Source organism: Sceloporus occidentalis, unplaced genomic scaffold (assembly GCF_023333645.1).
Source record: "Sceloporus occidentalis isolate IW3139 unplaced genomic scaffold, rSceOcc1.0.p SCAF_17, whole genome shotgun sequence".
In the NCBI taxonomy this organism is placed as follows: Eukaryota; Metazoa; Chordata; class Lepidosauria; order Squamata; family Phrynosomatidae; genus Sceloporus; species Sceloporus occidentalis.
In genome coordinates this window covers 1926553-2503268 of record NW_028316997.1, presented here as the reverse complement: position 1 = coordinate 2503268, position 576716 = coordinate 1926553, and the positions used below count along the sequence as shown (strand labels likewise).

At 37.7% G+C, this 576716-nt stretch overlaps 1 protein-coding gene across 5 annotated transcripts; it reads right to left on the bottom strand.

The window, feature by feature from the left end:
- Positions 1–206068: 206068 nt before the first annotated feature.
- Positions 206069–457102, bottom strand: LOC149302740 (neuron navigator 3-like). Of its 5 annotated transcripts, XM_089482183.1 has the most exons (40): positions 382350–382592; positions 329943–330060; positions 329259–329311; positions 315777–315849; positions 310962–311145; positions 307481–307549; positions 299040–299179; positions 297958–297960; positions 296535–297501; positions 295362–295477; positions 288985–289093; positions 287719–288102; positions 286465–286584; positions 278701–278830; positions 277171–277441; positions 274989–275682; positions 271360–271851; positions 234547–234588; positions 233506–233666; positions 232805–232993; positions 231998–232050; positions 230871–230894; positions 227619–227696; positions 226591–226674; positions 226058–226169; positions 225194–225325; positions 223050–223230; positions 222454–222519; positions 220895–221048; positions 218171–218345; positions 217707–217804; positions 217516–217611; positions 215796–215964; positions 214396–214631; positions 213906–214057; positions 212519–212590; positions 212046–212242; positions 209563–209681; positions 208577–208780; positions 206069–206188 (listed from the first exon to the last, which is right to left on the bottom strand). In XM_089482183.1, exons 1-40 carry the CDS (start codon positions 382590–382592, stop codon positions 206069–206071), a joined length of 7080 nt encoding a protein of 2359 aa, XP_089338309.1. The 5 variants fall into 5 exon arrangements, with proteins under 5 accessions (XP_089338309.1, XP_089338313.1, XP_089338311.1 ...); XM_089482187.1 differs by lacking the exons at positions 297958–297960; positions 382350–382592 and adding an exon at positions 457031–457102 and having other exon boundaries at positions 278746–278830; XM_089482185.1 differs by lacking the exon at positions 222454–222519.
- Positions 457103–576716: the final 119614 nt, after the last annotated feature.

Sequence of the window (576716 nt, the reverse complement as noted above, 5' to 3'; positions counted from 1 at the left end):
AAATAACATTTTTTTTGCACATTTAATAGGATCAACATTTCACAACAATACAACAGTTGGATAAAGGTCACACTGTAGAATGTCAAAACATTGATAATGAAGGTTGCTGGTAAAATATTTGACCATTTTCATTAATATATATGCATGGTCCTATGTCTTTTTATTTATTTATATATATATATATATATATATATACACAATTTCATTATAATCATAATACTCTCAAAATACTGCTCATTATCATGGTGCATTCATTCACAGGTTTAGCATTCATGCAATGCAGCAATACCATAACTTTCTGAATACAGTAAACTTGTGCAGCAGTGATACAAAGTAACATTTAATTCTAACCATGTAGGTATTGTTTTTCTTTCTTTACCAACGGAACAACCTGTTAAGTACTCCTGCTGTCTACTGAAGTTGTGCTTATATTAATGCAAAATGATAGTAAGTGATAAAAAGAAAAATATATTTCTAAACATGGGTGAGCTACAGCATATATATATATATATATATCGTTATTACTGTGCATTTAATTACATTGCGGTAAAAAATTAAATTCTTTTATAATCAGGTGATCTGTGCCCTTTCACTCTGCCCCAGGCAGCAGAATAACACGGACCAGCATTGACTGCAACAGGTATGGTTACAATTTCCTCTTATTTACAGATGCAGGTCGCTCTGACTTTCACTTATGCCCAACAGGCTATGATATAAAATATTCAATGAGAATTCCCAGAATGATTACGTCACTTTGACAAAGCCTATTTTGTAGCCCGAGCTTTAGGATTATATCTGCAATTTTAGCTATATTTTTTTTTACTAACACCAGAACATACAATATTCCATACCGTATTGTATCTTTTTTTGTAGGTCTGTCTTCATAGGCAAAAACATTAAGCTCCTGCCATTATTAGACCTTAGTACTATATCTTGATTTACAGAGACATGCTCACCGGGGCAGCAGAATTGAGTCTTTCTATTGACACACACTGTACTAATGTGTCATCTGCAGGAAGATTATTTGCCAAATAACCTTTCATGTTGTGTCGAATGCCAGAAAAACTACAGCTACATCAATACATATAGGAGTCCCGCTGCATTTAGGCATCCACGATAAAGTAGGAAACACTTAAGGTTTTTTAAGGGAGTGTAAAGGGCAGTTTGCAGTTGCTGAACGTAAGCTGTCTGATCTATACTTCTTTCCACGGAGCTCAAGCTAAGGACCATTTTATCACAAGGCACCAGGAAGTCTCAAAGTAGTGGGAGCTATCTCACAGCTGAATGCACAAGCCATTAGGTGAAAACATATTTCAGTTCTTTATTTCATTTTTGTGCTTGTCATATATAGCATGGCTGGCAGGATCTCCTTGGTGTAACAGAGGTCTCTTCAGCTGTGTTATGCCTGGTGTATTCATGGATTTGAAAATAAGCAGAGAAGGAAATAATGCAATTACATGTTTGTAACCTAATGCCTACGGCCCTGCTTGGAGAAAATGCACTTAAATTTTCTTAAGTAATATTAGATTACTCTTTGAGTTGTGCTACATCTTAATTGTAAGTGTATTTTGATCTTTTAAGATCAGCTTATATAACAGGGGCGTCCAACATGCGGCCCGCGGGCCAAATGATGCCCGCGGGACCTCGAGGTGCGGCCCGCGTGAGATCGGCAGCCAGGATCACAAGAGCCCTGCTGCTTACTTGTGGGAGGGTCTATTCTCTGCTCCAGTCCTGCCTCCTCTGTGGGGAGAACGAGGGAGGCCGCGCCCCCTGCTGAAGTCTGTGAGCGGCATTGAGAGAGCTGTAGTGCAGGTAAGGGGGTGGGGGAGGGTGTTTGAATGAGTATGCCTGATTGAGGGAATGAATCTGTGAATGAATGTGTGTGATAGCATGGATGTGTAAGTGCTGGAACCTAGGCATGATGGGACTGTGATTGCTGTTAACAATCCCACTCCTATCATGCCAAGTCAGCCAGTATATGCTGAAACCTGGCTAGCTGCCCCCTTGTGTATTGATGCTGCCAGCAGTATGGGGTCTGCACTTACAGCCACCCTGTACCAGCATGTACTGGCTGACTTGGGATGATAGGAGTGTGATTGCTAACAGCTAACAGCAATCTGCTAACAGCAATCACAGTCCCATCATGCCTAGGTTCCAGCATTTACTGGTTGGCTGGGTATAAAAAGAGTGTGTTTGCTGTTAGCAATCACACTCCTATCATGCCAAGTCAGCCAGTACATGCTGAAACCTGGCTAGCTGTCCCCCTTGTGTATTGATGCTGCCAGCAGTATGGGGTCTGCACTTACAGCCACCCTGTACCAGCATGTACTGGCTGACTTGGGATGATAGGAGTGTGATTGCTAACAGCTAACAGCAATCTGCTAACAGCAATCACAGTCCTATCATGCCTAGGTTCCAGCATTTGCTGGTTGCCTGGGTATAAAAAGAGTGTGTTTGCTGTTAGCAATCACACTCCTATCATGCCAAGTCATATTGTTGATTTTTTTTGTCCAATTGTGGTGTGTTACTTTTAATAAAAGCGTGGTTACACACTAAAATTGGACAAAAAATACCAGTACAATGCCCAGCCAACCAGTACATGCTGGAATCTGGGTATGTCTGAGATTGCTGTTAACAATCATAATATATAATTTTTTGTACAATTTTGGTGTGTAACTTACTTTTATTAAAAGTGTGTGGGGGGTCACTTTCAGTTTCAGCTAAGTGAACCCTGAATTTTCGGTTTTGGTCCAGAATTTTCATTTTAGTGCGTCGCTAAAATAAATAGAACTATTTTATTTTTACTTATACAGAATCCTGCATTTGTAGGCCCAGAAATCCCAGAAATCAGTGAGAGGAAAAGTAAAGGTTTTGTGTCATTTAATTTATTTTAATCTGCATATTTTATTAAAGGCCATATTTTCTCACAGTGAAAAATGAGTGCGGCCCGCGCACGTATACAATTCTGATGAAGTGGCCCACTGCAGAAAAAACTTGGACGCCCCTGTTATAGAAGATACCGCACCATCCTGGTTTATTTTTACTTTTACAGAATACAGATTTTAGAAGCTTCTGTTGAATTTTGATGAGCCTGCCTTATCTAGCCCATTTGTGAGTGGATCTTACACCACATTAAATTTTCTATTCCTTGATATATTACACTATTGGTTTTGTTTTTGTTTTCTTCCCCCATGTATATGCGCTCCATCATTTCCTGTTCGTTTCTGTGTACACTTTGAGGAAGAGTGTAATTTGGTAGCTGCTTTCATTGTGGGGAAGTATCCATTTATATTTATTTTCATTGTATTACACGTGGAATTTTTGGTTTTTTCACTTTCGTAATATTAGATAAAGTCAGGCTTTGGAAATAGTTTTTTACTCATAAATACTTATGTTTAACAGGACAACAAAAGCAATTATATTAACCCTTAAAAAATATTAGCTAAAGCTCCAATGATGCATCCGAGTATGCACTCATACATGTTCCTCGGCAGGCTAACCAAATGTTCATGGTCTCAAGGATGGTTGGAAGAAGCAATCTCTCAGTAATTGTTCTTATGGATGTACAGTACGTATTTATATAATACAATATGTAGACTCAAAGAGGCCGACCCTTCAGTAGAAGCAAACTAGGCTGTGGCCTAGGGTCATTTAGCTAAGGTAGTTTCTTATCTTAGCAAACAAGTACATACAGAAGAGAGGTTTACAGAAAATTAAATGAGTATAGTGTGAACCACAACGCAAGCTGTTGCATAAGGCAACTTACAAAGAAGAAGGCCATGTCATGAGGCACTGTATAGTCCTGATGTTGGGAATAAAATGTAAGGGTGCAAAAATGAGGCGGGAGCTAATCTGACATACTTCTCTTATCATAATCCCACCACCCTTCCAAAAAAATAAAATAAGAACTGTTACATTTCAGTTGATCTCAAATCCATTTTTCTTTCAGTGTGTCTAGCTGACGTGTCATCAGTAATGTGTATTTTGTGTCTGTCCAATATACACATAGTATGTGCAGCTGTCACAGATTTTATACAGACTCACCAGATGTTGTTTAATTTAGCTTTGGTACCATATCCTTAAAAGTGAGCAGTCATTTCTTCTTTCACAAAAGCAAATGCGATTTAGGTATGTGTTTTACCCATCACTGCTTCCCAGCTGGCATAATCTACCTAGGGATTCTGGGCAATCATTCATGGTTTGAGGAGTGCCTTTGGCATCAGGGAAGAGATGAAAAGGGTGCAGGGGGCAATTGTGATTTGGGTTGCTATAATTATAAGATTTTGAGCCACTGCCAAAAGCTGTTTTACTTGCATTTCCATGTGTAGTATTTGGGATGTAAAGGTTTTTGGTAGGATTATCACCCTGCCTCTATCCTTTCTGTACACCCTTGATGAACTTCCTATGTGTCCTCTTTTGGCATAATATTTTTTGCTGGACTAGAGAGTGAACATGGAACTTGCATAATTTATATCAGCCCCCAACATAAGCCACCATAGTCTGGAGGTGGTGGTCCATGCAGCTGTAAGCACACACCTGTCGATTTATGCATCCTCCCCTGTGACCTGTGCATCATCTGCGAGTGCAGAGCGCCGGCATATCACTGCACCCAGGAGCAGATGGCACACAGATCATGAAGGAAGAAGCCTTAGTGGAGTGGTCTGTGTTGATGGCTGTGCAGAGCTCAACCTCCCTTGGACTGCACTTGCGTGAGATTTGGCGTAGGTGCCATAAGTGGAAGCTTGCTACAATAGGTATAAAGATGATTGTGTGATTTCAATGGTGCCAGCCCTCTCCTGTTCGACATACCATCTTCTACGGCGACACCTTTTCCAGTTCTGACCCTGGTTCTGCGAAACACTTTAGGTATTAATGATAAGAATAATAATGTGTAATAGCATCAATGTTTTTTTTAATGGTTTTGGATCTCACTGTGTTCATTGGTGATGTATATTAAGCCTTTAATGGTGATCCAATTAACATTTATCCCCTAAGTTGTCTTGATTCTGTAAAATGTTGGTGTCCAAAAGCCTAATTACCGTACAAAAGTGCTGATTATCTAATCATATACTATTTTTCTACAGAGCAGAAACAAAACATATTCTTTAAAGCAAAAAACATCAACACCATGATTTATATTTCATGTGCACCAAAGTTTTCCTGGTATGAAAGGTCATAAATTACTGTAAAACTCAGACAAGCAATTTCAAAGCAACAGACTTCCTACTGAGAAGATTTTCTTAGAAGGGAATAACACACAGAGAAAAAATGCTTCGTTTGTGAAAGTTTTCAGAAAATATCAAGCATATACAAGCGAGAAACCCGACTTTTTAATGTTTGTAAGCGATACAGGTAATGGCTTCCAAAACATAGCTATCAACCAAAAATGCTCATAACAATCTGGAGTCATTTTGTGATTGCAGATCGATTTTAACAAATATATAATACATTTGAATGATTGTCATGTCTTAAGTTCCATTAAAAACAATACTTATGTGCTCACATAGTACTAAAAATCAGATATACATTGTATAACTACGTGGAAGATATATATCTATACAGGTTATGGAGCAACAATGACAAACTAGGGTACATAGGCCTAAGAAAAGCTGAATATATCAGATATGGAACACCTCGATCACACTGTTCTACAGGGATTATGCTCAGGTTTATGTGGCTGCTAAAGTATGATGATCTGGTAAAGATTGGTAGGACCAGGCAGCAGACGGCAAAAAGGGAAGTTAAGCTATTCATCTGGGCTGCTGGCTAAATGTGAATTAAGTAGAAAGGCGAAAAGGTTGGGTAAGAGGCATGGGTTCAATGTCAAGGCCAGAGGTCAATGATGGGAGTCAAAACAACATTTGGTTCATCACCTGGATAAGGCATGATATGATATGTTTGATTTTGAAAATCATTATGATTATTTATTACTGATTTACGACCATGCTTTCATGATCACGTGGACCATATCTATGAAGAGTCGAAGTTCTGAGTCAGTTGCCATAAAAATCGATGGCATGTTCTAGCTGATTGTGCCAAAATTAGTGCTTTGCATCAGAATTGCACTTTAAAAAATAGACCTTATATATGCAGGCCCAGAATAATTTACCTGAAGTCATACGTATGGCTTTACAAAATGAGAATATATTAATTCAATTTTCAAGATGCAATTTAACCTCTACCTTTCTTCAGTACAACCTCATTTATTTTTTTCATATGGAAACCTGGCAGTACAGTAATGGTGATTTACTGTTCAATAAACCCATAAAACTGCAGTTTATAAAGTCGAGTGTAGAAAGAGAGTGCTATGCTGGCATTCATTTAATATTTTCCTTTAAGAGAAAAACTATCTAATTTAGGTGATAGTACCAATAACATTCTGTATTTGTCACATGCCCTGCTGGAACTTCAGCTATAAACCTGGTAAACTGAGTGATAAAGAAAGCTGAAATCTCAAATGTGTAATAATATATATATATATATATATGTCCTGATGAAAGTCAGCAATGACTGAAACGTTGACTTGACTTTGAATAAAGAGAAATTGTTAATTTACAGACCTGGAGTGCTGACCATCTTTTGAATGCTTTGTATGGAAACTGCTGGTTACTAGCACCAGGCTTTGAAAATTTGGAATGGTGTGCAATGGACTTTGTGAGTATATATATATATATATATAAATATATATATATATATATTTGGAATGGTGTGCAATGGACTTTGTGAGTATATATATATATATATATATATATATATATATATATATATATATATATTAGCCAGTTGTATCAAAACAATAACTCTAATAAGGCATGGAATTATGCTTTGTTTCAGATAGCTATCAACATATCAATTGCACTATTAAAACAATTATCTCAGGTTATTGCAGATAAGCTATATTGTAATTTGGTCTGATGGAGGGTAAAAGGGGGAATAAGGAAAGTCCAACAGTTAGTTACTATATAGCTATGTTTCCATCAAAGGAATGGCAAGTGAATGAGTTTATAGTAACCTTCTTTTTTTGGGTTTGCCACAGTAAAGGAGCTTCATCTTCTTGTGGTTGATTAGCTGAGGAAACACAGACATGGATACCTGGCAGGGTCTTAGTAGAGGATGGTTGGTCTGGATATAATATTATATCTCAGTGCTCTACTAGAGCAGTGACAGTCCCAAATGTCAGTATTCTTTACTTATTTCAATGATAACCCCTCCCTAAAAGAAACATATGTTAAAATGTTGAGCAAACATATGTTCAACTGTTGTGGAAACATATGCTAAAGTGTTGCGGAAACATATGTAAACTTGTTGGGAAACCATAACAGGGCTTAGCATGATAGAGGATAATAATAATTATACTACTTTTAAGGGCAAATTTGGTGCAAATCTTAAAATAGCAAAAATGTAATCTTGCTGACAGGCGCAATCCATCGCTTGCAGTGTCGCTTAGAGCAAAACATTGTGCCAGAATCAAAATAATCGTTATAAAATGTGAATGCAGGTAAGAAACAACTGACTTATCTAGTATTTTCATTTTTATACCCCTATAATATGTTTATTCATGTTTAGGAACAGCTATATTCACACCCCAACAATTCTTGAACTTCTTTGGTGTATTGCCCTTCCTCTCAAAGTCTGTACTATTATTTGCCTAACCATTGCTTTGACATGGTCTCTCCTTGCCACATGCAATCACAGCTTCTTGTACTTGAACTCGCATTTCTTAAAAAAGGTTTCCTTCACTATTGATTATGAAAGACCAACACTAGAAAGTTTCTCCATCAGACAGGATTGTATAATGCAAAATGCAATGGGCGAGAAAACCAAGGTAATCTCACTTATTTAACTATGCATTATAAGGGCCAACACTATACTCCTGCAAACTCTCCAGTCAACTGTCCCTTTTAACAAATAAACCCAAGTTGGAATTTTGAGTCACAGTGAGTCACCTCACTGATTGAACTATGCATTATGCATGTCCAGGTCAGCCCTTCATGGAAAGAACATTTCCAGAGGTAGCCCTATAAAGTTACTTAGTGAGTTCATGGAGTTGAAACCACCAACTCTTCAGCAAACGCTCTGGAAATCATGCTGAGTACTGGTTTATTGAATTAAACTCTTTGAAAAGTATAACACAATGCCCATCAGAAAATATGCTGACATTATGTTGGATGCTAGATTCATGTTTATACTTGTTCAGGCATGCTCTGGAACAATTAATTTCCACTTTGGATGAGAACATTAAATAATAAGAAATATGAGAAGAATGAAATATTATCCTATTCTATTTTCATAGATAAGGCTATCACAGAGCATAAATGATTAATACACATAAAATGATAATTGACTCCAAAGCATGTCAGTGCTGTGTGAAATATTTATTTATGATTCACTTAGATGTAATAGGCAGCGGCAGACACCCAGCTACTAATCCTATTAGGACAATTCTACCAGCACAACATGAGTGATATTAACTCATTGCAGGTTATCTAAATAACAGGTCAATAATGTAAAAACACAAAACAGCACAATATTGGGAAAAAAGGTTCAAAGAAATTCTGCTATAGTCACGAAGAAAATGCAGGATTAGAAAGCCGCTAATGTGGTCTTAAATAAAAGTCATGATGTGGTTACTGAAGGATGCATATGTATCATTCCTTTACATAGCCAGCAGGTACTGTTATTAGCAATGTAAATTTGTGCATCTTCAGTTAACATATTAATCATGTCTAAATCTCATTCTAGCCCCAGTATTCCTTACCTAAATGTACTCAAAGACCGAAAATGTTCTAATTTATCATACCACTCTTGATCAGAAAACATGTAGGGTAATTATAAGACCTGCTTCATTAAAGATGTGGGTCTCCATGATTTATGATGGAAATCCATCTGGATTGGAGTGTAAAGTATAAATCACATTTCTAGGAATGAGTATCTCCATTCTATATTGAAATATATAGAAAAGACTTACACCATAGGTGTATTAGACACATATATTAAGCTCTGTATAACATATATATATATATATTGTAGAACAGTATAGCTAGTTTCATTAATAATCATAGTATTATATGTAGTAATAATACTACTACTAATAATAATAATAATAAAAAGTTATGATAACAAGGAAAAAAAACTCAAGGGTCTGTATTTAATTTTCAAACATATCTATCATTAGCTTTTATCTTAGTGTTGTCAATTTCATTTTACAGACTGATTCCAATTACCTCTGATAAAATGTACCACTTTATTTCCAAATAAGCAAAACCACCTCTACTCAATTACTGTTGGTGACAGAATTTGTATTTAATTACCAAAGGTAAATACATGACTTTATTTACCGTATTGGCTCGGATATAGGCCGCACCCGCATATAGGCCGCACCCTAAAAGTTAGGTGCTTTTTTTAATGAAAAAGGTTTCTGCCCCCCCCCGAAATATACTGCCACTCTGTCCCGAAGATGTACCCCCCCGAGATATGCTGCCACTCTATCCCCCCCGAGATATGCTGCCACTCTGTCCCCCCCCCAGACTTACCGGTGCAGACTCCACGGGACATCTACACATAACACTTCAACCTCCGGTGCCGGCACTTCTGCCGTGGGAAGTACCGGCAAGGAATATTGTTCACGCAGACGTTCACCGGCAGCGGCGATGCGAGCAGAAACAACCTCCGCTGCCGGCACGTCTGCAAGATGGGCTTTAAAAATCTCCCTTGCCGGGACTCCCCCCGTGGGAATTCGCGGCAAGGGAGATTGTTAAAGCACATCGAGCAGACGTGCCGGCAGCGGAGGTCGTTCACGCTCATCGCCGCTGCCGGTGAACGTCTGCGCGATGCGCTTGGACAATCTCCCGTGCCGGCGCCCCCGTGGGAAGTGCTGGCAGGGGAGGCTGTCTGAGCACATCCGAGAGTAGGATGCTGGTCCCCTGCACCGCTGCGGGGGATCTGTATCCTAACCCCGCTGCCTGCCCGGCGCCCGGGACTGCATGTCCCGGCCGTCGGGCGCTAGACCCCGAATATAGGCCGCACCCCCACTTTAAAGACTTAAAGTGGGGGGGAAAAGTGCGGCCTATATTCGAGCCAATACGGTATATAATGTGATTATTTTGGACTTGATGTTGATGTATTTTCTCTTCATTATGCCCATATTTCTGAAACTAAAATGCCAAGCAAAAGTATTTAAAGAAGAACTAATGCCACAGAGCATCTCAGATTTAAACCAGTAATTTGAACTAGCTACCCCATAGTCTATTGCCATGCTTGCCGCGAGGTAGATAGAAAATGTGACCACGAGATCTGTAATCTCTTACTACACAAAAATTATATAATAAGATATTGATGTCCAATGCCACATCTCTTTTCTGCTTCTTTCTCTTATAGCAGTTGTTGGTATGGGTATATGATGTCATGATGATGCCAATATATGATGTCAGTGCAACTAAGTGCTGGAAATGTAATTAAATAGACCAGTGCAATTGAAGAACAAGTGCTTTCTTGCTAGCCAGAAAAGACCGGCTTGGAGTCCATCCAATTGAACCCTTGGACAAACAATATGATTCCTTTTATAATTTTGCCCGGTTCCTCGACTGGATTATTTGATATAATTGGCACTGACAGCATATGTGCTAAAAGAAAAAATGGTCTTAATGTTGGCTCATAAAGGCTCGATGTCCAAAGCATTTCTTGATTTCTGTACCTTTATCTAATATTTGGAAACCAGGATTACCTAGGATTACTTTTTCTGTACTGAAAATGTTTCTGCTGAAAAAGCAAACACATAGGGATTTTGATGGTGGAAATATTTGATTAGAAAAAGTAAACGTAAGTTGTTATATTGACTTTCATATTATTAACATTTAACATCCCATGTGATGGTAAGCAGAGAAAGAAATGTGAATATAAGTTTGATTTTTTTTTAAATAGGTTTAGAGGAAAATAGTCCAGCTGCCATGTGCAGTAGTAAAATCAAATAAGAAGTAGTGTTCAGAGGAGAAAGGAATCGCATAATTGTTGAATTATGGCAAATTTTGGTCCATTCATATCTCCTCATGGATAATTGATTTAAGCTTCCTGTCACATAACAAAAAAACACTCTCTTATAAATTGAAAGTACATGTTGACATAGCAACAGAAACAATTCTTTTTTCAAATGGTCTTTGTTGTTTTAATGTGATTAAATAATTTTGAGGAGAAAATAAAATGCAGATCTACTCAACGTTCTGCTTAATAAGATTGTTCAAGTAAAGTTTTGTTGATGTAGCAAGATGTAATTGACAAATAATGTTTTGGACCAAGAAAGTAGAAACTAAGTTATTTCAGTTGTTTTATAACTTATTTATATTTATTAAATGTAATTAATTTAAGTTATATTTTGTAATTAACACATGTCCTACTTTTTCTTTGCACATTGTAACATGTAGGGCTGTAGAACACTGTGATACACTTCTGCCTAGCAAGAATCTTGCAAAAGAGCAAGATTAATGGAAGGACAGATGGACAGAGGCACTTTGGTCCCACAGAGTGACTGCCCCTCATAAAAGGACAGTTTACCATCCTCGATAGACCCATAAAATAAGAAAATGTACCCTATTTGTACTTTAGTATGTACCCTTTTGGAATAAACAAACAAAAGCAACTAACTTGGGTAGAAGCTAAAGCTCTGCAGCTCTAACCACCCTCCTACTCTGTTAGCTTGTCAATTCAAGTAGCCAGAAAGCACTCCCAAGAAAATTGATAGGAGTGTTTTCCGTACATGCACACAGGGGTCTGAAATGGAGATCTGTTCGGCTGAATATATCCCCAGCAAAGAAAATAGTTGTGGTGGGGGATGCATTTGCTAAAACAACACAATGAACATTTTAAGGGTCCGCTAACTTATCATATGCATTATAGTACATATGATGGCTGGAGTGTCCCTTTAAAGTTGAATATTTGAGAGGTATGTGAAACTATCAATGTGAAACTGTTGGTCTCAGAGATATAATTTGATGGGCGATAAGAAGTATTCATCCCATCTAGTCGGCTCATTTTGCTGTATCAGAAAAGGGCACACAAGTTCCCATTAATACTGGCTGGGGTCTCTATCCATTATGATAATTAATTAAAGCTATATAATGATGGTAGGAGATATCTTACACCTCTGCCCACTCAGTATCTTTACAACTCTGCCTCCTCTCTTCAGTGTCCACCTCCTGTAGAAGTGGTTGAGTAGACCTTAACCATAAATGGGATAGACATAAAGCTGATTATGGTGAGCAGACTGGTGTCCAATGGTTCTTACCTGCCATCCTATTACGTGACCAAACGGAGGTCCTGTCTAACAGAGCCTAGTCCAGTGTCAAGGATCAAACTGAGGTGGAGTTTTTCATAGAAGTGGACCTGCCCTGTTTGGAAAATTGGGACAGCCTGCCCCACGTCCACCCAGGATAAATGGTGGTTAATAATTGTAAAAGTTTTGAAAGATCATTCTAGAATGTGTGGAATCTCAGGATGTGGAGAGTGTGGGTAGGAAGAGGTTAACTGTTTTCTGCAATTTGGTGATAAGAGTCTGATACACTGGGAGGTAGTAGTGTTCTGTTGAGGAACATGATATATGGTAGAGGGCATAGGTCAAATTACACAGCTGGTGAGAAACTGGACCATAAGTGTAGACTCTGGGTCAACTTCAGGGCACAGGATGTCTGCTTTAAATAACTGAAACCCCACCCATATCATACATATTAATGATATGTAGGTTAGGCTTTTGCCTTTTATGGTAAACCCAGAAATATTACAAGTGTGCCAGTCTTTAGTAGCAGTTTACTTATTTCTTTTGTTATCAATGTATATATAGTGTGTGAAAATGTAAAGCTGGCAGATTTGCCTGCTTTTGTGCAGATCTCCCTGCAGCTGCTTGTATCCGGAATAAACGTTTATGCATTCAAAGAAGTCTGGTGGTCAGCACAACGTTTGATTTCCACAACAGTTGTTTTTGCCAATCCAATAAAAGGTATCAAAAGAGACAACAATACTATGTGTTTGCATTTTTCCACAGGGCTTAGATGGCTGCAGGTTTCAAACGTTTTAGATGGATGGAGAATAAGGACATTTTAAAATAACCACACTTATTTAATTTTCATAAAATAGGCATGCATGACTACCGGAGGGAAATAAATAGATTTGCTCAGATTGTCGATATTTGATTAAACCTAATATTCCCGATGAACAATGTAATGCACACTTGTCAAGCACAGTAATCCTAGCAGACCATGTTGGAAAACAATCTTGCTATGAATCTATAACATGAAAAGATTAATTTGAAATTTTATAATGAAGAGAGGAGACAAAGGTATATCACTTTTTGATATTTTAATCGCTGTTACATGCATATTCATGCTACCTTACACATAGCTTTCGAGATGGCACCAAGTGAAACTATATATATTCTTCAAGGATTAAAACCTGTAGGTCCTTATTTAGGTATTTTTGCTCTAATTTTATTTATAGTCTAAATGATCAGAAATCAAAATCACCATGTTTGGAGAATATTTATTGTTAAAGAGGACTTCTCATTTTCTCAAACTCAAAAAAAAGTCCATGTTAAAAATACGTCAGCATATTAAAATTAATAATAAAGCTATATTGTGATGCCCCTATGCATGATCATACGAGCTAATGCTAGGATTTAGACAGACCTTCACTGCTCCATATTATTATTATTTTGTTATTTTTCTCGGATGCCTGATCACTGAGTCACTTCTTCTGCAATTTGGCCGCTCGCCTCTATGGCATGACTTTTAGTACTGTGAAGCTAGAATTCATCAAGCGTACAATCCAGCTCATTGTGTCATGCTGCCAGTATATGCTAATTGCAAGATTGCACACTTCATGTTCAATGCAGGTAATCATACTTTGATGATGGTCCTTGTTACGATAGGAAACTACCCCCAATAGTATATAATTCCATCTGTGGCTGATAACATAACATGCTCTAAGCCACATCATATTACACAGGATATAATTCTAACATTATCATCAACATAAAAATACAATGCAGATTTCTTGAAAAAGTGGCCCAGACTGGTTGTAGGGTACATAGTTAAATTCTTGGTGGACAGCCAGCTATGTTACACTAACAAGTTATGATGATGCTTGTCATCTTGTCCCATGTGCAGTTCCAATTACGTCACTATGGAATAAGAAAATGCCATTGTGTAATTTTCCTTCCCTGCCAACCATGTAACAAGGATCATACTACCTTCATTTCTTTAAACGTAAAAGCCAATATGAGCTCCAGAAGCTACAGATATGTGACTTCCAATAAAAGTTACTGCAAAGCAGTTATCTTGCCTTATATGTTCAAAACTTGCTAGTAACGATTTTAAGTCTTTGATATGCCTTCTGTTCCTTGATCTCAATTTTTTTTTTCACCAAGTAAATGATTAAAGCAAAGGATGCACTTAATGTTGAACTACAAAACCCTGAAATTACCTAGAGCAAACTTCCAAGTTAATCCAATCGTTCATGTTAATCCATGGACTAAAAATATTCCCAAGGTTTTAGGTCTTGTGAAAATGTTGCCAGGAAATTAAAATGAAATGAAGTAAAAAGAAAAAAGTATCGGTTTTAAAAGAAAACATCAATTTCATGAATAGCATTCTGTTTATGAAACCACTTGAGACAACTTTATATTTAGAATGCACAAGCAATTTACAGTATAATTTCCATAGAATGTTTAAAGTCTTCACACCCCTAAAATGTGTTCTGTATTGAAGTGCTCTTGTCTAATACTTGGATAATAGAACAAAAAATTTTTATTTAAACAAGTAAGTAAAAAAAAACAATACATATACACCAGGGGCGTCCAAAATGCGGCCTGCGGGCCAAATGCGGCCGGCAGGACCTCGAGGTGCGGCCCACGTGAGATCGGCAGCCAGGGCAACCGGGATCACAAGAGCCCTGCTGTGCGTACCTGTGGGAGGGTCTTTTGTACTGCACAAAGGAAGCGGAACCCAGCAGAGTCACGTGAATGTACGTGACATCACATAACTCTTCTCCAATCCTGCTTCTTCTGTGCAGTACAAGAGAACACAGAGGGAGTTCGTGCCCCCTGCTGAAGTCTGTGAGCGGCATCGAGAGAGCTGCAATGCAGGTAAGGGTGTGTGGGGGGGGTGTTTGAATGAGTATGCGTGATTGAGGGAATTAATGAATTGTGAATGAATGAGTATATGAATGAATGTGTGTGTGTGATAGCATGGATGTGTAAGTGGGGGGGGGGCATGGTACAGGGTGGCTGTAAGTGATGTGCAGACCCCATACTGCTGGCAGCATCAATACAAGGGGGGCAACTAGCCAGGTTTCAGCATGTACTGGCTGACTTGGCATGATAGGAGTGTGATTGCTAACAGCAATCACAGTCCCATCATGCCTAGGTTCCAGCATTTACCGGTTGCCTGGGTATGATAGGAGTGTGATTGCTGTTAGGTAATCCTTATTCATTTTGTAATAATATCAAAACATATTTATCTTTAAATGAAACTAATAATATAAAAAAAAAATCACATGAACTGCTACATAGAGCAGCTGCAGGAGAAAACAGTCACTATTGGGTGATATTAAATACAAATTACTTACAAAGATATGTTTGGCCTTAATGTAGTCCTGATGATAACTTTTTCAAATTCTGAAAAAAAACAAATATGAAGACAATTTATTAGATCATTAAAAAAGAATTATAGCAAATATCCCATGTGATTGGGAACAAGTAACCCTTAAACTATATGAATATAGCAAGATACAGAAGTATTAAGAGGGAAAATCTAAATAGTATAACTTAACCATTTATTAATACAATTAGAAAACGCTACAAGCACATCATGCTATAGAGGTTACAGTCATTTAAGCCATAAACAGAAGCCTTCATTAAACTGAAATGCCAAATTGCATACATATACCGAATCTGGTAATGCTTGCAGTGCCTATGACAAACTGTTGGGCAGTATAGTCAGTTCCTGTCTGTAAACTTTCAGAATATTAGTCAGCCTTCAGGGTGAGAACATTAAAATACTAGACTAAGTCCCCCTCCTGTTAACATTCGAAATGCTTTTCACCAACCAATGTGGCACGAAAGGGGAATTCTTGGAAGTTTTTGTTTTAAATTTTCCTACTTAGGGCATTATTAAAATGATGACTAAATTTTACTATGAGATCAAAGGCAACCAAAACTTACTTATTTTGTGCCTACTTTCACAGGCTGTTTGTTAATTATCCTAGTAACTTTGATTAGCTTCTCATACAATGGGTTTAAAAAAGGACATTCTATTCTATCCTTTGTCTGGAGAACATGCTAGTAGTAAATTAGATGGTTGACCGAAAATCTCTAACTGCACAAAATAATCAAGAAATTCATGAGCAATACATTTTATAAGAGATAAAAAGATACAATGATACATCCCATTATACTATACAGAGCAAATGGTCCTAAATTGAGAAAATGCTTAATCTCACCATCTTGTCTCAATGGCAGCCTTGTGAAGCATTATTTGCGCAACTACTTACTGATTACTTACAAAATTGTCTTCTTACCTAACATGTATCAAATGGAGGAGAAATACAAGTTCCATTATGATCCTGATCATACATGGGTATGAACCTGAGTTTCAAGGTATGTGATCCAGCCTCAGGGTCTCAGGATGAAGGGGCAAAATATCATTCATACTCAACATTGATCTAATTATATATAAGTGCTAATTAGTGATTTTATGGCAAGACAGGAGGCTTTATATTTGCATAACTTCTTTACTACAAAACCTCCAGCAGCAAAGAAACAGTTAAAAAAACAAAGGACCAATCAGAACAGAATAAAGTCCATAAATAACAGTTCAGAACCTCCAACTTCCATTCCATTTTAAATATTGTCCTTATATGACTCTTATTTGTGTTGGCATTTACTGCTATTTGGGTACCTGAAAAGTGTAACGTTTTGCCTTACAGGTTTTTCTAGTATCCATCCTACCTTTCCTGTCTTATCTACCCGTTTTTCATCGGTTTCCCTCTCCTTTTTTCTTTCCTTCCCAGTCCCAGCTGGGTCTCATCTTGCTCCAGCGCTCCTTCCTCGTGCGCTGCCGAAATGCGGCCTACCCAGAGCGTTAGGCCCCTTTCCCCGCGTGCCGGGGTCGGTTGGCCTCTGCTTTTATCTCCCCGGGGATTTCCCTCGTAGGTGCGGCGTTTCCTCCGCGGACCGGCTCCCCTCCCTCCTCTCCTACTCATATATACGGACTTATCTTTAATCCGTTCCCGCTTTTCGGCTTCACGTGGCCGTTCCGCGCTGGGTGAGGGTGACCGCCTCTACTGGCGAGGGTGACTCCTCCCCTCGTGTGCTGCGGCCGCCGCGTCTTTCAGCCGGGACCGCTTACCGTGACTGACAACCGATTTCACCAAAACCTTCTGCGGTCCAACTTCGTCTGAGGGACTTGGCGCGCATGCTGGGGTTGCTGTGGGCATCCATCCAAGCGGTGTTTCCGGGCCTGCTGCACTACCGAGCCATGCAACGTCTCAAGACATCCTACCTGCGACGGTCCACTTCTTACGATCAACCCATGACCGACGAGGTGCGCGTAGAGCTTCACTGTTTGCTTCGTCACATGGAAGCCTGGAATGGCCGTGCCATATTCGGACAAGCCCCGGATTTCTATCTGGAGTCGGATTCCAGCCTCCTTGGCTGGGGGGCAGCCTGGGGATACATAGCCACGGGTGGGCTCTGGACGAAAGAGGAATGGGGTTTCCACATAAATTGTTTGGATACGTTTCTCCCTTTAAACCGGTGTCGTCGCTTAGCAGGGGTGGACGGGTCCTTTGGTGCGCACTCGGTTAGGGGAGCAGCTGCTTCCGCTGCTTTTGATTTGGGCGGCTCCTTGTCTGACATCCTTTCTGCGGCGGATTGGTCTAGGGAGTCTACCTTTCGTACCTTTTATTACCGCCCTCGTGCACATCATCGTACATGCAGTTGTAAGGACGCTTTAAAATTGCAAATATGAAGCCTCCTGTCTTGCCATAAAATTGGGGATTACTCTAGCCTTGGTGTAGAGCTAATCTAAATTTTATTAAAGACAGAAGGTGAATATTTCTCTCCCTGTGTTTCCCTCCCTGGGTTTGTTGTTTTTCTTGCCTTGTGGGTTTCATAGTCATGTTGTTTATATTATGTTTTCTATGACCTTCTTGCTGTTTTGGTCGTACTTACCTGTTTGTTTTACGTATACTCTGTATACTGTGTACTCTCACATTGTTTTTGTTCCATTTCCAGCTTGATTCCGTTGGGGATGCTGTCCGGTTGGCGTTCAGGATCTACGCCTTCGGTGGTCCACATTTCTTTCTCTGAATTAGTTCCTGGAGATCTTACATGGTGCTACCTCTTTCAGCACATCAAAGAAGGGGAAGTTGGAGGTTCTGAACTGTTATTTATGGACTTTGTTCTGTGTTTTTTTAACTGTTTCTTTGCTTTGTAGTAAAGAAGTTATGCAAATATCCACCTCCTGTCTTTAATAAAATTTAGATTAGCTCTACACCAAGGCTAGAGTAATCCCCAATTTTGCTATGAGTATGCCATGGTTGACATCCCTGTTTGGATGCATATTACTTAATTAAGTCACTATATAAAATCTGCATTATGAGCCATTCAAGCGATAATGTTTAAAGAGTCTTGGGTCAGCTCATTTAAGAAGTTCCCAGGTCTGACATTTTGCTTTCAAAAAATAAAAAAAATATATAGTAGGATTATATTTCAGTTTCAGATTTCTCCATCTCCTTGAGCAAAATTGTTATTTTTATAATAGTGCTTGTCTTATAGGTCTTTTCTGTGCACAAGCCCAGCTAGATTCATTCACAAAAAATGCTATTTTATCTAATATTAAAAGCATGAGGGCATAATAAAAGTTTAGCCTGAAGTCCATGAAAAACAGAGGAGACAGAGGCCAAATCCATGCTGAAAAATATGAGCAATATATTTTTAAGTTTGAGTCGGTGAGAAGTTCTCAAAATCAAATAATAAAGTTAAAAACCCCAGTTATGTATTGTCATGACAATAAAAAATAGTGCATGTTATTTTTGCATTATAGTTGCATTGGTCTGGAACATCAGCAGAAGCTGTGGCACCCACATACCCTAGGTGCTTAATCTTTGAGGAAAAGTGGTTATCATATGAACGACCTGGACTGGCAGTATGAAGAGGCCTCCTGATGACGTGAGTGCAGCCGAAGGCTGGTAGCTAGCAATCCAGCATATCCAGCCACCGGCTGCACCCTGCAGCACCCATTCCTGGTGTGCCAGATAAACAGTCCAGGCCTGATTGCATGTAAAAACCTCTGCCTCTATGCTTATCAACTTTAGTATAGTGGGTCTAGCCTATACCAGTAGGTAATAAGAAGTAAGTCAACTGATTGGTACATGGTTTATTCTCCGGTAACAAAGCCACATGACCTCCATATTTGTAGTACAGAAAATAGACTAAGCCAATGGTTTAGGGAACCACATGTGTCACTAATATGCCACTGTTATCTTCCCATATAAAATATAAAGACACACAGAATTCAGGGTCACCATATTTATTGTACATGTGCTCCTCCATGAAAGCCTATATATATATATATATATATATATATATAATTTGTTTTTCCCTTACTAAAGGCACATTGGTCATTTTGTATGTTATTATGTATGCAAACATACAATAAAAGTATACAGAAAAATATAATGATCCATGTCAAGCTCATGTGAGATTGAACATCTTCATAAAAAAATAAATCTTTCTGAAGCAGCATGTGGGCTGGACTTTTATTTTCCCTATGTTTCCTAAAGCATATCTACAGTATATTAAAAAGAAGATGAAGAGGGAAAAATGATCATGCTATGACTAATGCAGATGGTTACTGTTACTTTGTTTACTTTCTTTATTAGATTTTCCTGAATCAAACGGATATAAGCTCTAACAAAGGCCACTCTTATCAATATTGAAGAGACATTCACAAAAGGATATTTGAACAAAATGAAATTCTGTATGTCAGTAGAAGACAGTCTGGAGTTAGAAAGTGCCAGATAATTAAATAGAAGACAAGATCTCAAATCCTGGACCTTTCTTGGAGATGAGATACGTCTCAAACCTCTCACGAAATTATTTTTATTATGTACTTAGATTTGTAATCTAACACTGGAGATGGTTAAAATCATATGAAACTATAAGTAAACTGTAAAGCTAAAAGCAACTTTATTGATTAAAATATATAAAAAGAAGCCTATATTTATGTTAGAATTGTTAATATGACTTTTTGGGGGGGTCTTGATAATGAACTTCAACCTGTGTCCCTTAGAATACACCCCCTTATTAACCTTGTAATTTTTACTCATTTGTAAAACACTGTCTCTTTTTCTATTCACTACCTACTTTTAAACTGGACTCCACCACAGTTGAGTAGCAGAAACAAACTGGATGCCCCACGGTTAACCTTACAAAATCTACTTTTGGAATATAGCTAAAATATCTCCTCCTATATCTCTCTCCTAAGGCTAGTGCAGTGCCCATAGAAAATGATTGCTGTAACTGGAGGCAAACAACAGTACACCAGTTCTAGTATTTATTTATAGTTCTACGATTAGAAATGTTCCCATTTAAAAGAGAGAATGAAATACCACTACTTCTATATTCTTTGTCTTCTTTAGATTATGTAGTGTGTAGCAGATATGAAGGGGGGTTGACTGCAAAAAATAAAATGCAAGAACCTGAACGCAACTATAATACTTCCCATTTGTCCTGTTGGGTCCTAATTTTCTGTCCTGCTGCCTCGTCCAGTGAGGAAGATCAGAGGGTTTCCCCTGAACATCCCACCGGTCTCTTAAATCTACTTTGGTACATGCTCTTGCAGCACAGACCTTAATTAATGCTCCCATGAGGGCAGCACTATGATGTCATATTGAAGCATTTGACATCAATACATCTCAAGGTGGCTGTACAGGTATGGTAGGTGAATGTTCTGGACCCATCTCCAACCATGGTCCCCAAACAAATTTGCTTTATATATATAGTGGGCACTTATCTTTAGTAGGACTAGCCTCTTAATATTTCTGGTGTCCAATGTAGGGCACATTGGACACCAGAAATATTAAGAGGCTAGTCCTACTAAAGATAAGTGCCCACTATATATATAAAGCAAATGGTTGCTACCAATACCGAAAGTCCAAGGGATATTAGATCGATGAATAAACCACATAATTTGGAATATAAATCAAATATAGAAAGTTGCAGATCATATTAGGTGTAGTTCTATTTAGAAATTAGGCCAAGCTGTCATGAAGCTAACATGGACTGTTAAAAGCAATACAAAATGGGAAAATCGATTTTGTGCTGAACAAGCTATAGTTGAACAAGGCTTGTTTGATGGTTGACAATAAGTTGGGGATGGTTTCATCATCTATACAAATTTTAATATTAACCTGTTTTGTAGTAGCATACAATTTTTTTCAGTTATGCCCATTTTGTTAAATCCCAGCATGTACACGAACCTGCAATTTCAGTAAAAAGGGAGAGACCAAGAAACCTGAAGAACTTTTCAGCTTTTATTGAACTATAACTAGTCATTATTCTCCAAAGATCGCATGAAGGATTATGGGTACTGCTGGATAGCGGCATAATGCTCCATCATCCATAATAGTTAACAAGAGGTAACCTAGTTTGTAATACTTACAGACTTGCATATGGCCAAGGACGGTCTTAATGCCAGGTGATTCAGTTGCCTGGGGTGTCTGAACAAGGGAGGGGGCACCAGTTGTTACCCCATAAAATGTCCCCAATGTGTAAATGTAGATGTGATAGCTGCCTGAGGTCCAACAGAAGTGTTTGCAATGCATGGGAGGGGGAGTACACGAGAGATATATGCTTACTCTAGCATTCTAAGGGTGTGTGGGGGGGCAACAAAGACACAATCTGCCTAGGTTGCCATTTTGTATAGGACCAGGCATGACTCATTGTCATAGTATTTTATTTAAATGTTCCATCTTTATTAATGGTCTGACTCGAACTTTCTGGAAGCAAGGATCATCTGTGGCTGGCAAGCCCAGTCCAGTGTTAGTAAGTTTTGGATAAGAGTATAATATTATAAAATTGGTGCTTTAAGAGTTCATCTGAAAGAAGTTTTTCCACATTAAATTTGGTTTTGTTTTTTTATCTGTTAGTGTGAACTTGTGCTCATCAATTCCAGACTTGTCATGGCTCATTATCTGGATATCATCATGGGCAGCTTTGCATTGGAAAAATATGTTAAGGCATCTGCCCATGTGCTTTTCTGTTCCGCATCACATAATGCGATGGAAACAAGACATTTATAATTTGTATTTTATAGCATTCCCTGTTTAAAAGAACCATTTAAAACAGACAATGAAATAGGTCTAGATTATTTGAAAAGAACAAATATAAATATAAAATGTTTAATTAAGAATTCATGTTAGGGTTAATGAATGGAGAAAAGGACTCAGAACTGGTTATGGTAAAATGGACAAGCTATTAAAATTTTTGGCGGGAAAACTAACCTGTCGTGTGACACAGAAGGAGTTATTGATTATTTTATTGGTGTTACAAGATGAAACTTTTTTCTCATTTAAATGCTCCTGTATACTGTTACTGTGTGATTATAAAACCTGAATAAGACACTATTCATAAGAGTTCTTGGCAGCTACAGTATGCAAGTAGCATGCATCAGCATCAATCATACAGGATGTAGACTGAGTGACTATGCTAGTTTAATGAAACAGAAAATGTAAATGACATAAAAACAACATGATCTTGCCTAGATATACAACTCTTGCATTCATAATGATGTCACATGCCATCTTGAGTTTTAGGTTACATTAACTTCATCATGATGGCATGGAACGTCATGAATAAGACACGTTTTATTAATAGTTTTGAATGATTTTCTTATACTTTGGAGTGATTGGGAACCTGGCTAGGGTTAGAGCTGGGTTAGTTTTATGGAGAAAACCAAAAAACTGAAAAAAATCTTTCTTACAGGACTTTTTTTTTCCTTTTATTAGCATTAGGCTAGTTTGTGCATGCATTTTACACTTATACTAGGTATGTGCGATTTATTATAAAAAAAAGTGAAATGTTTTGTAACTTTTTTTGTGTTACTTTATTGTTCACAGTAAAGGATGGCCTTGTATATAAATACATTTGCATGAGTGCGCTAAATAAGAAAAGAAGATTAATTACTGAACATACAAAGTGGTTATGAACAGTTCTTTATTTATACTGCTCGCCTTACTTGTACTTCACTACCCTATCCAGGTTTAGAAACATGGTGTTATATCTCTATACTACTACTACTACTTCTACCACTACTAATAATACTATTGGTATAAAGCACGATAAGATCATGTCAAAGCTCCTCTGTAATGTGCTAGATCTTCGTTTAAACAGAATACTTTTTTTATTTTTTAACATATTTACATGTTTATTTTTTCTTTTGAAGCAGTCCTGGGGCGTTTCCTTTCCTATTTAGGGATATGCTATTCTTCCAATTTAAAGGTCATGATCAACTTAAAGCCAACTCAAATACTATCTAGTGTATGGAACATCAACTCCAACAAAATGTATGCAGTGATTTCATTGTTATTTATAAACCATGCCTTGAGATGACATTTTGCCTTTAAGTGTCAGCTTTGAGAGCCTGGTGAGCCTGTGTGTATCTTGAGTAATGCTGTTGGGTAGACTTGCTGTAAATTACATGTCCCAAATTAAAAAATAATATTACACTGTAATATATTCTTGAGACAGACACTAAATATTCATATGTGCCTTTGCTTCACTCCCTTGACATTGCCTGGCTAAGTTTAATGCTATTATCGTGGGAGATGGGATGAAAATGATGAGACAGATTGTCTTTTGAAGATGACAAGTATTTCAAAAAAGATATCAAATGAACTATCTCGTTTCTTTTTTTCACACATTTTCATACTTTGATAGTAGTTGTTAAGTGAAGTAGTTTTTGACCTGGAACATAACATGTCAACAGAATTGCTGAACACAGGAGAATTAAGTACATCCAAACGATTAACTTAAATCATGTTGAAAATATGACAGATCAGTTTCTCTTAATAAGTGTCAAGTCACATTCTGAGGTCTTCAGTGCCTTATTTTAATAAAGCAATTAATTGACAAGGCACAAATACTATTCCTAAGCTGTGTTATAGCATAACACTTAACAAAGGAAATAAGTAAGTAATACTGGAGGCACTTGGGCTAAATGCCTGAGCATGGGAGAATATAGTAACAATATTATTTTCCTTTTTGTTTAACAGCAAATGCTAAGAACATAAGGGCATATATAACCAGTTCTTCTATATGGCCTATATTCCATTTACCTAGCTAACATTCAGAGCCTCTTTGTCCAAATGAAAATCCATTTTCACTCCAAAAAGACAATTCCGTTTTTATTTGGGGAAGTCATATACTTGCATGGATTTTGCTTTCTATAGCTTTGCACTTTTATTCATCATTTCTTTGCTTGAAAGTATCTATTCAATTTAAAAACATATTTTCTGAAGGTAGTAAATACCATATTTTTCCTTGGTTTTCTGTAAAGTCATCTTGCCTTCTGTATTTGCAATTTCGTTTCCTGATGTCTCAAGGGATTTCCTGGTGTTATATGGATGTTTCTTTTGATTAACATACCCTCAGAGAGTTGTATGTATTGGTCCTGGGCATACTTGTCTATGGTTTTCAAAACGTTCCTTATCGGTCTCCAGTCTGGTGTTAATAAACCCAGCTTCTTCAGCCTTACTTCACAACCCATTTCTTCTATTACCTTAATGAATGTTGTCCCTGGACTTCTTCAGACCCCATAATGTTTTGAGATATAATGACAGAAATTGTGCAGCATATTAAAAGAATAATTACATTGAGAGAAAGTCATATTCTCCCCTTTTGAGGTGATTTTTTTTGCACATGATAATATCTCTCCGGCCCTTGCATTTTCAATAACATGTTAAGCTGCAGTTTATTTGTAAATACAGGACTTGGTGTACATGTCGTTCCCAACATTGTCTTTGATCTCCTGATATTATACTAGGAGACTGAAACGTGCGCACTAGACTTTGATGTCAAATATATCTTGCTCGTTGAACAAGGTAACAGTGTGTGGTCCATTTTCACAGGCAACATTTCAGTGTTCTGACTGCTTTAGTATATTGCAGCAATAAACTGAAATAGAATCATCTTTCTCAATGCTGAAAGACAGAATGAAAGTAAATACAAGATCATGATGATTTCTATTTACTTTAGTATACGTGCATTTAAGGAAGAAAACGTTAGCTAACTAAACAGTACTGAATGTTTGAGAAATCTGAGAATATTGTATGCAGAGATGTATTTATATTTAGTGCTGCCCTAGTCTTGACCCAAGGGCAGCACACCGAGTTGCCCCCCCCCCGCAGCTGCCGTCATTACTACAGAACTCAGTGCCTGCAGTCTATAGAGATCTCCCCTGTAACTAGCCCACTGCGTAGCAGCACAATGTGGGGGCTGATCACTGGATCTGTTCCCCCTGTTTTGCAGCAGCGAGACTGCGCCCCCACTTTAAACTCCTGCCCTAGGCCAGGTTGGCCTAGGACACAATACATCATGATTGTATGTGCTCTGATGTCTAAGAGTTCCGTTCATTAAATATGTAATGTGAAAATATTATCTAATGAAAGTTAAGGAGCATATATTTCTCAGTCTGTATTTTAGGTGTATTTTAGCCTAGCTAATTAGGAAAGCAAATTCCAAGACAGACTTTATTCTGCTTACTGGCAGCATAGTGAATGCAATAGGTTGCAATTGGAGAGCACACGTGTATGAACAAACTTCTATTCAACTGCTTCATGTTCTTTTACAGTTCAATACAAATGGTCAACCCTTGTGTAGTTTGAACTACTTAGCTAAACCAAATTTAGCTCAAAATTTAAAGTTTAAAAATGGAAACACTTTAAGGTTTGCTTAACTCTTATGATGAAACATTGTACACAGAATACTAACTGGACAGTCAGCTATAAATATGCTGTTTAATATTATTCAAAAAATACAAATCAAAATCCCAGTAGTTAATAAAAAGAAATACATACAATAATTTTCCATAAAAATCACATCTTTCCTACCACTACTAAGATTTTCAAGAAAAAGTGATTGGGTTGAGTGATACTGTTTTTTTTAAGCATCTTTTAAACATCTTTCAACTTTTAAATGAAATACATATATGAATGAAATAAAGTAACTATGTTACTTAAAGTGTCATTTTTGCACACCTATTATTATTATTACTTATTTGCAGTCCCTTACGCAAAGCAACATTTTACCCATGCTGACTCCCCTTAGCCTTCTTACTGCGTTGATTTTAAAGAGAAAACGAAAATTTGAGATGAAACCATAATTGAGTCAATAACTAAAATGATTAATGAATTGGAAAAATGAATTCATCTCCAAAACTCTGATATTTATGGCTATCATGTTGCCCCTTGTGTCTGACCCCATGATGTAATTTTTTAGAAAGAGTGGCCAGAGCTGAGTAATGCACTGTATATTCACACCAATAAGGGAATTTTATAGTCTTTATCATGTGAATCAAATTTTTAACATTATAATAATACCTTACCAACTTACTGCACTCTTAAGCACAGGATGAATAAGTATACTTATTTCTAAATGCACTGAAAACAGGGTTTTAAGGATAGATGTAGTGTGAAGGCTGTTTCTCTTATTGTATTTGATCTCCTGATTATAAAAGAAGTGAGCGTCAAGCATCGTTACTGCACCATCATGTCAAATACACTGACAAAGATCAGTATGGTCCATTTCCAACGGTAACATTTCACACTTCTAACAGTGTTAAACTGGACTGCAGCAGTAAACCAAAATAAAATAACTATCCTGCCAAAAACAGAATAAAAGTAAACACATGGTCAGTGGTGATCTTTTTTTACTTTAACGTATGTGTTCTACGTGCTCTGACATCTGATGCCTCATGTGCAGGTTACAAGTAATACGAGAAATGAATGAAGGTGAATGAAAGCATTGGTATTTATCAGCCTGTTATTTATCGCGTATTTATCACATGTTTTAATAAGGTGTATAAATTTGTAGCACTCAGTTTTCTGGAAAATCAAGATATAAAAAGTAACACTTGAATAAATTACTCATCTACATAAATAGAATAAATATGACTAGACAGGAACCCTATACCGTTAAGATAAGCCTGATAATTTAAGAAAATATTCAATCCACTTTAACGCATAACTCTTGTTTTATTGAGATGTGTCTTGATATTGTATTCTTTCAACTCTCTCTAAAATCCAATTCTTTTTTCCTTTATTATGCCAGATCAGTTATCTCTGCTCAGCAACTGGGACATGATTTCCTGGGAAGGCCAGCATCTGCGCAGTGAATTGTAAGAGCTTTCAAGCATTTGTGACCTAAATTCATTAAGTAGAATGCATAGATTTGGATGATCACTTGATTCTAAGCTCGGCACTTGAGCCTTTAATTTTCCAATGTTAAATAAATGCACAGTATGCCACCTATGAAATTCTAAATCCCATTTCTGATATAATTGCAGAGATGGATACATAATATTCTTATGCAGTCCTACACCCCCTCCTCATACATGTTGCAGAAGCCTAATGCAGGCGGAATGCCTAGGGCAGTTTCTCAACAAATGGCAATGCATTATTTATATCCTTGTTCAATAAAATAGCTTTCATTTACTGCTTGATATTTCACAGAATAAACCCGATGCATAGTATTTTATATGTATTTTGACCAGATGAAAACAATCTTTCAAAAATGTAAAGAGGATCTAAAACCACAATTGGTTTTACAATACATTAACCTTTTGCAGTTATATTCAAAGTCATCATATGAGCAAAATATAGGTCACCCACTCTATTATTCTGCTGGAAAGCTATTTATTCGGACACATTTCAACTCATTTTGACAGCAGAATATTTACACCAACATATTTCAGCTTTGAAAATCCAGAAATCTGCATATTATCCAATGATTTTAAATGAAACTCTGCATTTCTATGCAATAATGAGTTACCAAAAGTACTTAGTTTTCAGGTCACTCTATTCACTGAATGATTTGCTATGTACCCATTTACAGTTAATATGAGAAATAATGATTATATTTAAAGTTTGTTCTTCGTAACGCACATGCATTTTGTATTTACTTAAAATAGCTTAAAAAGGTTACATTTTGACAAAACTAAGAAAATCTCTTTGCAAAACAATTTTTAATTAACATTCATATGAAAGTTGGGGAAAGAGTGATCTTTTAAACAGAATTTTAAAATGCAAATATCACATATTATCAAAAGGTCTGGCCTTTGATGTCAACAGTGTCAAGGATTTTCCAGTGATTCTGCAAAGCATGGCAGTTATAAAAGAATGGAGGGGGCTGTGCAAAAGTGACAATATGAAAATTACAATGGAAGGCTGGTAACATTCAGCCTGAGGGACATGTCCACCAAGTGGCCTAGATATAAAGCATAGAAAACACATTTAGTAGACAAAGCCCTCATGTAATGCATAGGAAGCCCATAAAAATACACCGAATGGGTTGATTCATTGTGTAAATGCCAGTTAAAGTTGTGTTACTCAAGGCAGCATGGTCAGTGGTGTATTTATGTGAGATTGCAAAAACAACAAAAAAAAATCAGGCTGTGGCCCAAAGTCTCAGAGTAGCCCAAAAGCGATTGTCCACCTTGCCAGCCCTCTTCCTGGAGAGTTGTGCAGTTGATAAGCATACAGTTGTGAAAAGTCATCTGCCTTAAAAATACCCACAATGATATTGGATAAAGTGGTTCAGAAAATACTTGACAGCAGACTTATTACAAACTTATCTGTTTAATGCCTTCTCTAATTTTCTGTAGTTGTAATTTAGGTATGATAAACACCAGACCTTTAAGACTACAAACAGGGCAGTCTATTCCATTATCTCCACTTTAGCAAAAGTTGCTCAATCAAAGATATAGTTATCTCCCTTTTTGACTCAAGCCGCATGATATTCTATCCTCAGACAAACTCCAAACATTATGAATTGTCATTATAGATGAATGTCTCTGCTAAACATATTCTTCAACTAACTTTTAAAGGGTACACTATTTCCACCCTCACAGCTGTGCATTTGCTACAGACTTAATTTAATCTCTCATTATCACTGTTTGAGAGGATGAGTAATGATACTGTATCACAAAACTGTATGTCTACCAATGTACACAAGGAAACATCTACGCAAATATTTTTAATTCGAGACAAACCCCCTGCAGTTGCTAAACATAATGCACCAATTAGGACACGTCAAATTAGGTTGCAAAAAAACCTTAGTGAAGACCCATCAAGATGTTATAGGAGGGTTTTTAATAGTTTTATCAATGTAGTGAATACGCCAAGATGTACACAAGTACAGTAAATTTATAAAATCATAAATCTTAATGTGCTTCCAAAGTATGAATAATAAATACATTGCAATAAAAAATAATACATCTAAATGAGAACAGATCATATGATAGAAAAACGTATTAATGTTATTAACTTTATTACTATTAATTATTGAAAGGTCTTAAAAATGCATTAAGATAGATACATTATAGTCCACAGCATGTATGTGTCAATTATTTACTCAACTTTAGCAATGAACGTTTTCCCAAAAAGAGGCTTTATAGTCATAACAGCTTCTCCTCCGGAGGTATACAGGAGAGGATTTCTGACTTTAGAGCTATGTAGCAAACTATGTGGCATGGTTCCTTGGTTGTTAGAGCTAGTAATAATAGCAAATATATGAAGTCACAATTATGAATGAATGTAAAGCCAGGTTGAGATGAACCACAGCTTTGTTATAAGGCTGAGTATTGGGCTTTAAACTATACATCAGCATGTATTTGCGGTATATACAAGTATAATACTTCTGCATTTTCTCTGCCTGTGATGGTGACAATAAATGAAGTACACTGTTAGGTGTGGAGAAACGTAAGAGTCGATAAGGGTCCTAGAATGTCAGGAGGCATGTGATAAGAACTAGAAATAAACAAAGTGTCTCCTCGTACAGGGGTGTATCTATCTTTGGCACCCCCGCCCCACCCACCTTAAAATGTGAAAACACTCACACTGTCACTTGCTCTTACTCAAGCTCTCTCACACTCTCACTCACTTTCACTCACTCATGCTCTTTCAGTGTCTCACTGGTCTTACTTTGCATGCAGGTTTAAAATGAAAATCAGTGTTAAAAAAAAACCTATGAAAATAATGCCTCATCAGTCCAGTTCATTAAGATTATATTTGTCCTAAATTTTGGGAGAAAATGTTCTCATTCTATCACCGCTAGCATACTTATGTCACTAGCTGAAGCCTTCCGCCTTTTCACCTTTTATATGTATACTGATCCTTACATGTAAACAAGTAACCGCTAATAATGATGGTTCTATTCTGCTCTTTTCTTTTGCAAATATTGGTCTCAATAGCAATAACTTACACACATTTAGGTATATAAATAGTTATAACATGTAAACTATACTAATAGTATATTTTTTCCCCAGTGTCGCCATCTTTTTGTCAACGGATTCTGTTTCTTTTAGAGTTGTGATAGTTAAAGGAGGTGATGATTGTAATATGTTTTAGTTATTTATCTACCATTAATAACACAATATTGGATAGGACAGCTCATTTTACATATTAATTAATGTTGTCACTGGCACTGGATGGCTTCATTGTGGATAGACAGGTCACAAAATGAACTTTGTCACAATGATCAATGGCAGAATTATTTAGTATGACATGGTGATATGGAGACTGTAGAACTATATACAATAATTATATTGTAGAATGCCTTAACAATCCAGGCCTGTGGGCCAAGAGTAGTTAAAGTATACTTCTAGATCTACATGCACTTCATAAGTAAACTAATACATGAACAACATTTATATCATCTCTCTAATAAACACAGGGCCGGGGTAGGGATCACAGGGTGGCTCTGGCACTTTAAGACCAGTGGCTAACTGATGATGTAAGTGTGGCCAATGGCTGGATACACACAGCCTCATGCTATGTGTTCATCCTCACCATGGCTGGCTAGTTCCCAAGGACCCCTCCAATGTAGCTCTATTGGTGCTTGTGCATGAGATCCTTAGTATGCGTCTGTCAGCTCAACACACATACAAAAGCACACAGCAAAAGTGTAAGAGCATAGCATATACTGCTGCACATATACACCATTTATTGGCCACTGACCTTAGACTTCCAATTTAATTCCCCAGTCTGCCATCAGCATGTAGGAGGGGCTGCCAGAAACAAAGTTAAACCTAAGATGCTATGAATGCTAGGAGTACTGCTTCTTCAGATTTTCAAACGGTATTCATCTTTGAAGAGAGGTTTTTGAATGATTCTAAGGATATTGTAATTGTGAGGTTAACCAGAGATCCATGCTGCATCTTCGATCACAAATATGTGTAGATGTGTCCTAAAGCCCTGCGGCTGAAAATAGCCGACAAATACACTCCATAAGAAACACATCAATCCCCCTCTATTTCCTTATATCACAACCTGTCCTTCCCACATACACAGACTTTGACCTCTTCCAGTAACCTGAACCAAAGTACCCCAATCATTTATTTCATACTAAAGAACAATCTGAAATCTAAACTACGACTGTGACCTTCAATTTATACGAGATAACAGAAAACATGATCAAAGATCAGAGTGCAGATGGAAGCAAAACTTGCTATTTTTACAGCTACACTGCAAAAACACTAACAAGCTGTCACACAAAAAGGCCAGAAATGTAAGGACTTTCATTTGGATTGCTTTACATTTATATTGCAGATACAGAATATATATATATATATATATATATATATATATATATATATATATATATATATGTGTGTGGGTAAAGGCTGTTTTCAATCTGTATTTATGGGAGGGTTATTTATACCCCCTTCAGGACCCTCTTCTTCGGGGTGTTTCATTTTGCTTCGTTCGTTCTTGTTTAACCCCTACCACAAATATATTTATACATCTCAAATATATTTATCTATGTCTTAAATAATATATAATAACAACCTAACATATGTTTACATTTGATTTCCTATATATTAAGGCATTTTAATTTTTCAATGATGCTTTGGCATAAGTATACTTTTATTCATTAAGTAGATATATGTAGCAGGATAATAATTTAGTACGTGTATCTTTAAATTACCTCCTTATGTATGTAACAAAATAATCAGGAACTTTTTAAATTCAGAGTTTACAAGAATTCTTTCTTGTCAACCTAATGAATGAAGCTATGTTAAACTATGTTGCCATGTGTCTCTAGAGTCACTAAAAAGCATAAATGTAGATCATTACAAGGAATGTATGGTATTAAGAAAACAATTTTCTTTGCATAAAATAAATTACAGACAATTGCCATTAGTGGCAAGAAAATTATTATCAACAGAAAATGTGTTTATGGATTGATTTTTTGATTCCCAGCAACCAATTTGTTTGTTTAGGACTAAATAGAGAAATAATATATTTGTGGAAATTTTGAATTTCAAACCCTTTATGTCTAGTTACAACCCGTTTCTTAAATAATTACCGTATTTGCTCGATTATAAGACGACCCTGATTATAAGACGACCCCCCAAAATCTGAATATTAATTTATGAAAAAAAGAAAAAGCCTGAATATAAGACGACCCTATAGGAAAAAAGTGTTACCAGTAAATGTTAATTCATGTAAACTATGTGAACTATTTTTTGTTAATAAAAGCTATGATTGAGAAAAATATTTTGTTTTTATTTCCTTTTTTTTTCAACCTGCCCCCCCAGTTATGCACATCTGCCCCCTGGCTTGCCACTCTGCCCCACAAATGCCTTATACCCCCTATATGCCACTGTGCCCCATGATATGTATTTTAACCCTCTATATGCCACTGTGCCGCATGATATGCCTTTTGACCCCCTATGTGCCACTCTGCCTCCAGAATTGCCTTATACCCCTATATGCCACTCTGGCATTTAGGGGGTTAAAAGGCATATTATGGGGCAGAGTGGCATTAAGGGGGTTAAAAGGCATTTCACAGAGCACTCTGCCTCCAGAAATGCCTTATGCCCCCCATTTAACACTCCCTCCCCCTCCCTCCTCCAAACTTACCGGAGCTCCTGAGTCCCCGGTGTGTAGTCCGGGCAGCGTGTAGAGCTCTACGCGATTCACGTAGACAACTTCCGCTGCAGCCGGGAGGAGGTGCGTTTAGCAGCGGGGGTTGTCTGCGTCCATCGCGCAGACCTTCCCCGGCTGTCAGAGATCACGGGGAACTCTGATCTCTGCTAACCGCACCTCCACCCGGCAGCAGCGGAAGTTGTCTACGCAAATCGCCTAGAGCTCTACACGCTGCCCGATGCTTAGTCCGGGCAGCGTGTAGAACTCTACACAAATCGAGTAGAGCTCTACACGCTGCCCAGACTAAGCACCGGGGACTCTGAAGTACCGGTAAGTGTGCGTGGGGGGGAGACAGGAGGATCCAGGTCCCCTGCATCGCTGCGGAGGATCTGGATCTTAGTCTCATAGTCAGACCTAGTTGAGGTCTGATTATAAGACGACCCTGATTATAAGACGAGGGGTATTTTTCAGAGCATTTGCTCTGGAAAAAAACCTCATCTTATAATCGAGCAAATACGGTAATATAGGATTATTTTCTTGTAAGTGCTCATAAGAATTCAGATAATGAGCATAAGATTCTCATGAAGCATATGTTATGGACTTTTTTCTAAAAGCCATATTCCAACAGGCAAGGTGACAACTAGCATTGTGGTAGCTGCCCAGCGGAATAGCTTTGTAATCTAATAGCTCAAAAAATACAACTGACTCTCAAAAACAATGGAAACTTGTGAATTACATAATTATATTGTGTAACACAGAAACACAAGCACACACTATATTTGCTACCAATACCACTGCTAATACAGCTAACCTCAGTAGAAGGGTCATAGAAACAATCCCAGTATAGCTCTTAATTATTAAGTTTAATAGTATTTTCAGAGCACATCACATCTAAATACATTTATTAATGCCATATTGAGTTATGTAGCTTAAGTAGCCAGTTACTTGTTGATGTGCTCTTAACCCCTTAATGACAATTGCCGGTTCTGGCACGGCACGGAAAAACAAGTCGATTATGACAAATGACGTACCAGAACCGGCACGTCTTTACACGGGTGCAGAAAGCGATCTACGTTCGCTTTCTGCACCCAAACGGCGTTGCTGTAATGCCTCGACCTCGAGGCATTCAGCAACGCCACGATCGGCACCAGGGGCCATGTCTGGCCCCTCCCCGGGGCGTCAACAACCGCCATACATTGTATGGCGGCGGACACCCGTTTTAAAAGCGTTTAGGAGGCGATCAACGATCACCTCCTAAACTTAAATGGTGTCGCTGGAATGCCTCGATCAGGAGGCATCCAGCGACACCAAACACTTACCTTTGGTCACAGCCGCAGTTGCCGGTGATCTTCGCCATCCGCAAGATGGCGGCGGCCCGGGAAAAAAAACAATAAAGGTGAGCAAGTCCTAAAATTAGCACATTAGCTTAAAACAATTCTCGCATGGAAAGAGTTAAAATACTGGCATATTAAATGCCCATGGGGTGTCTACTTTTAAAAAATGTATGATCTGATGGGGTAAATTGAATTCGCCGGGTTCAACAATGTCCCAATTAACACGGGGGGAAGGATGGCCACACATCTAATTTCCAATTAGAAAAATGCACACGTACCAAATGTGGCCTTTTAGTTCCCCACAAAAATGACAAACACATGCAGATGGGGTATCACTGTACTCAGGAGATGTTGCTGAACACATATTGGGGTGTTGTGCGACAGCGGCATATACCAGGAGCTGTAAATTCATACATAACATAGGTGTGTGGGGGAAAAATACACACAAAAGAATACTACTGCAAACTTTGAAAAAATTCTGGTGGTAAAATGTGTGCATGCAAAGAGTTAAAATACGAGCATTTAAAATACCCTGGTGTGTCTAGTTTTCAAAAATATATGGTTTTGTTGGGCACACTGAAATGGCCCGGCTCAAAGATGTACCAAATAGGGCATGGGCAGTGGATCCCCAAATGCCAAAGTTCAACATTGAAAAATGCGCATGTCCCAAATGTGGCCCTTTTGCCCCCAAACAGCCAGGCAAAATCATTCATGTGAGGTATCGCTGTACTCAGGAGATGTTGCCGAACACATATTGGGGTGTTTTGTGATAGTGACATATACGAGAACCTTTTAATTCATACCTGAAGTAAAATGTGTGTGACAAAACAAATGCAAAAAAATGACTACCACAAAGTTTGACAAAGACTGGTGGTAGATATGGTGCATGGAAAGAGTTAAAATATTAGCATTTGAAATACCCTGGGGTGTCTAGTTTTCAAAAATATATGGCTTTATTGGGCATACTGAAATGGCCCGGCTCAAAGATGTACCAAATAGGGCATGGGCAGTTGATCGCCAAACGCCAAAGTTCAACATTGAAAATGCGCATGCCCCAAATGTGGCCCTTTTGCCCCCAAACAGCCAGGCAAAATCATTCATGTGAGGTATCGCTGTACTCAGGAGATGTTGCTAAACACATATTGGGGTGTTTTATGATAGTGACATATACCAGAACCTGTTTATTCATACCTGAAGTAAAATGTGTGTGAAAAAACAAATGCAAAAAAAATTACTACCATAAAGTTTGACAAAGGCTGATGGTAGAATTAGTGCTTGGAAAGGGTTAAAATACTAGCATTTGGAATACCCTGGGCTGTATAGTTTTCAAAAATATATGACTTGATGGGGTAAATTGCATTGGCCGGCTTCAAAGATACCCGAAATGGCACATGGGGGGAATAATTACCAGATTTGGAAAAAATGGCTTTGAAATAGCAAAATGCTACCTGTACATATTGCCCCATAATGTGTAGAAAAAAGCAAAAAAACATAAAAACATTGGGTATTTCTAAACTCAGGACAAATAGTAGAATCTATTTAGCAGGTTTTTTCATTACCTTTTATAGATGAGTAAAAGATTTTTCAACTAAAAGTCATTTTTTTCTAAATTTTTCACCATATTTTATACTTTTTTTAATAGTAAATAATATGATACAATCAAAACAATGTCATCTAAAGAAAGCCCTTCTTGTCCTGAAAAAAACAATATATAATGTGTGTGGGTTCAGTAAACGGAAAAGAAGAAAATTACAGCTAAACACGAGCAGTGCAGAAATGTTAAAACGGCCATTGTCACGAAGGGTACAAAAAGTAAAATCAGCCTTTGTCACGAAGGGGTTAAAGAACAACATTCTTGTACAGACCTAATAGAAAATCACATTTGCACCATCTTTCTATGCTGTGTGTCTTAAGAGCAATTTGTTCATGTTGGTCAACCAGAAGGAAATCCGTAGGGGAAATCTATATTTTATCAGATAGGGATTTAATTTTAATTAGCTCCCCAGAAAATTGTTCACATCAAACAACAGGTCCATCATTTACATTTTTTCTACTTGTCATTAACAAAACCTAACATCATACATTTGACATGCACAAAGGCAGCTTTTTTTGTCCTTGGATGATTTGTTATTTTAGCCTTGGCACTTTAAGGCCTGAGGCCAATAAATGACATAAGTGGGGTCACACATTTAATTTTATGCATATGCAGCATGTAGCCAATCATATACAGTTGGAGGCTGCACACTGCCAGTCTGGCACTGGATTGGGCGCATGTGGAGTCCAGTAGGCAAGATGCCCTTGGTGGATTTGCACGGTGCAACAATATGTGCTTAATGTTGACCTATCGCTTCTAAGTCTATGATTGCATGATAAATGAGATATAGGAGAGTCATTTTGTATGCCCTTTCTATAACAGCATATGATCCAGGATTCCAGAACAGTAAATTAATTAATTGTAACGGGTTCAGCAAGAGATCACCCATATGTATCCTCCTGTTGTCTCCGAAATCACTTCCAGCGCCAGTCAGCATGCACACCTTGGAACCCTGCTATGTGTACCTGATAAGTAGAAACAACTACCAATGGGCCAGCTGCCCCTTTTGCCCTGATGTAAAGATGGTCCTGAACTTATTTACAGCAATCAGGAACTATTGCTTGAAAATTGGGACCTTGTTCCTATTTAAAGATTTAGAGTTCTGAATGATAAGAAGTTAAACACTGTAAAATATGCATAACTACTTCCTGTGATCATGAATGCATATTTCCCACTATACTATAATTTTAGAAAACTTCTACAGAGCACATAAAAATTTGCATGGATATGGACCATGGTAGTTGGAATGACTATACAATGAATCTACACTAAGAGTCATTGTTACGCTGACAGTCAGTGAAAGCCAAAACAAATTGGAGATGTAATTTGCAGCACAAAAGAACTTGAAACACTGACATATGCAGTTCTAGCTTTTTAAAATTTCTGCAAATAATAGCTAAAAGTGACACAACTGACAGTGTGGAAGGAATGAATGATTAATAGCTAGGCAGTTTAGGTAACATTTAGTCAAGCCAACAGCATTGTTTTTACGGCTACATCTGCATGCTGAATTGAGGCAGATTCCATTGTTGAGATATGATTAGAGATGATAACTCATTACAATATGAATATAATACCAAAATGAAGGGCCCATTATTTTCTAAGTTCCATTATCTGCTCTCAGTTTGTACAGGATTTCTGGGAGCAATCTTTGATACTGCATCTCATCGTATTTTGGTTCATTTTGGACAGCATTGGTTTTGCAAAATACATTGTTATATAGTCTACGATGAAAAATGTGCACTACAGAAAATACATATTTCAGTTGTAGATGCCATGACCAAATTTTACATTATTTATAGTGATAAAAGTGCTAAAAATTCAACATGCATTCTTAAAACAAACGTTTGCTAGCAATACCAACTTTTTGGTTTTTCCTAAACACTCATTTAAAATATTTGTAATACAAAATTAAATTTATGCCAAAATACACAGTTTTATTTTCTAAACAATTAAAAATTAAGAAGCAATTTAGTCGGGAGCAAAATGAAGGGAATGAAGAGCATATCAGTGGATTTTTACATTGGTCTAACTAAACAAACGAAAATATGTTTTGGATTTGTACAAATAAACTACTGCATGAGCAACAATGAATTTTCATATGATGCTACATGGTGAAGATCGGGGACAGAGCTATCAACATTTCTACTTTTTTACTCTTGATTTATGATATATTACAGATTTGTTTCTTTTCCTCTAGAGTAACATATAGATTTTATTGTTTGTTTTCAACTCAAAATGTAGACACCGTTTTTTGGCAGTGACTTTAACACCCATCATGTGTTCTTTTCTTTTTTATTACTTAGTACACAAAACAAGATTTTATAAACTGTATGGGTTGAAAGAGTGGACGGCTACTTATTTGTTTTGAAATAAGAAGATCTGTTGTGTGTATATATTTTTCTGTTTCCAAGACAATGAACAAATATTTTATGAACCTATATCTGTAGTATTTTTTTTTTCAAATTAATGATTGAATAAGTTAGAGATTTAAATTGATATTGAGTCTACTAGTTACTTACAAAAATGGTTGACACAAGAATTTGTAAATGAAGTTTTCTTTCACACCTTAGCCATGTTTCTGGCATTTTGATAATTTCATAAGATCAACCATGACACCTGTCTCTTTTTTTACTGATCTGTATTTGCACTACACTAATTATAGAGCAGCCTAGAGGGGCAGGGTCAAGAGAAAGTGTGTGTGTGTGTGTATATATATATATATATATATATATATATATATATATATATATATATATATATATATATATATATATATATATATATATATATATATATACGAGAGATATGTATGCATTTAAATCTGCAAAGTTATAGTATTGTCAGGATCCACTCTCTGCTGCCTGAACCATGGCTGAATTATACTTCAGGCTAATACTTCAGTTACCACTAGTGGCCACCCTCCTCCCTCTGGAGTGAGCTGAACCTGATTATCAGGTACAGCTGCGCCTCATGAACTGAGTGAAGCCTGCCTTTATAAGACCTGCCCTGCCTATCAGTCAGGGCCTTGGCATTGAAGTTGTAGGACTGCCTTTGCTCTGAGCCGCTACCCGTGCCGGAACCCGTGCCTGTGCCTGAACCCGTGCCTGTGCCTGAACCCGTGCCTGAGCCTGTTCCTGTACCCGTGCCTGAGCCGGTACTCGTGCATGATCCAGTACCCGAGCGTAAGTCCGTACCCGTGCATGAACCTGTACACGTGCCTGGCCTGGTGGTACTCCGTTCCCGTCCGCCCTGCCAGTGGGCCTCCGTTCCCGTCCGCCCTGCCAGTGGGCCTCCGTTCCCGTCCGCCCTGCCAGTGGGCCTCCGTTCCCGTCCGCCCTGCCAGTGGGCCTCCGTTCCCGTCCGCCCTGCCAGTGGGCCTCCGTTCCCGTCCGCCCTGCCAGTGGGCCTCACCGTTACCTGTGCCTGAACCTGCCTGTGGGCTTACCTGCCAGTGGGCCCGCACCCGAGCCTGTACCTGTGCCTGAACCTGCCTGTGGGCTTACCTGCCAGTGGGCCCGCACCCGAGCCTGTACCTGTGCCTGTGGGCTTACCTGCCAGTGGGCCCGCACCCGAGCCTGTACCTGTGCCTGTGGGCTTACCTGCCAGTGGGCCCGCACCCGAGCCTGTACCTGCACCCGAGCCTGTGCCTGTACCTGCACCCGAGCCGGTACCTGCCTCGGCTCCCGTCTCTCTGCCTCAGCTCCCGAGCCTGCACCTGCCTCAGCTCCCGTCTCTCTGCCTCAACTCCCGAGCCTGCACCTGCCTCAGCTCCCGTCTCTCTGCCTCAACTCCCGAGCCTGCACCTGCCTCAGCTCCCGTCTCTCTGCCTCAGCTCCCGAGCCTGTACCTGCCTCAGCTCCTGTCTCTCGTCCTATCCAGTCCTGCTACTCTGTCTGTACCTATATCAGTGTCACCATGCATAAAGGGGTACAGACAGAGTTCCCCGTATCCCCTGCACATGGACTCCTACACGACCTGCTCGCCCTGGTCCTGACAAGTATTCATATATCTCTGAGCTGTCAATAATAATGACTCATTAGATACAAAAGATGAGGTTACTCTATCCAATGCATCATCACTATTTGATTTGTTTTACATATCAGTGGGTCTTAAATTGTTTAAATTTGTACGGTTTTGTTAAGTGCATTTTAATACTAACATGAAGAACATTTAAAGACCTAAATATATAATATATCAAATAAAGTATAATCCGCTGGACATTGTGTCTATTTAATCATATCATACTAGATTATTGACAGCTCTAAAATACATTTATACTTTAACTCTCCAATAATGAACCCCATTGAATTAGATCCATTGTAGAGTTTACTGTTTCTGAAGAGTGACTTCTACACTAACTTCTACACTAAATTAGGGACAGGCAATATACATTTTGAAAACTCTATTGATAAAATAGGCATTTTTATCTTTTAAAATAAAGGTACCAATATTTGGAAGCATAGGAATTAAATACGGTATATAATAAGAAGAAAATGTGCATTACCAAAGTACTAACAAAGGGACACTGAACAGAACCAAACATGGATCCCATATTATTGAGAACTCTTTCAAATTTTGTGAACGACTGGATCTCTAAAGTAATAAACAAGCTAGAGAAGAGAACAGAGGAAAGCAAGAAGTAGCATACGTAGTTTGTACAGAAATAAAGTAAATGAAAACAGACAGGCCATCAAGAATATAAGATGTCTTTACTTAAATAAAGGCTGAGGATTAAAATAAAGATTCTGTAAACGATGAAGGCACAAACATTTAATACAATTAATGTCATGTTCAATGCTGAGCACAAGAACAAACAAATTAATGGCTAGAGCTTGTAATTGAAGTGGTATCAGTAATTCGATGGCATGAATAGGTCACAATATATCATCATTATGTCACTATAGTCTTATGCACCTTTATTCCTCAGTTCAGGCACTGCCTGTAGGGATATGGTTTACAACATTCTTTTTTTATTACAATTCAGTAGCATGGGAAAAAAATCCAGAAAAAATGTGTATTGATATTAAAGAAACTATATGAGGTATTTATGTCATCATAGATATGAGATAAAAATGTATTTAAAATGTATGTGAAATTGCTACTATATTAGGAGGTTAGTTATGTGTTGTACGTAGTTTTTAATGTTAAATGCATCGCATTGTAATGTGACACATGAAGAATAATATATAAGTATCAGCTATTTATAGTAGAGGAAAAGTAATAAGAAACTAAATAATATATGATGACTAGGGTATGCTTGTAAAGTTATTTATTTACAGCCAATATGAGGGGCAAAGGGATATGGAGTTTAAACAGGTTTCATGGTAAAAAATATTTTTAGCATTCAACTACAGTGCTGTATACAGTAAAGGGGGTTAGCCCTGAAAAAAAAATGGTTTTATTTCATTTTGTTTCAATAACTGTAGGCTGCTATTATTATCAGTCATGTGATATTCTGGGTAACTTTCCCTGCTCAAATATCGCACTTGGCTGATTCTTTACGGCAATGCTAATGATGTCTGTTCCTACAATGACTTTCATTAGTCAACGTGTCCAGCTGGGTGATTAAAACTGACCCATTATATTACTTACCACATGTGTTATCAAATGTTAAGGATGTTTGTTTTACAGAGTTGGCTCAAATAACAGAGCGAAGAACACATACAAACGGCATATATATATATATGTAGGTCTGGTTACATCTGGCGTAAAGCTAACACAGCATTCCATGATAAGAACATCATATGGTAGCGTGACGGTCTGGGGCTGCTTTGCTGCTTCATGACCTGGGTAACTTGCAATAAATTATGGAACCATGAATTCTGCTCTCTACCAGAAAATCCTGAAGGAGAATGTCTGGCCATCAGCTTGTGACCAGTTGGGTTATGCAGCATGACAATGATCTAAAGCATGCCAGCAAGTAAAACTCTGAATGGCTCAAAAAAGACAAAATTTATGTTTTGGAGTGGCCTAATCAAAGTCCTGACTTGAATCCGAATGAGCTGCTGTAGCATGACCTTAAAAAGGCAGTTCATGCCCGAAAACCCTTCAATGTGGCCGAATTAAAACAATATGCCAAAAAGAGCGAGCCAACATTCCTCCAACGCAATGTAAAAGACTTATCTCAAGTTATGGCAAACATTTGATTGCAGTTGCTGCCGCCAAGAGTGGCCCAAAAAATTATTAGGTTTAGGGAGCAATTACTTTTTCTCATGCGTGATATAGCTGTTGATTAAAAACATATGAAATAAACAATTTGGTTGGACCATCTAAGAAATTTAAATGTGACAAATAAGCAAAAAAAAAAATCGGGCAGGGAAAAATACTTTTTTCACAGCACTGTATATATGTGAAAAGGAGAAGGGATGCAATTGATCATATGGTTCTTTCAGAATAGATTGTTTTGTTTATAGTACAGGGGTATGAAAATGAAAAGAGAAAGATAAATATAATGTTACTCTTTTTACAATGCATTCATGTTATTGTCTGTCATAGGTCTTTTGTGTATCGTGTGTTTAAACAGCTGCAGAAATTGACCTAAAGCAACTACTTATGCCATACCACCTGTAACATAATCCTTTTATAATTCTAATAATGCATAGTCAGTTTCCGTTATAGGGAAAGGCAAACCAGGCATGAAAGTGATTCAGTGATAACAGCATTTGAATATATCTATGTGCATGCATTCTAAATGATAATGCATAAAACTATTCATTCGATACTAGAATTGATAAGAGGAAATACAAGCATTGGTCAGGGGCACAACCTACAGGAGGGTCATCTTTTTTTTATATGTTTTAAGTCTGTACTCTGCTGTCACACTTGCAAAGAATGAGCATACATTACTAGTAAAGGTGCCACCTGAGCTTATGTCATATCCATACCTGGGAACTTCTTAGCTCCGGCTAAGAGGATTCCCTTGCGGGACGCAGCCGAGACTGCCTATTGACATCAGCACTGACGTTAATGGGTGATCTCGATGTTAGCGGCGGTTCCAATGAAGCAGGGGGCATTACTGCTGATGTCAGTGGGCGTTCCCGATGACATCGCAAGACCCTGCAACCCAGAGGATTCGGGTGTTGATTGGAGAACTCCCAGGTATGGTCATATCTAGCCAGACCTGTCTCCCTTTTGTAGCATGAACTATAGCCATTTGTTGCTTGATGGCTATGGAAAAATAAACAGCTCTAGATAAAATCCAATATTTCAACTGATCATGAAAAAGTGGCTATTGATTTATGTAATCATCAGTATGGTATTACATCATCTTATAATTGTAATTGTACAATATGACAATAGTTACATATATTGTACTGAAGCTGGTGGCAGTAATTTCTAAATGGAGATTTGCATTTGGTAAACCATTGCAAACTGGCCAAATAATTGAAGTGGTTTCAGCATGTCAGTACAAATGACTAGAAAAGGCCCTTCTATTTTCTTTATTTTATATGCCCAACAGTCTTTGTAAAAATGTACCACATTACTTATTCTGTGCCTGTAGGTTATGTGTTGTTTGAAAACGAATTAGGGATATTGGGGATCTGCTGCCTGTATTTTCATAGTGAAGCCCACACATGTCCTGATAGCAATGTGTTGAACAGACCATAAGCTGTTGTATGCGCTGAGTTTATGTCAACAGAAAAAATGCTCTGCTACTGAATGAGAAAGAAAAATAGCCCTGGCTAAAACCAATTTGCTTTTTGTTCATTAGAAATAATAAGGCCAGCGGCAGTTGTAACATGGTTGTGTTTATTTCGATAGCAGTGGTTGTTCTTCGTCTGGACTTGGTGGCTATTGCAGCACAGCAGGTTATCCAAACACATACACTCAGATTTAATGAAAGCGCAGTAGTGAAAAGGTTGATAAAAGCACCACCCTATTTGAATATTGTAATTGGTATAAATGCACAACCTGGGACGCAGCGAAATTTGCTGCCTTAGGCTTTTTGTTCCCACTGTGTGATTATTAAATAGTTTGTTTTTTCCTCTGGGCATCTTTTCATGTACACACAATTGATTGATAATAACTAATTTTTATTTTAGTATTTAAACAGTATACACAGGGGCGAGAGAGGAGGACACATCCTTAGACAGAGCATGGCTTGTGTTCCTTTCTCCTCTGTGCCATTTTACTTTGTACTCTTGGGCTGGTGTGTATAGCATGAAGAGTCTAGAGGAGCTTGCTAATATCAGGAAAGTAGAGCCTGTTAGTTCAATATAAAGATAAAGGCCATACACAGTGATGTAGGCAGATCGAGTTTTGTCTATCGGGTTGATGTTCAGCTTCTACCCAAACTCATTCACTGTGTAGCATACATAGAAATGGAGCTATGTAATTGTATATATGATATTTTGGAGTATCATATTATGATCCAGTTCCTTAGCATATGTGATATGACATAGTTTTATGTTTTTGATTTAAAGTGATTTGCATAACTGTGAACTTCCCAAGGCAGGAAAACTGGAGTTCTCCATGTGCTAAGGGAGTGACTTCATGAGGGATGGGGGTAGCAGAGCATATAAAGACACCCCTATAAAGAAGAATGCATATCAAAGTATTCTGTAAGTGCAGTAAGATGTGTTCTTCCAATAAAAAAGCACAATTACATGAGGTAGAAACTGTAACCTTGTTGAAAATCAGTGCTTTCAGTGTATGCACATTCTCTGAGGTGTGTGTATCACCAACTGGCTGGGGTAGGGAAAGGGACATATGCATGTGGGAGGATTTTGCAGAATCTCTCCACGTATTTGCAAAAGGAACAACACTTTAAAGAGACCATGCCGCTATCAGGTGCATATGATGGATGGAGTGCGCCTTCGAGATTACCTGCCTGAAAAAAAGACGAAAGTAACCTAGAGATGTTGTGAAGCAGCACTCCACCTAGAGACTCCTGGTCAAACCTGGAGAGTTCCCATGTATAGTAATTTGGATGTTTTTATTATAGTTATGCTACCTTGAATAAATATTTTTGGCCCTGGTTTAAGAATTATGTCCGTTAGTACTGCATGTTCAAATATTTACAGGATTCTGTGCAGACATGGGCCACATCATCAATTTCAAATACAAAGCCTTTGTAATTTTGGATATTTCTTAGTGTGCATCAGCTTTTCTCTAAATTCTTGTGTTATGACTTTTGTTGAGAGTATTGCATTCTAATTACTTTGGGTTGGGGTATTTTTCTCAAAGTGTGTTGTGTATGACACTCCCTTTACTTTTGCATTTCAGGCATTTGTCTAATGCCTGTAATTGTGGCACTGCAGTAGACATCTTCCATGTAAATAAGCATGGTGGGTGTTATTACCCAAGAACACCTGAAACATCAGCATACTCCGTGTATTAAACAGAATAAAATAAGTACATTAAACTGAACTTAAATATCCAATTGTCTACACAGTTATTTTTTACGATGTTCTACAAGTGCATTAAAATATGAGCAGTTATTTCAGCTCAGCCATTTAAATAGCTGTAATAATAGTTTGAGAAAGGCTGTGCTAGAATTACAGGATCTTAGACTCATCCAGGCTTCTTCAATATATATAATTGATAAGTGGAGGCGTCTGCTTGACTGCTTCATTTTCATTTAAGCCTTGTGGACCAAATGAGCTGCAGTGTTCTTTTCTGACCTGTTAAAAGAAGAGCCCCAGAAAATGTCTTTGGATGACTTGATACAAAGACACTATCTAATCAATCCAGACACATGACGTTAGGGATTCAAATCCGTTCAAGCTAATGATGAACTGAAATGTTCAGACTCAATGCTCTTTGCTTATATTTTTGTGAAAGATCTAAATAGATAAATGAATTACTAAATGTTTTACAGGCAAAATATAGTCCAACAGTGAAATACTCTCTGCATAGTATAATACAATAGGTATAATCTTAAAGAGACTGTTATTATAAGAGTGAAAAAACTAAATTTAGCATAAAAAAAGCTTAACTGGCACTGTACAAGAGCATAATTGGTATAGTAATAGGTAAACTCTTGCGAGCAGGACCCTCTCAACTAATTGATTTGTCTTGGCCTGTCAATTCTAGTCTTGAATATATGTATTGTAAGAAGCTCTGCCTAAATTGTTGACGCTACATAAATAAAAGATAATAATAGTAATAATAATAAACTAGGACCAAAAACATATGTTGAAGTAGCAAACAGATACAGTACACAATGTTATTGAAGGTATGAACACCACGCCTCCTTCTGTATTAACAGTAAGAATAAGCATAAGGGAGAGGCTAGGCCCTAGGCCAGTTTGTTATCATCTGGGTTGAGAATGGAAATATCTGGATAAACCAAGTCTGGATTTCAAATATCTTAAAGGAAACAGCACAAAATTTTTACATTTTCTCCAAACCTATATAATAGGCTTAACCTCAACAACAAAATGCCAAAGACATAACCTTACATGTATAGTGGCACAAAAATAATCTATAAAAAATTGACATGTGATCAATATTTATTGAATTGCTTTTTCAAAGTATCACAAGTAAATGAATGGTAGTTTCTGGTTTTTCCTATAATGCCTCCACCCAAAGTGCTGTTGCAAAAGGCAAGCATAAAGAGTGAAAAACTTATTAATATGCATTTGGGGCATATGCTTTGTATTGTAAGAAAATAACAGGACCTCATTTTCTACAACTGTTTTTTTTTTACTTCAGTAATTAATGAATGGCAAACAAATGTCCCATAACGGGACCTAAAGTGTGACAGAAAATCAATGAGAACCTTGTAGTACAAAGTAAACTTAGGAAACCAGGGCTCCACTCAATATAAATGTAATTACAGTAGGTATCCCTCGCTGAATGTATTGTATAAAACAGCAAAACATAGATCTTAAGTACAGACCTGAAAATTTGTGTTTCCGTAACAACTCTTTGTGGTATTCCAGTAGTATGTGAGAACTTGTCACAATTGTCACAAAATAAGTCATGGTATAATACCTCAGAGTTAACATCAAGAATAATTTATTTAACAAAGCTTCCACATACAGTCACTTACTCTTTTGGACATACAGAAACCTGTTTTTTACACTTCTAATTTTGAACGTTCCTTGGGCCCAGGGTTTGTAAACCACTGCCTTAAAGGTATTATAACATAAACCTTTCTTTTTATATTTTAAGTCCAAGTTAATGCAGGCAAATAAATTAGGATTATCAGAAAATTTTTTATGTTATGTTATGAAAAATATTGCTTCAATGCAGTAGACAAAGTAGATTAAAAAATGGATTTTAACTACAAAATGTAATTTATAATCACGTTATAGTGAGCCCAACAAGTATTCTGAGAAAAAGAGGGACATCGGAAGAGGAAGGCACAGAGGAATGTGGGCCCCAATTTGGAAGGTTTATACAGTGAGTTGACACTTTCTATTTAACCTCTGTACACTATTGCCTAAAAATCTGTATATAAAATTATACAAAAAAATTTAACAGTGAAAAAAATTCATTTTTGGTCACACTTTTCAGGAGCATTTTATAAAAAAAATCTCTTTTGAACACTAAAACAGAAACATCTCAAGAGGTGTCACACTCCTTTAACACACTGCTGCAAGTGATATAAGAGAACATTCAGCATCTGTATGTGCTAATTTATTGTGTTACATTTTTAGGGTATTTTCGCATTTAATATTTCAAGCATTTAATGCATTAACAAGTAGGTAACATATCTAAATGCAGACCCCTAAATGCAATATCAGACACCTTGCAGATAAACTCTAAAGACACTATTTTTGTGAGGTCACTATCATTCTAAAATATTTACACTGGCCCTTTTTTTTAATCACTAAAGAGAGAGGGGAGGCTTAAACTTTTTCAGAAATGAGAAATAAATGTACTTATTTATACTACCCACCACATCTACTCATGTTCTGTCAAATTGTACATTAACATATATTATCTAAAAACTGATCATTCTGTAAATCATATATACATGTGTGTACAATTACAAACCTAAACAAAAAATGATTAACAATTTGCTTGAAAAGCAATTTAAAATAATACTTTCTAGTCAATTGAAAACCATCCTAGGCAGCCATTTATTTGAAATAGTAAAAATGAACTTCTCTGACTCCCTCTCCAATTTTCCATTCTGCCTTCTTTTTCTCCACTAAGTCAATAATAACTTTTTTGCGTTGAGGGATCCCTGGAGTAGCGATTGTATATTATCCTCTGATTAAACATGAATAGTGCTCATCATGAATAATTCAATATATTTTGCTGTTTATTCTAAATTCATAATTGGCTACAATGTCTGCAGTCAATAAGCAAAGCTTCAGTGGCGGCTGGTGGGTAATTCCAATGGGGGTTCACATGCTGCTGTTCCCTCTCCACGAACACACAGAATAATGGCGCTTCACGCCTTGCGTTGTTAGCCCCGCCTCCCCGCCCACGTCAGTCACTGGGGAGGGGGGGGAGACTCCTGGCTGGGCGGTGAGTGTGTTGGCTGGGAGCTCCTCCCCCGTTCACACAGCTTTAGCAAGCGCGGCAGCAATAGAGCAATGTGCGCTGCAGCAGTGCGATAGAAGAAAGAACTATGAACAGGCTGCCTGTTCATAGCTCTTTCTTGGCATAGGCAGGCCACATCAGGGGACAGGAGGCTTCATGCGCATGTGAGCCCCAAAACGCAAAAAGATAATTTTTTTTGCAAAATTCATCAAAAAAACATTTAAATCTAAATGAAATATAAATAATAAGTTATTATTTCTATTTAATTTAGATTAATATTTATTTTTTTTTGCTCCTGGGGGTTCACGTGCACATGTGCTCCTATGGAGGAGCCTCCACTGCAAAGCTTATTTCTTTATTCAGAGGAGACTCCATATTTCCAATTGGAAAAAGCCCTCTATGACCTAGGGCTGAATTGGCTGAAAGGTTCAATTTTTCAACATAAAACATTTTTACTAAATGCCTTACCTTGTCTTCTATGAGTGATTGAAAGACTTGTTCAGAAGGAACTTAAGATCTTCAGCTCACAACCATCTTCAATAACAGACTGTCCAAGTCACTAAAAGTACAAATATGTTAACAATATGTGATATCATGTTATTACAGATGTAAAATAAAAGCTTAAATATCTATTCCAACATTTTTTACAGCTGCACATCCATCACTTAGCAGCCGCTGGCCTTAAAGTACCAGGCAGCTTAGTCATCCATTGTCCGACCGTGCACAGTTCTGATTTGGGAGTTGTCTGAAACTGAACTAAGACATGCACTGTATTGCTCTCTCTCCCTCATGATCAAAGGGTTAACACAGTGTTTATGTTTTCATCTAACACTGAACTACAAAAAATACATTATACAAAACTCCTTAGTGAGCGATTTACACATCTCTGTTTCCCATGCTGCTCTCAATCGCTCTTTTAAAATACAATATTGTGCATTAGTTTACTGCAAAGTAGTATATTTTAGAATGCTCTCGCAGTTACTAGCATTCTCTGTGTTTTATTATTTTTGCAGTGGATAATAAGCTAATTGTTTTTTCCCATGTATGATCTAAAATACATAACAAAATGTAGTGTGTAAAGAATTGCACAAAGAGAGCATCTGTCGCCAGCAATATTATAACACATCACTGCACTCCCTGGGCTTGACTAGGTTTATGCCTTCGGCCCAATCTGTCATGCTATTGTAAAGAAATCTTTTGTTCACCAGAAAAATACATGAAAACAAAATGCTAAGCAGTTTAGAGAAGATGTAGAGGGGTATACAAATAATCTATTGGTTACAGCTTCCTTTTAAGATCGTTTTCCAGTGCGCTAATGAATAATGATGGCATAATTGGTCTTTATGTGATGTGTACATTTAAAAATACCGTATTTGCTCGATTATAAGACGATTATAAAATGTATTTTTTTTAATGTAAATTTATTTAGTCTGTTCTCACTCTGATCTTTCTGCTGATGACAGTGGTCACACAGTAATGACACAATGGTTTAACACCCCTACTGGAAACTCCAGTACTGGAAAAATATTATCTAGTTATAAATCCTGGCTGCAGTGTACAATCAGTACTTTATTACTCTATTTACTACATTACTTATGTTTTCCTTAAAAAAAATTACATGTGGTATGCACAAATATTGGATTTTTCATCCTATGTGTTTTAAGCCTGAAGTCATTCTGCATTAATAGGCTACTATTTTTTTTATTAATTATATTAATATATATTAATTTCTGCAATCATTAGCTCTTTTAACTTACTAGTTGTATTATACATCATATTAGAAGACATTTCATAAAGCCATTTTCTAATAAAATAGTACATTATGTTATAAGTGGGTATGACACTAGGGTTGTTATTAGTAATAAAGTTTTAAATTAAAGCAGTTTAATATATCTAGGGGAACCATTGAACACTATGGTCACTGGCTAATGCCATTAATATTACCGTTGCATTACTGATTATAAGAAAAAAAAGAAAAAGCCTGAATATAAGACGTTTTACCAGTAAATGTTAATTCATGTAAACTATTTTTTTTTAATAAAAGCTATGATTGAGAAAAATATTTTGGTTTTATTTCCTTCTATTTTCCAACCTGCCCCCCAGTTATGCACATCTGCCCCAGAAATGCCTTATACCCCTATATGCCACTGTGCCCCATGATATGCCTTTTAACCCTCTAAATGCCACTGTGCCCCATGATATGCCTTTTAACCCTATATGCCACTGTGCCCCATGATATGCCTTTTGACCCCCTATGTGCCACTCTGCCTCCAGAAATGCCTTATACCCCTATATGCCACTCTGGCATTTAGAGGTTTAAAAGGCATATTATGGGGAAGAGTGGCATATAGGGAGGTTTAAGGCATTCAGGAGGCAGAGTGGCGTACAGAGGGTTAAAAAGGCATTTCTCAGAGCACTCTGCCTCCAGAAATGCCTTATGCCCCCCATTTAACACTCCCCCCCTCCCTCCTCCTCCCTCCTCCTCCCTCCTCCAAACTTACCGGTGCTTCTGACTTCCCTGTCATGTAGCCGGGGCAGCGTGTAGATCCCACGCACTTACGCTGCAGCCGGAAGGAGGCGTGGCTAGCAGCGGGGGTTGTCTGCGTCCATCGCGCAGACCTTCCCCGACTGTCAGAGATCAGAGTTCTGACAGCTGGGGAAAGGTCTGCACGATGGACGCAGACAACCCCCGCTGCTAGCCACACCTCCTTCCTGCTGCAGCGGAAGTCGTCTACGCGAATCGCGTAGACAAATACACGCTGCCCCAGCTACACACCGGGGACTCAGAAGTAGTGGGGCGGGGGGAGACAGGAGGATCCAGGTCCCCTGCAGCTGCGGGGGATCTGGATCTTAGTCGTCTCATAGTCAGACCTATTTGAGGTCTGATTATAAGAGCATTTGCTCTGAAAAAAACCTCATCTTATAATCGAGCAAATACGGTAATGTCAGTTTCATTACAATTATTATCACTCATTAGCAGAGTGTCAGCAGGTTCTGCAGAACTCCACAATTTAACAGTGGCATACACAAACTGACGTACAGTAAACATTGCACAAAATTATACTACGCAAACTAACCTATTAAACACAAACAATCCAATTTAAAATGTCAGAGACATAAAATATGAAATTCTGTTTGCAACAAGAATCTGTGATGTATAATTATATAAAGAACATACATGCGTGTATATACCATTATACGGTCCCAAAAAAAATCTTTTAATTTTTGAATAGTAGTCCCACATAAAACCATCAGCAATATGTCTTTTACATAGTAGGAAAGAATCGGGTGCCGTGGGCCTAGCCATACTTTTGGGGGGCACTAAGGGAGACCTTCTCAAGGCCCTGTTATCATTAAAGATATTAAAGATGACACTGCCTGCCAGTAAAACTAAGGAGCACCCAAGATACCCTTGTTAGGGATTGTTGGTATTTCTAATTACTTATGGATCCAAAGAAGTGTGGTGTTGATAGGAAACTATGATGATTCCTTATTAATGAGTCAATTCCTGTGGTTGAAGGTCACTTTGTCACATGGAACTGTTGCTGTATTTCAACATTTCCCTGACAGCTGTTCAATAACAATGAAGTCGACTGCAGATTGCACTTCCTTATAAATGTTCTTAAAATGCTAAGATGTGAGAGTTGAGAAAATGTTTTGGAGATCTGTATTGCAGACATGGAAAATCCTGAAAATTGTTAACCTGTTACCTATATTTCATTCTTTTTATCTGATAAACTATTATTTTTTAGCAGCTCTGTTCAGTTTTCTATTATAAGCCTTTTCCGAAGTTCATCTTCTTCCTGTCTATGTAGTCAGTTGTCTTACAAAGAAAACCTTCAAAGGGAAACTCTTGACTAAAGGGATAAAAAGAGAAATGGAATGATAACATAGTTACACCTTTTCACCAGATAAGAATATACGGTGCCAAAGGAACACAGCCTGCAGAAGTTTGATAATATTTAGTTGAAATATATGTAGGTTATCTTGGTATTCCAACAAAATTGAGAAGAACAAGTCCATTTACAAGGTCAAGCAGAAGGAGATAAATATTTTTAAAAAGTGCCTCATGATTTGGTGGTACATATATGCTTCAAACTGATCTATGCTCCAATTGTATCATGTAGAACAGACTTTTCCTTCTGGGGAATGTCCCTCAACCTACTTTAAAAGTCATGGGTTCCCTTGTAAGTACATTAATATTATAATAGCATTGAGGCCTCTGGCCATTGCTTACTAATGATTGCTTTACAGCCCTGGTGTATAAAGTACATTCTCATTGACACATACAATTTCACGGCATAAAAACACACGATATGTTATCTAGTTTGGCCATTCTCTAAGTGGAATGGACATCAATGTTAGAATAAATGTAATCCTCTATGTGCACTTAATACCCTCATGGCAAAAACTGATTGGAATGGGTGTACCTTTTGCATTTAAAAGGGGAATACTGAACTTGACTAAGCTAGCTCTATGTTCATGTTTTTATTAACATACACAGATTGAGTCAATTGTCATCATTATTCTGTAGGGGAAACAGTATAAATTATATGTCTTAAGTGGTGTTGCCGCATAAAGAATGGGGATTGGGTTTCAGTGGTGGTCACGCCAACCAACACTCCACGTACTTTCCATCCAATTACACTAATACCACCAATTTTATATCTATGCGGTTTGCAAAAGCTTTCATTTTTATTAGCACGTGGAAGCGCCAGTCTAATGTAAATCTGCATTACTGCAGACTTGTTAAATGAGATGCCTACAAAGCATAGATTTCTGTATTTTGCATGAGATCTTATCTCCTTAGGAATAAATAATTTTCTTTTACAGTGTGTATAAATGTTGTTGTTTTTATGTTTGCTTGATTTTCTCCATTTGTTACAGTTTGTTACAATTTGTTACCAATTTCCATGCTAAATACTCTCAGTAGACAGCTCAACTTAAAGCAGATGCACAGTCAGGGAATAGTGAAATACATATTCACAAAAGAGCGGTAATGGAGATACTGACACTGAAAGCCTACTACGTTGAGGTCTTTTATTTCTGATTAATCAATAGAAAAAATATCAATTTGCAGGAAAAAAATGAACTACTTTTAATACATGTATGTTTGTTAATTAAGTAAATTTTTCAGCCTTGTGGGGGGGGGGGCAATAAAAAAAACCAATAAAACAACAATAAAAAAAACTTAATTTGTAACTGAGCATTGGGGAAAATCCAAGGGATGTACACATGAAAAAGTTTAAGATATTTTAGTCATAAAAAGTATTGGAGATACAAATAAATGCTACTATGATTTGTTATTTCAGTGTATGTTATGATAAGGGTCTAGCATTGTTTAAAGGGGATGCTACATCTACAGCCCCACATTACTTTTACTGATAGATATTATTATTATTATTATCCTTTATTTATATAGCGCCAACAGTTTACGCAGCGCTTAATACAATACATAAATTCAAGGGATATGACAAGACAAGAATTGACAGACTAAGACAAACCGATACATTTGGTGGAGAGAGCCCTGCTCGCAAGCTTACAATCTAGAGATGTCACCAGAAGCTAACTGGATGATAGCTCAGCATATGAAGTTAAAAGTAATTATATCCAATGGAGAATGTGGTCCAGTGGTTCAGTTCTGCCAACTAATATTTACTATGACCTTTTGTTTAACTTAAGGAAGGAATTAGAAGTTATTGTAAACACTAAGCCACTTAGGTAACATACACTTAGAAGATGTAGATTTGGAATGATTAAGGGGACGTTTCTAAAATAGGAATATATCAGGGTACAACAGTTTTAAGCAAGGTTATTCTTCCATAGAAATGTGGGCATCTGGTCAGACCTTCTCATTGTTTGGGTCAAACAATTCATTATTTGGGTTGAGCAATGTCAACATATAAATGGCCTTTATGTGAAAAACAGAAAACATTACTTACATTGAAACTTTTAATTTGATTAGCAGATATGAACCATTCAGCCCATCTAGTCTGCCCATTTTTCCTGATATAAAGACTCAGATCTTAATAAGTCCTTGGTCTTGTCTGAGATTCACTATACCTTTATACCTAACCCATGTATGGTTAAATTCTCTAATTGAATTCTCAACTCTATCATCAAACTAATCTTTACTAATTTTCAATGTTTTTAATCTTAAAAAAAAATCACTGGGGGACTATTTGTAACAATTTCACAAAAAGATTCCTAACTCATAAGTTAAAAAAAATCATCTGTTAGTGCCCAATAGAATCTTACTTCAAAGTCATCCTACCATAAACTAGCTCAAGGCAGTATTTTTACGATTATTAAAAGTACGGTTTTTGAATTGTGATAACTCTTGTTTGTATTTTCACCAAATGTTGCAAGCTTGTTAAATTTGTTGTTGCAGTTCATTAGTCAGAGATCTGCAATCAGGCTTGGCAAAGGTTTTTGGCATGTGCGGTGTGGAAAAAGTAACAGATGCATTTATTATACATCTCATTATAATCTGGAATATTAACTCCTTCTGTGTCCATTAAAAAGGAATGTAGAAAAATAATAATAATCAAAACTGCCTTTTCATTTAAAATATATATTCTTTGTATTCTCTTTATATGTTTTGCTTGAAATTATTTCATTCTTCCAATTTCCACGTATGTACTCTATATCATGTTCCATGACACACCTATTACTGGGCACAGTTCCATTTATTAGTTTGCAATAACCTGGAATAAAAATTCTAAATATTGGATGAAGCATTTTCCAAATATAAAACTTCCAAACATGTTGTTGTCTCTTATATTTGGCGTGCAATGTACTACTTAATTTCAGTTAGCTAGACGGACCTCAGAAAATGTCATGCTTAAATTAAGTTTTATTTATTTTCAATTTCAGATATTACAGATACAGTAAGTGATCTACCTATTTTTTTTTCATAACTTGTCAACTGTCCTTAGTCATATGAATGTAAATGTTCATGTATATAAAAAAAAAACCACTTGCACGAATTCACTCTTGATTTTTTTATTCAGTATCTTGTTGAATTTAAGCTGGAACTAGTGGTAAACTAGAAATGTAAAATAAATAAAATATTATGTTATCTAGTGCCAACAAAGGTCACTTCTCCATTTTAATACTATTAGATCTCTCTGCTGCTTTTGATACTGCTGATCACCACCGATCTTCTTGACTCACTTGCTTCGAGATACACCTCTCTCCTGGATCTCCTCATATCTGTCTAACTGTTCCTTCTCTGTCAGCTTCTCTGGCAAGACATCATCACCCCTTCCACTTTCGGTTGGCGTCCCCCAAGGTTCAGTCTTTGGCCCTCTGCTGTTCTCTCTTTATACTTCATCTCTTGGCAAACTAATCAACTCATTTGGCCTCCAGTATCATCTATATGCAGATGATACCCAAATCTACCTGTCTTCTCCTGATCTCTCTCCATCTCTAATGTCCCGTATTACCAACTGTTTGTCTGCTATTTCTTCATGGATGTCACAATGCTACCTGAAACTTAATCTTTCTAAAACTGAACTCATTATCTTCCCTCCTTCCATCTCCACTCCACTACCTGAAATCTCTCCTACTAACCAGGCTATCGGCCTTGGGGTCATCCTTGACTCTAGCTCTTCTTCATCCTTCACATTCAGTCCCTCGCCAGATCCTGTCGCTTGCACCTAAAAAACATCTCTCGCATCCCCCCATTCCTCACCCAAGAATCCACATTCACTTATCATTTCCCGTCTTGACCAGCGTTCCCTCTAAGCTGTGCGCTTGTGCGCGCACACATAGCTTTCAGAGGGAGTGCACACGAACAAAAATTGTGCGCACAACCAGTAGCGTACCGAAGGGGGGCAGTCAGCTACTGGTTGTGCGCACGGCACCCTCCAGAGACGGACAGTAATGTCCGCCGCTAGAGGAGCAAGCTCGGTTGGGGAGATCGAGAATCTCCCTCTAACCGTCTTTAAAAAAATCAAGGGAGCTGGAGGTCTGTTAATGCAGACCTCCGATCCTGCTCCCTTTCGATGCCCGCGGCAACTGATGCTGTGCGTCGGGATTTGATGTCATATCCCGGCGCACAGCACTGAAGCAACGCCCACCGCCTCCACTGCAAAGGAAGGCGAGGACACAGAAGAGGAAGAACGAAGAGGAGGAAAAGTGACAGGTAGGAAAACATTCTGTGAGAGTGAATTAGTAAGTGTGTGAGAGTGATGGGTGTTATGCTGTAGTTTAAACTGAATGTTTGTTAATGAGTGTGTGTGTGATAGCATGGATGTGTAAGTGTGTGGGGGGATAGCATGGCATAGGGAGGCTGTAATCATATTCCTATCATGCTCAGGTTCCAGCATGTACTGGCTGCCTGAGCATGATATGATTGCTGTTAGCAATTATATATTTTTTTATTCAATTTTAGTGTGTTAACCACACCTTTAATCAAAGTAACACACCAAAATTGGACAGAAAAATTCGATAACAATATTAATATCTATATTATTGCTAACAGCAATCCCACTCCTATCATGCCCAAGCAACCAGTACATGCTACAACCTGGGCATGATAGGAGTGTGATTGCTGTTAATCATATATATATATATATATATATATATATATATATATTGTTATTGATTTGTTTTGTCTAATTTTGGTGTGTTACTTTTAATAAAAGTGTTTTTGTTTTTTTTTGTTTTTCAAGGTGTGGGGGGTCATTTTCGGTTTCAGTGAAGTGAATGCTAACGTACAGGATCCACCCCAGGTGCCAAATACTATAGGTACGCCCCAGTTTTTCGCAATTTTTTTTTTATCCTTTATGCGGCCTGGAGACTCCATTCGCTCATAATTTACTTATGCAGTGAGAATTTCACCTTTAAAAAAACATTATAGTAAGTAATACTGTTGTGTAACTAATACTACATTATCACACTATAATGTAGTGTTATTAACCATGAGCGAGCTATACCAAAAATATAGAATAACAATTTAAATTTAACATTTGCAGAAGCATATTGTGCGCACAAATTTGGCTCTGGGAAAAAGAGAAATTTTCTAAGAAAAATTAGAGGGAACATTGGTCTTGACTACTGCAACACTCTTCTGGTTGCTATTCCACTGTCTCGACTCTCTCCTCTACAGTCTGTCCTAAATTCTCATTTTGGCATACCCCTTGAATATATGTATTGTATTAAACGCTGTATAAATTGTTGGCGCTATATAAAAAAAGATAATAATAATAATAAAGTGAGTAATGCTGGGTAGAGTAAAACTATAACATTGAGTATTTCAGAAAAAAACAGTATGTTGTAGGTTGACATAAGGCATCAGCTAAATTATTATTAACTGCTAAGAAAATGCTCACAGAAACACAATTTAATCTCCCACAAAGAATTTAAAAATTTTTTTACAAAATGTTACAAGAATCTTGATGGAACTATGTAGGGGTAATTGTTCTAGTAAGTAATACAAATGGAGATATTTAAAGCTATATTCCTTCTATGTAGTACAGAAATGGAAATAATTTCAACAAATCCTATGAAAACTACAACAGATTCTAGGGTAAAGGCTTTCACCCTGTCACAAGAGACAGCCCAAATGTTCTTGGAACCAATGACATAGAAACATAGACTTTGATGGCAGATGAGAACCAATGGTCCATCTACATAATTATTTATTCATCATTGAAAAATGTGTGTCACTTACTATATATACATTGATAATTATAACAGAGTTTTGTTTAATGACTGTATACAGGTATACAGTCATATATATATACAGGTCTAGGTACAGGAAGGATATAAACATGCTATCCTTTATCTATGGCTAAATTACTCTGTTAACTGGTGTCTTTGACAAAGGAGATATCCCAAGAAAGCCAATGTGCACAAAAATACAAATACAAAAATAGGAGGGGATGGTTGTTGAATTGTAGTGGATCAAATACTGTGACAAATTAAGCAAAATGAAAGGCTGTTTCAAGAAAGCTTATATATAAGAAGCGTTTTTACTTGGAAATAACTTTGTATTATGGAAATGGCACATTTTTACAATATCAACTCCAATTAAGATCTGGGCTTTTTTCCTGAAAATTGGACCAGCAAGTTTCACATTTAAGATATCTTCATTGTGCAATTGGGAATTGGGAACCAATGTGTGATAAACAACATTCATTAATATAATCCTTCCATATTATGGCCAATACATAACTAATGAATGCTGACCTCTCAGGTCCATGAATCTTAATGAAAACACATAGGTGGAACGATCTAAGAAAAAAAATATAATACGGTGCCAAATTAATTTTTATATGTCATTTTGAGTTGTATAAATATGTCATTATCTTTTTGGTGGTATAATTTATGGTGAATAAAGTGGAAGGGTTGAGAGTATTTGAACTAGCACTTTTCAAGGAGTAAATCAGTTCCATTGTAAATCAGCACTGTTAATTTATATTCTTTATCATTATCCTGTTCCACATGCTCCTTATCAGTGTTTAGCTAATCAGTGTTATTATTCAGGGCATACGGATAAACACCAAGAGATGTTCTCTAAGCAATAATAATTCTGAAGAGCCATTCTAGCCTCTCTGTATATACAGAACTTCTGTTTGAAGAGGGTGGAGAGCTTTCTTCTTCTCTCTCTCTCTTTGAACTTTGAGCTGCCTAAACTATCAATTCATAGTAAATATCTTATGCTTAAATGATTTGGAGAGCTTTATCTCCAGAGAGAGGAAACAGCTCTGTGCATATATTATCCTACAGAGTATAAAGCAACAGGGGTCTTGCTGTAAACATTTTATATAATTGGGAAAGCTCTCTGGAGGGTTATTAGATCTGTCACCTAATTCAATCAAAATGGCAACATTTTACGTCTTCCGGGACAACTACAAAAATGAACTGATCAAGTCCATATAACCCCGAACATTATCACTTACACCTAGACATAAAATATTTATCATGGTTTTCCATGATTTATCATGGTTAACTATTGTTTTTCAATGCAAATGAGGATAGAGCAGGGTACAGGAATAATTGATCAAGTACCATTACATAAATGAAGATACCTTTTTACCCAATATCTTAAGCATTCAGCCAAAAACTTAATCACATGCAGTGCTAAATGATAGAGAATTTATAGGTTTCATAAAACCGGGCAACAGAGGCTCCTGAATTTCTTTTGGATGAAAACTCCTTACCAGCTATATGGTTTCATTAGTAACTGGTACTTGTTGAGTGGCACCTGAAGCATCTACAATGGGTCATTTTACTAATTAAGAGTAGCATTATTGTTTAAGATCATGGTTTCTCCTGGGAAATTTCCTTAATGTATGTAAGGAAATTAAAGTTGATGCAACTTTGAAAAGTATAAGCTGCAATATATTCTGATCCTACATTAAAGACAAAGCACAATTTGTACATGATCTCACTAGGTAGTAGATAGTGAACAAATATTACTGACTGCTTAGGACTACTTGGTAAGTGCAGAAACATATATATTTTAAGTATCACTGACAAAAAAGTTTTGCAAAGTGTTTAACTAAAGAAAAAAATCTAAATTTAACGCAAAGCCAGGCAATGATCTTTAAAAACAATTGGCTTGGCAACAATGTGGTGTAAGCATTACATGGCAGATGGAATAGGACAAAAGCAATGTTGTATAGGCAGGGAAGATTGGTTGAAGATCCCACACCTTTCTTTAGTAGCACAGACCAAATCAGGTGTAGCCAGAGGCAAACAAAAGGTTTCATGCAGGGCAAAACTTGTTCCCCCTTACAAATGTAATTTCACTAACAGACTGGTCTGATCAAGTACTCAGTGGAATATTAAGCTTAAATAGCAAAGGCTGGCAGCTACAGGTTCTTAGAAGGAATACACTGAAGAAAATGATTTAAATACCTCTGCTTTTAATTTTGCTACAAAACACCATCTGTTCTTAAAGACTTAAGATTTATTTAATTATTTTGAAGTCGTTTGCATATTTAAGAACTTTTTTTGGACGTGGACACACTATTTTGTAATCAGTCAGTAAATGTTCATTTAACTAATTGATAGCTCTTTTGTAGCTTCAGTTAAACTTCTTTATCAACTTTATTTATCAATTGCAGATTACTTTAAAACACACTCATTTTCTAACGTTATCATCCCGGGGAAGGCCACTTGGAGATCTGCCACTTCTGGTTAAGCAGCTTTGTGAGAAACGTGCCGTTCATTCGGCCATGAAAACGAGGCTGAGCACTGCTCCCCATGCCAGTTGAAAGAGGAAAGTGACCTTAAGACCCAGAGATTCTGGGTCAAGCCTAGAGAGTTCCTGTATATGAGTATTATGCATTATTTTATTTATTTATATAATGCACAACGACATTATTAGTTCCCTGGTTATCAAACTGTTTTCCAGTGCTATATTCGACAATAAAGCAATATGGTACACTTACAAAAACACAGCATTTGTGAATTAATGTTATAATATATTATAATATAACATACGTAGCTTGGGCTATATCTGATAGCAGGTTATTTGTAAAGTCACATAACCTCATATTTTTTTTCCAAATTGCTTTATTGTGTAATACCATCTTATCTTTTAATTGATTATTGAGAGATGGCTGACGTTGAATGCATTCCGCCTACCTGTCATATACGTTATTGCAGATAAGGCTAGCCACCTTTAACCAATTCATAATAGAGATTCGGATCCATTTTTTCACAGACGGATTATGTTTTTCTACTTCTCAAATATCAAAACATCCACAGTTAATACGTGAACTCAAAATTTCGAGGCATCTAGCTAAAACATAAGTTCACCATCCCAAGCTGTTTCTTTGTAAAGGAATCAGACCTCGCCCCATAAAATGGGTATTTATGGTTACACTCTAAAATCCATTCACCCATAGTGAAACACCATAAAACCCTACTACATTCTGAAATGCAAATTATTAACATTGAAGGGAATACTACTTCTCATACTGTTTCAAGTCATAATTTATGCCTTTAATATTCCACGTGTTTAAAACACCTAGATTCAATTTAAATTGCACGTTTGTCTCCTCATAAACACGTTAAATAGTTGGCATGCTCTGCAGAGATCATATGTAAAAAAAAAAGCTATGAATGGTCTTAGAAGATGGTCATATTGTACTATTCTTCTTGTGAAATATTAGGTACTTTATAGTAATTAACCAACATACTGAGACCAGACAGTTCTAAAATTACACATCTATGAGGTTGTCAGTAATAAGACTCATTTAATAAACCATTTTTGTCTATGCACACTTCATTTTATGGTCTGTTTCCTATGCTTGCACATCTGAGTAATAACCACATGCATTCAGACAAACAAGCATGAAGGCAATTATAGCACCTCACCGATTGACCCCATCAGGGCTTGTAAGCAATCTGATTCGGAGGACAAGCCATTTTCTGGATTGAAAAGGGCACAATTGTAGTTTGATGTTTCTTCAGAAAAAAAAAAGTCATTCTGAATCGATATTTTTTTCTTCTGGCGGAAATAAAATATCACCTCTAATGAAACACTCGTACAGGTCCTATGAATTGCCCAGTCCACTGTAGTTTCTAAATAACTTTTTAAATATATGAAAAACTATATATCATGGACAGCTTACATCGCCAACTCATTTTTAACTACACATGTCCAGTTTACAGATATCTAAAGTTTAGCGCAATGTAAAATGGTGCATGGATTACAGGAAACATCTAAGATCATAAAATGGAGGAAATACAAGAAATAGATAGATTTGACCCAGAGTCTCCGGGTGAAGCACTGTTTCCTGGTTCTTTGGGTTACTTTTCCCTGTTACCATACCCATATGTCATGCCAAACCCCATGTCCACATGCACCTGATTCCCTCCCAGCTCCCCCCATGTGAATCTACTGCCCCACAAAAGAGAGATTTCCAGGCAGCCTACCCTGGGAAGTTCCCAGGTATGCACTGGTGTATGAGTGTGGAAACATTTGCCATCCCCGGGTAAAGCAAATATATTTCAAGGAAGGAGAAATGCTCACACAGATCAGGTCGGCTGCTCCCTGAGAGAGATGGATAAGTAAAAGGAATTGCAACATGATTGAGACAGGTATAAGGCTACACTATAAATAAGACAGACACTCACTTATTGTTTGTAAACTAGACAGGCTAAATTGGTTTTATCTGCCATCAAATGTAATATTTCCATAAATAGAAAAAATTAATCTATATTTACCAGCACATGTGCTATAATACTGTTATTTTAATATACTGTAAGGTCATCTGTCAATATAGGGTCTGTGACTTTGAAGATGTTAATTTGTTCAATAAAACAGGATAGATTGGGTGTCTTCAGATACAATTTCTTTATTAATGACTCCATGGATTAGTCCAATTATATTTTTTTACTGTCTGACAAATGAGTTGCAATAATTAGTAGCACAAATGAAGCATAACTGAAGCTCACTTAACTGATGAGCTGTTAATATGATGACATTGCCAAAATGATTTAAGTAACTCCTGAGAAGCATCCCAATTCTGCATTACTAATTGCACAAAAAAGGATAGCCAAGCATCTTTTATATATTTCAAAGTGGGTCTGTTACTTTTACTAAATCCTTCATTTTACAGTTTTGTACACTAAATAAACATTTACATAATAAAATAAGCAGGCTGTGGATACTTATTTATTCACCTTATCCCCTTTGTGACAATTGACATGCCAGACACATCACTGAAAAACATACAGTTAACGACAATTGACGTTCCTGGCATGTCATTGGGGTAAATGAACTTATAGAGCGATCAATGATCGAGGGATTTAACAACACCATAAAATATGCAGAGGCCATATTTAAAGGCAGCATGCCTTTCACAAGATGGCATCGCCCTTCTGCTTGCCAGATATAATCAAAGTAAAAAGGTTCCAAGAGATCTTTCCAGAGACCTCGGAGCTCCCCTGGAGGTAATGCAGGTACTGAGATCAGCAATGCATAGAAATTGAGCCCTGCTTATTGATCACTCTGTGATCAGTAAAATATAAAATATAAAAAAAAAGAAAAAAATGTAATAAAATTTAAGAATAATAAAGATGTCAGTGATGTTACCATGACATAATAAGGGGAATCATCCAGTTTCAAGAAAAGAAAAACTAATATTTATTTAAAGAAATGTAAAAATAAGTGTCCAAACACTTAATTCCCCTCCCACTAGAAATATATATATTTTGAAAACTCTTTCTTGCCATCAAAGTACAAAAAATAATAAAAAATAGAGTAGAATACAAGGGGACATTTTATGTCCTTATAAAATAGCATTACACTACCTGTCATATAACTTGCAAAAAAACATAACATTGGGTATTTCTAAACTCAGGACAAATATTAGAATCTATTTAGCAGGTGTTTTATTAGCTTTTGTAAATGAGTGAGTATTTTTCCAGTAAAACTCAGCAAAAGTGTTTTTTTTTTATATATTTCACCATATTTTTTATTATACATTAGATGATATAATCAAAATAATTGTATCTAAAAAGGCCATTCTTATCCTGGTAAAAACAATATATTACTTTTGTGGGTACAGTAAATGAGAAAGAAAATTACAGCAACATAAACACCACAGAAATGTTAAAAATAAAACATTTTCACAAAGGCTGCAAAATTCCAAAAGCAGTCCTATCACAAAGGGGTTAAGTAATCGTTTGCCTGGCTGATCATTGTTGATTGGTTCATACAGCCTTTGTAAGGGTGGGCTAACTAAAGGAAATTGATTTGATCAGATCACCTTATACAAGGTACAAATATTCCCATCAAATATTTCCAAAATTATCACACTGCCAACCAAAAGAATGATCTATCAATAGTTTTAGTTAATGAATCTAGTTATGCTAAAAGGTGTCCAGAGGTAGTTTCTCTTTAAAGGTGGAGTCATGTCTGTTTCTAGGAATTACTTTCCCTCACTGATACACTTATTTAAGTGAATTGAGCGGTGGTTAACCTAGAAACATTGCTTGTTGGCTTTGTGGCTACTGTCCTAAAGACACCTGTGGCACACAGTATCCTATTTTAGATTGAACTGATGAAGCTGGTCAGTGCTCTGTAGTACTGTTGCCTCTGCTATAGTGAGCTTACTGTTCTGTCCTATATTTTTCTTATTGCTTTGATTGACCGTTGTCCGATTAACAGTTTATGAACCTTGCTACTTGCCTACTGACTTTACCTAATTAACTGTTTGTGATTATTGCTCCCTGCCTTGGATCTCATCCATCCACTCAGCCTTTGTGTTTCCACTGTCTAACTCAAGTCTGTCCATCCTACTGATCTCAGTGATTAGTGATGCCTCCCTGTCTACCAGTTCCAGTATCATGAGAACCCTGACACATAGCTTCCCTGAGGTGCTTATTGGTATATAAAATCTTTGAATTCCTTAATTAGATTAAAATGCATTATTACCTCACTGTCCCATAAAAAACATTTTACTAATTTCTAGATAAAAAAAAGAAATAAAACAATTTAAGTTTGGGCAATTTAATGGATCACACAAGGCTGGTTTGGTATATTACCCAATATAGCTTTTATAAACTATTAAAATGAATTGATATCTTTTTAGAGAACCTTATAACAGTAATGTTTATGTAGGTATTTTTGTTTATATGTTGAGCCCCTGGAGCTTCTGATCAGAATACATACTCCAAATATACAGGCCAATCTACTTAATTATAAATTCCATGCATATAATCCAAATTCAATGGGATGGAATTGACTAATGTTGCAGTAAATCTGTTCAGTCCCAGTAATTAAAGTTGATGCCAAAAATAAATTGCTCCCTAGGAGTTCTAAACTTCATTTCCTGACAATAATTTTTTTTTATTGTGTGTAATCAAATTGTACAACCAAAAGTATCGCAATGAAATTTGTCAGCCCTTCACATGTGGATAATTTTATACTATGCAACCATGAGCAACAATGACATCAGTTAGTGATATAAGGTATTAAAACTAATACAATCATTTGGATTATAATGTACCATTTCATTGCCACATATGTTCTCATATCAAACAAAACATCCATTATTTCGCTGCTGTCCAATGTCCACAAATAACAACTGTAACTACTGGTTTGTTAAACAAAGCCATTCAAAAGTACTCTGTACTTTAACTATAAAACATATTTAAAATGTGCACTGCAATTATAGTCCGCAAGATATTTATTTTTTCATTTCAATTTTACCCTCAAAGATCCTGGTCAAAAATAACTTTTTTGTTTGTATATTGCATATGTTCTTGGATGGCCAAGAAGATGGCTGCTTTTATTTTCTTATCACCACAAAGGTTGGTGGGATTTATGTTGAGCTTCTTTATGGACATTCAACTATAACTACATAACTCAATATAACAGCAGACTTATAAAAAATAGTTAATGGTTTTTAACAGGGTAGCTCCATTTGTCAAAGACTATAAATAGAAATAATTGATATAGCGTTATAGAGGTATATAAGCGTACTCACGTAAATTGGTAGTGATTACTCGTATCAGAATATCCCTACCCACCACAGAGGTGCTTTAAAAACAACCCCACACATCTCACTGCCTGTATTACAAACCAAAGAAACATACAAATACGTGAATGATGTCACTCTGGTGTTTGCACACACACACACAAAAGGGGGTACTTTCCTTTGGCCAAATAATAAAAATATTAACAGATTCTTCCATCTGTTTGGTGTCTTTAATCATAAATGGTGTCCTCAAAAACACAAATGGAAAAGAAAACATAGTATAATGTTAAATATAGAATACGGTAGAAATGAAGACATGTTAAATGAACTTAAAGAGGAGCAATTCACTGCTCCTACGTGTTATCCTATGTGTTTCTTTGGTTTATAATTGGTAATAGGAAGTAAATTCCCATGAAACATATTCCTATTCAATGATGCGTAATGGACAGGATTAGGTCACCCAATACATTTTATTTAAAAAAAATCAGTGGTGCCTTTGATATTATGGCAGGTGAAAACCAAGAACCACTAGGAACTGCCTTACCGTATAGGCATCATAGACAGCTGCCTTGAGAGCTGAGATGCCAAAGCCAGGTTCTATCCTTATTACTAAGGATAATAATGCACATGCAGGAGGTGCAATGTACACAGTTTGCCCAAAGTGATAGAAACCCAAAGGTTGGCAATGGCAGCAGCAGGAGTTTCACATGTATATTGGTCTTATTGTAATTAATTACCACAACAAAATGCCAAAGAAATGTTACAATATTATGCCAGTTGTATATAAAACCTACCAAATGCTACCGGTTTTGTATTAGAAGTAAATCCACAATGTGTTGTTTATACTTACTAATGCAGCTTGGCAGGATGGAAGGATTCATTGTCAAGATGACATCATACTGTATATGTATAGCTCTGAAAGCCTTTGCTCACTAAAGTTATAACTGAGTGGCCCAACTACCCTTTACAGTCATGCTTTACTTTTTGATGATATCCCTGAAATGTGCTGGTTGGTTTATCAGAAGCAATCTCAATTCAAACAACTCTTTCAGCTGGAATTCAATCATGATTTGCATCTTGAGTCTTCTTCGCATTGCAATTTCCGCATTGAAAAACCTTAATCCACTTTTTGTGATTAAACGCAAACAATTTGAAGCATTCTAGGATTTGCTGTGCTCCGTTTCAAGGTATAAAAATTAGAATATAAAATCAATTACTGTGGTCAAAACCAATGAGTCCTAATACCGATACATGCATAATTCATTCTGTGCACAACAAGGAAACATCATTTCATTGTGAGTCCAATGACAAACAAATCCTCTTGTTTAGTTCTGTATAATCTTTTTTTTGGGGGGATTGTATATTAATTTCTCTACAGGGCCTTACATAAAACAGATCAACAGAAGAACGATTGTTACTGGAGCTCCAGTGTAGTATTTTTCCCATAACATTATAAGCTTCTTTGCGCAAGGCCCTTGTTACCTTAATTTCCCTAAATCCAAATTATTATGTAAGATGCTTGTTGTGTCTTATTATGCAGTGTACAGTTCTGTAGAATATGTGCAGCAATATAAATAATGACAATAATACATGATTTTCCCACAGGTGGGAGCAGAAAGAGGCACTTATACTGGTATCAAATTTGCTCCTATTAGCAATGCCCCAGCTGAACACATAAATCTGTGATAATGTGATTTTAAGGAAGAGGGTTTAAGAAATGAAGAAATTCCTTAATGAAATGAGGAGTCTGCATTGGGTGAAATAATCAACATCTGTGTCGCAAAGCAGAGGCTTGAAAGGGGAGGCATGAAGAAGGTGCCCTGGATGCCAGCAGGAGAGGCTGTGTGCCGAGACCTTATTCAAGATGCCATATTTAATAAAGCTTAATCCGGGCTGTCTGTGCCAATAACTATTGAACAACACAAAAAAGTTAGGCGCTTTTCTGATTGGTCACTCTTCCCCAGGACAGTAAAAAAACTGTGTTTTTTGTTTCCTGATATATAGCTGCACTCAGTATGAGTAGTTGTCTTCTTTATTGGTGGGAGAAGTTGATATCAAGTCCCTGCACAGGAGCTATATTCCCTTCTTCAATATGTCCCATAATACAACTGTGTTTCGCTCTGAATAGTAAGTGCTTTTGCCTGGGTGTTCATTCCTGAACAATCTAAGGACATAGCAGGATCCCAATGAAGAACCCTGTGTCAAGGTAGAATGAGGAAATGAAAGCCATGAAACATGTTTTATCTTTGGTTTGGTGCTCCATTTTCTTCCCCCGCATTATTATTTTTTTGTTACAATGTGTACGAGGCATGTTTTTACTTAAATACAAGGTTTTTAGAGTAGCTCATAGTATCAATTACCAAACCCAAAGCTTAGGCTTTCCAAACCCGATGGTCTGTGATGAATGCCTCCAAGATCAATGTTTTGTACTTATGCCGCCTACTTACAGTGCAGTCCTCTATCACACTGTCACTACCTCTGAACACGAAGAACTCATGCTATTTATCTGTGTCACTGGTTTATCTGCTCTCCTATGTGAAATGCTGAGATGCATCAAAACACACTTGAGGGGAAATTGTTACTCAAGTGCATATTGTTACAGTCTGATCAATACCGTTCTCAGTTCTTTAGAGAGAAATGCGCTGAAATAATAAGGAAAAACAAATCCTTCAGAGATTAAGTAAATGATGTGATATGCCTCTAAGAAGAGTAATCAGCTATTTATCACCATTTCAAGCAAAGAGGTAGCTTTTGCAAAGTATGCTAAACCCTATCTTTTTTTCTTGTTAAAACTTTTTGAAGTATTAATTCACTTTTAATATGATTGATAAAATACAGGATTTCATTATGTCAATAAACAAAAAAATAGAATAAAAAAGAAAGAAAAATGCATACTGCATGCATGTATAGCTTACTTGAAAAAAGCTGATGTAAATAATGTGTGAAATTTGTAGATTTCTATAATTAGTATAATCATGACATCACTATGTACACAAACCATCATTTTCATGATAACTCTCAGGTGCTAGTCCGCCTCCTCAACTGAATTTAACTTTTATAGCCAACTATATCATTAAACACATCATTTGTAGTACTGCTCAATGCCTAAACCTTAGAAATAATTATTTAATTGTGAACAATTTTGGTTCACTTATAGCTTTTCAGGGATTCCGTGAGGGACAGATTTGGATAAAGAGGGAGCCCTGCCACATTAAGGCCAACGGCAGCCTAATAATGCCAACATGGCCGAGTAAGACATTGTGAGACCTTACGATTTTATGCTCAAACAAATCCAGTTCGTGATGGCACACTACAGCACCATTTGTATGGAGTGATGTTGGGCAGCTGCCCACTGGGCAAGTCCGAGCCTGGATTGCTTTATTGTCACAATTATGAAACAAAAGCAGGCACTTGCCATATAAACTGAAAATGTGATTTAACCATCAGAAAATAAAAATAGCATTGCAGTTGTACAAAGCTTAATGCTTTGGATTTTTTCAAGTAGAACCATTAAGCATTGTATCTTAAACAGATCATCTCTAGTAGTATACTATACGATAATTAGAGATGGGTGGGAAGTGAGATTTTGTTCCACAGTGAGTTACTGAGAAGAATCCTCCATTTTGCCTTATTTCACTGTAATTTCACCTAGAATGCAGAAAGACTGCTTTGCTATAGATTTGCAATAATTTATATGCAACATTTACAGTGTGATTTTTATTTTACTTTACAAATAAGAAGTGAAGAAAAGTAGGTACTTCCAGGTTTTTTTCTACCTAGAAAAATCTATTAAAATTAAATATCCAATCAAGTTAATTATTTTCATTATTCGGCAATAATAAGCAGTTTCACATGCCAAAGTTGGATTCTGATTAATAGTTTAAACCTGTTCAGAAGATAAATTACTCTTGCAAAAGTATGTATACCAGTAAAAAGTTTACAAAATATAATACTAAATGATCTAATTTAGCTTGTAATAAAGTAGGATAATGATTGTAATTCATTACAAAGAGCTCAACAAGTTCCCAATGTACTAGAAATGAAAAAAGTAATTTGTGGAAAGATAAGATTGATATGTTTTCTACAGCTATCCTGCTAAACAGAAAAGCTTTTAGAAGGAGAAAATTAAGAATATTTAACAAGAAAGTGAAGGACAAGGAAAGTCAGTCAACTTTTAAAGTTATGGAAAAATTATATATCTCTCGGCACCCTAATAAGACACATCAAAAAGTGCAAGCTCATTGCAATGTCATATTTTGGTGTCGTTAGATGAAATTCAGGTACAAGCCTTGAATAAAACATGCATGTTGCTATAGATGGGAGAGTGAAGAACATAGGTCCACTTGTGGAATTTAAGAAATATGGTGGCCTGAAAGAATGGCTGTAAAGGTTAATAAAGGCATAAGGGGAGTGACGGAAACAAAAGGATGTATTGCTTTGATTTTGGTTTTGCCCTAATTTACAAAAAAGTGCCCATCCAAAGACAGATGATTAAATAGGAAAATGTTCAACATATAATGTTCAACATGTGTGGTAGATTAAAAGAAATGGGACTGTATGAACAGTAACTCTTGTTTGTTTGGTGAGTGCTTTTGGATTAAAGAGAATGGAATAAATAAAGGGTCTCACTCAAAGCACATTGACTTTGAAGTTCAAATGAATTTGGTATGCTTGCATAAAGTTAACAGCATTCAAATCTCTCAACACAGAAGCCGGATGTTTGATGCGATGCTGTGAAATCAGTGCTGATGGCTTACTAATTTAATTAAAATGTTACTATTTTTGTTGGTAAACTGGTGATAAATCAACTACTTTGTATTATGTCAGCCCAAACACATGATTAAAAATCATACTGCTAAGTGTTGCTTGTGTCCCTTTATGCATTGGATGTAGGGAAAAAAACAACACTTTTATGGAAAATAAAAATTGAAATTGATATGTTTGAAGTATACATGTATTTTAGTTATGAAGGTATTGAAGACTACACACTAAGTTCCCACTTCTCCCTGCCTCTAGCCAGTTACCTCTGCAAAGTAATCACCGATCGGGCACCTGAAATGTTGGAGGTATGGACCCTGTCTGGGGCAGTAGCATCCTGAGAGAGGGAGCACAGGCAGTATTTAAGGGGAAGGGGATGAGCGTGCGTGTGATTATCTTACTTGCTTATCTTACTTACTTTTTTCAGTATTGGTTTATATTCCCAATACGGTCCTGCCCACAGTCATTATAAGCACTATATAAAGTTATTATCATTAGGCAATATATTCAGTACTTAATTGTTTACTTTGTTTAGCGAGACAAGAAAAACATGCCCTCAAAAAATGTCCATTGCCTCACAACAATTCTTACAAAACCTGTTTTTTATTACAAGGATAGTTTCGATAACAAAATGAGACAGGCAAAAAAGCAGAAAAGGACATACAAAGAAAACCACAGACACACAAAACAAATACAAAACAGGTGACAAACACACTACAAACAGATTCTAAGTGTGGAACACACTGCGGTTAGGGGAAATACAAACAGAACAGGTTTCCCTAGTATCTTCAGATGACCTGCAGTTGGCAAAACTTTCTATTTATGAACGTCTATGGTTCATCTCAAAATAAAAAGAAAAATATCATAAAATAAACAGGAATGTTGGTTTTACCGAATAAGTTAAGCTGTTGCTGCAGGGTTTATGATAATAACTGGCAAATTGGCCAACAGTTATATTAGGGACTGCTTAACATGCTGTAAAACACATCAGGTGGAGTCCTTGTCTCTTGGACAAGTTGGGAAGGCCTGACTTAATGCTTATTATAGTGTAATTGTTTCTCTTTTACTCCAGCTGTTATTGTTTTTTCTGCCATTTTTTTTAACTTTTTCACGTGTGCATTGTAAAGATTGTTAATGACCATAAAGAGTAAGATAGATCCCACTTTGTTTTTTTTAGTATAAGGTATTATGTTAAATAAAAACCAGTATTGGCAGGAAATCCTACAGTTTATCTAAGTGTAGTAATGCTTTTAATGCATTTGAAATGCACTCCAAAAAAGTACAATGAGCTAAGAAACAAAGTTACAATACTGGAAGAAAGGCCACAAAAACTCAGTATAGTTTCAGAACTAATAAATGTAAACTTTATATATGGCTCTCAGAGTTTCCCCTCTTGTGCTGCCGGCAGGAAAAGGGACATGGCCAACATAAGGTATGGGCCAGGGAGTGAGCGCAACCTCTATGGGCAGCAGCCTGGAGAGGGCATGGCCAAACACAATTGTCACTCTTCCAATTCATGAAAAGTGTTATTGAGATATGTACAAAATGTTGGCCATATATGAAATACAGTAGCAGGTGGCTGGAGCCACTAATTTCTGGTAATTTAATAGGACAGATTAAAAATATTAGACAAGATGTTAAAAAAAATGATAATTTGTTTTATCTTGTAATTCGCATACCCTGCTTTGAGATGGAATGGTTGTACTAGAATGTTTTCCACTGTCTAAACAATGTACGTCTGACTCGTTTTTAGTCAGTAACATATTGTTACAGTTTTCCAGACGTCTGCCAAGGGTCAAGTCTCCCGAGTTGTCTAACTGCAGTGCTTTTGGCCAAAACATATGCCTAGAAATATTTATGACATTGGAGTAGGGTCAAATGTTTCTTTGAGGGAAATTATGTTGTATTTTTAAAGCTCAAAAAATAGTTATTAAAACTGGGTCTATTATATAAAAGCACAGAGAGACAATATGGACAAGGTTAAATAAAGAACATGTTCACACCCATGTATTATAAATGACTGTAAAGGCATTTTTTACAGTAAGTTTCATACATGCTCAATGAGCCGTAAAGTATAAAGACACCTGTGGGGTGGTCTAGTCATATGGTTTATTCACAGTGCATTCATTTGGACAGCATAGTAATGCTCAAACAATACCGAAATGTTGCATATTTCCTGCTATTGATAAGGTAAGACTTATACAGATGAAGCAATAATAGTAACTGATAGGGCGCACAGGTGAAAAAAGGACAGTAAAGAGTATTAAATATCACAAAAATAATTATTTCTACCAATGATGCCATAATTCAGTGTCAGTGTCCAAATAAGTCATAATAATAATAAAAATAATAATATTAGCATTGCAGAAACATTAATTTTGAAAGTATACACAATATAATTGGCCTATTCATTCTGTTTCCCATGCACTTGAAAGCTCAAAAGCCGCTGTTCTGTAAAGTCAGTAAAAAGGATTACAAGGAAAATATTCAACCAAAACAGTTTTTTTTCCAGTTTATCATTTTTTATGGTAATGTAGAAATTGTTTATATTTTCTTTTGAAATAGGTACACAACACTCCAAAAACAAATGTCATGCTCCGAATATATACCGTTATTCTAGGAGGTATACATTTCATTTCAAAGGTTTCTCAAACAACTGGGATACATATTTCTTAGTGAACAATCAGTGTATTCAATAAATTCACTTTGAGCTCTGTGTTTGAGGGTCTGAAAAAACAAGAAATATTTATGGTATTGGTGGTATACAACTGCCTTCGCTTAATGGTATTAGTTATTTATTGTAGCAGATGATGAGATTTCAGTGTTAAAAACCAGAAAGCAACGGTTGTAAAGCTGTCACATTGTAGGAAAGGTGTGACAAATGGCTAGCAGATACACCATTTTAAGGCCGCGGCCATCTTAGCGACTATACTGCCCACCCCAACCAAAGCAGACTAGGTCTAGTTGGAAATGGAAATATATGCAAGTTTTGGTGAATGAATCATCTCCTCCGGTAAAAAAGGGTCTGTGATGTATTGACCTCTTGTTTCAGATACATCTGCTCATTATTTTACTTAAAAGATCAGTGCCTTTGAATAAATTTTGGCTTTCTTTACATGACAGTTATCATCGTAAAACAATAGGGCACTCTCTTTATTGAGGGGCACATAATGTTTTATGCAGGGCAGCTATGATTTTACTGTTGTCTATTCCCAGTTAGGGGACCATATGCTCACCATATTTTATATTATGTTAAATGTAAGACGAATAGGGTATAACAATTATTATAAGATTTAGACACTGGGCTAAATATTCTACTTCTGCCCTCTTTGATATATATAGTTTGGTAAATGAATTTAGCAGTAGTACAAGGCAAATTAAATTTTAATTTAGTTGTGTGGCATATTCCATTAGAATTTAAAAACAAATAGGCAAGTTTTTGTTGAATTCAGTGAGCTTTCTTCTCCTGAATGCAGCTCCTAGTTGTTTGAATTTAGTACTTAGAAAACTTTGCAGTTGAGCTGCGTTTCTCCGCTCCATTGTGTATGAAGAAGGGCCAATATCAATGAGCTTCTCTCGCAAGAAGTCCTTCATAATGGATCTAGTTAAATCAGTAATGAGTGAGTACTTAACATCAGCTTAGCCCTTCTTGTATGTGTAGCTTGCCAGACTACATGAGTGTAAGTAGAAACCACAGGGCCCCAGTGCAAAATACTGTGCCCCCCAACTTCACCAAGCAACATGTTCCACTGTGCCACTCTTGCCCCTAAACAGCTTGTTAGTGCCACCTTTATGTACTAATAATGCCTAGTTTTTGTTTGAGAGGAACATGTCCCTTTAAAGAGAAAACGAAAATAATATCAATAAAAGTATTAGCTTTCTATACAAACACATTGTACTATTTCATTGAAATGATTTCCTTATGTTGTATTGTCCTTATCAGCGAATGTAAATTTAGCTTGTTTATCCATATAGGGAATGGCAGATACTGGAGCTGCTAGAGTCTGTTCATAAGTGATAAACTAAATGAACATATGGGGATTTAGCACAAAAAAGACTTGTTAGTAATCCCTATGGCAGAAAATTACAGAAGTAAGTAAGCTTGCATTTTTTTGGTGCAGGCACAAAATGTTTAAGAAATTGAAATTCATGCTGTCGGTATATTATCTGCATACAGAAACACTGTCTGAACAGTGTTAGTGCGTTACACTCCAGAAACAAATTAAAAGACTGCATTTGATAGTGTGTTGGGTTTGGCATCATCTCAAAAAGCAAATGGAACTTTTTTTCGAATGTATGTTTTCATTTAAACCTAACAAAAAAAGAATAGGACGTGAATAGGATATTTATAAATATATATTATGAAACTATGTTAGGAATCCAAGAAGTTTTATCTGCTAATACCTTCTAATGATAATAGGTCATGCAAAAATACTATTGTCCCAAGACACAAAAGTGTTTGATGTATTTAACGAGAATTTAAGTGTCAGCAGATGAACTTTTTAATTAACGTTGATCAGATTAATTCAGTAATCTCAAGGAAAGATTACGGTTTGTGAGGAATAAGTGCTCTGGTGACCAAAGTAAATATTTTATAATGAACTGTTTCAAAATAAGGGTTTCATTTTACTAATTATGAATATCCGTCCTGATAAGTTTTCCTGGAATTACATACCTCATTCTATTAACCTATGAATTCAGATTGTTATTACAGAGATGGGTTTTTAATAAACGTAACCCATCATTTACAAATCATTATATATATATATATATATGTGTGTTTTTTAATATTTAATTTGTTTGCCTATTTAACATTTTATAACTTATTTTGTTCTTAATTCACTCTTTATCAGAGCAGTGCAACACAACTAGAAATAACTTTGGGTCTTTGTAGGCCACATAGATATTTCTAGTAACTAGCAAATTCCCATAAAGAGGTCCTAACGACATATTTTATAAAATGTATTTTTTTTAATGTAAATTTATTTAGTCTGTTCTCACTCTGATCTCTGCTGATGACAGTGGTCACACAGTAATGACACAATGGTTTAACACCCCTACTGGAAACTCCAGTACTGGAAAAATATTATCTAGTTATAAATCCTGGCTGCAGTGTACAATCAGTACTTCATTACTCCATTTACTACATTACTTATGTTTTCCTTAAAAAAAATTACATGTGGTATGCACAAATATTGGATTTTTCATCCTATGTGTTTTAAGCCTGAAGTCATTCTGCATTAATAGGCTACTATTTTTTTATTAATTATATTAATATATATTAATTTCTGCAATCATTAGCTCTTTTAACTTACTAGTTGTATTATACATCATATTAGAAGACATTTCATAAAGCCATTTTCTAATAAAATAGTACATTATGTTATAAGTGGGTATGACACTAGGGTTGTTGTTAGTAATATAGTTTTAAATTAAAGCCGTTTAATATATCTAGGGGAACCATTGAACACTATGGTCACTGGCTAATGCCATTAATATTACCGTATTTGCTCGATTATAAGACGACCCTGATTATAAGACGACCCCCCAAAATCTGAATATTAATTTAGGAAAAAAAAGAAAAAGCCTGAATATAAGACGACCCTATAGGAAAAAAGTTTTACCAGTAAATGTTAATTCATGTAAACTATTACATTTTTTAATAAAAGCTATGATTGAGAAAAATATTTTTTTGTTTTTATTTCCTTGTATTTTCCCCAGGCTTGCCACTCCAATATGGCACTGTGGCCCATGATATGCCTTTTAACCCTCTATATGCCACTGTGCCCCATGATATGCATTTTAACCCCCTATGTGCCATTCTGCCTCCAGAAATGACTTATACCCCTATATGCCACTCTGGCATTTAGGGGGTTAAAAGGCATATTATGGGGCAGAGTGGCATATAGGGAGGTATAAGGCATTTCAGGAGGCAGAGTGGCGTTAAGGGGGTTAAAAGGCATTTCTTAGAGCACTCTGCCTCCAGAAATGCCCTATGCCCCCCACACACACACTTACCGGGGCTTCCAATTTCCTGCTGTATGCCGGGGCAGCAGTCTTCCTTCTGTCTCTCCCCCATTTAACACTCCCCCACCCCACACACACTTACCGGTGTTTCCAATTTCCTGCTGTATACCGGGGCAGCAGTCTTCCTTCTGTCTCCCCCCTATTTAACACTCCACCCCACCCCACACACTTACCCGTGCTTCCAATTTCCTGCTTTATACCGGGGCAGCGGGTTGACGTCCATGCGATCTGTAGACAGGAAATTGGAAGCACCGGTAAGTGTGTGTGTGTGTGGGGGGGGGGGCAGAAGGATCCAGGTCCCCTGCAGCGGTGCGGGGGATCTGGATCTTAGTCTCATAGTCAGACCTCTATTTGAGGTCTGCTTATAAGACGACCCCGATTAGAAGACGAGCAAATATGGTATAAACAGTTCAGTTCTGGTTTCTCTGCAATCTGACCTGATAGCACAAAGTTATACAATGATGTGTTTCTTCACATGATATAATAAAGTGTACAAGAGTATGATAATGAATTATAAAACATATATAAGCCTTATCTGTATGTTGAAAAGTTTATTAGAAACTGGAAGAGTGGCTATACTTAAATAGAGGCACATGTTACAGATAAGCGTATTCATTTTCATTATTAGGTTCAAACATTTAATCCCATAATGGTGCCAATGTGGGTAACATTTATATCTGGTAAACTTCATATTTGGAAATATTTGTATTATGATCTAACTAAATATGTAAGCATGTTAATTTATTCCTGAATTAAGGTGTCTGTTAATACCAACCATAAACTCATATTACAACAACTTAAAATGTGCAAAATGTTTTGAAGGATTATTTTTCGTTATTCAAGACCATCAGCCATCAACAGTGCCTTTCTCTCACACACTTCCTGTAACTGTACATCAGAAAGATCATTCTCCCTTGGGCATCTTTTTTGGTGTAACTTTACTTGGTAATAACCGAGTTCTCATTTTCGTTAAATTCTTAAGGATTGTAGCAGATACGAGGAATTACACAATGTACTGTTACAGGTCAAATGAGTATCATTGTGTGAATAGCATTACAAGGGAATTATTTGACCTTCAGACATAAGCTGCTACTTGAGTATTTACATTTCCACTAGAGCAAGTTGCAAGCGATGTTTAATGACTAACGTATGTGTTTGCCATTAAAATGATGGGCTCTTTTTTCTCTCTGCATTCCTTCTTTCTTTCTTACCTATATTTATCTACACTCTCTTTTTCTTCTCTTGCATACCTCCCCCTTTCTTTATTTCTTCTTTTCTCCTCTGCTTGTTGCTATTTTTACTCTCCCTCCTTGATACGCAACACTATTCAACAGCCCAATTCACTCACAGAAATCTGGCAGCCCCTCCCCCAAATACTATCTGGAAGCCATCTACACAAAACTATCTAGCAGGTTCTCTCCTTACATACAAAGCTATGCAACAGTCCCTCTCCCTTCCTGAAACAGCACTACCAAATACCATGTGACAGACTGTACCCTCTCCCACATACAACACCATCTGGCAACCCCTCTACTCTGCACACAACCTAATCCAGCAGCCCATTCCTCCTTGCACGCTACATGACTGGTCCAATCATAGTGCACTTCGATGCAAGCCACTGCCAGAATGACCATTAATTCCTGCGGTGACAATGCCTTTACATCTGTAGATATATATATATTATGCCAAAAAAAATTTAAATGCATAAAACATGTGAAAACACAACCAAGAAATAAAAGTAAAGAATATCCAGGTAAGCATTTTTAACTAAAGAGTACAACATGTCTTAAAAGGGAAATAACTTACAAAATGCAAAAATAAATTCATTCAAAGTGTACTACTGTTTTATAAAAATAAAAAATAGAAAAAGTTGAAATTACAAATAGGCCATTTAGCATAGGGTTTATAAATAATATTATCATTATAATACATGTAAGGACTGCATCAGTCTTACCTTTTCAATGGCACAGCAGTGTGCTCCTCAGTCAATGCATCCTCCCCCTTAGGAGAACGACAGCAATAGAGGACACGAGTATGCAAATTAACCTAACAAACAGTGCTTTATTTTTAATATATCCTTTTTCTGCATGGAACTGCTCTGTTGAAATTTTGTGGTTATTATTTTGTAGTCAAAAAGGATGAATTTTAATCCAGCTTTACAGCACAATTGCTTACATTCAGTTTTCTCCAAATTGCACAATTATTGCAGCATCACTCATTTCAAGAGCAACATGCGAATAGAATTGATTGATTTGAAGGCAATTGAGGCAAATAAATTGTGTAATATTTTCTTCACATTTTAGAAAATATATTCCTAAAATGTACAGGCAGTCAGCCAATAATTTATTAGTGGGTTTATGCACTGCATATAAGGCAGCCACCCTACTGACTTGTCCAAAGCTTAGGCTAGAAAAGAATCAGAGCTGTCTGAGATGTTAGAGTGAACAGGTCCCACTCAGTTATGTTCAAGGCCCACCACCCATTGAGGTAAAAATGTATGGATTTGAATACATGTATAACATCTGTAACACTTGGGTTTGTGAATGTGGTGAACGTAAGAATTCAAGCTGATATTCCAATTACTTAATTCCCAAGGATAAATACTGTTAAAATATCCAGCATTGCTGAAGCTAATGATAAATGCTTCCTAAACCCATCGAAATCAAGCAATACAACTCTGCAAAGGTCTACTGACATATTCTGCCACTTCTTACCAAAACAGTTTCTGTAGCATTGATTCACACCGAATCCACATGCTTTTTCCTATCATGTTGTTATGTGTGTGTGTAGGAGAAACTGGGTGACTCTCTTAACCAATGAATAAACAACATTCAATAAAAACATTTTTCAAGCTGGTTTTGAAATGAATGATTGTGCATGTTGCGGGTGCTAGTAAGCACAACTCCAACTACTGCAATACTATTCATTTTGAAAAAAAAGGCACTAAAGCACTGTTCCCTTTTTGTGAGTGGGATATTCTAAACAAAATGTCTATGGAGACAGGTATATCCATATTTATCAGTTTCAACCTCATTTTTTAATGTAATGTCAACTGAGCAGTACTTTACACACCAGTTGCCTCAGTCATATAAAACTTTCAGCGTGGCAACTGTCAGTCACACTGGGCAGGCAGGAAAAAAGCCAAGAGCTAATCATAGTGCACTTGATTGGGCCTTATCCAACTCAGGGTTTCAGTTCCCATCCACTGCACTGACATCAGTCTCTGCCAGTCAGCTGAGTGAAAGGATTGATAAGCATTTTTCCCAGTCAATCAGAGCCAGAACTTTCTATCAGAGGGATAAAAATTAAGAGTCTAGTAGGAAACCTGCAACACATGTGACTTGGTAGTTCATGGTCGTGCCTCAGGTATGTTTACTAGCCTCCGGGTCTGCAAAATGACTGTGGCAAGAGTTAACATAGTCATGCCAATCTCTAGGGCAGGTTATGTGTGTTCATTCTGCAATGTTCTACTGCCCAAGCTCAGAATGTAAGTGTAAGTGTATAACTCCATTCCAACACACCACACAAACCCAACTCCTCTCAAACCCACTTCAACCTCCCCCACAACACCCAACTCTTCACCAACCTGTCACTTCATGGACAACCGCCCATATATAATTTTAATGACGGGACTATATGCTAGTAAATGCATATTCCAGTATTACCTTGATGATGAATACGCAGAATATCCGTTCAGCAGAAGAGTCAGAAGTTCATTATTTACATGAACATTCATGTGATAGGCCTAAGGTTGTCCTGAGAAGTCCAAGCATCAAAAAGGCTTTACAGTTTTATGGCATAAAGAACAGTTCAATGGATGGAATGGTTCTTGTCTCTCATCAATTTCCATGTTTCTACATTTCCTCTTGCAATGCAGTGAAACCTGTCACAGCAATTTGATCATAGGATCATTGCAATTAGCTTTTTTGTATTATTTTGTGGACAAAATATCAAATAAGAGAAATGAATGGATGTTTATGAATATACCTGACTAGTTAAAAGGTATAATTGCATTTACTAATTTAAGTAATTATAGTTGTAGGAAACTCTATTCATCACGCAATAAGGTTGTTTTCCCCACAACTACTGCATCTTTACTGACATAGAAATACCGCACTTGCTGGTAATTTGAAGCATACAATAAAAGAAAGTACAATAATGATACCTAATGACCCATAGATGCAGAGCATTGTGTAATTTCATTATTATTCCTTGTATATATGTCTGCCTTTTATAAACTGACATTGAAAATGTTAAGATGAAAACCAATGCAAATTTTGGAAGCAGTTTAAATGTGCACAAGTAAATAGAATGTGTTGCCTGCTCTCTATAAAAATATGTATAACTACACAGAAATGGGGTCTTTAGAGATATATTGATGGCACCTAAATATTATACATTTGTGTCTTATGATGTGTATATATATATATATATATATATATATATATATATATATATATATGTATGTGTGTGTGTGTGTATAGATATATTTTTCCCCAAGGAAAATGTGACAGTAACAAATGCCTTTTGTTTTTCAACACAATTTTAGCAAATGACTATTGGAAAAAGGGTTTCGGAACTGGCATAGCAAAGAGTATGCATTCCTTGAATATATTTATAGGAATCTGCCAAGTTAGATTATGATTATAGTAGTGGGTACAATCCTTAAACAACGACGAATGAAAATAATTGCACAACTGGCATGGCTTATTATATGGTGTGTTGACATAATAGGGCTCTATGAATAGCTCAATCTGGTAAAGGAAGCGTGAATACTGAAAAAATAAAGGAAAAAAGAAAATGATGCTATCACTCGAGACATCATTCCAGCCTGGGTACAATATTATTCCATAACTATACAGAAATGGGCTTTCAATATATTTTAATATAAGGTTATGTGAACGGGATTTGTGATTAGTACAAACTGCAGTTGATGGATTAAACTCAGGATTCACGGTCAATTCTGGAATGTATTCAAGTACCACTAATCTGTAAGTGTGGTCTGTATCACACATAGCATCAAGATAGACAAAAATCTGTCGTGCTCAATTATACCAAGAAAATGGAGAGCACTGATCATGAGGGTTTGCATTTAATCACTTTTGTACGAGGCTGATGCAATGTTTTATAAATCTCCGCTAGCAACTAAAGAGACCACAAACTGTATGAGAAAAATGTAATATGTAATATATAACTAATAAAGATTTTAAAATGTAAAAAAAATAATCCAATTGTTACTTTATTTTTTATTAAGGTTTTCTGCCTGGAGAATTTCAGAATGTTTTCAGATGTTCTAGTTGTTACTATTTTTATATGGAAAAACCTGCCTGAAAAGTATCTCTTTCTTGAGCAACCAAACCATGATATACATAGCTCTACGGAGTCTGTGAAGAAGAAATATGAACAGGTTAGGGCCTCATGAGTATCCCGAAAGCCTGAGGCAAAGACTTGTATTGATTGATTGGTTGGTTGATTGAAGTGGCAATCTTTCAGTCTCTTCGTGTGTTAGAAAAGGTTGAGCTATATAAGGCATATTAAAGGTAAGTTCTATATATGTCTTTTTACAAGGTTTGACAGTCCCTTTTTGGGATAAAACCTGTATATTTAATGGGCACTCAAAAACTGGATATAAACTTAGAATGTAGTTCGCCTGCTGTCGGTGTTGCAACTCTACGGCTTTTTTTTTTTGTTATCCTATAATCCAATAAAAGCTAGTGCAATTCATTTTGGACTTTATGGTCTTGAGAGATGGCTTTGAGAAAATGATAAAGTGAGAAGCAGGCTAAGAGTGTCAAGGTTCACCATGTCAAAGATTAGCTCATCATATCTCTGAAAGCAACTCTGTGGGTAGACATTTTGAGGTGAGATTATGGTCTTTATATATCTTATTTCCCCTTCATAGTCCTGTTAAGGCAGCAAGGTCAAGTTTTTTCTTTTTTTGCCACAAATACACAGTTAAACAATTGCTTTTACATCTGTCTAATTTACCACACATGCTTAAAATTTTAAAATATTTGACATTCTCCTGAACCGTATCAAACATAGACCAAATATATATAACATTTCAACAAATTAACTATTTTAAATGCCTACCCAAGGAGTTCTCTAAGCATGATATTTTGGCATGGAATGAAGCATGCAAGGACTTTCAGTATGTGGAGGGTAGGCTGGCCGGTTTGCATGTCGCCCATCTTTGTTGAGCTCAGTCACAGTACTAACCAACTCCCCCACTTCTGTTTGCATGAAGATTTACCTGTCCAACCATGTTTTTTCCTAACCCTATTTTGCAGCGTGTCCTCCATCGTTTTATATAATGCCTAGTTTACATGCTCAAGGTTTGTGAGTCTCACCCGTCAAACATTGTGATAAGGTGGAGAGTTCAATATGCACAAAATCCAAGGCCACGTGGTGAAAGAGCAATAGTAGAAGTGGTCACTGTTTGTATGTGAACATTAAAACACATCACAACTTTAGGTGCTAAGCCTTCGTCTGTTTATGGTGTAAGAGCAGTCCTGGGCAGAAGAAACACTCGCAATTTACACGTTTAAGCATCTGAATGCCAGAGAGCCAGCTAAGGATTTAGTTTATTTTATTTTCACTGGATAACAACAACACAGTTGCAGCAGAAGTGACACTGTTTGTGTTTGCTAAGAAGCAGGTTATATTTTTATGGAATACAAGAAGGAACTTCTTCAGGGGTTGGATCATGTCAGAATAAGAGTTTATTCAGTACTGGGGATTGCAAACAAGCTCATTCACAATTTAGTAGGGCAACATGGTGATAGAAATTATGGACCAGGCTTCAGCAACCCTTTTTTAATTCTTTGAGGTTCTGTGGCCCCATTTTTAAATACTACTTGATTATGTATATTGGGATTCATTTATAGACTGCTGGCAGCATAAACGATAAACAGATTGTATTTCAGCCTTTTCAATGCTCGAGGAGTGCATAGGTGTTTATTCGGGCACTGAAAGGGTTAATGTGCTGCAGTGTGTGCATTAGGCCTTAGCATTGTCTGTGATGAAATATTTCCTAGGGATGACCGATCAAGAAAGCCAACCAATTTCAAAACATTAAATGAGGAGGAGAGTATGTTCCTGGGCATACACCTGCTGGTTTCTGCAAAGCTGTATTTTAAAGCTAACAGCACTGAAACATGAAAAGGTCTTTGTTGTAATAAGTGGGTATTTAAAAACGCCTTTGTGGGTTTATCCATACATTAAATGGGGATTCACTAAAGTGTTTCTAATTACTGAAGAACTAGCAGGTAGTTTTGGCTATTCTTTGTACCCTTTTCTATTATTATTGTATGCAAGTCTCCCAAAGTTTGGAGTTATAATGAGGGTCCTAAAAAATAAAGCCCATTCCCCCTAATCCAACAGATATAGCATCTACTGATGTAACAGTATTCATCTTTCATACGTATTACTGGGAAGCAGTTCATTCCTGTTTCTGAATATTTTCTTATTGGTTAATTCTAAAATAAGGTTCATCCGGCAAAAAAAAGCCTGTCTTGTTTTTGTTTGTGTTGTGGATTCGGCAAAATCTGGAATAATAATGATTTATCTGGGAAGTGATATAAGATGGCGAACAGTGTCATACACGGTGGTATTCGCATAAAAAGACTGCTACGTTAATTTAGTGAAGCAACTGATTTTTAATTTTTTTTTATGAAGGCGTAGATGTTGACGGCAAATACACCACCAAAGATGGTGAAGTCAATTCTCTTGTGTATATTTAAGAGTAGCCTCTCTTAGATACAGAAGCAGACTTAAAACAAGTACGTGCCTTGGAGACACATAGCTCTTTGTATTGTGTGTTTGTAAGACATAAAAACAAGATGTGTGGAACATGCAGTGGTGACAAAAAAAAACTATTAGCACTGAATGTGGGTACCATCTTACACCAGAAAATGTCACATTTGACACAGAGCACTGATATAGCATAACACAAAATACCAAGTGTAGCCATAGAATAAAATGCCAGACATTGGAAATCTTTGCAAACCCTCCTTAAACAATAATGGACCCCTTGCGTATCCCGTTGTTTTTTCTTTATACTGTAATTGTGTTGGCATTCAAGTTGGCAGTTGTGCAACTTTCAAATATAATAACAATAATAATGAACTTTGATAATAACCTATTCTTGAGATAATGACGGTGCAAGTCAAACACTTTTGCCAATCCCTTGATGATGATAATATATTTTGTTTTCTTCCACTATTAACGAAGATCGGAAACTCACCAGACAAAGTAAGGAGACGATGTTCTGAATTTGGATAACACTAAATAGATTTCCTTGTACACACCATCATTTAAAGGGCGGGGGATGTTAACATTCAATCCTATGTGTAATAAATCCTAAGTATGTGATAAATGCTGTTTTATATATATGTATATGCTTATTGCTCATTGCAAAACACCAGCTGAATAATGGGGACCACAGTTATCAGCACCCTGGTTCAACTCCCTATATACATTTCAGGATAAGAAGGTTTGCGGAAATTATAGTAAATTAGTACATGGTTTTGTGTAGCACTGGAATAATTTTCCCTTGCATTATGCCATGCCCTGTGGTTCTACGCGGACTTATCTTTTCTTCACTCAAGCGTCCTGAACAGTATCCTTAAGCTGGCAACAGACTTAGATGTGTACTCTTCATAATTGCAAATAAGCACAAGTGTTTAATTTTTTTTTTGTATTTGTTTTCAAGCCTACAAAAGGATGACCTTCCAGATGTAAACTACTCCTCAGAATAAGTGTTTTTTCTTAAAAATACAAACGATAAAATAATCTAAATGAAAAAAATAAAAAAATATATATATATATATATGTATATAAAAAAGCAAAGAAAGAACAAAATAAACATGCAGATAAATGCTACATTGTGTTCAACCCTTAACTCTGTTCACTTCTGCCCTCATTACTGCGTGACCAATTGCTGCTAATTCTAATGTACAATATACACATGTCATTAGCACACATAAAGCTATTGAATGATTGTCCTTTTGTCCTTGTAGTGAGAAGGTTAAAGCTAACACAAGATTTATACAGATTACGGCAGACTCACAAAAAATAGCCTGAAAGCCATATGCAACTAGATTAAGTAAGAAAGCAAGCACTCAATGGGAAAAAAAACCATACTGTGGTGTAGTTATCGTACAAGGAATACAAAAAAACCCCAAACAAAATAAGGTAAAACAAATTAGTGCCTACAAGGGTCCTCTCTTCTGTATAATTTAAACTCTCAAGGAGGGACATGGAATCTTACAAAAAATACACACAAAACAATAAAATCAGACTAAAATAACAAAGTCACTGATGTGTTTACTTGAAAGCTTGATCTTGATCTTCCTAGCTAAACAGAAATCATTCAGCTGGGTCTGATGAAGAAGGAAGCTTGTGACCAGTGATGATTGAATTACACATTCCTGAAATTGGCATATCCCCCCCCCCAGAGTACATTTAATTTACATATCCCATATTGTGCCAGGAGCTACATACATTTGAACATAATTTTTATCAAGAAGTACTCTGTTCTAGGGATTATTCGCAACAAAAGTGTACAGACTGGTGGCTTTTTTCAATTTCAAATATAAATATTGTAAAAGCTGTTGGAAATCCAGTACACTAGAAGAATACCAGTAAAAAAGTCTCCTTTTTTTTTTACCCCATGATCTTGAGATATCAGTCATTCCCCTTCTCTAAACATCTTCAGATATTCTGACAAGTATGTCAATAAAGCATTTCAACTTGACCTGACTGTGGGACCACATCTTCCTTAGATACACCAAAACAAAAAGGCTTCTCTCCTGTTTCTCTGTTTGATGCCCTGTCTTGTTATCTTTTTTTCTTTTCCTCTACAATTTAATATACATATTCTTGGCAATCCTGGCAAAAGTTCTTAAACTTTGTTTAGAAACTGGGAAATTACAGAATTTGCAGGTCCCAAGGAGAGATGTTTTATTTGCCCAGCTGTTCTTGGAATTATGGCTTAACCCATTATCCCATGACGGGATCTATTGGCTACACAGTTTCCTATATGATTAATTTTTAACCAATGTGCAGATGGGTGTGATGTAACCTTTTGGTGTCCCAGTATAATGCTGTGCCCCCCCCAACCCCCTCCCTCCCTGACTCTCCCATCCACCCCTTTCAAATCCCATTCATCATACCCCACCTTCTCCTCTTGCCCTCATCATTCTTTTAAGAGGCAGAAAGTTTAATTCTATAATCACAAAATCAACAGGACAGGAACAGAGGCAATCAAATCCAGGATTGTGGAACTACAGGATGGTTTTGGGGATGTGAGCTTCTCAGCATTTTAAGATGTTAAGTGCACAGAACTGAAGAGGCAGCAGATGTCAGATGGTTGACACTTGCAATCAACAGCAATTAAGCAATCACCGGGCTTTTTATCCAAGCATGTCAAGTTAAAAGAGGAACTCGGGGCAGGAGTGAAGGAAACCAAGTTGCCTTCTTACAGAATGTCACTGCTTTGGTGAATCTGGTACCCTAAGTGATACCTTAGAGGATGGTTATAGCAATATTGTAATGATACAAATTACCCAGAATGTAGCAATATTCTAGGGGGTTTCCTTCCATACTGTAACCTACCAGCTGGACCCTGCAGCATGTGCTTTATGCATCTATACTCACAACACTGGAACTGACAGCAGCTATAGAGTGTACCAGCTCAGTGCATGCCCCCCATGGCTTACCTGGCAGGTATTTGGGGTCCTTCAGTCCTGCTGCCTCGGTGACTAGAAGGGATCACTCTCTTTCCTCCTCATAGACTGAGGCTGCTACACAGAAGGTATGTGCAATGTAAGCAGAGATGGGAGGGTCTGCATCTGTCAGCTGATCTTTATTACAGGCAGGCACACACACGTCTGTGCATCCTCTCTGCACAGCACGGAAGAGCTTTTTTTCGATTTTTGAAGTTTGTGCTGTAAGTGATAGAGGAGAACGAGCTAAGATATCACTAGGCTGCTAGGAGTGAAGCCTCACCACACTGCAGCTTCTCCGGCATCCCTCCGGTGGGCAGGGAGGACACAGGGCTTTGCTAGCAGCTTATTGGCTCTTTGCTTAGGATGCTGCCCTGAATATCCAATCTAGCAGCACAAATACATCCTGCATCGCCCATCCCATCTATTACTATCCCCGAGATGGGCAGGGAGGTGGGGTGCAAGGGAGGAAGGAGATCCCGGCGAATGACAATCAAGGACATCGTGTGAGTCCTTTAGGACCTGCAAAGTGACCCCTGCTTAGTCTGCAAGCGGCGCATGTAGTGTGTTTATGGGGGACCCGGGGGGAGGCAGGAGCACAGCTGGCTGTGACCTGAATATGCCCCAGGAAACCCCAGCCTCCCGGGACTGCGTGTGATTTATCATCCGTAACAAAGCGTTTGCTCTGGGATGGAAGACTGGGCAGCTAGGTGTAGGGGGTGGGGAAGCCCTGACAGAAGGCAGAAATCACGAGTGGCCCATACAGTACAAACATCGCCCGAGCACTGTATGCTCATCATCCACTCTAAATCCTCTTATTTGTACTGATTTGTCAGGATTTCTGTCAGCCTGGAGTGATCGGCTCTTTAACCCCTTGGTGGCACTATTCCTCACTACAAGGTTATTAGGATAAGCTTACATATGGGGTTAAGATCACTTTAGTGCCGACGCTTGGGACCGATTGACGCGTCCCATCCAGGGTAAACAATGAGGGGAATCCCAGATGTGAAGCATCCTCAGGTGCCCCCTGTGTTTGGGATAGGGCAGGATCGCCCTGGCAGCGGAGTGCAGCTGTGCTTCAAGCTGATGCTCACTCGTGCCTGATCTCCTTGCAGGCAGCTTTCTATATCCCCCGGTGCTGCAGCTGACACACGAGTTGATGTAGGAGTGGAGGAGGGGGAAAGGAACAAAAGCTTTTAACACTCTCTCTACCATTATAGAGGGTGAGGAGAGGAGGCATATAGGAAACCTCTCCCCCCAACAGACCCAGCCAGGACAGGAGTTAATGTCTGAAGACTGGTTGACAACCCAACCTTCTTAATGATTTGCAGGAGTAGGCACCAATATCGCTCATGGTGGACATTTACTGGTGTCTGTGGTGGACAATTTAATGATGTTCTATGGACCTTCACCAATCTTGCCACGGAAGCTTTGCCTATCCCTAAAGATGTGTCTGAACTTCCTGTATTCACAGAAGGAAATACTTCAAAGGAGAACTGAGCTCTGGGGACTCTGTTTCAATCAATGCACCATTTTGCTCTTCCCAGTGAAAATAACATTAGAAAATGGTCTGCTTTACATAACAGAGATTCTCAACTTCGGTCAACCAAGTAACAGCGCTGATTGCCTCAGGTGCAGCGTCTTTGTGAAGACATAATCAGGATGAGAAGTCACAGAATTGAGATTGTCACAGAATTGTAAATAATGTGTGGTACTGATCATTGATCACAGCATTAAATCGGTGCCAGTCACATCCCTTTTCAACGTATCTGACTGTGAGTCCTGACCAGGGGTCGACACACAGGCATGATTCGAGGTGGACACAGTCAAGGACACCATCAATTTATTACTTTAAAACAATCTATTCGCCTTACTAAGGACCAATACAGAAATAGTATAGGGTAGACTGACAAGATACATACATATACACTGCCCTTACACACACCTGCCCATATACAAACACATATTCACGCATAAATTTATACACAAACATCCGGGTATACATTTGACCTTATATACCAATTTCAAAACACATGTTCTCTCCCGCTTTCTCTTTTTCTCTCTCTTCCTTTTCTACCTTTTCTCTCTTCCCACTCTCATGTATTTTCTCTGTAACATTTGCTTTAATCTATGGTGGTCCTGTGGTGGGAGCACAAGGTCTGTTCCTACAGACCTTTACTTCAGTGCTCTCTTGCAGTGCATGTGGCTTTAGTGCTGAACCAGAATATGATATCAATAGCTGGCACACAGCACGAGGGAACACTGAAACAGATGTCTGTAGGAACAGACCTCATGCTTTCTTCATTTTGGGCTAGTTAGAAGGTGATTAATGGTATCCCCAACCTTACCTGCTCTTCCAGCAATGGACAGTTCAGTTCACCTCTGAAGGTCACCAGCATAGTGACTGACACATGGTGGTGATGGACTGCAGTGCCCATGTATTGACACCATGCTGACCCCTGGTCCTGACTCACATAAGTTTTATATATCAGTGTGATAGCACAACTTCAATGGTGTTTACAAGGCTACACCAAATCTCTAGTATGTTATTTTAATATAAATCATGTGTGGATAACAGATAGTTAGATCTAAAGTTGTATACGACTTTTACATATAATGCATTTTGTATTTGCATATTTGCAAGATTTTTCACCAAAAAAGTGATTTGTATTTGATTTGCAGTGGGATGAAGAATGTTATCCAGTGCTTCATAATGCATACATAATATAGTGATTAAATCACACTAAAATGTTTTTTGGGGGATTTGTTTTACCAATTCACTTTAATTTTAGTGCCTGTTTATGAACTTACAAATGTAAAACCAATATATCTGCCAGACTATCAGTGTAACTCAATAAAAATGTCAGTGAGATCCCTAGCAAAAATGTTATCACTATAACCAGATATTTCATATCTGCCATGTCTGCAACTGAGAAACAAAAAAAACCTTAGCTGGATTCATAATGTATAATGGGATCAGACTGAGACAAATTGGGCCCTGGCACTTTAAGGCTTTTAAGACTCCTTAAGAGGCCACACGCTGTCGATTGAAGAAGCTGTTTGTATTCGGCAGGAGGCCTCATGGTACATTATTTCATTGGCCACTCAAGCAGCTTTGCTAGTAGGGGGTTTATTTGGCACCAGTCCACGAGGCATTTCCCTGCTGTGCCCAATGGAAGTCTGATAAGTATGAGTCAGCCCCAAAGTAAATATATAATATCAAAAAGAAAACTTAAAGGGTAACTCAGAATGTTTTTTGTTTTGTTTCATTGTGGTATATTTATTCAGTCAACAAGGTATCTGTATACTTTGAAGGCGTTAGGTGTATTCCATGGGTGTTCTTACGTCTATGTTTCCTCCTTTTGCTGTTTATCCCAGCCAGACTTTGAACCAAATGTGATGGTACTCTCCTCCGAGGACATCAGACACCTCATGTGGGAAGCTGTGTATTGCTGAAAACGTATAGCTAAGAGCTGGCAAAGGGGAAAATAGGCTTTGTACTTTTGGTGAATGTGTGTTGGACGGGATAGTGTTTACAGGTGGTGTTTCTGCCAGATAGCTAGTATTGGGACATAAGGTGGGCTTGCTCCCGTGGTTGAATGATGCATCTAGAAGGAGACTTGCAAGGAGGATGAAACTACTGCGGCATACTGTAGCCCAATGCTATTTCTACACCAGTAACAGGGACAAACGGGTTAAAACATATTTGAAATAACAAAAAGCAATACAAAAAATAATACTCCTTTGGAAACTTTCGATTACCATTTACCAATCACCATTAGGGTAGGGTGACTGTTGTGGTTGTGGCCTGTTTTATGCAAAAATATGCTAACATTTAATAATGAACAAAGACTTTGGCAAACACATCTAACAATACAACAATACATTTATTTGATTCCAGAATACAGTTAAATTATGTAAATATGAATAGCAAGAGACGTTATGATATATAATGATATACTTTATTAATATCGAAGATTTCAAGATATCGAAAAGGGTATCATAACAAAATTACAGATTACAATTATATTCTATATAACATTGTATTAACATGTGTACTTAACTTCAGAGAGGATCAGCATACCAAATGTATACCTTTGATTATCATTGTCCAAAAGAGCCCTTGATTCCAGGTTGATATAGAAAACTTTAAGGGAACCTTTAGTAGTTGTTTTCAAATTCTTAGTTACAATACTAGTCCTTGTTTCTTGGCACTTAACTAGCCCAAGAAGCCCAACAGCTTCCTATTTAATACTTTTCCTCCCTTCTGCCATGCTGCTCCATTCTCCTTCCAGTTTGTCCTGCTCCTCCCCCTTCTTCCAGGAGTTCCTGATATCCCATGGTTTCTGGTATAACCCATATGCCTTTTCATGTAGGCAGCCATTATCTTGGTGGTAGAGGTAATGCACTACTTAAACTATAGAAATAATTGGTATAGTAATGTATGCCACAGTTAGGGGAGCTACAGGGAGATACAGATATTGCATCTGTGACAAGAATCACTAAAAATGGACGACGCAAGCCATGTCAACTATAGTGACCAAATTATACGTATAACACGAGACAGCTATGGAAAATATACCATGCAGGGCTGCGTTAAAATTATTGCTGCCCTCCCGCATGCATTTTTATGAGAACCCCTATTTAACTAAGCCATCTGAGTGCCTTGAGGGAGAAGGATTAAACTGTCCAACAAGTAATCTAAATACAAAACCAAAAAAGTGAAGTCATGTGCTAACCAACAACCTACACACAGTGCAATTACCTTATAAAAAGGTATAGTGATCCTCTTAAGGGGTATCACCCAAGCAGTTATGACATATGAAAACAACAAAAAAAAACATAATAGTGTACTCTATCTGGTAACCAGGGAGGCTTGTTACATACAGTGTATAGAAGGTTCACTCACATTTTCTTGAGTAGATCCTGCTCAGTATATTCAGCACGAAGAAGTCCCAAAAGGCAACCGTATACTGTAAAGGCAATACTCCAGAATCCAGCAGAAGGATACAAGGAGAAGATATTGGCAGTTAACCCCTTAATGACAAAGCCCGTACATGTACGGGCTCAAAATGCATTGTTTTCAATGGGTTTAGGGGTTAAACATATACAGTATTTATTATTTATTATACCACAAAAGCATAAAAGTATCTTACATGAAAGTAAGTAGCAGCAAGTATAAGTAGTCCTCAATCACCACCAATAGTCAATGTTCAAAATTGCTATTTGGTACACTCCAAAGTAGTAATTTCAAGCAGTTTATGCCCTCATGTGTTCCTTAACAATACAACAATTTCCAGAGGGATCTGAAAAACCACACACTGATAAATCTGACTGTGTTGATCTGAGGAGATCCCAAAAACCTGCACTGTAGGTGGTAAATGAGGTCTGTCATTGAGAAATGTGGGAACAGGGAACTGTTATATTCCATTAACACTCAGCAGGTGCATTATAACAGAACAGGAATACTCATTTTCTATGGCCACTTATTTAAAGAATATTTTTGGGTAAAATTCATAATGTGCCATGTAGATACTGTCTATGAACTGTGACCACAGCTCAGCGATTCCAAAATTTGCAGTAGACCAGTATGTGGCTTAAGACGACTGCAAACAGAGTAAAATAAAAGTCTGACATAGGAAAGGTCTCCTCCAGCTAACTAATTATCTCCATTTTATTTTCCAAGTTACAATTCTCTTGATCCTTGGTCAGTGTATGATTGTCAGCTATGACTCTTAGTATCAGCTATAGAGAAAACATTGGGAATGCATGGATATATTCAGTAGAATCCCCCACTATTCAGTGTCCTCCCTGCCTCCAGTCCCTTCACTTGCAGGACTTAAGTGTGCGACCAAACAAGTCTCCTGCGTGCCACTATGCATATGTGCTATGCCCACCATCAGGCAGCTCCAGCAGGGATGTGCAAGAATTCTAGAGGGTTTAATGAGGCTCCTGGTGCACTTGCACAGAAAATGCTCTTTCCTGCCACTGATTGGCTGGCAAAATTTTATGTTTTTTGCATAACGATTAAAGAATGCATATTGAAGTTCTTATAAAGTACTATAATATCCATTATTTGTTGACAGGACAGTAAAATGTTCCTTTAACCCCTTAAAGACCAATGACCTGCCAGATACGTCACACAAAAACGGTCAGTTAATGACAAGTTAGTTAAACAAGCTTAGAAAGTGATCTACAATCACTTTCTTAGCTTAAACAGTATTGCTGTAATGCCTCGATGTAAAGGCATTCAACTGCACTGAGATTGGCATCAGGGGCCATGTCTGGCCTCTCCCCGGGATGCCAACGTCCGACATATACTGTATGGCGGCGGACACCCATTTTAAAAGAGTTTAGGAGGCGATCATCGCTATGTAAAGAGGGGAGTCCAGACCACAGAAAACTCTGGGTGATATTGTATTCATGGACAACATAGCTTTTTGTTGTCAATACATCTAGTGTATTATGTTGCATGTTCATTAAGTCAGCAGTTCACACAAATTTGGAATGGACTTTGTGAAAAAGTAGAGATCTATATTTGCAAAAATGTATGTTTAGTAAAGTACAGTGGCAAGACAAAGTTAAGCGAACCCTTTGGAATTAACTGGTTTTCTGCATTAATTGTTCATAAAATGTGATCTGATCTACACATCTAAGTCACATGTATAGACACAATGTGCTCAAGCTAACAACACATAAATAATATTAATCTTTCATTTCTTTATTGAACACACCCATTAAACATTCACAGTGCTGGTGGAAAAAGTAAGTGAACCCTTTGGATTTAATAACTGGTCAACCCTCCTTTGGTCGCAATAACCTCAAACAAGAGCTTACTGGTAGCTGCGGATCAGACCTGCGCAAAATTCAGGAGATATTTTGGACCATTCTTCCAACTGCTTAAAGCTTAAGAACTGCTTAACACTTGGCCATATTCCCAGGGTCTGGTGTGAACGGCTCTCTTGAGGTTATTCCACAGCACCTCTAATGGGACTAATGCGCCTTGGCTCTCACAAATCAACAATTCTTGATTGTAGGTCTACTTAAGAATAGCAAGCTCAAAATGTTTTAGTGTTTTTTTTATGTCAAAGTAGCTCTAAAACATGCCTCCAATACTATTTATTGATTGGACTCCAGGTTTGCTAACCCTATACTCCAATTAGTTTTTGTTGAAGTGATTAGCCTATGGGTTCAAATTCTTTTAACAACCCACACTGTGAATGTTTGAATTATGTATTCAACAAGGAGAGGAACAATATTATGATTTGTGTGTTATTAATTAAAACAGATTGTGTTTGTTCTTTATTGTAACTTAGATGAAGAACATATCATATTTTAACCCCTTCAATCCCCTATAGACGTACCGGGACGTCCAAAAAACGCCCACTGAGAAACCCCTATGTACGTCCCGGTACGTCCAGCCCTTCGTGCAGCGTCAGGAACACATCCCTGCCGCTGCACGGGAGACCAGGCTGTCGTTTGATCTCCCGTAACAGCTTCCGGCATGAAAGCTGGTAAGCTGTTACGGTTGAAAGTGCCCGATTGCGCGATCGCGCAGTTGCAAACGCGCGATCGGGCATTCCCTTCCGGGTTGCGTCACTGCTGACGTAACCCGGAAGGTCATCGGGATATCCTGCCCTCCGATGAGGCACAGAGACGCTGCGATCTCTATGCAGGTCTGTGAAGACCTGCATAGAGATCACAGTGTGATAGGTGCAGGGGGATCACGGGGAGGGGAGAGAGAAACCATGTCTCTCACTCCCCCTGCCGTCCTGAAAGAGAAAAGCTGGAAAAAATTTTTTTTATTCATTTAAAAAATAATATTAAATAAATCATTAAAATAATAATATAAATAATACAAAACAAAATTATAATGTGAGCTGTGATGTCATTGTGAAATCACTGGCATGTTCAGGAGGTCCCTAGGAAGACCTCTAACCATTTCTGTGTAAAAATAATATATATAAAAAAAAAATTAAAAAAAAATAAAATATATATAAAAAAAGATAATAAAAAAATGATTAAAAAACCTTACTTCCCATTGCCCTAGCATAACATCTAGCCAGTATAACCCTCCTGCCCCCGTTTACAACCCCCAAACCCATTAAGCCATAGGCATAACAATTATACAAAATTGTACACCTTATAGTATGCTCCCTGGTGCTGGGAAAGTCTGGAAAATCTATATAAATTAGGTATTTCTGAAATCAGGACACCTAAATTAATAAACTTGGATGGGATTTTCCATCACTTTACCTAATTTTGTGAGGATTCAGAGGGAAAATGTAAAAAAAAATTAGTTTATTTTTCTAATCTTCGCTAGTTTGTACTACATTTCTCAGCTAATCATCCAACTATGGTATCAAACGAAAGCTCTATCTCTCCTAGAAAAAACAATATATAGTTTATATGGGTACACTATTCACAGGAAAAGAGAATCATGGCTAAACCGACATACCCCAAAAATGGCAAAATTGCTCTGGGCTTTGAGGTACCAAAAACCCCTGGGTTAAGACAAATTTATACATAAATACTGGTAATTCAAAAAGGGTTCCCTTACTTTTGATTGCCACTGTATTTAATTACTATTTGCTCTCTAATGATCTAATGCTCATTAAAAGCTGCTTACTCTGCATTTCTGTATAGATCACAATGACCATAATCTAGAACAAGGGACTCATTAGTAATGCAGACCATCTGTTCTTTTGATAAGGTGACTAGGATAGGATAGTGTAGGGAAAACATTCAGCATTTATGGGTATGGTGATGTTTATTGGCAAGCAGGATGAATACATTTGTGCTAGGGTACGTTGAAACACAACAGGGGGCATTGATGGAACTAGGAACATGGAGATACGGTCCATACACATATGGTCAATAGCATTAGTGAACTTGCTTTGCTAACTGGTTACAGCCCATTATGGTGGAGCTCATATAGGAAGTATATCTAGGAATGATCTAGTGATAAAAGAAATCCTTTGTTTTTCAAAATGTATGGTGTATTTTAGGAAAGATATATTAAACAGAAGTAAGTAAAATGCAAACTATATTTTAAGGTGACATATGCTGATTGGATTAGTCATCTTCTTTGTAGAACCATGGTTTATAGAATGGCACAAAAATGTGCTCACAAAATATGAAATAATACATCTGCACAAAGAGATATGACAGTTTAGAAATTTAATTTAGAACAAAATGTATTATGGCGGCAGTAATTACATTTTGAAAATGCTACTTCCAATCTGTACTGTTTTCCACTTTGTTTTTCTTATGTCTTGTTTGAAGACCAATTCAGAGTCAGCCTTAGGTGCCAAGACAAGCACTGCCAAATGCCAACCATCTCAATGAGAATAGAACAGAGTGCCATCATTGAGATTTAGGTGACGGATGTGTTTGCTAATGCTTGGGTGTAGTCCCACCAAAAAGTCATAGTAAAGACCACAGTCTTTACACTGGTACATTAAGCTGTTTCATGGTGTGCCAACTGTTTCTATTTACCTAGATGGGTGTCACAAGGAAATATTAGCTTTTTTTGCAAAATGGACAGCATTAAATTGTGGTGCTAGGAAAAAGTATTTCCCCCTTCCTGCTTTATTTTATATTTGCTTCTTTGTCACATTTAAATGTTTCAGATCATCCAATTAATTTGTTGGCCCATTCTTCTTGGCAGAAGTGTTTCATTCAGCCACATTGGAGGGTTTTTTGAGCATGGACTGCCTTTTTTTTAAGGTCATGCCATAGCAAATCGGAATTCCAATTGGATTCAAGCCAGGACACTCCAAAACCTTCATTTGTTTGTTTTTTTTTAGCCATTCAGAGATGGCTTTTGTGCTTTGGATCATCGTCCTGCTGCATAACTCAACATGCGCTTGAGCTTTAGGTCCCAAACTGATGACCGGACATTCTCCTTTGAGATTTTTTTAGTAGAGAGCAAAATTCATGGTTCCATCAATTATGGCCGGTCATGGAGCATCAAAGCAGCCCCAGACCATCACACTACCACCACCGTGTTTGACTACCGGTATGATGTTTTTATCATGGAATCTTTGGATAGCTTTACCCTGGATGTAACAGGACCCATGTCTTCCAAAAGTTCCACTTTTAACACACCAGTCCAATAAATATTATCCCAAAAGTCTTTTTTGGACAAATGTAAGACAAGCCTTTGTGTTCTTTTTGGTCAACTATGGTTTTTGCCTTGCAACTCTCCCATGAATGCCATTGTTGCGCAGTCTCTTTCTTATTGTGTCAACGTAAGCAATGACCTTAACTGAGCCAAGTGAGACATGGAGATCTTTACATGTTTGGGTTGTTGATGAGCTCTTGGAGTAATTTTGGTAGGCCAGCCACTCCTGGGAAGGTTTTAGCCTGCTTCACTTTGCAAGACAGGCTCTACTAAATTGATGTGTAGATTCAACAGGCCTGGCAGTAATCATGCCTGGGTGTGTCTAGTGAAATTGAACCCAATAATACATAACATTTGGTTTATTGGTTGATTTATTAACTAAGGCAATTATTTTTTTCACGTAGGGCCTGGTAGGGTTGGATAGCTTTTTTCTTTTATATGTGCAATCATCATTTAAAAACTGCATTCTGTATTTACTCAGGTTATCTTTGTTAAAATTAGTGGCAAGTACACAAAAATACAAGAAATTGAGAAGGGCAAATACTTTTTTCACTCCAATGTACTTCTATAGTGTACTGTCCCAGCAGATAAACTCTTTCATTAACCCAGCTTTTTACTTTAATTGATTTTGTGTACGCGTCTCTTGGGGATTTTTCCATATCTCTAGTCCCTGTTAGAGATTGTCGTTTGGACCAGTTTTCCATGCTGCATGTCCTCTGTGCTCTCTTTTTTTAAAACCAATCATAAGTCTGTCTTATTGTTCCTCAATGAGAGGGTAACCAGATTACTCCTTTTCCTGGGAGTACTTTTAAAAATGCGTCATGAGTGGAAGCAGTGAATTTCATGCCTTTATATAATTTCCCTTAAAGTGTTAAAAGAAGAAATGTGGTCATACTTCCCAATAATCTTCTGTTTGAAGCCATCAGCGCTATGTGGTCTATAATTTAGCTTTTTCTAATTCATCTTTCATTTAACATTGGATTTTTTACACTTGATTTTCGAGTTATTTAGATATATAGATGTATTTTTAGATCTCCTCTTTTTTTGCGCCAGTATCTAAATAACACTGCTTACTCAGTCTCTAGGGGAGGAAGGACTGTTCTCCGAGTGTCATTTGCAGATACTTATCTCGCACTCTGATTAGAGAATCACACACAAGCTGCACACATGAAGCTGTATGTGGTTCTACAGCAAAACACAGAGAAAATGCCTGATTCAGCACCATGGAGAGCAGCGAAGCAGATTTAGATAAAAGCAGGTCTGTTTGAGACGCAAACTGCTTTAAGATATCTCTGCTGTTGTTTGTTTGCTGTCCGACTTGGGCTATTAATACATCTAAAAATCATTTTTTTCTGACACTTAAATTAATAAAGAATAAAGAAAATGTTCATCCTTTAAGAAAACATTTAGAAAAAATATGCAGAGCGTAATGCATAATTTTTTATATACCAGTCGCATTATAATAATGCTCTTTTTCTTTTAACACTTTCTATATTTTAAAAATACTATAAACAAATATTTCATTGTGTTACTTGTGCTAAAAAATATAGGAAAGATCTGTTTTTACTTGCGAGAGCTCTGTGTACTCTACAGACGTAAGAAACTTGTTTGTACAGCTGCATGTCAATTTACTCTAGCAGGTTAAATCAGATGTATGTCTCGCGCCATTTAAACTTTTCCAGTTACTACTCGCTTGTTTATTGAGCTAGCCTCATTGACTCTTGGGTGCATTATACACCTGGACTATCCTTCTGGATTGTTGAATCATTTTCATAAAATGACCTCTGCCCACCTGGGCTATTTGCTTCTGACCTCATTAATTAATTTATGCTGCATGAATCAGTTTTTTGACTTTACACCGCAAGAAGCTTTTACATAAACTCACAGGCATATCATTTGGATACCTGGCTGTTGTAGGTGTTGATTGCTATGTTTTATTTACAAGACAGAATGTCTTTATGTCTATAAATTACCGTATTTGCTCGATTATAAGATGAGGTTTTTTTCAGAGCAAATGCTCTGAAAAATACCTCTCGTCTTATAATCGGGGTCGTCTTATAATCAGACCTCAAATAGGTCTGACTATGAGACGACTAAGATCCAGATCCCCCGCAGCTGCAGGGGACCTGGATCCTCCTGTTCCTCGCCCGCCCCACTTACCGGTACTTCTGAGTCCCCGGTGTGTAGCTGGGGCAGCGTGTAGATGTCTACGCGATTCGCGTAGGCAACTTCTGCTGCAGCAGGAAGGAGGTGTGGCTAGCAGCGGGGGTTGTCTGCGTCCATCTCGCAGACCTTCCCCGGCTGTCAGAGATCAGAGTTCCCCGCACCGGTGCCACGCCGGTGCCGGTGCCGGGAACTCTGATCTCTGACAGTCGGGGAAGGTCTGCGCGATGGACGCAGACAAGCCCCGCTGCTAGCCACGCCTCCTTCCGGCTGCAGCGTAAGTGCGTGGGATCTACACGCTGCCCCGGCTACATGACAGGGAAGTCAGAAGTCAGAAGCACCGGTAAGTTTGGGGGGGGGGCGGGGGAGTGTTAAATGGGGGGCATAAGGCATTTCTGGAGGCAGAGTGCTCTGTGAAATGCCTTTTAACCCCCTTAATGCCACTCTGCCTCCAGAAATGCCTTTTTAACCCTCTATACGCCACTCTGCCTCCTGAAAGCCTTAAACCTCCCTATATGCCACTCTTCCCCATAATATACCAGAGTGGCATATAGGGGTATAAGGCATTTCTGGAGGCAGAGTGGCACATAGGTGGTCAAAAGGCATATCATGGGGCACAGTGGCATATAGGGTTAAAAGGCATATCATGGGGCACAGTGGCATTTAGAGGGTTAAAAGGCATATCATGGGGCACAGTGGCATATAGGGGGTATAAGGCATTTTTGGGGCAGATGTGTATAACTGGGGGGCAGGTTGGAAAATAGAAGGAAATAAAACCAAAATATTTTTCTCAATCATAGCTTTTATTAAAAAAAAAAACGTTTAGATGAATTAACATTTACTGGTAAAACTTTTTTCCTATAGGGTCGTCTTATATTCAGGCTTTTTCTTTTTTTCCTACATTAATATTCAGATTTGGGGAGTCGTCTTATAATCAGGTTCGTCTTATAATCGAGCAAATACGGTATATAATAATTATATAATAATCACATATATGTATGGAGATGGGGTCTCCTGAACTGTGCACAATACTCTACATGACGTCTGACCAGACACCAATGCCTCTAGCCACACAACCTGGAGCTCATCACTTTGTTACATTGACTGCCTACTATTAAGGCCTCTAAAACTGCCCCAAGTAAATTTTTAGATTTATTATTGCTTATCGTTTATCACAGATATACAGCAGTAGAACCATATACCCTAATTTGACAGATGGTAGGTGACTCCATTTTGGATAACCTCTAATTATTTAATATATTTCTTGCGGTCGGTAGGGTTCATTAGGTAAAATGTGATGAAAACAAATAGCTCTTTCAATAATTGTTACTGACAGTATTCATATTGTTATAAGTATATTTAGTAAGTTAACTCTGTTTTAAAAAAAAATTGTTATCTTATATATATGTTTAGAATTGGCTGTTTTTATTTGCTTGGTATTAGCGAAACTGAACGCTATCTAGAACGCCATACAGAACTGATGTCACATTGAATTGTAAAGAAACAATAAAATGGAAAGCAGACACAGCTGTATAGAAAATAATATGGCAAAACACACTGGTAATAAACATACTTAATTTAACGCAAAACAAAACTCACATCGGAAGCCAGAAGGCAATGATTTAATTAATGTTGTCTTGTGCCTTACACATGAAAGCAGACGAGTAGTGCTGTGGATGCATGATGTATGCAGCGAAGATTAAGCACATGTTTTATGGCACCTTTGTCTACTGTTGGAACAGTAAATTATATTCCTTCTGTAGTAATAACTAGATTACAGAACAGATGTGCTTGCATTTTCTTAAAGCAGATTTCTTAATTACCTCGGTACTGCTATATAAAAAAGCACACGCTAGATCAGATTTGCATGACCTATTTTCTGAAACAAGGACACTATAGAAAAACACACACACAGGCTGTAGAATCATATTTCAAGGAGCTCCTAAAAATGTGCTTCCCAAGGTCACTAGTATGGTTTATTACTGCTGCCATGGCTGCAAACACTGAAGCACAATAACTCGTATGCATACAGAGTGTATATTGTCATGTACCTATGAATTGTACAATTACAGTTTGTCAATGATTCTCTGTTCTCACGTCACTGCATTGGTTGGACCTTTTCAAAAAATGTGAAGATGATCAGTTTACCGGTTGAAGTAAGGAGACCTTCCCTCACTTCTACAAATTGGATTGATTGAGAAGAATGCTACTACAGCCCAATGCTAGATCACATTATTATCATAACACAGCACTGCCAGAAAGGATGGCTGGTATGTTTTTACCACCTATGTAGGTTTTTACCACCACAAAGGGTGGTGCCATTAAAGGGACAGAGCCACTAAATATTGCACGGTTCTACAAGATTGAGCTTCAGTCTCCTTGGTACAGGTACTATGTGCCTGGAGCTCAGTTCTCGTAAAGCACTGTGGCTATCCTAAAGCAAAGTATTAGCCGAAACAGTGGTCTCAACCATACTTCATTCATTAGTTTTACAGTTTAGTGAAAGATAGTTTAATTGCTGAGTACATGCCTAATTCATATGTGTAAAAGATATGTTCTTATCTCAGTCTGTGTACCATACCTAACAGGGCTTTATCTTGTTAGGTATTATTATTGCTTGCATTTCATTGGTTTTTGACCCACTCACTCTTACACTCTTACTCTCTCAATCACTCTTAACTCACGCGCCTCACACTCTCACTCACACTGTTGCTGTCTTACACTGTCACTCTCCCACTTATACTTACTCTGTACTGACTGCTTCTGTGTCACTGTCTCCTTTCCCACAGCTTTCCGTCTTCTCTTGCCTCTTGTTCTTCTGTCTTCTTTCTTCTGTCATCTTTCTTCCTCCACTTCTTTCCGATATCAGCTCTGTTGACCAGGCCTTCTGAAGGCACACCTTCAGGAGCCTTTCTACCATTTCTCCAGGTAGGGAGACTCAGCTGGCACAGACTTCACCCCTCATGCTACGCTTCATGCCCAATGGACTCATGCTGTTCAGAGTACCTCTAATGGCTGGGCTGCTAAAAATTGTAACAGCCCAGGCATACGGCTTGGTGTTTGGGGCCATGTTTTCTCAAGGGTAAAGGCAGCACTAAGACTCAGTGGAGGATGTGAAGGCATGGTGCTACCCTCACGTGGTGCAAAGTAAAACACTGTCCCTGACCAATTAAAATAGCAAACATGTATTGGCCATTGAAGTGTAGTTGTTTATTAAACACATTTTTTCAATTGCAGGAAGTAAAAACTTTTTTTTATTAAATTACATCTACATTTGTGATTGTCATACATAGGTTTTTTTTACTTTCACAAATTCTAAGCCTAGGCTTTCATAATTAAACATGATGAATCCCTGTGCACATGTTGTACTGTAATAACTCAATTTTTTGTATATGACTGCCAATTCAAGATTCTTTCAGTCAGAGAAAATGTAAATATTAGCACAACCTGAAACTAATAACTGGCATTCTAAAAATAAATAGCATTTTATTTATCCATATCTGCATAATTATCCACCTAATTGATCATTTTAACAGGCAGGTGTTTCCCCGAAGGATCTAAAAATCATAAATATAATTCCTGGAGATGATTAGGTCTAAACATATTATCTTTAAAAGAACATAGAAATAGCTATGTGTTTATTTATCCAACATTAATGCTGATGGAACCAATTAACTCATTGTGACAAGTTTATGGATGTGACAGTTCAGTTTTTCACTGTGGAATGTTGGTAATACCCATGCTGCAGAAGAGGAAAATCCCTGTTATACCTTACAGTAAATGAAGCTTTTTATTTTGTTCAGGAGATCATTGATCACATAAAGAAAATATGTTACTGATGACAAGCTCATGTGTAGATCCCATTGTTTCAAGCTATTGTCCATAGAACTCTAAACATCAGGACACTTATAATAATCAAAATCTCTAGGGGTGGAATGGGTTATGTTCTGACTATATATAGCTTGTAGGAAACAAATACATTTTGAGCATGGTTGAGTCTTGTATCACGCTGATCCAAACTCTTTAAAGAGGCAATGCAGGATGACATTCCAAAAATGGCCTGATAGGGCCTTCCTTTAAACAGGCAAAAGTGATAACCAAGACTGTATATCAAATCCTGTCACATGTTGTACTGTAATAACTCAATTTTTAGTATATGACTGCCAATTCAAGATTCTTTCAGTCAGAGAAAATGTAAATATTAGCACAACCTGAAACTAATAACTGACATTCTAAAAATAAATAGCATTTTATTTATCCATATCTGCATAATTATCCACCTAATTGATCATTTTAACAGGCAGGTGTTTCCCCGAAGGATCTAAAAATCATAAATATAATTCCTGGAGATGATTAGGTCTAAACATATTATCTTTAAAAGAACATAGAAATAGCTATGTGTTTATTTATCCAACAGTAATGCTGATGGAACCAATTAACTCATTGTGACATTGAGTTTATGGATGTGACAGTTCATTTTTTCACTGTGGAATGTTGGTAATACCCATGCTGCAGAAGAGGAAAATCCCTGTTATACCTTACAGTAAATGAAGCTTTTTATTTTATTCAGGAGATCATTGATCACATAAAGAAAATATGTTACTGATGACAAGCTCATGTGTAGATCCCATTGTTTCAAGCTATTGTCCATAGAACTCTAAACATCAGAACACTTATAATAATCAAAATCTCTAGTGGTGGAATGGGTTATGTTCTGACTATATATAGCTTGTAGGAAACAAATACATTTTGAGCATGGTTGGTTGAGTCTTGTATCACGCTGATCCAAACTCTTTAAAGAGGCAATGCAGGACGACATTCCAAAAATGGCCTGATAGGGCCTTCCTTTAAACAGGCAAAAGTGATAACCAAGACTGTATATCAAATCCTGTCAAAATGTCTTTACATCAGGAAAAATGGGCAGACTAGACGGACCAAATGGTTCTTATCTGCCATCAAATTCTATGTATCTGAGAAAAGCCCCAAAACTGGTAGACCTGCTTGTTTTACCTGCAAACCACTTTTTTGAGCCAATGAGGGGGGATGCACCAGTCTCACAAAGAAGTAATACTTCTATGCCTGCTGGTTGTCTTGTCTTTGGATGTACTTTCTCTTTGTTCTCTTTCTCTTCAATATATATATAAGTAAACCTGGGAATGCTGATTAGTTATGCTGATATCTGAAAGTGCTTAGAATACAAGGTAATACATTTTATGATCTGCAAAAATATAGCTAAACGCTTAACTTCACATAAAATAATACTAATCTAACAATATGAAAGACCAAACAACAAATTTAGTATGGTTTTAAATTTTCAATTAGCATAGTTTATACAGTAGGAAGATTTGCATACATAAATCCCTAAATTTTGCTGCTTGCCTGACACAGTTGATAGCACACACTGCTACATTTTTATGTTTCTAATTTTAATCTAAACAGAGTGGCATTATTTTCTTGAGATTAAAGATGTGTTAAATATGTGATGCTTAGAAGCTGTTGTTAGGTTTGCATCCTCTTCAAATAAACAATTTTTATTTGAACATTTCCAATAGACTTTTTTTCCTCACAAATGTCATGGTCTCTGTAGGAGTCATTGCCTTTCTAATGTTTTTCTAGCATTATTCTCGAGTGAAAAGTCAACAAAGCTTTAAATTGTATCTATACAGATATGTTCTATAGTTGTATGTTGTATGTCAGTCTGTAATTGAACACGTTCTGCTTATATTTTCATTTCAGCTGTGAGGACTTATGTTTCATATTGGAGCGTGCACAAAATCAGACTTTAAACTGCTTTGTTTGTTTTTCCAGGTTGGCTACCTTACAGTAACATTACACCATTACAAACAAAAGGTGTCCACATAAATTTAAATATCATTACCTCTCAGATTCAATAGAATAGATGATTTACAGTATATCAGCCTCTAGTGGGCCTGATATAAATGTCTTTTCAAAATAATTGTTTTATAAGTGTGTGGGTAGAATATTGCAGGATGTATTGCTATGTTTGTTCCATTAAGCTTATAAGGTTAATAAATGGTGGATGAACCAGCTACAATAGTCATTTACAGCATTAACAAGAAATGAGAGAAATGGTAAGTGAGTGAGGCAGGAGGCAGTCAGGGAGGGAGAGAATGAGAGATATGATAAGGGAGTTAGAGAGGGAGTGAGTATGTATGCATTCATGTATGTAAAAGTGGATATGCATGTGTTAGCATGAGTGTGTAAATGTGTGTATATTAGCATGAGTGTGTGTGTGTAGGTGTGTGCATTAGGATGACTGTGTATGTGTTAGCATGAGTGTATATGTCTAAGCGTGTTTAAACATGAGTGTATATGTGTAAGTGCATGTGTTAGTATAAGTCTGTGTGTAAGTGTGTGTAAATGTGTTATCATGAGTTTGTATGTGTAAATGAGTGTTATGTGTAAGCATGCATGTTAGCGTGAGTGTATGTTTTAGTATGCGTGTATTTGTTTAAATGGGTGCCTGTAAACACGAGTGCGTAAATTTAGTTGGGTTTTAATTTACCTAGGTTTGTAAAACGAGTGGGTCTGTATGTGTTCAATGTGTGTCAGTGTGTATGTTACATAGGTCAGCTGGCCCCTTGAGGCTAAAAGGTGCCAACTGAAGGAGATCATATGATCCCTCACAACTACGGGACATTGGCAAACTAGTGACAAAGATGGCACAAGCAGGATCTTTGGGGGCAAAGAAACTACAGGTAGGCTGTTTGGGGGTACTGACAAACTGGTGGAAAAGATGGCACAGGCAGGCAGTTTGGGGGCACTGATAAGCTGCTTGTGGACAAAGATGGGATAGACAAGGTATTTGGAGGCATTGGCAAGCTGTTTGGGGACAAAGTTGGCACTTACAAGCTGTTTGGGGCAAATGTAGCACTAACAAGCTGTTTGGGGACAAAGAAGCCACTGTGGGACATGTGTCTTGTTGAAGTTGGGGGGCCCATAGAAATTCATGGTCATGGTGAGCGTGGATTAAAACCAAGTGCACTATGGATGAACTTTCATAACACAGTTCTGCCAGATAATGTTGTAAGGAGCAGCTGCTGCATCATGTTTTGTGCAAGGACGCAGTAGCTGCCAGAAGTTGGTGAGTGTGGGAGTGGGGAGAAGCATGCATGAAAGGTTGAAACAAATGCATCAGGTGTCTCCATTCCATAATTTCCATAGTTTTCACAATACTCAGTACTCCCAGCATAAAAAGTTTGTAACTTATCTTACCCTGGTGTTTTTAGCCACACACTTAGACACAGGTCAATAATTACTGCACTAAAAAATGTGCCAATAGATTTATAAATCAAAATATTACAAATGCACTATAGCTAAGCTGATAGCATGTTTAGTTTGACATGACTTTGTTTTAGCAATGTACCTTATAAGAAGGAACATTGTTCATAATTGCTTAGATCTCTAGCTGCCCAATAACCACCTTTTGAATGATTAGATCCAAAAATTTAAAGATGTTGACCCATACTTTTTAAGTAAACCACAGCTTAAGTTATCCTGACTAAAATGCTCAGTAAAAGATTTGAAGACATCAAAACTAAAAAATGACACTTCCACTCGAACTTCAGTAATTCCCTCAAACACACAAGTCATTGTTCCAGAAGTGTTTACTAATGCTTTGCCATTCCCACATATTACTATAAGGATTTACTACTGGAACATTATATACTATCCTGGGGATAGCAGAAAATTAATAAAAACTTCTATTTGATTTATTTTTCTATTAGCTGGGTTTATTGTTACTTTAATGATTGCCTGCTTTATCTTTTTTCAGTTACATTGTATTAACCTAAAATTGCAAGAAACACTAGCAGTGCTCATACGTTCAAGAGGTTGAATTCTATTAATTTAACGGCTATAAAATAAAATCTACTGTATTTGAAAAATTTTACTATTGCACAGAGACAGTTATTTGATGCTCGTTATAAGCCATAATGATTAACCCCATGGTCTACTATAAAGGGCATCAAAATAAAGTACCAAATATAATCATTAAATAGCTAGATTTCTTTTTACAACCTAAAATATTTTCTAACAAAGGCTTCTGTGTTACCATACCACTGTAACCCAGTATGCAGAGATTGCAACGTTAGGCACAGGTAATGTACACAGTCCAAATAGAATGTTGTCAGACAAGCCGGGTCAGGAATGGAGAAAGCAGCGTGGTCAGGAACATGCAAAAATCAGCAACAATATGTTTGTAGAGTAACTACTACAAGAGTAGAAGCTCAGCCACAACAATACCCGAGCACTGACTGAAAGTTGGTGCTGTTTTTAAATTGACGCGTTCTAAAGCCCCACCCCAAGCCAATGACGTAGCACTACGAGCGCGTACTGCCCACCCCTTGGAGAGAAGACGTAGGGAATTATCCCATTGACGAACTTAAATCCCACTCTACAAAAATAAGGGTCAAATGAAACAAAATGTACCAAAAAACTGTATTTTTAAAGTTGAAACCAAATTAAAGATAAAAATAAAATGCTTAATGAGTCTCTGATTAATGTTTATAATATACATCCAGCTATTTGGAATACAGGAGATGTGTGCTTCAAGCAGCCAATCAGTGCTGCAAAACATTGGACAATGAAGAAGATATTAACCTGTAGCCATGAAGCTGCATATTCTCCAAAATGTAAGTTAATAATGACTTGTGCAAATGGACCAGAAACAATTCGAACTAATTTTTCATTTCTTTTTTGGACCATTGAATTTTATTTCATTCTCTTTTGGTTCAAATGAAAGTTGGAGGGATTTTTCTATTTCTAACCATGCCTCCAAGAGTGTTTCTGCACCTCTCTTTCTCTGCGAATCAGTCTGCATGTGTCTGGCTTCTTAAATGATTTCTGCAAAATGCTTGAGCCATGGCACACCCCACGGGGACAGCCTCTTCCCACATTCCTCCAAAAGGGGGAGAGGGTTTGTGCAGAGGCTCTGCCCTTTTGCAGAAGTGCTCTTGGAGGCATGGTTAGAAATGGAAAAATCCCTCCAAATTTTCATTCTGGCTGAATGATCCAACAAGCCAGAATTCAGCTATTCCTCACACTCTCTCACACACTCTCTCTTTCACACTCCTACACTCTTCATATTGTCTCTCATTGTCTCCCTACCTTTCTTCACCAATACGTCAGTAAAATTCTGGGCTCTTGGAGTAGTTTCACAAAAAGGCGCCCTTTTGAGGAAGCTTTCTGGGAGGCCTGGTTAGCGGAGACAGAAGAACAAGAAGAGACAAGAGAAGTGGCACTGCAAAAAAGGAGATGGAGACACGAAAGCGGTAGGCAGAGAAGGTAGGGAGACAATGAGAGACAATATGAAGAGTGTAAGAGTATGAAAGAGAGAGTGTGTGAGAGAGTGTGAGTAATAGCTGAATGCTGGCTTGTTGGATCATTCAGCCAGTGAAAAGACATTTAGATTGTATATTTGGTTCCATTTGTTTTGCATGGGCCGCCATTGCACACTATGTGACTGTAACTAAAGCTTTTTTACTTTTGATGCTTTGAAATGTGCAAGTTAATATTATGTTTTGTGAGGAATAAAGCTGCAGTCTGATTGCTCTATTAAGGATACTGAATCAACTAGAGGTAGCCACTTGTCTACTAGAAAATGAAACAATAAAGCTAAAAAGTTCAAAACATCATTTTTACAATATGAGTGATTATATAACTATTACTGGAAAAAAGGGATACATTGTATAAATGTGTTAATTGTGGAATCCTAGCAATATTGTTACAGGGATTTCGCCCCAATGACAAATATACCTGCCACTCTCAAAGTAGATAGTAAAGTTGGCCCTTTTGTCATAACCTGTACGTTTCAAAGAAGAAATGTTCCCAAATTTCAATACGAATTTTGAATATTTTGCATTAGTAATTCTGCTTTTAAGCTAATTATTGGCATAGCCTAATACCCTAAATTTTTATTATCCTTGTCACGCCCTCATCTCTGATTGGAGTATCGGGGTGAGGAGGTCACTGAAAGCATTACCATTTTGGCATGTCTGAGAGATGCAAAGATAGAAGATAGCAGATTAAAGAGAGAAGAGAGAGGGTAGAAGATCTGGAAGTGGTTGGCAGGAGGGGAAGTGGTTGGCAGAGAAGGTAGGGAAACATTTAGAGAGCGTGAGAGAAAAAGTGAACGAGAAAGAAGTGTGAGAGTGAGAGTGTTAGAAAAGTCAGAGCTTTTTGCTTTGGTTTTGTCTGGAGGATCTGGCCTCGTTTTCGGGGCTTCATCAGAATAGCTGAATTTACCAAAATTTGGTACATTTACAATTTGTACAAATCCTAATGCACAAGTCTATTAACTACTCCACCAAGACACTTTATTTTACAAGGGCCAACTTTGACAAGCTTGGATGGCATCTATTGAACACATAAACTGGGATGGATTGTTCTCTGGACAGAAGACAAATGAAACACCTTTAAGCACGCATTACAAATCTACACATATCAATGCATACCTTTGGGAAACAAATGCGAAAGATGCAAATTAAAACAAATGTGGCTTACCAATGACGTAAGACAGGAAATAAAAAAATACACACAAAAAAATTCAATCATTCTAAAAGCAAGAGATCAACAACATCTTTTTTATACAAAGACGTCAACAAAGCCTGCAAAAAAGGCGATTAAAATGACTAAATTGGAAAATGAGCAACTGATTTTTAAGTATGTAAATGGTAAAAAGCTAAAAACAGAAAATCTAAAATAAAAAATTTGGTTAGTGAGGATAGAGAGAAAGCATATATTTTAAATAATTTTTTTCTTATGTTTACACCAAAGAATAACCGATGACTGTACCTTTGCCACAAACTGACACAGGAAAAAGTACTTAAGCAATTAAACACTGTTAAGGTTGACAAAGCTCCAGAGCCAAATGGTATACACCAAGGCTACTTAAGGAGCTAAACTTAATTCTTGCCAGACCACTATTTTTGTTCTTTAGGGATTCTTTCATTTCAGGTATAGTGCCAATTAATCGGCATAAGGTAGATGTGGTGCCTATATTTAAAAGGGGATCAAAATCTCAGCCGGGCAACTACAGGCCAGTGAGCTTGACATCTATGGTAAAGGTAAACATTCAAGAACACATCTTGAATCAGAATATAATTAGTAGAAGTCAACGTGGTTTTGTGAAGGTCAGGTCTTGTCAAACCAACACAATAGCATTCTACGAAGAAGTCAGTAAAAATATAGATCTATTTAAACTTTGGTAAGGCACTTGATATGGTTCCACAGAAAAGGTTACTGTACACACTGTCAGAAATAGGCTCAGGGGCTAATGTATGTACTTGGAAATTGCCTAAAAGAAAGAATGCAAAAAGTGGTTGTAAATGAAAAATTCTCAAAAATGCACCAAGGTATTAAGTGGAGGGGTCTGTCCTGGGTCCTCTTCTTTTTAATTTGTTTATTAATGATCTTCCATTTTGCATTGAGAGACATGTCAGTGTTTGCCGATGAAATAAAATTAGGTCTAACCTTGATGTTGCTTCTCTTCAGAGTAGGGGACTGGACAGGCAAGTGGCAAAGAAGTTCAATATAAACAAATATAAAATAATTCATTTTGGGAAAAAATATAAAACTGCAATATAAACTTTAAGGAATAATTATAGACTTAAGTATAATTATAGCAATAGTGCACAATGCCAGTCAGTAGCTGCAAAGGGCAATAAAATATTCACTTTTCTAAAATGGGGTATGGATTTACAGGAGGAGGATATCATCTTGTCAATGGTAAGACCTCACCTTGAATATGTGGTGCAGTTCTGGGCACTGGTTCTTAAAAAGCACATTATGGAACTAGAAAATGTTCAAAAGAAGAATGTTTAAAAGATCTTAGTTATGAAGAGAGACTAAAAAAGTTGCATCTATATATGCTAGAAATTCTGTATTACAGGGGATATTATAGCATTCCCTTACGAAAAAATTACTGCAGTTTTTTCTGAAGTAATACTGCAGTTTTTTGGACATGAAAAAACTGCAATACTGCACTTTTACTGCAGTATTACTGCACTTTTACTGCACTTTTACTGCATTTGTACTTCACTGTACTGCAGTTATTTTTGTACGGAAGTACAAATGCAATAAAGCTGCAGTGCATTGAAGTACAACTGTAGGTTTACAATATAAAAAAAGTGCAGTAAATGTGCAGTAATACTGCAGTAAAAGTGCAGTAATTTTTTAGTAAGGGTTGTATAAATACAGTATGTGCAGGCCCAATATAAGGAGCTCTCAGTGAGCTGTTCATTAACAACAAAGAAAGGGATTCTTTATAGTTAGGTCAATAGAGGTATGAAATTCACTGGCAAGAGAGAGGTGGTGCTATCAAATACAAAAAGGGCGTTGTTATTTCTGTAGAAAAAGGAGAATATACAGGGCAACATATGATTGAATAAACATTAATATTTTAGAGATTCTTGATCCAAGGAGAAGTCTGATTGCATTTTGAAGTGGCGAAACCCAAAGAATGGCATAATAGTTTTTTCTTTTGCTTTCTTTTGGATCAAAAGCAGGATAGTTAGGTGAACTTGATGGACTAAGGTCTTTTATCTAACTAAATTACTATGATACTACATTTCTATGTGTGTATAAATAGCTTGATAAAGGAGATATCTTTGGTACATATTGGTATGTGTGAGGTTACTGGCAGAGGCTATGTTGGTGACATAAGTGACATCTACCTTTGGTGTCTTTTTGCATCCAGGGTGTTCCTGAAATATGTCATATGAGATGCACAGGCTTTTCTCATATTAGTAATATGCTTATATATGCACCAGTAATTACAAATACATCCACATGCATCAAAATGTGTCCTTGTTGACACCAAAGTCTCTAAACCCAACACCTTTTCAGTCAGTGCTTTTCTGGCCATGTGCTTTTACATGTCATTCTAATCTCTGTTTGATTCCTGTTTTAGATATTGGCTTGACTTTCTGGACCAACTGTACGACTATTCTTCTGCCTATAGTGATTCAGTTCCGCACTTGGATCATTTTGGTATTGGACTTAACTTCCTGAACTCTGCATCCTAGGTTCCACCACTGGTTATTCTGACAGTATGATCCTTTTCTCACACATGGATACACATATTTATCTGTATTATTATCTATATAGATAAATGTACACACACAAATTGGCAATTAGGTTCCTTGAAGTTCAGAAACTTCAGGACTTTGTTTAAAGCATGGACATTTGCATCATACTCTTTATAGTGTTTGTTCCTGATAGGAATCAAGGTGATAAATCAAAACACAAACTGGGGGTTTTCTCAGGCCAACTATTACATATATTGCAGGTATATGGCAGCAACAAACCATTCAGTCTGCTTTTCTCTTCAAATTTCTTTTTTTTCTGTATCCTTGTGAAGTAGTAATTGAAACGGAAATTTTGTAGAATCAAATAACATCATGCTGCTCTGTAAGAATTATGTATCTGTATGGCTGTGTCAGCGCCAAAAAGACAAATGCTCTGTTTGAGACATGAAACTACAAATCTGCATCCCAGTACACGGATATATATCCAGTCTGCATGTCATAATAATGGCATGTATCTAAATAAAAGTTGTGCGTCGATTGCTTATGTCACTTCTTAAGGCAAGGTAGCATAGCTTGTAGCGTAGCTTGCTTGTGATTGTGCTTAGATATGTTTAAGGCAGTCTGCTCTATACATTTGATGAGCCCATGTATTATCTGAGTGATGTTATAGGGTCTTGTTATTGGATCTTGCTGTAACTTTGAACTGAAATACTGTATCCCCAAGATATCTTTTGTGGGTAGACTGAACCTAGGTGTTCACATAACAAATATGCAATGCAGGACCCACACTCCCTTAGGGGCCAGGTGAGGGAGATAATAAGACCCATGACAGGGGCTTATGGGGATGTGACAGGGGCTGATGGGGACATGGCAGAGGGTTGGGGGTTCATGATGGGCTGTTGGGGACAATACAGGAGCTGATGGGGACAATGCAGAGGTGTTGGTTATATGGTAGGAGGGGACAAGGTATGGAAGTTGTAATATGTGACTTGGTGAATGGAAAGAAAATATGGAGGTTGGTGTAGGTCAGGTGTACGCATCTATGGAGCAGCAGATCTGGTTAGTGAATGGTTTGCCTGTTGTGCCAGATGTCCAGTCCGGGGCTATATACCATATTGGTTCGATTATAGGCCGCACCCGATTATACGCCACACCCATAAAGTTTGGTGCTAGTTTAAAGAAAAATATATTTTTAAAGAAAAAATACACATTAGTGGAATGGTAAAACAGTATTTTACCTAATGAACAGGAATACATGTATTTTAACATTTTTGCATATTTATTATGCAACATAGTCAGCATGTGTTATATACAAACAGAAAATTGGAAAACCAATAGCCATTTTAAGCTCCCTTAATTCATAATGCACCTTACTTATAGATATGCCACTCTGACCCCAGATATGCCACTCTGACCCCAGATATGCCACTCTGCCCCCATGAAATGCCACTCTGCTCCCAGATATGTTACTCTGCTCCCAGATATTCCACTTTGCCCCCTGATATGCTTTATGCCCCCTTATATGCCATGCTGCTCCCCTAATATGCCACTCTGCTCCCCAGATATACCACTCTGCCCCCCCAGACTCCTTGGTGTCTAGCAGGGGCAGCTGGTAGATGTCGGTGCAATGCGCGTAGAAAACCTCTGCTTCTCCTCGCCACTTTTTCCAGACAGTAACCCTGGTGACTGGTACTAATGTGTGAATTGTTCTGTTTAAGACCTACACCCAGGCACCCCTTTAACAAAGGTGCACAGCTGGGTAGCGTAACCCTACATTATTTGTGCGGTAGCTTGCACACACAGTGTGTACGTAGAGAGTGTGAGTGAGTGAGTGAGTGTGTGGGATGATTTAGCATCTGTTATTAGAGTGAGTGTGTTAGAGCATGTTGTTAGAGAGTGTTCACATAAGATGTTAGTGTGAGCAGGTGTGTGCAAGCATATGGTGTAAGTATATGATGTTAGAGTGAGTTTGTGAGTTAATGTATGATGTTAGAGTGAGTATGTATGTTAGTATGTTTTATTCTGTGTGTGTGTGTGCTACTTGCAGGGAGATAAACACAGAAATATACTGACCAGCCCCATTAAGGTACCATAATACCATGTTTTGGGTCAGGAGTTCTCTTAGCCCAGCAAAGGCAACGATACATCCAGTATTCAATAAAGCAACAATTAGAAGCATATAATAGGATTCGTCTGCCTAATTATTTCTTAAAGTCATGTCAGAAACAGGAAGTGTGGGAAAAATAACAGCTATTTAATGAAGAAAGAAAATATATAACCATGCCTTCCTTTAAAAATGTATGTCATTAAATTAGAAACCTGTACACAAGGTTTTTTCTTTGCTGAAGAACATTTTAGCATTAACATTGTACACGATTTAGAAATCTTGAATTTACAGTTTCATGTTCGCAAGTGTCTTTGTAACATAATGTAACTTGACAAATGAACAGCTATAGATAAAATGCGAGAAGCAATATTTTCTTTGCACTTCTTCAATTTTAGTGTAGCATCTCTTGAATTATGTTTATATCCTTATCATTGAATTCTTTGTTTGAAAATTGAGAGGTCTGCTTATCACATTACTGCAATAAACCTTAAGGTAAGCAAGAAAATCATTGCAGTAAACTGGTTTTTGACCAGGGACCAGAAAGATTACCGAAACAATTTGTATTCTGCTGCTGTAATATCATGTTTTTCCCTCTATCCAGAAAGCACATGAAAGAAGTGTCATCTAAGAAGCCTTCAGCACTACAGACAACTGGCATAGTACTACACACCAGGATAGGTCTAGCAAAGTGGCATCAAAGCATGTATGAAATATCATAATACAGCCATAACCTTAAAAACGAGCTTTAAATCTATAGTTGATTGCATGCTTAGAATTTACAACTTTACTCTTGAAAAATAGCAATAACTTTTTAGGATACCATCTGCAGGTGATAAATAAAACAAAAAAGGGCATATTAACAACACTATTTAGATTTTCATACCTGCAACAGCAGACCAAAAAGAAGAGGATTTTCAGCTCTGGCTATATGGAGTCATTCACTTGGAACAGTTTGAATGCTTAATAAGAAAAGTTAAAACTTAGAAGGAAATTTGTATTACATATTCTTTCAATACGTGATGCAAACAATATGGTTAGATGACTACATTTTTGTTGCTTGGACATTATCTCTAATGTCAAGAGAGGCAGTTGCCCAGGCACCACAAGGTGAGGAAAGTGCTTGAGCTAGAAGAGGGAAGTTGTGCCCCCTTCTGATTCCCAAAGCAGATTTGATGTCAGCGTGGTTTGGCACGCCAACCCTACTCATGCACCCAAAATCTTAGATACAACTCGGCATACATTGACACATATGCACAAAAATGTAAAACAAGAAGTATCGGTGCAAACTTTATAATAAAAGCACCACAGATGGCAGCTAAGCCTTTTGCCAGCCTGAAGAAAAGACATAGTCATAGGTGTCAGAATGAATTGAACTGGTTAAAGTCAGGAAAAGGTAAGCTAAGTCAGTAGGAAGTTGATCCACATATCATTTCACAAGGAAATGTTAGTATTTTAGCTACTCATGTGCAAGGAAAGGACAATGCTAATTAAGTCATGACCACATGTAATTAGCTTCGAGCTCCATATTGAGTTATTGGAATATATTATATCCAAATCATGTAATATATTAAGGAATTAATGCTTTTAAAATATTATATTAGCAAATGATATAAGATAATATAAGGTAATATAAGATAAAAAAATGAATGTATGATGAAATAAAAAATGGTAGACTAAAACCAAATAAGTAGGCAATAAAATTTGAATAAATCTGGAACTCATTAATAAACCAATAGTAGGAATATATGATTTCACAGACAGAATGGTTTTTCCCAAGTAAGGTTTATTGTCTACTACCCTAAGCTTCATTATATATTCCTGGATTCCTATGGGTCAATGTTTAACCATATGGTGCCTGAGTCCATTTGGAAAAAAACTGGGTCAATGTAGAATGGCTCAGATAGGACTAAATTGAACCATCTAGAAAGCCCAAAGTACAAGTCATGAAATGGATGAGAGGAAAATGTAATACAGGGCCTTTTTGCAGAACTCCCAGTTACATACAGGCCACACCGAACAACATGCTCCTGAACTTGTTTGCCCAAATACAATAATTAAAGGTACAATATTGTATACTACAAAACATACATTTTAAATTATAGTGACCAGGTTGTACCTGTGGTTTGGTGCACTAGGTATACTAAGCACTAGATAATGATATAGCATTGATTATGCTGATGAACACAAACAAACCAATAGTTTATACTCTGAGAAAAGTTGCCTTCCTCTTAGCTTCAATATATAGTACTGCTGGCAGTACTAATCAAATACTGACCACAAATGGCCAGTTGTAAATTATTTGATAGGTCTAGATAGACTCTTTGCTACACAATATGGTTCGGTGACTATAACAACTTCCTCAATAGTCTACAGTGATATCCGCAACAACTTAAAACGATTAATTTAGATACCGTATTTTGTGTCATAGAAGTTATGGCATAAGTAAAATGTTATATTTAATGCTATGAGATTAAGAAGGTATTAATAACACCTACTTATCGTGACTACTAATTGTGGTAAGGAACACATAATCACGGATCTTTATGTTGTACGTATGTTTGGATAGCAACAGGCAGTTATATGCAAGTAAGTATTTCGATTTTTGGACTGGAATACAGAAAAACAAGTAGTGGAAAGTATTATTGCTTCTCAGAATCTGAGATATCATAACACCTTCAAGACAACTTGACTATTATGTTTGACTCCTTTTATTTTGTACCCTACACCTTGGCTTCATCTCTAATCACATCCACTAAGACAAAAGTTTCCCTCTTTGGCTTTTGAAATGTTGGATATATTTGGGTGTAGTAAGGCGTGAAAGGACTAAAAAATAAAATTGTCTAAGTTCTATGTTAGTAATTAGAGGCTGTTTTGTATGTTGGCATCTGCTTGCAGAAGACATTAGGTATGGCTAAATTCTTATATAGTGTACTGTTTTTTGAAATAATTCTGGGACAACATACTTTATTTGGAGAACAGACCACAGAAATCAGCAAAAATTTGAACTTGAACACAAAGTTGTTATCTTTTTTATAAATATGACTGAACATGATTCAGTGAGTGATAAGTAGGTAAAAATTGGAACATGATTCAGTGAGTGATAAGTAGGCAAAAATTGGAAAATAAGAGAAATGCATTCTGTTCCTTAGAGCTCACACTCTAATCAGCTGTTCCACGGCTTTCAGTAGCAGTTCACAAGGAGGTGAGAGCGATTCATAGTCCATGCAGAACATATTTCAAATAGAAAAGAAAATCAACAACAGAATACATAAAACAGATCTAAACCTCAGAAACAACATCAACCATTATATAAGGTAAATGTTTTGCTACTTGTAACACATTGTTAATTATTCTAATTTGTGTAAACATTCATTTCAAACTAGTCTGCTTCAGTTTAAGCACTCATTTGCAAGAGATTATGAGAGTATTGTATCTTGTAAATGAACAATATAATTATCAAGGGTTCATGCTAATTTTCTTTGTGCTACTATTTATGATGTTTATGAGTTTATAGTAATTAATTATCAATGTGTAAAACATTAGTATATTGGATTTTTTTTCGGAGCATGCCACAAAACCACATTTAAGTACCTTAAATAATTCTACCTTTCCAGTTCTACGTTTATTACTTAGATCACCAAGAATAATGGACATGCCTGCTATAAACGTGATCCATTTTTAAAACAGATTCACAAATATTACTAAAACGTTAATGTGCAAATTAGGATGTATATGCAGTCTATGTTAGAAATCTTAATGAAGAGCTCACTACAAGTCAGCTAAATCTCTGCATTTACTACTAAAGGTCATTAGTGGGTGATATTAGGGATACGGAAGTATATACCAGCAAACTTACAAATGTACGGGATTCATGAATTATATGACGTGTGTGTGGTTTGCATTCTGCAAATGCTTACTTGATATCTTTTCTTTTTTTACTAGTTTTTCATAGCTTTTACTGAAATCCTTTGTTTATAGTAACATATATTTCAGAGCCGGGAGGTGTAAGCACTTGATGGGTTTAGCAAAGAAACAACCAGGAGAATAACAAAATATCACAAAATGACAGAAAGAAAATGCTACACCACACAATCGGATGGCATAACAAGGCATTTGCACTCCTTAAAAGGGAATCATTACAGAAAACAGCTAAAATCCTTTTTGCAAATATTTTTAATGGCCTAGTCTCAAAAATGATTTATAGATTAAACCATACAACCTACAAAATGTTCCATGCCATTTTCCTTGCCAATTTCTTTGTAACTATTGGTTCACAAAATATCTTTAAAATGAACTATATGCATTTTTTTAATTGTAAGCATTGGTCTAATTTATAAAATTGTACTCATATAAATAAAACTTTACATGGATTACAAACTATCATGTTGAAATGCTAAATACATAGTATAGGTCATGACACGTCGCACCATTTGATGTGTCTCCAATGGTGTATTTCAGGGGGTGAGGGGGGGAAACGGTCTGGATGCCTCTCGTTAGGGGGGGCAAAAGGGCCGGCATTAAGGATGCAGAGGATGCAACAACCCAAATGGCCTTTGGGGGTGTGAGACCTATGATCTATGCCTGCAATTTAGGGTACATGTCATTTTCAGTTGATCTATACCTGCAAGACTGGATTTGTGTGTAATTCAGTTGCTCTTTACCTGCAATGCTATGTCTCCATGTGTTTTTTTATTTACTTTATAGAGGATCTGCTTCGTGTGCCAAATACTCTAGGTACATCCGTGTGTGTTTGAAGTTTCCATGAAATCAGCATATTCCAAGAAGTTAAATGATTTTGAAAAATTATACTGTAAAACCTTAAATACATGAAAATGATCATTCAAATGTCTTATCTATAGCAAGTTTGTTTAAACATTCATTAAAAGTCATCATGTTAATTTAACTGGGAACATTTATTAGACGCCTAAAATGGATCCCTTAATTTAGTATTTAAGACTTTTAACTGATGGCTGAACATCATATTTAAAAAAACAACTAATGAAAGTTTCATATTATTTAATGTGTGCACAGAAAAAAATAGTTTTAATTAGACTTGGGCGCCGGCCAACTCTTCGTGTTCATCTTCGTTGGGAAAAAAATATTCACCCGTTCCTGTGTTCGGTTTGGGCGAATATTCGTGTACATTCTTCGTGTTTTGTAGAAGGGGTTAATACAGGGTTAACGCGGTACGCACTATGCACCAGCTTTGGCGCCAGGATTTTATAGGTCCATATGAGCAACTCTATTGGTCACCAGCAGGGGCCTCCTCTGCCATCAACCAATGAAGTGCAAGTGCCTGTTGGCGACCAATAGAGTCGCTCGTACAGACTTTTAAAATCCTGATGCCGCAACTTGGCCGGGGGGAGACCACTGGAGACCATGGTCTCCCCAGGCCATGTTCCGCCGTCAGGAGTTAATGGGCCGTGCGGACGACTTATTGGTGCGGGCGACTCAATTGGTTGATGCCAGAGGAAGCCCCTGCAGGCAACCAATAGAGTCGCTTGCATGGCCCTTTAACTCCTGACAGGGGAACTTGGCCTGTCTCCCCGCTCCAAGAGTTAAAGGTCTTTAACTCCTGACATCTAACCTATGGATTTCTGCTCCCTTTATCTACACATCACAGGGGTTAATGGGAGGTTGGTTGATGCCAGAAGAGGCCGCTGCAGGCGACCAATAGAGTCGCCCGCACAGCCCTGGAACTCCTGACAGAGAACTTTTGGATTTCGGCTCCCGCGATGCTGCGTAGATAAGGTAGGCTAGATGGGGAAGGGACCAGGGAGATTAGTAAACGAAGACGAACACGAAGATTCTTCGTGTTGTGTGTCTCCATCTTCATATACGTTTTGCCGCCGCCATGTTCGAATGTTCGGTATTCGGGCTGAACAACGAAAACCCACCGTTCGTGTTCGTTTTCATGTTCGCCCGAATACGAATGCACAAATCTAGTTTTAATATAAAAGGTTGAGTTTATTCCTTATAGATAAGTTTGCAACATTAGATATTTTTGCAAAAAAAAATTATGCTTGACTTTGCTTTGATATATTTTGCTGCACAGAAGCAAGGATTTGAATAACATATTTAAACTCATTTTTATTCACTTCTTATTCACATCATTTTCCATGTATCTCACATACACGAAAGATACATTTTTGTATCATGTCAAGGAAAATTCACTTAGTCAATTTAATCAACTTTTAACCCCTTAATGACAAAGCCCGTACATGTACGGACTCAAAATGCATTGTTTTCAATGGGTTTAGGGACCGCCCATTGTCCTTAAGGGGTTAATATAAAAAAAATTGCCTGGTTTTCATCCTGCAATAGGTTTTTGCCAGTAGACAGGGAATCATGACTTTAGTTTTTTTATACAATATAGTAACAATGCTACTTAATAGCACCCTGGTGTTCATTGTAAAAACAGGGTTGCAATTGGAAGCGTATTAGAAACGCATGTAATATTAAAATTGTTTTATTTTTTGCTGTTTAAAGCTCCACTAAACATTACCTCTTTTCGAAGAATTCAATCATTTTACAGATGGATCAAAAATGTTGAGAATTTTGAAACCAAGGTTTCTAGCTAAATCCTCTGGGCAACAAACACTGCCCGTCTAACAGTGATCTGATAGACAAAAGTATTTAGCTGCTCCTACATTTCAGTTTTCATCTATATCAGAATTTTATATGATAATGAGTGTCTCTCATCAGTGTGTGTCCCACCTGTGACAGAAAATGTGGTATCTCACAGCAAATATAGTGCATCACTCAACTTTAATAGTATATTTCATATAACTATATATATATATATATATATATATATATATATATATATATAAAGTCCAGAATTAACAATTGCACACCAATTACCACTTTTTTAGCCCGGTGCCAAGTAGCTGCAACAGCAAATCATAAAACATCCAAAAATAGTTACCGGCACTCCATTATATAATCATTCGAGAAACTGCAGTTTTCTAATCAACGTTTCAGTCTGTTTATTAGACTTTCATCGGGACAACTAATATAACTATTTTTGGATGTTATATATATATATATATATATATATATATATATATATATATATATATATATATATATATATATGTATAAGTCCAATACTACCTATTGGCTTTATTCTAGAATAAATTAGGCCTTTCAGCCTTTTTAATTTGACTGATTTGGTTATTTTTACTATGTTTCTTGGTTATTCTGCAATCTGGCAGCTGCCCGTGACTGTTAAAAAAAACTGTTATGGAGGAACTTTGGTAAATTGCCCATGGTTGAGAAAATAGACCTGTAAAAGAAATAGCAAAGTAGTATCATTAATTTTATATAGGTGACAAGCTGTCATAAGAGGAACATTTCATTCATCTTTGTTTTACAGGCACATTTTTGACTCACTCTCTCCTAGTTATGAGCAAGTTTTGACAGCATAATCTTGAAAAATATACTTGATACAGAATTGAGTAAACTCCTGTCCCAAGGTAACATCAAGTGATTTAAAAAAATGTATGTATTTTCATAATCCAAAAATAAGTATGTAAAACTGAAAGCTCTGTTTCCGTTGTTATAATATTATAAAAGTAGTAATAATAATAATGGAAAATAAAAAACATAAAAAGTTGCCCAGGTGGTTGCAGCAACAGCTAATAAATATTCTAATGCTTACACTGGTCGGAAAATATTTTAAACTGTATGCACATAAAAAGGTATATATTTCTTGTGGTCTTTTAAGTCTTTAACAGTGTTCTGTATCAGACCATTATGTTTTGCTCATTTATTAAGTGATCTGCTGCCATCCAGAATTTAAATTCTGCCCATCCACACTGTTATCTCTACACTGTGACAATAAGCCTATGGGTAGAGATCACTGGACCAGGAAATAATTAAACACTAGCCCCCACTACCACCACAATCATGTTGATATTGCCTTCATCATATTCCACAACATCTTAATTTGATGCTTAGATTGACCACACTTTGCCACACTGATAACCTACTGATCATCATTTAATTACACATATCACTCTCAACAAGAGAAGAGGTTTCTGCAAACAACTTTACAGAACTAACTGCACATACTGTATCGGGAAGCAAACTGCACATAATCTATAGGCTACCCGGAAATCTTTAATATTCCAGACCAGAATATTTGAAGATTTTGACCAAACCAAAGCTGCCACACAGTTGTCTCATTAACGGTGTCCAGCGAAGGCTTTAAATTGCTTGAGAGTCAATACTGGGTTAAATGCAAAGCAATCCCACTGATTCAGCTCCTTGGTAATATTATATTCAAGGATTATGAAGGATGCAAGTATGTTGGTATGCAGTACGCAATACACATGACTCAGACAGCTGTATGAAATATGCATTAATCAAAGGTGTTTAGTATGATGTACACATGGATCCTTGCACATAAATGTGTGTACATGGCTGTGCTTCAGTGCAACTTTTGTGGATCCGGATGCATTTATGTGGCATACACATGGATCCAACAATATTGGTGTGTATTCATAGTGAATATGCATGGATCTGGCTATATTCATCTATAATTTGCATGTATCCCGATGTATTGGTGGGAAATAATTTGGACCTGACTTTAATTATTTAAAATATATGTGAAATATACATGAACTTGGGCATGGATCCCTCTGTATAGATGTGAAATGTGAGTGGATCAGGCAGTATAAATGGTGAATATGTATTGATCCATCCGTATTGATGCCAAATATCACGATCAACTCGGCTGAAGCCAACACCAGCTCATCCTGCTATTGCATTTTCTTCAGCCAAAATTACTTTCTACTTTCCTACTGATGGTTTCCATAGACAATGAAAACTTAGCTGACTATATTTTCTATATCTATTAATATATCTCAATCAGAGCTCGAAAATGCATACATTTTACATGAGATGTCAAGATTAATCTGGCTACTATTGTACAGCGTTAATATAAAATGATTAAATAATTTAATTAAGCTACTAAAAATATTGTTATTGAAGAGAAATTTCACAAACTTGGTCTATCCTAAAGGAAAGAAATTATGGTTATTTTTTCTAGTATTTTTTTTAAACCTTTTTTCCTCGTCCAATGAATGTATTTATATAATGTTGTTGGTGTCATTTATTTTGATGCCCTGCACATATTATTGTATAAAAATATAACCAATTAGAATTATTATGAACAGCATCCTGGAATAATTTTGCCAAATGTGCATATTTTATTATACTCCCTTGCAGTTTGTTTTATTTTTAGTCTTTTATAAATTGTCTTAAAAAGTCTTACTTGTCAGTTTTAGTGGGTTGCCAGTTGTACTTTACCTTTTTCTATTTAAATACATATTTACACAGCATGTTTTGTTAACGCTTAGAAATTAAAAGGCCCATCTAGTTTACCAGTTTTTCCTGCTTTATAAAAGTCTCATCAGTCTCATCGCTGGTAAATTGGATTCCGAAGCCTGTTTGGGTTCTTGGAGTAAGAAAGGTCTCCAAGGTAGCGCCAACCTAAGTCAAATAAGTAAGGAGAAAACTCTGCACTCACTTTGCTTCAGATAATAAAGTAGAATTGTGCTTACAGGAACAAGGAGGATACTGGTTGATAAAAAAAGCTTAACCTGTTTCGCGCCTTTCGTTACGCTTACTCATAAACTGAAGATCAAGTGCAAAATGAGCTACTTAAATCATGTTCTCAATGAATCACATTATACAATCAAAAAAAGCTACACACCAACATTTGAATATGTAGACATAGTGACCATTGAAAAAACATTTAAAGAAATTAAAAAATATATTTTATCGGTATCTTGATGTGTTTAATAATAAATATCCTATTGAACAAAATAAAAATCATTTGTGAAATATATAGTGTAAATATAATTTAAATATGGCTTGACATCTTACTTTTACATAAATTTACATTTCGAAAATCTAAGTCAAAAGATACATTTGTAGTACTATGAAGAGTCGAAACAGAGACAAAATGTAAATGAGCCAACTCTGGAGACCTTAGATTGTGCAAAGCATTATTTATGAATATATTTACTTAATAACACCTAGTGTATATGTTACAAGTCCTAAAAGTTCAGCATGGAATGAAATGTTATTTGTTAATCAGAGAATTTTTTTTATTTCTTTTTTTTTTAAGTTAAGGTCAAATTCTGTATGGTAAAAATCCAATATGCTTCTCTGCAGCATAGATTGTGAGCCCCCCCCTCCCATTGCCTAGATCAATGAAATCTATAATTGAAAAAGAAAAATATGTTACACCGTCAAATTGTTTATGTACTGTACTTGCATCTTTTTCGATATCATTGATGTGTTCTCGTATTCTACATTTTATTTGTCTACTGGTCCGATCCCTATTTAATAATTTCTTACATTTCTAACAATGAATAATATAAATATATCACATTTTTTGTGTGGTATAGTTGGCATGTTCTTTAAGGAAAAGGTTTTTTTCTACATATATGGAACTTTTTTACTTTTTGGTAGATAGAAGAATATGTCTATCTTTAGAGTTTGCCCTTAACTATGCTTGATTGATCATTTGTTTTCTATAACCCCTAGCTGCCAATTTATCCATTAAATTTCTAGCTTGTGTCTGAAAAGAGTCAGTGTCTGTACAATTTCTCTTAAGGCATTAAAATTATCCAGAAGGAATATTATTAATTACTTGGGTGGCAGCTTGAGGCATGAAGTGTGGAGTGGGCTGCAAAATGTTTTCCATAGTTTTCCAAGTAAAGGTTCAAATAATTTTTGTTATTATGTTTGACAAACTGTTGATCATGGGTTTCCTGCCAAATCAAAATGAGGTCATCTATGTATCGACCATAATAGATTATCTGATTACAATACGGATTAAGATCACCAAAAATATTCCACACCGCCCACACTGTCATAAAAATTAACATATGATGATTGGAAAATGGGGGGTATAAGGCATTTCTGGAGGCAGAGTGGCATATAGGTGGTTAAAGGCATTTCTAGAGGCAGAGTGGCATAAAGGGGGTTAAAAGGAATATCATGGGGCACTCTGCCTCCAGAAAAGCCTTATGCCCCCCATATAACCCCCCCCCAATTTACCACTGCTTCTGACTCCCTGGTGTGGGCAGTGGGTGGAGGCCGCGTTCATGAAATTAAAGGGGCTGGCGGGCCTGCACCGCACAATTGCCGTGCTTCAGCACTTCACTCCACGTCTTAAAAGGGGTGGGACGAAGAGCTGAGGCACGGCCATTGGGCGGCGCAGTGCGTGCACTACAGCCTCTTTAATTTCATTAGGCGCTTGCGGCTGGAAGAGGCTTTCAATCCCGCTCGCAGCCACTCAGCGACTGTTTTGAATGTTGGTCCCCCGGTCCGGCCGACCAACATTCAAAACAGCCGCTGAGCGGCCCTGGCCTCACCCTTCTTCTGCCCCTGCAAAGCGGGACAGAGGAAGGGATAGGCGGGATGGCGAGACAGAGACCCAAAATCGGGACATTTGGAGGGCATGTGTTTATGTGCCAAATATTGGGATGAAAGTAAAATTTTATGATTGATAAGAAGCCGTCCATTTCAAAGTGACTGTGAATCTGATATGGTAGTATCTCTGTGTTAAATTTGTTAGAAATGTCTTGTGGATTGTTGACCATAACTCTATTTAATAAAAAGTTGAGTGGTCGGTCGTGTAAAGGATTAACTTGACCACAGTCGTATGCCCTCGTGTGCTAACACTGTGCGAGTTGTTTTGGAATGGCATCCGAGGGCATGCAAGTTCAATGTAAATATTAAAAACATTATTGACAAAAAAGAAGTTCAGTGACGGGTCCCCCTGTTCACCAACACCCATGTGTGGTACAGTGCGGGAGAAATAAAAAATGGGATGGGGTGTATGCTCCTTTATACCCCCTCTTCCCATCACCTGAGTTAATGTTAAAATGATGTTAAAAGAAACCAGCGGAATAGGGGGGATTAAACAAAATGCCCATTGGAGGGTATCTTTGCCTCCTGCCAATTAGGATGCCACAGGCAACTTGCAGATTAGTACATTTGCTAGTTGCCTGCTTTTTAAAACGGCACTCACTTTTTTGCAAGTATAGGGGATACAAGTTCAATGTGTCTTTGCTTGTAAATCACAAAATAACCCTACATACGTTAACATGAAAACAATCAATAAATAATTTAAAAATATACATATATATTTTTTAAAATACAATGGAGGTCCCCAGGATCCCTATTAACCAATGGGGTTTATGATTGCCCCCCATGTGGATAGTAATGAATAAACTCTATTAAAGGGATGTATATGGTCAAATGGCTATCCCTCTTGACCATCTCCTTAATGGTTAAATAACCTTAAAACAAATTCTAAAGAAGGCACAGATCATAAACTTTGCCTCACCTTCCATCTTGTTCCCAGTGGGATTTACGAGGGATTAGGGAATCCAGCGATTATTAGCGAAGCCCTGGCTCCTCAAATTTTGCACACAAAAAAAATTGAATTAAGAGTTTAGTCAGTGTGTTGCATAACAAACCAAGGATTACATGTGGCATCAAACCCATTATATCTACAACCCTTTTAATATACATCTGAACCTATTAATGTTTAAATATTATATTAATTCTAAGAAATGTGATTGTAATTGCCACAGCAGGGAAATGACTAAAATGATTTGCCTTTAAATACTTTTTGCAATTAATTATTGAATTAATTTGCTTGTAATGCTTAATTTCTGGTCTAGACAGTGTATTATTCTATTAATATTCGTAATACATACGACAAAGGTTTGAGAATTCCACTGTGCTTTTTATCCTCTAATTTACATATATTTATTGGAAAGTATTGAAAAGAAGGCATCTACCAGCGTATCCAGTGTACACAAGGCTTCGTGTGACACCTGAAATATGGATATCTATTCAAATTTAGGCAAGGGAAACTTTGGGTAAAGTCTTGCTGTTATTATTTCATTTGTTTCTTCTCATCTACTTATGCAGTGCTTCAAAACCTACATGGTTTGAAATTCTCTGACTCTCGACCAAGCCTCGATCAAGCAGGTATTTTATGTGATGCTCCTGGTTCTTTTTCATAACATTGTTAGCGATGAGTAAAGAAAGTGAATAGGGGAAACAATCACATTAGATGTCAGAAGCTTTGGTCAGTTGGGAGAATTGCTTTCAATATAACCACAGCAAAATTAATTTGGAAACCCAATTTCTAACCTTCTTATCGAATGGTCCACAAATCTATATATCTAAAGGTAATTTTGGAGATATTCCCACTCTGTAATTTGTCTTAGTACTTTGCACATGACAGCCACAGCTGAAAAAAAGAAAACTATTTTATCTTTAACACAGTAATACCACACATGCATAGGATTTTAGGGTTTAAAAAGTCCCTTACATACCAAACTATTTTTATTAATATACCTTTGGGCTGGATGGATGAAAGGGTTTTTTATTTTTTAGAATGGTACAAAGCGTTAGGAATGTTTTAACACCTTTTTGTTTAGCTTTTTGTAACCTTTTCAGCCTTTTTTTTATTTTGCACCGTTCTTTTATCATGAAGCAGTATGCAGATGATTGACAACAAAGGATCATGTATACAAGGGGCATATTGCTGGAGGATGATGGGAATTATGAAGTAGACAAGGAGACTAATAACGAAGATATGATTTAACACGCTTGTATATTTTTTGGACAATAGAGTGGACTTTTTGTATACATCTTGTATGTTGTACTTTACTTCTGCTATGTGTTTTCTTTAAGCTAACATAACTATACTTTTGACGGCATCAAATTTAATCACTCTGTATTGCCTAGAAAATAGAAAAAACAGAGGAAAGTAGTTCTCATAGGTAAACAAACGTGTTTGCTTTCCACTATAGTGTGGCATAATGCAATGATGAATATGACAATGGTAGGGCTAGGCCATGGTATGTTGCAGGTGCTACTTCCCTGGGTCAGTCCTAGGGTAATCCCAACTATAATACACCATTGTTCCACCATCTTCCAAAAATCTTGCCACCTAAAATTTAGTGATATGGCAACAGCAGATTCCATAGCACTATTACTATAGGGGCACAGTAAAAATTACCAATAGCATTAAGATATTCACCATAAATAAACTGTCAATAAGACTAACACATATTAAGACATTCTGGTACAGAAGGGGAACAGGGTCCTGGTCTTGTGATCCCCTCAACCTGTATCACTTCTCCTCACTCGTATCTCCAGGTTTTTGCCCATTATTTTCTGGAATTCCTTACTTATTACTCTATGAAAACCTCTCTGTTCAGCATATGATCCATCCTCCTAATATCCACAACCTGGATTTTGAATGTAACCATCTGTTCTCCCAACCTGCAAGATCTCCAAGCCACAGACCTTTGCTTGTGACCCTTACTACAATCAAATCTTCCTCACCTAAGCAGTCCCTCACCTTCTGTCTCATTCCCACCCATCCTCTTAATGGGCTGTATGGTTGTGCAGAGAATTACCTTCTTGCCCTTCTGTACCAGTATGTCTTAATGTGTGTTCATATTATTGTTATATTTATATTTTTAATTTGAATATTACTGTCTTACTGTTGTATTGTGGTGTTTTATGTTGTTTTCTCCCTTATTGGAATCTGCTGGCACTCTATAAACAAATAATAATAAACAGGGCTATTTAGCTGCCACCCACTAATAAACCAGTGCCCTAGGCCAAGTGAAAACCTAGTCTTTCTCTCTAAAATGCAAGTAAGCATTTTGTGCTATCGCTGTTATTCCATCATTTAGTCTTTAGTTAGGAGTGCATTCAAACTTATTTAGTTACCTGGCAACAAATTACACAGCCATTTGTGTTTTTTTTGCAGTTACTTGTCTCTAGTCTGTGTTCAGATGTTATAGATTTACAAAGCTCTGTTTTAACACATGCGGTGCCTTAGAGTGAACAAATCGTTTTCAGGATGCAAATTTAAATAGCACAGCTGTGTTTAGTACCTTTGTGTTGTGTACAGACGTATACATCACAATCTCTTTGTTATTCTTTCACACTGTCTATTCTATGGTGGAATTGGGGGTTTTGCAACTCTTGTTCAGGACGGAGCTGATTCAGTTTAACCATAAGAAACAGAGGCTTGTTTAAGCATATTAACCTCTTATTATATATTGCATTTTATTTCAGACTTAATATGAAGAAAATTCTAACTAACTTCCCTTTACTGGGATGCTCGCTGCATCATTGAAATATTTTGTACCTTTTTTTTCATTAAATGGTTACTGTAAGCTAATTCAAAATGGGCAAAATCTCTCATATCATTAGAACATAATACGGTCATATCCAAGAGGGAAATGGAGAAAAACCCCTCCATAGGTTTATGAGTTATTACTGAGAGACTAAGTAATAATACTAGGATTTTGATCTCAGTTTGAGATATCTAAACCCTGTTCAGATCCAAAACTCCAAAATGTCATACATTTTGCATGATGGCCTTCATTTTTTATTTGCCACACTGTCTGTTTTTTTGCTGGCAGTGTACATCATGGGCCAGTGGGGGATATCATCTGATATCATCTGGCGCTATTAATTATCTTAGGACAAAATCCACAATATTAATAAAAAAAAATATATTTAACTCTAATAGGACAGGTTCTGATATATTGCCCTCATGTAAATATTTTTGGTATAACAATGTTTCAAACTGATTTTATGTGTATAGTGGTTATTATTATTATTATTATTAGTATCCTTTAACAACAATCTAAAAAGATAAGAACTCAAATGTATCTGCACTTAGGCAACTTCTACAGATCATAAGGGAGATATTTAATAGAAGAAAATAATGTCAACCTCAATAAGAATATACTACAGATTATAGGTAAAACACCTTATGCCATAATGCCATATTTTCAGGTTGTAAACTGCGGTCTCATAAACTGTCATATGTTATAATGAAATATACTATTTTGCCCAAAAATTTGAGAAAATTATTCTAGATGTTGAAGAAGATAACATTCACCTCCATTTTGAATGATAAAAATAACATTATATTTACCACCTCTTGTCGCTGATGTCCAACTGGTTCCTGTTGATAAGGAATTATAAATCCAGGTTTAGTGGAAAAATAATTTTCTTAAAATTAGGCAACTGCCATAAAATTCCAATTAGCCAAGAGAAAATAGTAAATACAAAGAGTACTAAGTGACGAAAATAATTCTGATAAAAAATAATTGCAATATATAAAAAATTATTATGCGGAAAAGTAGTAAAAAATCGTAAAAAGACAATCCCTCTTTTTGGCTTTCATAAAATTATAAAGAAACTGCGCAATCCACTCCCATTAATTAAAGCCCTCCAATCAGACTCAAGAGTGTTGCTAATTATAGCTAGGGACTTATTATACACCAATCAGAGGCACTCTTGCCTCAGGAACAATTTTAAAGACATTAACATATTTGACCATTTCATAGAGTTACTATCCTTGAAGAAATAGGGATACCTAGAATTTCTTCTATAACCTAAATATATTTATAACTGGGTACAAACATACCTGACAAACATATATAAGATACTAATATAGCCCATGGTACATACAAGTCAAAGATCATAGTATATTTTAATGATACGGTGCAACAAACTATTCTTCTGTATATAAGTTATGTAAAATAAAATATCTAGGTATACTATACCATATTAGTGTTACTAATCGTGATTATAATGTGCTTTCAAAATACAATATCTGCTCAACTATTAACTACTTTTAGATGTTTGGTGTGTAGCAAGTATGTAACATTTCACATTTGCAGAGATAAGCAATTTGTCCTTCTCAAATTCCTCCATGACTAGGGAAGCTAAGCCATAAATGTAATTAGGAGATACTAGATAAGGCATTTAGTTACACAAGACTTATTTGTTTATGTGACATAAAGAAAACAAGATGGCTCTGACTCCATTTTGTTTTTGTTTGAGTCTAAAATGCAAACATGTAATATACATATTTTCTGGCCTACAATATCTGACAGGTAAGACAGATAGGTGGCCACATCTCTGACCAGCACTCATACCTGCGAACCAGGTCAACAACCAAATACTCCGGGTCACATGAGCGGGGCCCCATTCCCCACCTATTTTCACTTTAAATCGGGGTGTTTCCCGAGATGTCAGTGGGAACCCCCACCAACGTCAGAAGGAATGCCCACCAAAGCCAGCGGGACCGCCAGAGAAGACAGTGGGACTGCCTAATGACATCAGTGGGCGATCCTTGCCATGTCCCGCAAGGGTAGCCTCCGGACAGCCGGAGCCCAGAAGTTCCCTGGTATGCCTGCACCCAACCCCCCCACCTCCAACACAGGTGTTCCAATTGAGACACCTAAAATGTTGAGGGAGGGGGTACTGATGACTTAGCAGTATGTGGAGAATATCCACATAATTAGATCCAGATATTGTTTGCAAGGATACAGCAGTCTAAACTAATATAAAGGCAAAACCTCAATTGAACTATGCTGTGAATTATTTTTTTATTATAAAAAAACTGTAGTTTAATGAACAAGGAACAATATATTATGGAATGCTATCTGCAGCATAACAGGTTTTCACAGTAGCATTCTTTGTGTTGCAGTGACAGTATTTCTGATCTTTGCACAAAGAAAACTTTACTTTACTCGTGCAATCTTTCATTCAGTATGTTTTTTTCATTTGAAAATGGCATTTTTCCCGATCAGAAGAGTCATATTTCCCCTCATTACTTAAATAGCTTCAACAGATGACCGTACATGAAAAATCTCTGTAAGAAAGAAAAATAATAATGATTTCTTTTCAAATTACTATATATAATAGCATTCATTTTCTAAGTCTTGGCATTGTCTTTGTATACTTTGATGACATTAAGAGGAGCACGTGTTTTAGAATGAAATGTTTTTTAAAAAAAACCATTAATAAATGTGTGTTTATAAAAATGATACATATAATTTTGATATAAATAACATTTTAAATATAAGTGTTAAATTTTTAACAGTATAAAGCAATAAAAAAAGGGAGTACTTTGAGTATATTTTTGTTATCATACATTTTAATAATATGGTAGTTTTTGAATTTGGATTCTAGGAATTGGGTTTGTACTGAAATTTTTTTTAAACCAACAGTCTGACTGGCGACCAGAGACATACAGTAGAACATTGTGGAGGCTGTAGTTACCAAAGAGACAGTGCCAGTGTTATCCAGAAAAAAGCTTTAATGTCACATCATAAAAACATCATGACATGAGAACACAGTCTCACGCATTTTCACCTGAAAACCTGATCGCTTCACTGTTTTGTGGGATATGTGGACCATCAGAGCAAATGGTACAGGGCCCCTCAGAACGCTAGGGCCCTGGAGCAATTGCTCCGTGTGCTCTGCCAATTATCTGGTCCGGAATAATACTATAAAAAATCATAAGTAATTTTGAATGCGTTAGGCATCTGGATATTTTTTTAGAAAGGCATAACATACAGGGCTATACTTAGAATAACATTAATATTTTAGAGCTTCTTGATCCAAGGAGAAATCTGATTGCCTTTTTGAGTCAAGATGATATTTTTCCCCCTGAATTTAAAGTAGCTTAATTAGGGGGTTTTTTTTGCCTTCTTTTGTATCAAGAGTAGGAAGGTTAGGTAGACGGGTTGAACTTGATGGTCTTTTTTCAACCTTTTTTACTATGTAACTATGTAAATAAACAATGGTTTGAGAAGGTAAGTGAGCAGGTTGGGGGCAGATACAAGGCAGCAGGAAAGTTCAGGGGCCACAGACAGGACTGAGCGACAGAGTTATTGTTTTTGACAACAAATTTAGTTTCCTAATAAAAAAGCTCTCTGTTTCCGAATGAGCCAAAAATCTTTTTTCTGAAATGATTTTGAGCCTTGTATATATCATATATGCCTTGGTGTGTAATCTCATTAGTTCTATACTGTGTCCTCAAATGGCAGAAATAAAATATAGTCATTCTAGTCCTCCATTCCACCTGGAGGGTAGAAGACTAAGGGATAATGTAATAAAATTCTACTCTAGAGAAAGGGTAGTAGATACCAGGAATAAGCTTCAACACATTCAAATAATTCAAGAAAGCTTGGGATGTCACAGGCTACATAGTCCCCTACTGCCATCATATCTAAAGTTTTTGTATTTTAAGCTACTACACAGGTATGTTAAGTGCATTGATCTCTAAAGTGCAACATTTGGTGGCAAACCATGTTTAATTACCTTTTTTTTTTCTTTAGAGTACAACTATTTCCTTATTTAAGACCAATAAAGACCAGTAATTAAAAAATAATTACTGTATATATTTAGAAAAACAGGAAAATAAACATTATGTTTATGAAATTCAAGGATTAAATCCTACAACAAGTAAAAAGCAAATTAATCAATTAATTGGAAGAGCTGTCAACTAAACCACTATTTCAAGATCAGTAAATACATGTTTTAGATAAACAATAAAACATTTATTCCATAGGGACATCAAAAAACCAAGCACACACTCTGTATTGACAGTTTCCTATGTTACTTTTAACATACCTTTCTTTTCCCTATCACAATCCTTAACCATACAAAACTCACCATCTTGTGTGATGTCACGGCTACATGCTCCTTGCCATGAAAGCAACATAGGAGACCTGTCAGTGTTAGATTTAGCAAACAGAGAGTCAAAGTTCTTCAGCAAATATTTAACCTGTGTTAAAAAAAAAAAAACCTGAAACCCCCCCAAATCTTCAATAGTTATATATCCATTGATTATCCATATCTGGCTATTTGGAAATACCATGGAACTTGATTCTATAATTACTCTGAGACTGAAGACTGCATTTATTAGGAGGCGTTTCCAAAGGTGGAGATCCCTGAAACCGGCAGGACTCACTCTTCAGTTATAGCAGCACCAGCTCAAGGTTTAGGAAGAGACCTGATTTTACACTGGAGGACCACAATCAACAGCATCTCTTCACCAGTGGATACACACGTCCAGCAGCATGCTATAGGACTAAATTTCTCCAGAAATTGGACCATTTTGATAAATTGAGTAAGGAAGGTGATAAGGCAGTAGCAGTAGTAGTAGTAGAGCACTCAGTAGACACTGACAGATACACATATCCAGTCCCACAATGTATTTAAATAATTGATCTCTCAGAGTAAGGAAGGAGATTGAGCCGCAACAGAGGCAGGGCAGGGTGCAGAGCAGGCACGGGTAGACATGATGCAGGACTGAATTTTTCCAATATTCAAAAAAATGAATAGAACGGATCCCCTGGCATAAAGAAGCACAGGGATGATTAGCAGCAATATCAGTTGGGCACTGGGCTTGGGCAGGCATTATTAGGTAGATACATCCAGCTACTTGATAAAGGACTACATTCCCCAATATTTATCAAAAATGATTCCCCCAAAAAAGAGGGAGACAGAGGAGCAGCCGCAGCAGTAGGGCACTGACTCTGGGCAGGCACTGGCGGACAGACACATCCAACCACTTTGTGCAATACTGAATTTTTCCAATATTTAAAATTGAAGAACTGATCCCATAGAGTAAGGAATGAGATAGAAGAGCAGCAGCAGTAGTAGGGCATTGGGATTGGACAGGCACTGGCAGACAGACACATCCAGGCACTTGGAGCAGGACTGAATTTCTACAATATTTGAATGATTAAAAGGACTGATTACCCAGAGTAATAAAGGAGACAGAGATACAGCAGCAGGGCATTGGGCCTGGACAGGCACTAGCAGATGGATACATGCTATACTGGTGCTATACTAAATGTTCTCAATAATAGAAAAAAATCAAAAGAATTGATGCTCTAGATAAATTAAGGATATAGCACAGCATTAGAACCTCACTCACTTTGAATATTGAGTGCTGGGTGACCTTATTTAGGCATACTGGTACGGAGAGAGTTGTGTTCTCTGGGGGTTAAGTATGTTGCCTGTTTAGAAAAATAGCAGTGGACATGAAAGCTGCTCCTGGGCCACTAAGGAAAGGCCTGGCCAGATAACAGCTTTCTGCTCCCAAAACATAGAGGGTCAGTATTAAGAGGTACTACTATTACTATACTATTATTTTGTATTATTTTTAAATTATTATTTAAAAAAAAATATGAGGAGCCATAATACCCTGTTCGTTTTCTGAAGAGCTACACTATCCGGTTATTCTGGATATATTATCCTGTTCTTTTGTGAGTGCACCACTACACCTTTTAATTTTTTTTATATTTGTATAATTTCTTCTTTCCATATATGAGCCCTTCCTGCCATTGGTTTGCTTCTTTGTGGATTATTGAAAGTATTGAAGGACTACTGGGGACTCAGTTAAGAAGCATATATATATATATTGTAGGGGGGGGGCTTTATTTAGTTTAATTTTTTATTATGTAGGAAGACTTTTTGGTTATCAACTCTACACAGAAATTTCACACAATCTAATTCTGTCACAACTGCCTGTGCAATTGACGGTCCGGTTAGCCAGGACTGTCATAGCTTTAAACGGGTGCAGAAAGCGATCTATCTTTATAGAGAGATATTTTAATTCGGATTTCTCACAAATCCGGTATCAAAATCGTGAGTGGTGGCAGACTACCTGGGTTATACAGGTAGGATTTGGGGGTTAATTTGGTATAACTGATGCCTTTTTAAGGGGTGAAGTAAATCCAGAGGCCTGGTGCTATTAACCCCTTCTTGCCCATGCCCTTCACACCGTCATGGCTTGGCAAGTAGTCCTGACCGTGACACATGGGGTTTCTACTTTAAAAAAATGAATGATTTGATGGGGTAAATTGAATTGGCTGGGTTCAACAATGTCCCAATTAACACATGGGTAAGGATGACCAAGTGTCTAATTTCCCCAAACAACCCAACAAGCTGTAAATTCATACATAAAGTACAATGTGTGTGAGAAAAATACCCACAAATTAATACTACTGCAAACTTTGACAAAGGCTGGTGGTAAAACGTGTGCATGCAAAGAGTTAAAATACCGGCATTTGAAATACCCTGGGGTGTCTAGTTTTTAAAAAAATATATGGTTTTATCAGGCACATTGAATTGGCCCGGCACAAAGATGCACTACATAGGGCATGGGCAGTGGATTACCAAATGTCAAAGTTCAACATTGAAAAATGCGCATGCCCCAAATGTGGCCCTTTTGCCCTCAACCAGCCAGGCCAACCCATGCATGGGTGGTATCACTGTACTCGGGAGATGTTGCTGAACACATATTGGGGTGTTGTGTGACAGCGGCATATACCAGGACCTGTTAATTCATACCTGAAGTAAAATGTGTTTGAAAACAAAATGCAAAAAAAATGAGTACCACAAAGTTTGACAAAGACTGATAATAGAATTGGTGGAAAGAGTTAAAATACTAGCATTTGAAATACCCTGGGGTGTCTAGTCTTCAAAAATATATGGTTTGATGGAGTAAATTGCATTGGCCAGCTTCAAAGATACCCAAAATGGCACATGGAGATTATCAGATTTGGAAAAAATGGTTTTGAAATAACAAAAAGGCTACTGGTACTTATTGCCCCATAACGTGCAGAAAAAAGCAAAAACACCCCATAAAAACAGCGAGTATTTCTAAACTCAGGACAATTCTATGTAGTAGGTTTTTTCATTAGCTTTTATAGATGAGTAAAATATTTTTCAAGTAAAAGTCAGAAAAGGTGTTTTTTTCCATACTTTTTTAAATAGTAAATAATATATGATACAATGAAAATAATAACATCTAAAGAAAGCTCTTCTTGTCCTGAAAAAAAACCCCAATATATAACTTGTGTGGGTTCAGTAAATGGGAAAGAAGAAAATTACAGCTAAACACGAGCACCGCAGAAACGTTAAAACAGCCATTGCCACGAAGGGCTTAAACTCAGGAACAGTATTTCAAGAACTAAAACACAGTAAAATGCCTGATTTTGTCACCAATATTTATAAATGTATAATTGTTTTGTCTTGTCCACAAACTAGATTTTTTTTCCTAAGTACATTTTTAATATGAAAAACCCACAAATAAATGATGTCTGCAGCAGTCCCTGTATATCAATAATGAACTGTTAAACATTACCCTTTTACAATCCACCCCACCCCAGTAAATTGTGTGCATTACACCATTGAACTGACACTTGCAGTATGAAAGATGAGCATCAATCTTAGCATCAATACTTTAACTGTTCCTGACTGTCTCACACGCCAAATCTCATCAGTCTGTAACTGCTACTGACAAGTTAACATGGCTTCAGCACACTTAAATATATATTTGATGCTTGACATTTCCCCTTATAAATGCTGATTTACCCACAGGTTGTTGAACCCATCAATCACAGCCATACCCATCAATGAGACCCCCCTCGATTCTTGACTACTTCTACATATCAGTCATTTACCGTATTTGCTCGATTATAAGACAAGGTATTTTTCAGAGCAAATGCAGCGCTGCAGGGAATATGCGCAGAGGGTGTATGCGCGATGGAGGCAGACATCCCCTGCAGCTAACGGCACCTGTTTCCGGCTGCAGAGGAAGTTGCCTACGCAAATCGCCCGTCTACCCGCTGCCCCGACTACATGCCAGGGAGTGAGAAGCACTGGTAAGTTTTGGGGGAGGGTGTTAAATGGGGGACATAAGGCATTTCCACATCCTCGTTATCAGAGAATTATACAAACACACAAATAATGATTGTAAGAATCTGAATGAACAAGTCTAATTGTCATAGATTTTTCCTAGTTAATATTACACTTTTACAGTTACAATTGTTCCATACAACAAAAGTTTTTCTCTGGTCTGAAATAGCTATCTTACTGAGCTAGTATTTTTAGCCCTTTATGGCACAAGTAGGCTCACTATATTGTAATTACATACTGATCTAACATTTTAACATTTTACATTGTAATATTTTGGGGGTTAGGGTCATATTATTAGAACTACATTATACATCCTAGTTAAGCTTGACTTTTGTTAAAAAAATACAAAACTATTGTTCATAAAATAAGGTAGCTCCACAGTATAATGAGAATCTCTTCTGAGAGTCCTCTAAGAAATGAACGGGATGAGCTTGGATTAGGCAAGTTTACTGTCCTAGTATTAACTGTGTAATATTTGTTATCGGCTGGGATTTAAATGCATACATAAAGTATCAATGAAAGACAAAGAAGGGGAAGGTTCTCTATGAAAAACTGTTTCTACCTAGGAAATGCTTAATTGTACATCTTAAAATTGAACATCTTAAATAGTGAGCAGCATAATGTAAAAAAGGAACATAATTGGGTCTATTCACTGATTGAGTAGTTGAGTAGTCAGTCAAGATAATGGTAAACCTGCCTGACCAGAGTCAACTCAAGTCACACGGCCAGATCTGGAGATAAAAAAGTCAAAGATTTGTACTCTGGCTCCTGATTAAGCCGACCACACATTTTACCAGTATGCTGGCCAGCTTTGTCAAGGCCACATTTTACCAGTATGCTGGCCAGCTTTGTCATGGGAACGCTGGATGATTCTATGCCCCACCCACCTTCTGCCAGGAAGTCAGTTTAAATTTTGTTTCCCAAGTTTATAAATGGTAGGTTCACCTGTAGATGTAAGGAATGCCATACTATGGCTACAAATCATATCAGGAACAGAGGACTTATGAAGTTGTTTGTTTAATACTTGTATAGTTATTTAAGTACAGTCTTTGTTAGTTATTCTCTATGGTAAACACATTTTGTACATGCATTGATGAGAAAAAAAATCTTTTTTTTTAAACTTTTTTGGCTAAATACTATTTGGCTAAATACATTTTTTCTGCCTTGGCCTTTCCTGTTACAAACAATTTTATCACAGCTTGGCACCTGTCCTCCTTTCAAATTGGTAGCTCGTCAGTAGACGGATGAATAAACTCTGGGCAACTGTATGATGGGATGGCATGGGTGCCAGGTGATTAATTAATTTTAACCTTACTATACCCCTACTAATAATTATTTTAGGGTATATTGCTATTAAAAGTTATGTCTTATTTTTCCCATTTCACTCCATTTCTAACAATCATTATAGCGTCCCCTATTAACAAACTGAGGGGGAGGGGCGATGATTGCTCCACTTCTTCCCCCACCCTGCGACTGTGGGAGGTCATTAAATAAACCTTAGGGGTGTATATACCTTTTATACCCCTTCCCCATTGGCATGTTTAACCCTGGCACTAGAGTCTTTGATATAGTGGACTGACTGCCCTCCATCAGCCAGTTTATGAACATGTGTGTAAGCCAATCAGTGTGATTTTTTGGAAAAAGGGGAGGGCCAAGGCATCCATCTTAGAGATTGATAACATGAAGAAGGAAGAGCCAGGAGTGATGATCTGTTCAGATACCTTAGAGAATCTAATATGTACCCCAGAGATTAGAAAAGCACACTGGGGCAAGAGAAGCCCAGCTGAGTAAAGCATGAATTAGAAGAAGTTGTGGTAAAGGTTCCAGCACAAGGTGTAAGCCATTGGAAAAGACCTGCTTTCTTCAAAGGACAGACCCTTACCAGTTACCAGTCTTTGACATATGGTTTTGGTGTCATCCTAACCTGTTATACCTAAGTGCACCAGTTTCTCTGGGGAATCTGGGTCTGGGATTTTGCAAATGGACACAGGCTACACTTTTGGGAGGGAGTATTGTGATAGTGGGCATTATTGTTTAAATAGTGCTATTGCATTTTGTATACAACCTTAGGTTAAGAACTGTGTTCTTATATAGTTTGTAGTTACTGATGTTATAATATCACATATAATATACTCTGCTATAATATATTTAGCGGATGCCATTCCTCTTGTGAAAAAGGTTCCTACTGTGTCTGCCTTGTTTTGCTTTTTTTGTAAAGTTTATTTTCTTAGCAGGTAATGTCTCGGAAAGCCTCAGATATCCCAGCTAAGTGGAGGCACTGCATCATTAGAATCCCAATCTTTCAACAATCTGCAAAGGCTCAGGACTACCTGCTAGCACTAATATGGAGATAACCAAGGACAAAGGAGGGAGTTAAAATAGCAATGTTTAATTTCCTTTTTTTGGAAATGTACCTTATCGGTTTTGTGTTTTTTATTTTTGCTGTATAAGGTATTAAGAAGCAAAGATATACCATGAAATCTGTTATTATTATTTTAAAAAACGCGAACTGCAAGTTTCATTTGGTTACACAAAGAAAAGGTTACTATACACCATTTTGATTCACCATCTTTTCTCCTTGAGACTTTATCTGAAAAAGAAATATTCATTTTAATATTTAGTGCCACATAAAATTCTTCACCCAAACAGAGGAGATATGATTAATGATTATTTTTCTAATAAGATAAACATATTCCAGCCTAAATTCCCTATAGTGTTAATCTTGTTATGCCAACAGATTTGGCTTCTATCCCATATAACAGTGGTTGATGATTTGACAATCGAACCCAGTATCCAAAGTGATATTTAAATGGCACACAGATGATTATATTTACATACATAAATTCAGTACAGATTTTTTGCAGGATCATGGTAGGTTGACAATTCTGTCCCATCTAGGGACATCCTGATAGGGTTTTTGCATTGTTCCAAACTAACGAGATTTATATGTTTTCCCCAGAATTCACCGGACCTTAATGAACATGGAACATCAATGATCATGCAAGGACTTTGTGGCCAAGTGTAAAATAATGAAATAAATACAAAAATCCAAAGACAGATAACTTCCAGTGGATGTAGTGCAGACATACAAAAAAAAAAGCTATCTATAGTCTATATTTGATATAGTTTTTTTAAAATTTGTAAACACTATTACGTGAGTTAGTTAATAAATTAAAATTATAATAGGAATTTAAATCACTCTCACCCAACATTCTATATGAATGGCATTAATCCCATAATGTTTTGTTGTTTATTAAGGCAGATGAGCTGATACAGCAGGATAAGAATGATCAACACAGACTACAGTCCAGTACAGTGGTATTTCATTTGAAAAGCTGCATTTGCTGCATATCGCTGGTTAAACCTAATGTTTGACCTTACAGGTCTTCCATTCTTTACAATCTCTGTTTTGCTGAACCTTTCTTAATCTACATATGCTTTTCTGAATTATGTATTTCTTAAGTATGCACTTATGCTGATATTTATTGTGTAAATATTTGTTGTATTTTTTAAATTCAATTTACTAATTGTAATGTATTTTCCTGCAGGCCCTTATGATGACCATACACCTATCAATATTAACCAAAGGCTTGTTGGGGGGTAAGAACATCTGTGAACGTTAAAGCACTGTGACAGAGGCGTGGGGAGAGGCAGCATAACCAGTCTCCAGTAAATAACACTGGGGAGCCAGATTTCTGCAGCATATGCCTTGGAGAGTATGAACAGGGGCAGCGTATAATATCTTTGTCCTGCCGCAACACGTTTCACGGCCAATGCATCCTGACATGGCTGCAGGAAAACTCCACCTGCCCGCTCTGCCGACACCAGCTGCTTCCGGCAAACAGGTCAAGGATTGTGCTCCAGAGTACATCATTTAGGCCCTGATAGACACAAGACGTGAAAAACATGATCTATGTAAACCCTTGACCACCTTGTCAAATATGTCTTGTTAGGTGTTGATTACGTTTAATAAACATCTAATTTTTCTGTCAGTAATTGCTTCTAATCTATTTGTTTTGTTAATTTACCTACAGGATGTAGTGTTATGCTTGAACCATGTTGCTATGCAACACCACAAGCCAAACAGTCACATAATCTTGAAAGAACTGCCCACAACAATAATGACATAAGAATTCAACAACTTCTGTAATGTGATGATACACAAGCTATGGCATGGGAACCGACCTGGCAGACCTCCAGTGAAAATGGAGCTTCAAGGTTCAGCAGTAAATAGTTACTCAGCTAATAACCAGCATTACAAACCCAGGAAATCTCCAAATCTACAATAGTTTCATATCCTGATTACTAGGCCAATATTTGTTTTACTCAGAGGTGTTGCTAGGTTCCAAAACATCTGGGGCTAAAGCCCACTAATTATCAGGACATTTGTGCTATCTGTAGTGTTGTTGGGTTAAAAACACATTTTCACTAAAAGATTATTATTAAAAGATAAACCTGAAAACATAGTTCAGATTGTTTTCTTAAACACCCCAATTGTGAAGCAATAGTGAGTTTTATTTTGTAATGTTATGTCCTCTCAGGCCCCTAAAACATCTCCATCTATTGTCTTACCTGTAACAGCAGTCCCTTTTCCTTACACATTTTCTCTCCGTTCCATACGTTCTCCCTTCTTATTTTTATAATCTACCTTTAAACTTTTCATTATACACTCCTATGAGCTTTCTGTTCAAGTATGTTACTTCAAGCCATTGTCACTACCTAAAATTCACAAATGTGTCGTTGCATAGTAGTAATGCATTTACTATATTATAAAAATGAGTGTTCAGGGAATTCCCCATTCCCTTTCTATCTTCCATGTGATCTCAAGCTGATTTGATGGAAACCATAGACCTCCTGCCAATATATGAACTACTAATTTAAATAAGAGATCAGCTCCAAAATAAGTGAATTGTGCTAACACGCTCTTCATACAACAGCAGCATACGTAAGCATCTGTTGTGGTTGTGGCCTGATTCTAACTTTAAATTATTTAATTAAGGTAACAGCATCCTGCCTACTTCGGCACATAATTGCGTACTGAAAGGTATGGCCCAATCATTTCACAGAGATTCTATTGCTCAACTAACTTTACATGTTTTATTTAACAAGTTATTTTTACATTATGAATAAATGAACAAACAACAGGCACAAATTTCCATCCTGCTACAGGAACGTAATGTGATGCTTTTCTATTTTGAAGGAATTTTTGTATAGGCTTTGAGCTGTGATATAAAGGGGTCAGAGCCTAAAGTAGGTGGAGTAATGCAGAGTTACATGACTCCACCTACTTTGGGCTCCACCACCTTCTTTTTCGGGGTGTCTGGAGTAGATTTGTGCATTTGTATTCAGACTAATTGCAAATTGACTGAACATGTTATGTTTGTCGATGCGTGTGAAGCCCCAAAAAGAGGCTAGACCCCCCATGAATAAAACAAAAACAAAACAAATATTTCTGAATTTTTATCTTAAATATGTTGGTCCACATTCGCTCACACTCTTCTTCACTCTTTCTCACGCTCTCTAAATGCTTCCCTACCTTTCTGCCGACCATTTCCACTTCTGCTGGCTACTTCCACTTCCGGATCTTCTTCTTCTAACTTATTTCTTCTCTTCAATCTGTCATCTTCTATCTTCATCTGCATCACCATGGATATGATATAGGTGGAGCTTCTTCCAAAATGGCAGCACTTGCAGTGATGTCCTCTCCCTCATTCTCCAGCCCGTGAGATGATCTCACCGAAAGTGCCTTTATATTGTCCTAATGTGAACCGAATGTTGGGGAGAGGACGTCGCCTGATGGGCCTCCATATTGCCCTCATATTTATGTTAGGGTGTTAGGGTGAAATGACGACACTTTCGGTGAAATCCTCTCTTCCAGTTGGAGGATCAGTGGATGTGGAAGTGTAAGAAGTGGTCTGCCGAGAAGGTAGGGGAAGATTTAGAGAGTGTGAGAGAAAGTGAATAAGAATGAAAGTGAGTGAGACTGAACGTGGGCTTCGGGCGGACAAGGAACAAAATTTGTTGTGTGAAAATGAGAGGTCAAAAACAAACTGATATAATTTATCCAAATTGTTTTGGCCCATTTGCCTATTGTGCATAAGCAGTTTTTTACACCAGGACAACACGAATTTGACAGGACAGGACCCAAAAAACAGGACTCTGCAAATTCGGGACTGTCTGCCAGAACAGAGTTCCATTGAATAAGACAGTTGCCCAATTATGCTACCAACCTCTAATTTGTGAACAAGTACATTTTTTTATTATCTTTCTATTACTGTGTTTCCCCAAAAATAAGACACTGTCTTATATTTATTTTTCCTCAAGAAGACACACTATGGCTTATTTTCAGGGGATGTCTTATTTTTATTACATATGGTACAAAAATCTACATTTATTCAAATATAGTTAAGTCATCTTCTTCTGGAACATCGTCATAACTCTCCAAACCTGGCAGGCACAGCTTTACTTCTTCACCCTGAGGACACACAATACCTAAAGCAGGTTGCTGTTGCTACTCTTTGACCGTCCTTACTCTAGAATTTTTGTCCCATAGCATGCTGCTGAATGTGTGTATCCATTGGTGCAGAGTTGTTGTTGCTGTTGGCGATGGTCCTGTGGTGCAAAACTGAGTGTGGAACTCTTCCTTAACCTTAAGGTGAAAGTGAGTCCAGAAGGTGTCAGGGGACTCTTCCATTGGGAACACCTCCTGGCCTAGGCTATAAGTCCTAGAGGACAGCAGCCGCTCTGCTGCATAACAGGGGGCGGATCTTGCCAGTGGGCAGTAAGGATTCCCTTTGTGCCACTGCTCAATATACAGGACAATATACAGAACAATATACAGCATGAAGGTCTTTGCCTAGCCGACACAACCTCGAAAGCAAACTTAGTTGAATGCAACACACAGGAATATGATGTCATATCCCAGCACCCAACATAGAGAATGGCAGAGAGGTAAGTGGAGGGGGTGGCTGGCCTGTCCAGTAAGAGAAAAAATGCTAAACATAACAAAGTCGGCAAAGACTTAAATACATTTTTGGTTTGTTTGTGTAGTATATAGTTTGTATAGTTAATTTATGTGTTTCATGTACCACATTAAACCAAATTTACTTCTATGGCAGTACATGATTATATCTCTGGTCTCTATGAATTGAGTGTTAAATAAGTGACACAGAACAAAAGTCATATATTTCCTCCAACACTGATACAGCCAATTATCCTCAAGGTCGATAACAAGCAGCTCTGCCCTCAGAGTTAGCAAGGCCTATAGCAACCAGGGGTTTGTTGAGAACCTTTGTCATTAGGAAGGGACAAATGGGAATCCTACTCATGCTTATTGTGTCTGCATCATTAATATAAGCAGAATACTAGGAAATTACACAATATTTGCAGGAATTGTTAAATAAATAAATAAATAAATAGCAATATTCATAATGAAGAAAGATACTAGGTGAAAATAAGTTAAAAAATATTTTAGTCTTTCAAAGATAAAGCTTTTGCCCATGTGTAAAGCTAGCAGGGTTCAGTTAACAGTAAGCTGTGTGTGGGTCATAGTGCTTTAGGCAATTCCTTTAGTTAAAGTCCCAATGGACACAACTCCAGGAATCCAAAAGCTTTCTGTGGAAAGAAATTTCATTTATTTTTTGCTTTTATTTTTTTTTTTACATATTTCCTTTTTTAAATAGTTTTTGCATACACAGTTTCAATTTCTGGTAGTATGTCAAGGGATGTCCTAAAGCAATGTCAGGAATCTGCCTGACTCCTACAATGGGCTCTTGTTAATAACTGGAGAATGTTTTCCCTTCTTGTTCTATAGTCTAAGCTTTATGTGTAGCTATAACAAAGTTCAGTTAATGGCCTGGTTTTATAGTTGTAGATGCTGATTGTTTACTTTTTGTGTTTGAGTTATGGATGATGATACTACTTGTTCAACCCCTAACTGTAGCCTGGTTTAGCACCTGTACTGAGCTTCTGACCATAACAAAGACTAAGCCATGCTGGCCCCAACCTTTGCTTGTGACCTCAACTTTGCGTGGTTCAATCAATAGCAGGTAGCTTTTTATTTTGCATTTATATATGTTTTGACATGCTAACAGTGTCTAATGGTTTCTTATGAAAACCAAACCTTGCAAGGTGGTAAAGATAATCTGAAATAGGTAATTAGTATTCAGACAGGCATATACCAGTAAGGAAGAAACCAACTGGAATACTTAGACAATATTAAATAAAAAACGAATATGTAAGAGTCATCTCCAACCTGTGTGATGCTGAGTGTTTGCCAATTTACCTTGCAACTGATGCGAATGTTCCACCATGGTATGCATCAATCTCTGTCCAAATTATGTGATTCTATTAGTATATAAAGAAACGTGAAAAAGACCTAAAGTCACGTGTTGTGTGTTGAAGTGAATAAATAATAAAGGTGAAAAAACAAGTGTGTTATTTCCCAAATAAGACTGCAGCTACCCACATAAAAACACTCTTCCTCAAAGTGTAGAAATACAGGCAAACAAAAAGAAATATGGGGCGCAGAACCATATACGGGAAAAGACAACTAAAGTAAAATATAATGATATCTTTAATAATAAATATGAGTCTAAATTGAACTAGAAAGTGCAGTATATAAGCTAAGTGCAATATATAGGCAAAGGATCAATATAGCCAGCAAAAAGCACTTACATCAAGTCCATGCACCCAAAGTGCATAAAGTGTGTATGTAAAAGAACCACCGATTGTGGCATAAAAGACAAAGTTCAGGTAAGTCCTTCCGAATTCTTCCAAACGCGTTTCGCCGACTTGGCTTCTTCAGTAGCAGTTTATTCAGTCAGGTAAGTGACCACTTACCTGACCACTTACCTGACTGAATAAACTTCTACTGAAGAAGCCAAGTCGGCGAAACGCGTTTGGAAGAATTCGGAAGGACTTACCTGAACTTTGTCTTTTATGCCACAATCGGTGGTTCTTTTACATACACACTTTATGCACTTTGGGTGCATGGACTTGATGTAAGTGCTTTTTGCTGGCTATATTGATCCTTTGCCTATATATTGCACTTAGCTTATATACTGCACTTTCTAGTTCAATTTAGACTCATATTTATTATTAAAGATATCATTATATTCTATTAGTATCCCTGTCATGTTATGGTCTGCACAGCTGTATCATTTACAAATTATAGGTAGAAAGTTTGAGTTGTCTGTGGTTGTGAATTCGAAGAGGTTCCAAAACTAGAACACCATGTTTAGTAGCACATCAAATGAAAACACAGTGCTTCCTGACCTGACGGTATTAGCTGTTCTATTTATCTAGCAAAAGTTCCTTACTAGTAAAACTTCCTTACATTACACCTATACCTATATTTTCTCTGTATACATCAATATGTAGTCACCCTGTTTCTACATAAAATATCATCAATAATGGAGTGGGATTGACAATGAAATGTACTCTTATGGTGTCACCTAGTGATAAGAGGTAGTATAACTGCAAAGAATAGTGTTTCTAAGCCTCTTTCATAATTTTAAAGTGGGGCAGAGGGGCAGCTGCCCTAGGATATGTTTACTTTAAAGACCCACTACAGCTTTCCATTGGACTCCCTTAAAAGCTACAAATCTAGAGGTGCAGATCTGCGCCAGCACAGACCTCTGCACACTACCTGTAGTAAAGCACCAGTAGATGCCACCAAGCAATGCACAGACCTCCACCTCTATAGCACTACATTGCCAGGTATATATATATATATATATATATATATATATATATATATATAGATATATATATGCTCTGGAGCAGCTACAACTAGGCTGAAGGGGTCACAAGGGATGGCTCATCCAAGGCTTCTATATTACTAAAGACAGCCTTGCTAAATTTCGTTAGAAACATACAGTACAAACATCGGATTTGACAGCAGACTTCTGATTTGCGTTTCTATTGCATCTTTTTAAATTGCTAAGATCTCATTCTTGTTTTTTCCTGAAGCTTCATTTCTAATCAACGCTACAAATCGGGGGTCTTAATTTTATTGAAAGGCGAATTCTAATAAATAAAAAGGTTTTTGAAGATGTCACTTGTGACTGTACAAATTTAATAGGGACTGGATGCTGCAAGGACAAGTTTTCAGTTGTTGTGATTTTATAACAAGGATCAAATTTAATTTTGCTGATTTATCATTCCAAAGCAGAACAAACTGAGCAGCCTGTCAGTAGATGTACAGAATGTGTCTCAACAAGCAGCACATAATTTGACCTACATGTCAGGCTGGGAATGGTATATACACTGTAAAAGCAATGCAATCAGAACAGCATTGTAGTTGTACTTGGTGTTCTGTGTGAGTAAGTCATGAACTTTTCCTTTTGTACTTGTGTCTATAAAAAAGTAAAGACTTAATGGTCATAAGTCTCTTTCTGAGTTGATACTACTATAGCCCTTTGGAGACTGCTTATCTTTTTTTATAGAGGCAACAAATTTGATAGGTTATATTATTGCAATACTTCAGAAACGTCTCATCTCATGGCCCAGGAGAACAGTGTGGGAATATTTGTGAAATGGTAACTTAAGGGGAATAACCAACATTTTAGTCCATAACTGCTGATATTCATTTAGATATAAATGACAGCAATACATGAGTGTTTAATTAGAGAAAGCAAATTAGAGTATGCAGAATTGATTACTTGCTTCATAGCCTCAGCATGTTGTATGGAACAATGACCATAATATCTGAGGCATTGATTCATAATACCAAAATATAACTTACAACAACAAAACCATAAAATACAATGCAAAGATTACAGATATCACATAGGTGAAACAAAACCAATGCTCTGCCCAAATCTTTGATGTCTTTTCTATTTAGGTTGTTTTGGAAGGAAATAGCAGGAACTCTGGAGTCACAACACCCTGTTGAGATGACATTTTAAGTTTGTATTGAAATCCATTTTGATTAAAAAAAATATTACTTTGTACCACCTTTAGTTAATGCTGATGTTGTGTCTGTAAGAGTTTTCTATTTTGAACAGTTAAACATTAGATAACAATGTAAAGTAAGGCAGTAACATGAATATTGTTATCTCTACTGGATGAAAAGGGTCTAAAGCACAGAACAAAATATATAAAAGCAAGATAGTATTGTGATGATGGCATACATTGAATATTAATGTATGTAAGAAGTAAACTAATAAAGAAAAGAAATCATACATTAAAAATTTAACTACATATAAATATGTCCTAAAATCCACAGAAATCATTCAGACTCCTTGGAAACAGAATACATGATCTTCATCCAATTAAGTACTTTGTACAAGACAAGTTGTTAGAGGTGGTATAGTGTCACAGAAAAACACATTTTGAACTTGGTAATTGGTCTACATGTGATAACAAAATGTCTTTGACTGGTTGAGTAACACCATTTATTACTTGACTGAAGTTAACTTACATAGATAAACCGACAAAGACTACGTGATTATATAAGTCAAATATTAGATGTGAAACTTTTAGGCACATGCAGGGGATGCATGGGCACCTAAACAAACCATATGTACTTAAATATAGTTCCTTGTAGCATCCACTCCAAGGCTTAGTGTGACCCTAGTATTTCAACCTTGTGTAAAACCAGAGGTATATCACTATTTAACATGCAATTAGAAAATGAACATTATACTTTGTTAAACAACATCATCTGTAATCTATCATGTATATGCCTGGTGCATCTTTGTTTCTACATATTGGCAGTCAGTCTGTTGAGTATATTAATTAGCACATGAATTCACAATATATACAAATCAATGGAACTATGTATGTGTGTAAATGCAATATTTTTATGAAATAATTGACAATGACATTATATGTAATGTCATTATATGTAAAAAATAAGAAAATAGAATCTATATTTTTAGTTTTAACAAGTACTACATATAAGTGAACAAACGTTCCTTATATGTACAAAAAGTATACTAGTTACACTATAACAGTTTAAGAAGAAGCTATTGTTGTTAATATTCAAATGAACAAAACATACTCTAACAAGAATCCAGCCGTTTGATCTGCTGTTCATCCTGTATCCCCCTGGTTCATATCTGATTGCCATTATCATAAATCCATGTTAAAGAAAGTGCAATCATCAGACAATCAATTCATAGAACATTCAAAAGGTCATGGTAGTCTAACTAACCTCACTTGCCAGTGTATGTTTAATGCATACTAAAAAGTAAAATGGAATGATCAGCACTAATCAAACAACAGAGCTCTAAAACTTCTCCTAATGGTATTTGACTTAAAGGAAAAGAACAATGACGAAGCCATCAGACTGTTGATCATTTCAAATTATTCTGTAATCATGACTTGTTGTAGAGATCTGTTCTATTTATATGTGTTTGAACAAGTTTCCCAAAGATGAATCTGCTGATCAATGTGAAAAGAACACAATGGCATCAAAGGTGTGTTTTCCTAGTGGATGATTTCAGTCTTATGCAGCATTCTCATAAGAATTTTTATTTAATTACAAATACATATAGCTATATCTAATAAATTCACAAGTATGGACTGCATATAGCAGGGGTGGATTTTACTACATTTCATTCATATTTAAAATGAAGACACATTTAACAAATATAGGAAATTGCCAGCTGTTTATTCCAAACCTTTAGAAACAGCAATACACACAAGAAACAATTAGGTGATTAATACCATAGGTTAAGCAAAGTATACAACCTACCTACCATGGCAAGGCACCCCAAATGAGGCGAACAGGGTATAAGATTGAAATAAAATAAACTAGAATTAGTTTACACTTTTCCTGTATAATAACACACAAAAACATGTAGGCATAACTATTTTAACCCCTTAATGACAAAGCCCGTACATGTATTGTTTTCAATGGGTTTAGGGACCACCCATTGTCCTTAAGGGGTTAAAAACTTGGGCCATCCTTGGTATAAAAAATAAGAGCGCTTTAGCAGTAACTAGATGTTAGTGTCAAAGAAATTACCTGAATAAAAGCTCCCAGCAAATAGAGATGGCGTATATATACTAGCTTCAGTCATGGCTTTATTTATGTTTCACAATCATTTGGTTTCGGGGAATATATTACTGCAGTACCTTTGAGTTATGTGGTATAGGAGGATAATTACAGTAATTACTTCCCTGCCCTTTACTCCCTGATGTTCACTAATCACTAATGACATTCACTAATCAGGCAAATAATTAATAGATACTTTAAAGGTACATTTTGGAACAGGTAGTTGAGATGACTGGTCATTTTATCATGTATACACCTTACTATCAAGTGTAGTAAAATGTACAATGTGAGATTTTAGAATCATGTCCATATACATCCATTAATTTGAGATTTTAGTGGAAAAATATCCAGGGACAGCATGCTATGTATATCTTCCTAAACACGTGAGCCCCTTCCAGTATCCTTTACAGCTTGTAACTTATAGTATTCTTCAATTCACTTGTTGTAACCACATGGGACAGTGGTGGTGATTTATGAAAAAACAAAAGATAGTCTGATACTATTATACTATTGTTATTCACCATTTCTTTAACTTATCTTGTATTATATGATGCTCATATGGCATTGTTATATGTAACTATCAAGTTATTCAAAGGATTTAAATACAAAAATTCCAGTACAGTAATATCCACATTTTGTTTTTATGACCACAGGACACAAAATCAAAATTCTGTAGTCCAGGAGAATATAAATAATTGGACAAAATTATATATAATAAGAGTTATTTCGGGTCCTTAGTCATGATTCTAATACTGTATACAAACACATATGTTCATATTTATCAGAGTAGGGGTGAGTGCCTGTATTAAATCGGAAATATATGTCCCATTGCCTTTTTGTTTTTAGTTTGTGCTCGTCAAGACATTATTACATATGGCAGGTCCCTTTCTGCTGCTCTTTTGTGATAATTGACTATTTTTTTCTTGTTTTTGTTTCAGTTCACCTACTACATAATGTATTTGATTCCACTCACAAAGCTTCCTCACACTTACTCAAAGCTTCTGTTCTATTACATTCACTTATATGTGGTGTTTTTTTTATCATCGAGTTGTCCGGTAATCTTGATTTCTAACATAAACTTTTTTAAATAAAATTTCTTTTTATAAGGTATTTTTGTTTGAATAATTTTTTGGGATCTCTGCATATTAATGAAAGTTCATTAAAATTGACTTTGACTTTTCAGCAGATAACAATGGCTATACTCGACCTTCTAGTGTGCAAAAGTCTACTCTAATGTCAATGAACAATTGTTCAGATGACTAGTTTCTTTGTGTTCTTACTGAACAGATTCCGATCTCAATCAGCCGACTTGTGAATCAGGTGAACTTCAATTTTGTGAGTGATTAGATGTTGTTACATTGATGAATGGTTTGTTTTGATGTTCCTGAGGGCATTCCTACCTCTTCATTTCTTTGCTCATTCTTGATATAGACTGGGTTTAAATAATTAATCCTTTTTCTGCTTTAAAGTATACAATCAATTATGTTACCATTCACTTTGGCATACTGTGGATGAATCTTGTACTGTTATACTGTACTTCAAATTTAAAATAATACTGTTCATTAAATGCATACTTCAGTGTCACAGAGAGCCCCCTAAAGAACCACGCAAATGAAAGCACTTTGTAAGTACTTCCATGCATTGTTGAAGGTGGACTTACCTTAGGGAGAAGCTGCTGCTGCAGAACTGAAGCTTCCCACCCCTTACATGACCCAAGGACAATGGATCACTGTGTTTCAGCAACTTTGAAGACAAGTTCTGTGCAAGGTGAGTGCATGTGTTAGTGTATGGTGTTGAACTGGATGTGTCTTAGTGTATGGTGATAGTGTAGGTGCCAGTAACATTAGGCTCACCCCTGGGAGGAGGAAACTTATGTACACATACTCTAAACCACTTCCATTTATATATAATATATGCTCACCTTGCCAAACAGCAGTTACCAGATAGATGCTGATTGAGTTTAACACTAACGTCTTCTTATAACACTTTCTCCTTCTCCAACCAGTTTACCCTGCTTACATTTTGGATTTTATTCTGTATTCGTTTTATAACTTGTAGGTTATTATTAATTCCCATTCTAGCATTAGAATTAATAGAATTTTAATAATATTAGAATAGCTTTTATTGATTTGTAGAACACATACAACAATACATGTCTAATAGTATATTTTTTAAAGGCTATTTAATTTGATTTATTAGCTAAATCTCCCATTTCTTGATATAAAATTATAATTTAAAACACCTTATCAATGAAAGCATTGCCACTAGAATCCTTGATCCCACATCAGGTTTTATTATTATTAGTTTTAGTATTTTAATAAAAAGCCTACTTTTCCTCAGTCATTGTATTTCCTCTGTGTGGTCTATAAAATGTTTTAATAGGTTAATTATGTAAATTCCAATCATCTGTCAGAATTTAGAAACAATGATTTGCACATCAAAAGTCACCACTTGTCGACAGAGAATAGATGTTCATACATCTGAACTTGTTAATTACATTATTGCCAATACCGTAGAAAACATAGTCGATTGTCATATTTAAAATGATAATTTTTGTTTTTAGGATCATTTTTGTTTTTTGTTTCTCTGTATTCAGTCCTCCCACACAGCTGAAGTAACCTCTTGCTCTACTGTGCTTTGATACAAAGTGAAAAGTTTTATTATATTTTAAGATTCGAAGGGAGATTTGTAAAAGTATATTGCTGTGTAATATATTCCTATACATATGATAAAGATAGTTGAAATTATGTATCTTACTTAGGGTGGCCACATCAGACATTTTTCCAGGACACATATATGTCACATGTCCCAGTAGTACCCACTGGTGCCATGAAGCATATAGGATCTATAACACAGTAATTGTTTTTTTTTCTGTGAATTTATACAATACACACATACATACACTAGGCTATGAGTTCATATCTATATTTTGCAGGGTAGCACTTTACATCTTCTGTAAAGATTAGTTGCCCTAATCCTGCAATGCGATAACTATTAATTTAGGTTTTACATAAATGAAGTTGTTTATTACTAAGAATTATAGTCATCCTCTTCTAAAGCCTTCCATTTTTAGCTCTAAAATACTGTCCACTTAATCTGTGGATATTCTATGAAGGTTAAATATAAAGGCTCATGTGCTGCCTACATTTCTACCACATGAGCATTAAGTTCACAATATGTTTTTCTTCTGTATTTCAGTTGACATTATACCAGGACTGATGACAACTCAATACCAGTTTGGGGAGATCTAATTTCAGGATTTATCCCCTTGCAGTTTGTGCCATTTGTTTTCTGGGTGCAGATGTCTTGGGCGTCATTGTCTTTCAATCTAATCATACAACTCAGCAATATGGTGCTGCTAGCTCTAATTATTGTTTGCCAAAAAAGCTGTGGACATCCATTGATGAGCCAGACTTTCTTAAATTCTGGGCACTTATTAAAAAGCCTTCCATACACTCTTACTGGAGCACCAACCTCATCTGTAGTATCCCCATGTATGCCCAGTCTATGACTAGGCAAAGGTATGACATGATCCTTCATTTCATGCATTTTAGTGTGAACAGCCTGTGTCCCCTAGGGAGCACCCTCAGTTTGACAGACTGTATAAAATCTGCCCCCTGATTACCTACCGCATTGCCAGGTTTGCAGAGGCTTATTCACCGGAAAGTATAAAGGAAAGTTGGGATTCAATAAGTTTAATCTTTCTAAGAGCTCCAAGTATAGGGTGAAGGCGTGTAAGCTCCACAAGAGCTAGACTGGGTATACCTAGGGCTTCTGGATATATGTGGGAAAGGATAGCCACCTTGACCGTCCAGATTGCCCAGAACATCTTGGAACCAAAGCCAAGATTGTATGGAACCCAATATTCCCCCTTCTCAACAACACTTGTTCAAGCCACTATATTGTTTTCAATATAGTATTGATATAGCGATACTATAAGTCCAAACGGCACAAACCTAGCTTAAAATACGGGAGACTTCAGCTCTGCACCAAGATCAGCTCTTGGTATTCACGTTTAAGGGCACAAAGGAAGTGTGCATGCTGACCACCATCCACTATGAGAGGACTGTGAAGGTTTCTGTCTGTGGCAGAGTTGGGGTAACAAGAAAGCCAGTGTGCATCAGGGCCTATAAAAGGAATATGGGTGGTGGTTGATCTGTCAGATAAGCTGCCACAGCCCTACCTCATTATGAGGAAGACAAAGGCTTGGTGCAAGAAGGTGGCAATTTATCTGATGCAACTACAATGCTTTTTGTTGCACAATAAAAGCAAACCCTGTAATGAATGAATGATTTTTTACAGTTTCAGCCCCAGGCCATTTGGGGGATCTTATACCAGGATTCCCCTGGTCCAGGGCAATGATGGGGTAAAGCAGAATTGGGGCTACCCATTTTATTTTTAAAATCTCATGGTTTGATGAGATAAATTGAATTGGCCAGCTTCAAATATGTCCCAAATAAGACATGGGTGCAGGATGACCAGACAAAATTGAACAATTGAAATCTGCACCTCCCAAATGTGGCCACAAGCCTATGCATGGGTGGTATCACTGTACCCAAGAAGTGTTTCTGAACACATATTACGTATTGAGTATTTCTAAGCTCAGGACAAACACTAGATCTATCTATTCAGCAGGTTTTTCATTAGCTTTTGACAGAAAAAGTACTGTATTTTTCATCAAATGTTATTATTATTATTACATTAAATGAGATGATCAAAATAATGGTAACTAAAGACCCTTTTGTCCTGAACCATAACAAAACAAAAAATTATAGATATATAAGGGGGTAGTAGAAGCATTATTAAACATTCATCAAGTGGTTGTGGCAGCACCATGAGATCTCTGAGGGAAAAAAACAAGCTTTCTGGCCTGTCTGGTGTCTGTAGATGAGTGTTTAATAATGCTTCTACTACCCCCTTAATTTTGAGTGGAAGGGTTTTTCATCACCTTTACCCACCATAACTTATGGTAATGACACCAATCGTGATGCATTTTTGCATACATACATGTCTATGTATGTATGCGTGTCTGCCTGGGTATGTTAGTGTTTTTCTATGTTTATGTGTCTAACTATGTTAGTATGTGTGTATGGGTATGTTATTGCATGTCTGGGTGTAAGTGTGTGTCTGGGAATTTTAGTATGTGTGTGTCTGTGTAAGCGGCCCACGCACACCTACATTATTGATGAAGTGGTCCACTGCAAAAAAAACTTGGACACCTCTGTTACAAAGAATCATCTCACTGTGCTATTTATGCAAGGAATGTCCTCCAAAATATCACATGACTGACAACAATGACAGCCTCCATTTCTGCAGATGATTGGAACAAAAAAAGTTTTGTCTTTGCTAACGCACACTACTCTATACACCACTATAGTTTACAACAAGAAAATATTTTTTTCCATGGAACTTCCCCTTTAAATCTACCTCCCGCAGTGTTAACATATGAATTGTTAGCTTTTTTATATTAAATATATTTCAAATCAAACTATTTCTCTGTTATTGTTAGTATTAATGTTAATATATTTATACTTTTCATTTGTATTATTTAGTGAAATGTTGATTTTGATCTAGTATTACTTTTGGTGCATGTAACATTGGTACTTTGAATAAAGGGGTGGTAAGTATTGAGATTAATACATATTAAAATAATTATGTTAACATAAGATACTGTACTTGGCCTTTATTAGATTTTACACTCCGAGAACAAACTCGACTTGTGCTATAGTCTTAATCTAGTAAATTAGTTTAGAGCTATGAAAGTGTAAAGTGTAAATCAGATGAACCATATAGTTCAAATAAATTATTATGCTGAATTTAGAAATTCAGTAATACAATAATAAGCTCTGCTCATTTGCATCTCCTACTTATGACCTTTTCACTCTTAACTAAGACTTTTTTCCTTGTTGCTCTTAATTGTCGTAGCACATTCAAGCTTAAAATCTTGTTGATTATGAAAACCTAATCAACACCGCCTGTTGGCACCCACTGTGTTAATTTTCTACAACATGCAATTGGTAATAAATGGTACCTTACTTAAAACTGATTACACATGTAGGATAAGTACATCTATGTAGCTCAATGTCTGAGATTAGTCTGTACTTTTGTATTAATAATATTGTTTTGTTATGAAATTGCTAATTTTGCTATGGAGTCTGAAATTTCTGTATAAATCATCACCTATGTATCTGATTTTGCATGTAACTTAAAAAGATGTACTCCATCATTAGAGTATAGTGTATGTGCCAATTGTGTATTATTAACTAGGAAGGTTATGTTGCATGCAATTTACAACATACAACTTCTGCCATCACCCAGGAGCACACACTGTGGAAGTTCTTCACACTGAAACACCCAACAAGGGGATGAGCCCCAAGAGAACAAGAGCTAGGTATATAGAATTCCTGGGCAGGAGACACTGGACGCCAGGGGTTAAAACAGGACAGATGGCCATACGCAGCCAGGTTTGGTACACAAAACAGGTAGTCATACAAGCCAAAGTTGGTTCACGGAGCAGGTAGTCAGACAAGCCAGTTTTGGTGCACATATAGGACAATCAGATACCGAATCCATGGGTATGAGAGCAGGAAAGCCAAGGAAATTCAAACAGCAAATGCAATGGCATGACCACACTAGGGTTCTTCTGTTCAGCAATTGCAGATTTTTGAATTTAGCAACTGGTCTGCCTTGCCTCTTGCTGTGTGTCACAGGTGTGCATCCTGTAGCATCAGGTAAGCACTCTCTGTCTGAGACTCGCGCCGGTTGGCAGCAACTGGTCCCGGTGAAGTGACACATACATTTCCCTCAGTATTAACCATTTGTATTCTATTTTTGTGTAAAATACAATAAAATGACACAAACATTATCAGGGGCGGGCTGGGCCGGGGGGCAATTGCCCCCAGGCCGCCCTGAATCCGGGCCGGCGGGCTGGCCAGGTGGCCGGCAGACGAACATTCATGGAAGCCGCAAAGTTAAAAACTAAGCGGCTGCCACCGGGACTGGCCGCCATGCCGGTAGCGTACATGGCGGGGGCGGTCCGCCTGGAGTGCCGCTCACTGAGGGGCACTTGCTGTCAAATCCCGGCGCACAACACTGAAGCCACGCCCACCTGCACCGGAAGGACGGCACACAGAGGAAGAACAAGAGGAAGAACGAAGAGGAGGAGGAAAAGTGACAGTGCCAAAGGTAGGAAAATATTAGTAAGTGTGTGAGAGTGATGGGTGTTATGCTGTAGTTTATGATGAATGTTTCTGAATGAGGGTTTTAGATTGCATGGAAGTGTGGGGGGATAGCATGGCATAGGGAGGCTGTCTAGGCATGATAGGAGTATGATTGCTGTTATCAATTTTTTTTTTATCCAACTGTGGTGTGTTAACAACACTTTTATTAAAAGTAAATTACATACCAAAATTGGACAGAAAAATTCAATAACAGTATTAATAGATATATATGATTGGAAGCAGCAATCACACGCCTATCATGCTAAGTCAGCCAGTACATGCTAGAACCTGGGCATGATAGGATTGTGATTGCTATTAATTATATATATGTATATATATATTAATATTGTTATTGATTTTTTTTTTGTCTAATTTTGGTGTGTCACTTTTAATAAAGTATTTTAAACGTTTTGTTTTTTTCCGGTTTTGGCCAAATGAATGCTGAATTTTCAGTTTCGGTCCAGAATTTTCATTTCGGTGCATCCCTACTATGTACTAAGCCAGTCACTGAAGTGTTAGGCCTACACCACATCAATGTTTGTATATAGTGATAGGGGTTGTACTGCAGTATTGTCAGTGTCTGGCTCAAAGTATAGGCACACATTGACGGTGGTACAGCGTAATCCCTAAGTATATACTGATAGCAGTTATGCTGTACCACCATCAATGTGTGCCTCAGTATATAATGATAACAATTTTGCTGTACCCCTGTCAATGTTTGCCTAACCATAGAAACTATGCAGTTTTAAAGTGTGTGTGGGGGTGACACATACAGGATCTGCCACAGGTGCCAAATACTCTAGGTACGCCCTTGCGTCGTGCGGCAGTCAGGCTCAATGGCCATTCCTCAGCTCTTCGTCCCACGTCTTAAAAGGGGTGGGATAAAGAGCTGAGGGAACCGCTATTGAGCGGCGCGTGCTTTAATTTCATTAGGCGCCGGTGGAGTGACTGCCGCACGACGGCCACTTTCAATGTCGCTTGCAGCCGCTTTGGTGGCGCAATGGGCCACTTGACTAGGCTTGCCCCCCAGGCCTTAGGCTGCCAGCCCTCCCCTGAACATTATATATATAACTGCCTTTATAGAACTGGCACTTAGGCTTTCTCACTAGTTTTCTGACTTCCACAGATACAGTTTTGCACCTATGGTAAAATAGAATTAAGATAAAATACAACCTTAAAACAATAGCTGTCGCTGGACACAAATTCCCAGTGAAAGCGGTAGATCTCATTACTTTAACTTTGACCCCAATTTGTGAAATCTAAAGTGCTAATGAGGCATTGTTATTATAAATATAATGCTGACACTGAAAGCTAGACACTGTCTTGGCCAGTTCACCCTCTTGAGCAGCATAAATACCATGCCTACATATTGTGGAAACTGTACAAACACAATGTACTGTATTTGCTCGATTATAAGACCACCCTGATTATAAGATGACCCCCCAAATCTGAATATTAATTTAGAAAAAAAAGAAAAAGCCTGAATATAAGATGACCCTATAGGAAAAAAGTTTTACCAGTAAATGTTAATTCATCTAAACTTTTTTTTTTAATAAAAGCTATGATTGAGAAAAATATTTTGGTTTTATTTCCTTCTATTTTCCAACCTGCCCCCCAGTTATGCACACCTGCCCCAGAAATGCCTTATACCCCCTATATGCCACTGTGCCCATGATATGCCTGTTAACCCTCTAAATGCCACTGTGCCCCATGATATGCCTTTTGACCACCTATGTGCCACTCTGCCTCCAGAAATGCCTTATACCCCTATATGCCACTCTGGCATTTAGAGGGTTAAAAGGCATATTATGGGGAAGAGTGGCATATAGGGAGGTTTAAGGCATTCAGGAGGCAGAGTGGCGTATAGAGAGTTAAAAAGGCATTTCTGGAGGCAGAGTGGCATTAAGGGGGTTCATAGAGCACTCTGCCTCCAGAAATGCCTTATGCCCCCCATTTAACACTCCCCTGCCCCCCCCCAAACTTACCGGTGCTTCTGACTTCCCTGTCATGTAGCCGGGGCAGCGTTTAGATCCCACGCACTTACACTGCATCCGGAAGGAGGTGTGGCTAGCAGCGGGGGTTGTCTGCGTCCATCGTGCAGACCTTCCCCGACTGACAGCCGGGGAAGGTCTGCGCGACGGATGCAGACAACCCCCGCTGCTAGCCACACCTATTTCCTGCTGCAGCGGAAGTTGTCTACGCGAATCGCGTAGACATCTACCACGCTGCCCCAGCTACACACCGGGGACTCAGAAGCACCGGTAAGTGGGGCGGGGGGGGGGGGACAGGAGGATCCAGGTCCCCTGCAGCTACGGGGGATCTAGATCTTAGTCATCTCATAGTCAGACCTATTTGAGGTCTGATTATAAGACGACCCCGATTATAAGACGAGGGGTATTTTTCAGAGCATTTGCTCTGAAAAAACCCTCGTATTATAATCGAGCAAATACGGTATTTAAATTTCATGTACAAAAATAGCAGTCTTTTCATTGCTCATAGCATCATAGAGCACTCTGGAAATAGTTTGCTTGGAATATATTCTACATATTAGAATATATTCTACATATAACTGGGTGCCTGCATTTTTTAGTGATAAGACTTAGAAAATTTAGACTTTTTCCTATACTGAAAGCAGTAAGTATTTGTAGGTATACTTAGTGCAGATGCTCAATAGGACTATTCAAAGGTAACTTAAATTCAAGTCAATTTCCAGTAATTTCCAGCAGCCCATCAAATGTATTAATAATTAATATTATTTTCAAACAAGCCATTTGGGGGGCACTGATAAGCTGTTTGGACCCAAAGATGGTGCAAGAGCTGCCTCAGCGCACAGACAAGCCTTTTGGGGACAAAGAAACATTGCAGGACACTAACAACACCTCGACCAATGAGGACTAGGGTGACCACATTTTATTTCTTCCATTCAAGGACACAGTATAAACCGGATGAGATTACACTCACAGGAGTATATTATATGTATAGCTCAATTCACATATGCACACACTGTCACATACACAAAAAAATACATTTTATATTATAGAAATCGTAAGGAATAAAATATATACATACAGTCATTACATTTCATATACAAAACAAGCAGTATTTTCATAGTTGATAGACAATAACTCCCTCCATTGCCAGACATGAGGAGTCTCGGACAAATAACCATCCTCATTACCAGACATAAGCAGTCTTAGAAAATGAACCCCTTCATTGCCAGACATGAGCAGTTTCAGACAATTAACCACCTCTATTATCAGACATTACACACACACAGTGACACAAGCAGACAAACACAGTCACATACACACACACATATTACACACATATGACACACCTGGTGCTGGCTGCAGCCCCCACGACAGCTGGGTCCCTTACTACTGTAATGGTTGTTCTCCCCTGATGGCTAATCTCCTTAGGTAACTTCAATACCACACCAATTTGCATGCAATAAAATACAATGAAGTCCAGGGAAAATTGAGCCCATCATACATTAACATATAAAAATCTAATCCCTGGAACTAGACTGTCTACTTTAGCCTTGGTAAGATTGTATGACTTCCTCAGAGAAACTGATTAGGCTTAGGTTGTTATAGTTTCTAAGCATGGGAAACAGTTAGGCTTGGATTCAATTGAAGGGACTGATAGATATTTTGTTTGTTTTCATCTAAGGAGAATCAGAATAGTGATACAACCTGTCTGTTCTTGAGCAATTTATTTAAACACCATTTTAACAATCTTCTGTGCCAGATTGGAATTCATGACAGTTATGTACTAAGAATATAAAGCCAAGGATCAACAGTTCAACTCCACTCTGAAGGGCTATAGGTAGGTTCCCATGGTCACGCAGTGTAGAGACACCTTGTATTTCAAGCCAGACCCTAGTGTGGTCTTCATCAACGTGGGTACATCCTTTCTACCTCCTTTGTCCTTTTCCAATGGATGCTGGAAATCCTATCCATTTTTGTAAACATCTTGTTGAAGACATACAGACCTTTTCCATGTTGTTTTAACACTAAACTTTTAATAAGGTGTTACATTTTGATCGTTAGGTTCTTAACAACAACATTTTCCTTTGCAGAGATCATGAAAGGAGTTTCAGTCTGCCAGACGCTGGCAGCTTCATCACCGCTTCAGTCTAAATACTGTGAAGCATTCCACTTTAATATTGCTGAGATTTATGTACATGTAATTCAGGGAACACTATCTACCAGTGGCGTCGGCAGGGGGGGGCCAGAGGGGGCCATGGCCCCCCCTAAATCATGCTGTGCCCCCCGGTGTGCCCCCCCAATTGAAACGCCGTCTTTTTTTTTTTTTTTTTAATAGATCCGGAGGAGAGAGAGAGAGGCGCCGAGCGGTCGCTGAGGAATAAGTTCTCAGCGACCGTTCGGCGCCTCTCACTCTTTTCCGCGACCATGAGGCCTCTGCCTTGGTCACAGTGCCGGCATTTCAAGCCGAGCGCCGGTATATGATGTCATATCCGGCGCTCAGCAATGAAGCCGCGCACACTGCGGCAGAACCAGGAAGACAGAGACCTCGCGATCCCGCCGCTGGACTTCTACAAGCCCAAGGTAAGTGAACTTCAAAGGGGGGGGAGGAGGGTAGAAAGTTAGGAGGGGGTTAGAGAGTGAAAAGAGGTAGATAGGAAGTGAGAAGAGGTAGATAGGGATACATTGGGAGGGAGAGAGGGGGTAGATAGGATAGATTGGGAGGGAGAGGGGGTAGTTAGGATAGATTGGGAGGGAGAGGGGGTAGTTAGGATAGATTGGGAGGGAGAGGGGGTAGTTAGGATAGATTGGGAGGGAGAGGGGGTAGTTAGGATAGATTGGGAGGGAGAGGGAGATATTAACATATATTGGCAGCAGGGGCTAATATTAATATTAATTGGCAGCAGGGTCTAGTATTTATATTCATATTGGCAGCAGGGGCTAATATTAATATATATTGGCTGCAGGGGCTAAGTTTATATATATATTGGCTGCAGGGACTAATAATATATATTGGCAGTAGGGGCTAATATTAATATATACTGGTAGCAGGGTCAAATATTAATATATATCGGCAGCAGGGTATAATTTTTATGTATATCGGCAGCAGGGTATAATATAAGTATATATCCGCAGCAGGGGCTAATATCAATATATATCCGCAGCAGGGGTTAATATTAATATATATCAGAAGCAGGGTGTAATATTTCTATATATTGTCATCAGCAGGGGCTAATATTAAAGAATGAGAAATAACTGCCTAACGTGTGTGTGTATATGTGTGTATATATATATATATATATATATATATATATATATATATATATATATATAGTGTATATGTACCGTTTTATAATTGGCCCCCATACTTTGGTTCCTGGCCCCCCATGTGCCCCCCCTAAATATGAAAGCTGGAGACGCCACTGCTATCTACTAAAACATATAGTTGGATCTTGTGCAAGTTAAATCTAACATTTTTAACAATTTTTTTATTCCAAATTTGCTTTGCTAGTCATGTTGGTACATGTAACACAACAACATCTGATTATCACTGACAAATATTTATACACTGTAAAATGCAAATGTTTCAGATTATTTTAGTAAGAAATAAGTCAATAATGGGTGTTATATAGCATACTAAGAAAATGTGCAAACTGATAACCTAGAAGAAAACAATAAATATAGACATGGAGCTACAAGTTTTAATACAGGTACAGATGGGGATTTGATTAATGCAGTTTATCCTGATCACACAAAGAATAATTTTGGCAAGCACAAAAAAAGACTGCAAAAAAAAGTCATTGCAGAACAGTGAAGTTAATCTCTGTGACGTCCCTGCTGTTCCCTTGATTCTTGTTGATATAAATATTATTGAAAGAAATCTTATCTTGAGATTGAAACATGCATATTAATGTCACACTTACCTTAAAAAAATACCCCAAGCATGGAATACATAATGGTCTATCAAGATAAGTCATGATAAGATCTTAGGTTAAAATGACTAATGGCATAGGGTGAAAGGGACACTTTAGAGAATTATATAGGACAAGAGACAAACATGATGGAACTTGGAACTATGGCGTTGAAACTATAAATCCAATGTGGGTCACTTATAAAGAGCTATTTTGTTGCAAAGGGGTAAAAGTGGCCATAGCACCATAGGAACTGCTTATTATACCTTTTATACCCCCATTTTGAACTAGAAATGGTCCTTAAAAATATGTTACCCCAATGGGAAGATCATCATTGTACAGTATGATAGTAAAATAACATAAACCACTGACTGAGGTATTTTGGAAAAATTGATATTGTTATACACTGTTTTCATAACAAGGACCAGTTTGATATATGAATTTACCTGCAGTGAAGCAAACATTTTCAGGGGTTACAGCTACGATTGCAGCTCCGAAGTTTCAGGAAATAGGTGCATGTTATACGCCGATAAATACGGTACCATCCTGTGGGGATACCAACATTTTCGATTGTTACAAGTGGGCTAAACATCGGTAAAATTTATTTTAGCGGACCGCACTCTGCACCTTGCAGTTTATAAATGTTAGAGCAGAAATCTTGTTTCTGTGTCTGACCTAAACTATTAATGTCTGTTGATTGCTATCGCCCCAATATGTAAATCTGGGAATTCACAAAGTATACATAAATCTATAAACATCCTTACAAAGTTCCTATTTAATTGTAAATAAAACAAAATATAAGAGCAGTAACTTCTAACACATCTCATCCCTCACAGAAACTAGTTTTAAAGAAATAACTGACAATTCCTGGAATTTTCTAACAGTGGGTCTCAGATTTTACTGTTAAAACCAATGTAGGCTCAGGTGCTGTAGCTGCTTAATTTTGTAAAGCTTGGTTTTTTTTATCAGTGCATCATTTATGTGAAAATAGCTGATGAATTTTAACTTTATTTTACATATCCCGTAACCCATTTCTATAGTGTAGTGGGGCTGCTCAACAGCTCCTGAGCTGATCAGCAGCAATGTTCTCACACAGTGGAAGCCTTGCATGTTTCACTTTACATATAAGCCATTTGGTAAAGAACAAAGTCATGCATTTACTACTAAAATGCTGCCAATCCACCAGAGAGACTAAAGATATTTGCAATAAAAATGAGATCCCTGCCTAATAAAGATGTTTGCTACTATGGCAACAAGCATAAAAAGTAAAACCGGCAGCCTGTTGCCAGCTGATCTTTTGTGAGAACAGGTGACCAGCAGGCAGGAAAAATGTCTGATCCCTGCTACCATGCAGTGATCAGTAATTGTGATGTTACTGACCTAATTACAAAACCTTCTACCCTGTAGTAAAAAAAATAAATATATATTTTTTAGGTAAAAAAAATAGCTGAAAACCTTTGCAGACTCTTTTTAGGGAAACATCATATGGAGGGTGGTTGAAGATTTAGCCTTAAAAAGTATGAGTAACGGAGGTGTACAAACTTTGTCATACTTGTGGAAATGTGTATTTCATACCTATATTTTGTTCCTTTAATATAATTATGGAATGTAAGTTCTTCTTATGTCTGGTTACCCTACAACATGTTGTGTTCTGTCCAGGGCAATCTTTAAACATAATGGGCCCTGGGATAAGCTCCCACCGTTTGCCCTCAGATCAACTGCATTTTAGTAGATGTTATTGCTCTGATGTTTCACACCCACATGTAAAATATTTGTTTGTTAAGAAAACTAGAATGTTATTTTCTTGATTTTAAATGAACTTGGGGAAAAAAATTGAAGCTAAAACATAATAGGTTGTAATAATAGGTTTTTGGCAAGCTGACATATCCAGAACATGCTTTAATATAACTGTGCATGTGGGAGTTTTCTATAAGAACAAGCACTTTTTGTTTACCACGTTTTGGAGCTTTTATTTCGTCCTTAATGGAATTTTTTTATATTGCCGATGCGTGACTCGATTCCATGTAAAAAGCTGCACCACACAGTTGATGAAACATTTAAGTTGTAAATATTAAAAAGTTCCAGGCGTCAGTATTTTATTCACAGCAATTTCTTGGCTCTAAATCAGGGAATTATTATTTTTTTCCCCAACCTTTTGCCTAAAACATCTCTGAGAATAAAAGCTTGCCTAATCTTAATGAGTTGCACTGGGCTATATTTGGCTAGTGTTTTACGTTAAGCAAGATTACATTACGCTGAAGACGTACAGTTGTTACTATGCAATCTTAGTGAAAATACACATTCACAAAAACATATCAATTAAACTCATCACATCATCTGATCAAATAGCACAAAAAAAATGGTGCTTGTCAGTTCCAAACTGGTCATCAGGTACATTAAAAAAAATGTGTGGTGTTCCTGACAGCTCTGTCCACCTGTATTTCAAGGTAATCCTTTTGCTTGCAGCCATTGCATGTGGTGACCACGGAACCCTCTAAATTGCTCCCCTGAAAGAAGAAGGACCCTGGGTAGCCTGACCTGGGAAATTCCCACGTATGGGTTGGATAAAAGGACTCAAAATGGAATGCAGGTTTATTTATTGGCTTTGTATATGTATTTCATCGACTGATACATGACTTATAGGCATACCTGGGAACTTCTGAGCTCCGGTTACCCGGAGCCTTCCCTTGCAGGACGCAGCCAGGACTGCACATTGATGTCAGCGGTCCCGTGACGTCGGTGGGAGGTCCCATGGGCGCGGTCCCGCTGATGTCGGGGGCGGTCCCGTTGACATTGGGTGCGGTCCCGCTGACGCCAGCGGGCACCTCCGCCATTTAAAGAAAAATGGGCAGGGAGCAGGGCGTGTCAAGACCCCGCTCTTGCGACCCAGAGGATTTGGGTCTTGAACCGGAGGAGCAGCAATCCCTGGGTCAAACCCGGAGAGTTCCCAGGTATGCTTATAGGGTAATAATATGAAGAAAACCTACAGTAAAAATTCTATACAGAAATAAAATTAAGATTATCAAGAGTTTTATTTGTAAACCTGCTTCCATTATCATGAATATTATATAATTGCACATTACATAATAAGTAGGTCATAGATGCAAAATATATTATAAAACTTGTCGGGAGATCTTCAAAAAAACAGCAATTGTAATGTAACGAGTTTGTGATCCACATTTACTAAGTCTTCTGATGTTATCTGTCTCCCTAGTACAGTGCTAAACACATTATTTTTACAAAACTCACCTAGTTGTAATAAAAATGACATATAGTATTAATTCCTATTTACTCAATAAAGTTGGATAAAAATGTAGGAATGAGAAGAAGCCTTAAAATCAATGCTATTCATGTTTAATATGGGTACTAATAAGGTATTATTCTGTGGCATAAAGCAGCACTTTCCAAAGACGTTATTAATACATCTCATTAGCATCCAGCACCCCACATATTTATACTCTACTCAATTGTTACCAATAAAATAGCAACCAAAGCACCTTGAATGCCTTCTAGAGAAGGTACAATTTTTCGGTCATGTTTGCCATGACCCTGAAGTTTTCTTGTGCCTGAAACACCTAGCAAAAGGTTGAGCAAAAGATAAGCGGACAGGGATTTGGATAATCCCAGCAGCAAAGAGGCTCAGCAAACCACTACAAGACAATACCTGTATAGGTAATGCCGCAGGTAAATCCCAGGAGTGTTGCCACTGAAAGCCACAGGTTTGGCACACTAAATGGGTAGTCAGAAAGATCCAAGGTTGGTACACACAGTGGGTATTCAAGATAGACCAGGTTTGGAACACAGATCAGGTCAACAAGGTACAACATTTTAAGGCAGAGAGAGTATTCAGACAAACTATGAATCAAATCAGACTTCAGGAACCAAAAAATAAATCACAATAAGCAGGACCTCACTCACAAGGGCACATCCTTCCTTGACTTTCCGACAGGACCGTGCAGCAGGTCCCAGCAATGTGAATTTGTGAACCAATGTTTACCGTGTCCTACTCTAAAAGGTCGCGTCTACTGATTTCTCCTCTAAACAACTGTGTATTTCTACAAGTTGTTTTGTGAACATTGATCTTTCAAACGGTATCACAAAATCTTTTGAAAACACAAAAAGTGTTCATTGATAAGGAGTTTTATTTACCTAGGAAAATCCCAAGGCAGGTTATCCAGAGTTCTCCCTCTGGGTGAGTGGTTTCATGAGAGAGCAGGACTAGTGTGCATAAGAGCAAGGCCCAAACAAGATTGAGTGGGAGGATAAGTGGGTGAAGGGTGAGTGTAGCTAAGCACTGTCCTCCTGCTCAGAGAAAGAGAATTGACCTGGAGAAGCAGTGCTTCACCCAGAGACCCCAGGTCAAACAGTAGAGTTCCCAATTATAGTAATATTTATGTTAAAACTATTTGAGTATCTTTAAATAATAGCCATCTTCCCACCCTACATTTCCCTCCGATCTCTTAGGCTCACAAGCGTGTGCACACGTTCCTATAAACCTGCACACTTACACACAGACCCACAATTCTAGATTTTTGCCTATGTGGAATACCAATACAAGGATCACAGTTTTACTTTAAAAATGCCTCTGCATAAATGTGAGGAAATCGTTAATAGTGCCCATAAAATGACTGTGATTTTCCTTTCCAGTATGAGCTCCTACAGTTTCTTTCTATAGCAATCTGGCAGTATTTCAAACACTTAGGGTAAATTAAAAGCATCCCACAATACGCAGTTCCAGTTTACATACTGATTGCCTTAGGGGGCAAAGAAACTCTGATGTCTGCATTTGCAGCTGCTTCTTGTCAAGGCTATCACCTTGCCACCGTCTGAAATCTTTTGTACAATTGTAATAATAAACTCATTATCCACACAGCAGGTAAAAGAAAGAAAAAGCAGAGAACAAAATAATCGTTAAGAATGGGAGCAACAAGGTATCCTTATCTTGTACCAAATGTCCCACTGGACACTGTTTATGTGTAATTTTCATTAATCAACGAACATTAAAAGAAAATTAGACATGGAACTAAAAGCTCTCACATATGCAAATGTAGGTTGCACTAGCCATAAAAGTATATGTATTTTTATATTGTAACAGAAGGTAAAGTAATCAATATTGCATGTGCATTTTAAAAGCCGGCTAGAAGCAGGCTAGGCATTTGTGAACATTTTAAAGTGTTAGCTCATTGATGAACATTTGGCATCCAGCAGAGAGCATTAATGGTATATTTAGGGTTGAACAATTTCTGTCAGCAAAGTTCATAGAAAGCCAGTGAGATTCATGAATACAATGTTTCATTGCAGCCTTTCCGTTAACTCTTTTTTTCCCCATGTTTTTCGATCCCCTTAATAATTTTCCACATAATTTTCTCCTGCTCCCTCTGACACATCTGTAAGAGTCCCCCAGTAGCAGCGTGAGGTACCAACTAGATCCCAGTGTTGCCACTGAAAGCCAGGTCAGGTGCCCAGTGCATGTAATTAGCCAATGGCAGGTGTGGCACACTAAATGGGTAGTCAGAAAGATCCAAGGTTAGTACACACAGTGGGTATTCAAGATAGATGCTCCCGCAATGTGGGCAATCCCGCCCACTCCCGCCCCATTTGTGGCCAATCAAGCCCACCTCCTCACCTGAACTGCAGATTTCCCACGCAGTCCCGCAAGGCTGCCCTCGAGTTGCTCCCTCACAGCGTCTCTTCTCTTGCTCCGCCCAGGAACAAGGTGGAGCCTAAGGTTTACAAATAGCTTCAATTATTTGGAGGAATAAATGTTTTGTGCTTGTCTCAAAATCTAATCTCAAAGTTAATCTCAACATGAAGTCAAAACTTGTAACAGTTTGTGATATTTGAATATGATCTATACAGTACCAAGCTTGCAATTGTAACCACATCCATCTATTTTTATAATAGAAAAAACTCTGCCCCATAATGCACATTAGAAAAGTGCAAATGGATCGGTCTCAGAAACCAATTTAGCTGTACTTAAATGTAAATGTAAACTTCCTTAATGAATTTTTTCCCAACACTCTCTTTAAATGTTTTATTTTATGTTTCTCCTATACTAACTCAAGATATTAGGCACAATACAAAGCAATAGCAGCATATTGTTAGCATGCTTGTTGATGTAGTTTTAATGACACCCTGCAAAAGATTGTGTATTAGGGTGGCTTATTGAACAAAACATGTCAGAACAAGGTAGAATACTGTTCTCTATTGTGGTAATGAAAAGACACCATTTTCATATATTAAAAATACAAAAAATAAATTGGTTGATATATAGAAAACCATTTATTTATTCTGCAGGATCTTGCAGATATAAAGACATGCACATCTCTTTGTTCTAATCCTAATTATTGGAAAAGAAAACAGTGGTGGCTATTGATCTGCCTTTTCACGTGTGAGAGCTGCATATGCTATTTCCCAACTTATTCATGTTTTCCTTTTTCTGAACTGTATCAAGCAGAGTATGCTTTTTTTCAGAGATGTTCTCTTTGTTCAACCACTTATCTATTGCTGATTTCTTTGCCATCACTGAAAGATGTTTCTGTGCATATTACTTTCAGATTTCTTTTATACACAGAGACAGTTATCACCCTGTTATCACTCTTTTGACATCAGATAGGTCTAGTGGTTGGCCAAAACTACATTTTAAAAATGTGCAGGGCCGGATTGGGAATAAAAATCAGCCCTGGCATCATAATTGTGCACATGGCACATGTGTGGGGTCCAAGACAAATTTTTTATTGTTCATAATAGGAACAAACACGGTGCTCCTCTTCCCTGTCCTCTTCTCAAAGAAGCGGGAGACCCTCCTCACAGCCATCACAACAGCAACTGCCACAACGAGGGGGGAGACCTCCCTCCACCTCGCAAACCGCTTCAGCAGCAGCCGGTACAGAAAAGAGGGAGGCCGCCCTCCACTTTGCAACCGCCACAGTAGCAGCCTCCACGGAGAAGGGGGAGACTCCCCTGCACCTCTCAGCTGCCACAGCAGCGGTCACTACAGAGAAGGGGAGACCCTCCTCTCTTCCGCAGCCGCTACAACTGCAACAGCCACACAGGAGAGGGACACCCCCTCCCTGCGGGAGTCAGGTCCTGGAACGTCAGCAGAAGATTCTGTGTTCTAGTAGTCAACTTTGGAACCTACGACAATCAATTGTTTAATTCCATCATGGCTTCTCTCTGACATTAACATAAAAGCCATCAAATATGGTTGGGAACTGTAATTTTGAAGTCTGTTTAAGATGTCTTTAAGTTTTGAAAAGTTTATGCCTGCGCTGAGTTTGTAGGCTGACACCCTCCTAGACCCAAAACTGTTTCCAATTCCATACTTGCCCCAGCTTTTAGGCATCGTCCGAGGTCAGCAAGTGCTATTACAGGCAACTAGGATAAGGTCAATAATAGAGACAAGGAAAGGGCCATTTGTTGAGGGATAAGCAAGGACAGTACCATTATTAAGAAGAAGCAAAAATACACATAATTATTTATCTCAGCATTGCAACAAAAAAGAGAGGACAAGCTAAAAATGTCACCTTGAAAACAGCACAGCTAGCTCAGGAATTGTCAATACTGAGATATCTGTTTTATCAAAAGAAATGTCCTTCTGTCCAAGCACTAAACTGGACCATATACAATTGTACCCTGACCTGGGAAAATTCCTCAAAAAATATGACTTAAAGAGTATTTTCACTGCAAGAATAATACCACGACAACAATGGATTTTACAACAAGAAGAAAAGAAAAATATTTCACTCCAAAATCAGCGCAGAAGCCTAAATTTCATAGGTATATAGAAAGCCTTTACCTAAGAACAACTTCTTTAACAACAACACATCAGAGAAAGACCATCTAGAATCTATTACATTTAGAAAGATATGCAATTTATGATATGACCACAAAATCACAATCAAACTAGCAGACAGAGCAGGAAATTGACACTTATTACGAAAAAACAAGCCAAAATCCCACCGAGGAATATATCACACAACTCCAGAGCCTTATTAAAACCTTTCCAAAGATTATCCATCCAGAAACACAAATCATAATACCATCAAATCCTACTGTGGGGACCGTCTACATCCTCCAAAAATCCACAAACCAGTGAACCCAGGCAGACCAATAATAACAGGTATGGATACACTGACAGAATTGATTTCTGGCATGATAGAAAACACATTAAAACCCCTTGTCCATAAAACAACTAGCTTTATAAAAGACACCACTGACTTTCTCAACAAACTAAGTTAGATTATTGATGGTCTTTTCAGACCCTCCTGAAAACTCTGAGTTCCCCCTGCAGGTTGAATACAAGTACTCAAGCCAACCATTGTAGGTCAACAGAGCCTAGCTTACTAATCACAATGTGAATTTTTTTTAAACATGAAAAAGAGTGTGTGTGTGTGTGTGTGTGTGTGTGTATTTCTGTGTATAAGTGTAGAGCTACCCCCTGACCATTGTTACACCCACATTATTAACTCATATAATTCATGTCCCCCAACTACCATATTCATACTTCCTACCATAATTTCTCCCCACCATAATTTCTATTCCCTATCATTATCATCCCATATTGCACAAGAAACATTCCCCTCAATCTCTATACCTACCCAGCATTATTTCCCCTTCATCTTCATACCTTCCTCCAGCATGCCACAATTCATATTCTTGTATGTCTATACTAATCCCATCACCTCCCTGTACCCAACCTCTGAGCATAGCAGTCTTCCTGTAGGTCTGCGGTATGATATTGCTTTGCATGTCTGACTTGCAGACATGCAATGGATAGGAGGTTTGTGCTGGTTGTTGTATATCTGAGGCACAGATCTCCCATCCACTGCCTGTTTGCCAGTCTAATGATAGAGTTTGTTCATTATAATAGGCATTTCCATAGATTTCTACCAAGAATAGATGATTTGTGCATCTGAAATTTTTTTATTTTACAAAATGCTTAAAAAGGCAGATTCGCTTGATTTTGTTTTAATCTGGATGTTTCATTTTACCCACCAACCCTAGGCTCACCCCTGACACTCATGTGAACTTTGAGCCATATGGCGGAGATAAGGGGAGAAGAGACAGTAAAGAGAGAGAGAGAGGTGAAGAAAGAAAGAAGGTTAAGAGATTAAAGATGTAGTGAAAAAAGAAAAGGAGTAAACATGAAGAGGGATAGAAAAGAAAGAAATGTAAAAGAAGAATAAATGAAAGAGTGGAAGTGACAGAAAAAAAGAAGAATGAAAGAGATAAGAATAAAGTGAATATATGGTAAATGGGCAGAGAAAACAAAAAGAGAGATGAGCGACAGAAGAAAGAGGAAGACACAGGACAAAAACAGAGGAGGAGGGTCAAAGAAAGCAAATAGAAGATGGGTGTGAGGTTTGGTGACAGGATGTGATGGACATTAGGTGTAATGGTTTGGTGTTATTGGCATGAGGGGTGATGGTAGGATTGAGAAACCCTAATGAAAGAAAACAGATGAAGAAGAGGCAAGAGAAGAAGTGGAGCTGTTGAAAAGGAGACAGGGATGTAAAGTGTTTGACAGATAAAGTAAGGAGACATTAAGAGAAAGACAGAAGAGAGTGACTCAGTAAGAGTGAGTGAGCATGAGAGAGTGAGAGTGTGAGAGCATAAGTAAGCGTGAGTGAGAGAGAGAGTCTAGTTGTGAGGGAGAGTAAAAAAGCAACACAATGCAAACAAAAATGATGGTGCTGGGAGATGCCTATACCAATATCAGGCTCAGCATATAGTGATGGGAGTTATGGCATACCACCATCAATATTTGGCTTAGTATATAGCGGTGGGAGTTATGCTATAACACTGTCTGTGTCTGGCTTGCCATAAAATGATAGAAATCATCCTGTACCTTCCTTACTATTTAGATCACTACATAGTGAAAGAAGTCATGCTGTATCTTGTTAGTGTTTTGATTGCTGTATAATCATAGGAGTTATACTGTACCACCCTCAGTGTCTGGATCACTATATACAATAAATTATAGAAGTCATGCTGTACCACCATCTGTGGCAGGCTCTCTTTATAATTACAGGAGTTGTGGTGTACCACTGTCAGGGAGTACTTGTACAGAGAATCCTGAAGCTCCATCTTGTAGGGTCATGCAACGTTGAGTGTCTCTGCTCCTTTTGTGGCTCAACCCTTGTGGACCCACAACTGGCTGGTATTTTATTGGAGGAAAAGATGGCAACCCTAGCCACAACACCTGAGAGGATTGAAAGCAGGACCCCTGCTCTGCAGCTCAGCCAGAGGTGCTGGGTGGGAACCTCAAAAGATCTCTCCTCACAGCCCTCTCTCTGTGGGGACAGGCAGGCAGCTTCTTGCACTTCCCGCATGTATTTTAAAGTCAGAGCGTTTGGGGTAAAATGACCTCATGACGCTCAGACTCCAAGGCATGCGGCTCTGCAAGAGCCACACTGAGAGGTGACCTGACTGAGAGGAGACCTGTGGATACAATATGAACTAATCCTGTGTCTGTGTGAAATCTGGGTGCTCGGGCAAGTCCTGTGGATGTAATCTGGGTGCTGGGGCAAGACCTATGTGTGCAATTTGGGTGCTGGACAAGTCCTGTGTGTGCAATTTGGGCACCTGAATACCTAAAGCTGGCTGATTGCAACATGCACATTCATTTCTGGTCACATGCTGGACCTACATCATTCACTTGTTATGCGATCGGCATAATATTGTGCTCCTCCCCTGCTCTGCTTGTGTAGTATGAGGATGTCTCATATGGTGTCAGCTCGGGTCAAAAGGAGAGTAGACAGTATTCACAGTCTCCTCCTAATCTGAAGTTGGGGCACGTGCAAGGGAGTATGGGGGGTCAATAAAATGTTTGCCCAGACTTCAGTCAATATTAAAGACAGCCCTGCCTTTCTACAGCTCTCCGGCATTGACAATTTTATTTTTTGCTGCATTTGTTTTCAGAGAACAAATTTTGTTTTTAGATCATTCAGTTCAGATTAATTTTTTATGCCTTTTTTGATTTGGAAAATACATTTGGGAGGCATTTCCAAAGGAGGAGGTCATTGCCACCTTCTGGACTGACTTTTCATTTACAGCAGCAGCATCTCAATGTTTAGGGAGAGAACCTAAAAATGACTGCATTGCGGCTAGCAACATCAGCACTACACCAATGGATACAAACATTCAGCAGCATGTTATGGGGCTGAATTCCTCTTTTTGATGAAGCGATCCCTCAGGGTAAGGAATGTGATAAAACAGCTGCATCAGTGGTAGAAGTAGGAGACACTGGCTGACACATCCAGACCCACAGTACAGAACACTGTAATTCCTCCAAATTAGAAAAATATTTGAATTGTTCCCTCAGAGTAAGGAAGTAGATTGAGCCAGAAAAGTATAGCAGGCACTGGCAGACAGAGACATCCAGCCAAAAGACTGAATCTTTATCCATATTTTAGAAAAAAAGAACTAGAAAAAAAAGAACAAGAATTGATCCCCACAGCACTAGGGGCAAGCTCTGCCACATAGACACATCCAGATTATATAGGATTGTACAGGACTAAATTTCCCCAATATCAAAATAAAAAGTAGAATTGATCCCTCAGATTGAGAACAGATATTCAGGGACAGAGCAGGGTACAGAGCAGGCACTGGCAGACAGACACATCCAGCCATATGGTTCAAAACTGATTTTTTCCCAATATTAGAAATAAGGAAGAATTGACCACACAGAGTAAGGAAGGATATAGAGGAGCAGCAGTAGTAGGGCATGTGGCCTGGGCAGACACTGCCAGATAGGCACATGGATACCCTATGTGTAGATCATGACTCCTCCTCTAAATGCAGGTCATTGTTATCAACTTTGTCGATGACCATATCCTTTTCCACGTGTGCACAAGGTGGAATAAGACCCACTTTTTCTGTAAGGGCTGACCTTTCCTCTTTTCTTCTGGCACAAACATAGATCTGTTGCTATCATCTGACAAAGCATGTCCTTTTTTATTCTAGAGAATTAGAAAGATTTCAGTGATGGCAATGTTTGCAGTAGTGAAAGCACCAGTGGTGGTTGTGGTGGTGCTGCTAGTTGTTTTATTCTGTTCTTTGCCATAAAAAAACTTGCAAGCAATCCCACCAAGGCACCAGAACATTGCGCCTTGGTGCCTTAGACCTTGATAGTGACTAAAATTGTGCCTCACATTGGCAGGTGGGTTGCGAATATTACAGCTTCACTAGTACAACTGCTGCCGCTGCAATGAGGTTGGTTGTATTTCTGACCCCAGGCAAGAAGGCATCAGCCTACTTAGGACTAGTACTGCATTCCAGGGGTCATCTGATGACTATTTCATACACGCCTTCCCTTGCCTCTTCCCAACCAACGAATGACGGAATGATTCCGTCTTAGAGATATTTCCGAATCAATTGTAGTCGCTGGAAACATTACAAAATAACCTAATAGCATGTTGCCATATTGGAGCAGTTTCTCTAACTGCCTTTGCAGCTCTTGAGGTAATTTGGTGGACTGGCGTATTTTACAGAGCGCAGGAAGTATAGCAAAATCCATGTTATTTAAGTATTACAAAACAGAGCTTATATTTTACAATTGCTTCGGGGAAGCTTCTATAATCCAAAATTGATCTGTAAGCCACACATTATAATTATATTTTGGCAGCACAACTCATGTTTTCTCATTGATTGAAATAAAAGTAGAAGGTAGAACGTAATACATGTGAAATTCAACGGTCAGAACAAAAGTCCACTTAAAGTGACAAATACATATAATTTTTTTTTACGGTAATAACAATGCACAATGTTATTGTATTAGTCTTTTTTTAAACCCACAGCAACAAACATAAATGTTAAGCCTTTCTGCTATTTATGTTTTCAGTTTATAAATATGTTGTATGTAAAAAAAATAAAATAATATGGGTTATATGACAAGTATATCTTACACTAACCTGATCTCTGCATACACTTAACACATTTCAGAAAAACACAACAAATGGAAGGTATGAAAGAGACACATCCATCAGTTATTTCATTGTAATTTTATTGCTGACACATTATGCACTATAAGATATCAACCACACCAGCATTTCTTTACCACTTACACATCATTAAGCATGCTCAAACCTCAATTATGAGTCCCATCATAAAAAAAATGCCCAGTAACTCACCAATCACACTGTTCAAATAAAAGTTTAAAATGTAAAATATATTGAAAGGAAACGTGGTCTTTCTTAATGTTTATTGATGCAGTGTTTGCTATATACAAATGTGAAATTTGCTGTGCAATGCTCTTCTCTGGTGCCTACTGTCAAGTACCTAAAGTGTCAACTCTGTCTCTTTCGTTCTCTCTCGCTCTCTCTCTCTCTCTCGCTCTGTCTCCCTCTATTCTACACTCCTTAGATTTGTTGCAGATTAACAGTGAAGGTAAAGGTTGTTGCAAGTTTCCCATTCCAATTAGCATTTCATGTGGCACTGGGGGCTCCAACACTGTTTTGTATTTTCCCATTAAAATAGTTGGTGGTAAAGTGGTTTGGCCATTCTCATGGTTCACGTGCTGCTGTGATTAGGTGATACAGTTGCTTACTGCTGTGTTTATGTGCATTTTGGCTAACAACACAGCTTTGCGAGGAGCATTGCATTGTACAAAACACGCTTCTAAATCTAATCAAGTCCATTAAATTGAGGCCCTTATTTTTCAAGTTGATTTAATTGTTCTTGTGATATATATTATATAAAATATGTAACATTTTAACTGGTATAACTGTGTCTTTCTGTTTCAACAAAAGGGGTCAACCATTCATACCATCCTCCATCCAACCATTCATACCAAAAGAAGTCTGAAAGCAATTCACAAGTTACAATATCACCAATGATATATTAAAAATAATACACCTCTTGCCATTATAAGTTTATTTCATGTTCAACTGTATTAATTATTTCATCTATAAAGAAATCCAATAAGAATTAGAGAGGTTGATAGAAATAGTATATTGATTTGATGTTATTATGGAAGCATTTAATAAAGTTGTATATAAGAAAGAGAACTGTAGCATTAATTATGAAAAATAATAAAATGAATGAGTACTTAATACTAGATGTATTATTAACTCTGGTGTGCAATAAAATCTTATTAACTAATCAGTTTTAGAAAAAGGCAAAGTTGTAAAATTGGTCCATAAATTATTTTCTCTAAACCTTTGGATACTTAATTCTCTGTATAGAAAATACCCAGAAATGGATAATATAGATCATACTAAAGTTACAATTAGAAAGATTTGTTTCGCATTTCCAAATGTCACTGTGAATAAAATTCCTACTATCCTGATATTTCCAGCTGTCTCAAAAATGTTTTTTTTTCTTTTCTTTTTTTCTTTTTGCAGGGGGAACAATAGAAACATAATTTCACGCCAGGTAACCATTCAGCCCATCTAGTTTGCCTGTTTTCCTCTGCTCCTCAATTGGGGACAGGACATCACCGAAAGTACCCTCATGTTTCCCTAACTTGAATATGGTGACGCTTATGGTGAGGGGTCTGGCCTTGTTTTCTATGCTTTAGGCAAATCACGGAATTTACCAAAATTTGTTAAAATGTGCAATTCGGATGAATATGAATGCACAAGTCTATTGTGAACTATATAATACATTATTCGCTAAAGACATTCCCCATACCTACCCCACCTATTTATAGGTGTAGGGGGATACAAGGGTTATACTGAATACATATAAAGTAGTAAAAACATTGTGGGACAGAAACCAGTAACTGCTGTTATTTAAAAAAAAAAACTTTTGCAGAGAGGTAGATCAATCAAGAGATCAAGTAACCATGATGTATAGAAGTACAATATAAGGTGGGATTGTAAAGTGATGAAGTCCCATTGAGTTATAATATAGTGAGTGCAACTAATACAAGTACAACTCCACAATGTCCTCTAAAGGAAAAAAGTAAGCATTACTTCCCATGTAAAACATCTTCAGCTTCTGCTTGCTAATTAGGTAATATGTAGAACACATAGAACAAAAAAAACAGAAGAAAAAAGGAACTCTTACAGTGTAGTATATTAAAACTCAATAGGTTGATTTATGTAGTCAAATAGGAGAAACTTTTATACTTCTTGGAGTAATAACTGCTCTGGTTAAAGGATGTTAGATAGCCTTATAATCCAGGAGGGGTCCAAGTTGTCTCCATATAATGGGATTTTATTTTTTGTACCCATCGTTTTTAACATTTTAACATTTCTGCAGTGCTCGTGTTTAGCTGTAATTTTCTTCTTTCTCATTTACTGTACTCACAAACTTATATATTTTTTCAGGACAAGAAGGGCTTTCTTTGGATACCATTATCTTGATCTTATTTACTATTAAATAAATTATAAAATATGGTGAAAAATTGAAAAAAAGGCATTTTTCTTATTTTTATTTGAAAAAACATATCATCTACAAAAGCTAATGAAAAAACCTGCTAAATAGAGTCTACTCTTTGTCCAGGGTTTATAGATACTTAATGTTTTTATGGGTTTGTTATGCTTTTTTACAAGTTATAGGGCAATAAGTACAAGTAGCATATTGCATATTACCATATCTTTTCAAAACGGACCAGTCTGCCCCCATGTCTTATTTGGGACATCTTTAATGTTGCTTAGTTCAATTTACCCCCATCAATATATACCATATACTTTTAAAAACTATACACCCCAGGGTATTTCAAATGTGAGTATTTTAACTCTTCCAATTCATTAATTCTACCATTAGCTTTTGTCAATCTTTGTGCTAGTAATTTTTTTGCATTTTTTCCACACAAATTGCATTTCAGGTATGAATTTACAGCTTCTGGTATATGTCTCTGTCAAACAACACCCCAATTTGTATTCAGAAACATCTCCTCAATACAGTGTTACCACCCATTCCTGGGTTTGTCGGTTCTTTGGGAGGTAAAAGGTCACATTTGGGACACGCACAATTCAGTTTTTGAAAATTCTGCCTCCATATCCTATTCGGGATATCTTTGAACCCCACCAATTCAATTTACCCCATCCAACCATATATTTTTTAAAACACCCTAGGGTATTTAACTCTTTTCATGCCAGGATATGTGGGAAGCTACAGCTCCAATTTTAGGACTTGCTCATAAAATGATTTATTTATTTTACATTTTTGGACATATTTTCTTTGAACTGGATAATTCCTCTTATGATATCATGGTCACATCACTGGGGCCCTTTTTAACTATTTGTACATTTTCAATTTGTTTATATTTTTATAATTTTATTTCACTGATCACAGAGTGATTAGTGAACTTGGCTCCATTGACCTGCATGGTTGGCTGCAGTACCTGTAGAGGGTCTGAAGAGACACTATGGGAACTTATTTATTTTGAAAGGGCGTCGCAATCTTGTCAGGTGGCAGTTTGAAACACTTCTAGGAGGGTGTTTTATATTATATGTTTGTAATTATTTTGTGAATGTTTCATGTGTGTTCCACTTGTCCTTTAGCATATAATGATTCTGTGCACTAATTTAAGATATCTTGAGTTTTAGCTCAAAGTTTTCATAACCAAAAAACATATAATTTCATAAATCAAAAAAAGGTAAATCAATAGATAGATAGATAGATAGATGTTCTTGACGTATGAAAATAATTAAATTCTACCAACCATATTCTGAATATTTTCATAATGAGTAAGTTACTGCAATCACTGCAATTTCCCACGTACATTTCAGTAACAGCATACCCATCAATCTATCAATTGTGTTTTTTTAGATAGTCTAATTATGTACTATGCTAGGGGCATTTTAATGTTCTTATATACACTTCCATGAACACAGCAGAGGAATATATGACTTTTCATCCTACTGGGAAAATACAGCCTTTTTCTATTCATAGCACTAACAATGAGCTCTGTGTAAATATTACAGCTAAAGTGCTTTCATTAAGATAGTTGAAAAGATATTGAATTTTAAATCTCAAATATAATGATTGCATTTTAAAGTTATAAACAGTATCTCACAAAAGTGAGTACACCCTCACATTTTTGTAAATGTTTTATTATATCTTTTCATGTGACAACACTGAAGAAATGACACTCTGCTACAATGTAAAGTAGTGACTGTACAGGCTGTATAACAGTATAAATTTGCTATTCCCTTAAAAATAACTCAACACACAGCCATTAATGTCTAAACCTTGGCAACAAAAGTGAGTACACCCCTAAGTGGAAATGTCCAAATTGGGCCCAAAGTGTCAATATTTTGTGTGGCCATCATTATTTTCCAGCACTGCCTTAACCCTCTTGGGCATGGAGCTCACCAGAGCTTCACGGGCTGCCTGCCACTGGAGTCCTCTTCCACACCTCCATGACGACACACCTTCCTTTTGAGGATGCCCCATGCCTGGAGACATGCTTGGCAAGGTCATCACCTTTACCCTCAGCTTCTTTAGTAAGGCAGTGGTCATTTTGGAGGTGTGTTTGGGGTCGTTATCATGTTCAAATACTGCCCTGTGGCCCAGTCTCCGAAGGGAGGGCATTATGCTCTGCTTCAGTATGTCACAGTACATGTTGGCATTCATGGTTCCCTCAATGAACTGTAGCTCCCCAGTGCCAGCAGCACTCATGCAGGCCCAGACCATGACACTCCCGCCACCATGCTTCACTGTAGGGAAGACACACTTTTCTTTGTACTCCTCACCTGGTTGCCGCCACACACCCTTGACACCATCTGAACCAAATAAGTTTATCTTGGTCTCATCGGACCAGAGGATATGGTTCCAGTAATCCATGTCCTTGTTTGTCTTCAGCAAACTGTGGGCTTTCTTGTGCATCATCTTTAGAAGAGGCTTCCTTCTGAGACGACCAATTTAATGCAGTGTGCGGCGTATGGTCTGAGCACTGACAGGCTGACCCCCCACCCCTTCAACCTCTGCAGCAATGCTGGCAGCACTCAGACATCTATTTCCTAAAGGCAACCTCTGGATATGAGGCTGAGCATGTGCACTCAGCTTCTTTGGTTGACCATGGCGAGGCATGTTTTAAGTGGAATCTGTCCTGTGAAACTGCTGTATGGTCTTGCCCACTGTGCTGCAGCTCAGTTTAAGGGTCTTGGCAATCTTCTTATAGCCTAGGCCATCTTTATGTAGAGCAGCAACTCTTTTTTCAGATCCTCAGAGAGTTCTTTGCCATGAGGTGCCATGTTGAACTTCCAGTGACCAGTATGAGAGAGTGTGAGAGTGATAACACCAAATTTAACACACCTGTTCCCCATTCACGCCTGAGACCTTGTAACACTAAGGAGTCACATAACACTGGGGAGGAGAAATGGCTTATTGGGCCCAATTTAGACATTTCCACTTAGGGGTGTACTCACTTTTGTTGCCAAGGTTTAGACATGTATGGCTGTTTGTTGAGTTATTTTCAGGGGACAGCAAATTTACACTGTTATACAGGCTGTACGCTCACTACTTTACATTGTAGCAGAGTGTCATTTCTTAATAAATAAAATAATAATATAATAAAATATTTACAGAAATGTGAGGGGTGTACTCAATTTTGTGAGATACTGTATATTGGGATTGTCAGGAACCAATTTTTCGCTGCCTGAACCATGGCTTTTTTAATACCTGTGGTGTTTACATCTGCAACCACTAGTGGCCACCCTCCACCCTCTGGAGCACTCAGAACTCAGGTGTGCCTTGTTACCTGGGTTGAGCCCTAGTCTACATCCAGCTGGGCCTTATTACCTGGATTACCCTGCCTTTATGAACCTGCCCTGCCCTTCAGTCAGGGCCTTTGTATTGAAGTCTATGGACCTTCCTGCTGTGGCTCTGCACCTGTACTGTTCCTGGTTCCCTGCTTTTTGTCCTGATCAAGTGGACTCCCTGCTTTGTGTCCTTCCAAGTGGACTCCCTGCTTTGTGTCCTTCCAAGTGGACTCCCTGCTTTGTGTCCTTCCAAGTGGACTCCCTGCTTTGTGTCCTTCCAAGTGGACTCCCTGCTTTGTGTCCTTCCAAGTGGACTCCCTGCTTTGTGTCCTTCCAAGTGGACTCCCTGCTTTGTGTCCTTCCAAGTGGACTCCCTGCTTTGTGTCCTTCCAAGTGGACTCCCTGCTTTGTGTCCTTCCAAGTGGACTCCCTGCTTTGTGTCTTTCCAAGTGGACTCCCTGCCTTTCGTACCCTTCCAAGCGGGCTGTGTGCCTTTCGTACCCTTCCAAGCGGGCTGTGTGCCTTTCGTGCCCTTCCAAGCGGGCTCTCTGTCTGTCGTGCCCTTCCAAGTGGGCTCCCTGCCAAAAGACTTATTACCTGTATTTTATTTTGCCATACGTCCGGTTACTTGCTTAGACTATATTACCCTTATTTGCTGGTCCTGTTATATACATGAAATACACTGCATTACCTGGATTTCTGTTTGTGGTGTCTTTGTTTGCATAATCATGCACCTTGGGTTACATACTGAACCCCAAGTATCCCCTGCGCATGGGCTCCTACCTGACCTGATCACCCGAGTCCTGACAGGGATAGACTGTAGATCAGTTCAAGTGTTGATCCCCAAAAAATACATTCCCTTCAGGGCACACACATGTTAATGAAAGATCAACATGTCTTCTCCAGTGAGTAAACTAAGGTGAAACATTTAATTCTAAAAGAATAGTCAATGGTTCAATGATTGGTGGTGTTCTTACGTTTTTTATCATGTATTTATGATAACTTAAAATAGATGAATGCCTTTCAGTCTTAATTACCATGTTAACATGTTACTGTGTAACATATGCACTTATGATATAAAATGGTTTATTCCTGACAGGAAAATAGTATCATTCAACCAAATTCAATCTGTTGTAGAAAATACCATAGTCAGTGCTGAATTTACACCTTTAGGCACAATCACATCTGTAGCCAGTTGCGTTGGCAGGGGGGGCAGAGGGGGCCATGGGCCCCCTTCATCATGCTTTGCCCCACCGTGTGCCCCAAATTGAAATGCCATTTTTTTGTGTTTTTTGCAGCCTCGAGGAAGCACTGATTGATGCGGAGAAGAGAGAGGGGCACAGAACGGTTGCTCAGGAATAAGTTTTCAGCAACTGCTCGGTGCCCCCTCACTCTCCTCCGCGAAGCCTCTGTCTATGACAGAGCAGTGAGACAGAGGCCTCGCACTCCCACTGCAGCACTTCTGCTAGATAAGTGAACTACAAAGGGGGGGGGCTAGATAGTGAGAAGGGGGAGAGGGGTAGATAGTGAGATAGTAGATAGTGAGAAGGGGGAGAGTGGATAGATAGGGTAGATAGTGAGAGGAGGGTAGTAAGAATGTTGAAATAAAGAGTTTGAATGAGTGTGAGAATGAATTAATGTGTGGATGCATTGTGTAAATGAGTGAGAATAAATGAATGAATGTGTGGATGAATTGTGTGAATGAGTGAGAAAATTAATTAATGTGTGGATGAATTTTGTGAATTAATCTACAGTGGGTAAACACTGAGTTCAGCAAAGCTAGCTCTTGCTGGCAGAAAGGAGACCAGGCTGTCTCCTTGCAGATTTTGCCTTGTACGTCAGCATTCCTGACGTGGTTAGATTTATACAAAACAAAGCAATGCATGCCCAGTAAATGCCATTTACAAAACACCTATGTAAGGCATAAATACTGGGGATTCTGTTACACTATTTGGCCATATATTGCTTAGCCTGCTACTACGAAAAAGTACCCAAAGTTTGGCGAGTCCTATTTAATTTTTCATGGCTATATTACTTACCAAGAGGCTGAATTAATAGGAATGCACTGTATTTTAACTCAAATGAAACTCTCAAGCAATTTAAGGCCTTCTCTGGACACCGTTAAAGAGGCATCTGTGTGGCAGAAGGGGCTGTTCAACCCTAAAGTTTGGTCAAAACCTGCAGCACAATAAATATACAAAAATAGAGAAGCGCACAACCAAAAAAAGCATTAAAGGCACAACAAAAGCTCCTCTAAGTGCTCTTCTTCTGAAAACCACCAGCCAAAGTATGAGTGATTTTGCAGTTCCAACATATCTATAATTTGAGGAAATCGATTTCCTCCAAATAAAGTGCTTTTTTAGGAGGGAATGTCAGACATGGAGGAGGAGGTCTGGAGTAGCATTTTATGATAGGCATGAATAAACTCCAAGTTTTTCCACTTCAGTAACAAATTGAACTACCAGAATTAGTGTACCTAGCAATCATTCTTTCTCTAATTTTCTTTCATCAACAAAAGTATAAAATATAGATACTTGTGGTCTATTGTTCCTGCTTCTGATCTTTAGAACAGAAAGAAATGTAATTACTTAGTATGTTAACCTGGCCATCTAGCAATAGTCCTCGAAGGCAAACAAATAAACGTAATACAATTAAATCAATATATTAGATATTATTATATGTTGTGGTATGTTATTTATAATAAGTCTCTCTCAGAACATGAACATATATATATATATATGTGTGTGTGTAGTTGTACATACATGTAGATTTTATATAAAGTCCTTGTAGGGGTGGGCACATTTAAAATGGGTTTAAATGCCATAAATATCTGGGTCACTCTGCTATATCACCAGATAACACAAGTGGTGTTTGGGTATGTCCCTACTCCCTGTCTAATTTCCCTTTCTCCTCCAAGTCATTCAATGTTATCTAGGACTGGTCAAACCCTTTGCCGTGGCTATCCCCACCCATTGCATAACTAACCATTTGTCTCATGTGGAAAGGCCTTCCCTTGTGTGCGCCTAGCCCCATCTTGCAAAGCCACAGAAGAGGGAGAACTTAATGTAGCCTACTCCTGGAAATCCACAGTTATACCCTACAGGAGAAAAACAAGTGAATGAGGAGATGCTTAAGGTGCAGTTGCATTCTTTTCATAGTTGTTTTTGGCAATACAGTCATACTATGTCCACCACAGCCTTGTGCTCAAAGGTAGAAACTACATATTAAAATACAAGTAAATTACAAGCACAAAACCAAAACTGATTTTGGTAATAAACAAATTTTAAATTAATGTTTATTGCTACCTATTTTATTGAAAACATTAGAGTAACACAATATACTTGGGCCCCTTTGTCTGTGTATGCCTCCTGTTGTAGGTCCAAATGTCTAATAACATGTCATTGTGCATGGTAATATTACTGCTCACTTTAGACATATTGTGAAGGAAATACAGGGCTGAGCCTAGGTCTAGAGATGTGAGTGTGTATTCTTGGCATCCCTGCCATAAATTAAACATCTGTACATTCTGCAACATGCAAACAGACACCCATATATAATCGCATATTCACATGCGCTAACATCAAACATTAACACACACATACTTTTTACTGCCATACACACAAACTCACTCTACAGCTGACATCAGTGCATGGGATGTCATTAGTGTCAGCTTCAAGGAATCTCCAATTTGTGTCTCCAAAAAGCTGCTTGAATCTCCTAAGACCTACAGGGACCCATGTTAAACCCCAAATGGGAATATGTTTAGACAATATAGACACCTTACATCTTTACCTGAAAGAACATGTTTCCAGTGGTATGCACAACCTCCCTCTCACATGGCCATATGCACCCCCTTCCTTACCTTATATACATATCATCTAAGCATTCCAAGAATCCCAATTGATATGGTACAGTTACAATTTTTATGAGGCTAATTCTACTGTATGCATTTTGTGTAGTGGTAATTGCCATAGCTGAACAGAAATCACAACACTTCTGTGATTACCAGCATGTGCATGATATGTAAGTACTAATTTTGTGCATATTGATTAGGACAGATGCTTTAAAATGTCTTTCATTTTTTTGTAAAGAAAAGATAATGCCCAACTGTCCACAGATGCACACAAATGTTTTAGTGTAAAAACATATATTTTCATTTTCAGAGCCAGAGTTCCATAGGGAGAACGGTAATTAACAAATCAACTAAAATTATATGATGTGCCTTGTTTTGCCTCATGTTTAATTACCAGTCTATTTTGCCTGTGTATTTGTGTAATATTAAAATGTCCATTACTCATTACTTAAACGTTTTTTTTTTTTCGTTTTTGTTAAAAAATCTGCTGAGTTTAAATAAAAGAAAAACACATTAAAATTTAATATGATAAATATTTCAGCTAATCAAACATAAAGCCACCTTTCGCAAAAGTACTTTTATTTGGAGTAGGCAATTAAAAGTTTAATATAACCTTAAACATTACATTACTATTGTTGAACTCTGAATGGACTCTTTAATTAATTACTTTTTCCAATAGGGTTCAAAAGTAATTGAAATACAAATTATGTATGTATAATATCTGAATACACTGGTCCAACTAAATTAATGTAGTCACTTTACAGAAATGTGAGTATAATGTATTGTTTTATATAACACAATCATATTCCAGAGCGCTGTGTAATGGACAAACAGGATATAACAAGTACTACATGGCATAATAACAGTAACTTATACAAACAAAAACTTAGGAAGGCTCTAATAGATGGTAATTGCTACAATCACTGGTACAATCTCTGTGTATTGGAGTGAGGAAAACTGTAAACATATTTTGTAGTACCCAAAAGTATATAACTAACACTGGAATATAATTGTATATTTTACAGAGGAGATAAAGGAATGTGCTACATAATGCCAGAAAATTGTCCCAGAAAATGATTGGTTATATTTCCAGAATTTTTGAGCATGTAATAATAGAAAAAGCTTAAAGTCTTAGAAACCAGGAGTATGCAATAAAATGCTTTATTCTGGACTTTTTATTAAGCTCCAATAATCACCAATAGGGCCATTTTGGTAATGAGGGGGTGGCCTTGGCACTTTAGGGCCAGCAGCCTCCTAATGACGTAAATGCGTCCGACAGCTGGATATGCTTGGCCGCACTTTACGTTTTTATGCTGACGTACTGTGGCCAGGCGTATACAACACACTGCAGCACCACTGCAGAAGGGGTGAGTATGGGGGTGGCAAGCAACCCACCTGGCATTTGCCCACTATGCCAGAAGCCATCCCAGGCCTGGGCACCAGTATCTTCCTCGGGCCTGGTCCCAAACATTTGTATGAACACTATGCTTACCCCTGTAGCATACATAGGAAGTTACATAAAGAACTGGCATGTGGGTAAATAACCTTTGTAGAGCATCCTTAATAAACTTTGTAGAGCATCTTTTAAACTTTGCTTGTAGGAATGTAACTGAGGCTTTAATCAGCTGAATACAAATTAAGGCACTTCCAGGAAGCACGTCTCCATGACCATGAATTGTGTTGTACATCAAAATCAAAGTGTGTTCTTTCCTGAGGCTCCTTGTGTATACTCTTCACCAGCCACCTAGGTGACATGGTCACGTGTTCTACCCCAGGACAGTAGAAGACGCAAAAACACTGAGTCTGAACGCCGGTTCTAACAACATTATTTTTATTCATGGTTGCATCATAATTTGCCTAAGGCACTAGAAACCCCACATTCGACACATTTCACTGAATCATGAAGTGTTTGCCTTAATTGAAGTTACTGTTAGTAATACATTAAAATAGGTGTGCAAAAACTTTCATCCATATTCTAAAGTTTCATTTCCATATTCAGTTTTTGCCCAGCTATGCGCCATTCAGATTTCATCCAAATTGCCTGGCAGACAGAAAAATACTGAGCAATCATATCTTTTTTGACATTATTAATGTTGAATTCACTATTTTGTGCCTAAGAGATACTGGTATAATTGGAATTTTAAATAAAGTTATATTGATCTTTTTTTAATGAGCACTATGTGACATATTAATGTTGAAGTGAAAACCGTGTATTTAATTTTGTACAGACAAGAAGCCTTGATTTGCTACTATAATTTTTAAAGTTAGTGTTAAGTTGGGCTCATTATTTTAAATGCTTTCATGCTATAAAGTAGACTTTCTATAGACAACGGATAAGACTGTCAAATTGTGAATCATGTTAGCACTTTATTAATAAATTGAACAAATAATAATAATACTGATAGCATCTGGTGGGGTTGACATGTTATGTCCCATTTGCGTTACTGACCAAGTGTCTTTTTACACCTTTTGTGTGTTTTGAATATTTATATAACTTGCAAATGAGGGATCTATATGCAAGACATGCAATGAACGTCAATTTATTGGCCCAGACAATGGCCCAGAAAAACACAAGAAAATACCTTTGTGTTCTAGTAAGCATTTAGGAAAAGGGATTGACAAAGGTTTAAAACTGGTATGGGGCAGCAATTCTCTTTAGGTAGATTAGGCCTGGAATCTCTGCTGTTGTCGAGCATTCATCTCCCACATTCCTAATAGTGCACCGTAATGTAAATACGTGTAGAGTTGTTTACGGATCGAGTGTGTGAGGGCATCTACGTACCTTTGCCATGCTTTGGAGAAAATGTAGGTGATGCGTACTGTGATGCCAGGATAGGATCTAGCTACCTTGACTTTATGTTGTTAGTCACTGTGATTTATAGCACAAGGATAGCATATAAAACCAATGCTCATTAGAATTAGCACCACCAGATTAAGCAAAGAAAACTTTATTTTGTTATGTTAATCATCCAATGGCATATTTAGAAATCAACATGTATAGGCTTTTTCCTTTAATATACTCGATACAGTGGACATACACACCACGACATTCAGACGGCCCTTAATAGTCCTATATCGCCAGTACGTTAGTTTGAACAAGAAGTCCTGGCTGTGTTTTATGATGCTAATGTATTTAGCAAAGTTTGCTCCTTTCATTTCTGACAAACAAGCCTTACGACTGCCTCGTTGAGAAAAATCACCATAATTTAAGTATTTCTTATTTATCCTAATGCACCTTAAATAATTTGGTATACACTGTATTAGCAAAGTATAGTTACTGGCTGCTCTGTGCTATTCTTTTACCATGCTGCCTTTCAATTTCATCACAATGTCACGTGAAACTATATCCTTCTGACACGTGCCACTTTCCACTACACTCTTCTCAATACCTTCAATCAATATGAAGATCCTGTGATAGCTTCAGAAGTCTCACCAGTTTATCTTCTGATCAGATAATGTAAAAAATAGCTCTAATACAAAGATAGCAGTTATGTCATTTATATCTGTCATATATAAAAGAACAATGATTCTTATTGATCCGTTGTATGCAAGTCTCCTGCTTTCTTCTACAAATGACATTCACTTTTATCTCTTTGTTAGCATGACAATCAAAAGGGCAATGAAAAGTACTTGAATATTGATTAAACAAACTGGTCATTAAAATTGCTACTGACATTTCTACACACTCAAGTTCATTCTTTGCCTCCACAATAATGTAAGCATGCAGAGCTTTTAAGAATGCTATGCTTAGTATTCTGCACGCACTTCTTCCACTAGAGAACATTTTGTACAATATGATTGCGGCACATCTAATTTATAAAAGGGTTTTCTAAAGGACTTACATTCCCTGTGTTTAGTCATTTTATCCAGATAAATGGCCGTGTGGTTTGTTTTTATGTTAAAATATATGAATGTTCCTAGGTACTATAAACTGATCTATTATTGCCGTTAAGCTAATTATATTAAAAAAAAAAAGATAGTCACAAGTTCTAATACATTGGATTATGAGGAGTATAAATATGTATAATGTTATACAAGCGCAGAACAATTTACCTTTTTGTAATCACCTGTTGTTCTTACTAGTCAAGTCAAGCAGAGGAAGGAAGTGGAAAGGAGCTGTTCAATATAACATTAAGAAGACCAGTAATTTTTCTTCTCCTAACTAGTGATTCATTATTTTTCTGGCTGAATTGGGAAATGTAATTACATGTGAGTTAAAACATACCCAGTGAAAGAAACAATGATTGATATATCCTGTTCTGTATAATTTACCATTCTCTCTGGGTTCCACCTATGAAACGGGTCCATACTTACATGCCATTGCTTCCTTTGCTTATGAACTGCATTCACGATTACGTCGACAGATACAAACAAAACAGTGTGAGATATTGGTTTATCTGAATACAGACAACCAGCTTTTTGTTCTGTAAATCGGCAACATTTAAGAAGACATTTACAGATGAACTGATATCTGCCTTGTACATTTCTAGTAGACTCGCCCAAACCTGAAGGATTTGAAAGCACCTGAATACAATACTTTATGAAGTGCCTGACCCCCATGTAACTTGTTTGTGCCAACGCTCCGTGTTGTATTGGCTTAAAGAGGGACTGTCTCAATTAAATTTATTTTGTAGCTGTTTCAAGCCGAGATCAGAGGTAGCATGTGGTATATTCAGCATTATCTGGACAGCCCTAAGGCAGAAAAATCGTCCAATAATATTTGTCATTTATCTATAAACTATTGTGGCAACTTTGAACTAAACTAAATGAATAAGTGCATCTTTTAATGTAATAGTTCACTTATAACAACATTAGTGTTAATAGCCCAAAGCATTCCCAATTGTTTTAGTATGACGCTAACGCAAGAGAAAATTTGCACCGCTGATTGCTTAAAAAGTGTTAATGAAGGTGCGAGTGGTTTTGCGTAAACAGTGGATAGTTTAATTTAAAACAGATCATTTTGCAAAGCAGGTTTACATGTTCTCATGTTTTTATATTTATTTATCTGATTCCTGCATTATGCTTATCTTAACATACACAACACTATGGATCTGTGGTGACAATCGCATGTTATAAAAATATCTGGGGATCACACGTCTCCATGGTGCAGCCTATTCACAGTGGCTGAATCTTCAGCATTTCAGCTCTGTCTTTGCCTTCGAATAAATGTCGTATGAGCCCTTGACTCAGTGCCCTGCAAAGTTAATGTTATACGCAACAATGGTACTACTAAAGACATTGTTTATTGATGTAAGACCATAAAAGTAATTATAGTGGAGAAGTACTTACACAATAACAATATGTATAATGCAATTACAAGCCAACCTGGTATAGATAAATCATAATTTCAGCTCAAGCCTTCTTTCTACATATTAATCTCAAGGCTGGATTCACTTCCCAGATACCCTCAGGTCCTAGTCCCACAAGCACACCCCTGTGTCCTAAAGTATAAGGACATTAGGATAAACCATGCGTGACATGCTATGGCACAGTCTATTAGTAAAATTGAAAGAGACACAAGAGAAAACTCATGGGCTGTTGTAGAAAATTATTAAAGATTCAGCTACACTTTTCCATAAAAAGCCGACCCATGTCTAATGGGACTTTTTATAAAGTTAAGCCTTGGTTTCACCAAATATTTAGACCGAACATATGTAAGCCATTGATCAGCGAGCATATTAATGCATAACCTGAGGTGACATTGTGATATATGGAAAGTTAGTCGTCAAGCAAAAACAATAACTCATACAATATGGCTTGCAATCTGTTAAATCTTGTTTAAAAAAACAAACAGATGACTTCCAGTAAAGAATCCATGTTAGTGAATGCCGAGGAGTTTGCTCCTTTGTATTTGTCTAATCATTAGCTTTATTGGAGTCTGATAGCAATCATTGTCTAACTTCTGTAAAATGTACCAATGTACTTACAGAACATTCTCAACCCCTTCTCCGTACAGGATTAAATTACTGTCATCTGAAGTATTCTTCTTGTTTTTCTTGATGCTCCTCCGATATAATATGCACCCTAGGATATGTATCTTTGTCTGACCCAGTTTTCTCTCTAAAGGAATATTGGCAGATACTGTTGTTTGGTGCTGAAAAAATGCTTTCTTGAAACTAATAAAGTGGTCTACATCACATACTAAAACTACCATAGCTGCATTTTCTTGTGATGTGTCATTAAGTGACACATTGTATAGAAGATGGCAGAAATACGTAGAGATATTAGATGTTAAATGTTTTATTTAGAAATGTTGGATTTAGATTAGATTTAGATCAGTATTTATAATGCAATTGCACTTGTATGCAAATGTCCCTACAAATCGGTTAAGATTTTGAAATTGATGAGTTTTTGTAAGGCTATGTAACAGTTGAACATTGGGTGTTTAAGGTTAGCAAGTAGGGTTTATGTGAACCAAGAGATATTTAAGGACATCAGCGATCTCCCTTTTAATCAGCCCATTCAGCAGGAAATGGGACGATCAGGCTCCCTATTATGTGCCATACACCTAGACCTGCCACTAGGTCAGAATACATGACTGTCTATGTCTATGTCATTTATTAGTATTTCTCATTCACCTGCGTAATTGTTTTTATTTATCAACCATAGTCTATTAGAGAAAGAATTTACAAAGAGACAAGACATCCAATAAGATGAGTGCCTGGGGTTTATTTACAGAGGGCTAAAAGGGACCTATGTTCTATGACCAAGAGCAAAGTTAATTGATGATATGTGGCACCATAAAACTAAGGGTGCGATGAAGGTTTGACCATATGCACTCATTCCTGCACATTCATGATGTGATATTGGAACCATGTGCTCAATATATCTGAGATGCCATTTTAAAGTTGCCCAAGTTAGCAACCGTCCCATTTAGCAGATGATAAAAGTGGTCTTTATTCGCCATACCATATACAGCCCTGTATATAGTCCCTACTCCTAGAAGTTCAGAAATGAGCTCTTGGATGGACTACACAACTTAAATAAATAGTTTTTACATTAAAATCCATCCATGAAACAATTTCTCACGATCCAGGCTTTTACATCGGTACAAAAAGAACATAATATAATGACAGGATATTTTTTTTAAAGGAATCCAAACAAGCAGGTGTAAGAAAATGTTAAAAATGAGTCAGAGACAAAACAATAATAATAAATGTGACATGACAACTAAGTTAAGAAGCAGAGAGGCAGATGAAACACCTGTCTTGCACTCAACAGATAGAAACACTTTTTATTTTGTGTATAAGAAACAAATTAAGCAAACTAATATAGACACAGAAAAGAAGATCGGAAGTGTTTAAGGAACATATGGTCTAATATGATTTGGCAGCATACACTTATACAAACATTGTTCACACCATTGCACAAAATTAGATATACACAATTATTCCCCATAAAATCCTTTGTTTTGATAAATTCATTTCTGAGTTGAATGCATTCACAGGATTTCAAGCCCTGCTTTTTGCAACAGTCAAAAAACTAATCTCATGGCCTAATGTATGGAAATGAGGGAAGCTTACGAGAGGTAGATTGTCTCAGTTACACAACCATTAGTACCATCTACCCTAATAGATTTGAAAATGTTTGAAAGAACATGTTGACATTTCTGCATTTTTTTTGGTCTTTATTGGATTTTCACTGTCATGTCGCCAGAACCTCTAAAATTACTTTAAGACTAAAAGCTTTTAAATCAAATAACTCTGGGATGTGAAAATTTTGTATTGTATGTTTGTCTCAACTACAGCACTTCACTATTCATTACGAAGGCCCAACATGTTTCTCTAGTGAGAAGGGCTGAGCCTACCCCGTTTAAGGCATTATTTAATTGTGGAGGAGACCTTTTAGAAATCTTGTTGATTTAACTATACATTATGCAGGGCATGCATTAGACACTCACTGGGGTTGGACCTTTATAACAAATAGTAATGTGAAGTGAGCTGAAAAACAACATCCTTGAAAATTATTCTGTTAACCATCATTTTAGTGAATAAACTATGTTAAAATGTGAGGATCCCATCCAAGTACATTTTGTGAACTCTAATTAAAACATTGCATTGATATCAGTTGGCTGTTTCTGTGTTTGATGTTGGACAGATTACAGAAATTAAGAACAATACAATATATTAGCTTCAGTTTGTTAAAATAAATAGCTTATGAGGGTTCATCTTATTTATCATGTATGAATACCTGAGAGTGTCCCAGAGAAGGCTATCTTTTCTGGGGAAATAGCTTTGTTAGGGGACAGGGCTAGTGATCCATGGAGCAGTGCTAGCTGTATATAGGCATAGACAAGCCTAAGAAGTCTTATGGGTGGGCAGTAGGAGGGGAACTAGGTGGGGAGTGAGCATGGTAAAAACAACACTCCCCTCCTTGGAGATGGAGGAAAGTGCCCAGGTCAAACCTGGAGAGTTCCCTGGTATGCACATATGTCTGTGATAGCAGGGTTGTCTTCTGGTAGATTCTTCTATTCCCTATAAGGGGAATATAAATTGCTATGATTTATTGAATCAAAAACACATATACAAGGATTGTATAGTAGAGAAAATGCATGGCCAGCACAGAACTCTTAACTAGCGATTTCTCCTCTGTTGTCTATGCACTGCCTAATGCTGTGCTCTGGGATAATATCATAACCTGGCACTCTGTTAAATCATGTCTAATAGACTATTAAATCTCAAGATGTTAAGAGTTGGGCATTGACCTCAGCAGGCTGTTGGCTAGAACATTTTCATTGTAGTATTCGGGATTTTAACCAGACTACTCAATTAATGTTAATCTCTGGTATTTAATATTTTCACGTCCTATGTAACTCCAGGTCATGAAATCTAGCTCCAGAGCATCTGAAAATGTTAACATTATTAAGGGTATGAAAAACTAGATTTTGAAGTATGATAGCTGGCAGGAATGGTTTTAAAATTGTAATAAAAAGGGTGAACCATTTGTCAACCAAGGCCTGTGCTTGGATATGTAAAAAGTACAGATAATTAACAATTCACAAAGCAAAATATCGACTCTCTTTTTAGACATGTTAATAGTTTATTCTTAACATTTCACAAAATGCAAAATGAGTGAACAGAAGAAAAATCTATATTTAGTGGGACCACCCTTTGCCTTCAAAACAGCATTGATTCTCCTAGGTATACTTGAACAAAGTAAGCGATTTTGTAGTCATATAGTTAGATTATACCAACCAGGTACTAATGATCAATTTAACATGTAGGTTGAAACACAATCACTAACTGAAACAGAAACCCCCGTGTAGGAAGAATAAAACTGGGTGAGGTACAGCCAAACATAGTTTAATGTCCAAATTCATACACTGATGGCAAGACTAAATACAGCTACAAGATACAAGGCAATTGCTGTACATTGCATCAGCAAGGTTTCTCCCAGGCAGACATGGCTTTTCAGATGTTCTGTTCAAACTCTTTTGAAGAAGCACAAAGAAACTGGCAATGTTGAGAACCGTAGATGCAGTGGTCAGAAAAGGAAATGAGTGTTTGCCGGCAACAGTGAGGCCTGGTGGAGGTTCCTTGCAAGTTTAGGGCTGCAATCATCCCAAACATACAACCAAAGTAACTAAGAACTATATTTGCCAAAATCACCAGGGAATCCTATTAATGCAGAATGAACTTGTGGGGTCTGTTGATCCAGTCTTCTGCTCAGACTTTGTAGAAGCAAAGCAGCAGCTTTCATGCAGGATGTGAGGGGGGAGAGCAGCCAGCAACACAAGTAGAAGTGAATAGAGAGGAAGAGGTGTTCACAGACAGAGAGTATGTATCTGTATCTGTATGTGTGTGTGTTTGTATGTGAAAATATATGGTGTTGGAGAGTATGTATATGTATAGAGTATAGAGATGGCATCAGCATGAGTGTGTTAGTCTATGATCCATGGTGAATGTGTGTCGACATACAGTGTTTGAGTGTGTGTATACTAGCATATGATGTTAGCGTGCCAGAGAGTACCTATGTTTATTGGTGTTGCAGAGCATGAAGAAGCAAAAAAAGAGACGTGTGTGTATGCATGTTTAACAGAGCTGTCATGGAGCTGCTCCCCATAGGATTCCCATGATTGCTCTAGAGAGTAATCCTTCTGGTGGTGCCACCAGTGAAATCACAGGGGTTCCCTTTTGCTAATAGAAATCTCTGAGGGGAGAGAGAAATATAGGGGAAAGATTTAAACAAAAAGTGTTAAGAGAAAAAAGAGAGAGAAAGAAAAAAGGAGAGAAACTGAGAAAGAAGGGTGTGATCTTGCAGCAATTGCAGATGGTGGCATGTTAGAGTAGCTCCACTATAAAGCTGACCAAAAAGCTGCGACGGCACTACTGTAAAGGTCAAATTTACTTCTAAAAAAGGATTTAAAAGATAGCTGTACATGAGAACCATTGCAGCTTCAAGATGTCATCCATGCAGGCAGAAAGATGGAGTAAACAGGCGCCTTCATCCTGGGAAAAAAGAAAAAGGGAGAGAGAATGGATGGGAATTAAAGGGAGAGAGAGAGAGAGGGGGAGATTGGGAAAAGATGGGAATTAAAGGGAGAGAGAGAGAGAGATTTGTAAGAAAGAGATAGAGAAATAAAGAGATAAGACAAAAATTTATCATATTTTAATGACGAGCATAGAACCACAAAGATTGTTCCTGGTTTTTGTTTATTTTACCTCAACTCCATAAATTAGCTTTTCAAACAGACCATACTTGGCAGTAAATTCTAGCAATAAAGGTATATTTTTAACATGCCAACTTCACTACTACAATATGAATGGTCGATCCCAGTGAGCTCCACCTGATTGGTTAGCCCAATGCGTGGTTAAATTAGTGAGATATCCGTAAAAGCAAGTCACTGGTTGAACTATAAAATATGCAGGGTCAGCTCAGCCTTATAGCAAAAGAAACTTGCCAGAGCTTTCCATTCAAGCCAGTGGAAGCATATCTTACTGATATAAATGTTCTCTGTTTGCTTGTACACAAATTATATATATATATATATATATATATATATATATATAACCTGCCAACTGAATAATAGAACAAATCAAATGAAATCCCTTTGCAGATCAAGTCTTTGAAGTGACCACAAACTCACTTTCCTTAGACAAATGTATTTCTGGCTAATGATGCTAGCAGTGGAAAATGGATCTGTCAGAGAAGATAAATTAACTGGGATGTGGACCATGTGACCTTCTTTCTAAGACCAAATTGCATTTGCTTTCTTCTTAATTCAACTACAATCCAAAATAAACATTGATAAATTACTTTAAATGATCACATTGTTGCTTCATATCAATTCCTTGTACTACAAATGATAGTTCTTTCAATTTAAACTCTACAAACAGAATAATATAAAGTGTTGCATGGAACAAGTTGAATACATTTGACAACGTTCATTAAAAAAAAAGATTATATTAATGTAGTGGAACTTACAAGCTGGAAGGGAACCCCAGGGGGAAATTTGAAGGTAGGATACACGAGGATGTTTAGAGGAAAGATTTATTTTGTTTGGTGGATGGTACCTGGGGAATACATCTACTCTACTCTACAGGCTGTTCTCTTACTGTTGACCTACACCTATAATGTGTGTGCATCAAATACGCAGACCCATATCAAGCATTATGCATAGGGGCTGATGTAATCCATATGTACTAATTTGAAAATTGTTTTGTTCTTTAACCAGTAACCAATTCAATCCTGATTAGCATCCTGTATTTAAAACTTCTACACACTCTTAACACTTTTTCTTTGTTTAAATTAGAGGAATTACTGTTTTACATTTATGTATACTCCAGGTATGTCTGTAGCATAGTCATATCAAAGCCGTTTTATAAAGGGTTATGTAGTAACGGTAGTTATGGTGCAAAGTAGAAAAAGTGGGCACTCAGCATAAACATCCATTGGTTGCTCATTTTATGTGAACCACTGTTTTAACCATATGCTGTACACTTATTTCAGGATCCATGTTGCATTCTGCATATCATATTTTTATGTTTTTATGTCTTTTAATTATGTTTCTTATTAAGCACTGGACCTCTAGAAATATGATTGCACCCCACCCAAATGTGTGCTCAATAAAACATTATATATATAGAATTACAATGAGTAATTTCATTGAAAAGTGTTGTTAGTAGTTATATTTATGCAGAAAATTGTCCCCTCGAGAGTTCTTTATACTCTAAATTCACTGGGGACTTTCAAACCAAGCCTTAAAATGGCACGTTTCAAGAATTCCCCAAAAGAGCATTATGAATAGATATAAGCTCCTCCAAAGGTTATATGACAGAGGTTATAGGCTGCTCTTAAAAGAAAACACCCTCTTGTCAGTAATGGATTATGGCGCACAAGTAGCTCTTTAGTATTATTGAAGAGTTCCAAAGTGGCAGCAGAGCTTCATCAAAAACACATAGATTGTGCAATGAACATTGATTTTCCAATGGACCTTACATCACGAATGGGCTGTTATATGTATTTTGGGTGTATAGTCTGTTTATAGTCATGTTTTTTTAAGTACTACGAAACGCTCTATGTAATTTGCAATGAGCTTTGTAAAATGTAGTGCCCAATCAAACCAAGAAAAGGTTTTTACATTTGTGAGAGTCTAGTTTGAATTTGAAACTATCAGTATTGTATAAATCTTGTTTTAGTACAGGTAAAATTTTACTTCATCATGAAAATGTATGAATGAAAATCTCTAAAACGTACATAAGAGGCAGTACACAATATAAAATATTGATACATAGATTGATACATAGAGCTTTTGTTTCAATGGGGTAATAATTTACAATTTAAATGTTATAGTTATTTGCATGCACAATTCCTTTATTGACTAAGCGTATGGTTCTACAGTGCCGTGGAAGTTAAATATCAGTTTCCGAAGCCAGATGTGACATATGTTTATTGGAGGATCCGGTTAAGATCCCAAGATAACACTGGGTTCTGGTATTTCTCCAGGTACACTGTTTCAATATCAAATATATATCAATAATATCAGATATTCCAACCACTTCTCTTGATGTTCCTTTACTTGAGAAAAACTTGCAGAAATATTTGATCCCAAAGCTGGTTAGAGAACCATTTAATATGTTCACATTTCTCAAATCTGCACAAACATAACATGTACATTATCAAATATGTTTCCAATGACTTTTACACAATAAATTCTTGCAGCGTACAATGTTTTGGTATACAAATTGGAGGTCTCTTACACAGCATGAAACCGTTTAATTGATAGCGGCATGTGAAATATTTTGGGCTTGAAGGAGCGTAATGTGTGTGTGAGAACCATCACTTTATTTCAAAGTCTTCAAGGTCAAAGGGTCTCATGCATAATTGGTTCTATCAAATGCAAGATTCTGGAACACATTTCTACAGGGATGATCCATAATGAAACTTAATTGAAATAGATTTGTCTTCATGAAAACCCCCATATAAAAATGCTGATTGGTTTCTTTACAGATTTGTTTTAAATTTATTTGTGTTATTAGCTATATTTCCTATCAAGTTGGGAAAATTCTAAGCAGCCATAAGGATATTGAAATTGGAGACAATACATAAGAAAATGATAAATGACTACCGCTGATTTTCCTTAATGATTAAGTAAGAGATTTGAATGACTATTAACCTATTAACTCAGTGGAGTTTATTCACTAAAAAAAGAGGCGGCAGGAGAATTTTCAGGAGCGTTTAACTTTTCTCTTCACTACTCATTATAAAGGGTCAACACCCGCAGGTTTCTCTACTGTTGGGGAGTTTCGGTAGCCCTGTTGGGGTGTTTTGTGGTTGCTTGAAGGGCGTCTCCCTAGCGCTTAGAGGGCATTTCGTTTACACTTCCAGGGCATCTTTGTGCATTTCGCTGCACCTTGTCTAGTCTCTCACCTCCCTTGGCATTCCTCTCACTCAGCTTTCCACCTCCTCCTTCTCAAGACTGGGTAAGCGCTCTAAATTCTTTTCATCTGCTGTCCTCGCCACACAGGTAGGGTTGGGGGGGCTCATTTGGAAGTAGAGCTGCAGCTCTACTCATTTCATGGGCAGCAAAGGGGGGCACATTTAGGGGAAGGTATCCAGAGCTGCTTTGCTTGTTTTATCTGCAAAAAGGGGAGGGCTCCTTTAAATAAATCTACACAGGGCTGTTCAGCAGCTCTACTTGTTTCATGTGCAGGGAGGGTGTCAGGCCCGTAACTTACCAAAACGCCAGACTAAGAGCTCTCTGCAAGCTGCATCCAAATCCAGGGACCACTCAGTTATGGAATAGGCCACATCTCTGGCCTCTAGTGAAACGCACCTCACGGAGAGCAAGCACAACCAAGATGCTGATGGAGGGGGGGCGTGTCCTGCTACCTGATGGCATATCTTCCTTGAAGGAGGCAAGGCCAAAGGCGGGGGATAGTTAAGATGGAGAGCTGCACTCTAAGAGTACATAATGCGAGGTGGAGGCGCTCTAGGACTGGGAAGGGAGGAGTCAAAACCTAGCAGAGCTATATAACCCCCCAGCACTGCTCAAAAAGTGCTTGCTCATTGACCAAGCTGTGCCTTGTTCCCTGTTTCCCCATATTTGCTTTGCTTTATACCTGTTTCTCTGAGGATTCCCTGGCTATTTTGACCTTGGCTTGTTTTATGGACTTTGTGATAATCTGCCGTTGACCTTGGCTTGTCTCGACTATTGTATGATTCTACACTGCTTCTTCAAGCCATCAGGATCTGGTAAAATAACATCTTGTTTGGAGTACTTTTGGCATTCCTTGTGTTTGTTTCCTTCACTGACTATCACTCATCTCTGGTGTCTCTCTGCGCTGTGCTCCGCTTGCACTAAGCCCTGACAGAGGGAAGGGGGCCCGTTTAGGCAGAGCTGCTCAGTGTCGTTTCATGTGCAGGGAGGGAAGGTGGGGCTTATTTAGAGAAATGTATCCAGAACTGCTCAGCAGCTCTACTTGTGGAGGGAGGAGGATAGGGGGGTTAAGGGTGCTTAAAATAAAACCCCCAAAAATGTTTCTCTCTAAATTTGGTTCTACCTTTTGCTACCTTCTGCCATACTAATCTCAACCTTTCCTCCCAACACTATCAAATTATACATAGCGGGCATACAACATAAGGTTTCACTGCAACAAGCAGATAGGCCTTCCCTTCTTAGCCTACATTCTGAACACAGAACAGTAGTTGAGATAAGCCTTCACAGACCTTGCAAATGATAACAAGGTTGTAGCCTTTATTAATAAATCCAACTCTATTCCTACATTCAGCATTTGTTTAGTTCTTTGGCCCCCATCCTACACGGGGGGGCGTATTCGGGGTCTAGGCACATTTGAGACCCACTGGACTTTCGTTCATGTTTTATCCCTACCACAGATGTAAAGGCTGTTTTTACCCTGTATTTGTGAGGAGTCTCCGAGAGTATTTATACCCCTTGAGGACCCTCTTCTTCAGAGCGTCTCATTAGCGCTTTACCTACCCCCCTCAGTTTACTCTTTCGGCTCTCCTCAGTCTCTATTCTCTGTATTCTCTCTTTCTTGTCCCTGCTCCTTCTCCTTTACCAGAGGTAGGCCCCTATCCTACCTACAAAGGGGGGAGGGCATCTTCAGGGCCTAGGCACATTTCAGACCCACTGGACGTTCACTCATGTTTTACCCCTACGACAAACTATATTTGTTCTTGAAGACCATGTTTTGGTGTTGCGTTGTTTTGGGATCTGAACTAGTTTGCTGACATAAGGTATTTTCCTCTGTCAGCATACATCTTGGTGTTCAACTTTGGATAAATCTATTGTGTAAAAAAAATAGTCTTACAGACTGGTGAAACAAAGCACTGAATGTCTGCCCTAACTCCCTCCTCACACACATACACTTCTGCGTAGTTGGTTTTTTTTTTGTCCCTTCTCTATTCCCTTGTGGTTCCTATTAATCCTCTTTTGCCACATGTGTGGTTTTTTTAGCAGTCTCCTTGTGCTTGTTCCAAATAATGGAACCTTGTGTTCCACTAAAAGCTCTATTAGCCCTAACCTTATTTCCAAACTATGACAATATAGTTATAACTTGTACCCTTTAGATCGTACAAAAGCAATCGATCAATAATGACATTTCAGCTTTGTTTATATTTGTTACAGGGCATATGGCATTCTATAGCTCATTGGGTCAGACTTCAAATTAAAATCAATTTCAGCAGAATGTGTCTCTTTATTGCTTGGTATCATGGACCATAGGACCTTACAGTATGAACACTGACTGGTCCCATGAAGAATCTCTAGACTTCTCAACTAAGGCCCAAATTAGTGAACTGTTGGTCGGATCAATTTTTCTAACACTACATCGAAGTACAGCTGATAAAGAGACCATATAGTGCACTAGAATTCGAATTCAACTAGAAACAGTAAACATTCAGTGTTTGAGAGGAAGACGCATCACATTTTAATATTTTCTTTCCCATTGTATATGACGCACACTCACCTGTAAACAATTGAGTTTTGTTTCAGGCACATGATGAAAATGTCTATTATACATTGATTTTGGCATGTATGCAAAGAAAGCACTATTACTTTTCAATAAATAATTCCACTTTAATGGCAAAGTAATAATTTAGACAATTACACTGCGCACACCTGCAAAAAATAGAGGCAAGCGGGTATACAAGCTAGAACAATCAACTCATAGAAAATACATCATCCAATGAAATTCGATTACACCAAGAAAAGAAAAAAACATTATAAGGGCTTTACAAAGACTACAAAACCTTTCAAATGAATTATTTCACTGCTTCTGTCTATTTACATGATATGTTACATCAAAAATGTACAAAATATAAAATGTGTACAGACAAATGTTTCACAAATATTTTTTCCTTGTTGTAAACTACATGTACTCACTGAGATGTATTGCAGGAAGTTCTGTGTATGGTAATGTCTGGTGTGTACATCATAAACGGTAGGGGAAAAGTCTGCAGGATCCCAGACCACATATAACTAATGGACACGTGGAATCTGGAGCCACTGATTAAAAGTATACCTTTTTGCTTGGTCAAGCAGCTGTAAACCCAAATGTTCTCAACGGTATGTGCATAAAGTGATCGAAAGTTATGCATCTGGGCAATAGCACCGTGTAGGAAATACCAGTCTTATATAAAGTCCTTATTTTGACCGTATAGAGTTATTTTCATATAAGAATTACAGTAGATGACCGAATGGTGGCCACGAAGAGTTAGTAGCACCAGGTTGCAGATGTTTCAGGTAGTATTTGCTTTGTGTTTTCTACACAATGCCATAGCCCTTAAATATATATATATATATATATATATATATATATATATATATATATATATATATATAAATATATATATTTCAGCTGTAAATCTAATTCTGTGAATCATCAGTTTTCATGCAATTTGCTCAAAGTGTGAAATCTCCATATTATTTATTGGCTCTGCATACAGATTTTAAAACATGCTGGTTTGTAGCTTTGTGACTCCTGCATAGTCATAACAAACTGAAGTTACACACACATACACCAGGATAAACAATCTGAAGGTTTGCATTCTGTATCCGTTTACAACATACAGAGTATTTTGAGAAGTGAAACAAACACCAACAGGATTAAAATACAAATTTGTTTTTTTTTTTGATCGTATTGAACTGGTGCAAGGCATTTTTAGTCTCATCATTGCTAATTATTTACAACACCCACCCAGTAGACTGTGCAAAACCAACCCATTTAATAATAAAAACTCTACACTGCTTCATTTGTATTTGACACCGCAGAACCCCATTTACAAGAGGAGAAATTTAAACATGCCTAAAATCGCAAGGAGGAGGGGAGGAAAGAAAAATAAAATATTTGTGCTCATGCTTTGTCAAGTGCTCCCAGCTCTGCTGGTAATTCATTTAAAATATTTATACTTTGAGAATGCTTCAGAAAAAAAGGGAATTCTATTTAAAACCACCTGTTTCCATTGTGAAGTGATTGTAAAAATGTGCTATTTTACCTGTATTTCTAAGATTAACAAAACAAATACACTAACAAGAAGAAAATAATTCCACATCGCGTAGTAATTGCTGTTTCTTGATAAAACCACCGCAAAATCTGTGCTAAGCATCACATTTCATGGTAAATGTCAAATAAATGCAGCATATGACATCAATGGTTTTGACTGTAATACTATGAGATATACTTTTTAAGGCAGTGAGAGAGCACCATAGAAATGTTATTCTTTCTTAACTCACTAGGCTCAGACGTGTGAAATTTAAAAGAAAGCCTTGAATCGTTAATACTTCATATAAAATGGTTTAGGTGGGTGGGCAGGTGGTTGATCAATCGTGTTATGACCGAGTGAGTTCCTCATTGTGAGCATGGCAGTTCTGAATTTAAATTGGCACTTTTTCCAGTATATCACAGTAGATTTTCTGGTAGCTGCACAATACATTGTGTGCTTTTTATTTTTCTGAGGATCATTCATTTTGATCTAGTATGGAGGCTGTACACAACAATCACGCTAATGTTGCCATGTGACCTGCACTACGCAGTACATCAGAGGTTTGAAGTGAATTAAAAACACTCAACTATTGATACAGTATATAATAAAACAAAATAACACATTATACACACATCTGTGCTGTAAACGTTTTATAAACCAAAAACAAAGTAATTCCAGTTTGGCAAACAAATGTGCAATCTGCTCGCTTGCCCTCTGTCTTGGGCCCTTTCCAGTTGACTAATGGAGACTCTCTCTAGTCGGCTGATGTTAAAATGATTTGAAATTAAATTCATTCAAGGTCTACACTTTGATTTTCCACCTTTTCAGAAACAACTCATCTGCCTACCAGCACCTTCTCTTCACACTGAAGCCCACGTGTGCTGCATTTGGAGAGGCAGTGATCTAAAAATGACTTTTGCCTTCTGTGATTGCTTCTTTAGAGAGTTGATTCCAGAGAAGGATCCAATATGTCATCATGGTGGCTTGTGCTATCACTGTCACAGCTTTGTGCACTTGAGAAATTGGCTGCTTCTTGGAGCCGCATTAACATGCTCATCTGAAACAAAATAGTACAAGATATTTAGAAGCCATCAATTCTTTCAATCGGTCGAACAGATTTTTGCATGATGTAAAACCAAAATCAGTCTGCTGACTGCACATATACTAAAACCTTGATTATGAAGTTATTCTTAATTTTCTAGAAAGCACAATATTAAATGTCATGGAGATAGGCAATCAATTCAGGTTTATGTTTGAAAATGCATCATTTATAGAGCAATATACCAATTTATTAAATAAAAAGGCGTAGGAAGGATTATTCTTGAAAGAAAGGAGCAATCCATCTTAGTTAAGGAAGTTGTTCATCTATGAAAACAAGAACATCTCCTTGTTCCTTTTATTGATAATGGTGCTTTTAGAACTTTAATTAATAATGATTTATTCGATTTTCATGTTACCTAAGCATTACAACAAACAATCGGGTGAATCACTCATGAGTAAAATTCTCCAGTGTGCCAAAAATAAAAAGGAGACCCAACAAGGTTGCTGTTTAATTATGATGGTTTTCATGAAGTCATTTTTCTTAGCTTAAAATAAATGGTTGTTGAGGGCATTGTATGTAGATCAAATTAATCAATGGGAAAAATCCATGCATATAAGATTGCATTGTTTTCTATGCAAAAAATAAACTATTTCATAATAAAACATTTTATGCATGTTTAAATGTTCATAGTTTATAACAATATTTTTTCCCATCTCGTTCTCAGCTACTCTTCCATTTAACTGGTGAAAGGATGGCATCTTTCAGTGCCATCTTTGCTATACAAATTCTAAGAACAATGAATGCAGGCCGTGCATAACAAGAAATTCTACTCTGTGAAAATGACTTGAATAAGCTTTAAAAAGTATTTAATCATATTAAAGTGCATTTCTAAAAAAAAAACAAAAAAAAAAACAGAACTGAACTATACTACATTTGAATTTTATTTTGAATGTTATATTTGGCTTGGAGAATCTGAACAACTAAAAAAGGTTGCATAATCCAGTTCATTCCAAATGTATAAAAATGTTGATGTCCTATATTATACCCAGTGACAGAATCTTAGCTGACCTACATACAAATCTGTAAAAAGTGTCAGAAAGCAGTTTAACATAAAAGATGGCACATGGAGAAAAACACCTTGAACTTGGTAAAAAGTCAATCTAAATGCTGATGACATACAGCACTATCTATCCTAGATTCAAGTCTAGAACATCCATGTAGCTGTTGATAATGCATTATCCCTTCAAAGAAGCTGCATGTGTATTTTCACCATTCAAATGCTAAAGCTGTTCACAATACTTCTGATAACAGTATCAGAGCCAAGCATCTGAGATATAAGTATAATTGTAATTAAATCAAGTAATCCACATTTTTTGGTAAAGTGTGTAATGAAAGAAGCATTCCAGTGTGTTTCACTGTTCTCGTGTCAAATGGATCAAATACGTATGAAAACAAACAAACAGCACTTTTTGGAATAAGTATATTTATTAGAGGCAAAAAAGTCCAATTTTACACCACCGCCATCTGGTGTTCAATAGCAGTGACAACAGAAGTACCTTAACTGAAAGTTTTTTTTGGCATAGATTGCTTGAGGCTTATCAGGTTTGACATTAAATGCCAACAATCAATTTTATTTTATGTCAAGATTTGCAAGTTACTTATACAAAAAGAAACACAGTTTTGTGCTGGAAAATCTGACATATTTGTAGAACATGGGTCAAGGTTGCAACAAGGTGTTATAAGGATTATGTTGAGCCCTCGTGTTAAAATGTAATGCACACTTGAGATTGGTAGTGTCATTGATGTTCTCTCCCCAGAGAAATCCAAGGACTTCCTTCACTCTTGTCATGGTATGTTAAAAGCTCTGTTCTGGGAGATTATCAATTCACCTCTATTAAATTAAAGTCAATATATGGTTACAAACTAATATTGGTAAACACGGTCTGTCAACTGCTTTACAAATTTGAAAAAGAAACGTTATATAATGTACAGAGTCCAGTTCAGATATTTAACATGCTACTTTAAAAGCAATTGTCAATGAGTCCGTTTATCTGATAGATGATCTGACATCCGGGCATGCAGAGGTTGGTCTAAAAAGCCACCTCTTTTTGCACAACCTCATAAAATCAGCACATATTTTACAAGGTTTGGTACATATCTTCCAACAATGTAAAGTTTAAAAGGAGCACATCACAACAATCTCACTGATTTTCAATGAGTGTATAAAATGGTGACAAGTTAATTTACACTTACTAATCCTGCATCACACAGAGAAATGATAAGTGTCACTATGTTTAGTTAAGCTCACAAATGGATATTTTATTTGAGAAATAAAAAATGAAGAATCACTCAAAAAAGTTCATTGTTTAACTTAAAAAAGTACTTTATTTTGGTAATACTCACCAATGGATCGCCTTCTTTTTCACTCTCAGAAACACTTTTGGAAGAAGTTCCCTCTTTGGCAGTGGCATACCCATCATATCCTACATCTTCTGGCCTAAGCTGTAGCAAGGCTGGACAGTCATGCTGCAATGTAGTGCTGTTCCATGGGAATGTGTCTAATACCCACTTGGATGGATCTTCCCAGGGGGCTCTTTTTCCAAACATCTGCAGATATATATGATGTACCATTCAGAATCTTATTTTACAGGTCTGGAAAGGGATTATTTCTGGAAGTAAACCTAAAACTCTATATGTTAACTCATTAAAAAGGATAAGAGAACAGACACATTTGTGACAATCTACTCTCTAAAGCAGACTTCATCAATGAATGTTATTTAGAACACATGTATTGGACTTATAGCAATCAAATACTTGAATTTTAAAACCCCTCATAATAAACATATGTTGTAATCATTTAGTTGTAATTTGTTATTGATTTGTTATATCTTGTTAAAACTTTTTAAAAGTTCCCGTGAAAATACACATAAAATATCAGTATATTCTTTTGAAGAAACCCATAAGTGACCTAGTCCTCACAGAACCCCAGTCATATGCATTTTCAAACTTTTCATTGTCCTCTTAATTTAAATAAACTAAAAATATTGAGTATAAAATACAGTGCTGTGTACAGTAATATGGGTGAGCCCCAACAAAAATAGTTTTATTTAATTTTGTTTTAATAAACCTCCTTTGTCTGCAGATCTGTAGGTAGCTATGGAAGTCAATCATGAAATAATTTGGGCGACTTCCCCTGCTCCAGCACCACACTGAACTGATTCTTTATGGTAATGCTGATGAAGTGAGTCCTCCATTAGTCAGAATGTGTTCTTGGGGGATTAAGACTGAACTATTGTATTGTTTACCACAGGCAGTGTGATAAGGAATACGGTAATGTGTCTTGTAGATTGGGCATAATGTATGTAAAAGTCACTGATTTTAATTCATACCTGAAGTCCTTCTCTTACAGCCTCTAGCAAATATGGAATTACTGAATAGTTCCAGAGATCTGTATACCATACTCTAGCCCCATCCACATCCATTGGGCAAGAAAGAAAAAGGCGAGGTCCTAGGAGTAAAACAATAGAATGGTTATACTCACATGCTATTTTCAAGTTGAATAAGGAACTAAAAGCTTAACCAGAACTAAAAACATTATTAACCCAGTTACACAAACTAGGCAGAACTCAGTGGATGCTAATACCCCCTACGGTTTCACGTAATTGTGTTGACTCCTACGGCTCAGTAAATTTGGAAACATCGTTTACCATTGACTTAGATAGGTAGGACTTTTATTAGACTGGAATCAAGTCTTACAGTTAATCAGTGGAAAGCGTAAAAGCTCCATTAATTAATAATTAAAATCGCCAGAGAAAACGTGAAACCCAATTACACTTAATACCGCTGAAAGAAGCAACAGTTGTCAGGACTTTGAGGCGGAAATCATATTGTTTAAAATGAGCAGCAGGGGGTTTATAAGACAGGCATGAGCTAATTTGGGATAATATAGTAACTACATGTAATGGCTAGTCAAACAGATACTATCACTTTGGGAAATAGGATTCCTAAATGCAGCCAGTAAAAAAATAAAACTGGTTCACAGCTTGCTAAAGTGAATTAAACTGCTAATGGTAAAATAGTTAAGCATTTGTTTTCTGGCACAGAATGTCTCACAATAAAATGTGTATGAAAAAGGTACGTCTATTTTAAATTACGTAATATTTACAAATGTAGGCATTACATTAAATATATAAAAAAATCACAAAGCGACATTTTATGTGCAACTGCAGGTATTTATAGACAAGTTTGTCTAATATATAGACAAACTTGTAATAGACAGAGCAGTAGGAGAATGCTTTATTACGATTAAATAACATTATCAAGATCACCTAATTCTTGTTTTTTTTTGGTAGCAAAATATACAAGTAATACGTTGCTGCATATATCCAATCACAATATAATCCATGAATCATTTCCACTGTTGAATGCATTAGCAGAGGGCAGAAACGGTAAAAATACCATCCAGTGATAACAAAAACTGCACTAGAGCTGAAGCTGTTAACTACAGGCCAGTGATTCGAAATCCAGAAATAAGAAACAAAGAAAGAATTGATAAAAATCCATAGTTCAGGAACTTGAAGCATGGATTTTCTTAAGGCGAGAGCACATTACTCAAACCTTGAAATTGATTTTCTTTGACTGGCCGATTAAGGTAATAGATCAGTGCAGAACAGTAAATGTGGTTTATCTAGATTTTAGCAAGATCTTTAGAGCTGTCACACAGAAAAAGAATGAAGAAGTTTTGGAACTGGACTGAAAGACATAGAAAAACAAAGTGAAAAATTAACATGACATTTTTCTCTTTTTAACACGTATTTCCTTAAGATAACGCCAGGAATGTGATAATTCATTCTAAATGTGTCCCCTCATAGTTGTTAAACCTTACTAAAACCATCCCATTGAAGCTCTGGGTTGCTTCTCCAAGTTGCCAAGCTTGAGCTCAATTTGTTCCCTAGTAGTAGTCTCCTTCCATAACACATGGGACATTTTGGGCCATCAAGTAATTTCATGTATACGGTGTCATTTAAAACTATAAAGACATGCTGCATTACATAATTAAATAGCATCTACAAGGTTCTGATTATTTCAATTAAAATTACCTGTTGAGAACGAAGTTGATATTCAACAGAAAAATGATAAAGATATCACAACATTAATATTTAAAAGTTTCTTCTTTTTTTACCAACATTTACTTTTGGTGGTGTAGGGAGTATAGAAATAGCTATAAAAGTATATTCCAATGGTCCCTACCTTGAGTGCATGGTGGGGTTATTTCCAAAACTAACTTTGGGCAAATGACCACACTTGAAGACCATTGCAATTCAAGGTGAATTAATAATATTAAAGTACTGTCATTCTGAATTCTGAATATATGCTTAATGCACAACAAATGCTTTTTACCTTAGAGTAAGACGCAGTTGGAAAATACAGTAACTTGCTTTGATTATAGGCTATATACTTTTTGATAGTGACATTTGAAAACTGGATAAGAAAATATGTTTTACATAATCTATAATGTGTCTTGGTCTCCCATGGACCTGTACATTGTTTTTGGAGTTGTTGCTTTGAAAAATCTATTCCTTGTTTTAATTTGACATTTTCATTTGGGAAAATTTTGACTACTAGTGTTTTTTAAACATTTTTAATATTTTTTTTCTAAATAGATACAGATCACTGACATTAATGATACCAAACTTCTTGATTTAGTTTTTGGTTAATGTGCTATACTGATGTGAAGGATGCAAACTGTCTAAGAGTGGGAAAATGTATTTCCTTCTTTTTTTTATGGTTTTCTATTTATACTATACAAAAGCTATTGACAAAGACATCCTTTATACTAGTCTGGTAAACATATTATACAAATACTACTTACCAATGGTCACATCAGAGGAACTGTGTGTTTCCAAAAAGCTATTGAGATGATGCCATGCCTTTGGAATCCACTCGATGATTTTGACAAGTTCATTGTTTCTCATATTTTTTTCTATCTCTGTTTCAATCAGTTTCCTTCTCAAGTACCTTCCAAGAAATCCTTTAACTGGATCAGTATGGTTAGCACATAGAACCCATCTAAAATGTAAAAATACAATACACAGACATTGTTCTTGCGCTCCAAACAATTCTCCGGCAGATACATTGTGGAAATGTATATATATATGACAGATAATACTAAGAGAAATAGCACTTAATATTTATGGAATCCATTGCAACTGAAGAAACTGTAGTTTAATGAACAAAACAGCTACACAAGGAGACATGTTCTGAGAAAACTATTTGAAATCCATGATTCGCATAACATAATGAAATCTATACACAGATACTTAATAGTTTCAAGCACTTGATTACCTGAAATTGTGGTGTAACTCTAAATTCGGCGAGGAAGAAATGCTTTGATTCATTGTCCCAATAATATATGGGCTAGGAAAAAAATAAAGATGTTTAGTTTAGAAAAAGAAATTGAAGTAATGAAATAATTGGATTTTGTAAAGAGAGTACTAACTTTTTTAACGCATCTTCTGTCAACTTTATAGTTTTATCGTTTATTGAGTGAAACTCAAGTAATGTCATGTTGGTTGTTAAGTCTGTCAGTCATATTGGTAATGCAATGTGGGAGTTAAGTCTCTCATGGAATCCGGCCAGCCAAGTTTTATTATAAATCCTATTAAGTTTAATAGAGTTCTCGGTCAACCTGCCTCCTCAGCAGTTAGTTTGTTCCTACTGATAAATGTGGGTTGGAGCATTCTGTAACCACAGGTGTTCCTCTTTACCATTGTATTCTGTGTTATTATAAGGGACTAGATATGGTAATTGTTTACTGTACATTTCAAGATTTTTTATTTCCATAAAGGTTTTGCTTCATCTGTGACAACAACCAATTTCACACTTCATTCCATGTGATCTTATCTCCTAGGGTGCTGGCTAAACAACTTTATGTTCTCAGGGCTTTAAATTTCACATGTATTCAATTCCATTAGCAATCAAATGACAATTTTTTTGAAGATACATCACTTTCTGCTTTAGATTACTAGTAAAACATGAACATCTACAGAATAACCTCTTCTCAAATGCACTGCAGCCATGATTGAAATGGTGTCCTTAATTACAAAGCATTTACATTGAACCTTCTGTTTTCTAACCATACATGTGCACAGTACAAAAAAAATGATTTTTCTGTCTTTCGAGCTCATTGTGAAGTAAACACTGATTATATGCACATTAAAAGAAACTAAAAAAACAACATTTGGTAAACTGTGACTTTACCACTAAGAACAAAAAATGCTGGGTAAAGGACAAAGCTTCTAGCAGCTGTTGTGCATTTTGTGTTTCTTGAGACAATGTAATTGCATTTAGTTTGGAATCTAATTTGTTTTCTTTAACTTGCTTGATCTGAGTGAGGATAGCTCTCCCATACATGAGCTGTTGCATGCGCAGTGTAAAAAATATAACAGAAGGTATGACTTCTTAAAAATTAAGAATATATTATATTGAGCCAGAAAATCTTGTAATTAATATAATTGCAAACATTAAACACATTAGTTATTTAACCTATTCACTATTTCAAGTATACTATGTATGTAGACTTTGACAAGGTGCATTGTTGTTCTCATATATATGAAATGTACATCTTAAACATGGAATGGCTCACCAAATAATAAGGGAAAACACAGTACGATATACAATTAACTGTTATGTGTTCAACATGTCCAAAAATAACTTCCAACTACTAACATACCATTTACTGTACTTGCAGTTCAGAAATCCATTGAAGATGTCACTCAGGGATCCAATATGATGAAGATTATCCAGGATTACCACCAGTGGGAGGTCTTTGTCATTATCAGCACTGCACTGGTCTGCAAGACTGGCAAGGTACTGCCGCAATTCCTAAGATCAAACTCATGTCAAAAAAGATGTAGAACCCACAGGAACAGTTACTAACTGTATTTCACTACTCGTTATAATTTAAACTATGTTTTCCTACTTCACCTCTCTAAATAATAGCTAAATAAATTAAACTCTGGATCCTAGATAAATGTCAAATTTAATAAAAAAAACGAGGTACCCAGGAGTATATGTTCTACAAACTCTTCGTTTCACGATAGACAGTGACCTTTTTAAAACCACATAAAACTTTTACTATTTTCCAAAGTTCTTTCATGACCAGTATTTTCCTTTCAACTGCTCGACAACAACAAACAGCTCAATTTTTTTTTCTTGCTTACTTTGCTTGATTTGTGGTCCACATTAAAGGTTGCAATTGCTTCCTCAATTTTCTTCCTGCCACTTTTATTTATCACATATTCAGCTAGTCTGTTAGCCAGATATGTTTTTCCTGTGCCGCTGGGTCCAGATAATATAATCCTGTGGTGTTCCATCAGTAAATTAAAGTAACGCTGACTAATTGGTTTCGGAATGAGGGTATCAAACACAAAACTGTCTAAACTGTTTTCTTCTACACCTAAAACAACACAAAGATAAAACATAGATTTGTGAAATTCATATTGAATGTCAGGTTTGTAAAATGTTATCCTGTCCTGGTTCTATTAAAAAAAGAGTTTTAGGCATTAAACATGTGGTACTTCTAAGAAGCATATAAATAATTGCACTGTTTATGACACAGTATGTTATCATTTCATACAATGTAAATATTGTAACATATTAATGACGTTTAACATTGATTTTACCAACTACAAGGTACAAAGTGTTATGTTAGCTAAAGATCAATTAAACAGACCTAGTAACACGGGTATATTAAGCAAACACATAAACAGGTACCTTCAAACACATCTAAACTGCAAAAAAACAGGGCATAAGTAGTGACCATTACAATGTGCAATGTAAGCACATTTAGACAACATTTTAATGATAGACTTTTTTTATTCATGGCCTCTAATTATAGAGCCAAGTTATTAAAAAGAGATTATACTTTTCCTTGGCCACTGTTTATAACAAAAAGACAGAAATGTGTTTTTTTGTGCTGTATTGGTACCAGAGATGAAAATCTTTGGTGGTAACATTGGGATCTGCTCACTAAAGAGGGAGTTTGCAGTTCCATCACACTTCATGCTTCATTATGAAGTTCTAATGTCAGTGGACTTCCACTCGAAGAAGAGCTGGGATGGCTATGTACAAAACATCATCTCGCTGACTGAGCAATGCAGAATGCAGAGTCAACTCAGCCCTTCTTACAGAATAAATAACCAGGGACGATCCTTTAGAATGGTTGGAGGAACTCAGGGGAGTTGAAACCACAACTCTCTTGCAAACTCTCCCACCATTCTTCAGATAAATAAAACAAAGTCTTAAATACATGAGACATTACAAGAAAAGATAGTTGCTGTCAGGAGCTGGATGGATTAGCAAACATTAGCATAAAGAAAGAGTCAATTCACAAGATAGTGAAAGACAGAATTTGAATACAGTCTGTGACAGAGAAGAGATTTTTTTCGGTTCTAAGGTAAGTAATTCTAAAGACAGAATAAACCACATACAGTATATGGAATATCAATAGATAACTAAACAAAAGGGATGAATAAACGATCATTTGAAGCTACACACACCAATTTATAGTATTCACAAGCAGCTAAGACTTATGAGGGGAAAATGTTTGTGGTGCATTTACCTTTAAGGTTCACAGTGATTATGTTATTGTCTCCTACTAAGTAACCGCAGGGTAACATTTCAGGCACTTCTGTATTATTTCCTCTAACCAAATCACCTATACAGTAACTGGTGATTGAATCAGAGGTTAAGCCTAAATTAGCAGCAGGATCCACACGGTAAATGTACTCCTTCAGAAGACACAAGAAAAAGATCAATCATTTTCAAGGAGCTTAATTCTTCAAGGAACACACATTTTTTTTACAATACTTACAATTTTAACTACTTGTTATGTAACAAAACTGTCATAATTTAGCTAATAACTTCTCACGGAAAAAAGTACGGTATACCTTATTTGATCTTTAACCATCTACCGGAATTAGGGCACCTTTTTTTCTACCCCTCGTGTTTTGACGTTTGGTACATGATGACCTAGTACTTAACAGTACCATGGTATCAAGGTACACACTATTATTGTAACTATTTACTACATGCAATTTGTCTCATCAAAGACTGAGATTTGCTTTGTTTGTCTGTACCAAAATTCCTCAAAGCATTTCCTAAAAGGACTACAAAACAAGACAGTTTAATATAATTTATATTGGAGCACCACTTGGCAGGCCCTGGGCTATAGGTAGTCATGAAAACCACAACCATTTTAGTTTCAAATAACATGACATTTCTATTTTGCATTTAAGAGTTTAAAGTATGAACAGCAATGGTTCTTCAGAAGCCTCTTTTAAAACAAAATCAACCTGATAAATATTATGAAACCCACCTATATCTAGTTTGGTGTTTCAGGACTTCGTGAACCAGACAAAAATTTACAGGGCCAGTTTATAAATGCCTTTTTTTAAGATAAATAAACAAGCATAAATTGAGACTAGTCGTGTTGTCCTTATACATTGTTCTCTGGTCTAAGTCTGGCTTTTCAGACATGCCGTTAAAACATGGAAAGATTATTGTGACATTGGAAAAGTATTAAATATAAAGCAAGCACCTGCATTAAATGACAGAACAATTGTGGTTTGATTAAATGTAATAAAAGATACTTTATATAAAATGTGACTGTGCTGGTAATTAACAGATAAGCTATTCAACAGCAGTTAGAACATGACCCTCTTAAATATAAGCCAGTGGGAAAAGGTTAAACCTCAGCTTTACATTTCATTCAAAATATTTAATCATTTTAGTAACAGTAAACAGAAAATGATTCCAAATAATTTCTAAAGGTCCTTTAGAACATTTCACAGCTAATTCTGCATGAAACCAAACAATGAGCCTTTATTTTTTTTCGTGGAAAGACAAATGCACCCCGGGCACTGCTTCTACACAACTATACAGCTAAGTAACCACAGAAGTCTGTCAAAAAAAAGAATTGTGGCTGTGATTCTAGGTTGAGAGCGTCTTACACCTGCGCAAGCAGCGCCATTATAGTTATTTCTCTTTTATGTCTTCACAGTTTGATATTAATCCACTAAGATAATAAACACCCATTTATTAATTTCTGTTGGGTACAGAGGTTTTAAAAAGCAGGGAAGTACTGAGCTAAGTAGCTCTAATTTGTAGTATTATGCCAAGAAACTCAGCAGATAGCACCAGCAGACCTGCATTCGTTTTCACAGAAACTGTCAAAAGAATACGCTCTGAAACTTTTTATGAAATAAGTTTTAATAACAAACTGTGCATTTGTGATCATGCATCATTTGCGTTGCTCTTTATACAATAGAAACAATGTTTACCTTAAAGAGACGTTTGATAACTGCATCTAGAACATCCCATTTGGTCTTCCCACTCACTCCTATTGATCCTATTAAATATAAGTTGCTTTTTGCATCCTATAAATAGGAGAAACAAAATGATGAATTTAATATATAACTTACAGAAAATAAAACAAAATGGGGGAAGACATAGTAAATTTTAAATAAAATACCTTTGAACGCCCATATCCTTTATTAATGGAGATGACAATTTTAACACTGCGTCCTTCCTTAAGGAATGTGCCGTCCCGAATATCCTCCAATATTATATCTATAAAAACATTATTTAATGCACAGTTAAAATAAACAATTTCAATTAGTGTTCAAGTGTTCTTAAAGGCTGTTATTATATGATTATAAAAGTGTTCCTCTTACTTATTAATACGCCTATTCCATAGAATTAAAGCATAAAGGAATGCTTCAACCCTAACAAATATCTGGCTTTTTTTTTAAGGCTAAAAAAACCCACACCAGCCAATTGCTACTGAAAAAGGCAAAATAAACCAAACTGAGTAAGAAGTAAAAGAGAAAAGATTGGCAAGTCAAAATGTGTTATGAAGAACGTCCCCCAAAATATCAGCACAGAATTCTTGGGAAATTCGACTCTCAAAGCCTTTACAACAATTAGGATACATACCCGTTGAAACCGTTTCTGCAATGTTCAAGTTATTTAGAGAAAGCCCTAGCGACTGTCTTGAAGAAGAAGAGGAAGTACTGCTTGAAGATTCAGAGGAAGGCCTTGCCATTTTTCCTGGAGTGCTGGTTTCTGCCTTTAACCTATCATTCTCGGCTTTCAGTATTTCGATCTCATTCTGTAACCAAACGGACGATATCGTGATTGTGCGACATTAATCTTTACTTCCTTATAGTTTAACATATACTACTACATGAATTATCAACCCCATTTTCCCTTTCCTTTTCTTACTGAAGGAAGGAGTTCACAACTGAACTCCCTGATATCCTTTTTCAAGGAAAGACTAACTCCCATTGAGCTTCTCCAGCAAGAAGTGTTGGCCCTGCTTAATGTATAGAACAATTTCGTATAAAATCCAAACTAATTTAGCTATACTTCATTCAGGGCCGGCTCAGTCTTTTTTGCATGAGGAGCTTAATAGGGTTGGCCCTTCATAACGCATAATGATATCAGGGAATTCAACTCCCAAATTGGTAGTCATTTCACATTTCCTATCACAGCAGCATATTGGTGCTTCCGGAATCAAAGTTGTATTCTAAAATTAAACTTCTTGATAAGTGCGCTAATTAAAAATGGTCTATTATGGTATTTTTGTCATTTTACACAGCAAATAAAGTTTACTTGTTTTGTATTTGCAACCAAGTAACAAAAATGCATAGCGTTTTCAAAGACACACACACTAAAATTAATCTGTAGGCAAGTAACACCAAACAGATGTTTAAAATAAACTATAGATATCATCCAAAATGCCTGAAGGAGAAACATATCACATTTAACAGCACACTGTAGACATCTCAATCAACATGCACGCTGCTGAGGATTAAACCGAGAGGTGTTAATGAAACCGCGGTGACAGATGCCATGTCAATCACTTTCAAAAATGGAAAGATACTATTTGAAGAATAATTTACTTTCATTCATTTCCTAGGTCATCTCTGATTACATATATGATCTATAAATCTGAGCATGGGCGTAGGAACCCCTAAAAATCTGGGGGGGAAAGCATTTTCCCCCACCAGATCCCCACTTTCTCACACTATCTACCCCCTCTCCCCCCTCTCACACTTTCTTACTATCTACCCCCCTCCCTACCCTCCCTTCTCACACTATCTACCCTCTCCCTACCCCCCCTTCTCACTAGCTTCCCTCTCCCTACCCTCCCTTCTCACTAGCTACCCTCTCCCTATCGCCCCCTTCTCACTAGCTACCCTCTCCCTACCGCCCCCTTCTCATTAGCTACCCTCTCCCTACCCCCCCTTCTCACTGTCTACCCCAGGGGTGTCCAAGTTTTTTCTGCAGTGGGCCACTTCATCAGAATTGTATATGTGCGTAGGCCGCACTCATTTTTCACTGTGAGAAAATATGGCCTTTAATAAAATATGCAGATTAAAATAAAGTAAATGACACAAAACGTTTACTTTTCCTCTCACTGATTTCTGGGCCTAGAAAGTTTTGTGACTACAAATTCAGGACTCAGGATAATTAAAAATGAAATAGTTCTATTTATTCTAGGGATGCACCAAAATGAAAATTGTGGACCAAAACATTCACGGTTCACCGAAAATGACCCCCCACCTTTAAAAATAATAATAAAAACTCACATTTTTAATAAAAGTAGGTAACACACCACAATTGGACAAAAAAAATTAGCAATATGACTTGGCATGATAGGAGTGTGATTGCTAAGAGCAATCCCACTCCTATCATACCCAGGCAGCCAGTACATGCTGGTACACGGTGGCTGTAAGTGATATGCAGACCCCATACTGCTGGCAGCATCAATACACAAGGGGGGCAGCTAGCTATGTTTCAGCATGTACTGGCTGACTTGGCATGATAGGAGTGTGATTGCTAACATCAGTCACAGTCCAATCATGCCTAGGTTCCAGCACTTACACATCCATTCTATCACACACACACTCATTCATTCATATACTCATTCATTCACAGATTCATTCCCTCAATCACGCATACTCATTCAAACACCCTCCCCACCCACTTACCTGCACTGCAGCTCCTCGATGCCGCTCACAGGCTTCAGCAGAGGGCGCGGCCTCCCTCTGCGTTCTCTGGTACTGCACAGAGGAAGCAGGATGTGATGTAATGTCACGTGAACTCTGCTGGGTTCCGGTTCCTCTGTGCAGTACAGAAGACCCTCCCACAGGTAAGTAGCAGGGCTCGAGGTGCAGACCGCGTAAGATCGGTTGCCCTGGCTGCCGATCTTAAGCGGACCGCACCTCGAGGTCTCGCGGGCCGCATTTGCGGCGTTTCTATTGGGGGGGTTCCTACGGCCCTGGGGGGATTTCTTAATTATCGGTCCCCCCCCGCATGAGTTACTGGGAGGGATCTGTCCCCCCCGGTTCCTACGCCCATGAATCTGAGTACATCTGGGGGGAAAAACTATTTTTCAGTGTATTTCTAATTGATACATTCAGCAAATTTAGCATTTATCGATGCCGATGCAGCTGCTAAAATGTAATCTGGAAAAGTGCTGTAAGTATATATTTTAGTACATTTCCAGGCACGCATATATAAATACTGACACACACATTACTACTTGCCAGGCAAGTTGCACTGGGTTTATTATTTCCTGGCTCGGAATTAGATTTCAAAGCAACAGTTAGAAGACGGATCTTTTTGTGCGCCTCAATTTGTAGTACCACTGACCTGCATTCGGTTCATTGCTTCCCTGATTTGGTCAAGGTGATGTGCTGAGCTAAGAGCCTCCAGGCGTATGTCTGTTAGCTTCAGCTCCTTCTCTCTCAGCTCGCCCTTTAACTGCAAGATAATTTCGGCTTCAGCCTCCGTGCATTCACATATCCTTCAGGAAAAAATAAACAAGTTATTTTGAGAGTTCACAAGTAATTTCAAGCAAGCAAATTCACATTCATCAACAGTTAGGTAGATGTCTACACTTCTGTTTTGTGAACAGTTTCACCCATACCTGAATGCATCTGATATTTTGCAGCCATTTGTGTCACAAGCATTGTGGTATTTACATCATGTGTCCAGGGAGCTAAACATGAACTATCGTGTGCATCATGACATCAGAAAGTGAAAATTTGCAATTTCCATCCGCACTTACACTTGTCAATGCTCCCAAGTAAGCAAAGGAAAATCCAAGGGGGATCATTTTTCCAATAATAGTGTTATTATTGACAGCAGGATTTGGGCAAAAAGATGTGCTGGCCTCCTAAGTGTTTGTTAACTAAAAATCCCATGATGCTCCTCTGTATCATAGTATGTGCAGTCTAACAGTTGAAAGGACACATATTGGCTGCCATGAATAAATCATTTAGTAAGGGTACAATGTGAACACTACCTAACTTCTATCTGCTTAACATCCCTCCATAAACAGAATAGAAAAATTAGCACAACAAATATATAAATTAGATATATAAATAATATTTCATCTATGGTTCAACAGTAAACTGTATTTCCACAATTGACCAAGATTGTATTTCAGAACCTACAAACTTGTTTCAAACCCCCTACGCAATATCACCTAAATTAGCCAAAATCAAATTGCTGACACTTTAGCTTTCTATGTTTCTTTACAATAACAAGCAGTGTATGTATTATGTCAGTATACATATTGGGTTGTGGATATGTAAAAATAGTCAAATTAGCTCTGTACAAACAAAAATGTTACTCTACGCACATGGCTTTACTGATGGGAAATTGGTGTTATCCAAAGAAAGTGCTATATCAACTATGTTAGTGTTGTAAAAACTTAAGTTTAATACTATTTTGCCCTGGAAAGCAAAGGTTGTATTGTATAAAAGTGCAAAATAAGATGACATTCATTACCCTACATGTCAATATCAAAACGTACTAAGCATTATAATATTATTGTACGTGCCTATTTCGTAGGATTGATATCAGTAAAGGATAATGTCATGTTTTAGTTTACAAGAGAGAATGTGATAGCTTTTGTTTGGAATCAATTGTTTCCATTGAACTTATTACTAACTAAACATTGTCTTCTTAAAGGTCAAGATTGCATTCAGTGCTTAATATTAAAATAGGATAAACAAATGCTGTGAACAGACATTAATAGTGACACACGAGAAACGCTAGGATAGGCCTAAACACACAATGGCATGGCATTCGATCATTTTATAAGTAGTGGTGTTTATAGATGTCACTTTATCTCTTTAGCCAATTAATGCATGCAAAGACCTCTGTCCGGCACACAGGTTCAATCACATGCACCACACGTTTACCGAGATCTATGCTTGTAAATCACATGGCCATTTTGCCTTTTCTTTGGTAGCCAGGTTACAGGTGACCTGAATTCACAAGAATTAAATAATATTGTTGGAAAAAATAACAATCAGTATAGAGTATGTTAAGTTGTTTGCTTAACTATTTATCATAAGATCCCAGCTGCTTTATAAAAAAATATTAGCTTTGGGATCTGGTAACTTCAATATCATTCTTTTTTGATGAAACACAATTTGTCTTGTCTGTTCAGATCTAAAATGTAAAATTGGGCACAATGTTTAACTAAGTCTTCCAAGTTCATCTTGTTCAATTATCAAAAGTGGATTTGTATGCAAGATCTGCTTTCAAGAATAATAACAATAATGAAACATATGCAAATACACAATATACTTTCAAAGTATAAGGTCCAGCCAAATTTTAAGCCACCCAAATTGTGTAGAAATAAAACATAGAAAACGTTAAAACTGCAAAAATGTATAGTGCACATATGCATGGCTAGGTAAAAATATACCCAACTCATCTGAATAATGGAATTTTATGGAACTTATCAGGGTTTTTCTTCTTGCTGTAATGTTAGCACAACGCAGTAACTTACTCTGAGCTGGACTGCGATCCTTTCATTGAGGACGATCCTGCATCATGTGAATTATGCTGTAATTTCGGTGATGATGGCACAGATGAATCAGTAAGTTCTTCAATGTCTGAATGTGAAGATGGTTTGTTTGACTTTTTCTTGCCAAAAGCTTGTTTGAAAGAACTTCGCAACTGGGAATGACACACCCACACAAAATGCATTCGTTTTTACGCAAAGAAAAATGTAATGTGAAATATAAGACAGTTACAAATTTCAAAGCTGTACTGCAATCTGATTACAAAAATTCTTTACAATACGAAAGGAAGATTTATGCAATTTCATTGACCAAATATTTTTTTTTTCCAAACTAACCAATAACTGTTATTCACACAGTTCGTATTTAGTGGTTTAGTTTGCCGCTTTATTCAAACCTTTTAAAAGTGATGTGTCTTCAATTAACATGTAGATACCAGTTCAGCTGGATGATAATGTAATGGCTATAGACACGGTAGGCTGAATGTGTTAGTAGGGATGAGAAGACATTCTACATTCAAAATGGCAATAAATGAATTATGTGGTTTATTTGTTTGCTAAAAGACTTTACTATCGCTTTTATGTACTGGGAATGGCAAAGCATATGGCTTATGAAACCACTACACCGTAGCGCTAAACTAAATATACAATCTCTACGTGAGCAGGTAGACAGAAGCATATTATCAGGGTTGCAAATGAACCAGCTTTCTGTTGCATCTTATCTCTAATTAATTTTAGTCAATTATAGTAGATTTATCTGCTTGCACACGTCTACCAGCTTTGGTTAGGGATATTGCTAATCTGTTGCAGTATGATTTGCATTTTACTCAATTCCAGTATGCCGATTGACCCCTTAAATTCACAGAGCTGAAACAATATCAACTCCTTTATTGTGGGCTGTATGTAGCCATTCCTTCAGCAAAATTAAATGCCCATGAAAAACCAATTGGTTCTACATTATTGCTTGTGAATAAGAAAGAGGCTACCTGCACATCCAATGTTATACAGCCTTCCACATTAAGAAATTGGACAAACCGTGTTAAGCCAAACAACAGTTTTCAATCTTTCAGATATTTTTAAAGTACATTTTACACTTGGATGTAAAACGTTAAACAGAATTCAAGAGCAGATGTATGTAATCCACCCATTTTTTCTGATGTAAAACTCAGGTCTTAATCGCTCCTTGATCTTGTCTTAGTTTCAAGATAGCTTTATGCCAATCTCATGCATGTCCCTAACGATATTAACAAGACTTGTGCACATGGACCAAAAACTATTCAAAGATTCAACCAAACACATTTTTCAGTTCGGACGAAATTCTGAGGGCTTTTCTGATTCGGAGCATCCTCACTCACACTCAGTATCTGTCTCCCTTCTACTTTTCCGTGTCTCTGTCTTCTTTTCCGCAGCTCCGCTTCTTGTCTTGTTCTTTGCTTCTCCTGTCTTCTTCCTTGGTCTGCTTCTCCCCGCTGTGATATCCTGACCTCTGGGAGCATTTCCACAAAAGGTTGCGTGCCGTGGCTCTGCCCTTTTGAGGAAATACTCCAAGTAGCCAAAATAATGCAGATGGATCTGCATAGAAAGAGAAGTGTTTCTGCACCTCTCGGCAAATCTGTCTGCATTATTCTGGAGGTGAGGTTGTCACCGTGGTTTATCCGAAGGCTCCGCCCTGTTACGGAAGAGCTCTGGGAGGCCAGGTTAATGAAGCAAAAAGCAGGGAGAAGCGGACCAAGAAAGAAGACAGAAGAACAAGAAGAGTCAAGACAAGCTGTGCTAAAGAAAAGAAAACAGGGTCACGGAAGCACCTGGCTCCTGGTAGGGAGACATTGAGTGAAAGTGAGCAAGAGTGAGAGAAACCAACTAAATCCAAGCAAAAATTTGGAGCTATCTGCTTTGTTTTCATTTGTTTATTTTGTTGGGCTCCCTCATTGTTTTCAGACAAATTAACAAAATTGGCTAATTTCATTAAAATAAAAATTCATATCAATCCAAATGCACAAGTCTGGTATTAGCCTCTGCTACTTCTAATAGAAGGCTGTGTCATGTCTAGCACCCTCTCGTTAAAGTAAAAACTACTCTCTCAGCAAAGTATTTAGCAAGACTGTTGATAATTAGTATCCTTCATTTTCAAGTATGCATTACCCAATTTTTCTTCTTCTTTTTCTTGGAGTCGATATCATTGGCACTGCCAATACTAGAATGACTTGTAGCACTATTGACACTAGAAACACTTTCTGAGGAGTGCTGTCTTCTTATTCGCATATCTAAGGAGGAAAAAGAGTGATCTGTGAAGTAATCAGCAACTTGCAGTTTTTTGTGATATTTCATTTACATGTTGTTTACATTTTAGATTATTTAATATAACTAAAGTACAAACTATTGCACAGATCACTATACCCTAAACTGTGATGATTCCACAGTATAGTTGGAAACCGACACATCAATTTCATTTTCCCCATCTAGGACATACTTTAATTTAAAGTTCCAGATAGGACTGCGTGTGATAAAGCTTCTAAAATAACCATGCTAGTATGAACATTGTATACACTTTTACTATATTCTTGTAAATAACAGCTTTGTATTCGAGCCTAGCATAAATAGGTTTAGGGCTGCAGGTCTGAAGGAGGCACCGATGAACAGCTCAATGGGCCAGTTGGGGAAATCAGAGAAATGCCTTTTAACAATTCCATTCATCCTATGGAGGTATGAGCCTCACTGGCACACCCATCATAGCATGCTGTATCCACACTGCATGTCCTTAAGGTGCAAAGAAATGGGATATGGCATCATAATCGGGCACTCAGCAGATGGTGGTAGGAAGGTAAAGGCCGGCTGGGATGCTGGTTTGGAACAGGGCAGCCCCAAACTTACATAAATCACTAGTATAATGGTAAATGGGAATATCCATTTAGCGTAAGTGACACTGGCTACATCACAGCAGAAAAAAAACATATACAAGATGGACCTGAAATACAAAGCAGAAGAGGAAAACGCACCTTTGTCAGAGTGGTTGGAGCCATTGAGTGCTCCTTGGATGGCAGCTTGGGCTGCAGAATTCTGGGCCTTTAACATTTCAATTGTTTCTCTCAGCTCAATTAGTTCTGATTCCTGAAAGGAAAACAAACAATGTTCTCATATTACAACTGTCTTATAGTTTCTTTCTACTTTTTGTAGTTTCTCTGTTATATCTATTCATACACACATCAAGATATCTCCATACTAGGTATGTTTATCCCTATCGAGCATGTATTGCTTCCAGAAGATGGAAATTAAGAGGTCACAAATAGGATATCTATCTGTCTATAAGAAACATTTGTTCCATTTTACAGACTATTCACTTTTGGGTGATACACTAACACGCAAATAAAGAAAAATGAAAATAATGTACAGACATAAAAGAACAATAGCTGTATCACAAACAATGAGAAGTAATGCAGTTTTATTTAGTTGAGACTGAATCCAAGCTAGATTTTCCATTTTCATTACTTCCTCGGCTATAGGTGTTTTTTGCAGGCTTTCAAACACTCACCTTTTGTTCAGCTGTCATTGTAAGGCTTTGCAGTCTTCCAGTCATATTTCCTAAGCTCTTTTCAAAAGCTGCCACCAAATGAGACTGTAAACGAGGAGAACAGAAAGCATTCAGAATATCGTCAGTGCCTCACATTTATGACATAAACCCATCACTCAACATCTGTTGAGATAAGTAACTAGCTGAATTTCATTTTCGTTATCAGAGATTGTAATCTTAAATTATATTTAATAGCAAACTGTTGATAGATTACCATTTGTGACTGTTTCTATGATAAAGTTCTGCATGGAACAGTTAAGGAGATTATTTTTCTTCACTAAGCAATTTCCTGTATTTTCTACACATAAATGTATGTTATTTGAAAAGTCTGTAAATATTTGGTGAACTAGTCTGCTATTCTTTTTTTTTATTTTTGGTGCATCCTACAACCAGCTTCATTTCCATTTTTCATTTTTATCCATTAGAACAAAAGAAACATATTTTAGGGGTCTCATGGCTTAGCATAAATTCACGTGGCATTGCAGTATATCAAAGAATATAGATATCTGCTTATAAGGCTTAGGCTCCCTGCATTGATACCCCATGAGCATCTAATACATACTAAGGAGCACACATATCTCTAGCTGGGTTGCATGGACAGACATTGATGTCCATCTAGTTTAATCCATGCCAGGAATCCTGACAAAGACAGATGTGATCATGTAAGGGAGTATACTATGCAAAAATTTCTGTTAAAAAGAAAGCAAAACTTTTCCCTTTTTTGATGGTACCATTTGTGATTTTTATTATTGGTAAACATTGCTTTGACAATGCTGTAAAGCACATAATAACCCATAATATTGGGACTTCAGGGGCATAGTTCCTTTAAAACTGCACATATAAAGAAAATGTATTTATTTGTACAACCACAGTAGAATGCATGGTGTGAAATAGAGGTTATTACATATGTTATGCACCTTGGAAGACGTGCACTTTTAATTTACCATCCATATAAAGTATCACTTGGTGCTCATGTTATTTGTACTTACATTAGCTGAAAGCTGGGATGTTAGAGTAGCAACTTTTTCTTGTGAAGCAACTAACTCTCTTCTCAGTTTCTGTATTTGCTAAAATATAACATTTTAATAAAAACCGATTATTTCACACAACTGATGACACATAGCAATTTAGTAGAAACAGCCATGCATACTTTTATGTAACAAAATAGTATTACATTTATAACTGTAAAATAAAGTTTTAAAAAAACAACGATGCTTTAATCTAAGTCCCGGTCAGGGGCGCCGAGCGGTTGCTTGTGAAGTTCTCAGCAACCGCTCGGCGCCCCTTACTCTCCGTGACTCCGTTGCGGTGCCGGCATCTCATGTTGAGCGCCGGACTATTCCGGCGCTCAACATGAAATGCCGGCACCGCGGCAGAGCGAGAAGAGGGATGCCTCCCGCTCTCACCGCAGGACTCCGGCAACAAGGTAAGGGGGGGGTGTAGTTTGAAGGGGCAGAGGGTGGGGGGTGTAGTTTGAAGGGGCAGAGGGAGGGGGGTGTAGTTACATTTATAACTGTACAGTAAAGCATATAGTTTCTTTTAGAAACGTTATGCTTTGTGTCAAGGTCCCTGGCATCCTGGCCTGTCTCACATGGTAAAGGCATGGTTGGGGCACCAGAAGATTTATTGCCAAAGTGTAAATGTAGCCATATGTAACAAAGCATAATTTCCAACTGCTCATAATGAGCAGAAATTGGGAGCAAGAGAGAAAACACCTTGCCTCAATGATTTCCTAAAAAAAATCTATAGCTCTTTCCATCATAATTTACAATGATCTATTACTGATATGGCTACTACTGTAAAGCTGTCCTAATCAATTCCTATGATCTACAGGCCTTCAGCAGCATTCTGCCGTGACTTTTTCAAGGGGACATTGATAAACATTAGACAGAGCTACTCTGCATTACATGTGCCAACTGGCTGCTCCACTGGACCTGCTCAACCTACAATGATGTCATTTCACCCAAATGACATCATTGTAGGTTGAGCAGGTCCAGTGGAGCAGCCAGTTGGCATAAACATATAAGATTATATTCAAACAAAGACTTCATCTTTTGATTTATTCTGTTTACCAATGGCGAACACAGGAACACAAGTGTTTTACGATGATACTCTTTGCTTTTAAAATGTTCCTGGCTTGGTTTTAGGAGTTTAGCAGCCACATTAATTATGACTTGTTACCAATTTTTAGCATTTTAGATGCAATCACACAAATAAAGCTAAAGTAGCACACATACTACAACAGAATCCTTAGAAGATCCCCTTACGAAAAAATTACTGCAGTTTTTTGGACATGAAAAAACTGCAATACTGCACATTTACTGCAGTTTTACTGCATTTGTACTTCACTGTACTGCAGTTTTACTGCACATTTACTGCACTTTTTTTTTTATATTGCAAACCTACAGTTGTACTTCAATGTACTGCAGCTTTATTGCATTTGTACTTCCGTACAAAAATAACTGCAGTAAAACTGCAGTACAGTGAAGTACAAATGCAGTAAAACTGCAGTAAAAGTGCAGTATTGCAGTTTTTTCCTGTCCAAAAAACTGCAGTATTACTTCAGAAAAACTGCAGTAATTTTTTCGTAAGGGACTGTGACACACCGGTTTCATACACCAGTTGCTACACAAGCAGGGCCGGCCTTAGGGGTGTGCGCCATGTTTGCAGGGGAGCCTGACCGGGACTTAGATTAAAGCATCGTTTTTTTTGGGGGGGGGGGGGGGTTAAACTTTATTTAACATCATTGATGTTAAATAAAGTTTTAAAAAAACAACGATGCTTTAATCTAAGTCCCGGTCAGGGGCGCCGAGCGGTTGCTTGTGAAGTTCTCAGCAACCGCTCGGCGCCCCTTACTCTCCGTGACTCCGTTGCAGTGCCGGCATCTCATGTTGAGCGCCGGACTATTCCGGCGCTCAACATGAAATGCCGGCACCGCGGCAGAGCGAGAAGACGGATGCCTCCCGCTCTCACCGCAGGACTCCGGCAACAAGGTAAGGGGGGGGGTGTAGTTTGAAGGGGCAGAGGGTGGGGGGTGTAGTTTGAAGGGGCAGAGGGAGGGGGGTGTAGTTTGAAGGGGCAGAGGGGGGGTGTAGTTTGAAGGGGCAGGGGGGGTGTAGTTTGAAGGGACAGAGGGGGGGTGTAGTTTGAAGGGGCAGATGGGGGGTAGTTTGAATGGGCAGGGGGGGTAGTTTGAAGGGGTAGAGGGGAGGGGCAGTTTGAGGGGGGGTAGTTTGAAGGGGCAGAGAGGGGGGGTAGTTTGAAGGGGCAGAGAGGGGGGTAGTGAGGGGGGGCGCCAGAGGAGTAGTCCGCACAGGGCGCCACAACGCCTAAGGCCGGCTCTGTACACAAGCAGTAGCATTTGACAAGGATGGTTAAACTAGTTTTGAAGATATGAAATGTCCCTCATAAAATGACTGGATGATAGACATGTGGCCATTACATGACATATTATAAAGGTAATAGCCACCAGCGAAGAAGAAATAATGTATGGACTTTCTGAATGTTAAAACAGATATGAGCAATTTTCATTTTCTGGCTGTGATACAGGCTACAGCGGAAAGGAAAAAAGGTGAGCGCCTCCTTTTGACATTTCTCTCTCAACTATCTAGAATTTGCAGACTCCAAAGATCGTGAACTTAAAATAAGGGAGATTAAGTCAAGTTTTTTTTCCTGCCAGGTGATAAGAGATATTGACAGGAGTGTAGGTGCAATGCCAGATATCAGACAGTGGTTATCATGCTTTATAGTATGTCAATTACAGCTGGATTCAGTAACATACATAAAGAAAGGAATATTTGTCCAGGTATATCAAACACAAATTTGTTACTAGTCTTTAAAATATAAATGACAAAAAGAATGTATACAAACTAATTAAGAGGCCCATAATAAAAGAAAATATTTCCATTTCATAGAATACATGAAAAACTAGGGATTGATTTGTAAAATAAATATTTTTTTATATATTTTTTCATCGTCATTTACTTACATCCCTGATTTGTTTTGAAGTTGTCTGGTGTTATATATTATACACTGTGGAATATCTTTTATGTATTATTTTATGTATTATTATCTGTAGCGCCACTTGTATTAGCTGACCCAGCTAACAAAAACTCATTAGCATTCAATGTAGAAATGCCAGCCTACTATATCTAACTAGAATCTTCTGCAACACCAGAATATTTTATATACACAGTTCTATTTACGTAAAACAATCAAATATTACAAGCTGAAGTACTTACCTCGGAATGTGCCTTCTCTTCAGCCTAAAATGTAACACACAAAACAAGTTCAAATTATTCTTAGCGCCAACTTTTTTATCTGATGTTCAACTTCTTGTGAGGCTTGGCTATTTTGCTTTTATTCTGCATTTTCATTACAGAGAGAGGCAATTATTCGTTTATCATCATCTTTGGATTCTAGGCGTCTTCTGCTAAATAACCAAGTAGCAATTCAACTGGATCTTTTTTTTAATTATCTTTCTCTGCCAGTCTTGTTATCAGCCTTCTCCAAAATAAGACAATAAACAGTATAATCTTATAACTTTTACATATCTATTTAACCATCTATATGTCATGTCTATATAAAATTGATGTATATTAGTTACTGAACCTATGTTAGCTCACCCTGATCTGGTGGGGTTATGTATACAAAAAGACGCATCATAAAGACATGGGTGTGATATCATTTGAGATTAGATCTAAAATGGGGGCACATTGTGAATAAATGTACACTGAGTAACTACAAAATAAGTTTATTTTGGGCAGGGGGGAGTAAATTAACTATGTTCTACAAAAGACTACTACAGAGCACCATTTAGTAAATAAACCCTTACATGTCAATCATCTGAATGAAGATGGCTGGCTTACACAGCACACATTCATTAAGGTCTCTGAAGAAAATAACATTCCCGTTCCTCTACTGACATCTACTGATCACTGTATCAGTATAACATCTTTTGTATGTTGCAATGTTCTGGGCAAGATCCATGCATTTAGTTAAATGTATAAATGAGACATGTTTGTGTATGCGCTAATGTATTCACATAATTAAATAAAATGGTTATATTATATATTAGAATATTGATCTTGTCTTGAAATGGTTTTCTTAGAAAATATTTTCCTTTATATACAAAAGGATAACTGGTTAACTTTGTTCATCAAAAAAAATGAGGAAACATCTGATACATTGCACTTTAACAGCTGAACATAGCTATTTAAACAAGACACCAGAAACAACACATTATCTCACACATTTTCCCCAGAAACAAATGGGCATTGAACACATATATGTCTGTCTGTCCATCTATCTATCTGCACACATACTTATTGGAAACAGGAAATAATCTATTTATCATTAAAAGACTTACTGTAGAATAAAGTGATGATGTGCTGGAAACCAGTGATAATGAAGATCCATGTACTACAAAGAAAGCATTTATACACAGTAGTGTTACAATACAAGCTTGATGTACACTGCATTACTTATTCTTTATTTCAGTGATCAAATATTTATCCATATATTCCAGGTTTTCAGACAAAAGCAAAATGAAATAGCCTCTGGTATAGGGTGACCTGATTTAATCTATAACCTTCCATGTGTAATGTATTTCAAACCAGCTCTCCCCAGTTAAATAAAAAACCTGGTCACCCTAGCCACCCTAATCCAGAGGTCTTGTCAGAAGGCATTTTAATCTTTGCTTCAGCCTCATGTATAAGGCTGACATTACCCATAAATTTAACATATAGATATAGAATGCACAACACAACAGATGGCATGGCAAATACAATTAGCCAACATTATAGAGTATGTCAACACCAGTAACTATCACGATAAGTATTTATTTTCTAATGTACATTTGTTGGAATTTATATTTCCCCAACATTTTAAATGACCAAAGAGAGACACTTTTTGTCAGGGATGTAGGAAATGCAGAGCCTTACCAATATTTCAAAAGTTCTGACATGATTTATCTTTGTCTCATTCTTTAACATCACAAGAACCTGGCATTTTAACAGGGGTGTGTAGACTTGTTATATCCACTGTATATGTATCATTAGGATATTTTAGTGCAAATATGCACCGCAGGTTATAGCCATATGAATGCGCTCCACACACTACCTTGGATGAAACCATTATAATCCTATATTTCAATGTAACTGTTGTTTGATATTACCTTCCTCCATGCTGTCCCGGAAGGAACCTGAGTGGCTGATTGCTCTTGGCCTGTCCTCAAGTGAAGTGGCACTTCCACACAGCTGGGAGTCTTCATATAACTCAAAGGAAGTGTCTTGGGCTGGAATGCTGTTCGATCTCATCATGCTCGGGCCAGGAATGTTGAACTGTGATAGGTTGGTTGGACTTACTGCAAAAGAGGTTTCAGAGAAAACACAATATGGCATTCTAATTAAGCAGTGCAAATATGTATAAAATCACAAGTACTTCAAATGTCTGCCTCCTGGTACTTAACATTAAAATGTATCTGCAATAAATATTAATGTTTCATTTTGCTTATCACTTCCTCAATAAAAATCCTCCCTGCAAAAGAAATATTTGTGAAAAGTCAATGAAAAGTCTAGTAATAGACCCCCCCCCCAACATAAATTATAGGCTGGAGTGGCACTCTTAATAGTGTGATAGGCCATTAATACGTATTAACGGAAGTTAGTTCAATACTATAACAACTATGAGAATAAGTTACTGCTTATGTAGTACTATATTGTTTTATTATATGTGCAGCTGCATAGTTCTGGATATGAATAGCAGACCAAATACATTTGCTTTTTTCTGTATACTGGATATCTGATTACGCATGACGTTATGTCTTTTTTATTTATTTATTTATTTTACAAAGACGTTTTCGTTCCCTTTTCTTACCCAAATTGGAATAATGATATTTTCCATTTGCAGAAGATGATATGCCTGACGGTGAGACCAGTGGAGACTGGCTACCTGTGTCTTGTAAACCTCCAGTTGAATGAGATCGCAACCACTCCTTGCCTTCTTCCTGACTTGTCTGCCGAGATGATGGAGTGTACCTATGACAAAAAATTACAATTATTTTTACAGCAAATATACAAGGGTGTGGACCTAATATTTTTCAGGAATGAAGGGACTGTATTTGAATCCAAAATAAAATACCCATGCATCAAAAACAGATGCAATCAATTGATATTTTAAAATCAATTATGATATTTTCAACACATATACTCAAGGAGACGCCACATTAAAAGGCAGTAAAAAAATGCATCCCTTGCCAAGGATTTAAAGGACTTCCAACTCCCAGTGATGAAGATAAAAGAAAAAGGACTACATGCTACAGTAAACAATCACAGTGCAGAGATATCAACGTTTTAGACTAACACAACAACATTTCGGACAGCCGTGACATATTGTGATAGTTAATTGGTCTTCAGTAAAAAATACAGAATATTTTCATGTTCAAGACAGAGCCGTAAAGTAGCAGACAACAATGTACTATATTAAAGCTGTAAACAAGAGACTAGGAATATACATAATATGACAACCATAGAAATTAATTAACACCAACGCAGCCATTAGGGAGTCAAGATTTGTTAGTATCAGACTGGAAAATAAAGATACGTAAGTAAGACATGAAACATAAAAGTACTAATATTTACACATTTTGTATGTTATTCTATAGTAATCTTTTGATTATAGCATCAGGTTTAGATAGTTACTTTAATGCTAAAGACAATGCTACAAATCTAAATGGACGAAGAAAGAATTATCAGTTGCAAGTTCCATACAATGGTCTGTAATGTGTGATTTGATGATAGTATTAACAAAAAGTCTGCCCAGCAGCCAAACAGACGGAGAAGGGAAATAGAGAAGAACAGAAGACAAAGCACATCCCAAGCTGTGCTAAGGCGGTAGTCATGCTCAACAATCATATACCTTAGTCCCTTTTTAGGTAGTGTATTTCGGTCAAGATGCAAACTGTTAAAGTAAAGGTAACTCCTGAGAACAAGATAAACAAACCATTGTGAGTTTTTGGTAATGACAACAGAATTAAAACCAAAATGCATTGTGAAAATTAAAAAGAATGAACAACTTTGGAAATGCTCTAAGGTGAGCTCGTTATGTTGACCTGTTCATTTACAGAGTTCTTGTTTCTCCGTTGTAATTCTACTGCTTGAGTTTCAATTAAGGTATTATCAGCCACATATATTAATAGAAAACATATTACCATGGCCAATGTTCCCTTCATTTTCCCAGTCACCTTTCTGACACCAGGAACATGTATTTCAGTTCTTGTTTTCATGTCTTAACAATGACTACATTTAGTATCCTTAGGCAGACATTAGCAGGTGATCTCTTCTCCTATTATCTGGCCTTTGGCCTCATCATAGCAAATCTTTTATCTTTAGAATTACAACCACAACCCTACCACAACCTTAACAACAGGAATCTACCTTCTTCTATTTTTATTACATATCAGAAACCTTTTCATATATTCAATCATTTTACCCATTTCCAGGGATTTTTTTTATTCAGAAAACATAAACAGAATTTATTTTCAGTTTTCTATTTTTTTAACACACGTTGTACTTAAGGTATAAATTTACCGCTCCTGGTATATGTCCGTGTCAAACAACACCCCAACATGTGTTCAGTAACATCTCCTGAGCGCAGTGATACCCCACATGCATGGGTTTGTTGGGTTATTTGCAAATTTTTACGTTACCATATTTTTATTTTTTTACTTATCTCATTGATTAGTGAGCTGGGCTCCATTGACCTTGCATGGTCGAGAGTTCTCAGGAGGGTCTATTTTCTATTGTTGATGCCATCTTGTGAATGGGGGCAACATCGTTTGCATGATGGCACTTGTCGTTGCTCTTCGGAGCAATCACAAGGCTATCGGGGTAGGGGGGTTGTGTTGCTACATGCCTCGATATCGAGGCATGTCAGCAACACCATTTATGCTTAGGAAGTGATTTCGATTGCTTCCTAAACTGTTTCAGCCTGCCGCAATCTTTGATGATCGGTGCGGCGGTGGCCATTTTTTTTGCGGGGAGGGCTTTCCTCCCCGGATCCACGGTCAGCCTCACTTGTGAGGCTTCCGTGGATGCTGCAAAGCTGGAGATCGCGGTGAAAACGGCAATGCAGCTGTTTAACAGCAGCCCTTACATGTATGGGCTTTGTCATTATCACGTTGCACTGCAAGCCAGTACATGCACGGGCTTTGTCGTTAAGGGGTTAAACAAGAGTAACTCAGCACCTGAGTACAACACAATAATAAAATAATAATGGAACACGATGAGAACAGTAGTGTATAAATACCGGGCACTAGCCTAGGCTTGTCCCAGGGCACTGCCTACCGTTACTGCTTTATATGAAGTGCCATGTAAGCAACATTTAAAATACCTCATCCACATAGAGGAGATGTGATTATTATTTTTTAAATAAAATGAATGAAACAGAGAGGGAAGGTTTAATTTTATTCCTTAGAATCCCAAACTGAAGGATTCTCTGAGATGTGTGTTTATGGCCAAATGAGACTCTTTAAAAAAAAAAATATACAATATGTAGTAAGTAGGTTTACTTGTAAAGGAACATCATTTTATTATTAGTGGGGCATATATTATCAAATGATAGTTCAGTGATATGTAAAAAATTGGATGGATGGTTTTGTTGCACAAATAAGTATAATGCAGACTTTAGATCACATTCGGCTAACAATCCTGATCCACCTAAAGACACCCTGCTAGGTTCCTAACATTGTTAAAGCCAGCTAGAGATTTACATGTGCCCATCAACATCCATTAGACATTACTGCACATGATACATAAGTGAGAAAGTATGGACTTTATGACTTATCTTAGCTTAAGAAGAGGGCAGTAGATACCTTGTGAACACCATTACATAGGTTTGCAATGGGTATTGAACTCTAAATGTATTTTTGGGATATTCTATATGATCGCCATTTATCCTATAATGTTTTATTTTATGCTCAGCAGTTTGTTTGTTCATTTATTTCTTTACTTATTTATCCATTTATCAACCATTTATCAAGCCAGAGGTGCTGATGCAGAAGGTAGAGTTCTGACTGTGATGTCACCTATTATGACATCAGGTGTTGCAGGACATAACACATTCCAGCTCAGGCTTCACTCCATGGTATTTCTTGAGCAAAGCTGCATTTGCTGCATAGCGCTAGATATACCTGACTGCAAAATCAAAAACACTGCTAACTTCTGATTTAGAAAATGAGTTCCATGTATCGGAACATCATTCGTTACTTGAATTCACTCTCAGGTAAGTAATAGGGACAACTGAAAAACCAAGCACCCTCTCTGTATTGCTAGTTCCCTATGAAAAGTTAATCTACTTTTCCCTTATTGCCATCCTCAATACCCTCAACTTCTATATTATTTTTCTGGCTCCTTTTTTTCTCGTGCTTGATCTTTTTTTCTAATTTTCCTCATAATTTGCACATGAATTCTGTTTTTCCTAAGTACTTTTGCTTAATATTTATTGAAGAATCATCTGTTGTAATTTCAGTTTTATTCAATGTGTTAATTGTAATTTATTTTCCTGCAGGCCCTAATGACGAGGATATACCATCTAATATTACCCCAAGACACGTTGTCATCCCCCCATTGCGTTCAAGTTCAAGAGGTAGAAGGAGAGTAAGAACATCTGTGGACGTGGAAGCGCCAGGACAGAGGCGCCGGGAGAGGCAACGTAGTCGGTCTCCATTAAATACATCGGAGGAGCCAGGATCCTGCTGCATATGCCTTGGAGAGTATGAACAGGGGCAGCGTATAATATCTTTGTCCTGCCGCCACACATTTCACAGCCAATGCATCCTGACATGGCTGCAGGAAAACTCCACCTGCCCGCTCTGCCGACACCAGCTGCTTCCGGCAAACAGGTCAAGGATTGTGCTCCAGAGTACATCATTTAGGGCCTGATAGACACATCTGAGACACATGAGCCATGCAATCCACGTGATCATCTGACAATCTTGTCAAATGTATTTTATGTTTATGTTGTTATGTGTTGATTGCTTTTAATAAACATCTAATTATCCTATAATAAATGACTTGTAACTTATTCATTCTTTAAACTTTGCAACAGAATAAAGTGTTACACTTGCTTCATGCTGCTAAGCAACCACACAGTCAATGAATATTGTGAACCCTACACAGAACACTAATGTCATGTATTCATGTCTTTATTAACATAAAGTCTGCCCAGCAGCCAAACAGATGGAGAAGGGAAATAAAGAAGAACAGCATTCATCCTCCTTCCCAACATTCAAGAAAAATCTCAAAACTGACTTCTTCAGAGAAGCCGCGCCATCTTAGCTGCTAGAACTTCCTAGTCATTGATACAACCACCACACTACCTCTCACCCTTTCTCTGTGCCTTATGTGTGTCCTCAACCCATTCCATCAAGATTGTAAGCTTGCGAGCAGGGCTCTCTCCACCAGGGCCGGACTGGGACTGAAAAGAAGCCCTGGAAAAATTTGGAGACCAGCCCCATATAGTTTATGTCACGGTCAAGCTCTTATACCCACACGCACCCCTTATACATACCCGCGTCACACTATTCGCCATTCTTTTTATCTCATTATTTGTATTAAAATGCCAGAAAGCAAAAGTGTTAAAAGGCCCTAATAAATTAAATACATTACACATAATGGGATGAAAACATTTGCTACTGCGAACATTTTTAGATGAAAAAGTTCCATTTTATTCAGTGGAACAAAACACTGATCACATTATTCTTCACAATATTCTGGTAAGAAACTTTTATTTCTTTATTAATTCATGTAGACTATTTTTTTCCATATTTAATAAAAGCTATGATTGAGACATGTTTGGTTTTTATTTCCTTTCATTTGACAACCTACCGCCGAGTTATGCACCTCTGCCCCCAGGCTTGCCACTCTGCCCCCCTGATATGCCTTCTAACCCCCTATATGCCACTCTGCCTCCAGAAATGCCTTATACCCCCTATATGCCACTCTGTCCCATGATATGCCTTCTAACCCCCTATATGCCACTCTGCCTCCCTGATATGCCTCAACCCTCCTATATGCCCCTCTGCCCCGTGATATGCCTTTTAACCCCCTTTTGCCACTCTACCTCCAGATATGCCTTTTGACCCCCTATATTTCACTCTGCATCCAGAAATGCCTTATACCCCTATATGCCACTCTGTCCCATGATATGCCTTCTAAGCCCCTATACGCCACTCTGCCATATAGGGGGTTAAAAGGCATATCATGGGACAGAGTGGCATATAGGGGGGTATAAGGCATTTCTGGAGGCAGAGTGGCATGAAGGGGGTTAAAAGGCATATCATGGCGCACTCTGCCTCCAGAAAAGCCTTATGCCCCCTATATGCCACTCTGCCTCCCCGATATGCTTTATACCCTCCTATATGCTCCTCTGCCCCATGATATGCCTTTTAACCCCATTTATGCCACTCTGCCTCCAGATATGCCTTTTGACCCCCTATATGTCACTCTGCATCCAGAAATGCCTTATACCCCTATATGCAACTCTGACATATAGGGGGTTAAAAGGCATATCATGGGACAGAGTGGCATATAGGGGGGTATAAGGCATTTCTGGAGGCAGAGTGGCATATAGGAGGACACACTTGCATACACACACATGCCGATTTTTTTTGTTTTTAACAAATACAAAAAAATATTATACAGTACAAAAAATACATTGGTTTACTCACCTTCTACTTCTCTTGACTTCCGTCCTCTGGTAGCTGCACACTGTTCTCCTCTATGCTGACAGGATGTCACTGACCTGACATCCGGTGCTGCAGCAGTCTGAGTGCTAGGGGGCGGAGCTTTCACCCCTCACGCTGCTCCCATCACTATGCAGCCATCAGACTGCTGGGAATGTAATCTAAACGGCCGATGCGTGCTGATGCCGCCGGCCGGAGCTACTTTAACACTTTTTTTTTTTATTTATATGGTAAGCTGGATCGGCTTGCCATATAAAGTAAAAAAAAAAAGTATTAAAGCAGAGCCGGCCGGCGTCTGATGGCCGCATAGTGATGGGAGCAGCGTGAGGGGTGAAAGGTCAGTGCGAGGGGGCGGAGCTTTCACCCCTCACGCTGCTCCCATCACTAGACGGCCATCGCACACGGCTGCTGGGTGCTGATGCTGGCCGGCCGCATCAGCACCCAGCGGCCGCTTTGATTAGATTTCGGGCAGCCTGGGGGGCAATTGCCCCCCTGCCCAGCCCGCCCCTGGCTCCGAGGGAGGCCTTCAATGCCATTTGCAGCCGCTCAGCGGCTATCTTCAGGGTTAGTCTGCCGGCCGCCCAGCCCACGGACCTGCCGGCCCACCGGGAAATTTCCCGGTATCCCGGTGGGCCAGTCCGGCCCTGCTCTCCACCTAATGTGTCGGTTTGTCTTAGTCTGCCAATTCTCGTCTTGTCATACCCCTTGAATATATGTATTGTATTAACCCCTTAACGACAATTGCCGGTCCTGGCACGACACGGAAAAGCATGTGCTTTACGACAATTGACGTGCCAGGACCGGCACGTCTTTAAACGGGTGCAGAAAGCGATCTGTTTTCGCTTTCTGCACCCAAAAAACGTTGCTGAATGCCTCGACCTCGAGGCATTCAGCAACGCCGCGATCGGAACGAAGGGGCCATCTCTGGCCCCTCCACGGGGCGTCAACATCCGCCATACTTTGTATGGCGGCGGACGCCCGTTTTAAAAGCGTTTAGGAGGCGATCGACGATCGCCTCCTAAACTTAAATGGTGTCGCTGGAATGCCTCGACCAGGAGGCATCCAGCGACACCAAACACTTACCTTTCGATGGGCTGTGACCGCTCCGGAGAGCGGTCACAGCCGCAGCTGCCGATGATCTTCGCCATCAAGCAAGATGGCCGCTGCCCTGTAACAGGAACCAACAAATTTTAAAAGTTCGCTAGATGGTCCAGACCATCTAGAGAACTTTGGCTCCACTTGCAGGTTGAATACAGGTACTGCATTCACCATGCAAGTCAATGGAACCCAGCTTTCTAATCACAGTGTGATTAGTAAAAATAAATTAAAAAATAAAATAAAATTAATAATAATTAGAAAAAAAATAGTAAAAAACTAGTAAAATGTAAAAATCATTTCCCACTGATGTCACTATCAGGGGAACCTCCAAGTTGAAAAAAAATGTTACATTTTTTTTTTTAAAAATACAAAAAAAATATATATATATATAAAAAAATATATTTTTGTGAGCAAGTCCTAAAATTAGCATATTAGCTTAAAACAATTCTCGCATGGAAAGAGTTAAAATACTGGCATATTAAATGCCCGTGGGGTGTCTACTTTTAAAAAAGGTATGATTTGATGGGGTAAATTGAATTGGCCAGGTTCAACAACGTCCCAATTAACACCGGGGGAAGGATGGCCACACACCTAATTTCCAATTAGAAAAATGCACACGTACCAAATGTGGCCTTTTAGTTCCCACAAAAATGACACACCCATGCATGTGGGATATCACTGCACTCAGGAGATGTTGCTGAACACATTATGGGGTGTCGTGTGACAGCGGCATATACCAGGAGCTGTAAATTCATACATAAAGTAGGTGTGTGTGGGAAAAATACACACAAAAAAATACTACTGCAAACTTTGAAAACATGCTGGTGGTAAAATGTGTGCATGCAAAGAGTTAAAATACCAGCATTTAAAATACCCTGTGGTGTCTAGTTTTGAAAAAGATATGGTTTTGTTGGGCACACTGAAATGGCCCGGCTCAAAGATGTACCAAATAGGGCATGGGCAGTGGTTCAACATTGAAAAATGCGCATGCCCCAAATGTGGCCCTTTTGCCCCCAAACGGCCAGGCAAAATCATTCATGTGAGGTATCGCTGTACTCAGGAGATGTTGCTGAACACATATTGGGGTGTTTTGTGATAGTGACATATACGAGAACTTTTTTATTCATACCTGAAGTAAAATGTGTGTGGAAAACCAAATGCAAAAAAATGACTACCACAAAGTTTGACAAAGACTGGTGGTAGATATGGTGCATGGAAAGAGTTAAAATACTAGCATTTGAAATACCCTGGGGTGTCTAGTTTAAAAAATATATGGGTTTATTGGGCACACTGAAATGGCCCGACTCAAAGATGTACCAAATAGGGCATAGGCAGTGGATCCCCAAATGCCAAAGTTCAACATTGAAAAATGCGCATGCCCCAAATGTGGCCCTTTTGCCCCCAAACGGCCAGGCAAAATCATTCATGTGAGGTATCGCTGTACTCAGGAGATGTTGCTGAACACATATTGGGGTGTTTTGTGATAGTGACATAAACGAGAACCTTTTAATTCATACCTGAAGTAAAATGTGTGTGACAAAACAAATGCAAAAAAATGACTACCACAAAGTTTGACAAAAACTGGTGGTAGATATGGTGCATGGAAATAGTTAAAATACTAGCATTTGGAATACCCTGGGCTGTCTAGTTTTCAAAAATATATGATTTGATGGGGTAAATTGCATTGGCCGGGTTCAAAGATACCCGAAATGGCACATGGGGGGAAGAATTACCAGATTTGGAAAAAATGGCTTTGAAATAGCAAAACGCTACCTGTACTTATTGCCCCATAATGGGTAGAAAAAAGCAAAAAAACATAAAAACATTGGGTATTTCTAAACTCAGGACAAATAGTAGAATCCATTTAGCAGGTTTTTTCATTACCTTTTATAGATGAGTAAAAGATTTTTCAACTAAAAGTTAGAAACAGTCACCATATTTTATACTTTTTTTAGTAGTAAATAATATGATACAATCAAAACAATGTCATCTAAAGAAAGCCCTTCTTGTCCTGAAAAAAAACAATATCTAATGTGTGTGGGTTCAGTAAACGGGAAAGAAGAAAATTACAGCTAAACACAAGCAGCGCAGAAATGTTAAAAAGGCCATTGTCACGAAGGGTACAAAAAGTAAAATCAGCCTTTGTCACGAAGGGGTTAAGCGCTGCGTAAATTGTTGGCGCTATATAAATAAAAGATAATAATAATAATATACCTTAGTCCCTTTTTAGGTAGTGTATTTCGGACAAGATGCAAACTGTTAAAGTAAAGGTAACTCCTGAGAACAAGATAAACAAACCATTGTGAGTTTTTGGTAATGACAAAAGAATTAAAACCAAAATGCATTGTGAAAATTAAAAAGAATGAACAACTTTGGAAATGCTCTAAGGTGAGCTCGTTATGTTGACCTGTTAATTTACAGAGTTCTTATTTCTCTATTGTAATTCTACTGCTTGAGTTTCAATCAGCCACGTATATTAATAGAAAACATATTACCATGACCAATATTCCCTTCATTTTCCCAGTCACCTTTCTGACACCAGGAACATCTATTTTGGTTCTTGTTTTCATGTCTTAACAATGACTACATTCAGTGGCGTCGGCAGGGGGGGGCCAGAGGGGGCCATGGCCCCCCTACATCATGCTGTGCCCCCCGGTGTGCCCCCCCAATTGAAACGCCGTCTTTTTTTTTTTTTAATAGACCCGGAGGAGAGAGTGAGAGGCGCCGAGCGGTTGCTGAGGAATAAGTTCTCAGCAACCGTTCGGCGCCTCTCACTCTTCTCCGCGACCGCGAGGCCTCTGCCTTGTTCGCAGTGCCGGCATTTCAAGCCGAGCGCCGGTATATGTCGTCATATCCGGCGCCCAGCAGTGAAGCCGGCAGAACCAGGGATACAGAGACCTCACGATCTCACCGCTGGACAAGCCCAAGGTAAGTGAACTTCAAAGCGGGGGGTTAGAAAGTTAGGAGGGGGTTAGAGAGTCAGAAGAGGTAGATAGGAAGTGAGAAGGGGTAGATAGGGATAGATTGGGAGGGAGAGGGGGTAGATAGGATAGATTGGGAGGGAGAGGGGGTAGATAGGATAGATTGGGAGGGAGAGGGGGTAGATAGGATAGATTGGGAGGGAGAGGGGGTAGATAGGATAGATTGGGAGGGAGATGGGGTAGATGGGATAGATTGGGAGGGAGATGGGGGTAGATGGGATAGATTGGGAGGGAGAGGGGGTAGATGGGATAGATTGGGAGGGAGAGGGGGTAGATGGGATAGATTGGGAGGGAGAGGAGGGTAGATGGGATAGATTGGGAGGGAGAGGGGGTAGATGGGATAGATTGGGAGGGAGAGGGGGTAGATGGGATAGATAGGGAGGGAGATGGGGTAGATGGGATAGATAGGGAGGGAGATGGGGGTAGATGGGATAGATGTGGAGGGAGAGGGAGTAGATAGGGAGGCAGATGTGGTAGATAGGGAGGGAGAGGGGGTAGATAGGATAGATTGGGAGGGAGAGGGGGTAGATAGGATAGATTAGGAGGGAGAGGTCTTTATGGGACAAAAATGGCGTACGTTCAGCTGTTTGGGGACAAAGTTGACACAATGTGTAATTTGGGTGCTGGTCAGGTTCTATGTGGGCAATATGGACGCCAGGGTTGGCTTTGGGGTGTGTGACCAGTGATCTATGCCTGTAATTTAGGGGGTTTTATCTATACCTTTAATGCAGAGTTTATATGTAATTTCCAATTGATTTATATCTGCAAAGCTGGGTTTTGTGTCATTCTGTTCATCTGTATCGGCTATATTTCCATACATTATTAATGTTTACCTGCAAATATAGGATTTGCATGTCTTATTCAGTTGATCAATACCTGGAGTGCTGCTTCCATGTGTTGATTATTTGATCTAAACCTTCAGTGCTGAGTGTACATGTGATTTCCAGTTGATATATACCTGCAATGCTGGGTTTGTGTGTTCTGTTGGTTTATACCTGCAATGCTATGTTTCCATACATTATTTATGTATACCTGCAAATACAAGATTTTTTTAAATCTCATTCAGTTGCATGTGCTGTTTCTATGTGTTGTTTATTTGATCTATACCTGAACTACAGGGTGTAAGTAAAAAAGCGCTATGGTTTAGTGAATGAGAGGACAAAGGGGAGAGGACCTCTCAATGTAACGGTGCAGGACTGACTCTCGCGGTCTTCCCCTGATCTGCAGTCAGTGTGGGAAATATTTTTTTTTTTAGTATGGTAGCAGAAGGAGTGATTGCATGCAAGGAAGCGTTGAGCAGGGCCCAAGGAAATGCTTGGGTAGGGTCCAATTTTTTCACTATAAAATATATTGGCAGCAGGGTCTAATATTTATATATATATTTGCAGCAGGGGCAAATATTTATATATGTTTTGGCAGCAGGGGCTAATATTTATTTATATACTGGCAACTGGGTCTAATATTAATATATATTGGCTGCAGGGGCTAATATTAATATATATAGGAAGCAGGGACTAATACTATATATATATCGGCAGCAGGGTTCAATATTAATATATATCAGCAGCAGGGGCTAATATTAATATATATCGACAGCAGGGGCTAATATATATTGGCAACAGGATCTAATATTAACATATATTGGCAGCAGGGGCTAATATTAATATTTATTGGCAGCAGGGTCTAGTATTTATATTCATATTGGCAGCAGGGTCTAGTATTTCTATATATATATATATATATATATATATATATATATATATCGGCAGCAGGGGCTAATATCAATATATATCCGCAGCAGGGGTTAATATTAATATATATCGCAAGCAGGGTGTAATATTTCTATATATCGGCAGCAGGGTGTAATATTTATATATATTGTCAGCAGGGGCTAATATTAAAGAATGAGAAATAACTGCCAGTTTAGCTGTTATTTTGAAATCATATTTCAATCACGGTCTTTACTTCAAAGAGATAAGTGCATATTATGTAGTTAAAAATGCACGTCTAACGTGTGTGTATATATATATATATATACATAGTGTATATGTACCGTTTTTTTATTTGCCCCCCTACTTTGGTCCCTGGCCCCCCATGTGCCCCCCCTAAATATGAAAGCTGGAGACGCCACTGACTACATTTAGTATCCTTAGGCAGACATTAGCAGGTGATCTCTTCTCCTATTATCAGGCCTTTGGCCTCATCATAGCAAATCTTTTATCGTTATGATTACAACAAAATGTTATGCTGAATCTACCACACGGTGGTCTGGATGATTTTGTACATACCCACTCTTCCCTCATATAGATCACCCAAACCTTCTTGTGCGCCTTATGTTAGTTCACCAATAGTGATCAGCATTTCCTTTATAATCATTCTCTTAATTGTAACCAATACACCTTCATGGATCCACAGTAACCTTAAAGACCTTAAGCAAATATTAGATTGATAAAAGTTACAATCACTATGGGATGTTGAAATATAACACTACATTATTTCAGGAGACTGATCTGTGTCCGTATACCAAATATAAAAGAATAGCTGGTGAATTAGCTTATCTACCATTATTGCGTGAATAGTTGTGTCACAGTGTATATTATATCTACATGTATGTATCTCGTTCGTTCAATCTGCTGCTGGAACTAAAGTAACAGTTAAGTATACGGCTCTACTAGTGACTGGCCCACTAGGCATCTGCCCATTGTGCGGAATGGCCATTCTGGGCCTTGCGCTATATTTTCTTAAAAAGTTAAATAGCTAAGAACTTTACAACTTTACAAATAGACAACACTGCATCTTCATTTAAATCGAGATCATGATTTTACATCCAAATGAAAGGTCTAAAATTGTCTTCTATATATTGTATGCATTGCAAGATAAAGGATACTATATAGCCATACGATGGTATATATGACACCCAAATAATGATACACACTTTATTATTTCTATCAAATATTGGTAAAATAAAAAGAAGATGAGGGTATATACCCGAAAGTTCACCGGAGGACAGGATATCCCCTGCAGTGTATCTAGACCCTGCTGGGATATCCAATCACTCCGATGTGCACCTGTAACAACTACAGTAATCTGTTACAGTTTGAAATGCCTGACTGCGCGACTGGGCATTCCATGCCCAATTACCCCTGATACGATAGTCTGTGTTGTCTGCTTTACAGAAGTATATACTTTTATGGGTATTTTTGGTTTATTTGTTTAAAATTAGAGTTGCAGTCCCATCATACCTAATGCAAAAATTCTACGGCTTCGTAAAATATAATGTAGACCTTATAGTATGTTTTCTATAAGTGCTGGGAAAGTATGGAAATTCTATATAAATGAGGTATTTCTAAAATCAAGACACCTGAATTGATAAATTTGGATGGAATTTTCTACCACTTTACCTAATTTTGTGAGGATTCAGAGAGGAAAATTTCTATAATAAAAAAATTTTTTTTACTAAATTTGTCATCCAATGTAAAGCTAGAGATTTACATGTGCCCATCAACATCCATTAGACATTACTGCACATGATACATAAGTGAGAAAGTATGGACTTTATGACTTAGCTTAAGAAGAGGGCAGTAGATACCTTGTGAACACCATTACATAGGTTTGCAATGGGTATTGAACTCTAAATGTATTTTTGGGATATTCTATATGATCGCCATTTATCCTATAATGTTTTATTTTATGCTCAGCAGTTTGTTTGTTCATTTATTTCTTTACTTATTTATCCATTTATCAACCATTTATCAAGCCAGAGGTGCTGATGCAGAAGGTAGAGTTCTGACTGTGATGTCACCTATTATGACATCAGGTGTTGCAGGACATAACACATTCCAGCTCAGGCTTCACTCCATGGTATTTCTTGAGCAAAGCTGCATTTGCTGCATAGCGCTAGATATACCTGACTGCAAAATCAAAAACACTGCTAACTTCTGATTTAGAAAATGAGTTCCATGTATCGGAACATCATTCGTTACTTGAATTCACTCTCAGGTAAGTAATAGGGACAACTGAAAAACCAAGCACCCTCTCTGTATTGCTAGTTCCCTATGAAAAGTTAATCTACTTTTCCCTTATTGCCATCCTCAATACCCTCAACTTCTATATTATTTTTCTGGCTCCTTTTTTTCTCGTGCTTGATCTTTTTTTCTAATTTTCCTCATAATTTGCACATGAATTCTGTTTTTCCTAAGTACTTTTGCTTAATATTTATTGAAGAATCATCTGTTGTAATTTCAGTTTTATTCAATGTGTTAATTGTAATTTATTTTCCTGCAGGCCCTAATGACGAGGATATACCATCTAATATTACCCCAAGACACGTTGTCATCCCCCCATTGCGTTCAAGTTCAAGAGGTAGAAGGAGAGTAAGAACATCTGTGGACGTGGAAGCGCCAGGACAGAGGCGCCGGGAGAGGCAACGTAGTCGGTCTCCATTAAATACATCGGAGGAGCCAGGATCCTGCTGCATATGCCTTGGAGAGTATGAACAGGGGCAGCGTATAATATCTTTGTCCTGCCGCCACACATTTCACAGCCAATGCATCCTGACATGGCTGCAGGAAAACTCCACCTGCCCGCTCTGCCGACACCAGCTGCTTCCGGCAAACAGGTCAAGGATTGTGCTCCAGAGTACATCATTTAGGGCCTGATAGACACATCTGAGACACATGAGCCATGCAATCCACGTGATCATCTGACAATCTTGTCAAATGTATTTTATGTTTATGTTGTTATGTGTTGATTGCTTTTAATAAACATCTAATTATCCTATAATAAATGACTTGTAACTTATTCATTCTTTAAACTTTGCAACAGAATAAAGTGTTACACTTGCTTCATGCTGCTAAGCAACCACACAGTCAACGAATATTGTGAACCCTACACAGAACACTAATGTCATGTATTCATGTCTTTATTAACATAAAGTCTGCCCAGCAGCCAAACAGATGGAGAAGGGAAATAAAGAAGAACAGCATTCATCCTCCTTCCCAACATTCAAGAAAAATCTCAAAACTGACTTCTTCAGAGAAGCCGCGCCATCTTAGCTGCTAGAACTTCGTAGTCATTGATACAACCACCACACTACCTCTCACCCTTTCTCTGTGCCTTATGTGTGTCCTCAACCCATTCCATCAAGATTGTAAGCTTGCGAGCAGGGCTCTCTCCACCAGGGCCGGACTGGGACTGAAAAGAAGCCCTGGAAAAATTTGGAGACCAGCCCCATATAGTTTATGTCACGGTCAAGCTCTTATACCCACACGCACCCCTTATACATACCCGCGTCACACTATTCGCCATTCTTTTTATCTCATTATTTGTATTAAAATGCCAGAAAGCAAAAGTGTTAAAAGGCCCTAATAAATTAAATACATTACACATAATGGGATGAAAACATTTGCTACTGCGAACATTTTTAGATGAAAAAGTTCCATTTTATTCAGTGGAACAAAACACTGATCACATTATTCTTCACAATATTCTGGTAAGAAACTTTTATTTCTTTATTAATTCATGTAGACTATTTTTTTCCATATTTAATAAAAGCTATGATTGAGACATGTTTGGTTTTTATTTCCTTTCATTTGACAACCTACCGCCGAGTTATGCACCTCTGCCCCCAGGCTTGCCACTCTGCCCCCCTGATATGCCTTCTAACCCCCTATATGCCACTCTGCCTCCAGAAATGCCTTATACCCCCTATATGCCACTCTGTCCCATGATATGCCTTCTAACCCCCTATATGCCACTCTGCCTCCCTGATATGCCTCAACCCTCCTATATGCCCCTCTGCCCCGTGATATGCCTTTTAACCCCCTTTTGCCACTCTACCTCCAGATATGCCTTTTGACCCCCTATATTTCACTCTGCATCCAGAAATGCCTTATACCCCTATATGCCACTCTGTCCCATGATATGCCTTCTAAGCCCCTATACGCCACTCTGCCATATAGGGGGTTAAAAGGCATATCATGGGACAGAGTGGCATATAGGGGGGTATAAGGCATTTCTGGAGGCAGAGTGGCATGAAGGGGGTTAAAAGGCATATCATGGCGCACTCTGCCTCCAGAAAAGCCTTATGCCCCCTATATGCCACTCTGCCTCCCCGATATGCTTTATACCCTCCTATATGCTCCTCTGCCCCATGATATGCCTTTTAACCCCATTTATGCCACTCTGCCTCCAGATATGCCTTTTGACCCCCTATATGTCACTCTGCATCCAGAAATGCCTTATACCCCTATATGCAACTCTGACATATAGGGGGTTAAAAGGCATATCATGGGACAGAGTGGCATATAGGGGGGTATAAGGCATTTCTGGAGGCAGAGTGGCATATAGGAGGACACACTTGCATACACACACATGCCGATTTTTTTTGTTTTTAACAAATACAAAAAAATATTATACAGTACAAAAAATACATTGGTTTACTCACCTTCTACTTCTCTTGACTTCCGTCCTCTGGTAGCTGCACACTGTTCTCCTCTATGCTGACAGGATGTCACTGACCTGACATCCGGTGCTGCAGCAGTCTGAGTGCTAGGGGGCGGAGCTTTCACCCCTCACGCTGCTCCCATCACTATGCAGCCATCAGACTGCTGGGAATGTAATCTAAACGGCCGATGCGTGCTGATGCCGCCGGCCGGAGCTACTTTAACACTTTTTTTTTTATTTATATGGTAAGCTGGATCGGCTTGCCATATAAAGTAAAAAAAAAAAGTATTAAAGCAGAGCCGGCCGGCGTCTGATGGCCGCATAGTGATGGGAGCAGCGTGAGGGGTGAAAGGTCAGTGCGAGGGGGCGGAGCTTTCACCCCTCACGCTGCTCCCATCACTAGACGGCCATCGCACACGGCTGCTGGGTGCTGATGCTGGCCGGCCGCATCAGCACCCAGCGGCCGCTTTGATTAGATTTCGGGCAGCCTGGGGGGCAATTGCCCCCCTGCCCAGCCCGCCCCTGGCTCCGAGGGAGGCCTTCAATGCCATTTGCAGCCGCTCAGCGGCTATCTTCAGGGTTAGTCTGCCGGCCGCCCAGCCCACGGACCTGCCGGCCCACCGGGAAATTTCCCGGTATCCCGGTGGGCCAGTCCGGCCCTGCTCTCCACCTAATGTGTCGGTTTGTCTTAGTCTGCCAATTCTCGTCTTGTCATACCCCTTGAATATATGTATTGTATTAACCCCTTAACGACAATTGCCGGTCCTGGCACGACACGGAAAAGCATGTGCTTTACGACAATTGACGTGCCAGGACCGGCACGTCTTTAAACGGGTGCAGAAAGCGATCTGTTTTCGCTTTCTGCACCCAAAAAACATTGCTGAATGCCTCGACCTCGAGGCATTCAGCAACGCCGCGATCGGAACGAAGGGGCCATCTCTGGCCCCTCCACGGGGCGTCAACATCCGCCATACTTTGTATGGCGGCGGACGCCCGTTTTAAAAGCGTTTAGGAGGCGATCGACGATCGCCTCCTAAACTTAAATGGTGTCGCTGGAATGCCTCGACCAGGAGGCATCCAGCGACACCAAACACTTACCTTTCGATGGGCTGTGACCGCTCCGGAGAGCGGTCACAGCCGCAGCTGCCGATGATCTTCGCCATCAAGCAAGATGGCCGCTGCCCTGTAACAGGAACCAACAAATTTTAAAAGTTCGCTAGATGGTCCAGACCATCTAGAGAACTTTGGCTCCACTTGCAGGTTGAATACAGGTACTGCATTCACCATGCAAGTCAATGGAACCCAGCTTTCTAATCACAGTGTGATTAGTAAAAATAAATTAAAAAATAAAATAAAATTAATAATAATTAGAAAAAAAATAGTAAAAAACTAGTAAAATGTAAAAATCATTTCCCACTGATGTCACTATCAGGGGAACCTCCAAGTTGAAAAAAAATGTTACTTTTTTTTTTTTAAAAATACAAAAAAAATATATATATATATAAAAAAATATATTTTTGTGAGCAAGTCCTAAAATTAGCATATTAGCTTAAAACAATTCTCGCATGGAAAGAGTTAAAATACTGGCATATTAAATGCCCGTGGGGTGTCTACTTTTAAAAAAGGTATGATTTGATGGGGTAAATTGAATTGGCCAGGTTCAACAACGTCCCAATTAACACCGGGGGAAGGATGGCCACACACCTAATTTCCAATTAGAAAAATGCACACGTACCAAATGTGGCCTTTTAGTTCCCACAAAAATGACAAACCCATGCATGTGGGGTATCACTGCACTCAGGAGATGTTGCTGAACACATTATGGGGTGTCGTGTGACAGCGGCATATACCAGGAGCTGTAAATTCATACATAAAGTAGGTGTGTGTGGGAAAAATACACACAAAAAAATACTACTGCAAACTTTGAAAACATGCTGGTGGTAAAATGTGTGCATGCAAAGAGTTAAAATACCAGCATTTAAAATACCCTGTGGTGTCTAGTTTTGAAAAAGATATGGTTTTGTTGGGCACACTGAAATGGCCCGGCTCAAAGATGTACCAAATAGGGCATGGGCAGTGGTTCAACATTGAAAAATGCGCATGCCCCAAATGTGGCCCTTTTGCCCCCAAACGGCCAGGCAAAATCATTCATGTGAGGTATCGCTGTACTCAGGAGATGTTGCTGAACACATATTGGGGTGTTTTGTGATAGTGACATATACGAGAACTTTTTTATTCATACCTGAAGTAAAATGTGTGTGGAAAACCAAATGCAAAAAAATGACTACCACAAAGTTTGACAAAGACTGGTGGTAGATATGGTGCATGGAAAGAGTTAAAATACTAGCATTTGAAATACCCTGGGGTGTCTAGTTTAAAAAATATATGGGTTTATTGGGCACACTGAAATGGCCCGACTCAAAGATGTACCAAATAGGGCATAGGCAGTGGATCCCCAAATGCCAAAGTTCAACATTGAAAAATGCGCATGCCCCAAATGTGGCCCTTTTGCCCCCAAACGGCCAGGCAAAATCATTCATGTGAGGTATCGCTGTACTCAGGAGATGTTGCTGAACACATATTGGGGTGTTTTGTGATAGTGACATAAACGAGAACCTTTTAATTCATACCTGAAGTAAAATGTGTGTGACAAAACAAATGCAAAAAAATGACTACCACAAAGTTTGACAAAAACTGGTGGTAGATATGGTGCATGGAAATAGTTAAAATACTAGCATTTGGAATACCCTGGGCTGTCTAGTTTTCAAAAATATATGATTTGATGGGGTAAATTGCATTGGCCGGGTTCAAAGATACCCGAAATGGCACATGGGGGGAAGAATTACCAGATTTGGAAAAAATGGCTTTGAAATAGCAAAACGCTACCTGTACTTATTGCCCCATAATGGGTAGAAAAAAGCAAAAAAACATAAAAACATTGGGTATTTCTAAACTCAGGACAAATAGTAGAATCCATTTAGCAGGTTTTTTCATTACCTTTTATAGATGAGTAAAAGATTTTTCAACTAAAAGTTAGAAACAGTCACCATATTTTATACTTTTTTTAGTAGTAAATAATATGATACAATCAAAACAATGTCATCTAAAGAAAGCCCTTCTTGTCCTGAAAAAAAACAATATCTAATGTGTGTGGGTTCAGTAAACGGGAAAGAAGAAAATTACAGCTAAACACAAGCAGCGCAGAAATGTTAAAAAGGCCATTGTCACGAAGGGTACAAAAAGTAAAATCAGCCTTTGTCACGAAGGGGTTAAGCGCTGCGTAAATTGTTGGCGCTATATAAATAAAAGATAATAATAATAATATACCTTAGTCCCTTTTTAGGTAGTGTATTTCGGACAAGATGCAAACTGTTAAAGTAAAGGTAACTCCTGAGAACAAGATAAACAAACCATTGTGAGTTTTTGGTAATGACAAAAGAATTAAAACCAAAATGCATTGTGAAAATTAAAAAGAATGAACAACTTTGGAAATGCTCTAAGGTGAGCTCGTTATGTTGACCTGTTAATTTACAGAGTTCTTATTTCTCTATTGTAATTCTACTGCTTGAGTTTCAATCAGCCACGTATATTAATAGAAAACATATTACCATGACCAATATTCCCTTCATTTTCCCAGTCACCTTTCTGACACCAGGAACATCTATTTTGGTTCTTGTTTTCATGTCTTAACAATGACTACATTCAGTGGCGTCGGCAGGGGGGGGCCAGAGGGGGCCATGGCCCCCCTACATCATGCTGTGCCCCCCGGTGTGCCCCCCCAATTGAAACGCCGTCTTTTTTTTTTTTTAATAGACCCGGAGGAGAGAGTGAGAGGCGCCGAGCGGTTGCTGAGGAATAAGTTCTCAGCAACCGTTCGGCGCCTCTCACTCTTCTCCGCGACCGCGAGGCCTCTGCCTTGTTCGCAGTGCCGGCATTTCAAGCCGAGCGCCGGTATATGTCGTCATATCCGGCGCCCAGCAGTGAAGCCGGCAGAACCAGGGATACAGAGACCTCACGATCTCACCGCTGGACAAGCCCAAGGTAAGTGAACTTCAAAGCGGGGGGTTAGAAAGTTAGGAGGGGGTTAGAGAGTCAGAAGAGGTAGATAGGAAGTGAGAAGGGGTAGATAGGGATAGATTGGGAGGGAGAGGGGGTAGATAGGATAGATTGGGAGGGAGAGGGGGTAGATAGGATAGATTGGGAGGGAGAGGGGGTAGATAGGATAGATTGGGAGGGAGAGGGGGTAGATAGGATAGATTGGGAGGGAGATGGGGTAGATGGGATAGATTGGGAGGGAGATGGGGGTAGATGGGATAGATTGGGAGGGAGAGGGGGTAGATGGGATAGATTGGGAGGGAGAGGGGGTAGATGGGATAGATTGGGAGGGAGAGGAGGGTAGATGGGATAGATTGGGAGGGAGAGGGGGTAGATGGGATAGATTGGGAGGGAGAGGGGGTAGATGGGATAGATAGGGAGGCAGATGGGGGTAGATGGGATAGATAGGGAGGGAGATGGGGGTAGATGGGATAGATGTGGAGGGAGAGGGAGTAGATAGGGAGGCAGATGTGGTAGATAGGGAGGGAGAGGGGGTAGATAGGATAGATTGGGAGGGAGAGGGGGTAGATAGGATAGATTAGGAGGGAGAGGTCTTTATGGGACAAAAATGGCGTACGTTCAGCTGTTTGGGGACAAAGTTGACACAATGTGTAATTTGGGTGCTGGTCAGGTTCTATGTGGGCAATATGGATGCCAGGGTTGGCTTTGGGGTGTGTGACCAGTGATCTATGCCTGTAATTTAGGGGGTTTTATCTATACCTTTAATGCAGAGTTTATATGTAATTTCCAATTGATTTATATCTGCAAAGCTGGGTTTTGTGTCATTCTGTTCATCTGTATCGGCTATATTTCCATACATTATTAATGTTTACCTGCAAATATAGGATTTGCATGTCTTATTCAGTTGATCAATACCTGGAGTGCTGTTTCCATGTGTTGATTATTTGATCTAAACCTTCAGTGCTGAGTGTACATGTGATTTCCAGTTGATATATACCTGCAATGCTGGGTTTGTGTGTTCTGTTGGTTTATACCTGCAATGCTATGTTTCCATACATTATTTATGTATACCTGCAAATACAAGGTTTTTTTTAATCTCATTCAGTTGCATGTGCTGTTTCCATGTGTTGTTTATTTGATCTATACCTGAACTACAGGGTGTAAGTAAAAAAGCGCTATGGTTTAGTGAATGAGGGGACAAAGGGACTCTGGGGATGATTACAGGGGAGAGGACCTCTCAATGTAACGGTGCAGGACTGACTCTCGTGGTCTTCCCCTGATCTGCAGTCAGTGTGGGAAATATTTTTTTTTTTAGTATGGTAGCAGAAGGAGTGATTGCATGCAAGGAAGCGTTGAGCGGGGCCCAAGGAAATGCTTGGGTAGGGTCCAATTTTTTCACTATAAAATATATTGGCAGCAGGGTCTTATATTTATATATATATTTGCAGCAGGGGCAAATATTTATATATGTTTTGGCAGCAGGGGCTAATATTTATTTATATACTGGCAACAGGGTCTAATATTAATATATATTGGCTGCAGGGGCTAATATTAATATATATAGGAAGCAGGGACTAATACTATATATATATCGGCAGCAGGGTTCAATATTAATATATATCAGCAGCAGGGGCTAATATTAATATATATATCGACAGCAGGGGCTAATATATATTGGCAGCAGGAGCTAATATTAACATATATTGGCAGCAGGGGCTAATATTAATATTTATTGGCAGCAGGGTCTAGTATTTATATTCATATTGGCAGCAGGGTCTAGTATTTATATATATATATATATATATATATCGGCCTCAGGGGCTAATATTAATATTTATTGGCAGCAGGGTCTAGTATTTATATTCATATTGGCAGCAGGGTCTAGTATTTATATATATATCGGCAGCAGGAACTAATAATATATATTGGCTGCAGGGGCTAATTTTATATATATATTGGCTGCAGGGACTAATAATATATATTGTCAGTAGGGGCTAATATTAATATATACTGGTAGCAGGGTCAAATATTAATATATATCGGCAGCAGGGTATAATTTTTATGTATATCGGCAGCAGGGTATAATATAAGTATATATCCGCAGCAGGGGCTAATATCAATATATATCCGCAGCAGGGGTTAATATTAATATATATCAGAAGCAGGGTGTAATATTTCTATATATCGGCAGCAGGGTGTAATATTTATATATATTGTCAGCAGGGGCTAATATTAAAGAATGAGAAATAACTGCCAGTTTAGCTGTTATTTTGAAATCATATTTCAATCACGGTCTTTACTTCAAAGAGATAAGTGCATATTATGTAGTTAAAAATGCACGTCTAACGTGTGTGTGTATATATATATATATATATATATATATACATAGTGTATATGTACCGTTTTTTTATTTGCCCCCCTACTTTGGTCCCTGGCCCCCCATGTGCCCCCCCTAAATATGAAAGCTGGAGACGCCACTGACTACATTTAGTATCCTTAGGCAGACATTAGCAGGTGATCTCTTCTCCTATTATCAGGCCTTTGGCCTCATCATAGCAAATCTTTTATCGTTATGATTACAACAAAATGTTATGCTGAATCTACCACACGGTGGTCTGGATGATTTTGTACATACCCACTCTTCCCTCATATAGATCACCCAAACCTTCTTGTGCGCCTTATGTTAGTTCACCAATAGTGATCAGCATTTCCTTTATAATCATTCTCTTAATTGTAACCAATACACCTTCATGGATCAACAGTAACCTTAAAGACCTTAAGCAAATATTTGATTGATAAAAGTTACAATCACTATGGGATGTTGAAATATAACACTACATTATTTCAGGAGACTGATCTGTGTCCGTATACCAAATATAAAAGAATAGCTGGTGAATTAGCTTATCTATCATTATTGCGTGAATAGTTGTGTCACAGTGTATATTATATCTACATGTATGCCTTTTCAAATACTACAAATTGAGCCTTTTTGAGAAGTATACTGCAAACTAACATGTTTATGTAAAAATGCGTAAGCAGCCCTACACCCTGAAGAAGGAGAAACACTTCAGTCAGGATCTCATAACTTATATGAGCTCAAATGACTTGGAGTCAAAAATATGCATAATATACTTGATGACCAAGACCTGGGGCGACTAGGGATGACTATGCGGCCCTGGCACTTTAAAGCCAGCAGCCGCCAAGTGAGGTACCTGTGGCTGTGAGTATCCAGCCAGCAGCAGCAGCAGTTATGTCATTTGGCGGCAACCGGCCTTTAAGTTCCAGGGCCGCCTCGTTCGTTCAATCTGCTGCTGGAACTAAAGTAACAGTTAAGTATACGGCTCTACTAGTGACTGGCCCACTAGGCATCTGCCCATTGTGCGGAATGGCCATTCTGGGCCTTGCGCTATATTTTCTTAAAAAGTTAAATAGCTAAGAACTTTACAACTTTACAAATAGACAACACTGCATCTTCATTTAAATCGAGATCATGATTTTACATCCAAATGAAAGGTCTAAAATTGTCTTCTATATATTGTATGCATTGCAAGATAAAGGATACTATATAGCCATACGATGGTATATATGACACCCAAATAATGATACACACTTTATTATTTCTATCAAATATTGGTAAAATAAAAAGAAGATGAGGGTATATACCCGAAAGTTCACCGGAGGACAGGATATCCCCTGCAGTGTATCTAGACCCTGCTGGGATATCCAATCACTCCGATGTGCACCTGTAACAACTACAGTAATCTGTTACAGTTTGAAATGCCTGACTGCGCGACTGGGCATTCCATGCCCAATTACCCCTGATACGATAGTCTGTGTTGTCTGCTTTACAGAAGTATATACTTTTATGGGTATTTTTGGTTTATTTGTTTAAAATTAGAGTTGCAGTCCCATCATACCTAATGCAAAAATTCTACGGCTTCGTAAAATATAATGTAGACCTTATAGTATGTTTTCTATAAGTGCTGGGAAAGTATGGAAATTCTATATAAATGAGGTATTTCTAAAATCAAGACACCTGAATTGATAAATTTGGATGGAATTTTCTACCACTTTACCTAATTTTGTGAGGATTCAGAGAGGAAAATTTCTATAATAAAAAAAAATAAATCACATTTTTTCTAGTTTTTACTAAATTTGTCATCCAATGTAAAGCTAGAGATTTACATGTGCCCATCAACATCCATTAGACATTACTGCACATGATACATAAGTGAGAAAGTATGGACTTTATGACTTATCTTAGCTTAAGAAGAGGGCAGTAGATACCTTGTGAACACCATTACATAGGTTTGCAATGGGTATTGAACTCTAAATGTATTTTCGGGATATTCTATATGATCGCCATTTATCCTATAATGTTTCATTTTATGCTCAGCAGTTTGTTTGTTCATTTATTTCTTTACTTATTTATCCATTTATCAACCATTTATCAAGCCAGAGGTGCTGATGCAGAAGGTAGAGTTCTGACTGTGATGTCACCTATTATGACATCAGGTGTTGCAGGACATAACACATTCCAGCTCAGGCTTCACTCCATGGTATTTCTTGAGCAAAGCTGCATTTGCTGCATAGCGCTAGATATACCTGACTGCAAAATCAAAAACACTGCTAACTTCTGATTTAGAAAATGAGTTCCATGTATCGGAACATCATTCGTTACTTGAATTCACTCTCAGGTAAGTAATAGGGACAACTGAAAAACCAAGTACCCTCTCTGTATTGCTAGTTCCCTATGAAAAGTTAATCTACTTTTCCCTTATTGCCATCCTCAATACCCTCAACTTCTATATTATTTTTCTGGCTCCTTTTTTTCTCGTGCTTGATCTTTTTTTCTAATTTTCCTCATAATTTGCACATGAATTCTGTTTTTCCTAAGTACTTTTGCTTAATATTTATTGAAGAATCATCTGTTGTAATTTCAGTTTTATTCAATGTGTTAATTGTAATTTATTTTCCTGCAGGCCCTAATGACGAGGATATACCATCTAATATTACCCCAAGACACGTTGTCATCCCCCCATTGCGTTCAAGTTCAAGAGGTAGAAGGAGAGTAAGAACATCTGTGGACGTGGAAGCGCCAGGACAGAGGCGCCGGGAGAGGCAACGTAGTCGGTCTCCATTAAATACATCGGAGGAGCCAGGATCCTGCTGCATATGCCTTGGAGAGTATGAACAGGGGCAGCGTATAATATCTTTGTCCTGCCGCCACACATTTCACAGCCAATGCATCCTGACATGGCTGCAGGAAAACTCCACCTGCCCGCTCTGCCGACACCAGCTGCTTCCGGCAAACAGGTCAAGGATTGTGCTCCAGAGTACATCATTTAGGGCCTGATAGACACATCTGAGACACATGAGCCATGCAATCCACGTGATCATCTGACAATCTTGTCAAATGTATTTTATGTTTATGTTGTTATGTGTTGATTGCTTTTAATAAACATCTAATTATCCTATAATAAATGACTTGTAACTTATTCATTCTTTAAACTTTGCAACAGAATAAAGTGTTACACTTGCTTCATGCTGCTAAGCAACCACACAGTCAACGAATATTGTGAACCCTACACAGAACACTAATGTCATGTATTCATGTCTTTATTAACATAAAGTCTGCCCAGCAGCCAAACAGATGGAGAAGGGAAATAAAGAAGAACAGCATTCATCCTCCTTCCCAACATTCAAGAAAAATCTCAAAACTGACTTCTTCAGAGAAGCCGCGCCATCTTAGCTGCTAGAACTTCCTAGTCATTGATACAACCACCACACTACCTCTCACCCTTTCTCTGTGCCTTATGTGTGTCCTCAACCCATTCCATCAAGATTGTAAGCTTGCGAGCAGGGCTCTCTCCACCAGGGCCGGACTGGGACTGAAAAGAAGCCCTGGAAAAATTTGGAGACCAGCCCCATATAGTTTATGTCACGGTCAAGCTCTTATACCCACACGCACCCCTTATACATACCCGCGTCACACTATTCGCCATTCTTTTTATCTCATTATTTGTATTAAAATGCCAGAAAGCAAAAGTGTTAAAAGGCCCTAATAAATTAAATACATTACACATAATGGGATGAAAACATTTGCTACTGCGAACATTTTTAGATGAAAAAGTTCCATTTTATTCAGTGGAACAAAACACTGATCACATTATTCTTCACAATATTCTGGTAAGAAACTTTTATTTCTTTATTAATTCATGTAGACTATTTTTTTCCATATTTAATAAAAGCTATGATTGAGACATGTTTGGTTTTTATTTCCTTTCATTTGACAACCTACCGCCGAGTTATGCACCTCTGCCCCAGGCTTGCCACTCTGCCCCCCTGATATGCCTTCTAACCCCCTATATGCCACTCTGCCTCCAGAAATGCCTTATACCCCCTATATGCCACTCTGTCCCATGATATGCCTTCTAACCCCCTATATGCCACTCTGCCTCCCTGATATGCCTCAACCCTCCTATATGCCCCTCTGCCCCGTGATATGCCTTTTAACCCCCTTTTGCCACTCTACCTCCAGATATGCCTTTTGACCCCCTATATTTCACTCTGCATCCAGAAATGCCTTATACCCCTATATGCCACTCTGTCCCATGATATGCCTTCTAAGCCCCAATACGCCACTCTGCCATATAGGGGGTTAAAAGGCATATCATGGGACAGAGTGGCATATAGGGGGTATAAGGCATTTCTGGAGGCAGAATGGCATGAAGGGGGTTAAAAGGCATATCATGGCGCACTCTGCCTCCAGAAAAGCCTTATGCCCCCTATATGCCACTCTGCCTCCCCGATATGCTTTATACCCTCCTATATGCTCCTCTGCCCCATGATATGCCTTTTAACCCCCTTTATGCCACTCTGCCTCCAGATATGCCTTTTGACCCCCTATATGTCACTCTGCATCCAGAAATGCCTTATACCCCTATATGCAACTCTGACATATAGGGGGTTAAAAGGCATATCATGGGACAGAGTGGCATATAGGGGGGTATAAGGCATTTCTGGAGGCAGAGTGGCATATAGGAGGACACACTTGCATACACACACATGCCAATTTTTTTTGTTTTTAACAAATACAAAAAAATATTATACAGTACAAAAAATACATTGGTTTACTCACCTTCTACTTCTCTTGACTTCCATCCTCTGGTAGCTGCACACTGTTCTCCTCTATGCTGACAGGATGTCACTGACCTGACATCCGGTGCTGCAGCAGTCTGAGTGCTAGGGGGCGGAGCTTTCACCCCTCACGCTGCTCCCATCACTATGCAGCCATCAGACTGTTGGGAATGTAATCTAAACGGCCGATGCGTGCTGATGCCGCCGGCCGGAGCTACTTTAACACTTTTTTTTTTATTTATATGGTAAGCTGGACCGGCACGTCTTTAAACGGGTGCAGAAAGCGATCTGTTTTCGCTTTCTGCACCCAAAAAACGTTGCTGAATGCCTCGACCTCGAGGCATTCAGCAACGCCGCGATCGGAACGAAGGGGCCATCTCTGGCCCCTCCACGGGGCGTCAACATCCGCCATACTTTGTATGGCGGCGGACGCCCGTTTTAAAAGTTAAAAGTTGAAACTTTAATGGTGTCGCTGGAATGCCTCGACCAGGAGGCATCCAGCGACACCAAACACTTACCTTTCGATGGGCTGTGACCGCTCCGGAGAGCGGTCACAGCCGCAGCTGCCGATGATCTTCGCCATCAAGCAAGATGGCCGCTGCCCTGTAACAGGAACCAACAAATTTTAAAAGTTCGCTAGATGGTCCAGACCATCTAGAGAACTTTGGCTCCACTTGCAGGTTGAATACAGGTACTGCATTCACCATGCAAGTCAATGGAACCCAGCTTTCTAATCACAGTGTGATTAGTAAAAATAAATTAAAAAATAAAATAAAATTAATAATAATTAGAAAAAAAATAGTAAAAAACTAGTAAAATGTAAAAATCATTTCCCACTGATGTCGCTATCAGGGGAACCTCCAAGTTGAAAAAAAATGTTACATTTTTTTTTTTAAAAATACAAAAAAAATATATATATATATAAAAAAATATATTTTTGTGAGCAAGTCCTAAAATTAGCATATTAGCTTAAAACAATTCTCGCATGGAAAGAGTTAAAATACTGGCATATTAAATGCCCGTGGGGTGTCTACTTTTAAAAAAGGTATGATTTGATGGGGTAAATTGAATTGGCCAGGTTCAACAACGTCCCAATTAACACCGGGGGAAGGATGGCCACACACCTAATTTCCAATTAGAAAAATGCACACGTACCAAATGTGGCCTTTCAGTTCCCACAAAAATGACACACGCATGCATGTGGGATATCACTGAACACATTATGGGGTGTCGTGTGACAGCGGCATATACCAGGAGCTGTAAATTCATACATAAAGTAGGTGTGTGTGGGAAAAATACACACAAAAAAATACTACTGCAAACTTTGAAAACATGCTGGTGGTAAAATGTGTGCATGCAAAGAGTTAAAATACCAGCATTTAAAATACCCTGTGGTGTCTAGTTTTGAAAAAGATATGGTTTTGTTGGGCACACTGAAATGGCCCGGCTCAAAGATGTACCAAATAGGGCATGGGCAGTGGATCCCCAAATGCCAAAGTTCAACATTGAAAAATGCGCATGCCCCAAATGTGGCCCTTTTGCCCCCAAACGGCCAGGCAAAATCATTCATGTGAGGTATCGCTGTACTCAGGAGATGTTGCTGAACACATATTGGGGTGTTTTGTGATAGTGACATATACGAGAACTTTTTTATTCATACCTGAAGTAAAATGTGTGTGGAAAACCAAATGCAAAAAAATGACTACCACAAAGTTTGACAAAGACTGGTGGTAGATATGGTGCATGGAAAGAGTTAAAATACTAGCATTTGAAATACCCTGGGGTGTCTAGTTTAAAAAATATATGGGTTTATTGGGCACACTGAAATGGCCCGACTCAAAGATGTACCAAATAGGGCATAGGCAGTGGATCCCCAAATGCCAAAGTTCAACATTGAAAAATGCGCATGCCCCAAATGTGGCCCTTTTGCCCCCAAACGGCCAGGCAAAATCATTCATGTGAGGTATCGCTGTACTCAGGAGATGTTGCTGAACACATATTGGGGTGTTTTGTGATAGTGACATAAACGAGAACCTTTTAATTCATACCTGAAGTAAAATGTGTGTGACAAAACAAATGCAAAAAAATGACTACCACAAAGTTTGACAAAAACTGGTGGTAGATATGGTGCATGGAAATAGTTAAAATACTAGCATTTGGAATACCCTGGGCTGTCTAGTTTTCAAAAATATATGATTTGATGGGGTAAATTGCATTGGCCGGGTTCAAAGATACCCGAAATGGCACATGGGGGGAAGAATTACCAGATTTGGAAAAAATGGCTTTGAAATAGCAAAACGCTACCTGTACTTATTGCCCCATAATGGGTAGAAAAAAGCAAAAAAACATAAAAACATTGGGTATTTCTAAACTCAGGACAAATAGTAGAATCCATTTAGCAGGTTTTTTCATTACCTTTTATAGATGAGTAAAAGATTTTTCAACTAAAAGTTAGAAACAGTCATTTTTTTCTAAATTTTTCACCATATTTTATACTTTTTTTAGTAGTAAATAATATGATACAATCAAAACAATGTCATCTAAAGAAAGCCCTTCTTGTCCTGAAAAAAAACAATATCTAATGTGTGTGGGTTCAGTAAACGGGAAAGAAGAAAATTACAGCTAAACACAAGCAGCGCAGAAATGTTAAAAAGGCCATTGTCACGAAGGGTACAAAAAGTAAAATCAGCCTTTGTCACGAAGGGGTTAAGCGCTGCGTAAATTGTTGGCGCTATATAAATAAAAGATAATAATAATAATATACCTTAGTCCCTTTTTAGGTAGTGTATTTCGGACAAGATGCAAACTGTTAAAGTAAAGGTAACTCCTGAGAACAAGATAAACAAACCATTGTGAGTTTTTGGTAATGACAACAGAATTAAAACCAAAATGCATTGTGAAAATTAAAAAGAATGAACAACTTTGGAAATGCTCTAAGGTGAGCTCGTTATGTTGACCTGTTAATTTACAGAGTTCTTGTTTCTCTATTGTAATTCTACTGCTTGAGTTTCAATCAGCCACGTATATTAATAGAAAACATATTACCATGACCAATATTCCCTTCATTTTCCCAGTCACCTTTCTGACACCAGGAACATCTATTTTGGTTCTTGTTTTCATGTCTTAACAATGACTACATTCAGTGGCGTCGGCAGGGGGGGGCCAGAGGGGGCCATGGCCCCCCTACATCATGCTGTGCCCCCCGGTGTGCCCCCCCAATTGAAACGCCGTCTTTTTTTTTTTTTTAATAGACCCGGAGGAGAGAGTGAGAGGCGCCGAGCGGTTGCTGAGGAATAAGTTCTCAGCAACCGTTCGGCGCCTCTCACTCTTCTCCGCGACCGCGAGGCCTCTGCCTTGTTCGCAGTGCCGGCATTTCAAGCCGAGCGCCGGTATATGTCGTCATATCCGGCGCCCAGCAGTGAAGCCGGCAGAACCAGGGATACAGAGACCTCACGATCTCACCGCTGGACAAGCCCAAGGTAAGTGAACTTCAAAGCGGGGGGTTAGAAAGTTAGGAGGGGGTTAGAGAGTCAGAAGAGGTAGATAGGAAGTGAGAAGGGGTAGATAGGGATAGATTGGGAGGGAGAGGGGGTAGATAGGATAGATTGGGAGGGAGAGGGGGTAGATAGGATAGATTGGGAGGGAGAGGGGGTAGATAGGATAGATTGGGAGGGAGAGGGGGTAGATAGGATAGATTGGGAGGGAGATGGGGTAGATGGGATAGATTGGGAGGGAGATGGGGGTAGATGGGATAGATTGGGAGGGAGAGGGGGTAGATGGGATAGATTGGGAGGGAGAGGGGGTAGATGGGATAGATTGGGAGGGAGAGGAGGGTAGATGGGATAGATTGGGAGGGAGAGGGGGTAGATGGGATAGATTGGGAGGGAGAGGGGGTAGATGGGATAGATAGGGAGGGAGATGGGGGTAGATGGGATAGATAGGGAGGGAGATGGGGGTAGATGGGATAGATGTGGAGGGAGAGGGAGTAGATAGGGAGGCAGATGTGGTAGATAGGGAGGGAGAGGGGGTAGATAGGATAGATTGGGAGGGAGAGGGGGTAGATAGGATAGATTAGGAGGGAGAGGTCTTTATGGGACAAAAATGGCGTACGTTCAGCTGTTTGGGGACAAAGTTGACACAATGTGTAATTTGGGTGCTGGTCAGGTTCTATGTGGGCAATATGGACGCCAGGGTTGGCTTTGGGGTGTGTGACCAGTGATCTATGCCTGTAATTTAGGGGGTTTTATCTATACCTTTAATGCAGAGTTTATATGTAATTTCCAATTGATTTATATCTGCAAAGCTGGGTTTTGTGTCATTCTGTTCATCTGTATCGGCTATATTTCCATACATTATTAATGTTTACCTGCAAATATAGGATTTGCATGTCTTATTCAGTTGATCAATACCTGGAGTGCTGCTTCCATGTGTTGATTATTTGATCTAAACCTTCAGTGCTGAGTGTACATGTGATTTCCAGTTGATATATACCTGCAATGCTGGGTTTGTGTGTTCTGTTGGTTTATACCTGCAATGCTATGTTTCCATACATTATTTATGTATACCTGCAAATACAAGATTTTTTTAAATCTCATTCAGTTGCATGTGCTGTTTCTATGTGTTGTTTATTTGATCTATACCTGAACTACAGGGTGTAAGTAAAAAAGCGCTATGGTTTAGTGAATGAGAGGACAAAGGGGAGAGGACCTCTCAATGTAACGGTGCAGGACTGACTCTCGCGGTCTTCCCCTGATCTGCAGTCAGTGTGGGAAATATTTTTTTTTTTAGTATGGTAGCAGAAGGAGTGATTGCATGCAAGGAAGCGTTGAGCAGGGCCCAAGGAAATGCTTGGGTAGGGTCCAATTTTTTCACTATAAAATATATTGGCAGCAGGGTCTAATATTTATATATATATTTGCAGCAGGGGCAAATATTTATATATGTTTTGGCAGCAGGGGCTAATATTTATTTATATACTGGCAACTGGGTCTAATATTAATATATATTGGCTGCAGGGGCTAATATTAATATATATAGGAAGCAGGGACTAATACTATATATATATCGGCAGCAGGGTTCAATATTAATATATATCAGCAGCAGGGGCTAATATTAATATATATCGACAGCAGGGGCTAATATATATTGGCAGCAGGATCTAATATTAACATATATTGGCAGCAGGGGCTAATATTAATATTTATTGGCAGCAGGGTCTAGTATTTATATTCATATTGGCAGCAGGGACTAGTATTTCTATATATATATATATATATATATATATATCGGCAGCAGGGGCTAATATCAATATATATCCGCAGCAGGGGTTAATATTAATATATATCGCAAGCAGGGTGTAATATTTCTATATATCGGCAGCAGGGTGTAATATTTATATATATTGTCAGCAGGGGCTAATATTAAAGAATGAGAAATAACTGCCAGTTTAGCTGTTATTTTGAAATCATATTTCAATCACGGTCTTTACTTCAAAGAGATAAGTGCATATTATGTAGTTAAAAATGCACGTCTAACGTGTGTGTATATATATATATATATACATAGTGTATATGTACCGTTTTTTTATTTGCCCCCCTACTTTGGTCCCTGGCCCCCCATGTGCCCCCCCTAAATATGAAAGCTGGAGACGCCACTGACTACATTTAGTATCCTTAGGCAGACATTAGCAGGTGATCTCTTCTCCTATTATCAGGCCTTTGGCCTCATCATAGCAAATCTTTTATCGTTATGATTACAACAAAATGTTATGCTGAATCTACCACACGGTGGTCTGGATGATTTTGTACATACCCACTCTTCCCTCATATAGATCACCCAAACCTTCTTGTGCGCCTTATGTTAGTTCACCAATAGTGATCAGCATTTCCTTTATAATCATTCTCTTAATTGTAACCAATACACCTTCATGGATCAACAGTAACCTTAAAGACCTTAAGCAAATATTTGATTGATAAAAGTTACAATCACTATGGGATGTTGAAATATAACACTACATTATTTCAGGAGACTGATCTGTGTCCGTATACCAAATATAAAAGAATAGCTGGTGAATTAGCTTATCTATCATTATTGCGTGAATAGTTGTGTCACAGTGTATATTATATCTACATGTATGCCTTTTCAAATACTACAAATTGAGCCTTTTTGAGAAGTATACTGCAAACTAACATGTTTATGTAAAAGTGCGTAAACAGCCCTACACCCTGAAGAAGGAGAAACACTTCAGTCAGGATCTCATAACTTATATGAGCTCAAATGACTTGGAGTCAAAAATATGCATAATATACTTGATGACCAAGACCTGGGGCGACTAGGGATGACTATGCGGCCCTGGCACTTTAAAGCCAGCAGCCGCCAAGTGAGGTACCTGTGGCTGTGAGTATCCAGCCAGCAGCAGCAGCAGTTATGTCATTTGGCGGCAACCGGCCTTTAAGTTCCAGGGCCGCCTCGTTCGTTCAATCTGCTGCTGGAACTAAAGTAACAGTTAAGTATACGGCTCTACTAGTGACTGGCCCACTAGGCATCTGCCCATTGTGCGGAATGGCCATTCTGGGCCTTGCGCTATATTTTCTTAAAAAGTTAAATAGTTAAGAACTTTACAACTTTACAAATAGACAACACTGCATCTTCATTTAAATCGAGATCATGATTTTACATCCAAATGAAAGGTCTAAAATTGTCTTCTATATATTGTATGCATTGCAAGATAAAGGATACTATATAGCCATACGATGGTATATATGACACCCAAATAATGATACACACTTTATTATTTCTATCAAATATTGGTAAAATAAAAAGAAGATGAGGGTATATACCCGAAAGTTCACCGGAGGACAGGATATCCCCTGCAGTGTATCTAGACCCTGCTGGGATATCCAATCACTCCGATGTGCACCTGTAACAACTACAGTAATCTGTTACAGTTTGAAATGCCTGACTGCGCGACTGGGCATTCCATGCCCAATTACCCCTGATACGATAGTCTGTGTTGTCTGCTTTACAGAAGTATATACTTTTATGGGTATTTTTGGTTTATTTGTTTAAAATTAGAGTTGCAGTCCCATCATACCTAATGCAAAAATTCTACGGCTTCGTAAAATATAATGTAGACCTTATAGTATGTTTTCTATAAGTGCTGGGAAAGTATGGAAATTCTATATAAATGAGGTATTTCTAAAATCAAGACACCTGAATTGATAAATTTGGATGGAATTTTCTACCACTTTACCTAATTTTGTGAGGATTCAGAGAGGAAAATTTCTATAATAAAAAAAAATAAATCACATTTTTTCTAGTTTTTACTAAATTTGTCATCCAATGTAAAGCTAGAGATTTACATGTGCCCATCAACATCCATTAGACATTACTGCACATGATACATAAGTGAGAAAGTATGGACTTTATGACTTATCTTAGCTTAAGAAGAGGGCAGTAGATACCTTGTGAACACCATTACATAGGTTTGCAATGGGTATTGAACTCTAAATGTATTTTTGGGATATTCTATATGATCGCCATTTATCCTATAATGTTTTATTTTATGCTCAGCAGTTTGTTTGTTCATTTATTTCTTTACTTATTTATCCATTTATCAACCATTTATCAAGCCAGAGGTGCTGATGCAGAAGGTAGAGTTCTGACTGTGATGTCACCTATTATGACATCAGGTGTTGCAGGACATAACACATTCCAGCTCAGGCTTCACTCCATGGTATTTCTTGAGCAAAGCTGCATTTGCTGCATAGCGCTAGATATACCTGACTGCAAAATCAAAAACACTGCTAACTTCTGATTTAGAAAATGAGTTCCATGTATCGGAACATCATTCGTTACTTGAATTCACTCTCAGGTAAGTAATAGGGACAACTGAAAAACCAAGCACCCTCTCTGTATTGCTAGTTCCCTATGAAAAGTTAATCTACTTTTCCCTTATTGCCATCCTCAATACCCTCAACTTCTATATTATTTTTCTGGCTCCTTTTTTTCTCGTGCTTGATCTTTTTTTCTAATTTTCCTCATAATTTGCACATGAATTCTGTTTTTCCTAAGTACTTTTGCTTAATATTTATTGAAGAATCATCTGTTGTAATTTCAGTTTTATTCAATGTGTTAATTGTAATTTATTTTCCTGCAGGCCCTAATGACGAGGATATACCATCTAATATTACCCCAAGACACGTTGTCATCCCCCCATTGCGTTCAAGTTCAAGAGGTAGAAGGAGAGTAAGAACATCTGTGGACGTGGAAGCGCCAGGACAGCGGCGCCGGGAGAGGCAACGTAGTCGGTCTCCATTAAATACATCGGAGGAGCCAGGATCCTGCTGCATATGCCTTGGAGAGTATGAACAGGGGCAGCGTATAATATCTTTGTCCTGCCGCCACACATTTCACAGCCAATGCATCCTGACATGGCTGCAGGAAAACTCCACCTGCCCGCTCTGCCGACACCAGCTGCTTCCGGCAAACAGGTCAAGGATTGTGCTCCAGAGTACATCATTTAGGGCCTGATAGACACATCTGAGACACATGAGCCATGCAATCCACGTGATCATCTGACAATCTTGTCAAATGTATTTTATGTTTATGTTGTTATGTGTTGATTGCTTTTAATAAACATCTAATTATCCTATAATAAATGACTTGTAACTTATTCATTCTTTAAACTTTGCAACAGAATAAAGTGTTACACTTGCTTCATGCTGCTAAGCAACCACACAGTCAACGAATATTGTGAGCCCTACGCAGAACACTAATGTCACGAGAACTCATCACCTTGGGTGATGCCATGGCTACAGAAGCTATTTCATGAAAAGCAACTTGGCAGAACTCTCAACATTAGAGTTAGTTAGTCTCCATTAGTTTACAGAGCGTCAAGGTTCTGCAGCAGTTAATTTGTGTTACAAACCCTGGAAACCTTCAAATCTTTTAAATCAGTTTTATTCCTGATTACCAGGTAAATATTTGTTTCAATTTCTGTTCATGAAACATAAAATAAAAACAATATTAGAACATGGTAGATGAAACCCAAAATCATGGGTAGGCGGGCATTGGTAATAGGAGTCAGGCAAATCCCTTTAGATATTTGCGTGGCCAGCTTAATATTACTGCTACATCAATTGGCAAAAATATCACAGCAAATCCCCCTCTCCACGTGAAGCCCATGTTTCAGGAACCAGCCAGCGTCTGCACGCTCCAGGACCTTATCTGCGATGGAAGTATGGGAAAGTATGCTCCAGCATTACATTTTTACAATGTATGCAAAACTGCGGAGTGCTGTTATGTCTATGCCCGTTTTTCTGTGAATACTAAAATTTCACACATTGATGTAAATTACTACTGCTGCTCAAGCTATACCAGTTCAATGTTAAAACATTTTTTCTGTTCTTTTATTTTGTCATATTTAGTCAATTAATTTTAATTTAGCTGTGTTGACATAATGGAACTCAATTATTTGATCTTAATGAATAAATAATTCCATTGGTTGCTAACTTTCTACCGCAACCACTTTTTATACATAATCTCAAATTTGTCAGGCACTGCTTATAAAAAAAATGTTTAAGTATTATTGTTGTCTCAACAAGTGAATACCTGGGAAAAGGTCCGGAAAGGCCAAATATGTTTTATGTTTTACTGATTTTCTATGTTTTTTTCTTTAAAGTTTATTTAAACAGAGTAAAGCAACCCAAATATGCGCTGCTTTTAGAAAAAAAAAATTAAAAAAAAAAGAAAATATTTTGAGCACCAACAGACAGCGATACATCACATTGTACCATTATAGCATCTCATAACGTACAAGAAACCTGTTACGTTCTATTCAGCTGCACCTTATACACCAAACAGGGAAAGAAAGATTCTACAACACTATGGCAACAAACAAATTAAGAACTGGATACAGACATGATTTTTTTTTAAATTATGAAAGATGCTCAGATAAAGTCTATGCTCCTGGAATTCAAACTATGGTTGAAAATAAACAATTTTAATGGCATATATAGCTCTATACACGGCCAGACTGACCACCAAATTACGTGCATGTGGCCTCCAGTGGGATACCCGTGACGGCACGTTACGTTTTATACTTGCACAGCACGCGGCTCTGGTTATCCAGCCCATGGTTGCATACTACAGCCGCAGTATCAGAAAGTATGCAGCCCTAGCAGCTACCAGCCCAATGTAAAAAAGAAAAAGTTCACAGGCGTACAGTATGGCTCGAGAAATTGATGATATTTAAATCAATCTGCTTACCTTTCTGAAAGTGTAGACCTTACACTGCCCGTCCTCATAAGCATGCTTTGAAGTTCCTGGGTACTGGTTGTCAGGCCAGAAAGTGAACTATGGTGACTTAGTGGCAAGTCAATAGATTCTGAGCTGGTGTGGAGGCTTGTCATTGACTGGTAGCTGGGGGTGTCCTTGCTTCCAGCAGAAGAGCTGCTTAGATTAGCTGTCCATACTTGCCCACCTGAAGCAAAGGAATGAACGGATGCAGGACTGGAGGCCAAAGATTGCCCTAAACTTATAACGTCAGGTGTTAACTCGGTGGGTTTGTTGAAGAGAGGGCTGCTGCTGCCACTTTGTCCTCCAGCACTCCCCATGCTTCCTGTACCTGATGAAGGAGAATCCAAACTGCCTTGTCTGGCTAAAGAGGGGTTACTGGAACTAGACACCACAGCCGTGGACTTAACACCATCAGTACTAGCAGCAGAAGAGGCTTTGTTTCCAGCTTTTGCACCAAACAACCTTTAAGAAAATAAATCAAACATAAATAAACTATATGCACGTATGTTAATTACCCATTTGATGCCATTGTATTCTTCTAGAATTGCTGGGTCCTACCAAATAGTTTTTTAATCTATATATCTATGAATCCACTTCTTTGGACGCAGATATGTCAGGATTTCAAAACAGATTAGCAGTAACATTGCTATTTTGTTTCCAGTTTGTAGTGCAATGTTATGTTGCAACTATATATTTTGTTAATGTTTTGTAAACTAAAATAATATTGATCATAGTAATATGAAAATAATATGAAAAATACACTAAGGGTGACAACAGAATACAAACTTCTTTTTTTGACCACAAGATGGAAACAGTCACACATTCTTAAATAGAGACATATTATTATTTGATCCATGAGAATCACTGCCCTCAATACAATCTATTCTGAAAGATAAAGGTGACACAAAGTAATTAAACTAAGGGAGCATCTAGCAGGAATTAGATCAATGTGTTTATAGACCATTCTGATCTTAAAGTTTTATCAATATTCTTTTATTTACAAAGTTTAAAATACTGCCACTGCCTGTACTGATGGGAAGCAGGAGTGATCCTATAGGGACGATAATTTTTAAACCAAATGGATACAGGAGATGTAAAAAGTTAGGCAAAAAGAGTGATGCTCACTGTCCAAAAAATGATTACTGTCTAGAAACAGATTGTGCCAGCCACTCTGAATACAGGCATCTTTCCCAGATGCTTCTTTAAACGTTGTGTAAAAGCTTATTGGTACCAATCAGTGCTGTTGTACTGTCATCAGCACATCAGTGGCGACTCTAGAAACAATATATAGGGGGGGCACACAAGATACCACAGTCAAACTGGGGGGGCATTAATAATTTCCACCATTAAATCATACCACTGAAAAAACACACACAGAGATATATATATATATATATATATATATATATATTGCCAAAAGTAATGTGCTATGGAATGATACTTTTGTTATTGGACAATACAATACTTGATCATTCAACATGGGAAGCCTGAATCCACAATTTAGTACGACTAATCCTTGAAATCCTTTAAACAACACAATACCTTAACTTTTCCACTAAATGATTTCAGGGCCTAATATTAGTCCCTGCTGCCAATATATATATATATAAATATATATATAAATATTAGACCCTGCTGCCGATAGCAGGTATAGATCAACACATTAACACACAAACCCAGCTTTGCATGTATAGATCAATTGAAATTCACTTGTGATCTCAGCACTGAAGGTATATATCAAACAGAATCAGACATACAAATCCTGTATTTGCAGGTATACAATAATACTATATGAAATGTAGCATTGCAGGTATAGATCAAATCAATACATGGAAACAGCATTGCAGGTATTAATCAACTGAACAAGACATACAAACCCTGTATTTGCAGGTATACAAAAATAATGTATGGAAACATAGCATAGCAGATATGGATCTACAGAAGAACACACAAACCAAGCTTTGCAGGTATAGATCAATTGGAATTCACATAAAAACACGGCATTAAAGGTATATTTAAAACCCCCTAAATTACAGGGATAGCTCACAGGTTGCACACCCCAACCACGCTGCCCACATAGAACCTGGCCAGCACCCAGATAACACACATAAAATTTGCCATCTTTGTCCCATTTACACCCTGCCTGTGCCATCCTGTTCCCCAAGGCTCAAACATCCTGCTAGTGCCATCTTTGCCCTTCCACAATTATACATCTATGATACACACAATCACATTAACTCATGCTCTCCCTCATTCAGACAGTTCATCCACATATTAACTCATGCTCTCCCTCATTCAGACAATTCATCCATTTTAAGAAACTACCCCCCTTGGAGCTTCAAATGAGGGGCTACATGTATTTCTAGGACAAAAGTTGAGTGCACAAATAATGATGGAATATGTTGCTTTGGCTTGAAAATATGTTTTTTCTAACCATAACGACATGTTCATTTGTGTCTTGCGCACTCCAGGTTTGTACTAGAAACACATGCAGCCCCTCATTTGATGCGCCAAGGGATGTCGTTTTTGCAAATGTGTACTTTTTGTGCCATAATTTAACTTCCTACGTGAGCAGTAATGCCACGTCAAGGCTTCAACCCTAATTACTGATCATTCACACGCCTTTCATATCTCCATTCACTCACAGAAGCATACGCCATTCTTTCCATACATTTCCTCACAGTAGCACAAACCATTCTTTCCCCTTACAATCCCAAAGAAATGATGGTAAAGGGAGAAGAAAAAAATCACTTTTACAGCAAAAATAAGTTTTGCAGTAAAAATGCAAGGCGCTCCAGGGATGAGATGGTTACTCACGTACCACACAGGCTAAATGGCTGATTTTAATAATATTTGCAGTTCATCAGGATTTCAAAAATTGCCTCCCTCTACCATTGGCTAAATTTAAAAAGGGAATGTGACTTTTTATAGCTATATGATCGCTGTGGTAACATTGGCTACCACAGTGATCATTTAGCTAGAATACTTAAACTTTTTTTTTGTTTTTTTTTTAAAGTTAAACTACTTTATGTTTAAATAATTTAATTTGGGGGTCTCTAAGCAATTTTGATCTTTTTTTATCTGCCTTTAGAGACCCCCAAATCATTTTTTTTACATTTTTATTTTTTTTAACGTAATATTTTTTATTCTTTTTTTACAATCTATATACCAAGGTGAGGCGATTACCTTTCCAATGGTATATGTTGGGGGTATGTAGCTGCTTAGATGCCTGAGATACAGGCATCTAAGCAGCATGCCCCCATACCTCTTTAACTGACAATTGTCAGTTGTTAATAAAGTTGCGCGGTGACGTCATCGCGTCATTGCGCGAGACGTCACCGGGCAGATCGGGTGGCCCCGGTGATGCCCTTCAGTGTGAGGGGCAGATCGCCGGGGTAGGTGGTGATGGAAGTCCACAGACCTCCATCAAGGTAAGATAGTGCTCCCCCTTGCCCCCCTGTAGCGACGCCACTGCAGCACATTATGTGTAAAGTAACAGTGCAGAGTGCCCTTTTTATAGTAATAACATCAGATTTATCTTAAAACAGCGGCAACTTTTTAATATAAATTAAAAAGATTACTTTTTACAAATATCTTACCTCCGAAATGTGGGAGAGGCGATATCAGGATATTTGGATCCCGGCTGTCTAAGTCCTTGGGTATTACAGGCACTGGCTGATGTCGGACTTGATTTGGGAGAGCTTGATAAGGAAACACTTTCTGAATCTGACACTGCTACTTTCTCCTTCTCCTTGTCTGTCTGATTAATGGTGACAGGGCTGGAACGACCAGAGCCAATCTTGGACGGTTCTCTTAGTTTGGTGCCAGAAGGACCTGCTGATTTGCTACTGACATTGGAATCAATACTACTTGTGCTGGACCTATGTCCACCTCTGCCTGGAATACCGCTAGTGCTTGACTTTGAAGGACGAGGTAAACTACGGTACTGTAGGGCAGCCTTTGTATTTGCCAGCAAGACCCCATCATCTTGATTCTGAGAGCCATCAAAACTTGTTTTTCTCCCAGCTCCTTTTCCACCAATAGCTGCTGATTTAGGCATTTTTCCCAGGGTTGCTGATCCACTTGTTATAGTTACTCCACTTCCAGTTATGTTAGAAGAACCAGCCTTCTTGAAACCAAAAGACCCAGTAGCAGTGGGCCTTGCTATTCCAGAAGGAGGTTTTTTCCCTTCATCACCACTGCTTTTACCAGCATCAGAAGGAGAGCGCTGGAGAGATCCACCTTTAAGGGGTGTTTTTACTTTCTCAGAAGCTTTCACATCATCTGTTTTACCTGTCAGCAAATACAATATCAGCATTAGAATTTCTCATAATAAAGAAAACAACATGTAAGCAATGCATGTAACTAAAAGTCCCCAACAGAACATATTTCCAGCACATAGAGTATCCTATTCATTATAACTTGATAAATAGCTGGCATTGTGATTTTAATTAATCTACATTTATCTACGTTCTGACGGAATAAATCTTTACATTGAGGCCTATAGATGGAACCAAATGAACAAGCCTGTTTAATTTTTAGAATGGAACCAAGATCATCCAATGTAATACACCCCTCACAGCTTTTTTTCTCTGTTTTTTCCTTAAACCTGTATTTGAACATTTGGTATGGAAGGTTTCACATTTTCTAGTTACTACAGTAGACTAGGGCAGTCGTACAAATAATGACACTAAATAATGGTTAAGCAAAGTTTGTTTCCTCCCCAAACGATTGTGGCATACAGATTCATGCAGCCTTTCATGGCATTGTGGTGCCAAAACTTTGTAAAAAAAACTAAGGAAAAACTATGATGATTAGGGACATCTTTTTTAAATATGTTACATATCTTGGTGTGAATTTTCCAGTTAATGTTTTGTATTACACAGAAGGGCTGGGATGAATACATATTTGAATTGACTGACTGATCATACAAATAGTGTCCAATAATTCCCACAATGGGTTGTATTTCATAGGTTTAGAGGGCTAGAAAGGTTCCAAGTCTATCAGCAGAAAATTGATGGCTTATATGGCACATGATTCAAACTGACAATGTTCCAAATGAAACAAGGTGAATGATTTGCAGGAAAGAAAATTATGAGGACAGACCTATGGATCTCAATATGAATAACTGTTAAATCAAGAGGCCATAGTCTAGAAGGCATTATTTAGGGATTGGAAATTAGACAATGGGACTTCTCTCTCTCATTTAACACCGTTCCTGGGTACTTCTACTGAAAGAAGTAAGCATCCTTCATACGTCATGCATGTGTGCTAATCAATGGAATAAGAGCTCCTACTGAAATCAATAACAGTAACAGCAATCACGTGATGTTTTTCTAGCATAGATTGGCCACAGCTACTCTCACCGATTTCAATGGGAGTGCTAATGAGCATATGAAGGTAGTATCTCTTCTGCTTACGTTCAGATACAGAAGTCTCATTTTTATTTCCAATAATGAAAGTATGCCTGCACCGATTTGTATGCAGTAACTTGAATCCATGCAAAATGGACTCCAACATGCGTTAAAAAATACAATTTTGTAGTCTATCCTTCAAGACTAGCAGGTTGCAATACTAACTTCATGAACGTAAGGTTCAGCATGACCCACAGTAAAACATGTAAGTAGAACTTAAATTAAGTAACTCTTGTCATGAGACTTTGAGAATAATTATGTTTTTTTCATCTTAACACGCAGACATGTGCCCTGCACAATGACTAAGCAATAAGAGAAAAAGAGAGGAACACAAACAGCGTAGTCTGTACACAAATTAGGCTAACACCTGGTGTTTTAAGCGAGCTGCTTCCAGATTTATGTCTTGATGACGAGGTCCCAATTTGAGCTGTCATGCCTCTCCTCCATGATCCAGTCTGAGAGATGGACATAGATTTTTGACCACCTTTTTCTGACTCTTCAGACAGCCCAGACTGATGGCCTTTCCATTTGCCACCCATGTCTGATGTAAGTTCATATTCTTCCTCTTGTTTCTTCAACTCATCAGTGCACCATGACTCAGGATCTGCCAATGAGCGCTTTTCAGAGTCTGTCTTCAACTACAATCAAAATATTTTATTTAATCAACAATATGACATGAAAAAGCAACGCAGGTGCTTCAAAATCCAGTTTTTGTAAACACTGAATTTCTCAGTAATCACACTATCATACTAATGATAATTTAAAATAATTAATTATAGTTATCTACAGTTGAGCAGAGCCTCAAAATCAGACTGATGTTTTGGGAAACATTATACACCTCCTAGTTGTAACAACAGGGCTTGTAGCCTTGTATATACTGCCTACTAGTAACTCCTTGAAATGTATGAAGTTCAATACCTAGTTAGAGAAAAAATGATTCATGTTTTATAGTTGCTCTATCTGGAAACAAATAGAAGGTTTTTGAGGCCCTAACAATACTATAAACATGAATAACATAGTAGTAATAAACATGTTCCAGGTAGGTCATGGACATACTGTACATGGGAATCACTGATTAAGCTCTACCGATTTAGTTATTCACAAGTACATCCATTAATATTCATTTTCCATTACTTCCAATGCATCTAAGATTGTTTCATTCTCTGCAGGAGCCTTGGCAGATGTAATGATATGCCTAACATCTTAACTTCCTTCTGTGTCTGCCTATATTTGCTGAAATAGAACTGCCAATTCATATGAAAATCATGCAATACCTCCCAACATTTCAAATGTCCAAAAAGGGACACTTTTGCTTTGAGGATGCGGTTGGAGATGTGGTTAGGAGCAGTTTTTTCATAAGCTTTCATTTTTTATGCCTAATGACAACTTTTCATGTAACTGAGAAATGCATTTAGAAGGGGACCCTCGTATTAATTTAGAAAATGTATAACCTTTATAAACATATTTTCTTTTGTTTTAGATGGCAGTCTAGGCCACTGGGGGCACCTATACCAGGTTCTCTCCAGAATTACTTGTATGTGAATGTCCAAGTGGGTGCCATAGTAATACATTGTCTGATGAGCTAAAAACCATAGGGAAAGTTTTATTTATTATTATTATTATTAATATTATTATTGGAGAATGCTGTTAGTTTCTGACAGCCATAAAATATGATAGGAAAAGGAAACTATTTAAGAACAAAGACATCTTGAAGACGAAAAACAAATGTCACATTACTGAGTTGAAACATGACCTGGTCATTATAGCAATTAAATGAATCAAAAAATTAAAGGGAAAAAAAACAACTATAGGTTGCTTTGATAAACACATTGAATATGTTTTTGCATTCTGTGCAAATGTTTGCATGTGCCATCCAAAGTCAAACAAATATGCTTACCTGTGCTTGACTACTCTTTCTCGGAGACACCATATTGGAACTGACAGAAGATGTTGTATTCAAATCATCTGTACTGAGATTATCAAGGGTGTCACTAAGGCCACTGCTAGCAGAGCTACTGTCATCCCAACTGGAAACAAAACGACATGTATATTACACCAATGTATATAATTTTCAGAGGATAACAAAAGTAAATTAGACATAACTTTATCATCCTTAAATATATAATGGACACATCTGACTTGCTTTATTGCACTTCAATGCATATAATAATTGTGTGACCCCTTTACATTTCTACGTGGTCCGTTTTGAAAATGCATGGGGGAATTCTGCAGAATCTACTTTCCTGCCACTGATTGGCTGCTTCAGCTGTCAGTAACAGGAATGCTCCCATAGATTTCATTGGAAGTACTGTACTACTATTGGCAGCTTACACAGCCAATCAGTGGCAAGAGACTTTGGATCATGAGAGAAGAAAGAACATATTTTATAGAATGGCTGCAAATTCTCAAACTGTTTAATTTATTTATTTTTTCATTTTTGAAGAGAGCTCAGAGTACTTTAACATGCATTCTTCTGTTGTATAAAATTTTGCATCAGTTTCCATCAGTGAAAACGACACTGAAATAATTTAATTAGCCCAAGTAACACACTTACTGTACTGCTGTGCCTGCCAACATTTTGAACGGTTGACACTTTTGGTTTAGGGAGTGTGGTCAGATACAATACTAGGGGCAAAGGCTTTACTGAGATTGAACTCTCTTAATAACTATTTATGTAACTAAGGACATAGCATTTAGAAGAACACTAGAAGAAACCATATTTTCATATTTTCACTGTTTACATTCCCATTATTGTGAATTTAAGGGCTGTAAAACACTGAAATGTATTCTGGGGTTTCGAAAAAGAAAGGACAATCAGAAAGACCTAAACAGAGGCTGCATATCCAGTTCTGGCATCAAATGCTACTTCTTCAGGATTCCTCTGTAAGAGGAGAGCAGTAATATGAAATGTAATACAACGAGATGGCTTGTAGCACAACATAAAAATAGCAAAGGTTATTTTGATATTATGTGTAAAAAATATGTTGAATACAGGTGTAAGAATTAGCGTGGGGCTGTCCGTAATCTGACAGCTCCACTGAAGCTTCAGGCTGCAAAAGATGCACCCAGTGCTCAAAGCATCACATTCAGAATTACTTAGAGCCGTTGAACGCACAGCGTATTCATAGCCCACAGTAACCACACACAGAATATCCCTGGGATTCATATTCTTCGGATGCTAATTATGAAATGACCTTGGACTTAAAAACAAGAATTCAGAAGCATCAGAGCCAGCTTTGAGGTTATAGTGTGATGATTCTGTAGATATTCTTTACACTTCAGTTATTGTTTTTAACAACCACCATTTACTGTAGAAAAAAGGCAGGGATAAAAAATGTTTTCTATGGTTAGAACTAAAAGGAATCAGATTATTCCCATGATTAAATTTATTTATTAAATCCTTTGAATAAGAAGAGCAGCACATACTGTTTCCAAACCTGCAGTAGAATTAGTGTGACAATAGAATGAACCCTTAGAAAAATGGGGATCAATGTTCAAATGCAGAAGTGACAGCTAAGAACCAACATTTTATGAATGGAAAATAATACATATGGGGATACATGCATGGAAATATGTATGTTAATTAAAGCCAGTGGTGATGGGTTAAGAGCATACTTGTGTTCAGCATTTTAACACAGACCCTCAAGCCTGGCTGATCACCTTTGTCAATGCTGTGCCGGTTTCACATACCTTGCATAGAGGCATCAAAGGGGTTCCGCTTTAAGTTGTTTTATATATATATCGATATATCCAGAAGTATATACCCAGTTCAAAAATATAACTTAATTGGAATTGATTTAAACATGCATATGCACTGTTTTTCAAAAAGGTCATGTCTGATCAACATATTGAATGTTAAAACATTTTTATAAATTGTTTTTAGCTGGATAAAATGTCTGATCTGCATTAGTGGCATATGCATGGTGAGTATATGCAATGTATCCAAGTACATTGGATCTGCTGAATCAGCCCTCCTTAGACTCAGGCTTATCCTCAAGGCCATACTAGGTAGGTAGAAACAGGTCATTTCTCAACACCATGATTCATAATGTGAACCCCAGGGTTTCTAGGTGTGGTTCAGCAGGATACTTTGAGTACATATAGACAGTCACACTTTGGTCTAATTTTCTAATTCAGTAAGCTAGAACTTAACGTACATCAAAGTGACCAAATCCGCCTGTGGATTTTTGTCCATCCAGATATTATTGGGTGGAAGGTTTCAGTATGCTAAGTCCTATATGCAATAAGCAAACCATTAATGAAATGCTTCATGATATGGGTAAACCACCTGGATACATTTCATTTAATTAGAAATTGCCTTTAAATGACTGTTTCAAAGCCACAAGCTTTCAATTATTTCAGCGTACTGCTGGAGATACGACTTGCCGAGAAAACAAAACCAGGTCTAAGAGTTTTATGACAATACCGTAAGGGCTAGTCATTTGCAGCATGTGATGTTACAAGTATATAAAATAAAATGTTTCACTATGTTTATAAATACTAAATCTGCTTCCAATTTCTTTTTTACTACAGCATGGATGTACTGCGCACATGAGAACAACAAGGTATATGAACAAATGTACTGTAGCTAAGAAAAATGCATAATGGAAATCTGAGAAATCCTGCCAAACAAGCGGGATGGCTGGCAAGGAATAAGCAAGGACAACCACACACGCATTTCCAGCGCCAAACGCCTTTTAAAAGATCAAAGTTAGGACAAACATATATAACCTTATTTCATAGCAAAACCGCTTCTTATCTGGCAAGTGTCCAAAAACACAAGCCTTGTTTTTTTAATATCAGCAGAATAATGCATTTTATTCACACAATTGAATTTCCAACCACATTTCATAGGACACTTGTGTTGAAGGTGTGTGCAGACGTAGAGAGGGGCAGGTTCAGGTGTGGAAATGGGCAGGGCTGTCCTGTGAAAATCAGGACACTTGGGAGGTATGCATTTCCTGTTACTTACTGCTGCTATCCACTCATATCCAGCAAACATTCTGAGATTCTAGAAATGAAATTGGGGAGGGCTGGACTATCGGGATGCATACAGAGACAGCCTAGGAAGAAACTTTATCGGGGTTTGCACTTTGGTTAAATTGGTTAGCTGAAACATCTGCTCACCTGCAGACTCCTACTTTGGTGGAAAAACCACAGAGACGGGGAAAATAGGGGATGAAATTAGGGATTAAAATTGTCCCCGAGTATAAATTTAGTATGGCTAGTATCTCATAGTACAGGATAACCAAGTACAAGATATGCACAATGAGCATATAAGATTTCAGTAAATATTTAATATTTGAAAACAATGAAACATGTTTACTCATTTGCAGCATGTTTAATTGTTTTATGCACTGTGATCATATTCAGAGCCTTCCAACATAATAAAATGGAACAATGAATTTATTAGCACTGCCAGACATTGTCTCCATGTGTGCCTGTAAATAATATCAGGACAATTATCACACACATCCTGAGTTTTACCCCCTTTAAAGTAGACTAAATACAAGTGAATTTAATTACATAGAAAATTGTGGAGTAATTGAAAAAGAGCAGCATTCACTTACTGACAATGTACTGTCCTGCCACACGACCAGTAACCGGCATTCATTAGCTTTATTTGCTTTCCAATGTGTACAAATGTAATTATACATTGTTACGTATAAAGACCTCACAATCGGGGCAGGCTGGCCCAAAGGACCACTGCCATCCAGGCCAGTCAAGACTCCTTCAAACGCTGCCCCCTTGTGGTGGCGGGAGCTCCGTGTGGTCCCTTTACGTGACCCTGTGGTAATAGTGCTTCGGCAAGCAGCTATAGGCATGTGAACTGTGGTGATGTGTGATTGATAGAGTGGGGTGGGATGCAGTGTGTGTTAGTATATATGTGTTTATGAGTGAGCGTACATGTTGTAACAATATGTTGTACCACGCAAGTGATTTAACCAAATTAGGGAACAGCTGCGCTCAGGAACATACATCAGTGTATTTCAGTCAGAACATCACAGCAGAAGCAGTCTTGGAAATGGAATCAATAAGGAAAATGGAAGGGTTTTCCCGCTTCTGGTTAGAAATGTTATGTGATACCCAGTCCAGCGCCACAATATGTCAACGTTACCAAGTCACTAATGAATCAACCTGGGATGAGTACAAATTGTTGCGTCTCCCTTTAATGTCTTCCTCAATTATTCCTTAGAAAAGATGTGTCACATGCTGGGGCTACTCGTACGCAGCCACTAAACACACATAATTACAATACAAACTTTGTGATGCCCATTTTGCTCAGTGTCAAAGAAAAACGTGGAGTAAAGGTCACCTTCAGCGTGCATTGTATCCAGTAAAGCACTTTGGGAAATGAGGCAGGAGATGAAACACATCGCCATTGAAAGAAAGATGTGCAATTTTCAGTGTCATTCATTTAATGCCAGTTTAGTGACAGTTTAGTTGTAAAAAAATATTTTCATTTTTATATATTCCTTTTATTTCTAATCTCAATCTTCTGAAGTTAATCTGACATTTCTTCTAAAAAAAAAACCAACAATCAAAGGTTTTCACATCTCATTTTTTTTTAATTCTATCAAATTTTGCAACACTCTCATACAGAGGAAGCAATTTCCTGCATCATCTACGCATTTCTCGGTCTCAGCAAAAAGCAAACGTTATTCATCCTTCATGCGTCTTTTGCTCTGCGATTTAGTTGTGTCCCAGGCTGTCAACATAAATGGCAAACACATTGAAAATATATCCTTTTAGACCAACGTATAAGGGCAAGTTATTCTTGTTTCAAAATATCTTATTCTTAACCTTTCAATTATATCAACATATATTAAAAGAAGGTCATTGGTGACACAATATAGCCTACAGTTTACAGATACAATTTTCAAGGGAGAATAAAAATTGGAGACTCATGTAGTTAAAGTTCTCACACAGTTACTGTGTTCATTTAAATGCCAATATCCAGGTCCAAATGAGTTAGTTTTCCATACAATCAGCATTAAAACATTATGTTTGCCTTAAACATGAAGGTCACAAAATATTTACTAGTATTTAAAAATTGCCAGGACAATAGCAGCCTGGATTATTTATTTTTAGAGGTATGATATCCCAGTCCATCTCCTTCCAGCCATGGGCTCCAGACCAGACTTTGCTATTCCTTTAAAAAAGTGAACTAAATGTAGCTACAAAGGAAGAATGCATATCACCTATGCCGTTATTACATTTTTAGAAAAGATACTGCAATCTATGAACACATTATCTCTATTGGAAGATCATGCCACTTTCTATATATATAAAACATTGAAATTAGGAAGCATATTTTTATTTGAATGCTTTAAAATGATACACAGGATGCAATTGTATGGCAATAGTAACCAAAAACATAACTATGCTTAACTGTCCATGTGATTTCTAGGGAATTCTGTATGGGAAACCATTGCTGAAGTTTGTACTAATACTGTGATAAGATTGCATTAAGATGAGATAGGGAAACTTCTGGTATTAATTGTAAAATCTGGAAGAGTTTGAAACAAACATACTTTATTTGAGTTTGACTACAAAACAACAATATTGTTGCAGATTAGACAATTTGTTTTGTTTTACTGCAGCTACATCTATCTAGATGGCAGCTATGACACAAAAGGTTAGCTCTATCCTAACATACCACCACTAACACACACACACATGTATATAGGCCAGTTATTTATGACATATACTCACAAAAAAGCAAACCACTAAAAAACTTGGACACTGCTTCAAACATGAAGACTCACTTATGGGAAGGTTTCCAGATATAAGAGATGCTTAGATTGGATTGTTGGGAAATCCTTTATTGTGGTCTGGCGTCTATCCTATTTTAGCTTAGGTTAAAAACACAGAGAACAGAAGGAATCATTTTAATCTTACTCTGTGGGATCTACATGGGCGTAATGAAAATATGAAAACTGAAGCTAATATTTGGCTAAATGGTAACACTGATAGGGTTACCGCTATATTCAGTCTCCTAGCTATCAATTAGTTTTGATGCAACGGGCTCTGTGATCATACTTAGCCCCAAAATACATAAGAGTGCTATAATGTCTCTTGGAAACCTGATTCCACGGGCCAGTCTGTTTCCCACCACTATAAACTTACAGAACATGGAGAGACTGGAAAACCGCTAGCTCAAAACTATCTGTAGATTTCAAACCAATTACACAAATACAACGTTCATAGTTCCACTAAACATTTTTTGATTACAGGTTTCTCTGCAGGAAAGTGACACATTTCCAGCAACGGCTCAGTAAACCATATATTTAATATCTATATTGAAAAACGTATATTCAGGATTACAGGTTTTATGTGTAATTACTGCCTAATTTCAAATTATGTTATAGGAAATCTTCAATGAAAAAGTATTTCTTTGCAGTTCTGCAATCAAAGTAAATGAAGACAGAATAGTTTTTACATGGGATTTCCAATAGTCTCTTTCAGCAGAAGGTTCTCAATGGATATATTTCACTGTACAAACTAGAAGGCCTGCCAGCCCTCATAAAAAGCAAATAAACTTAGAAAAGCCACCTCTTCCGAGAACCATACAACCTTTCCTCATAACACTCTAAGCCAGCATCCTATCTAAGCCATCTAAACGACCAACAACCTCGACAGCTCATCCTGACTCGACCAACTCATTCTCATCCAAGAAGTCCTCTCCTGCTGCTTCACTTCCCCCACAACCGACTAGATTGTAAGCTCGCAAGAGTAGGGCCCTCTTTTCCTTTTGTACCAGTTTGTTATTGTTTGTCATTTTAAAATCATCCCATCGACTGTAAAGCTCTATGGAATCTGCTGGCGCTGTACAAAAAATGTAATGTAATGAGAAAACAAATACAAATAACAGATGGCTGACAGCCAGACATCTTGTAGCCACAGGAAAAATCTACAGGTATCACAATCTGTCTTACCTACATGACAGGTATTTCAATTCCTTATGTTACAAATAAGAAACAAAGACGGCAAAGCATGACAAAAATTCCTGCAAGAAGGGGAAAGGGAGACGAGACAACAGAGACGAGACACTAAAAAATTCATTTTTAGTGAATAAATCCCACCGAGTCATTTATATTCCCACCAGCTTGAATAAATCATTACAGTTTATTACATAGGATGCTGATACTTTCTATTAGTCGATAAATACCAATTCCATGGAGAGCCAGAACTAACTTTTTGGAAGAATATTTGTGCCTGGACCAGTCAAACCCAGCAACTGATATTCTGACATTTTTAGTTGTATACATTCTGTTTAATGCATGCTGACAGCAAATTAATTTATCTTACAATAATTGAACAAATGTGTGCAGTATGCACCGATATCTGGAAAAGAGTAACAAGATTTCATTTTTATTGAATCCAGAACTGGTTTTATTAGACAGACAACTGTATGTTACGTATTAACTGATATGTTTCTATCTTTAATTGAGCAACTATAAACTTTTTTGTGGCTCCAAAACAAATCGCAAGATAGAGCTGCAGGATTCCAGTTTCCACGGTACTGCCAATCGCAACTGTGCCAAGTTTTATTTGCATAATGAAAAAGTGAGTACTGATGAGTGTTACAAATTAATAAGCCATTTTTTTTCTTTCTTTTCTTAAACTAATCATAACCAAATGATACTATGAGTCTCACCTGTCTGCATCCACTGTGACATCATGCACGCCTCTATGGATGACATCCCGAGAATTGACAAGGTCGGGGATTCGGTTAAGACTTCTGGTGTACAGGTTTAGACCGCCATCTGTCATATACCTTCATGCAAATGGAAAAAGTAGTGTCATTAATAATGATTATAGGGCAATTAATAAGATATCCAGCCGTATAGAACATTTGAAGACCAATGGTGAAGACTAACTTTAATTTGGCTCTGAGCATTCTTCTCAGTCACAGATTGCCAGCCCTTTCTATCTGTTCTTTACACTGAACCTTCTCTGATTATTTGTAGTACACTGTGAAGTGGTTACAAGGCATCTGGATTAGGGTCAAAACTTCCATTAAGCAAGAAGGCCAGCTGCCCCAGGCTCTGTAATGCCCCTCTGCCCTTTTGTGCTTTCAGAAGCAAATGTGATATCAGGGCCCTAGTTCTGATCTAATCTGCATATTGTAAACACAGTTCAGACTGTGGTGCTCAAAGCTATCAAATGTATCTGCTCTGTCATTTAGTACTAAGTTTACAGCATTGGAACGGTACAGTAAGAGATGAAGGTATACAAATATTGTAATAGGAGGTGGCATTTAATACACGTGAAAGATCATTTGCTAATTTCATCATAGGTTAGGTATGGTTTATTGTCAATGTGTCCCAAGAGGAATATATGTATATGTATATATATATATATATATATATATATATATAGTCACTAGATGTTGGTACTAAGTAAGAAATCATTATATGTCATGGACCCTAATTCCCCAGGAGGAGTATTCACTGGTAGCCCTACACTTTGGAAATGCAATGTGTTTCTGTATACCAATGCTGTCAGTTCCACTACTCTAAATAAGTAATAACTCTCAGTGGAACGAAACCCAATTGCTGAAATCCAAACAAACTGTGTTTATCACATTAAAACAGCTTGGAAATCCTTTTAATTAAGTAATATAGTATAAGCACATGAAAAGATTAAAAGAAAATGGGCATGGGTCTACAGCAATGCAAATTAAAGAGGGGGAGCTTTTCCAATCAGATAAACTGCTTTTACTGCACAGAGAAAGCTTGTCTCAGGCATATTTTTATAACATAGAATATAAGGCTTGAGCTATCGATAGAATACATTAATTTTTTTTACTTTTGGAAACAAAAAACTGTGAGAGTGACCGTAGAAATCCCTGTCCATACAAAAAAGCTATTTTGATCATATTTTTCATAAAACTAATGAAGAAGCTCACCCGCTGTTGATATCATCAGTCCTAAGACTCTTCCCAAGAATGTCTCCATCACTCATGTATCCTCCCACATCCACCTCTGATGATATATCAAGATCATGGTTTCCTTTTTCACCCATTTCAACTTGTGCTATGTTTCCAAGACGAGACACGGCAGCACGGCGTAGAGGAGTGGTGTACATGAAACGTGAGGGATCTGTGTGTATGAAGCGTCCTGTACCACTTCGAGGATAAGCACCAACCAAAGACGGAGCATCGCCTGCTTGTAGTCTAGGACTGTTTTGGCCAAGTCTCCATGTCATTGTAGAAGAGCGGCTTGTTAGGCTTGGTAAGCTTCTCCCACTTACTTCAGTTGTCACAGTGCTATCAAATGTTGTTTCCAGAGTGCTGTCAGTACACAGAAATAAAAATCTGGTTATAAAACAAGCAATAAAGTACATACAATAAACTAACATACAAACTATATACACGTAAACTAAACTTAAATTAAGTTTTTATATGTTCCTTTAAACATTATATGCAGATATGTCTGTTTAAATAGTTTTTGTATAATGGACATGCGACCATTTGAGATAGAAAGACAGGCTCCAAGAAATTATGCAAACAGCTGACTGTGCATTCTGCAACAAATTATTTTTGCAGCAGTAAAGTGAAAGAGTCAACTCAATAATTATAAATTTGCGTACACATGAATCCAAGCTAAACTGAAATGTTTAGCCATTTTTGTCAGTGGTGTACTCTGGCCAAGGGTAGAAGGTCTGACAGACCCTCTACTGCAAAATCAGGGGAGCTCATTAGAACGCTTCTGTTCAATGAGCTAGATACAAGGGAAACCTCTCATCTCCCCAACCAGTCCACATCTACGCTGGATGACTGTGATGAGACGCCACAGTCTTTGCCGCATGGAATGCATCCTTCAGAGAGAAGAGCAGGCATGTAAGTCATTCGTGAAATTAAAGGAAACTAAAGGAAAATGAGCTTGGCCAGCATATATTCGCCACTGAAAACAGGTTCTAAACAAATGTGATGCACTCTGGCCAGTCTTATCCAACACACCCAAACAATGTTTTAAAGGGACACCAGACAAAGTCCAGAGAAAGGCATGAGAGAGCATGCATTCCTAGTAAATATCTGCCCAACTTGCGGAATTTTAAGTATTCTCTTAAATAATGAGGACTGAAATCCTGAGACAAGCCTCAGTGCCTACAACAATATAATGCATATAATATATATATATAAATACATAACAGAAAAATGCAAAAAGTAAACCTGTGACTTATTTGAGTCCCACGTAAACTTGACATCGTTTCTTCCAGGTTTTGTCTCAGATCAGCAATATTCTTCACAGTTCTCATTCTCCGTGTCTCTGGGTCTTCTCCTAGGTGACAATACTTAGTTACAACCCCAGAATGGACATTGATTAAATATTTTTGCTTTATGAATTTGTCTTGCAAAATATAAACGGGTTTATTCACTGGAGCGAGAGTCGGCAGAAGAGTTTGCAGGACAGTTGCAGTTTCAACTTCCTCAAATCCCTCTGCAACATAAAGGATTACTTCTGGCTAATTTCTTTGTAAGAAGAGAGGAACTGGATGTGTACAATACAAAGTTTAACCAATGAGGTAAACCTTAAGAACTAACACTGATTTAAAGATGCTTTATACACGGCTATCCAAGCACTTTATAATGTAATGTGAAGTCAGCGAGATGCAACTGCAACTCTCCTGACTACTCTCTTGTTGGTGAATAAACACCCAACATCATCATCATACCACATCTTTTTGATAATGTTTAATAAATACTAGATGATTTGGTTCTTGACATTATATCTGAAATATTCACAGCTCATCGCTGTTTAACAGACTGCGCCAATATTTCATGTTATTAAAATAATCACCTAAATACAATATACACATTCTGTAATTTGGTAAATTAATTTTTCACACGTTACCACGTACGAGATCTACTAAAATACAACATGATAGATATCCAAAATAAAAGTGTCACAAAATAATTAAAATGGCGTTCTTAATCAACTGTGAAAATCTTCAATATAGTAGCCAGTTTTAAATATTCTGTGTAAAATGCTATGTAGCCCAAGGGAACAAAGTACTTGCGAAAAAAAACTTAAAATGTTACAAATGCAACTTTGTCACATGTACTAAAGCAGGAATGTCATCTTTAATGTATCATCAGGAATGCTATGTAATAAAAGGATAGAAGTCATATATTGGAAGAGAAAGAGATCTCACATCAAGTGCTTGATTATGAGATGTGGATATTTGGTCGGCTTCAATACAATATTTAAAGTAAATATTTAAGACCACTGAAAAATAAAGTGGTGGATTTTAATATATTGAAATTAGTTTTTGTTATATCATATTAACTAATATTACGTTCTGATAATCTTCATATATAAGAAGGCAATTATTACTGATGAGGCGTCAGTGAGAGTACTAATATGAGAAAATAAAATGATATAAAATACAGAGTAAATGAAATCGAAGATTTCTGTCTGTATTATTAATTTCTGTCTGTAAAGGGACAACATACTCTGGGTGCATATACATGTGGGACCATAAAAAACATGGAATGGGAAGCGCTGCTCACTAGAACTAATGATCCGAATGTTGGAAGGGATCTAGAAAAGATTTTATAACAATAAGTATGAAATAAACAATATATTAGGGTCCAATTAAAGGGCAAGCAAGAAGTTGTTGAGAGTTAAATGAAGTTCCATAATTTAAGAGAGATATAGAAAAAAGTATATGTGTAGTAGAGAACAGTTAAGAACAATGTGAGGTCGGTAAGAGTATGACACTGAGGTTTATTCATGAAAGTGAGAGTTGGCAAGAGAGCTTACAGGAGAGTTGTGGTTCTAACTTGTTTAACTCACCAAGCATTAGAAAGGGTCATCACTGGCTAATTTATCTTAAACCATAGCTGAGCTTGTCCTGTATAATGCATAGTTCAATCAGCAAGAAATTGTCAAGAACGCTCACTATAACTGGACCACAAGCTCACTGGGTTTGGCCGGGGTGTTATTGGAGAGGCTTTGTTAGTGTCAGGATTACAAATTTCATTCTTACAGCTAATATAGGGTCAAGCAGATAACATACAAAATATGTCAGGGTAGAAAAGGGAAATTGGATATAAATGTGTGACACAATAAAAAAATATTTTATGCCTTCCTATAAATATTTCATGCGCTCAAGAGGGCACCATCGAAGACTATCACATGGTAGACAGTTAATTAAAATAGGGGTACAAGAATAGCAAACTGAAGTTGCTGAACATAATGGTAATGGAAAAGGAATATTTTCTATAGTTATATTAGAACTATGGAGAATTTCAAGACAAAATATATGTGTACTATATGTGTAAGTACCGGTAATTTGTCCTTTTCAAACGAGACAAAGTAACAACTTTACCTTTGACAAGGATTCTGGAAAGTATGACTTATAGCAAAAGGCATATCTTCTGTACTCCTCCCACCAGGCATTTAACTCACCAAGTATCCCACAGTAAAGTGCATGTTCTAGGTCCACCAACATTGTCATGATAACTTCTTCATCCAAGTAAGCTGTGCCTTCACGTAGGCAATTCTCATCTTCCTCCTCTGGCCAAATTTTACTGATATCACATAATTTATTACCAAAAGTGTTGTCAGCCAACGGTGAACTCTCTTCAGTAGAAATGGTTAATCCATCTTGATTTTCAGTAACATGGTATGATGCCCTTGTGAAGGATGACATAGTACATAAGGGTGCCATGTTTTCTGTTTCCCACACTCTCACTGGAGATAGGCAGTGTACAGACTGGGAAAAAATCCTTGACAGGCATCTGGTTTCAACTTTTTCTTCTTTTTCAATGCTGAATTTTGATCCGGATGACTCTTCACACCAATTTTCTTGGTAGGAAAACAGCACCCTATTTTCAGCACCTCCCCTGAGAAATGACAAATTTGTCGTGGACTTTTGTTTCCTAAGAAAAGTGCCTCTTCTGACATCCTTGCTTTTTATAAGTGGCAGCTCAGTAGGACGCTGCATCTTTTTTGGAATAACAGGCAGGTGTATTTCAAAGCTTGCAAAAAAAATTACTTCAATGCATTTTTTCCTCCGCTCGAAGATTTAGACATAGATTTCGTATTAGAGAACACTTGAGAATTCATTATGTTGTCTTGACTGAAGAGTTAAAGGTGTTTTTAGGAATCCTCCCTTCATACATTTACAATACACTCCATCGATTCACAGGTCCAGCTGAAAAGTAGCCTCCAGCTGTCGTTCTCCAGCAAGATACCAGATGTATCCAAGCAAATTACCTTCATTTCTGCAAGGATCCAAATTCCAAGCCCCTGCTCATTAACCCTTTTTTCCTCTCCCCTCCGACCAGACGAGTCGTCTTAATCCTGAGCTCCCGCACACTTTATATTATCTGACACAGTGCTGCAACTACTGTGCTCACGTCATGGCTCAATACAAGCCAAAATGAAGCATTGAGGAAAGCTCTGCACAAGTCGCTTGCTTCGGTTTTAGTATTCAACCTGCATTCCCAGATCTATGACTCTTCCCTTGCACTGCAGTACATGCTGCTGGCTGCCATGGCAGCAAACAGCCTTCTGGTTATACCACGACTGCATCAGCTATACAGTTCAAAGTGCCACAGGTTTATAGACACATGCTTAAGAGTAAATGGCCATTATTACTTAGGAGTTTAGCAAATGCACACCAAAATATTGGAATGTTCTCTGATATTCCTTATGACAAAATCATGTATGATTTTATCATTTTTGCCAGCAGATCCTGAACAATTATTCGCGTTGGTTCATTTCAACCAAAATGTCGCCTTTAAATCAAACTTTCTTAAATTGTGTACTTTTAGTCCTGGTCAAGATAAAGGGATAGCTTCTCACATGCGTTTTTGCAGCTTTGGAGGAACAATATTTTCTTTACTACTGTACACTAAAGCTGATAGAATTCAGGCTTTACTAAAAATAAAGTGAGTACTTTAGATGTCTCAAAATTTGAAAGGATGGAAAGGGAATATTAGGACTTAACTAACTAAAGTGGATCTCTGACCTAAAAGCAACTATGCATTATATAAAAAGATCCTAAAACTGCATCCATTGTTATCACTAAAACATAAAAATGTTAAAATATATATTTTTAAGTATAATTTACTTAAAGGGAACTCATTACGCAGCTGACCCAACAGGCATATATGGAAATGAACCTTTATAGAAACATAGGGAGGACAAGAAGTCAGAGTCTAAAACTAGAAGGTCTAGGTGATATAAGGGAGTTTTACTTCACTGAGAAGGTGGTTGATAAGTTTAACAGACTCCTATCGGAAGTGGTAAAGGTTAATACAGTAATAAAATTTAAAATGCATGGGACAGAACTAAAGCCAGGGCCGGCCTTAGGGGTGTGCGACCTGTGCGGCAGCACAGGGCGCCTGCCCGGGACTTAAATTAAAACATCTGGGTTTTTTTTGTTTGTTTTTTAACTCTATTTAACATAATTTATTTGAAATAAAGTTAAAACAAAAAAACCCCGACGTTTTAAGTCCCGGGCTGGGGCGCCGAGCGGTCGCTCATGAAGTTTTCAGCAACCGCTCGGCGCCCCTCACTCTCCGTGACTCCGTCACTGTGCCGGCGTTTCATGCTGAGCGCCGGAATTATTCTGGAACTCAGCTGTGAAGCGCACACCGTGGCAGAGCGGGAAGACGGACGCCTCCCGCTCCCACCGCAAGACTCCGGCAACAAGGTAAGTAAGGATAGGGAGAGGGGGTAGATAGTGAGAAGGGGCGGGGGGTAATAGTGAGAAGGGGCAGAGGGGGGAAAGGCAGTGAGAAGGGGCAGAGCTGGTAGATAGTGAGAAGGGGCAGAGGGGGGAGATTTTTTTTCCTTTCTTTTTGGGGGGATGGGGGCGCCAGAGGAGTAGTCCGCACAAGGCGCCAGAACACTTAAGGCGGGCTCTGATTAAAGCTATCGTGAATACATTTTAAGCTCTATTAATTTTATTGCTTGGGGCATGATACCTTTATAAAGCACCTTCATAACTTAAGTTTATAAAGAATGTAAAAGAGGGTAAACTCTGATAACTATGTCCAGAGATGGTCCTTTAAAGATAAAATATTTCATAGAAACACTGCTCCCAAAGAAGCATATTTCTATAGGAGAAGAAAAAAAAGGAGAGGAGCTTATACAAACTCCAAGCAGATCAATGATGATCTTCACAGCTACTGAAGCGTTGCAGAACTCATAGCTCAACAAAATCCTGCAAATTGCTCCATTACTCACCGCATTGCCAATGTTTATATCGTGGAAGGGAATAGTTTGTTGAGGACCAGACTTAATTAAAGCCTGTAGCACCTATTTTCTGCAAGTGTTGCTTTAGATGAGGAATGTAGTGTAGACATATGGAACTTGTACAGAATACAATTCTAGTGTTATGGGGGTTTTTTTACATGAAAATCTAAATAATTTAAATATTGTATTTTACAACTCTCCAGCTTTGTTTTTTTTTATATTCAAACAACATAGTAAATATTGGAGCATCACATCAATGCCAGGCTTGATGCCACTGGGCAATAATTCTCAGATGCAATGCAGTGGTACCATCTGCTCCTCTTTTTATTGCCAGTTGAAGAAGCTACAAAATCCTGAATCCGTTTCAGAGTCTGATTGTTGTTTCTTATGCATGAAAACCTACAAGTGTTTCATGTCACAGAAAGGTCAGATGAAAATTAAAAATAACTGTCTGCTTAGCTTGGCCAACTTTAATGAATAGTCGGAGTAAAGAAAGCCATATCTGACCAACATTGCACCTGTATAGCCACATCACTGTTTGTAGAGTCCTATATTTAGGGTTGGTAACTGGCAATGGTAACAATTAGATTTGTGCCTCAAATTGTAAGCTTGCAAAAGCAGGACCCTCTTCTTCCTCTTCTCTAACAACGAGTATTAAAATATGTTAAACTTATCGTAAATTTAGTTTGTTTTGATGTTAATGCTCATTTCATCCTGCATCGGTTGTGATTGCATTACTGAATATTTGCACTATAAGTAAATGTAACATTTCACAAGACTATTAAACCATCTATACCTTGTGTACCCTGATTGCTGGCAGGAGTCAGACATTCCACATCTCACAAGCTGACTGGATTCAGAGGCGATTCTTGACCTACAATCTTATCACCTATTTATTTGTATTTAATCCATACTTGCATACATTAGTCAGATAATGATTCTCTAAAAATGAAATAGGATCCATGTCACATCAAAAGTGTTTGTGCCAGTATGCAGAACAGCAACCAAGGTAGTTAGGTACAAAACTGATTCTGCTGCCATGTCTGAAAAGGGGTCTTGGTCTGATTGGCTCATTATATTGTTTGCTATAATATTGTGAGTGCCTAACCCCCTATATGTATATCTGCCATTCAACACCTGCAGCAAATAGAGCCTATTACATTAATCCTATATTTTCTTTTTCATTTCGAACACAGTAGAAGAGGTACAGGGATAACAGGTACAGTTCCACCTTAAGTTTTAGTAATGATCTTTATTTATTGAAGGACAAGACCAAATGTAAGCAAACCAGACCACTACGGAAAAAGTGCTATATCTGTGTTTGCTGGCAACTCACCAGATATCTCCTCCAGGCACTGTTTGGCGGTCTTACTGTACGATGATTCACTTTTGGTGGGGCTAGTACAAGAGTCAGCAGGTGGTAAAGCACTGCTGTCATTTTCTGAGTGCGCCCTGCAATGGAGAAGATTATTTTATATTTATGAGCAATATATTAGCAGGGAACAATGCTACTGTCAGTTTCATACAATCTTAGGATAACATAAAATAAAATGTCTATGAATTAAAGCGTTACATTAATAATCGTGTTTTGATTGTGGTTGTGGAAAAAAAAGGCAAGAAAATGAATTTGTAGGGATGTTGTCATAAATAATGCAGAAGGGAAGTACTGTTATTAGAAGAGATACAAGACTCTGGAGATTACACTGTTATCTCACAAAAGCACCAAACCACTTGAACATGATTGCTCTCTTTAATGTCTGTTATAATGTTCATAATCAGCTCATGCAGATAAATGTTTACCATAAAAGAGCAAAGCTCAGTAGTGGAAGCCTTTAAGATGTTGGCATTTCAAATCCTGCATATTAATACGAAATGTAATTTTTGGAACAAGGAATTACTTGCATGTCTGACAATCCCTGCAACCTTTTAATGATGATGGACTGGACAGCTTAATCAGCTGCCAGAGGATTAGCAAGAGTTCTCCCACATGTATTGTGACTGCCAGCGTAAACCGTGCAGTCATTTCACCCAGATACAGTAAGCTTGGTGATGTGCGCAAACACATAGAAACTATTAGATGGAGTTAAAAAGACTACATATGGCACCTCCGGCTCTAAATTATTAATGGTTATAAAAATAATGTAATAAATTATGATTTACAAAGTATATGCTGGTGCTGGTCAGCATCATTCGTTAATTAACCTGCACCAGTTGCCATTTTTTACTGTGTGCACAAAAGCATGGTCAAGGACAAACAAGATGCTTCCTAAAGACAAGCATAGTGACATTTTCACATCCTATGGTATACTGATAATTGTTTCATACTATTTCTGTCAGTAACAAAACAGATTCGGTCACTCATACCGTAATACCGATTGAAATAAATACAAGGGTACGGTGGAAGGGATTTAGAGACAACATCAACTAAGTTTTTCTGATAATGGGATGATTTACATCAACACAAGCGAAGACTTACAGTCTACAAGTATAACAAGACCGGTTTGTTTACCTGTAGATGAAAGGTGCCACGGTAGCAGTATTGGGGTGTGTGTACTGCTGTTGAGGGAGCTGAACAGCTCCATTCCCTGTGAACTGGACACTAGCACCAGCTGTGCCTGTTGAGGCAGGATGGATTGTGGACGAAGTGGGTACCTTTGCTTCTGATGGCGTACTTGCTTTCTCACATGACATATTTTTTTGCGGTGACTGGGTCTGGCTCCCTTTTGTAGTCCTATTTTTTTCTGGCTCTTTTGCAACTGCAGGACCTGGAGGGGTGGTCTGCTTTGCTGCAGGCACTTTTGATCCAGGTTTTGGTATCCCACTAGATAAAGGTATCAAACTTTCCTTTTTAACCGCGACAGATTTATTTCCTTTGGGAATCAAGCTTGCAATTTTTGAACTCTTTTTTGATCCTTCAGAGGTCTGTTCTTTTTCTTCTTTAGCAGATTTTTCACTGTTTGATTTGCTTTTGTCTTTGCTTTTGTCTTCTTTTTCTTTCGGTTGGGGCAAACACTTTTTATTGCTGATACTTTTGCTTCCGGCTTTGGGGGGAGTCAATTTGGGTGACACTTTAGGGCTGCTAAATGTTGAACCATCTTCATTTTCCCCACATTCTAATAAGGCCTCGTCCTCTTTAATGACCTCATTGGATGAAGACTGGGATCTCAAAGCGACCCTAGTGTTGACCAGTTTAAATTTTTCAAGCATTGATTTTTGCCCCGATGATGATGTTTTAACTCCTTCTGATAGAGGTGGCTTTAATCTGTCTGAAGATGGTGTGGGTGAGGTTGCGGGGCTGGGCTGCTTTACAGATAACATGGTATTAGTGGCACTGTGCTTAACATTCATGGATTTGCTGCGCCAAGGCTTACTTGCACTTGGAGAGGGTATGGCAGAGACCACTTGCTGACCAGAGCTTGTGGGGTATTGCACATTTCCATTCATGCCTGCTGGCTGCTGGGGGCCTTTAGGTGATTCTATAAAAAAGATAGAAAACATATTATGTTTGGCACAAGGATGTCACCAGAATAACACTTATGTATACAATTTTACCTATTACTACCTGGATGAGAGCTCAAACCAGTTAGTTTTAAGAAGAGAGAGGTATCTAAAATCCAGAGATGTACATGTAAATAATATTTTACAGTTTGACTCTGTCTGCACATGATCCTTGCAGTAAAAAACTTTAACCATTAGGTGGAAAAATCCACAATGAGCCCCTCACTAAAGAATGTGCTCTCCATTCTTAAAAATGAAACCCTGTCTGTACTTCATGCACATTTTCTTAGCTCTTACACAGTATCTACTGGCATTTGTTTTACACTACACAAATACTGGGATTATTAGTTTGATATCATTTCCTATATCTGGGATAGAGTCTGTAGGTTTTATTTTGAGATCTTTAGTGGTCATGGTGGGGACTGGGCACATACCTACTATATTAGCAGCTGCAAAGAGGGGACACACTTCATATTAACATCTATGTATTTAGAATGCAATGACATCAAAGTCATTTTTGGCCATATAGTGTATATGCCTATATTCCGTTTTTAGGATGTCCCAAAGTTGCTAAAGGGGGTTCAGCTTAATATTAGCTGCATTTTCTTTTCCAGTAAGCCTGTCATCATGTGAAAAAAGGTGCAGATGACTCAAAGTGGCAAGACCACAGTGCGAACCAGATCTTTTCATCTTCTGGGGCTGCACTCTTCATGTAAGGATATACAGCTCCTTCCTTCCACTGTTAAAGCCTGAAGGAGGGCCAGATCTTGTAGGACCCCAAAAACAAATCTTTGGTTTCACTCCAGGATTTTCACTGCAAATCCATATAAAAGCTTAATATCTGACTATGTTCCACACAATTTCAGCCTCCCATCCAAAATCTTTTTTCTGTTTTATTGTAATGGGGAGCAGTAGACTCTAGGCCTAGAGCATCCGAACGTCTTTTCACATGTAAATACATACATATATAACATACACTATATATACAAATTATATAGTTTAATGAGATTCTTCGAGTCACATTGTGTAAGCTTAAGACATTCATGTAAGACAAGCAGAGAGTGAAGCAAAAATGTATAAAGCAAGCACTGTCCCCATCTTGTGGACACTGAATACTAACAAGTGCAAAGTAAAAATGTATTGAAATTACTAACTTTGCCTCCCAATGGCAAATCTAAACATCATATCTGTCTTATTGAATAAATCATGACATAGTGTAATTTATCATGTGTTGTTGAGGTTGAATCCACCTAATTTTTAGACCTAGTAAGGAACATGTAATTGTTATTATGTTCTGGTATGTAAAAACCATAGAATTCAAAGAGGGTGTACTTACTTTTTCAAACAATTGGATAGATAGATAGATAGATAGATAGATAGATAGATAGATAGATAGATAGATCACACATACATACACGCATATACCAGTGCATAAGCTCATATCCTTTGTCAACATGCCTGTTATTTCTCATATTTAAGGTACGCAATTTCTTGTTTTACGTTGGTGTCATCATACCTTTTTCATTTCCATTTGCATAATGAGGTGGTTTATTTTTGTCGATGCTATTAAAGCTCTGACTTCTTCGATTTAAATTAGCTGTTCCCTGACCCTTGGTACTGCTGCCCGCAGCTGGCACCCTGGAAGGTCCTGGAAGTCTAGAGCCGCAAACACAACATAATGTTATATTCCAAAACAAGAGATTGTCGGGGCACGCATAGTATTGGAAAAATGTAGTATATTTAACAGTACAGAAATATTACCGATCAGTCCATTTTCTGATCACTTGAACATAAAATGAATATGGTTAATACAACAGTGGATTAAGGATCGTAGCCACAGAATGAATTCATATTATATAGAGGAGATAATAAGACAAATTGATTGTATGCACAAATTCTGTTGTTTATATTAAACTTATTGATGTGAGGTTACAAGCACAAAGAGACTGCAAACCAAATTGAATTAAAATACAAGAGCTCAATAATCTACCAAATCTACCAAAAATGTGAGTAACTTTCTCTCACCAAGTTAAACACCATTCTGCTTTAATAATGCTACAAGCTGGTACTTTAGACCCTACTGGCGTAGAAATGATTTACTACTGCTAATAATAATTAGCTTAAGAAATATACACATACGAGAGAACTTCCCAGGGAGGGCAACCTGGAACCCCCTTATTCTGTGGATACCACTTCATTCAAGGGAACATGGTTAGCCACATCTATATTATAGAAAGTGAGCAGAACCTGGGTGGGGAGTTGTGCCACCCAATGCTGCTTCTATGCCCCAGAGATTGCCTCTTCCAGAGACTTTGGATCAAACTCATCAAGTTTCCAGTTATGAATATAAACATTTACCCATAGGGAGCACTCTATCATAACAAAATACAGTTTAGAAGACATCAACCTATTCTAGCGGCATCTTTGCTGATCGTCAAGTTGACAAACCTGACAAAACATCAGTGTCTTTCCCTGGAAACCAGTTAAGAATAGTCAGTGTTACACCTAAGCGTGCATAAGGCATCAGTAATCAATGAGGTACCTAAGTCAACTCCAAGTGATGGTTCATTATCTGTGACCTGATCAGTTATGGGGGTGTTAGCTCAAAATTTTCTCTTCTCACATTTTATTGTCGTCAGATTCATGCCACATATGTCAGATGCTAAAGAAACTGTGTGGTATAGAGAAGGTGCCCTAGATTGCCAACCTCTAACTGTTGACTTGCTTTTATCTGATGTTTAGAGTAGTACTTAACCATTTTAATGATCACATTAACTGCAGCAGGAAAATATCCCTTTACTTAATTCACATACTGCTTTAATAGGATTGCATGTCAGTCCGCATGCTGTATATGTATTTATACACCATCATGGTGAAAGTTCTGGGCATTTGGCCATCAGAAGTCAACTAATAGTAAAAGAGTTAGTTTAATGCTGTTCTATTTGACCTCAGTTGTATTCCACTGTAAACGGTGCTAAGTCCTACATAATTCTACACAATACATTATGGGAATTACAGATCTCCAAGGTCTGGAACAGAAGGGGTCAATTTGAAATCATGGTCTTAACAGTCATTAGTCTAGCCTTTAAAAAAACACTAATATATTCAGCCTTACATGTATAATACTTTAAATATGTGGTGCTGTAAGCCAAATATATACAATTACTTAATTTTGTGAGAATCAGAAGATATTTAACCTTTTGGCACACAATGAGTTAAGTCGCATGCCTGAGGTTGAGAGTAGAAAACCAGTTCTCACTTCTCGCCACTGTATATGAGGTAATTTGTGCCATGGATAAAGTTTGAGTAAGCAAGTCAACCGTACCCACACGATAACTATATCTCTGCTTCCACCCCTCACATCCCGTTTTTCTGAGATCGAGAGCCAGACAAAAAACGAAATTTCTCCAGCCACAAAAGTTCTGTGGGCACAAGAGCCTTGACCTATACCCACACTTAGTAACAAGCTGCAAATTAAAAGACAGGCTGCAGAATCAATGACACCATTTTTTTTTTCGATTGCACTGTGGGAAAGTTCTGTAATGGAAAATCTAAGTAAAATATTAAACCATGAAAGGCTTCTGGAAGAGAGACGCTAAAATGTAACTAAACCAGCTACCTGAAAATAATTTTGCTCGTTTTATGGACCGTTTGTCCTACGGTTTATTCACAAATTACCCAGAAACTAGATAAACAAAGAAATGCATACCATAAAATCACTCAATTACAAGATTGGAATGAAAACGTATCAGATAAAGCATACTTAGGAAGTCCTGAACTTCTTCCTATTACAGAAGAGCTATCAGTTTTGGTTAGCTCATTTTTTAATTAAATTCATTTTAATGAAAGAACTATTGTAGCTCAGCTTCACCCTCTTTCAACATCTTAGATGTTATGAAGAGGATTGCGTATGCTACTGAATTATTGAATTTAAACTACATTTGAAACATTCAATGCCTCTTCTGTTAACATGGCATTTGGCTTGGTGCAAGAGGAAGCTTGGTGTGTCGCAACTATGTAAATTATGCTCGAAACAAAAGTACCAGGAAAGAATGAACAGCATTCATTATGGCAATATATTCATAACAATGCGAGATTCCTACATAACTAGCATACCTAGGAACTTTCCAAGGTAGGCTGCTCGGAGCTCTCCCTCTTCAGGGGAGGGGTTTCATGAGGGGGCAGGGCTAGCTGTGAGTGGAAGGTGTGGCTAGCTTTAATTGCGGGAGGCAGGCTAGGTCTTAATGGGGCGGGCCTAGCCCCATAGAGTAGGGGGGAAGCAATTAGGGAATGGACATGGCCAAACACCACTTTCCTGTCCAGAGATAGAGGAAAGTTACTGGGAGGCACCCAGGGAGGCAGTGCTTCACTCAAATTCTACAGGTCAAACCTGGAGAGTTCCCAGCTATATTAACGAGGGCGTTTGTGGATTATAGATAGAAACTGATATTGATTACAATTTAGGTCTTTCCAAAGTTGTCACTAACCATCTGAGACAGTTCAGAAATCTAACATCAGAAATGTCCTGACTTAGGACAGGAATCTTGTACAAACTACGTTAAAGAAAGTGTTCTGATAATTGTGTGCCATTATACTAAAGATTACCTGTAATCTTGAATATACCCTAAAACCATAGTTTCTGTAGCCTAAGGTAGAGGGGCCAAGGGCATGACCCATAATACAAAGAAAATTGAATGACCCAATGTATCAGAACCAAGTATTATAATGGATGGGTAGAGGGTTCACGCCAAAAACCACAGTTTACAATATGGAATCAAGCAATGTAGTTTTAAAGGGGCAAAGTTTGTTAATGTTTATAGTAAAACACAGTCATGGTTGTTTCTAAATTTGGTGGTCACAGCATAGCACAGCCTGTATCACATTATGTTTGATTTTTAGAATACCAGCAAGCTCAGTCGCTATTACATTAGAGAAGAGTGAAAACAACCAATAACATTAACATTCACTATATACAAATTTGACAATAAGATGAACACACAGCGAAACACATTGGCGCAGACAGAGAAGAGGGTCTATCTCCTGTAAACTCACAGCCTTGCATGGCCTGCCAATTCCAGAAGTGATGACAGGTTGCATGTCTGTTTACAGATGAACAGATGTTGTAGACAATGCTGTTTGCATTACACCATACAGGGACTGTTTTTAAGGCTCATGATGTATATCCTGTAAGTTGTAAAACACATGAACTGTGACCCAAACGGTTACTTTTGATGTAGCCAGCACACTGCCAGTAAAAGGGACAGTCTAATATCCCAGGCAGCCCCTCTAAAGAAGAATGCATATTAAAGTACGATGTGGGTACTTTAATATGCATTCTTCAAAAATGAAAAAGAAAAAAAAACATTTACAGACACAGATATTGCAGCCATGCTGCAGTAGCTGCCTTCTTCCTCCTTGGCCCGACATTTGTTGCCACTGAATGGCATGTACATCACATATCACATGCAAGGATATGTGTTCGACTGAACCCATCTCCTGCATTGCATTTAGCTGTGTGTGAGGAAAACGGTAAATGTATATGGGGAGATTTTACAAAATCCCCCCCAGACATTTGCAAACCGACACCACAAAAATCTAAAGGGGCTACAGAGGTTTTAACTTCTGTAACAGTTATTAATGATGAATAATATCACAGCTGATAATTTAAAATGATATGAATCTGTCGATGTAGGAATACATATACCGTGTGTGTATATATATATATATATATATATATATATATGTTAACTAATCAGGAAAAAGAAATACTCAGAATTTGTAATGCACAAACATATACAATAAGGAAAGCAAATATTAAGTATGTATATATTAAATATGTGTATTAAATATATATGGAAGTTGCTGTATTGGGTTACCTGTGTTGTGCAGACCGTTGCTCTCTGTGTTTGCACCACTGCTGACTTTGGGTATTTAATCATTCACCACAGGTATATACTGGAAAAGGCTTCGGTCAATTGCGCAAATGTATGGGTCGCCCTTCACAGTTAATATTAAACTGGAATGGTTCAACATTCCAATTTTAAAAGTTGGAGAATCAGATCTCAGAGATTCCTTTAAGGGAAAGTGTATTATGACAGGCTATTATTTTAATAGTTATTATTATTACATTACAAGCTACTAGAGAAATAATGAAAATTTGTTTATTGCAGAGTTTCTGAGAATATAACATTTGTACAACCCGGGGCACATGGTGTTGTTTCAGGAATAATGTTATAAATTAATATTGTTAACGAGGGAAATAGTTGCTTTTGGGAGGCCTTGCTGAAAAATGCTGCTTTAAGTGATACTTTGTTGGCAGATGGATGGCAAATATTGACGAAAAAAGACCTAGTAACTTTAAACATAATTAATAATTAGACCTTTTTTCCTGTTTCACATATTTCTTGCTTTCATATACATTGAAAACACAAAGCATTGAAAGAGAGTTTTGGCTACAGTCATTGTAAGACCAATAGTTAATGAAGAACTACCACCTTCCTTTTTCCATAACCTTTTTTGCAGTTGGTACAATTGCTTTGGATATATTCAAAAATCATAACACTTTTAATATATACTAAAAATCCATTTTAAAACACAGTATTTTTTGCTTTAATATAACTGTCTATATTTAAAATATATACTCACAAATGTTCCCCAGCTTAGTTAATGTGTTTGCCCATTGAAGGTTGCCATGTAGATGTCATCTAGGAGCCCCAGTAATGGAAGCTTATTTATTAGTAGTTGTATTTCTTTGTGGAAGGAGAGGTATTAAATATTGGTTTCTGCCCATAGCCCTTTGCACATACCCTTGGCTATACCCCAATCCCACAGCTGGCCTTCCCTCAGCTCTGGCTCTTAAATATGGCATTATTGCTGAGAAGTTCCCAGGTATAAATGTTGGTGAATCAGTGGCCTGTAGGGTTGCCACCTTTCTTGCGTAAAAATACCGGCCATGCTAATTTGCATAATTATTTTTTTATGCATGACATCACAGAAACATAATGTGCACCTACCTCCCCCCCAAATATTTCCTGTCACAGAAACATATTGTGCACCTACCTCCCCCCCAAATATTTCCTGTCACAGAAACATAATGTGCACCTACCCCCCCAATATTTCCTGTCACAGAAACATAATGTTCACCTACCTCCCCCCACAAAAAATATTTCCTGTCACAGAAACATAACGTGCACCTCCCTTCCCCCCCAATATTTCCTGTCACAGAATCATGTGCACCTACCTTCCCTCACCCCCAATATTTCCTGTCACAGAAACATAATGTGCACCTACCTTCCCTCCCCCCCAATATTTCCTGTCACAGAAACATAATGTGCACCTACCTTCCCCCCGAAAAAAATATTTCTTGTCACTGAAACATAATGTGCACCTACCTTCCCTCGCCCCCAATATTTCTTGTCGCAGAAACATAATGTGCACCTACCCCCCCAAAAAAATATTTCCTGTCACAGAAACATAATGTGCACCTACCTTCCCCCCGAAAAAAATATTTCTTGTCACTGAAACATAATGTGCACCTACCTTCCCTCCCCCCCAATAGTTCCTGTCACAGGATAATAATGTGCACCTACCTTCCCTCCCCCCCAATATTTCTTGTCACTGAAACATAATGTGCACCTACCTTCCCTCCCCCCAATATTTCCTGTCACAGAATCATAATGTGCACCTACCTTCCCTCCCCCCCAATATTTCTTGTCGCAGAAACATAATGTGCACCTGCCTTCCCTCCCCCCCAATATTTCCTGTCACAGGATAATAATGTACACCTACCCCCCCCCCCAATATTTCTTGTCGCAGAAACATAATGTGCACCTGCCTTAGTTTACTTTTATCAGTGCGGATGCTGCCAGACTCCAGATCGCTGGGGGAAGTGACGTCATGAAATTAAACATCACTTCCCCCCAGCGCTCAGCCTCCACCAATCACGCCGTCGCGGCACGTAGCGCTGCGCTAAAGACAGAGCGGCAGAAGGGGGAGCGCTCTAATGGGTGCTCCCCCTCCAGCCAATCACCCTGCCGTTCTGCCCTGCAAAAAAGGTTGCTCTAAATACCGGCTGTACCAGTGAAATACCGACCAGGTGGCAACCCTAGTGTTCTGTAATCCACCGCTCTGCTTTCTTCTCTTGGCACAGGTTTTGGTTTTGACAGAGATGCAACACAACAGGGGGACCCACAACACTTATAGATTATTTGTAGCATGATATAAGTGCACATAGGTGCGCACAAACTCACGCTTTCAATAACATATTCTACAAGTTATTCTGCAAGTTAAATCCAAAGCAGGATACATATGTGGGAAGGGCCCCTAAACACAGAATGCCGATGGGCCCAACGTCTTGTGTAATACCACTAGCTTGTGGATGTTTACAATAGGAAGTGTACTGCACTACTAACAAACTATACAGTATGAAAGTATGCAATATATATATATCACAAAATCATTCCATATTGTTTAACATACTGATCTTATACTTAACAGAGCTTTTTGTAATGTGTACAGGTTCTGCATAAGAACTGAATATAATTATTAATGTTCTTCTTCTAAATGGTCCTGCTTATTTCTGTACATTTATGAGATTTTTAAAGGCTAATGGTAGAAATGCAGAATTCCCTCTATGGTCCTTTATCTGTTATTACTTGAGCAAGATTGTTTTAATACAAGTAAAAAAAAAAAAATATTAAAAAATAGCATCATAACCCCTATGAGGGGGCATGTAAAAGTTACCAGTAGACTGCATGTTTTAATGCCCTCTTTAAGTGCTCTGCAATAAATTGTTCACCCCTATGACACTTTAGTAATTTAGAAAAAAAACTTCTGGGAAAATGAGGTAATGTATTTCAAACACACAATGCTTAGCATATGTGTGCAATCAGAATACCTGGAAAGTAAGAAAATACCAATCATATATTTAAATATTTGGGGCCCTGCGGATGGTATGTCTGTTAATACCATTATGTACATACACCTACTTTCTCTTGGCATTTTAAATAAAACCTGTTATTTTTTATCATTATTAAAATATTAACCTAATTCAAATTATTAAATGCTTTTCCTATTATGTTATGGAAGTGATGAATAATAAGCTATATAAAGTGAATGATGTTTGTGAACATGGAGTGAAGGTATTATAAGACCGCAAGGGTGTAAATAAACTGCATGTTAAATGTATGATAGTAAACTGACAGAATTAATGAACTGGAAACAGTAATACAGAACGCAAAATAGATGCAAAACATACCAAAAGCAAGCCCTAGGTAAAAACAGAACCGTTCTCTGTTGGGATTCTAAGCCAACCGGTAGACAACGTCCAGTGATGAGTTGATAAATACATTGATAATGAAAATAATTCTCACCCCTTTTAACCTAAATATCACAGCAAGATATAATGCTCACTGTGTACTGTACTATATATCACAATGTAGTCTAATCTATTTTGGTTGTTTAGGGAATGGACTGCAGTGAAACCCCGTGCGACTGAATGCCAGCTGCCTGCTATAAATCATTCTGTTATTTTAGGGTTTCTGACCCCTGCCATTTTCGTACATGATGAAAATACTGCTTCATATGGGACTTCTTTACTCTTGCATCAGGACACGTGGCATGTGTGTTTGAACTGGCGGCAGAAATCATTGTTGCACATCTATAAATTGCTCAATTGCAACATCTAAAAAAAATATTTACCTAAAATGAGGATTAATTTAACTGATACTAAAACATTTTACATATCCGATTTTTAAAAATATCACTATTTCCTATTTTTTAAGGTTTTTGTTTTTTTAAGCGTCTGTCTGGCAGCTAAATGGTATCCTGTAAATGTTGCGTTTCTGAAAGGATTATGGATTGCTTAATGTCTGGCTATGTCTACGAAATAGGACAGCAGTGTACATGGCTTAAAGTTGTGTATCACTAGCACACAATAAATTTGAGTTGTCAACTGACCTAGTAGCCTTTTTTTGACTGGTTGCAATTCCACTGTGATTAGACTGAGTTGCATATCTGGCTGTCAGACTGTGTGAGAAGAAACAGAGAAATTAAATGGAAAAATGTATGATAAGCATGCACGACAGAAAAACACAGTTAAACCACATCACTAATCAATGCCGTGTAATACACAGATGTAATGACAATGCAAAACTACACATTTGGAATGTAACTGAAAGCAATGCACATATGTGACATGATAAAACAGTCATACAACATATCAGCTATAATAATTGATATTTACCTAAAAATACAAGACTAAATGAAACAGGATATCCCCCCAGCTTTAGAAAATTGACAAAAGGGATCTAAAAAAGCAACTTTACATTAATCAGCTGAGAATTCTCATATATATCTAAAGACTTCTAGGTTACCTTCAATTAAATCATTTTAATTGCATGTAAAAAAAACGAGATATATATATATATATACATACATACACATAGATACATTACACACATACTGAGGAGAGATCAAACAAGAAACATCCATTAGTTTCCTTATCAGCAAAGAAGATATCCTATCAACCATACTAAATTGTGAGAATGTTAATGCACGTTCTCTCAGCACCTTCCAGGATTGCTGTTCAGTATCAAGATGCATAGTTTCCAGAACATGTACAGGAATGATGAATACCTCTGAACAAGTAAAGGGTCTTTATAGCACCCAGTCTCACCCTGCCCGGAAGAAATATTTCAAACTGTGTACCACTACTAATGAAATTACTGCCATAAAAAAAAATATATATATATATTTAGCATTTTGAGAAAGCTAATACATATTTCTTACATTGTCCTTAATGAGTAGTAAACCCATTATTGCGCAACAGAAATAAGGAACACTCAATTTCCTACTTTTCACCGTTGACGTTTTTGTATACATTAACAAAACAAAAAGAAATGTAAAAGGCTTTTTGGAAAAACTCTATGACAATGATATCAAAACATTTAGGTAATCCTTTATGGCACTGAAGAAATGTTATATTTAACACATCATTTTTATATTTAATCTGCATTATATATTGTCTATTGCTTCATTCCATCAATTAAAAAATATACATTGAGTAAACCAGGCATATTCGCATTCCATAAATATTGTTACCTAACATTTAATTTAGAAAAACTGCCAACGACATTATGAATTGCATTCAAACTATTTTTGGGTCAATATTTTTAATGCAGGCTTTGACTTTTTTTATGCAGGCTCATGTGATATTAAAATGATGAAATTAGTAATATCACACAAATCAGGCTACTTAACACAGCAAGAATGGAATAGATTCACGTACAAACCTAAACACATGTTTAGGTGACCTGGTACCTTTTTGACAACCCAATTATGTCTATGGAATTTTTAAACTGTAATGTTTAATGTTTTTTTCTGTAATTGCAGTTCTCCCCCCTCTATCCATTTTACTCGGCAGTACCAAGAAACGTACAGAAGGTGTCATTAAATTGTAATTGCTTTTTTTTCACAGAGTGAATTGCCACAACAATGTTTTTGTTATAATAAGTCACAAATGTTAAATAAGATGATCTCTCCCATCTGAATCCTTAACTCTTTTCATATGTGCATCTGATTGCTCACAGGGCTGGCAAATGTCTCAAAAGAATATGCACGGAAGGGCCTTCACAATTTTTATCACTTGGATAATGTGGTGTAGCTAATGATTTAAATTACCGTATTTGCTCGATTATAAGACGACCCTGATTATAAGACGACCCCCCAAAATCTGAATATTAACTTAGGAAAAAAGAAAAAGCCTGAATATAAGACGACCCTAAAGGAAAAAAGTTTTACCAGTAAATGTTAATTCATGTAAACTATTTTTTTTAATAAAAGCTATGATTGAGAAAAATATTTTTTTTGTTTTTATTTCTTGTATTTTCCAGCCTGTCCCCCAGTTACGCACATCTGCCCCCAGGCTTGCCACACCAATATGGCACTGTGGCCCATGATATGCCTTTTAACCCTCTATATGCCACTGTGCCCCATGGTATGCCTTTTGACCCCCTATATGCCACTCTGCCTCCAGAAATGCCTTATACCCCTATATCCCATTCTGGCATTTAGGGGGTTAAAATGCATATTATGGGGCAGAGTGGCATATAGGGAGGTATAAGGCATTTCAGGAGGCAGAGTGGCATTAAGGGAGTTAAAAGGCATTGTATAGAGCACTCTGCCTCCAGAAATGCCTTATACCCCTATATGCCACTCTGGCATTTAGGGGGTTAAAAGGCATATTATGGGGCAGAGTGGCATATAGGGAGGTATAAGGCATTTCAGGAGGCAGAGTGCTCTATTAAATGCCCCCTTAACGCCACTCCAGAAATGCCCTATGCCCCCATTTAACTAACACACACACACACTCTCTCCCCCCCCTCCCCTCCCCTCTCCTCTCTCCTCTCTCCCCTCTCTCCCCTCTCAGCCCTCTCTTACCGGTGCTTCCAGCCGGGGCAGCGGGTTGACGTCGCCTTCTGCTGCAGCCGGAAGGAGGTGGAGTTGGCAGCGGGGGTTTGTATGCGTCCGTCGCGTATACTTTCCCCGGCTGTCAGAGATCAGAGATCTCTGACAGTCGGGGAAGGTCTACGCGACGGACGCAGACAACCCCCGCTGCTAGCCACACCTCCTTCCGGCTGCAGCGGACGTTGTCTACGCGGATCGCGTAGACGTCAACCCGCTGCCCCGGCAATACAGCAGGAAGCACCGGTAAGTGTGTATGATGGGGGGGGGGGTGAGACAGGAGGATCCAGGTCCCCTGCAGCGGTGCGGGGGATCTGGATCTTAGTCTCCTAATCAGACTCTATTTGAGGTCTGATTAGAAGACGACCCCGATTAGAAGACGAGGGGTATTTTTCAGAGCATTTGCTCTGGAAAAAACCTCGTCTTATAATCGAGCAAATACGGTACATTAAAAGGGATAAAAGAAATGTCAACTATAAACCTTTAAACATGGCATTAGAAACACACATTTCACATTTGTTTATTAGGGGATTAAAATTCAGTACGCTCTCAAATATGTGTACTTTTAGGGAAGAAGTGTTTATTTCTTCAACTGCTTATTGTAGAACACTTTGTAGCAGATGTTTAGAGGCCTATAACTTACTGTTACAGAGCACGAGGGGGATGTCCTAATCGTATTTTCCCATATATTAAACAAGAATCACCCAAGAGGAAAAAAAGAAAAATTAGTAAAATAGCAAATTTTGTTTCACCAACACAAAGTCAGCTATATTTGGAACTCGTAGGAATAATCCAAGACTAGGTGCTACACACTGCTGCTTAAGATCATCAACAAATGGCACAAAGTCCTTTTTCATTAGATTCTATTTCGGCGATGGAGGTTTTCATTACGTCACATTACATTTAATTATATTTTTTGTTAACCAGTATTACTGTATTCATCACTGACATTTCTAGAAGTGAGACAGAGCCGTACCTGGACTGCATATCTTGTTGCGTTTTTGGCTGACTGCCCTCTGCAGGTGTGGAGGAGTGACTGACGTGCTGCTGAAGCTCCACCAATGACTGATAATACTGCTGCTGCTGATGCTGTTGCTGTTTGAAGCGTGATAGACTGAAAAACAGCCCCAAAATGGCTTTCAGATTTCCATTCTTTATTTCTGTAAGACAACGGGAAACGTGTATCGCTACATGGTCAAGAATTATACCTGCAATAAAAGAACCATAAGGTTGCCACCTTTTCCTAAATAGATCACCAGCCAATATATAGCTTAAATAGGATTCTCAATGGCCCCAAGCTGGATTCTTAGTAGTGTTTACATAAATACGGGCAAGGTAGCAACCCAGCATGATCACAAGTTTTCGCATATTTACAACATTTATTTCTTTTATTTCTCATTACATAAGAAAACTAATTGGCAAATTCCAAAGTATGTTTGCTGTTTGTGAAAAGGCATCAGAATTCATAGCACGGTACATGGGACAATCAAAACGAACATATATGATATTTTTAATATATAATATACTAGAACAATATAATATACAGAATATAAAGATTAATACAATATACAGGGCGTGAACACACACTTTAAGAACAAACATAAGGCAAATATTCATTAGCAGGTTGCTGATAAAAAGATACCAACTATACAAACTTTCTGGAAAATAACCACAGCTGAGAAGTAACAGATTGCTTTAAACTTGCTGTTAATGACCTTTCCCACATCCGAAGATCACAATGAGTTTTACTTCTGAGAAGGGCCAACATGGCCCATTACACCACACTTAACATGGAAAGATTAAGTATCTGATGATAAAATATGATATCGCAAATGAAAGGCTCATATCCCAGACTATTAAGCGTAGATAGTACTCTTAATCTAGCAACAACTGACTCGGGCTATGGGGAAATCACACCTTCATGGGGCTAACTATGTTGAGTTGACACTTTACTGACACTCTGGGTTGACGAAGCCACCTTGATAAATCCAAGGTAAAACATGCAATTGCTTTTTTGTTAATTTTTATTCAATTCTCTTCATACGTGGATAAAAGTTAATTCTGATTTACAGAAACTGAAAGCAGAGTAAGTAATGCAATATACATTAAATTAACTCTATATTTAGATGTGTATAATAATACATATGATGGTGGTGCTTTTTCAATATTGTGTACTGACCTCTAGGGAACTTTTCTTGTCCACATGTGACCTACACTATGTGATGGGTGAAGATATTCAGAGGTTTCTATTCTTATCCAAACATCACTTTGGAAACAAAACATTATTAATCCTGAACAGATCTTTACTTCTGTTAGGCAGTTGGGGACATTTAATCATTGTGAAAGCTCTCTTAACATACATCTTTTAAGGCTCTTAAGGTGAACACAACAATAAAACTATTTTTGTTTAAAGAAGAAGAGAAATTATTTTATGAATGTCAAAATAGGTGACTTTTTTAGCTAGGGCTACACTGAACAATTTAGGTTTCTGAAGCGCTAATAACATATTTTACAGTAGGTCTACATAAGGATTGGGGAACAGCAAAGCTCCAATAGAAATGACAAAGAACCAGGAACATCCCAAACACAGAAAAGAAAGAATATAAAAGAGCTTGACCCTAAATTTATTCGGAAGCAGTTCTTCATTAGAAGTTGAAGGTTTTGTTCTCATTCATTTTGAACTAAAAAAAAAATTATAAAAAAGAGAAGAATGCTTCACATCATGCTGAAGAGAAGACAGAGCCAGAACCAGGAGAGATACCATCAAACAAATTAAGGGAAGAAACAGATGTTAATATTATTTTACTAAAAAGCAAGCTTATGATATTAATGCACTGAAAGGATGTCCTGTTTTTTCTTTTCTCTTTAGTCTTTAAAGCCTGATTTGGCTCAGCAACCAACCACAATGAATAAAATGTATGTTCTTAATGGCATTGGTTCAAATAAAGAAAAATATAGTTAAGGCTAATAGTTTTATTTTTTCTCTAAGCAGTTTTTATGTAACACTACAATGCTGGTTAAAAAAGACTATAAATGTGGATATGAGAAAACCGATTTCATCATTTTGTAAATTCAGTTTGGAGCAATGGACTGAAGACCCAGAATTCCATGAAACTCTGTAAGACTGACAAACCCTAAGAGAAACATAAGTGCAGATTTGCTTGACCAACTCTAGGGACACATTCAAAGATCAACACCATAGCAGTGAACTAGCAATCTTACTTTAGTAATAAAGGTAATGGTGATATTTACTTTTATATTAACTATTTAACTCAGGGAAGATCAATTTGATATCCTTATATTGTCTCCCTTTTTCCTTCAGGCCCTTACCCAGGATGCCCAAAACATTTACCAACAATATAACAAAAGGCCAGGAAAAAATAAAAGTGGAACTCATGCAATTTGTTTTAATACTATATATATATATATATATATATATATATATATATATATTTTATTTTTTTTCAAATTATGTTTTTAGGCAGCTGTATATTAGCACATTCCTTTTCTCTTTTTATCTCAATCTACTAGACACACACCCTGACTCTTTGCCATAAAGCCTTGTAGTAAGGAATAGAAATTCTCAGTCTTAATCACACCAGCAGACACTGACTAGTAGAAGTCTACAGGAGATCGGACTTTATTAGCATTGCCATAAATCAGTTTAGTGGTCTTTGAGAAGAGAAATTCACCTGGAATATCACATGACCACCAATTGTAGTCTCCAAGTCTAAATGAAACTCATTACAACAAAATAACATAAAAGTAGATTTTTGTCAATGCTAACATACATTATTCTATAGAGCACTGTATTTTTCCATTGGACTTCCCCTTTGATGTTGAGGAATAATCCTGTATATCCAGAGAAAACCAAGTGGTATACATACTGTATAAGGTGATTTTTTTACTATGTATATATTTCTTATTTTGTGATTGAAATACTTTAAAGTACTATTCTCCTTCATTCATGAAAACTGATTTGTACTGGTTGAGTCAAGGATGATATATATTGTATACATTATAAATGAAAATATTTTAGCTGTCGTCATGCAAGGATCATAGTATTGCGGTCATTGTATGCATGTAGGATTTATTAAAAAATGATTTGCATTATTTATATCTAAGACCCCAACTGAGTTAAATTACTTGCAGGTCAAATCCAAGACTTCTCCAAATAATGGAGTTCTGTGTCCAGACCTCCAAAGTTACGAGGCACTAATCTCTCTCCGGACCAATAAGAAAAATATTTCACAGTTCAAAACAAGGTAAGCAGCTTTCAAGATAAACATAACAATGAACACAATGTACAGAAGTAATTAGTTATATAGTCTATGGATAAACGGCTGAATAGGATATCTGGCATGCTTTTAATAATACTGTAGCAGATATTTGTAATGATAAATAAACCTAAAAGAAATAAACCAAAGTTTAAAGCTTGGATCAAATGTCAGTATTGCCTAAAACACTGATAACTAATGCTGCTACCACTTTTGTTTAGAAAAAAGATCACATGAAGTTAATTAGGTTCTACAATAAATAGTGTATGTGTTACATCTCCTGGGAACATATTTCATTTCAAATAGGATCTATGGTTTCTAAAGAAACACTTGGTGGACACGCTTGTACTCAAGAGTACATCTTCTCCTATCAAGAAACCAGATGTCTTAGGTCAGCAAAAAGGTGCTTGCTCAGAATCCATGGTTTGAAATCATATTAACTGGAAAAAAATAACACCCTTGGCAGGTACAACACTAATAAGCATATATTCCTTCCATGCCTGCTTTTCAACGGCTCATCCATTTAAGATAGCGTTTGTCCTAGATGCAGTTGCTCTTAAACACCAGAAAGAGCCACCACCTTCAAAGATGCTCTCATACGGCTGAGTGTCTGCAGAGGACATTGTGCTTACCCAAGGATGTGTTACATTACAAATTCATGCTCTGTTATTATATTGCTGCATTATTTTAGTAACCTCAGTAAGACTAAGGGATCTCAATATGTATAGCATGAAAGAGGGAAGAGAGAGATAGGGAAATAGAAATGTTTAAATACATATAAGGATTAAACAAAGTACAAAAAAGGGAAGTTAATTTAAAGGAGGAGAAATGTTACAAGGCAGCACAATATAAAACTAGAGGGTGTGAGGCTTAGATGTAATGTAAGGAAGTTTTACTTCACTATGGGGTTTGTAGAGAAGTGGAACAGCCTGCTGGTAGACGTGGTAGAGGCTAATAATTTGAGGGAATTTAAATATGGGATAGGCACATGTCTATATGCTAGGGCACATGGCATTTGAAAAGAATTCAAGATAATACCAAAAATTGAATAAGGTTTAAGTCCTACATCCGGAAAAATGGCGAGACTTGATGGGCCAAATGGCTCTTATCCGCTGTCAAGTAACATGTTTTGTTTCTCTGCTAGCAGCTTCCTCCCGTTCCAACTCCTCAGCCCAAGACCTTGCTAATTACAAGCCAAAAATGGTTGATACATACCAAACTGTCATACAAATCAAAAAAGTCCATGATTAAAAATACACAAAAGGCTACCTTTGCAAAGTCCACTATTATTATAAATCTTAGCATCAGCCAAAGCTAGGCTACTAAATGGTACTTAGTCTTCTGATAATACACTGCTTTCATACACAACTCCTATTCCTGATTGCTCCCTGGATGCGTTTAGGAGCATAAGATTACCTTATTGGCAAATAGTTCAAAAGATGATCTGCTTTTTCTATTACCTTTCTTGACAACATAAACAGAGAATCATGCAGGAGCAAGGCATATTATCTTACCTTCTGCAGAGAGACCTTGCACATTGATTCCTCTTGCTGCTAGGAAGTTTAGACAGACGTCAACATTTTCAGTCTGCAATGTGAGAAGAGAAACAAAGAGAAGAGAAAACTTAGTGGTGTCTATGAGCAAATTATAACTGTATTATTAAAAAAGGATGAATACCTTGTATTCAAATCAGACTAGAGCCTTCACCAACACGATTACTTCTAATTAGGAAATTCCTATAAAGCTTTCATTGTCAGCTTTTAAATTCATAAAACAATTCATAATGGCCAAATCCAGAATGGCATGCCGGCCGATCTGCAATCCACCTACTTAACCGAAAACTGGGTTTAACACAGTAAAAAAAAAGCTATGAAAGCATCCATAGAGGACTTAACACTATGCGTGTGTATCCAACTGAGAGCATGACTCCGTCAGTGAATGATTGCTGTGAACATTCCGGTTTGAAAGTTGTGCCAATGCTAAATTTATGTTAATTATAATGCAGGATTGTTTGCCGTTTTAGCAGCATGTTATGTAGTTGGTACCAGCGTGATATTTAAATGAAACAGAGTGACCATGAAGAGTTTAACGTCCTTTCTTCAAGTAAACAAACATGCAGTTTATCCACTTTTATACTGTACATGTAAGCGGGCTAAAAGCTTTGATTCAAAGAAAGTCTTTCTTAAATATTGCGTTATGGCCTTTGTACTTTACCACGTATGGCAGGGAACAAAATATTGTATTGTCGTAAGTAACAATTTATTATTTTTAAAAGATTGTTGTTAAAACACCCAGCCCAGTGGGCAAATCCAGCCAAGTGCTAGAAACCAAAAAACTTAGGGCAGGATACATTAATTCTGTACCATTTAGGGTTCTATAGCACACTACCCCTAGAAGAAGATGATACAAAATCCAGAAAGGGAATTAGAAAGGATCAGTTCTGACTGTAAATCGTGCCTAAAGTGCTTGGTGTTCCCTAGTGGCTATATGTGGAATTGCAGGTAAAACAAAGAGGCTTCAGATAGTTGCCCAAAATCAAAGTCATAAAAGCCAGGGGGCAATTACACCTTTAACTCTCCTCCCGTGTATTATGCACCCTTCTGGTTCTAAAATAGTCAAATAATTATGTCAAGCACAACAAGGTTAATTAGTGCACTAAAGTGTGTCCCACTTAACTGAAGTATTATTTTATGTCATTTAACCGGGCAACCAACATCACTAAGGAATCTATTATTGATGCCAAGTAAAGCCATAAAATGGTAAGGAAAAGGCTGGTCATCTCGGAGTTGATGCCTGTTTTCTTTTTGAATGAGCAGGGGTCAGTCTGTTACTGAATCGCTTATAATGATGTCACTTGTTATAATCGATCGCTACATTGGTAATTTCAATAGAGGTTATGTAAGAGACTGATTTTGGTGCGAAAAGAACATGTATGAAAAGTGCTGTTGTTTTTTTATTTTTTCCTGTGTCTGTATGGTGGTGTGTGTTTTGTTGTAAGATTGGGTTTTTACATAACATTGGCATTAGATTTTGGGTCCCCAAGTACAAGGGGACCCACCTGTAATGCAAGTGGTACAATTAAAATGTATCCATTAACTGAGACACAATACAATACAATAATCACAAGTTTGATTAAAAAAGCAACACAAGATCGTGATATAACTTCATGAGAAATATGAATTAATCCACAATCTCTACAGGCGCCCTATTGACACATGAGCGCACAAAGCAGCTGGTTCATGTTTACGTATGCTTTCCCATGAAAACAAAAGCAAAATTATGACTTTTTATCCAGTAAATACAGAACAAAAATATCGCGTAAAGTATCATGTGTTGAACATGCTCAGCGCTTGATTTTAATATTGTAACAAAGAAATAATTACCCAGAGATTTGTTCCCCCAGCAGGGTTTTGAGATTTATGTTTAGATGATGTTAGCGGACATAAGGGACACAGTGGGGAGTAGCAGCTGCATTTGTTGGATTAAATCCAGTAAAGGCTTTCTTGAGTCCTCTTTCTCCAAGGAGAAGCTGTGTTGTCATAATCAACAGTGTGTCTTTATGTTACAGTATACACATTTAAAGAAAAGGGTCATAAACTGGCATTTACAACTAGACAAGGTATGGAAATCTTTCTGCTTGTTCAAGCCAACATCAGCTCCTGGAGCAGATTAATGTGATCTCCAAACTTCAGATATAGTTGAGCTGAAATAAAAGAAAACATTCACTTGTGCAAATCATCTACACTCACGATACTGCAGCGCATAGATGCTTGTTGGGAACAGTTAACAAAGAAAGGCTTTGAGCTACTGCTTAAAGTGTTAACCCGGTATAATGTCATGACACATGGGCTACCTGATATCCTTGACTAGCAGTCTGTGGGGTATTCTTGGACACCACAGATCAACAAACGCTAGCTACAGTAAAAAAGTGTTTATTCAAAACTTTGTATCATACAATTACAGATTATGATGTTTATCAGCAACAATTGTACTTAATGCAGCATAGCTAATGTTCAGTTTCAGCCTATTGTATCTTCAGCACTTCAATTAAGAAAGGACCTTAATGTGTTATAGGGATTTAATATTTTGAGGGAAGCCTTGTCAAATGTAAGGGGTCTCAGCAGCGGACCACCATCCCCAGAAAGAAAACTTGCAACACACCGCCTAATTATGTGTTTATTTTAATGTGCCAGAACATGTAAATATACATGAAAAAAACAAAAAATATATCTATTATGATTGTGCCTTGTCAAAAATGATCAACCCTATCTAAGCACTAACACATCTTATCATCCTTTAAAGTTTTACTGTTTGTCCCCTCGGCCTCAGTGGAAATCAGCTGTATGAGGAGTAAATAAAACTAAGAAACTAAAACTGACACCAACGAACTGCATAATGTTAATGTTATCCAAAGGGCATGGGATAGAATTTACACAGAAGGCATTAGTTTTTTTGATGTTTTTTTAGCGAATTTATGTATTCTGGAAGTTCAATAATATGTTTCCCTCTGCTCTATTGAAGAATAATAGTATTACATTAAGTTTTATGCAAACTTTACTTTATATTCATATAACTATGCTTGACAAGAAATAAGAGGATTGTGAGATGCACCTGCAAATGATAACGAAAGGTGTGCTAATAACAAAGGGAGTAAAATGATTTCTGATCATAGTAACGGCACTGGAAGACTAGGCCAAGCATTCAACAACCAGGAACGGGCTATCTGGTGAACATTAAAGGCAGCAAATTTGAATTCACTAACTTTACTAGGCCTTATAAAAGGACCAACCCTGAAATGAAGAGCTGGGATGGTTCTGTATAATGCATGAGTCAAACAGTGAGGTGAAGCAATAAAACGTCACTTATTTTAATATGTGTTATACAGAGCTAACAAACACTCTAAGCAGCTAAAGCTCATTAAGGTTGATGCTTTATAACATGTAGTGAAGCCCGTGAGTTGAAATGGTTAACTCCTGAATCCCCTTGTATTAGCTACTGTGAGTTATCCAGTATGTAACAGCAGCTTGTGGTCCTATTCCAACCTCTTCTTAGCTGTAAAAAGCCAAAGACCACGTGGTATGCAGTAAACGAAAAGGTATATATAATGACTTGCTGTTTCCTACGATATATATATCGATATAGCAATATTGGTCAAAGACACGATACACTCTTTAGTGAAAGTTGAAGCCTTTTACTGGGACACCAGAGGAAAAGGTGAAGAGTCACATAAGGTTTTAGGACCTCGGGGACCTCTTCTTCAACTGGGGTCCTGAATGCCCATGTGACTCTACATTTGTTTCATTGTTTGTTGAGTGTGTATATATATATATATATATATATATATCATTCAACATAAAGGTTTTATGTAAAACAAATATAGTGTGTTAAAAAAAAAGTCACAAGTACCCTGGAGTCACTCAAATGGACATTTTCTTCTTTTTAGTGGTAACCTTAAACTAGTGTCAATGTGCTGTGTGATCTAATAAGACTTATTTGACCATGAAGCAAAAATCTTCAGGATCAGGAGATCCCATTCAATCCTCATTGGTTACCTTCTATAATCTCCTTCACATAAAATTAAATTAAGAGTGTGCTGACCAACAAGACACTTTGTCAACACTGTGGAATATTGTGGTGCTCTTTAAATCAGTAAATAATAATCCTCAAAGGACAGCATCTGCTTTATTACTACAAAACAAATTATTTCAAGGTCCAACCCCACAAGAGTTTCTCAAGCAAGAAAGGCTTAGCACTGAAAAATATACAATCAAATTTGAAAGAAATCACAACTATTTAACAATGCAGCGTGAACCTTCTTCTAGAAGAAAAGTCACCCAGGGCTGGCCCTTCATAATGTATAGTTTTGCTGTGAGATGAAATGTTTTATTTTACTTTGTGCAAATGGGCCTATGATTGCCGCCATTAAGAGCACTCTATACACAAATGATAGAAATAGCTATAACATTCAGTTTACTTTCAGATCCCAAGTATACCACTGCACATAGGAGAGATCTTTTTTGGCAACATGGCAGCTTGTGCCAGCTCTCCTTCATAGTTTTTTTTGGAGGGATGTCCTCCCCCACCCTTGCTCCCTACAGAAAATATAACTATTCAGCATTCCCTTACAGCCTTTACCATTAAAAATACAATTAATAAATTAAGATGCCTTAATCACCCATATATTTTTTATTTCACATGTGTTAACAATTTCAAAAAAACATATCCACCCATGCGGCTACAGATATGAGTAAAGTACTCATGGCTAACCAGAACTCCAGGTGCCCATTACTCACGCAACCCAAACGGCACAAGGCTAACGTAGCAGAAGGTAAACATTCAAAAAGTACGCTTCACATGAAAAGATCAAAAGCTTTTCAGGCCCATGAGATTATAATGAGTAAATTAGCCATTAAGAGCACTTTGTGTAATAATGGAAAATAAAACATTCCTTTAAAACAGAAAAGTGGCATATACAGCTAAGAAAACAAGGATTACACATTGTATTAAGTAAATGTTATATTATTTTAGAGAAATGCTTTAAAACTAGCTGTTAGATATAGTTTATTTTCAGATCTATTTCCAGAGCCTGGAGCTACATATAATTCATAAGCCATGTCAGTCCTCATCACAAAAAGAATCATTTCCCCAAAGGGCTGTTTATATTAAAAACATCTTCAGAAAGACACCAATGTGAAATAATTTAGACATAATGGGGAGATGTTTAAATAATGGTGTTATTTCTTAGTTAAACTTTGATCTCCCTAGTTTCATTAGTTCCCTCTGAGCCACATGGGAAGCTGGTGATGCAGCTTGAAGCACATTGTGTGAATTCTATGTCTGGTGGTCTACTGGAACAGGGTGGGATCAGGGGCAGTTTCTAGGAGATCAACATGATTTGGAGATACTCTGCCCAGGATGTATTAAACTGCATGAATACAGGTGTCCCCGTTAATATTGTTTAATTTTCCTGTATGGTGTGATCAGTTTTCAGGGATATTAGAACCTTGTGAAAAAAAGAGTAAAAGTTACAAGTTCATAAAAAGTAAAAGATAATGGTACTATTTACACCTAAAGGTGCAGTTCTACCTAGGCAATCCATTAATTGCACTCTATAAAATGTTAAGCAGCTAAGTCTGTCATTTTACTCCTTAAACCACATAAAATAACCCAGGCTTTTAAGAAGCATTAGGGATCAACCTATCACTGATTGATTTTAGATCTCGGGAACAAAAAGTATTCCCAATAAACAACTATGAGCAAGGCATTTTAAGTGATAAAGGTTTCAGCATTTAACATTACCGGGAGCGGTTTCTACGGTTTCTATTATTTCTTTGCATTGAGTCGCAAAAGGGTTGAATTCAGTTCAGAGCAGGTGGAACAATACCTTTAAAGACTAAATGCCATTTACCGTATTTGTGACAAAAGAGGTTTAAAGGGGTTCTTGAAGAAAAGTGATCTTATCATCACAGCAGTAAATGTAATGGTCCAGTTAGCAGAAACACCCATGGGTGATTATAGTGATAAGACTACTTTTAAAACACTGCACCAGAATCACTATACATAATCCTCAATGAACCTGGTTACCACAAATAGTAGGAGCTTGTTTTCCCTACAGTTGACTATGATGCTGATCCTCCACTGAGACAGAAAGAGCCCCCTTTAAAGTCTTTCTATAAAAACTTACAGAAGAAATGAAGGAGGCAGAGCAGGTCAATTACATAGAAAATGAGTATTTCAGGGAAAGACTAAGGCTCTAATTGAATAAACAAAAAAGCTTTCTTCTCACAGAGGGATCCAATCGGAACTGGAAGTAACAAGATACATATTTCTTAAGTAACGTGGGTTAGATTTTATTCCTGCATACTTTCTCCAAGTAATCTTCCATTTTCACATGAACTTATATTTATTTGAATTCAGGCTGGTCCTTAAATTAAATCAACGTTCCTTAACCAACCTGTGTTTTTCTATCCATTTGGAATAGGGATGAATTATTCTGTCTGTACATAATGGACTATTCTTTCAACTGGCCGTATTCTACTCACTCACTTATGTCCAAACAAGTGCAGTCATTTTTCCTTCTATAGAACAGTAACATTTTATGAATGAAAAATCCCAATTTGGTGTATATGGGGGCATTAAGTAAAATGTTTACATTGTTGCTGTTTACCTGGTTTCGATGCATGCAAATCCAAAACAGTAATAGCAGGGGTAAAAAACCACAGTCCTTGAGGGCCACAATTTTTATATAGCCCAGCACCATGTGCCCCTTTACATTATTTTTTTTTATTATACAGCAATGTTTGCGACTGGCATTTACAGTGTTAAGGACTGCGCAAATGTTGACCCGAAGACATAACTTCTTTCTTTGGATTTTAAATGTGGCATTCCAAACATTTCCAGTATTTATAATATGGCATGCTGGTTTTCAGGAAGCCTATAAAATGCAGGCAATTTTAAGGCAGCATCAGAGGCACTTGCAATCAGCCCTAAAGGATTCCAAAGGATATTTGAACTTAATGTCTTATAAAACAGGTGTTGTGCTTTAGTTTTTATACATAAATACACACAAACACATAAACAGATATACCAACATACCAAATGTGCATATTTACTTTATATACACATATAGATTTAAGCAGAATATAAATGACTTTCCACATAATGATTCGTAGCTCCTTGAAAGTTTGTACGTACCCCACTTTATATCATTCCCCACAAAACTATTAAAAATTAGTATGTGTTTAAGGTAATGATAAGTACACTATATGGACAAAAGTATTGGGACACCTGACGATTACACCAACAAGGATTTTGCATTCTAAATACATAGAAATTAATATGTAGTCCTCCCTTTGCAGCTATAACAGCTTCCACTCTTCTGGGAAGGCTTTCCACAAGATTTTGGAGTGTTTTTCTGTGGGAAATTGTGCTCATTCATCCAGTAGAGCATTTGTGAGGTCAGGCACTAATGTTAGACGAGAAGGCCTGGCTTGCAATCTCAGTTCCAGTTCATCCAAAAGGTGTTCGATGGGGTTGAGATCAGGGTTCTGTGAGGCCAGTCAAGTTCTTCCACACCAAACTCATCCAACCATGTCTTTATGGACCTTACTTTTTTCGCTGGGGCACAGTCATCTTGGAATATAAAAGCCCCCCCCCAGACTGTTCCCACAATGTTGGAAGGATAGCACTATTCAAAATGTCTTAGTATGCTGAAGGGGACATACCAAGACATTTCATGAAATCATAATTTTCAGGTCAAATTAAATCCATCACAACAGCATGGAATGTCAAATTTTAACCATAGTAGCCTTCAGTTAACTTATAATAGTACTTTTAATTAAAAATGTTATTATTGTAAAGCTATTTATAAACTATATCTCTTTACTTATAGGAAGACCTATCCCCTATTGCAGAAAAGGGCCCAGGGTATGGGAGATTTCTGTGCTCTAACGAAAGATCCTAATTGTGAATCATTTGCAGTTTGTAAATTCTGTAATTTCTGTAATTTAAGAGCTCTATTCCATTCATGTATTGATATATGAGGCAGTCAAAGACGATGTTACATGTTGTTCATTTATTACTAATAATATTGTTTGTTATATAGTGGTAAAGATCAATGCAGAGCTTTACATAGTACATAGGGTATAACTAATTACATGTGTTTAGTTGAATGTTAACATGCTAAGTGGGCACTTTGGGTTTAGTTGAATTATCTTTAGACAATGGACTGTTATGACTCAGTAATGACTCAACACTCACACGCCATTCATCACCTTCTGTCCTTTCAGAGATACACTGAGTTGTCAAATCCTTGTATGGGATTTTACAATCTTGTTCCACCAGGATATCCTCAGCAAGAAATGCACCTTTTTATCCAGACACTCAGGGAACATGTTTTGTTTTTTACATAAAAGGCATTTCTATAAACTTTTTTTTTACATAAAAATATTTGAACAGTTTTAAAAATCATGGATGGGAATGATTTTGTCCCATCCAATTGTTTTTCTTCTTCTGGGTTAAATGTTTAATTAATACAATTTTCAATCTCAATAGAAATCCATGGCACGCCTGCTTTGAACGTTCAATGCCCCGGTGCATTCAAACAGCAGCATAATATTTACCAATGATTCAGTGAGCTTATTGTGTCCTGTATAAATAATAGAAAAAATATTTTATTCACATCAAAAAACAATGTGTTTTTTTTAGATGAATAAAATATTTTATTTTATTATTGATACAAGACCAGCGATTGCCTCAAATCATCGTTGGATACAGCATTAAGGACTTGATATGCCTTAAATACACTATGCACTTTAAAGAGGCCATCATCTGGCAACACGTGGTACCATTTTGATGTAGAAAACACTAAGTTTTAGAAGTTTTTAATTTTTTAGTAAATTCACACCAAATGATTTTGTTGGATTTAAAGACCCAATGAGAGATATGTCAATTCAAGTGACTTTTCGTACACATGGGTGGATACAGTTTAATATTATAATTATATAATTATATACCCTCCTTATTTTTTTTTAGTAAACAGATAATACGAGTGGTACTATAATAGGAAACAATAACAGATCTAATTTACAAAGAATGTGTCAAAAAAAGAATGTTCAAGGAGCAGATGAACGACAGTGAAACAAAAAAAAGCAGGTGGCAGTGCCGAGAAATCGTTTTTTTTTTCTTTTGGCTGAAAGACAGTGTTTGGATCAGCAAGCATTGGTTGTCTTACTTTTCCCTGGAAAACAGACATAATTGTCCCCTTTTACAAAGAAGTTTGTTCCCCTAGGCATTGGGTTACAGAATTAATGCCAATATGCATATAAGTGGCAAAAAGATACCAGTGCTCCTCTAAGTCACCTGATTCTCCAATCCGTTGTTGCCGTAGGGACAGGTAAACAAGCAAATGCTATTTTGGATTATTTTGCGTATTCTCATAACCCACAGGCAAATGATAAGTCCTTGCTGTTCATGAACATGGCATCTTATGGTACCATCTCAGAACATATAAATCACTATCTAACCAAACGGTGAAATGTCTGTGATGGGCTTTGGATACCTGTACAGCACAGTGATGGTAAACATGCATATCAGCCTAGTGAAATCCATCGATTTCCCATAGGAGCAAAATAATTATAGTTTAATATGTAAAGTACAAGGGTGTGTGCTCAATTACTGAACACAGGCTGATTTTTTTAGATTTGTTTAATAACCATATTATGAGTTGTGTTCAACAATATATCTATGGGGGTTGCCTGAGGTCCAGCCTGGGTGGTATTGCTTAAGTGCTGGTTTATAATTTAATTACCCAATTTATGTCATCAGCTTCAGATTGGGATAGAAAAAAAAATAATATAAGATATGTTTGTTTCTGTTTGCCATTACAATTTATTTAGGAAAATATATGTATAATACATATAATATTTGTTATATATCTAAAATACATAAATAATAATTTGGTTTAATGATTCAAACAACCTATTTGATGTCTTCTCCTAAACTAGAGTAATACATTATCCCAATAATATAATTGTATAATGCCAGGTATAAATCCTTAGCCTAAGCTTTTAGTTCTGTAGAAGTAGAAAATAAAAGTACTTTTAGTAAGCTAAAGCAAAGTTTCTCCAGTGACATTTCCTCTATTATTTCATTTCAATTAGCATGTAACTGTGCCGTATAAGAACACGTGGATACTCACTAGGGAGAAAAGGCTTCAGCATTTCACCAGTTATATCTGTCCACCCATAGTACTGTTCCAGTGCACATATAAGTATAGAATTAGATATGTAATGGCATGTTTCAGCTACTTCTCCGTGAATCTCATTTTATTTCAGTCTTTTAAATAGATTGAGTTAGTATGTATGCCCATTGCTTACAGAGTAACTGGAGAAGTCTGGCCCGCAGGCTGCCGTGAAATAAATTCTGCATGCCTTTTGAGCTATTCTTAAAAGTCCTGAGAATCACGCTATTTATAATTAAAAAAAACAGTTGGTAAGTATCCATGGTTGGACACTTGTCCTGAAAGATGCTCTGAAATGCATTCTTCATCTTCTTTAAATAGCTGTAGTAGCAATAAACACTATAAAATACAATTTGCCAGTACTGGTTGCCATTTATATTCTCTATGGAAAAATACTTCTCATTGTTTGCTTCTGATTTATTTTAAATTAAAGAGCAAATGTTGGGTAAGGAAATGTAAACCCCGGCTTTCCAAATGTATTCCCATGCTCTCCTGAGGGTATAACAGGAGTCTCAGGCCTTCTGAAATTGAAATGTTAAAAGGAACAAAATATTTATTCCTTCAGAAAGCACGGTGTTCACTAGCTAAAGGTACAAGCTGTCAAACATGCCTCTTTAACCCTGGAGTCCCCATAAAGTAGATGAGCATAACCGCAGTATTAAGGTTTTTACACCACATCTCAAGGAGAATATGGACAAATATTCAGGGTCTGCCTGAGCGTACTGGTGCTTTTGTCATTGGTATACAGCAGGGGTCTGGCCCCTAGCTGGCTATCTTGAATCCTGCACCCTATGTTTTCCCTAAGCATATGGTGACAGATTCACAATGCAAAACCTTGGGCACCAGGAAATGGTTTATAGTCACCATGGCGACCTGGTGCCAGGGTTTGTCAAGCCCTGGTATATAAAAGGTCGCTTGAAATCCCTAGCTGAATAAGGGTGCATTAATTTAGATTACATTTACCTTCTGGCAAGTGATAGTTGCTTGGGCTGTCAGAAAAATGTGGTTGCAGGGTTAACATTTGGGGCCTAGGTCCATCCTATTCATGTAGATGAGGCAAATACACAGTGATTAGTGATGTGTCATTGACCATACCCTTTACAAATCAGTCAGCAATAAAAAAAACCAAGAAAGTTCTATTTGTTTCAACACGGTCAGAAGGGAATTTTTGCGCATCTGACAAATTAACAATACTGGATACTGGTGTGAGAAAAGGAGAAGGTTACTATACAACTTGTGATTTCGTGCAGAGCTTGTGACCAGCTACCCTATCATACAATGTCCACATTTATTAAATTCTCATACGAAGACATTTGTGGCATTCTTACATATTTTACACTTTAACAATGATTGTTTTCTGAATGTCAGTCTCTAGAAATTCTAAAGTAAAAAACAAGTCTTGAGAAAATCATAGGCAAATATTCAGCTAGTGATGAATTGTGTATCTGGCCTGTCAAATGTTTTCGCAGACAATTTTTAATTCAATGCACTGAAGAAATACATTTAAAGGGTCACGCCAGCCATCATATGCACTTTAAAAGTCCCTTTAAATTTAGCATTAACCCTTTTGCAAATGCATGTGGAATTCTGTAGAACCCCTCCAAATGCATTGGCGTCTTCCCTGCCCCCCAACTATTTTGCATGCGGGTGATTGGCGAATGCTACAGGCAGAGGTCTGTTCCTACTTGTTTCAATGGACTGCTTGAGCAGCCAATCAAGGCCAAGGATGGTTAAATGGCTTCAATGGCCCATCACAAAGTTTATGATTGGTTTGCTAATGGTTGTAATAGTTGTCTTTATGACAAACTATTAGCAGCAAGCAGGGAGAAGTGCTGAACTAAGTCACCTATATTCACTGTTATATATTCAATGATAACATTTCCATAGGTCATAAAATCAGAGTAGAATTTGATGTCAATTCCTGATGATGTGTCCCTGAGAAACCACCTATTCTCAGGGTCAAACACCAAGAGTTCCCAGGTATGCAAATCAGTTATAGCTAGCAACACAAGAAAATTTACTAGAAAGTATCTGGAGTAGCAGCTGAAATGGTGCTTGGTTATTAAGGGACCCCCTATACGCTTCCAGATTTTACCTGAAGATTTCATAGGAGACGGGTACAACAGGCTTTGTGTAGGAAGTTCTCAACAAAGTAAGCGCTAAGTTAAAACACAGAGATCATAACAACAACATTTTATACACACATTTATTTTTTATCTTTTTTCCTCAAACATAAATCAAAAGTACCCATTCTCAAATTGCATTACACAACTTTGTAACCCACATTTTATTAAACACACATTTAAACAAAGATAACCTGCAATGGGTTTTCTAGTAAAAGTCGACCTGTTATCCATGCAGTGATACCATATGTATCCCTCATGGGATGACATATACCAGTATATAGATATTTATGTGTGTGTTTATGTGTGTGTCGGTAGTCAAAAAAGCCCATTGCAGGTTACCTTTGTTCATTTTTGTTTAATAATAGGGCTGTGTAAGAATGTGTATAGGTAAGCCTTCCTTAACTTTGCCTTGTCTTCAACATGTGCTGCATTGCTTTTATGTTTATAGCAATAGACATCTACGCTTCATAATACAAGGACAGTGCTTTGACGATAAATGGACTGTAACTTTCTAGCATAGTTCATTAGTCTATCAACCATTCAGTTTATTGATTAAAATATCCTCATGCAAAATATGCTTCTGTTTAAACATAAAGGATAATTATCTTATAAACAATAAATGGTACAGTTCCATTAATCCTTTACCCAAATCCATTTTCTTGTGAGTGCTTTCTCTTTCATCCACAGTATGGCTCATTATGAATTCCTATAGGTTTATAAATATATTCACCTCCCGTGCCCCCCTCCCTTCCTCCCTTTATGACAGTGTTGTAAAACACTTTAAAAAAAAAAAAAGTCAGGACTCTGTATAATACATAAGAATACGGAGTGGAACTGACAGAAGCCATTGAAAAGATGCCCCTGGCTAGGGGGGACCAAGTCGAATAAAGAAAATAAATATTTATAACGTGCTGTGGGTATTTTAATAAAGCAGTGCAGTCATTCAGCAGCAGTAGAGAGACATCCAAAAGCATAGATCATAATACACTGATAATCTCAATTAATTCCCAGTTAAAATTAATTTAACAATGGTCTGCTGCCGACGCTCCACATAATGCTAGTAGTATATTACTCAAATAAAAATGATGCTATTACCGGGTAACGTTCCAAACAATCCATTCATTTCTTACCATTTGTGATTGGCTCTTTGGACAGCCATTGATATCTTCAACTTTCTCATTTGCTAGAGAAAAATAAGAAAATAAAGCAATTAGAACAGAAAAAAAAGTTACATGGCAGTATTTAAATTAAATAAAGCACACATTGTTCTAATCTTACCTAAAACATCCCACTAATCCTATTTTCATTGCCACCAGAAGCCCCTACATGAAAGCGTACAGTCTTAAGAGAAGAGTGTGAATAAGTCTGCTATTAATCCTCCCGTTACTCTCCAAGTAACTGCTGACATGAAGTCCTAAGCAATTGTCTCTGCTCGGCCAGGGATAATGTTTCAAGACATACCAGAAACGTATCAGCCTCTCCAGCGAGTAGAATGCACACATGGGAGACATATGGTTTGATCAAGATTTCATTTATGACATTTCGGTCTATGATGGATGCACTTTTAAGGTACGGTAAAAGAACGGCTGGACAGTTACTTCCCGAGCATTTGAAATACTAACAAATTTTCTAATTCTCAGAACAATCAGAACCTTGATAACATCTGGAGTTTGTAAGCGAAGGCATACCGAAACACATTGAACTTCACTTTTTTTTTTTTTGGAAAGTGTAAAATTCCCTTCCGACTCCACCTACTTCAGCCTGTCCCAGCCCCGGTCCTCAGTCTACGTTTCGTGATTGCCATTGAGTCTTACCGATGATCTGGATGATTTCGGCAAGCAGCACCCCGTCTGCGACGTCCTGTTGCAAATCCTTGATCAGCCGTTTATGGCCGGACTTTGCTAGGTAGTGATTTGCCCAGTCGGTGTAAATCTACAGAACACGGGGAGAGGGAGGGATGGAGGAGAGAAGATAATAAAAAAAAAAAAAAAAAGATTTAAACATTGGCTTCAGAGTCAGAAATATTCAAGATCGCATTCCAGCTGGAAAAGTCAGAGCTCAAAAGGAAACTGTTATGCTGCTGTTATTTAAACAATTTCTTTCCTATTCTCAGATTTAATGACTCACTTTATTTTTAAATGAGGGTCGGTTTAGTTCCCTGACCACACAAGTAAGAAAGTATCACTGCATGCTTATCAAGGAAACTGCTGTCACAAATCAGTCACTTCCTTTCTCTTTTAGTGAGTGAGACCAATTGATTCAACAGTTACAGGGTTAACCCTTTACCAACCCTGCACTTTCTTTGCTTTCTTGTTCTTTCTGTAGACCAAAAGGGTTAAAGTCAAAAGAATATTTTAGTAGATTTTGTGAAAGTTTAATTACCTTTTAAGGTTTGCTATCTTTGCCACAAAGTTTTAGGAGTTATTGCTTTCATTTGTTTAATGGGGATTCGTTTGTTTTGAAAATTGATACAGTCTAAACAAACAGATGAGTCATTTTTTCTTTAATGTGCTCAGTGAGTAAGCAAACAGTACAATGTCAGGTGATTTGTAGTGTTCCTTTTTGTTATGATAAGCATTGTATTACAAAGCAAAAGCAGGCAGAGTTAAGTTTGTAAGATAATTAGATGTCATGTAAGGAAGTTTACTTTGCAGAGAGGGAGGTAGATAAATGGAACAGCCTCCCATCAGAAGTGGTAGGGGCTAATCCAGTGAGGGAATTTTAACATGCATGGGACAGGGATATGGCTACCCTGAATGCTAAACAAGACCTAGGACTGATTAAGGTCTGAATTTAACTTAGGGACAATTGGACAGACAAGACGGGTCAAAATGGTTCTTATCTACCGTCAAATTCAATAAGTCTATGTTTCTAATATTTGAATATTTAAAATGGTCTGCTAGGGAGCATACACAGAGATTCATTTTTTAAGTATATACTAGACACAGTCTTGTTTCAAATATGAAAGACAGAGTATGAAGCATGATAGCAACTATAGCTAGTTTGTTTTAGTCTATGGAGATACCGGTTCGTATATCACAAATAGTTGGGGAGAGTATTCTCCCCTGCAGGCTTCCCACTCAGCATATAGAAGGTCTATAGAGGACAAAGGTAGGCTGAAAGAGGTGGGTAAGCCACACAAGATGCATGACAAGGGCAGGATTTTGCTACAGAAGGGCAAAGAGTGGGCAGAGCTAGGAATCATTTCCCACACCCATAGATCAAAGCATGTCCCAAAAGCCTGGTAATCAGCTGTGATTTCCAGAGACTCCAAGGCAAACCTGGAAGTTTCCCAGAAATAAAGATCTGTTCTGTTTTCCTTTGTGAAAGATTTAGCTACTGAGAAAGGGAATTCCCCAATCTGGGCAAGAAACTGATCGAATACAAGTCAAAATACTCTATTCACTAACTCCAAGTTCCACTAAGTTAAGATTAACTTTTATTTCAGGTCAACTCAGTACCTGCAGGTACCGAATTACTTTAGCTGACGCTTCCTGCTCTCCATAAACGTAACATTTGACTTTAATTGCTTAATCCATGTATGCCTGAAAAGGCCCATGTCTATGAATATTTATGGTACATAAACGTCATACAAATATATAAGCACATCATTAATTAAAATATTGAATAAATGTAGAATGAGCAGTTGATGTACTTCTCCAAAGTAAAATATCTGGCATATTAAGCAAAAAGAAAATTGCTGCAAATGTATAGTCTAAATAGTGTTATTTTCACATCATATATATCTAGATTCAGCCCACATTTAACAGGGCTAGGAAATGGTAATGTATAGAATATTAAGTTTTGTTTCTCATATAGTGTGTGGGCTCCAGCTGTGGAATAGAAAACAATAACACTTGGTTGGTCTTCCTCACTGTGCTTTGGCAATGCCGAGGCAGCTTTCAGCACACTGTTACTTATTTACTTTTTAAATGTTCATATTATTTCTGATTTTGCTGGATAACAAAATCATAAGTCAGCATTTATGGGCCATCTGGTATACTGATAAATACTGAGCTGCCTCCAATGTTATACTTACGTATTAATTATACACTGTAAGTCATTATTAACGTGTTAATGTTAATTAACACGTTATTAATGTTTTAGAAAAAAAAAAAGTAACAAGAAAACATAAAAATAAACTGTCCACACTCTCATCGAAGTAAAGAGAAATCATTTATTCAGCCAACGTTTGGCCATGAATGGTCTTCGTCAGAGCTAACAAGTGGCAGGCAACAAGACAGGTGACATAACAATGATGACAGCGCTGACCGTTCATGTCTTTTTCAAGTATTTAATCAGAGTGGCCTGTATTTGGATACAGCAGTAGAACCATTTTGGCCATTTTGGATTGCTTATAGATCTAACACTCAATAATGTTTATCCCTACACAACATAGATCACCAGTAATCAAATCTAATATCCCTGTGTTAATTCTAAGTCGATGATAATTACATTAATTTTGAGATTTAATATTAAACACATTCATATACTTCAGAAGGACAGGTGCATCATTCACTCACAGGCAGGCACCACAGATGATGGTGATTATGAAACCACCACCACCCAATGATTCAAATTTCCAGCTTAACTCAGCATGCTTTTCCATCATTAAACTCTTTAGGAACATATAGATGTCAGAGGGTGCTTTATAATGCATTTTAGCACCCTGACTACACAAAACCCATAGATCTCAACGCGACCCAGTAATAATAAAACATAAAACTTTACTTTATACAAAAAAGCAATGGTGCAAATAAATATTGCATATAAAAGGCAGTTAGAGCTTTTCAAATGGTGTGTGAATAAGCATTTACAAACGTTACGAAATGGGCATTCATTTGTTTCAATGTTATTTAGAAGAAAACATACATTTATGCTGAAGTTAAACAAAGTATCAATGGAAATATGTCTGCCATAGTAAAATATCACAGAAATGTGCAAATAATTCCACAGTGCTGGATAAACAAAAGGATCTTGAAAGAAATGTATCTATGTGTATATATATATATATATATATATATATATATATATATATATATATATATGCCTTGTGGTCTGTTTCTGGCTGTAGCAGAACCAAAACAAAGTTCCCTGTGTCTATAGAGCATTGCTGCTGTGTTTTGGAATTCTTAATACGATTCAAAAGAAAACAAAAGGTGAAGCATAAGTGAGCAACCACATCAAACACATTGTGTTTCTTGGGGGATTTTTTTGTTCAGTCTGGAAATACTGACTCATCATTTATGAATCCCTGTGTGTTATTGGTGTACATGTCAAGTGATTGGATTTAAAAAAAAAAAAAAAAAAAAGGCTCACAAATGTGTCAGGGTCAGAGATTAATCATATAATTTGTTGGAATGAATGGGAAATATAGATAGAACAATACTATGATTAAACAGTCTACTAATATACTAATAAGCTTAAAAGTTATAAAAACAATTGAGTCACCTAAATATGCCACTCATGCTAGGTGATAAAGAACTGGTTTGGGATAAAAGAAGAAAAAATAAAGAATGGGTGATCTGATTCTAGCTCCTTGTCATATGAGGTAACAATTTCTATATCATTTTCACTTTTAATTTTATATATATATATACTGAACTCAAATCGACAGTCTAAGGCAAAGCGATACATGAGATAAAGAGGGCTCTGCTCAAACACACTTACAATTAAGAGGATATATATATATATATATATACACACACACATATATATATATATATATATATATATATATACATACACACATATAGATATAGATAGATAGATATATATATATATTCACATAAACCTATATATTTCAAGTTGTCTGGCATGTTGGGAGTTATGTATGAAAGGTGATATGCATTTGCAAAGAAGGGTGTCGAAAGTAGGATAGTCAAATTTTCAGGTGTTTTAAGTGATTTCATAAATTATTGTATGTTTTGCAGACAGAGTTGCTAAAGGGAAGGTGAATGATACAGTATGAAGACTTCTACACATTCAGACAGCTGATTGGACAGAGCACTCCATTGCCTATCTCTTGGATAAAGATCAACTTTTAAAGGACTAAGCTGACTAATGAGGCACTTTTCAGAAAAGGCATGATGATGGCCCTTTTTATTTAAGCAGTATTTCACTTTGGAGCAATTTTCTTAGAAAACATCTGAAAAATATTTCCTGATTTGTGCTCCCTCCCCGCAAACCTCAGAGTAATCCCGCGTCTCCTTGGAGAATCAAGCTAGAGAGCAACAAATGCCTTGAAGTGTTTTGTATCGTGACAGCTGCCACCCTCTAATCCATAATAATAATAATGCTGAATAAAGGAAACACCCTGTCAGGGTGAATTAGTGGGTGTATGTGTAAAACAAAACAACATATCAACTTACACAATGTACTTCTAAGGAGAGCTAGCTAAATGCCAGCATTGTATCTGCTCTCTATTCACTATGATTCTTCTATTTTTTTTATAATTGGATCATTTTGTTTTGATGAATGATAGGACAAAATAAAGCATTTGCAAAAAAAAAAACACAATTCCAAATATAATTCACTTGAAATATTAATACAAATAAACCTCATGAGTCAACTTTGAGACTTAAAGTAAGGAGAACTGAGAGTGAGTGAACAAGAATTGACTGTTGGCTCATAAAATGCTTTATTCATTTCAAAACAATATATACTTTTGGGGGGTCTACTCATCTATGTTACATAACATTATAAGTGTCTATGACTGTGGAAAATTGTGGGGAATATATATATATATATGCGAACGTAGGCCTCAATCATTAAATTGCCACATAAGGAACTCCACTGTATGTTTGGCACAGAGAATTTGTCAAGAGAACGCTTATTGTCAAACTGGCAGATACTTTGTAGGGAATTTAAAAACCAGATCCTTATAACAACTCTGCTGGAGGTGCCTGAGAAAGTTTACACAATAAATTCAAAATGCATAATCCAAGCAGAATTAAATAACCAAGCACGTTTATAAATTAGACCTAGCATTCAGCTATTTTAACTAATTCATATAGTGCTTTTTGGGATTTAGGCGCTAATCAGCTTTTTAGTAATGAATGAAACCAGAGAAGGTCCTAAAACCACACCTAAGTACAGTGCATTATAATAATGGACTTGTTTATTTTGCTGGCTCATTCAATAATACCGTATTTGCTCGATTATAAGACGAGGTTTTTTTCAGAGCAAATGCTCTGAAAAATACCCCTCGTCTTCTAATCGGGGTCGTCTTCTAATCAGACCTCAAATAGAGGTCTGATTATGAGACTAAGATCCAGATCCCCTGCACCGCTGCAGGGGACCTGGATCCTCCTGTCCCCCCCCCCCCCACACACACTTACCGGTGCTTCCTGCTGTATTGCCGGGGCAGCGGGTTGACGTCTACGCGATCCGCGTAGACAACGTCCGCTGCAGCCGGAAGGAGGTGTGGCTAGCAGCGGGGGTTGTCTGCGTCCATCGCGGATACCTTCCCCGACTGTCAGAGATCAGAGTTCCCCCCACCGGTGCGGGGAACTCTGATCTCTGACAGCCGGGGAAGGTATCCGCGACGGACGCAGACAAACCCCCGCTGCCAACTCCACCTCCTTCTGGCTGCAGCGGAAGGAGACGTCAACCCGCTGCCCCGGCAATACAGCAGGAAATTAGAAAGCACCGGTAAGTGTGTGTGTGTGTGCGCGCGTGTGTGTGTTAAATGGGGACATAGGGCATTTCTGGAATGCCTTATACCCCTATATGCCACTCTGGCACTTAGGGGGTTAAAAGGCATATTATGGGGCAGAGTGGCATATAGGGAGGTATAAGGCATTTCAGGAGGCAGAGTGGCGTTAAGGGGGCATTTAATAGAGCACTCTGCCTCCTGAAATGCCTTATACCTCCCTATATGCCACTCTGCCCCATAATATGCCTTTTAACCCCCTAAATGCCAGAGTGGCATATAGGGGTATAAGGCATTTCTGGAGGCAGAGTGGCACATAGGGGGTCAAAAGGCATACCATGGGGCACAGTGGCATATAGGGGGTTACAAGGCATATCATGGGCCACAGTGCCATATTGGTGTGGCAAGCCTGGGGGCAGATGTGCGTAACTGGGGGACAGGTTGGAAAATACAAGGAAATAAAAACAAAAAAAATATTTTTCTCAATCATAGCTTTTATTTAAAAAAATAGTTTACATGAATTAGCATTTACTGGTAAAACTTTTTTCCTTTAGGGTCGTCTTATATTCAGGCTTTTTCTTTTTTTCCTAAGTTAATATTCAGATTTTGGGGGGTCGTCTTATAATCAGGGTCGTCTTATAATCGAGCAAATACGGTATAATGGATAGGCCCTTCAACACTCAGAGACCTAGCCCATTTCCTAATATATAATATAAAACATGTTCTGTAAATTGCTATAATGTCACTAAAATGAAAAAAAAAATAGCTAAATTATTAGGTGCTATTAATAAAGGATAAGGATCCCGTGAGATAAAGCGAGGAGCAGGGGAAAACTATCGATTGGATAGAGAAAAATGGAGTATGGGGATCCCCATTGGCATTTCATCCACTTACAAATGAGGGCCAGAGCCCCCCACCTAGGCTGTATTTGACATTAAGCAAGTGCAAAGGAGGTGAAACAGAATAATGAGATTAAATATCAAGCAAACAGGTGTTTTGTGAACACCTAACTGGAATCATTTGACATACAGTAGTTTAAACAGCTACTCCCATAAAACCTATTAATATGCCGTTTGAACTCATTTTCTGTGTAGTCATGCTCAAATTTCCTTCAATTCATCACAATGTGCTCTGTTATTACTCATTTCAACTGGAATGAACTGGGACTTACTCATTCCTTAACCCTTGAACATCTGAAGGTTATAGAACACATAGCTGCCTCCATGAGTCAGAATTGGTTTAAAATAACATCCTCCTGAAAAATCAAGAGAATATTTTGTATTCATCTCATCTTGTTATTAATCTAGTTAGATACATGTAAGTAATGTTTGTGTCAGGTATGACTTAGAAGAGTAAAAGACAGTGTCAAGTTTCACCCTGGATATTAATCTGCAGTGAACCGTATCCAAATGTAGTTATATGGTTTTTATCCAATTCGTTTACACATCCTTCACTAGATGGAGTCTGACATAAACATATCTCTGGGTGAAAGGACAGCCACGTGCCAACTGAATGAATGGAGAGTGAATGAATGTCTGCTTCTTTCCTTCTAAGGAAAACTCTAGAAGTATGATTTACATTCCTAGCAAATCACAGCACTTTAAAAATGTCCAAAGTAAATTAATAACCCAAAGATCTTCTAGGAATATTATATGTACTCACAGCAAATCACCATAGTTTGAAAATGCATAAAGGACCGGAATAACACACTGTCTAGTTTCTCTTACAAATGTAGAAACTCATCCATAAGTAATTCATTTTACTTTAGTCACTTTATCCTTTTCCCCAACAGAGTTTCAGATCATATTAACCCCTTAAGAACAGCGGCTATTTTTATGTTTTTACTATGTCTCAGTTCAACTGTAATGTCCCTCTCTCATTTTGCGCATACAGACAAATTATATATTGTTTTTTTCAGCACGAGTAGAACTTTCTTTTGAAATAATATTCAGAAATGTAACATTATTTTGTGTGATTAAAATGGAAAAAATAATTTCTTAAAGCTTTAGACGTACATAAATTAAGCACAGCTAGAGCCAATGGGATAAAATACCCTAAATTCATTCCTCAAAGTGCCCTGATTTGGTAACCATTCTATATGCCTAAACTGTTCATCTATTTTCACTGTTACAGGGAAATTATAACAAGGTGTGTATCACTTTTTTTCAAATTTAGCATGGTGGGACACTAACTTTAATAGATATCAAAACTACCCCTTAAAACCATATGTTAATGAAAAGAACACCTGGTGTATGTGGCCAGTCAATGAGTTACTGTGGCAGGATACCCAACCGGGGTCTTTATAGGCCCTGCGAATCCCTATTGCATCACAGGGATTCCCCAATTATGTTGCCAGAAGGAAATCATTTTCAGTCTGACAGCTCAGGGGCAGAAATTTTGTCCCCAGCTGTCAAACAGGGGGTTTAGGCTTTTGACAGTCGATCTCCTGTTCACCAGCAGGGATTTAGTCCTTGGTCGTATACAACTAGTTGTGATGTATCCCTTATGGCCTTGGTCGTGAAGAGGTTTATAGTTATAAGACCCGAAAAGGTGATGCACATAATACACCCTGCTTTATGTGTGATTAATCTATTTTTTGGTGTCGCATTAGTATAGTTTTACAGCCAATGGTAGTGTTGTTGCAACTCATTAAAACCCATAATAACTCAATGAAAGCCCTTGTATGAAATAGCCAGTCCATACAACATAGTAGAACAGCCACACTATTGTTAATTGCCTACTGAAATTCTCTTAGACACGAGTGTACTGAGACAGGTAAAGCTGGCACACCACACCCAGTGCTATGGGAAATCAAACAGATAGGGGTGCTTGCTGGTTCCAGTTAGTCGAAAGGAACTGTGATGTATCTGATGCACATACAAACATAGATCTCCAGCTTTTTACTTGAAACCCTGAGATTCCCTACCATCTACATCTTTAATATTAAAACAACTTTACTTGTGTGGTAGATCTCTTATGTGATGTTAATGTAGCTATACCATACTTTTGATGACCCAATGTCATCTCCTATATCACATATGCTATGAACTTTTTATTACAATTTCACAGCAGTTTTTATTTTTACATATATCCATTTTACATTTCTAAAGCGCTGCAATAGCATGTTTACCACATTGCAAATGGATGTTTATAAGTTTGCTAACACAAAGTAACAGAAGTCTACATGGTCACACGTCAGGCAAACTCAAATGTTCCTTGCAACTGAAAGCTGTATTGAAAACTACAAAGCAAGCAAACCACGGTGTTCCGTGACTAGCACTCACAACCCATATGGTAAATGTACTTAATACTAAACGTTTTTAATCCTCCAAATATGTTCTTAATCCACTAAATATGTTACACATCAAAACATAAAGTTACTCATGATGCAGCCTTTTTTTTATACTACAGAGTATTTCTAATTATAATAACTACTGTCAAATTGATTTGATATTTGTGAAAAATGTCACTCTGGAAATCTTATCTGGCTAAGTATGCATTCCTAATTGACACATAACGTATGATTAGGGCAAGGTAACCTGGCTGTTGTGGATACCCATGCCGTTCCCAGCAAACTACAACTGTTGCTCAGTCCAAGTCACCATGAGAAAACAGTGAAATCTTGTGTTTTTTTCATGGCCATTAATCAGACACAGGTGGGAGTTCAGGGTCCTTCTGAAAACTGGGCCTGGGGCAACTGTTACAAAAACAATATATGAAAAACACACAGAGATAAATTGAGATTGGGCACTGAAATCCACCATGATTAATTATGAAAAGTCATTAATCATGAAAGTCATTGAGGTAGTCATTGTAAAATGCACAGAGTTTTTGTTTTTAACCTTTCATATTACAAGCTAAAGGCAACTTTAGAACTGGATTTTAAAAGCCTTTGCTATCTGTCGTTGAAGGATATGGAAATGTTAAGGTGTTAAGCTGTTTAGAGAATGAGGAAAAACATCTGCCGGCAGTGAAATACTCCAACTGAAAGGTGAGTAGAAAACAGAAACATTTAGTAGCATGCAGCTATACAGATTCTATCATATTAGCCCAGAAGTCATCCCTTGATACCTTTGTAGCATTCAACCATTCAAGTATTTGACATGGTTTCCTTAAATATTTAATTTCTTTTAACTGTAAAATATTATTAAAATTGGGCTGCGGGAATGGGCAGGAATAATTTTCTGCTTGTCCCATTTCTCTACAAACTTTAGGCTGAAATATTCTTTGAACAAGTTGCTTATAAATTAGCACAACAGAGATGCAATAAGATCAGCTTTCAAACACAGACTAGCTTAAATAGGTTTTAACCTAAAACGTGACCCTGCCCCAGTTCTAAAAATACAAATTTCATCCAACTCCAAGGTTCTTCTGACTTTCCTGTGATCTTTATTGATCTCAAATTGTTAAGAATTTGAAAACAATGTAATCCTTATTACTTGGCAAGATTGGTATTGTTGGAATTCTCAAATATTATTTTAGTAAAAGTAGATTATACTCATTTGCAGACAATGGAAAGAAAACCAATTTTATCTGTGAAACTAGGTGAAACAGGATAGGTAAGAAAATTAAGAATTGATTGAAACACGTGGAACATTACAATTGCATAAAATGTATTAATTTCGAACAAGATAATTGTGAGGCTTCATCCTTTGGGATCCAGCCTACATATACATTTGCCTTGTCCCTAAGCAGTATTAAAGATTACATGTGAAATGTTATACATACTGAAATAAATGCCTGATGTAGTCACCTTAATGTCACTCTAGATTAGGGTGACCAAATGGCTCCTACTGGGGACGGTACATTTTAAGTGTGTTAATCTTATTGTCAAACTGTATATCATCTATTTTAACCATTGTTTTCACTTTCCTCCTATCCTTAAAAAAAAAAAAGAAAGAAAAATTCAAATGTACAAACGTGAGGAATACTTTCTTTTCTACTCACATATTTATTGGCTCTGAAGTATTGCTATATGCTTAAAAAATTTAAGGATTGACTTACTAAACAATAAACTATAGACAAGTCGACATGAGATGAAAAATATCACACTTCTTTAACTTCGTAACAAAAAGGACTCACAATAGTAAGTTTTTACTGCAAGAAGGACAGAGTTGGCCCTGCACTCCATTCAGGCATCTGTCTGGTAGCCCAATGGCCAGTACTGGCCTGTAAAAGACACTTGTCTCCTCATTTAAGGGAATGCTGGTTTAACGTGTTCCCGGAGGCTTTCCATTAAACAAGAAATGAAAAATAGTTATTCTGAGCCTTTCAGTAACATAGATGAAAGTGACAAAGAAATTCTCTCTCCTAGATTGTAACTAGTAATTTGTGATCTAGAAAGATCCTGATTAGTATGTATGCATCGTATATCATGTACTTTGTGCACTTTATGTGGAATTCTTGTTGTGGGGGCCCAGCAAAATGGATAGGAAAACCCAGCACACCGATCAAAGGCATTCTGGATACCAATAAACAATCCAAACACATATTTTTCCTATCCATTTCGCTGCTTTTGTTTTTTGAAGATTAAATGATTGGAGACATAAATCATGTGTGGAAGAAATCAATTTATTGGGCTACAGCTCATCCAGAAAATCTGTGTGCAACTTCATTTTATCTCAGATTATCGGTTTTCTTGTCATAAATAAATTATCCAAAATATTCTGTGATTTAGTTCTAAATGCAATGGAAATGTTGTTTCTTGTTCCTCCAAATATAAGACTGTTTTATTCATCTGAATTGAGTTTAGTTCTTTCTTCCCAGTTGTTTGTAAATTCCAAAATAGAAAAAGTATATGATGAAAGCAAGCTATACATTACCAAAGATAAATGCTGCGTACATCATCACAATAACACATGGAATTGATATTATGCAGAATTTTCCTATGATTTTGATGAAAGTTGAATAACACACCTGAACTCCATACGGATTTCTTAACTTTTGGTATTTTTTGTGAAAAGTGTTTAAGTTAGCCGAAAAATAACCTACGCACTGTTTTTCTAATAAATACGCAGATTCTGAAGTCTCTTAACTGCAATCATCTGTGTTAATCATCTCAATCCAACTTTATTTTCATTCAACAAAAGGAGCAGCTAAAATCAGAAGGAGCACTTACCTGATGCATCATTTTAAGTAATCATTGCATCATCATGCAGTTACATTTTGCAAATTACATTGTGTATCTTTTTTACATTATTTTACAGCTTTTCAGCTCCCTATCATTATACTTATCCTGTAACTAGCTACAGGTGATGTGAGTTGCCATTAAGCAAATTAAGTTTAATTGCTTCATTGCGTTTCTTTTTAAAACCAAATGTGTGATCACAACTAATATGTTCCTAAGTTTATGCGTAAGTATTATTTTTATGGGGCCCCGATAAATCTTCTTACCCACAAAAGCATATATTTTCAAAGAAGGCTTTATGTTTAAGCTCTCTCCTGAAACATGCTTCACCACTTAACTTTCTTTAGTTATTAAAGCAGAGTTTTTCACCAGGGAGCCCAAACGTGCATAGTTTTCTACAGCATCCTCTGTTGAACACAGGAGAATCCATCAATGGCTTAGCATTTGAAAGATTCACCCTTAATTCACCTGTGATTCAAAGCATATATCCGGAAACCATATACTTTTTGGGTCCTTAAGGAGCTGCGATGAAAAGCGGTGCTGTAATCTATCTGAATGTTTCCATTATATCTCCTCATTTTTGCTCTGCTATACATACTAATGTGTTTAAGCATCTACTCACGTTTTTACGTGATTTTAATAATATATGCCCAGTGTTCCTTGTAAGGTTACCAGTGCTATTAGAACTAGTTGCAATAATGTTCAGATGTAGCCCTCATAACAGAATGCCTGATTAAATGGTCCGTATGATTTACCGGGAAAGCAAACCCCATCAAAATTATTCTTGACCTGGCATAACCCTTTGACAAGCTGGTGGTTTCCTTTGAAAACCGAATGAACCTGCCAGCAGTGGGGTAATTAGAGTGATCATAGAGAATACAGCAGTTGTGAGACCCAAAATACAGAGCCTTGAGTCTCTGGTTGTGTAGAGTTCTGGACTTTGGCTACATCTCCTGCTCCATGGCAATCCACATTTCTGGAGAGACTTGGAAAGCAGGCACACAATAGAGCCTTTTGAAATCAAGTATAGAGAGAGATCTGTGAAAAAAAAATTCATAGCAATCTCTGCGTACCTGCTAGATGACCAGAAATATCAACCTTGAGCAACCTTTCCCATGTTGGACGCAGAGTCTGTTTAGGCCATAGGGTACTCTTGCATGTATTACTACATTGCATCCAAAATTCTACTTAAATCAGCAGAAAATTCTATGCCAAGAAAGGTTGTGTGCAGACCGGTCAAAAGAACAAGAAAGAGAGTCTTGGTGTTAAGCATGTACATATTTTAGGCACAGATGTGGATAATATCGCCTGCATCAGCAAATTGACTTAATTCCCAATTAAGCAAGGATTATTATGCTCATTACTGGCGGGCATACAAAAGTGATATATGGTTTAGTGTAATCCTGGATAAATATTATTTCTGTTCCACATTATTTAACCTTTCCAGTGCTACCGACTAGAAATTGCAAATCCAAAATTTAGACCCCCCCAGCATGGAAAGATCTTGGTTACCAGTATAGAAAATAGCTTAGTTTATCTCACATTCAAGTTAATATGTATTAATGTTCAGTACAAGCATTAGTGACAATAAAAAATGTATTTCCTAGATTATTTAGTTAAATTACATTTATTTTATAGAACAGCAGCAGAAATACTGTAGCAGAAGGATAAGAGGGCCCTGTTCTTACAATGTATTGCTAGGCTGTTATGTATAATACTGTTATATTCTTAATAATGCTCAAGTCAGACAATTGTTGTTGCTGTTAATTTTGGTGAAATAAGCACCTTCTGCCGGTAAAGACATTAAAGTTCTACCAACTCTCCCAAAATTAACTCTTCTGTAACTAAATGCAGCATTTTAAACATCATTCTTAGCACTGTTAAATTTTGCTGGGGAGACTTAGGCTAGGTTTCCACTTGTTTTTTTTTAGCTAAAAACGCCCATAAAAACGCCAATAGCGCCACCTGGCGTTTTTTTAGTGAAAAAACGCAGCAGCCAGATGTTAGCTGTTCTTCAATAGGAAATCGCAGAATGCCATATCCACTTGGCGTTTTTTTGTTTGGCGTTTTTTCAGTCCTCTTTGGCGTTTTTCTGCTTTTTTGGGCTCTGTGGCAGTTTTTCAAAATCGCAGCATGTTGACACTCTGGCGTTTTTTGCAAGGAAATCTTGGCATTTTTCTCCAAGAGAAGTCTATGGGAGAGAAAAAACGCCATGAAAAAGCCATGTGGGTTTATTGCCTTGGCGTTTTTTATGGCGTTTTTTTCCACAGTTACAATGCAGAGGATGGACCCAGTATCTGTGTGTCCTACGAGAAATAGGCTGGAAACAAACAGTTTCACACAAAACAAAGTTCATATTGAATTCTACACCATTTGGAACAAACATGCCATTACAAACAAACATACGCGACGCATCAACTGGATCCTGCGTGCCAAAAGCAACAGCAAACAATTTGCACCATCATTTGGGGCCAATCTTCCTAGAGGAGCAGACATTCGGAATAAAGCACGCCTTACAAACCACAGAAAAGCGACAAAAGGGTCCGCCGGGGCGTTTAAGTAGAACTCTACCAAGTAAATGACATCAGAGGGCAGATACTTGCCATTTATCCTAATCCCTTTTAGCTGGGTGAAACTTCTAACTTGTAAAGGCTGGAAAAACTGCCTAAGGTCAAAAAAAGCAATTTCCACAGAAAGGCTAAAACGCCAGAAAAAACTCCAGAAAAAAACGCCAAAACGCAGGAAAATGCAGTGGCAGTTTTCTTGGCGTTTTTCATCAAGAAAAAAAACGCAGGACAAAAACCCAAGTGGAAACCTAGCCTTAATTGTCATGTGACACAAAGGCAGACACTAATAGGTTGTTAAAGAAACTGAAAAGGTTTTTTGAAAGTTCCTGTGTGGTTTAGGAAAAGACTAAAATGTCCAACTGCTTAGATCATTTAATGCTTTGTCTAACGGGAACAAAACTGTTAATCCATACATAACAGTCATAAATATTCACACCTACAATTCCTCCTATAAATGTCTGTATATGCACTGCAGTAAACCATCACCATGTGATGTTAACTGTAATACATTAAGCTCACTTGTTAAAGCTCTATATAAAATAACATATGCATTAAATTATGCCACCATATCAACCTGTGGAGAAGTTTTTCAAAGGATTTTGTAAATCTGAATTTCTTCCAGCAGAGGGCTGCCTAGATCGCTGTTCACACAAACACTAATCATTACAGCTTTACCAGACCTATGTTGGATTTCTTTTAATACACCAATAAACTTGGCAATGGAAATAATGCTTACAATGGAAAGGAACATTTTAAAATCATACACTGAAATCGTGGAGAAAAAAAATTTCCAATTAAAATAAATAATAGCACATCAATCCATACTGTATTCACTGTATGAACTTCTTTTTGTTCTTCCATAGTCTTAACTAACACACTTAAATCGCACAGACATCTAATTTGTCTCCCAGATGTGTCCAGTTTTTGGGTTACTGTATCCCAACAGTAAATCTTATTGTAGCATTACGAAGCTACATATACCTAGCCGTTTATTTTAAATGCAGCCCTTATAGATAAAAAAAAAAAATGGACAAAAACTTGTGAATAAAGAATATATAAGAATTTGCTCCTCATGAGCAAAAGAATTGCTCAGGAATGTAATTTAATCTAAGGTTAGTGGTGAAATCTAAATACGACATCCCCTTTACCAATTAGGGAGTTGGGTAGAGGTGTTTGCAGGAGAGATGCAGATTTATCTTGCTGGCTTCACTTTACATTTTGGAAGGCCATTATGAAGGGCCAACCCCTAGATAAGCTTTGATGGCCCTATATAAACCATCTTTAAATCTCTGAGAGGTCTTGAAAGTCACTGATTGAACTATGCATTATTGACTGGGGTGCAATTTACAAATGCTTTGTGAGCTCTCCTGCAAACCTCAACACCACAAAAATACACTGTTTTACTGTCAACTAAGGAAATCAAATCAATTAGAGATCTACAGCACTTAGGCTGGGACCGAGGCTGGGACCGAGGCTGTTTTGACACTTTTGTGGTGCTTGTGTTCAGCTGTAATTTTCTCCTCACCCATTTAGTGTACCCACATAAGTTATATATTGTTTTTTTCAGGACAAGATGGGCTTTCTTCAGATACCATTATTTTGATCGTATCATCTTATTTACTATAAAAAAAATAAAAAAAAACATGGTGAAAAATTGAAAAAAAAACACATTTTATGACTTTTATTTGAAAAATCTTTTACTCACCTAAAAAAGCAAGTAAAAAAACTAGCTAAATAGATTCTACTACTTGTCCTGAGTTTAGAAATACCCAATGTTTTTATGTTTTTTTGCTGTTTTTTGTAAGTTATAGGGCAATAAGTACAAGCAGCGTTTTATGATTTCCAAATCTTTTTTAACAAATCTGGTCAGTCTGCCTCCATCTCCTCTTTGGAACATCTTTGAAGCCGGTTAACTCAATTTAACCCATTCAAACCATATATTTTTCAAAACTAGACACCCCAGGGTATTCCAAATGCTGTTATTTTAACCCTTTCCATGCACCAATTATACAACTACACTTTGTCAAACTTTGTAATAGTAATTTTTTTTATTTTTTTTTCCACACAAATTGTACTTTAGTTATAGATATACAGGTGCTGGTATATGTCACTGTCAAACAACACCCCAATATGTGTTCAGCAACATCTCCTGAGTACAGCGATACCCCACATGCATGGGTTTGTCAGATTGTTTGGCTGGTAAAAGGCTACTTTTGGGGCATGCGTAATTCAGGTGGTCATTTGGTCATTGTGCCTCCCTCTCCTCTTTGGAATATCTTTGAAGCCGGTTAACTCAATTTAACCCATTCAAACCATATATTTTTGAAAACTAGACACCCCAGGGTATTCCAAATGCTGTTATTTTAACCCTTTCCATGCACCAATTATAGAACTACACTTTGTCAAACTTTGTAATAGTATTTTTTTTTTTTTTTTTTCACACAAATTGTACTTTAGTTATAGATATACAGGTCCTGGTATATGCCACTGTCAAACAACACGCCAATGTGTGTTCAGGAACATCTCTTGAGTGCAGTGATACCCGACATGCATGGGTTTGTCGGGTTGTTTCAGATTTAAAATGCCACATTTGGGAAGTGCGCTTATTTTCTCCATTTTGGTCAGTCTGTACCTATGCCCTATATTTGAGCTAGGCCACTCCAATTTACCCCATCAGCCATTTTTTTTATATATTAGACACCCCTTGGGTATTTGAAGTGCTTTTATTTTAACTCTTTGTTGAGATTTTTGAGAATTTTTAGCACTTGCTCAAAATAATAAACTTTATTTTTTAATTTTATTTTATTTTTTTAATACTTTTTTTATATTTTTTTTTACACATTTTGCTGGTACTGGATGGTTCATCTAGTGACATCACTGCATAATTATTTTTAAATGTTAGCACATTTTTTTTAATTTTTTTTCCATTTTTTATTTATTTTTATTTTTTTTTAATATTTTACTAATCACATAGTGATTAGAAAGCTGGGCTCCATTGACTTGCATGGTTGAATGCAGTACCTGTATTCAACCAGCAAGTGGGGCCAGTTCTCTAGAGGGTCTGGAGACCCTCTAGCGAACTTTTTCGTCTTTATTGTTTTATTTCCCGGGCCGCCGCCATCTTGCTTGATGGCGAAGATCACCGGCAGCGGCGGCTGTGACCGCTCTCCGGAGCGGTCACAGCCCACCCAGAGGTAAGTGTTTGGTGTCGCTGGATGCCTCCTGATCGAGGCATTCCAGCGACACCATTTAAGTTTAGGAGGCGATCGTTGATCGCCTCCTAAACGCTTTTAAAACGGGCGTCCGCCGCCATACAATGTATGGCGGCTGTTGACGCCCCGGGGAGGGGCCAGACATGGCCCCCGATGCCGATCTCGGCCTTGCTGAATGCCTCGACATCGAGGCATTGCAGCAAGGCCATTTAAGCGAAGAAAGTGATCCTTGATCACTTTCTAAGCTTATTTAATTTTTTGACGGTTCAGGACCGTCAAAGGTCATTTAGTGACCTTCTTGTTATGACGGTCCTGAACCGGCAAAGGTCGCGAAGGGGTTAAAAAGTAGGCAGGGAAGGAAGGATTTTTGCTTTATGCTTCTCAGGTGTAAGCTTCATAAAATATATTTATTACATATGGTCTAGCCTTAAAGCTATTTTTAATAAAAGATTACTGCAAGCTACCATATGAGCTTTGGTAGCCAGTATGTGACAACAGACGTTTCAGATGCACTATAGGACCTCAGGCTGTGCCCAAAAGGGTTCAGATTTCAAAGACCAGAAGGGAGTTTATTAATGAACAAACCAGGATTATGGCACTGATCCCAGCCTTCTATAGAATGGGATCAAACTACAGTAAAATGCCACAGCATGGGTTTTATAACAAGGTTATAAAATTTGATCTGAATAGTGGTAATGGCAATCCCTACCATTTACAATGCATTTTGCAGGCTTATGGAAAGGTTCACATTTTCCATTAGATGATTGCACAGATGTACCTGCCATTAATGCAACACCACAGACAGGTTCCTTATTATTATCAACACTTGGGACATTGTGAAAATGGAACTTAGATGGTTTGTTACTTAATCTCTCTCAGTTGCCTCTGAGGATTTTTTTTTTTACCCAGACAAAGCTTGAACTGCTTCCATTGTTTGAGAAGGCTGCTGTTCAGCTTAAGTGAAGGAAATAAAATGTTTGAAAAAGTACTTATCTGAGCTCTAGGGGGGTTTTAAGTGCAAAAGAAACACACTCAAAGAGGAAGTGTAAACATTAGAAAATAAGTTAGGAGGAATCTTATCCAAAAATAATGTAACTAATTTGGGTTTGCACAAAGATAATGAGGATATTATGAAAAATGTTTTTTTTAATGGAGAGCCATTTCAATGGCTTTTACATTATATCAAAATGTAGATAACTTTTGTGTGCATAGAGAGTTTTATCCCTCCTTCATGCACTTTTTTTACCTGTAACCTGTTGTTTTTAACCTCTTTTTTTATGCCATAAAAAATGCGAAGCTTGACTCTTAAAGCCTTAGGACCTAGTAGAAAGGTCTTCTACTACTGATACCAACCAATCTAAACTTCCTCAGTTCTACAACTCCACTATGTAACCAAAAGAGTGAAGCCATGTGCTCATCAGACATCTTGTTCCAACATCATGGGAGTAATTATAGCAAAGTCCCATCCTTGCTGCCATAACAGCCTTCACACTTCTTGGAAGGCTTTCCTCTAGATGCTGGAGTATTGTTGAAAGGATTTGCTTCCATCTTGAGGTTGGGCACTGATTAGGTCTTGCTCACAGTGGGCATTCCAATGTATCCCAAAGGTGATTGACATGGTTGAATTCACAGCTCTGTGGAGGTTAGGCAAGTTCTTTAGCAGTAATTCAGAAATCTTTCTCTATGGAAATGTTTTGTACATGAGTATTATTAAGCTGAAACAGGTGGCTGCCTTTACCAAACCATCGCCACAGTTGGTAGCACAGAATCATCTCTAATGCAATTATATGCTATTTCAATAAGATGTCTTTTCGCTGGCACTAAGTGACCTAGCCCAAAACTATGAAAAACAACCCAGACTATTATTCCTCCTCCATCAAACTAGACAACTGGCACTATGCAGCAAGGCAGATAGTGTATTCCTAGGATCTGCCAAACCCAGATTTGTCTATCTGACTTGCAGAAGGTGAAATGTGATTCACATACCTGGAGCTCACCCTCTACTGAGACAGCGGCTTTGTGAGCGGGCATGGGTAGCCATGTGTGTGGGTGGATGGGCACAGTCATGCAAGGGGCGCGGTTAGCCATGCAGCAGTCGGGGCTAGCTGCCAATAATGGTTTAGCTAGCCCCGAATAGCATTGCGTTGCATCGGAATTGGAAAGGAGAATGGGTGGGAGTGGGTATGGCTAAACACTGCTCCCCTGCCCTGCAGGGAGAGCAGCAACATCTGGAGGAGCAGTAACTCACCTGGAGAATTCCCAGGTGTTTGATCACTCCAAAGATCTCTGCTCTAGAGTCAACAGAAGCAAGCATTATACAGCTCCAGCTGACAATTCACATTGAGCATGGTGATGTTAGGATTGTGTCGAGCTGTGTGGCCATAGACACCCAACTGAAAACAAAGTTCTCCCAGTGATCATGAAAAAATACGACTAGTCCTATATTTCCAATTATGTACCTACAGGGTAACAGCTTTAAAACAACATATATCAAGGTATAACCCTGCTACTAAGTACTGTTACTTAGCATTTCAGCCAAGTTCTCCCACTAACAACACTATTTTTTTCCAATCATTAAAAATATCTCTGTGTGCTCTTTTTTTTTAATTTCCTGGGGGAATTCCTGTTGTTAGTAAGAGAGGATTACAGTGCACTAGATTCCAGCAGCAGGGATTGTAATAAACCATGTGTTGTTCTAATGTATAAGGCTAATCTTTATTAAAAAATACACTTATTTTTAGATGATTTATAAGATTAACATTGTCCTGGTTTTTTTTTTTTTCAGCAGAAGAAAATTATTTCGCTGCAGGAGACTAGATAGTCTAGGGTCTACAATTATGGTAATCCATGAAGACATGCTGTTTTAATTCAATTTATTCATTAAGGCCTAATGTGCATCTTACATATGAATATTGATACGTACCCTTGATTTTATTATACACCTTTTTATCTAGCATCAGAAATCTATTCCAATTAAGTTATAACATCAATGAAATCTACTCAAATATTTTGACTAGGTTCCCCATCTGTAAATCAAAAACATTTTATTTCAACTTATGTGGAGTATAAATATGAAAACATATTTCTAAATGTTGATAAGTCTTTCTTTTATGATCAGAGCTCCAGAATAAAATAAATGAATGGAATGCTGGAATAAATACGTCACTATGTGCCCAGGAGGAAAACAGCTATAACAGATTCTGTCTACCAGATGTGTCTCCAATGCAGACTCAAGGATATATTCCTTGCGTGACATATCTGTCGAGCCATACGGAATGGATTCCCATAGCAGAGGAGGTTAAATCAATTCATTTATAAAGGATTATTGAAATACTAATATTAATAAAAAGTGCTAGAATATTACTTGCAGTATAAAAAAATTAGGCTTGATCAAATAATAAATAATAAGTTGTAAATTAAAGATGAAGAGAAAAGTATGGGGACACAAAGTGAGTAGAAAGTGTTTTATATCTGTCACAGGTCCAAAATAAGACTCAATATGTTCAATCATATATAAAGTGAATGGGGCATGCTGGCAACAGCTTAAATACTTAAAAATAGGTGCAACACTAGATATTGGATAATGTTATATCATAAACAGAAAAAAATAAACTCCATGTACATGTTCACATATAAATAATAATTATACACAACTAAATCAGTTAGAAATTAGTCAGGTACCTACATCTGGTATGTTGAATGATATTTCAAAGATAGCAAGGGGAAGCAGATATCTAGTGAACTGGAGGACAGACAATAGGGAAGAAGAGGGTTCCTATACAGGGGAGACACCGGGGCAGACGAGGAAGGGGTTAGAGGAATTGAGGAACTAGAAGGGGCAAAAGGAAATTAATAAAGAATAAGAACAGACAAGCTATAGCTCTGCCCAGTCATCTGGCACACCAGGTAAATGTCCAGTGGGCTGGTGGCTGATAGGGTCTCTTACTTTAATTTAAGGTGCCAGGGGATCCCCAGTCTGGTCCTGGTTAAGTAGAACAAGTATTAATGGAAAGAGAAAGGGCTAACATCAAGTGAGGAAAGTGTATAGGGTGCAGAACAGATATAGATTAAGGAGACAAAAAAGGAAGAAATGGATAGAGTACACATTTACGGAAACAGGTAAAAGGTTATGGGGGATAGAGACAGGAAACATAAGGGAGAAGAGAGAGAGATCTGGGATAGGGCTAAAGATGACTCAGAAACCAATGCAAACTTCACTTTTTTGCTGGGTAGGAAATGCTAAGTGGGTTAAATGTCTCTTATATCTCAAACACTTTGTTAAGGAAACATGTCTATTTTATTTCTAGCAAATGTTGAGGAATAAAACGCACACTGTTATAGACCTTAAGATTTTATAGAATGAAACTGTTTATTGTCATACAACGACAGCTTAATTCAGTTTGTTCAGTTGTGGTTAGTAACCTTTTTTTAAAAATATAATGGAAACAATCTTTTACTGTTTCAAGTCTTAATTAAAACAAATATTTTTTTCAAATAATAATGAAAGGGCAGAAGAAATGTTGGCTTTAGAACAATGGAATGAAAATCATTTGGTGAATATAATTCAAGAGGTTTTTGTCCCACTGTAATCTGAATCTTGTCTGTACAGGGTATTTGTATTCAACCGTTCATCCATTTAAGGCTTTACAGTTTTAAAATGTAATGCCTTTAAGGGATAAGAAGAAAACAGTGTCTAAAAAATGTGATGTGATGTTTCTGTTTCAGTGACATTCCAACTGAGCATCATGAGAACGAGTATCAAACATTAATCAAGGATTAATACCCTTTTGATATATTGTGATATGAACATGTCGTGACTTGTAACGCCAGAACAAATTATTTTCATTGGCTGGCAAGCCTAACCAATCTCGTAAAGAACTGTGTTGTCTTCCAGCTAGAAGTTTGACTTTCTAAGTAATTAATTCCCTTTATTCAGGAAATATTACTCTTTGACCGATTTTGTATTTTGATTGGTATTCCATCTACAAATATATATTTCATCAGACTGATTTTGATTTATCGGATCTTATTTTTTGACCATTAAATCTATAATGATTTGCATGTGCATGTCTGGCACACCTTCATAGTCATCCAAAAAATATTGCTCTGCAGCTTTGGATATCATAATTATAAGAAACTAGATCAATATAAAAATAAATGGCACTTTCCACAATGTTTACCATGCCAGGAAATTCATATGAGAAAGTTCTCAACTTTCCTAAATAAGACCATATGGAAGTAGTTGACCTTTACAGATATTCTCATTTGTCATAGGAGAAGCAAAGCAAATTATTCAATCAACCTATTGGGACTCTGCAAAACACAATACATCCGCTGTCTCTGTAATGTGAAAAGGTCATGTACTTCAGACAAGCCAAGACTTGTGAGTTCTTATCTTATAGGATTTTTGTGATCGACAGAAAGTGTAAAGTCACGGCGCTGGGATATAGCCTGAAGACTTGTTAATATCAAGCGTCAGTTACCTTAACACTAACAATGCAAAGCGCCAGTATTCTTACAACATGTAAAGTAAATATACCATACTTGAATATTTAATAGACTTGTGCATTCCGACTCATATGAACTTTATTTTTTAACAAAGTTAACCCATTTCTTGCGTTCATATGAATCTCCAATAAAAAGGTGGGTCCCAGAGGAAACAAACAAAAACGAACGAAAAAAATCGCAGAAATTTCTGTAACATTTATTCATTTGTTTGCCACATTTTGCCGCCATTACAAGGCTTTTTGGTGCCATTACAACCAGTTTTAGTGCTCTTTGATGTGGTTAAGTGGAAAGGGGTTGTGTGTAAGAGGTTACTAATAAATGACCGTAGCCCAGTTAGAAGTAGCCCAAAAATCGGGAGGGGGTGTTCTCATTTATGTTTATGGCTGTGATTAATGGGTGGATTTAAGACATTGTAGATATTTTTTTCATTTGTTTTAAGGCTGTTTTCTCAATTTATTAAAATAACTTTAGTTTGTGGAGAACATAAAATAGGTGCAGTTTGGTGCAGTGCTGCTGTTGCTGGTGTTGGATCTTTTCCTAAACCTTTAGATGGTGCTGTAGGTGAAAGGTGAGTCCAGAATATGTCAGGCACTTTCCTCAAATGTAATTTCCAAATAAAAAAAGCCCTTCTGATTTTGTCTAAATGATTGAAAAAGGAAATTTGTTGCTGTAAACACAGCAAAAACTTTTTGCTTGCTGTGCACAAGTCTAAAATTTAAACAGACATACGATATGTCTCTGAAAGTTAGTTGCTTCTTACATTGTGTGTTTACTTTCAGGTAGAGCCAGGTGGACCGAGCGGCCGGCAAACTAACATTTAAAACAGCCGCTGAGCGGCTGCGAGCGGGATTGGAAGCCTCCTCGGGCGCCAGGGGTGGGCAGGGGGACAATTGCCCCCCAGGCCGCCCAAAATCTAATCTAAACGGCTGCTGGTTGATGGTTGATATGGTAAATAAAAGGAAATAAAAACAAAAACCAAAAATGTCTCAATCATAGTTTTTATTAAATATGAAAAAATAGTTTACATGAATTAATAAAGAAATAAATGTTTCTTACAAGAATATCGTGAAGAATAATGTGATCACTAATTTGTTCCACTGAATAAAATGGAACTTTCTCATCTGAAAATGTTTTGATTCCATTATGTGTAATGTATTTAATTTATTAGGGCCTTTATACACTTTTGTTTTCTGGCATTTTAATACAAATAATGTGATAAAAAGAATGTTTTATAGTTATTTGTTCGGCAAATAGTGTGACTCGGATATGTATAAGAGGTGTGTGTGGGTATAAGAGCTTGACCGCGAGATAAACTATATGGGGCTGGTCTCCAAATGTTTCCAGGGCTGCTTTTCAGTCCCAGACTGACCCTGGCTCACACACAGTTACACATCCATTCTCACATACACAATTACACACACAATTATACATCCATTCTCACATATACAATTACACACACAATTATACATCCATTCTCACATATACAATTACACACACAATTATACATCCATTCTCACATATACAATTACACACACAATTACACATCCATGCTCACACACACAATTAAATATATACACATATATACAAACATATTTACACATATACATACATCCCGCCTGCCACTGCTTACCTCTCAGCGGTCCTGCAGCTTCGTCTCCGGCGGCTCGCACAGTGCCTCTGTTTCAGCGTAGGGTCACGTGGCGTCACATTACTCCGAAGCACTCCTTTCTCCCCGTGTCGGTTCAAAATAGTTTAGAAAGCTCAGCCATAGGCAAACATGGGTTTTTCATGGGCGCTGCCATAGGTACAGGCATGTGTAGTTTAATTGTGCTGGTTGGGTAGATCAGACACCTTTTAACTGCCCTAACCGTGCACTGAGGAGCCTGATTGGGTTATCTGCTCCTGGTTTTGTACCCTCCTCTAAGCACAGCCCTAGGCCAAATTGTGACACCAGCGGACTTATAGAGAGTTCACACCGGTTCCCATCTTTTAACATTTACTTTTATTATAGCAATCAAGTACATCTTAGCCAGACTATATAAAGAAAAATAATTTCTCACACAAAACACAGTTAATGCCCAAAAGAATAATAATGAAAAAAAACTCTAAAAAAGAGGGCTTCTTAAATGCATAGAAATATTTTACTTTAGGATTTTTACACTGAAAAAAAATACCTTTTATCTAGTATTTAGCTTTACTGGGTGAAGTTTGTCTTATCTTGATATCATACCCACAACGTTTTAGGTGTTCAAATCTGTCGTAGGGGGTCATGATTCAGACTGCCCACAAAAGCAGCCATCTCCATGGGACAGCACGCAAAAATCAGGACTGTCTCATAAACACCTGGGACTCAGGGAGTATGGGTATCTCACAGATCAATACTTGGGTTCTTCTCTGTCTTGATCTGCTGCTGTGTCTTCACATGCTGTGCCTTTTTTAACTGTTGCAAACGTCAGTTGAATAACGTCTTTTTGGCTGGGGAAACCGTTATCAGTATGAAATTTAAAAGAAACCCCAGAATATATGGGTGCTTTTTAGGTAAAGGAATAAAACACAACCCTTTGCTTACAAGGTCCAAGCATCCAGTGAGTAGACTTCTTCAAAACCGCATATAAATGTATAAAGAGAACAAACCCAAGTTACATTTACAAACAGGAGATTTTAAAAGGATATCGGTGTTCAGCTCAAGTCACAATTATTCTTTTATTCAATTAGTCTGTTTGAGGAAAATAAATTCTTATACAGTTTCCATCCCATAGAATCATAAGAGAGACCAACTTAGATTTTTAAACAATATTTTATTCGCTAAATTGGCACATACACTGCGAGTCTCCTATTTAATGTCCTTGGCCTTCTTCTTGGCCGTCTTCTTGGCCTTCTTCTTAGGGGGCATGCAGTTAACAGCGTCTGTCTGGAGATATCTTTTAGCGGGAAGGACTTCAGCCACTTTTCCCGTTTTCATTATTTGCCAGGCCTGGAAGGTTGTCACAGGATCCAGAGCTGCTAGAAACGCAGGATCTTCCAGGATCTGTTCTTCTTGGCCCTCTGTGATCTCCGGTGTTCCGATGGAAATAGGGGCATCAGTAATGTAAAAGTCTCCACAGGTCATGCATTGTTCAAATGAACCGGTGGTAACACGTAACTCCTCTGTCTGCTCCACACCATTAATAGTTATGGGCAGTTGTTGATCATCGTTCTCTCTTGATTTTTTGCTGTGTGTCTTCAAGTGAGCGTTTAAAATCCATAGCTTTTTGAAGCGCCGCCAGCAGATGTGACATTGGTGGGGGAAGAACTCCCCGTGGTCACAGGGATCCAGTGGCTGGAAAACCAGCATATTGGATATTAACGTAAGAAAACAAAATATACACAAGTTTCTTCAGATTTCTACTGAGAATGAGAATAAAGCTCCACACTTTCAGGCAACCAAGTGTCGAGTGACTTCTCCAGTGCAACGTGGGCTTATGACATCAGAGCTATTGTGATGACGCTGGAAGTTTGTTGCCTTGGGATGTACTGATAAAGATGTGCTATACAAATTGTGATAAATGCATACTGATAAAGATATAAATATTGTATAGTAAAAGGTACCATGTTTTTATTTAATATATTTCAGTAGGTATATTTATGGATGCACAATATCAATGTTATGACATTCATTTAACTCAAACTCATTTAACACAATTACACTTAACCCCCTATATGCTACTCTGCCTCTATAAATTCCTTTTAACCCCCTATATGGCACTGTGCCTCCAGAAATGCCTTATACCCTCCTATATGCCACTCTGTCCCATAATATGCCTTTTAACCCCCTAAATGCCAGAGTGGCAAGCCTGGGGCAGATGCGCATAACTGGGCGGGCAGGTTGGCAAATAAAAGGGAATAAAAACCAAGACCAAAAATGTCTCAATCATAGCTTTTATTAAATATGAAAAAATTGTTTACATGAATTAATAAAGAAATAAAAGTTTCTTACAAAAATATCGTGAAGAATAATGTGATCAGTGTTTTGTTCCACTGAATAAAATTAAACCTTTTCATCTAAAAATGTTTGCAGTAGCAAATGTTTTGATTCCATTATGTGTAATGTATTTAATTTATTAGGGCCTTTTAACAGTTTTGCTTTCTGGCATTTTAATACAAATAATGTGATAAAAATAATGTTTTATAGTTATTTGTACAGCAAATAGTGTGACTCGGGTATGTATAAGGGGTGCGTGTGGGTATAAGAGCTCGACCGCGAGATAAACTATATGGGGCTGGTCTCCAAATGTTTCCAGGGCTGCTTTTCAGTCCCAGACCGGCCCTGGGTAGAGCCTCCTCATTGAAAGCATACTTGCTACTTCTTCTGTTTTGCAGCCATGTTATGAATATGGCTGTCGGTAAAATCATATCATAAGTTTCAAATTTTATCACAATTGCAGGTGTGTACGATTCATTGGGGTTTTTTTATTTGCCCAATAAAAGGGGCTTTCCCATCTAACACATACAGAAGCATTGAAACTGAATTCAGGTTAATGACAGATAAGAACCATTTGTCCCACCTAGTCTTTTCTGCTTTAAGGACTCAGCATTCAGGACAAGTGTAGAAAGTGTGAAAATGTGGGGCAGTTTTTTCCTTTTTCAAAAAGACTGATTACATAAAAAAATGTATACAAAAGATTATGATTTTTTTCTGCTCCATGAGAAGGACCTTTCCTATCAGTGCTCTCATTTTATCACACAACTATAGGTATATATTTATAGATTCCATGTCACAATATTTTGTATGGCGTTTCAGTGGCAGCCAGGAGTGTATTTATCTTCCAGTGATCGCTCCTTGGCCACTGTCCTTACTGCAGAGCATCAGGATATGGACTATTAAGATGCATAGATCCTGGGAATGGTGTCTGGGATGAAGGCTGTGATGGTTCAACACAGTTCTCCATAGTGTAAATTAGATGCGATACCCCCCTTGTAGCTGACCCATTGAACAGCAGCTTACCAAGCAGCCTGATTGCCCAGAAGGCTGACATGTCCCTGGTTTGGTGGCGCTGCCACTGGTGCCAGCTTCTACCGGGACCTGGAATCCACAGAGTCAGTGGGATCTATTTGAATTGTGTTCTATCTACAATTTACAACAACAATGTACACAGCACTTCTTACAGTACATATATTCAAAGGCTATGACAAATCTAGTATTAACAGAATAAGACAAACCAATACATTAGGTAAAAACACAGACACAAAAGTAGTACAATATGTACTGTTGCCATGTAACATAATATAGTAGCCAGCATCAGGCAGTTACTATTTTCTGGGAGTGTGTTAATATAAATTCATCAGGCATTAAAAGATTAAAAGAAACACAGATGTATTTGTTCTGAAACTGGGAGTTGCTCTGTAGTTTGCTGTAAGACTTGGTGGTGACCCAAACCAAGCAAATAACACAGTGGAACCGGTTTAGTATGTTCTACAGCTTTAATAACTATTCGGTCACAAGGTTAACTGATAGCATTAGTCAATATACGTGGGAAACACTGAACCCACAAATATAAGCAATAAAACTGCAGGTAAAAAAGGCTATAGTAAAGTATAATACCTCAACTCTTTTATGTGCAGACAGTATATTTTAATTTCCATCTAGGTTAACTAGAGCCTTGTATAGCCTCCCAGTAAAGGCTTTACAAGACTATCCCTGCGCCATCTCCAGCTAGCCCCACCACTTTACAAAGCCATGCACCCAAAGGAAGAGCTCATACCATCGGACATTTACAGGTATGCCTATGCAGAATGGTCTAATTAATCATTTGATTCTCAAATCATCTAATACTCACAATATGTATAAATTAAACAGGAATAACATCAGCCCTGGTTGTCTAGATGGAAGCAGTAACAAGATATTTGTCTCTGGTAGTTTTGGGTGCTCTCAGTGACTGAAGACGGGCTTCACAAAAGCACTGGAGTGAACATTGGCCTACAGTTTATATACACAGAACTGCATAAACTCATGTGGTTTATCTCATCAGAGAGACCTATCACCCTATCCCTCCCTTTATATGGAGCTAAGTGGTTTTATTAGGCTCAAGATATAATCCCCAATAGATATCAAAGATTCTCAAAGGTTTGCCAATAGCTTTGAATATAAAGAGGACTAAACAAACAGTTTTTTCAATGACTAAAACAGTCAACTATAACAAAAATAAAGTTAGAATTGTGTAACTAGATCAATTTTTCAGTCAACGACTAAGAGTACTAAATGTACATAAAGCACAATCTTATACTTTCTAGGATGGTAGATAGAGGTTTAACGAACAGTACATAATACTTAATTAGCAGTATGTTACCAGTTGTCATAGATACACAAATTAAACATTTCAGTCACTGTCAGGCAGCAAGCTTCCCAGAAAAGGGGTTACATGAATGAATCAAAAGCCAAAACAAACAATTTAGTATAAATCTATGGATAGATAAAGAACCTAAGCTGATAGAAGTGCAGGCTCTGGAACTGCATACTGACCAAACATGCATCTCCCAACAACAACTGTCATCCAACCCCATAACAGAAGGAAGAAGCCAGTGCATTAGGTCACAGACAATAATGAAATCAGTATGTAAAATATATACAGCTGATTATTTGTTAATTATTTTTCAAAGGAACAGCTTTCAGCAAATCTTTATTATGAAGGCCAATAATCTACTTTTAATTAGGCATTATCCTGGACAAGCGCAAACCTTCTAGTAAGAAAAAACAATAATACGATGTTTTGTATCCATGTACATTGGTAAGACTTTGTATACTGATGGGCAGGGGTATATTTACTTTTGAGGCCACCCTAGCACAGTGAACCCCGTCGCCTCCACCTCTGTGGTATCTCTGGTACAATACAAGGCGCCGTGCGTCTTTAACAAACAGAGCATTGCAATCTTATCCTAGTGTGCCATATAGTTTAATGAAGACTATGGAGGTTGTGCTGAGCAGGCACAGCCTCCATAACATAAATAGGTTGAATTGGGGAGATCCCTTGTAACCGGCCCACTGTTTGGCAGTGTGGGTTTGATTGCTCCATCCCCCTGAACCTGCCTAGGCCGGGATAGGTCACTGCTGATGGGGTTTACTTAATCTACTTAATACTGAGGAACAATTCCCTGGCTCAAAATGGCTTACAGAGATGCCAATCCGAGAACTTCCAGAGGTATAAACAAACATGCATTGCAGTCCATTGATTGTTGTTTGAACTGTCTGTATTCAGCATAAAACATGGTGCCAGAATGACTACTGTGATCATAAAATATTTACACCCAATTTCTATTCCCTTTACAGTTACTAATCTGAGAAACATCAGTACTCACAGCTAGTAATCTGAGAAAATAGAAAAGCCAGACAAAGTTCAATGAGCTATGTCTGTAAGCAGAAATAAGTATGTAGCTTGTTGATGGCTCAAATATGTATTTTCACCCCATAAGGTATTTTTTTCCTTTTTCTAATAGAATGACATTTTTCTATAAATACAAAAAAAAAAATTAAACAGCAAATACTCCAATATGGTCTTTTCAGAAAGCTTGAAGACTCCTTAACCGATTTTTCACTCTAACCATTAACAAAAGATTTCACAGTTCACCGAACAGATTCAAGGTAGTCGAAAGGTAGACCTGTCCTGACAGTATATGAAAATACAATTTAAAGGTGGATTAATAAGAAAATTGATACCTACAAAGAATCCTTGGTCTTTATAAGGTAAAAAATCATTTTTATTTTATTGGTGGCCATTATCTAGCTTTTCAGTCCTTATAACTCCACCTTCAATATGTAGTCATCAACAAATCCCTGTATGATTCTATAGCAAGAATCATATCATATACATATCACTACCAAACATGGTTTCTATATTATGACTTAGTGTACATATTTATAATTAAGATGTTACACTTCTAGCTAGTTTAACGAATATAAACATAATTAAGTAATTTAAGCAATTTAGAACAGGGCAGGACTTTGGATGACTAAGGGGCCCTGGCCATTTAAGGCCAGTGGTCCAGCAAATGACAATTGTGTGGCCGCACACTGCATGACACCATAAGTATGGGGCACCAGCAGCCTAACCCAGTGCACCAGATGGCCAGTCCAAGGCTGATTTTAGAACAAATTATTTCACAAGCTATCCGTACCCTTACACTATACAAAAAGAGAACAGAAATAAAGAAATTGGGTCTAAAAGAGGTACTCTTAAGAAAAATACTTAAAAGAAACTCCATGCTATTAGTATCACTTATAAAAAAAGGATTTCATATAATGATGAGATTTTGGTTTCACAACAATACCAGTTTTCACAGAATATAATCTTTTTGGTACAATATATTTATTTTCAGACGTAATTAACCAATATTATCTCATTCTTCACCTTTGCCAACATCCTAAGCACGCTAACGGAGATGTTTTACAGAGGAACCATCTGACTAATGATGGCCTATGAGGCACAATGTTAAAATAAGGCAGTATAAAGTCTGCTGTAATGCAATCAGCAGTGTGTGGTTTGCGAGAATCCCCTACCAAGCTCATGTTCATTAAGTGGAAAAGCTCCTACAGAGTGATATTACCAGGAAGATGTGCGAAGCATATAACCAGCCCATCAAACACATATTAATAAAAACAAAAACAGCTGACTCATATTTAATATATTTAATATAAAATTGGATCCATCACAGTTTTCTATATTCATATGCACAAAACATAAAGATACAATTAAATAAAATGAAAATGTTTTTCTTGAACATTTCAACTTGCTTCAGCATACCAAGAGAAACCAAGAAAGGAAGCAAGGAGTTACTTTTTTGGGTGTTTATCGTACTTCCGTTTATTGTATTATACCCTCGTAGTTCCTGTTATAATCCATATTTTAAAATTAATTCAAAATTGCCTCTTTTATTTTCTATCCACTTGTACATCTAAGCCAATCTAAACAATCATAGTTTATTCTAACAGGCCTAAATCCTTTACAGCCTTTGGCTCAAAAATGAAAGAATGAATATTTTCAAACCAGTTACAAGAATTTTTACTTAGTTTATCACTAAAAGTATCTAAGGCTGAAATGTCTGAAGCACAAAAAGTCTGTTTGAAATATGCCTTATCTATGTCTTCTAACTGTAAATAATTGCAATGCCCACACAATTTTCCTTCAACCAAAAAGCCTCCAAGAATCAAGTTAGCAGCTGCAGTGTTTTATTGTCTGACCTTTCATTTGTCAGGGAAACATCGAGAGTATATGGGCTGCTGCCTTGATCATTTCTACCTCATTTCAAATAGGACTGAAACTCAGTTTAATGAGTTTTTAACATCTGGAGAACCCTCTAAAGAATTACGGAAAGCCAAGGTCACTTCATTAAAATGTTAAGGAATCCCATGGATCTACCTCACGTTTTCTGGAGGGTTGGAAACAATCTTGTATTAGGGCAACATGAAAGTGTGGCTATGTCTATTCATTTGTTTATGGTGACTTGAGTCATAAAACTATTAACCCTCAGTGTCAGTGTGGTACTCAAAAGGTTAAGTGAGTCACAAAGTATAATACACTTGTTCTAATGGGAAATAACAATGCCGCTGAGTTGCTTGATTTAATTGTTTTGATTGGAGATTTAATATTTTTTAACATAGAGAGCTTTGATCAATGAGTACCATATTTGTGACAAAGATGTAATTGACCATGCACTGAGGTCCAGAGACTTCTTGTTCATGGCTCTAGGCAGCGATTCCTATTTTGGATCATTCTTCCTTCTTCAAGCCTATTTTACCTGTCCCTAATATCTAGCATTAGTGTTCCATCCACTGGAAGGTCTCTAATGATGCTCATCTAGTCAAACATTTGAAATCATGTGTTTGATCCTCATGGTATTTGTAGGAAATAGGCTTATAGCCTACCATAACATCAAAGGTCAAAATTGTTTTTTGTTTTTTTCCTCTGACCATACCTTTCACTTTCTGGATGTTATAGAATCACAAAAAATATCAGCTTGATACAAGCTGGAAGTCAAAGTTTTAGCTGCCCATCATCTTTAATATATGGTATACATTACATTTTACTGTAATACATGGTATGCATTACATTTACTGAAAAAAAAAACAGCTGCATTCCAAAAAGCCAAATAATATAAATACGAATAAGAAAGAAAAGAAAACAAGTAGAGGCAATATTTTCAGGAAAAAACCAAACACACACAAGACTACATCTGGAATACACAGAACCCATTGTACGTGTAACTCTAAACAGGTACACTTAAGTTCCTTTAATGTATAACCAAATGAGCATTTGGGCAAATCTGCTTATTGAGTACATTCTGCTTTGCAGCTCAACAGCTTTTGAGTGCTTAAAAACTGTTTCATTATGCTCCATTACTCTTTGCACTACATAATATACAATATTTTTAATGACAATTTGCCAACAGTTTAACGCACAGCTGGCTGTACTCTTTCCCCCAGCGTTTCCCAGTCTGCATTTCAAATCACAATGTCTATTCAGGAAGAGGCTCCGAATGATTTAAGATAACATCGGTGGTGAATAACTTGGACTATCCTGAACTTTGCACCTTTCTAGTCAGCACAGGACTTTATAGGGGAGGGGGGATTCAAATTGCTTTGTGCCTGCTGAGTTTGTGAAACACTCTCTTTAGTATATGAAAACATTTACGTTTTTGTCACGGAGCTGGCTAGTCCGACCGACTGCCTCCGCTGTCTTGTGCTCCCTTAGCCTGGGACAACACACTTTCCCCGGTTCCCCAGTCACTAGCCGAGACTCAGTGTAGGGTAAAACCAAACGAAGACTGATTTATTTTAGACACACAGAGCTGGATATATCCAGCAAAACACACATTAACATAAAACAAGATATTGGGACACAAACCGCCCCCTTAATCTGCCTCTCAGAGACAACAGGGGCAGTAACGGGATTAACGATACAATAGGTGGGGGGAGACTGATTTATACAACATTAAACATCAAAGAATGGTGGTCACTCCCTGGTGGCAGATCCTGGCTGTCTGCTGGAGATAATCCCCTCAGCCAGTGATGAGAGGATACTGCTGGGGGTAGCCACAGAAGCCTTTACAAACCCAGGGCCCATAGTCAATAGGGAGGAGGCTGGCAATCAGGCTTCTCCAGTGGTCCCAGTGATGGAGGCTTCCGTCACAGTTTTTTATATACCGTATTTGCTCGATTATAAGACGACCCTGATTATAAGACGACCCCCCAAAATCAAAATATTAATTTAGGAAAAAAAACAAAAAAAGCCTGAATATAAGACTACCCTATAGGAAAAAAGTTTTACTAGTAAATATTAATTCATGTAAACTATTTTTCATATTTAATAAAAGCTATGATTGAGAAAAATATATTTTTTATTTCCTTTTATTTGCCAACCTGCCCCCCCCCAGTTATGCACATCTGCCCCCAGGCTTGCCACTCTGCCCCAGATACTCCTTATACTCCCCTATTTGCCACTCTACCCCATGATGTGCCTTTTAACCCTCTATATGCCACTCTGCCTCCAGAAATGTCTTATACCTTCCTATATGCCACTGTGCCCCATGATATGCCTTTTAACCCCCTATATGCCCCTCTGCCCCATGATATGCCTTATACCCCTATATGCCACTCTGGCATATAGGGGGTTAAAAGGCATATCATGGGGCTGAGTGGCATATAGGGAGTTAAAATGCATTTCTGGAGGTATATATATATAACTGCGAACAGCAATCACACTCCTATCAAGCCAAGGCAGCCAGTACATGCTGGAACCTGGGGATGATAGTAGTGTGATTACAGCCTCCCTATGTCATGCTACCACCACCACCACCCACCTTACACATCCATCCTATCACACACACACTCATTCACAAACATTTAAATACTCATTCATTCCATTAATCACACATATTTCACACATTAATCACAAAAACCCTCCCCCACCCCCTTACCTGAACTGCAGATCTCCCACTCGCAGACTTCTGCAGGGGCCCGGCTTTGCGAGCAACTTCTCTGGCCCCACCCCCAGAGGAAGGAGGGGGGAGGTAGAGTTATGTGAGGACTGTGCTAGCTTCCTGTTCTCCTGCTGCTAGTGGCAGAGACGCTGCTCGCGACCAAAGCACTGTAAGCAGCATGGCCCCAGCAGAACGAGGTCTGATTAGAAGACGACCTCGATTAGAAGGGGCATTTTTCAGAGCATTTGCTCTTATAATCGAGCAAATACGGTAATTTTCATGTAATAAATAATTTTTATTATCATGTATAATCCCATATCATATATCCATACATATTAACATATTGCTATATATTACCTTATCTTGTAAAATAGTGAGCCAGTGTGCAAGTGACACATAGATAAGACATACCCCTCTGATGGGACTGTGATTGCTGTTAGCAATCACACTCCTATCATCCCAAGTCAGCCAGTACATGCTGGCTGTAAGTGCAGACCCCATACTGCTGGCAGCATCAATACACAAGGGGGGCAGCTAGCCAGGTTTCAGCATATAGTGGCTGACTTGGCATGATACCCAGACAACCCATTTATACCCAGACAACCCATTTATACCCAGACAACCAGTAAATGCTGGAACCTAGGCATGATGGGACTGTGATTGCTGTTAGCAGATTGCTGTTAGATGTTAGCAATCACACTCCTATCATGCCAAGTCAGCCAGTACATGCTGGTACAGGGTGGCTGTAAGTGCAGACCCCATACTGCTGGCAGCATCAATACACAAGGGGGCAGCTAGCCAGGTTTCAGCATGTACTGGCTGACTTGGCACTTACACATCCATGCTATCACACACACACAAATTCATTCATTCACAGATTCATTCCCTCACAGGCGTACTCATTCAAACAACCTCTCCCACTCCCTTACCTTCACTACAACTCTCGTTGCCGCTCACAGCCTTCAGCAGGGGGCGTGGCCTCCCTCGTTCTCCTCACAGAGGAAGCAGAACTGGAGCAGAGAATAGACCCTTCCACAAGTAAGCAGCAGGGCTTGTGATCTTGGCTGCCGATCTCACGCGGGCCGCATGTTGGACGCCCCTGCCATAGCATATAATATCAATACCACGGATTCTCAATATGTGGAGTGCCGGCATATAATATAATATTCTGATGCTTATCAGAGAGTACAACAATTTAGAAGTAAGCTATAGGGGAGGTAGGCCTAGGGCAGACCCCAGCCTAAATACACCACTGGCCCTCTGACAAATTTAAGAGTGATATCATACCTCCACATAGCCACATACTATATTTTAGCAGGAAGCCAGGGAATAAAATATGGAATCCCAACACCCCATGAACCCATACACTGAACCCACTTTGACCTCTGTGATGAAGTCCAAATGATTTTTGGCTGGATAAACGAACATAGCACTCCTTTAGGATCTTAATACAATAACGTCATAGCAACAGTATAGACAAAAAAATGTATCTGCATTAAAAAGCATAGAATAACCCAATAATTATAAAACTTTTAATGTGTTAAAGAAAATATATAGACCTGCCAAACCAGTATTCCACATAAAAAGAACGAACTCCATTAAACATTCCTGTACAGAACCAAATGTTATGGGTATGAAATATTTAATTGTCAGTTATTACAGTAATTTACTGAGTTAGATAATCAGATTCTAGGCTATTATTGCGTGCTAAAATTGGCTACATGCATCAGAGGCAGACAAAAGGATGTACAATTCTTTGCATAAAAGAAACCAGAATTGTGCTACATTTTTTTATCTTCGTTTAAATCACACAGGATACAGAAAAAAAACATTTAATAATGAGGTGCACAATTGTCATTCTGTCTGTTATGCGTGATTTTTTTTATCAATGTAGCGCAACAGGTATTGATATAAGGAATACGTATGCCACTTCAAATGCTGTCTTAGTCTCATAAACATGTATGGGAACTTCCCAGAAATGTTGTACATGATATCCCCTACCTCTATGTATATATGAAGTTGAGAGTTGGTGGCGCCAAGCCATAAAGCAGTTGGATGGCAAGGGGCTGAACCAGATGGGGACCGAGCAGTTGTTAAAGTTTGACGGCTTATCTCCAATACAGACACACTAGCGAAGAATGCTAATTAAAGTACTTTGTAAATACCTGCATACACATTCTTTACCTGTACAGGAAAATAAGATTTATAACCTTTATAGGAAGCTGCAGGTCTCAAGCCCCCTCTGTGCAACGCTATTCACGTCAATCACTCCCAGGGAAGCACTCGCACTGAAACCAATGGGAGCGATTTCTGTGCACGCTTTGGTGGGGTTTCACTTTGGAAATTTCACGCAACTTAATGCATCTCCTGCCACCCACAGAGCTGGGAGACAGCGAAAAGGTGCAAATGCATAGGGGCAATTTTGGAGAAACCCTCCATGCTTTACAATAAAGTACATATGGTGGCTGGGGTGTCTATTTAATTACCTATAATAAGACCTCTCTGCCATGACAGTTTGCTGGTGTTCTCATAAACCTACAGTTAGATCAGTTGGCTTTATGTATAAAAAAAAAGTAAGTTTGAAAAGTGCATGTCATCACACCAAGCGATGAACTTAAACATTTTACTTTTTATCACGAGGGGTGACACAGTTTAGGTAAATTTCCTACACAAATAGAAATTTAGGTTGTAAATTATTCAAAAACCGTAAAAAGACTTGTAAAAATAATATATTTGCAATTTTATACCAATCAGAACTTAGCAGATGCAAACAACATTCATCCATTCGGGGATACAATGCAGTTTGTAAAAAAAACAAAAAACTTTAATCTTAATGTTCTTTTAAAAAAAATAACAGCTTTTCCCAAAACGAATTATTAACTCAATTTTGCTTTCTTGGTTTTCCGATGAGAAACCACAACAGCTTAGCCGTGAGATAATAGTTATTTCTCAATCTGTCTGTACTTCAGTGAATATGATCCAATGCCTCTGGAAAATCTCTGTTGGAAGACTTCCTGTAGACACTTAGACATTGGCTGTATGATATTTGTAAAAATTACCCATGCTGAGAGGGTCACATAACAAAGGCTTTGATTTCTCAACATATTAAAAAAAATATGGGACAAGGACAGCAGATAGATAGATAGATAGATTCATGGGATTTCTTTATTCTGTATTCTAACAGTATCATTTAAAAAAAAACACACAAAAACATATTTTTCACTCCATTTCCTCATTTTTATAGTGTTTAAATATATACTATCACTGCATCTCTTATAGAGGAATGTTTTAACTCTTCTTTTCCACCACATTTTATGAAACCTGGAATGTCTCATGTACAGGGCCTGATGGCCCGGTGGCCGCCTGTGATCCATTGGTCTTTCCTAACGTACTGGTATATACATGTAGGCTGCACACATGTAATATTTATTGACACAGTGTCATTATACTCCGTAGTGCTATACAATGGGTACTAACCAGCAATTAAAATCTGTCCGTCATAATACGTATCAGTATCAGTGCGCAATACTCCATTCAGATTCCTTCCAGACCACACATTATTTCTTAGACTCATTACTACGGTGACTCAAGTATACTGCCAGGAAATTCTACTGTTACGGTCCTAGTCAGCAAAGGTCATATCGCTTGACTAAGCCAGTCTTTGGATTAGTAAAGCTGCCTATGAGAAATAGGGCTGCTTCCTGTACAGTGGATGCCTGCAGAAGTCAGCAACACTTATTAGGAAGTCATCTCACTTTTCACCTCTATCTGTTTATGCATATTAATAGATTATGTGGAAATTAAAGGTTGCTGCAAAACAGGAAATCTCTTGTGCCAATACTCCGTCAAAAGGAAAACATAACACAACAAGCGTACAGGTGTTAATTTTTGGCACTTTGCCTTCCATGTCTGTTTGCAAAGTTACAGTACTAACAACACGTTAAGTTCTAACCTTATATAAGGGGCTCAGAAAGCCCACACCGCTAAATAAAAAAAAAAAAATTGCAAGCAAAACATAGAATGTACAATACATAAGGGGAAGTGCTTGGGTGATTTGTATTTTCCACTAACTCGGTATATAAACGGAAAAAAGTTAAAAAAATACTTGCTGGTAGGAAGCTTGAAATATGGTTAATATGAAAGAAAAAACAAAAATATTTGTTCCACACTGAACAAACACTGGTCAAACAATGATATTCACACTTGTAAAAAAATAAATTAAACTAAAATAAATATTTTACAACATGAGACAAGTTCCAGCAGGCAAAAAGACCATTTATAGTTGATTAAAAGGGTGTTGTAACTGTCTTTTTCCATAACACATATGAAACATCTATCAATCTATAGACCAAATAATTACATTAACTATGAAAAGTAATAATAAAGTCACATGCCAGTTTTAGCACATTGATGAACCCATTCGAATGAGAAGGACCTAAGGCTGCAGGACACTAACATGTGTTCAACTAGTGCCTACAGGCTTCAAGTCAACTACCCTTCTTTAATACAAGAATGGTTGGGCGTTCTTGCCACATGAAGAAAAGGTGGTTTGGTTATTTTGAGTACACAGGTAAGTATGCATCAGCATGTGAAAGTAGCAGATAGAGTCTGATGGATAACACAATAAGAGCAACATAGAAGAAAGTAGCCAAGAGAAAACAACCAGCTGGAAGAAATCAGGGGTAGGTGGCAACAAACTTGGTGTTATACACTTCAGTAAATGCTCCATAGAGACTAAAGACTTACACAAGCTTTATTGTCTGAAGGATAATATTGTAATTATTACAGTGTTTGTAAAGTTTAATACTGGAGCCAAATAGTACACGTTACATTGTTATTATGTTCCTCTTTTAACCCATAACCCTATGGTTTTGGGTTCTTATTTTGGTCTACTTTGGGTGTTACCAATTTCTTACTTTGCCTGCTATTCTTCCAGACCAAACTCATTCAACCATGTCTTTATGGACCTTGCTTTGTGCACTGGGGCAAAGCCATGCTGGAATAGAAAAGGGTCTTCCCCAAACTGTTCCCACAAAGTTTGAAGCAAAGCATTGCCAAAAATGTCTTGGTATGCAAAGCATTAAAATTCCCCTTCACTGGAAGTAAGGGCCCAATCCCTGAAAAACAGCCCCATACCATTATCCCTCCTCCACTAAACTTTTCGGTTGGCACAATGCAGTCAGGCAGGTAACGTTCTCCTGGCATCTGCCAAAGCCCATCAGACTGCCAAACAGAGAAGCGTGATTCACCATCCAACAGAACACGTTTCCACTGATACACAGTCCAGTGGTGGCATGCTTTATTAGATACCAATATTTACTTCGTTACAATTCCCATGCCCACGTCATGTAAAATGTGTGATAATGTATAACATCTGGACTTCCTTATATCACCGTTATGTAGGCTTTGCAAACTATGCTCTCATCCAAAGTGTACTCTGCGCCTATTAAAACAAAAATGTTATTCTGGCAATGAGAACCTTTACATGTCTCATCATATGCATCATTTAATAGTAATTTCACAGGTGAACAGTTAAAATAGTATTCTACCTGTTATCACTTTTATGACATGTCCTCCACATGGTCCATTTGGCTTCTTTTCCAGGAGATCTTTTGTTCTGGTTATAAAGTTTTTATAATCATTATTTTGCCTCCCACATGCTAGCACATTATACCCAATGAAAGTAGCCAAGTAGAAATCAATGGTTTGCCGAAACACTTTGTCTTCATCCTGTTTTTAGAACATTTATTTCATGTCACTCTTTAGGAAGGACAATCTTTCCTTGCAACTTAAACCCCTCTTTCCTCCCCTGATGTATCCATTGTATATCTGACACTATGAACTGAGAATGTTTACTGGGGATGAGCATATCACAGTGTTATACAGCCCTAAAATCATAATGTGCATATAAGCACCACAAAATGTGTTTATAAATTAAATGATATAAATAAAATAGATATAAAGCTATCTATTAGACACAATATCGTCTATTTACTAAAGAGGAATTTGGCAGGAGAGTTGCAGTTTACTCTCTCTGTCTTCACTTTACATTATGAAGGCCAACCCCAGTGACCTCCTTCTCCAACAATGGTTTCAGGGGTCCTGTGTAAAGCATATTTAGCTCTTGAACTAGAAATGCATGTTGAAACAAAAAAAGTCTATTGCCAAATCCCATTTTGGTAAACCCTTGAAAGGTCTATGTAAAGTGGCACCTCAGTCATTCTCCAAAAACTAAATGTATGGGGTTATATCTATGTGCCTTTGGCAACCATGGGTTTATAGGTTACACTAGCAATGTAATAATATGCAAAGCCCTAGTGTATGTATTTGTTCTTGTCACGGTATGATATTTTTCACATGTATTTGTAGTCATTGCAAAGTTATCTTTTCATACATAAGAAATGTGTTATTTGCCCCTTACGTGTACAAATGCAGGTGTAACATTTGCTACAGCACTGATCACTATTCATAATGTCACTTTAGAATTTCTGTGTAGTTTAAGATGTAAATCCCACGGTCAAACATACCATATAAAGCCATGCATTCTTTTTAAAACAACCTCTTCGACCAACAAGCACCAACATGATGAGGAACGTTTCTGAAATAAGAGCTAACTTAGGAGCACAATGCAAGCTTGTTGTGAAACCGTACGTTTTACTGAGTTTGTTCAGTGGATTTGAGCTACGCTAACAATTGCTGGATCAAAACAATGGTTGTACTTCCTGAACTCGTAAACTTAATTTCACTGTGACAAATACTGTCAAAACTTCTAATCTAATAAGAAAAAACACCTGGTTACGCAATGCATTTCTCATTCCAGTGGAGAAGAATTTAGGTGTAGGGCTGAAACAACTAATCGATCATTATCGATTAATCTGAAAAACTCCTCTCTTTATATAATCCGACCTCAAACAGAGATCGGATTATAACACTAGAATCCAGATTCCCCGCAACGCTGCAGGGGACCTGGATTCCCCTCACTGTCGGCCGGTCTCTCACTTCCGTCTCTCTCCCCCCTCCCATACACTGCTCTGCCTCTCTCCCGACTCCCTGGTGCTTTGTGAACCTCCGTTGCTGACAGGAGGCAGAGTGGAGTATGGGAGGGGGAAGGAGGCAGAGTGGAGTATGGGAGGGGGGAGGAGGCAGAGTAGAATATGGGAGGGGGAGGAGGCAGAGTGGAGTATGGGAGGGGGGAGGAGACAGAGTGGCGTATGGGAGGGGGGAGGAGGCAGAGTGGCATATGGGAGGGGGGAGGAGGCAAAGTGGTATATGGGAGGGGGAGGAGCCAAAGTGATGTATGGGAGGGGGAGGAGGCAGAGTGGCGTATGGGAGGGGGGGGAGGAGGCAGAGTGGAGTATGGGAGGGGGGAGGAGGCAGAGTGGAGTATGGGAGGGGGAGGAGGCAGAGTGGAGTATGGGAGGGGGGAGGAGGCAGAGTGGAGTATGGGAGGGGGGAGGAGCCAGAGTGGTGTATGGGAAGGGGAGGAGCCAAAGTGGAGTGGGGGAGGGAGAGGAGCCAGAGTGGTGTATGGGAGGGGAGGAGCCAGAGTGGTGTATGGGTGAGTTATAGTGGTGTATGGGGGGGTATTATGAATTTCAGGGCATATAGGGGGTATAAGGCATATCGATATTAGGCATATCAGGGGGGCATAAAACACATCTGGGGGTAAAAGGTATATCAGGGGGCTCAGTTGCATATCACTGGCATATACGGAGTATAACGCATATCAGGGGCACAGTGGAATCTGGCATATAAGAGGTATAAGGCATATATGGGGGCAGAGTGGCAAGCTGGGGGTCAGATGTGCATAACTGGGGGCAGTTTGGTAAATAAAAGAAAATATAAACAAGGCTTTTTTCTCATAGTTTTTATTAAATATGAAAAACAGTTAACATATGAATTAATATTTACTAATAACTTTGTATTAAAACCTAGTTTGAGAAACACTGTGTTTGGGTTCTTGTAGCTTTTATTATTATGTCAGTAAAATAAGAAGGTGAATAGAGAGAGGCCATTGCAATAAAGAGATGAAAGTCTAAATTGTACGTTTTTTATTACATTATTTTAAATTTAAAAAAAATTGCTTTTTTTTATCCGATTAATCGATTAATCGAAAAAATAATCGGCCAACTAATCGATTATTAAAATAATCGTTAGTTGCAGCCCTACTTAGGTGGATTATTTACTGTTGTTATTAAAATTATCATATGATTTTGTAACTATGGAACCGGTAGTCTGAGTTAGAAGTAATGGCGATTACAAGTCCCCTGCATATTTCTCTACTACAATATACATTTTATATATATATATTTATATATATATACATATACACACACACACACACATATATATGAATATATATAATGTATAATGTTTATAGAAATTATATATGTGTTTATATACTGTGTGCCTTAGTGAAACTGACCGCTATATCCAGCTGTCCTTTACCTTCAAGCCCCTAGTAGAGAAAATCCTCCTCATGTTTTTCAATAACCTGAAAACCTCTGAAAAAGGTTTTAAAGTTCCTGGCATCATATCTAATGCAAGTTAGTTTTACTAATGGGCTTCACAAACCCATGTGACATCAATTTTAAATTTCACAAATTAGATTCTTTTTTATAGGAACAAATATTATGGATTAAGCAGTAGTATCCTGCTTTACCGGATTAATATGTATAATGTATATGGTTTAAGTAATATTTATTGCTGTTGCTTTTGTTTCTATTCATTTTATGTTCAACATGAATGCTATTGTGAGAATGCTGAAAGTTAGAAGGCAAAGGGCTCTGATGTCACTGTTTATTGTGTTTATTTTTAAATGCATAAAAACATATAAAAGTACCTTGTTAGTTTAAGTCATGTAAAAAAGGAACTTCTTTCTATCACAATGATGTTTAAAACATCAAATAACGTAAATAAAAAACGTCCTAGGTTTGTGTGCATATTATACTTTGTGTTTGTCTTTTTTAACTCCTCATCTTCTGCATCTGTTAGGAATCAGTCTTTAGACTGTTTTTAAACAATTCATCATTTGCTTGTGATCTACATACACTTTAATACAGAAGAAAACTTTCAAGATATCTTTTAATACACATATTTGTTAATGCTTTTGGGGGAAAGGGAATTATTAAAATAAAGAGGTATTCTGGAAGCATGTAAGCTAGCTATATCAAGATTACTATTCTATCTTGTATGAGAACCAGCATATAATGATGCATATCGTGGTATCATTGCTAGCTAAATGAGAAAATTGCCCACAAAATTGCTGAGATTAAATGAAATCTTACCTTGCTGTGCTATGCTTTGCAAGGTTACAGTATATTAAAAGGCTTTCCAAAAGACCAGATTACGTTTTAGTAATTCCAATCATTTATTATATTTTAAAGCAGATTTTATGTGGGCAAATGTCCTGTGTTATATTTCAGCTGTAATGGGAAAAAGGTTGAAACAGATAAATATATCCATTATTGGGGATTATTTCAAAAACGTATGTTTTATAACCATTTTTTGTACGAAAGTGACATGTGACATAAAAATGAGACCAAATAACTTTGTGTGAGATTTAGAGATGTCACTTGCCTATTGTTTATACACTATTTCTTCACACATCACATCCAGAAAATCAAGTGAAAGAATGTCGTACTTCTCTAATCTACAATAGCTACTCTTGTTTTGAACTATGTCAGCGTGTACCAAGGATGGTTTTATCAATAACACTATTTGAAAACATTATTGTACAAACTATGAATTAATTCCTGTTCTAAGAAAACATCTCTCATGCAACATTGTAAACCTGTAATCACAAAGTTCACTGCTGGAAAATGGGAAAAAACAACCCTGCCTGCATATCAATACATGATATGTGCTTCATAATGACCTTTTTATGCCAGGCTTATTCCATAATGTCATTATTTTACAATAACATAAATAAATCACACAATGCCAACAACTGATAATATGAGCAAATGATGGAAAAATATTTAAGTGGTTCGTAAAGAGAACAATCACAGTGTCTGAACAACAATTGATATTTATAGTGTATTCTCTAGCACAGTTATCGAATATGTCCATATCGTAGAGAAGCATATCATAGAGTTGAAAGGACAGACCCTAATAAATGTGGGATGTAATATAACAGAGCCTATATTTGTGTGTGTGTTGCACAAAAAGTCCTCATCTGGCCCACAGACCTCAAGATGGACAAACCTTTGAAGAATCTGTTTAGGTTGTGTTTGATTTTTTAAGTAGCTGATTTAGGAGAGCACATCTCCAGCACTGGAGGCCCGCAAACATCATTTTTGGATATCCCAGCTACAGCACAGGGATCTGAAAAGTCTATCAAATTAAGCCTACAGTCCGAAATTAAAGATATCTTTACTAACAATGAATTCCTTAGCATCTGCATACCAACAGTTTGGCTTCAACGTATATGTCCGAGGTCTCCTAATAAGCATAATTCCTGTCTAAACAAATCTAGGCAAGACACTTTTTCAAAACTATTAGAAAAATGTGTAGCCCTAGAAAGTGCTCAAACAGCAAACAACATGAAAAGAAATGCAGACACTCATTTACTGGTTATGATTGAATTTAGGGCTTATGTTTTACAGAGTTTTCTTCAGATGAAAATATCAAATGGAACCTGACAAGAGTGTGCACTACCCTCCTTGATTTCTAACGTGTTTGCGGCCCTTGAGTACTGGAGTAGCGTACCCCTGCACTGAGTGGCTATGAGCATTGAGTCATAGTCCCTTTTGGTAAAGGTAGCTTCCGGGGGGAAAAAAATAGCTTGACAGAGAGCCCTTGGAGGTACAGGAGCCCAGGAAGGCTGAAACAATCCCAACACTTCCAGCTGGAAGGATGGATGAAGTATGTAGGAAGCAGCTGAAGCAAGTCTGGAGACAGCAGCTGCTGTTCCTTGGTGCATTCAGACATCACAGGACACATGAAAGAAGGCACAGAGGTTTCACAGACATGTAAGAAACTTGATATGGGATTCAAAAAACAATGATGTGAAATTTATAAAACAAGTTTAGAAAGTAGAGAACCCTACAACAAGTGAATGCAAATCCATCAATCATTGAAACAACAAGATAATAGTCAGCATTTTCATCATAATGCCACTTTATAACAAAATTATTTTTCAACCTTATTCTAAATGACAGCTGCACAAAAGCACCGGTCTAGTTAGCATTAAGTAAAGCAAATCTGTGAGCAAATAATCTCTGTGTATATCATATCAACAGAATTATTCATGTCCCCCCTTAAAGAACACCCATAAATCTTAAAATATCTACCTCAAAACGAAAATCTCTTCTGTCTCTTATGAGTCACAAACCTCTTACTACTGTTACAAAGCCCACATCAAAGGACCACTTGCTTAACCAGTATAATTTCCTTATACTTCTTCAGTCATGTATTTGTCGTTTAAATTACTAGATTCATTTTCTTTCAATGGCTTGATTGTATGCACAGCGCTTCTTTGTTTTTGCAGAAGGGTTGGTATGAATTTAAAGTCACGGGTGTTTCTTAATAACCCCAAACAAGTTACTGTCTACTCCCTAGGCCCATTTAAACATCTTGAAATCGTCTATTCTCAGATACAAATTAAGTTTTGGTTGGCATTGGGAACTACTTTCCATCAATTAACAAAAGGTTTCAAGACTAACCAACACCCTCTGTGAATGATTCTTAAGTGTTATCCTTGAACCCAGGTAACTGACCTCAGAGAAGGGAGCTATAGAATTACCTTTCCTATTTTTGTGACAGGCAGGACATGAGTCCGGAGCATCACTATGCACTTTTGATTTACTAGAGGCTGTGTAAGAACTTAAACCCCTCAGCCTCAGCCATGGTCAAAGCAAGATAACTGTGTCCCCAGTATATCAAATGACTAATTGAACAAAAATTACAAAAAACTACCGTTCTTCACTGAACTTTCAACATTAGTTTTCTATTGATAAAATTTTTCTAAAGGATGGTAAAGCATTGCTATCAATAATCTATTTGTATATAAACATACACATTTACCTCTACACACACATACACACATATGGGAACTGTATTCAGTGTCAAACCTATCCAAAATGTTTTGTAATTCTCCTAGGATGCTCTCGGCTCTGCTTCTCCAGTCGACTAAAGCCAGCTGGATTCATGTGTGAGAAACTAAGATTACAAGCAGTGCAATGGGAATCATTGGTGACAGAAAAGAGGGTGTGACATTAAACTTAATGTGACTTGGGTAATGTCTGCCAAAAAGGAGTACTCACCATGCTTTTGGGTGGAGTTCACATTTGGAACTATCCTTTGCCTTTTTACAGTAGAGGAAAATACTACAAAATTACACATTGTTTCTTATCTAATCACAGTTAAGGTATAGGATATAAGTCAAACCAGTGTTTTCCATTATTTATAATTCAGAAATGTAAACAAAATATGTAAAGGCTATCCTGCAAAGTAGATGAAGTTCAATTTGCTATTTGTATTTTTTATATCTTCACGCTAACAACAAGTGTTGATACATGTCAAAGTCTTATACAAATTAAATGAAGTCAAATGGAAAATATTTTCCTTTGAGCAATACAGTTTTGTAAGCAGCAATGTACAACTGAAGTAAAGTGTTTATAGGTATTTTACCTGCAGACCTGGAGGCTGTAATTGTTCTCTATGTGCCTGCTCAAAAACCCCACGCTGAACCGATTCTTTATGCAATGCTAATGAAGTCCTTTTTATCCAATGAAATCCCTTCCTCCATAAACTTTCAATATAATAATAATATAATATAATAATAGAGTATCAGTCTGGGCAATTTGTTTTTTCTTTATCACACACGTGTGATACAAATCGTATTTCTACTGGGACTTCCCCTTTAATTAGTAAGTTAACCATGGACATAGGTGGCCATGATTTTTGTATATCAATATGGCAACGATGAGAACGTTATAGTTGACAACATGAATGTGTACTTGTACTTTCTAGGCAGTAGTTTAATATGGTTCTCCTATGAATTATCTTTAGGTCAGAAGCATTCATCCACACATTCTCATACCTGGGAACACTCCAAGTTAGACCAGGAGTCTCTAGGTCACTTCTCTCTCTCTAGTCAGGAAGAGCAATGTTTAGCCTACCTGACCACTTTCCTTCCTACCCAATACTGTCTCAGGTTAGCAGGCTATCCATGCCCCCATGACCGGTAAGGCCTCCTAGAAGAAGTAGAGCTCAGAGTATCCAGACCTGGCAACTCCTCATGTTTGCATATTTTTCCCATGGCAAATATTAGGCAAATTATACTGTATATTTACTGTCAGAGTCAATTGTGCTTCTTCACTTTAAGTAATTTAAAAGTGACGTAAACCCTGCAATGGCAAAAACAGAAGTCCACGTCTTTTCATGATATTGAGAATTTAAATTCAAATTAACCTTTACTGAATGCTGCTATTTAAGTGCTGTAATTTGTTATCTGTATTGACATTCACTTGTCCCCAGTTCTCTGCATTTTCTTTTCATACTGGGAATTAAAAGTTGGAGCAAAATCAAAACAGATCTAGCTGCAAATGCCTTTCGACTTCATAACTCAAGCTGACTGCAGAGGCTTTCGCAGAGGGTAATAGGATAAGACGTTTTACCTCACAATTGTAGTTCTTTTGTCTGGAATGATGAAAGGTCTGAATTGTCTGATTTCCAGGTATAGGCAAGTTAGATAAAATGCAGAAAATTGCCATATAAATCACATGTACAGCAGAGTGCTTTTAACCCATATAATACCAAAAGGGTGGCAAATGTGCAAACTCTGGAAATCAAGAGGGTAAAACATGTAATTTCTTTCTAATGTGACATGTGTCCAGTACAGATAATTAATTAGGAATTTAATGACAGGAGACACTGTGATAATGTTTTGATAAAGCATTAATCTTAAGGAATTTTACAACTGTCTGGATTTTCTGTAGAAGGAAGGAGACTAGACTGAGACAATATTCCCAGGGCACGTAAAGTGAAGCTGAATGACACCAGTTAAAATTGGTTACATATATTGTATAGATTCATGACAAGTATTAAAAATGTCCTAAATGTGGCTAACATTTTAACTCTGGGCTGTACTGTAGGGGGTGACTAAATTTAGTTACATTTCAAAGAGCTTTTTGTATATTTCAGCTATATGAAACTTTTGAGGGGAACATTTTCTAACATCAGGTTTGAGACTTTATTATCACTTTAAGTAACACATCCATTCTGAAAAAAGGACAAAAATCAAGTTGCGCTTTATGGGTCAGTTGATTTTTATAGACCATCAAGGGTTGAAGAAAGCATCAGTGCAGAGTGTTACACAAAACCTGTCCAAGGAGCAAGGGAAGGTGTTGGGCTGTTACACATCTACCAATGTCCCAGACTTTACAGGACAGCCACGATTGCCAGGCACTGTCCAACTTTTGCAGTTGTGGAGATCATGGGTCATTTTGGGAGATCCTCCTGATCACCCCTGACAAGCCCAGGGAACGTAAAATCAATAAAGCTCCTGTATGGCTATTGACTGGCCAAGGAAGCGTAGATTCAATGAGGTCCTACATGTCTATTTGTTAGATGACAAAAAAGGAACAGAGCAGTTTTCCATTAAATCTGTAATTTATGTTACAGTATCACAAACACTCAGATTTGATCTATATTTTTAAGGATGACCTTTTCCCCTTCTCCTTTAATAAAGATCCTAGATGTTTGTGGTTCTCAAAGTTGCAGTTTGAGAGGCCTTCTGGAATGGATATAGGCAGAGTGGGTTAATGAAATAAATTATAGAGATGTAAAAATAAAAACACATGCAGTAGAATAAAATAAGCCAAACCAAAATGTTCCCCAGATCAATGGCACATAATAGTTTATAGGCCTAAAACTTTCTAGAAGGTCATCAAAACCACATTCAAAACCCTTTTTAAAATGTGGAAACCCACACGTCCTTTAAGTGAAGATTTTGTTTTCTATCTAATTATAGAGTTATTAAGAATACCATTTCAGATGATGTTTTACTTTTATATTATCCTTTAAAACAACACAAATTCCGCAACAACAATGTGGGAAAGCAAAGTGTTGCCAGGAAAATACCATACAAACTATGAACTGGATTCGCTAACAAAACTTGGAATCGACTGAAGTTCTCACTTTTTTAAACCATTCCCTTTCCAGGAACATTCAAATATTAGAAATTATGTATGAACAGCAAATCTGGTGCTGGTAAAAGTGGAGAAGTTCGCCATCACTCTGTTGGTCACTAGGTGACTGCATCACTTCATTGCCCGCCATCTTTGCCCACAATGGTTAAATATACAGTATATGCCATACACAATGCTCATAACTGAATTATTAAGGTTTTTTTTTACTGAAATAATCAATACATGCACATGACCTCTTGTGTTAAGGATAATGGCTGAACTAAATATACCTACAAATGGCTACCCTGCAGAGGTATGAGCTAATTATCAGGGAAACATTATGCAATATTATTTTGCAGCATTTATTTTATAGTCATAATTACTACTTTTCTGTCATATGTACAGATTTCTGTGCATGGTGATCACCTATATGGTATCTAAAGTTTTTCATGTAATACACATTTTCCCAAACTGTCAAATGTCACAAAATAACCATTTTTGCAACCATCATTGTGTTGTAGTATGTAAAATGCATTGAACAGCAATTAGCATCACTCAATTGTGTCAATTATGGGACAAATCACCAAATCTGAGTACAACCATTTCATGTGCTTGATATGGCTTAATAAATCCAATGTGAAAAAAGGCATAGAGTGGAGCTGTCACTGACACACTAAATACATTTGCCAAACCTGTAGACTACAGTCTGTGATTCTGTTGCTATACATAGATGTACCTTGTTTATACGTTATAGACTATTTATTAACTCATTGTCAAAGTCCTGATAACTAATTATTTCTCTATCCCAAACTCCCTCTTCTCACTCTCCCAATTCTACTAGAATGAATGAGTTTCCACCAAAAGGGTAGATAGAGTGACACAATCCAAAGCAATACAGAAACACAGATCCAGTTAAAACGGCTGCTCTCAATGATTTATATGTAATGTTGATTTTTGATTCTTATGTTATTATTTATTGTTTTATACAGCGCAATCAAATTCCATAGCGCTGTACAATGGAAAGGGACAGGGCAAAACAAGTAGTATGTAACATAACAATTTCCCTTACAGAGACAACAGGTGAGGAGGGCATGTTATTGTAACCTGTGAATACCCTAACCTACATTTATTTACTCACTACGGATTAGAATATATGATCTGTGGGCTATAATTGGGCAGTACACCAATAAAACAATCATCCAAAGGGAATTCTTGATAACAAAGTTACATTGTCCAATTAGCTAAAATTATTAAAAAGATAGCCAAAGTGAAACTTTGGAGAGCATTTATGCCCTAACAATTATTATTTACAGGGATGGTCCTAGGGTTCCATAGGCCTGGGCCTTGGCATTTTAGGTCCGGAAGACAACCTATTGTGTACAACCATGTGTACATGACCCCATGCTAGATCCACACAGTTGACAAGCTGCAGTCTTACATCCCCCGGCTAGGCTATTGCAGCATGTGATAAAGGTAAGTGTAAGGCACAAAGGATACCTATCCACTGTACATTTGCCTGGTGTGCCTGATGGCCAGCTCGGGCATGGCCATAAACAAGATGATTTATTGAAACCCCATATCTAACACAAGAAAAATATCTCACTATAATATAACCTGGTTAGGAATCTGCTTCTTGCTTGTATTATAGGAATCAAGGGACCCCTTAGAGCTGTGGGGGCTCTAAGCAGCTGCTTAATCTACTTATATGATAGCATCAGCCCTGAAAATGAACTTGCAAAGCACTAATATATTCAGTAGTACTGGATAACTGAAATAAATTGCCAAATCATAAACATGGTGAAAAAGTCCTACAAGGTCCTACTCTTGAGATAGTTACTAGCGAAAGAGAAATTCAGCAGGGGAGGTGGAACAGCATCTTTAACACTCCCTATGCCAAACTTACAAAAATTCCATTAATTGTGCACCCATTCTAAGAAACACGATTTTCATGGTATACATAGGAGTAGAAACAAACCAATTCAATATAAAGATAATTTTTTTCCTCGTTGAACAAGTGTTCCTCCCTCTACAGGTGATGCACACAGGCAGAGAACTATAGATTTTACTAACCTTTCTGTCGTCAGGATCCTTGACATTTCCTTGGAAAGTTTTCTTCTCTTCAAAATCAAAAGATGATTTTAATGTGAGTTGACAAGGATTCATTGACTTATCTGCCCTTGTATGCTCCAGAGTCCTTGACGGATACTGTTGTGACACAGTCCTGCCAACTTGTGGTATAGGTAGGGCTGTATGAATTGGCTTTGATCCTACAGCTGGCTGTCTTAACTTGGAAGAAACTCCAAGAGCAGACATAGTATTTGTATTTCCAAAGTAAAAAAAAAAAAAAACCTTCCAGATACAACAAAAAAAAACTCTCCTGAATGAAGAACAAAGTGAGAGTCCTAATCCGGTAGGTTCCAGTTTACAGCATAATGTGTATATTAGGTAAAAGATTCAGCCTAATGGGTTTTTTTTCTTAAGGATTGGGTTTACACACATTCTCGTAGCGCTGCTGGGATTTTCTTCATCTTAAAGAATTCTCACACACAGACTCGGCTCTGCTAGGCAGTTGCACAGTAATATTAAACACTCCTTTGGGGCGTGAGTCCTGTTTGAAGGTAACTATCACAGATCTTTCTGTCTAGGATTATGATTCATTCCCCACCTCCTCCAAAGCATTTCAAGAATGGGCTTTCTCAGAATTAGAAAAAGGGGGGAAAAGAAAACGACTGCACAGAACGCTGTCTCACTGCAACTGTCAAAATAGCAGTGGTCGCAGGTTCTTCCTGACTGCATCGACAGCCAGCCTACATTTTTTGTTAAGAGAAAAGTTTCTCTTTATTTTTGTTACTTAAAAAAAAGGAGGCAGGACGTTCAAAGTGGCCAAAACAAGCAGCTGTGAAACACGCTTTTATTCAGGAAACAAACTCAGCAAAACTGTTTGTCTGAATCCTGTTGTTTTTTCCTACTTGTACAAACATATTTTTTTACATTATTCCTGGTAAACAAAAGCAGCAGGTCTTTGTTTATTCCTTGTGACACATGCAACCTGTTAACTGTGTGATCCCTGAATCATTTACAAGTCTCTATTAGAGCTTAAAGGCAGGTACCCATTGCAATATTAGGACTCATCATGCTGAACTGAACCGTTACCAGTTTTTTTTTCCTCGAAAACTGGTAACTTTATCTCAGGGGGAAGTAGTACAGAAATTAATATACAAACTAGTAAAGTGTTGTAACAAGACATTATGAATAAAGATACCCTACATAAAAGTATCACAATTGTGACGCACACATATAGAATGGTTACCATATTAGCAAAAAGCAGTTTTGGTTCAGCTGCACCAAAACTGAAGTGATCTAGCTTTTGTAAATGATGTCCTAGCTTTTAATTGTGCTAGAAATGTCTGTCATACCAGCAATATGCATGTTGGATTTGATGGATTATAGAGAATTATCAGTCTCTAGCAATGGAGGCGCTAGTTTGCTTGCCCCCGCTCCTGGTTTTTTAAGCATGTGATGATTAAATCCGGCTCTTATGAGCTATTTTACCCAGTGATTATACTTGTTTAAGTGGACTCCCTGATTATTTAAATCCATTTAGGTTTGGGGGACTTGAGAGTGTATCCTCAATAGGATTTTAACACAGGACAATAAAAGTGTTTGCCGTCTTCGAATTAATTTTGATATTCAGCATTAGGATTCATACAACGAAGAAGCAATCTTCAGAACTAGATGCTCTTCATTCTTTATATACCCCTTCCTTCCATTCTTAGATTGTATTTGCAACATTGCCCTCTGACACTACAAAATCTAAAATAATGTTGTGTATATATATATATATATATATATATATATATATATATATATATATATATCCCTGTATTCCTAGGCATCCAGATAAGGAATGGGTATGGACTGTTTTTGCTTTATGTGACTTATCAGTATTAGAAAGGTTTTGCTTCTTTAACAGAAAATTGCTGAAAAACTTTAATAAGCAAATATCCACGTGTGAATGTTATAATTGTGGCAATTCTCACGGGAAGTATGATTTTTTTTAAACAACTTCTTACTTTCCACCTATTTGTTTCACTGGCTCCTGATGAAGCTCTCTGGTATAAAAATAAATTGTGTACTGCTTTTATTTCCAAAGCTTCTCTGTCTTTATCTTAAGTCTCCTAATTGCGTTAGACAAAGGACTCTGGATTCTATGCGCTTCCTACTCCCACCATCAGACTGCTCTGTACTCCCAGAGGTGAACAAAGTTATGACAACTCAAACAGATAATAACTTCCTTTGATAAATGTTGTAGGAAGGGATTTCTGATAAGAGATAGATAAGGTTTGTGAAATGTAATCAGTGTATCTGAAAGCTGTGTTACTTATTCTAACATCAGTCACATCAAAATGTTGCAGAAAGACAAGCCAAACTGATTGTACTATTTTACTGTAGTGATGTTACTTTCTAGAAAATAATCCTTTGACAACCCATCTCCAAGATAACAGCAATAAAAAGCTGTACTTCTTAAAGTGGCCTTTACTTGTGTATAATAAATCAGTGAGTTTCTAGGCATGTTGGTTTGGGATGGATCTGTCACCCATGCACAACATAACAATAATGTGAAAAATGCTTATGTGTTGTGATATTTTTAAGCAGATCAACCATTTTAGATACATTCAGTAGGCTTTAAGCAACTAAACTGATTACTAAACCCAAAGGCCTGTCTGCATATTATTTATTTTTTTACTTTAGAGCATCTAGGAAAAGTTGAGTTTCAATCAGAAAAGAAGAGACATTGTAAATCATTTTAGCTGTCTGACTGAGTGCTGAACTACATATAAATGAATATGATTTAATATCGTATTTCCAAATATATATCCAGCCTCATATGGATTGTGGTTATATTTCTCCATGCTAACAGAGGGTAGCACTTGTTAAGTGTTAAAAGGACAACCCGCACTGAGGGGAAGATGTTAACAGGCTTCTATAAACTAGCTGGCAAGGTCTCAGTGGCAAGTGAGAATCTGAGAATGGAAACCATTGCTATATGAACTCTGGCACACATGTCTGTTTGGGTCGGTAAAAGGGAATTTTAATGTCTCAGCTACACTGGCATTTACTACTGGACTGAAATATAAAACAAACTCCTCCATGAGGTTTCCATTGGCTTAAGGAAAGATTAACATCTGGTGTAAGCATGAGTAGCAGGTTTTTGGCCAGTGCTGGCAACGTCAGGATCACAGAGGAGAAAATCTGACATTGAGGGAAACTTTGATGTCTAAGAGTTCTGTACTGTTCACGCACTCAATAAAAGGAGAAAAACACACAAATAGGTATTATCAACAGGCAAGTGAAATATATGAAAGGTGGGTATATGTATTACAGGTGGCTATATATGTCTAAAATGGCTAGACATAAAACATCAAATTTAATAAAATGTATGAAAAATTTTAAACACTTTATAGTGTTTCTTAAAAATTGATTGTGTGAACTACATAAAATCCAGAGTGTCACGGACTGGGTCCAAACAGATGACTGAAAGGACCCAGCGCGCCCGATGATTGTATGCAGGAGTCACAGTGCAGTAGTTGAGTTTGGACAGGGCTTGGTTGCAGGGTGACCACACTCACCCAGGTGTTGAGCACCTAGGGTTGTGCAGCCAAACACCAGCGCCCTGATATGGCAGCGGATGAAGTCCAGAATGAAGTGAAGATATATCCTGCAGGCACCCTGGAGCAGGCATGAAGCATATCATTAGAATCACGTGCAGGATGCTGCAGGCTGGGAGTATGGAAGCTAAGCAAAGGGTAGTAGCAGAAACATAACAAGCAAGGGACAGGGAGACCAGGCACGAAACATAACCAGACAAGAATAAACATTACTAGACAAGATATACATGATACAGGGCATTACAGTGAACCAGACAAGGAATAAACATTACTAGACAAAATATACATGATACAGGGCACAACAAAGGACAGGGAACAAGGCAAGGAACACAGGGGAAGGAGTGAGGAGCCAGAATCCTCGGACGCTACTCCTTTAAGCAAGGATAGGCCATATTAACTAGGACAAAGGGAGAGGAGAGAGGAACCAGAATCCTCAGATAATACAAGGAAGAAGAGAAAGGTACATAAGAGACAAACAAACATGAATACAGAAACTAGCCTAAGACTGTTTGATAACAATTGGAGATTCCGTCACATGATATGGCCATAGTATGCTTAGCCCACCACTACGCCAAAGTACTCCAATGACGGTGGGTCCTAACGCTAATCCCTGCTGACAGTGGTACGAAACAAACCAAACATGTACACCAAACACATAGCACTGAGACATACCTTAGACTGAAGACTGAGACAAACAGAACACACAGGTGGGGCACACCTTATAAAGGAAACAGAGCTGAAGCAGAAGCAAGGAATGGAAGATCAGAACAAAGCAAAAGGAAATCCAGGAATGGATCGAAGCGAAACAGGGAAACTGAAACAAGACAGATATGCAGCTCCGCAGCCTGGGCAGAACGTGACACAGAGTACCTGGGCTGCCATTAGGGGGAGTATAACCAGTACACCTGTATGGGGCCAGCGTCTTTCCTGTACCAGCCGCACCTCAAGTTCACATTTCATTTTATTGACATGCTTTACGCCTTGTGTCAGTGATGAGAACTGGCATCAACACAATTGTTCCCTGTGTCTATGCAGGCACTGCACGCTTCCTGCAGCTCAAGGGGCCAGCATAGATATTATTATTATCTTTTATTTATATAGCGCCAACAATGTACACAGCGTTTAATACAATACATATATTCAAGGGGTATGACAAGACAAGAATTGACAGACTACAACAAACCGATATATTAGGTGAAGAAAGCCCTGCTCGCAAGCTTACAATCTTGAGGGAATGGTGTGACAAACACAGAGGTTTGCACAGAGCTGAAAAGGTAAATACATATGTAAAGGAGTAGGAATGATTAAAGATAGGGGAAAGGGTGATTAGACTGGGGCAAAGGAAAATGAGGGAGCAGGGACATTGGGCAGAAGGTCATAGGGCTAGGGATAAAGAGATTGGGCACAGGAATATGGGGGTTGGTAGATAGAGACTGTTTCGCAGGGAGATGGGAAAAGCTACAGGGACATGTGAATGGCATAGAGACGTTGGGCACAGCAAGACTGGGACAGTCTTTGGAGTAGAGGGACATTGAGGGAGTAGATTAAGGGAGATAAATGTGGGAGGCATATATAAAGAAAAAAAACAAAAAAATGGGAGGGTGATCGAAGAGCGATAGAGACGGTACTGGGCCCAAAAGTTCAGTGGTGGCCCTGCACAATGCTGTAAACCAATGTCAAACAAGATGCAGATGAGGATTGTCTGCACAGGTAAACATTTTTTATATATAAAGTACGTATTTGTCAGAAGGGAAGGAGTTCAATAGCTATGTTTCATAGTATTCTGTTCACTTACAATGGGGAAATCCAGCTATGGAGTATGGATCCAGCTTGGCACACAAAGAGAGGCTAGTAATATATTTGTATGCATGTATGTTATTAAAAATTACAACTGTTTAAGGGTAAGCTATGGTTACCTGGTTTGGAGTTTGTATTCATTTCTTTTAACCCAGGGAACAAAAGTAGTGGTGTTATATTTGCATCTTACAGAGATGGCATTTTAACATTTCACTATCCCATCCTGAAGCCAATGATACAGTACAGCCATATGGATAGCTTACGGCATTCCTGGTATATTTAAAAGCTTCACATTTTCCCCTTATATTTTCCATATTATTGCCATCCTCTTGGCAATTCACCTGAACTGCTTTATCATCTACAAAGAAAAGGAAATACGATTTAAGCATCTGCTGCAGTCAAAAGCAGACCCAGTTCACATATTTCCTTCCTGACGGAGAACACAGTGGTTCAAGTTATTGTACATATGTGCCTCATAGATAAAAAATACCTATAGGGCCAGGTACTCATTAGAATTAGAGTTAACATATTTTGAGTGTCAATTACAATACAACAAGCTTGATACTTTGAAGGTTATGTATTACAGGTGCCATGTTTAGAAATGGTTGCAGAAAACACAATTTGCACACTTCAATCTTCAAAAGGAGACTTCCATCATTTTTATCAGTGTCAAATTAAAATTTGTTTTACAATCATTTTTATTTTAAAGTTGGTTTTCTTTTTAAAAACAGTTCTAGTCTTTGCATAATGTAATGTATTTACACAGCTGTATATTATCCATGTGTATGTGTTCTAGCTCTTTAATCGTAGCCCTGTCTAATGAAAGTCTAAGGAAGATGGGAACTTTATCAGCATTGCCATAACGAATAAGTTCAGTGTAGTGATATCATATGACTGACAACAATGGTAGCCTCCAGATCTGCAGTTAAAGGCAGTTTATTGAAACAAAATGAGATAAACCATTTTCTTGTCAATGCTTACCTACATTTTTATACACATCACTGTATTTCATGTTTATGTATTTTATGTTTTATATGTTTAAACGTCTCCTCTAAACAGGTTTCTAGAAAACAAAATGGGATTTTATCAGCTAGACGAGTACAGTGGGAAACAGATACAAAGGTGTCAAAACTGCCCCTGTGGCAAGAACCTTAAACCTTATACCGGGCGGAGAAGGTGTTCCCTATAGAGTACATTAAAGGAATATTGAATTTATCCTTTCGCATGTCACATGGGAGGTCATTCAGGACACTGAACTTTTTACATGTCACCTCTCTTTTCACAACCAACTAAAACTGTATTTTTTCTTGTCAGCCAGTGTTTAGCCCTGCTCGCACTGTTCTGTTATAAAGTCATTTTGATTTTCTTTCATGATCTCTAGGAGACTGAAGCATTATAACCACAAGCAAATGGCCACAGTAACATAAAAGATTTCTGCAAACTTCCCAGCAGTGTTCACAATTTTCTAATAACACAAATAGTACGCTGGCCTTTTTTTTAGGTCACGGACGGTGTATCAATTCCACAATTTCTTTATTACTATTCTCTGGTTTATGGCATGATTATTGGTACATTATGAAAGCATGCCGTATCTCATTACTTTCTTGCAATCAAGAATCCTATGATTAAAGCTGTATTTTATACTGCCTAAGCCCTTAATTGCATATGCCTGAAAATAGACCCTGAAATCAGTATAATATAGTACCTAATAATGAGCACCGTGTCTGAGATAGCCATTGAGTCAATCAAGATTCTATTTACAAACTATCATTAAGGACACAAACTAAACAAGGTAGATAATAAATCATAATCTCACAAGTACAGTGCCTATAATTTAATATCCCAGATTACACCATCGATATTGGATTGTCATTAAAAGAGTGCTGTAGCAGAAAAAAATATGTTTTAAAAGGCACTGTGCCTGAATATAGCACAAGACAAAGAACCAGGTTATGGGGTCTTCATAGAAGAAAACAATAGGAAGACTAAATGAGCAGAATGGTTATCTGCTTTCCAAATTTATGCTTATATTAAGCCATATCCATGTTTTACCTCAAGTAGCATAGCAAAGCGTGTATATAACGAGTGGAAGGAGCACACATAACATACTTAAACCAGTATAAGAAATGGATTGTAGTGAAAATTCACTAAAATCCATATCTTATACTGGTTTAAATAATAATTGTATCTTTAGATCCTTTTACTCTTTCTATGGTTTTAGTTTAAAAAGCATATTGGGGTGTTTCCTACTTGATTAAGTGAGCTGCATTAAATTATCTACACCTTGGGTTGTACCAGGGGTGTTGCTAGGGGGGCTACTGGGCCGATCTCAACTTCCTAGCCCCGAATGGAGATTTGCGGCTAAAGCATACTTTACCCCAAGTCTCTATTCAGGGCTATGGGCTATGAGGTAAAGAGCAACAGAATGAATGGTAAAGAGAAAGAGGAGTAAATAGAGATAAAGAGAAAGGGTAGAGAAAAAGAGGATAAGAGATAAAGAAAAAAAGGGGGGTGATAAATAGTACAGAGATACAAAAGAAATGGAAAAGATAAACAGAAAAGGAAGGGATAGGAAGGAGGGAAAATGAGAAAGAGGAGGAGAGATAATGAGAAGGAGGATTAAAGAGAAGAGTGGGATAAAGCAAAAGGGGAGAGATAAAGAGAAAATGGAGAGAGATATGAAGTAAATAGCGAGCTAATGGGAAAGAAGAGGAGAACTAAAAAGCAAAGGGAGAGTTGAGATATAGAGAAAGTAAAGACATAACTAGAAAGGGGAAAATCAAGAGGAGACCTGAGACTCTGAGAGGACTGTGGATGCAATCTGGGCAAATCCTGCCATTTCCTTTTTATTACATTGGTTGAACAATGCACAGGTTTAAGAATAAATGGCATGTTTAACGTTTACACTTATTTTTTTGTCAGTTGTATAAAACTGGTTCATTTCTACCAGTCACACATGCCTAGCTAATCACTAGGAGGATAGAACTCTTGGCCAGAATAAGTGGTACAATACATGAAGTCGAAAGGTACCCAATTATTTTTAAGAAATTGCATACAGCATAAAAACAGCCTATACAACCAATAATATTGCAATATTGTTTGTGTGCATATTTTTTACATTATTAATAAAATGCTTTCTGTTATGGCATGCTGAAGCATTTAGTTAGACAGAAATGTAAATATATCATAAATGCCTTAGGATTTCATAAAGGAAACAAAGTACATGCTTTTATAATAAAGTTATAAGTACAACATGTAAACCAAACTTGGCTCATGTTAACTTAGATACACTTGTACCATTTTACAGTTATGTTTCTATACTCAGTTTTATGTTTTTTTAAGAAAAAATGTGTTATTTTACTTTTTTACTTCATGATAAGGAGACTCAAGTATGAGAAGCCCTCTGGCAGAAGTAGCATTCATGGAAAGTTATATTTAATTCCATACGTCAAATAGTATTATTGACCACGCCGAAACCACTAGAAACGGATAACATGTACAGGCCTCATAAACATCAAGCTAGACTTGTATGAGAACATTTTTGTTATCTTAGCTTAATTGAAAACACTCTTGCACTCCTAATCGTTACAGTTAGTCTATCAAACATTAACACAAGAAATACTTCTTTGACTAAGTAATTTCCATTTTACACCAATAGATCATTTGAAATAAAGTCTAAAATTATCACCTAACTTATTCCCTTAAGCTAATAACTGGGGTTTTTTGGGTTTTTTTCTCAAAAAAGAGTCATTTAAAAATCTGGTTTTAATGAAAGTATCATTACATTTTAATGCAGAAGTAAAAGAAGCCAATGCAAATATTTTTTAAATCATTCTTTTATTACCTTGGAACACAAGCATTCCAAGAAAATATTAATTGATGTCACTATTTTATGTTTAACTTATCCACAATTAACAATAGTATTGTATAGTATACAAGATATAGTTTCCTGACAAATGTAATTGACACACTGATTTATATTTTATCTTCTACATTTATGTTAAATATGTGGAACTTGAAAAAAGGGAAAGGCAAGTATTTATCAGGTATGTATTATTAACTACAGCAATGCACTGCACGTTGTTAATTGCCATACCTAGAGGAGGAACTTCTCAGGTCCACTATCTTGGAGGGCTCCCACATGAAGGGCAGGGTTAGGGTAAGAGAGGGGGTAGGACTGTGCAATGAGTAGGCAAGACTAGGCACACAGTGGTCTAGAAACCATCAGCCCAGAAGGACCATCCAAGAGGTTCATCATTCTGCTGAAACGCATATGGCCTCGGGGGTAGAAAAATATTAAACAAATAATACTACAAAGTTAACTTTTTAAAAAACCTTTGTTGCCTGCCAACCCACAATTATTAAAAATGATATCAATATGTAAGGGAGTATTTGGCCCTCCATAACATAAAAAACACCAATGTATTAGAAATATTACTGTACTCAAGGGATGTTTCTGAACATAAATTGCTTTTTTGTTTGTTAGCAGTGACGCCTAATATATGGAAGAAATTTCAAGCCAAACTGCCAAAAAGCCCCTTTTCTTAATGTACCATAGTGCTAATAGTTATTGTGTTATATATATATGGTAACGGTATGTAGGAAAGCCCTGCTTGTCCTAAAAAGTTCTCTTTTTAGTGTATGAAAACCTTTGGTCATGTAGTAGTTTAAAAAATAATTGAGTTGCTTACAAACAAAAGGACCTGTCTTACACACGCAACTATATACAGTAGACAATGATGACAGTCGACCAAATTTTTGATGGTTTCTATGACCTCTCCCACCTTCTTTACTTTCTTCTAGTGTATACATATTAAAGGAACAGTGCAGGCCCCAAATATTTTATTATTATTTTGAAAACATGTTGGAATCCATTTTGTATGGACTCATGCAAGGACAATGCATCGTACAGCATGCCAACTGGTGGAGACATTCTTTAGTTATTGGAGTTAAAAAGTATAAAAGTAGGACGCATATTTCCTGCGCATACTCATTGGTTGACTAAAGGTACTACCACTCATATGCAAGTATCGTACATACAAAAGTTTCCTGCTTTCCATACAGGCAGCTGGAGGAGAAGTCTCACTTGCTAATGCTAATTAGCTAAAGAATGATTGCATTAAGAAATGCATGTTTCTCATCAGGTGAATATGTCTAGCCTATATAGTATATTATTTTTGTTCAAAGTAGATCTTACTCCTAAAACTGCGGCAAATATTTGCTTCACAGAACTTCAACAACATTGTTACTGTAATTTTGTACAACCCAAAAACTAAAGTAGATTATCACCAACATTAATGCAAATTAAGTTATTTTAAGGATAAAGAAACAATCCACAATGGTATGTTTCACATAAGATCAGAATATAGCAGTATAAAAAACCACAAAGTACACGCAATGAGAATAACCATGTAGAAGACACAATTCACCACCATTTTGGTGTAAAAACTTTTTTCAGGAGTAAGGTTTTATGATGAAAAGTTTTTAACATGTAAATAAAGGCATTGGTAATGTAACAGTTCTGCTACTAAATTTTTTTTACCAAGTTTGTGCTAAATGACCAGAGCAGTTTTTGTGTTTTTGCTATGTCTTTATTAAACAGTGATTGTCCACTAACTCATTTAGTGTACCCCACAAAATAACAATTATGTATATAAACCATCATTTAGTATTAAAAATATCTAAAAATGTGGGGAAAATTAGGGGAAAAAGGCAATATTTTCACAGTTTCACATATAAAAACTATAAATAATCAGTATAAATGGAAAAACCCTCCAAAAATGTACTGTATTTAGGTATTTGTCCTGTTTATGGAAGCACCTCATATGTCTTTCATTTTCATGAAAGGTATTTTCATTTAGTTTGGCACTTACAGGGTTAAATATGAATGACGTGCATCGCTGTTTCTAAACAAGATTTTTTTCAAATGTGGTATGCTGGTAGTTGTGCCTAAATAGCAATAGAAGTATAGATTTTTAGAAAGTTGACATCCCAATGTATTTTACTAGGGGCATTTTAACACTTTTTATTTAACCATTTCATTATTTTTTTTCTCATTTTTAACAAACACATTAGGTCTTTTAGGTTCTGCGGTTTCAAAATTGGAACATGCGCATTACAGTTTTCACAGAATTTTGACAGATCCGTTTGCTGGGTATAAAACAGTATATTCCCTGAAAGCACAAAACCCAAGGACCTCAAAGCCACTCCCTTACGTTTCAGCTTTGCTAAAATAGGCGTTAGCTGATAGCGTAAGGCGTAACACTAGGATCCTGTTGGTGGATAGTTATCAATACGGTTAGATGTTAGGTTACAGTACTGTATAGTAGAGCCCTGCGCGGGACTACTTTTTTAATCCCGCTCCCGCGGTTTTTAATCCCGCTCCCGCAATGTGGGTGTGCCGCTCCCGCCCGCTCCATTTGTGGCCAATCCCGCCCGCTCCCGCCACATTTGTGGCCAATCATGCCCGCCTCCTTACCTGATTTCCCGCGCAGTCCCGCGCGGCTGCCCTCGAGTTGTTCCCTCACGGCGTCTCTTCTCTTGCTCCGCCCAGGAACAAGGCGGAGTCACAGGAAGTGACGTCACATCATGTGACTCCGTTTTGTTCCTGGGCGGAGCAAGCTAGGAGACTCTGTAAGGGAGCAGCAAGAAGGCAGCCTTGCGGGACTGCGCGGGATTACCTGGACCCGCAGGTACAGTGCCTGACCGCCCGCTCCCGCCCGCAGCCCCAGCAAGACCGCCCGCGCCCGCAAGTTTTTTGGCGGGTCCCGCGGGACCCGCCTCCCAGTGCAGTCCTCTACTATATAGTGTTAGTGCTATGGATGATTATCAGATTAGGTCCCTGGCTATTGAAGTGAGATGGATCAATGATTAGTGACCAGAAAGGTCATTAGTTTTTTGTATTATTACCTTAGATTACCTCTCTCTTTCTTTCTAGGGCATGGTGATTCAGGGGCTGCCATAATGATCAGATCCCTCCTTATGGCCTTTCAGTCTTTTCTTGGTCTGTACATCTCATGATACACAGCCAGACTTATAAGAGCTAGGAACCAACAGCAGCTTAAAGGCCTCAAGGTATTTTACTATTTAAGTAAAGTAATGTTCCCCACTGCTCACAAAATTGTGACATATGATGGTATAGTTACACGTGATCAAGAGACAGTGCCCAGAAATCAGGACTGTCCCATGAAAACCATGACTGTTGGAATGAATGACATTTTGTGATCTTATATTACAGACCTTTGTACATTTCCAGATATAGGTCCATAATAGTCTATTATAGTCCCTTGTTTTCATATGAATTTCCACTCTTCGCCCTGATTGGCAATATCTTCCTTATGCATTATTAACGACCTGCTTGAGAAAACTCAGATACTGTATGAAAAAAATTAAAATTCAAATACTGTATAAAAGACAAAATAGATTTTAAAATAAGCTTTTTTTCTTTACACGTATAGTTGAGCAGTCACCAAGTAAATGAAGATTTCTAAATTTGTTTTATACAAGCGAGCAAAAGGCCAAATAATTCCCACATTGTGCTTTTTTGTCTCATATTTCATTGTAGTACAGAAGCCATTTATTATGCTTTTCATAAATGTCTATGGGAAATTGAATATTCATTTATTTCTACTGAATCCAAGAGATCCTTACATTGTGTAAATATTGTACGGACAGTTACTCGTGAAAACAGATTCTTAATACAGTATAGTTCTAGTTTCTAATGTGATAAAAACTTTTCTTACAATAAAACTTGATATGTCATTCATGATTTTTGTACAAAAGTAATGCAAAATAAGATGATCTTTCTTACTATAGGTTACTAGAAGGTTGCTAAGAGTCTGCATTTTTTGTGCTCGCCGGTAAAAATAAAAAAAAAAGTGTACAATCCTATTTAGGAATAGTATTTCACAAAGTCTGATGCCCAATTTTGTTGCCAATATGTATCAATGATTTATTGTTTTAGGTTGACTACAAGATTTGCTGGTAGCGTAAATGTTCAACTGTCGTAACATCTACTCAGGAATATATTTCAAAGACAAGAAACAAAACAATTCTTAGGTTCTAGAATATACGTATGAGTATACGTATGTTTTACATGGCTCCTATTGTCAAGTATATGTTATTAGGTAGGCATATTATTGTTGACATCAGGAGGAGTTCTGGAACATAAAAGGTCAGTGGTGACTGCACACTGTTGTATTTCTGCATACCGACGGTTATACCTGGTTGTTGAATCACAAAATTCTGCTGATTTGTGATACATATGGACCACCTGTATCGGAATATCAACCGCTACTTGGATTCTACATGCTTGGGTAAGTAATACTCCACAGGAACATCCAAATATCAAACATATTCTCTTTATTGCCAGTAGACTATGTAGCTTTAATCTACATATGACTTGAGTCTTTACAATCCTCAACTTCTGGGTTATTTTACAGGGTTCCTTTTGGGTCTTCTTTTCTTCACAATTTGTGTTTTGTTGGCACTTCAAACACATGCTTTCCTAACTGCTTTGCTTGATATTCATTGTTTAAAATACCTCTTATATTTAATTTTTCAATTTTATTCAATCTATTAATTGTAATGTATTTTCCTGCAGGCCCTGATGATGAGCTTGAGCCTGTTAACCCAAGGCGAATTGTGATTCCACATTCTACCACAGCGGCATGGGGTGAGGCAGCAAAGCCGGTCACCAATAAATAACACCTTAAGCCGTAGTAATACAACAGTGGAATCCTGCAACATATGCCTTGCAGACTAGGAACAGGGGCAACATATTATCTGCTTGCCCTGTCACCATCTGTTTCATAGTCAGTATATCCTTATGTGCCTCTAGGATAACATCACCTGCCCACTCTGCCGGCACCAACTGCTTCAGGATAAAAGGCATAGGACGATGCTCCAAAGATCATCATTCGGGGCCAGAGAAACACAAGACATCTGAAAACATGAGATGTCATCTATGTGGACTCCGCAACATCTATTAAAATATATCTTAAGCGTTGTTAACTTTTATTTAAACCACTTATTATGAAATCACTAATGGCTTCAAACTTCAAGTGAATGTAAGCCTGAGAGAATGGCTGAATGCTTTGGAAGGATTAATAGGAAATTCACACTGCTTCAATCATGTGGAGATTACTAGAAAGCAATCTCCCTGGACACCTATGGAAGGGGAGGGTATGACAGTCAACCCAGTAGCTGATTTTAACAGAATTTTACTGTCAAGTGTACTGCTCCATGTTTCTCACCCTCCCTTTTCCCTTTTTTGTTTCTTTACAGTCACAGCTTGGCGGTATCATGACCACTACTCTTCAGTGTGGAGGTTGTCAACAGCCCTCATGGGCTTGGAGAGACGTGAACTGCGGGTGGTTTAAGGCGCTGCAGTCCAGAGGGCTCTTGGCGTATCTGGTAAATAATTCACCTGCTGGTTTTAAGATAGCAGGTGGTACAGTTGCTGGTTCATAAAATGAAACAATAAAGCTGTGGCCAATGCCTTACACCACATATAGATTATGTTTGTATTTTTACTCGGTATGGAGCGTTGGCCTATCTGTTCTTGGTATTGACAAGTCAAGGTCATAATGAGATGGTACTTAGTTCCCCACCGTTTGGCCAAAATATTTCCAGGTGCAATTAATCTCTGTTGGAGACGATGTTCAAATGTAGGAACAATGGCACACATATAGTGGCATTGCCCTGTAATTTACCCCCTATGCTCAGCCATTTCCCACATAAACATTAAATATATGCTCATACAAGCACCAGAATGCCTGATGTTGGCTTTCTTAAATATGGTTCCACCAACCTGCCCACACCATCACAGACAACTAGTTACTATAATGCGTGTAGGTACCAAAAACCATGTTATCAAATATATCCAAAGTATCAAATAAAGAAGAGTTATGGAATGGCACATTTAAAAGGATCATCAATGATATCTGTTTATAGGAGGCAATAAACATAAGAAATAAGTACACAATTTCTTTAAAAAAAAAAGCTTTAACCCCTTGCCAGGATAACGCCATTCTATGCTTCCTTTACTTAGCATTAGCAGTAATGCTAAGACATAAACATTGCTCCTTAAGAGCAAACATTCAATATAGCAATATTAATTTAATCAGTCACATAAAATGCATCAAATCATTTGAAATAATAAAAAAAATGTAAATGTATACAAATGAAGGATTCTGGCAAGCCTAATTGCAATCAGATGTATTAGAAAGTATAAAACATGTCTAAACAGTGAACATTCATACTAAAATAATCCTTAATGCAAGCTTCATTTCTATGTCTGCTTTCGTCAGTCAATATAAGAGATTCATCAAGAAGAAAAACAAAATAGTTATTTCTAGGCAAACATTATCCCACATAGTTGTAAAACATAGCTTATACATCAAATAGATATAAATATATGTAACTGAGCCATGTCACTGATGTACGGCACACCAAAACATTATTGATCTCATGGTTCGGCTCTCCAACCAACACAAGGTTCTTTGATAGGTCAGGGAAAGGTATAACTTGTTATGTGCATAGCAAAGACTCGGTACATCCATACAGTTGTTCATCATAAATATAATCCCCAAGGGAGGTCTGCTTTATGAGGTAAAGGGGAATGTGGCATCCCCTTACTGCATCTAATAGTTTGGTAACTTTAAACTGGAGCTGTATTTTAAAAAGTAGTACTGCATTTGTCAGAAAGCTTCTAAGAAAATATCCAAATATATGTTTCTGGTCTCCATAGAGATGAACTGACTTGAATTCTGTAACCTATGAATTTGCAGGAAAGTAGAACATTTCAACTCCATTACTTCACTATATATTATGAAGAGCCAAACTTGGCACACCCAGTTTTCAAGGCGGCCAGCCGTAGCCAAGATCAAAGTAATGCATATTCTTCATTTTGCTACTACCATGACTTACTTTATTTCAACCAATTTCCTCCAAACATTTCAAATGACAAACAGGCACATTTTTTTATGGAGTAAGGCTACGGTTTTGGTTAGGAGGCAGGACTTTATAAAGATTTTGTATGTGTTGTGACCTATTGATGGTTATTTATAAGGTGTTTCTAAGAAGAATATATGTTACTTACACAATTCAATATATAAACAAATGTCCTGATGTGTCTACACAGAATATTGTGATCAATATATCTGAAACTGGTACACCAATATCCATCAAAAATTCTGAGATCCTAGAAAGTAGAGACATCTTGGGAGGAAAGTGGGACTTGGGTTACAAAGAGAGACTGTCCATAGTAAAGGCGGACACTTGGGAGGTAAGATGTTTGGGCAGTAAGACGACATAGAAAGCTCTGGCTAGGAACGGGTTAAAATGAGAAGTAAAGGGTTCAATGAAACTGAATAGTATTTTTGTTTCATATATGTATACCATCTGTGTATATAAATTTAACAAACTGAAACGTGTGAAAAACACTTAAATGCAAATAGTTAATACACAAAACAAACTATCTCAGTAGAATTGATTGATAGACATGCACTCATCAAAGAAATTGTGTTTTTATGGTTTGTCACATTTTCACAGTTACTTTGTAGGTTCAAAAGGTTTACATTTCTCATCATCAGTTATATAACTACTTCAAAGAAGCACGTGGCTTACCATGTACTTTTCAAATTCTGTTTTTTAAATGCTAACAGCAGATCAAGTAAGTCAGCTTCCAAGTTCCTAAGAGGTAAAAAAAATCCCCAACATACTTTATTCCTTTATGAATCTTCTTTAATCATTTCACCTTATTTCAATGCATATGGAAGAAGTCCACTAAAATATGGTCTCCTTTCACAAAATAAGTTAAACATTACAACTCAAATAAAAACATGTACAGACGCAAAGAATTTCAAAACTACTACTCTTTTGAAGTATATATATTGACACAGCTAATCATATTTATGGCCTTTCAGTCTTTTGTTGGAATGCACATCTCATGATACACAGCCAGACTGATAAGAGCTAGAAACCAACAGCAGCTTCAAGGTACCTTACAATTAAATTTCCTACTGCCCACAGAATTAGGACAGTGGCATAGTTACACGTGATCGAGAGACAGTGCCCGGAAATCAGGACTATCCCATGAAAACCATGACTGTTAAGAGGTATGACCTTTTGTGATCTTATATTAAAGACCTGTGAACATTTCCAGATATAGGTCCATAATAGACTATTATAGTCTCTTATTTTCGTATAAGTTGTTACCCTGTGCCCTGATTGCTTGAGAAAGCTCAGATACTGTATGAAAAGATTAAAATTCAAATACTGTATAAAAGACAAAATAGATTTTAAAATCAGCTTTTTTTTCATTTACACATATAATTAAATAAAAAATAAAACCAGATTTCTAAATTTGTTTTATACTTTTGTCTTGTGTACTTCAACTTTCAGCAAAATTTGGTTAATAGTGAGCAAAAGGCCAAATAATTCCCACATTGCGCCTTTTGTCGCATACTTGGTTGTGGTAAAGAAGCCATTTATTCTGCTTCTCATAAATATCTGTGCAATATTTAATATTCATTTATTTCTACTGAAGTCAACAGATCCATACATTCTGGAAAGATTGTACTGACTGAAGTTACCTGTGTAAAAAGGTTCTTAATACAGTACAGTTCTAGTTTCTAATGTGATAAAAACACTGTCGTAAAAATAAAAAAAGTGTACTAAAGTAATGCAGGATAAGATGATCTTTCTTACTATGGGTTACTAGAAGGGTTTAAAGTAATAAAAAGTACTTGGGTTATCAAACTTTTTGTAATAACCATCTGTATGAATTTGACTGCATTAAACACATGAGCCGTTTGAGCCAAGGTCATTGAAGGAGGAAAAATGCAAATCATACAGTTTACTTTATTGATGCCTATTTCATAAATCTGTAATTATATATAAAAAAAAATCAGTCCATATTTGATATGCAAGTAGATATTACATAAGAAAAAGATTTAGGATGGAAGACATTGGAAAAGAGCATTTTTTTTCTTAGTCCAGTTTGTCTTTATTGTTTTTAGACCTTGGAGGTTATTTTCTATCCTGGCCCCAAAGAATATTACTGGCTTTACCGGAAGAATGATGCCGCTTCCCAATAACTCAAAGAATACAGCATAAAGGGTCCAAACGCCTAACTCTTCCCCATTTTTGCATTTAGCTGTAAGCATGTATTTGGTTCTATGTCAATATATAGTATAGTGTCATACGTTCATGAGCATGACAGCCAGACCTCCCACAAGCCTTGCAGGATCAGGCACAATTATTCTCTTTGCAAATATTCCTTGTTTTGCACCTTTGTTCCCCTGTGAGCCTTAATGAAACACAACAGCCCCAGCATTACAATTAGGTTAAATATTTTTTTAAAGAAGAACATCATTAGTTTTCATTTGCATTTACTAGATTCAGTGTGTTAAGTTGTTAAATTAAATCAGAAGGACTATCCTGTTAGAATTGGGTGTCTAATTAAATCTGTTTTTGCTCAGCATATATAGTAAAGTTTGAGGCAGGTGTGACACATTTTGTGAGAATGCTTTTGAAAATAGACATGTTAATAGTTTATTTTTTAGCATTTAATAAAATGCTAATTGAGTGAACAGAAGAAGAGTCCAAAGTAAATCACTACTTTGGTGTTGGAAAAGATTTTAGCACTACTAGAGTAAAGACGTTCAGTACTGCTGCCGCTGCTGATTGCGGCTCCTGGTAGTTCCAACTCCAAGTAAGGCGGCTTCGGCCTACTTGGGATTGGTTTATCAGGAATCACACGTTCTCACAGACATTTCCAAATTGTTTGTGCTCGCCGGTAAAAATAAAAAAAAACATAATCCTATTTAGAAATAGTATTTCATAAAGTCTGATGCCCAATTTTGTTGCCAATATGTATCAATGATTTATTGTTTTGTGTTGTCCACAAGATTTGCTGGTAGCGTAAATGGGCAACTGTCCTAACTATCAAAGACAAGAAACACAATAATCCTTAGGTTATGGAAGATAAATGTATGTTTTACATAACCCAAAAAAAGGCTTAATATCTCTTACATCCTTGAAAGGATGAGCAAAAGCCATGGTCCCTTATTGTGATGTCAGGTATATGTTATTAGGTAGGCATCTTATTGTGACATCAAGAATTCTGACATAAAAGGTCAGTGGTGACTGCACACTGTTGTATTTCTGCATACCAATGGTTATACCAGGTTGCTGAGCCACAAAATTCTGCTGATTTCTGATACCTATGGATCACGTGTATCATAACATCAACCGCTACTTGGATTCTACACTCTTGGGTAAGTAATACTTCACAGGAACATCCAATACCAAATATATTCTTTTTATTGTTAGTTCCCTGTGTAGCTTTAATCTACCTCTGACTTGACTCAACTTCTTTTAAACGTTCAGGGCTCCTTTGGGGTCTTCTTTTTGTCACAATTTGTGTTTTTTTGGCACTTTTCTTAATCTGCACATGCTTTTTCTGAATTACATCTTTCATTTTCTTGCTTTGCTTGATAGTTTTTGTAGAAAATATTTATATTTAATTTTTTAATCTCTTAATTGTAATATATTTTCCTGTAGGCCCTGATGATGAGTGTGTGCCTGTTAATCCAAGGCGAATTGTAATTCTCCCATCACATTTAAGAGGTAGGAGAGCAAGAACACCTGGGAATGTTGAAGCTCTACCACAACGGCGTGGGGTGAGGCAGCGAAGCCGGTCACCAATAAATAACACCTTAAGCCATAGTACAACAGTGGAATCCTGCAGCATATGCCTTACAGACTATGGACAGGGGCAACATATCATCTCTTTGCCCAGTCATCACATGTTTCATAGTCAGTGTTTCCTAATGTGGCTGCAGAAAAACACCACCTGCCCACTCTGCCGGCACCAACAGCTTTAGCGTAACAGGCATAGGCTCGTACTCCAAAGATCATCATTCGGAGCCAGAGACACCGAAGACATATAAAGAACATGAGACGCCATCCACGTGGACTCCAAGTGCAACGCCATCCATGTGCAACATCTATTTAAATATATCTTGTGAAGCTTTATTTACTTTTAATTAAACCACTGATTATTAAATCACTAATGGTTTCAAACTTTTTATTTTATTAATTATGCCACAGTTCAGAATGTTACACCTGAATCATGCTCCTTCAGCCAAACACTCACAGAATCTTGAGAGATCTGCCCAGAACAGTGATGTCATCTTACCACTTGTTCCATTAAGTGATGACTATGCCATGAGAAGTAACCTGGCACCCCTAACCTCTGTTAGATTTTAATATCATATATATTTTCTCAGAGATTTCATTGATGGTATGTAAGAAAATACATACATTTTTGCAGCTGATATGATCATAATTTCAGTTTTATGACATAAAAATATTAACACTCCAGGCAGGTAAGTCAAGAGACAAATGATTTAAGGTCTAATATCTTAGGTTTTGAACCTAAAGTAAAACATGTCTTTAAGACACAAAACTCCAAAGGTGGAACACAGACTTAGGTAGTTTGCAGATTTGAAGAATCATTGATGGCTAATGTGAGACAGTTCTGTACTACAGAATAGGCCTCCAGTGAACGTAGCCCAGACAAACACAGTAAGAATTCAGGAAAGCTTTGGAAAAATATAAAGCTTTCCAAAAAAATAATAATAATAATTATTGTTTTATATAGCGCCATCTAATTCCGTACAATGGGTATAAGTAAAAAGCTATTTGAAAAGGGCAGATTATAAGGGCTTCTCTAGGTTCTGTTCTGCAATCACTCTGTATCTGTATACAATACTAACAAATGTGAATTGCAGTACTAATACCAAATAAAATGAACTTCTGCCAATTAAACTTATTTTCCTTCTCAACTGAATTTTATTTGAGTGAAAACATTGGTTTTTCTAACAGGGTTAAAGGGCAACATTTTTAGATAGTTTAGTCCCATTTTATAGCCGGATTTCAAAGCAATTAACTACCCAGGAAGCTGGGCTGTTTAGTAGAAAGTTATTTTTGGCAGCCAGGACATTTACATGTTCAGGGAGAGACTAACCGTGTGAAAACAAATCACAATTAATAATAGGAAGCCGTTAAGGGCCTCACATAGATCCCTTTCTTTTTATCATCTGCAGGATAGAGTTCACTGAACATAAACTTAATCTGCGTGCAAGTCCTCATTCAGAATCTAAGAGCGTGTGGTTAAAAGGCACTTTCCTACTTATAGCATGGGGTCTGTAGCAGTAAAATAAACCTTTTTCATCTTCACGTTCAAACGTTCTCCTGCAAAGCTCAAGTGGTAAAATAAACACGTGAGTTTCATGCATATTATTCTACTAAGAAACCTGTTTTCAAAGTTTATAAAAATACGAAAAAATAATAAAAAATGTAAAACGTTAGAACTGATCCTCTGTAAATGTGATAATACATCAGAGAACACTCTTTTTCAAAGTACAGCAAAAGAAATTCAGGACATATTAAGTATGCTTAATGTATATGTATATGTCAGAACAGAGGAAGAATTATTTTCATTGGAGTTAAAGCAATATTTTAGATGTAGCATATACAAACTATACAACAATCACCAAAATATTTACAGAGAAAAAGATCCTGAATGGCCAATACTTCACTTTCATGGTTAAGGTATTAAAGGGCTAAGCAGGTCTAACCGGTATAATGTCTGCCTAAAATAGGGAAGAACATTTGTGAAAAATCCCCCCCTTTATCTATGCATGGCCAACTCATTCCACCTTGCAAATTAAGCCCACTAGAGTTTGGTCTTCTAAGTGTGATATAGACCCCAATATGTTTTGTGAAAAATGTGTTAACTCAACTAAAATACTTAGGGTACAACCTCTACTGTAGTATGTTTATGTACTGAATAATAAAATCATTTATAGATGCTTTATAAACAATATTTTAAAATTATAATTGATTTCTTATTTCAGAGATAAAGTTTTAGGGGAAGTTATTTAGAAACAATTACTACAGATGGAGAAATGTTCTCTACTTGTAGATAAAGAAAAAATTCATACCGTGTAATATACAAGAATGCCTTTAGTGGCATAAATAAAATGGTACTTACAAACAAATAAAAACATAAAAACAAAGCTGGTCTCACTGCTGAAACAGAACTACATTCAGAAGCACGTATATCCTTCAGACTTCTAGAATCAGCCACACTGTCCTCTGTATCTGCTGCTGCCTGCCTACAGCCCTTTTATTGTACAATGTGTAGTAATTCTGAGCCGTAACAATGGCTCCTGGTGTCTGGGGGAGGGATGTGGGTCATGCCCAACACTGATGTTATAGTCACTTCCGGAAGCGGAAGGAAGCAGATGCACAGAAATATTGCCATGGGCAGCTAAAGTGTGGCCCTCACCGTGAAGTTTGGGATATAATGTCATTATGTCATCTTAAAAGCATGTAGCACCTTTTAATGAGGTCTATGGTGGCTGTGCTGAGCAGGCACAGTCTCCACAAAATAAATAAACCGGTTGCCCCCTTGAGGCTGGCAGGATACGTCACTGGAGTGAGAGTAAACTGGGTTCATGTAACGCATGTTACTGGACCCTGCAGTAAAACCAGGGGTGCCTGCAAAATGTGTCTGTAAAGAAATGCTCCAGGCAAGGTGAGGCTGTGATATAAGGAGTATGTTTTAGTGTGAGTTTATATGTGTAAGTATGTATTAGGGAAGTGTGTGTTACAGTGCATAAGTGTAAATTTGTGTGAATGTGCTAGTTCTAATGTTAGTTAAGGGGGCAACGAGCCAAATAGTGCTACTCAACTTTGACTCCCCTAAGGTCAAAACAATTTGAAATCAGGTGGTCACAATATAGTATACAAATGCAAAACCATGTATTAATCAAGTGAGACTGTAGAAACATACAGAAACACATATATCCATAAACTTTAAAGTTGGTATGAAACAGTTATCCAAGTACTATCTGACATAAAAAAATATTTGGACATTAACTCCCACTCAGAGATATAATTACAGAATAATTTCTCCTAGGCCAAAGGAATCCAGCTTCTGAATGGTTTTGTTTCATGTTTTACACTAAAAATATGTTGTGTGCCAAATTTAAATTAAGAACAAAAGTCAAAAGATTGTACATCAGTTCTGGGTTTGGCCACTGGACAGAAAAGATAAAAAAGGAAAAAAGAGGTCTACCATATTTAGAAAACTAAGTAATAACCACAACTGGAAGAACAAAACTGTGGAAACAAACAAAACTGCTGTACAGAGAAATCAAAATTACATAGGAAAGTATACCAACTCAATACAGAAAGATGAAAAAAAGGATATAAACGGGATATTTGGGTAAAATAACATCTACATGAATTTGTTTAAAATGAAACTCTGAAGCCAGATCAAATGTCCAGTAAGAATTTTAATTTCCAATTGGGTGTTTTGGAGATTTGGTCACACAGTTGAACTTTTCTTATGCTTGATACAACAACTGAATATTGTTTTCTAGTTTACCAGTCTCAGCTTTCATAATTTCCTTGAATTTGACCCACACTACAAAAATAATAAAAATATGAACACATCTTACATGTGCTGCTATATCTTAAGGCTTCCTTCCTCTATTGTTATTTATTTCACAAGGTAAAAAAAATAATGTGAGCTACAATATATATATACACACATTACATTTAAATATAGAGCACCGGCAGATTCTGTAAAACAGAAAGGGCAGTGTAGGGAGAGGTGAAAACTAAAACTAAAATGCCACTATATGAAGGTGACAATAAAATTGACACACGTTGAGAACTACTGGTAAAGAAAGAGAAGAGCGTCCTGGTGATAGTGTGCAGTGGCTTCTTCTATGTGTTTAGGTTTTGTTGAACAGATCCCAGACTTAATCATCCGGAGGGACCCTCTGGCTAATTGTGGTCTATGAGACCTTTGCTGTTAAGTAGGACTTCATTAGCATAGCCATAAAAAAGTTATCTACAATTTCTACCCAATGATCAGCAAACTGTGTAATACTATTTCCAACACTGGATTTTAAGCGCAATGATTTTCTTTCATGAGACTTTCCCAGTAAATGCATAAGAATCCATAGGAATTCCAAAAGTGAATTCACACTACTGTCAGGACACGGGTGATCAGGTCGGGTAGGAGCCCATGCGCAGGGGATACTTAGGGTTCAGTATGTAACCCACGGTGCATGATTATGCAAACAAATACACCACAAGCAGAAATCCAGGTAATGCAGTGTATTTTATGTATATAACAGGACCAGCAAATAAGGGTAATACAGGCAAAGCAAGAAACCAGACGTATGGCAAAATAAATACCGGTAATAAGTCTTTTGGCAGGGAGCCCGCTTGGAAGGGCACGACAGACAGAGAGCCCGCTTGGAAGGGCGCAACAGACAGAGAGCCCGCTTGGAAGGGCGCGACAGGCAGAGAGCCCGCTTGGAAGGGCGCGACAGGCAGAGAGCCCGCTTGGAAGGGCGCGACAGGCAGAGAGCCCGCTTGGAAGGGCGCTACAGGCAGAGAGCCCGCTTGGAAGGGCGCAACAGGCAGAGAGCCCGCTTGGAAGGGCGCGACAGGCAGAGCCCGCTTGGAAGGGCGTGACAGGCAGAGCCCGCTTGGAAGGTGTAATGTTTCTGTTGGTAAATGCAGGTAAGGAATCCAGTATGCAGGAAAGGTAGGAACAGGAACGGTTCGGACAGAGTCCAAAGAATAGTTGAGCAAGCCGGGTCAGGAATGGAGAAGGTAACGTAGTCAGGAGTAAGGCAATGGTTCAGCAACAGGAGGATCCTCAGACAAGCCGGGTCAGGAGTGGAGAAATCAGAGTAAACAGGAACAAGCCGAGTCAGCAACGAGAGGGTAATCAGACAAGCCGGGTCAGGAGTGGAGATATCAGAGTAGCCAGGAACAAACCAAATCAGGAGTAAACGCAATATGCAGCAGGGAACAGCTCAGCTGGGAACAACAACCGAGCACTGAATGAGTGTCAGTGCTCAGGTTTTAAACTTGCCGCCTCTCCAAGCCCCGCCCCCAGCTGATGATGTGGAGCTGTGCGTGCAGCGTGATCTCCACTGAGGCATAGAGAGAGGGAGGGGGCGTGGCATGTGTGCGTGCTCCTCCTCCCTATTCTGGAGGGGCGGCATGGGGAGCAGCAGACCCCGAGTGCCCACCGGACGCAGGCACCGAAGATTGTGCACCGAGACGAGAACGTCCCGGATCGTGACAGAAGGGCGCGACAGGCAGAGCCCGCTTGGAAGGGCGCGACAGGCAGGGAGCCCGCTTGGAAGGGCGCGACAGGCAGGGAGCCCGCTTGGAAGGGCGCGACAGGCAGCGAGCCCGCTTGGAAGGGCGCGACAGGCAGCGAGCCCGCTTGGAAGGGCGCGACAGGCAGCGAGCCCGCTTGGAAGGGCGCGACAGGCAGGGAGCCCGCTTGGAAGGGCGCGACAGGCAGGGAGCCCGCTTGGAAGGGCGCGACAGGCAGGGAGCCCGCTTGGAAGGGCGCGACAGGCAGGGAGCCCGCTTGGAAGGGCGCGACAGGCAGGGAGCCCGCTTGGAAGGGCGCGACAGGCAGGGAGCCCGCTTGGAAGGACGCGACAGGCAGGGAGCCCGCTTGGAAGGACGCGACAGGCAGGGAGCCCGCTTGGAAGGACGCAAAGCAGGGAGTCCGCTTGGAAGGACTCAAAGCAGGGAGTCCGCTTGGAAGGACACAAAGCAGGGAGTCCGCTTGGAAGGACACAAAGCAGGGAGTCCGCTTGGAAGGACACAAAGCAGGGAGTCCGCTTGGAAGGACACAAAGCAGGGAACCAGGAACAGTACAGGTGCAGCGCCACAGCAGGAAAGGTCCATAGACTTTAATACAAAGGCCCTGACTGAAGGGCAGGGCAGGTTCATAAAGGCAGGGTAATCCAGGTAACAAGGCCCAGCTGGATGTAGACTAGGGCTCAACCCAGGTAACAAGGCACACCTTAGTTCTGAGTGCTCCAGAGGGCGGAGGGTGGCCACTAGTGGTCGCAGATGTAAACGCCACAGGTATAAAAAAGCCATGGTTCAGGCAGCGAAAAATTGGTTCCTGACAACTACCTATTCTGTTCTTCCAGAGTTATAGAAATGTGGCAGCTGCATTTTTTTAAAGCCAAATTAGGAACTAAGATGTCATTCACACCACACATCTGGCACATATTTCATAAGCTTGTGTTTTACTGATGCATGATGGCACAAATGGCAACTCGTAATATTGAAGGTTCAAGGGTTTGTAGGGCAAAGTGCGTGTTCATTTTATCCAGAAATACCCAGAATGCCCTTATGCTCCTGTTATCCATTTTTTCTTTACTTTTATAGCCTAATCAGATCTGTCAGACCCCTGCACACAGCTTTCCTAGAGTCAGTTCTGGAGTACATCATGTGTATGGACATTCATTCGGCCAAAGGCATCTCCTTCACAGCATATGTGTGAGGGGCATCAAAGTGGTAAATACATATGGTTTGCAGAATCCCCCCATGCATTTCCAAGTGAGACATCACAGAAATTTAAAGGGGCCGTGCATTAAAGTGCATTTGATGGCTGGAATGTCCCAGTTAGACACCTCTGCATGATAGAGTGAATAAACATTTTCACGTAACAAAAGTCACATTAACGTTACAGAGTAAGCTTTTGCACCACGGCCTGCAAAATAAATGGGATAAATTAGAAATCATTGTGACTTTGTGTACACAGTGGCATTGTTGCTATAATTATTTAATGCAGAATGGGCACAGATTTCAGATAAATCAGTAATTATAATGCCTTATTATTATATATAATTAATCCTCAATAGTAAAATCAGTAAGCTTGCAAGCCTTTGTTTTCTTCATGCAGGCATAAGTCCTAATTGTGACATATTTTCTAGGGAGCAAATAACACACACATATTAATATTGTCTAATTACGGTGTATCAGATGCATGCTGTAAAATAAACAGTAACAGGATCCCCTGGAAATGTGCTGAGTTGTATTAGTAGAAACCAGAAAGGGCTAACTAAATTGACAAAATGGTACAGAAGCCTCCTGATACTTCCTCTAAATAAGAAATATGCACAGACAAGCAGAAAAGATAAATGGCCCTTGGTATACCTCAACAGACCTCAGAATTGAAAAGTCCTGCTGGTTCAGCCCGAGTTGTCATTACCTCTATAAATTAAGTAAATTATCGCTACATACAAATCTCAACATGTTTGTCAGCACATTAGCTAGATATTTACTGGATAAAATTGGCATCAGACTTGTATAAACTGTGTTTTGATTGGCAAGGAAGTGCAATCCGAAACTAGGAATGGATTTGTTTCAATATGAATCAATTAGTAAATCAAAGTCTGAATGTACTACAGTTTTTCAGAGCATTCATTGTTATGGATGTGATATTAAAATTATCCATTACTCCATACACACCCAAAACTCAGATCATTAAACCCTGGCCCGTCAATGGATATCCCGTATTGCACATGTACCTAGAACAATTTGTGTGCAAGCAACATATTATTAACTAGACATATGATAATGTTATTCACTGGAAAATAGATTTCAATAGATAACATTATTAATGGTGTCCTAATGTGATTATTTATTATCCAATATGCAATGGAATGATCCCTTTCTGGGTTAACTCATTGAAGTTTATACTTCAACGGTGTCCCTTTAGCTCTTACTTTATGGGTATAAACTATCTAGTCATTTACAAGGTTTTGAAATTCCTGTTCCCAGGATCTACATCGCCATAAAGTTATTTCTACCCTACTGTTAAAAGGCGTCAGTGTATTTGTCTTGTAGATTAGGCCAAGATAGCACAGCTATTACCCATATAAATTACTAATATTCGGCCATCAAAAACTGCTAGAACTGTTCAAAACAAAAGAAAACAATCTTTTTAGAAAAAACATTTTAATCTGCTACTATTAATGATATTGAAAATGCCAGGAACCCATTAAGTAGTTGATTGGTTTTAACAGCATTTGTGAGTTTTCTTTTTGCCCTAGGCAAACATATATTTAATCCATTTGGGCAAATATATGCCCATGTGATCACATCAAACATGTTCAATTACAATGGTTTTACCTATTTTTTTTTACCTACCGGTAATTACAATAATTTTACCTTATTTTGACACACAGGGTAAGCCAGAGCACTGAAAGATATTCGGTACAGGAAGAGTCAGATGTCTATAGGCCTCTAAGGATGTTTGCCCCTTGGGTAGTTACCCTTATTGCCCTGTGATAAAGATGGACAAGACTTCAGGAGAGCAAATGGAATAAATTATGCAAATTCTGCTATCCCAATCTCCACAAGGTTAATGTTTAAATATCTCCTCCAAAGCATACCGATTAAAACATAACATAGGCTATGTGTAGCCTATTTCCCTTTAAGCATTATATGCAAATTAGTTTGACATTTGAATGTGCTACTGTATTTTACATGTTGGTACAAATGTACTTGTTTTGACTTAATTGTTTTTAAAGTCAGCAAAGCAAAATTACAAACTTCATATGCTCACTACTTTGTTTGTTTGGAAAGAATAGACCTAAAGTAAACCATAACTCTGTCAATTACAGTCTTTGAGTCCTAACAACAACATACACAGCCTGGAGACCACACTGAGATCAGAAAAAGCCAGAGCAAACTTAAAAGCTAACTGTGCCTGACAAACTCTGGGGTCTACCAAATCGAGGAAGATGAAAATGTTTGTAGAGGATGAGCCATGCAAAACGTTCTAGTGAGTATTTATTTTATCCCGCCTATTTTACTGCAATCAAGACTTAAAGAACGCCAGAAAAGATATTTAGAGTAAATCTGGTCCCTTCAATCAAACACAGGGTAGTCATATGTGTCCCAATTAGTGCTATCCAACTAATGGTCACAGGCTGGAAGATCTTCTCAATGCACTGAGAAGTCCTCCTTCTATGACCTCAAGGCTTGTTAACACTCAGTCCATGTTTCTAATAAATTAGTTATTATTATTATCATTATTATTATTAAAACCTCTCCATTTTAATGTATTTTCCTCCATTGAGATAATGGTTTGTATATTTGGTCCTAAATAATACAACTATAGCATAGCTCAAAAGCTTTTGAAGCTTTTGCTTGATTCACTTCCAGTTTGTCTTCAACAAAGAATGGCTTCATTAGAGACCAGAATTCAGGGGAGGGCTGGCAGCCCAAGGCCTGGGGGGCAAGTCTAGTCAACTGGCCCATTGCGCCACCAAAGTGGCTGCAAGCGACATTGAAAGCGGCTGTCGTGCAGCAGTCACTCCACCGGCGCCTAATGAAATCAAAGCGGCCGCCGTGCACGCACCGCACCGCCAAATACCGGTGCCTCAGCTCTTCATCCCACCCCTTTTAAGACGTGGGACAAAGAGCTAAGGCACAGCCATTGGGTCTGACTGCCGCATGATGCAAGGGCGTACCGAGAGTATTTGGCACCTGTGGCATATACTGTATGTGACACCCCCACACACACACTTTAAAACTGCATAGTTTCTATGGTTAGGCAAACACTGACAGGGGTACAGCATAACTATTATATACTGAGGCACACATTGACGTCAATGCGTGCCTATCACTATACATTGAGCCAGACACTGACAATACTGCACTACAACCCCTATCACTATATACTATGCCAAATATTGATGTGGTGTATGCCTACCATGTCAGTGACTGGCTTAGTATATAGTAGGGATGCACCGAAATGAAAATTCTGGACCTAAACTGAAAATTCAGCATTCAGCATTAATTAGACTAAAATAAAATCAACAACAATATGAATTAATTTATATATATATATATATATATATATAATTAACAGCAATCACAATCCTATCATGCCCAGGTTCTAGCATGTGCTGGCTGACTTAGAATGATAGGAGTGTGATTGCTGTTTGCAATATATATATATTATTCTGTCCAATAAAAGTGTTGTTAACGCACCAAAATTGGACCAAAAAAATAATTGATAACAGCAATCACACTCCTATCATGCCTAGGCAGCCAGTATATGCTGGAATCTGGGCATGAAAGGAATGTGATTACAGCCTCCCTATGCCATGCTATCACCCAACACTTACACATCCATGCTATCTGAAACCCTCATTCACAAACATTCAGCATAACACCCATCACTCTCACACACTATCCACTCTCCCTGAATCTTGTCCTACCTTTCTTCTGTCACTGTCACTTTTCCTCCTCCTCTTCGTTCTCCCTCTTCTTCTGTGTCCTGTCCTTCAGGTGCGGAAGATGGTGGGCGTGGCTTCAGTGTTTTTCTCAAATCCTGACGCACAGCCACAGTTGCCTCGCCGGCACCCCTCAGATGAGCGGCAGCCGGGACGGGCCGCCCCCCGCCAGGTACGCTACCGGCACGACGGCCGCATTCAATCCAGCCGCAAACTAAGGGGCTGCGTTGAATATCCGTCTGCCGGCCATCCGGCCAGCCCACCGGCCCGGATTCAGGGCGGCCTGGGGGGCAATTGCCCCCCGGCCCAGCCTGCCTCTGCCAGAATTGTTACCAATGGTATGAAAACAAGTTATAGTTTATCATGGTGCATTATTATAATCCAACCCACTTCACACAAGATGCCCCTTAACATATGCTACCACTTAAACAAAGCTTTCAAGGCAGAGCATATTTTTTTTCTACAGAACAATAATTTGCTCTATTATCTGCCTTTCACTTTATTGCCTCTTTACATCATATTCATTTCATGCTGTGATGTTTCTGCCTTCACTCTGCTACTTGGTCACTTCATTGTTCAATGTAACGGGTTCACCAAGAGAGCTGTAGTAACTCCCAGAGATCACCCACATGTATCCTCCTGTTGTCCCCGGAATCACTTCCAGCACCAGCCAGCATGCACACCTTAGAACCCTGCTATGTGTACCCAATAAGTAGACACAACTACCCTGAACTGAGTACAGCAGGAATGAACAGTTTATTGACGTAAAACATAGACTCATATATCCAGAGAACTGCATTAACATAAATTAACAGATACATGTATACAACCCAACCTTTAATCCCCAGGAAGCAATCCTATTGATGGGATTAATTAAACAATGGAGTTCCTGCCTGTGCTATCTTTGTTTGGCAGCCAGGCTGGAGCCATCTCTGACTACTTTGGGGCCCTGTATGACAGGTCATTCTGTCACATTCAATAATGTGGAATAGCTTACCTTAGTGTGCAGTTTTAATATTATCAGTGAAAGTAAAGCATCTTTCTTTCTCTAAATGTTTCTTCCACAATTTATCTTGAATGTTGCCAAATGCCCCCAAGTAACATAGGGTGTGGAAATGTTGGGTCATCAAAATAACTTATAATAACTTGTCCCAACATCTCACAAACACAGTTAATGGAGCTTCTCCTGATTGGCAACGCACAAGTTTATATGCACAGCCCATAAGCATGTGGTTTCGGTGTACCAGCCGGTAACCTGAATTAATAGTCATTTAATAGTGACTAAAACATCTCCCTGTAGAATTAGATGACATGGAAATCAGTAGACGTTACAGATGTGTGCTTTCATCTTGCTTAAGTACTGTACAAACATGTTGAATGATGTATCTGTTGTTTCTATGATATCATCTAAATTTGCTATGTCTCATATTTCTCAAACAAATATGAAATTGAACGCAGACCAAGGTAGTACATAAATATGAAGATCATGTCTATGTAGTACCCTGCTCTGCATCATGAGAGCATAACATTCTTGTTCATTAGGTAATCTTGCAAAGGATGGTTCTTTTTCAAGGTTTTAAGGACATGAGGTAACAGAAAAAAATGAAATAGACAATTTCCTAACAGCTGGGCACCCGGGTTCCTGCAGGTGTAGGAATTAAGATTATATCCTCAGGCATCATTGATTTTCACAGCATATAGAAGACAGCAAAAGTTAAGGACCTCAGGTATCATTGATTTTCTTGGGTTATAGGCACAGCCAGTGAGAACCTAGATTTCTATTACAAGTTCAATATCTACACAGGCAACAAACCAGTATATATATATACCTAGAGGATATAAAAGAGGATATAACAGTATAGCATCTTGAGTAACATTAATTCCTTGCATGAACAAGAATGCAAAAACATATGAAGTTTTACGTTACTTTGAGTGTTCAACCTGCATCCTCTTGGCACATTATAAAAAGGCACCAGTCATCATGGATGATGCTTTGTAGAACATAGGGCAATGACATATATCGACCTGTTTTACCATATCCTTGTGCAACTGAAGCAACAGAACACTGGACTTTAGCTCATCTCTTGCTAATATAGAAGCATAAGTTAATCTAAACAAAATGTACACTGCGTCATTACTAATAACAGGGCTTATTGTTGAATATTATATGTTGTAGACATACATAAAAAACATATGTAAAGGTCACTGTATTGATAAGCTGTCATCAACCACATTTCATTACACAGCCAATTGGAACTAAAAACAAATAATATCCATCAAAAAGCTTAAAAATCCATCAAAACGCAAGTGTTAATAATTTATCTATATCTATAATATAACTTTAAATAACTGTACATAATTTACTGAAAATTCTAGCAATAAGGATAGTTCATCAGAGCATATTTGCCATTACATTCTGGTATGGCTTACAACATTTGCATTTCAAATGTATATAGGGATGTATCTACATATAAGCCCTTGATATATTATGGAATAATTGTACTGGAACATTGATTGCTATCAAATATGGTTTGGGTGAATTTTTTTAGTTTTGTGAGTGCTTCAGTCTGTCTTTACTGTGCGGCTCTAGGTAGAATAAAGGTTTTTACAAGTCAAAAATCCAGTTCCATAGATGCACTATTTCATTCAGCTCTATGAAGGTAGAATAATGTATTCCTCAACCAATTCCACAAAAATTCAAGGCATGTGAAATCTCCTTCTGAGGCCCCCTGCACAGTTACCCAAATCTAACTAAACGTAAGATTAGCTGTTCAGATAACCAAACTGTTGGGTTTATTTTAAGACGGAAGGCACATACCGTATACGAGGCGTTCTGCAATGCAGTACAGAACACAATCATCAACAGCATAAAGTATTTTAAGGCATAATGTGTACAGCCAATAATAAAAACAGTACCATACAATGTTGACTTAAGTTTGCCTTCAATTGCCCTGTCAAATAATAAAATAGCGTGGCAAGTATGTTTGTTTTATATGAAGCCAGAATTTTGGGATTGTTTATATTCCAATGGGTGGAGTGCAATGTGTCAAGAATCCCAAGGGTGTTATCGTGTGTGATACGTATACTTCAAAGACAATTTAAGCCTTTCCTAAATTCCAGTGGGTCAGCTTTGCGTGGACCCTTTTAGGCCGCCTAAACAGATACACTGTTGTGTTTAAGGACCTCTCCTGTCATATGTGTTGTAGATTAAGAATAAAGCTCCCTCAAAGAGGCCTCAGAGTTAGACAAGCAGAAGTTGTGGTTCACCACATCCATCTGTTTATAGATACATTCCAGAGATTTGTCCTCAAGATACTAATATGCTATAATAACATGGTGCTTCCAAATTATATAGTTTGCAACTTTTATTTAGTAATTTTCTCTCTCTCTATTCCCACCACAGAAATTATTTACCAACATCAGTGTAATCATGCTGCTAAGTAACTGTTTTAGTGGATTCAGCAATGGATTTTATTATCATAGACCTTCACACCTTCTTAATCTGACAACAAAACCAATGTTTACTCTTAAGAGAATGCCGAGGTGCTATGTCTTCACAATATTTAAAACTAGAACTACGTGAACATTTTAAAAAAGCACAAGGCACATTAACTCCTTCAGTGCATGGACATAAAAGTATATCCTGAAAGACAGTTTGTGGAGGACATATGACGTTCCATTATGAGCTACATTGGTTGACATTTGCAGGAAGATTTTCCAGTCAATACACGGACCACTCCAAGTTGACACAGTATAATGGTGCTCGATGTGTGTACTGTTACAGAGATAGCTTTGAGTGACCAAACAGAAGTTTGGCCATTCCTTCCTGCTGTGCAAACCCTGACACCAATGGAAGTATTAGACAGTGGTTTCTCTGATGACTCCTTCTGATCACATGTACTGTGATTAGGAAAGTGGGGCTGCAGAAGATTTCCGCTCATTAATTAAAACAGGACAAAAATACATATTTGAAGAGATCCCAGTGATTTTATCATGAAATCATCAGGGGTACCCTCAAGTTACAAGAGAGATCTCTGGAGTTTAAGAATACATCAAATGAATCTCTATAAAAGAGTATGAATATAAAGAATATGAAAACACTTTAATATTTGACAAATAAATACCCTTTACCCATACCACAACTGTCCCAATTCATAAGGGACAGTCCTGGATTTAGAAGGAATGTTAAGGGGTATGAATACCTCAAAATCTCCACACTGCCCACGCTATATAATATTTCTATATATATATACATATATACATATATATATATATATATTGACAGCAGGGGCTAATAGTAATATATATCGTCAGCAGGGGCTAATATTACCGTATTTTCCGGCGTATAAGATGACTGGGCATATAAGACGACCCCCAACTTTTCCAGTTAAAATATAGAGTTTGGGCTATACTTGCCGTATAAGACTAACCCTCCACCCAGTATAGAACAACCAGCCAATCACGGCAAGTGATGTACCTTACCGGTGATTGGCTGGTTGTTGTATACAATGCCTGTTTGGATTGGGTGGGTCAGCTCTCCCTAACATATGCCTGTCCACACACACACATGTATAGACATACACTGCCCTCACACACCCCTTCCTTTACACACATATACACGTACACACCAGCTTACAAACACACACATATACACATACACTGCCCTTACACACACCTGACCATACACATACACTGCCCATACACAGACATATACATACATACACTGCCCTTACACACACACACATATATATATATATATATATCTACACATACTAACATACGCCTGTCCATATATACACATTTATACACTGCCCTCACCACACACCCCTGCCTTTACACACACACACACACACATATATACTGTATTTGCTCGATTATAAGACAAGGTTTTTTCCAGAGCAAATGCTCTGAAAAATACCCCTCGTCTTATAATCGGGGTCGTCTTATAAGACGACTAAGATCCAGATCCCCCGCAGCTGCAGGGGACCTGGAATTCCCACGGGGGGAGTCCCGGCAAAAGAGATTGTTAAAGCACATCGTGCAGATGTCCCGGCTGCGGAGGTTGTTTACCCGCATCGCCGCAGCCGGTGACCGTCCACACGATGTGTTTTACCTCTGCCCCCAAGACTTACCAGAGCAGACTCCCGGGTGTCTTGCGGGGCCGGCGGGGGACATCTACGCAATACGCGTATACAACTTCCGGTGCCGGCACATCCGCTGAGTGCCGGCACCGGAAGTTGTATACGCGTATTGCGTAGATGTCCCCCGCCGGCCCCGCAAGACACCCGGGAGTCTGCTCTGGTAAGTCGGGGGGGGCAGAGTGGTAGCATATCTCGGGGGGGGAGAAGGAGGACAGTGGCAGCATATCTCGGGGGGGGAGGAGGACAGTGGCAGCATATCTCGGGGGGGGGGGACAGTGGCAGCATATCTCGGGTGGGGGGGAGACAGAGTGGCAGCATGTTTTTTGGTGCTTATTTAAAGAAAAAAACTTTTTCTTTAAAAAAGCACCAAACTTTTAGGGTGCGGCCTATATACGGGGGCGGCCTATATCCGAGCCAATACAATATATATATATATATATATATATATATATACACACCTGTCTGTGTGTTCTTATGCACTTCATAGTGTGTCCCTGAATGGCAGAAATAAAATATGATCACCCTAATCCAGAGCCCTCCTCAACTTTTATTTCATCCTGTCCAAATTGTTATTTGATGCAATGACTTGTTGTGCCCAGTTTACTCACTGTACAGTGCTGGGGTTACAATGGTTATAGCAATCAAAAACTAAAAAAAATATTATCTGTTTATCTGGATAAAACTGTAATCAATGTTTTTACCTCCAGTTTGCACTTTTTCAGATTTTTCATACTAAATGGTTGCTTAACTATATAGATATGTTGGAGTGGGTTTGTAACAGATGCATGTATGGGAGGACCCACGGAGATGTTTAAATGCCTGTATTCCAAATAAATTGTGGGTTTTTTTTATCTAGCACGTCGCTTCCTTTAAATCTACAGTATATTGGTATCAACGTGTAATGATTTAGTTAAGCCAGACACTAACAAATTAATATATAACCCGCTTTCATGCCAAAATGATTTTTCAGAATAGACAGTATTATTTTGATTATTAATCTGAGGGCTGTGAAAACAGACATGCAAATAAGCAGTGTGTGGAGACATTAAGTAAGGATTCCCTTGTGTCAAATGGATGGAATGCTTGTACCTAAGCAGCACCATATGTATCCAAATGGATTTTTTAAAGCCTGTGTGGTTTTTTCCATTAGTTTTAAGCCAAAGAGGCTTATCCAAATAACCCCTTTAGTTTGCATTATGATCTCATTTAATTTTATATATATATTATAAAAATAATTCTAGGGCTTGAGTATCTCATATTTAACAAGCCACAGAGCTACATGTTATGTAATCCTTGTATATATATATATATATATTTTTTTATTATTATTATTTTTTTGTGCCCCAGCTCCACACCTTTAATGTTTTAAATACAAAGTACAATAGATTTAAAAATAAAAGAAAGAGCATGGAATTGACTCTAACAATTAACATTTGTTTAATCATATTTTCTGTTATAATCTATGGAAGTCCTTTCCTTGTTACTGGACAAGCAGCGGAAAGTATAAAAAGAGTTGCGTTTAGATGTTTCTATAGGTGAGAAGATCTTTCTCCCTCGTCACTCTTCAGTGATGGCTGTGCTGCTGAGATCACATTGAGTTGTGTGATGTCTCCAAATCCATGTGTAGCCCCTAAGGAGAAGTCAATGATAGGATATGTTTTATAAACTCCACCAAAACATAAGCAAGAATAATAGGGTGCATGTATAATAATATAGGTTTAGGTCAAAACAAGTTCCTCCTTCAGGTGTGAAATTTAAATCTTTACCCTCTTCTTTGTGCAATATACAATATTTCAGACCCAGACTGGCCATCTGGAATGTTCCTGGTGGGCCACTGACCATCTCCACATTATATTCACCTGATCTGCAGATTAGGTGCTGCAGTATTTGGCAGACATCTAGATATACTGGGCCACACGCTACAAAAGCAAAAAAGCTTAATGTGCAGCCACACATATCCAGCCTCTCCAAGAGCTCCATGTATTGACAATGAATATACACTCACTGGCCACTTTATTAGTTACACCTTGGACCCCCTTTTGCCTTCAGAACTGCCTTCATTATTCATGGCATACTTTCTACAAGGTACTGGAAACATTCCTCAGAGATTTTGGTCCATATGGACATGATGGCATCACGCAGTTGCTGCACATCCATGATTGGAATCTTCTGTTCCACCACATCCCAAAGGTGCTCTATTGGATTGAGATCTGGTGACTGTAGAGGCCATTGGAGTAAAGTGAACTCAATGTCATGTTCAGGAAACCAGTTTGAGATGATGTGAGCTTTGTGACATGGTGCATTAGCCTGCTGGAAGTAGCCATCAGAAGATAGGTACACTGTGGTCATAAAGGGATGGACATGGTCAGCAACAATACTACGGTAGGGTCCCACGGAATGGATCTACAGTCGTGTTTAAACGATGGTCAGTTGGTCCCAAAATGTGTCAAGAAAATGTCCCCCACACCATTCCACCACCGCCACCAGCCTGAACCGTTGATACAAGGCAGGAAGGATACATGCTTTTATGTTGTTTATGCCAAAGTCTGACCCTGCCATCTAAATGTTGGAATTAAGACTCATCAGACCAGGCAACATTCTTCCAGTCTTACATTGTCCAATTTTGGTGAGCCTGTGCGGATTGTAGCCTCAGTTTCCTGTTGTTAGCTGACAGGAGTGGCACCCAGTGTGGTCTTCTGCTGCTGTAGCCCATCTGCTTCAAGGTTCGACACATTGTGCGTTCGGAAATACTATTCTGTATAACTTGGTTGTAACGAGTGGTTATTTGAGTTACTGTTGTCTTTCTATCATCTCGAACCAGTCTGCCCATTCTCCTCTGACCTCTGACATCAACAAGGCATTTTCGTCTACACAACTGCCACTCACTGAATATTTTTTCTCTTTTTTTGGACCATTCTCTGTAAACCCTAGACTTTTCACTTTTCTTATATGATTTCAGTATTTTTCCATTATATTGAGTGCCACTCGCACGTCAGATTGGCAACCATGATTTTGGGGAAAGAAATAATTGGCTATATTCAATGACCTGACTAAAGGATGTAAACAAAAACAAAAAACATAGTACACAATTCAGCTTCACTAAAACATGACTAAACATCATAGAACGATCATACATTCTATGCTACAAATACACAGAAAATGCTACATCAAAACTGCCTTCTCTTGAATGATTCAATGAGGTGCGCAGTGTGTCTGAGGACCTAAGATGCATATGTTTTTGCCCGTACATTTCTGGACACCAAATCTTTAACCTAACCACCACCAGACCTGACTATGGTAAATGCGGACACCATCAGAGGTTTAACCCTTTTAATGCTGACACGTTATGCACCATTAGCTAGCGACCACATCACTACTCCTGCACCACTTACTTACACATCACTAAGCATGCTTAAACCTCACTAACAAGTCCAATCACGACTGCCAAATGCACCACTACCATTTTGCACATACATATCACCACTATTCAACAAAACACCCTGTCACTCACACCGTTCAAATAAAAGTTTAAAATGTGTAATATGTTAAGTGTTTGCCCGATCCTACGGTGCATATTGTGGTTAGGTCATAAGACTGTTTACTGCTCATATGCATTTTGTTATTAGTCTGGGGCATTGACATGTTATCTCCATACCGGTTACACAATGAATATTCAGTATTTTTTTTACTACAACTAAATTAGTTTGGTCCATTGAATTGAAGCCTTGTGTACTGTATAGAAAGAAGCGAAAATATTTGAACTTTCAACATGGTTGATAATAACATTGTAGAAATGGCAACATGACCCAAAGATTATCACCAGAAAATATATGAGATTGGATTCACCTATATACAGTTTGCAGGGCATCATTAATGTTTGTTTTTTAACTTTACTGCAGAGAGGATTCGTGTGATCATATAAACAACTTTTTTATTTGTTATTTTGTTTCTTTTGTATTGATCACAGAGTATCATTAAATGCCTTAGCCTGGAAGATTGCACTCATTGCAAATGGGTGTGTGACCAAAATTACTGCACTGCTACTACAGAGGCCAACATTAATTTCAGTGAACATAAGCTCCTTCCCTTGTACTAGACTCTTTGAAGCACACTTTAATGGGCCTGTGTCATTTAGCTCATGTAAAATATGTCAATGGTTCTTAATTATCTCTTATCCATGGAACATATTAATTTCTGAATTTTAGAAGCATACTATCTTAGCTGCTAGAACGTCCTAGTCATTGATACAACCACCACACTACCGCTCACCCTTTCTCTGTGCCTTTTGTTTGTCACCCCATTCCCTCAAGATTGTAAGCTTGCGCGCAGGGCTCTCTCCACCTGATGTATCAGTTTGTCTTAGTCTGTCAATTCTCGTCTTGTTATACCCCTTGAATATATGTATTGTATTAAGCGATGCGTATATTGTTGGCACTATATAAATAAAAGATGATAATAATAATTTTTGGCTATTTTGCTTACAACTTAAATAATACCAAAGGCACAATGCTGCTTGAATTACTTAGTAAGCTCTTGTACAGGCACTGCACAGTATTATATGGCTGCTTTAAAGCATAGAAAAAGGCTTTAATCATTTCAGTTTCAGAAGCGTGAGAAGGACATTGCTATGAAATATACTGCTAACCCCCCTTTAAGGGGTCATTGTTCAAAGTTACATTCTTATGATTTCAGCACATTAACCCCTTAAGGACCGGGCTCGTTTTTTCTTTTTGTACCCTGTGGGACCGAGGCTGTTTTAACACTTTTGTGGTGCTTGTGTTCAGCTGTAATTTTCTCCTCACCCATTTAGTGTACCCACATAAGTTATATATTGTTTTTTTCAGGACAAGTGGGCTTTCTTCAGACCATTATTTTGATCATATCATCTTATTTACTATAAAAAAAAATACAAAAAAACATGGTGAAAAATAGAAAAAAAAAACACTTTATGACTTTTATTTGAAAAATCTTTTACTCACCTAAAAAAGCAAGTAAAAAAACTAGCTAAATAGATTCTACTACTTGTACTGAGTTTAGAAATACCCAATGTTTTTATGGTTTTTTTGCTGTTTTTTGTAAGTTATAGGGTACAAGCAGCGTTTTATGATTTCCAAACCTTTTTTAACAAATCTGGTCAGTCTGCCTCCATCTCCTCTTTGGAACATCTTTGAAGCCGTTAACTCAATTCAACCCATTCAAACCATATATTTTTGAAAACTAGACACCCCAGGGTATTTCAAATGCTGTTATTTTAACCCTTTCCATGCAACAGTTATACAACCACACTTTGTCAAACTTTGTAATAGTGATTTTTTTTATTTTTTTTTCCACACAAATTGTACTTTAGTTATAGATATACAGGTTCTGGTATATGTCACTGTCAAACAACACCCCAATGTGTGTTCAGAAACATCTCCTGAGTACAGCGATACCCCACATGCATGGGTTTGTCAGATTGTTTGGCTGGTAAAAGGGTACTTTTGGGGCATGCGTAATTCAGGTGGTCATTTGGTCATTCTGCCTCCATCTCCTCTTTGGAATATCTTTGAAGCCGGTTAACTCAATTTAACTCCGTCAAACCATATATTTCTGAAAACTAGACACCCCAGGGTATTCCAAATGCTGTTATTTTAACCCTTTCCATGCACCAATTTTACAACTACACTTTGTCAAACTTTGTAATAGTAAGTAAATTGTACTTTAGTTATAGATATACAGGTTCTGGTATATGTCACTGTCAAACAACACCCCAATTTGTGTTCAGGAACATCTCCTGAGTGCAGTGATACCCCACATGCATGGGTTTGTCGTGTTGTTTGAGATTTAAAATGCCACATTTGGGAAGTGCGCTTTTTTCTCCATTTTGGTCAGTCTGTAACTATGCCCTATCTTTGAGCTCAGCCACTCCAATTTACCCCATCAGCAATTTTTTTTATATATTAGACACCCCTTGGGTATTTGAAGTGCTTTTATTTTAACTCTTTGTTGAGATTTTTGAGAAATTTTAGCACTTGCTCAAAATAATAAACTTTATTTTTTTATTTTATTTTTTTAATACTTTTTTTAAATATTTTTTTACACATTTTGCTGGTACTGGATGGTTTCTCTAGTGACATCACTGCATAATAATTTTTAAATGTTAGCACATTTTTATTTTTTTTTCCATTTTTTTTATTATTTTTTGAATATTTTACTAATCACATTGTGATTAGAAAGCTGGGCTCCATTTACTTGCATGGTTGAATGCATTACCTGTATTCAACCTGCAAGTGGAGCCAGAGTTCTCTAGAGGGTCTGGAGACCGTCTAGCGAACTTTTAAAACTTGATTGTTTTTTTTACAGGGGGCCGCCATCTTGCTGATGGTGAAGATCACCGGCAGCTGCGGCTGTGACCGCTCTCCGGAGCGGTCACAGTCCATCCTGAGGTAAGTGCTTGGTGTCGCTGGATGCTTCCTGATCGAGGCATTCCAGCGACACCATTTAAGTTTAGGAGGTGATCGTTGATCGCCTCCTAAACACTTTTAAAACGGGCGTCCGCCGCCATACAATGTATGGCTGCTGTTGATGCCCCGTTACAGTAACGCCGTTTAAGCGAAGAAAGTGATCGTTGATCGCTTATTTAATTTTTTGACGGTTCAGGACCGCCAAAGGTCATTAAGTGACCGTTTTTCCGTGCAAAGGTCGTTAAGGGGTTAAAAAGTGTTCTCATCACAATACAAACTGAAAGAATGATCCATACATCGGGACAATTCTGTTGACTGCTATGATAAGACCACCTTTTAACCCCTTAAGGACAATGGGCGGTCCCTAAACCCATTGAAAACAATGCATTTTAAGCCCGTATATGTACGGGCTTTGTCATTAAGGAGTTAATTTATAAAGAAGATAAACACCAGTACGTATGTGAAAAATAACTGAAAAAATGTATAAGTAAATACTTCCCACAATACTGCAGCAGCCCAATAACACTCCTCTCAGTGTTCAGCAACAGATACAACAGACATAGGGGCGCATGTACATGTGGGAAAAAATATATATAATAGTGTGATAATGTAAAAAAAAGGGATGAAATATGTGATATGGAAAGTAGAAGTAGAGACGAGGAGGAACTTCCACGGTACCATCCGATAGGAGCAGTTTCTTGGGGTTTTTTTCCCTCTACCACCAGACGTTCTATTTTGAAGAGCCTTATCAATTCTACGATCCTGTAAGTGCATTCTGACTTTTATCAAACACCACAGGAAGATATTGCACCATTGGGTTTTTTCTATTTTATTCATTTTAGATTAATGGAAGAAATACCATCTGTGTTTGTGTATCCATATCACATATTTCATCCCTTTTTTTTACGTTATCACACTATTATATTTTTTTCCCCACATGTACATGCGCCCCTATGTCTGTTGCACCTTTTAATTTACCCTAATGTCTTTATTTGCATTATTATGCCAAAAGTGCACCTCTATTGGAAATATGAGGTGCCACTTTATAGGGGGTAACTTTCATGGCTCCCAAGTGTACAGCTAAAATATATGTTAAATATTTAATTTATTATGAAATCTAAAAGGATAAGGAAGGAAACTACATGTAGAATGTGTACGTTGCATGTATACAGAGATGTGTGGCGACATGGGGGCGGAGACGGGAAGTAGGAAGTAGAGAAGGACAAGAGAGCGAAAACTAGAAGGAAGGAAGTAGGATATACGTGAAGGGTAACAGCAATAAACTGTTTTCATTATAAGGTTCATCTGTCTACCCCATCACTGTTTGAACACATCTACACTACAATTATGGCTACCGGGTCATAGAATGCTACCCGGGTTGTGATGGAATGGAAGGCAGTGTGAGTAAGGGTGTATGCCTGAGAAGCAGCGATATTGAAAAATGACTCAGAATGTATATATAAATTGTCATACTTACCTGTAGTGCATGACAGGTCCACATAATTATGTGGAAAGTAACTTAAACAATGTCATTACCAAATAGGTGACACTTCCTAAAAAAACACACCTCCTAAAAAGGAACATAGCACATCACCTTATCTGAGAAAGCAATTCCTGGCAACATCCTATTTTCACTAACTATTATAGACTTTTAAAGAAGACTTTTTTCAATATATTTTTAAATGTAAAACCCAGAGTGACAACTTGATGAGAGAATAAGGGGAATTAACAAGACTATATTAAAGTGCTGATTTGGGAAGTCATTATTCACAAGGTTAAATTGAGGTTTGCTGAACATCTGGTGTCCCATCTAGTTCATCATCACTTACTGTAGCTTTACAAACCTGCTACTACTCCTAGATAGCCTGGACCTGGTATTTCTAGTGGATATTCTAAATATAAAGCACAGATATTTGGGGATTTATAAATGTTGTTTCAGTGATATACTACAACTCAAAAACGTAATTAGTACTTGGGCACTAATTTAAATTAATTGTTTGTGTATATATGTGGTTACTGAAGGTTGATCACTCATTAGCATTTAACAATTCTTTAAATGTTTTTTTTCCAACTGGACCTTAGACTTTTCTATATTTTTATTTTATTCTGTCAACACTTCTGTCAACAGCCATGTTGTGTGCAGGAGATATGTTGAGCCAAAAACACCCCTTGCCACGTGAAATACTTTATTTTGGTTGAATAAATCATGGCATGTGTAATATGTCATGTGTTGTTGTTTATCTGAGGCTGTATTTTTAGACCTGCTAAGGAACAGATGATTATTATTATTACGCCCTGGTATATAAAACCATAGAATTCAAAGAGGGTCTACTTTCTTTTTCACTGTTCAAGACTTTACATTTTACTGCTAAGCTCTCATTCCAAAATATATTTCATCCTGTTCTGCTTCTATAATAACATATAGGCATTTGGTGTAGATTTTGAAGGATTTGATTAATGTGCGTATTTCTGTACTTTCCGAGTAATATGGGAGCAATGTATGGACACTGATTTAGTTACATCTATTTCTATTTTATCATGCTGTAAACAGAACATCAAAGTAATTCTTCAAGTTCCTCAGTAGTAAGCACAGGTGGTTTATTCATAAGCACCTGTAAATAAATCACAGAAACTGTTAGATCTATCCATACTCACATGATGGTATCCTAAAAGCATGCACTCAAAACATGAGAAAGAAAATGAGCATTGAAAAAAAAATAGAAAAGGGGCCACATCATATTCCAAGGGGGATAGCTATCAGCATTGAAAGTTACATAACAATGTCAGCGTACTTGTCATTACAAGATTAGAGATTATATGACACCACTGGTTCACTGTGTGTGTGTATATATATATATTTATATATATATATACTAAACTAGACACTAAAGTGTATTATAAAAGGCCATCCCTGGCACGTTTCCTGGCTGGACCTGTACAAAGAAGAGTTCAATCATAAGGTGACCTCTGCACAGTACTTATTTAGTGAAGACAATAGGCAAAAATCCCAGTTCACCTGAAATAAACATGTTGTGAGTGCAAGGAGGATTTTACATTACATTTTTAGTCCAAGAGTTTTTAAAACCTTGGTTTTGGACTCATTTCTGGATGGATCTGTTACGCTACTGTTACATGATACTGTTACAAGCAAGAAGGAGCGAGTTGTTAAATTACAAAATTCACACCTCTGTGATCAGAGAAAAAAAAAGTGCATATATTCTTCCTTATTAAATAATTCCATCATCAAAAAATTGCAAATACTTAATACACCTGTGTAAAAAAGGCAGCTGCTCAGGTTTACCTTAGGGGCCTAGAAGGGCAGCATTCCCCCATTTTTACTGCATGACCTGACTTGCCACCCAAGGCCAGAAGAACACTTTTCACATCTGTTGATGTGTGGACCATTGACACAAACAAATGTAAACATTTAGGAAAACAATGCAGTTCATGTACAAATCTAATAATAAATACAAATACTGGTGTTTACATACACATTATAATGACTTTAATGGTTGCAAACCACTTCCGAGGGCCTTCTTAATAATTCCTATGCATGCAGTCATACCCTCCAACCCAACACCAAAAAAACCTTCTGCAGATTGGGAGGAGACTGTCAGAATAAGAGTAGTCTTCCCTCAGCATGAGATGTCCTCATGTCACACATGCAGGGCAGTAGAGGAGCACAATGCTCTGCCTATTGAATGGTGCAGGTCTAGCATGTGACCAGAAGCGGAAATGTGAGTTGCAATCAGGCCCAGCCTTTGGGTGTTCAGGCGCCCTGTACAGGCAACCCCTTGTGGTACACCCTTGTCATCACCAACAGGTTCCCTTTGTCCCTTCCTTCGACATCACAGCAGGCATGCTTTGCGAGGGAGCAGTGAAACAGATATCTGTATGAACAGACCTAGCGTTCTATTTATTTGGGGTGGTTAAAGAAATCTCCACGATCTCCCTAACCGGCCCTGCTCCTCCAGTGGCAGCAGTCCAGTCCGCCTCTGGAGAGAGCTGGCAGCTCACAAATGCTCTGGCACACATTTTTACACACACTCAAAGACGTACACACTCATGCTCACACACACTTACACATTCATGCTCATGCACACTTAAACATTCATAATCACACACAAACATTTACACATCCATGCTCACACACACATACAAATTCATGCTCACACAAACACACATAAATGTCCACACACAGTTACACATAAATGCCCACACACCTACACATAAAAATTCATGTTCACACACTTACACATACACATTCATGCATACACTCTCACTACTTCCTCCCTTACCATCTCCCTCCTTCTCTCACTCACACTTACATTAATAGATTAATCTTTTGTGCCACCATGTAAACAAAAAATAAACACTGCATTATATATGTACAAGAGCCAGAATTATGTTTATAAAAATATCATGCATGATGAGTTTCTTACATAGCAATTTTCCAGCAGGAGAACAGGTTAATTATAGAAAGCTGAAATGAATTAAGTGTAATATATTCAACAAGATATCCATGTAAATTCTGATATGCAAATCAATAAGAATTATCTCGAAATTTGGAGCATGTGGACAATTTTGAGAGAAGTGCACTACTAATTTTTAAAATTGCCATATATTCATGCCCATCAAACATTTTGAGCTTCTACAAAAGAGGAATGTAGTTTGTATGTAACAAATTATCTTCTGCTGCTACAAAAAATGTGGCTGGCTTTAGAAGCCATATTTTCCAAACTAATCCAGCATGACTATGAGGATCATGTACAATTTACCCCAAATCCGTGTTTATAATGCACATACAGAAGCTAAGTATTCTACATCCTTAAATCGTATTACAGGCAGTCCTACAATTTTTGCCCTGCCAAGCTACAGCAATAAACCAAATCGGAATATATAAAGACCAATGCACACTGTGCACACTGTGCAATTGCAAAAGAAATGACATTTATATTAAAATACAAAATTGATATACACAATCTCATTCTCTCTCATTGAGTAACAAAAATGTGGATTCAGTCATAGTTTAGAACCTACGTACTTTACCATGTCAACACTAATTAACACAAACATTGACCAATATGATATGATATAACCATGCTGGCTGATGAAGAGGCAATTATTGACATTCACAAAATTACATGTATATTTTCCTATGTTTTAGGCAAAAAGTTTGTATCTAAATTTGAGCAAGCAGGCTTTCATCAAGATCAAGCAGAATAGACTTACTCTGTCAAATTAACTCGCAATTATTTGACTTGGCATAGACTAAGAAGATGCCATGTAATGCATATTTGAAGTAAATCACATTGTTGGTTTGGTAATTAAAACCCAGTGTTACTATTGATAAATGTTGTTTTACTACAGTCAGTTTTTATATTTGAAAGTTCATTAGATGTAAAACAGTTGCTGTTATTTTTAATAATTAAATTGAGACGTACATGGTTATTTGTTTCATTTGATAACTTGCTAGCTTGCGACAGCTAGTTATTTTCTTTTTTGAATTCATGTCATACCTATACGGGAATTCCAGCAAATTCCAGTAGATGGCACTAACTACAAGCATTAGTAAGACAGGGCATTGGTAATATGTTATACATTCTAAGCACAAAATCTACATAGAATACAATTTAAAAACTGTGTGCTACCTCACCATAACATGTGACATTTCTAATGTTGGCTCCTCCCAAAACAATTACATTTATTTTAATTAAGCTAAATTATTAGATTTTTTGGTTTACATTAACCTATTACGGTACATATACATTTAACAGTTAGTTGTCTACGGGTAGGTCAGAATCCATTATTTGTAAAACAGAGCTTGATGTACATGGTTTGATCTATAAATGTAAGTTAACCCTTTCAATTGATCAAAATCCTTTAACACTACAATGTTTTACTCAAGCCTCAGGCAAAGTATAAACAGGATTTGCTAACTATTGTTAGTAGAAGTATTATTAAACACTCATCTACAGACACCAGACAAGCCAGAAGGCTTGCTTTTCCCTCAGAAATTGTTCCATAACTTATGTAATGCTAACTATTGTTGAAACTGAAAATATGTATTCAATATTTGAGCATAATGTAAAAATTGTTATAAAATATAAATACTAGCTACCTGAAAATAATCTGATGTTTGAATAGGTGAATGGCATAGGGACTGTTCAAATGTTCTGAAAATACCTATACCAGAGGTCATACAGTTCATTGAGCTATAATTAAAACTATTTTTTAATGATTATCTCTTAATTTTAAGCTTTAAATCAGATGAAGACATCAACAATAACTTTCCACTTTGATTTTCTTAATGAAGTTTTGTAAAGTAAGTAGTTAGTATTTCAGTACTGTATTTTAGGAACATGCAAATGAAGAGAAGATACAGAAGTGCCACCTAGTGATGATTTTAGGAAAGGCAATTGTACCACAAATAAATGTGAAAGGACAGTAGTAGTTACTACTGCTAGAATGAACTGTGATAATAGATCACACAATATATAGCATGGTTTCTGCGGATGAAAACTGGTAAAATGTTCTTTACATTAATTTTGTAATATAGATCAAGTCAAGCATTCAGCCATTAAACCAGCTGTTTTGAGCTTATCTTGCAACACTGATTGAGCTGACTAATGTTTAGATCTAGTAAATAATTTTAAAATTTTACCTAGGGGTTATTACGTGAAAGGCATTAGTTTAGCAAGCAAATTTATTTACTTTGAAAAACAATCTGACATATTTCCCAAATGCTACATTTTACAGTTTGCATATACTTAATAGACCTGTGTAAAAAAGGCAGCTGCTCAGGTTTGCCTTAGGGGCCCTTAGCAGCTTTTACTTGAGTCTCCTCAACAACCACCAGCGTCTGGAGCTAGAGGTCAGCAAGGTGCAAGAGGTCTGTGACAGCAACAGAAGAAACCTCCACCTTCTTATACTTTAGCTATACCTGGCAGGCAGCAAACCTACCACTGGATGCGTATTCCTATGGGCTGTCATTGTTGAAAACCTTGCTGCTGTTTAGAATTACCCACCTGTGGGTCCACTTCCATACAAATATATAAAAATATATATGTGTCTTTTAGAAAAACTTCATCATAAAGCAGACACTGTAAAGATCACACTATGGATTGGAGCCACTCACTTTCTTTGTACACTGTCATTAAAGGTAAAAACAACACTCCACAAAAAAAATCTACAAACAAATTGTTTAAAATCATTTTTTTGGTGATTTAATACCAAGGGAAAATGCTGCAAACTGGAAGTTGCCTTTAAACTGCCACATCTCATTAACTTCATCAAATACAATGTAGCTGACCTGGCTCTCCTCTTACAAAATGGCCATGTATTTGTATTAATGCAAACTTATGCATGCCGATCATACAACATCAGGCTGAAGATCCAGAACTCTATTAAGCTAGGCAGAAGCTATTGATGCAATTAACATGGGAAGGTCACAGGCTATAATTGAATTGTCAAAGCATGACTCATGACATTAATTGAGTTTTAAATGGCTTCAAATGAACAAGTCCCACAGTGGTCAAATCCCGTTTCAACTCTCTGACAAAACTACACAAGTAAAGTGATCATTGTTGGAAAGCCCCTCCAAGGATTCATTATTATATGCCACCAGTCTTACAATAAACCAGGAAAACCATCTTGGGAAATATCATTGAAAATAATATCTTATTTAGAAATTTGTGTCAAGATCAAAAGAGAAAAAATAAAGAGATTGACAACCTCTATCAAAATGGTACATTCAGGCTAAACCAGATTAGTGTGCTTGCTTTTGCTAATCCAATTATGCCACTTAATACAAAGCGTAAAGCATTTTGTGCAAAGAAATGATAATCAGAATTTTCCCTAGAATTTTTCCTGTTGAATTTAGTTAAAAAAGCCAAATTGTACTGTATATGTTCATTGAATAATGGAAGGAAATGGTTACAGGGAACAACCACTGACAAGATCTACTTTAATTGTACCTCACTTTTGAAATGTAGCACATTTCTAGTGACAGTAGCTGGGCAGATATTAGTTTTCACACTTTTTATTATGTTACAGAAAGACAGTGGGGTATGTTCACTTAAGTTGGAGTTGGCATGACATGTGGTTTCTACTTCTCCATTAATTATGAAGGGCAAACACTGCATATGCATTCTAACTAGAGGGGCTGACCTGGCCCTGTATAATGCATGCATCAATATGTGAGAGGACATCTCCATACCTGGGAACATCCCATGTAGACTATTCGGAACTCCCCCTCTTCTGAGGGAATGGCTTCGGGTGAGCTAGCAGTGACCCAGGTACCTGGGGAAGTAGTGAAACCCAGAGAGTTCCCAGGTTTGGAAATCGATTGATTGAACTACACCTTATACAGGACCAGCAAAGCTTTTTCTGCAGCAGAAGCTCATTGAGGTTGGACATTCATTATGTATAGTGAGGAGTCAAGGAGATTAGACTGAACAACTCTCCCTTTGGTGAATAACCGAGAAGGGCAAGAACCACACAGTTTACATTGACGTAGTGGATATTTGTTCACCAAACTGTGAATTATTAGTGAGTGCAGGTTAACATTTAATTTCACACAAGGGATATAGAGCAACCTAGTAAGAGAGTTGTATTCACTCTGCTAACGTATACCGTATTTGCTCGATTATAAGCAAATGCTCTGAAAAATACCCCTCGTCTTATAATCGGGTCGTCTTCTAATCAGACCTCAAATAGGTCTATGAGACTGAGATCCAGATCCCCTGCAGCGCTGCAGGGGACCTGGATCCTCCTGTCTTATGCCCCCCCCAACTTACCAGTGCTTCTGACTCCCCGGTGCCTAGCCGGGGCAGCGTGTAAAGGTCAGACAACCCCCGCTGCTAACCGCACCACCTTCCGGCTGCAGCGGAAGTTGTCTACACGAATCGCGTAGACCTCTACACGCTGCCACAGCTACGCACCGGGGATTTAGAAGCACCGATAAGTTTGCAGGAGGGAGGATGTTTAAATGGGGGGCATAAGGCATTTCTGTAGGCAGACTGCCCTATAAAATGCTTTTTAACCCCCTTAATGCCACTCTGCCTCCAGAAATGCCTTTCAACCCCCTATACGCCACTCTGCCTCCTGAAATGCCTTATACCTCCCTATATGCCACTCTGCACCATAATATATGTCTTTTAACCCCCTAAATGCCAGAGTGGCATATAGGGGTATAAGACATTTCCGGAGGCAGAGTGGCACATAGGGGGTCAAAAGGCATATCATGGGGCACAGTGGCATATAGAGGGTTAAAAGGCGTATCATGGGGCACAGTGGCATTAAGAGGGTTAAAAGGCATATCATGGGGCACAGTGGCATATAGGGGTGTAAGGCATTTCTGGGGCAGAGTGGCAAGCCTAGGGGCAGATGTGCATAACTGGGGGGGGCAGGTTGGAAAAAAAGAAAATAAAACCAAAATATTTTTCTCAATCCAAAAAAAATTCATTAAAACAAAATAGTTCACATAGTTTACATGATTTAACATTTACTGGTAAAACTTTTTCCTATAGAGTCGTCTTATATTCAGGCTTTTCTTTTTTTTCCATAAATTAATATTCAGATTTTGGGGGGTCGTCTTATAATTGAGCAAATACGGTATATAGCTTGGATGAAAGAGGAGATACAAGGACATTTGAATACATGAAGGAGGAGAAATGTATATAATGTAAATAAGTGGAACAGTTTCCCAGCAGGAGTGGTAGAGGTTAATACAGCAAAGGAATTTAAGCATGGATACGATTATATGGTTAGATGTAGATGAGACAAAGAAAAGATTAGGGTTTGAGTCTTTACTGTAAGGACACTTTATATGTCCTTTTTAAATGAAGACTTAGGTATTCCCTGTAAAAAGTAGATAGTATAAATTGTTATAAAGGCATTATTTTTGCTGCACGAACTCTGCTCCCTGCATTTTACACACTTCTTTGTTTACAGCAAAAATGCATCACATTTAGTTATGTGAAATAAATGGTGTGTAGCTTATTATGACACATCTGTTTCTGGGAGGAAAATAAAGGCTACAAAGATGCTGTATTTTCATACTTTTGTATGAAGATGTAAATCACACAAATCATCTCGTATATTAGACATTTTGTTCCAAAGCTGTTCTTTACTATGTGAAAATTTTTTAAAAAAAAACTCTCATATCCCAGCTTTTTCCACATGTTTTATTAAAACTGCCTTTAGCTTGTGCTTCTTGGTTTTTTTTTTAAATTAGGGATGTATATTTACATAGTTACATAGTTACTCTATACATACATATATATATATACATACATACATACACACAATAGCATTCAAAAGTTTGTGGTCACTTAGAAATGTCCTTGTTCTTGACAGAAAAGCAAATTGTAACCATTAAGATAACATAAAATGCATAAGAAATACAGTGCATATGTTGTTAATGTTGTAAATGACAATTGTACCCGGAATATATTTAAAGGAATATCTTCATAGGTGATATCTTATCGCTCCCATCACTCCTGTGTTCAAATGGTACGTTGTGTTTACTAAATGTCCCTTGTTTTCCATAAAAACAGCTAAGTGATCCCAAACTTTTGAACAGAAGTGTATAGTATAATGAAATATTTTTCATAGTACTGAAAGCTCATGCAGCCATCATCCTTTGTCATTGATATATGCCATTTGGCCACAAAAACCTAGTGGGTGTGTTGTTGGCAGTCACCAAATCGTGTGAGCCACATTTGCCATTGGTCTCTCTAATAAAAGCAGACTCCACTGTTTATTTCCAATAAAACACAAACTGGGTATGTCAGAATTCCATGGAGTTCCACAGAACATAGGAAATTGCAAGTTCATTATCATACAGTTTAAAAACTCATTTGTAATAGCATATTAAATTGGGACTGTATCATCAAAGTATCCCTCTGGGTTATTTTACCTAATTAGTAATACTCATGACATGTGACATTGAATTAAATAGCCACTGGGTCATACTTTAGTTTTTCTCAGATCAAATTAAATATTAAGCTTAATAAAACTAGTCACTGTTACAATTTAAAGACATCAGAATATGCTGGCCAATCTCCAGTAAATCATTACTTAAAAAAATTGTAAATAAATACATGCAACAGTAAAAATATTGCTAACTGGACACTATCACGTCTTGTAATATAGCTAAAATAACTTAATTAAAAGATAAGGGGCTATTTTATCTTGAATAACTGGAGCTTTTTGTGGGAAAACTTTATAGAACTTTATAATCAGTTTTGTACCTAGGTTGACCCCCTTCCCTTAACTATACCTTTATGTTTGGATATATATAAAGTGGATTTCCAATAATATATATACTGTAATACTATATATTTATTTATATATATATATATATATATATATATAAACATATTAGTATAGCTAGTTCTAAAATGTAAAACAATTAAAATAGAAGTTTGTTTAACAATTAACAAAATACATTAATATGTGATAATAATACATTACAAATAATAAAAGGCCAGAACACCCATCCCACACATCAAATTTAAAGCAGCAAAAAGTATATCAAATTTCTTAATGTGCAAATGTTATTGTTTTGTCTTGAAAAAAAGTTATTTTTAAAGAAGACAAGCACATTAAAAGATGCCCGCCTGCTTGCCCACAACTTTGTAACTGCCTCTACAGACCTTCCTGGAATACAGATGTCTTCACAACTTAATTTCTTGAAACTAAGTGAAAGGAAAAAAATACTACGGTACACAACAGTATATGCGATTACAACAGTTCTTGAGTCTCCAAGATCCATTCCTGAAATTCCTGTACGCACTTCAAATCAATTCAGAATATGCAGCATATTGTTAAAAAAGGAAGAATATTCTCTAATTTGTTTTAGAGACACCTAAAAACAATCCATGAGGGAAAAGCATACGGATATGCAATACAGCTTGCCGTCGCATAACATATATCCTATGGAATGTAGGATGATTTGAGCTTTATGCAGCATATGTGTCTGCGAAGTCACATTCACCTATTGCGATATCTCCACCGCATAAGGCTTATAGAACCGCAGAAGTATCCGTGGTGGGACGTTGCCCAAACGGACACTATGCGCCGGGTAGCTGTATACCAGAGCACCCCTATTCCATTAACATAGAATATGTTCATTAGTTCAAAATACAGCATTACAGTAGAAAAGAAAATCAAAACATGACAGTGCTAAAAGTCAATTATTAAGTACCTAAATGTGTTCATCTCTAAACCTGAACACTTTCAGCAGCAGAAAACAAAGTGATGACTCTGAAAATACACTGCTATCACCTCATTAATCTTGTTAATCAATAATGGCTGGTCACAACTTCAATGTGTTATCAATACAAGGACTAAACATCTCTTGCTATCTCAGTTTTAATTATCTTATCAAAAGTCAAGGATTGTTAATAAAAAGTGTGTAACTCATGAATAGGGAATACTATTTCCTCCCTTATACTTGACTTGGGCACCATATATTAACATACAGCATAAAACCAAACCTTAAATAAGACACAATAGACTTGAGGTCGTTGGAAAAGTGTAAGGCCACAGCGCTTTATTTCTGTGACAAACGCAAGAAATACATTAAGGACAAAATGAGATAGGTTATGCCATCAATAACATGTAAAAACCATAACCGTTGATAAATAACATTTTGTAGCGATATCCCTCCAAATACCAAACAGAATCCGTTGGGTCAGAACACCCTACCCTCCGAAAGATCCCCCAGTGACTGAACCCGTGGGGAAAAACACATTGAACATAAAATTTTGGCATAACAACCAATTTTAAATATAGCATACCTATCTCTAAAATTCCGCCGAAAACTACAGTCCCATAAAAGAAAAGGTGAAATAAAAGAAGGGGAGGGAGGGATTCACTGTTTTACAATGCTGGTCAATAGCATCTGACCAGTGGCGGGAAAGCGGTTCCCTAAATAGCTACCCAAACCCCTCCCAATAGGCCGAGCAACCCTACAGAACACCCCCCCAAAATAACCCCTTAAATCCTAACCTGGCATGCTTGCTGTTAATCTAGGCCCAGTAATGCAGCCCTTACTCTTAGTATCCAGGGCTTGTCTTATTTACCTTACTCCTTGTGAAATGTAAGGGAAGCATGTTTTCTGCTTTTGGTAGTATAAAATGTAAACCTGCTTAAAACGAAAATGATTGAGAGCACCAGATTATGACATGATATCTATTTCCTCATGTATTTGGCTTTGCATGTTAAGGAGTGTTTGGCGTTGTGCAACATAGATTTGGGCATGAGCAATGGAGCTGATCCAAACCCTCTACCCAGTTCACCAAGCAGAGTACCAGCCAAGCGGGATTTACCCATGAATTAAAAGAGAATACACACAAAACATATGCCAGATTGCCCAGCTCTAGCGCAATAGAAAACTGTAATGTCCAGTTACATTACAATGCAATAAGGTGTCGGAAAAAGCAAGCGGGGTGCTGGGTCGTATAGATAGTGGTATTTGTTGCAGGGAGTCAGGTGGTTCTGTCACTTTACAAATCTCTGCTCAGACCTCAGAGTGTATTGTGTACAGTGCTGGAGACCCCGTCTCCAAAAGGATATTGGCATATGAAGAGTGTTCAGAGGAGGGCTACTAAAATGGTTCATGGGCTACAGGATAAACCTTATAAGGAAAGACTAAAGGCAACGCAATATGTATAGCCTGGAGAAAAGAGAAGAGAGAGACGCTATATGAATATAGTGAGGGATAAACCTACCCTGAATATAAGATCAAGGACTACTTAAGACGGGGGGGGGGGAATATATATTGTAGCCTTGCTATAGTATTCTAGTAAAATAAGAAGCATACCCAATCTATTATAGTATTAAGGTCCTTCTATTTGACATGCCAGCGCTAAAAGAAACAAGCAATAGAGGCAATAAAGAACTCAAAAAGGTAATCCAGCTCCTACACTGAATTGATGGTTATAGGTAGAGCAAGGAGAACTTTTTTTGCATTGCAAATTACCCGAAAATACAGAATTAATCTCACTTTGTAAGCTTTACAAGGCATTAGAAAAGATTTGTATTGCTTATAGTTTCCTGACAGATGCGCTGGAAAACCATTATTTCCCTCATAAATATATACGTTTTTGTACATTTTACAACTTGTGCTGTTTAGAAATTAATTTAAAAAAAAACTGCTTCCACAAATATGCTTCACTGTAAGCTAGTTCTGGTTAATCATCATTTTAGGAACCTTATTTCGCATGGAATGTGATTTTATATTAGGAATGTGATCATTTTCTGTAGTCTACCAGCCATTTATTCATCTGTTCCATATAATTCACCTTAACCGTACCTTTGCTGGAAAGAAGAAATGAGATTCCAGGTTCGCCAACATAATCTATGTGCCCATTCAATGTAATATTTGTAATTTGTGAGCATTAGTCTGAAAGATCTGAAATAAGTAGGCCCATGTTATCACACCCACATTAACATTTTAATTTAGTGTTCTAGACGCACCAAATAGTTTTTTTTCTGATCACCAATTCAGCAGCTTTAACTGAAATATGAAGACCTGATAGAATTTCATATTTATGGACCAAATCATCTGCTTTAATAAGGATACATTTACCCCATTTTAATTAGTGTTTTTTTCACATCCAGTAACAAAGCTTGCATTAATCATAAATAACATCTTGGTTGACAATTAACCAAACATGGATTGTGGGAGGCAGTACCTTTCTGTTCTATAATGACACAAAACCTATAAAGAAACCACCATCTTATGGCCCTAGGAACAGCTAATATCATCTATATTGGGGAGGCTTGATCTGATTGTACTCTTGTCCAATATAAAACCTTAAACTGTGTTCATTTTAAAGCACATTACTTTTATTTTTGGTATTTTCATCTATTCTCTTCATCATCCAGTTCTAGGTAATGGCGATTTAGAAGTGTTGGTATACAACCTTTCACTGCTGTGTGGCATCTGGAAAACATTACAAAATAATCCCTAATATCATTTCATGGAACATGTCATTGTCTGCATCCATTTGAACAATAAGTGGAGTACATCAAATTCATTACATGTCTGTTTTTTTCCCCTGGTCTAACGTATTAAAACCTGCAGCAGACACTAGATTGCTGAATTCAGTACTTCATCTCTGGACAGCGCAGAGGATAATATTCAAGCATTTATCTTTCTGCTTTGCAGGAATAAAATATAATAGGAATCAATGAATTTTTACTGCCTTGCTGTCAAATCTTTTCCAACAGAGCTTCATTACAATGAATATGTGAAATTAAATTCAAACAGGCTGGATGGATCATTGTATTTTCATAAATGTACCATTCGCAGTTCTTTGGCAGAACATTGGTTATTGATGGATTGTTCGTATCACTAGCAAATTCACTTGCAAATTCAGCCTATTTTAATTTTAAAGACCCAGTGCATCATGTTTTAACTAATGCATATTAATATCGAAAATATAATTTATCATCAAGTGTGCTTTTTAATTCACTTTTCATTAATATTGACGCAAAAAAACTGTTAATGCACTTTAAAGAAAACACAGATTCTACTGTGGATTATGTTAACAAGTCAATAGATGGTACAATATACAATATATAAAAATTTTCTTAGTAAAAAAAACACTTAGTGGAATAGATATGCTGCCACTCTGCCCTCCCCCGAGACATGCTGCCACTCTGCCCTCACCCGAGACATGCTGCCACTCTGTCGACCCCACCCCCGAGATATGCTGCCACTCTGCCCCCAAGATGTGCACCCCCCCAGACTTACCAAAGCAGACTCCCGGGTATCTTGCGGGGCCGGCGGGAGACATCTGTGCAATACGCGTAGACAACTTCCGGTGCCGACACTTACGCCGTGGGAAGTGCCGGCACGGGAGATTGTTAAAGCGCATCGTGCAGACGTCCACTGGCTGCGGCGATGCGAGCGTAAATAACCTCTGCTGCCGGCACGTCTGCACAATTTGCTTTAACAATCTCCCTTGCTGGCACCGCCCCCGTGGAAAGCGCTGGCAGGGGAGGCTGTCTCAGCGTATCGGAGAGCAGGATGCAGGTCCCCTGCAGTGCTGTGGGGGATCTGTATCCTAACCCTGCTGTATCCTAACTGTATGTCCCGGGCGCCGGGCGCTAGAATCCGAATATAGGCCGCACTCCCACGTTAAAGACTTACAGTGAGGGGAAAAAGTGCAGCCTATATTCGGGCCAATACAGTACATTTAAAAAAATTATATATATATATATATATATATATATATATATATATATACACTAAATTCAAATAAACCATTAACATTTTACTTATACATACAATTAGTGTAATTAAACACTTTAATGCATTCTAGATACTGAAATACTGTCATACTGAATTTGACAAGTCATGACCAAGCAGGTTTAATTCACACAGTTTGTAAAGGTTATTTCCCCCCTTTTGGGTCACCTATTCATAAATTAACATTAGCTGCTTAACAGAAAGAAAATTCAAGTTGCCACAGCAACAGTAGAGTCTGATGTATTTCGCATTGCACTGGGAGAATGAAGCCAGTAATTAAGAGTAGGTAAGTCTTTTTGCTTCTTTCAATTGTAATTAATTTTATTTAATGACTAGTTAATTTAAATGTATGGCCAACTAAATGTATGCTTAACAACATTCTCACTTTGGTATAACTAATAGCAGTGCTCAGGATTATTGTGTTAGAAAGCCCAATCTTATGTTATGGTTATAAAGGTTCTGTTAGCAGATCGTACGCAAGAACAGCAAATGTGTCTGGCAAGATGCAGTCCTTAGTAATTAACCTTGCCCTGTCTCTTTTTTAATTTTATGCATGGTTAGTTTGCAGTTAAAGAATTTTAATAGCCACTTGATCAAAACAAAGCATTGTCTATTTTCCTTAAACTAAAATCCATGGCGAATAATGTGAAAAGCAGAGCCCAAAGTTATATTAAAACTCAATTATCACAACACATTTTATTCCACTAAGCAGGATTTAAAGCAATTAGTTAAAGGGCATACCTGTTCGCGATCTAAAACCAGTTTGGTATTAACTATTAGAGATAATGGATATGCAGCTCCCTTGCAGTATGGTGTAATCACTGCGATCCAAATTAGATTAAAAGGAATTATTTTACATATAAACATAAGTAGTAAGTTTGTTTAAAATAAATAAGCCCTTCTAGAAAAATCGCCAATATGTACAAAACATGTGTATGTGCTTTACTGGACCAAGAAGATTCTTGTAACTGTAAAGAAGGGAATTCTGATGTTTTTGAAAGTTTGTAATATTACAGCGCAGACACTAATCACAGTTCCCACATTGGCTGTATGATGTAATATCACAGCATTATGCTTTATTACATCACAAGGGGTAAGGCACCACCTATACATCTGCCCCAACAAAGCTGTTGTGGTGGCAGTTCCCCGCCACCTTCATAAACTCTCTTTATTTCTTGTTAAACTTTTTAGAACCCTACTTTACACTTTTTAGTTCCATCTGGATTGTACATCACCCTACTCAACAACTGCATATTGAATTGCTCCAACCAAATCTCACGCTTTCCAATGTCCGATGGCATTGGAGTGTACATGACTTAAAGGGAGAGGTGACACAACACGGCGTTTCGACACTTGTTGTACAACCGATAGCTGGGACGTAATCCCAGTTACGGGGTCAATTCTACAAATCCAGGACTGTTGGCGGGTATGACAACATTGGAAAAGCACTAATGAAATTTCAGATGTTTTAAACTATGTAGCAATATGAAGTTTCTAACTCAATAATAGTAATCTTTTGTAAATGCCATTTGTTTTTAGACGGTTTTTATGTTCAAAACAACCTCTATAGCATTCATATTTCTCACAACAACCTATAGGGAAATGTGAGCGACGTGAGGCAGCCCCTGTAGCTCACTAAGTAACCACACAATCTATTTCAACGTAACACAGACATTGACGGCTTATCATCGAGGAACAGCATGTCATTAGCGCTGTGAGACAAAAAAAAGAAAATGTAATGTATTTCTGCTCTTACAATACTTCAGTGAAAAGGTGCTTAAAACAGTACAGCAGACAGAATATTGTCAGTAAAATTTTTAAACCACTCAGTGACTTTAATCAGCCAGCCAGGGCGCCTAAATTACCATTTCAACATTCTAGTCTGGCCATTAAGGACTTGTGTGATTTGTCGCAGCTTGTGATACAGTTTAATGGACTTACGGGAGAGTTCTTCAAAAGCGTAATTGTGTGAGGGAAATGACAAAACGTGGCAGCCTTCAGTCAGTCGAGAATTTCTGGCTGGTATTGTGAAGCGGATATTTAACCCCTTAATGACAAAGTGCATTGTTTTCAATGGGTTTAGGGACCACCCATTGTCATTAAGGGGTAAAAAAACCCTGCAAACTTTTCCTGCAGTTAAAAAAGATCAGTATTTCTATGTTTGTGTAGGTCATAAAAAAAAATGTAAGCCACATTAAAGATTTTCTTTAAGTCAAAAACAACTGAAAGGATGGGGCTGCCATGCAGAGTGGTTTTTTTTTTAAGAATAGAGAACATCTAAATGAAAATGTAAGGTTGTGTTTTAGCAGGTTGATCCAACATGTTTTTCCCAAACAGTAGTTCAAGATGCGCCAATTAGTTGTGTGTTGTTCTTTCTTAAAACCGAACAGTAACTTGTAAAAATATTCCTTTTCTGTATGCTATGCTTTGGAGCACAATGTATGGCTCACACATGGGTATTATGAACTCATTATGTCTAGGCTACAGAAGCCAAGAATGGGAGAATAATTTACTTTGACTGTAATTGAAATAGCTCAAAAGCAAAGCTCAAATTAGATTGCATCAAAGTAACAGAAAAAAAATAATAGAATCTTTTTTTTTTTTAAATCCCTTAAAAGAAAATCACTTTCAGACGCATTTATCGTAAATTACCAGTTGAATAGCAGGCAGCCTTGCCAATGACCTTGCTTATTGGCTTATACAGGTCACCATCGTTCCCCTTCTGCTACTCTCTGTGTTACATTCTCTTTCACAACTGCTGCTACCGCTTTACAACAACACTGGCCTCATACGTTTGTGCTGCTGTATAATTATTTAACACAAACTCTGTTTGATGCTGTCTTTTTCCACACACCACAGATAAGTCTGCTATAAAGATTTCTTCATTTTTTATTTAATCCCACGGAACCTTGCTAAGCTTAGAATGCCCCCAGCCTCAGATAAGCTTCCAATTCAATCTTTAGGTAAGAGCTGTCCACTGAGCGGGGTCGAGTTTGTCCAACAATGAGATACGCAGTACCCCAAGGTGAAAATTACCTTACTAAAATCTTTAATGCCAGTCCATGGGTAAAATGATGGACCCAATATAATTTTCTTTGCACTACTAAAAATAGGTCATTCACTGTACTAATTAATTCCACCTGCCTAGCTTTATCATCACACAATCATACTGGCCAATCATATATACTGCATGATCTTCTGTGTTTATAAAATAATGCCAGTTCCTAGTTTCCTCTATTTTTGTACTATTTTCTCATGCACAGTCATTTAAATCTCACACTCTATGGCTTCACAAGTCTTTTAAAAGCTAAAAAATAAACTTTCCCCTAAGCAATACCTCATGAATATAACATGAGTCTTATTTCTGTTCTTCACCTGTGTCTACCATGTGCCGCATCCTTTCTTCATAAATTGGCTTTACAGCATTGGGTGGAATGGTCCAGAACAAAGAGAACATATGCAGGGCCGGCCCGACAATGGAGCCGAGTGGGGCAACCGCTCCAGGCGGCACTTTTGAAGGGGCGACACTTTGCCGCCCCAAGCCCTTTTTTTTTTTTTTTTTTTTTTAAAGCGAGAGAAAGGGGCGCTGAGTGGTTTTCGCTTACCAAGGTGTCAGTACCCGCTCGGCGCCCCTCTCTCTCTCCTCTGCGGCGAGTCTCCCTGTTCGGTCTCGGTGCCGGCTTGTAATGCTGGGTGCCGGAAGATTTCTGGCGCTCAGTATTACAAGCCGGCACCGAGACCGAACAGGGAGACTCGCCGCAGGACTGCTGAAAGGTAAGTACAAGGGGGGGGGAAGGGTAGATAATGGGGGGGGGGGGGCGGCAGGGACAGAGGGAGAGGAAGGGTAGATAAGGGGGGGGGGGGGCGGCATTTTAAAATTCGCCCCAGGCGGCATTTTGCCTTGGGCCGGCCCTGAACATATGTAATGAATTATTATTATTTTTAAACATGATTAGTAGTCTGTTCACAAATTATAGAACACTGAAGTAGAACAGATATTGTACCTAAATAAATCTAGGGAAGTGAGGAATAAATGGCATACACAAGGATTATGGGAGCCAGGACTAGCAATGACCTTAACATTCAAAAACTTAACCCTAGTTTCTGGAACATGTGGAGGTGGTAACCCATTGAGGAACCACTTGACATTACCTGTGCTCTGAGGTTATAAACTTCTTCTTTAACAAAAAAATAATATTGATGTGTGCCCAGGCTGCCCTGCTAAGAAACATTTATTCAGTAGGTTTCTGGACCTTGGAGAGCATGTGATAGTTGCCTGGGGTTTTCCATATTCAGCTGTGAAAATACAGGAACCCACGTCTTATTATAAACCTGCCAACCCTCACAGAAAGCCATGAATCTAATTCCCCATCCTGACAGTGGAGCTGGTCTCAAAGGTTAAAAGAACAATGTATCATTCTACAGCACCTGTCATGCTAGCCTTCTGTCTATGACAAAAACACATTTTAGTTTAGTTGAATGACCTGCAGCCTAGCATTGTCAAGGGAAGCAAAAATGAAAAAGTATACCTCATTACATCTACTAACAGTAAGAAGCACTGAACAATACACATTTTACAGAGACTTTCTTTCCAATTTTAAAATCTTGAGGATGCAGCGGACCAGAATACCCCCCAGCAGCTCCATGGGGTAAAATAGTCCTTTAAGTTTAAACATTTTATACAAATTGAAAAGCAAAACAATTGCTTTACATTTTAGTTAGTGATTTTGATAAAAGTAGTGCTTATTTTTGTCCATTTTAAGATCATTTTAAACCATAGTGAAAATATATCTGTTTCTACAGTATCATAAAAAGTAATACCATATATTTCAAAGTCTTAAATATTGCTTTACTTAATGTCATCTCTCAACTGTACATTCAAATGAAGAAGGAAAGGGCATTTACACAACCAGGTTTTGAATGACTAGCGTATCAGCTGGGAATCTGTGGAATATTAACGGCAGAAAAGGGCATTATAAGTATAAATTATCTAGTGCTTGTGTCCCAAAATGGTTGGGATTAGTTAAAAAAAATTATAAGAGAATTCTAATCAAAATACCTAATTATTGTTCAGAAATGCAAAACACTTACGGCACCATTATTCTGCCAAAACAATGAGCTAAATGTTTAATTACACTAACAGAATATAAAGATGTTATTTCAGTCTGAGTATGAGTGTTTGTGTGGTATATTTCCATGGTAAGTCTGGTGCTGGTCGCATCAAACACCAACAGAATGTTATATATAACCATTATGGTACATCATTCTAGTACAGTTCATGGGATCTCACCTCTTCTTCAGAGGTTGCTAAAGGGTTTGTAACGCTTCACTGGATCATTATAGTCTCTTCCTAGAGACTACCCTAAGTGAAAATCACAGTACAAATACAGTGTTACAAAAATACAATGAATACAATGTTGTAGGGTAGGATTGCAACTAGTCCACAGAATATAACGTATGTAATAGCTTAAAACAGGGGCGTCCAACATGCGGCACATGCGGAACCTCGAGGTGCGGCCCACGTGAGATCGGCAGCCAGGCTCATAAGAGCCCTGCTGCTTACTTGTGGGAGGGTCCATTCTCTGCTCCAGTCCTGCTTCCTCTGTGGGGAGAACGAGGGAGGCCGCGCCCCCTGCTGAAGTCTGTGAGCAGCATCGAGAGCTGTAGAGCAGGTAAGGGGATGGGTATGAATGAGTATGTCTGAGGGAATGAATCTGTGAATGAATGAATTTGTGTGTGTGTGATAGCATGGATGTGTAAGTGCTGGAACCTAGGCATGATGGGACTATGATTGCTGTTAGCAATCACACTCCTATCATGCCAAGTCAGCCAGTACATGCTGAAACCTGGCTAGCTGCCCCCCTTGTGTATTGATGCTGCCAGTAGTATGGGGTCTGCACTTACAGCCACCCTGTACCAGCACGTATTGGCTGACTTGGGATGATAGGAGTGTGATTGCTAACAGCAATCTGCTAACAGCAATCACAGTCCCATCATGCCTAGGTTCCAGCATTTACTGGTTGCCTGGGTATAAAAAGAGTGTGTTTGCTGTTAGCAATCACACTCCTATCATGCCAAGTCAGCCAGTACATGCTGAAACCTGGCTAGCTGCCCCCCTTGTGTATTGAGGCTGCCAGCAGTATGGGGTCTGCACTCACAGCCACCCTGTACCAGCATGTACTGGCTGACTTGGGATGATAGGAGTGTGATTGCTAACAGCTAACAGCAATCACAGTCTCATCATGCCTAGGTTCCAGCATTCACTGGTTGCCTGGGTATAAAAAGAGTGTGTTTGCTGTTAGCAATCACACTCCTATCATGCCAAGTCATATTGTTGATTTTTTTTGTCCAATTTTGGTGTGTTACTTTTAATAAAAGTGTGGTTACACACTAAAATTGGACAAAAAATACAATGCCCAGCCAACCAGTACATGCTGTAATCTGGGTATGCCTGAGATTGCTGTTAACAATCATAATATATAATTTTTTGTACAATTTTGGTGTGTAACTTACTTTTATTAAAAGTGTGTGTGGGGGTCATTTTCAGTTTCGGCCAAGTGAACCCTGAATTTTCGGTTTTGGTCCAGAATTTTCATTCTAGTGCATCGCTAAAATAAATAGAACTATTTTATTTTTACTTATCCAGAATCCTGAATTTGTAGGCCCAGAAATCCCAGAAATCAGTGAGAGGAAAAGTAAAGGTTTTGTGTCATTTACTTTATTTTAATCTGCATATCTTATTAAAGGCCATATTTTCTCTCAGTGAAAAATGAGTGCGGCCCGCGCACGTATACAATTCTGATGAAGTGGCCCACTGCAGATAAAACTTGGACACCCCTGGCTTAAAACAAAGAAAGCTGGTTTCTCCATCTATAAATGTCTTCTTCTAAGGCTGATTGTCCATTTCAGCTCATTGCCCTTTGGCTTAGCTACACCCTGAATAACATTTTTGTGATTAGCTGATACTTTGCCAGTGTAAACTCACCTATGTCAATGCATAATATTCTCCTTTTTATACCCTCTAATGTAACACACATCTGTCCCTCAAATTCCCTCAGATATTGTAAGCTGTAGCACCCATACATTGTTTTTATTTAAAAATAGCCTTAAAGTGCACATTCCCTAGTAGGAAGAATGTAAAGCACTGCATGATATCTTGGACACAGTCGGATCGAGCTACAGCCAAGCTGGTTCATACTCCTTCACTATAGAGTTTTGGTCCTCATCCTTCCTTCTTCAGCTTGGGCTCAAGCCTGGGCTTTGGCTTGTCCAAAGTAGTACCAACACCTAGCTCACTCTTGTTGGAGCTGTATAAATAAATGATGATGATTGATAACTAATATCAAGTACCATTCACTACTGCTGTACACATATCTTTGATATTTTATTTTTGGTTTTACATCTTCTCGTAGCTATCAATTATACTATATTCTTCTTTACATAAACTCATATCCATTGAACATTGTGATATTTTACTAAATCCATAAAGTGGCTTTTAGTTCTGAAACATGTTTGTATCTCTATTCTGCTATTATGTAATATATGCAAAAAAAATTACTTTAACCCCTAGATAGCCACTCTCATATGATGTAAGTGTTTGGCAATGTGGGCACAGGAGTCCAATCACTAGCCCACCTTCCTGCAATCTCAAAATGAACAAGCGAGCATTCAGTTATACTTGGAAGCCTTGCATGTATAATCAAATGCTTGGCCTCCAAGGAAGGGAGGGGAAATGTCATTGATTTGTTAGTGAGCAACATGCAGTGTCTCTCTAGAAAAAAACAAAAAAGCTCTGATCACTGTCTGTAAGCCGCAATCAGTAAGGTGTATAAATTTGTCGGCTTAGTGTAGCTACTGGTTTCCATAGTAAACAAAAAAAAAGGCTTCTGCATGCTGGCAGCTGGTCTGTTTTAGGTCCATCTGTCAGTATGTCAACAATAGATTATGAATCAGGACATTGTGATGTACATGTAACTACCATACGTCAAATCTCCTCCACTACCATACGTTACTTACGGCAAGCGCATTAGCTTTATTACCCAGAACATGATAATGTTGAGATTTCTGCAATCCATAGCAGACCATTTTGCAGCAGTAGCCTATAGCAAACAGGTTTACACCAGGTAATCCCATTAATCAGAACACACAAAAAAGCCAATGGATACATATATGGCATGCAAGAGAATCCACTATGAGATTTTCTCAGCCAAAAGAGCAAATAGAGCAGATAAGGCCCTATAAACATATATTTCTCCAAGTTTTGCTTTTTGGAAAATACCACTTTATACATAAATTCATTCTGAAGTGTCAAAACAAAAATTACAGACACAGATGAAAAAGTATGAGAGAGGAGGTCATAAACTATGTTATCAGCAATACGATTTTTCTGCTGTGTCATAAATTTCAGGCTTGTGAGGTGATATATTTGGAGTTATTGAGGACAACGCTTTTGCATGTAAAATGCATATTTGTGTATCCCTCAGGAGATGTCTGTTGTTTCCCTTTTTCAAAACTGACAGGAAAATTGAAGAAATATTATCACTGCTTTGTTTTAAAGAAACATGCACAGATATTTCTATACCATTTCCAGTGAGTTGTTGCTGCACCAGGGTTTCACCAGGGTCTCTGGGTCACTATCTTCTTTCTTCGGGGCAGGGGAGGGGTGTTTAGCCATGCCCACTTCCCCACCCAACTAGCCCTGCTCTTGTCCACATCTGACCCCACCCTCACATGCCTAGCCTCACCCACCATATAGCCATTTTCTGAAATGGGAGAGTATGATGATAATGAATTATTCACACCATTCTACATAAATAATTACACTGTCTTTTGCGTTCGATACTGCAGAAACACTATAACAACGCAATTATGTTGTGAAGAACATTACAGAAAAATTATAATGTCTAGTAATTTAAGGTATAGAGTCCTCCAGAAGCATAATTATAGTCCCTCTGATCTTCATTCTTACATGAATCAAAAGGGGCCTTAGAAATATCAAAGTGTAGGTCAGGGACGCAGTTTCAGCCTCAATAATTTAAGAGGCCTGTGATGTAATATCTCTCATTAGTAGACATGGATTTCAAATCAAAGGGAAATAGCTTACATGGAGAATTATTATCCTTTAAAATCAGTGAGTGGATAGGGACAATTAGGTTAGCATCACACAGCTACCAGAGGTAAGCCCAACATTAGAGCAAATATTCACATTATTTTGCTTACGAAACTTTTCATATTCATTCTGTACTTACATTACATTTCATATATTGGTTTTGGAGATGTTTCATTTCAAATTTCACTTTGTGGAAGCAGAGGTCTGAAACCAGAGCGGCACCAGATAGCGGTATCTAATCAATTCCCAGCACTCAAGTACTCTTCTCTCTACTCATCCATCCTTACGAATGCTGCATAAACCAATCAAAAACAGCACAACAGGGCAGAGATATGATGATGGGGAAGAATAGTCATCCAGATCATGAGGTGGGGAAGTTAAGATAACTCTCTCCAAGGAACACAGATAAGGTGTGTTTTATAAAATGATAAATCTTCTTTAATATACATAGTTAAGTATTTGACATTTTGGAAGTCTTTATATCCAGTATATTTTTTTCCGCTATTTGCACCTCCATTTATCAGCTCATTATTTCATGTACTTACATGATTAATAATAAATAATATGGAAATAGTTATGGAAATTCCAGGCTATGAATGTTTATTTGGTCTAAAATTGAAGAAAATTAGTAGAGCTCATCTTCCACAAATACAGCTACCTACCAGAGCTATGACCATACTTAGGAACTGAAAAGCTGTATTTGGATAGTGGAAGGCCCACAACGGCTTAGACAGTGATGCCAACACATTTGTAATAAAAGCCGTGCAGCAGTTACTAACAGCCACAGCAGCATGAGCCTCACTTAAAGAATGTTTTCAACATTTGGTTTGATCCATTACTGATGAAGCAGCCAAGTTCGACATCCCCATCGTTAAAAGCAACAAACACACTGAAGACATTTATAGAGATAATGATAGGCCAAAAACATACCAAACCAAAATATATAAACAAATGGGAAGGTATGTTCAGGGCCCACATTTCTTCTCTGTGTTTGGTTATTGAATTGTTCCACCAAGCACAACTGGCCACCCAAAGGACACCCACGGGACAAGCCCGTTACTAAACCCCTTTTGGCTGGTGGACCACAGCTACCTGCCCACACACAACCAGCTCTAGCACAAGAAACAGACCTTACCCATCTTAACCACAGGGAGGGAGGGAGAATGGGGAGATTTCAGATAAAAGATTCAGATGAGAAAAGAGAAGCCCCAGATGGGAGCATCCTGTTATACTATACACCACGCCTTCCCATAATCACCTCCCTGAAGCTCATCCCTACTGTACACAGCAAGACACAGACATAGATTAACCTCTGTCTTATCGGAGGATGTCAGTTGCACCCAGTGATAATTCTCTTCCCATCTATACGGTGGTCAGTCAGCTCTATCCCAACTGAGAAACTGCTTAAGGGCTAAAAAACTCCAGAGCTTGTGTTTCTTTACAAAATTTTTAACAATCTTTTTATGTGAGTTTAGATATGGCAGCTCCAGAATTTTTTGGTTCTTTAAGGCATTGTACCTATACACATACATTCATTTTTTATTACTAAATAAATACAAATATGGGTTTTCATTGAATTGCACTGTTTCTATTTGGAATACACCATTGATGGTGTTAAATCCTGCATGATAGGCCACTTGTTCATTGTGTGATTGTTTCCCTTTAATATACACTCTAGGAGAAAATTTGTTGGTTCGCAGATAGGGTATAATGCAGACATTTTGTATACGTTAGTTAGTGCCAATGGATTTTATACAATAACATAGCTTTCAAATATTTACTTAAATTGGGTTGCATTCTAAAATGACTCACAAATACATAATACTTTCTAAATTGCATATTAACGTGGAAGACCAGTGTCTGCTGAGTGTGTTTCAATAGAAAATTTCACTAAATCATTCAGGAAGTACGTAAATATCAAGCAACAAAAGAAAGCATTCAGTCCTGGAACAAAATATGCCCCAACAAACCAGTATTTATCTCAATTACATGTCTTTCTGCCAATATAAACAGCAGTTAAAGAGCTGAAACAAACATACAGAGACAGCACTCTATTAGAGAACTCAGTCCTTATTGAGCAAATTTAAAAATGTCCTACATGGTGAAGCGTAGGCATGTTTTCAAGGTTTTCTTTTCTCATGCTGAAAACAATCTAACACTAATGGAATTTAAGAGGCATTATTTCAAGAGAGAGTGCTGGTACCTCTTATAGGGCAACATAGAAAAGATTTGGTCACATAAGCTTTTGGGACCAAAGAAGTCTCTTCAGATGGAATACACACAAAGGAACGGTTTCTAAGGCCCTGAAAACTTATGAGAATCTACATCTTTATCTGTGTTGGCCCAATTAAAGAAAATACCTTTGAATACAAAATCAGTGGTTCATATATATATAGAGAGAGAGAGAGTAGAGGTTGTAGCCGTATTAGTCCAGTGGTGTCAATATCAAATAACAGTTGGAATCTTGTGATAATACCTTTTTTATTGGACTAACAGAATTTTGGAATGACAAGCTTTCGGGAGAAAGGGAGAAGAGCTCCAATAAAAAAAGGTATTATCACAAGATACTTATTCCATCTGTTATTTGATATATATATATATATATATATATATATATATAAATAAACAAATACAAAAAGGAAGCACTCACCCGAACTAGCATTAATTATAAGGGGGTGCAGCTGAAGACCAAAATCATACACAATCTCTAAATCAGCGCACACACATCAAATAGATTATAAACTCTCATGACTGTAGTTAAAACTACTTAAAACACCTTTCTAAGATGACAAAATTGGAGTTTTAGTCACATTATATTATGCTAAGCCCACCACTACGCCAAAGTACTCCAATGTAGGTGGGTCCTAACCTAAATACTGTTGCTTATATGGCGTAGTGGTGGGCTTAGCATAATATGGCCATATAATGTGACTAAAACTCCAATTTTGTCATCTTAGAAAGGTGTTTTTAAGTAGTTTTAACTACAGTCATGAGAGTTTATAATCTATTTGATGTGTGTGCGCTGATTTAGAGATTGTGTATATATATATATATATAATGGTTTAGTATAGTAGTTATGCCCCTTTATACCTGTGTTTCAGTTTATTATCTAGTTTATGGCCACAGCCTAGACCCTAGGTTGTCTACTTGCTTCATCCATTTCTACCTGGTAGAGTCTCCCAGTGGCTACATGGACAAGTGTGCAATGTCCCAACCTCAGGGTCATATGTTCAAACCCTAAAGAATAGACTATAGACGCATGGACCAAAAACACGTTGGACAAATTATTTGTTTTGTTTTTGGTCCATTCATTTTTGAACAACAAATCTTGTGTCCTGCCTTTTTCAGTTCAAACCCCTAATTTTTTTAATTGGGAAACAAAATACATTGTCACTCACCCTTATTCACACTTTTCACTCTCACACTCTCTCAATGTCTCCCTACCTTCTCCACCTACCACTTGTGTGTCCCGTCTCCTTTTCCCCAGGGGAAGTGGACGAAGAAAGAAGAACAAGAAGAGGCAAGACAAGAAGCGTAAAATATTATACATAACACGTTTGAGATGCTCAACCAAGAACACACCGACACTTTATAACCTGTTCTGCGGGGTGTCCCTGCTTGGAAGTTTTAGCTCTCTTGTGCCATTACAGTAGGAAAGACCCATTAACATATGAACACAGAAGAGAATCCCAGCACGCCAAACAGCTTCCAATCCTTAGGTTACTTTATTCAGAGAAAGCAAAACAAAAAAAACCAACGTTTCGGCCGTCCCTTTTTTCCTGCTAGCACCCAGCTTCCTGGGAGTTGAGTGCTGAACCTTTTTTTTTCTATTAACATATGAGTCTGATCCTGCCCCAAGGGCAGTCCAGATCCAAAATTTGAGGCTAATTTCCCCTGTACGAGGGAACCAACAAACAAGACATGAAGCAGAGCTGCAGAAAAGGAGAGAAGGGCATGGAAGCAGTTGGCAGAGAAAGTAGAGACATAATGAAAGTGTGGAAGAAAAAACATTCTGGAAATTTTGAGCTATTTTGTATGCAGTGTTCTATTTTAATTAAGGGTGTGGTGTGACAATATTTAATATAAGCGAGGTCAATTATATAACTGTATATATAGAGAGAGAGAGAGTTGGCAAGTTTTATTAAAATTACAATTTGTATGAATTCCAAATAAACAAGTCTACTATAGGACTTGACAGACTTCTACTGATAAATATAAAGTGTTTCTGGAGGCTCCAGAGCAGAGAACCTTCAACTGGATTGAAACCGAGAACGTTCAATTGGATATCACAGTTGGGAGTAAATCAGTTATGCATTCATGACTAGTATGTAAGTTCCATCCTAGACTTGTTTTAAGCTGTACAAACCTTATCTAAAGAACATATATGTGGTCACTATGAAAAAATATATTGATGAGACGAGTTGTGGGATGTATATGCTTATTTATTTGCCTGGCTATGACAGAGACAACTCTATTAAAATATAGAAAACTAAAAAATATAATAACAGATGTCTGTTTAACTTGAATTATATTCACATTCTTATGTTCAAAGTGTTAACTAAAACTGGCTGGCCGATGGGAATGTGACAAAAATGAAATCAAGACTACACTAGCAGTTAAGCTCGTTAGTTTGGTAGTTCAAACTCTTGATGAACTGGACCTTTAGCTGCAGGGCACATGCGTCCGTGATCTTTAAAGTAACTATGTGATTCATTAAAGATCACCTAACTAAATATTTATTTCTGTGATATTTACAGCAGATCGTTTGAAAGCCAATTACATGAGCAATTATTTCTTCATTATACATTTATTTGGCCTGAGCTAATCAGAGATAAAGTCAAAGCTACTATTATCATCGTCAAATGTGACCTGCCTGTGCACCTGACCATGTGCTAAAAATGGCTTGGCTAATGTGTAAATGAATGACTTAATAGGATTTAACATGCTAAGATGCAAAAAGATAGAACAAAGTGGGAGAACTGTCACCGTCGGGGCTCTTAGCATAAGTAAATTAATTAATTCATTATTTAAACTACCTATAACTGCTGTATTTTGTTTCAATCTGTGATTATGTTTTGGAGAAACGTGTTTTAATGTCAATCACATGGAAGCTGAGATTTGTCTCTAAGGGTGATAGGGCCGGTGTTGCCTATACCGAACTTCTCTCTCTGCCCTTCCTGCCACCTATACCGTGGCTGTCTGAACCAGCAACGTACAGGACTAATCCTGCATATCCTGGAAAAAACACGTAGCCAATTACCTAGCCAATAATTTTTACTAAATTTGGTCTTTTTCTTTCAATGGCTAACAGTACCACTTTATACATTTTTCCTAAGAATTATATTATAAACATATTCCAGGGAACCAGGAATGATTACCAGGTCTTCAAGTCACTATCTAACCAGGCAGCCAGACATTTGGCAATGCTTTATACCCTTCCAACTAAACATAGATGTTGATGCAGATTAAAACCATTTGTCCCATCTCATCATGGAGTGAATGATTCCAGAATTGTATAACCACATAATTATTATTTCCTGATATCCTACAAAACAGCCATGCACACCAAATACTATTTAATTAATAACACATTTTTAAAACTTCACCAGCAGACTTCTAAACTCAATTATTTTTCACACCTTATTTCAGTAAATAGCATATATTTGCCTCTTACTCCAATTTAAACATTTTAATTGGCATTTTTTGGCACACTAGCAATATAGAAACAGAGTAAATTGACCTCTAATCTGCAACACTTTTCGGAACATACTTCTTGTGATAGGCTGTTGCAAACCAGCAACGGCAAAAATAAAAAGTAATGCAAAATAAAAGCCTTCCAAAGACAACTTGTAATGAATTTCCGGGTCCAGCATTTACAGGTATATGTATAAGAACAAAATAGTACGTTATTATTCCCATTTCTTTGTATGCATGAAATCATCTTTCGGTGACAGTCATGGCAGCTGAAACTGTAAAGCTCAAATGAAATTGTAATTAACTAGAACAAAAGCAGAGAAAATACAAACCAAGAACAGATGTTGCATATTAACTGTTCCATCTGCAGTTCTTAGTATTCTAGCCTCCCTTATATTGGGTCAAGGTTAGACATTTAATAACAATTCAATGAGTTATCTGTACCATACCGTTATTCACACTGCGCTGGGGTTATCTAATAAAGCTTCTCTTTCAGCTTTCCTGAAAAATATACATGCTGAGACCTTTCAGACTTTCCTCATATTTATATCATGTATTCCATGCGCCATTTTGGTAGCCTTCTTTTACTTTGGGCCCTCTAGTATAGTATATAATACTCTAGATGAAGCTTCTCTCTGGGAGCATTGCCTCTATTATATTCTGGCTTGTGTTGCCAACTGCTTTGTCCAGTTTGCTCCTTAAGTCATCAGAAATATTTTTTTCAGAAATCGTGGTATTTTGTATACCTTTTCTTATACTATACTATCTTATACTATTCGTATAAAGCCTTCTCTCACCCAAGTTAAGCTTACAAAGATTGTTTGCACAGATATCTGAAGCAATAACATTCTATCCCTTACCAAATGTTTGCAATATAGCACTTTTAACACAAGGACCTCAACACACTCCATACTCACGCACACACATAACAGACACAAACCATCCTGTCTTTCATTCTTTTGTACCCTGTCCTCCATCATTTATGTATTCTGACTCTCACCTTTTTCATTATATCCCCCCATTTCTCCAATGTTAATGCTGATACAGGAAGAGCCTATTCCCCGGTTATCCAGTATGTGGAGCATGATACATGTGTCTCCTCCATCATAGACTTCTGAAATGTTTCTCCTATGCTCAATCAGTTAGCACAATCAGTGACTTAAAGTACCAGGTTATGACAATATATTCTGTGGGCCACATTTTCAAAGAGTGCAAAATCATTAGACATATCTGGTTACATGCACATGGGGGGGGGGGGGGTTACCATAACGTTTTCTTACTCACTATAGTGGCTAGTCTACAAAATTGAGTCCAGCCTATTTTTATGGGTTAACAGTCTTTGCTTACTCCAAATTTAAAATCCTGGTGTATCCTGGTATTTTTAGAATTAATACTATTACAAACAATTTATTGTTTTGGCAGATTGCAGAGAGAGAGAGACGCACAACACGCGGCTTAGTCTTACCTTTTTCTGGTCTTCTAACTTATGACTTACTGGATTCTTCCCATGTTTGCTCATTTCTGAAGATAAATCCATTACATCTGCTTTCTGCCGCTTGGAGTAAAGAATCCTCAGCAAAGTAATCCACAATTCAGGAGTTACAAACACACGTATGTGTGTGTTCTTCCATCACAATACTTCTCTGAGCTTAAATGAGTCCACCAACTGATCCAAAAATGCATTTATTGAACAGAGGCAGGTAACCTTGCAATCCTGTCTTGGTGGCTTCAGAATGAGCATATCGCTTTAAGAAATCTGCCACCCTATGAGGCCTGCGTCAAGAAAATTCTTCAATTCCAGTTTCTATCTCTTGCATTCTTCATTATCTCTCATCTTCGTTAAGATTCACATCATCTCTAGAAACCTGTCAAAATATTAAAATGTTATTTTCTTCCACTTACTGATCATTACGTATTTGTGAAATATTTATAGATTTTCCCAAATAGCCAATATTAAATATTTTCCTAGAGGCTGAGTATTTGCTACACCTATTTAATATTTTACCGATGGGACCAGAAAGAATCCTTGTTGTTTCTTACATTCTAAAACACAAAGTCATAGTTAAAAATCAAAACAGGGCATAGTTTTAAAGCCTTGCAGTAGAACATGTATATTTGCTTGTTTATGCTCTTGTTTCACATAGGAAGAATGTATCATTGATAAAAATTTCATGATGCTTTCAGAAACATATCCAGCTGTTCCTTGCATTTAGATTTGTTCCAACAACACAACATTTTGACCAATGCGATATTGACACATAAAAATGCATCAGTCAGTTCACTAAAGGTGCTTCTGACTGTGCAGAATTATTCTTTTATAAACTGTGTGCATGGTTGGCTGAATGGATTTCGGTACTCTGGATGGGTTATAACCCGGTTACTTCTTATCAGCACAAATGCTATCAGACCTGATTTTGCTGGAACAGCCCTGCCGCCGTTCCCGGTAGTGTTCCAATTTTCAGGATGCACCCACTTCCGAAGATTGTATAAGGCGTATAATAAGTAAGGAAGTTTGACATTACTGAGAGCAAAGTGCATAAGTGAAATAGCCTTCCATCAGAAGTGTTGTAGGCTAATACAATGAGAAAACGTAAACATGCATGGGGGTAGGCATAAAGCTATCCTGAATCTAAGGCAATATCCAAGGATGGATTAAGGTCTGACATCTGGTCTAACATCAGGAAAAATGGGCAGACTAGATGGGCCGAATGGTTATCTGCCATCAAATAGTCATTAGGGATTCCTATTAAATATAATTAGGGTGCCCATTATTGTGATATGCCACATTAGCTAAAGCCACTTATCTACTGTAACATTACCGTAAAGTGCACACTGAAATCATACAAAAATATATGTAATCATTTTGTATTATATATTTCTGTTTTCCATTCATTGTAAATATATTTTTGTTTCTGCAAACTTTTCTATGGTTGTGATAGATTAAGAAGAATTGATACAGGTCGTAAAGTTATATAAAGACATACACGTTATTCATAACAGAAACATTCTTAATGTAAGCTACATCATTTTATATCATATGTTATATATATATTTGTTCTATTATCTATAGTTTTGGAACCTGGAACATAAGAAGACACCATACATATTGTATGTGAATGCATTACTAGGCAATACCAACTATTATACCATTGCAACATTAGACTATATACTTTTAGTTTTTCTACGGTATATTCCATATCTGGAAGTTAAACTTCCAGATTATAAATTGTATCAAAAGACCATTACTATTGAGGAGCTTTCCTATCTCCATGTATGTGTGAATGCACCAAATAGCACCAATCATACAAATGCAATATTACGCTATATATTTTACAATTTTTTCCTTTTTTTATGTATACTCCAAATCTGCATTTTACATACTATTTAAGGGTTACTATTTATAATATATATATATATATATATCTTTTTGGGATATCACCAAGCGCACAAATCACTATTGTCTTTTATTTTTTATGTTGTATTTTTGTGAAAGGGGAGTCACACTAATTCGATGTGCAGCTAGTGTTGAGTATTTCTGCAAAGCGTTAATTTTATACTTATGTTATAACCAAATGAAATCCTCCCAGTTCTTCCATAGAATACTTATAAGTTATCAGATATGAAAACAGAAATTTCACTATTTTTTGCAATTATTTTGTTATTTTAGTTTGTATCTAAGCTACGCCACTAATTTCAGAACTTTACTTGCTTGTGTTTTGGATTAATATGTGGTTATTTTATTTATATTTATGCCTATGGATGTCAAATTGGGTACTTAATGTCCTGAAGTGTTATATTTAAAACCTCACAAATAACAATATCCTCAGTCGTAATAATACTGTTTTTAGTTCATATAATGGAACTTGGATATTTCAAAGCTAGTGTTTAAGTGTTTAGCTATTTCATCCTGCTATGAAAAAACATTCAAATCTCAGTCGGCAATATCACTGTATATGAAACCCCCATTAAATCATCGATTTCTGTGTAAAAGCTCTGCAGAAGCAAAATCCTACTGTGATATCACACTGTTTATTAAGCAGAGAGAGAAAAGACTCAGGTCACATGATTAGATAACAGTCAGGTGAACGACCAAATATATTAGAAACAACACTTAACTTTTGTCTGTTGGGCACAACATGCACAGACAACACTGCACATACATTAACATTTTTTTGTGTTTCAACATCTTACATTTCTTTTAAACATAACTCATATTCCGTTTACTGTCCAGATATTAAATTAGAGGCAGACCTCACTAATTTATACCTATATAATGTGTCTATATAATAAGTATTTTATTCTTGCTCTATGTAAGGTACCCCCAAACCTAGTATCGATAGACCAATATTCAACTTCCATTACTTGAAGAATATGAATACTATACCATATTTGCTCGATTATAAGACGAGGTTTTTTTCAGAGCAAATGCCCCCCCCCCATTTAACACCCCACCAAAACTTACCGGTGCTTCCGACTCTCTGTTGTGTAGTCGGGGCAGCGGGGTAAACGTCTACGCGAGGGAATTTTGACAGTCGGAGAAGGTCTGCGCGATGGTCTACACGCTGCCCCGACTACACAGCAGGGAATCGAAAGCACCGGTAAGTGTGTGTGTGTGTGTGGGGGGGGGGGGTGTTAAATGGGGGGCATAAGGCATTTCTGTAGGCAGAGTGCTCTGTGAAATGCCTTTTAACCCCCTTAATGCCACTCTGCCTCCAGAAATGCCTTTTACCCCTCTATACGCCACTCTGCCTCCTGAAATGCCTTCTACCTCCCTATATGCCACTCTTCCCCATAATATGCCTTTTAACCCACTAAATGCCAGAGTGGCATATAGGGGGTCAAAAGGCATATCATGGGGCACAGGGGCATATAGAGAGTTTAAAGGCATATTATGGGGTACAGTGGCATATAGAGAGTTAAAAGGCATATTATGGGGCACAGTGGCATTTAGAGGGTTAAAAAGCATATCTTGGGCCACAGTGCCATATAGGAGTGGCAAGCCTGGGGGCAGATGTGCATAACTGGGGGGCAGGCTGGAAAATAAAAGGAAATAAAAACAAAAACATGTTTTTCTCAATCATAGCTTTTATTAAAAAAAATAGTTTACATTAATTAACATTTACTAGTGAAACTTTTTTCATATATATATATATATATATATATATATATATATATATATATACATACAGGTAAATATATACCAGCATAATAGTGTGCTTTATTACTGGTGTAAGAAAAAAGGGGATATCATGCAGTTTAGAATAAAAACAAATATTGAAACCTTTTTTTAATAAATATATGAAAAATGACGGTATGGTGTCAAAAGATTAATGCAACATATGGGTTTTTTTATGTCGTATTGACTAATGTCAAATGTATTTCGGGTGACAGGGGTACTTTAACACTTTTACATACATATCCTGCAATTTTTTTTTGGCACATACAATCACATCATTGAAGCCAGCAGGAGATCCAATATTTTCATGAGCACAGTAAGGCATAAATGTTAAATAACCTTACGAAAAAGTGGCAATGGACGTTTATCAAGAGAGGAAACTGCTACTAAATTGTGTGGCTTTGTAAGGTAAATCTAAAAACAGAATTACTATTGGAAAGATGCATGAGATTGTATAACCAGATCAATAACTCTTTGTTTGCCCAAGGCATCGCTTTCTAATGCTGAGAAAGCTGTATTATGATATGCAATTTATAGAAAATACCCGCTGATCGCTGCTAGCTGTCAGTCAGATGAAATTAAATGAAATATTATCTTTTACACAAAACAGTTTTTCATGTTGTCAAACATTTAGCGCAGTTATTTTAAATAAATTACACAAAGTAGAACACTGCCATGAAGAGAAAGAGGATTCCTAGGTACATTTAAACAGTAATTGAATTAAAGAATAAATTATGTGTTTAAGCAGAAGAGCAACGACTGAACGTCTTACAAAACTGCAATCTAATAAATGAGAATGCGGGGAAGACAATCTAGATGTAGAACAGATATAATGCACTATATTTTTCTTCGTATTTCCTACCCTGCTGTCTGCCTCCTGAATTATTTTAGATTAACCATTTGGTATTAATAAACTATATAGATTGATGAATAAGGTATAAGAAGGTATATAGCAAGTTCTTGTTCAGGCACGCACCGCTTCCCCAATGGGTCATGTCGGAGCTAGTTTTTTTTTATTATAAGCCATGAAGTGAATTGAAATGTCTTGAGACAGAGAGGAAAATGTCATAAAAAGACTTGCTTTAAAAAGGGGTTTTGTAAAAATGTTCCTCGTCTTTATTGGGTCAACCCAGTCCATTAAAAATATGGAGAATACAATCAGACATCATATTAAAAGAGGAGCAATTAGACAACACTGCTTTTCTTTTAGTTGGCCAGAGACAATATATTTTTTTCCATTTTAGCTTTGCAAAGTAGACAAGCTTTATGTGAGCCTTTAATTGTACTTTGGAAGGATTTGGGCAAATGGTAATGAAAGTGGTGAAAGCCAAAAATCACAGGGGCAGGAGATAGGAAAGCTGGTGTTGATCCAGAAAAAAAGGTAAAAAAAAAAAAAAAGAGGGCTTCTACAGATTTAAAGGAAGGAAAGATCTCTGCTCCCTTACTTGACAAGTAACTTGACAAGAATAATTTGAAATTTACTTACACTTTTTGTAGGGTGGCGAAAAAGTGAGAAATTGATTGTTCCCTTTTTTTGCAGACTGTAGAATTCTCATATCCCATGCACTGGCAGGGATGAAACACTAAAGAAGCCTTTCACAAAACAACTTGGGAAACATCATACTGTGACAATTTGGGCACACCGCACCAGGCCTGGGCATTAAATTTAAAGTAAAAAATGCAGAAAATCTTCGCTCATTTTTCCGTTTTCAATAACTACTACCATCAATATTATCGGCACATACTTATGAAATCTCAGTGACATAAATAACTACAGACCAGTAAATATATTTGAATATGCTTAAAACTACTTTTAGATTAAGTAAGTTTCTATAATCACATTGTTATATATTCTGATCAAATGTTTGTATCACATTTCCATAATTTTTCCTGACTTCTGTATAATTTAATATTGATATAACATTGCAGCAAAAAAATCTAAATAAAAATACACATCTTTTCGTGGTAATAATTTCAGCATTCATACTGGTTCAAAACACTGTGATGTCTTTAAAGGGACAATCCAGCCATTATATATTATTCAGTGCATATGATAGCTTAGAAGTATATATGGATATGAATGAAAATCTTGTATCCATTTGTCCTTTTGCTTACCCTAAAGTTATTTTCTATGTAGGAGCTGTGTTCAGCTGAACCAGTGAGCTCCAGAGATATTCAGACCCATGTGCAGATGCCCTGAAACTACTGCCATTGATATTCATAGAAGTGATTTATTGAAACTGATTGGCTGCTTCAAATAGCCAATCAGAAGCAAGATAAGTTGGACCATAAAGGAGATGAAATACTGCACAACTGAATTGGTGGCATGGGTCATATTTCATATATAGCTGTGACAAGAAAAGGACATGGTAATATTTGTTATTATTTTTCTTAACCTGCAATTGATGGTTTTAAGACAAATTGAGTTTCCTGATAAAGAATGTGGCCCTGCACTGTAATTCTGATGGCGAGCACAGGCTTTAAATTATGTTATCCCAAATAAACCATTTATTTTTAGGGATAATACAATGTAGTCAAGAACACATCAATGTTTATGGTATAATACTATAGCAGCAGTTTTATTGTGTTTTTTCACCGCTCCCAATATACACACACAAGAAAAATGGATAGTGTAAAGTAGTTATAAAAAATTAAAACAAAAATCATGGAAATAAATGTATTTTGTCACTAAATCAATTTACTATTATTTTTGCAAAGACTAATAATCAAATTGTGCATATATTGTAGTCCAGTATAAAATGATGCCCATAATTTTTTTTTTCCCACAAGCTCATGTATTATTTTATATTACTATAGAAATTCAATTTTTGCTGTAGTTTGAATGTAAATATTTCCTTGAAAGCATTTCGTCTTTTCTCTGTGTACAAAGCATATATTCCCATTGGCCTTTATGCTTCAAAATCCAGCATGTGAAGCAGATCCTTTTTTAATTAATGCAATTAATGTAAACAAACATGGATATGAACTGGCAACCATCTCTCAGCAACATGGCAGTAATTAGTAAAATATGTATATCGGCAATGATTGCTTTCTTTCTATTGTGGCACGATGGACTGTCTTTTTTGTCATGTATTTTTGTGCACGTAAGATAATAAAATATAACATATCATGACATAGCATTTGTGTCATTACTTATGTACAGCATCCAGGGGCTTATCCTAGCCAATTAGGCCGAGGGCAGCACATCCAGGGGGCAGTAGCCCTTATGGCACTAAATTAAGGGCAGTAGCCCTTATGGCACTAAATTAGGGGCAGACTGACCTGTGGGATGATCAGGCTTCTAAGTGTGCTCAACGGGTCAGCTCAAACTGGCCCATTTATACTATGGAGGGTTGTGCCTAGCTGGCATAGCCGCATAGCATGCTGTGCCAAGCCACCGCATGTCCTTGTAGGTGGAGGGGATATGAAGTTTTCAGAAACTCAATAGTAAAGACCTTGGCTGTGAAGGGGGGGCTGGGGCCACTGTCTGGGTCATACCTAGAGCAGATAGATACATTGCCAACATTAGCTTAAATTACGACTAAGGAGCCACAGTAACAAAAACACATATAATGGAAAGGAAAGGCCAAAAAATAGAAAAGGTGCTTTGTTTGTGAAGGCGTTTAATAATAATAATTATAATAATAATAATAACGCAAGCCTTTCTATTAGCTAAAGCCATTAAAAAACAGGCCTTTTTCAAGTTATTTAAGATAAATTATTACTAAAGTCACATGTAACTAGATGCACATTTCCACCCACATATATGGGAAAGATACCTCCTAGTCACTACTAAGACCAACAACAGGGACTGGCAGAGAACAGGTAGAAATGTGCAGGGTTTATATGAGGTTTTGTTTCTGCAGCTGCAGAAACCCCAAATATTCCTGTGGCTGGCGATATGGCGTTACAGCTCACAGTAATGTTACTATTTTTCCAGTGCACTATTGTTTTACAAGCCATGATACAATAGATGTTGTGGTAAATCAATCTAAGATATATGTTTTATACTCTGGCAAATAAATAAATCGGATTATCATTCAAAGAGTGAAATAACTCATAATCCTATCAGACAGAGGTCACACAATGTTAACAGCGGTGCCATTCAGAAGAACCCAGTGCAGAAATATCAGATGCAGATATGTTTGATATGTTAGATGGGAACAGTGCAGCGTGTAACCTGACAAAGAATAAAGCAAAATAAATGAAATTCAACCCAGCTTTCAAATGTACTGTTTGGAATGAGCTCAGATATGTATTTACTAAAAGGACTGAATTCCTAACTATGATTTGCAGCATCAGTGGTCAACACTGTTAATGGAAAAGCAGTAAATCTGTGCATATCAAAAAGCTATAAGTCTTTTTTCATGAGTTACCCTCCTCTCAACACCACAATACATTATTATATTCCTGCAAATTCAATTTGCTTTGCCTTTGCTTACATAGACAAGCAACGGCCGAATTATGGGAAAATGGTTTAGTGGCATATTTGGCAATAGCCCATCATCAAATAGCCTACACATTGACAATAGTATTTGGAATATAAGTTTCAATACCCGCAGTGCCATCCCCATACCTGGGAACTCTCTGGGTTTGACCACTGATTCTCCGGTTCCCCGGGTCAACACTCGAATACTTTACCCTGGCATATATACCCTGACATATACCCTGAATATACCCTGGCATAGGGTCTTGACACGACCCACTCCTCAACCATTTCCCCTTTAAATGGGGGTGTTTCACCTTATGTCATCTCCATAGACAAACATTGTCAGTATAATGGGTCATACTGAAGAGCTCAGTGACTTTAAACGTGGCACTGTCATAGGATGTCACCTTTGCCCAGAGACCAACTCCAAAATATTGTAGAAAGCCTTCCCAGAAGAGTGGAGACTGTCATAACCACAAATGGTGGAGGCGCCATATTAATGGCCATGGATTTGGAATGGGATTTCCAACAAGCCCGAAGTCAGGTACCCACATACTTTTGGTCATATAGTGCATTATCATTATCTTTTTAATTATTTAATTTTATTAAATATAATCATGTCACCAAAATACTCTAACATCCCCAAAATGAAAGTAAAAATGTCTTTACATTATATCTTTACATTTACAAGTATATACATTAAAATATTAGATTATAAAAAATATAAATATGTAGAAATTACTTTAAAGAGACATTATAGACACAAAAACCGTGGGAGTTAATGACGCTCGGCTCTTTGATTTAAAATGGATTAGTGGGGGAAAAAATCTTTATGAACAACAATTTACCTAGAGTATAGTTTAGATTGAAAATTACCATGCTAATGTAGTAGTACACTGAGCAAGAGGTGACAAACGTCAAATATGTTTACTCTATGATTACTTAGGTTTAAGGTAATAAGTAATAATTAAATGTCATCATTCAATTCATCGTGATCTAATAGCAACACATGATTTATTCAATAATTAAAATTAGTTATTTGAGAATCTGTTAAGAGAGCCAGAGTGACAGCAATACATGCATTCATTCCAGGCATAATGTGTTGAGTTTATCCTACAATCATTAAATATCACAACATTTTAATGTAAGAGAAACATCATGCTGCCATTGCTACAATTTAGGGTAATTTTTCTTTTATCATTTATACTTTCCCTCCATTCTCTTGCACGGATTCATTTTTGCTGAGAACGGCAAAAGCAAAGATGGCTTTCACTGTACAGTGGATCATATTCCAGTGATAAAAAATTAATGGTTCTAGAGGAAGGAGGATAACGAACGGCTGTATCTCATGAGACCTGTATATTTTGCACAAATCAGGCATGGCGACAGTCCGTCCAATATTGCTAGGCTAAAAATATACATACTTAAAGAATTTGTGGTGCAAACAAGGGTAATCCATAAACTGAGCTTTAGAAGAGGCCATGTTGTTTTGTAATTCCTTTATTTGAAATGTATTAAAATATATGAATTCTCTTCATATGGAGATTATACAACTACATTTCACCCTTTTTGCTGCAATAGTTACATTTCCTGCCAATTGATAAAAAAAAAAACCTCCTGTTCACACTTGGTGAATGCTGCTCCTGGGAAGCCCTGGTTGTTAACAATATGTACATATATTAAGACGTTTCACTTCAAGCTGATAAATCATTTCTAGCCAAGAGGGGCTAAATCATATGAACCCTCTACTCTCCAGAGCTCTATCACACGGGGAGCATGGCTCTGCAGAGAGACTAAAGTGCATGCTTTTTCTAAATAAATTATTAATAGATCTATTCATTAACATGCATTTTTGTCTGCTGCTCAGTAGTTTCAAATTAATATTTTAAGGTTTGGAAAGTGGATACAAAGGCAGGGTAGGATTCGAATTAGGTCTATTCACAAACAGTCGAGTGAATGGGAGTGAGCATATAAGGAAAGTTTGCGGTAATAAACGCGCATCTTTTAGCAAAATTTCCAACTCGTATATTCTCTACTGCCAATTCACACTTACATTTCATTAAAATTATACTCAGCTTGCATCTGCTTAACTACTGTTGCGTTAATGAGAGCTAAATATACAATAGCAACTCAGGGATTTATTAATCCGTTATTACTTGCAAGTTATAAACGTGTCCCAACTTGCACCCCCTCCCTTTCCAAAAAAAGGAATTATATCAATTAAGTTAATGAATCACAACAAATAAAATCTTAAAATATAACAGTGGTCCAAATGACATGTATTAGCCAAGGGAGCTATAGAACCCAATTATGCCCCACCACCAAAGCATGCCTGTAAAGATTAAAAATGTAGTTGACCCTTTAGGGAGGTATGGCTTCAGGCAGCTTTGCCTGTCAACATGGACTAAGATTTTACTACGCACATTTACAATTTTAAATATCCTTGAAAAATGTCAATATACTTAGTAAAGCAATCTTTGTATCAGTTGACATAGAAAAATATCTGGCAAACTCATGAAAGTTCATAGGGCACATCTCATGGAAAATGTTTTTTTTTCTTTTAGCATTGAGTACAATTGTGTATGTGGTAAAGTAGTAAAGCATCAAAGAAAAATACGCTTTATTTCATATCGTTCCATGAATCTCCTGATACATCGTAAGGAAATAAAACACTGATGTCTTTCAGTCTTCAAAAATTTCAGTCTTAAAAATAGCATGATTCCTAAACTTATTTTCTATACTTATAAATCTATTTTCCATACACATTTAATCTTTTAATTCCTTTTAAAGAACAGCCCAGAGCAGTGTGAGTCACTGTTGGACTTCTCTTCTTCAATGTTAACAACACAACCAAGACTATTGCTATTGCTGACAATGTTATTTAATTCTGTAGTCCTATGGTGAGAAGTTGTGCATTATACTTCTTTGTTGTACCCTTACTGTAAGGACAGCCTTATCAAAGAGTTTGTATCCATACCAAATGTGTGAAAATTGGTCATTCACATTGTATTTTTGTTATTTATTAAAAAAGAAAATTATATATTATGTTTGGTCAATACACTGTCACAACTCACAGCTCATAATATTTAGAGAAATGTGTAATAGCATGGTAGGAAAATACTAGAAATCTGATTACAGATTATTTCATAGAATGCTAAAATGGGCATGAAATTATAAAGCAATTTAGTAATTTTATAGGTATAATTAAATTATGACCCAATACTCTTATGATAGTATATACATGTATATTATATATATTAATATATATGTGTATATATATATATATATATATTACTATTCATTGTAATGTCTATGTTAACAACAATGTAGCCAAAATATAGGCATAATGTCCAATCCATTATAGATGAAGAAGGCAGTCAGCTAAAATGGGCATGAAATTAGAAAGCAAATAAGTAATTTTATAGGTATGATTAAATTATGACCCAATACTCTCCCAAAAATGTTTACTACAATGAAAAGCTGTATAAAAATATTAATATTCATTGTAATGTCTATGTTAACAACAATGTAGCCAAAATATATGCATAATGTCCAAGCCATTATAGATGAAGAAGGCAGTCAGCTGAAACATACACTACTGTGTTCACACACAGCAAGTATGTTATTAGTTTAGAGAATGAACAATTTGCAACAGTGCTACCATCACAAGGACATCAGAAAAAAAGCATGAATTCAAGAAAGCCCATCCACCACAGATTTACTTTATGAGTTTAACCCCTTAACGACAATCCACGTACATGTACGGGGTTGCCGTGCAACGAGATAACGACAATGCCCGTACATGTACGGGCTGCCGTTAAATAGCTGCCAAGTGAGGCTGACCGTGGATCCGGGGAGGAAAGCCCTCCCCGGAAGAAAAATGGCCGCCGATCATCAAAGATTGCAGCGGCGCCCGGCTAAAACAGCTTAGCAAGCGATCGGAATCGCTTCCTAAGCATAAACTGTGTTTCTGACATGCCTCGATATCGAGGCACGTCAGTAACACTACCCCCTACCCCGATCGCCTTGTGATTGCTCCGTGGAGCAACCACAAGTGCCATCCTGTAAATGACATTGCCGTCACTCACAGGATGGCATTAACAATAGAAAATGAGTTCACAGAGGGTCTATCCAGACCCTCTTGAGAACTCTCGAGCACCTCCTGCAGGTTGAATGCAGGTACTGCATCCAACCATGCAAGGTCAATGGAGCCCAGCTCACTAATGAGAGAGAAAAAAAAAAATATTGTTGAAAAATGTTTTAAAAAAAAATATGGTAACATGTAAAAAGCCCCACTGTCACCAAAAAAAAAAAAGTTTTTAATAAGCAAGTCCTAAAATTCTTTATCTTTACAAAAATTCCAGCATGGAAAGAGTTAAATATTGGCATTACAAATGCCCATAGGGTGTCTAGTATTAAAAAATGCATGAGTGGATGGGGTAAATTGAATTGGCTGGGTTCAAAGATGTCCCAAATATGGGACATGGGGGCAGTAGGATCAGATGTCTAAATGGCATAAAAATACACACCTCACAAATGCGGCCTTTTACCTCTCAAATAACCCAACAAACCCATGCATGGGGGGTATCACTGCGCTCAGGAGATGTTTTTTCATTAGCCTATTATGACTGTATAACAAAGACAGAAAGTATTAAAGGAGACACCCCAGTCCAGTGGCGGAACTACCGGGGTCGCGACTGCGATCAGGCCCTGGCGTTCTGCCAGTCAGGAGGGCCCAAGGGGTGCCGAGCGGTCGTTTTCAGCAACCGCTCGGCGCCCTTCTGTCTCCTTGGCTGCCGCCGCCTGCCTCATCGCTGCCCCTACTGAAGTGGTGGGAGCGTAAGGCCTGACGTCATATACCGGCGCTCAGCCGTGAAGCCGTGCGCACCGCGGCGAGATGGAGGTCTTGCGCCCCCACCACAGGACTGCACGGTATTGCAGGGGGGTAGGGAGAGGGTAGATAGTGAGAAGGGGGGGAAGTAGATAGTAAGAAGGGGGTAGGGGTAGATAGTGAGAAAGGGGGTAGGGAGAGGGTAGATAGTGAGAAGGGGGGTAGGGAGAGGGTAGATAGTGAGAAGGGGGGTAGGAAGAGGTTAGATTGTGAGAAGGGGGAAGGGAGAGATTAGATAGTGAGAATGGAGGGGGTAGATAGTGAGAAGGGGGAAGGGAGAGGGTAGATAGTGAGAAGGGGGTAGGGAGAGGCTAGATAGTGAGAAGGGGGGTAGGGAGGGGAAAGTTAGTGAGATGGGGGTAGGGGAGGTAGATAGTGAGAAGGGGGTAGGGAGGGGGTAGATAGTGAGAAGGGGGGTAGGGAGTGGGTAGATAGTGAGAATGGGGGGGTAGGGAGAGAGTAGCTAGTGTGAGAAGGGGGTAGATTGGGTTGGGCGTGGGGGGGCCCTTAACAGATTCTCGCATAGGGGCCCTGAGGCTTCGAGTTACGCTCCCCTGCCTCAGTCCTCTTTTACATGTTAAATAGATACTGAAAGCAGGGATCATGCCGCGGTGCACTTCTTGGACGTGCTCAGTAGAACTCATAGATATAAATGGGTGTAGCAACAGCCAATCACATGTATGCTCTCTGAACACTGATGTTTGCCACCATACATATGATTGGTTGCTGCTGCTCCTGCCGATTTCAACGGGAGCTCAGCTTCCTCTGACTTGAAATACAAATGCTTCCTGGTTTTGGCAGAGGCAGCCAGAATAACAGTCAAATAAGTCAAACATGCATTAAGGAAAAAAAACACAATACATAGTACTAGACCATTTCTTTAACATAAACATAAGTGGGCTGTATGTGCTTATATAAGAACATAAGAGTAAGAGTTAATAACAAAAACAATTAAAGTAGCTTTGTCTGGAAAAAGCAGTACTTTAATTAAGTAATCCCCTTGAGCTCTTGTGTTGTGGAAGTGAAATGTCTTAACTCTCTAATGTATAAAACTATAAAACTAATAATAAAATAATGAAAGCATTTTGTACAGTGTAAGACGGGAAGACTGAAGGTGACAGGTAATATAATGGAAATAAAGTGAAAGAATATGCAAAGTGTTGCTTACAGCACAAATAGTCCAGGTTTAACAGGGAAGAATGTATCTTCAGTAGTAGCTAATCTATACCTCTTGTTCCCTAGACACATTTTAAAAGCACAGTTCTGACCTTCTCCAATCCAAGAGATAAATGCACAGAAACAAAAATGAATTAAGTTTCACAGTCAATATGTACAATCATTATTCAAGAAATCTTAGCTCCTTATTCTCCGAAGCATTGTGTCTTGTCTAGTCTTTCAGTAGCTATAACATTACCCTCATCACCTTCCTTACGGCTGTCAAGCCAGAGGACTGTTTACCACCCTATTACTTGGTTATTGATTGTTTTCAATGACTCTGTAATCGAGAGAATAAACAGCATCAAATGAGAAAATAACAGCAAAGTGCAATGAAAAAAAAACAAAGCAAGAACAAAATAAACCACCATTAAGGATGGTAAGCCCCAGGGTCCGTAATGAAACCTATCCATGCAATGACTAAAATCATTTTCCGGCCGATAACCAGGCACATGTTAATCTTGGTACTTTGATCAAACAACATCTACATAATACTTCTTAATAAAATAATTCAATCCAAATAGTAGGTGCAAACAAGTATTTGCTAAAACAAACAAAAAAGTAACCGAAGACCAAAGACAAAGAAATCCCAAGACTTTTAGCTAGACTTTAAATCAGAAATTGTAGTCTTGATGACATTTAATAGATTATCATCTAGGGATCAACTAAATTCATATATCAAACATGGAGATGGTGGTTAGAATTTAGTAAAAATGGTATTATAGGTGAAACAAACTACTGCACAACTAGTTCAATTGGCTCCACATGACTCCTCCTCCAAATGGAAGTTGCCACTTAAATGTAAAGGCGAGTAAATGAGCAAGTACCCTCAATGGTGGATTTGTAATATGTATTTACTGGTAAGTTTAACTCCTTAACACTATTACCTAGGTTAAGTACACTGGAAAGTGTAGCATTGGGGAAAATATTCAGTGACCAATACAAATGGCACACTGAGTTATTATTATTATTATTATGATTATTATCATCAAAAAGGAAAATCAAACAGCACATGCTTCATTCTTAAAATGTCACATTTACTTACCAAAATCAGTAGCATCCAGTATTATTATTGTTGCCCACAGAAATAAGTTATTTTATGTATGCGTATGTGTACCATCTTTGAAATAAGCTTAATATTTCAAATTAGTCTAAATCCCTTAGCCATTTTAGCAACAAAATATACAAATGAAAACCTATCTCTATGTATTTTTTTCAGTAAGCACATCAATGAATTTAGTTGCATATTTGTAAATCTTTATTATTTTCTGAGATGAACTCGCAGTCAGTGTGAGCAGACAGCTGTATAATGGTTTTTCAACACATTATGCATTGAGGAAAGGCAATATATACGTGGAGATACACATCAGAGCATCTATCCTGGCTGGGCAAAAGTGTAATATCGGACCTGCATAGAAATTTCAACTGCAGGGGATATATAATTAGAAATCCCTACATCTCGCAAAAACACAAGGAGCTGCCAGCATGATGGACAACAAGTGTGTAACCTTTTGACCACCCTTATTTTACAGCGCTTTAAAACAAAATGAATTATGGCCGCGTAATATTTATACGTTGTAGAAAGTAACTACAAATAATGAATTGTACTTATCAAATACAACTGCTGGTATGTGTAAATGGGTATACAATTAGACAACCTGTTTCCCACTACTGGCCCAATAATATACATATCAAGGGACTAAATTCCATAATTATAAATATATAGTTTTTAAGGCACTTGTATCTTCAGTTTTTTCTTCTGGAAAGAGAATATATCCCAGCATGCAACTGGCCCTCCCTTCCTAACAGCTACTGATATAATAGTTTTTCACATTTTTTTCATGTGCAGAACACAGAAAAAAAGGATTTACCAAAGTTTCACAAACAGCCAAAGTATAATAATTTCCACAACAGGTAGGCTAAAATCATTGACATTTTAAAAGATATGAATACAACATAATTACAGTATGCTGTTTTTAAGCACTTATGATGATAAGGATACTTTTGAAGACAGCCCTCTTCAACAATGGGCAATGTACATGTTCAAAATAGAGAGAGACAATGTGCTAGTAGAAAAGCATGGAAATGCATCAACAGTTTAGGGGACACTCCAGCTATCATACGCACGTTATATTTCTGCTGTGTCAATTTTGCAAAATACATGCAGGAATTACATATTTTGCCCTCTTGCATGTAGCCCAGTTACTTTCAATGCAGGAGATGTCCCCAACCGGGCACGTGGCCTTCTATGCAATATATTTACCACCAGTCAGCTCCAGTGCTGCTCCTGTACGGAAAGTCATCCCACTCATTTCAACGGGAATGTTTTCCTGCCACTGATTGGCTGCTTTAGGAATCAACGGACCACGGCTGCCACTTCTACCTTAGGTAGAGTACTTAAATACGCATTATTTGCTAGTGTGGCTTCAATTGGTATATGATACAATGCATACCAAGTATGTGCTCAAAATTATCTGCTAGACATCCTATGATTTAGAAACTTTCTCTCCCTCTCCCTTTCTTCAGCATTTTTATAGGGAAGGTCTGATTAGAATTCAGTCTGGGTGTTGTGTAAACAGGGCACCAGATACCCCACTGTTGGCTCTTCTTGAGTTTTCTCAGTACATCATTGATCTGAATATATTATTTTGTTTCCCGGTAGCATATAAAATACCAATCCATTTTTCTAACCATGTAAGTTTCAGAATAATGCAGTGATATCTAGCAATCCTTAATTCTGACCATTTACGTTTTAGATGAATGTAGTGACATCAATCAATAACTCAAAACCTATGGAGTTTGAGATAGCACCAAACACTGCTAGACAGAACATTGTCCATGCTTCCATTTTCAAACCCAATGAATATGTAGAAATTAATATTATCAAGTGTTTGATAAGCCATTCCATAAAATATATGCAATGTTTGTGTTTCCATCAGAAGAAGAGTTCAATATATTGGTCCTATAAAAAAAAATATATATATTTCTTGTTAAAGTTGTATTATACTTGATTTCTGCAAACTCCAAGGTGGAGGACCACAAAAGATTAATATGGATGCAGCCTTATCGGAAATGAAACCTTTTTATTACCTTTAAACACCTAAGATTGGTGATTTTATTTACCTCTGTTCTTCCTTTACTTTTAAACAATGAAGTTGATTTATGCCCTCTTGTTTGATTTCTTGAAGCAAGGCCAAGAAATACATTTGCATTCTAGACTGTTTTTTCAGCAATCAGCTTTGAAACTTCATGGCTCTAAGCCAGTCCACTGAGACTTCTCTAGATACCGGATGTCTGTACTGGTGTAACCTGCTGTGACTGGGGCTCATTAGAGCCATCCCAGGGATTTGCACATTAGGTCTTGAGAGGTTAGACAATCTGATTATTGCTGCTTTAAAAACTTCCAGGTCATGCACGCTCAGATGGTACAGTGCATTTTCTTCTTGTCTTGTAGAAGCTCAGTTGTATCTTTGGTATAATAAATGGTTATATCGTTGTATTACCATTTAAATTTGTTTTTATTTGATTTCTACGGAAGTTAGCATGCTCTATGGAGGAATCCTACATTATCACATGTTTCTTTTAAGGTATTTGGTTTTACATATCACTGGCACACTTCATAATAAATTAAGAAAAATGTAACCTAGTGATATTGTTAATTTGATGCTTCTATTAGTCTATGCAAAATAATACAAAAAGTAAATCAATAATGTATATGAACTGTGCAATGTACATACTTTTTAATGCTCCGGCACTAAGATATTTTAACATACCGGTATTTCCAAACTGTGGGGAAAAAATAGGTACATATTCTTTAATAAGGCTCATAATAATAATATGAAATATAACTCATATATTACAAATAGACAGTGATATACTGTATTAGAAAAGGGAGAGGCATGCACAAGCAGAGCCAGATGCACTCACCCACATCAGAAGTAAGGCCAAAAATCCTGGATCCCTACCCTATTCACAAGTCGTGGCCAAGCTCTCTCCATTCTTACACACACATTAACTATAGACCCAGTGGAGCTGCATGCCAGGACCAGTAAGCTAAATGAGTTCTATACCTCAGTAAGTCATTGTTTATTTAGTAGTCCAACAGGAATCAGTAGGGCTAACAGTTTGGTTAAGGAAAAAGATCTGGAAAACGTTAATAAAAGGGGCAGTCATGCCTATAGTTTTGCTTTTAAGGGAGCAGTGAAAAAAAAACTAGACCTACTACAGTATTCCTGCAATCCTAAAAGAATGTGATGAGTTTCACAGAAATATGCTGCTCCATGACTTACCAGATCTCACCCATGTGATTGGCACAATAATTAGTCAAATCGACTACTATGTCAGCGTCAGTGTGGAGGAACTTAAAAACAAAGTATATTTTACACATATCTGTTCCATTAATAGTCAAGTGAATATATAAAAACGACTGACACATATCACATATAATACATAGACGGTTTAACCTTCATGCAATTGGTTTCGAAAAATGTCCCTTCAAGCGCAATGGCAATACAAATCTATAGCATTGGCTCATGAAAAGAAAAACTTCCACTTGTCTCTACCATACCAATATCTGGGTCACATTAATGATTGCTTTTGGTATACAACTGTTTGCTTGGTTAATATTTTAACTGAAAATGTAAACCCAGATTGTGTTTAAATTAAGTATTCCATTCAACATACAAGCAAGTCATTATGTAATTAAGCTGTTTATTGGTAAACAATGGCACATGAAAGAAAAGCAGGTAATTTGAGGGTCGTTGCAGAAAATAAGCTGCTGCTTATCAGTTGTGAAAACAACCAAGATCCTATTTGGATGGCAGAATTCTGTAAATTGTATAATCAATGGCAGATTTAGAAAGATTCTATACCAGCATTATCATGCTTGCCTTAACATTGGTTTTATAGATCTATAAAATGCATCCACAGTTTTTAAGGATATCTTGTTAAATATACATACATGACAGTCCTAATATAAATAAAATATATTTTCTGCAGAGTTTTTTTCTGTTTGAAACACTCTTCCTGACTATACAAGTAATAATATAAACGCGCAATAATAAAAAGAAGACCATGCATCCACATGGAATAATAAGTCCTCAATATAAATAGTTTGTTCCATTGTATGCATTTCATTGAAGGTATTTTATAATGAGCAGGTCTCTGTTATCACAATCTGGTGTTCTTTTTATAGTGAAAAAAAGTTCTTGCAATAACATTCCATTTGAAGCTGCCCTTTATGAGTGCCTACAGCTCATTTGTGCTTTTCTCTTTGATGTGTTGGCACAGTTGACAACTCTTTAGTCTTTATGCCATCTATAATTGGGTTGTTTACAGTCTTTGTCAGTAACAACTACCCTTTCTATCTTCTTTCATGAGATTTAGTCCAGAGTGACATCTGTTCATAAGGCCAGATGCTAGCTGCCTACCACTTGTTCCTTCATACCTCACTACTCTACTACTACAGCATGCTTACATGCAACTAAAATGATAAGGCTTTACTATCATGACTACCACACTATTTTGGTTTTATGCATTGTAGTTAGTTTTAAAATTGTGAAATGACTACTTTATTTGCTTATATATAAGAGTGAACATTTTACTATACTGTATATATATATATATATATATATATATATAAATATATATATATACAATGTTTTGAAAAATGGCTAAGCAGTTTTATTTTTTCTTAATTCTATAATGTTTTTGTACGTGCATTACAACTGTTCTTAAACCTATGCCTAGCTCCTGTTCGTTCTGACGTATGGATATGGCTGACCTCTTACTCACTTTGCATACGGTCCAATCTTTCCAAACAATGGGAACAGACCAGAAGAGGTTTGATGAAAGATGGAGGTTACAAAAAGAATTGTAAAAATTGTGCTTCTATATCAAAATCCAATATATTTAAAAAGAAAGAAAGAAAGGAAATAATGCAATTCTTTGAATAGGAGTTACTTTTACTTTGAGTAGTAAAGGCTTTGCAATGTTTAGCATTTGTTTATTTAATTACCTTCAAATCTGCCTAGAACCTTATAGACAAAAACACCCCGTCAGCATTATTTACAAGTAAAAATATTAATCATATGAAAAATATATTTCTTGCCATTTGCTGTGAAAATGGAGCTATTTGAATGCTTTGCTGTAGTCATGCTAAGAAACGATTCAGCCTTTCTTAATATAAACGTAAAAAACGATGTTCTGATTTATAGAAATACTCTAAACTATTGATGTAGTGGCGGTAATGTACTATTTGTTTTCAGGAACAAAGAAGCAAACTGGTTGTTTCAATATCCTTGTATCTCAACAAAATGAGAAAGCTGCTTGTTGATGTTACCAGCACCTACCAGTCTGACCAGTTTAAGTGATTTCAATGCATTTCCCTTTTGCGCATATGAGGCTCTTAAAAACTCTGTAATGTGTTTTACATAGACGCACTATGCAGGCCACAGGAATGCTTATTGTTTTGGCTTTTACATTAAAAGTAATGCGAACATGTAATTTACTTTATTAGGGCATGTTGTGTTTAGCTCTATAAATCACTGGTACATAGAGGAGACTTTCACTTTCATATCATATCTATCTGTATCAGTGACAGTGATAACAGGGTAAAAGAACAGTGATTATGTTCCGCTATTATACATCCTAACATGGCACTTGCATGAAGAATATTTGAAGTTGTATCCCTAGGCACTTTTCACAGGTGACCTTTAAGGTCAAGGTGGGATCAACCTTGCAATTCCTTTGGTATTTCATCATGAGGTTCAGAAAGAAAATCAATAAGCCAATGACACAAAGCCATCCCGTTACCTTGGGGAAAAAAGAGTGATATACGTCAAAGCTACAATTAAAGACAGCCTCTTTTTTTAATCCTGGCACGTAATATTTGGGTTATCCCCTGCTAATGTATGTTACAATGATTATCAGCTATGCAATGGGAGTGCTAGAATGATCCTTGAACAATGCTGTTAGAAGCAACGGCTGTGACCGGAAGATAGGAGTTTAGAGCTGTTTAGAACAGTAACAACAACATTCATAATAGAAAATAGTACAGTAATGAATTGCTAATACTGGTAACATGTGCCATCTGGAACACAGTGTAGTAAATCCATTAAATTATTACACAACTTTTCACCTAGGCAATTATTGAATGATTTTAAGCCGCTAGCTGTGAATGTATTGAGAAGGCTTCTCTGGTAACCTGTGAGCTATATGATATATTTGCTCTATCCTGTGTATTCTGGGAAGGCTGATACTGCCAGAGAACAGGGCAGACATTAGCCCTGCATTTCCAGCTCTTCTCCTTTACAGAAAAACACCTCTCAGGTATTTCAATACACTTTCATTTGCTTCAGTGGAGCAAATGAAAAACTCTAATTGGAAAAAAGATTAAAAAAAACACTTTTTTTATTTTATTTTACCACAGTTAATCAGGGCTTATATATCTGTTTTTCGCACACATTTTCTCATTGCAGTCTATGGGAGGGTTGCTATTCAATTACTTATGACTGACTCCAACCCAATATTTATCTTTCCATTCAGAAATATTCTGGCATATCCTCCGGTAATGAACATGTGTGAAATGGGATTAAAAATGATATGCCTATGATTTCATTAAATTCAATAAATTTAATTAAATGTGAATGCAATTAAATTATATTTTAGTTTAATTTGTATACAGCACTGGTTATGTGCAATGTTTACAAATACAAAATTTTACTATTTTAATTTTAATATTACATTTTACTAACAACAAAATGTTTTACTGTCAGCTTGTGTCCAGTTATTTGAATAGAGGATAAAAAGAGGGCGCTAGTAGACTAGAGGACTAGAGGAGCCATGGTCCAATCTTAAATAAGGACCCCTGGTTGGGGTATGGTGACGCCTCGGGGAAGCACTAATGCATATATATATATCTATATACACACAGTGCATTAGCAAGTCATTGACTGCTTAGTGGGGTTACTCCATTATCATCCCTAGGAATCGTATTCATGGGGACAGGATGGGAGCCAAGGAGAAAGATAGGAAGATCACCATGCAAAGCAAGTTTTTTTCCCACACAAGTTAGTCAGCTAACTGGAGGTCCACACATTACCCAACAGATAAGTCAGCATAAAAATAAACCCTCACATTTGTCATGGTGTCAAACATACTGCTACTGTCCTTATGCTGCTAGACTGATATAAACACACAGGTATATTGCATATACATGAGTACACACACAGATATGAATAACAGGCACAGTCACATGCATTATACGATGATACATTATCTCCACATATCCACACGCACACACCTGCTTACACACTGACTGCCATAAACACAGATCCCAGCTCCTACCTGCAGAAAGATAGTAATCCCTATATTTGCCCTTTTCCTTACAAGCAATGAACCATGCAGCTTCTACTTAATGACTGGAACACGTGACTACAAAAGTCACAAAAAATATATATTTTTTGTATTATTGATGATAGTGATCACATTGATTTTCGCTGACATTACATTTTCAGGTTTACTAGTGTTGGCAACCCTCACTTCTACTGGGATAGGCTGTTAGTATGCATTTGTCAATGTCCTGCTTGCAGGCCCTCAAAATGTATACCACAGAAGAGCAAAAGGTGTGGGACATGATAAAATCATTAAAATATGTCAATGGATAATATATGGTGCAAGAGGTAAGCATTTGTAACATAGAGAGGCATTCCATAACCAGTGGGCATGAGTTAAAGTTAGAGGATGGAACACTGATGTGGGAAAAATATCACAGATAGGGTAGTAGATACCTCCATATTGCAAAAGTACAAAGTAATTCAAAGGAACAGCTAAATAAGCCAATTACTTTTCTAATGAAACAGGTAAATCTGGTTTACAGTCTGGTCAGAGGTGCAGGTAAATTGGATTCCAAAGCTTGTTTGGGTCATGCGGGGTGCTTGAAGTAAGTAAGGTGCCTCCAAGTAGTAATAAATAATGCTTACAGGAACAAGATACTGGCTGACAAAAGCTCAACACATTTCACACCTGCACTTTACATATAAATAAGATGTCAAGCCATTTATTTCAATTATATTTACACTATTTATATCTTCCGCAAAAGCTTATGGTTTTTTCAATAGGGTATTTAAACAGAGTAACATCTATTACTAAACACATTAAGACATCGATAAAATATTTTCTTTAAATGTTTTTTCCATGGTTGCTATGTCTACATATTATATGCACAATTCAAATGTTACTTTTGTTGATTCACTGCACACTAATTTGTATCAAAACTCATTAAGCTTTCTAAAAACACATTAAGCTTTCTTCAACCAGTATCTTCCTTTTTCCTGTAAGCATAATTTTACTTTATTATCCGAAGCAAAGTGAGTGCAGAGTTTTCTATTTCAATAACCTTCCTATCTATGTATCAATATAGTTCGCAAACTACAATAAAAGAGTATTAGGATAACTGGATATCCAGTTGGACCAATGGGAAAAAATATGTAAAATATGTAAAATCACTCTTGCCAGTTTTTAGACATGCACTAGAGCAAAAAGTAATTGGTGATGAACCTGCGCTATACGATTTCTCACACTTCAGATGTATTGAAAATTATTTTGCCATTTTATATATGCATACACCAGACATAACTAGCTTTTTGAAGCAATCAAAGTCAATTTGCTCACAGAACAAGTGAACAGCAGTGTTCCAAAGTGCTGTCATTCCCACGTAGTTTACACAGAAAATTAAATTTATATGTATCAGAGGTGTATTGTTATCCACAGATGAATGACTAGAGGAAACAATACAATCTACTTGCAGCAAATTGTCTAGAGCTGGGAATAAAGTACGTCAAGCAAAATATGGCAAATCACACATGGTATGGGGACTGAACTAGGATAACGTCTTCTTTTGTTAACAAGCAATCACTCCGCAATACAAGGATTTTAGATTGTGAGCCCCAATACACCATACTGGTCGGTCTCCTATTTGGTTAAATCAAACCATCTGTAATATGTAGAGTGCTGTATAATATAATATAGCTAGTATTATATGAATAAATGATAATAGTGAGCAGGGCTCTTAACTGAATCATAAATTCATTAACAGTGCATTCACTAAATTGTGCAAGGTATATAATGGTGCACTAACAAAGTACAAGAAGGAAGGGCAGGTGGGTGCTTCATGAAAGGAGACAATGTAGGCCCTAAACCTCCAGCCAGCAATGTCAAGCTAAGCCAAATTCCTCATCAACATAAAGAAAGCTAACGCCGCTTCTCTTAGCTATACTGAAATCCAGGGTTTGTCGCTCAAAAAGCAATCAATAAATGTTGTTTTCTTTAAACGGGAGTTAAAACCTTAGCTGTCTCCAATATTGAAAACAAATATTGTGTTATTAGTATCCATGTAAATGCTGTTTTAATGTCTAACCATTGCCAGTTTTACTGCTAATTTGAGACTAAGTATAAATCTCAAACTCTCCTTTACATCAAACCTCTTGCCTTGTAACATTAACAATTGAAATTGCTGCATATTACAGCCTCTTAGCACATTTAAACAACACTTTTAAAAGAGACCTATTACTAGCCGTATTAAATATATTGTGACCTCTATGATTACTCCTGTTCATTTATTTCACCCCTGTGATGAGGTGGTGGGGAGCTACAATGTCTTCAGCACAAACATCTACAATAATATTCAGAAGCCATATTGCTGGCTGAACTTCATGGGAATTGTAATTATATACTAGGGTTGTGGTGGCCTACACTACACACTAACTGCAGCTCCCATGATATATATATATATATATTATATATATATATATTATATACAGACATTACTGGTTGAACACCATTACATTACATTTATTTATATAGCGTCAGTAGATTCCATAGTGCTGTTTCAACAGTCAGTAAAATAATTTAACATTATACACAATAGCAAACTGGTACAAAAGGAGAAGAGGGCCCTGCTCTAGCGAGCTTACAATTATTTAGTCTAAGACGGCCGATCTATTTCACACTTTAAGCCAGGGCTTGACAAACTTGTTGTGAATCTAGGCGCCAGCTAAAAAAGTTAGGATTTTTTTTTAAACTAACAGTTGGTTAGGAGTGATTTGATCATCATCAGCCCACTTACTAAACTCACAGCATTTGACCTGGAAGCACCCTGGACTTTCAGGTCAGTGCTGTTTTTTTTGTTTTTTTAATAATTTTTTTATTTATATATATTTTTTTAACGCTTTCAATGCTGATGTTGGAGCACAGCATTGACTGATATTTAGTTCCCACAAGCTTCTGGGGACAAATGTTAACCCCTGCAATGCCACGAATGTGTTATACACAATTGTGGAATTGAAGGGGTTAACGCTGCACTGTCGCTCTCATGGAGCGATCAGGCAGCAGGGGGGTGTTGGGGCTGGTCTCCACACTCATGTGGAGACCGAAGAACCCTCTCCCCCTGTGCCTGAAGCTGCCTCTGGCAGCTGGGAAGCAATTGCTGGTCTATAGACCAGCCATTGCAGGGGGGAGTCTCTGATGACTGCTGTAGGCTTCCATGCCTACAGGAATCATCAAAGGGCTTGTGGGGGCTCGTTTTTGCTGTTGCTGGCCTGAAACCACCAGCAGCAGAGCCCCGTACAAAACGGGAATTAACCCCTAAAATGCAGTGATCGCGGCATTGAAGGGGTTAACGCTGCACTTTCGCTCTCATGGAGCGATCAGGCAGCAGGGGGATGTTGTGTCACTTGTGTGGGGAGCCAATCAACACTCCTTTCCTGAAGCTGCCTGTGGCAGCTGAAAACGCTATTGCAGGTTTTCCTGCAATCGCAGTTTCAGCCTACAGAATCACTCCGTGGGAGTGATCTCAGGTTCGGGGCGGGCTCTGAGTGGCTGTGCTGTCTGCCCAGACTCCTGGCCAGACAGCAGCAGCAGCGCCCCCGCGATCACAGGCTGACAAACACCTAGTCGCCATGGCAACCTGGCGCCTGGGATTTGTCGAGCCCTGCTTTAAGCCATATCCTCATTACCATGGGGACAATGAAATGAATTCCATTATTCTACAAAATAATGCAAAATATGCCACTATTATTGCAAAAAAGGGTTGTGCATAGTAATGAAATGATTCATTAAATCACTGTTAGATAAGAGTCTTGTATCTCTGATCTCCAATACACAAAAAATTACTTTATCTCAACTTCCATGACCAGAGTGTTAAAATGGTACTTTAAATAAGCGCCTCATACTGTAGATTAGATATGTGCAATTCAGTTACATTTATCCCTAAATTAATATATACGGTATATATATAAAACACACACACACAAATGGTACAATCCTACTAAAAAGGAGAAAAAAGACAATAATTTCTTCTTCGTTCACAAATTTCTTTTGCATTTGTAACTCCTAAAAAGAGAAGGCTTGCTGAACAGGCTGAATAACGACTTATAGGGGGAAATGTAATTCTTACAGGGAGCTCCCACCCAAGTGTTTTATTACCAGTATCATATAAAATAATAATAAAATAATAAAATAATGAATTTAATGTTTTGAGACAGATGCATATTAGCCACTATCTGTATGTGTTGTAGCTATGTTATCTTGGTCCAGTCTACTAGAACACCTGGACCTCTTATAATACTGCATGTGGCAAATAAAAGAATGGCTCAGTCTTAATCACCCTGCCAGACACTCTGACTGAAGAAAGTCCATGGATGAAAGGTCTGCAGATGAAGGAAGTTTACCAGGTTTTGGTAAATGCTAACCTACATTACTTTATACTGTATTTTATGCTTAAATAGAAAAATACTAACCCTTTAAGGATCAGCTGTACTGTTACAAGTTGTGTTTTTGTCTTTATTATATAATTCCTTTCTGTGCTATTTAATTGTTATAAAGATTATAGCTTCTATTATTCACAGTGACGTACCACATACATACATCTCAGTTTAAATCAACACACATAAAGTGCATGAAGCAGCCTACAAGAGAGTAGGTATTTGAATCACCATTGGCTATTTGGGAATTTAAAACAGGCAAATAATGCAAATAAATAAATAAATAAGCATTGGATTCATATTAATTTTAGTCCTCAGTCCAACAGACCTTTGTAGTTTCTACAGCAATAAATAACTCTTCCAGATGGCAATCATTATACTGACTAATGAGCTGTGTCAAATAAGATCCTTGATTAACAGCTTTTTTATATCTTTTATGCAAAAGATAGAGCCATTCTTTGCAAGTATAAGAGGCACATTGTGATCATAGGCAAACACACCTTCTCGTAACCTGACCTGTCTCAACTCTGTCTATGATCAGTGGAACTGGGCAGAGCTTAAGTGCAAGTATGGGAAGCTGTAATCTTCCTCGTCTTCTAACCAAGTGAGCCATAGTTCAGTGGTTCCCAGCCCTATCCTCAAGGCACACCGATGGTGCACGTTTTATTAATCTCCCTATTATAATATAATGTTGTAATTACTAAATCCTGTCCTATCTTGAGAACAGGGTTGGGAACCACTGCCATACTTCTACCGGGTGTCCGTGCTGTGTGACTCGGCAAAGCTGTACTATTTATACAAAGTTTGTATCTCTTGCAAAAAAAAATGAGGGCTGAATCTGTATCTCAGAGGTCTTTAAAAACATCAACAGAGTCCTTCACGAGCAATATATATTACGTTTTACTTTCAAAGCCCAGAGAGGGCCTCAGAGGCAAAACATTTAGCTCTAATCTCATTTTCTCTTTTAAACATGTATTACCGTATATCAATATCCTCAGTCAAGTTACTGGATCCAGCACTGTCTTAGCTGGTTTCGGAGGCGCCAAATGCCTTATGGTGATATACAGCTTTCCAGTTAATTTGTTGTTAATAGTTGGTTTTACATTGCTGATCTGTAACAACCGACAATTACTTGACAATGTTAAAATAATGCAATTACCACAGCAAAATTAACAAAGAATATTTCCATTCAATGTTTACTAAAAACAGATATTCAGCATAGACAAAACATTTCAATCATACTACAGTAATAACTTTATTTGAATACTACTTTTTATGCTAAATGTACAGATTTGTAGCTCATAGCATGTGCAACGTTCTCTTTCAGACATTCTGTATTCAGTGAAATAAAACCAGTGATGTCTGTTTGCTGTATAACCAGAACTGTTGAATGGATTCAACAACAACCTTTATACTTATATTATATTTGGCAGTGGTTTACCAAGGGATCTCACTATACACACTTTCCAATTTTATACCCACAATTGCAATCGCTTTAATTTTCCATGTAGTGAGAAATTGCCTACATACATAACAACCATAATCTCGTCATATACCATTTGATTATTCCTTTGTATTTATTTATATTTTCTCACCCTTGTTGACTCTTTTGTTTCTGGTATAAACTGGACCATGTGATCACCTACTAAATAAAACACTTAAGCTAGGAGAGATTCTTCAAGCTGATTGCGATTCTTCACACTGATTGGCTTCTTCAATGGGAGTTCTTGCCAAAATCAATGGAAGCGCTTGACACACATAGGCAAAGGGATCTGAATAGACCCCAAAACGCATCGTTCATTAAGCCAGTGCCGGATATGACTGGAGGTATAGCCGAACATGTCTCCTGGGGGCGGCAGGGGAAGAGGCAAATCCATATGAGATATTATGCAGAATCCTCCTCATGCATTTGCAAAAGGAACACCACAAGAATGTAAAAAGACCTCGTAGATATAATAAGAATTAAAATGTATATGATGTCTGGAGTGTCCCTTTTGAATGTATACCAATTCTGCTCCACTGCTTGCTCGTAAGCCCCTCTGCTGCAGAAATGCTGTTTCTATATTTTTCTAATAGTTTCAGGACAGCTAAAGTTAATGATATGTTATTCCTGAACATGTAGTGCAATAAGCAATAACGTTGTGTTTGGGCCATAATCCCCCATTATTGTACAGGTAGTATCTAAGAAATATACTTCAAATTAAAGCAGTCAATCAGGCATTTACTAGAACATTTATGTGGTAACACCACCCTAAACTATACCTTATTGTGACCAGCAACGTATTGGCTTCTTATCAAATTATTATACTTATCAACATTTTAATGTCCCGCAGTGGCAGAATGTGTGGTAGGTGTAATTTGTGTCTCTGCCCACAGCAGAGTAACGAGGCATCCCACCCAGGAAACTAACAAGCTGAACCCCTTTTCTATCATCCATAGTGACTGCTGTAGGCATTGTGCATACTATGCTTCCAAGAGCTAGAGCACAGACACAGTCTTCAGGCTGCTATGACTGTCCAAATGATAATTTCTAGTCAGTTTGACCTCATAATGGCTACCTGTGAAATAATGACTACAGAAATTTATGTTTGCTCTCTTGGGAAATGAGCAAAAACAGATACGGCTATCTTAAATCCTAGAGCTTCAGGCTTGCGAAACAATATTAGTTGTGAGCGCAATAGACACTATAACATTTAACAGCCTTTAGAAAGAAACAGAGAAAACACTGAACCAATAAACTATACTGTTTTTTGTGGATAAGCACCTTGGATTTACCATGACCATAAAAAGACATTATACTGCAGAATATCTTTTTCAAAATGGCTGACTCTTACAATACGAGAATCTAAATATTCACAACAGGCAAGTATAAATTGTAACAATTCCCATTTCAATATTTCTTACCAGTAATTGCAAATACAGGTTTACTCTTTCAAGCCGTTGTATTTTACTTTTATCTACATATTAAAGGAATCTTTAAACACAAAAGTGTAGCTTCACAAAGTCTCACAGGAAATGTTCTTGTAACGTCTTTATGTCATAAACACAATTAAAACCACTTCCCTTTGTACCGCACTACAAATATCTATAATAAATGGTTTACAGATATAATAACAGACAATATTTTCAGTTCCAAGCCATGCCATTTTAATTAAGTGTCCCGAAAAGTCTGTAGTGTATATTAAAATTGAAAAAATAAAAAATAATATTCATGCTACCTTAAGACATGTGAACCATAGATAAAATGTATGGTGCAGTCATATGCTGACCATGAATTTTAAGAAGCTTTCTTTTGCGCATTTAAATTGTATAATTGAAAAAAATGGTTTTATAATTGAATCCCAGTGCATGATTATTGCCAGCTAAACTTCAGAGATTTTTACCTTTAATCTACACCTCAACGGCTCTTACATCTGGATCTGCTAATAATAAAACAGAGCTGCTCAGGAAGTCCAACAATGACATTTAATTCCGCTGCTGCTCCAAACATGTGCAAGAGAAATAATTATCAGATAATAAATCCAATCCTTCAATTTACGTAAAATGAAAAAAAAAGATGCTTGATTACTTGTCAGAGTTAGCACATTTTACAAGAATATCTTCAAGCAAAAAGGACAAGTATAAAAATGAGGAGCATATTTAATAGGACCTCAACCTCTATAGTAGAAATAAATTAAAAGCCCTGCAGGGCCCTATATATTTATTTATTGAACTCCATAGCATTTTTTTTCTTTTATACATTGGAGACAGGTTTTATTCCTAGTCAATATATACCCATCAGTACAGGATCCAATGTGATAAATATTTTCACGCTTCATATGTTGCTTTTAAAAATGTATAATAATACGAGCTTTCTCTGTTTGCTGTTTTGTAATATTAATAACACAAAAATCAAGCAACTAGAATGACAGCATAGAAATGTGAAACTCTTAATAATTTATGTATGTGGGCATTTGACAAAACATTGTGTCGCAGAATGCAAATGTGATTCTTCACCTTTTCAGTTATTCATCCACTGCTTTGACGCACACGTAGATATAATAGGATAGAGTCATTCTATACCGCATTTGCATTTCAGATTTGACAAAATAAAACAAATACAAAAGCCAGGGTACTGGTACATGAACTACAGTAAACATCAAAGTTGTACTGTCGTTCTGTGTATAATGGTGCTCTTTCTTCTCAAAGGCTGGCAAATATTTCCAAACAACTAATACAGAAGAGATTAGTACCGTTGATGGACAGATGGAACGCCTTGCATTCCTGGCTACGTGATGCTATTGCTGCAGTGGAGAGGAAAAAAATTGATTCCCAGTACAATCCAAGGCACTCCAGCAACATAATTATATGAGTGGGTCTGTGCAGGATAGCAGGCAGAACTATTGAACTGTGAATAAAATAAAGCAATGCTTTATTAGAACATCAATGTGTTGGCTGCAATGTTCATTCTCAAAAATGACAGATTTTCCAAAGGGCTTTGTATGGTTTTAAGGCAAAGAATCGATGGTTGTGTTCAATGAAAACCTTCTGTTAAATGTTTGATACCATAACTATTTAAAGACAAGTTTTCTATGGGAATGGAAGACCTTTTGGATTCAGTGATTTATGCACTAGACATTTGTGGGGCTGTAACCATACCTGGGAAGCCCTGCTTCCCCTGGTCTCCTGATCAGTTTCCTTGTATATCTCTTATATCCACTCAAATAAAGTTTAAGTTAACTTAACCTTAAACACTAACATGTACAAGGCAATTAACAGCCTTATTAGGCATCCATATCTATGTTAAGACCCTTCCTTCACTTTATATGTAACAGATCAATATTTAGTTTAAGAACTGCATAGCTACAATGTGATTGTTAGCGAATATACAGCTTTAGCGGCTGTACAAACAGTTAAAAAGTAGGTACATATGTACCATGTTTGACATGTTACCCAGCTAGTTTAAGAGTAAGACTGACAAAACTGAAAGATATATAAATAAACCAAAACTTACCCAAGACAAAGTATGGTTGTTGTTTTATTTTATTTTATAATACAGAGAAGGATATAGTGAGTTCTACATTGACAGTACTACATTGTCAGTTCCCAACAAAAGCAAGCCAAGCCTGAAACCAGAACAGAGCCGAATCTCCCATAAAGTCTAGTAACTATACCTGGGAATTTCCTAGGAAACAATCATGCCATCTAAACTGTTTATATTTATATACATATATCATGGAAAATATTCAGATTCTCACATCAATGATAATATCAAAGCAGGACTTATCCATAGCAATTAGGTTGCCACAGAGAATGAGAATGGTGACCTAGAGATCCATGTAAGCAGAGCTTCATCCAGAGACATCCAGTTATGCTAGTAAACTTCACAAATAACCTATACCATCCAAACAGCCATTTTTCAGCAAGATATTCGCAATTTTTATCACTGTCTCGGAGCTGTAGGTCAGAAAATCTCCCCTGAGAGGACCACCAAGATGAACTTCATCTTCCACGTGGCTTCCTTACATCTATTGCAACTGCACAAAGAGATATGATGTTCAAGCATTCTGCTTCAATGTGAAGCAGGGTACTAAGGTAAGTCCACAGTCTTGCCCTTAATCTTACCCGCCTCCAACTATGCTCCCAGTGGCGTCTCGATAGCACCCATTGGTTAAAGTGGCACATCATTGGGTGAAAATAGTCCCAACTACATATAAGGTTGTGATTATACAGTATATATATATAGTATATATATGAAGTATTTTGCACAGATGCTCTTGGGATATAAATCCAGTGTGCACTACAATCGTAAGGTTGCAATATTTTGCACGCGTTACATTCTCAGGCTCTTTTTTCCATATTGTTAGAAGCGATTAGGTGACAGAAACACTGTTGAAATGCAGAAGAAGCGGAATGTTTTCCTCCTGAACATCAGAAGTGCTGTATTCTGAAACAATAGATTGTTATCATGCAGCTGCTCCACTGGTGTGACTAATCAGGTATACCAAAAACAAAAAGGGTTTCTAGAACTGAATTTAAACCCACTTGTTTTGCACCTCATACATCAAAGAGACACTGAATTCATGGACATCATGCACTGTGCTGGTTTCTAATAATGCCTAATGTCAATCTAAATGCCATTGCTTATTGTAAGAACAACCAGCTTTACTACTCATGTGAAAATCATAATTAGAGGGTCTGTCAGAGCTATATCATGTTAATATTAACGGAATATCATACCTGAAATGGAGATGCTTGCTCATTTATCCTTCACTCCTGAGTTAACTGAAATATATTCATTCCACGCAGACAAAATAGGAATACATTTGAATACTGATGGAAAGTACCCCTTGTTTAATAATATTATTCTTTTTGTTTTATTATTATTCCATTGTTTTTGGTCAATTAAGGGTATCGTGAAATCAAATCAAATTAATAATAAATGTAATTATATTGTGTAAGGTACTACATGGCATTTTGTTTCAAATATATACTACATGGTATTTTGCATTTTATTTAGTTTTCTCTGATTTATTTTCAGAATTATTAAGATTTCTTAATAAGCAAATGTATTGTGTTATCTGTGGCATTTGAAAAGGAACATTTACAGTCCACTGCCATTTTCTGGACATTCCAGTTGAAGTAATCTCAATTACCTTCATGCTTTGTGAGATAGCTGTGGCAAACTCTCTGGTATTGTTGAGAACTCTAAGGGGTATAGTCAATAAAGTAGCCGAGAGAGTTGGTAAATTTCCCCTCCTCTATGCAAGATGTACTGAGATGGCCCTGCATTAGTAGTTAATTTCTTCAAACTCATCTGACTGATTTAGCAATAGATTATGCAGATGAAGCCCTTCTTGAATGTGAAGCTTGCTAGGGGTGGTCCTTTGCAATGTATAATGAACATACCTGGGAATTTGCAGGGGTTAGCACTCTTTGAGCTGTCCTCTCCATCTAATAGAACCTGACATGGGAAATGGCAGGGCCAAATGCTGCTGTCCTGCAATCTCACTTTTTAGGAAATTAAACCTAGTTTTTTATTTCGGACCTGACCACCACTGTATAATGGCATATGCCAACGCATTACTGTGGCAGATCGCCCTACATAGCCGGGCCTTCTTAATGTGCTGCGGCTCAATGGGCTGGTTCAGGAAATCAAAGATCTCCCAATGACACTATGGAAGTCTGTGCCTAGAAAGCACAGCCTCATAGTAACATAGTAATTTAGGCTGAAAAAAGACCTAAATCCATTAAGTTCAACTATTCTTCCTGTTTTTGATCCACTTAGGGGGTGGGGGGTAATCCTCTTTTACTCCAAAAAGGCAATTTGATTTCTTCTTGGATCAAGAAGCTCTGAAATATGAATGTTATATTCTATCATTTATAGTCCTGTATGTTCTGTATCCAGACTCAGTAGTACGTTGTACTGGGTGCCGCCAGTTCTGCAGAGAAATGCCATCATGTTCCAGTGCTTTTAACAGAACATGTACTGGACTCTGAAAAGGAGATGCTGGCAAGTAGGTTCTGAGGGGCACTGGAGGCTTTGCATTGGGTTAGGCTTACAGTAAAGCCTCAACTGAATATACCACTGATCCTGGTCACTCCACCATTTTGTTTTGCCTATTTCCAGGTTCTAGAAGCGTTCTCTGGACTCTTGCTTCTTTGTGTACAGTACCTAAACTCACAGTTCCAACTAGTTTGAATGCAAATTACAGTTTGAGGAGTTGTTTCACCAAACTACCAAGTTTTCCATATATTACATTGTCGAAGATGATCCATTATTAAGCCTACTGTTATGTCCACACTGAGAATATCAAACAGGACACATGCAAATATTAAAAATACACAATGTTTGGTATGTCTGTTGCTGGTTGTACTGAATGAATTCTCTCCAGCTACATGACCTGAGTTGGTGGACGCTGAACAAATGCCCGATATGCCCACTGTTTAAATAAAACAAGATTGGGTACCATTACTAGTTACTATTAATATATAAGTATTATTATTATTAATTACATTAAAAATAATATTAATATTCAGCCCAAAAAACATATTTAAAGTGGTTAAAAATGAAAACTACCAATGCCATGCCAGATTTCAGACTCAATACAAGTTACATTGTAAGGAAAAATTATTAATAGTCCAATTTATTGATTCCATTATTAATGATGCCATACCTGAATCATATATTATTATTATTATTATTATTATCAGTAGTAGTAGTATTATAGTTAGCCTGTACAAATAAGAAAACCTGTAGGTATAAGCTAAAATGTACACATGAGGTTAATGTGAAAAATGTTATTTTATTTCAATGCTACTACTATATTTAAATTGTCAAAAACAGCTTCTTCCATTTCTACAGTGCAAGCAACAGGCTTGGATGAACAAAAAGCAAATACTAAATGGTAGCCACATGTTCACGGGAAGAGGTACATTTCAATATGTTAGTTTAACTCTCCTAAGCCTTAAGCTATGTTACAGATGCATTACTTTTAATATTTAAAAAGCCTGATTTTTTTTAGGCCACGAGCAATCGAACCTTGTGACATTATAAAGAATTTTAAAAAGGAAAGTCAAACAGATACAGAAGAAGAAACATTTCAGTATATGATAAAATCTGGTCCCCTGGGTTTCTTTAGATGATTTCCAGCCAGCTGTGGAGTGCCTCCACCACAGACACCTTCCAGACATATGATAAAGAGTGTTTTATTCACTTCTTCTTCATCATTCTAATCGAAACAGTTATTAATAAATGTTGGTATATGAATTTGCTTGCGGCACTTATTTTTAAGAATACCACTTCAAAACCAACTCCACCCCATGCTGTACTTACATTTTGCCCACTGTCTCCTATCTCCCAAAGGTTGGTAAGTACCACAGTAAAGTACACCTTTAATTCTGAATATAGTGGATAAAATAAAAGGTATCTAATGTAGTGGATGCATGATTCAAACGATCCAGTACTGCACCCTAACGAGGGTCCAATGATGGGGCCATGTTATGTGTGTCAACTTGGATTTAAATTTGCATCTGCTCTGGATTCCTGGGTAAACACGTGCCTTAAGATTCCATAAAACTAAAAATTTAATTTAATTGTACCAAAGTTACATATATGTCCACTATTGTTCCAATTTCCACTATGTTTGAAAGAAGTATTATAAATTGATTTGAAATGTCTCATATGATTTCATTTCATGCTTCATCTGTTACTGCTATTAAATTACCTGGCTGTTTCATCAAATCAATGTACTGCCAATAGTTTTCATTTTACGGTTAAATATGGCATTTTATTTTATACAAACAAGATGCTTTTTTCTAGTGTGATTTCTCAATGAATTCAGATACCCCAACCTTATTCAGCCAGAAAAGCCATACATGTACTGTACTAGTTAAATACCACTGCTCATTCTGTGATCACGAATCAGAATAAACTGAGTTATTCTCATCCTATGTGTGAAACAACACTCACACCATGGACAACAATATGTATTCTATTTGCATTAAGGGAAACAAATATATGAATACATCTGCCAAAGAATAAAGACCTTGGAAGTAAAATGTGCTATTTGATTGGATTCAGCTGCTGTCATAATTGCAATTTGTTTTTGATTTCTTTGCACTTGGTACTCGATTATAAAGATTGCATGAAAATGGGTAGGAATGCACCTGTACCAGTAGTTCTCACAGCATGAGAATGTTTTTTGTTTTCTGTGCCATGTGAAAGAATGTAAAAGTCCTACATGTCACTGATTCCGTGCCAAATAAGCACTCATGCAGGCAGATGTTCATGTTACTTGAATTACAAAAACATCCTGATTCTTGGATCTTGATTATGTGTGTACATTTAAAGTTGATTCCCCTCACACTTGGTTGGGGAATGCTCTTTGTAGACTTAATTTATCACAGTTTATTGCCAGTAACATATAATTCATGGTATATATGTTATCATGGTCACAGATCTTACGTTATGAGGCTTTTGCCCAAGCTGAATATCTGCTATAATTAATGTGTTATTTACAATTAAAGTTAAATAAGAAATTATCTCTAACTTTAGAAAAACACAAACGTACCCCCAGAACTACAGCATGGGGGATTATACCACTTGGTGAGCTGTTTGGGATGGTGTAATAACGGTGTATTAAAAGATCTATAATAAGTTATTTTCTTTCTCTGTGCACAACACAGAGACATGGGACCAGTTTTCAAACGTGTCCTTTTACATGATGTTCTACCACTCACAGGATTGTCTTACCCTTATGGTAGCTATATTAGGGCAGAAGTGCCAGTTAAGGAGATTCTCTGTCTGCCCTGTTTCTGGAATTAGCTTCGGGGACAATTCCCTCCCAGGTCAGCCCGCCCCTGACCTTAACTCACTGTTTAGTGAACAAACCCCATGCAGCTTTACAAATATAGCCTTTGTCAGTATAATTAATTTGTCTTCAATAAATAATCATGCTAAACAAGAACATAATGACTAGTTAAGATTTGCATTCTTGTTTTGTATATTTTAAACAAATATACGCTGATAGCTCTGTCAATCAGTCTATAGCCAGTAACCATATTACCAAAAGATTAAAAGCCAGGCACAGAAAATAGATGTGTGAATTCAGGAGTAAAATTAACATTACGGTGTGATGTAGAATAATCTCGGATTGATTTCTAGCACAGGTACCTGCTGTACCTGGAAACAGCTGATAAGGAACTGTCAAATAGCAGTAAATATGTATGAAATCATATGTTTTGAATGAGTAGTATTTTACATTTTTATGTGGCAGAAGCTTAAACACTATATATATATATATATATATATATATCCCACATACACACAAGGCCATGGATTGAAAGTCCATCATGGACGTCTTTAACGCCATTTGAGCCTGCAACAACTAGCATTGCCACCCCGCTGGTATTTTACCGGCACAGCCGGTAATCAACCCTTTGAAGGCAGTGCAGTGCCGGTATAATTAAATTACGGAAGAAAGGAAAAACCCTTAAGAAAGAAAACCCTAAAGAAAGAAGACAAAAGAAGAGACAAGAGAAGAAGCAAGGCTGTGGAGAAGGAGACAGTGACATTAAGCGGTCAGTGAAGAGGGTAGGGAGACATTAGGAGAGAGAGAACAAGTAAGAGTGAGTGAACGTGAGTGAGAAGGTGAGCTCAGACGGAGGCACTGGCTGGGGATATTAAAAGATGTCCCCCCAACCAGCTCTCTCTGTTGGGGCAGGCAGCCCTGACTGATCTGAGATCTGACTGAGGGGAAACGTGAGACTCCGAGAGGAGACCACTGTGGGTTTAATCTATGGGGGTAAATCCCGTGAATGCAGTCTGTGTAAATCCTGTATCTGTGTGTTACCTGCAAAAAAAGATGAAGATTCCTTGCTTCAAATATGAGTGCTGGGCAGGTCCTGTGGATGCCATCTAGTGCTGGGGCAAGTCCTATATGTGCAATGTGGGTTCCAGGGCAAGTCCTATGTGTGCAATCTGGGTGCCAGTGCTGGCCTTTGGGGTGTGTGACCTGTGATCTATGTCTGCGCTTTAGGGTTTCCATGCATAATTTATTTGATCTATACCTTAAATGCTGAATGAAATTTTTTGGTGCTTTATAAATAAAATGTAGTGATAATAATAATAATTTAACTGTGCTTAGACTTGCCACACTCTATACACAAAATATTTTAGGCTGCTCCACAGGTCAAAAACAGTTATTAAAACTGACTCCACATTTAAGTTATGCATCCCAAACTAGGCATCATGTTCTATTGGCCAACAGTGAGAGAAAGTAAAACTGAATTTCTAAAATATTTTTACTATTCATTTACTTTTTATAAATGTCATTGAAAAAAGGTAAAATCTGATGGACTTCACCATAGGCCCTATTTTAAAATTCATAATGCAAGTTTTGTCAGAACAATAGCGCAGGAGAAATAAATAAAGAAAAATCAACATAATGCAGAATGGGAATATACACTCTCAGAAAAATATATAATAAATTATTAAAGACACCATAGTAAATATCCACATAAAAATGAACAGCATTACTTGAGCTAATTCCTGTACTCTTTAACTAGCATTATGCTAAAAAGTCTCCTCTTTCTTTCTTTCTTTCTTTCTTTCTTTACCATATACATAAACTACAAAATGCTAATCTGATAAGGATGTTTTAAACTGCTATGGGGTCTTTCTGAAGTTATTATTTTTGACAACTTCGGAATGTATTTGTCCACAGAAATGCAAGCAATCTTTGATGTCCAGCATGGAGACAGTTGAAACGTTACAGACTGTCTCTCCATCAGACAGACGCTGCAGGCACGGGAATCAAGCCAGCCAAAGAAAAACAATTATTAATTAGTAATTTTCATCATGACTTTTGCTTCAGCTAAGTATGCAATGAATTCAAATGAGGTGAAAGGAAGGCAGTAGCTTTCCTACACGCGTGTTATGGTAACGTTATTCAGAGTGTTTTTTGCTGAACCCTATTATTACAGCGATCCAAAATATATGGATGTGGCTATAGTTCTAAAAATTATATCACACACGTTAAACATGCTTATGGAAAACGGAAATAAACAGGTTTCCGTACAATCTTTATCTAAATGGATACAAAGCAGATTTGGAAGAGGAAATACAATGAGTTAAGGGCAATCCAGTCCACACAATTATTATTTTACTTTTAGTGCATATTGAAGTGCGCTTTGTATAAAATCAGATGCATGTTACTGCATGCAAATCAGTGCCTACATTCTCTAGTCACTAGAGTGAGGAAATGAGCCAATTACATGCATGGTATCCAAAAGCTGCCATACGCTGCCACTAGTGTCTTCTGACTTCAATCAGAGTACATGTACAGGAAGCCTACCTCAAGTAACATTTTCTTACTCTCAACAAAGCAATTGGTATGAGAGCAGAAATGGAGGAGCAGTATTATTGAGGGCTTTATATGTCAGTACAAGAATTTTAAATGTAATTCTTAAGGTAATAGGGAGCCAGGGGAGCGTTTCACAGAGTGGGGAAGCAGAAGAGGGGCATTGTTTAAGGAAGATAAGCTTAGCATCAGCTTTTGAATAGATTGGACAGGAGACACAGAGCAATGCTTATCAGAAGAGTGTTGCAATAGTTGAGGGGGAAATCATAAGGGACCAAACCAGGTGTTTATGCAAAAGATGTCTTTTCGGTGCAAGCATCAGGATCTGTCAAGGGACTGAATGTGTGGAATGAGGGAGAGGATCTAAGTCGGAGGTGACCACAAGGCACTGGACTTGGTTAGTAGGAGAGACAGTCGAACATAATCCACAAAGAAAGTGAAGCTCTGAAACGACTGGCGGAATGAGGGAGAGGTTGTCCCTGTGGTGTGTGCAGAGGCTCCGCCCTAATGCGGCAGTGCTCCAGGAGGCCAGGGTAACGCAGCAGATCACTGCAGAAGAAATGAAGACACATACAACAGAAAGAAGGAGAAATGGAGAACAGGAAGCGGAGTTGTGGAAAACGAGACGGAGAAGGCACGGGATATTGCGAGAGTGCATGACAGAGAGTGCTACAGCGAGTGAGAAAGAGAGTGTGACAAAAGGTGCCAAGAGTGAGTGCGGAAAACGAAATTTGAACAAAACTTCAGAGCTTTTAGCTTTGTTTGATTTGTTGATGCCCTTCCAGCTTTACGGATATTTGTACGAGTTAACGAAAATGGCAAACCTTGTTAAATTTAAAATTTGTACACAGTGTAATCCCTACCTACAAAGGAACAACTTTGCCAACTAATCACAGTCTTTCTGTTAAAATTAAAAGTATCAACTCACTTTAACAATTGTATCTGTGTACAGGCTGCTTTGGGAAAAAAGTCAATTTCTATTTAAAGTGACTTGCCTTAATTTTACTTTTGCAGTAAAATGTGTTGTCTGAAAGTCGGAAATGACAATGGTATCACTATGGTCTTCCAGGTCCCTTTTGCAGTTAAGTTCATGTGATGTAGGAAGAGACAGCACATGTCTCTTGCGAATTTTGCTGCACGCCTGATGGTTCCATTTTTTAACATCAGCCCATAGTATTCTCATCAACTTTCAAATTTAAAATGTCACCACAAGGAGAGGTCAGTTCTTTTCTTGAATCCTTGTGGGTACACACATTTTTATCTTTACAGTGCTTATTTACAGATATGTGAATAATGAAAAATTACAGTTAGAACAAGTAGAGAAGGGAAAAGCGAATCCCTTTTTAACTTTGCTGAACCTAGGATATATCATAACTAGATAACATCCGCTTTAGAAACATAGCTTTACAACACTATTGTCCTTCTAATAGAAAAGAACGACTGTCAGCCTACAGCCATCAATGAATCACTGTTTTTATGTCTTATCTGAAAACAAAGAACATTTTTTTTGGCTTCATTTAGAATTTAATTTAGATAGCCGATTCATGGCCTACTCATATCTCTTAGTACTAAATAGATCTTGAATGTGTAATTATCAGCTTTGCTCTGCAAAGAAATCCACTGGTGCTGTAATGCTTAATGATGCTCTTTTTTTTATATGGAAGTTTCTAACGATGACCTTAAAGAATGTAAATGGTCTTGTACCTATGACAGCAGATAGACTTCAGAGGCAATTTTTCCATTAAATAAATTGCTTTTTTGAATTATACAAGCCAAGGATTGTTTTAGAATATTTTAATAGTTTACATTTATTTCTCAAAAATGTACATGGGAATATAAGGGGTTTTATTAAATGTTATACAAGGGTAAGGCAAATATTTAATAAAAAATGATTGTATTCCTAGTGCTGTCTCCGAGGAAGCATAGCTGCCAACACTTGCAAATTGTTGGGTAGTCCAGACAACCAGGTTTATATTTATTGGGACTGTCAATGTCTTTGCTTACACTGTTTGCTAAGCAGATGAGCAGCGTCATCGTAGTTTTCCATAATTAAACCTAAAAGAAAATAGTGAGCATGGATATATATATATATATGAGACACACATGGCCTAATTGTAGATAATAACCTTAGGAGTCATTATTATTTTTATTTACTGATTTATGAGGCATCATATTTTCCAGCGCCTAGCAAGCTACAATAATAACCCAGAGTCTGACTGGAAAAAGTACATCCATTGTTGTTGATAACATAATTTAATGACATGATGCACATTAGTCTGAGTTTAACTTGATGAAGAACAGGCAACACTTTACTAACCCTTAAAATTGACTAGTTAAGGTTTTTCAGTATGGGATATCATAACTTAGCATGAGCTTCCTTCCATGGACATTTTTGTTTCTTGCATTGCTGTATGGAAAAGAAAAGAAAATGATCTAATTTGTATCTTACAGTCTGAGATACAGTCTGAACTAAGCGATACGTGATTGGTAAAAGTCCATAGAAGCACCAAATGCTTAGAGTATTAGCCCCCCCACAAGCGAATGAATGATCAAGTCAGGCAATCAATGGAGCATTACAGTTGCAACTTTAAAAAGTTCAAACATTTTCTATAGAGTAAGTAAACTCCGGGCAAGCCTGCTATTTATGATTAAGATGAAGGCTTTATAGGTCCAAATTTAGCCTTCGGCTATCTTGCCTCTTTGTCATGTTAATGAAAATCATTACTATGCAGACTAGACGTGTACCAATTGAATCACGATAATAGGCGACCCACAGAAGGCAACTAAAGTTTGACCCATGTTAACCAAGCCCTCTCATTTTGAGAGCTCTTACTTTCCTCTAACCATTTTCTGTCCCTGACCTGCCCGTTTTAGGACTATGCTACTTCTACAATAAAATATGTAGGCCTTTTTTTTTACTTTCTTAGTCTATGGGGCACTTTGAGTATTTTTGTTTTAGAGGTGACATAATTTATTAATCAACAACATACCGCACAAATGATCAAATGGTATAATAAGGACATGGCTAGAAGAGGGGGTGCACAAATAGACAAAATAAGAGAGCAGCCAACCAGGCATTTGTCCTGTATGCCCAACGTCCACCCTAGACCTGCTTCAAGGATTGGTGAGTATCCTTGATTTTTTCTCATGAGAAGCGGGAAATAAAACTCATGACCCATATCTGGATAATTTTGGATAATCTGGTACTTCACACATATATATACATGCATAAACACACCACATGTAAAGCTGATGTGTGGGTCATGCACATCTTCACTAAGATACCTGTATAGACTGCAGGTGCAGTCTAGGAGTGCTCATGGTCCAAGATTCAGGTCTCCGTGACAAAAAAAACTAAAGTACCAGGACTGTCCTGGGTGCATGATTATCGTAGTGAGAGTCATTGTATGCAAGTACAATTTGATGTATGTCAGGTATTATCAACTGTACCATGGTAGAAAGGAACTGTCACCCAGTACAGCACTTCATTTTAAAGAGGGACTGTCAATCAACAGGATGCAAGGTGAAGAATGACAAAACTAAGTATTATAATGTACAAAATCCATTTGACAAATGATATCACGAGCACAGAATATTCAATCCTGTTTAAAAAACTAAACAAAATGAACTGTAATGAAAACCAATAAAGGTATCCTAGAAAGCATCCAAGCATTGTGCAGGGCTGGTCTGGCTCACCGAGCTGCCGGTAAATCTACCGGTAGGAGAGTCATCCACTACATATCTGACCATGCATGTCTAGAGCAGCAGCTTCCATGGAGAGGTACATGCAGTATTCTGCAAAACATACATTACTTTAGTAGCCAAGAGTATATTGACATCTAACCTCAAATAATAAAATACAATAATGGTCTGATAGGTTGTTGATTAAAAGGGAACATGTACACTAAAATGCATTGTGAGGAGTTGAATAAGCATTTCTTAAAAAGGTAAGAAGTTACAAGGTAGAAGCCACCTGCCTCCTCTGTGGTCCAGCCATTCTCGTCATTGATTGGCTGCTTGAAAGTGACATCAATAGGAGCACCCACTCCCCAAATTTCTGCTGAGCAAGTGCACAAATCGACTGGCAGAACGTATATCACATGTCATGAGATGAGTTTGGCTGAACACATCTCATGCACTTGTAATTACTGGACAGCGTACCCAGGGACAAATACACCTTTAGGCAAATTGTTTACTTGATGAGTTATTGATTAGAATTAATTCCAATAATGTACATGCAACACTTGCAGGAAGTATGTTATTTAGTGTAATTAATGATGAAATGCCAATAAAAGGAAGTTCTTGACCTATGGGCTTCTTCCATTGTTGCTTCAAACACCTAGATAAACAGCATGGTTCTCCACTATAAAGAGTAAATGTTCAAAGTATGTATTTCAGCTTTCAGTATTTACATTCTAAAATTAACCTGGATACACAACATAGGGACATATTAAAGTCTGTAACATTTGAGCAATTATGCTGCAAAGTGCAATTATACAGAGGAAAATGTAAAAATATTCAGTTTGTTTCAGTGGTGATCCATATTTTACTCAAAAATTCAACCACTTTTCTCAGGATAAACATGGCCCATGGTGCTTTGATGCCATTTCATTTCAAATCACATGATATTGTAATAATTATGTATAACACATCAACATATTTACTACAGTGAATAAGTATTGTGTTTATCACACGAATAAATAAAGATAAGAAAATGTAATCTATTCAGCGGTGTTAATAATGAACTGTTTTCTAGCACATCGAATCTGAGGTTAGTCTTCAGCCAGGAACCAGTAAATCATGGACATGATCGTCAATCTTTTTTCTCTGTCATGTGTATGTGATGTCACACATGGTCCTCGATATTATTTTAATTATAAATTGGTTTGCTTCCTCTGCTAGAAGTGAGCAGAGTAGAATACAATAAATCAGGATTTAATGAAATCTGGAATCAGTGGAACTTGGAAAAGGTAGACAGAAAGGATTGACTGTAAATCGTAGAGCAGGATATAGTAACTTTAATTTGTAGAACTGTCCAGAGTATAAATTTAGCTTGTCATGTGGTCTTGTCGAAATGAGTATTGGTGCTGTTGTATTACTTTGAAATGTTTGCTGATCTTATCTAGATTTTACCAAAATCTGCCAGTGCTCTTACAAGCAGGAGAGAACGGACACCTTTTTACATGAGGGCAAATACACCCAAGTAGGGTGACCACATCGACCATATTTTCCAGGACACATATAATTTTTACATATTGCTGACCAGCCCAGATAAAATGTTGCCTTGTAGTATGTGTGATGTATATCTGACTAATTGGTTCCCTTCCATGAGTCTATATATCCCACATACTGCAGGTCAGCACTTAACCTGTGCTGGTCCACAATATATAAAAATTATATGTGTCCCGGAAAACATGGCCGATGTGGTCACCCGACACCCAAGTGGCTCTCACTTAGACTCTTATCACTTAGCATTAAGCTTACCTTTTTGGGTTTGGATGTTAAAATAGTTGAATGGATAAAGCAATGGTGGAGTGGCAGGAGACAGAATGCTGTTGTTAATGGTGTATATTTAGAGGAAGGTCTTGTTACAAGTTAGGTAGCTCGGGGATCAGCACTGGATTTTATTAGTGATATTACAGAAGATCTTAAAGGTTTATACATGACCCTCCTACTCTACAATTACTAAACTAGTACTCAGGGTCACACAATGAAAGTTTCAAGATATGATTATATTAAGGAAATAACTATTCAGATAATTCATCTATTTTGCTGATGGATCTGGTCTAGCTTTCAGAGGCCCATGAATGGATAGGCACAGACATGGTTCATGGCAGACATTTTTAACGTTACTGGACTCAGTGAAGGGATATACATTTTTTCAAAAATATCTAAGTAGAAACACACTGTCAATTTATAATTCTAAATTATAAATATTACAAAATAAAAATAGATCGGTGCTGTTATCGTTTTTAGCAGTAGCTAAGCAGCTTGTTAGTTTCCAGTATTAAGGCTCTCTACTTGGCGTCATCACATATGTGCTTCTTATATAAACACACTCTGTGCCGATTCTCATTTTCCTTTTATGTTTCTGTGCCCAGTACGTTGTAAACATTATTAATTCAATCCTAAGTATTAATACTCTACATCTGCCACCTTGTTGATCTGTGCTTTTAGAGAGTGTCTGCACTGGGAGCTGCTAGGCAGGCTGAGAATCACAAGAGCGGTAATTGATAGCAAATTTCAGCACATCCCTGTGCTAAACAAAGGGATGGCTTTTGGAGGCCATGGAGGATAGAATCAGCTATGGATTAATGAGCTGGTGCATCGTTCTTTCTCAAAAGACAGCACAGATCAATTGCAGTGAAGCCTGCATCCTCATTAAGAGCACTGTCTATCACTTTAGGCAATCCTGTGAAGGACCTGCTGTATGCCCAGTATAAGCAGACAAGAGTGAATAGAGGAAGAAAATAAAGAATAATGAAAAAAGGCTTCAGCTGTTATCTGACTATGCTGGAAATGTTACTATAAAAAGATGCAGTCGGGATCACTGGAACACCAGGCCTGCATGGGACAAGTCTCATCTTCGTTTGATATTTCATATCTGTGGACAGGTGCATTATTTACAAAGACTTTAAAGATAAGCCATACTAATACAATTCTCTGATGGTTCTATTATCATACAACCCATTTCACTGCCTCTTGTGTAAATATAATCTGGCTTTAGAGCTACATGGGCAGTGTATATGAGAATACCAGCGAAGTGGGTGTCTTTTACAATGGTATGGTAAAATCCATGTCACCAAAACGCCTTGATATTTTATAGTGAACCATTTTAGTAACGTGTATTTTAAAAAAGAATAATCCAAAAATAATAAAATCAAGAAAAATAATGTGTACGTGCTATATAAGCTCATAGATAGATATCTGCCATAGACATTTTCACACGAGGTGGGGTATGCACCATTGTGATAGCAATATGCATATTACTATGACTGCCTTGCAAATGAATGATTTAACCACAATAACATAGCACACGTTTTATGGTTATACACAATAAATATACAAAGGCACATTTTCTGTAACTGCAGTAAAATTAATAATTTATGAGCCATATAGATAAAAAGAGATTTTGGTCATCATACAGATACAATTAATCAGTGTTTTGAAATAAAAAACACAGTCTTATTCACAATGGGCTGTTCTGCTTCAAGGCTTTCCGACCAAACTTTTCATATACCAAGTGAAAAAATGTAACAATTTATAAGTCCTAAACCAGGGGCGTCCAACATGCGGCCCGCGGGACCTCGAGGTGCGGCCCCCTTTGAGATCGGCAGCCAGGATCACAAGAGCCCTGCTGCTTACTTGTGGGAGCGGCATCGAGAGCTGTAGTGCAGGTAAGGGGGTGGGGGAGGGTGTTTGAATGAGTATGCGTGATTGAGGGAATGAATCTGTGAATGAATGAATTTGTGTGCGTAATAGCATGGATGTGTAAGTGCTGGAACCTAGGCATGATGGGACTGTGATTGCTGTTAGCAATCACACTCCTATCATGCCAAGTCAGCCAGTACATGCTGAAACCTGGCTAGCTGCCCCCTTGTGTATTGATGCTGCCAGCAGTATGGGGTCTGCACTTACAGCCACCCTGTACCAGCATATACTGGCTGACTTGGGATGATAGGAGTATGATTGCTAACAGCAATCACAGTCCCATCATGCCTAGGTTCCAGCATTTACTGGTTGCCTGGGTATAAAAAGAGTGTGTTTGCTGTTAGCAATCACACTCCTATCATGCCAAGTCATATTGTTGATTTTTTTTTTGTCCAATTGTGGTGTGTTAACGCACTAAAATTGTACAAAAAATACATTAACTATTAATTTATATATGATTGTTGACAGCACTCCTAGCATGCCCAGCCAACCAGTACATGCTGGAATCTGGGTATTGCTGTTAATCATAATATATAATTTTTTTGTACAATTTTGGTGTGTAACTTACTTTTATTAAAAGTGTGGGATTTTTTTTATTATTTTTAAAGGTGAGGGGGGGTCATTTCCGGTTTCGTTTAAGTGAACCCTGAATTTTCGGTTTTGGTCCAGAATTTTCATTTTAGTGCATCCCTAAAATAAATAGAACTATTTCATTTTAACTTATCCAGAATCCTGAATTTGTAGTCACAAAACTTTCTAGGCCCAGAAATCAGTGAGAGGAAAAGTAAAGGTTTTGTGTCATTTACTTTATTTTAATCTGCATATCTTATTAAATGCCATATTTTCTCACAGTGAAAAATGAGTGCGGCGCTCGCACGTATACAATTCTGATTACGTGGCCCACTGCAGAAAAAACTTGGACACCCCTGTCCTAAGCAATGGTGGCAGATGTATAATTAAGTGGGATGAAAACACTCCCAGTGTCAGTAAGATTTTGGCAAACTATAATAACACATGGTTTGTGGAATTTGTACCAATAGAAACTTTTTTGTTTTTCCTCTGTTCTGTTTATAAACACCCTGAAATTATGGGGAAGCACATACCATGCTAATACTGAGACATCAAATTTATGATATCACACTAATGCAGCCAAAAATGCAGCCCAGTTTTGTGTCTGATTTCATCTTTGACAATCTTAGCACCTTCCCCTGCAATATCTCTTTCCTTTCCTAGAGTTGAAATGGTCTTCAACAAGAAACACAAAGAAACAATATTGCTAACTAGCTACCTCTGGCTTTAAAGCAGTTTCTGAATTTGACAGATAATGACAGAGAAAATCACACAGGAATAGACACCAGGTCACCTGAAGATCATGCAAATTGTGCAGACTGTAAAGTTTGATGGAGAAGGGATAATGTTGTGGGGCCCCTTAAATAGGGAAATTTTAATGCTTCACCATATCAAGACATTTTGGACGATGCTATGGTTCCAACAGTTTGGGAAAGGCTCCTTTCTATTCCAGCATGACTGTGTCCCAGTGCACAAAGCAAGGTCCATAAAGACATGGTTGGATGAGTTTAGTGTGGAAGAGCTTGACTGGTGCACACAGAGCTCACCCCACACAGACCTCAACCCCACAATTGAAATGAACAGGAATGGAGATTGCGTGTCAGCCCTTCTTGTCCAACATCAGTGCCTGGCCTCACAAATCCTCTACTGTATGAGCGGACACAGAAACACTCCAAAATCTTGTGAAAAGTCTTCCCACAAGAATGGAAGCTGTTATAGCTGCAAAGGGGGGTCCAACTTCATGTTAATATCTATGAATTTAGAATGCAATGTTATCAAAATCCCTGCAATGGTCAGGTGTCCAATTCTATTGTACATTTAGTGTGTGTATATATATATATATATATATGACACTGTTGAAAAGTTTGAGGTCAATTAGAAATGTCCTTGTTTTCGAAAGAAGAGCAATTTGTTTAAAAAAAAAACATCAAATGGATCAGAAACACAGTATAGACATTGTTAATGTTGTAAATGATAATTGTTGCTGGAAACAGATTTTTAGAGGAATAAACACTCCAAACACTTGAACAATAGTGTGTATATACAAATAGTTTTAGTGAATAAAGCCAATGATGTCCTTCCAATTTAACCCTTAATGATCAGTCTCACATAACCCTGTGGCAAATCTAGTCTGGTTACAAAGGTTTTAGTAAAACTTAAACTTAACTCCTTTGCAGTCAGTCATTTAATCTGCAATGTTTAACTATATCAATTTCCTTTGTAGATATGGAGTACTTACATTAATGATTAATATCATTCTTAATTACAAGCTTACTAAATGGCTATTAATACCCCTGCATGTTACCTCCAAGAGCAATAAGGCTATTGATTTAATAATAATTAAATTAATAGCCATATACTGTTTATGGTAAGCAGATAAATTGCTCCTCCAGGAGACAACATTTAGGATTAGAAACGTAGACTGGGTCATCAAATTAGATCAAAAGTGTGATTGAAGCCTACATTGACACATGGACAGAATAGTTGAAAATTATCTAATTTAGTTAGATAGGCAGGCCTCCAAAATACTACATTATTCCCTAGGGTGGCAATACCCCAACAAATATCACAGTACCTATTGTACTGGGTTTCCTCCCATTATTGCCTCCATTGTAAAAGGGAGGGATTGAATAAGCGTTACCACCTTTGGTTAGAAAACATACAAGACATAGAGACACTTTTAAAAATGTTGCTATAACAAATACTCTTGGTTTGTGGTGGGGAGCAAAAAAGTGAGTATTAAGGGGGCGGACTGGGGTTTTGACATTGTGTAAAAAGATGCTAAGGTCTGGTGAACCAAGGCTATCAAATTGTGCATGTTCATATTGTCCATATATTTCTGTGTTGGGGAGGTGTAATTAAACCTCCTCCCAATTAACCCCTGGACAGCAAGCTGCAACCAGACTGATGAGGAGCCAACAGGGAACAGAAAAAATTCTGTGAGGGTGAGAAGCGCAGACAGTCTTGTTTGTTTTTTGTATACATTGTACAGCCAACACACTGTATTTGCAGCATGCTCAAACCTGTTTGGTAGGCCTCATATTATACATTTGTATTATTTGAGCCTGAGACTAGCTTAGCGCACCAACATTTTTTCTTTTCCCTATCATACTGTGATATCTACTTTCTACCACACCGAAATAGGCGTGTGTATTGACAATGAAAGCTCTTTATTGTTTGATAATTTAGCTACCAGGAGAGGTATGGAAGGCACTAAGCTTCACCTGCTGTGACCTTTTTAAATCCATTTCTTCAATTAGCTTTTGGGGTGGTTCATTAACACTGCCTGGCTGGATGTGTTTCCTGCTGTGAAATGTAGTTTTCTGTGTTTAACCTTGTAGAGAGTATACACACACACACACACACACACACACACACACACACACACACACACACACACACACACACACACACACACACACACACACACACACACACACACACACACACACACACACACACACACACACACACACACACACACACACACACACACACACACACACACACACACACACGTATGTACTACAGCTAAACCATTTATAATAGAACAGCTAACAGTAAGCCTGGACTGGTATGCATCTTGCTCAACCCCATCAGTTCAAGTAGCTGATCCAATCCTTTAAAACGCGGCTCCACACTGCAAAAGTGCTTCTGGCTGACATAAGTATGCAGTCTGCAACTAGGACCCAAAGCTATATTAAATGCAGCAAAATCTCAGAGTATACCTACCTGTGAGCATTGCCACAGTGTACTGCTATTGCCATGTCATGTGGGATTTTATCACTCAAATGTGAGCTAATACAGAGACAACTACCTATTTCCTATAGGGTTTCTGTAAACTAGCAAGAAGTATCTAGACATTTGCCTGTATTAATTAATAAATGTAGTTTTAGTCATGTGACACTAGAGGTTTTATACAATTTACATTTTTTTCCCTTGATCTATTCAGTTAGAATTCTGTACACATTGGGTCCTGACAGGAATAGCTTGTTTAATAATAATATTAATAATAATAATAATGCAATGTATTCTCCTAACAGTGAATTGGAATCAGGTATTACAAATGTTTTTATTTACATGCATTCACAGTGATGTTCATGAGTTCCAATAAAATGAAAGTCAAATTTTATCTTTTCCAATATTAACCCTCTTCCCCCCCCTTCGGCAAGGAGAGACAGCTATTAAATTTCAGCAGGACCTCATTAATCTCAGTTTCTCCTTGGGCAAAGGGAGGTGTTGCAATTATAAGTGGGAGGCACAGAAAATATTACTCCCCTTAAGAACAAAAGGAAATATACTATTTTAAAGTTTTGTTACATTTCCTATATATATATTTAACCTTTCCATAACAATAAGTATCATCAAGGCATCTGAATACATTTCAGACAACAGAGTCGATACAGTGCTTAATTATTTATAGAAGCAGTGGGGGTGCGTACGTGACTGCTTAGCTTAACACTAGTCGGTCTCTTAGCCATATTTATTAAATGCATGCATAAGCATGATATAGATAGCCTGCCCTCCACCTAAGGGAGCCTTCTGCCTATTGGGGCAACAGGAAGTCTGCAGATGTGCGCCTTGAAGTGCACCTTATTGTCCCCAAGGACATTTTTAAAAATCCAATCCAAACTGCAGGATTCCTCTTAAAATACCCACTCAGTTTACCATTTGAGTACTTTAGTAAATTCGAGGGTACATTTATAACTCCCTTAATATGTAACTAATTTGCTGAATTATCTGCCAATAAAATGGAAAAATCAGAACAGGAATGGAACTCTGAATGGAAAGTCCAAAAAACAATGTTCTTATAGGATCTTTTTTTGTGGTAAAGAAAAAAACAAGTTAAGACTTTAGTTTAATAAAAACAAAATAAATATAGGGGAGAATATCATAAAATGTATGTAACTTGTTTTTTGTAATTATGTTTTAAATGTGGTAAATGTTTTAATGTTGATGCATACTCTCTACTCTTCTCCCCTCACTTAAAATGTTTAAAAAAATGCTAAATGACTAGAAACGATACAAACCTGCTTACATTAAAAAAAAACCTACACAGAATGCATATCTAATCACTGCCTTATTCCACTGAAAATCCATTCCTGCTCTGGAAATTACAGCAAACTATGCAAATTAACTTGCTTACAGATGGAAATTCAATTCTGTAATAGTAATTACCCCCTTAAGTCATTTCACCATCGTCCTTTTATGTGTCTTTTATGAATGAGCCTTAATATTATTCTATAGTGACTTAAGGCACTTATTAACAATACAACACATAATAAGCAATGCCAACATGTGATTTACCAATTGCATTGTGGGGGCCCAAAGACCTTGGCAAGCTTATCCACTGTAACTAATAAAGATGACTTGCACGTCTCTACAGCTTGGGCATTGCCAAGCAACATAGTTTTTTGGCTATGGCCTTTGAGAACAGAAAATCAAAGATTTCTATTTTTTGCTATATTAAAAAAAAAAAAATGTTCTCCATGGGTGATGTACTAATTTTTTTTTCCTGTAGATTAAATGGTACTTTTCCGTGATAGTTAAACTTTAAGAAGGTCCCAGTATTTAACTTCCATAAAACAGGTAAAGTCAGTAAGACCAACCATTCAACGTTAATTCTCCTTAAAAAATATTTTAAACTTGAGTTTATATTTGAAAATATATTTCTCTTACTAAAAATTAAATTGTATCCCCTAAGATGTTTTCCATTTAAGTGAAGCTAAAAATTGAATAGCAAAAGAGGCATCTGGCTGGAAGTGTCTGCTCTTATCAAACAAATGTGTGCGGTGCCTTAATTTGTATATTAGCAAGTCTCTTGTGGATGCTAGATAAGTGGACCTGTCATCTAAATCCTCTGGTTTTACAAGAAGGATATTGTACGTCGGAATAACAAACAGTATCTCGACGGAGCTCTCCAGGATAGGTTACACAGCTGTGGTGGGAAAGGAAGCAGCAGATTGGGATGCCTGATTTAGTAAAGGGTCATGTAATAATTTGTTGTGGGCTACACATTTTTGCAGTGTTACTTTGGCCAGTCTTAAATTTCAGTTCGCATCATTTTCTCTTAACTTATTATCTTATCTTATACATATTGTTTTCAGTCAATAGCAATTAAAATAGTGTGTTGCTGGGGTAGGGCTAATGGTGTAACAAAATGTCTTCACAGTTAATTAAGGAAGATGTATATTTTAAATTGCTGATCTTCCATATCCTAAATGATCACAGATAAAATAGATGTTAAAGGCAAGTATCAAATGAACTATATGGTATAAAAAAAAAGGCCACAACTGGCCCCCAGGTTATATCTTGTCCAACCGTGCCATACACAGACTGGTTCAAGGAAAACATCTTGTCTTAAAAAGGAATCGATGTCTTGGACAGCATTATCAGGGCTCTTGGAAAGGAAACAACGTAGACAAGCAGGAAAGTACCAATTTCAGTTTGCAGTTGCAAAAATGAATCATAGCTGTGCATGAACATTTCCATAAGACACAGAAAGATTAAAGGGAACATGTCACCAGTTAAAAGAGAATACATTTACCACGTGTCCCCGGTCTATCCATTTCAAACATTTTATTGATTTTGAACCTTTGCATGCACTCACTTATTTTGTCTCTCTACAGCTATAAACCTGTTTTTTATTTTAAAGGCTGGAGTACTATTTGATGAGATCAATATCTGAATAGTTATTTGTTAAGATCATGGGCTTTATTATGTAGTCTTTAAATAATGCCAAGATTTCCATGAAGACCAATTTTGGGTAACATTTTTTTTGGCGAGTATTACTGAATCTTCATGATGGGCTATTAAATGGTTAATATTCCAAGAGTCTCAGGGTCAGCTTATTTAGACAGTTCCCAGGTTTTCAGCATTTTCTTTAGTGTTGTACCCCCTGGCACTACTGAGATGTGCTGGTCATTAAGACCCAAAGAGGCCTCTGCAGAATTTAATAACGTTTCCACAGACATTTCAACATGCAGATATATAATTGGGTTATTATAGACTTTATCTCGCCATACATGATCTTTGACCCACTGTAAATCATAATTATCAGGTGAACTGATTCAGTACTAAGATAAATGAAGCAGGGCATTTCGGTGTTAAGAATTTGCATCTAAATTGCCTTATGCGTATATCTGTCATTGTGACCATGCTATCCCAGGCAATAAATGTACAATTTAAGTTTGACTCTTGTCCAGGGGATGTAGTTTTTTATCATTGATAGCTCATAATTTAAAAACTGTTGTAACCAGGTAATATTTTAGCTATTTCTGTTTTAGAAACTTTAAAGGGACACTCCACTATCATATGCACTTTAATGCATATGAAAGCTGAGTGTTACCTTTAAATTTCCATGTGGTCCTTATCCCCCCATATGTGTTTGCTCCTTTTTTTTCCACCCCCAGCTATTTGCCATGTAGGAGATGTGTTTAGTCAAAACCATCTCCTGTCAGGTAATATACTTACAGCCAGTCAGCCCCATACATTTCAATGTATGTATGTATGAATGTATGTATGTATGAAAGTATATGTTTGTTGACAGAGCAATAAAGGTTTACTTAGCACTTCAGTTGACAGTATAATAAACAGGAGGTTCAAAAAAAGTTGTCAGATAATAAATAGTCTACAGATCTTTGAATACAGTAGGGATGAATACACTTGAAAAGAAAATTCTCACCCCCTAGAGCTCACATTCTAAGTGCCAGTAGTGAAGTGAATTTTTTTTTGTAAATTACTGTCGCAGTACCATTAAAAGCTGTTTTTTGGTTTTGAAATTATGGATAGTTGAAGCTTGATAAATGTCAAGTGGTAGGGAGTTTCAGAGTTATGGAGCAGCAAGTAAGAAGACCTTTAGAATAGGATGTGGCTGTCGAAGAAGTAGAAAGATGACCAACATGGATGTGTAGAAGGTGTGTGGGAATGTTACAGGGTATCAGAGATTAAATATAGAAGGGAGATGAGTGCTCAGGAACCTTGAAGGTAAGAAGGAGGATTTTAAAAGTGTTGATGTTTTATGAGCCAGGACATCAGTGTTAGTATGGAAGTGAGTGGTGTTTTGGAGGAAAGAAAGACTATTCCGGCGGATGAGTTGAGAACAGAAATGAAGCAGGAAGACCAGTGAGTACAGGTAGTGCATTCACATGTTTTGGTTGTAGGGTGAGAGTGAAATGGGCAGATTTTAGCAATATTCTGGAGAAAGACGCAACAGGTTTTAGCTATTTCCTAAATGTAAAAGAAAGTGATGATGGATAAGAAGAGAGAAATGTAGATTGGATTTTGCTGTATGAAGATCATGTAATACTTTAGGAAGGACCGATCCAGTTGAGAAGGTCAGGCAACAATATCAGATTTTTTGGGGTCCAAGTTTAATGAAAAAAATGTAATGTACTTACAAACTACTTCAAAATACATACATTGTTCGGGAGGCTGTCTTAGACACTTGAATGTCCCCTTAAGTTTAAAAGTATTGATAGAAGAATCCACGAGGTGGAACACTATTAACCCACTTTACTGCCAAACTTTTAGAATACAGTATTGCCATTGTATAATAGAAGTACTGCAGTGTAAGAAAGTGGAAACATATACTTGTCCTTACAGGCACACATGCTAGCACAGGTACACTTGCCCTAATATTCTTTCTTTCACACACATTTAACACACACACGCTCACAGAGCCGGCCTTCAAACCCCCCCTGCCCCTTCAAACTACACCCCCCCTGCCCCTTCAAACTACACCCCCCCTCACTTACCTTCTTGCCGGTGTCCTGCGGTGAGAACGGGAGGCATCCGTCTTCTCGCTCTGCCGTGGTGCCGGCATTTGCGACGGAGTCACGGAGAGTAAGGGGCGCCGAGCGGTTGCTGAGAACTTCACGAGCAACCGCTCGGCGCCCCTGCCCGGGACATAGATTAAAGCATCAGGTTTTTTTTTAAACTTTATTTTAAAAAAACCCCGATGTTTTAATTTAAGTCCCGGGCAGGCGCCCCTGCTACCATGGCGCCCTGTGGCCGCACACGTCGCACACCCCTAAGGCCGGCCCTGCACGCACACACTGTCTCTCTTCTCTCTATTTTATCTTCCCTTTCTCTCTCTTATTTCTCTCTCTCTCTCAATTCCCCCTCTGTCTCTTTCAGCTATCTTCTCCACCTGCTTTAATCACTGGTGGTCTGGTGGTGGGAGTATGACGTCTGTTCATAACTTCACTGTGTGTATCTTTAGTGCTGAGACAGGACATCATATCCTGGTCCACCACGTGAAGGAGCTCTGAAACAGAGGTCCGCAAGAACATACCTTGTGCTCCCTGTAATCTGGGCTGGTTAAAAAGGGACCAATGATCTCATTAACCAGCCCCAATCCTCTAGCGGCAGTCAGTACAGTCGCCATGGTGATGGACACCACAAATCATGATGATGGACACCTTGCTGACCCGTGTTTTAAAAAGTGATACTAGTGTGAAAAACAACTTTGGTGGAAAAAAACTAGAAAGTACAGAAAGGACAAAGTGTACAGATAATAATGAAAAAAAATATCCCAGCCTTTTCTAAAACATACTTGCCTTGTCCTGAAAAATAATGAAAATATCTTTTTAACATAATTGGTAAACAAGGATTACTGATCCTGGGTCTTGCTCTACAAAATGTAAATCCGTTTGCAAAGATTTGGACCACAGCATAGTAATTAAAATACAAATCAAAGAGTGAAAAAATACCATGCAGTTTAAACAAAACAATAACTGTAAATAGCAATGATTACATCTACAATTTAATTTCCATAGTAATGGTAATACTTTAAACAAACCTTAACCCAATGCTTTTGTAATTAAGCATCAATGTATAATAATCCGGGGAAATTAATCTTATTATCACACAGTTTCAGTTTTATATGTGAAAACCAATACTTTGATGTTGAAATCAATTTACCGTACATCACAAAGAAAAAAAAATGCAAAAATTCTGTTATTTGAAATAGCCCAACTAAAATTGGGGAACATAGAAACTCATTGATATCGATTTTCACATTGTCAAAAGAAACATTACATGAAAGTAACTGGAAAGGACTGTTTAAAAGTAGCATTACCATAACATTGTATTACTAATGCCATCAGCCAGAAATACTACATATCTAAGCAGCCTAGTAATTTCAGTATTTTGCTTAGTCTGCACAAACAATATTTTTGGATACTGACAATGTTATATATAAACTTGTGCAGGAACAATATGTCCCTGCCTCAAGGTACTTTAAATCTGTTTTTGGTGCATGAAAAAACAAGAAAAAAATATTTTTGTATGTACAGCATTAGGTACCATCTAAAAAGCAACACACCACTGTGTGCATATAATTGGAGTTTTTGCTCTGTACAACATTTAGAATTAAGTAAATGTTAAATTTCAATTTCAAGTAACCATAGCAGAAGTATTTGCTAATCATGAGTATTTGAAATAGTGACTCTAGTTCTGTACTATTAGAGAGGAGCCAGACTTCTTATCCAGAAAATATATGTGGTCCCAATGAGAAACTACATTATATTTTGTGCATATGGAAATTGTTTTACAGAACACTTCAAATAATAAACTACATGATCTTTTGTAACCAAATTGCAATTTGACAGAGGTTTCATACTATTACTTACATACATACTTTACCATTGACCTTAAGTTATGGGGCATTCTTTAAAACAAAATGACATGGCAGTATTACTTTTTCAAGAAGAAAGTCAGAGATTGTGTATATGGTCTCCCAACTAGTGTACATGATAAGATGTATTTGAAAGATGCTTTTGATAGGAGATAACCATTTAGCCCATCTTTGCTATAAAAAAAACCTTGAACTGTATTTAGTCTTATGGTCAGTGCACCTGCTAAAGAAGACTAACTGAAGTCCTTTAGTAAAACGGTCTGATGATTTCAAGATACAATGATAGGGGTGTAGAGGCAGAACCGAAACAAATCTAAGCACTGCCGTATGAGCAGGAGTGAGTGCATAAAATCAGAATCTGCATTGTTACAAATATATGATGGCAGATGAGAATCATCTAGTGTGCCCATTTTTCCTTCTGTATAGACTCATACATCCATCCTCGGTCTTGTCTTATACTCAGGATGGCCATAAGCCTATCCCATGCATTTTTAAATATCAACATTTGTTGACATTTCCACAATAGCTATGCAAATAGATTCAGAACATTTCAATACATGTTATTACAGGGTAGCTAATCATTATTCGAGAAAGCATTATATATGCCTCTCAAAGATAAATTGGGTTTGTCATGGGGATAGCAGACACCAGCTATTTAACAACCTATTAGAAGCTGGACACAGATCAAAAGACAGGACACTTCAAAGAAATAATGACACATTGAAACAACATTTCAAGGCCTCCAAAATCAACATGAAATCTCAAGGAAGACCAGACTCTGGAGACAAACAAATGGAAGCATCATTGTCATAAAGATACAAGAATACTGGGATTCAGAATGGTATAATAATGGCATAAGGGGAAAAGCCGTTGACAAGAAAGCAAAGGTATATATATTCAAACATTCTTATTCTATCCTAATTTTATCTTGTGCAACTAATTATACCTAAAGTGTGCTTTCTCATAGAAATATGTGCGTAAAGAATTAGTTTAGCGTCTTTAAAAAAGTTTTTTTATAATGATTTTCTCCTTAACTTATATTCTTTCACCAATGTTGTGTAACCTTTTATAGTATAGAAACTATAAAGCCATATTCTTAGCCTTTCAAAGAAGGGCAGTAGTAAGCAGAAAATAATTATGGGCACAGTCTTCCATACTTTTAGTGGGCCAATTGGGGAGATCAATGTGCCCCCTTTTGACCAGCCTGTTGGGCCCAAAGGGTGATTGGATCTCCGTTAGGGCCTGCCTCCCTAGGGCTAAAACAAAGAAAAATAATAAGCTGTATAAGAACTTATTAATTTATGGGGCCAAGACAAAGGCCCACTCGATGCATGGGGCCCTTCTCCTGCAGCAGGGGTATTTACAGAGACACAGACTACATTTCTGGAGAATGATCGGTGATGACAGTAAGCTGCATGGTATTCTGCTGTGAAAAGAAGGCATTGAATTATAAGCTAAGGATCCTCCAACCATCAGAGACAGGAGCAAAGATACTATGTGCAGGTAGTCAGCTTGGATCCATAAGTATCTCTGTGTTTGCATGCATTTATGTGGGGATGTCTTGGTACATGAACATGCCATATTTAAAGATTTCTTTGTATCGGGTCTTGTCTGATGGATACTTGATTATGTTTGGATATTCGGTTGGCTGTTACAATGTATCTTTGTGGAAACAAAAACTTGTTTCGTGTGACGATTGTCCTTGATTTGCATGCAGTCTCCTTAAATATGATTCTTCAGAACCAAACTGGCTGGGGTTTTCAAATCTCAGGCTGAATTGCGCTGCGACTGTCTATAGTGTGAATAAAAACTGTAAAAAGAATTGTAAAAAAAAACACTGAGCAGCCAAGGGTTTGTTAATACACAGGCACTAGAATATTTATAATTATATTGGAGGGGGCTCTTTATAACAGTGTTGCCTCACCTGATCTCCACCCGCCCCTGCTTTAAATGCTGCAAAGATGAAGATACTAAAAAACTGAGGTTGCAAGTCATAACAGTAAATTCCCTAACTAGCCAGCCTAATGATCTGATGCTAGGCATAATAACATTAAGCAAGCTAATGAGGAAAACAAGCCAAATGTCAGACTTTCCACTTATCTGCCCAAGCTCATGATCCTTCATGTGCAACATCCATAAACTGCATAAAGATTTTTTTGGTCCGTCGTTCTAATGAATCCAGATAACAGCCAGACTCCGACACAGAAAAGACCTTCCGGAACGTTGTTTTTTTTCCTGCCTTAATGAATAGCATAGTTCCATTCATATTTAATAGAACCCCAATTTTCTGGATTTTGTGTTTTAACTTCAATAAAGACCCATCAGCGGATCTTTGAATGAACATTCAGTTTAAGCATTAACTTGGAAAGTTCCGAATATTAGTATAAAAGCTTAGGAAAAATAAAGCAAAAATAGCATCAGCTCTGCAATACCTAATCAGAAGTGTGAAGGATTCAGTGCAGAATTAAGAACCAATTTGCAGGTTAAACAGTAGAATATTTTTAGCTTTCCAGAAAGACCGCTGTACATCACATTGCATACATGGTGTGTCAATGTGATAAAACGTGCCCCAAGTTGTTATGGCAACAAAATTGTGTCTGGGACATAAAGCACAGTCTTTCCTCCGATGGATTACAATTGCATTTCAAATTGAACAAGCATATTAAAATCATATATTCCCTGGAATCAGCACACCGCAAGGGTATCATAGCACGCATGCAATTCACAAACAAAAGAACGGAGGAGAAAAACAGATTTAAGTATTTTATAAAAGAAAAGTTTAGGGTTTTTTAATGCAAATGCAGAATGCATCATTTTTACACAGCATATACGATAATGGACATGTATTGCATATTTACTAGAACATTGGAGTCTATGTGATGTATATACAGTATAGTAATATTTTTTTTTTATACAGAGCACTTCTCCAGTTACTGAATAAACACTACAGTGATATATAACACTAGGCTTGAGGATCGCTTATAAATTATTATACACACACACTAGAAAAAAATCATAGCACCTTTATTTTTTTATCATGTGGCCGTATATAATGCATCAGTAAAAATGTCTGACAGTATAATTATATTTGCAGTGGACAAACAGTGTCGCTCTCCTGTCTACTCGCACACTAGCAGATAAGGGTACAATATATGTTGTGTGATTGTAATTTAGAAATGCACCAAATTCTGTTTTCGTAGATTACATCAAAAAAGCAAAAGTTACAATTATATATACACAGTAGAGTACAATGTACCATAAAAAGAAAAATATGTAGTATTAATATTTACATTTTTATGAGTATCCTTTTTTATCCATTATATGTATGGACTGAAAACAAAGGAAAATTAAATAAAATGTAGCCTGTTGGAAATTCACTGAGGTAGATAAAATAAAGGAATATCAAGTTATAGTATGATTTAATAAACGTAAGGGCATTGATAAATCACAGTGCAATAACCGACTGGCAGGTGCACCAGCTGTTTTACGGTATTAAAAAATAAAGAACATGTAAAATTCTGGTGAATAATAAAATGATCATCTCCCAAATAAGTTGTCTGCCCCATAGGTTAGCACGATTGCTAAATTATAACTCAGCTATATTGTTCTAAAAATCTGTGGTTCCCATGACGTATTTTAATGCAAAGTAAAAAGCTTTTATGGATTTATGGCTGAAATAACTTTGGAAACTACAAACATTCTCAGTTAAGCCATGGATAATATCAGTTACCACCTAAAATGCAATAGGAGTGAGAGGCAAAAGTGCAACTTCAGTACTAAAACATTTTATAAGATGGGACATGAATGTGTTTTTAATAATAGGTTTTACACAAGGTTTATGTTCAAGGGACAGATCAAGTAACAACTAGCCTCACAGAAGCATCCCAATGTACAGAATAAATCCTACGAGGTAGAAAAACATTGTACAAATATAAACCAGATAAACGCATTGAAAATGAAGTGGTGCTCAAGCAGGAACATAATCTTATATTTAGTGTCACATATCCATCACAATCCATCAGAAGGATTGTAAAGCAAAGAGAAAACATACTGAGTATTAAACAGATAAGCTTCTTCACACAAAAATATTTTGTAAATATTCTGACTTCTGTGTTTTGGCAGCTAAAGGAACAGCCTAGTCCCCAAGATTGTATTTTAATTGTTAATGCATGTTACTGCATTTAAAGAATTCTGTCTTATTTGTTTCCTCCCCTGGCTGCCTCTATGGAAAGCAGAAGCATTCATATGTAATTTGCTTGCATATGCTCAGTAGCAGTCCCGCTGAAGTCACTGAAGCAACAGCCAATCACATGCAGTCTAGAAAATTATCATCAGAGATCTACTGAGCATGTGCAAAAAGCATATTGCAGTAGGCTCCTAGTTTCAGTACAGGAACCCAAGGGAGGAGATTTATGAGACAGAAGAACCCCAATAACTAAAGAATCCCTGCACTAATCTGCATGCAGTGAAAGGCACTGGAGTCATTGTCCTTTTGACTAAGTCCAAGTGAGTCCCCGTGAGATAGGGAAGGCTTGATTCTCTTTACCCTTAAGGCTGGGATTGCCAGATGCCCTGAGGGGTTATGAAGCCCTCAGAATAGGTCCATGATATGGGCGACTGCCACAATGGGTGCCTCTGTTTGGGGTACACATTTTTTTTTTGGTACATTGATAAGTGTGCACATTGGGACCTTTTCTGGAGCTATATTTTTATTTTTATCTGTCACTAGCCCCAGCTACTTAGGCTGGTCAGTGGTGCAGAATATTTCTGGGGCCTGAATAGCACATTTTGTCTTTGTTTGTTTTTGCCCTCAGGTATGCACTCCTTTTATTGCCCTGACTGCACGTGACAACTATTTTTTTATTTGAGAATATTATTCTTTCCTGGCAGTTTTTTGACGCTGAAAGTGGCCTCAGTGGATCAGCTGAACATTCAGTTTCTGGTGAGGGAGGCCAGTTACCCTTTTGGGTTCCTGCCTTCACTCGGAGGCTCAGCTACCAGTAATTGTACATCAGTATGCATAAGTAAATAATTACTATGTACTTTTAGAAAAAAAATCTCTTGAATTGATCAGCAGTTTAGATGCCAGGTACTTCTACGCAAACAATAAGGATACCTGTCATCACCTAAAAAATTTAAGAAAAGTTGTTGAAGTATAGACAGGAACAAATGAGCCGCCTAAGCAACAAGGTAGAAGCTAGACCTATAACCCAGTTTGCTTTCCACAATGCTCATAAAAACCTGAAGGAAGATCCAGCCGATGGCCCTGAATTTGTAATGTAGGCTTACAGTGCACTTACCAAAAGCTTTTAAAAAATTCTCTAAAATTGCACACAAATATTTATTACATAAATCAACTGGAACAGTTCTTCCTTGTAAAATCTCACAATCTTGTTTTACTAGAACACAAGTGTAGATGCATGGCTATTCAATGTTAGATTGTGTGCATACAATGACCACCTACTGTGTTGTCTTGTTTGCTTTAATGTATTTGTTACTTGTGGTGACAGAGCATTCCCATTTTACCTAGTAGGGAGTGAAAAGAAAGCAAAAACCCATTCTTTCAGCTGCTGTGTAAAATACAGCAATAGAAACAAATGGATGTATTCAAGCTTGGCTTCCTGCCTCAGATTTGGTAATATGCCACAAAGAACAGGTGGCTTTTTGCTTCAGTAACACGTGAGAGGGCTGTGAAATAAAAGAAAAACAAAGAACCTGATTTATAAGAAGAAAAAAAATATTTTGTAAAAAGATCCACAGGGCATGACGAATCCAGTGGATTTCTCAAAGTTTAAAATTTAAGCAGACTTATGTAGCGTTGGTTGAAATATCTTATTAAAGAATTTTCACATAACTTAACATTAAAAAAAAATCAACTTAACAATCATTAATGGCCCTGCTCTCTGGGTGCTCCTGCTGCGAGGCGCTCGGAGCTGGCTGGACTTTGCTTTCGGGACTTTGCTTCCCTGCTCTGTGGGTGCCAGCCTGCCCGTCGTGACCGCCGCGGTCGTTTGTGGGACTCTCCTTGCCGGGCCTCGCCGTGTTTAGGACGCTGCCCGCCATGTGTTCCCATGGCCCACGTGAGCCACCGTTTTGCTTGCCTTTTTGTTTTGTGCTATTTCCGTTTGTGTTCCCCCCCCTTTTTTTTTTTGTTTGTTTGTTTGTTTGTTTGTGTGTTTGTTTTGTTTTGTATTTTTTGTTTTTCTTGTGTGTGTGTTCTATTTCGGGCCTGCCGCTACTGCTGTCCGGGAGATCTCGGCGTTTTGCTGGGCTTTGTCTGTTTTTTGACTCCCCTCCCCCTCTATTGACACGAATGGCTCTATAGGCCTCTGGACAGTTATGCTTTCCTATAGTCTCTACCGGAGCTTTCTCTGCACACACTCACTCACTCCTCTGTATGGTCCCGTATATTATTTCTATTTCTATATATATGTATGTATGAATATATATGTATATCTAAATATATATTTTATTTAGATTTTTTTTTATTTTCCGCCACCGGGGTGCCCCTATGCTCTGCTGGACCCTCTGGCCCATTACGGTTAGATTTATCGGTTTGTTCGTTTCATGAACCATGTCGACCTATGCTCTGCACACTTGATGCTGTTTTTTGGTCTGTTAATATTGTACCACTTTCTATCACGAATGGCTCTATAGGCCTCTGGACAGTTATGCTTTCCTATAGTCTCTACCGGAGCTTTCTCTGCACACACTCACTCACTCCTCTGTATGGTCCCGTATATTATTTCTATTTCTATATATATGTATGTATGAATATATATGTATCTCTAAATATATATTTTATTTAGATTTTTTTTATTTTCCGCCACCGGGGTGCCACTATGCTCTGCTGGACCCTCTGGCCCATTACGGTTCGATTTATCGGTTTGTTCGTTTCATGAACCATGTCGACCTATGCTCTGCACACTTGATGCTGTTTTTTGGTCTGTTAATATTGTACCACTTTCTATACTCACAAGCATCACGGTGTCTGCTTTCGTTATTCTTGCTGGCGTTATAATAACCGCGATTGTTCTACTGTGCGGGTGGTGTGTTCCTCGCACACTACTTTATTTGTTACTCACCGTTGCGTTGTTGCTGCTGCAACGTTCACTTCTTTGTCTCCTAGCCTCACTTGCCCCGCGGGGCTTTGGTGTCACCACACTCGATACTGGTGGTCCTGTCTTCCTCGGCTGAGGCGCAGGTTTCCTACCAGTACGCGACACATTCTCCCTACTACTCCTTTACTCTCTCCCCTCTTCTTGTTATCGCCCTCTCCTACTTTTCCTCCTTCCTGTCGCTCTCATGTCCTCCCCTTTCCCCTTTCCCCCTTTCTCTGGGAGGCCGGGTCTCATCCTCATATAGATGGCCTGTCGTCCGACTCCGTTGACCCTTTACTCGGTAAACGCCAAGGGCCTTAATCTTCCTGAGAAGCGGTCAAGGGCTCTCAGAGAATTTCGCTCCCATAGGGCCTCGGTAGTTTTTGTGCAGGAGACGCACTTTAAAGAGGGACAGGCTCCTGGCTTCCGGGACAGGCATTTCCCCACCGGCTTTTTTAGCAACAATCCAGAGGCCAAGGCCAAGGGGACTGCAGTCCTGTTTGCTAGATCGGTGCCTTTTGAGCTTAAGGGCACTCTCCTGGATGAATCCGGTAGATACACTATCGTGAAGGGTCTTATTTCTGGGGTCATGTACACATTCGCCAGCATCTACCTCCCTAATAGGAGCCAACACACCGCCCTCCGCTCCTTTCGGTCCCTACTCTCTGAGTTTAGTGAAGGCGTACTGCTAGTCGGTGGAGACTTGAATGTCCCTCTGGTTCCTCGCTTCGATACCTCCTCTGGTACCTGTAGTACCCCGGAGAACCAGTTGCGCTCCATGCGTAAATCCCTAGCGGAGCTCCGCCTGGTCGATGGTTGGCGTGCCCTAAACCCGGAGGCCCGCGACTACACTTTCTATTCCGCGCCTCATAACCGGTATTCCCGGATTGATTACATTTTCCTCTCCCAGTCCCATCTTGACCTCTTATTGTCTTGCACGATCTTGCCGATGACTTGGTCGGACCATTCTCCTGTCTGCTTATCTCTGACTTCGCCTCTATCTAAGCCTGGGGAGTGGACGTGGAGACTCAATGACTCCTTTTTGCTAGATGAGACTTTGGTGGCTCAGACGGGGTTGGAGCTAGAGCGGTACTTTAGCGAGAACTCTACGCAGGAGACGCCCCCTCTGGTTGTCTGGGAGGCTCACAAATGTGTGATTCAGGGATTTTTTATACGGCATGGGGCGCAGCGAAAGAGGGCTGGCGCCCAGGAGATAGAGCGCCTCACCTCACGCATCGCGCACCTGGAGGCCATTCATAAACACACCCTCTCTGATGCTTCGTACGGCGAGCTGTCCTCCCTAAGGGGCCAACTTGCAGACGTTTTGACCTCTCGTTTCCGGCGGACTTCGCTGTACAATCGTCGTTTTTTTCAGGAGCATGGCAACAAGTGTGGTAGGCTCCTGGCGCGGACGCTGAATCCGCATAAGAGGCTCACACATATACATAGGATTAAGACCGTTGCTGGCGCGGTGTCCCCCTTTCCCTCCAAAATAGTGGAGGCGTTTCACGCCTACTACACATCCCTCTACAATATCCGCCAACCGGGGTCCCCTTTGGGCTCGCCGTCCAGGCACGAATTGCTCCATCGGTATCTCTCCCGTCACATTAAGCGCAAACTCGCTCCTGACGAGGCGGCCTCGCTCGAGGAGCCGATCTCTGCTGAGGAGCTCTCTGCGGCGCTGAAGGCTTCCCAGAGTGGGAAGTGCCCGGGTCCGGACGGGTTGCCTTTGGGGTACTATAGGACTTTCTCGGAGAGGCTCCTTCCCCATTTCCTTAGAGCTGTCAATTCCATTCAAGAGGGCCATAGGTTTCCCCCCCAGACATTGGCGGCCACAGTCACGGTGCTGCTTAAGGAGGGCAAGGACCCCTGCCTCTGTCAGAGCTACAGGCCCATCTCATTGCTGAATGCCGACCTTAAGCTCCTTGCCAAGACCGTTGCGCTGCGACTGGCTCGTTTCCTTCCCCGGCTGGTCCACCCGGACCAGGCGGGGTTCGTTCCCCGCCGCGAGGCCCGTGATAACACTATTCGCCTTTTGAATATCGTCCACAGGGCGCGGGCGGAGGCTCGCCACATTCTGCTCCTGTCCACCGATGCCGAAAAGGCGTTCGACAGGGTGGACTGGGCGTTTCTGCACGCCACTCTGCACCACCAGGGGCTGGGTCCTGTCATGTTGAAGTGGGTTTCGGCCCTTTATGACTCCCCCACGGCCCGCGTCCGGGTCAATGGAGTTCTATCACCCCCGGTCTCGATCGGGAATGGCACGAGGCAGGGTTGTCCCTTATCCCCTCTGTTGTTCTTTCTCACCTTGGAGCCCTTCCTTGAAGCCATCCGCTCCAATCCCGATATATTAGGCTTTAGTGATGGGGGCGTGCACCACAAGGTGGCCGCCTATGCGGATGACCTCCTCTTTGTGGTCGATCGCCCGGTAGTTTCCCTGCCCAACATTCTGGAGGAATTTCGCTCTTATGGGGAGCTCTCGAATCTGAAAATCAATTTCTCTAAATCTGAAATACTAAACATTTCGGTGCCCTCGCCTCAGGTCCCGCACCTTGCCTCTAGCTTTCCCTTTCGCTGGTGTCCGGGGCAGATGAAGTATTTAGGGGTCTGGCTGACATCTGACCCGGCCCATCTCTTTCGTGCTAACTTTGCCCCTTTACTGCTCAGACTGACGGAGGACCTTAAGCGGTGGTCGCCTCTCTTCCTCTCATGGATGGGACGGGTCAACGTAGTGAAAATGAACTTGCTGCCCCGGGTCCTGTATCTATTCCAGACGTTGCCAATTCGGATACCCCGGGGTTTCTTTGTTTCTCTCCGTCGCGCGGTCGCGGGTTTCGTTTGGGGGGGCAGGAGCCCTAGGCAGAAGTTTTCGCAGCTGGTCCGCTCCAAATCCAGGGGAGGGCTCGCGCTGCCGGACTTCCATAAATATTATCAGGCCACCCAGCTCCTCCGGATCATAGATTGGAACATCTCGCCTGCGCACGCCAAACATTGGGTGGCTCTGGAGTTGGGCTCCGAGCGGGGTAGGGTGTTGCACGCGGTCTGGGGCCCCGGGACGGGCCGCGGAGTAGGCGCACACCCTTTTATCTCTGCGACTATGGCGGTGTGGAGGGCGGTGGGCCGTGGTGCCCCGTTCTCTTCGTCGCCTTCGCCTTTGTTGCCCCTGTGGGACAATCCGGACTTTGCTCTGGGGCGAACCTGGGGCGACCGAGGGTTCCTGGGGCTGCCCTTGCCTGTTCGTATTCATGGGCTCCTGAGGGGTGGTCGTGTTTTGCCCTTGGAGGTGTTGCTCACGGGCGCTAGCCCTACGTGGCTGGAGCGCTTTACCTATCATCAAGTGACGCACTATATTACTCACCTTCCTAATCGGCACTTCCTGCACAGGGACCCGACTCGCTTTGAAACCTGGTGTGTTGGGGATCGCCCGCCGGAAGGGGCTGTCTCCTTGCTCTACTCGCTCCTTCTGGATTCTGCACAGGCCTCGAGGCCATCTTTCTGCCGGGTCTGGGAATCCCAATGTGACGTGCTCCTTACAGATGCGGACTGGGAGAGGATCTTTCTCTTTACACACAAGAGCTCCAGGGCTTCTAAAACCCAGGAGACGAACTACAAACTTCTTTCACGTTGGTATCGGACGCCCCAGCGGCTCCGCCTTATGTTCCCCAATACCCCTGATAGATGCTGGCGATGTGGGAGGGACGAGGGTTCATTGCTCCACATCTGGTGGGATTGCCCCGGCGTCAGGGTCTTTTGGTCAGACGTTCACCGAGTGCTTTCCGAGCTCTCTGATTCCCCCCCGCCGTTCCGGGCCATGCCCATGCTGTTGCATCACACTACACACTCGGTCGCCAGCTACAAGACGTCTGTTGTTCGCCATTTATTGGATGCTGCTAAGAGCCTCATTCCCTTATTATGGAAGCAAACTAGGTCCCCGTCGCTTCGGGATTGGGTGTCCCGCGTGGAGGAGATTAGGATCATTGAAGATCTCACTGCCGTCTCATTGAAGCAGAGAGAGAGATACACGGCCACGTGGTTCCACTGGCTCGCTTATGTGGCCAGGGGCGCCTTTTAGGCTTCCTTCCGCATTGTGCCTTGTTTCCTTGCGGTCCAGCCCCAGAGCCGCCTCGTCTAGTTCTTTGATGCGTCTCATTTGCTCCTTGGTTGCATGCCTTTTACTTTCATCGTTTTGCCTCTATAACTGTATGATGTGCAATGTCTTGTTCTGTACACTGGCTGCTATGGATGATTCCGTGTTTCCCTCCCCTGCCCCTACTCCCCCTCTCCCCTATTTTTCTTCTGTACCCCGTCCTCTTTCCTCCTCCTTTTGAAATTTTGGAAAACCCTCAATAAAACTTGATTTCGAACAATCATTAATGCTCTGTTGATTCATACTGTCATATATAACAGTTTGTCTTTAAATTAGTCAATACGTATTTGCATTAAGTGCGCAGAATTTTCTAACAATCTACAAACATTTCATCAGCATTAAGAAAAATCCATTTTACGACACACATATTAAATCCTATTTTATGTAAGGGTGTACTTTTCCAAGAACCCCAATGTGCAATGTATCCTTCAAAAGGTTAAGAGGGGTGTATGGACTATGGATTTCTAGCGTTTTGTAAGAACCAATGCAGCACGTGCATCCATTACCACCCTATTTAAAAACAAAATGTATATTTAAAATTGCCTAAGAATGGTAATTTCCTATCACCAGAGAACGGTGACCTTATTTTACTGCTGGCATTGATGTCACAGGTTGTAGACAATGGAAGAGTTTCAATCCATCTTGATAATATTGGAACCAATGAGCTACCTCTGTAACCATAGTAACCCGTGTGCTTCCATTGTGCACTGGTAATGATATCACAGTCTCAATGTTGCTTGTATTCTTTAAGCGTTAGCTACAAAACAGGAAGATAAATCTTCAAGAGATTTCCATGCAAATGTGAAGATACCGTTCTAAAGAATTTTTCCACAAAAACAAACACATTAAGAAAATGAAACAAATTCTTGACAGACTCATAATTTTAGTACCTTATGTACTGTATGTGTTTGTAATATAACTTTAATGGGGCTTTGTTTCTTTAAATTGCTATGCAATAATACATGTCCAAAAAAAGAAGAAAAATGTATTAATAGCAAATACATATTGCTAGCCCACAAGTGTGTCCCTCGGGAATTTTTGTACGTTTAGTGAACTAATATCTATATATATATACACACACATACAGTTGTGTGAAAAAAGAAAGTACACCCTCTTAGAATTCTATGGTTTTACATATCAGGACATAATAACAATCATGTGTTCCTTAGGAGGTCTAAAAATTACGTAAATAAAACCTCAGATGAACACATGATACATTTTTTGACACCGTGTCATGATTTATTCAACAAAAATAAAGCCAAAATGGAGAAGCCATGTGTGAAAAACCTAAAAAACTACCACTTCCATAGGAACTAAGATGCTAAGTAGCAGACAGTTGCTGCTAATCAGATGTCCTTGATTAATTGATCATCAGCAAGTGTGACCACCTCTATAAAAGTTTTAGCAGTTTGCTGGTCTGGACCATCTAGGTAAAACCATAGAATTTAAAGAGGTTGTACTTTTTACAGGGTCCTCTGCAGTTTTTAATTAGATTAAGGATGGTGCCTGGGTGTGAACTATACAAGCAGGTATGTATTTTTTAAGATTTAGACAATGTTGCAATGTGGTATTATGTAGCAATTCATATTATGTCATATTAGATAGTTTGAATGTTTATGGTAAAATCTAGGGAAAGCTGCACCAAATTGAACAAGGTAAAAAAAAGAAACACTAATGTGCGTGTCTATTAGAACAAAAGTTTACTTCAGAAACAAGTATCCCAACAGATCTATCCAGGTATACCGACATATTACCCAACGTTTCAGGTGTCCAGAGTGGGACATCTTCATTGGGCGTTTGAGGTACCTCACACTTCCAGCCACCCTGAAATGTATCAAAGCAGAATGGGATATCACATCATAACTGGGTGCTCTGCTTCAATACATCACAAGGTGGTCACATTGGAGCAGCATTTGAGGTCTGAGTTGCAAAAGCACAGACCTCGGTCAGACAATATCCTGAATTGAAATGACAATGCATTGCCTGGTGCAAAGTTGAGAACATGAGTTTGTGCTAATAAAGATTACAAGTACCTTCACTTTATGCCAGTATGAACGCCCTATTCAAAAGAATATACAATTCAGATACTGTTTTCACTTTGCCAGTTTAGTAAATCACTGAAGGGCAGCAAAATTGTCCCTGACTGCAACCAATAACAGAAGTGATTTTTGAAATAAACCCCATATGCTTTACTGAATAATACTGGATGTGGAAGGAATGGTCATATTATAATAAAGGAGTAAGACAGTTAAAATGAAATTGTGCTGACAGATAACACCAAGCTAATTCACTGACATATTTAATGAATAAATATTTAGAGAACACTTGGAATCTGGAATCAAAACTACATGACAAACAAGTCAATATCTTTATGTTTTATATCTAATAAAATGCAAACTACTCTTAAAGGTCATTCTTTGTATTTATGATTAGGTCGCACCTTCCTTGAAGCTCAGCAGTCTCCTAATTAATCAGTAGATCAAAATGTTACAATGATTTGGTCTTTCCTTTCTATGCCCACTTAACTTGATCCTAAAAGACGTCTTGGAGGTAAAAGAAAAAAAAAAAACTTTATAAAATGATTATAGAGACTTTGGGAAGTGTTTCACTATAGATTCCAAAGGTTCAGCACCAGTAAGCTGCTGCAGGAAGAGTCTACCTGGCCCTGTAAAATGTATTGTTAAATTAAATTGGCCGTTCATAGTTTATTCTGAAGGAGCTGAATCATAACTCTACTGTAGATTCTAATTTACTGTATAAATCCAACTATGTTTTATATTACTCTCATCATTTAAAAAGAAAGGACAAATGAACAGCTTCATACATGATGACACCATTCAGATCTTCCGAAGTGGTTACCCAGTGTTCACGCTCCTGTCTTTAGCCAATAATAAAAATTATTCATTGTCCACCTACAATTGCAGTGATTTGACCAAATTAAGAATGAGGGGGAAAAAAATCTGAGTATAACACCAAGGAAGGGATATATCAGAAGAACAAATACTTTCTCATATGAATCCACACATCAAGGGTGATGGGGCCAGGAAGTTTGCAAAAGAGGTACAAATTGTCACTCTTCCCTGTAACACCACCAGACTTATCCGTATTTGGACATGCAGTCAGGGGAACATGGGTGGGCAACCGACCATTACAATGGGCACTGTTGATAGCAAGATTGATCCGCCACCCCATGATATAATAATATACAACCACTGCAACTCAAATGCGCTTGTAACCTTTTTATTGGCAAGAGGGTGTGGACGTTCACTTCTCTGGCATTTGACGAGTAAAGAAAAGTGAAGGGAAATCGGGGAAGGGAGAGAGTTAGATTTGTTTAAAAGTCTCTTTTAGTCTCCCTGACATCATGTTAAATGAATCACATATGGATGCCTGCCATTTTTACTGTAATCCTACCACTGACATCAATACCTAATTCATCATCAGGATGCATTTTTTGTAAGGTTCACACAAAGACTTCCTGAAAAATAATTAGGCAGCAAACCAAGCATGAAATGAAACAAGTTACATTAAAATTTAGAAAAAGCTTTGCTTCATGAGGACTTTCATGTACTATTGCCTCCTACGTATTTTCTATTAGTGCTGCCTCCATGTCTTCTTCACTCAACCATGATTAGTTTTCCTTCCATCCCACCAGTTCACATGACTCAACAGTTGCAATTATTCGATGCTTGGCAGAAAACAAGAATCGCCTTCTGTTCTAGTTGTCTTTGCAGTGTCAGGAGTCTAGAACACAATTTGCCTTATAGAAGATTAAGAATGGCTTCCTCATGTATTGCTGTCTTGAATATGTTACACCTGTATATGTTAATTGGAAAAATATTTTTCTGTAAAGGCTTTTCGTGGGTTTGCAATATAAAAGCAGTATGACTACCACACCAATAGGTCCAGGACTGGCCGAGCAGATATCTATGCGGCCTGACAGTCTACCGCTGTGGAGCTCGCATACTGTACAAAGAAACTATTTTGCTACCTAGGTTCCTGCTTTCCCTGGGTGGGAAAAGAGAGTTTCCTCACACAGTGCGCGGGCACAAGAGCGGTAAGCTGCAGGTCTGCTCTAGGCGGACATCGGGCCGCATAGACATCTGTGCGGCCGGACCAGTGAAATCTGCAGATGAGGTAAGGGGGTGCGGGAGAGTGAATGGGTGAATGAATAAATGAATGAGTAATTGAGCACAGGCAGGCTGCTTCTGTGTCAGAGGTGGCACAGACAGCCTGTTTCAGGGGCCGAGGTGGCAGTGGCAGGCTGTGTAAGGGGCAGAGGTGGCACAGGCAGCCAGTTTAAGGGGCAGAAATGGCACAGGAAGGCTGGTTAAGGGGCAGAGGTGGCACAGGCAGACTGTTTCAGATACAGAGGTGGCACAGGCTGGCTGTTGAGGAGGCAGAGATGGCGGGGCAAAGGTGGTACAGGTAGGCTGTTTAGGGGACAAAGATGGCACAGGCATGTTTGGGGGAACAGATTGCACAGGCAAGCTGTTTGGGTGCAAAGGTGGCAGTGTGAGACATGTTGCTTGTGAAGTTAGGGTGCCTCGGTGGTTTCTAGTTATACCCCTGATGTGGAGTGTGGGCACAAAAGCTTGACCACGCATTAAAATATACTGTGCTGGTGTCCAAATATTTGCAGGGCTGTTTTTTGTTACTAGTCTGGGCATGGTCAGGACACATATTTTAGGGTTTCTGTCACAGACATTTTTGCTGTCCTGCCCACTTTTCACTTCAACATACATTACAGCAAAATGGATTTAATGCTAATCTGGGCAGCTCCATTACTGCTTCTATAATTGGGCCGGTTACCGATATCAATAGCAACTATTGTTTAAAGGAAACGCATAAGTGAAAGATGGTTAAAGATTTTACCATTAGGGAGATTAAATTAGAGATACACAAAAACTGTGATTTTAACTTGAACTGATAGAGCTGTGGATTTGTCTCAATCTTCATCGACAAAAAGAAAATCTCATAATAACCAGCTGTTCATTATTAAATATATTTACAGATTAATTCACAAATGTACAGTAGATTATGTCAGCATTTCCATATAATGAACAATAACATTTGAAATTGGAACAGGTTATGCAACTAAAAAAGATGCATTAAGTGCCTAAAACATTATAATAAAACTCCACATTACATAACAAACGTTACTATGCTAAAATATAAACAGTAATTATTTGAATTGGAATCCCAAACATGCTAATCACCAGATTGTGTCAAAAACAAAATATTTCCAAAAAAGGTATCACAGCACATAACATTAAATTAACAATAATTAATTAATGAGGAATGACTTTAGGCAGATGCAGTACTTAGACCCAGATGCCCTGCCAGTACTTGTCATTTTGCCTACTAGCCATTCTTGAGGCATGGATTTCTTCTTCTGCAAGTTTGTGGGATGAAGATGGTCCACAAACTGCCTACCAATATTTGAAATACAATAAAATGCAAAAAGCTAAATGACAGGAAAGTGCAGAGCATGGGAGTGGGAGGAGGATTGAGAAAGGTAGTTAGAGTGAGTTTGTGTATTAGTGCGTGTGTGAGGGTCTACATTAGAATATGGTGTTCAGGTGTGTGTTAGTTAGTCTGTTAGGGGTGCCATGGGAAGACATTTGGCTTTAGGCTGGGGAAAATGGGATGGGGTAATATTACAAGGTCAGGCTCAAAATTATAGCATTGCCCACCTAAATTTTTAAAATAAATGATATTTGGGATAGCTCTGATTATGGTATTCTGACTGTTAGTCATAATTATGATCACACCTCATTATTTCACAGGTTATGATGAATCATCCCAAGACATGCAGTCCCAAAACCACAATAAATAATTCATGCCAACATACAAATAGTGGAAATGGAAGCCACATAATGACAGGTCATTCAAATCTTAATTCAATTGCCCTACTAAATGTAAAATTACTGTTTACGATAGCAAGACATATACTACCAATACCCTGATTTGGACCAGAGGTACATATGTGTTATTATCCTAACCAGTGTCCCAACTACACAGTGATATAGGTTCATCCCCAGCAAATACCTGTTCTGGTCAGAGCAGCCGAATTAGCTCATGATCGTCACTGATGGAAAAGCTTTTTTTTGTGCATTTTTTTTTAAAGATGATCAGAAACATTTGAAAATAATAGTGGATCATCAACAGAAATTCTTATGTTACCAGTGGATTGAGATAAAATAAAAATGCAGAAAAGACAGCTCTTTGATGTAATTATTGGATTTTTTATCAAATACATTTTATTATTAGAGTATGCCATGTAGAATTTTTGGAATATTATAGCTACTGTTCTACAGAGGGTTCCTGTATTTTTTTCCATCAAATTCTAAAATCCCTTGGAAAAAACGAATGAACAAAATTAAGCCTCGACATTTGCCGGATTCAGTATAAAAATTAACAAAACTTATTGTTAGCCTATTTGACAGAAGACATCCAATCCATTATTTAACCCTCTTCACCTCTCCGTGCATGTTTCTTTTTTCTCTGTAAGCCCTTCTCTTCTTTCCTTAATACCTTTCTTTCTGTCTGTCTTTGCTTCCTTTTCTGTTCTAACCTCCTACAGCTCTTGTTGCTTGGATTGTATGATGAAGCCTCCTCTTTATAAGGCTGTGTAAGTACGGAGGGTGCAGGAGATGGGGCTGACACCTGAGACATTCCCTTTGCATACTCTGACAGCATTTCTTTTGCCTAGTTCTGTCTCACAATCGGCAAAGATCTCTTCCTCTGCCACTTGTCAGTAGGTTATACAGTGAGGGTGACATCTTAGCCCATGCTTTCAAACTTTATATACAGACCATTAGAGGAAACGAGATCTGGAGATTCCACTGCCAATTTGCCTGTTTGCATTTTACTGAAATCAATCAGACTGTAATGTTCACCTTGATCACACTTGCATTTAGATTCCTTTTTGTTCCTCACTTGTGTTTAGTTTCTTCTTGGTTGGCAAGTCAACAGAGTTGTAGGGCCAGTCAGTGAGACTGAGCGCTACCATGGTATTTTCCCACATAATTGTATCATAAAACCAGAACCTCATGAGTTTTGTGTTGCCAGCATATGATCTTATTAGTACAGCGGTGGATTACCAATGGGGCATAAAGGACACTTGCCGCAGGTCACAGTGCGCATGTGTAATATTTGAGGGCCATCTCCTGCTGCATTGCTATATACAGAGACACAAACAGTAAATGTTCCAGGATTGTAGAAATATGTCAAATTATCATTTAATGTTCATTGTCTGATGCTAGGTACTGAGCGAAATCAATGCAATTTTACAGCTACAGTCCACCCAACAACAACATTTTTTGTCTTCCTTTACCACTTTGTGAGCTGAAGGTTGAGCCATGATTGCTTTGTAATTTGTAATTTAAAATGGCAAATAAATAAATAGTTTTATTCCTGGGGCTTATAAGTCATGCTACATTTGAGCACACAAAACCTTAGGGAAAATCACAGAAAAAGTAGATTAGAACCATCACTAATCTCGCCTTATTGTGCTTGCAATTTATCAAGGGACAGAACAATAATTAGCAAGACCATGTTTGTGCTGCGAGTGCCATAATAGCACTCGTTTGTTTTTCATACAGCAATAAGAGATGAATCGATATTCAATGTGCCCAAAGAAACTAGAAATTGGCATTTTACCTTTATGAGATTAATAGATTTTGGCAACTTTCAATTGTTTCATTTTGTGTTTACTGTTCTTATAATTCTTCTAAATAATTTTAATGAGGACTTGTTGGACCACAGTGTGCAACCACTAACCAGTAATTTGTTTTCTTGAGTTGTCAGATTGCTAAAGCATATAGCAGACCAGTAAAGTAGATACAGTATATGTATTAACTATAAGCATTATAGAAACAAAGAAAGTGTTGGAATATAAAACTGAAATTCTTTTTTTCACCATTTTTGATCCATACAGGCTTAAATATCCTCACAGTATTGCCACATCTATTTTCTAGATTATGGCTTTTAGCCCCAACAGTTCTCCCCTTTTGCATTTGATAGTTTCAATCAAATCTGCATTGAAATTGGACGAAGCACAATCTGTTTTACTGAGAAACACAATGACATCATCTGAAACAGCATGCAGAATGTGATCTGGTATAATATCGCTCCTTTCTGGAGTCAGTGGCCAGGGCTGTTCCGTATGAAGGATGCATTCCTGCACAGTCATAAACATTGACTATTCACTGAACATTATTCATCTGTCTTGCATTTCACAAACAGCTATACCCTCCAGCATGTGACCTCTACACACATCATCAAACCACTTAAAGTCCTGTTATTTCGCTACATCTACATGCACAAACACAAAGGCTGATCTAATATTTGATAATATTTTATAGAATATTATTTCTCACAAGAATTATAAATATTATAATAATTATACAGTTGTTCAGTCTCCTTAATAGTGTAGTCACTACTGGCACAGCAAATCCATAGTAAAACATGTAGAATTGCATTATTAATTGGTAGCATTTACTTATAACATGCACTCTCTAGCTTTGTGAAAACACATGAAATTCACTACACTTAACAACTTAACCAACCACAAAGAAAAAAATATATATGTTTTGTATAACGTAACCAATAACCTCATTCGAAATTTTTTCCCCAACATAATCATTGCCTAGATGAACACAAAGGGTCATATTAAATTAGCCCCAGTTAAATCAACGCAAATAATATGAGTTGCCCCCCCCAGTTACATCCTTATTCACTTACCATTTAATCACATAATAATGCCAAAAAAGCACTGTTAACTTGATGAGGTTATTGGCAGCCACTAAATCAGATTATTTAGAAAAAGATGAAAATAAAACACAGCAGGGAGGAAACAGATAGAAAATATAAAAAACATAAAGATTAAATTTTACTGTCTGGTATAGCAGTCTCCCAGTCATAAAAAAGTAACAATTATTAACAACTGATACCTTCATATTCAGTTAACATTCAAGTAAACTTAAATATAGTGCATAAATTGCCTTATGTTTGTCCTCACCCCTTTCCCTCAAGATTGTAAGCTTGCAAGCAGGGCTCTCTCCCCCTAATGTACCGGTTTGTCTTAGTCTATCAATTCTCATCTTGTCATACCCCTTGAATATATGCATTGTATTAAGCGCTATATAAATAAAAGATAATAATAATAATAATAAAGTGACACTGGTCACCGAAAAAACACTGTAGGTGGTAGAAGGTCAGTGGTTACTATATAACCTAGTCTACTTGTCTACCCTCGTCCTAGACTTTGAATGGATCTCACCTAATCATTATGGCTCCACCATTAAAACCCCTTGCCTTTATACTGTACCTCAACAACAAATAGCATTCATGCAGTATACATATTTTTCTTACATTATGTATTGGCCAATACACTGCTGGTTTAAGCCTTAGGGTTGTCCAAGTGGAAAAAAACTTTCTGTGGTGCAAGGAGGTTGCTGATTGACAGCTTCTTCCATAAACACACAAGACATCCACAATATTATCGTGTGCACATTTAAAAGGACACTGAAGCCACCAGATATACTTTAATGCATGTAGCAGCAAATGATTTCTAAGGCTCCAGCAAACCATGATGTGAGCAATTATGTACAAATGAAGAACATCTGGAACATTGGTGAACCTTCCCAGGAGTGGCCAGCCAACCAAACTTCCTTCAAAAGTGGATCGACAACTCACCTAAGAGGTCATAAAACAACCCAGACTAAAGAACTGCAGTTCTCACTCACAATAAGAAAGAGACTATGCCAAAATGGTATCCATGGGAGAGTTGCAAGCCGAAAACCACTGCTGAGCAAAATGAACAAAAAGGCTTCTCTCATATTGGCCAAAAAAACATTTTGAGGACCCCCAAGATGTTTGGGATAATATTCTGTGGACTGATGGGTCAAAAGTGGAATGTTTTGGAAGACATGGGTCCTGTTACATCTGGGGAAAGCACAACATTCCACAATAAGTACATCATACCAACAGTCAAACACAGTGGTGGTAGTGTGATGGTCTGGGGCTCCTTTGCTGCTTTAGGACCTGGGCGACTTGCCATAATTAATGGACCATGAAATCAGCTCTCTACCAGAAGATCCTTAGGGAGACTGTCCGGCCATTAGTTTGTGATATAAAGCTCAAGCGCGGTTGGGTTATGCAGCAGGACAATGAGCCAAAGCACAGAAGCAAGTCGAACCCTGAATGGCTCAAAAGAGACAAAATTATGGTTCTGGAGTAGCCTAGTCAAAGTTCTGATAGAAGTTGATTGAGACACTGTGGCATGACCTTAGAAACGGAGTTCATGCTGGAAAACCATCTAAAGTGGTTGAATTAAAACAATTTTTCCAAGAAAAGTGAGCAAAAATTCCTTCAGTGTGGTTGCCAGTTATCACAACGGTTTGACTGCAGTTGTTGCTGCCAAGGGGGACACAACAAGTTATTAGGTTTAGGGGGCAATTACTTTTTCACATGGGTGATAAGTATAAAATAATCAACCAAGAAGAATGAGTAGGCTATATGTATGCTGTGCAATATTAAGGCACTTAACCCTAATGTTAATTTTTATTAAATTTTTGTGCATTCATAGAACATAAAGTTAGCTGTGTTTAAGTAATGTTTCAAAGAATGCTAAGAACTCAAAGAACCTCACAAAGTGTTACCTGATATTGTCTACATTAGTTGTGACTTGTATGTGAAAGCATTGCAAATTAGCTATACACATTTACTATTCTAAAAAATTTAGGTTTAACGCTTGGGTCAATTACTATTGCACATAATAAAATATGCTACAGGTATGTTTGGTTTTCTACATCCAATGAAAAACAAAGTATTTGTTCTTAAAATATTGGACAATAATAATTGAGATAATGGACAGGTTTTTATCTGAGTATCATCTAAAGACTGTTATGACCAGGCATATACAAAGTCTTCACTGGATTAATGTTACCTCTTAATTGTCTGCTACTCTAACCAAAACCTATTGAAGCAGAATCAGAATATTGCTTGTACACTATTGTTTGACCATGGTGTACCAAACTAATTTTAGCTGGAACAGTGTATTTAATACTTTTTTCACTCAGGATCATAACACAAAATGGTTACAAATGTTAAAAATGTTTAGAAAAAAATACATGGGTATAATTTGTAGCTATTTTTACATTTTATATTTTCGTGTCTTACCAAGCGTTGGAAATTATGGTCAGGTTTTTTACTTGGTGGACTAGGTACTACTCCTAGGCACTGCCGCGTGAGATGTTTTTGCTGCCTTATTTTACTGTATCACAAGACGCTACAGTAAAAAGGAAAGGAAACCTTTATAAGAGGTCCCAGTCTGTAATACAAACATTACTGACAGTGGGGAAAATGTGGAGCTGCCCTGCAGCTGGAACAAGAAGGATGCGTCAAATTGTTGGAATCTCCATTACAACTAGATCAATACATGAGAATGGGTCATATCTCCCAACCATTGCAAGCTACAGATTAAATCTTGTTTTTCAAGGAGCACACTAATCCTATTACTCCTGGACTCTATGAAGGCATCAATAAAGCCCTTAGGTATTGTTCACGGACACTCCCTGAGTATATTTTATTAGAAAGGGGAAGGACGCAGCTGTATGTGTGGTAAAATACTTGTGCAACATTTCACCTTACATGACTGGGAATCCACTTACTTTACTCAGGATTTGGAGAAGAGTTGATCATTTCAGACCCCTGATACCCCTATGCATCACCAAGTGCAAACTCTCCTGCTGAGCTATAGTTAAACTGGTTAGTTTTAAGGAGTTAGCCCGCATTACATATGCCGTATGGAGGACCAACCAAAACCTTCTTTCATGAGGTTATTGGAATTTGCCCTAGATCATGTAGAATAATACTGTATCAAGGAGCAAAGGTTTCTGTTATGATGCTGAAGACATACAACATACTTTTGAATGGTAATATATGTATATATATATATATATATTTTCCCGAGTGGGACTTCGCCCAATTCTTTTGAGGAAGTTATAATATATATTAATATTCGTATACGTAGTGAAATACTTTAGCTATATTTCTGTCATATTATTCTTTTTTTGCATTGATGTTTGCTGTGGAGGCATTTCTGATTTTTCTATATCATTGTTGCCCTAATCTGGCACCAAAACCCAATGAAAAGCATTTTATACGCAAAAGCAAATAACAGCATATGCCCCAAATCCAACTGGGAGTTAATAATTGGTGATTCATGTTCCCATTAGCTGCTTGTGACCTTTGTCACATGACTAATATGTTTATCATATGCTAATACATTGCATCAACTGCCAAATGTGCACAGTTTCTCAGCATTAAGTCAGAAAGTTTATTAACAAATTTATATATATATATATATATATATATATATATATACGTATATTAGAAAATATATGCTTGTAACGGTGCAGAGTGCATGTCACATTAGTGTCTTCTGGTAAACCGATTACTGCATGGGTGAAATCATTTCAGAATTATCTTGGGGACTGCATAAAATATCTAGGATGTGTGTATCTCATGTATAAATCTGTCTAATTTAATAGATTGCTTTTTTTGTCAAACCAAAAAAGACGAAATGCGAAATGTCTTTGTTTTGTCCTGTGCAGAGAACAATTTCTTAACCATGTTAAGCAAGTAGAACCATAGACAATATCTCAGACTGAGAAAAGAAAAATGAGCCCTGCTGAAACATAGCAAGAAATGATTGAAAAATACTACCTTAAAAGAATAGTCACACCAACATAGAATGCATATTAAAGTACACTGTATTTTAATATACACTCTTTTACCTGTAGGAAAAGAGAACAAAAACCACTCATCTTATTAAAGTGATGTGGTTTCGCCGTCCCTTTGATGTCCATGAGAGAACACATCTACTGTAAGCCAAGGTGCTATGAAAATGCACGGAAGAGCATTCTGAATCCCTCCAAGTATATGCGTTGGGGAATGTTAATTTAAGGTCAACACCAGGGCCGGCCCAAGGCAAAATGCCGCCTGGGGCGAATTTTAAAATGCCGCCCCCCCCCCCTTATCTACCCTTCCTCTCCCTCTGTCCCTGCCGCCCCCCCCATTATCTACCCTTCCTCGCCCCCCCCCCCCCTTGTACTTACCTTTCAGCAGTCCTGCGGCGAGTCTCCCTGTTTGAGGAAATCTTCCGGCACTAAGCATTACAAGCCGGCACCGAGACCGAACAGGGAGACTCGCTGCAGAGGAGAGAGAGGGGCGCCAAGCGGGTACTGACAGCTTGGTAAGCGAAAACCACTCGGCGCCCCTCTCTCTCTCTTTCGCGTTAAAAAAAAAATAATAAAAAGTGCTTGGGGCGGCAAAGTGCCGCCCCTTCAAAAGTGCTGCCTGGAGTGGCTGCCCCACTCGGCTCCATTGTCGGGCCGGCCCTGGTCAACACCCAACTACCATTTGTTTATTTAAGTGTTCCTTTAATGTACATATTCATTAATATGAGTAGTAGATACAATGAACAAGAAGTTTTAAAGCTTCATTTCTGAGGTTTATTCACTAAAGTTTTAGTTGTAGGTAAGATGATCGATACATTTTTGATCAATATATTCTGAAGGCTAGCCGGAGAGTTTGTATGAGATGGCATCCAAGAAAAGTAACTGACATAACCAGGAAGTGTAAAGTATTAATTCAGCCCCATTTTTAGGAACATTTCATAACGCATAGTGAGGTTAATGAAATAAAAGGTTTAATCAGTGCTTACTTTAATAAAAAGGTCTTTTTGTAGGAGACCCTTAACAAGATTGTCCTTCATAATGTATAGTAAATGGTTCATCTGACCTCAACACACCTGGAATAGTTTAGTAAACACACAATCGTTTCACGCATGGTAAGAGCTAGAGACGTTAATATTAACCAAGTCATAACTTTTTTCCGGATTACATATCATGCATAGTCATCATTTCCATTTGAAGACGTAGGAGAAGAGGCCTGCTTTATAGTGTAATATACAATGGCCACCAATGTAAAAAAAAAAACAAAGAAAAACATTCATTCTGTTTTAGTCAATGGTATGGGACATCAAAGACACATTAAAGAAAGAAATAAAACAAGTCACAAGCTGTTAAGGCTGTGTTTGGACATCTAAGCAGGACCTAAAGCAACATTTCCAATGTACAAAAGATGAAAATAAATCATACTAGCTCCTGAGGAAGCGCTACTATACCATAGAAAGCGATCCTGTTTGCCATAATGCATGTACGATTTCTGTTAGCTTTTCACAGGAAATGTACTCAATCTTCTCTAAGCTAGCATTATTCAACATCACTTTGTGAGTCTAGACTAATGCTACAAGAACCAAAAAAACTACTTTTCTCTTGTAGGATTTAGTTAAAATATATAGAATATATTAAGCAACAAAAAATTCTGTTTCCAAGAACCAAAAGCCAATATATTTAGAATGATTTGATGTAGAGTTATTAGACTCTTCGTGAGTGAGGAGATGTAAAAATAATTTCCTGCTAAGAACATGCAAACCTTGTTCCTCCACTTTATTGCGTTCCTTAATTAGCGTCAAAGCTTTAGGGATTTGGCAGAAGTGCTTTGTCTACACAACATTGATTATATATCATAGGCCTTGCAGCTTAGCAAAAACTCAGCTGTGTATTCTGATATTGCATTGAGTTGATGTTCTAGAACCCATGTTCTAGAACTCCTTCCTTTACATATGTTGTATGATGTTTCTGAAAAATGTATGGACTATATATTGTTTCCAATAACGGTAGGAGAAAATTCTAGACTCTGCGTGGATGGGATTGGTCTACAATTATGCAACCGCCGGAGAGCTCGGTCCTGAGAGAAGACAAGATTGTAATCTTCCCTCAAGATTGTAATCTTGCGAGCAGGGCTCTCTCCACCTAATATATCGGTTTGTCGTAGTCTGTCAATTCTCGTCTTGTCATACCCCTTGAATATATGTATTGTATTAAGCGCTGCATAGATTGTTGTCGCTATATAAATAAAAGATAATAATAATAATAAGACACACTGCTTTGCATGCCAGTTTGTGAATGATATCCATGAGAGAAGGAACAAAGATGTAGAGAAGATGGTTTCCAGATTATTATAGAATGGATGAGTCGTATTTCTGCCGATAGCATGTGCGCACAGGATTATCCCCTCAGTATTTTTGGGTTCATATAGTTCAGAGCACAGATGCTTGAAGCCCACTCATTCATATATTAATAAGGCCCAGTTCATGCCAAATATCTGATTTCTTTTCTGGTAGTCCATATGTGCATCACGGTTGGCATGTAAGTGATAAGCACCAGTCTTTTAAACACAAATACACACTTTCCCCCTTTTTGGTGTAAGTGTTGTTAAAAACAGAAGGAAAAGGGATTCCTAGCTCGCAGAAAATCAAACTGGTTTATGAGAAGATGTATGTGACAGGAAAAGAGTTGTTATAAGGTACAGGAAAATTAGGAGATGATAAAAGACTGAACGCACAGAAAATTGGTATTATAAATAAGCACTTCAGAATAATTGGCAAATGCTATTGGTCTATCACCGTATGTTATAATGAACAAACAGACCTGCAAGTGAAAATTAAAAATGAACTCTTACAAGCATAAGGTGATACCTGCAGACTTGCTGTATGTAAATAGTAAAAACATGTTAATGGCAACCCACTTTTAGAATGGCCAACAGTACCCAAAGGAACCATGGCTTCCATTATATTGGATACCCCTTTTATTTATTGCAAAATAAATGTACTGAATGTTTGCCAAAACAGAGGCTTCACGGCAGATCAAAGGCATTCTAAGGCCTCATTACCCTTATTTAGTATTTACAATGGGTAAGAAGGCATCGTATTTTTCAGCCATTGCTAGCGGTTTTGTCCACAGACATAGTTGTGCTCACCTCTATAGCCTGATTAGGATGGATTAACAGTATGACTCTTACTGCCCAGAATGCTACAAGGCTTTCATCAATTGAAAGTTAACCTTCTGAGTGCTGGAAGATGTTTGCTCAGGTGTTCAAAAGGTTAAGAATAACTGCTTTACTATTTCCTTCCACGAAGCAGATAATCATGTTTTGCTATATGACTGTGCACAGTACAGTTCTGAATATGGCATTTATTTAAAGCTAAAGACAGCATCCTCTTGAATATTCCCTTTGTTGGTTCTAGTGCTGAATGGGAGGGGGTTCAGTTCCTCCTTAACAATGGTTCAGAGATGCTGAATCTCAAAAAAAGCCATACATGTGTTACAAAAACATGCAGGGAAATTCACATTAGTGTTTTTACACCTACGCTTATCTGGAATGAATGTGCAAATTTCAACAATGTATGCAAATTCCACTCATTTCCACACTGATAGTATATCTTCTTAAAATATGTACTATATAGTACTGTGGGTCATTGATCATTGACATTTCCAGGATTGGAAATTATACAGACACTATATATATATTTATAGTATATATATATATATATATATATATATATATATATATATATATATATATATATATATATATATATATCTAGATGTAAGGAGCCTACTCATCCAGCATGTACCTGCTATACCAGCCAGGCACTAACGTAGCATCACATGCTTGAGAATGAGAGGCTAAAGAGGTACAAGCTGGACCCCCACCCCACCCCCTGGAAAATACATGACAGTGCTAGAACGCCAGCAAAGCGCGACACGCCTGTCCCCATACGGGGGCCAACGCACCGTGACCACAAACAGTCCTACAGGGAACTGATTGATTCCCGCAAGCGGCCAGGCGATGCAGCACCTCTTTGCTGTTAGCACTACATGGCAGCGGTTCTGTATGTGCCAGGTGTGTTGGAAAAGATGCCAAAGCCCTATATTACAGAGGCCAGGAGCTACTCTTCTCATAGCACACAACACAATCAGGATAATCCCACCGTCCCCTGCACACACCTACAGCAATACATAATAGAGACCCGCTACACGCCACACACACACAGGTGGCAAAGGGAACTGATTTAGGGTACCTGACAGCTGCCATTCCGGGTGCTGGTAACCCCCAGGTTTGCGAGCCTTTCTCCAGGTTACTATGGAAATGGTCTTCTTCTAGCTTATCCCATTCACCTAGTGAGATGCAAAGTGCTGAAGAAGGATGAGGGGAGCTCTCGGTACGCTTCCGTGTCCCCTTTCACTCAGTCGGCGTGTCTCTGCCAGCGCCTCTCCCTTTGCCTGTGTGCTTCCCACTGGCCCTCCGGGGACTCCTCACGGTGCCAGAGCCTGGAAGGAAGAAGCCATCCTCACACCAGCGCGGGCTGCGAGCTCTGCAGCAAGTGGCGCTGTTCGTTGATTTCCAGGCACAGAGAAAGCCGGAGACACGCAGGCTCTGCACACAGCACTTAGCACTGTGCCTGGCCAGCCAGGGGAGACTATTAACACGAGTACTGCTGGCCTCTCATGGACGAGATAGATGCTTCTGCTTTCCCAGTTCTTTTTTATGACAGCATTTCTGTTTTATGGGACTACTACAACTCCCATTCTGGGCAGCCAGCCACCAGCTCCTGGTGGGTTATAATGTCATTGCCCTGGCTGATGTTTTTTTTGTGTGTGTTTAACTCTTCAGCACTGCTGGGTTTTCATACACTAAATACAGGAGCTTTTTTGTCATTTTTACCATGTGTTGGTTCATTTCCCCCTTTTCCATGTTTGATTTAGCCACACAAATTAGAAATCCTTATTTTCAGGACAAGTGGAGCTTTCCTTATCTTGAAACCATAGAAACACGTAAAATGAGTGCTAGAAAACCTACACTAAAACACACAAAAAAAGCATTTTTTGCAGTTTGCAATAAGCGCCACTGCCGAATAATAACCCAATTTATGTTCAGCGACATTCTGTTATTACAGTAATACTCTACAGTTTTCTTATGTCATAGAGGGCAGCGCCCTTTATGTATTTGTTTTATAAATACTTCTAGCTTGAGGGTTTTTTATTTTCTACTCATTTTAGGAGAAGGGTATTGGGGCATATTATTATAGTTTTGGTTATTTTTCTTTCTTTTTTTTTATTATTTTGTGTTTTTTTGCACTTGGGGATATCTAAGTAATCGTGTGGATGCTAGCATTGTCATGATGACATCACTTAAGTCCCTAAAACAGTTTATTTAAATAATTTATATTTATTTTTGCACCTATTGCCTTTCTTTTTTGGAAAAGAGGGGGAGGCCCTGTTGCTGCACTGATCGTACTGTGATCAGTAAGCATGTGATCAGAGATCCCAGCAGTGTCTGGACAGGCCTGCCTGGGATACCAAAGGGTTAATAAAATCCTTTTGCAACTAGTTTTTGGGAAGGCTCCCATCATACTCAGCAAGCCTGCTTTATTTACACTTGTGTACAGTAGCTCAAAGTTACCTAGCCATGTTAATAAATGAGCCTTGGCAATTCAGGGATAATCAGCTGTATTAAATCAACCACCTGACAGCCTGGAATAAATGTGGCCACAACAGCTGCCCTTGATCTTTATAAAACCTCACAAGTGTTTGGAATATTCCCAGCACCGCATAAGTTAAGAGGTTTGACTTTATCTGAAAACAAAGTAAAATACATTTATTCTAGCGTGTAATTTGGAATACTCATTTGGTACCAGTGGGCAAATACAACAAATTATAGCTTCAAACAAAAAAAGTTGGCAAAAACTGGTAATTGGGTTGAGATGAATAATAAAGTGGCAGTGACCTGGTGACCTTACGTTCATCATGTCTTTAATTCCTTTCTTGTATGAAAAGTCTATATCGCTGAGCCACCTAGAAAACATTGGTGCTTGCAAGGTTTGTGAAAGAGGTCTACATAAACAAATAAAATATATTTACTTTTTTTACATTGATTTTTTATGCACAGTATAGCTAACTCCAGAATAATGTGGCAAAGCCATCTGGTAATTTAAAGATACACTATATGGACAAAGGTATTGGGACACCTGACCATTATACCAACAGGGACATTTATGATATTACATTCTAAATACATAGACATTAATATGGATTTGGTCGTCCTTTGCAGCGATAACAGCTTCCCTTCTACTGGGAAGGCTTTCCACAAGATTTTGGAGTGTTTCTGTGGGAATTTCTGCCCATTCATATATGATGCATTTGTGAGGTCAGGCACTGATGTTGGTCAAGAAGGCCTTGCTCACAATCTCCGTTCCAGTTCATCCAAAAGGTGTTCGATGGGGTTGAGGTCAGGGTTGTGTGTGGGCCAGTGAAGTTCTTCCACACCAAACTCATCCTACTATGTGTTTATGGACCTTGCTTTGTGCTCTGGGGCAAATTCATGCTGGAATAGAAAAGGTCCTTCTCCAAACTGTTTCCACAAAGTTTGAAGCAAAGCATTGTCAAAAATGTCTTGGTATGCTCAATGGGACATATATATCGGGAGTGAAGGGGTTCCCTTGGGCATGCAAGAGTTAATGTGAAACAAATCAGACTCTGCATTGAGAAATATCCTTTCTTGAGACTGATTTATTTTTTTCGACACATGTCTCCTTGTCACTGCATATTATATATGATTGCATGACACTGGGTATGATATCATATTCCTCATTTTTTTACCATGGCCACAAGGCTGATAAAATGGCACCTACTTTTAGTTTTGAATGTTTCGCCATGGCTGAAAGAGGCTTCCTAAGGCATCTGAATGACCTAACAGGAAAATAAAATTAAATTAAAAAAAAGAATGTTTTGTCTTGTCTGAGTCCCCTTTCTGTCTGTGACTTCCTGCTGTGAAAGAGTCTCTTTCCATCAAGGGGCTTTAGGCTGGATGATGCCATGTCTCAGTCAGGCCTAGACTACTAGAAAAAAAAAGAACAGATGCGTAGGAAGAAAAGAATGCCTCGGCGGAGTAAACAAATTAATATAAATGTGGCAAATGGTATCAAGACATGGTCATTTATGTTTTCTGTATTGGAAATGTAATTAAACATTGCACCCAATTGCACTTATAAAATAGATTTTGATGCAAATTTTGTTTTGTGAACCATAACCAATATTAAAATACAGTCTAATTTTCCTCTGTATTTAACCCCTTGGGGTTCGCAGGAACATGCGTTTTGATGGACATTTCAGTGAGTGCCTTTTAGGCACCACTGATTTCCACAAGCATTCTCTTGGCAACCATCTGTGCCCTCTGCAACAGTGAAAACGCACAGGAAGTGAGCATAGAAGTTACTGATGTTTTTATAAAAAAAAACTATTATGGGTAAATAGTAGGGTGAAAGTGGTCCTTTTTGATTTTTATTGATACACGGTTTACTTTAAACTTTAAAACTAGGTAACTATGCATAGTATAACTTGACCTGGAAACATAAATATATTTCATTAAATCAGTTTCTATTTCAACCTCCTATCAGGGCCTTCTTTGTGCCAAATAAATATATTAGAATGGCTGTGTATGTGTATGTGAGAGTATGGTTTTAGATTGTGTGTGCTTGTACGTTTAAAGCTGTGTTTTACCTTTTGTACCCTTTGGGACTGAGGCTGTTTTAACACTTTTGCGGTGCTCGTGTTTAGATGTAATTTTCTCCTCACTCATTTAGTGTACCCACACAAGTTATATATATCGTTTTTTTCAGGACAAGAAGGGCTTTCTTCAGATACCATTTTTTTGATCATATTATCTAATTTCCTGTAAAAAAAAAAAAAAATAAGATTAAAAATTGATTTTGCACTTTTATTTGCAAAATCTTCTACTCATCCAAAAATGCTAATAGATAACCTGCTAAATAGATTCTACTATTTGTCCTGAGTTTAGAAATACCCAAAGTTTTTATGTTTCTTTGCTTTTTTCTACAAGTTATTGGGCAATAAGTACAAGCAGCGTTTTGTTAATTTAAAACCATTTTTTTGCCAAATCTGGTCATTCTGCCCCATGTGCTATCTTTGAAGCTGGCCAATGCAATTTACCCCCTCAAACCATACTCAAGGTATTTCAAATGCTGGTGATCTGGTAATTCTTCCCCCCATGTGCCATTTCGGGTATCGTTGAAGCCGGCCAACGCAATTTACCCCATCAAATGATATATTTTTGAAAACTAGACACCCCAAGGTATTTCAAATGCTAGAATTTTAATTCTTTCCATGCACTAATTTTACTACCACCCTTTGTCAAACTTTGTGGTAGTAATTTATTTTGTGTTTTTTTATCACAAAAATTGCGCTTCAGGTACGGATTTACAGCTCCTGGTATACGTCACTTTCAAACAAGGCCCCAATATGTGTTCAGCAATATCTCCCAAGTACAGTGATACCCCCCATGCATGGGTTGTTTGGGAGGTAAAATGCCACATTAAGAAGTGCGCATTTTTTATCCATCTTTGAAGCTGGCTAATTCAATTTACCCCATCAAACCATATTTTTTTGAAAACTAGATACCCCAAAGTATTTTCAGTGCTGGTATTTGAAACCTTTCCATGCATAAGATTCTACCACCAGCCTTTGCCAAAGTTTGTGGTAGTATTTTTTTTTTTTTTTCACACAAATAGTACTTCAGGTATAAATTTATAGCTCCAGGTATACATCATTATCAAACAAAACTATGTGTTCAGCAACATCTCCCGAGTACAGTGATACCACCCATGCATGGGTTTGTCTGGTGTTTTGGGGGCTAAAAGGCCACATTTGGGAAGTGCGCTTTTTTCCACCATTTTGGTCAGTCTGTGCCCTATCTTTGAGCCTGGCCACTCCAACTTACCCCATCAAACCAATCATTTTTTTAAATTAGACACCCCTTTGGTATTTGAAATGCTTTTACTTTACATAAGATACAACACTAATTTTAGCACTTGCTCAAAATAATAAACTTTATTTTTTTATTTTATTCTTTTTCGGGTTTTTTTCCATTTTGCTGGAATTGGATGGTTCCTCTGATGCATAATTATTTTTAAATGTTACCACTTTTTTTTTTCCATTTTTTTATTATTTTTTTTTAATATTTTACTAATCACATTGTGATTAGAAAGCTGGGCTCCATTGACTTGCATGGTTGAATGCAGTACCTGTATTCAACCTGCAAGTGGAGCCAGAGTTCTCAAGAGGGTCTGGAGACCCTCTAGCGAACTTTTCCAAAATCACTCACAGTGGCAGTTGTGACCGCTCTCTGGAGCGCTGGGGAGGGGCCAGATATGGTCCCTGATGACGATATTGGTGTTGCTGAATTCCTTGACATCGAGGCATTACAGCAACACTGTTTAAGGGAAGAAAGTGATCGTAGATAACTTTCTAAGCTAGTTTAATGAAATGACGTGCCAGGCATGTCATTGGTCGTCATCTGACCGTTTTTGCGTGACATGCCTGGCCCGTCAATTAAGGGGTTAAAAAAGGAGGGGGAGGGGTCAAGCTGCTCAGATATAGCCTATATTTCTGTGGCAAAGCAGCAGTTGTTTGTCCCTTATTAAAAACCTTCATTCCCTCATCAGGTGGGTAAAACACCCCAATGGAAAAGAGGAAACATAACTGAAATGTTATAGCATCAGTAGGAGTATTTTGTTTGTTGCAGTTGAGAAATATTTTATGCTTTTGTTCTACAATATTGTGGATGTAATGGGATCCCACAAAATAGTGGATGCTATTGTTATTAATGAAGATTGTATTTAAAAGGTTTCATTATTTATGTTTTTCTTTTATATATGCTAAGCAATTAATGTATTAAATAGATATACCCTATTTCTGTGGCAAAGCAGTAGCAGTTGTTTGGTGTATGTATGCTATATCTAAGTGTATTGCTTTAAAGTGGCTGTGAGTGTATGTATTTTTATGTTGTAAGAGTGTGTGTGTGTGTATGCATGTATATGTAAAGTGTTAGTGGGTGTGTGTATATGTAGGTATGTTTATGGTGTTAGAGTGACTGTAGGTATATGTGTTAGTGTAGCGTTGCCCCTGACCATTATTAAACCTATCCTAATTAATTACAATACCCAACCATGATCCCCCTTCGTCTTCTCTCATCATCTGTATACCTTTCCCTCAGCATGCCCCTTTTATATTCATACAGTATTCAACAATTATTTTGTCTGTGTCATTTTTGCCCCCAAACGGCTTGTCTGCATCATCTTTGCCCCAAAATGCTTGTTTGTGCCCCCAAACAGCTTGCCAGTGCCAACTTTGCAACCAAATAGCCTACATTTGCCATCTTTGCCCCCTAACAGCATGCCTGTGCCATCTTTGCCCCCAAACAGCTTGTCATTGCTCCAAATAGCTTGTCTTTGTCATCTTTGTCCCCAAACAGCTTGTCAGTGCCCCCAAATAGCTTGTCAGTGCCCCCAAATAGCTTGTCAGTGCCCACAAACAGCTTGTCAGTGCCCACAAACAGCTTCTCAGTGCCCACAAACAGACTGCCTGTTCCATCATTGCTAAACAGTTTGTCAGTCCCCCCCAAACAGCCTGCCTGTACCATATTTAGCCCCCAAATAGCCTGCCTGTGCCACCTTTGCCCCCTTAACACTTTGCTCCCATGCTCACACACACAAACACCTACACATTCATGCTTACATACACTTGCATTCATGTTAACACAGTCATGTTTGTTCCCCCCTTACACTCCCACTCACTAGCTCACTCCCTCCCTCTCCCATGTTAAAAAAAAAAAATGTGTTCCTGTTAAACTTGTGTTTTCATTGGGCCACCTAGAAAGGTAAGTAGGGTGTCTTTGAAATTTTGTTTGTTTTCATTTGCATTGGCTATGTATGGTTTTTATAGGTGAAACTGTGTAAAATGGTTTATATATATATATAAATTGTTACTTCAAAAGAAAGCTCTACTTGTCCTGAAAAACAATATATTATTTGTAGGGGAACAAAATAAGTACATGGCAAATCACAGTTGAATAAAGACATAGCGAAAACAAGAAAATTGTTCTGGATCTAGAGCAAACATTGTCAAATTTAATTAAATTATTACATAATAAAAAGACAAAATAATGATGCAGTTAGAGGATTTTACAGATTTGCCTTTTTTATAAAATAACAAAAGTGAATAATACTTTTAATTTGCATTCAATATAGTTGGGGGTGTAAAGCATGTAAGTTCTGTTTATTTTAACAGGATTAATTATTATACCTACATAATGCGTTTTATATGGATATGCAGAAAACGGTTAGCTGTGAACTACAAAACGAAGACAAGTCTCTGTGGGCAATATTATAATTTTCTTTTCAAATCACTTTACTTTGCAGCTAATTACCTAGGCCACAAAATGTGTACCTGCTCTGTAAGTTAGATAAAACAATTATCTCAGGACGGGAGAATTTAGAGCACTATATGTCTCTCAATGCCACTGTTATATAAACCTCTAGAGTATTGAAGTATAAAAGTGGGATACAAACAATTATTTTTCACAATTAAATATGCATGGTGTACAGTACTTACTTACAGGTCTTGCTATTTGACATGGTGTCATTAAAATAAAATCGGTGGAATGAAGTAAATGACTGCACCAAATATATAATGAAGGCTATTATCACTCTTTTGTTCTTGACATACTGCGCTGTAACAGTTTTAAGTTCTGACAAGTGTTTTTCCATTCTGCATCAGGTTGATTAAATTAAATGGTTTGTGTTTGTTAGCAGATTTTGTGTTCACTGTTTAACTCTTTTTTTTTTTATCACTGTAAATTTTTTGGGCCCTTTGGAAATAAATAATAATATTTCTACAAATATCATTGTTTACAATACCTTAGCTGAGTTCCAAATTTATATATGTTGGACAGGTCAAGAATATAGAGGAAAAGATGCTGCTTATGGATGAAAGAAGCAAAGAAATACAACATAGTCTTGCTAGTGATATTATAACAAACATGCTGCGAATACCCATTGTAATTATGTTATTAGCAGCAGATTTCATTAGTACAAGCTTCCATGAGCTCTGTGTTTTATCTATGTGATGGACCACATAAATCCAGTTTATGTTCTGGCTCTGGTTACCTAACAGGAATTCTACGCACAGGGGGGGGGGGGTTTGTGATGATATAACATCCACATTAACTAGATTTATAAGTTTATCTGTTTTAGACAACGCTGAATCGTACTCAACTACTCATCAAATCAAACTCACTATCAATATTGGTATTGCCAAGTGCAATTCAACAGTTCTGACTATAATAGTCCCCAACCAATAAACGAATACATCAAAATTGTACATCCTCCACATTTGTCCTTTTTCTGGAACCAAGAAAGGTGTTTCTATAAATGATTATTTGGCATATAGTTTCACCATTGATAGGTTCAACCCATTACTATGCACTGATCCAGCTGATATGAGAGGTACATTTTTGGTCCTATAACAAACCCAGGAGGAAAAGACAAGTTGGAATAAAACAACTTTGCAATACATTAGTTCTGTATACAGTTCTTATATGAAATTAATTTCTTTTCACATCATTACACTTTACACATGGGCTACATGAATTCCGTGATGTGTGTACATACTGAATGCCCAAAATTGTGTTTTTTTATATATATAGTTTGCATCACCTCTGAGATCCAAGCTTTGACAATTACAATTATTGATAAATATGGTTAATGACTTTGCTTGCAAAGGCATTTCAAGTAATCATTTTGTTAATCAATTGTCTGCTTATGGAATTTTCGGAAAATGCTAACCCATTCATTAAATTCAGAAATGTCTTTCTAACCCTTTCCTCCTTTTAAAAAAAGCCAGGCAGTTTCTCCTGGTAGAATTATAAGTAAAAGCTTTCTTTACTGTGATGTAGAGTCTCATTTCTTCCAATTGAATTTTCGGTTGTCAGAACATTTCCATAGTTTGAATATGGCAGCACTGACAAGTAGCACTATTGCTAAGTTATACATTCTACTGTGGCATTGAAGCACACATAGGCTAAATTATTATTTTACCACGCTTAATGTCTTTCTAAGCAGGGGTACAGAATACTAAATCTGTGATTATATTTGAGACTGATTATCTAGACTGCATTGGGATTTCAACAAAAAAATGGGAAAGACAGTAAACATTTCTATGTTAATTTGCATACAATAAACACTATTTCAAGCAGAGGATGGTCATGATCAATATTTGAAATATATTTTCTTCATGTTACTAGAAAGCTTTTTTGGCAAAGGCCTGCAACTCACACACAACATCTGTGAAACCTATATCCTTGGAAGCAATTTTTGCATATCTAATCCCTCTCTCTATTCAGTTTGCCAAGGAATAAACCAAATGAAAGGTTCAAAAAGTGTGTCCGGTACCATGAAATCCTCTTTCTATGGATAAAAGCATAGCAATCATTAAAACGTTTTCTGGTCGGCGATAGGCTAAAGCAATTCTTTCTAGTTCACATGCTAGTCAGGGCTCACAGACCTGAATGTCCTAGATCATTAAATACACATTTGTATAGTTCTGATTTTGAACCATTTTTCCTAACACATTTCATTGAACATATTCGTGGAAAGTAGAAATACTTAAGTTTACGTTTAGCCTGTGGTCACAAAAACCACATTAAAAAAAAAGCAAAACCGGACCCTATGGGATGTTCTCCATGTTTTCTCCAAGCAAAATTTTACTCAAATGTATCAAAAACATGCTCAGGGACAACGGGGATTTTGTACGCAAATGTAAGCCCAATTTCAATCAACTGAGCTGGCCTAACGTTTCTAGATAATGATACTAATCCTACTTTATGGTAATATAATGCGTTTGAAACAATATTCTGAATATTCTACTTTATTCACCAAAATGCATGACATTCCATTAATCTTGTTTTAATTTGTATTGGAGATAAACTATTTAACCACACACAGTATAAGCCCTTCTCAAATTAATTATGCTTTAGAAGGATAATTAACTAATACAAATTATCATTATAATATGCGTGTCAGTGTTATAAATCTAAGATGATGGCTTTATTATCTTCAGGAATTCTGTACATAATATTAACAATTTAAAGGTATTTTGTGTCCTTATTGACAGACTTAGTCCTTGTGTTTAAAAACAGCTTTTTATTGTGTAATGCCATTCTGTTTCATATAGATTTTGATATAGTTTTTATAACATCTCATGCTTCCCTGAGCAGAAATTCCAAGTTATCCTCCCATCGCTTCCTAAGAATCCTGAGTTTTGAACTTTTATATTTTCCTGTGAACGCCAGTGGATTAATGGAACAGAACAACTAAAATAATTTGTAATGCAATATTACGTAGTTGCTCAATACATATACTCAGCTGAAATATATGATCACACATTACATAGTATATGTGATTAATGATTTCAGGAGTACACTAAAGCAGGTGTACATGGTTCACCGTGCCCAGATGCAAGTTACTAGGCTCCTATAAAGAAATCCCAGTTGCCTTGAAAAGTTTTTTTTTTTTATTCTTCTGACTTCCAGGACTGTCTAATTTTTGAAAGAGCACATAAAGCTCTTAGACGTTCACTTTCTTTTAACATTTCTAGAGCCATTACTGTGAACAGGGCCGGCCCTATAATGGAGCAGACTGGGGCAATTGCCCCAGGCGGCACTTTTGAGAGCGGCGGCACTTTGCCGCCCCAAGTGCCGCTTTTTTGTCATCCGATGCGGCTACTGCCGCCGGTTTTAACACAGATGTAAAACCGCCGCCGTTTAATTAGTTAAAAGCTTGCCTGCGTGCAGATCGGTTCGGCTCTTCGTTCCACCCCCTTGAAGATGCGCCGTGACGCTCAAGGGGGAGGGCTCACGCAGAGCAGTTGCCCGTCACCGCGTGACAAGGAGAAGATCTCGAGGGAGAAGAGCACATCAGTGGAAGAAGAAAAAGTAAGTATTTAAAAAAATAAAAAAAATTGAGGTGATAGACATGGATGGAGTCATGGAGAGACATATTCATGCCCCTGAAGCCGGCACCAAGACCGAACAGGGAGACTCGCCGCAGGACTGCTGAAAGGTAAGTAAAAGGGGGGGGGGTTAAGGGTAGATAATAGGGAGGGAGAGGAAGGGTATATAATGGGGGGGGCGGCAGGGACGGAGGGAGAGGAAGGGTAGATAAGGGGGGGGCGGCATTTTAAAATTCGCCCCAGGCGGCATTTTGCCTTGGGCCGGCCCTGACTGTGTAATTGCTATAACACGAAAATTCTGAAAAGTGTACTATGGTTTACCCCAATCTCTCTTTAACAATCCTAACAAGGATTTCCTTATAGCCAAAATTCCTTACCATTGGTGCTTACCATTCAGGGTATCTTTGAACTATCAATCTTCTGGATTTACACCATAGCAGTCCACACTCACCCGGTTGTGACTTTTTTAACCAGTGGCTCTGCTTTTCTATGCTCCTTGTTTGATTCATATTGGTAGGACAGATAGCCACGAGTACCTGGGCACCTGGGAATAGTGGAGTGAGACAGGGCCTGGTGCTGAGTAACCACTCTCCCCCGAGTGTTGAACATCAGGGTTCTGCGGCCACAACCCAGGGCCCTGACATAGCAGCGAATGTTGTCCAGTTCAAAACAAAACTTGGTGATATCCTGCAGGCACCCTGGAGCAGGCATTAGACATAGATCTATAGAGAAATGTGCATGATGCTGCAGGCTGGAAGTAGGGAGCTAAGCAGAGTAATAGAGAGTATCGAGAAACATAACAAGAAGGGGACTCAGTGAGCAAGAGGGGAAATAGAGAATAAGGGGGACAGAGCAAGAAACATAGCAAGCGAAAAAACATGGGAAACTGAATAAAGCATAACCAACAAAGCCAAACAGAAAGAATACACAGAACACAGATTCTAAACTTAACCAGACAAGACATACATGGTACAGGACACAACAGAGGACAGAGAACAAGACAAGGAACACAAGGGATGGAGTGAGGAGCCGAGATCCTCAGACGCTTTTTCCTTTAAGCAAGGATAGGATATCTTAAACTGGGACATGGGGAGAGGAAAGAGGAACCGAGATCCTCAGATGATTCCAGGAAAAGAGGGCAAAAGTACATAAAAGACTGACACACATAAATACAGGACTAACCTAGGACTATATGATAACAATTGGAGATTTTGTCACTTCATATGGCAACAGTATGCTTAACCCACCACTACGCCAAAGTACTCCAATATTTGGTGGGTCCTTTCGCTAAACCCTGCCTACTAAATCATGAATAAACTGAAACTAAACATTAAATCTAAACACAGAACAGAGATAAAAACATACCTATAGACTGAGACAAATAAAACAAACAGGTGGGGCACAACTTATAAAGGAAACAGATGCTGATGCAAAGAGCAGGACCAAAATTCAAGAATCAGAAGTACAGGACAGAGCATAAGGAAATCCAGGACAGGGGAACTGTAGCGAAAAAAGGAAAAACCAGAGATATGCAGCTCGGCAGCCTGGATGGGGCCTGACAGCCCCAATCAAAATCAGTCAAACATTTTATTATCCTTGGGGGACAGGCTATTTACATGGCAGCAGTGTAGGCTTATCTTGGCTGGAGATTTTAGGATGGAAATCCACTAGGAATCATCCCCAGTGAAGGAAGTCTTTACTTTAATGTGAGATCACAATTTGGTAATCTGCTGGACAGATGATAATGTCAAATTCAGAGATTACATTTTTACTTAGAAGAGCACAATACCTAATTTAGATTAGATTACTTGGTCAGAGCATGTGACAGTTGATGTCTCCTTATATTGTCTGATTCACCCTGGAATAGTCCACTCTTGAATTAGTTAATTCCATTTTATCATCCTGAATTGATATTGTGCAACCCCTTCAGGAATAGTATACCAAGCTCTCTGGTGCATCTACTGGACTTGTAATGTTTGGACCAGCCATAAACCTACCATCAGGAACATGCAAAAAGGCTCCTTATTAAAGAGAAGGATATGCTTATCTTGCAAAGGGATATTTCTTAGAACAACAACATAAATGTAATCACATTCCTGCTCAATATAATTTTTTTAAACTTTGCTAAAACAATAAAAATCTAGCATTCAGAATTCTTCATCTCCATATAGTGTGGGTTGGACTGGTCTGAACTCAACTCTTCCAAATGCTATTGCAGGTTTAAGTGTAACTTAGGCCTAATTGTACTGTACATGATCTCTCTGAACCATCTACCAAACTAACTTATCAGTTCTATTCAGCCACAAAAATGTACATTGTAAAACATGGAAAACAGGAGTCCCCAGACAAGGATATAACTTGTACAAAAATAGACTTTATGGAAGATTTGGCAGCCTAAATTGAAGATACTTAGGAAGCCTTTGTGAAAGATTGTATACCTTGTTTTTTGTCAATGGGTTCAGTTCTGCTTTTATTCGTCAATCTTGTTTCTTTTTTCTTTTTGTAAAATCAATAGAAAAATGTTTACATTTTAACTGAAAACAATAATTCAATTTAACACTAGATATTGATACTTAACAAAAATTATGTTGATCATATATTATCATATAATCCAACATTTAACCTTTTATTAAACATCTCTAACTTCTCCCTGGGATATCCTAATAATAGTTGCTGATTAAGTTGCTCCTAAACCTGCAATAGCATTTGGAAGACTTGAGTTCAGAGCAACCCAATTAATGTATTTTATCTAAAAGAAGGCAGAATCGCCAGAAAGATTTGGTTGGTGGGATAACCAGGTTTAAAGCAGAAACTAGGCATGGCAATAGAGTAAAACCAGAAGGAAAAAGAGGTTGTGCTCATTTGTCATGTGAGACACTGGAATTGCCTGTTAATACTTAAAACCATACTGTAACAGGCTTGAAAACACTTGTTGACAGATTAAAAAAAAATATATAATAACATACAGTAACTTAAATGGAACATATAATTTTGATGTCAATATTTACATTTTTTTAAACAATGTTAATAAACTCCTCTACTATAGAGATGGTGCTGATTACATGTTGAACATTTTAAATGTTTAACCAAAATTCTGCTTGACCTGGGAAAAAATTCTTATTCTGTTTTTCAGAAATTTGGGTTAAGTAAAATATACTATTGAGAGAATGTTCCATTTAGTGCAAGCAGATATCATCTTATTAAATTAATGCAAACAAAAGAAAAATCTGTTGCAAAGTACAATCCTACATGTTAATCAGAATTGACTCCAAGAATATTATATATCCAGAGTTGAGCTGATATAGAAGTCTTATGTACAATTATAACCAGCATCTGTCAATTGTGTTAATTGTATTGATTGGTGGTTTTGAGGGAGATCATTGCTGAGCCATTATAATAGGTTTTTGTATGTAATGTGGGGAGAGCGATGTTATGATGTTGCCCAAAGTTGGCATCCCAACAAGTTACAAGTTGGTAAGTGTGCTTGTGTACAGTCAGTGTGACAGTCTGATCTGTGCCTCCATCAAGGCATCTCAATGTACTACCTAAAATCCATCATAGACAAAGAGCAATGATTGGTGCAGTGATGGATTGCAGATCTGGATAACATTGTGTGCTTCCTCAGCTTGGGCTCTCCAGGCCAGACCCCTCTCCACCACATTCTGTATAGCCCAGGCAGCTGCATTAAAAGTGTACTGCAACTCGAGACTTCACAGCCATACCAGCATGAGGCTTTCAGCCTGCCGGTTCAGCCAATTGCTGTCATTAATATGCTGTGAAGGGAGGCGTTTCCACCTCTGAGACAGCAGGAAGAACAGTCATGGAACCATGATGGGGGAGCATATCAGCTAGTTAGCTTTAAATACACCAATGTGATGATGTATAACTAGGACTCAAAGCTATCAGATATCATACTGCCTAGTAACAATATTTTACAGAATAAAAGCTGCACCTTATTTTAGGGATGAATAAATTGATAGGTTTTAGTTGGATGATAAGATACAGTGAGTTTTTTGGGGTATGGTGTCTCCAAAAATGTGAGACTTATATTACAGAAAATATAGTAAAACGTGCACCTCACCCAAACCCCCTCACTGTGGAACAAGGAGCGTAGACTTAATTTCTCTGTAAGATAATGCCCTAGGGCAGGGGTGTCCAAGTTTTTTCTGCAGTGGGCCACTTCATCAGAAATGTATATCTGTGTGGGCCGCTCTCATTTTTAACTGAGAGAAAATATGGCCTTTAATAAGATATGCAGATTAAAATAAAGTAAATCACACAAAACTTTACTTTTCCTGATTTCTGGGCCTAGAAAGTTTTGTCCTCTGAAGTGACTACAAATCCAGGATTCTGGATAAGTAAAAATGAAATAGTTACATTTATTCTAGGGATGCACCGAAATGCTAAAACCGAAAATGACCCCCCCTTTAAAAAAAATAAATAAAAGCAAGTAACACACCAAAATTGTACAAACAAATTCAATAACACTGTTAATATATAAATATATATGATTAACAGCAATCTCAGGCATACCCAGATTCCAGCATGTACTGGTTGCCTGGGCATAATAGGAGTGTGATTGCTGTTAACAAGTAATATTATTATTGTATTAATCACTTACAGCCACCCTGTGCCATGCCCCACCCACTTACAAATCTATGCTATCACACACAAACACACTCATTTATAGACTCATTCATTCACAGATTCATTCCCTCAATCACGCATACTCATTCATACAACCTCCCCCACTCCATTACCTGCACCGCAGCTCTCTCTGTGCCGCTCTCAGATTTCCACAGGGGCCGCTGCTTCCCTCTGCGTTGTTCGCAATCTGTGTCATGATTAACTCATATAATGTAGTGGATGCATGGAAGGGTAACCCAGCAGAGGTGGTTAGTTTCTTTGTTTAAGCATTCAATGAGTTAATCTGAGGTTGATTTAAATGTGTTTTTGTGCATAACCTCTGTATCTGTTCTGGCTAGAGGTGTCATCTTCTCAAAGGACCCCTGTGGTGATTCATGGCCTAACAGATAATAGGAATTCCTAGTGGAGGGGTTTCCATCACCTTTACCCCACCATAACTTATTGGCACATCAAAGATGGGAACCAATTCTTGGGGATGGTGTCATATAATCAGTCATGTGGTCAGAGGGGTGTTTTCTTGAAACAGAGTCTGATTTAGGGACAATGCAGTGACCGAAAGGCAGAACTCCATGATATACTCTGATCGGAACATCATCAGAAACCATCTGGACTTAAGGAGTTCCCACAGGCCTATTTATTGGAGAAACTCGTGAGTGAGGGTCCTGTGTTTAAGTCCCATTGTTTTTAAGAACTGTTTGCTGTTTTATTTTTCTTTTGTATGTCTTGTTTTTTGTAATTCTGGCACTGTGTAATCTTTGTCTTTTAGTTATTAAAATATTCATAATCCAAGTCTGTCTTTGGGCTCTAGTATTGATATCCACAAACCCTAAGAGAGGATAACACGTTACCGTATTGTTATTAAGTTCTACAGGATATATATATATATGTTGTTATCCAGGGTGGGTTGATATATATATATATAGAGATAAAGGTTCTAATTCGGATTTCTCACGAATCCGGTATCGAAATCGTGAGTGGTGGCAGACTACCTGGGGGGATACAGGCAGGATTTGGGGGTTAATTTGGTGTAATTTATGCCTTGTTAAGGGGTGAAGTTAGTAAATCCAGAGGCCTGGTGCTATTAACCCCTTCATGCCCACGCCCTCCACACAGTCATGGCTTGGCAAGTAGTCCTGACCGTGACAATCTGTGCAAGCAAGTTCTCTTGTACTGCACAGAGGTAGCAGCAATGGAGCGGAGTCATGTGATATGACGTACATTCACGTGACTCTGCTGGGTTCCGCTTCCCCTGTGCAGTACAAAAGACACTCCCACAGGTAAGCAGCAGGGTCCTTGCGATCCCGGTTGCCCTGGCTGCAGATCTCATGCGGGCCGCACCTTGAGGTCCGGTAGGCCGCATTTGGCCCCCGGGCCGCATGTTGGACGCCCCTGCCCTAGGGGTAGGTACTTTATATTAGCATACACAGATGTATAATATGCTGACATGTTGAGCTTTGCTTCTCATCATTGTTGTATATGCATATCTTATTTAGAGTTGTGTACTTTGTATATTTTGCAAATCTAATCACTGAAAAAAACTTTTAATGGAAATATATTATCCACTGCTTGAAGCATGACGGCACAATCAATCTCCTCTAATCTAGTGTCCTCCACCATGTATGTGAGCTGGGTTTTTGTACCAGTGACCTAATTTCTATGTCACCCGCTGTTACGGAAACAAATCAATCTCTCTCTCTGTCTCTAATAACACAATATGCATTGAAACCATGTAATAGATTCTTAAATGCTGCTACTCTGTTTTTCACTTATAATGCAAACTGCATTCAGATATATGATACGGGTGTTATATGATATATTTTACCTCTAAGAACAGAGATGAGTAGAAACAGAATATAATACAACATGATGTGAAAATATGGAAACAACATGTTTTCTTTTTTTAAAATATGTTTTAAGATATGCTAAGCATTAAGTTTCGGGTTCCTAAGTGGTTGCTATAGACCTCAGGACATGTTGGATCCATACCTGGTAGTACACACTTTACAACACAATATGAAAGTACACCTCCCTGTCTTATTTAAATCAACATCCAAGGTTTTTCTCTTTAGCAAATCCTTTAACAAAAAATGAAAGGTTGGTGATTCCTATGCTATGAATTCAAAAGGAACTTAAAATCTTGAGGTTCACCATACGTATGGTAGGTTATTATATGTATTTGCTTTTGTTCTTCTGTGTGTTAGAGCACCTCTAGGGCTGTTTTTATTAACAGAAACCATCTCAGCAATTTATCTACATTCAGAATTCCTATCTTGACCTCCCTCGTAAGGTACCTCTAGAGGAGTAAAATGACAAACATGAAAAATTGCATGTAAACAATTGCACTCAGTAAGCTTTGACAGAAAAGATAAGCTATATGTGTATGTACTATGTAGTTATAAATGTCAGTAATATTAGGCAAAACACAAATGTCATTAAGACTAACAATAGAAAAATGCACTTTAAGTTAATTAACTTCTCTACTCTTCTTTTGAGATTCTGGCCTCTTTTTCGAATAAGCTTGATGTGCATTATGTTAAAAATGCCAATGGATGCCTAGAGGAGAAAGGGACTTTTACATGACCTACAAGTTGTAGATATGTCTTTGGCGGAAGTCCATTATAGTTTAATGTCATGTATTAACTGATGAATGTTAGTTTTATACAAAAATAAATCAACCACAACAGACACACCAAATGTGTCATTATGCTGAAATTTGTTATGGAATAAATATAAACATTAGTCAAATATTAACTACTTTATGTATTGAGGAAAAGATTGTCATGCTGTTTCCCAGTATTTTCAAAGAATATATATATTACCTTAATTCTTTTGCGCAACTTATGGGTTAGAATCAGGAATGCACTTATTTCAATGAGTCTGTTATGCAGAGCTGGAAGCTTTGTGTTGGAAGTCATTTCCGACCACAGGTTTAGTTCAACCTGTGGTCGGTAGACCTAAACTTTGATAAATTATTTATCAAAGTTAGAAAAGCAGGACACAGAAAGTATTGAAGGTTTTACAAATCTAAATTTTTATGTGTTTTAATTTTTTTTAGAACACATTTTATAAGGCTATAGAATAAAATGAAAATATTCCTAAAGTACAAAAAAAATAATCTTATTTATTAGTAGTAGTATTTTTTCGTCGGCCACTACCAGCCTATGTCAACCCCCCCTGTATGCAATGAATTGCATCACATGCACATATGATATTTTTGTAAAGCCAAACTAATCTTGTGACCTTGAAGTATGGATTGTATGTCATTCATCATGTCTTCTCTCTTATTCCTTCAGTAACACACACACTTGGTGCACCTTTTTTTTATATAGTAAAAATATTTTAAAAAAAAAAGTATACTTCAAGGTCATCTCTATTGCATTTGGCTGAGATGACTCTGCTTTCAGGAAATAAATCTTTTGTTCTCGAAAACCTTGTTGTACCTCTCATCATTTTATAAACCCTTTCCATATATGAACTGCAGGCAGAAAATACTTAAGAGTACTGCGGATTGCAGTCTATTATCAGAGGAGTACAAATATAAAAATATAAATGGCAAATCATTTTGACATTCTTAAGTGTATAGGATATAATAGTTTTATCTGAGATAAATTCTGTACAGAATGTCTTTACCTGTCTGGATGATTGATTATACAATATTTGCCAGCCTTGGCATGATCATTTGAAAGGCTATGGAGGGGAAATGGTCTCAAGACAGGAAAGTATAAAAGCAATACTAGAACGCTTTTGTTATGCCAAATTTCTTGTGTAAGTACAATTTCCAAAAGTGCTTCACATTTATGCAAATTTAGTTTGGGTTTAGAACACTGATTACATGGTATTTGCTCATTAATCTCCTTTAGCTAGAAAAATAGCATGCCATTAATTATTTAAAACATGTGCGATCGGTTTTCCCTGACTCCATTATCTAGTCACTAAAATTACTATATTCAAAAACAGCAGCTGTACCCCATTCCATTAATGGTGTTTAATCCTTGTAAAATGCTATTTTATCTTAAAGGAACACAGTCATGATGCCAAACCAAGCAGGACACAGCTAAACATCCTACTCTGTGATATAATAGACTGCTACTAACTCAAGAAAAGGTCATCTAACCTGACACTAGCAAGCTTATTGCTGGTAAAAATTGGCAATAATTCGGTAATAATAGCAATAAAGGCTTGCATCATGGTTTAGACAAAGTGATTGCAAATTAATGGGTTACAATCTACCATAAAGCTAATTTTTTTCCTATGGGTTCCCAAAACAATGTTGTGCACTCTGTACCAGGCTATCTTGCTTATCAGCCCATAATTAACTCCAAATGCCGTTTTACTTTTATTTATATTTAAGAACGAGGGCATTTTTTAGGACTTTACTGTGGCTTTGAGATCTTTCATTTCTTTCTCAACCTAGGAACAATGGAACTTTATTAAGGGTATTGGCCTTAATAGCACTCAAAAATCTCAAAACTGCCTCACAAAAGTATATGTTTCAGACAGCCCAGATTGTTTCACAAAGGTCATTCTATGACTTTCGATACAACCTTTTTCCCATCACCATCTTTTAAATTATACGGCAAAACATTTTTGCACGCCCTTTGCTCTTTTCCTTCTGCATGGAAAAAGCAACTGCAAGAAAATAAATGTAATAAAATCTATATATATATCTACTATATATATACTTCTCTGGATTTGCATATTTGTCAATAGGAGAAAAGGGTTCAAACACAATGAAAACATCACTATAACCACATCAATCTTTTGCAGGACACCCTAATGTAACAAAATGCTGTCTCCCGAAAGCAACATTGTGCACCATCCTCACCATAATCATAACGTTGGCTGGATCCAAATATGCGTACTTCAGAACCTGTTACTTTATATGTGTGAAATAGTTAGTAACTTAACTATGGCTATATTATATAGTAAATAACCCCAAAGTGCTATCTTTGTACACAAAACATGGCTTCGTGAAGAAGCGGGGCTAGGCACATGCCTAAAACCCTTGTTATTCTAGACTATATGTAGAATTGCAAGCAAAACACAAAGAGAAGGCCTCTGGCGGTGGCCCAAAATATCCAAATCAGAGCAGCACAGAGGGCAATTTACCACTGCCTCGCTTTACCAGCCCTCCCCTTTGCAACTGCCAGCATATAGAATCATACCCTGGATAAATTAATTGATTTACGTTATTATTAGAAATATTAGTTAATTAAGAAAAATTGTGACCAACTAAAACAAAAAGCTCATAGTAGGGTTTCTCGGATAGAAAATATGTTACAAGTGTTACTTGCATATTAAAAAGGATTAGAAATGCTGACAAGGCTACCATAGCTAGTGTGATATTCGAGCGCTGTATAGTAGTTTGCAGGTATTCCACTGATCTATTTTGCAGCTGAGGGAAACTCTCTTACTGTGTATTTTGATTGACTAGTCAATTAGCACAATCAGATCAGCATCACTGGGAGCCTGACAGTGTATATTCTTCACCATGGAAACTGCAATATAATAACCAAATTATTGGAAAATGCACTGTATTACATTACTCGTGAAAAAAAAGATGCTGTTTATAAAAATCATCAGGGTTGGTAAGGATGTTATCAAATGTATTATTAGATTAGATTTTCACTCCTTGCAGAAATGAGAGGTGTTTAATGAAGCGTGTTCTTGATAGTCTACAGTCTAGACATTTATGTACAGCAGTGTAAATAGTTTTTTTGTACTGGAATAAATTTGTCACTGGCTGATATAAATCAATCCCATTACCAATGCACATCTTGGACATCAACAAGAGAATCTAGGCTAATTTCTCCAATACCCGAATAACCTTCATTTTACTTCATTCACCCTGATCTTTCTATCTACAAACTGGGTTTAGAATTGTGTTTTTATTATTATTATAATCAACCACATGTATGTAAGTTTAGCACTAAAGCTATAAAATTAAAATCACCAATTATCTAAGCAGATCAAAGCAAATCACTAAGGTCAAAGTAATTGAACAATTAGGTTCAAATAACCCCCCGGTGTGTTTCCCATCCTACAGATCAGAGCATTTTTGCTATTTTTACCTTATGTTTGTTAAACTATGATTGGTTTACCCACATGAATACACTTTTTTTTCAAGTAGAGTCTTCTTTTGAAACGATAAAAATACATATGACACAATAATTATTGGTACTTACGTGTAAATAACCTGTACCAAAACATGAAAATAAGACACGTTTTTGTAATTGCGGTTAGAATTTCTTTTAACAAGTAGGTGTCACTGCTGAACAATAACCAAATTTATGTTCACCAGCAGAGTACAATAGTATCACATACACAGGTTTCTATCTAAAAGCTACAATGCTCCCTTACGTGGGTTTGGGTTCTAGTACTTGTAGTAGTAGGGGTACAGGCTATTGGGGCACCTTTATTATATATTTTATTGTTTCCCTATTTTAATGTTCCCCGCTTTGTATTATGTGTTTCTTTTTAATCTACTATTACCAGTGCACCATGGATATCTATCATATTTCGTAGACCACAGAGTTTTTTTTGGGGACATCCATCAGGTCCCTATATTTTTTTTTATTATTTTAAGTTTTCATAATTAGTATTGCATTTTTAGGAAGAAGGAGACCATTTGTTTCTCTCTCTTCTCACTGTGTTCTCCCTCTGCACTTACCATAGCCTTGTATTGCTAGTCGCAATGTGTGTGTGATCATCCAGCAGGATGGGTGATGAGAGATCTGGACAGACCCTCCTGGGTCTAAATCCCTCTCCTATGTGACCCCTACTAAAGAGGAAGGACCAGTCACGTGATCGGGCATTCACGCAGGTGATATACCAGAGCTGTCAACAGGAGCCAGCGATGCCAGACATTACATGGGCTGAATGGTTCTTTCTCCCTGCATCTACAAAATAGACCTACCTGTTCCTAGGAAATAGGAATACAATGCAAATAGGCCTTGCCTTGCACTGCCCGCTAACAAGTTGCTAGCAGAAAGTACAACTTGTAGTGGATGGGGCAGCAAAGAGTGAACGGGAGTCTCTGAAATACTCTGGTATACATCTACAAAATAGGTGACTCTGGTCAGGCGGAAGGCAGAGGTGCGAGGACAGCAACTTAGCAGAAGTCTCTTAGCAGGCTTAGGCAGGAGATTGTGCCCTGGCAGATGGCAGGAGACTGGGCACTTGCAGATGGCAGAAGTCTTTGTACTGGCAGGTGGCAGGAGTCTTGGTACTGGCAGGCAGTAGGAGACTGAGTGCTGGCGGATGGCGGGAGAAGGCAGAATCTGAAAGGGAGGCCAGGCTCAAACCAGACCATCATGACCTTTTTGTTGTGAATATAATACTACTTCTATGGGGCTGTGAAGGTTAGCTGTACAAATGTCCACATTCTCTTGAAATGAACTAAAACTAATACAGGACAAAGACAACTTTACATATCAATTTAAAACCCTACATATTTCCATCTTATTTAAGAAGTTGAGCAATAAAATTATTCTCATGTTTTCTCCGATGACCATTGACAGAATTATATTGTCATTCAGCCCAGAGAACAGTTAAGAAAAGACCAACTTAAAAAGGTGTTTTAAAAATATCCCATATAATGCTTTCAAAGTAGTTTAATATTAATGCAATGCTAGAAGTGCCAACATGCCCATGTTAATTACATTTAGACTGTTCTGTGCATGTAGTTTGTGTTAGTTTTACCTGTTAAATGAAAAACTTGTCTACACAGGTAAGTGATTTGTAGATGTGGATTTTGATTGTCTAGAACTGGGGTCCTCAAACTACGGCCCGCGGGCCACATGCGGCCCGCGGAGCGCATTTACCCGGCCCGCCGGGTGTTTTTGCCTCAGGACATCCATGTGTTCTGAAAGATGCTTTCGGAACACAAGGATGCCTCTGTGAAGTCCCTGCGGCACGCGTTTACTTTAAAAACGCGGGGACCGACGGGAGCAGGCGCACGCAGTGACGTCACTGACGTCCCATGCGTGCACCCATGGCAACCGAGCGCGGAGAAGCGGAGAAGAAGAGAAGAAGAGAAGAAGCAAGGACGCGCGCTGGAGGTAAGTATTTACCAGCGGCGCGTCCCTTCGGTGTTCTGACCACCGATCCTCCGGTCCTGCTATGGCCGGAGCGGTGGTCGGAACACTGAAATGGGGCAGTACACAGGCATACAGCCTCCAGCCATACTGTATGGCTGGAGGCTGTATGCCTGTGGGGGAACATACTGCCAGCCCCTATAGTCCGGCTATACCACAAACCATGCATTGTTCACCTGTGTTAAAACCAATTAAGGTTTAGACAGGACATTGAGCCGGGTTTCTTTGTCTAAAAGAGAAAAAAAAACAACATATTCTTTTTCTTGCATCGGGAAACATATTTGTATACATTCAGGATGCCAAAAGTTACTGCATAAAGGTCTACATTTGAAGGCACTAAGTGTAGAGGATAGTGTTAATCCATTTTATGGTGAGTAAACAGAATCATAAACTGAAAAAAAACATCTACCTAGAGTTAATGCAAAGCAAAAATGGTTTTTAATGGTTGTATAAGTTAACCTGAAAAATAATGCATGTATAAAAAAAACACTTAAATACAATAGTACTTTTACTCTATAACTGATGTCATGAGAACAATTCTTATTCCAAGTAATCTCATGTGAATTTAACACACAATCTGGATTTTCAAAAAAAGTATATTTCTCATTTCTTTAAACATGGCTACTTACCGGTTACATTTACAATATTCATAAGCAAACTAAAGAAGCGTTCCAGCTTTGAACAAGACTTTAACTATGTTTCCCGCAAAACAATGTACCATATGCATTGGCGTCAAGGTGCATTGAGCCAGTTTTTTCAATGGATTGTTATTGCACACATGAAAGCATGCAGGAGATGCAAATTAAGTGCACTTAATTGTGAGTTAAGCATTATGTGCATCACTTTATTAGCCATTTTTTAAATATGCATGTAGAACAACATATGTTCAGCTACTGGTGTATAGATCAGTAGTTTTCTTTATCAAGGGATAAGGATCTTCATGTGAGAGTACGCTATACTTGTGTGTTAGAAAGTGGTTTATTTTGTGCATATTTTGATGTGCAACTCTTGATACACTATATGAACAAAATTATGTGGTCAACTGGCTGTTGCACCTGCATGAACTTTTTTGCAAATCCCATTCCGAATCCATGGGTATTAATATGGGATTGGCCTCCACTTTTCTGGGAAGGCTTTCCACAAGGTTTTGGAGTGTTTCTCTGGACATTTGAGCAAAAGTGACCATTTGTGAGGTCAGACACTGATGTTGGAGAAGAAGGCCTGTCTCTGAATCGGTATTCTAGTTTAATCCAAATGTGTTCAATGGGGTTAAGCTCAGGCCTGTGTGCGGGCCACTCAAGTTCCTCCACTCCAAATTCATCAAACCTTGGACCTTGCTTTGTGCACAGAGGCACACTCATGCTGAAACAAGAAAGGGCCTTCCCCAAACTGGTGCCACAAAGTAAGCATACAATTGTTTAAAATGTCTTTGTATGTTGTAGCCTTAACATTACCCTTCATTGGAACTAAGGGGACTAGCCCAAACCCTGAAAGACAGCCCCAGACTATTATCAGTCCACCACCAAACCTTAGAGCAGGTCCTATGCATTCCAGTATGTAGCATTCTCCTGGCATCTACCAAACCCAGATTTGTCTATTAGACATTGAGGATAGCGAAGTGTTATTCCTCATTCCATAAAACACTTTTCCACTGCTCTAGAGTGCGCTTTACAACATTCCGGCCAACGTTTAACATTGTGCATATTGATATTCAGCTTGTGTGCAGTTGCTAGGCCATAGGCGCACAGTGCTTGTGCTGATGAGGTAGTTTGTAACTCTGCAGTGAGTGATGATATAGAGAAAAAGCAATATATATACAGGCTACCCGCTTCAGCACTGAGTGGCCCCACTCTGTGAGTGTGCGTGATCTGTCGCTTAGTGGCCATGCTGTTGTTTTGGATACTTCTACTTCACAATAATATCATTTACAGTTGACCTGGCCAGATCTAGAAGGCATTTCATGAGCTGACTTGTGGCTATAGTCATTTAGCTCTTCAGTATGACCCTTCTACTGCCAATGTTTGTCAATGGAGATGGTCTTTTTTGAACTATATTTGTAACAGGAACTAGCAAAATCATGCCACATACCAGCTGAACTCTAAAATATGCATGTTGCTCTCCCATCATATTCAATAGAAGTTGTACAGTAGCCACCCCCATGTAAATCAATGCTCAGGGTTCTATATTTCACATTGAATTACATGTGCCCTTTGTAACACCCTAGTATCAAATATAACAGTTTAATGGTTTAATGCACACTCCACATTTACAGTCTGTATCGCAACATGCAGCCATTGGAATATCCACAATCACAAACTTTACATTTTATTATTCTTATAACATGAAAAATAATGTGAAGCAATATATGGGTAGGACTGTAAAGAGGTAACTGCTAATATCCAACACTGAGGCCATAAAAGTTGATACATTCACTGGTTTATCTGTTTTATGTATATGTTATCTGGTTCCATGTCCTTTTCATGGACTGTTGTTACAAAATACATGAGAATCAATCCCGTTGTATTTTATATGTAGAAAACCTGTAGATTCTGTGGTCTTATTACAATGAGGGGAGATTACAAAATTAACAATAACATTAAAATGTACAATACACAAAATTAGCAATAACACACACATTGGTGGATCGAGAGGGGGCAATGGCTCAATTGAGACCCCCCCACGAGTCAGAATGGGCCTTTTACACGGATTTGGCACCCTGCGCAACCAGCCCCTGTATCTTTTGAGGGAGCGGGGAGATATGGGCTTCAGTCTGTGAGAGACACGGCTAACCCTTATGTACACGGACTAGCAGAACACAAAAGAAAAGACATCTTCGCTGTTATGTAATGATAACCCATGTGGTGTCTTGTCAGTATTACATTTCCAGAAACATTTGATTAAACAAGGCATTATAATAATAATCTATTAATAGTTTTAAAGTTTTATATTCTTTTTGTCATTTGTATCCAACATGTAAAGGAGTGTTGTAAAACGCAACTCCCCTAACTCCTTTTTGTTTTAATATCGATTTGTGCCATTACGTCATTTTTTGTATTTATGTTATTTTTTATTATGTATGTACATTGTCAATTTTAATGTTATTGCCAATTTTGTATTCTACCCTTTTGTAAATGTGTTTCAGAATATTCTTGCTCTCTATAAATAAAAAGTAATATAATAATATAATTCACAGCTGGCGAACAAGCCAGTGATGCAGTGAGGCTGAAAGTCTATGACAGATCCAACACATTGGTTGCAACTTTATGCATGCCGAAATCGCTGTGTTTTCTGGAGCTCTCATCACTTGTATTTATTGTTTTGGCTCCGCTCAGTGATACATCAATGATGTCAGCAGGGAAACGCCAAGATCTGAGTGATGTATGCCATAGTGCTATAATCTGACTGAATCACCTTCATGACATTTGTGAGATAAAGGTCATTTTACACAAACTAGCCAGGGTTTTGAAAAATGACAAAATGATCAAATCAAATAGTTTGCAAAAAAATAAATCTGTGAATTACTTGTCCTGTCCTGCTATATTTGTAAATACATATCTCACATTTACATTTTCCTTTCATGTTTAATAGAGCTATGAAAAAGTAATGGATTGTGATTGCATTCAGTACACGCGATACACAAAACTCCTGGATGCCTGTTGGCCTTAAAAATATATTCATTTAAAAATGTTATCAGCCACATGGCATAAATAACCATTTTACAAGATCCTTGAAAAAAGCTATTTTCCTAAGGTCACATAATGGAGTGAAATAAAATACTTGCCTGGTCTTTTGTGTGATATAATGTTCAGCTTTAAAAGTGACATCATAAACGGAGAAAAAAAGATTAGAACAACCTGAGATTCAACTGAATCCACATAATTGTGCATGTTATGATGACTCATTGCTACCCATTTAGCAACCTTATCTCAGCGACTTGAGACTGCTAAAGAGGAAAAGCTACAATGGTCAGAGCATTAATCACATGGAGCACTTAAGAGGCCAAGGTAATGTGAGGAACAACTCAACGTCTGGACATTTATTAGGCAGCATGTGAAGGAAATTTTAAAAAACACAATTGTCGAGATTGGTTTGAACATGACATGTTTACTAAGTAGCAGAAACAAAGTGTGAGCTATATTCTAATAGCATAACATAGAAATACGATTTCTTTTAAATAGTTATATAATACGTATTTATAAATTATTGTATTTTTTGTACATCTATCAAGTTCAGACTGCTAAAGCTCAAAATTACATTGCTGAGAATCGTGACGACAAAGAAACAACAAAGCTATTGTCAGTTTTGCCTCAAAGGACTAAACAAAACCTTTTTTTATCACAAGGTGACAAAATGGTTATTACAGTTAAACTGAACGTTCCCCAGGTGAGATGAGGAACATATTTTTATTGTCTATCCGTGGAGTTTTGATGTTCACGCTTATCATCAGTGCTGCCTATCCAGGGACACTTGAGATAATGTGGCTTAATATAGTATATACCTTATATGGACAAAAGTATTGGGACACCTGACCATTACACCCTCAGGAACTTTGATGACATTGCATAATGTTATAAACATGAATATGTAGTCAGTTCCCCCTCTTTGCAGCTATAATATCTTCCACTCTTCTGGGAAGGCTTTCCAAAAGATTTAGGAGTGTTTCTGTGGGGATTTTTGCCCCTTTATCCAGTATCCAGGTCAGGCACTGATGTTGGGCGAGAAGACCTGGCACACAATCTTCCATTCCAGTTCATCCCAAACTGTTCTCACAAACTTGGAGGCATAGCTAAAGGGGAAATACAAAGACATTTTAGGCAATGCTACTGCTTATACATTATAAGCAAATGTAATGCTGATGGGTATAAATTCAGGAAGAATCACAATGAAACAAAACAAACGGACAATATGCACCATTGTCATCTCTGTCTTCTATATAAGAATCCATGCTGCCCTCCCATTAAAATCAAGAAACAAGGAAGGATACTTATGCTTATTCTTCCAATAATCAATTAATATGGCCAACCAAATGATAGGACATATGCTCAGTTTGGCTGGGCTCTACCTTGGCTGTGCGGTTGATGCTGCATTATGGATATGCGTATTACCCTAGTCCAGTGGTTTTTAACTGCTTCTAGTGCCGCAAACAGGCCATTAATTCTGCGTCCTTGCATTGTAAACAAGCAATTTAATACATTTTTAAATAAGATGGTTGCATTCAAGCTGGGATATCCAAAAATGAAGCCACCACTGCTTAAGTTACATGGTTTTCCTGTTGAGCTGACCTTTACTATCTCATGTGATGCTTGTAACTTTGACCTTCTGAATTGTTACTAAAATCTGAATCCTATAACTGTGCCCTCCCCACATCAGGAACTATGACAATGCTGAGTGGGTGATGTTTAAATAGTCTATGTAGTGCCTCATTTTAGAACTATGGGACATCAGCCATGACATCATTCATTGAGTGTGAGGGATAATCTCTCTGCAGTAGGTGCATAGGCATGCCTGCCAGATGAACCGCTGTGAGAGCCATTCTGTCCGTTCATAAAATTGGTCATATATCGGCTGCTAGAATAAATAGTAATCAAAATTGTAAGACTTCTGGTGCTATAGAAACAGACATAACAGAATGTGCAAGATTACAGAAAGATTTATATAGACTTTATACCCCCCAAAAAAATAACCCCAACTAAAAACCTAAGGATGTTATATAAAGCTTTGTAGCAGGAGTTTAGAAGAAAATGTTGTGAGATGTGTGAAAAATGGGGGAAAACGTGGATTATGGAAGATATTGTGAAGATTATATTGATAATTTGTGTTTCAATCTTTACACTTAAAATGTGTCTGTGATTTTCAAGCCTTCTATAGTTTCCTTGAGGTTTGTTTGTGACTCACATAGGGAAAAATTTTGTTTTGTTCTGAATTTTCAACATTTGGAGAGTGTTGTGTAGGGTTGTAGCTGTATAACCGATAAGGAAGGGAAGTATTTTCATTTATTATTATTTTCACCTTAACACAGGCACTGGTATTCACAAATCTTTAGAAAATTACAGAGCCCCTAGGCAGCATTTTATGAGTTCCTTGGTGGACACAACAGGTAAGTGTGTAATCTTAATTATGGAGACTTCTGAACTGGGTGGTTGTAATATGTTGAAGACACTCTCGTATTATTATAAAATCCCTATAGAATATTATGCGAAGATTACATTGTCAAGAAATTAAATATTTATTATACTATAAGACATCTATACCAATGAGCTATGAGCTTCATTAAAAAATCTAAATAAAAGAGTAAACTAAAAAAATAATGAAAGAAAAAGAAGTAAAATAAATAAGAGTTGATAATAGCATAAAGTCTAAAACAGGAGAAAATATATAAAAGCTGTTCCAGAACTAAATAAGTGACATAATGTGCTATGACAATATTGTCAGTTTGAGTATGAGCCATGATGCTGAGAAGGAATGCTGAGATTAGTTAGTAGAAGGGGAAAAAAACACCCGGGTAAAGCTCCAAGCAAAAATCTCTGTCAATGAAATTGTCATCCTGTTCAGCTGCCACATTGTGATTCAATGTGATTGCTTTTAGCCTTCTGCGTTATAGGAGTTAGAGAATCAGATCACTGATGTCACATGTAGGTATATATATATATATATATATATATATATATATATATTTATCAAGAGCCCTAGTCTTGTAACTAGACAATAAACTTTTCGCTCAGCCACAGGTAATATACATGCTGATGGAGAAGAATATTAAGATTAATACCAATTCTGCAATATCTCAAAGGCTGCCAAAAACAGCAATGAAAATACTTTAGCTGTGGAACCTTTTGGTGCTTGGTGGCATTACTTGTAAAATGCAGTTCCATATATTTTAAAATTGATTTCAGCCATCGTAAAGGCAATAGACTTGATATATGTGCATGAACCATGATCGGCTTGGCATCTTGTTTTGGCCCAGTCATTGCTAACCTAGGACCTACGATATTTTGTAATATTCTTTTTCCATTATCCAACTATATTTTATGATCTTACTATCCATGATTCTCTGCTGATTTTATCTGTTTAATTTTAACTTTCATCAAAGCGTCTTCCATTAGTATATATAGCAAAATAAGACTTCCTAATGTCCACTGTCACTTTACCTGCTCAGCTAGCTAATTCCCATTGACATATACATAGTTCTTGTGCTGCTTCGAGAAAGCCTATCTTGGAGATCAGTAATAAAATGCAACTAACGTTACAAAAATGCAAGTTGTTTTTCATTACTCGACATTGTTGGCTGTCATATGTTCAGTAATGTTGTTTTTAGATTGCTGTAACCTGCAGTTTTGTGCTAAACTGAAGGCACTACCTTAGAATATATTAAAGTAATTGAAATGCATATATAACCAATACAGTGGATGATATTATAGAACACATCACACGTTATGCTGTCCATGGAGCTAACTTCTATCTCTCTATACAGCTAGCACATACATATTTGTAGAAAGTACTAAAAGCTACAAGGTCAGACTAGACTGCCATGTAACAATGTGGGTGTACAGTATAAGAGATACACAATAATGAATGCTGATAAAATTATATTGCCCATTGTTTCTTTGAATAACAGGTCACTTGACTAGTCTGGATTCAGCAACACACTTGAATGATCGGATCCTTCCATTTTACGGACTATGTTGGTACATGCATTGTAAAAATGTTGCATACGTTTTATTAACACTACAAACGCACACCATCTGGTGTTTCAACTAACTCCATGAATGTAGTATGTTTGAATAACAATTAAAAGGAAATCTGATTTTAGAACTATGTCAACAAATTATTTTTTCATTTCATGGGCATTTATGAGGTTTTGTAATAATAAATTATAGCTTTTTCTTTACACATGAAATAAAATGATAGTTTGCATAGTATACATAATGCTCTAAAAGAGGAAAGCACACAGAAAATCACTGATGTATGTACTGATGATGTCACTGAACAACATAGGTATTGATCAGAGTGTGAAAACTGAACAAGTTAACATAATTTGAAATAAAAGTGTTATGATCATATCATATAATCTAATTGCAACAATGGACCTAGTCCTAATAAAACAACTTTTTCCCCATAATTTTCCTGTAAGTAATGTAATGAAAACAAAATATTTTATGAAAAGCCCCTACCTTGCTTGGTAAATGTACTAGATACATGAAGTTGCACAAAAAGCTGGTGCAGGTGACAGCAACTTATAGGTTAATGCTATATTTCTGCTGAAGAAACATCATGTAGGGTTAAGATACTCATTTCGGCAAGCATAAGTCTTTTTGTACCTTTGCTGCATCTGTTTTTGTGGAATACAACTCCCACATCCGGAAGTTTTAATTTTACATACATACATATATATGTACACACACGTGTTTTCTAACTTTATTTTATTTTGTACGTAGGGGGACTTGTTATGTCACAAAATCTGTTCCTTGCATGAAAGTTGGGGTCACGCAACTGTTCCTGCCTGCCCACAAGCGGATCCAACCAACAATGGATCACCTGCCAGCAGGCAATAACTGTTACCATAGTAACCATGTATTCCCACTCACAGGCAGGGATCAGACACTTTATTCTGTTTTATTGAGGTTCTACTGGTAGGTCATTGAATTGTTCGGCAGCATTTTGCCTTCTTCAAATCGACCTCCTGCCTTTATGTGTAAACCAGGGCTTCTGTGTACAGCAGTAATTAAGAAGGCTGTTGATCAGCGCAGTGGCAGAAGGAGACTCAGAGTGCCACCATGTATGGTATACGTAGTTGGCCTCCAGGGCCCAGGAGGCCAATCACATATTGAACATGTTGAGAGTTAAAGCTCATAAAAGGTTTTTTTTTTCACTGAGTACAATTTTCATCATCACAAGACCAGTTGACATTACATATACACAAATAATCAGGGGTCCAAGTCTACTGAGCTATTTAGGGTAGTGCTCTTTATACGCACTATTTACACAACCAAAGTGAGTACAGACACTGACAGAAAAATCCATTTCCTTCTCACCATTTTTGCAGTGCAGATTGTGAATAGGGCACTGGGCGAATGTTAAAAATCTTTCTCCCCTCATGGCAACTCTACAGGATGTAGGCAGAAAGAAAGCTCATTCATGTTTATTGGTGTTTGGATACGATTTAGAGCCTTGGCAGGTTTAGGATTTGGGGAAGGGCCATCCCATTCGCCTACTTTAGTAAGCCCATGTGGCCTCATATGAATAATGTTGTTTTGTAAAATGTGATTGTAAAATCCAAAGTACTAGAAAAAAAAACTTAAGCTGTAAATTGTCTTAATATTTTTAAAAAAAGTCCCTTTAAAAGCAGGATTTGGTATGCAACCATAGATTAAGGATCTGGCCTGTGTTAGCAATGGACTAACACTGCAAGTGGTTCTTATAGACCTTGTGAAAAAAAAGCAAAAAAATGATTAAAATAGTCTGATGTTGATGGAAAGGTAATAGGTGTTAACACGGAAACTATGTTTGAGTGAGCATAAACTCATATATAGAGTTCTCACGTTTGATGGAAATACTAAGGGACAGAAATCAACTCAGATTGATTCGCTAGGTGGTATCCGGCTTCATTTAATGTGTGCTGCCTATTAAAGATTTTTCTGGATTAGGAAAAAAGCCTTCAATTCAATGCACCCTGAAAAAGTGGAGTTGGTGTTTTAACTCTATGCATGCATTCAACATTATAATAAAAAGGTTTGTAATGTGACAGTGACTATTGTAAATAGTGCATAGGGGTTATAAACTTGGGGTTTCAAGGAGATAGTCCAGGGGGCAAATGCTGTTTAGTCCTAGTTACCTATTAGGATGCAAGCAACAACATGTAAAAGTTTTTCTTTAGCATTGGTCTAAGCCTCCAAATGGCTCCTTTTGCCCCCTTCCCTGCTATACAA

Bases quoted from the DNA above. Each gene is read 5' to 3' on its own strand.
- LOC149302740 (XM_089482183.1), bottom strand. From the start codon at position 382,592: ATGTCTGCTCTTGGAGTTTCTTCCAAGTTAAGACAGCCAGCTGTAGGA. The intron at 315,850-329,258 runs GTAAGAAATGAA...CTCACATTGCAG, and splicing joins CAAAGAGCCAATCACAAATG to ACTGAAAATGTTGACGTCTG. The intron at 215,965-217,515 runs GTAAACATTGTT...TGTCTTCTGAAG, and splicing joins TTATCAAACGTCTCTTTAAG to GAGTACATTTACCGTGTGGA.